The sequence below is a fragment of the Pristis pectinata genome, chromosome 12, assembly GCF_009764475.1.
Source record: "Pristis pectinata isolate sPriPec2 chromosome 12, sPriPec2.1.pri, whole genome shotgun sequence".
NCBI lineage: Eukaryota > Metazoa > Chordata > Chondrichthyes > Rhinopristiformes > Pristidae > Pristis > Pristis pectinata.
The window spans coordinates 6,761,631-7,338,346 of record NC_067416.1 but is presented as its reverse complement, the minus strand read 5'-3'; the positions used below and the strand labels follow the sequence as shown (position 1 = coordinate 7,338,346).

Sequence of the window (576,716 nt, the reverse complement as noted above, 5' to 3'; positions counted from 1 at the left end):
CCATGGGGCAGGTGGTACCTGATGTGGTCGGTGGGTGGGTTCGTGGGGCGGTGTGCTGCTCTTGCCATTTACTCAGGGCTCTGTGTGAACCTGATGCACAGACTCAAGGTTTTTGGTGTCATCCCAAGTGCTCCTTCTCCACTTTAAGTGATCATAGGCCAGAGATTCCAAAAACTCATGGGGATGTTGCGTTTTTCAAGGAAACAGGCCCTTCGGCCCAGCTGGTCCGTGCCGAACAAGATTCCCATCTAAGCTAGTCCCATTTGCCCACATCCCTTTAAACCTTTCCTGTCCACGTACCTGTCCAAGTACCTTTTAAATGTTGTTAAACTTTAAATTTTATTTATTTAGCATGGTAATAGCCCTTCCGGCCCAATGAGCCCGTGCCACCCAATTACACCCATTTTAACCTACTAACCCCTATGTCTTTGGAATGTGGGAGGAAACCGGAGCACCCGGAGGAAACCCACACAGACACGGGGAGAACGTACAAACTCCTTACAGGCAGCAGCCGGAATTAAACACCGATCGCTGGCGCTGTAATAGCGTTACGCTAACCACTACACTACCGTGCTGCCCCTTCTTTGGAAGAAGAGCAGGCAAGAGTTCCCTCGTGCCCTCGGTAACATTTATCCCTCAATCAACATACCTTAATAGGGGATTATCTTGTCATTAACACTTTACAGTTTGTGAGAGTTTGGTGGGCTCTAACTGGTTGCCATGTTTCTGACATTCTAACAGTGAAGACACTTCAAAAGTATTTCATTCACGGTGAAGCACTTTGAGACATCCGGAGCTAACAAAAGGCTCTATAGAAACATGAATCTCTCATTAAATACGAGAGCTTTTCACTTTATTAGTTTTCTGCACCTTCCTTACACACCCAGATCATTCTAAGTGAATTATAACCTGATTTAGCGAACAGCTGTACCCCTTTCCAAGCCTGCCGTTTTTCAATGATTCTTGGCTAAGTGGGCTTCCCGAGTTTTTTAAAGAAGAACACTTAGCTCATGAACATATGTGCAGGATCAGGATTCCAAATACACAGAGATTTGAGATAAGTCGGAGAAAAAAAAACCTCCTTAAAAATCCTTTATTTTCCATGCCACTGATTCATTTACAACATTTCACATTTTGATTCCTTCTACCTGGTAGGGCCGACAGGGATTAAATGCAAAGGAAAGCTTTCTCTGTGTTTTAATGCATCTATGTGACATTTTCACCATCTATTATTAAGGGATCAAATCCTCTGATTCCTCCATAGCCCCACCCCTCCCTATAGGTAATCTCTCCATAACCCTTTGAGACATGTTCCCTCCTACAATGTTGGCTCCTTGATAATCCCTTGGATGCCTGCATCTTCAGCTGCCAAGTTCTTAAGCTCTGGAATTTCCTCCCCTACACTTCTTTGCCAGCCTCCTCTGTGAAACACACCCTACTTCCTTGTCACTGATTGTCTGCCCTGATATGGTTTGGCATCACAGGAGTTATACTCCTGTGAATCTTCATGGGAGGTTTTAGCTACATGTGGGGCACTACGTAATGGGAACTGTTGTAGTAAGTGAATCGGGGACGTGGGGATTTGAGGGGAAGGTGAAGCAGAGGTAACGACTGATTAAACGCTGGGCCAGCCAGTCTCAGACACTTAGAACTAGCTGGTGACCAGAACACATAATACTCCGCATGCAACCTCATCATCTTACAACTGTAACATGACTTCCCAATACTCAATGCCTTGATGGTGGTGCTGGCAAAGTTTATCAATTGGTAAGAAAGGAGTATTGAAGGGTCTAAAGACACAATGGCACATTTACTCAAGCTGCTGCCTCACAGCTCCAGTGACCCCGGTTCAATCCCCACCTCTGGTGCTGTTTGTGTGGAGTTTACACATTCTCCCTGTGACGGAGCAGGTTTCCCCCCATGTGCCTCTGTTTCCCCCCACACCCCAAAATCATGCCGGTTGGTAGGTAATCGTCCACTGTAAATGGTCCCTAATGTGTAGGTGAGTGGTAGAATCTAGAGGGAGTTGGTGGAAATGTGGGGAGAGTAAAATGGGATTAGTGTAGGGTTGGTGTAATTGGGTGGTTGCCCAGACTCGATGGGCTGAAGGCACTGTTTCTATGTAAACACTGGCATGGATCTGTTGGGATAGAATGTTGTAAATTCTCCTCTTTATAGTAGGTAGATTCCAACAAATGGATATTACTTTTATTGTGGCTGTCACTATGATACACTGTCCAGAGAGAAACTGGACTTCAGAAGCTTGGAAAGGCTACGGGCTTGGCTTTTGTTCCATTGAGCCAACTGATCACGGATGTGGTCATGGTAGAGATCCTGCGGCCATGGGCATAAGGGAAAAGTCAGCCAGGGTTGCTGCCTCTGACCTCCTGCATTAGGGATGGAAATATAAGACAGCTATTAATAAGAAAATTCAGAAGAGTTTCTTTGATTAAGTTGGGACTGGAAGACACAACTCAGTATCGCCGTTGAGGTGAAGAGCAGAGATATCTAAGAGGAAGTTGGACGAAAGAGAAAAAGAATTTTACGTTTCTAGAGTTAATCCAGACTGTGCTTGTGGACACAACTGGGAGCAGAACAGATCTTGGCCAGAAGAGCCATTACTGTGCATATTCAGAAGTAAAGGAATCTCTACTTACCTTATTGGCACCAAGGTCAATGCTTTCAACAGCTGCTCTAGACTGGAATTCCCTGCCTGAAATTTCTTCCTGCCTTAAGATGGTCCTTAAAATCTACTTTTTTGACCAAATGTCCTAATTTTGCTTTTTATAGTTCGGTCAAATGTAGTCTGTTACTGCTGCCATGAGTGAAGTAGTTTCAGCTGGCTTGCTGCACTATAGTTGTTACCAAATTCTACCTGGTGAGATTACTCTATTCTCTGTTCCTACTGCAAACACCCACACCTCTGACTCCAATAACTAAGCTTTTGAAATAGGTGAACTGCAATAGGAATCTTTGCGAAATGATGTAATCATTGTCAGTAACACAGAGATCAAAGTAACATTCTGAAATAGCTATTCATCAGCTAGAATTTAATAGCATTCAAAAACCATCTGAGCAGTGAACATTTTTTTTACCTCCTACTGCTTGCAGCTTTCCAGCACCTATAATAGAGTAAACCCTTCACAGAAAGTAAAATCAAAACACAGGAGGAGATATTAAGACAGGTGACCAAGAAGTTGATCAGAGTTAGGTCAAAGCAGGGAGGAGATTCTATAACAGAACGAATAAGACTGGATAGAATTGGAAGTGTGCTAAAATCTCAGAAGGCTTTACAAGTGGAGGAGATTATATCAGGAGCAGGGAGACTATGAGAGGATTTACAACAAGGAGGAGAATTTTAATATCAGGGTATTGCAAATATCAAGGTCAAGCAGCACAAGGTTGATAGGTGACTGGGACTTGGTACAAGTTAGGACAAGGACGGCAGAGTTCTTGATGGCCTCATCTTTACAGAGGATGGAATGAAGGAGGCTGCCAGATTGCAGGAGGATCCCAGTGGATGGAGGGGAAGGACGCAAGGCTGGAATCAGGAGTGGAAGAATTGACTTGGAGTATTGCGTGCAGTTCTGGTCGCCCCAGTACAGGAAGGATATGGAGGCTTTGGAGAGGGTGTAGAAGAGGTTCACCAGGATGCTGCCTGGATTGAAGGGTACGAGCTATAAGGAGAGGTTGGACAAACTTGGATTGTTTTCTCTGGAGCGTCGGAGGTTGGGGGGAGACCTGATAGAAGTTTATAAGATTATGAGAGGGTAGACAGCCAAGAATTTTCCCTGGGTAGAAATTTCAAATACTAGAGGGCATAGCTTTAAGATGAGAGGGGGAAAGTTTGAAGGAGATGTGGGGTGCAAGTTGTTTACACAGAGAGTGGTGGGTGCCTGGAATGCCCTGCCAGAGGTGGTGGTGGAGGCAGATACGATAGGGGCATTCAAGAGATAGGATAAGATAAGATTTCTTTATTAGTCACATGTACATCGAAACACACAGTGAAATGTATTTTTTGCGTAGAGTGTTCTGGGAGCAGCCCGCAAGTGTCGCCACTCTTCCGGTGCCAACATAGTATGCCCACAACTTCCCAACCCATACATCTTTTGGAATGTGGGAGGAAACCAGAGCACCTGGAGGAAACCCACACAGACACGGGGAGCACAGACAAACTCCTTACAGACAGTGGCCGGAATTGAACCCGGGTCGCTGGCGCTGTAATAGCATTACGCTAACCGCTGTGCTACCGTGTCTTTAGATAGGCACATGAACGTGCAGGGAATGGAGCGATGTGGACCATGTACAGGCAAAGGGATTAGTTTAATTTGGCATCGTGTTCGGCACAGACATCGTGGGCCAAAGGGCTTGTTCCTGTGCTGTACTGGTCTATGTTCTATGTTCTAATCAAGAAGGTGCTCTTAGTGATGGTGTGGGTATCCTCTTCAAAGACCTGAAATCAAGTCTGCAGTTAAAACAGAGTGCTAGAAATATTCGGCAGCGTCAATAGAAAGACAGAGTTAATGCTTTAGCTTGTTGCCCTTTGCAAATAATCTGGTTCATTTTCAGAATGTTGCCAAGGAGATGATACAGTTGATGAAGAGAAGGGAGTCTGTGGCAGAGGAGGCTCAGATCCTCGTAGTGCTGTTGAAGTTCTTTGAAGACGTAATGAGTGCTGTTGATACAAGAATGTACTATACAGGCAAATCCCACAGTACGGCTGTTTGGATTATGGAAATTTGTCCTTACAGAATTCACAAAAATTTGAGATACGGAAGGAAATTCGTTCTCACGGGATTTATGTGAAGAAAAGTAAATAAACCAATACAAAATTAATTTTTTATCAACCCACGTTTTCTTGACATGTGCAGATGATGCAGCTTCACATTTCGGAAGATTGTAATACAGCCCGTTTTCTAGGAATGCAACTTTCCCTCCTCATAATCAGGCATGTCACCTGAACTTAGATTTCCAGAAAACATTTGATAAGGTGCTGCATCAAACGTTTTTGTGGAGTGTCAAACTCCTGACATGGTAAGTAACATATACTGGCCAACTAACAGGAAACAGAGATCTGTTCCTGCTTTTGAGATTAAATTACCCTTACTGTAGGTAAGTGTCAGAAGAATCAGAGGAGAGGTTTGAAGGGCATGAGGGAGAGAAAAGGTGCAGGGCTACAGGGAAATAGGGGAAAATGGGGATTTCTCTGTTGGGAACTGGCATGGACCTATTGGGCTGTATGGGCTCTTTCTGTCAAAATAGATACGTTAAGTGAGTGGACATTATGTGGGAAAATTTGGATCCTTTATTTTGCCAGGGAAAGTAAGAAAGAGGAACGGTAGTGTAGCAGTTAGCGTAACGCTATTACAGCACCAGCGACCCAGGTTCAATTCCGGCCGCTGACTGTAAGGAGTTTGTACGTTCTCCCCATGTCTGCGTGGGTTTCCTCCGGGTGCTCCAGTTTCCTCCCACATTCCAAAAGACGTACGGGTTAGGAAGTTGTGGGCATGCTATGTTGGCGCCGGAAGCGTGGCGACACTTGCGGGCTACCCCAGAACACTCTCTGCAAAAGATGCATTTCACTGTGTGTTTCGATGTATATGTGACTAATAAAGATATCTCATCTTATCTTATACTGACAGGCTGCAGACTTCGAGATGAAGAGGGATCGGAGAGTCCCAGTGCATAGTTCATGAGGGCCAGAATGCAGGTCCGCCAAGTAATGAGGAAAGCTGATAGAATGTGGGTTGTGAGTCTGTGGAACTCTCTCTCCCAAAAGGAAACAGAACCTTTGAGTATTTTTAAGGGAGAGGGAGATAGAGCTTTGATAAGCAGAAGGGTGGAAGGTTACTGGAGGGTGTGGAGTTGAGATTGCAATCAAATCGGAGCAGGCTAGAGGGGCTGGGTGCATGCTCCCGCTCCTGATTTATACGTTTGAATGATCTCTGAGCGAGGGCAAACATCATCTTTTTGAGCCTTGTAAGAATCTTGTACATTCCAAGGACGCAGGCAGTCACAGGGACAATCAGCCAACATTTGGTAATGGGAACACCAGTGAGAAGCTGGATCCGCTCAGCACCTTTAGTCATAGACTCATGGAGTTATACAGCATGGGAACAGGCCCTTTGGCCCAACATCTCCATGCTGACCAAGTTGCCTACCTGAGCTAGTCCCATTTGCCTGCATTTGGCCCATGTCCCTCTAAACCTTTCCTATCCATGTACCTGTGCAAATGTCTTCTTAAACACTGCAGTTGTACCCGCCTCTATCACTTCCTCTGTCAGCTTCTTCCATACACCCACCACCCTCTGTGTGAAAACTTGCCCCTCAAATCCCCTTGAAATATTTCCCCTCTCAACTTAAACCTGTGCCTTGTAGGTTTAGGCTCCCCTACCCCGGAAAAACGACTGTGGTCCATTCATTTTATCCATGCCACTCATGATTTTGTGTACGTCTATAAAGTAGGTTGGTAAATTGGTTGGTATATTGGTTTATTATTGTCATGTGTACCAAGATACAGTGAAAAACTTTGCTTTGCATGTCATCCATACAGATCATTTCATTACAACAGTGCATTGAGGTAGTACCAAGGGAAAAGCAATAACAGAATGCAGAATAAAGTGTTGCAGTTACAGAGAAAGTGCAGTGCAGGCAGACAATAAGGTGCAAGGGCCACAACGAGGTAGATTCTGAGGTCAACAGTCCATCTTATTGTACTAGGGAACCATTCAATAGTCTTATAACAGTGGGAGAGAAGCTGTGTTTGAGCCTGTGCTACCTCAGGTCACCCCTGAGGAACAAAGAGGGACAAAGATTAAAGCACTCCAGCGAGGAACATCCAGAGTCCCATTAGTCCGTCCCCCTCCACACTCACCCCTAACCCTGGGTGTGCCCTTGCCCTCTCCAAACATCCCATTGTGTAATAACGGCAATGTATAGGAACGAAAGAGACTGTGAGGGATCAGCAGTGTGAGAGGGTAAACAAAAACCTGTCGGGCTCCAGCAGATGTAATAACACCAGCCTTTCCTCTCCCACAAGACCAGTTGCAGACACATAGCGCCTTGCAGCCTTTCAGAGGTGTCACAATGCCAGTCATTCAGAACAGCTGGCGCGGCTGCACATGCTCAGACGAAAGCCTGCTCAGTCCCTCAGTGCTGCTTCCAGTGGTTTCATGTTGTTTTCTCCTAATTGCTTTGCCTGGTAGCAATTTCGAACTTTCGTGTAACTGTGAAGTGGGGCTTTGTTGGTAGTTATTGAAATTAGACAATTGGGGAATGTTTATTGACCTCATGCTGGGTTGTAATGGACAACAGCCCTGAGCCTAATGTGTACTTTGGGAAACAGAAGCAATATTGAAGAGACGTCTGAGTTACGACACACTGGCATGTGGCACGTGGCAGCTGGAAGGAGAGAGACAATCTGTGTGTAATTGACTGGCTATTTTGCAGTTATAGAACATCGAACATCACAGCACAGTACAGGCCCTTCAGCCCACAATGTTGTGCTGACATGAAGGGAGTTTGATTCAGAGTCATGGTGACAGACAGCATAGAAACAGGCCCTTTGGCCCAACAAGTCCATGCTGAGCATCAAGCCACATTACTAATCGTACTTACTAGCACTGTAATGGTGAAAACCATAGCAGACCAACTAGATGCTGTTGGCAGGTCAACTCCCTGCCGGATTGAACAGCCATCAGTGATTTTGTTCTGGAGACACAAGAGAATGCAGATGCTGGGATCTGGAGCAACACACAAGGTGCTGGAGGAAGTCCATAAGACATAGGAGCAGAATTAGGCCATTCAACCCATTGTCTCTACTCTGCCATTCAATTATGGCTGATTCTTTCCGACCGCTTTCTCCTGCCTTCTCCCTGTAACCCTTAACCCCTTTACTGATGAAGAACCCATCAATATGATGAGATGGACTATGACCTCACGATCTACCTTGTTGTGACCTTGCACCTTATTGCACTGCACTTTCTCTGTAGCTGTGACATTTTACTCCGTACTGTTATTGTTTTTACCTGTACTGCCTCAATGCACTCTGTACTAACTCAATGTAACTGCACTATGTAATGAATTGACCTGTACGATCAGTATGCAAGACAAGTTTTTCACCTCAGTGACAATAATAAACCAATACCAATACCTTAAAACATATCCAATGACTTGGCCTCCACAGCCCTCTGTGGCAACAAATTCCACAGGTTCACCATCCTCTGGCTGAAGAAATTCCTCCTCATCTCATCGTCCCTTTATTCTGAGGCTGTGCCCTCGGATCCTAGACTCTCCTACTGATGGAAACATCCTCTCCATGTCCACTCTATCCAGGCCTTTCAGTATCCGGTGGGTTTCAATGAGATCCCCCCTCATCCTTCTGAACTCCATTGAGTACAGGCCCAGAGACATCAAACGCTCCTCATAGATTAAGCCTTTCATTCCCCTGGGATCATTCTTGTGAACCTCTGGACCCTCTCCAGGGCCAGCACATCTTTCCTAAGATATGGGGTACAGGTGAAGGGTCTCGACTCAAAACATCGACGGTCCATTTCCCACCGCAGATGCTGCCTGACCCACTGAGTTCCTCCAGTCATATTTTTCGGACACTTTCACTCCTCACGGATGAATTACACATTGAGGTCTCAGCTCCCACCTTACCAAAACCCAGTGAGGAGAATTAACCTGAAAATAAACACCCTTGTGGACTGACACTTCATGCAACACTTAGGAAGTAATCCCATTAAAACTGAACGAGATTCAGTTGTGGGAAGTTCATTCAGAAGCCAGGAAACTAACTTCAGCCAAAGACACTGGGCTGTGTCACCACATGTGTTGTTCACTGCCCAGTGTTGGGCCTGCCTGAGCTATGGGCAGCCTGGGCCTCTGGTGAACCCCTTGCGCTGCTCATCCATCACCAGTGCATGGAGAGGGACATGTGACTGGCCACAGTGCGCATTGATCATGGAGTCATCCACAATACAGCACGGAAACAGGCACTTTGGCCCAACTCATCCATGCCAAACAAGATGTCCATCTAAGGTAGTCCCATTTGCCTGCATCTGGCCCATATCCCTCCAAACCTTTCCTCTCCCATCTGATTGACAGGGAAGCCCCTGGAAACCTTTATTGGCTGTGCCCTTTTTTCTAGGGTGGGGAGAGGTCTCAAGCCCACCCCTCCCCAAATAGGGACACAGCTGGGAAATGGCACCACAATTTTTCAGGTCATCTTGGAGGGAATTGTGGTCTGGTTCAGCAATTTGAATGCACAGGAACGTAAGAAGCTGCAGAGAGTAGTGGACTCTGCCCAATACATCACGGGCACATCCCTCCCCACCATCGGTAGTATCTACAGGAGGCGCTGCCTCAAGAAGGCAACATCCATCATCAAGATCCCACCATTCGGGCCATGCCATCTTCTCACAGCTACCATTGGGCAGGGGGTACAGAAGCCTGAAGTTCAACACCACCAGGTTCAGGAACAGCTACTTCCCTTCAACCATTCGGTTCTTGAACCAACCGGCACAACCGTAATCACTACCTCAGTATAGCGACACTATGATCACTTTGATCACTTTGCACTACAATGGACCTCTTTTTTTTGTTCTAATTGTCTTCTTTCTTGTAAAATTGGGTATAATTTATGTTTAGTTTATGTTTTTCTTGAGAATGCTGCTTATCTGATGCTATGTGCCTGTGATGCTGCTGCAAGTAAGTTTTTCATTGCACCTGTGCACACATGTACTTGTGCAAATGACCATAAACCCAACTTTGACTTTGACCTGTTCCTCCTAACATTCCTGACCTGATCAGCCCTCAGCTTAACTCCCTCAATCAGTCAATGACACTGGCAGAGAGTTTCCTCCCCGGTTGTGTGTGATAAGATATCTTTATTAGTCACAATGTACATCGAAACACAGTGAAATTCTCTTTTGCGTAGTGTTCTGGGGCAGCCCGCAAGTGTCGCTATGCTTCCGATGCCAACATAGCACACCCACAACTTCCTAACCCGTACATCTTTGGAATGTGGGAGGAAACCGGAGCACCTGGAGGAAACCCACGCAGACACGTGGAGAACGTACAAACTCCTTACAGACAGCGGCCGGATTTGAACCCGGGTCGCTGGCACTGTAAAGTGTTATGCTAACCGCTACACTACTGTGCCTGCATAAGCATTGAGCTAGAGGTCAAATCCGAGCCAATGTCCCCCTCTTTATTTATCAGCATGTTCTGCAGAGTTGGTAGATGCTGGGATCAAGGGTTTGGGTTAGTTAACTCAAGAAATAAGGAAACAGGGAAAAGCTGCGACCAACCCTGGTGATCTAATAATGACTTTATATCCTGTGTCTGAGTCACTGCATGATAACACATCTGCTGTTCTCAGATCACTGAGGACTGACTTACCGTGGATTCCAACCCAACACCTCACCCTCACCCTCCCAACCAAGTCTCAGACAGGACCAGAGGATCTGTTCCTTCCTGGGCTCTCTCTGAACAGTCCAAGTGAGTTCCTTGCCAGCGCTCAGTGACCTGTTTGGTCACTGTTGGAGACTGGCAAAGGCCATTAGTTTTCTGTGGCTGTATTAGAACATAGAACATAGAACACTACAGCACAGTACAGGCCCTTCAGCCCACAATGTTGTGCCGACATCTTATCCTGCTCTAAGATATATCTACCCTTCCCTCCCACATAGCCCCCTATTTCTCTATCATTGCATGTGCCTATCTACGAGTCTCTTAAGTGTCCTTAATGTATCTGCCCCACAACTTCTGCAGGCAGTGCGTTTCCATGCACCCACCACTCTCTGTGTAAAAACTTACCCCTGACATCCCCCTTATACCTTCCTCCAATCACCTTAAAATTATGTCCCCTCGTGTTAGCCATTGTCACCCTGGGGAAAAGTCTCTGCCTGTCCACTCGATCTATGCCTCTTATGATATTGTACCTCTCATTCTCCTTCTCTCCAAAGAGAAAAGCCCTAGCCCACTCAACCTATTAATTTCAAGCAACTGCACTTGGCAAGGGGAGAATCCAGCCCAATAACTAAAGGAAAACATATATTTTACATACCAACCCTCAAGACTTTAGGGACACCCCAAGGTATCCCTCAGCCTTTTAGGGTACAGTAACATGGTGGTCACATGGTGGGCATACAGAGAGCTGGACTAGTTAGTGACTCATATAAGTTTACACAAGTTCAAATTCCACAAAGTAGCTGAGATACAAAGCAACTCAGTCATGGGAACTACGGATTTGTTGGTTATTATAAAAATAAAAGTCCGTCTGATTCACTCATGCATCGTAGGGAAGGGAAGGAAATCTGTTGCCCTATCTGTCTACATGTGACACCAGACCACAGCAATGTGGTTGACTCAGAACTGCCTTCTTGTTTCGATCTCGGGTAGAGGTCAGTTTGATTGAGATCCGTCGGGGCCGCTTTGCACTCAGCAGACTTGATAATATAAATAAGCTCCCAGAAAGACGAAGCTCAGCCTGCGTTCTTTTGTGTGTAGGTTAAGATATAACAGAAAGCCCAGCAACCACTCATTTCAGGAGCAGTTCGGGTGGAGCAGTCGACCAATCCTGCCAGTGACACCTTCCAAATCAGACACAGATCTTTATCACATGACTTAAATGACGTGAAAGTTTTGATTTCCAGCAGCAGTACAGTGCAAAGACACAAATTATTATAACTTACAAAATAAATAAATAGTGCAAAAGAAGGAATAGCAAGAAATACACAAAAGTGCTGGAGGAACTCAGCAGGTCGGGCAGCATCCATGGAGGGAAAATAAACAGTCGACGTTTCGGGCCGAGGACCCTTCATCAAGACTGGAAAGGAAGAGGGCAGGAGCTGGAATAAGAAGGTGGGGGAGGGGGAGGAGCACACGCAGGTAGGGGGATAGGTGAGTTCAGGTGATAGGTGAGTCCAGGTGAGACGGGGAAGGTAGGGTGGGTGGGGGAGGGGGGGAAGATGTAATAAGCTGAGAGATGTTAGGTAGAAGAGGCAAAGGGCCTGAAGAAGAAGGAATCAGTGGGAGAGGGCAGTGGACCATGGAATAGATGGGGGAGGGAAAGGAGAGGAGATGGGCAGGTTCATCAATCCTTTATTCCATGGTCCACTGCCCTCTCCAACCAGATTCCTTCTTCTTCAACCTTTTGCGTCTTCTACCCATCATCTCTCAGCTTATTACATCTTCTCCCCCCTCCCCGCCCACCTACCTTCCCCCTTCTCACCTGAACTCACCTATCCCCTACCATGCGTGCGCTCCTCCCCCTCCCACCAACCTTCTATTCCGGCTTCTGCCCTCTTCCTTTTCCAGTCCTGATGAAGGGTCTCGGCCCGAAACGTCGACTGTTTATTTCCCTCCGCGGATGCTGCCTGACCTGCTGAGTTCCTCCGGCACTTTTTGTGTATTGCTCCAGATTCCAGCACCGGCAGAATTTCTTGTGTCTCCGTGAAGGAATAACGAGATAGTGTTCATGGGTTCGTGGACCGTTCAGAAATCTGACGGTGGAGGGGAAGAAGCTGTTTCTGAAACACTGAGTGTGGGTCTTCAGGCTCCTGTACCCCCTCCTCGATGGTAGTAATGAGAAGAGGGCATGTCCCGAACGGTGAGTGTCTTTGGTGATGGACGCCGCCTTCTTGAGGCACCGCCTCTTGAAGACGTCCTCAATGGTGGGGAGGGTTGTGCCCGTGATGGAGCTGGCTGAGTCTACAACGCTCTGCAGCCTCTTGTGATCCTGTGCATTGGAGCCTCCATACCAGGTGGTGATGCAACCAGTCAGAATTCTCTCCATCGTACAGCTATAAAAAGAGCCTTTGGAGACGTACCGAATCTCCTCAAACTCCTAACGATGTACTGGCATGCCTTCTTCACGATTGTATCAAAATGTTGGGCCGTGGTAGGTCTTCATGTGAATGGATAATAAAGAATTTTAATCACTGTTGTCATATGTAAAATCACATGGGGTGGACACAAGTGTCAATAAAATATTTCCTCTTGTCTCCGTTTAACATTTGTTTTCCCTTATACTCTTTTTTTACCTCTTCCCCTTTTGTTAGTGAGTGAATGTAAAGAGTGTCTTATTGAGTTATTTATGAGATACCAATCCTAAGGCACGTGCCTTACCCTGATCCTGAGACTCCACTGCACACTTGACATGTTTTATTTCAGATGCCCTACAAGCAGACACGTCCCTCCAGTATGTAGACACAAGATACTGGAAATCTGGAGCAACACACAAAATGCTGGAGGAACTCAGTGGATCAGGCAGCATCCGTGGAGGGAAATGGACAGTCAACATTTCGGGTCGAGACCCTTCTTCTGGACTGCTGCCTGACCCACTGAGTTCCTCCAGTGCTTTGTGTGTTGCTTACCTCCAGTATTTATCACTCACTACAACTTTTTCACACAGAGGGTGGTACGTACATTAAACAAGCTGCGAGAGGAAGTGGCTGAGGCAGGTACAATAACAACATGTAAAAGACACTTGGACGGGTACATGGACAGGAAAGGCTTAGAGGGATATGGGTCAAACACAGGGAAAGGGGACCGGCTTAGACAGGCATCTTGGTTGGCATTGATGAGTTGGGCCGAAAGGCCTGTTTCTGTGCTGTATGACTCTATGAATTGATGACTACAGTTGTGGAGTGATTCCCCAACAGCAGGTTTTCCAAAAGAAGCTGCACTCGAATGATGGTGAGAATTGGGACAATTCTAGTCCATGCTTTAATAGTGTCCAAAGTCCCATGAATATCAACGTCTTACAATGGCTTGGCCTCATGGCTTGGTGATGGCTCCTCCAGCTTCTTTCAGTACAGTTCTTTCTGCTTCTAATCTTTCTTTTCTTTCTCTACTTTCCTTTCCTGACTCCAGGTCCACGGTGTCACTCTTTCACACAAGATTAGACTAGACATTTCTCACATCAAGTGCTTCCTCAAGATGAGTCAACTCATTGCAAATTCTTTAGTACTTGGAATAAACTCCACACATACCCAGAGATTCATTTGAAACAAAGCTTTCTTTTCACCACGTCCAGGACTTCCATCTTACTCAAAGCCATTAGTTGTAATTGGGTTATCTCTCACAGTTGTGGCTGTGACACTCGTTCATCCTCTAGCGAGCAGGTAAAATGCATTTATCATTCAGATGAAATAGCACCAATCTCCTGGGTCATGCACACACCACATTTTACAGTGGCTAACAGAGGAAACTTGTTCAATTCTAAAGACAGGCTCCAACATATTAAATCTCCCTCTTCTCCTTCTCCCGGTGGGAAACAGAGCTCGGGATGCGATTGGTTACCTGTTCTGTTGTTATATCGGCATAATGTCTGCCATTGTTGCCTGGTTTGACCTGACCTACATGTAGAAAGGCCTTGGATCCACTCCAGCTTCAAAAACATTTCTGAATGTAATGGCTCATGTAACGCGCAAGGGAATAATGTACTGAGTTAATTACAGCTGTCCAGCCCAAAGTAACAAAACAAGCGCTGTGTCCTAACGTTCAGACTAGAGCTCTGTCACACCACCTTTACAGTCTGGCCTGAACTGACAGCAGAACCAATACAAGTGGGGGATTTGCAATTCTTTGGTTTATTTTGAGTTGAGGTTTCATTGAACACAAGAACACAATAGGAGCAGGAGTAGGACACACCGGGCCACACAAGCCTGCTCCACCACCTCAATGTGCTCAAGGCTGAGCTTATCTCCTCTTCTGTGTCAGTTCCCCACAGCTCCTCGATCCTTCAGTTATTTATCTATCTCAACCTTAAATCTATCCAATGATCCAGCCTTCACCACCCAAGGGCAGAGACTTGCAGACGTTCGCTACCTCCTGAGAGACTGGTGGTAAACCTGCAGTCCCTTTGCCTCTCAGGAATTCTTCTTCTCTAGTTTTCTCCTGCCCACCCCCACTTCCAAATCCAACTCATCGCTTCTGTTTCCCACCCCATTCCATTGCTTGGTTCATGGTAGTGTAGCGGTTAGCATAACGCCTTACAGCGCCAGTGACCCGGGTTCAATTCCGGCCACTGTCTGTAAGGAGTTTGTACGTTCTCCCCGTGTCTGCCTGGGTTTTCTCCAGGTGCTCTGATTTCCTCCCACTTTCTAAAGACGTACGGGTTAGGAAGTTGTGGGCATGCTGTGTTGGCGCAGGAAGCGTGGCGACACTTGCGGGCTGCCCCCAGAACACTACGCAAAAGATGCATTTCACTGTGTGTTTTGATGTACATGTGACAAATAAAGACAAAGATACCATATTGCTATCTCCGCTTGTAAAACACCGAGGGGCTACTTTTCTAGTTTTAATGTGTGGTCTAAATTCTCTGCTGGAGACACAGGAGACTGCAGATGCTGGAATCTGGAGCAACATACAGGATGCTGCAAGAACTCCGTGGGTCAGGCAGCATCTGTGGGAGGGAATTGGACAGTCGGCGTTTCGGATCGGGATCCTTCATCATCCAGTCGAAGGGTTTCAATCTGAAACGTCGACTGTCCACTTCCTCCCACAAATGCTACCTGACCCACTGAGTTCCTCCAGAACATTGGGTGAAGCTTCTCTGCTGGTTAGCAGAGAAGACGCGGAAGGAAATAGAACATAGAACATAGAACGTTACAGCACAGTACAGGCCCTTCGGCCCACGATGTTGTTCTGACATTTCATCCTGCTCTAAGATCTATCTAACCCTTCCCTCCCACATAGCCCTCCATTTCTCTATCATTCATGTGTCTACCTAAGAGTCTCTTAAATGTCCCTAATGTATCTGCTCCCACAACCTCTGCCGGCAGTGCGTTCCACGCACCCACCACTCTCTATGTAAAAAACTTACCCCTGACGTCCCCTTATACCTTCCTCCAATCACCTTAAAATTATGCCCCCTCGTGTTAGCCAGAAATGTTTTGTGTTGAGTTCTCAGGGACTTTGGATAATCCAAGCCAAATATTCCATCTGTCTCTGCCTTTTCTTCAACTGAAAAGAGCAAACACGAGAGCAGCAGATAGCTGGAGCATATTCCCTATTATAGTCTGCAGGAGATTGCTTGGAATGACAGTGCCAAGGGTCCAGCTGATCCTGAGGTTCCTACTGAAGAGTAATTGTGTGGAAAATCCCTGAGGGAAGCAGAAGCAATGAAGATTGTACAATTCTGGAGACCTGCAGGAGCCTACGCAGTGACCCTGAAGCTCACTCTTTCAGTGGGATTCAGTGTATTGGCCGATTCCACTTTGAGCTTTTGCACCAGGGAGCTGTGAGACCCTGGATCAGGAGGCTGGCTGTGAGCAGGGAAAGGAGTCACACAAACCCGTGAAGCTCTACTTTTCCACCAGATCTTGGCTATGGCATCTGAAAGTTTCACCTCCCTCTAGAGGTTCCAGGGATCCAGACATCCATGTTGTGGATGGACCCAGACCCCTACTTCATGCTTTTTTGTAATTCATGTCACAGGATTTGGGCTGTGCTGGCAAATCCAGCATTGATCAACCACCCCTACATACCCTGAAGAAGGTGGTGGGTTGCGAGGCCATTTCACAGTAGTGTAGCGGTTAGCGTAACGCTATAACAGCGCTAGCAACCCGGGTTCAATTCCGGCCGCTGTCTGTAAGGAGTTTGTACGTTCTCCCCGTGTCTGCGTGGATTTCCTCCGGGTGCCCTGGTTTCCTCCCACATTCCAAAGACGTACGGGTTAGGAAGTTGTGGGCATGCTATGTTGGCGCCGGAAACGTGGCGACACTTACGGGCTACCCCCAGAACACTCTACGCAAAAGATGTATTTCACCCGTATGTTTCGATGTACATATGACTAATAACGATATCACAGTCAACTGCAGTGTAGGTCTGGAGTGACATAGAGGCCAAACCAGGTAAGAATGTCAGAGCTGCCTCATCATCGCTCCGAGTTCGATCCTGATATCTGGTGCTGTCTGTGTGGAATCTGCACAATCTCGAGGATTTATCCTGAGCCCACCACTTTTATGCAATCATGAAGAAGACACCCCAGTGGCTCTACTTCATTAGGAGTTTGAGGAGATTTGATAAGATAAGATATCTTTATTGGTCACATGTACATCGAAACACACAGTGAAATGAATCTATTTTGTGTAGAGTATTCTGGGGCCAGACCTCAAGTGTTGCCATGCTTCCAGTGCCACGTAGCACGCCCACAACTTCCTAACCCGTACTTCTTTGGAATGTGGGAGGAAACCGGAGCACTCGGAGGAAACCCGCGCAGTCACAGGGAGAACGTACAAACTCCTTACAGACAGTGGCCGGAATTGAACCTGGGTCGCTGGCGCTGTAATAGCGTTATGCTAACCGCTACACTATTGTGCCTGCCCAAGACTTTCTATAGATGTACGGTGGAGAGCATTCTGACTGGTTGCATCACAGCCTGGTATGGAGGCTCCAATGTGCAGGATCAAGAGAGGCTGCAGAGGGTTGCAGACTCAGCCAGCTCCATCACGGGCACAACCCTCCCCACCATCGAGGGCATCTTCAAGAGGCGGTGCCTCAAGGTGGCGGCATCCATCACTAAGGACCCTCACCATCCGGCTCATGCCCTCTTCACGTTACTACCATCGGGGAGGAGGTACAGGAGCCTGAAGACCCACGCTCAACGATTCAGAAACAGCTTCTTCCCCTCCGCCATCAGAGTTCTGAATGGTCCATGAACCCATGAACACTACATCGTTGTTCCTTTCTTTTGCACAATTTACTTATTTTGTAATTTATCATAATTTTGTGTCTCTACCACAAAACAATAAATTTCATGTCATGTAAGTCACTGATAATAAACCTGATTCTGATTCTGATTGCAGTAATTGGTAATAGATTTATTATTGTCACAGGTACCCAGGTACAGTGAAAAGCTTTTGTTTGCGTGCCAGCCACCCAGATCATTCCATACATAATTACTTCGTGGGTTTCCTCCGGGTGCTCCGGTTTCCTCCCACATCTCAAAGATGTCGAGTTGGTAGGTTCATTGGCCGCTGTAAATTGTCTCTTGTACGTGGGTGGGTGGTGAAATCTGAGGTGAGTTGATGGGAATGTGGGGGAGAATATAATGGGATTAGTGTAGGATTAGTGCAAATGGGTGGCTGATGATCAGTGAGGACAACAGAATGAAGGACCTATTTCCATTCTGTATGACTCCTTGACTCTGAGACATTAGTGAAGAACCAGATGGGTGTTTAAACAAGCTCATGGTTCATTGTAAATTCCACAGAGTTATAGAGTCACACAGCACAGAAACAGGCCCTTTGGCCCAACTCGTCCATGCCGACCAAGATGCCCATCCAAGCCAGTCCCATTTGCCCGCGTTTGGCCCATATCCCTCTAAACCTTTCCTATCCATGTACCTGTCCAAGCGTCTTTTGAATGTTGTTATTGTACCTGCCTCGACCACTTTTGCTGGCAGCTCGTTCCATGTCCGCACCACCCTCTCTGTGAAGAAGTCGCCCCTCAGGTCCCTTTTAAATCTTTCCCCCCTCACCTTAAATTTATGCCCTCTAGGTTTTGATTCCCTTTCCCTGGGAAAAAGACTGTGCGCATTCACCCTATGCTACTCGTGGCTTCATACACCTCCATAAGGTCACCCCTCAATCTCTTACATTCCAAGGAATAAAGTCCTTGCCTGCCCAACCTCTCCCTATAACTCAGGCCCTTGAGTCCCGGCAACATTCTCGTAAATCTTCTCTGCACTCTTTCCAGCTTAATGACGTCTTTCCTACGACAGGGTGACCAAAGCCGTACACAATGCTCCAGGCACTCCACATTAGAAACTGAATTTGAATTCCACCACAGCGGTGGTGGGATTTGAACACTGGATGGCCGTCATGATAAGTAATCACTACGCACTATTTCCACCTCTGCCATAATTGGTGATGTGCTGATGACCTCATGAGCCTTGGAACTAGCCCCAATGAACCAGTATCACTAGAACTTGAAGTTGGCAGGCATGTATAGGTGGGGTCTTTTATCACCCTGTTCCCCATTATCTTCTCCTGCAGGAAGACGTACGTTTCAGATCTTTGCCAAGGGATAACACTTGAGAAAAGCTGGAGCTGGATCAGTGGCTCGGACCAACAATGGGGAGGACTAGTTAGCCTCAGACTCATCCTCGCAAGTTGATTTATGAACCGCAGGAAGGTTAAACAGCAAAAACTTACAGCAGGTTTGAGGCGGTAAAAAATCCCCAGGTGCTTGGCAGGACTGTTACCAAGCAAATGTTGTCACTGCGCCATGTAAGGAGATTTCAGGAGCCAAGAGTTGGCCTGTAAGAAGGAAGCAAGGCATGTAAGGCTTAGGTGGGGAATTCTGAACCTTAGCAGCTGAAGGCACATCCAGAAACGCTGGAGCAAGGAACACAGTACGAGGGAATGGATTCAGAAGGGGACAGGATTTCAGTGGAGGAGGTTATGGAGATATTAGAGTCAAGAGAAAAAAAGTAATTTGAATTCTATCAGAGAAAATAATTAATGTTGACCCTGAAATTAAAATTTGTGAATAAGGCTGATAATCAGAGGATTTAGAATGCAATGCATAGAGGGGAGGGAACTGAGACCAGAATGTTTTGAGAGTACAGACTGACTTTGTTAGTAATGCATATTTTGCAAGAATGAATTTTAAAAAACACACACACACAGCCAGCAGCTGGTGAACAGCTGCTGATTGCCCAGCCCTTGGACAGAAATCACATCTCAGCTTGTCAGCGCCCGACTTGACTTCCATAGAAATCACAAGGGCTGGTAGGAGGCTGCACACCTCCTACCAGCCCTTGGTAGGTTAGGGGAGCAGAGGAGGAGGCTACACACCTGTCATTGGTAGGTTAGGGGAGTGGAGGAGTGGGCGACTCACTGGCCCAGCAATCCAGGGACCAGCTCTGATCAAAGATACGAATTTAAACCCCACTGCAGGAGAACGTAAATTCGTTTAAGTAAATAAATTCCAGTGTCAGGGACTAGTATCAGTAACGGTGACCTTGAAACCAGTCATTGTTGTAAATAAACCAAGCTGTCACACATTCGGGAGGCAAATGATGGTGCGTATCTGTGTAGTACTCCGACCCATCATAAAGAGGTCGCCTCTTAACTGCCTTCTAAAATGGCCCAGCAAGCCTCTTGGTTCAGGGGTAATTAGAGATGGACAATAAATCTTGCCCTTTGCCAGCAGTTCCCATATCCTGTGAATGAAGGAAAGGAAACCAATTTGCATGTTAATAGCTGTCCCTGCACCCTTTGTCTAAAACTTTATTTCCAGACCTCATATCTGATCAATTCTGTTTTCCCTAAGAGGAACAGCCACCTATATAAAAAAAATAATCTGCATTTGATGAATGTGATGCAGATTGTGAGGAGGAAGTTTTCTAACAGATTTTTTTTGTTTAATTTTCCTGCTCTTTTGTGCAAATTCCCTTGCTGCCAATTCCGAATGCAAGGTAAAAATACACAGAACGGTGTGAGGCCACTCCACCCCTCAAAGCTATGATGGCTCTGAAAGAGAATTCTTCAGCTAGTTCCAATCCCCTTTCTCAATGGTCTTGGATTCTTTTTCTCGGAAACGTGACCAAATCTCTTACACGTTCCGCAGTTGGGTCCAGAGGTTGGGATCTGCATCTTTCTGGGTTTCCTGGGAGTGTGCTGCCAGCAAGAAGTCTCGCTGTACAGGGGCAAATGTTGGAAATTTAGGAAGTCATAGAGTCATACAGCATGGAAATAGGCCCTTCGGCCCAACTCATCCATGCCAACTGCGTTACCCAGCGAGCTAGTCCCATTTGCCCGCGTTTGGCCCATAGCCTTCTAAACCCCTCCTATCCATGTACTTATCTAGATGGCTTTTAAACGTTGCTAACGTGCCCGCCTCAACCACTATTTCTGGCAGCTCATTCCAAATACGCAGCACCCTTTGCGTGAAGGAGCTGCCCCTGATGTCCCTTTTAAATCTCTTGCCTCTGATCTTAAACCTATGCCCTCTTGTTTTTGGCACCCTCTCCCTGGGAAAAAGACTGTGTGCTTTCACCGTGTCTATGCCCCTCATGATCTTATATAACTCTATCAGGTCACCCCTCAATCACCTATGTTCCAGGGAATAAAGTCCTAGTCTAGGCACCGTCTTCTTGTAACTCAGGCCCCCAAGTCCAGGCAACATCCAGGGAAATCTTTTCTGAACTCTTTCTAGTTTAGTTACATCTTTCCTATAACAGGGTGACCAAAACTGTGCACAATACTCCAAGTCAGGAGTGCAATGTTAGAAACTCACTACTATTGGAAATGTAGCCCCGACAGAAACTTAACCTCATTGGAAACGTAACCCCTCCATTGACTCAACACACACAAAATGCTGGGGGAACTCAACAGGTCAGGCAGCATCTATGGAGGGAAATAAACAGTCGACGTTTCGTGCCGAGACCCTTTATCAGGACAGAAAAGGAAGAGGGCAGAAGCCAGAATGAAATGGTAAGAAGGGGGAGGGACACAAGTTGGCAGGTGATGGGCGAGTCCAGGTGAGGGGGGGGAAGGTAGGTGGGTGGGTGGGTGGGGGGGGGAGATGTAAGAAGCTGAGAGCTGAAAGGTAGAAGAGGCAAAGGGCTGGAGAAGGAGGAATCCGGTAGGAGAGGGTGGTGGGCCATGGAATAAAGGGAAGGGGGTGGGGAATAGATGGGCAGGTCATGAGGGCGGGGCGGAGGGGAAAGGAAGGGTGGAGGGGGCCACAGGAATGAGGGAAGACAAGGGGGGGGGGAGAAGAGGGGACGGGTTACTGGAAGTTGAGGCTGTTGTGTTGAGGCTGTCACGTTGGAGACTACCAAGGTGGAATAAGAGGTGTTGTTCCTCCAACCTGCGTCTGGTCTCAACGTGGCAGTAGAGGAGGCCGTGAATAGACGTGTCGGTATGGGAGTGGAACGTGGAATTGAAGTGGGTGGCCACTGGGAGGTCCTTGCTTTTGCGGCGGACAGAGCGAAGGTGCTCGATGAAGCGGTCGCCCAGTCTGTGTCGGGTCTCACCGATGTACAGGAGGCCGCACCGGATGCAATAAATGACACCCTCGGATTCGCAGGTGAACTGCTGCCTCACCTGGAAGCACTGTCCAGGGCCCTGAATGGTGGTGAGGGAGGAGGTGTAGGGACAGGTGTAGCACTTAGTGCGGTTGCAGGGATAAGTGCCGGGAGGGTAATCAGTGGGGAGGGACGTGGACAAGGGAGTCATGGAGGGAGCGATCCCTGCTGAAAGTGGAGAGAGGGGGGAGGGGAAGATGTGCCTGGTGGTGGGATCCCGTTGGAGGTGATGGAAGTTGCAGAGAATGATGTGTTGCATATAGAGGCTCGTGGGGTGGTGGCTGAGGACAAGGGGAACCCTGTCCCTGTTATCTCAGGGGGGGAGAGGGTGAGGGCAGATGTGCGGGAAATGGAGGAGGTGCAGGTGAGGGCAGCATTGAAGGTGGTAGAAGGGAAACCTTGTTTACTGAAAAAGGAGGATATCTCGGACATCCTGGAATGGGAAAGCCTCATCCTGGGAACAGATGCGGCGGAGGCAGAGGAACTGGGAGAAGGGGATGGCATCCTTGCAAGTGATAAGGTGGGAAGAGGTGTGGTCAAGCTAACTGTGGGGGTCAGTGGGTTTGTAAACGATGTCGGTGGTTAATCTGTCTCCCGAGATGGAGACAGAGAGATCCAGAAAGGCAAGAGAGGTGCCAGAGACGGACCGAGTAAAGCTGAGGGCAGGGTGGAAGCTGAAGGCAAAGTTGATGAGATTGACCAGCTCAGCACGGGTGCAAGAAGTGGCCCATTGACTCCGTCTACACTTCCCGCTGCCTCAGGAAAGCAGCTGACATAATCGAAGAGCCCTCCCACCCCGGACATTCTCCCTTCTCCCCTCTCCCATTAGGCAAAAGATACAAAAGCCTAAGAGCACGTACCACCGGGCTCAAGGACAGCTTCTATCCCGCTGTTATCAAACTCCTGAACGGACCTCTCATGCGCTAAAGATATTCTTGATCTCCTAGTTTACCTCGTTGTGGCCCTTGCATTTTACTTGTCTACCTGCACTGCACTTCCTCTGTAGTTGCTATACTATATTCTGCATTCTGTTTCCTTTTTACAACTTCGATGTACTTTATGATCTGCCTGGATGGCACATAAACACAAGTTTTTCACTGTATCTTGGTACATGTGACAATAATAAACCAATTCCAATCCCATCGGAAACATAACATTGGCTCAGGAAATCTCTACAGTGCAAAGCAGACAACAAAAGAATTATTTTATTAGTAGGAAAGATTTGTTATTGTGTAGAACCTTTCCCATCCTATTCAGAATCAGAACCATCAATATGTAGGGCACTCCCATACACAGACACGCTGTACTCTTGCTGACATGCCGTACACTTTCCTCAGATGCTGCCTCACTCACTGAGTGTTTCCTGTATTTTCTATTTTAATTTCGGTTTTACAGCATTTTGTTTTATTGATTTTCAGGCTGTACTCTTGTTAGACGAGGGAATCATGTGATAAGGATACTTTGAAACAGGAACAGTCACTCTAGAATGGAAGCTTGTGAAAGTAACAAGTACACAGTTTAGGTGTAAAGTGTTCGGCCTTGTTAACAAAGTATTGTTATTCTTTGCTATCCATTGTTCCCATCTGTATGCATTAGCACCAGGACGTGTGGCCGGGAACTTGTTGCTTGCCTAACGGTGATGTGTTAATGACCAAATCATTAAGTTTTTGTGGTGCTTACTGAGGAATAACTCTTGGGCAAAACACTGCTCTGCTTTGAAATGCGGCCTTACATCCAATGAAGGGAGGAGGCAAGGTTTTGATTTTTCATCTCATTTGAAAGGCAGTGCCTCCAACAATGCAGCAACCCCTAAGGATTTCATGAAAGTGTCAGCCTAGAGTTTTGTGTTCAAGTCTCTGGACAAGGCAGAAGGCTGGACTAACATTGGTTCAATCCCGATCTTGGGTGCTGCCTGTGAGGAGTTTCCGTTCTCCCTGTGAGGGTATTGGTTTCCATTGGGTGCTCTGTTCTCCTGCCGCATCCCAATTACATGCTGGTAGGTTAAACGGCCACTGTAAGTTACCTCTTAGCATGGGATGGTGGTAAAAGAATCATAAGGATGTTGATGGATATGTGAGGGGGAAGAGAGAGAGAAGGGAGAAAGGGAAAGAGAGAGATGAAGTTAGTTGCAAGGCTACAGGGAGATGAGGAAGGGATAGGGACTGATGGGTTTGCTCTGCTGGGGGCTGGTAAGAACCTGCTGGGCTGAATAGCCTCCCACTGTGATGAAGTAGTACATATCTTGGATGCAATGGTGCTTCGAGTCTTCGGTTAGAGGAACAGGGCAGTGAAGGTTGAGCAGGGAGATTCCTTACTAACATTGGAACTTAAAAGCCATAGTTCCTTCCTACTTTCTGTGCTTATTCCACCCCCCCCCCCACCCCTTCCCCCTTCCTTTTTCCCTCCTCTCCATGTTTTGTCTCAGATGAATAAAAGACTAGTGCTGACTTATCAACAACAACTTTCTCCAGACAGGTATGGCATAGAGTTGATTCAAGCTCCAGCTCAGCCTGCCAAATAATGTACTGGTGGGGGAGAGCATAACTGGGGACCATTGAGGTGAGATAGTCACCAAGAATCCAAAAGAGAATCAGGAGCAAATTCTTGAGAGTCACTTCCTTAAAGGGCAGTGGAAGTAGACTCTTTGAATATTCTGAGACACAAGGAATTCTGCAGATGCTGGAATCTGGAGCAACACACAAAAAGTGCTGGAGGAACTCAGCAGGTCAGGCAGCATCCGTGGAGGGAAATAAACAGTCGACATTTCAGGCCAAGAACCTTCATCAGAACTGGAAAGGAAGAGGGCAGAAGCCAGAATAATAAGGCGGGGGAAGGGGGAGGAGCACACACAGGCAGGGGATAGGGAGGTTCAGGTGATAGGTGAGTCCAGGTGAGAGGGGGAAGGTAGGTGGGTGGGGGAGGGGGGGAAGATGTAATAAGCTGAGAGGTGATAGTTTGGAGAAAGCGGGAGGAGCCGAAAGAGAAGTTGTTAAGGGTGAGCACCAGTTCCGCCAGATGGAGGAGGGTGGTGTTGGAGGGGAACCGGTTGGGTCTGTTATCGAGAAAGAAACAGAGAGCCTTAAGACCTTCCTTATGGGGAACAGAAGAGTGCAGAGACTTGACGTCCATGGTGAAAATGAGGCGGTCAGGGCCGGGGAACTGGAAGTTGTTGAAGTGATGGAGAGCACGCGAAGTGTCACGGACATAGGTGGGAAGGGACTGAACCAAGGGGGGGCAAAATGGAGTCAAGATATGAGGACACAAGTTCAGTGGGGCAGGAGCAGGCAGAGACAATGTGTCTACCACGGCAATTGGGTTTGTGAATCTTGGGTAAGAGGTAGAAACGGGCAGTGTGGGGTAGGGGAACTATGAGGTTGGAGACTATAGAGGGGAATATTCTCTTGGCGGAGGCGATATATTCTTGCTAAGCGAGGAGGTGAAAGGTGATCAGGAACAAGCTGGAATGAAGGGTTGAGATTATAGTCAAATCAGCCACACTCTTACTGGATGACAGAGAAGAGGTTAAGTTGCCTACTTCTAATCATAACTAGTATGTTTTTTAATTGGTAATTGGTTTATTATTGTCACATGCACAGTGAAAAGCTGTTGTTTGCGTTCTATCCACAGATCACTCCACACATAAGTACACAGAGGTAGTTCAAAAAGGAAAAACAAAATGCAGAATATGATGTTGCAGTTACAGAGAAAGTGCAGTGCAGGTAGACAAATAAAGTGCAAGGGCCACGACGAGGTTGATTGAGAGATCAAGAGCTCACCTATAATGTATGGGAGGTTCATTTGAGAGTCTAATAACAATGGGGTAGAAGCTGAACTTGTGCCTGGTGGTACGTGTCCCAGAGAGTGGTGAGAAAGTGGAACTTGTTACTACAGGGAGTGGCTGAGGCAGAAGTTCAGGTGAGACTGGTCAGTATTTCATCAGTTACCGAGACGTCAATCTTCCTCTGAAAAGCCACGAATGAAAACTAACACAACGGCACAGTCTGAGTTACTGAGTTACTACTCTCCCATCTGTGGGCCTCACGAACTGGAAGAGTAAACAGAAGATCGATTGGAGCTGCCTTTATTTCCATTCCCTGTGAGTAAATCCCACGGCCTGTACCTCTTCTCCGAGTTTACAGACCGCTGGCGACTGTGTTAAAGCCACTGAAGACTGCAGCAGGTGCACTGATGGTACAGCAGGTTGGAGCAACGGTTTGTTTTACTGGCCTTAAAACCCTCATTCTTGTTTCAAAATGCCCTTCACAGTCTTCAGTAACCTCCCCCTGCACCATAACCCTCCAAATTCTTTGCACTGTTCCACCTCTGGCCCCTAGAGCATCCCCAAAATTAATCACCGTCATTGTGCCGTCAGATGTCGAGAGACAAACTTAGTACTTCCCTGTCCGCCTTTCTACCTCTCTCTAGAACCACCTTAAAATGTGCCTCTTTTACCATGGCTTTGGCTTTTGTATCAAAACCTCCTTATAAGATAAGATACCTTTGTTAGTCACATGTACATTGAAACACACAGTGAAATGCATCTTTTGCATAGAGTGTCCTGGGGGGGCAGCCCGCAAGTGTCGCCACGCTTCTGGCACCAACATAGCATGCCCACAACTTCCTAACCTCTATGTCTTTAGAATGTGGGAGGAAACCTGAGCAGCCGGAGGAAACCCACGCAGACATGGGGAGAACGTACAAACTCCTTACAGACAGTGGTGGGAATTGAACCCGGGTCGCTGGCGCTGTAATAACGTTACACTAACTGCTACACTACCATGCCTCTAGTGTCAATTTTTGTTGGGAATGCTCTCTGAGGTGCTTTGAGCTGCTTAACTATATTCTAGGCCATAAATAAATGGATGTTGTTGCATCTTATCACAATAATAATCCAATGAGAAAGAGAATTTTTAGCCTTCTCAACCCAGGCTTGCTAGTGCAAAAGCTCAGGTCAAAACCAGCACTAGTTCATCAGTTTTCAAAGAACCAAAAGTGTGGAATACAAAGAGTGTCACACCACAGAACAATATTATATCGGATATACTATACAGAAGCATGTTGTTCACCCAGTCAGAGATTTTATCCTCTAATACAGCCTCCTCCTGTCTTTCCTCAAGTTGAGTTCATTGTCATGTGCACAAGTGCAGTGAGGTACAGGTACAATGAAAAACTTGCTTGCAGCAGCATCACAGGCACGTGGGTACAGACAACACACAGAACATAAACTATACATAAATTATACAAGACAGTTAGAAAAAAAGTGCAGAACAAAACAATGCGAAAACACAGTTATAAACAATTCCACAGTAGCGCAAGAGGTGGTCTATAATGTTCTATTGCTGAGGTAGGGTTGTGCAGGTCGGTTCAATAACCTGATGGTTATAGGAAAGTAACTGTTCCTGAACCTGGTAGTGTGGGACTTCAGACTTCTGTACCTCCTGCCTGATGGTAGCAGCGAGAAGACGACATGACCTGGATGGTGGGGATCCTTGATAATAGATGCCATCTTCTTGAGACAGCGCCTCCTGTAGATGCTGTCAGTGGTGGGGAGGGCTGTGCCCGTGACGGACCGGGTTGTGTGCACTACTCTCTGTAGTCTCTTGCATTCCTGTACATTGGAATTGTGTACCAGGCCATGATGCAATCAAGGGTATTTTCAACAGTGCATCAGTAGAAGTTTGTTACTGTTTGGTGACGTGCCAAATCTCCTTAAGCTTCTCAGAAAGTAGTGGCGCTGGTGAACCTTCCTCATGATTGCATCTCTGTGCTGGGCCCAGGACAGGTCATCTGAGATGTTAACGCCCAGGAATCTGAAGCTGCTGACTCTCTCCGCTTCTGGCCCACCAATGAGAACTGGCACATGGACTCCCAACTTCCCCTTTCTGAAGTCAATGATTGGATCCTTGGTTTTGCTGACATCATGCGAGAGGTTGTCGTTGTGGCACCAATCAACCAGGTGTTCTACCTCACTCCTGTACGGTGACTCATCACCACCCGTGATTCGGCCAACAACATCTATCACCATAACCTTCTATCCCGTTCTACCTCAATGACCATCCGACTTCCCTCAGATACAGCTGTGCTGTTCTCCTCAGTATGTTCCATGTGGTAGTGAGTTCCATATTCTCACTGCTTTCTCAGTAAAGAAATTGTGTCAACATCTCAGAGGACCTATCCTGGGCCAGCACATAGACCAACCATGAAGAGGGTGCATCAGCATCTCTACTTTCTTAGAAGTTTATGGAGATTTGACACGTAAAAATTCTACAGATGTACAGTGGAAAGCATTCTTACTGGTTGCATCGTGGCCTGGTATGGGAACTCAGTGGACTCAGCCAGTTCCATCAAGGGTACAGCTCTCCCCACCGTTGAGGACATCTACAAGAGGTGATGTCTCAGGAAAGCAACATCCATCATTAAGGACCCCCACCATCTGGGCCATGCCCTTTCCTCAATGCTGCCATCAGGCAAGAGGTACAGGAGCCTGAAGACCCACACCTCAAGGTTCAACAACAGCTTCTTCCCCACTGCCGTCATGTTCTTGACCTGAGAAAACTTAACAGTACTACGGACAATATATTCTTTTCTGTCTCTCAATCTTGCACTAATATCGTTATGTTTATTCTTGTTGTTTATTTTACACATGTATAAATAATGTATAATTTACATTAATTTAAGTTTATGTTAACTTATGTTTGTCCTCGTCTTATAAAGTACTGTGCTGCTGCTGCAAAAAGCGAATTTTCATGACACTTATACCCTGTGTATGTATGCCTGTGACAACAAGAAACTTGATCTAGAACTTGAACTTCAGAATCAGGTTTATTATCGCTGACATATGTCGTGAAATTTGTTGTTTTGTGGTAGCGGTACAGTGAAAGATATAGAAATTACTATAAGTTACAAAAATAACTAAATAGTGCAAAAGAGGACTAACGAGGTAGTGTTCATAGGTTCATGGACCGTTCAGAAATCTGATGGTGGAGGGGAAGAAGCTGTTCCTGAATCGTTGAGTTTGGGTTTTCAGGCTCCTGTACCTCCTCCCCAATGGTAGTAACTTGAAGAGGGCATGTCCTGGATGGTGAGGGTCCTTAATGATGGATGCTGCCTTCTTGAGGCACCATCTCTTGAAGATGTCCTCGATGGTGGGGAGGATTGTGCTGGCTGAGTCTACAACCGTCTGCAGCCTCTTTCGTTCTTGTGCATTGGAGCCTCCATACCAGGCGGTGATGCGACCAGTCAGAATGCTCTCCACCGTACATCTGTAGAAATTTGCAAGAGTCTTTTGGTGACTTGGTTCTGAACCTCCTATTTGGTGACCTTTCATTGACGTTCCCTCTCCTGTTCTAGTCTTCACCACAAATTGAGGTGCTGTTATAGGACAGTGTTGAGTTGAGCCTTGTGCTTATGCCACACTTCTCCCAGAAGTTGATGCCGAAAGCGAGAACAAAATAATTTTTTTAAGGCGATACACTGTCCAAAATTGGAAAAAGGAAAATTGGCAAAGGAAATGAGGGGGAAGGGAGAGGGAGTGGAGAGGAGTGTGGTATTTTGGCTGACATTCCGATGTAGCTCGACAGTTGTTCACCAGCACAGCTGTTTCTTTTTGTAAATTAGCACCAGTTGTTGGTCAAGTGCACTGGGCAGCGACAGAAGCCACGTTACAAACACTGTAGCCTTCAGATGTAACGATGTGCAAATGAATTATTTCAAGATTTTGGCATCAGCGAGGAATTTCTTCTGAATATTTCATGTAAAGTGAACATTTCCAAAGTAGGACCAAGGACCCAAGGGATCTCTGAAGGAATTTCAGAAAGCCTGCAGGGTTGTCAGATTTATTTTGTGCACCTGTCTTCAAATCTCCGTATTTTTCTATATTTGTCAATTAACTAGTGTGTTATTTTTGTTGATGCACATATGGTTAGGGAACGACTTTCCCCAAAGAAAGAGATAATGCTAAATTTAAGCAAATTGTTGATGAGGTTGTATTGTGAAATGCTGTGTTAGGATTGTCACGCCTTTAGAATGTCAAAACCACAGAGAACCATGGAATGATTCACCAAGAAGATATCACAAATGGCAGTCTTTAGACTTGCATGAGGTCTGGTAAGCACATACTAAAAATTAAGTCCAGATGAAGAGTCTTGACCCGAAATGTCGACTCTCCACGACTGTGCACAGTAGTGTAGCAGTTAGCGTAATGCTTTACAGCACCAGCGACCCAGGTTCAAATCCAGCCACTGTAAGGAGTTTGTACGTTCTCCCCGTGACTGCGTGGGTTTCCTCCGGGTGCTCTGGTTTCCTCCCACATTCCAAAGACATATGGGTTAGGAAGCTGTGGGCATGCTATTTTGGTGCCGGAAGCGTGGCGACACTTGCGGGCTGCCCCCAGAACACTCTACACAAAAAAGATGTATTTCACTGTGTGTTTCTATGTACATGTGACTAATAAAGATATCTTATAAAGATATCTTATTTCCCTCTATAGATGCTGCCTGACCCGCTGAGTTCCTCCTGTGCTTTTGTGTGTTGCTGTTAAAAATTAAATGTTTGGCCTAGGCAATTAAAGAAACATTTTGTATAGAGTAGAATAATCTCTGAGCTGGTCACTTATCTTGCAGATTTTAATTTGTTATTGGTATTGGTTTATTATTGTCACTTGTATCAAGGTACAGTGAAAAACTTGTCTTGCATACCGATCGTACGGGTCAATTCATTACACAGTGCATTGAGGTAGTACAGGGTGAAAACAATAACAGACTACAGACTAAAGTGTCACAGCTACAGGGAAGTGCACTGCAGGTAGACAATAAGGTGCAAGGTCACAACAAGGTAGATTGTGAGGTCAAGAGTCCATCTCATTGTATAAGGGAACTGTTCAGTAGTCTTATCACCGTGGGATAGAAGCTGTCCTTGAGCCTGGTGGTACGTGCCCTCAGGCTCCTGTATCTTCTACCCGATGGGAGAGGAGAGAAGAGAGAATGACTCGGGTGGGTGGGGTCTTTGATTATGCTGGCTGCTCCACCAAGGCACCGAGGGGTATAGACAAGAGTCCACGGAGGGGAGGCTGGTTTCCGTGACGTGCTGGGCTGTGTCCACAACTCTCTGCAGTTTCTTGCGCTCCCATGCAGAGCCGTGATGCATCCAGATAGGACGATTTCTATGGCGCATCGAGTGTCAAAGGGGACATGCCAAATTTCTTTAGCCTGCTGAGGAAGTAGAGGCACTGGTGAGCTTTCTTGGCTGTGGCGTCTACGTGGTTGGACCAGGATATTTAGAGAGCCCACACAGGAGTAACACTGGGACAAAAGAGTCAGCTCCTGACACGCAAATCTTATGCACCTCTACAAGGTGAAAGTCAGGAGTGCGATGGAATAATCTCCAGTTTGAGTGATGGAATACTCTCCAGAATGAGTTCAACTTCAACAATGCAAGAAGCTTGATACTGTCCGGGCAAAGCAGCCCGCTTGATTGGCGTCCAATCCACCACCTTAAACAATCATTCCCTCGGCCAGTGGTGAACATGCTGCAGTGTGTACCACCTACAAAATGCACTGCAGTTACTCACCCCGGCTACTCTGACAGCACCTCCTGAATCTGTGTCCTTCACCACAGAGAAGAGCAAGGGCAGCAGGGCTCACTATCACCACCACCTGTAGGTTCCCCTCCAAGTCAATCACCATCTAGACTTGGAAATATATCGCTGGATCCAAATCCAGGAAATATTCCCTGTCCAACAGCACTGTGGGAATACCTCCACCAGAAGGACTGCTGCATTTCTGGAAGGCAGCTCACCACCACCTTCTCAAAGGCAACTAGGGGAGCAGCCAACATAATGAAGTGCACTGGGCAGCGACAGAAGCCACATTACAAAACACTGTAGCCTTCAGATGTAGTGATGTGCAAATGAATTATGTCAAGATTTTGGTATCAGCGAGGAAATTCTTCTAAATATTTCATGTTGATTGCCTTTGGAAAGCAGCCAACATAATCAAAGACCCCTCCCACCCCAGACATTCTCTCTTCTCCCCCCTTCCATCAGGCAGAAGATACAAAAGCTTGAAAACATGTACCATCAGGCTCAAGGACAGCTTCTATCCCACTGTTGTAAGACTATTGAAAGGACCTCTTATATGATACAGATGAACTCTTGACCTCACAATCTACCTCTTTATGTCCCTGTCTACCTGCACTGTAGTTCTCTATAACTGTAACTTTATATTCTTCATTGTGTTATTGCTTTTCCCTTGTCGTACTAATGTTTTGGAATGATCTGTATGGATGGCATGCAAAGCAAAGTTTTCCACTGTATCTCGGTACACGTGACAATATTAAACCAATTACCATTAAAACTCCCTTTTAGCAGGGTTGCCCAAATCCCCAAGATGGGTTAAGATAAAAAGCAAGGACAGAGGAAGGGATGTTGACTCAGTGTGGTCCTCCAAGAGAGGTAAGCTAGCCTGGGGAAGGAAGTTAGAGGCAGGGGTAGAGGATGGGTCCAGGACCATCTTGGTGGTGAAGCACCTTCCTGATACTGGTCCATCACATTCTACACTGCAAGTATATGTAGAGAGTTATAAGGAGAGACTGGATAGGCTAGGACTTTTTTTCCCTGGTTGAGGCAGGTACAATAACAACATTTGGACAGGTACATGGATAGGAAAGGTTTAAAGGGATATGGGTGAAACGCGGGTAAGTGGGACTAGCTTAGATGGGAATCTTGGTCAGCATGGACCAGTTGGGCTGAGGGGCCTGTTTCTGTGTTGTATGACTCCATGAATCTATGGCTATGACTACAGTTGTGAAGTGATTCCTTAACAACAGGTTTTCCAAAAAGGAACCACGTCCAAATCGTGGTAGGAGTTGGGACAACTATATCCCATGCTTTAATAGTGTCCAATATCCCATGGATATCAACGTCTTACAATGGCTTAGTCTCATGGTGCGGAAGTGGCTCCTACAGTTTCTTTCTTTGACAACACAGCTGGTGTTTCCTACATTCCAACCGTGACAACACTTTAAAAAAAAGAACTTTGCCTTGGAATGTTCTGTGGCTGGGAAAGGCACTATAGAAATGCTACCCTTTCTTTGCTTTTTCAATTAAACAAAGAGAATGTTTAGATACCTCAACCTCAGCACCTGGCATCCCACTGACTGATAACCCAAGCCGCCAGCATTGATAGATTCTCTCCCAGGAGACAGCTATACGTTGGTTTTCTCTGCAACACGCAGCCGTTTTCCCTGTAGAGCTTCTGAATTGGTGATGTCATCAAGTATATGTGCAAAGCTAAACAAAATGTTTTAAAAACTGATTACTCTTGGACCTCCAACTCTAGTCAACCAAGGCAGTTTGAGATCTCTGTGCTTTCCCCTGTTTAGAACACCCACATCAATGATGACTGTACCTTTAATGGTTGAAGCTCTAAGACTTTGAATTCTTTTCATGTATCACTCTACTTCTCAAAAGGTCTACATTCCTCTAAAACACTCCTTCTAGGCTGTCGTCACTTGTCTTGGTATCTCCTTGTATGTGGCTCGGTCCTGAACTCTGGTTGACAAAGCCCAGCATGAGTGGTGGGGAAGGGGTGGGTGTGGATACATATCATGGGGAGGGATTGACCTGGCATTTGAGAGGAGGGAGGAGAGAGCTGCCAGCATCTGGGTGGGGGAAGACTGAGACTTGGGAGGAAGTGCAGCTGCAGTTTAGGGAGGGAGAAGTTGCTGCCATGAGGCAGCAGGTACAGGAGCTTGAAGACCCACACCTCAAGGTTCGACAACAGCTCCTTCCCCACTGCCGTCAGGTTCTTGAACTGGCCTGAAAAACCCTAATTCTACCTCGGACTATATTTCCCTCAACTTGCACTAATGTGGTTCTGTTTATTTTGTTTACTGTCGTGTATGTTCTGTATAATTTACGTTAATTTAAGTTTACATTCATTTATATTTGTCATGCCTGTAATGTGCTGCAAAAAGCTAATTTTCATGGCACTTATGCCCTGGGTATGTACGGCCATGACAATAAACTTGAACTTGAGAATGGGGGAAGGTCAGCGTCTTGACTGAAGTGGGGAAGATTGGGAATGGAAGGAGGGGGTAGGTGGGGAGGGGTGGAGGAGTGGTGTGGGACCCCAGTTTCGATGTCTGGGGTGGGGGCAACTCAAATACCAGGGTGCTGGGATGGAGGGAGGTTCAGTGCTGGGATGATGCTTGGCCCAAGGGTTTAAGTAAGTTTTTCCACTTGTAAGCCTCTGAGATCTGCATGGCAGGAATGAGACCCTCTTGCCTGGACGCGCCCACTGACAGCCACCCCCAGGACAATATGGTCCAAGTTCCCCCACAATGCTCCAAAAGCACCTGCAGACCAATGTCATCTTCCTGTGCATCCCTGATACTGAAATCACATTGAGATCATAAGAATGTCCCACACCAGGATGTGCCTGGTCAAATTTCCTAATTGTCATGATTTGACCTGGAAAAGGTCACAAATACTATTTACTCCAGGTTAAATCTATTTTCAAACGAGTAGCACTGAAAAGAGACATTGTTCTGTGATCCAATATCTAGGCTAAGGTTTCTTTTTCCTATAAATAAGATTTGTTGTTGAATATGAACTTTTAAAAATTCAATTAAAAGTTTTGTTAAAAATACACTTGAGCCAGCAAAAAACCCAAACCCTATCATCTAATTATTTGTTTGATAAGAATTCTTGATGCCTTCAGGGGTCTTAATCTTTTGCTGCCGTGCTCTAGCTTGTAATGGTCACAGAGAATAATTTCAAAGATGAACGATGTAGCTTTGAATAGTTCAGTGCCAGAAATCTCTTTATATGCTTTTTTTTATTCAATCCCTAGTCAAAACATGATCAGTACATTCTTCTGACGCTTATTCACGGTCTGTACAAGCAACCACTTCAGTTACAGAGGGAACCTGGAGCCATGTGCAGTGCTGCCTATGTAGATATATCTTATTCAAATTTATTGCAAACCAACAGGGCCCTTAAGACAGGAATGTTTCAAATTCATCAAGATGAGGTGCTAGGATTTCATGAGCCATGATCAAACATGTCAGGGTAGAGTTGCCCTGACTCTAACTTCCCAGAACCCAGAACCATTTGTCTGAATCCTGGCAGTTCCTTCTGATTGAGATCTAATATGAGCAAACCAGTGGACTAATTCAATCCTTATAACTGGGGGCATAGAGATAGGAGAGTCATTAATAAATCCATCAGAGCATTCAGGAGAAATTTCCTAACCAAACTTCCTAACCCAGAGACCATCATAAGATAAGACAAGGTATCTTTATTAGTCACGTGTACATCGAAACACACGGTGAAATACATCTTTTGCGTATAGTGTTCTGGGGGACAGCCCGTAAGTGTCGCCACACTTCCGGCGCCAACATAGCATGCCCACAACTTCCTAACCCATATGTCTTTGGAATGTGGGAGGAAACCGGAGCACCCGGAGGAAACCCACACAGTCACGGGGAGAACATACAAATTCCTTACATACAGCATCCAGAATTGAACCCCGGTCGCTGGCGCTGTAATAGCGTTACACTAACCGCTGCACTACCGTGTTAGAAAGGCAGAACGGGCTGTCGCCAGGGTTAGGTGGTGTTCCGTTAGCAGGAATGATAAATGAAAATGGAGACACAAAGGATTGCAGGTGCTGGAATCTGGAGCAAAAAGCAAACTGCTAGAAGAACTCAACCGGTCAGGCAGCATTTGTGGAGGCAGAGGGACGGCTGGTGTTTCAGGTCGAGACCCTGCATCAGGGCTGAGAGTGTAGGAGGGAGATAGCCCGTATAAGGAGGGGTGAGACAGGAGCTGGCAGGTGATAGGTGGATCCAGGTGTGAGTCTTGGTCGAAGAGCAGATGGGGAGCAGTGAGGAAGGGTCTCACAGAACTCTCATCGCAGAGGGCAGGAAACCTTCTTCAAAAGCGGGCATACCTTGAAGAAGCTTCACAATGGAGTTGTAGTACTCCACCTATACCTGCTAGCCCCTGCCTCGCCCCTTCCCCTCACCTCTTCCCCTCATCTCTTTACACCGGCCATCTCCCCTCTATACTCAGTCTTGACCCGAAACGTCGACCATCCCCCTGCCTCCACAGATGCTGCCTGACCTGCTGAGTCCGTCCAGCAGTTTGTTTTATCCTCCAGATTCCAGCATCTGCAGTCCCTTACGTCTGCAATGAAATAACTCCCCTGCTCTTCTCTGAATTAGCAGCTGCATCATCTATCTTTGAAATTGTAGACGGTGACCATTACAGGCAAGAGCAAGGTAGTAATACCATTTACGTCTACTTGCAGATAATGTTTTTAGGGTTTAAGATTAACCCCCATTTCATGCTCAGACACTCTCTGGTATTAGTCCCTGGGCAAGAATCACTCCAGCATGTTACAACACATGTTACAGCAACTGTTAGGAATGAGAAAGAAAACGAAATCTTGGCAAATACATGCCCTGGACTATCTAGACAAAGAGGAAAAAAAATTCACCCACAGCCAAATCCCCAATAACCAGCAGCACACTATGTTCCATGTTCTATAACAAATGGCACAGGAGACCACAGATGCTGGAATCTGGAGCCAAGAACAATCTGCTGGAGGATCTCAGCTGGTCGAGCAGCATCTGTGGGGGGGGGAAGGAATTATAGAGTCATACAGCACGGAAACAGGTCCTTCGGCCCAACTCATCCATTCTGACCAAGATTCCCATCTAAGCTTGTCCCATATCCCTCTAAACCTTTCCACTTTGCACTAAAATACTTTTTTTTGCTCTAATTATGTTTTCTTGTGAAAAATATGTATAATTTATGTTTAATTTATGTTATTCTTGTGAATGCTGCTTATCTGATGTTATGTGCTGGTGATGCTGCTGCAAGCAGGTTTTTCATTGCACCTGTACATACATGTACTTGTGAATATGACAATAAGCTCAACTTTGACTTTGATCCACGTACCTATCCAGGGACCTTTTAAATGTTGTTAATGTACCTGCCTCAACCACTTCCTCTGGCAGCTCGTTCCATACACTGACTACTCTCTGGGTGAAAAAGTTGCCCCTCAGGTTCCTACTGAATCTCTCCCCTCTCACCTTAAACCTGTGCCCTCTAGTTCTTGATTTGCCAACCTTGGGAAAAAGACTGTGTGCATTGACCCTATCTATGCCCCTCATGATTTTATACACCTCTATAAGATCACCCCTCACTCTCCTACGCTCCAATGAATGAAGTCCCAACCTGATCAGCATTTCTCCATTACTCAATCCCTCAAGTCCCGGCAATGTCTTCGTAAATCTCCTCTGCAGTCTTTCCAGCTTAATGGCATCTTTCCTATAGCAGCGTGACCAAAACTGATCACAATATTCCAAACTGTTGATATTTCGGGTTGAAATCCTGCATCAGGACTGGGAGTGGAGAGGGGAGGTAGTCTGTGCAAAGAGGAGAGGGGTGAGACTGGGGCCAGGAGGTGATTGGCGGACTGAGGAGGGGCGAAGGTTGATGGGCGAAGGTTGATGGGCAGGTGGGGAGGGGTGGAGTTGGGAGACAAAGGTGGGTGGGTGATAGATAGAAGAAGACAAGGGAGAAAAAAAGAAAGCAGATGGAGCTGAGTGGGGTCAGGGTGAAGGTGGAGACAACTGCTGATATAATAGGTTGTGTGTATGTTTTATTGGCTGGTAATCAGGGTTGGGATAATGGGGAGGACTTCCCCTGTTTTGGTATAAGGGCAGCTTCTGAGGGAAACCAGCCACTTATCTCTCTCTTGTCACTATTCTTAGATAAGACTATTGAACGGTTCCCTTATACGATGAGATGGACTAGGACCTCATGATCTACCCTGTTGTGACCTCGCACCTTATTGCACTGCACTTTCTCTGTAGCTGTGACACTTTGCTCTGTACTGTCATTGTTTTTACCTGTACTACATCAATGCACTCTGTACTGACTCAATGAAACTGCACTGTGTAATGAATTGACCTGTACGACTGGTTTGTAAGACAAGTTTTTCACTGTACCTCGGTACAAGTGACAATAATAAACCGATACTGATACCGATACCAATAGTGTGCATGACTTTTCACTGAAAAGAATAAACAAAGGAAAAAATGAGTCCAGATTCATTGAGAGCGACACAGTGGCACAGTTGGCAGAGCCACCTCACAGCTCCAGCGATTCCGGTTCGATCCTGACCTCCGGTGATGTCCGTGTGGAGTTTGAAAGTTCTCCCTGTGCCTGTGGGCTTCCTCCCACATCCCAAAGATGCGCAAGTTGGGAGTTGGTAGAATGTGGGGAGAGTTGTTGAGAACGTGGAGAGAATAAAATGGGATTATTATAAATGGGTGTTTGGTGGTTGGTGTGGACTTGGCTGGTCAACGGGTCTCTTTCCATGCTGTATCTCTCTATGATTATGACTCTAGGAGTAATTTTTGCTGGGCTGAAGGTGAAAGAGAGAACCCATAGTTGCATAAAGCAAGAACACATGCCTTTCTTGACTCAACAGCCAGTGAGATGCTTTTGAATTGCTGTAAGGTAGAAATGAAATGTAGGTATCATCAGAAGGTCCCAAGGTTCTTCAGAATCAGTGACCATCTTTAGTAGTGTCCTTGTTATCAATATTCCAGGTATCACCATCAATGTTGTCTCTGACCCTCCAAATGGGGGGGGAGTTGTGATCAATTTGGGTCCCATATCTGAGGAAGGATGTGCTGGCCCTGGAGAGGGTCCATAGGAGGTTCACAAGAATGATCCCGGGAATGAAAGGCTTAACGTACGAGGAGTGCTTGATGTCTCTGGGCCTGTACTCGATGGAGTTCAGAAGGATGACGGGGGGATCTCACTGAAACCTACCGAATACTGACAGGCCTGGACAGAGCGGACGTAGAGAGGATGTTTCCATTAGTAGGAGAGTCTAGAATCAAATGGAATAAAGGACATCCCAGAGAAACAAAGGACTGCAGATTCTGAATCTAGATGAAAAACACGACGATGCTGGAGGAACTCAGCAGGTCAGGCAGCATCCGTGGAGAAAAGCAGGCGGTCAACGTTTCGGGTCAGGACCCTTCTTCAGGACTCGGTCCCGAAGAAGGGTCCTGATCCAAAACATTGACCGCCTGCTTTTCTCCACAGATGCTGCCTGGCCTGCTGATTTCCTCCAGCATCGTCATGTTTTTCATCAAAGGGACATCCCTTTAAAACTGAGATGAGGAGGAATTTCTTCAGCCAGAGGGTGGTGACTTTATGGAATTCATTGCCACAGAGGGCTGTGGAGGCCACGTCATTGGGTGGATTTAAGGCAGAGATTGATAGGTTCTTGATTGGTATTGGTATTGGTTTATTACTGTCACTTGTACCAAGGTAGAGTGAAAAAATTGTCTTGCATACCGACTGTACAGGTCAATTCATTACACAGTGCAGTTACATTGAGTTAGTACAGAGTGCATTGATGTAGTACAGGTAAAAACAATAACAGTACAAAGTGTCACAGCTACAGAGAAAGCACAGTGCAATAAGTTGCAAGGTCACAACAAGGTAGATCGTGAGGTCATAGTCCATCTTATCGTATAAGGGAACTGTTCAATAGTCTTATCACAGTGGGGTAGAAGCTGTCCTTAAGTCTGGTGGTACGTGCCTTCAGTCTCCTGTATCTTCTACCTGATGGAAGAGGAGAGAAGAGAGAATGACCCGGGTGGGTGGGGTCTTTGGTTATGCTGGCTGCTTCACCAAGACAACGAGACGCAAAGACAGAGTCCAAGAAGGGGAGGCTGGTGTTCGTGATGCGCTGGGCTGTGTCCACAACTCTCTGCAGCTTCTTGCGGTCCTGGGCAGAGCAGTTGCTGTACCAAGCCATGATACATCCAGATAGGATGCTTTCTATTGTGCATCAATAAAAGTTGGTGAGAGTCAAAGGGGACAAACCGAATTTCTTTAGCCTCCTGAGGAAGTAGAGGTGCTGGTGAGCTTTCCTGGTCATGGCATCTACATGATTTGACCAGGACAGGCTGTTGGTGATGTTCACTCTTAGGAACTTGAAGCTTTCAACCCTCTCGACCTCAGCACCATTGATGTAGACAGGAGCATGTGCACCGCCCCCTCTCCTGAAGTCAATGACCAGCTCTTTCGTTTTGTTGACATTGAGGGAAAGGTTGTTGTCATGACACCATTCCACTAAGCTCCCTATCTCCTTCCTGTACTCCAACTCATCGCCGTTTGAGATACGGCCTACAATGGTGGTATCATCTGCAAACTTGTAGATGGAGTTAGAGCAGAATCTGGCCACACAGTCATGAGTCTATAGGGAGTAGAGTAGAGGGATGAGGATGCAGCCTTGTGGGGCACCAGTGTTGAGAATAATTGTGCCGGAGGTATTGCTGCCTATCCTCATTGACTGCGGTCTGTTGGTTAGAAAGTCAAGGATCCAGTTACAGAGGGAGGTGTTGAGTCCCAGGTCTTGGAGTTTGGTGACAAGTTTGCTTGAGATTATTGTATTGAAGGCAGAGCTGTAGTCAATAAACAATAGTCTAACGTAGGTGTCTTTCCTGTCCAGATGCTCCAGAGCTGAGTGTAGGGCCAGGGAGATGGCGTCTGCTGTAGACCTGTTTCGGCAATAGGTGAATTGCAATGGGTCCAGATTGTCTGGTAGGCTGGAGCTGATGCGCGCCATGACCAACCTCTCAAAGCACTTCATGATGGTCGATGTCAGGGCCACTGGTCGATAGTCATTGAGGCACGTTACCTTGCTTTTCTTCGATACCGGGAAGATAGTGGTCTTCTTAAAACAGTTAAGGGTTATGGGGAGAAGGTAGGAGAATGGGGTTGAGAAAAAAAATCAGCCACGATTGAATGGCAGAGCAGACTCGATGGGCCAAGTGGCCTAATTCTGCTCCTATATCTTATGGTCAAACCCAATGGAACTATAAACTAATGTCAGGAACCCCCTCCAAACTAACACCACTAGTGCTATGTCCTTAATTAGACTCAGTCAGCTCTGTTACTCACATGCCTGACACCAGAGGCCCAAAGCAGACATTATTCCAAGGTCAGTCATGGGATGAGATTACCAGGTGGACAGAGGTTCACATCTGTCCTCAAAGTCTCCGAAGAAAAGCAAGGTAACATGCCTCAATGACGACCGACCAGTGGCTCTGACATCCACCATCATGAAATGCTTTGAGAGGCTGGTCATGGCACGCATCTGCCCGCACCCCTGCCCATCTGTGGAAGAGTCTGGAGTTACCACATTGGTTCATCAGCCACCTCAGCACCCACAAAACCAAGAGAGGAAGCAGGTCATTTTCAACCCTGAGAGGAAGTGGTTTCAGGGCATCAAGTTGCCACACAATGGGATGTCTAGCCAGTTTTGTTGGGTGAAAGAGAAATGTTGGCCCAGACACTCCCTCTGCTTCTTCAAGTAGAACCGTGGGATCTTTTGAATCCACCCAAACAGCCAGACAGCCACTCCCTTCATACTTTTGTTTATAATCATTCATAGGATTGGTATCATTTTCAATCATTCAAGGGATGTGCGCCTCACAGGCTGAACCAGCTCTTCATTGCCAATTGTCCTTGAGAAGGTGGTGGTGACCTGCCTTCTTGAATGTCTGCAGTCCCTGAGGTGTTGGTGTATCCACAGTGCTGTTAGGGAGCGAGTTCCAGGAGCTTGACCCAGCAACGGTGAAGGAATGGTGACATATTTCCAATGCAGGACGGCGTGTGGCTTGGAGGGCAACTTCCAAGTGGTGGAGGTCCTTCTAGCTGGTCCTTCTAGCTGGTATCTTTCTTTATAAGATATCTTTATTAGTCGCATGTACATCGAAATACACAGTGAAATACATCTTTTGCGTAGAGTGTTCTGGGGGTAGCCCGTAAGTGTCGCCACGTTTCCGGCACCAACATAGTATGCCCACAACTTCCTAATCCATACGTCTTTGGAATGTGGGAGGAAACCGGAGCACCCGGAGGAAACCCACGCAGATACGGGGAGAACGTACAAAATCCTTACAGACAGCGGCCGGAATTGAACCTGGGTCGTTGGCACTGTAATAGAGTTATGCTAACTGCTACACTACCGTGCCTGCCCATGGTGGTGGGTTTGGAAGGTACTGGGTAATTAACTGTGGATTGCCTAGCTCACATTTCATATGCTAATCGAGCATCAATCTCATTAGTGTAGGGTTACAATCAGACTTTCTTCCTTAAATACCATTAGTGAACCTGATGGGGTTTGACAACATGAAGGGAAAGTCATCCTCAAAGTCTTGTTCTCCTACTTCAAACCTTCTGTCAACTAGCTTTGCTCAAAGGGGAAGCCAATCTCTCCAGCCTAACACAGGTGAAATCATTCATCCCAGGAAGCATTCTGGTAAATCTCGCCTGAATCCGCTCTTGGACCTTCACCTTACCAGATTTGGCCATAATATTGGGAGGTCCAAACAGAATTTCATAATGATTCCACACAAGATTCCTGCTTTTACATGGTAGTGCAGCAGTTAGTGTAACACTATTACAGCGCCAGTGACCCGGGTTCAATTCTGGCCGCTGTCTGTAAGGAGTTTGTACGTTCTCCCCGTGTCTGCGTGGGTTTCCTCCGGGTGCTCCGGTTTCCTCCCACATTCCAAAAAGACATACGGGTTAGGAGCTGTGGGCTACGTTGGCACCGGAAGAGTGGCGACACTTGCGGGCTGCCCCCCAGCATATTCTCAGTAACGCAAAAAGACGCATTTCACTGTGTGTTTTGATGTACATGTGACTAATAAATAAATATCTTATTGTTTGTACTCTATTTATGAAGCCAAGGATTCCATGTGGTTTCCTAACAGCACTCTCAACATGACCTGCCACTTTGTAAAAATCTACCCAGCTCCTTTGTCCAGCACATCTTTGAGGACGGTGTTTTTTAAGCCATATTGTATCTCCTTATTCCTTCTGCCAAAATGTTTTGTTTCACACTTCTCTGGATTAAATTCCATCTGCTGCTTGTTCTGCCTACCTATGTCCTCTCCCAGTCTTTTGCCGGCTTCCTCCCGGTTTACCATACCTTCGGGTATTGTGTTGTCTGCAAATTTTGAAAGTCTACCTCGCACATGCATGTCCAAGCTATTAATATGTATCACAAAAAGCAATGGTCCCACCACAGATCCCTGGGGAACACCACTGCTCAGCACCCTCTGCTTTGAGAGACAACATTTACAACTGCTCTCTGGTTTCTGTCTTTAAGCCAGTCTCTTATTGATGCTGCCACTGAACGTTTAATTCCACGGACCTTGATTTTGTTAACCAGTCCTTTGTGCAGGCCATCAAACATCGACTGCATTCCTTTCATCCTTTCACTTTACATCATCAAAAATTCCATTAGTTTAATCAAAAATGATTTGCCTTTAGTAAACCCACTCTGCTATTTTAATTCAAACTTCTCCAAGCTCTTATCAATGCTTTTCCTGAATATTATTTCACAAAGTTTTCCCCATCACTAAGGTTAAACTGACTGGTCTGTAGTTGTGAAATACTGTATGCCCTTACGGCCTTTTTGAACAAGGGTTTGAATAACATTTATCAATCCCCTCTGACTACTGCCTATTTATATCAATAGAAGGAGTTTGGGTTCCAGTTTATGTTACCACCATTCTGATATTTTTCTTTCTCTCTTGAATATTTACCTGACATAAATCATAAACTCCCAGCTTTTGTTTCAATTTATTCCACAGCTCCTTTATCAATCCTGGTTCTTCTCCTTCTCACCCTTTTGATATGTGCCTTACCCGTGCTTGAAACATCTCCTCTTTAAAGTTCACCCATTTTTCTGTTACCTGCCAATGTCTGGTTCCAATTTATCTCAGCCAGCTCCCTTCCCAATCCAATGAAGTTAGTCCTCCTCCAATTAGGAAGGTCTACTTTAGATCACTCTTTGCCCTTCTTCATTACTAATTTAAACCTCATAATATGACCGTGGCTGAGATCCAGATCCAATCAAGGATGTGCTAATGCAGTTAAGATAAAAGTTGATCCCCAAAAGTCCCAACATTGCTCAATTGCAAACCTTACCTCAGCCAAATAAACATAAACGCAATGCTTTCAGTTATTCCTACTCATGTTAAGAAGCCTGTCCTTTAAACACTAACTCAAATCCATCAAAGCAAAATCCATCAAAGTTCTGACAAAAGGTCTTCAACCTGAAATGTTAACTCTGATTCTCTTTCCACAGATGCTGCCTGACTTGTTGGGTGTTTCCAGCACTGTCTACCATCAAAGCAAGGGTTTTGGATATCTCTCCAATCCATTAGGAGCTTAGAAACAGGAGATGCTTTTAACCCCTTGAACCTGTTCCACCATTCAAAAAGATCACAGCTGGTTTGTGACCTCACTCTACATACCTGCCCAAATATCCCTCCGTAGCTTTGGTTAACAGACAATATATCAACGTTAGATGTTCAATGAGTAATTGATATCAGGTGTCAATTACAGAGAGCTCAGATTTCCACCAACCTTTGTATGTAAAAGTGTTTCCTAACTTTGTTCCTGAGAGGCATGGTCCAACTTTTAGATTATACCCCAATCAGCAGAAATAGTTTCCCAAGTCAAGTCGAGTTTATTGCCACGTGCACAAGTACGGTGAGGTACAGGTACAATGAAAAACTTGCTTGCAGCAGCATCACAGACACATAGGTTCAGACAACACACAGAACATAAATTATACAAGACAGTGAAGAGGGAAAAAAAGTGCAAAACAAGACACTAGTGCAAAAAAACCACAGAGACAAGTCCACGGCAGTGCAAGAGGTGGTCCGTAGTGTTCTGTTGCTAAGGTAGGGTTAGGGTTGTGCAGGTCAGTTCAAAAACCTGGTGGTTGTAGGAAAGAAGCTGTGGGACTTCAGGCTTCTGTAGCTCCTGCCCGATGGTAGCAGCGAGAAGAGAGCATGGCCCAGATGGTGGGGATCATTGACAGTAGATGCCGCCTTCTTGAGGCAGCGCCTCCTGTAGGTGCTGTCAGTGGTGGGGAGGCCTGTGCCTGTGATGGACTGAACTGCGTCCACTGCCCTCTGCACCTCTTGCGTCCTTGTGTGTTGGAATTACTCTTCATCCACACTATATGTTCCTCTTGATATCTCAAAAACTTTGAACAAATCGCACTTTAACTTTTTCAATGCAGATCTAATTTGTGCATTCTCTCCTTGTAATTTAACCCTTGGAGTTCAGACATCATTCTTGTAAATCAACACTACATGTCCACCAAGACCAATAAAATCCTTCCTAATGCAAGGAGCCAAGACTGTATGCTAACAGTGTAGGGAAGGTCTAACAAGGGCTTTGTATTAGCAGCAACATTCACCTTGAATGCCGATCTCCAGTCCTGTACATGAAGACTGATGCAGGGTTTTGACCCGAAACGTCAACAATCCTTCTGCCTTCACAGATGCTGCCTGACCCACTGAGTTCCTCCAGCACCTTGTTTTATGTCCCATCACCAATTTTCATTATGGCCTGTGCCTGACATTTTAGCTATTTATATACATGGACCCCCAGCTCCCATGTTATGGCTTGGCATCTGTTCATTCAATCTACAACACATCCTGCTTGCAGCAGGATATTTGTAATGTTAATGGCGCTAACTGTTGCAAAGACAACTCTGGTTTTGGGGTCTGGATGTTTTTTTCCAGAATTTCAATTCAGTCCATCACATCATTCAAACTCCTGTTTACAATTGTTTGCCTGAGGTTTCATTAATATTCATTGAACCCTTCACAGCTACGTTTCTAATGTGGGTGATTAACTTGCATTTCCATGGTTACAGTAAATACTTTCAGCTGCCTATATGTAAAATTTATGCATGTACTAATCAATTATCCTTTAACTGCACATTGGTGTTAATCACCATCTCCTGATTAAAGAGCTAGTTTTACCATTATCTTTGGTTCCTTCTCCCCTCAATGCCTTAATTTCTTCAGGTATATACACACAGGTGATGGGGGCATGTGGTATTCAGGAGGCAGGAGTTCAAATCCAAGCATGACATCTGTGGAATTTAAATTTAGTTAATTAAGCTAATATCAATGATGTTAACCATGGAGCCACCAGGTTGTTGTGAAATCAACCAATGGTCTTCTGAGATTGGAAATCCTGGTCTGGCTTTGTATGTGACTCCAGACCAATACAAATCCAGTAAAAAGAAAGCTACAACCATCTGGTTTTTGAGGTGACCTGCACAACCCCAATCCTACCTCAGCAATGGAATACTATGGACCACCTTTTGCATCTGAGGGAAGAGAAACAGTTAACGTTTCAGGTCTGCGATCCTTCCTCAGAGCTGGGGAAGAGGAAAAACTCCCGCTCTCCCCCCCCCCCCAGATTCTGCCTGACCTGCTGAGTGTTTCCAGCATTTTCTGCTTTGATTTCAAACTTCCAGAATCTGCATTTTATTTTTCACTGAAAGAAGAAATATTAAAGAACAAGGGCCTTGACGTAACTGACCTTCTAGTAACAACAACCTTGGTGACAACACACTCCGTGAGAAGCAGGAGCTAAAGAAAATGATTCAGGGGATGAAAGGCAAAGAAATTAAGAATTTTCCATGCTTGAAACCATTTTGTTTGACAAATAACTATTTGTACAACGTGCGGATTCCTGGTGTTGGCTTGGTGTTGTTTATTTAGTATGGAGGCTTTCTGCACAGTGTGTACACTGTGCAATTTGTTTTCATTGATGTGGGGCCTCATAAGGTAAACCACAGCCGGCATTGTGAGCTAATAACTCACTACTCACAGATTCACTAAAAACCGACAGTTCACAGCTCTGACGATAACATTCAGTTCACAGTTATGTTAATAACATACTACCGACAGACATTAAATGCTTCACAGAGGCGAGATGATAACACTATTGCAGAAGTGTTAACACTATTCACCAATGTAAATTGACGACACCCTTCCAGACATGTTAACGCACCGTTCACAGATGTGAATTAATATGCAATTTTGTGCACCATTACATGTGCGTTAGCAACACCACAGATGTGGGTTAACAGTACACGATGAACAGATCTGAGTCACAGAGTTGTACAGCACAGACCCTATGAGCGTGCTTTGCTGGTGCCGGAAGTGTGGAAACATTTGCGGGCTGCCCCCCCAAAATCACCACACAAAGGATGCATTTCGCTGTGTGTTTCGATGTGCATGTGACTAATATTATCTTCGGCCCAACTCTTCCATGCAGCCATAATGCCTTATGCCCCTTTGCCTGCAGTATCCCTCCACCCCTTTCCTACCCAAGTAACTGTCCCAAAGTCTTTTAAACATGGTAATCGTACCTGCCTCTACCACCTCCTCTGGTAGCTCGTTCCAGACAACCACCATTCTATTTACAGATGTGAGGTAATAATTTACAATTCAGATATAGGGTGACATGGTAGCGTAGCGGTTAGCGCGACGCTATTACAGCGCCCGATCCGGGTTCGATTCCCGTCGCTGTCTGTGAGGAGTTTGTACGTTCTCCCCATGTGTCTGCGTGGGTTTCCTCTGGGCGCTCCGGTTTCCTCCCACGTTGCAAAGACGTACGGGTAGGTTAATTGGGTTTAAAAAAAATGGGTGGCGGGGACTCATTGGGCCGGAAGGGCCTGTTACCACACTATAAATAAAATTTTTAAAAAATTTTTTTTAAAATGTATAAATAATTCACTTTTCACACAGGTGAATTAGTACACACTATTCTCAGATGTGATTTAATAAATAGTAATAGTTTAATTAGACTCAAAAGTGTTTTCACATTTCCTGATCTGATCTGAGCAGGAAGGGCAATGGGACAATGGGAATGAAGTATTACAGTCATAACCTTATCTGTTTAGCCCTGCAGGCAAATCACTGCCACCCATTTGTGGGATCCTGCTGTGCAGTAAATGACAACTGCCTTTGGCCCAACATCAACAGTTGCAGGAACCCTGGAGAGATGCAGGAGTCAGTGGGTGAGGGGTGTGACGAGGGAGCCCCTCTCTCCAGTACGGCTCTCTCCTCGTCCCATTGTTTATTTAAGAGAAACGACTCACTGAGGGCTCCTGCTGGTCGGAAGCGCTCTGGTAGATTTTGTACTGCATCACACAGGCTAAATAGAGAATGAGGTTTATTGCGGGGCTGGGTGAGCTGACTTCATCCAGGGAAACACTGCAAGTTCCGAAACTGCCTACCACAGACAGGAGCTTCATTTAAGATCCTGCAGAAACAGCTGCCTGGCCTCACCACAGCACAGCGCTCGAACTGTGATTAATAGAGAGGTTCGTTGTGTGGATCCAATAGTGCACTAAGTTTGTGAGGAGTCACTCAAATTTTACAGGCTTCTGTTGGGATGTCCCATGGGGGGGATTGAGGAGTGCGGGAGGTTGCAGCCCCACTTCGAGTATCTAAAGGAGCTGCTCCTCAAGTTCTGGCTGCACTTCGGACCCACGCTCCTGATCTTCAGTCACCCGGTGCGGGGGGAAGTGGGTCGGTCAGGGGATCTCCTGGTCAGTTTGCTCCTAGGCCTGGCCAAGGTGGCTATTCAGGGGTCTAGGTGGGGAGCAGTTGAGGGTTCTGCCCGAGTCGATTCTCTGCCCATCTTCTGGGGTTACATTCATGCCCATGTGTCCCTGGAGAAGGAGCACGCGGTATCCACGGGTACAATGGGGGATTTCTGAGACAGGTGGGCACCACAGGGGCTCGAGTGTGTTCTGGATAGCAATGACCGTATTGTAATTTGTAAGTGTGAATCATGAAGTATTGTAATATTATAACAATGTGATTCTGTAATCACTGAATAAACCAGACCCTGTTCAAGTATCTGAAGGGGCTGCTCCTCAAGTTCTGGCTGCACTTTGGTCTCATGCTCCTGATCTTCAGTCGCCCAATGTGGAGGGGTGGGGGGGTGTTCAGTCAGGGGATCTCCTGGTTTGCTCCTGGACGTGGCCAAGATGGCGGGCAATCAAGTGTACTGTCTGATCCGATTGCCTGCCCCTCTTCTGGGGTTAAGTCTGTGCCCGTGTGTCCCTGGAGAAGGAGTGCATGACCTCACAATCTTGACCTCATAATCTACCTCATTATGACCTTACATCTTATTGTCTGCCTGCACCTCACTTTCTCTGCAACACTTTATTCTGCATTCTGTTATTGCTTTTCCCTTGTACTACCTCAAAGCACTGTTGTAATGAAATGATCTGTATGGATAGCATGTAAAACAGTTTCTCACTGTATCTCCATACATGTGACAATAATAAACCAATTTACCAATTTATCCACAGGCACATTAGAACATAGAACATAGAACACTACAGCACAGTACAGGCCCTTCAGCCCACAATGTCGTGCCGACATTTTATCCTGCTCTAAGATCTATCACCCTTCCCTCCCACATAGCCCCCTATTTTTCTATCATTCATGTGTCTATCTAAGAGTCTCTTAAATGTCCCTAATGTCTCTGCCCCCACAACCTCTGCCGGCAGTGCGTCCCACGCACCCACCACTCTCTGTGTAAAAAACTTACCCCTGACATCCCCCTTATACCTTCCTCCAATCACCTTAAAATTATGTCCCCTTGTGTTAGCCATTGTCGCCCTGGGAAAAAGACATTGGAAACCTTCAGGGACTGGTGGCACCACAGGGGCTCGAGCGTGTTCTGGATAAGGCTGATGGTGTTGTAATTTGTTGATTGTGAAATGCGTGAATAGCGTGTGAATTGAAGTAAGGTAATACTGTGATGCTTGCTTGTAATCACAGAATAAATTTCCTTGGAAAAGGGAAACAAAATGGGGGATTGATGTTCAATTCTCTTTAAGGCTGCTCTGACTCCCTAGGATATCTCCCTTCCTTCCGTTGGACAGCGACCAGACCCACGTGTTTACTGTACCTTCCTCCTTGCCTTCATTTCACTTGACCCAGCTGCATGCCTGAAGCAAACTTTTTCTCTCTTCAGCTCCCCATTTGCCTCCTGCCCTCTCGGGAATCCCATGACGTTGCTCAGTAGGAGGGCAGTTGAGCCAACATTTATCCCTCCAGCTGCATCACCTAAAGAGATCAGTGCAATGCTCTTCTGGGAGCTTTCTGGCTACATTACGCCAATGGCTACATCTCATCGGCTATGAAGCACCTCGGATGACCTGAAGTTGCGAAAGACTCAACATAAAATACAAGCCTTTCTTTCTTGTCTGGGGACAGTGGATATTTTATCTATTGGTCTTTCCTTCTCCTTACCACAGTAGTGAATTTGTAAACTTAACACTGTGGGCAGGTGAGGTGGGGCTGGAGTGTCGGGAGTGCGTGTCTAGCTCTTCTGGTGACCACATCCTGATTCACTGCAACCAATCTTTCACCATTTTAGTTTCCGTGTGACCTGCACTTTGAGATTTTCTGTATAAATTGGTATGGCAGCTGCTCTGCCCATGACTGCAAAAAACTGCAGAGAGTTGTGGACACAGCCCAACACATCACGGAAACCAGCCTCCCCTCCATGGACTCTGCCTACACTTCTCACTGCCTTGCTAAAGCAGCCAGCATAATCAAAGACCCCACCCACCCGGGACATTCTCTCTTCTCCCCCCTCCCATTAGGCAGAAGATACAAAATCCTGAAAGCATGTACCACCAGGCTCAAGGACAGCTTCTATCCCGCTGTTATAAGACTATTGAACAGTTCCTAGTATGATAAGGTAGATTCTTGACCTCAAAATCTACCTCATTATGACCTTGCACCTTATTGTCTGCCTGCACTGCACTTTCTCTGTAACTGTAACACTTTATCTTGCATTCGGTTATTGTTTTCCCTTGAACTACCTCAATGCACTGTTATAATGAAACGACGTGTATGGATGGCATGCAAAGCAAAGTTTTTCACTGTACCTTGGTACATGTGACAATAATAAACCAATTTACCAATTTAACCAATTTACCAGTTTAAAAACCTGTTTCTCTTTTCCTCACAGTACAAAAAGTTCTTAAAACTCATAGTTAGAAATTCCCAATTATCAGCATAGTACCAAACTACAGAGAGGAACCACAGATTCAGACGTTTAATGTATGTGCTTGGCCGAAGAGCCAATGGTGTGAAGCTACTATCCGTGGGATTACGACTGCGTACCTCCAAGTCAGAATCCCGTCTAAAATCATGAGTGCTTTGCTGATTTAAGAACAAAATGTGCTAGAAATACTCAGCAGATCAGGCAGCATCTGTATTGAGAGAAACAATTAATGTTTCATCAGATTTGAAAGGTAAACCGTTTCTCCCTCCGCAGATGCAGCCTAACCTGCTGAGTATTTTCTGCTTTTATTTCAGATTTGCAGCATCTGCAGTTTTTTCTCTTTTTGAATATTTAGTTTATGTTCATTTGATTTTCCACTTCTTTAGCTAACAAAACAGCGTAGGCCTTTAATTCAATTAATTGAATGAAACTAAAACCAAAGAAAGTCTTCCTCATTGTTTCTCGGTCGCTTTAACCCAACTTTTGTTTGGAGGATCTTTGGCTTCTACAAAGATGTTCCCAAACAGTGGAGTGGCAGAGACTAAATAAAGTCTGCTGTGCTTCTGACCAAGTTAAAATAGAGGAGAACGAGAGTCCAGCAAGTTCATGGCCTAGGATTCAAAAACCTTACGATATGGTGTAATGCACATGTCTTATATAATTTCAGTCAGTGGACACAGTTGTTCCTTTAATGCTGTAATCCCTTTAAGGAGTGTTCCATATGACTTGTGTTACTGCAAGGTTTGCCCATGGTTTTAAAGTAATTGTTACCTTGATAACTGTGGTCAGCACCCGATCACTCTGTACTCTCCACCCTATACCGCTCTACAATTTATAGTCCTAAAGCACGGAAACAGACCCTTCAGCCCACTGAGTCCATACTGACCATCACCCCCCATTTACACTAATCCTACACTAATCCCATTTTCATTCTCCCCACATTCCCATCAACTCCCCCCAGATTCTACCTCTCACCTACACACTAGGGGCAACTTGCAGCAGCCAAATAACCTACCAACCCGCACGTCTTTGGGATCTGGGAATAAACCGCAGCACCCGGATGAAACACATGGTCACAGGGAGAACGTGCAAGCTCCACACACAGACAGCGCCCGAGCTCAGGATTGAACCTGGGTCTCTGGTGCTGCGAGACAGCAGCTCTACCCACTGTGCCAACGAGAGGCTAGGCACTCCATGTTAGGAACCATTGAATTGACCCATACTTATCCAAATGACCGTTAACCTTGTCCTGGATTATTCCTTCTAAAAGCTTCCTCAGTCTCCCTCTAATGGCGTACAGGGGCTTCGTGGGAGTAGCATTGACTCTGTGGAGCCCAAATCTCTGTAGCATCTCTGCAGTTATCTTTTACACGTGCCCTTGCGGTGAGATGGGCAGTCCTGAGCTGGGTCTTCTAGCTCCAGAGCCACTGAAGGGCATCCTCTAAGACCACCTGCCATCTCCTCCACTGAAAATCAGCAGTCTTTCACCAGCCGTTGTGTATCCAACGGTGTAACACCATATAGGAGCACTAGGCTAGCCAGTCACATGGAAAGGAGACACTAAGGAGTTGCACAAGGTTGATTGGCTGACGGTAGTGTAGCGGTTAGCGTAACACTATTACAGCGCCAGCGACCTGGGTTCAATTCCGGTCACTGTCTGTAAGGAGTTTGTACGTTCTCCACGTGTCTGCGTGGGTTTCCTCCAGGTGCTCCGGTTTCCTCCCACATTCCAAAGACGTACGGGTTAAGAAGTTGTGGGCGTGCTACGTTGGCGCCGGAAGCGTGGTGACACTTGCGAGCTGCTCCCCAGAACACTCTACGCAAAAGATGCATTTCACTGTGTGTTTCAATGTACATGCGACTAATAAAGAAATCTTAAAATCTTAAATCTTAAATGTGTGGTTCGATTCACACCATTGGTTTGGGATGTTTATTTTGTGTGGGCTATAACGCCTTGTCCTCTCACTTTTCCAGTTCTAATGAAGGGTCCTTGACCCAAAACACTGACTCTGTTTCTCTCCCCACTGATGCTCTCTCATCTGCAGATTGCTTCCAGCACTACTTTTTGCACTATTTATTTATTGTGTAATTTATTGCCTTTGCACTATATTGCTACCGCAAAACAACAAATTCCATGACCTGTAAGTCAGTGATAATAAACCTGATTCGTAAATGATAAGGCATTGAGTAAGGCATGAAGAGAGGATGTTTCCATTTGTCTGGGTGAACCAGAAGCTGTTTGAAAGGAGCTCAACATTAAGGATGCCGTCTAGCCCTGCATTAGAAGCTGCTTCCTGAATAAAGTGGCTTTGTTGACAGCTTAAATTAATGACTACTTGCAGTGTCAGAGAGTGAATAAGGGAGATACCAAGACAGAACAACTACTTTCCGATCTTTGCGACGATCAGCTTGTGGTTCAACCCTTCAATTGTCGGGGGGATTGGAATTGCTTCTCCATCACACGTGCTTGAGAGACAGTAGTTCCCTTGCGTCCATCCCTTGCTGTGACCGAGGATCTGTCCTCCAAATCCACACACCTGCAACGTCACTGAAGCAAGTCAAGTGCTCACTGTGTGGAAAATTTGAGTGACATTTGCTGTCAGCGGTGATGTGGTTTATACTTTTAAGTAGCAGAAATTCTGGACTGCTGCAGTTTTTGTTCTTTGTTACAGCTTTCACAGACGGAAGGAAAATCAAACTTATTACCACACAGAAGAAGGCCACTGGGCTCTCAGCATCACAATCCCATCACTCCCAGTCCTCCCCTCTTTATCCTGCCTATCCTTACGTCTCATTCTCCTTCACACATTGACTAACTCCCCTTTTGTTCTTTTCCTACTTACCCATGCAAGAAAATCATTTACAGTGGCAAAATTAACCCACCTCTACATGGCAGGCACGGTAGTGTAGCGGTTAGCATAACGCTATTACAGCGCCAGTGACCCGGGTTCAATTCCGGCCGCTGTCTGTAAGGAGTTTGTACGTTCTCCCCGTGTCTGCGCGGGTTTCCTCCGGGTGCTCCGGTTTCCTCCCACATTCCAAAGACGTACAGGTTAGGAAGTTGTGGGCATGCTATGTTGGCGCCGGAAGCGTGGCAACACTTGCGGGCTGCCCCAGAACACTCTACGCAAAAGATGAATTTCACTGTGTGTTTTGATGTACATGTGACTAATAAAGATATCTTACTACAGGTGGTTAAGAAGGCGTTGTGGACACTTGCCTTTATTAGTTGAAATAAAGGATATAAAATTGGAGTACTGTGTAAAATCTTTGGCTGGCTCACAGCAAGAATACTGCTCATAAACCGTGCTTACCTCTCATGGCAAAGCTGTCTTGGAGCTGGAGAGGACACTAAATATTTACAAGGACATTGCCAGCATGCAGACTTTTGGTTTTGAAGACCTTCTAGAGTGAGGTAGTTTCCCTTTGGAAAAGAGGAAGCTGAAGAGAAATATTATATAAACGTATAATCTTTTCAGAGGCCTAGACAGAAGAACAAGAACGTCACACTTCCTGTTCTTCCTCTGAGATGGTCCCTCGGGATCGAGGATGACTTCCACTCTGAGGTGAGCTGTGAGGCCACTGTAGGGACCAGAGACGACCCCCACAGATGGGGCAGATATTGGCCAATAAGGTGGGAAGACTTGAGAGCTGGTCTGCTCCTTTCAATGCTGACGGAAGGGGTCAATAACCAGGGGACACAGGACGGAAGTAATTGGTAGAAAGATGGGGGGGGGGGGGGGGGGGGGGGGGGTGAGGTCAGTTGAAGAATTTTCATGGTGGGGTCTGGGGCCTAGAAGGGTGGAGGAGGCAGAACAACTCACACCTTCCAAAAATATGTGCACATGCACAAATGTGCCGTTACTTCCAACACTGTGGACCAGTTGTTGGCTCATTATTGGTCAGTATGGTCATAGTGGGACAAATGGCCTTGCCTTATGTTGTTAATCTCTCTCATTCTAGAATTGTGTGATAAACAAGCACATCAAACGGTACTGAAGGAGTTAAGATGTTCTATAGTAGGGTGGGGGGAGAGTGGGCCGATGTGTGATGAAGCCTGATTTGTGCACAGTGAGGTGCATGGGGGAGAGAGACCATGCAGGATGCTGCTTTGTTGCTTGGGAGGAAGAAGAAAGGGAGATCAGAGCAGCCACCACCGTGACAACTTCAGTCAATAGAATAACTCCTGAAGGGTCGGACACAATTTCTCATTGCTCTGTTGCCGTTAAGGTCACTCCCAAAAACAAAGTGGTAGAACCTCAGAAAGTGCTCACACAGATGCCTGTTACCGTGCTGTATAAATAAAGTTTTACTTGAACCACACTTTAAATGCAGGTGTCTCAAGCTTTTTCAAACCACCTGAGGCAGATGCAAAGGGATTTCTGAATGTGTTCCTGCGGATTTCAAAGTAGAGTTGGAGAAGGGAAGATGTTTGAGCTCAAGAGCCGCGAGGTAATGTTGCAGCTCAATAAAACGCTGCTTAGACCATAGTTGGAGTATTGTGTTCAGTTCTGGTCGCCTCATTGCAGGAAGGATGTGGAAGGTTTAGAGAGGGTGCAGAGGAGATTTACCGGGATGCTGCCTGGATTGGAGAGCTTGTGTTATGAGGATAGGTTGAGCGAGCTAGGGCTTTTCTCTTTGGAGCGTAGGAGGACGAGAGGTGACTTGATGGAGGTGTATAAGATTATGAGAGGCATAGATAGAGTGGACAGCTAGTGCCTTTTTCCCAGGGCAACAATGGCCAATACCAGAGGACATCCATTTAAGGTGAGTGGAAGAATGTTTAGGGTAGATGTCAAAGGTAGGTTTTTCACACAGAGAGTGGTGGGTGCCTGGAACGCACTGTTGGGGGTGGTGGGAGAGGCTGATACAATAGGGACATTTAAAAGGCTCTTAGATAGGCACATGGATTAAGAAAAATAGAGGGTTATGGTCTGTGTAGGAGGGAAGGGTTAGATTGATCGTGGAATAGGTTTATATAGGTCAGCACAACATCGTGGGCTGAAGGGCCCGTACTGTGCTGTAATGTTCTATGTTCTATGTTCCTGCCTCAATGGTGAAGTCTTTGTCCTGTTTGTAAATAAGAAGCTCTGGGGACCATGGGCTAGTGACTGCACAATGTCAACATGCCTCTAATCACGTCCCCATGCTGAGCACTATGCATTTTGTACCGGCAAAATAATGCTGGACATCTGAAATAAAAATAAATGTTTATTCTGTCTTGATTTTGAATTCAAGGAAATGAATGTAGCATAAAAATAGTTAAAAGGGATCAATGGGTGGAAATCCTGAAAATAGGCAAGGGAGTTGTCAGGGGATGCATTTTGGATAAAGACTAAGGAACGTGGGGTAGACAAGTCTAAATCATGCAATCAAACAAAATCTACATTAATGCATTAATGGTAAAACCTTACAAGGAATGAAGGAGAAGGAAAGGCAATGGGTCGGGGCAGGAGTCAGAGGTTAGCGGCTGAGCTGATGTCAAAGTATTTTACGTTCACTGAGGTGATGCGATGTTCTGTATTAATACAGGTCTCCCCTTTAGTGGTGGAACACCTCACCAACACAGAGTTACTCCAGATCCCCACAGCTGAGCCCAGGGGTGGTTCTAGCACAGCCTTTACAGGGGCAGGTTGGGGGCAGCACTCATTCACAGCACCGTCTCTCCACGGAAGTGCTTCGTCCTCTTCCTGCCCCTCCCCTACCAACTCCCCCATCTCTTCTTCTGAATGAAGGGTTTCCCAATAATATAAGGTTTCCTCCCAATTATCCAGACAGACTAATAAATCACTGATGATTCAATCTCTGCAAAAACATAAATCTGCTTAGCGCTTTTACACTCGGAATCCTTTTCTCCTAAAACTTGAATGTACTTTTTCGTAAATTCGGCATTAAAAATAACATTTTAAAATCCATTTGCTTACAAAAACAGTCTGACCATTCAAAGACTATGGAGAGGTAAAGAACACACAAGGACCAAGTAAAAATTGGTAAATTGGTTTACTATTGTCTATAATTAACAAGATGCAGTTGGAGTAGTTAAATTAGTCCTGATGCAGGGTTTCGACCCGAAACGTCAACAATTCCTTTCCCCCCACAGATGCTGCCTGACCTGCTGAGTTCCTCCAGCACATTGCTTGTAGCTCCAGATTCCAGTGTCTGCAGTCTCTTGTGTCTGCAGTTGAAATGTGCCTTGGGGAGGACATTAACCATGCAGAGACTGCTGAAGAGATTCACTTCTCTTCCTACAGTGTTGCATGCTCAAGTAATGTTAGAGAAGGTGCAGGTTAATTCAAGTTGCACATTGGGATTTGATAGCTAGTTGATGACATACAGCATGGAACAGGCCCTTTGGCCCACTGAGTCTATGCACCTAGGTACCCCAGTCCTACACTAACCCATTTTATTCTTCCACAGAGAGCAACAAACAAACTGCCAGAAGAACTCAGCGGGTCAGGCAGCATCCGTGGAGGCAGAGGGATTTAGGTTGAGCAAGGTCTAAAGCCAAAACGTCAACCATCCCTCTGCTTCCACAGATGCTGTCTGACCCGCTGAGTTCCTCCAACAGTTTGTTCCTTGCTCTTGATTCCAGCATCCGCAGTCTCCTGCGTCTTCTCTTTATTCTCCCCACATTCCCATCAACTCAGCCTGGATTCTACCGTTTGCCTATACACTAGGGGTAATTTACAGTGTCTAATTAACCTAAAAACCCACACTCTTTTGGGATGTGGGAGGAAGCCGGAGCACCCAGAGGAAACCCATACAGTCACAGGGATAACGTGCAAACTCAGAAAAGACAGCACTAGAGGTGAGGATTGAATCTGAGTCACCGGGGATGTGAAGCTACAACTGTATCAGTTACACCATTGCGCCACCCATATCTGGATGACCAATTTGATTGTTTCAAGTGCTCTGGGATTTACAGACTCAGGGCAGGAGTTTACAATGTGGCTCTTATTTCAGCTTTGACCATTAGCACTACCCTGCGATGCTCCACTTAGTCAATATTCTTTCTATTCATTCATAAAACCTTCTGGTCTGAAATGCCCAACAGGTCAGGTACCCCATCAGGTACCCAACATGGGGTACAAAGAGAATCAGTTAACATTTTAGCTACAGGACCCTTCATATGACAGAGAGTCTCCAACCTGCAGCATTGATGGTCAGTTTTTCTCTTCAGGGATGCTGTCCGACCTGCCGAGTATTTCTTACATTTTCCGTTTTTATTCCTGGCACACTCAAGAAGGGTTGAGGATCTGTTTCTGTAAAGGATAATTCTATAAAAAGATGAAACAGCCTATCAATCTAATGATTTGTAAATGTTTCTGTGGGGACCCTACAACTGATACACTCCCTATAAGTCCTACAGTACTGACAGATACCTGTGAGCCTTTTGCAAACATGGATACACATTTTATTTAAAGATGTATGGGGTGTCATGTTAACATCTCTGGAGATTCATAATTCTATTTAACTTGGAAACTGGAGCTCACCCTTTTTAGGTGCACTAACCCACTGCTGTAATGTCTAATCCAGAGACCCCATGAAAACTGGGACGATTTTCCTTTTAAAAAAAATTCACTGGGGTACTCTTCCCCATACAATTGCATAAGCTGTGTAATTCATCAGCCATCTGCAGTGGTCGTAGCTAGGAATCATGGGAAGTGGGGCACAGCAGGACAGGTTAGTTTACCGAAACAAAACATACAGGATGCTTAATTTTATAAACTGAGGCGGAGAATCATAAAGTAAGGAAGATATGGTTTTAGTACTTTTATGGTCATTTTTCAGGATCTGGACATTGCTGGCGAGAATGGTTACATCTCTTGCCCATCCCTAACTGCCCATGAGAAAGGTGGTGAGATGCCTTCTTGGATCACTGCACTCCTTCTAACCCTTTATTCGGTCAAGTTCAGCACTTGCTAGCGTACTCTGTTCATTTTGGGGCATACGTTTTGAGAAGGCTCTCAAGGCCTTAAAGAGTGTATAGAGGTGACTCACCAGAACTGTAGCAGGGATGCAGAGTTTCACAAATAGACTGGGTTGTTCTTCAAACACAAAAGGTCAAAAAGATGTGTAATGGAAGTATTCACTGCCATGAAGGGTTGGGGTGGAGTAGATAAGGAGAACTTTTTTTCCGGAATTCAGAGATAAGAGCATTGACAAAAGAACCAGGGACAAAGCAAGGATAAAATCTTTATTTTCTGCTGTGTGTTTCTGTAATCTGTGCTGGGATATTCAGAATAAACTCTATAAGGAAAATGGATGCATTCTTGAAAGGAAAACCTTGCAGCTCCATAGGGATGAAGCAGAGGAATGGGACCAATAGGAAAGATTCTTCAAAGAGCTGGCACAGTTATGATCAGCAGACTATCTTCTTTCTGCATTGTATTAATCTACAATCTTTTACTGTAATAACAAGCCACGCACTAGAGGTGTGTAGTTTTTCTATTGAAGCATTGCTTCTGAATGTAAATGTGGATGTGACAGTGAGGAAAGTCACTTAACATCTCTGCTCTTTCACGATTCAAGCTATCACATAAATGGTCTGAACCTCTGATACCTCTTCATAAACTTGACCCCTTTCAAAACTGTTACATGTATCCCTACTCATATCAGAGCCCATTCACCTCTGCTCTTGCTGATTTATACTGGCTCCCCATCTGGGAATGATTTGATTTTAAGGTGCTCATCCTTTTGTTTAAATCCTTCCATGACCTTGCCTGACTGCCACTCATTCCACCCTACTTCTGTAACCTCTCCTGGACTGCACCACTTTGAAATATTTACAGAGTGAGCTGCTATGATCAGTGCTGTTGTATTCACTGTAACTTGAGTTAAGTAGATCATCTAACTGAGACAGTGATTGCATCATTAGTGGAAGCATCTCTCCAGGTTTATCTCTTGTGCAGTTTTAATTTTTAGTGTTGCATCATTGATAACCACATCTTCAGCTTCCTAAGCTCTACAATTCTTTCTCTTAACCTCTCTGACTCGCCACCTTTCTCTCCTTTAAGACACTCCTTAAATCTGCATACTTGGCCACACTGTGCTTACCTGTCTTAATTTCTCTTCTGTTGACACACCAATAATGTGCCCTGGGACATTTTCTGGCATTTAGGGCATGATATAATTAAAACCAGTTATTGGTTATTGTCAGATTGAAGTTCTCTTTCTGGTTGCCAAAGCTTTGAAAAGCCGCTTCAAATTAAATAGGAAAACTAACTTTAAGCTTCTTCTAACTAAAGAAAACAAAGGGAATATGATCGAGAACATTCAAATGATGAGAGTATTGAGTTAAACTATTTAACCAAGACTGTGTTAGGTTTATTAGTGGAAACTCACAAGCAAGAAAATATACAAGATGGCTGCGTTGAAATCTCCCCAAAAGTAGTGATATTAACCTTCTCAAATGCCCAACTGATCCTTTACTGTTGAATAGATAAGAACATTCCTGACATCTCCAGTATCAGACCATATGCATTTTAGTTGTAGAGCTCTTTGTGCTCAGTGCAACACCATTGGTTAACATGATGCTTGTTAGCTAATATTCTGATGGTTCTTTACAATCTGATAGACTTCATTTTCTGGACATAGTATCCTAGGTTATTTGCTTGCTTCAACTGCTTCTAACTCAGTTTCTTTTATGCAGTCCAGGCTTTCCTTCCAAACCCTGGAACCCACAAGGCTTGTGCACTGATTCCAATTGTCCATATTTCATTTGACAGGCAGATGTCTCCCTCTAGATCCTCTGTTCCATGTTTGTCAGACAAAAATTTGCCCTTCTCTTGTCTCCAGCATTATTCCTGATGACTCCGCCCAGCATCATTCCCATATCTTTCCTCACTACCATTCCCAGCTCCTACCCCTTCTCACCATTCCGATCTCTTTCCTGAGTGTTATTCCCACTCCCTCTCCATCACTATTCCAACTCCTCATTAATTCAAGCTCTGGGGAAAGACTTGTACCCCTGAGCTCCTTGCATGAAGGGGAAAGAATGCTTCCAAATGGCAGGATCTGATCTTCCTAACCAAATCCCACTGCCCTTGGAGATAAAACATTGCCACATTGGTACATATGGATAGCAGTTTTGGAAACTGGGATTGTTTATGTTGCCTGCATAACAATTAGTTTCTGGTAAAATTATTCCATCAGTTATGTCCATGTGAAGATTTGAATTAGAAGTATGAATAATCTGCTTCCCAGGTTTAATCTGTTAGAAGCTGGATTTAAAAGATTATCATAATAGTAGCTAACTACTTAACTTCTGTATCCACTGTGTGATGTAAGACATGGCCTATACCCATTTCACTCTCAAGTTACTCACAGAAGAATATAAAATATATGCATTTTACCCTATCTCCCACAATGGATTTGCTTAAGATCCAAGTGGTTTTAATTATTACGGTATCTTCCATTCTCTCTATGCCTTTGAATTACTGAGGTACAGTGAAAACTTTGTTTTGTATGCCATCCATACAGATCATTTCATCACATCAGTGCATTGAGGTAGTATGAGGAAAAACAATAACAGAATGCAGAATAAAGTGTTACAGTTACAGAGAAAGTGCAGTGCAGGCAGACAATAAGGTGCAAGGTCATAATGAGGTAGATTGTGAGGACAAGAGTCCATCTTATTGTACTAGGGAACCATTCAGTAGTCTTATAACAGTGGTATAGAAGCTGAGCTTGAGCCTGGTGGTACGTGCTTTCAGGTTTTTGTATCTTCTGCCCGATGGAAGGGGGGGGGAAGAGAAAATGTCCAGGGTGGGTGGGTGGGGTCTTTGATTATGTTGGCTGCTTTACCAAGACAGCGAGAAGTGTAGACAGAGTCCAGGGAGGGGAGGCTGGTTTCTGTAATGTGCTGAGCTGTGTCCACAACTCTCTGCAACTTCTTGCAGTCATAGGCAGAGCAGTTGCCGTACCAAGCCATGATGCATCTAGGTAGGATGCTTTCTATGGTGCATTGATAAAAGTTGATGAGGGTCAAAGGAGACATCCCAATTTCCTTTTGCTTCCTGAGGAAGTAGAGATGCTGGTGAGCTTTCTTGGCCGTGGTGTCTACATGGTTGACAGACTATTGGTGATGCTCACTCCCAGGAACTTGAAGCTCTCAGACCTCTCAACTTCAGCACCATTGATATAGACAGGTGCATGTGCACCGCCCCCCTTCCTGAAGTTAATGACCAGATCTTTTGTTTTGCTGACATCGAGGGAAAGGTTGTTGTCATGACACCATGCCACTAGATTCTCTATCTCCTTCCGGTATCATGGTAATGTAGCGGTTAGCGTAATGCTATTACAACACCAGCGACCCAGGTTCAATTCCGGCCACGTCTGTAAGGAGTTTGTGTGTTCTCCCCGTGTCTGCGTGGGTTTCCTCAGCTTGCTCTGGTTTCCTCCCACATTCCAAAGACGTATGGGTTAGGAAGTTGTGGGCATGCTATGTTGGCACCGGAAGTGTGGCGACACTTGCGGGCTACACCCTGAACACTCTACGCAAAAGATGCATTTCACTTTGTGTCTTGATGTACATGTGACTAATAAAGAAATCTTATCTTATCTTAACATTACTTGAGATTTGGCCCACTACGGTGGTGTCATCTGCAAACTTGTAGATGGAGTTAGAGCAGAATCTGGCCACGCAGTCATGAGTGTATAGGGAGTAGAGTAGAGAGCTGAGGACGCAGCCTTGTGGGGCACCAGTGTTGAGGATAATCAAGGTGGAGGTGTGGCTGCCTATCCTCACTGATTACGGCCGGTTAGTCAGGAAGTCAAGGATCCAGTTGCAAAGGGAGGTGTTGAGCCCCAGGTCTCGGGGTTTGAATTATTCAGGAGTCTGAGTAAATTCTTTTCATGCAACTGTAAAAAATGTTCTTTTCCTCTCATTTCCAGCCAACACCGCTGATAGTCTCTCTCAACCACACAACACCCACTAAGTTCCCATTTGCCACAAGTTGCAGTGTAGCCTTCACACTGCTGTCAGAAGGGCAAGGGAGGGGTTGGAAATAACTATTCTGAAATACATTTTACAAACACCCACACATGTGCATGCAAACACTCACGTGTACACAGGTGTACATGCAAACACACTGGCACACATGTGGGAATCCTGAATACACACACGCGCAAATGCACTCACAAACAGAAGTGCACACACATGTGTACATAACCTCAAACACAAACACAGATGCACACACACACAAAGCCGTACATTCATAACTAAACACACACACAGAAAAAAAGGGTGTTCACTAGCATATACAGAACGTCATCCGAGTGATTTGATCTGAGTCTTATGGTAAAGGCAGCATGTTGATTGGTTATGACTTTTCCTCCTTGAGCGTATGTACATAAATCAAAAGTGATGCTGTAACTTTATTTTACTGTCAATGCTTTAATTGCATGTTTAGTAACTGAGACTCCTGACTCTGGTTTAACAGGTGGTGTCTTGCTGTCCACTTCCATTTTGCTAGGGGCTCATCCTGGTGTATCAGGAATTCCACAACCCCCCTACTCCAGGTCTGGTATCACCAACCCATGGTTCTCCATGGGATGCTGGGCATTAAGGGAGGACAGAAACTTACCTCAGCCAGCCTTGGGATATCAGGGAAAAGGAGGCAAGATGGCCGGCCAGCTGCCTGTTAAAAACAAATGTTTACACTTAGATGCTTGCCATGGGTGGTTGTGCACAATTGGCGTTGGAGCTTCATTCTTCAGACCATTAAAACTATGACAATGGAGAGACACAAGACGCTGCAGATGCCAAAATCTGAAGCAACGCACAAAACGCTGGAGGAACTCGGCGGGTCGGGCAACATCTGTGGAGGGAAGTGGACAGTCGACATTTCGGGTCGAGACCCTTCATCTGGACTGGAAAGAGAAAGGGGAGGAAGCCAGTGTAAAATGGTGGGGGGGGAAGGGGTGGAGCAAGAGCTGGCAGGTGATGGGTGGATCCAGGTGAGGGGGGGGGCTGATAGGCAGGTGAGGGAGGGGGGGGGAGAGCGGGGATGATGTCAGAAGCTGGGAGGTGAGAGGTGGAAGTGACAGAGGGCTGAAGAAGAAGGAATCTGATAGGAGGGGAAGGTGGGGCATGGAATAAAAGGGGAGGGGAACCAGTGGGAGGAGTGTGCGGGTGATGGGCAGATGGAGGGGGTGGGGGAGGGGAAGGGGAGAGAGGGTGATGGGGGTGGTGTATCAGGAGGAGAGGGTGAAAAGGAAAAGGGGGGGGGGGAGGTGCAGAGGGAGCGTGGTTACCAGAAGTTTGAGAATTCAATATTCACCTCCCAGCTCCTGACCTCATTCCCACTCTCCGCCCCCCCCCCACTCACCAGCCTATCACCCGCCTCACCTGGATCCACCCATCACCTGCCAGCTCTTGCTCACCTCTTCCCTCCACCTTTTATTGGCCATCTCCCCTCTTTCTTCCAGTCTAGATGAAGGGTCTCGACCTGAAACATCGACTGTCCATCTCCATCCACAGATGCTGCCTGACCCGCTGAGTTCCTCCAGCGCTTTGTGTGTTACAACAGAGAGACAGAATGGTTAGAGTGTTCTATCAACTTGGTTTCACTGAGAATAATCGTGCCTCCCAGCCCGTAGGTTGTGGGTTCAAGCCCACTTCGAGGCTTAGGCTCACATTCTGGGCTCACTCTGCAATGCGGAGATGAGACAATGCATCTTAGTCAGGGATATTGTCCTTCAGATCAAAATTAAACTAAGGTCCTTGCAAACCCATTCTATGTTTCAGGTGAACAAGGAGAAATTCAAATCAAAGCACTGAGCATTTGGACCGACATTTCTCCTTCAAACAACACCTGCTCCACTCCCTGGCTTTCTCCTGGTTTACACTTTAGCCTGGCCAAGTAGTAAAATGTTAACGAGCTGTTCTTCCCTTTATTGTTTGTGATATGTACGTAGACGGCTGTCATACTTCTGAAAGATAAAACACAGACAAAAGCAAGTTTTTCTTCTTCTGGTTTGATAGTAATTTTGTTTTAAAAGTCAATGATTTTGTGAGGGTAAACCTCTGTGTCAAAATAGGCAGGTTTGAGTTGTGATACAATGCAAGCTCACACAGAACAGGATTCTTCTAATTATATGGATAAGCAAAAAAATCAATATTCATAGCAAAAATATATGAGTACACAGATTCAGGCAACACTTGCTATTTGAGCATAATTCAAAGATTATGTTACTGTGAGACAAAGTATCTTTACTTTGCAAAATTAGATCTTATCTAAGTTTTAAAGAATTTGTGTTAAATTTTTAATAGATTTCACTCCCTAAGTTGTAAAAACTTTAAAAGAGATCAAAGCACTGAGTCAGAATGCTTCATATTGTTCCGAATCAGCAGATAGTTCAAAGTGCCTGGTGAGATCAAACATAAGAATTCTCAAGGATGAAATCGGAGCTCAGCCGCTAGGATTTGATCTACATAATCATTTAGTGTTGGAACATTCTTCTTGTGGACATTAGTTTCGAATAAACTTGATTGCTGAAATCAGCCTTGGTGCAAAGCTTTTGAAAGGCAGTTTTACTGGTGAGTGTTTAGTGGAAGGTTTTTATCAGAGGGTTTGTGCAGCTTTTAGCAAAAAGGAAAACACTGATCTCTCAGAAGCTGAGACAGGGGAATTAATAATGAGGAAAGAGGAAATGGCAGTGGTGTTAAACAAATCTGTTTTTGCACTAAAAGCATGCCAAAAATTGTAGGCAACCAAGGGGCAAAAGAGTGAGAGGAACAATTATTATCACAGCAGAAAAAAGATACCAGACACACTAATGGGTCAATGGACTGACAAATCCCCAGGCTAATGACCCGCATTCATACCAGAGCTTATGCTCCATACAAACCTCCTTTATCTGTCCCTTTATTTCTTTCTGCTTCATGTATTTTTCCAGCTTTCTCCTTAGCATTCACATCAACCATTCCCCGTGGGAGTAAGTTCCACACTCTCCCCTCCCTGGATATAAAGAAGATTCTCTTGAATTCCCAACTGAATTGATCAGCGACTATCCTATGTTGTTGGAGGCTGGTTCTGGTCTCACTTCGCTGAATCCACCTTATCAAACCTTTTCCTAATCTTAAAGACCTCCTCAGGTCCTTTGGTTTGATTTTTTTTCAAACAGAGAAAATGGTAGGAAGCTGTGGGTGAAGGTGGAAGGTTGTTGTTTTTGATCTGAAGCTCGTGTCTAGTGGTGTCCCACAGGGTTTGGTGCTGGGCCCATTGTATTAGTATTGGTGTTGGTTTATTATTGTCACTTGTACCGAGGTACAGTGAAAAACTTGTCTCGTATACCGTTCGCACAGATCAATTCATTGCACAGTGCATTGAGTCAGTACAGGGTAAAAACAATAACAGAATACAGAGTAAAGTGTCACAGCTACAGAGAAGTGCATTGTAGGTAGACAATAAGGTGCAAGGTCAAACAAGGCAGACTGTGAGGTCAAGAGTCCATCTCATCGTATAAGGGATCTGTTCGATTGTCTTATCACAGTGTATAAGTATAGACAGAGTCCAGGGAGGGGAGGCTGGTATCAATGATGTGATGGTCTGTGTCCACACCTCTCTGCAGTTTCTTGTGGTCCCAGGCAGAGCAGTTGCGATACCAAGCTGTGATGCATCCAGATAGGATGCTTTCTGTGGTGCATCGATAAAAGTTGGTGTCAAAGGGGACATGCCAAATTTCTTTAGCCTGCTGAGAAGTAGAGGCACTGGTGAGCTTTCTTGGCCATGGCGTCTACGTGATTTGACAAGGACAGACTGTTGGTGATGTTCAATCCAAGGAACTTGAAGCTCTCAACCCTTTTGACCTCAGCACCGTTGACTTAGACAGGTGCATGTACACCACCCCCTTTCCTGAAGTCAATGACCAGCTCTTTTGTTTTGCTGACATTGAGGGAAAGGTTGTTGTCATGACACCATGTCACTAAGCTCTCTATCTCCTTCCTGTATACTCCAATTTATCGTTATTTAAGATACGACCAACTACAGTAGTATTATCTGCAAACTTGTAGATAGAGTTGGAGCAGAATCTAGCCACAGTCATGAGTATATAGGGAATAGAGTAGGGGGCTGAGGACACAGCCTTGTGGGGCACCAGTGTTGAAAATAATCATGCTGGAGGTATTGCTGCCTATCCTTACTGATTGTGGTCTGTTGGTCAGAAAGTCAAGGATCCAGTTGCAATTTGTATAAAGGCGAATGTACAAGGCATAGCTAGTAAGTTTGCAGATGACATTAAATTAGGTGATATCATAGACAGTGGAGAAGGTTAGCAAAAATTACAGGGGGATCTTGATCAGATAGGTAAGTGAGCCAAGGAATGGCAAATGGGGTTCAGAATCAGAATCAGGTTTATTATCACTGAGATATGTCCTGAAATTTGTTGTTTTGCGGCAGCAGTGCAGTTCAAGACAAAAACATAAAAATTACGATAAGTTACAAAAATAAATAAAGAGTTCAAAAGAGGAATAACGAGGTAGTGTTCATGGGTTCATGGACCGTTCAGAAATCTGATGGCGGAGGGGAAGAAGCTGTTCCTGAAATGTTGAGTGTGGTTCTTCAGGCTCCTGTACCTCCTCCTTGATGGTAGTAATGTGAAGAAGGCATGTCCCAGGTGATGAGGGTTCTAAATGATGGATGCTGCCTTCTTGAGGCACCTCCTCTTGAAGATGTCCTCGATGGTGGGGAGGGTTGTGCCTGTGATGTAGCTGGCTGAATCTACAACCCTCTGCAGCCTCTTGTGATCCTGTGCATTGGAGCCTCCATACCAGGCGGTGATGCAACCAGTCAGGATGCTCTCCACCATACATCTGTAGAAACTTGCAAGAGTCTTTGGTGACATACCAAATTGTATTTTGGCAAGTCGAGCCAGGGTTGGACTTTCACAGTGAACAGTAGGGAACTGAGGGGCAACTGCTTCATGCAGAGAGTGGTCCGTATGTGGAACGAGCTGCCAGAGGAAGTAGATGAGACAAATACAATAAGAGCATGTAAAAGACACTTGGAGAGGCACATGGATAGGAAAGGTTTCAAGGGATATGGGCCAAACACGGGCAAATAGGACTAGATTAGATGGGAGTCTTGGTTAGCGTGGACGAGTTAGGCCAAAGAGCCTGTTTCCGTGCTGTATTATTGTAAAAGAACCCTGGTCAGTTCAATTTTTCTCTACAGCTTTAGAGTTCTTCATTCACACACGTTTTTCATGGACGCAACAAAGCTGCGAAACCTCCGAGGCCAGCTTTCCTGCAAGATCTTTATTCCCACACAAATGTTCTCCGCAGCACTGCAGTTTTTCCAGAGAGCAATAGTCAAGTCAGCACTTTGAGCCCCAAGCCACGCCTCAAAGCCAAGTTTCTATTCCCAGCACCAGGGAGGTCACCCAGCTAATCCCGGTGCTCAGGAAGTATCATTGCAGAACTCATTAGCGTGCTGTTCAATTGTTCAGGAGGCATTCCAGTCACTGAGAGAATGACCCAGAGCAGCTTGAATAGCTACCTGTAATCCAGGCAAGAGTCCCGGAGAGATGGTGGAAGCTGTTTACTCAGCTCCTTGGTCTTGTTTCAGCTTTCATTCAGGGAAAGAGGAAAAATGATTTCTTTTCCGTCTGCTGGTCTGACCTCTTCCACACTTAGACCGATTCCTCAACAGAGAAACATCTGCTGCATCCATCCAAGGGAGGGTATTATTGTTGCTTTGCGTGATATGTGGCAGAAAAAGGAATTATTTCATCCAGGCTGCAGGTCCTTACAGCTTATAAAACAAAAGGCAAAAGGTGTAATTATTAAAGAGGAATAACATTGGGCCAACAACTTGCATTTCTATAGCACCTTTAACATCATCCCAGGGCTGTTCTTTGGAGCTGTAGCATACATAATTTGACACTGACCCATGCGAGGACAGATAACTAAAAGCTCGGTTTTAGTTATCTGTCCCTCTGTCCCTCTCTTTTCTTCTTAAAGAAGAAAAGAGAGGGACGGGGGATAAAGGAGGAAGCTCCGGGGGCAAGACAGCCAAATGCACTGCACCGGTGGTGGAGTGACTGAACTCAACGTGCTAGCAACCTGGGACACATTTAAATACTATTCTTTTCCTTTAATGACAGAGCTTGGCGATCTCAGGTTTAAGCAGTGTGTAACTGGTCCATGCGGATTCGCGAGACCCAAGATTTGATTTCCATATGCCTGACCTCAGATACTTTAATATGTGTCAGTATCCCTCCCCATCTCCGTAGTATCCCACAGCTGTGTGATTTGCCAAGGTGTATGTTTTCCTCTGATTCCGGCTTCTTGATTTGCCAACCCCCACCATCTCTGTCCACCACTGAGCTGTGAGTCCAGTCACCAAGACCCTATGCCCTGGAGCTCTCTCCCCAAAGATTTCTGCCTCTTCCTGCATTAAAATCTCCCTTTTTGACCAAGGTTCTGGTTATTTTCTCGAATATGTGGCTCACTATCAAGCTTATTAAATGCTGCATAGAGTTGTTGTGCTTGTGGGGCCAGGGAAGGGAAATTGGCCAGATTCTCCCTTCCAGACTCATGTTCAAGGACTTGTTCTGGACGGGTAGATTTGGATACGTCAGCCCAGGGTAGGATTCGCTCATTTTTTCTTTCCTTCCTCCCATCCCACAGCTTTTGTTTAGAGAGCTGGCCTCCGTCTATTGCCGAGACTTTAACATGAGTTGGGGTCACTTGACTGAGGGACAATAGCGGGGAACTGGATCCCAATGTGCAGAACGACTGGTGAGAAAGAATCAAGAACAAAGGGGCTGGGTTTCCAAATGACATGTAACAAAGTCAAAGTCAAAGTCGAGTTTATTGTCACATGCACAAGTACATGCGTGCACAGGTTTATAAATGAAAAACTTACTTGCAGCAGCATCACAGGCACATAGCTTCAGATAAGCAGCATTCACAAGAAAAACATAAATTAAGCACAATTTTTACAAGAAAGAACACAATTAGAACAAAACAAAAACAGTCCATTTTAGTGCAAAGTGGTCATTGGTAAACTCTAGTGATTAGGGTTGTGCCGGTTGGTTCAAGAACCAAATAGTTGAAGGGAAGTAGCTGTTCCTGAACCTGGTGGTGTGGGACTTCAGGCTTCTGTACCTCCTGCCCGACGGTAGCTGTGAGAAAATGGCATGGCCCGGAAGGTGGGGGGTCTTTGATGATATCTTCTTGAGGCAGCACCTCCTGTAGATACTACCGATGGTGGGGAGGGATGTGCCCATGATATATTGGGCAGAGTCCACTACTCTCTGCAGCTTCTTATGTTCCTGCCAAGCATCACCAAACAAGTCCAAACTGAAAGTAACAGTTGGAAGATAATGGGCAGAATTGCCTGAATTACTGACAGAGGAGAGTGAGATACAAGGAATGACAGAGACAGTAGAACTGCCGCCTCACAGATCCAGTGACGCAGGTTTGGTCCCGACCTCTGGTGCTGTCTGTGTGGAATTTGCTTGTTCTACCTGAGAACGTGAGTGAGCTTCTTCCAGGTGCTCCCATTTCCTCCCACATCCCAAAAATGTGCCAGAGCAACAAACGATCTGCTGGAGGAACTCAGCGGGTCGAGCAGCATCTGGGGGGGGTGGAAGAAAACGTCGATGTTTTGGGTGAAAACCCTGCAATGAGATCAACCTGAAATGCCGACAACTCCTTCCCCTCCCACAGATGCTGCTCGACCCACTGAGTTCCTCCAGCAGATTGTTTGTTGCTCCAGATTACAGCATCTGTGGCTCCAAAAATATGCTGTTTGGTGGGATAATTGGCCAATGTAAATTACCTCTAGTGTGTAGGCGAGTGGTAGAATCTGGGGAAATTGTTGGGAATGTGGGGAGGATATTAAAAAAACAGGATTAGTGTAGGATTAGTTGGTGCTTGAAGGTTGGCAAACTAAAGGGACTGTTTCCTGTATGGTTCTATGACCCTGGGAGCACGTATTCAGAAACTCAGCTACCTTGTACAATAGTCATAGACCAACAGAGAAAGAGGCCATTTGGTCCTCTAAGTCTCTTCCAAGAAGCAATCCAGTTAGTTCCATCCCCATATCCTTGTTCATATTTCTCCAAGCATTTATCCCATTCTCATCTGAAAGCTACTATGGAATCTGTATCCTTTGCCTATCAAACATCCGATTCCAAATCCTAATTACTTGTTGCATTAGAATTTTTTTTTCTAGTTTACAAACCCATGCCATCTGGTTATTGACTCTTCAGTGATTAGAAACAGCTTTACTTAATTTATTCTTTGGAAAGACCTCATAATTTTAAGCACTTTCATCAAATGTACTTTGTACAGTTCTGGTCACTGAAGTACAGCGATCTCATGGTATTGCTAGAGAATCATGAGGAGAGACTGCCTAGGCTGAGGTAATTTTCTTTGGAGCAGAGGAGACTGATGGGAGGTGTATAAAATGATGAGAAGCATTGAGAGGGTAGGCAGTCAGAACCTTTTTCCCAGGGTAGAAATGTTAAATACTAGAGGGCATAGCTTTAAGGTGAGAGGGGGGAAAGTTTAAAGGAGATGTGCGGGGCAAATTTTTTTTACACACAGAGAGTAGTGGGTGCCTAGGATGTGCTGCCAGGGGTGGTGGTGGAAGCAAACACAATAGTGGCATTTAGATAGGTGCATAAATATGCAGGGAATAGAGGGATATGGATCATGTGCAGGCAGAAGGGATTAATTTAATTTGGCATCGTGGTCAGCACAGATGTCATGGGCCGAAGGGCCTGTTCCTGTGCTGTACAGTTCCATGTTCTATATGTACAAGGTAAACAGAAAGGATCTTAGCAGAGGGGTCAGCAAGTATTGAGTGTGGATTTAATTGGTAAAATGATTAGGAGGGAGAGTGGGTTGAGCAAATATTTATTTCACTCAACGAGTGGTGGGGATCTAGGCTGGGGTTATGGTCTGAGAGGTGGTTGGGGCAGAAACCTTCATTGAATTTAAAGTATTTCGTGAGCTCTGGAAAGGCTGTGAACTAAGAACAAAGGAATGGGATGAACCTAAATGTCATTCTTGGTCAGCGCCAGCCTGATGGGCAAATCACCTCTCTCTGTGCTGTAAAATTCTCAGATTTTCTGATTTAAGTTTCCTCCTAACCTTCTCTGCTCCAACAATCTCTGCTTCTCCAATCTATCCAAGAAGCTGTAACCTCTCATCCCTGGATTTGTGCTAATAAGTCTTTCCAGGACAATCATATTCTTCCTAAGCTGCAGTGCCCAAAATTTGTACACAACACTCCAGCAGGAGGGAAACTAATACTTAAAAAAGATTACACTGACCAACATTTCTTGTTTTTCACACTCTATGGCTCAATTTATAAAGCCTATAATGTCACATGCTTTATTAACTGCTTTGTTAATCTATTTTGCACCCTTAAAAATTATGAAACAGCATCTCAACTCTGTCTTCTTGTATGCTCTTTAAAACCACACCATGTATTCCGACTGAAATGCATCACCTTATACTTTTTTGCATTGAATTTCATCTGACGCTCTTTCCAATAGCCTGCCTTTGTCATCATGGGAGTCTATTACAATCTTCCTCACTGCTCACTAACCTTCTAAATTACATGTCGACAGAAAATTTCAAAATTGTGTCCTGTAAGGTTCATTGAACTTTATTAAAAAGATCAGCAGTATTGGCATTGAAACTTACAGAACTCATCATCAATGAAACAGCATAGAATTTGTAACTTGGTCCATAGTGACTGCCTGAAAAATCTTTCCACTTTGTCCCCTTCCTTTCTCACCCTTGCCTTCCAAATGCTTCCTTTTCAAGTATATTTTCAATATACTTTGCAGTATACTTTCTTATTACTGAATCTGTTTTCAATGTCCTTTCAGGCAGTACATTCCAGATCCTAACAGCATAATACGGGTTTTTGTTAAGGTTTTAAAAAGTGTTTATGATTGGAGTCTTCCTGCATTCCTTAGGTTTAAACATGGCCCTTATATCACCCACTAGGTAAATATTCTCTCCAAGATATTAGAGGGTTAGTCTGGAACTCTTCCAGAAAGGGGAGATGCACCTGTAGAAAGCAAACAGTAAATAGTTAAAGTGAACTGGGTTTGGACAGATGCTTTAGTACATCCACACATAATCCCTGGAGAAAGATGAGGGTGTTTGCCAGAAAGCTGCCGTGATTCAGGATTTGATTTTCCGGAGTATTGTATTCCGGGATGGAATGATATTAGATCCAAGAAACACATGAAGTGGATGAGCTTCCTCTCCACTAAAATCCCCACCTTACAATCCTAATTAAGTACAGAAGATCTCCAAGTTCGCTTACTGTTTTAAGAAAAATGGGATAATAACCAGAACATCTGGCGTTTGATTAATAAATGAGTATGAAGCACTGACTAAAGCCAGTCACAGCCAGGAGGTATAAAACAGACTACCTCACCCTTCACATTTTTCCAGCATGAGATAAGCTCTTACAAGTCTCCTTTCTTTAACAGAGGCACAGTCGGTGAACACATTCATCTTTTGGATTTGTTTTACACTATTCACACCAGGAGAAGCAAAAATAGCAAAAACTTTTGTTCTTTTTTTTGTGAAAGAAAGGAGTGTTTTAATTTTTTTTAAATATGTTGGCCAGTATGGCGATTAAAGGCAGCCAGAGGCAGCTGTGGGTGGGTGGTGCATATCAGACCAGTACTTGTTGGGAGCATAGTAAAAGCAGGGGATTTGGCAAGAGGCAAGAGTGCAGTCTACGACAGGCTTCAACAAAGCCCTCGTTGGTTTAAATCCATATTTGCAGGTGAGGGAGGAACACTTGGAGAGAGTATCACAGGCCGGACGAGTCATAAAACAGTCAAATCTGGAGATACTATAAACAGACGCATTCTTGTTATCCACGCTGATTACTTCAGACACAGCAAAGCCAGAGAGATTTAGTTCCTAAGGGATCGGTTGAGTTATTTGTCTTGTCTGGCTTGTGGGCTGTTTCTAATCCCACATCCACAGCCCATCCTCCGTCTCTAGACACTTTTTTTTCCACACATAATTACCACAAGAGCAATTCTCACAGTTTTTTTGACTAGGCCTTCCCACTAAGTAATGAGAATGTCCACAACCAATCTTATGGTCAGCAGTGTTCTTCTTCGCTTTTACGAAGTCTGCCCAGGCTTTTGGTTTTGGGCAGTGTCACAGTGGCTAGTTCTCTCCTCGTCCTAGTGGGCAAAGCTTTTATGTAAGAACCCAGAAGGTAATATATCTGCACCACAAAGCAGATGCAAGACGGTTGCAATACAAAAATAGCAAGCTTGTTGCTACTGTTCTTGTGTTCTTTTTTCCTCGATGTTAGCTCCCTAACCCAAGGGACTGCTGCAACACATCTGGAGTGTGACAGCACACATCAGCCACAGGAGCTTTGCACCACGGAACTTCCTTTCCCAACCCAACACCCATGCATTCACAGTAGGAGGCAGTGGATAGGAATCCCAGGTGGAACATCTTGCCAATTTTCCCTACCCTTTACCCAACACCAATTGCAGCACCCTGCCCTCTATTTGAAGGCTCCTTTGGAGCAGCACGGTAGCACAGCAGTTAGCACGACGCTATCACAGCGCCAGCGATTGGAGTTCAATTCCCATCGCTGTCTGTAAGGAGTTTGTACGTTCTCCCCATGTCTGTGTGGGTTTCCTCTGGGTGCTCCGGTTTCCTCCCACATTCTAAAGACATATGGGTAGGTTAACATGGGTTTAAAATGGGCGGCGCAGACTCGTGGGGCCAGAAGGGCCTGTTACCAATGAGATGAGATGAGTATGATGAGATGGACTCTGACCTCACGATCTACCTTGTTGTGAACTTGCACCTTATTGCACTGCACTTTCTCTGCAGCTGTGACACTTTACTCTGTACTGTTATTTTTACCTGTACTACCTCAATGCACTCTGTACTAACTCAATGTAACTTCACTGTGTAATGAATTGACCTGTCCAATCGGTATGCAAGACAAGTTTTTCACTGTACCTCGGTACAAGTGACAATAATAAACCAATACCGTACTGCATAAATAAAGTTTAAAGTTTGACGCTGGAAATACCACAAAACATTTCATGTTCAATGCATGTTTCTCAGGTAAATATGACAGCAAGTGAGCACCAGGAAAATCTCAACATTCACACGGAGATGAATAACTAGTTGATCTTAATTTGGTTAAGAGAGGAATATAACCAGTATACTGACAAAATATTTATTACTTAAGTGTATAGGTAATACAATGCCAACAGTAACTTGGGCTAAATTGTATCTGGACATGAAAACTATTCTTAATAGTGAAAGTTGAGCCACGTAGACCAGTAATCTACTCTTTGAATTGTGGGAGGCACCTTCTAATGAAAGTGGTGAGAAAATTAGGAACATTTTGCCAGTGGGAGGTATAGAGTCAGGGAGTAGAGAAACAAAGGACTGCAGATGCTGGAATCTAGATGAAAAACATGACGATGCTAGAGGAACTCAGCATGCCGGGCAGCATCTGTGGAGAAAAGCAGGCGGTCAACGTTTCGGGTCAGGACCCTTCTTCAGCTGAGTTCCTCCAGCATCGTCATGTTTTTCATCCAGAGTGAGAGAGTAACACAGCATGGATGATTGGTAGGTTTGCAGATGGCACAACAGCTGGTGGTGTTGATAGTGAGGAGGGAAGACTCCAGTTACACAACAATATTGATCAGTTGGTAAAGTGGGCAGAGTAATGGCAGATGGAACATAATCTAGAAAAATTCAAGGTGATGCATTTTGGAGGACTAACAAGGCTAGGATATTCATAACGGTGGAAGCTCAGGACTAGTTAGAAAACACATGCAATACCTGCCTTCTTTAGCCGGAGTGTGGAACACAAAAGCAAGGAGGTTTTCGTACATCTGTGTAAAACAATAAGCCACAGCTGGAGTGCTGTGTGCAGTTCCGATTGTTCCAGTACAAGAAGGAAGTAATTGCACTGGAGAGGATGATGCCTGGGATAGAATGATACAGCTCTGAGGAGATAATGGATAGGCTGGGTTCGCTTTCTTTGGAGTGGAGACAGCCAAGGGGTGAATTGATTGGATGGGTACAAAAGTATGAGGGGCAGAGACAGGGTAGATAGAAAGAACCTTTTCCCATTAGCAGATATGTCAATAGCCAGAGAGCATAGGTTTAAGGTAAGGGGTAGAAAATTTAAAGGGGACTTGATTTTTTTATCCCCACCCAGAGGTTGGTTGAAATCCAGATGACACTGGCTGAGGGGATAATGGAGGGTAGTACTCTTACAACACTTTAATATTTAGATGGGCACTTGAAGCACCAAGGCATAGAAGGGTACAGACTGAGTGCTATAAAATGGGATTATTATAGTGAGGTACTTGAGGCTGCACAGAGACGGTCGACCAAAGGGCCTGTTTCCGTGCTGTATGATTATGACTTTACTATCACTTCTTCTTTCCAGCTAGGCATTTTACAGCCTTCTGACAACCTTAGCGCACGAACATTGCCCCCATAATACCTCCTCAAAACCTAGTTTCATTCTTTACTTGACCCCATTATCCCTTCTGCCATACACCATCACAGCTTTTGTTATTTGATCTTTCCTGCATCCCATCCCCATCACAATCCTCCTCTTTTGGTCTTTCATTGCCTTTAGTACTTGCTTTAAAGCTCGACACACCTCTAGTTTCCTTCTGGTTCTGGTGAAAACTCATCAACCAGAAATGTTCACTCGGTTTCTCTCTCCACAAATATTGCCTGTCCCGGTTGAGTGTTTCTGCTTCAAATATTTTGAAATATTGCAACAATTCCAAACACAAGAGATTTCAGAAATAAACTGCATAATTGACGACATGGAAGAAAGCAAACATGGCAACTGGAAGATTTTAGAGCATAGAACAGCACAGGAACAGGCCCTTGGGCCCATCGTGACTGCACTGACCATGATGCCAGTCTAACTAATCCCATTTATAATTTCCTGGTTTGTCCCAGTTATCCTTCTTAAACAAAAGGACCGACATTTCCTATCCTCCAGTTGTCTCGCACCTCACCAGAGGCTTCTTATTCACTTAATTTACAATATCTCTTGTGATCCAAGGTTCCCAAAACTTGCCATCCTTATCTTTCTTCTTCCCAGGAATATGTTGGTCCTGAACTCTAACCAGCTAGCCTTTAAAAGTCTCCCACGTGTCAGATGCACATTTACCCCCAAAACATTTGCTCCCAATCAACTTTTCCCAGTTCTGGCCTAATTAGCCTTCCCCCAGTTTTGGCCTAATTAGCCTTCCCCCAGTTTAGCACTTTCACTTGAAGACAGACGTATCCGTATTTACAGCTATCCTAAAACTTATGATCACTGATCCCAAGAGGATCCCCCACTGAAACATTGATCACCTGGCCAGGCTCATTCCCCAGTACAAGGCATAGTATGGCTCCTTCCCTGGTTGGACCATCTATATATTGTTTCAAGAAACCCTCCTGGATGTACCTAACAAATTCTGCCCCATCTAAACACCTAGCACTGAGGGAGTCCCAGTCAATATTGGGGAAGTTGAAATCACCCACTACAACAATCCTAAATTCATTGGTTCCCTTCCACTGATTGTTATTCATGCACCAGTCAAATTTTTATTGCTAACTTTTTTTTAAACTGGTGTAGTAGAGTCAGATAGCATTGTTAAATATTTTTATGAAAAATTACTTAAGTCACAAAGCAAATACGATGTATATGTGTGAAAGTTTCAAAAAGTGACACATTTTCCATCCCATCCCCCAAACACTACCAAGAAGATTTAGCGAGGACCATAAACTCCAAATGCTCTCCCCGACCTTTTTGCTCCAAGGTGTGACTTAAAACCCACATTTTTATCCAAACTTTGTCTCCTGCCCCAGTAACTCATGCAACTCAGTTGATAATACATCTGCAAAGCACGTGGGTTTTGCCATACTAAAAGACGCTATACAAATTCAGTTACCACCACTGCATCTGATCTGCACCAACAACTTTAGTTGCCTCCATAGTTACAGACATGCACATAGATATTATTCTGTACCAAACACTCGCTTCTTTATCATATTGCCACACAGTCCAAGTTAAATCCAACACCTAAATACAGCTTTTATTTCAGGGAAGGTTCTTCATGGCACATTTATTGATAGGAGATTCCTCCTCTTTCAATACGAATGTTCAATGTCATCAAAAGTGTTCATCAATATCATCAAATTGTCATTCGTGGTTCATTTACGTCACATCTCACTTCCTATTTAGTACTGCAACACCCTTTGGGGAAAGAGAAACTCATTGCAATCTTGTACCATCATTCTCTTCCACAACCTGAGAAAGGGAGTACTCTAAAATTTTTTGGGGGAAATTAAAACTCTTTCAGACTGATAGTTCCTATAATAAATGTTACTACACTTCTTGCTGCCTTGGGGAAGCAGCCAGCATAATCAAAGGCCCCTCCCACCCTGGACATTCTCTCTTCTCCCCTTTTCTGTCAGGCAGAAGATACATAAGCTTGAAAATATGTACCACCAGGCTCAAGGACGGCATCTATCTCATTGTCATAAGACAATTGAACAGTCCCCTAGTTTGATCAGACAGACTCTTGACCTCACAATCTACCTCATCATGGCCCTCACACCTTATTGTCTGCCTGCACTGCACTTTGTAACTGTAACAGTATATTCTTCATTGTTACTGCTCTTCCCTTATACTACATCAACGTACTTACATTTTGAAATGATCTGCATGGATGGCTGGCAAAACAGTTTTTCACTGCATCTCAGTACACATGACAGTAATAAACCAATTCCAATTAAACTGCAAATAACCTACATGAATAATCAGTTTTTTTAAAAAAGCATGTTTTGTTTTATATAAATTGAGTGATAAAAATATTGGGATGGGGAGAAAGGTTCTCTATTTAAGTTACAAAACATACAATTGAGTTTTCTTTACAGCTGGAGTGAATAGGTAATGCATAGTGATAACAGGTGTTGGCAACCAGGGGTGGGAGATGGGGTGGGGTAGTTTAAACTTCCTGGAACATATGCAGATTTGGCAAACCTATTCATTCAGGTCTTTTAAACCCAAGCTTCACATCATTTAACCTCTTCTTTCTGATTCATATTTACTACTGTAACTATGGTGGCAAGTTGGATCATCAGGACATCAGTGTAGGTCTTCGATAAAATAGGAGGGCCAACAGGTGAAGGAGAATGAAATCAATTCAATTCCATAATTTTTATTAAATAGTCTTTATTTCATGGACAAGACATTCTGCATTTGAACTATATGTACCGTGTGATCTATGACAAAAATACCACGTTCTTCATCCTTCGACTATTGTAAAGCTGCAAACAGTTGATAACACAGTAACAATATGAACTTAACCATAGAACATCTACAGCCGATAAAGAATGTAATGCTGACTGCATGTTAAAGGACCACGATCTTTTATATTTTATCAATAGACAAAAATAAAACACACGCTGTGTCAACTCCAGGGTAAGTTTAACGAGCAAATATTGTATTTTCAAAAGTGTATAAAGCAAATAGGAAGGAACTTCATGAAAAAGAGGGTGTCATTAGACTTGTCTGCAATGTAATCTTGTACTTAAATTACAGCTTTATAGGACAATATCATCCACAGAGAATGTATTGGGCAATACAAAAATTATCCTCTTCAAAATGTTTAACGCTCAAAAATATCCATTCCACTTCTACCATCTTCACTACGTTGACAAAATTTACAACTGCAAATTAGAAACAATATCCATGAGGATAACTGGCAATCCTGGGATTGAAGCAAGAACTTGGGTTTGATTGATTAGGGCAGGAGTCTTCATCCATTAACCCAGCTGGAGAGTGCCAGAAGAAATTATGGTAATTTTTTAGGTGCAGAAAGGAAGCACTTTTCCAAATTTGAAAATCTGTAAATAGGTAGTAGTAATTGATTTGAACAGAGAGGTCAAGGACTTTCTTGTTAATATTGAGGTGGTTTCATCTTCCACAGGTTTAGTTAAAGCAATTGCTGTGTATATCAGTACCTTAATTAACAGAACAGTTCACTGACATGCTCTTCCATCATAGCATGAGATAAGGGCTGTTCTCAGTACCTTTTTAAAACAAATTTAACTGTTTAGATTGGACTAACTAAAACAATAATTCTGAGATTCAGCAGCTTTGGGGTGCAGAAGGTCAATGAACCCCATTATATGTGAAGCATTTTGTAAATGCTTCTGCGAGGGGTGAAATCCACTAAATTAAGTTTTAATGCTGTGTGGGGAAACTTTGTTTTCACGTGTCACCTAACTTTACAAGTTCAGAACTTCTAGGTCATATTTGCATGAGTGAACATGAACATTTTCATAGGATCTCCCAATAAATTTAGAAGGTGTTTGCAGATAATTGAAGATTTTATTAATTAGCAATCATGCATTCAATATGCAGAATTGGAAAAAAAAGTTTGAAATGAACAGAAGGTCATTAACATTCAAGAGTAAAGTATATTTTCTAATGAAATCCCCAATCACATGTACTTATCCTTTTTTTAAAAAATATAGTTTGGCCTGGCGTTCATGTCCGGTTTTGTTGTTTTCAGGTTTTCAACAGTTACAGGCAAATCTTAATCCAAGCTGCTTTAATATCAAAGACCACATTGTTATTGCTAAGAGAAGGCTGAGTGATCACTGAATTTATTCAGCAACATTAGCACTTCAGCTTGTCAGTGAACTATTGCTAGCTTAATCCAGTGATGGTCACATTAGTATTGGTGTTTTAGTGTCATTGCTAACATTGGTATATGCCAATTTCTAGAACCACGTGATCCCATTCATTATGAAAACCCCCCAGCACCAAATGCAGCAACACTTACAAAGATTTACACCACTTAAGGAATTGATTTTCATAAAACAGCTGTGTTCCACTGTGAAGAACAATGAGATGGAGAGAAGACTTGCCTTTGAATAACTTTTAGTAGCACGAAAAGCAACTACAAAAACTTATGTACGAAACGTTCACTGAGACAAACTTTGGAATGAAAGATGGACTTCAATAAAAACAGTTTAGAACAGTGCAAAACAGCATACTAGTGACATGTGAAGTACCATGACAAGTAACATGGTTAAATAGAGATCTCATGAAGAAAGCCTTATGTCATCTATTACTTAAGCCCATTTCCATGGGAACAACTTTCTTTTAAATCATAACTAACTTAATACTGACAGGAAAATATCAAGTTAAAGCTCAGACTGCTCTGCCACAAGATACAGCTCCAGCTGCTGCCAAGCACTTGTACACAAACATACAATCATGTAACATGTTTGACTTCTGATAATCAACGTCACAATAATCTACACACTGAAAAACTAGGTTGAACTGAGCCATGACACCGACTGTAGGCTCCTAGAGACCTGTGCACCAACAATCATTTCCCAAAGGATAGAAAGACAGTTTGAACTATCTCCGGTCTCTTCAACTCTACCAAGCTATACCATTCCAAAGATTCAGGGCTTTGCATTTCCTTCATAAAAATCATGGAGAGACAGAAATATATTGGAGTCAGAACAAATCTGCAAGATGATTAGAGGAAATTTGGTGAGTGCTTCAAATTTTTCAAAGTCAAGGCAATCTAGGGATCATTCTCCAGATAGTATTTTGGCTACTGCAACACAGTTTAATTTAGGATGATGTGGCTTAGAAAATGTACAGTAGTGTAATTCAATCAGGAATAAACAGGATATCCTTGCCTACAGGGACTGACTAGGATGCATTCCCAGCTAATAGTAATTAAAATCCAGAAAAATAATCTTAAAGGTCCAATGAAGATTTCCAGCAATTCACTGTTGCAACATGCGCAAGGCAACTATTTTTAATTTTACTGAACACAACTGTAATAATCTTTTTTCCCCCTTTTATTTTGCCCTTGATACTGCACCAAAGATCAGATTTCAGACTCCTAATTAGTTAGAGTTATTCACGGCTGTTTATTACTAGCAAAAACAACCCATTTTATTTGCAGGAAGGCTATCTGTTGTAAGCCAAGACGTGTAGCTGAAAGTGCTCATTCCACTTCCCTAGTGTTAAATGCCCCCAGCTCTTCTCCTAACCCCATCATTTAAAAAGCAACTACATCTTATAGATCGAGAAAGCTGGTTCTGTTTATTGCACTAAATCTGCATTTAAAGAAACCAGTACTAATGCAAGAAAAATATTCCAGACACTGGACATGTACACCTTAAGTGTTGTGCCTCAATAACCAAAAGGAATGGTCAAAATTAAAGCAAATAAATAATGTCAAAACATGCAGGTACCTCCATTGACACAACACAATAGACAATCACAATGGTCACACACTAAGAACTTACCTTATGCCAGCGACCATTCCCCTCGGTCCTGGGCAGTAGCTCCCCTACTCTATTTCTATGGCTGGGCAGCTGCTTCCTCTCCAGCCCTTTAATGGCAAATCTGCTCATAGCTCGTTAATGAGGATTTAAATCAGCCAAGCCCTAATGCTATAGATTTGCCATTCACTTGCTTTGCTGCTTTCCTATCTGAGAGGTGAAAACAAAATCCTCACAAGAACTGGATTCTATAAACTAAATCTGCAAAAGAAAAATCAAGATGACTAAAGCAACTTGTCAGTTGCATGTGGTCCAAACATGCTTGTGTAAAATTTGGATAGTTTCTGGTTTGACTCGGGTTGTAAAAGACCTTTTGGTAAATTTTACTCCAGTCTTTTTGGTTTTGGGGTTTATTGGCTGCATAATAAGCCCAAATCATACACCAATCCAACTGACAACCCTCATCTGCCTTGCACCTCCACAGTTTTAGTAAGTTTAGACTACTGATGCACCAGAGCTTTGTGCATCCACAAAGGAACCAGAGAGGAAAAACAAGTCCTTGAGGAGCTGCATGGCAGATCATCCCAATTAAAATGTATATTTAATTGTACATTGCAAAGTGGATAAAGTTCACTATAAAGGGCAAAAATCAGCAGAATTTGAAATACAGAGGACAATGTTTCATCTACACAAATGGAAAGGGAAAGGGGAATCAAGTCTCATAAAAAAAGAAACATTAAGTTAGGAGGAGGGAAAACAGCCAACAATTGTGATTTTTTTTAAAAAGCTGCTAGCAAAGAAAATGAGGGCATGTCCAACAAGAGTTATTATCACACATCAGTCCATGCAGTTTGCAGTATACTGCATTCAGAAGGATAGTACGAGATGCACAGAATGATGTATTGCAGCAACATTGACAGAACATGTATGGTATTTATAAAAGGATTCCAAAAATTCAGGTAGTGTACTGGAGATACATTACTCCCGATGTTGCTTCTGGGTTCATAGCTAAAATTGTGAATAGTGGCGGAGAATTTGGTCAGTAACAATTGATTATCATCATCAGATCAGAAATGGTCCATCTGGTTCCTTCCTTGGTGCTTGGAGGTGATTTCATTTCTTCTTTGAATTGACATTTTTGCAGACCCAATTCATCCCATCCTGGAATAGAATTGCAAGAGTTTGAACAAACAAAACATGCACAAATCACACATTGGAGCCAAAACTCTAGATCTGCCAGTACTTTTAATGTTTTCTAATTTTAATATAATATCGGTGGTGGGGACAGTGGAAGCACAACTTATGAGCAGGATGGGGATAGAGCAAATCAAAATTCTGCTCCTTTTCATATCTTTATGCCATGATTTTGCATTGTTACATTTTGGAATTCATTTTTGATTTATAAACAAATTTCTTAACAGTTGGAAGCAATCCTTAAGAGTTTGAAAGCCCCTGTATAGAAGCCAAGCTTGAAAAAAAAATTGTTGACAGTTACAAGTTAACATTTCAGGTCAATGATCAATCATCAAAACTGGGAAGCATTAGAGATACATGGGTAACACGAAACAAAGAAAGAGGGTAGGGAAAGGTACAGAGGAGATGTCAGGGGTAAGTTTTTTTTAACTCAGAGAATGGTGAGTGCATGGAATGGGCTGCCAGTAACGGCGGTGGAGGCAGATATGATAAGTCTTTTAAGAGACTTTTGGATAGGAGCTTAGAAAAATAGAGGGCTATGGGTAAGCCTAGCAATTTCTACGGTAGGGACATGTTCAGCACAACTTTGTGGGCCGAAGGGCCTGTATTGTGCTGTAGGTTTTCTACGTTGCTGTGAAAGAGAGAACAAAAGGAAACATTTGTGGTTGAAAGAAGGCAGACGTCAAGTGAAGCATTCCTCTGATTCAAAGAAAGATAGTGAAACCTACAGCTCAGTCACTAAGCCTTCTGGAGTGAGGAAGTAAGCTGTGCAGTTCACTGACTCTTGCCTAAAATGGTTTCCGGGGCTGGAGGGCTTAACAAAGAGATTACAGACATAGTGAGAGTCGAGGACAAGAAGAAAAAAAGGCAGATTTTTTCCTTATCCCTTCTGTGTAATATTGTTCAGGAAAAGACACAAACACTAGACCTCAACAGGTTAAATGTCCACTGATGGATATAGCTCTTAATTTATACCAGAATTGGCAGATGCCTTGGAATCAGTCAAGCAATCATATTATTGCCAATGCTGCACACTGTAGACTCAATTCATTCTGTCCTGGATTAACAAATGAAAGTCTATTTCAACTGCTTTCCCAACAATGACTACTACGGTTGAGAAAAACAGACAACTTACTCAGTATGGACATGAGAAGAAATCCAAATTTAAGGATTAGTAACTGCAAATCACCAAAGCTTACATGAGTTGCGATAAACAGTTGATTTTTCAAATATACTGGCATGCATTTTTGTTTAATGTCAATGAATGATAGTTTAAAAAAAATTAGGGAACTCACATCCTTAGAGACAAGAAAGTTCAATAATCTACTTCTAAGGTAGGCTCATTATCTGTACAAAGCCATCACTAGCCTACCACAGTAATTCAGGATTAAAAATAAAGAAAACAGGACTACAATGTGCACCTCAATAAAATAAATGAATCTTTTTTTAAAATACAAAAAAAAGTGATGACAGCACACCTGTACACCTTCTCCTGTGAGTGCAGAACAAGACTGGATTTGCCAGACACGGTCACGAATTGTATGTAGGTTCAACCCCTCAGCTATCTCAGATGCCGGGGCAGCCGTCAGCAAATCTTGCTTGTTGGCAAAAACAAGAACAGCAACGCCACTCAGTTTTTCTTCATCCAATAGCTCAGCAAGCTCCTGAATACCAATTCAAGTGAAAACATTACCTTAGACCTTTAAAAGCTAAAATATATTTCAGACAATGGTATTTTGAAAGTAAAAAAGCTTTAACACTTTAAAACTAGGAGTTCTGCTCCCAATATTCTAAAGTACCAAGGATCCCATTCCAATTTCCAATGTAATCTTCGAAGCCAATTCTCCTACATAAACAAATGGGTTGGGGGTTTGATCTTTTGAAGCACTATATTATATGCATATTTGAGTAATGAGGCTGAATTGCCTCATTGCTCAATACAGACAAGAAATTCTTAAGCTGTTCAGTGGAAATGAAGTTAGACTAGGCTATATTTAATATTTTGGCTATGGAATACAGTTATACATTAAAACCCTAATTTATTTTTCTGACTGAGACATTTAAGCTTGTTTAGACAATGTGATAAATTTTGCATTTGGAACTGCTGATCTTGCTTTCATCTTTACCCTCCATCATCATGTGTTAACTCCTGAAGATTCTTCTCCCGTTCTTACCAAGCTTTGTTTTATAAATTCTTCCTCCTCCTCAAAGTCATGCTGAAATCTTCATATTTCTACTATAATGTATTCTTTGTTCTGACTATTAAAGTGGAAAACAGGCACAAAGTACTTCAGAGATCCTTTATTTTTGATGTGCTTCATAGAAACATTAAAAAGAGTAAGAGTGGGCTATTTAGCCCTTCAGAGCCTGTTCCATCATTCAATACTATTGTGGCTGGTCACCTCTCCTGTGTTCCCACTCTCTTCCTGTACTCCTCGATGCAGTTTGTGTTTAGAAATTCATCAACAACCTGTCCTCCCTGTTAGCGAATTCCAAAGGTTCACCACCTTCTGGAGTGAAGAAATTTCTCCTCAGCTCAGTCTTAAATCTTTTGTCCTGTAACCTGTTCTAATTACTCCAGCCAGAGGAAACACGCTCTCCACATCAAGTCTGACTAGCTCTGTTCAGTTTTCTAAATTTCAATTAATTTCCTTCTATTCTTCTAAGCTCCAGTGAATACAAAAGTAGTTGACAATCTCTCCTGGTATCCCAGGAATCAGTCTGGGGAAAAAATATGAACCCAACCTATTGGTTTCCGTAGGTGAATTGGCTCTGAAGATTGCAAAAGCCTTTGGAATGGGATTCTTGGCACGTAAGAATATTGTAAGTAAAACTCCTAGTTAATATCCTGCATCGATACATAACAATAATTATCTGATTTCTTGACTGATGTCCATCTTCATTCTTACGTGCTGTAGCCTAGTTCTGCAGAACAGCTGTAGTAGTGCAGAGTAATTGTGTACTATATCATGGACTGATGTAACTACGTGTACAATATTTCAGGAGGAAGATCAAGGCCAGTTACCTGTCCCGTTTCTTCAAACCTTTTTCGGTCTGCACTGTCAATTACATAGATCTGGGAAGAAAAATGCAATTAGGAAAAATTAAAAACCTGCATTTATATAGCACACCTCAGAAACCTTTCAAGACATCCCAAATCTATGAATGGATAACAAGGTACTTTTGAGATGTAATCTCTGTTGTAAAGTAGGAAACATAGCAATTGATTGCACACAGTAAACATCCACTCATGTGTAGAGGGACTTTGGTTTAACGTTACATATGAAACCTCCAATATTCCACCATGCCCTTAGATCTACAATGAAGCATGAGTCTGGTTTTTTTGACTCAAATCTCTGGAGTGAGACTTGAAGCCACAACTAAGTTGCTGATTGAAACACAGCTGCTATTTCATTCAGATAATAAAAACAGATATTACTAGGCAAGGAGATGGCAGGTGGAATGTAATGTGGTAAAATTGGAGATTATTCTCTCTAGTAGGAAGTGTGGCAGAAATCAGCTTTGGGTATGTTTTAATTCTATTGTGCTCAGTCCTACACATTAGAAAATTGGACTTGACACTTTTGAGCTTCCCCCCCCCCCCCCCAAGCATGGATGTCACTTTACCAATGCCATTTGTGCATGTACTGCTGCTATTAGGAAATGCACGGTTTTAAACAAAGGATAAAGCTGACAAATCATTAAAAAAAAATTTTAAATAAACTGCCATTTAGTGGGGTTTTCTTTGCAGTTCTCTGGGCATTAGAGCTAAACACAGCAAGCCATTCAGCGCAACAAAATTAAAATGGGAGAAATCCAATGTCTAGGCATGTATTTTTGTAAACTCTGGTAGTAGTAGTAAATGTTGGTATACTGAACGTGTGCCAATTCACAAACCAAACAAGTTCAGTCACTCTATTTGGAATATTAATGACAGAGTCAATTTATGTTCTTCAAATCCAATATCTTTAACTAGTTGCTAAATAATAATTAAGATCTTATCAGTTGAGTTGATCACAATTGTTCACACTAACAGAAGAGGAATGGAAGCTCTATTGAATAAATAAATGAGAGTAGAATTCAAGAGACAGTAGGGCTTAGTGTCATATAAAGCATTAGTAAATATGTAATACTCACAAGAACATCAGTATTTTCAAAGTAGTTCCTCCAATACGGTCTAATTTTTCGCTGTCCTCCGATGTCCCACACATTTAATTTGAAACCTTGCGACTGCACACTTTTGATATTAAATCCCTGATAAAGAAAGAATGGTTTGTTTTTGAAGCCTGTTCTTGTGCAGGTTTAAAGTGCATAATATAGATTTCATAAAAAAAATGCTATCTGCAATTATACCAGGGTTTTTTAAAAACAGAAAAAAATCCAAACAAGTTTCTCTGGCATGCAAGGAATAAATTGGATGCTGAGCCAAAAGAGATATTAGAAGACATAACCTAAAGCTTTGTCAAAGCAGTGGTTTAACAAGGTGTTTAATGCAGGAAAGAAAGATGAAAAGGCAGATGGTAGTCAAAGGAATTCCAGAATTCCTCTGACTTTGCCTTATGAAAGCAAAATCACCAACAGAAAGTAAAAAAAAGGGGAGAGCAGCTGATGCGGATGGAGAGGGACAAGAGACAGGAGGCAAAGGAATGAAAGAATTGTAAGGTGGATAAAGTTAAAGGTAAGAGAGAACAAGACTAAGAGCAAGTGCAAATGAAAACAAAAAATAAGAAATTTAAAGAATTGGCAAAACAGCAGTCAACAGAAAAAGCAGTAAAAAGTGAACAGGACACAGTGCACGAGTGCTTTGGGTTAGCTAAGATTGATAGAAGGCACCGATAGCTGGACTAAAGATACCAGTCTGCTTGTTGCCATTGTTGAGAGTTTGAGCAACCACTGAACTGAGACAGAAGCTCAGGATAGCAGCTTCAGCAAGAATGACAATGATCTTTGCAATGAACAATACAATCTATTTTGACAAGAATTATTCAGTATCCACAGTGTATTAAAAGATGGAATTCTGTCAGATCTTAAAAAAAATTCGCTCTTCTTCCTTGGTTTTCATACATTTCAATTTTGTAACAACAGAGAACTTTCACTGCAAAGAAGTGCAAGGAATGGTCTGCAATGACTCCAAGATCCGTGAACCACGATAACATCTGCATCCACCTCAAATAAACTTTAAAATGTGATATAAACAGAATGAAGATAATCTGCACTGTATTTCATAACCCAAGTTATATGAACAGCCTACTTGGAATTGGTTTATTATTGTCACATGTACCGAGATACAGTGAAAAGCTTTTGTTTGCGTGCCATCCAGACGAATCATTCTATACACAAGTACAGTGAAGTAGTAGAAAAGCAAAAAAAAACACAGAATGCAGAACATAGTGTTACAATTACAGAGAAAGTGCAGTGCAAGTAGACAAATAAAGTGCAAGGGCCATGTTCAAGTAGATTAAGAGATCAAGAGTTCATCTTTATCATACAAGAGGTCTGTTCAAGAGTTTTGTAACAGCTGGTGGATAGAAGCTATTCTTGAGCCTGGTGGTATGTGTTCTCGAGCCCTATGGGAGGGGGGGGAGAAGATTATACAACCTTTATCTTTACATTCTGTGGGAAAAGGCTGTGAATCACACAAAAAAAACCATTGTTTATCTGGGGCATTTAAAGCATCAATATATAGTGTTATCTTGAGACAGGGTATTCTTTATGATTTCTCTACATGAAGGGAGTCATAAATAATGCAAGTTTCATCTGAAGCTGTGGGTTAATCGGTTTTGGAGTGAAAAGTTTCTGCTATTTGATAGAATGATTATCCGCTTAATACAGTTACTGGCAGAAGGTTGTACAAAAGATTCTACCCAGATGGGTTGCAAAATTGTTTTCCTTACACCAGAGAACCTCAGCACAGACATTCTTTCTATTTTGAAACATGGCAATTTTAGAATTAGTTGAATTGTGGTCACGCAACTTAAAAATGGCAATTTAGCTCTTCACACTGAAGTTCCAAGAAAAATGCAATTATTAGTACTGATTTTAATCTATGAATGCTTTTAGATAGACATTTAATATAAACTAAAGGATTCCACAGTAATTAAAGTATGCAGCTCCAGCTGTTAATAGCCACACAACCAACTGAGCCAAGACTACAACCATTACCCATGGTCTCAATTTAGCCTATGAGACAATCTGGCCCAAGAAGACAGAGAGTAGCACCATGTCCCTTTCTTTTCCGCTCTCAATACAGATTCTCACCATAAAACATTGTTGTTCCTGCATCAAATACTGCCACAAACCACATGCAAGAATTCCTAGCCAAATAGCACTGAGGCCCTTGGAGCGCTACATGTGGTAGGGGGCAGTAGCAGTGTAGATAGGATAGATTCAGCAGTTACACCAAGGTAAGAGACTGCTAGTATGAGATCAGAGAAATTGAGGAACAATTGTAGGACAAGGAGAGGAAAGACCCATTTTGAACAGTGGGTGAGAGGTAGAAGAAAGAGTACTATGGTGAACATGGGCAAAGGAGGGGGAGAAAAAAGGGTAAAAAGGTTAAAAGGGATGTTGAAATAATAAAAGTTTGAACCAACATAAAGAGATTTGGTATCTTCACCAGAGTGGGCAGCAGTCCAAGGACAATAGAGTCAAAGTCCTATAGCAGAGAAACAGACCCTTCTGCTCATTATGTCTATGTTGATCATCAAGTACCTATCTATAAAAAACCTATTTATCAGCTCCTGGTTTGTAACTGTGACTATGAAGAGTTTGGATACCGCCAATGTAAAGGAAATGCTGTTTATTCCCATTCCTCCACGTGCCAAAATGTAACTTTGCACTCTCTGGACCCTTGCAGGGGAAAAGGCATCAATGATACGTTACTCCAAAGTGGAGACAAAAGTCCATTAAATCATCCCTCAGTCCAGGATTCATCTCATACTTCAAAAATAACTGCAGTAAGGAGGCATGCCTTGGAAATGGGGCTAGCAATTGTACAAGTTGAGTTGTCATGAAAAGCTAATATTATACTTTGTTCAGTTTAGTTTTCTAGTAGGATTTTTTTGGTCCTACAAGCACATGATAAATAATAAACATCAAAAGAAAAAAAAACCCAAAAAATATGTTTTTAAAATAACCAGGACCAATTACCAAATCTGAGTAACTCACAAAAGTTTCGAAATACTAGATTCAATTGCTACTTACAGATTTTAAATAATCTTGAGGTGGTTACCAAATAACAGCTTTCCAAAAAAGCATTATAGTTACTCAGGCTTGCTAACTGAGCTCAAGAATTGAAAACACCACAAATGACCTTCAGAGTATAAAAATCAATTGGACCCATGCAGCAAATCATAGTGGCTTAGTGCTGGTCGTCTGTTCATGGGGATCCAATTAATTCCATTTTCAATTAGATCTTGTTAAAAGCAAAAGTTGCAGCATTACAAACAGCAATATCTCAGAATGTTTTTTTGTTCTAATTGTGGTCCTTCTTGTAAAAATTGTGTATAGTTTATGTTTTCCTTGTGAATGCTGCTTATATGATGTTATGTGCCTGTGAAGTTGCTGCAAGTATGCTTTACATTGCACCTGTGCATACACGTACTTGTGCATATGACAATAAACTCGACTTCGACTATACTAAAATCCCAAAAGTGGTGTTAGAGAGGATGGGGTGGTTATGGAAGAGACATGGGGGCATATGAAAGGAAAATATATTTCCCTGACTGCTAGTGAGGGGGTAGATTAACCAAAATATGGCACACAGCTTACTACCATCAGTGGCCTTTTCAGTAAAAATTTCAGCTCTTTAAATTGGTATCCATAAGGTAAACAGCAACCAGTTCAAGATAGAATCACCAGATTCACTAACACCTTGATCAAATATTTCAGCATACAGTATTTTCTGTGCTACTAGCTGGAGTGAACATCAGGAGCACACATGGGAACACAGCAGGGAACAAATCCATTTCAGCACATTGCACACAAATATTTTCTGCTCCCTCCTGTAGTTTTCTCTTGAATCTTAAGTTATCTGCATATTCTGAGTATCCCAAGTACCAAAAAGCATTAGTGTGGATGCCATTAGCACTTAAAACTGTACTTGCATGACAGAAAATAACTTCAAATTATATATTGTAGTAAATGATTCTTTAAAAAATTTTGACCTCACCAAGGTGAAGGATTGCTATTGCTGCCATTCCCGTCAGTATGGTTCATAATATGGTTAGATCTCAGTTAAAGCTCCAAATATTCTGCCTTAATAATACTCAAATACATGCAGATTAATTTAGAAGATTTCCCACACCTACTATTCAGTGGTCTCTCTAATGAAGTAGCCAATCTACCACTGAAATGGGGCAATTTTCTGCTGTTGGCCTGCCTCGAAGAGCTCAACCAAGATGGCTAAAATTGATGCATATTGGACCTTCTCACCAATAAGCAGAAAGGAATTTCTATTCACAGTCTGGGCTGAATTTTAACCCAGGTCCCAGATAAAATATCCAACCCATTGCAACATTTAGTTTGCTGTTTTTTTAAATTTAAAATAAAAGCTATGAAATTTGTAGTTGTGTCTCAATGAAAACATTACCTGTGTAGGTGTGATGTGACTAATGTCTTCTGAAGCCAACTGTTTGAGTAATGTTGTTTTCCCTGCATTGTCCAAACCTAGGAGGAGAATTCGAACCTCCTGATCAGGGGCACTCTTCAATTTGCGTAGTATTGACAGTAACCCCTAAAAGAGGAAAAAAACATTGGTCACTCTGTTGTATCTACAGATGTAGATTTCCACCACCCCACAGTTTTTCTCCCCACTTAATGAGGTTCATAGCTATATATTGCTGAGTAAACTGCTATCAATTTTTTTTTTACTTTTACGCTATTGGGCAGTCTCACATTTATCGATAGTCAAGTTCAGCAGCAGATAGGGCAACTATAAAGCAAATAAAAACTGCAGATGCTGAAAATCTCAAATAAAGAGGAAAAAATATTGAGAACACTCAGCAGGTCAAGCAGTGCCTGCGGAGAGGAAAACATTTCAGAACAAAGTAATTTGTCTACACCATCTAGTATACTACTTCCAGCATGATGTGGAAATATATATGAACCAATGCCAGGGTGAATACATGTTGCTCACTTGCTTTTCCTTAACAGTCAATGTTATAATGAACACTCACTGCTGCAGTCTCCCACTAATTTTTCCCAAAGACCAAGCAACTCCTCATCCCTAATCTTTTCTGCCAACTAAAAACTATCCTTTAAGGCAAGGTTGCAGCATCGTTTATGCCGCTATGATCAGCATCATCTTTTATTTTACAAATTAACATCTGTAGAAAGACTATAACTGGCTTCTCAAATTTTTAAGTGACATATTTTAGAACATTCACATAAGGAGGCAGTAGCTAGGCATTACGCTGTTAAAGTATAAGTAGAAGGTTTCGGGCAGGATTGAGGACAACTTTTATCAGCCACAGACTGCCAGGGACTTGGACTCTGTTTAAAATTGCAGTAGAGGTAGAAATACTCAATCACATTTAAAAATAACTTGAATGAGCATTAAGTGCTGTAACTTACAGGTCTACTAACCTAAAACTAGAAAGGGGGACAAGGTTGAAAGCTCTCCCTAGGCTACCAGGGACACAAATAGAAGTTTCCCCATGTTTGCTTCTGAAAGTATTTTGGTCCATTTAGTTTTCCGCATCTTATCTCCAAGGTTAGGAAGTTCCACATACAACAGAATAAGTTTGTTTTAAATATTGTATCTTTTCAAAATAGTAAATTTCAATCAAATTTTCTCTTTATCATCTTTTCTCAAGCAGAAGGTTCAGAGCACACAATCTGACATCATCTTCTAAATTATATATTACAGCCCTTTGAAAAGGTATCCAATTGTATTACTTTTGATAAAGGTCAAACAACAACTAGACAATACTCCAGATGTAGTTTTAAATTTACGACTTTTATGCTGCATTCTTTGTATTTCATAGCAATAATTTCATTGGTCAAATGGTTACATGTGATGCCTTTTTGGTACCATCTGCAAGCATTGGACTAATGGAATCAATGATCTGTACACCAATATCCTGAATGTTCTCACCTACTCAGATAATTCCAGCGTGCATTCCCATTAAATACATCTTCCATTTCTCATTCTCTTTTGACAAAAAACTGCATCTACCTCCATCAGCCCATTATTCCAGCATCTACAAATTATCCACATGATGTACACACATCATTTGTTGTTGAAGCCATGTTGTTGTAATTTGCAGCTTTAGACACATTACTTAAAAACAAAAATCAAATAATTTGTATAAACAAATAGCACTCCTCCCTGTGATTTACTATAGCCTGAACGCTAAATCTCAAATTCTCATGGGAAAATGAGTTAACATTACTCCATTGTTCTATGAAATTTTACTCATCTGTGCCTAATCTTTTCAACATTAATTGTCGATCCAACGTCTGCAAGATGTTCTTACAACTGTGAATTTAGTCTCATTCACTGTACTCATGGCTACACTATTTAAAGATGATACTTTACTGGAACCAGCAATACTAAATGCAAATGACAATGTCAATATTCTCATAGATTATGTTAGGTTTTAATTAGATTTCAGATGGAAATTGAAATCTTAATGGCTACATGTTTAGATTGCAACTGTACAAAACAACCCCTGTAAACCTTAACAAGTCCAAAAACCGGAAACTTAGTTAACCGAGTGGTTTCTATAGCACTGCTGCATACATGCTGAACATTTTATTGGGGAAAAGTTCCAAAGGAAACATGGATACCAAAGATAATCTGAATCAGGGATTTCAATATTCACCAAGAAAATCCAAGTATCAACACAAAGTGAGCTGGATAAGTCCCAAAGAACACAGATATCAAACTGGTCATGGCAGCGAACCAACAACGACCCAAATTACTTGTTACAGACCCATCTGTTCATAACAGAAGTTAGAAGCAGAGATTACAATCACATAGTCTGGGTGAACCATCTGCAATTAAAAAAAAATAATCCATTGTACGGTGCTAGAACTGTTCTAAGAGCAGAACAGTTCTAATTACCTGAAACAGTAGTATGAACTGCAGTGGGCCATCACCAGCAGAATAGTGAATCGCCATAACCTGTAATCTCATCATGTAGCACATCCTTCCATTCCTGATCATCGTTAAACCAGGAAACAAACCTTGGTTCAACATAGAGATCATCTTGCCTGCAGCGGTACCAAGTGCATCTTGCAACAAAGTTTGAAACTAGTGTTGCAACTACATAAAGTGACTTGAATGTTAAACCTCAAACCAATGGACAACACTAGGCAATATTGCTTGCAAACTATAATTTAACCCAGTGGATCACAAAGCTCAACACCCCCAAAATCCAGCTGAAAATTATATTAGCCAACTCAGAAGGATAAGACTCCTAAACATTCCAGTTTTTAACTGTGGTGGATCACAGCATGTGCGTGAGACAAGCACAAAGAATTTACAAACTTCTTCAGTCAAATGTATATGCTGGCAATATGACAACCTTTCTCTAAGTTTTAAACAGAAACTATTGCATTAACTAGACAGAACACCAAAACTAAACTGCACACCAAAAAAAGATCCAAGCTGAATTTCATGGCATCAGAAGCAGTTGCACATTATTTCCACCCCCAACCCACAATTCCTGTACAGGTAGGGTGATAATAGCTATCCAATTGTACAAGTATACCTTATCCAACTCCATCCAAAAATAGAGTGGAACCCAATTTTCCAATTACTACCCTAGCAGCCTTCATTAACTCATCAGTCAAGTGAGGGAAGGAGCCATGTCTATTCTGACTTAGATCCAGACGGCAGCAGAGTGAAATTGAAGTCAATGAATGTCAAGGGGAAAAGCTCCAGTGGCTGGAATCAAAGCTGACATAGAGGATGATGGTTGTGGCCTATTGGACGCTAGAGACCTCAAAACCATGAAATCACTATGGAGCAACATTCTTAGCAAACCTCTTAAACAGCGTCAATGTCGTTCTTTACATCAAGTCAAGAATGGATTCCACAATGTCCACATTAACTCAATGAGCCTCTGCTGATAAAACAACCAGAAAACAGCGAGTCGAGTTCACAGGTGACAAAAGGAATAGACACAGAAAAAAGGTACTGTTCATTGTACTGCGTAACACTTCTAAAATTGTAAATCAGAAAAATCGTTCAATTTACTCCAAAAGAAAACATAGCAGATTCCTTTTTCTGTGGTCAGTATTGCTGCAGACCTAAAGTAGTTTTAAGAATAATCACAGATGGATGCTTAACTTAAGCTTGATAAGAAATAGTCAAGTACTGCACTGTCTACATTGGTGCACTCTAGTACAACATTTTTTTACCAGACCACATCAATCTAACTCATTCTTCCAGGAAATAGTGGTCTAATTAATTAGAATTCTAGCAAAACAGAGCAGCAACAATAATTAGCAAAAGGAGATGAACATTTTATTCCCTTAATTAATTAGCCACTGAGTATCCAATGAGGTCAGGACAATAAACTGCATAAATCTAAAGAGAAGCTTGATATTTAGAACTAGAAGAAAGCATGTACAGATGTACCTTATAGATGCTAGAATTCAACAAGAACAGATGTGAAGCCTAATCTCAGGAGGCAGCTGCAAGAAAATGCTCCAGCTAATTAAGCTTACCTGGACAAGATGTACAGATAATATCTACACACCTTTCTTACTACCAAACCTCTGCTGAATCATGAACTTGTGCTGAATCATGAATCAGTTTACTTCTTTTCTGATTGATGCCACATTTAAAAGTTGAACTGTAAATTTTGAGATTCCCACACTTGTTTATTCTGCTCCCCACACCACCTTAATACCTACTTGTGCAAAAGAATGGGAAAAAACCTGCAAATGCTGAACATCTAAAATAAGAACAGAAAATGCTGGAAATACTCAGAAAGAAAATCTCCCCACAGATGTTGTCTGACCTGCTGAGTATTTTCTGTTTTGTATTGTCAATAAATGTTCTATTCAAACTAATATTCATTAATGGCTCACTTAAAAAAAAAGTTCTCTTTACAGTTCATTAATTTTACTTTCAAAGGGTTATCTGGGCTATATAAAAAAAACAATGACAATGGCTGAAGCAGATTCATCAATTCATGTTACTATTCAGAAAACAAAGGACTCATTCCAGTACACTGACTAATATTCTCCTTACCCCCAAACCACTGAAGAATAAAAATCACTAGGCTGACATCTGTGGGCATTCTGCAGACAATGTGGCCAGTGTGTCTAACTAAACAAGTTATTCAACTTAAAAATAAGCAATTATTTAGGATGCTTAATGATAGTCTTTCAAAAATTTAGTGCAGCATGATCAGACAAAACTGAATGAATTAAAGCTCTTCTGTTCAACCCATATTAACATAAAGTTCAGTTTAAAAGTGATGAAAAGTCATAAACCTAAAATGTTAATCCTGTTCCTCTTTTCACAGATAGTGGAGTGTTTCTGGCATTTTGTGTTTTGATTTTCAACTTATTCATTCAACTGTATGAAGTGGGAATTCCAAATCAAGACATATTTACACACACACACACACACATCCTTACAATTAAGTTAGCAGACAGAACTGAAGAATCCATTCAACCGTATGAAGTGTGATTCCAAATTAAGACATAGTTACACACACACACACACACAAAAATCCTTACATTTAAGTTTGCAGTCAGAACTGAGGAATCCACTCAACTGTATGAAGTGGGAATTCCAAATCAAGACATATTTACACACACACACACACATCCTTACAATTAAGTTAGCAGACAGAACTGAGGAATCCATTCAACTGTATGAAGTGTGGTTGCAAATTAAGACATAGTTACACACACACACACAAAAATCCTTACACTTAAGTTTGCAGTCAGAACTGAGGAATCCACTCAACTGTATGAAGTGGGAATTCCAAATCAAGACATATTTACATACACATTAAATTAGCAGACAGAACTGAGGAATTAATTCTATTTCCCCTCAGACCATCCACCCCGAGTGAAATGTTATTGGGATGAATTAAGTTAGGCGATGGTCGTCATTGTTGTGGAGCGGGAGGAGGCGTGTGGAGGTGATGTTTACAACGCAGAGTGCGTTGCTTTATATCATTAGCGGGGAGAGGGAGGTGGAGACGGGGGATTACACAGAAATGCCCGGGTGTAAATCGCCGGCTAATCCCCGGCCTCCCTCCACACGCTGCAGCCTGATCTCCACCGCCATGGCGTCACGGCAACCGCTAACCTAACAACACCAGCAGGATGCAGAAGGGAAAATAAAACCCGGCGGGGAAACGCGCCCAACGCCGCGCTCTCCCTCCCCTGCCGCCTGCCCGACCTCGGCCGCCGCCGCCTGCCCCTCAGCGGCCGAGGTGACCACCCCCCCTCCCGCCTTCCCCTCGGCCCCTCACTCACCATCTTCTCCTCACGGCGCCGGGTAACTATGGGCAGCGGCGTCACCTCGCAACCTGCGTGGGGATCACGTGACACCGCCAGGCCCCGCCTCTGGTGCGCTCCCTCCCACACGCACACTCCCTCTCCCTGACGTCACGGCCGGCGGGGCGGGATAAGACGTCGGGGGGAGGGAGGAGTCTCCGCCGAGGGCACGCTCCGGTGACGTGACGTGTAGGGGGCGGGGCCAGCGGGAGGTAATCCGCGCCCGCTGATTGGACGGAGACCTTTCCTTCGGGAGGGAAAAGCAACCAAGTTGCTACTTTTATTTTGCCGCCTGGCGCTGTAACAAATACGGCGGGAATTGGTCCAATGGTCAGGTACGTCAGTGACTGTGTTGCAATATTCCTGTTACTTCAATCATTTTGGGGCTGAGCTGTTATTTTCCCGCAATGACGAGGCTGCGACCCCCCCCCCCCCCCCGGGGCTGGCTGTCACTCTGGGCTCGGTCATTCTGTACTCGTGTCACAGCACCTCTACCCATTTACTGGTTTTAATTTGATTTAATACATCTCAAACGGCCTAGCTGCTGATGCAATCACTATTGCAGCAACTGCCTTCTGCTCCAGGGCTTTCAAACAATAGGTTCTGCAGCTATTTGACTTGTATGATAATCATTTCGCCACGTCTCACGTGTGTTTGAAGGAAGGTATTATGACTTCTGTTTTTTCCTGGTCAATGAGGCTCAGTAGTGTGTCTTGTATTTATCTATGACTGCCAAGTCCTACAACATTGCAAGCTGTCCAGAACAAATTGATTGTCAAAGTGGACAGTCCAATATTGCTTCCAAGTATATGGTATTGTTCTAATGAGCATGTAGGAAGTTTTGAAGGGGAATATTACATTTTCCTTTACCTCAGGGGAAATATATTTAAGTAGGGTAGGCCAAGGAAGTAATAGTTTGCTCTTTTAAGTTAGTTTGGGTACCTTTTTGATTACATTCACTCTGCAAGATTAGTTATTATGAAGCAATTTATAGAATCATTGGTTTATACAGTACAGAAGAAAGCAATTGGATTCCTCCAATTTACACCAGCTGTTTCAATCCAGCTATGCCCACTTCATTGCTTTTCCCAGAGATCCCTGCATTTTCTTTTCTCCTTCAAATACTCAGTTCCTTCTTAAAGGCTACTTATGGGTCTGCTCTCTGGCAATGAATTCCAAACACTAAACAAAATTCTTCTTAAGGCTGTTGATATTAGTGCACAGTGAATTGCATGGATCTATGGAAAAAGCAATAAACTGGATTGAAACAGCAGGTGTAACTTGGAATCTGATTGCTTCCTTCTGTACTGTATTACCCAATGATTCTATAAACTGCTTCATAATCACTAATCTTGCAGATTGAACGTACTCAAACCCTAAAATATATTGGTCTTGGCCTGCATTATAGTCCTAGCCTTGCTATGCACAGCACTCTGAGGTAGAAAATTCCAAAGGTTCACAAGCCTCCAGTAAAGAAATTTCTCCTAAGTGGCCTACCCCAAGCCAATTCACTGGAGGTTATCACTTCTCACCATCTACACTGTCAACCATTCCCAGTATCTTGGCTTTATCAATGAAATCACATCTAATTTTACTAAACTCCAAAGAAGCCCATCCTACTCAGTTACTGTTCTAATGATAAATCCCTCGGATCCTTCTCTGATCCTAAAATCACCTGCCATGGGCCCCTCCAAAGCTGCACTTGCTTTGTAAAATCTGGAGAGCCAAACTCTGGCCCTCTCCATCCCTGAGTCTGGCTGGACTCTCTCGATGGTTACAGTGGCTTTGGCAACACCATTAAGTAGACCACTGATTGCCCTTGACTGGTTAGAATGCCAGGGGTTGTGCTTTGTAACATTTGGAGATGAGGAGACATTCAGAGAAGTGGAGTAGGGATAGCCCAGGGAATTATAGCCCGGTGAGTCGTACCTCAGTGGTTGGTAAGCTGATGGAGAAGATCCTGACAGGCAGGATTTATGAACATTTGGAGAGGTATAATATGATTAGGAATAGTCAGCATAGTTTTGTCAAGGGCAGGTCCTGCCTTACAGGCCTGATTGAATTTTCTGAGGATGTGACTAAGCACATCGATGAAGGGAGAGTAGTAGATATAGTGTATATGGATTTCAGCAAGGCATTTGATAAGGTACCCCATGCAAGGCTTATGGAGAAGGTGAGGAGACATGGGATCCAAGGGGACATTGCAGTGTGGATCCAGAACTGGCTGGCCCACAGAAGGCAAAGAGTGGTTGTTGAAGGGTCGTATTCTGAGTGGAGGTCGGTGACTAGTGCTGTACCTCAGGGGTCTGTACTGGGACCCTTACTCTATGTGATTTTTATAAACGACCTGGATGAGGAAGTGGAGGGGTGGGTTAGTAAGTTTGTGGATGACACGAAGGTTGGGGGTGTTGTGGATAGTTTGGAGGGCTGTTAGAGGTTACAGAGGGACATAGATAGCATGCAAAGTTGGGCTGAGAAGTGGCAGATGCAGTTCAACCCAGATAAGTGTGAAGTGGTTCATTTTGGTAGGTCAAATATGTTGGCGGAATTTAGTATTAATGGTAGGACTCTTGGCAGTGTGGAGGATGCGAGGGATCTTGGGGTCCGAGTCCATAGGATGCTCAAAGCGGCTGCACAGTTTGACTCTGTGGTTAAGAAGGCATATGATGTATTGTCCTTCATCAATCAGGGAATTGAATTTAGGAGTCAAGAGGTATTGTTGCAGCTATATAGATCCCTGGTCAGACCCCACTTGGAGTATTGTGCTCAGTTCTGGTCGCCTCACTACAGGAAAGATGTGGAAGCCATAGAGAGGGTGCAGAGGAGATTTACAAGGATGCTGCCTGGAATGCGGAGCATGCCTTATGAAAGCAGGTTGGAGAGACGGAGGATGAGGGGGGACCTGATAGAGGTGTATAAGATGATGAGAGGTATTGATCGGGTAGATAGTCAGAGGCTTTTCCCCAGGGCTGAAATGGTGGCCACAGGAGGACATGGGTTTAAGGTGCTGGGGAATAAATATAGAGGAGATGTCAGGGGTAAGTTTTTTTTTTACTCAGAGTGTGGTGAGTGTGTGGAATGGGCTGCTGGAAACGGTGGTGGAGACGGATACAATAGGGTCTTTCAAGAGACTGTTAGATAGGTACATGGAGCTGAATAAAATAGAGGGCAATGGGTAAGCCTAGTAATTTCTAGGGTAGGGACATGTTCGGGACAGCTTTGTGTGCCGAAAGGCCTGAATTGTGCTGTAGTTTTTCTGTGTTTCTATGTTTCTATTAAAATTGAAGTTAATTAACAAAACTTTACTCTTGAATTTTATATTAATTTTAGCTAAAAATGCTACTTAAAAGCATTAAAGTAAAACAATATTTATAGACTAACTTGCCTCCCCCTTTGAACACTGATCCATTTCTCTACAATCCCCTTTAAATGAATGGGTTTTGTATTCTGCTCCATGCTTGACCTGATGTTGGATCCCAGAAGTGATTGTCTTTTCCCCCAGTGTAATGCTGGGAAATCCGAACAAACCTGGAATCTGCAGCCAGAATCCATGTGGAGTCCAGTGTTGGAGCAAATCAGCAGCTTTGGCTTTTGGAATCTGTCAGTAAGTCCCAGACTTCCTCACTTCACGGCAAGTGTGTGGAAATCCAGACTTACTGCAGTTTCAACAACTAAAGGTTGTGGCTTCTGGATAGGTCTGCAAGCAATAGCCAACAAGAGCTGCCCCATAGTCTGTTGCTGGTCGAGGACAGAGTTGGCATGAATCTTAGGACAATATAGGTTCCACTATCTGAAGGCACAAGAGAGACTGCAGATGCTGGAGATGCTATCTGAAGCCAATCTCTGCCAACACTGGAGCATGATGTTGCCCTTATCTCACTTATTTTGATCGTATCTCACTTGACGCCAGTTTGCATTTATCTAGTGCCCCTTGATGTAGTGAAGCAGCCCTTTACCTCGCCATTTTTATTTGCAACTCTGTGACTTCAAGGCATTTAAGATAAGATATCTTTATTAGTCACATGTGCATTGAAACATGCATCTTTTGCGTAGAGTGTTCTGGGGGCAGCCCGCAAGTGTCGCCACACTTCTGGCGCCAACATAGCACGCCTGCAACTTCCTAACCTGTACGTCTTTGGAATGTGGGAGGAAACCAGAGCACCTGGAGGAAACCCACGGCATTTAAACAGACAAATGAGAGTTTTCGATGGAGGCATTTGGAATACTGGCAGGCAGTGGAGTGTAGGGACAACAGATTCACCCTCCTGCTTCACCACCATAGAGGACATACAAGAAGGCCATTTGGCCCCTGAAGCCTTTTCACCCAATCAAGAGCATGGCTGATTCGATCATTGCCCTCAACTCCATTTTCCCCGTGACTTCACCTGATACAGTAGGCATCCATTTTGGATGTGTTGAAGTTTCCAGGAGGTGAAAGTTGGGATGTTGTCTAGGGAAACATTGAGTAAGGAAGTTGCAGATATAAGGACATTAGGTGTCCGAGGATCAAGGTAGAGATGCATTATTGCTGGTTGTCCACTACAGCAGTCAGAGAGATCACATGAGGTGCAGTTACTCTTGATAATCAAAATGAGGTTCTTCAAAGATGGTGTCAGAACTCTGTAGTCCAAAGGCAAGACTAAGTACGAGCTCAAGTTTGCTCACAGTGATCACCCATTGGGCTAATATTGAAGGGTTTGCTGTTGTGATTTGGGAAGTTCTCCATATTTTATATCCCTGCTTGTCTCCACTGATCAATGGAGAGTGAATTAAAGATTTAGTCCTGTTAGACAGTACAAAGCATTGGCCTATTTGATGGCATAGACCAACTAACAATTCATTAAACTTTAAGGATGGTTGGTACACAGGGACTTGAAGTGAAATGCTTTCTCTTGCAAGAAAGAAATTTGTTTTCTATTGCACGTTTCACAATCTCAGGATGTCCAATAACATGCTACAATGAATGAGCTGCATCTGAAATGTGGCTACTATTGTATATTTAAGCAGAGAGGCAGCCAGTTTTGCAAAGCAAGCTTCCATAAGCTGTATAGTGACAAAGACAAGATGATCTGATGTGGTGATGTTGTTTCATGGATAAATATAGCCCAGTGCTTAAGAAAAAGCTGGAAGTTATCCCTTCAAACAATGTAAGACTTTGAATTCAAGTCTCCGGAGTGGGACTTGAACCCATAACATTCTGGCCCAAAGACAAGAGAGAACCCACTGAGCCATATCTGGGAGATTACCGTGCTTAAATTCCTCATTTCTCTTCAGGTATTTATCACTCGTGCTGGGGTTTGGAAAGGCTAATTGAGATCAGACATTGGGCACAGATAAAGGAATATTGCAGATATGCGTAGCTCATTTCCACTTGCAAGGTGTATTTACCCTGCAATTAACCAGCCTACCATTCCTTTTTTATTTCAAAGTCTTCTTAAAATTAGTCAATATACAAGTGCAAACTTACTGATCATGGCACTTTGACCTCTGAGAGGTTTGCTTTTTTTCAGATTTCTGGACACCAGTGTAAAGCAGGGATAGATAACACATCCACTGACCAACACATTACATTCTCAGCCAATCTTTGTGCAGGTTCAATGGCAGCCAGCTGTGTGGTGAAAGGCAAAGTCCATCAAAAGTGACACATGATCTTTGGACACCCTAGTGTAATTTTAACGTTAATCATTCCAAGCTTTTCAGAAAGCTAGCTGTTATTTTACATTGTTCTTTGCGGAATATCTGTTCTTTAAGCTGACGTTGGTTGTTGGTCCCAGTGTGGAGTGTACATTCTTGCCCTCCTCTTCATCACAGCTTGGAGCATCTGGACAATGAGAAGAGGATTTGATGTGTTGTGAGAACAAACGGATAGAAGATGATCACAATTGCTGTTGAGCATGAAAGTCCTACACATCTTGATGTGTACAAAAGGTGACATTGTGTAGATAGCTGTTATTTTCCTCCCTGTGAAGTCTGCTTGGAATTGGTAATTTGTTCATATTATGGAGTCAAAGAGCACAGAAACAGGCCCTTCAGCCCAACTGGTCCATGCTGACCAAGATTCCCATCTAAGATAATCCCATTTTGCCCATATCAGTCTAAACCTTTCCTATCCATGTACCTGTCCAAGTGCCTTTTAAATGTTGCCTCAATCACTTCCTGTGGCACCTTGTTCCATATACTGACCACCCTGTGGGTGTAAAAGTTGCCCCTCAGGTTCCTATTAAATCTTTCCCCTCTCACCTTAAACCTATGCCTTCTAGTCCTTGATTCGCCAACCCTGGGAAACAGACTGTGTACATTCATCCTACCCATGCCCCTCATAATTTTATACACCTCTATAAGATTACCCCTCGTTCTTCTACGCTCCAATGGAAAAAAAAAAGTCCTAATCTGCTCAACCTCTCTCCATAACTCAGGCCGTTGAGTCCCGGCAACATCCTCCTAAATCTCCTCTGCACTCTTTCCAGCTTAATAGAATCTTTCTTATAGCAGGGTGACCAAAACTGAGCACAATATTCCAAATGCAGCCTCACCAACGTCTTGTACAACTGCAATGTAACATCCCAACTTCTATACTCAGTGCCCTAACTGATGAAGGCCAGCTTGCCAAAAGCCCCTTCGCCAGCCTGTCTACCAACAATGCCACTTTCAGGAATATGATTAGTGTTTGGCTCTTACAATAAAGGCAAGAGGGTAGGGAGGTTGAAAACAGAATGTACCTGGCACCCAGTCAACGATTTTCCCAATTTCCTAACTTAAAGCTGAAAGAGAAAGTTTACAAAAAGACAGCATAGCACACAAATAAAAATATTTTATCTCAGCACCGCTTCCCTACACTAAGCCTATAGCTCTTGATTCCCTTTATATGTAAAAGATCAAATGAACTCTGTGCAGAAGCCAAGAGAGATACAGAAACCAACAGGTGACAAAACAGATAGTAATAGCTACAGAAGTGAGTATGAAAAGAAATTTTCACGTGATATCAAAGTCATTTTTATATGTATTTGGAAAAAATAGGGAGACCAGAAACCATATGGGTTCCTTGAAAAATTATTAAGTGATATTGTGAATGAAATTGAGGAGGTGGAAGATAGTTTGAACAATTTTGTGTGTTTGTTGCTACAGGAGAGGAAAAGGAAACTAATATTGTAATGAAAAGTATGGGATCTCACCAAAACTAACTTAACCAAACATATTGAAGATAACAATGGTACTAAAGAGTGTCACTTCAGGATTTTAAAAAGAAGTGGATGAAAACTTTGCCGATCCTGTAATAATTATCTTACAAAGTTCTCTTGATTTAGAAATTGTTCCACACAAAAAATAAAACATTGCATGTTATTCTGCTACTTAAGAGAGGCAAATTGCACACATTTGACATTGAGAAATTACTGAAGGTTGTAACTAAGTTAAGCATGGCCTTGGAACATTTTCAGATGATGAAACAGAGCTAGCATGGATTTGTAAAAGATAAGTCATGCCAATGGGCCTGACTCAATTTTCTTAAAAGGGACTGAAGTAGCAGAATGGTGAAGGCCTGTGGAAATTATCTAGATGGAATTCCAGAAGACATTGGATAAAGTTGCTCATAAGAGACTATTGGGTAACGTAGAACATTGTGCAATTGAAGACAGTTTATTGAACTAGTAAGGAAAATGACTAACACTGTAAATGAAACTGTGGAGATGGAAGACGTGTTGAATAATTATTTCATGTTTGTACCTGGAGCGGGGATAATGGCCTTGTACTAAGATTGTCAGGATGTCGTCAACCAGTGACATCCTGCATGAATTTGTGTGGAGGAAACAACTATTCATTACTATGATAAACAATTTAGGTGAGGCAATACGAAGCTGTATATCGAGGATTATTAATGGAATGATAGTTGTTCTTATAAGCAGTCTAACTTATTTGTTGAGGGCATTCAACAAATTTCACCAAATAGTCTGGAAGAACAAATGTCTGTGGCGTCAGTTTCCAAATAAGTTTGGTCAACTATTGACCATTTATTTTATGGGTTTCTGCTTGCGATGTATACATTAGATCATGGTAAACTACATGTGTTTAGGACATGGAAACTGTGCCCATTTTTATGAATTAGTGAGGCATTATGGATTTGTGGCAAAGTGCAGTTAATGAGCCACATTGAAAACTCCTATCTTGAACCTACGTACCCAAAGGGACTAGAACAATCCTCTTAGCCAGCTCAGATGTCAACTGGCTTCCAAGCATCAACAGACACCCTTACCTTTGTGGGCACTGCTTGCCCAGGTAATATGATGGCTGAAGAAGGAGAAAACAGTAGATCCTCAAAAGATGGTCCCTTCCACGTGCAGCAATTAGTGTCCATTGTTTATTTCAATTCTAGAATTCATAGAGTTTTTTCGTTAGTCGGAAGTATTAATGGATATTGGTGTCCGGAGTGGGGTCACAGATCTACCACTGAATGGCAGAGTGGTCTTAGGGGCCTAACCGAGCTACTTTTGGCCCAGTGGTCATATGGTCTTTCAGATAAAGTAACTGCATTTATTTAGCTCGGATGTTTATTTGTCCTCGTTGATCTGTAAAAGATAGTTGTTTTACCATTAACTAAATAGCCTACCCCATTTTCATTAAATGGAGCATGTAGGTTTTCAGGATGTTGCATTCAGGTGCATGTTTGGTGAATCTGTCATGCAGTTTGATTGCAGTTTGCTGCTTCGGCACATCTTTTATCTCCCAACTTGCCCTCCCTCCTGTGCAGCACTTTGTCTTGGGTTCATTATTTGTCCGGGTTAGTGGCTGCGGAATCCTTTGTATCCACCGAGGAGAGCAGACGCCTCATCTGCGAGACTCATGCTTGCAGTGAGGTGTGAGCCCCGTGTATGTGCTCATGCACCTAGAATGGGACGAATCCATAAACTCCCTTTGGAAGCAGGTGTTAAAACCAAATGAATCAGAACTATCTACGTTTCTATGGCAAACACACATGTTTAAAATAATGATATGGATATGTATTTTCATCAGGAGACTTAAAAACTCATTACAACTCGGGCTACTAATTTTTAAGCACTACTGACTTCAATGGCTCATATCGTGACAATGTACTTGCCACATAAAGTCCATTTTAAAAGAGGTCCAAAGTATTTTTTTTGTTCAAAACTTACAAAGGCTAATAAACAGTTGGCAGGGTATCCATCTCAGATGATGTATTCCAATCTCTGATAATGTTAATAAACTATTTAATAGGCAATCACAACTGCTCGATTGAATTACCCTTTGCAACTCTATACCAACCATCTGTTAAGCTTCAAGTGTCCATATAATATTCCTTGGAGCTTCTGGTAAGCACACAAGTTTTATTTCTGAAAAATACTTCTTTTAGAGTCATAGAATTGTACAGCACGGAAAGGGGTCCTTCTGCCCAACATGTTCATACCAACTTTTTACCTATCTATACTAATCCCATTTGATACAGAACAGATCTGCAAACAACAGGGTCGCAGTAAGTTTGCAGTAAGTTTACAGTGCTCCTAGAGTTGAGGTCCTGAAATACTCAAGGACAGTGTCTATCCTACTGTCATAAGACTATTGAATGGTCCCCAAGTATGATAAGTTGGACTCTTAACCTCACAATCTACCTCGTTCTGGCCTTGCACCTTATTGTCTGTCTGCACTGCACTTTCCCTGTAACTGTAACACTATATTCTGCATTCTGTTATTGCTTTTCCCTTGTACTACCTCAATGTACTAATGTGATGAAATGATCTGTATGGATCGCATTCAAAACATTTTTTTTACTGTACCTTGGTACATGTGACAATAATAAACCAATTAACCAATTTACAGAAAGAGTAGGAGTGATTAAATTGAGGCTTTCAGGAATTTGAAAGGGATCCATAGATGGGTAGAGGGAAATATTTTTCTGTAGTGGGAAACCTAGGACTAAGGGAACATAATCAGACAGAAATTATGAAAAGCTTCTTCACACACAGGCTGGTGGCAGTGCAGAAATCTCTCCAACAAAAAGCAGTAGATGTTGGCTCAATTTTAAATGTGAAACTGAAGGATTTTATTTTTACCAACCAGTGCATGTGGCTTGAATCGATGCAGATTAGCCACAATCTCATTGGTTGTCACTGAAATGCTGAATGATTTACTCTTGTGTGATGTCTGTGAGCTTTTCCCCTCCATAGATTATCTCATGGGCTGTATACACCTGTCATTGTAGCCCTTAGCCAAGATGTCTGAAACATCACTAAATAGGGAGGGAGTGGTGTACCAGGGAGAGTAATCTGGGTCTGAGCATCCATACAATGACAGCTTGTATTTAGATGGCATATTTAATGTAAAGCAATCCAAGATAATTCTCATGAATGATCAGACAAAATTTGGTGTGTGGCTGTGGATGATGTCAGGAAAGTTGACCAAACATTTGGTCAAAGGAATAAGAAGCATCTTAAATGAAGGGTGAAAAGAGCAGAGATCCAAGAAGGGAATTTCAGAGGTAGGAGCCAAGACAGCTGGTAGCACCCCTGTGAATAGAGGGGTAAGGAAAGCCTATATGTGGTTTTTCTTGGCATATAGACGGAGGTGGCACATTTTTTAAAAAAAAAAGCTATGAATTACTTGGTAAAGTCTAGATTCCTATTCAAAGGCCACCCTTAGAGCATTCTATGGAGTGAGTGACCATCTCTTGAAGCCCTTTGTGACCATCTGGAAACAAGACATGCTATTCTTTTTCAGGAAATTGGGGCAGGGACAATAGTAAAGTACAGACCTGATCAGTCATTAAAGCTGTAATTTTAATGCAATCTGAATTTGCTATCGTGCTACATTGTTTTCCTGAGCTTTGCTGGTTAGCAAGAGAAGGGTTGCAAGTGTTGATTCAGCATTGAAACTCTGGTCCACAGATGTGACACGATCACTGAGGGTGAGGAAAGGCGGCTTGAAGCTGCATTTGGGCCTTGTTATACTTATCTCTGCACTGGTTATGTTGGGAGGTTATTGAGACTTGACAGTCTAATCTCAGTTGGGTTTAAAGTGAGAAATGCCCACCGATCATGGTGTTTTAGTGGAAAGATTTCCTCTGATTTGTTTCTATAAAATTCATAAACCTATTAGAATGTTTAATTTTGCTGAAAGTGGGTATCTATAGAGAGCTTGTCATTGTAGTCACTGTGTAATTATGTGTTATTATGTAGTTATAATAAAGAACTACAGTTCCCAGTAGGCAGTGCAAGGGGTCACATGGGGGAACAGGAAGGGGCTGTAAAAAGAGAGGGGAAAAGCAAGCTGTCTAGTATTGGTTAATAAAATATTCAGATGTTAAACCCACGCAAAATTTGTCTCTTGATGAAGAACAAACATAACAGTCACTGTGTTGCTAACTAAAGGAAGTCTCTTCCATGCTCTTGAAGCAGTATATATGTGTTGTCTCTTTTGAGCTTTGAATTCCATGGCAATTTTAAAAAATTGTAGGAATAAGCCCAATCTTGTCAGACAGGTAGTTTTTCTTTACTTGATATACTCCAGCAACTGGTGTGCTGGATAATTTTAATCTCTGAATTTATTAGTGTTTGACTTTTGAGAACTCACATTAAACCATGTTCCACTTCTACAGTAAGATAGTTTACACTGATTTTTGTATTACTCTAGAACATGCCTTCACCATGTGTTTTACTCAGTTCTTCATTTATAAAAACAATTTTAAGGGACTTAGCACTGGGTCAGATCCCCTGATTTGTTTCTTTATGAAGTAATATGTCAGTTACTTTACCAGAACAACTATTTCACCACACCAGCTGAAGAATTTAAATTTGGTCATTAATCTCGAAGTTAAGAAAATCTAGTCATTAGTAAGGATGATTACAAAACTACCAGACTGTCATTAAAAACTTGACTTAACAACCTGACCTTAGTTGGGTTCAAAAATGTTCTTTGGGGAGGAAGTTTGCCTTCTTGCTCTTGTCTGGCCTTGTGTGACTCTGGACTCCCCAATATGGTCGACTGTTAAATGCCCTCTGTCACTCTTTTCAAGGGCAGTTAGGCCAGATACTGAGAAACAAATTAATATTTTTAAAAATCTCACTTAAGAAATAAAAGCCCTTCTTACTAACGTGAAACCAGATGTACTTTAAACAAATAAGGTAGAAATAACATTAATGTTAAATAGTTGTAAGTTAGTGTAAACTGCTTGCACACAGATCCTTTGTGGCTGTGTCAATGTTGTCCAATAAGATTAAGATCCCAGGGATCAGTAGGTGTCAACCAATAAGTGAGCAGTGTTCACACAAGTGCTGTAAAATCAGTTGTGGATCATTCTCCAGTCATAACTGGGTAAAAAATATGCATGTTGAGGTTTTCTGAGCACCATCTGGTTCTCCCATCGAGGCTGACATAATCATTTCGTAGAATGAGTTACTTTCAAGAAAATCAAACCAGAATATTGTAGTTTGAGGTCTAAAATGTCTCCCCAATGGATCTTTCCACAAAACCTTTAAATAATGATATCTCATTATTTTTAGGAATCCTAACCTACTGTTTTGATAGTATGTCAAGTGGTTTGGTGTGAGAATCATTAATCATAATACAGCACCAGTAAATGGAAGGGCAGTGGTTAGCATTCTGTGTTTGCATCCTAGAGACTGGGATTCAAATTCAGTGCAAACTCTTAAAATGTAAATCCTCTTGCTGCCAGCTCTAAGGCGATGGGAATATTTGAATGAGGCAGATTTTTTTAAACTCCAAAATAAACTTTATTCATCCTAAAAAAAACACTCCATATACAACAATAATACAGTGCAAAGCTTTAAATTCGTGTATGGATCAATCCTTGGTGTTACCTTTTTATATAAAAAACACAGAAACGATGCCACTCGTGTGGCTCCCTGGGGGGCTACCCCAATCCCATATTTGCAATATTTAAGGGGCTTCCTCGCCTGACCCCACCCCTCCCTCTCCTGTGGCAGAAGAACCCTAAACTGTCGTCCTTAACGTTGTGTGAACCCATGGCTGAAATAAGCAGCTCATCTCTCAGAGAGGCCACGAGGCTGGTAGTGTAAGTGGGGGAAACATATTTTGGTCAGGGTTGGGGGAAGAAGATTTGCATTCCTGATGCATTATTTGGATTAAGTAGAAGTAGATTTGTCCCCTTCTAAATTCAGCAATGGCTGGAAGTGGTAGCTGGTGACATCAGGTCATGTCACAGTACTGAAATTCCTTGTGTTGCTAGGCTGATTAAGAATAACACCCAAAACACAAAATTGCTGCTGCATTTCCCACAATGTTGAGCACAGTCAATGTACTTTTGAAGTGCAGAGAGACCTGGCACATCCTGAGCTTTTGAAGGGCACCCTATAAATGGGAGTCATACCATTCCTTCCATCTAAGTGCAAGTCTCCAGTGTGGGAGCAAGTATAGATTGCTGCTGGTCTTTTATATTCGAGGGAAAGGATCTTCGAAGAGGGTTGTCGAAGCTTACAGAGGGATATTGATAGGATGCAGAGCTGGGCTGACAAGTGGCAGATGGAGTTCAATCCGGAGAAGTGTGAAGTGGTACACTTTGGAAGGACAAACTCCAAGGCGGAGTACGAGGTTAATGGCAGGATTCTGGGGAGTGTGGAGGAGCAGAGGGATCTGGGGGTTCATATCCACAGATCACTGAAAGTTGCCTCACAGGTGGATAGGGTAGTTAAGAAAGCTAATGGAATGTTAGCTTTCATAAGTCGTGGGATCGAGTTTAAGAGCCGCGAGGTAATGATGCTGCTCTACAAAACTCTGGTTAGACCACACTTGGAGTACTGTGTCCAATTCTGGTTGCCTCGTTATAGGAAGGATGTGGAAGCGTTGGAAAGGGTGCAGAGGAGATTTACTTGGATGCTGCCTGGATTGGAGAATATGGATTATGAGGAGAGACTAAAGGAGCTAGGGCTTTACTCTTTGGAGAGAAGGAGGATGGGGGGAGACATGATAGAGGTGTACAAAATATTAAGAGGAATAGATAGAGTGGACAGCCAGCGCCTCTTTCCCAGGGCACAAATGCTCAACACAAGAGGGCATGGCTTTAAGGTAATGGGTGGGAAGTTCAAGGGAGATGTCAGAGGGAGGTTTTTCACCCAGAGAGTGGTTGGTGCATGGAATGCGCTGCCTAGGGTGGTGGTGGAGGTTGATATGTTGGTCAAGTTCAAGAGCTTGTTAGGTAAGCATATGGAGGAATTTAAAATAGGGGGATATGTGGGAGGAAGGGGTTAGTTAGTCTTAGACGTGGTTTAAAGGTCGGCACAACATGGTGGGCTGAAGGGCCTGTATTGTGCTGTATTGTTCTATGTTGTGTGGTTCTATGGAAAGTTCACAACTCTGCTAGACTCGCTGATAATTGATTCTGCTCCCACTTCCCCCATTTCTGAGGTCTGAGGTTATCCAGAAACTGATAGGAACAAGCTGTGATGCCACTCTGCGAGTACTTAGCACCTCTGCCATGATATTGGCCTTCTCATTGGTGTAGGGCCGTGCACCTGTCTGGGCCACAGACACTCGTACCAAATGTGTGGATATGCAGCTAAGTTCTGCAGTGGATGCTATCACTAGAATCCTGAAATTTACTCGAACTCGCTTGTTTCTGGTGCTGGACAATAATGCTCCAATAAACGTATGCCATAACAAGCTACATTCAATGACGTCATCCGCAAGAATGACAGCCCAGACCTACCTGTCCACAGAGATTTTAAAATCCTCACGGCTTGATGTCTGGCCTTCTGGAAACTTTGCGGACACATGTACAAGCACTTGTGGAACACAACCGTGCAGCCTAGAGGAAAGCTTAGAATGAAACCGATATCTGGGATAAACATCCAATCTCCAACCCAACAGTAAAGCATCCTGGTTTTAACCTTGTACAAAAATGCAGAAGGCTCCAAATCAGATCTGAACTGGTCACAGCCACTTCAAGCACTGATGGCACAAGTAGTCTAATAAGAACTCTATGGAATCTGTCTGTAGGAACCCTGATCAAAGCATGGACCCATAACAAATTTGGCAGTGATATTTTGGTGATGCATTCACTTTCCTTCGGCTTTGGACTGGTTCAGCAACTGTATAACTGTCGCTTCAAGTTAGCCCTATGAAAAGAAGGGTGTCAGAGGCAAATTATAACAGCCCATACAGCCCTGGTGTCATTCCTGGATGACATGGTACAATGGGTTGTGACTACAATATATAGGCCTTCAGCCCACAATGTGTGTGTCGACCACTATGCCAATCCAAACTGATCCCATGTGTCTGCATATGGTCTCTCTCCCTCCATTCCCTGCATGTTCATGTGCCTGTCCAAATGCCTCTTAAATGTTGCTGTCATATCTGCTTCCACCACTTCCCCTGGCAGTGTGTTCCAGGCACCTCCCACTCTCTGTGTGTTTAAAAAAAAACTTGCCTCGTAAATCTCCTTTAAACTTTCCCCCACTCACCTTAAACCTATGCCCTCTGGTATTTGACATTTCCACTCTGGAGGAAAGACTATCTACCGTATCTATACCTCTCATAATTTGATGTACTTCTATGTAGTCATTAAGTTATCGAAGTATTGAAAACTTGGTCTAAAGGTCCAGAGACCTGAGCTTGAATTCTACCATGGTTACTCGGAAATGTAAATTCAAGTAATTAAATAATCATTAATAAAAATCTGGTATCAGCAATGGTGCAATTTCTGGCTTATAGTAAGAACTCAGTTGCTCAGGGAAGGAAAGAGTCATAGAGTTATACAGCATGGAAGCAGGCCCTTCGGCCCAATTCATCCGTGCCAACCAAGATGCTGCATCCAAGCTAGTCCCATTTGCCAGAGTTTGGCCCATAACCTTCTAAACCTTTCCAATCCATGTACCTGTTCAACTGTCTTTTAAAAGTTGTTGTTGTATCCGCCTCAACACTTCCTCTGGCAGTTCATTCCACATAGATCCCATCCTTGGTGTAAAAAAAAAGTTGCCCATCTAATTCCAAATTAATCTTTCCCCTCTCTCTTTAAACCTCTGCCCTCTAGTTCTTGATTTCCCAATCCTGGGAAAAAGACTGAGTGCATTCACCTTATCCATGCCTCTCATGATTTTATACACTCTATAAGATCATCGCTCAGTCTCCTATGCTTTAAGGAATAAAGTCCTGGCCTGTCCAACCTCTCCGTATAACTCAGTCCCTCAAGTCCTGGCAATGTCCTTGTAAATCTTTTCTCGTCCTGGCAACATCCTTGTAAACTCTTTCCAGTTTAGTAACATCTTTGCTATAGCAGGACGACCAAAACTGAACACAATACTCCAAGTGTGGCCTCACCAGCGTCCTGTACAACTGCACCATGACCTCCCAACTTTTATACTCAATGCCCTGACTTATGAAGGCCAGCATGCCAAAAGCCACCTGCACCACCCTGTCTACCTGTGATTCCACTTTTAGTGAACCATGTACTTGTACTCCAAGGTCCCACTGTTCTGCAACACTCCCCAGGGCCAAGTTGCCATTCTCACCTGGCCTGGTCTACATGCAACTCTAGACCCATAAATGAAGCAGACCCTTAACTGGGCTCCGAAGTGGCCCAGTTAGGCACTTGGTTCGGGATGCTAGATAAGTGCTGGCCCAGCTTGCAACAGCAGCATGAGCTTAAAAGTAAGTAAATAAAACTTGGGACCACACAGTTTGTTGCACACTGGATAATATCCTTACCAAGTGATTGTTGTGTTCAGTTTTGGTCTCCCTGCTATAGAAAAGATGCCATTAAGCTGGAAAGAGTGCAGAAAAGATTTATGAGGATGTTGCCAGGACTTGAGGGACTGAGTTATAGGGAGAGGTTGAGCAGCTAGGACTTTATTCATTGGAGCATAGGAGAATGAAAGGTGATCTTAGAGGTGTATAAAATCATGAGGGGCATAGATAGGTTGAATACACACAGTCTTTTCCCCAGGGTTGGGGAATCAAGAACTAGAGGGCATAGGTTTAGGGTGAGAGGGGAGAGATTTAATGATAATCTGAGGGACATTTTTTTCACCCAGAAGGTGGTCCGTATGTGGAATGAGCTGCCAGAGGAAGTGGTTGAGGCAGGTACATTAACAATATTTAAAAGGCACTTGGACAGGTACATGAATAGGAAAGGTTCAGAGGGATATGGGCCAAACACAGGCAAATGGGAATTGCTCAGGTTGGCAACTTGGTCAGCATGGATGAGTTGGGCCGAAAGGCCTCTTTCCATGGTTCTCAAAAGAACCATTTTCATTGATTCATTTGGGTGTGTGACCAAATCATGGGTGTATACTATTCCAGCTTGATTTCTGTTTTAGTCTGCTGTAAAATGCTATAAAAACACAATTTGCATTAAATGTAACTTAAGCTGAAAGTTCCACCATCACTTGTACAGGGAATGGTGATTTTTGTTCTGCATGCAGAAAATCTATTTCTACCAGTTCTTTCTCCCCCTCCCCACCTCACTCTCACTATGTTTAGAAAGAACAAGGCTGCTTCTGCTTGCTCTGTACTGCTCGCTCTCCTTTCTGGTGCTATTTGTTTCTGTGCTGTATGACTCTATGATCCTACAATGGCACCTTGATGTGCAAATGTAATGAGGAAGAAGACGTTAATAATGTCTGGTATTTCAGAAACTTCAAATGTACATAGAACAGTATGGCCCTTCAGCCCACGATGTCTGTACCAATCACAATGCCAAACGTACCTTTGGGAAAGGTCACCCTTCTTTCTAAAATCAAACTGTGGCTAATTTAATTGATGTTCTAAGCTCTAATGAAATAAAAGGTCTTGGAAAACATTTTCTCTTTCAGATTTTCAAAGATGGCAGGAGATGCAGTGGATCTCACTAAATTTAACATCGATGCTCCGCGATGGGATCAGAGCACTTTCATGGGTCGGTTAAAGCACTTTTTCAACATCACAGACCCACGCACAGTGGTATTGTCCAATGCAAGCCTCGATAAAGCAAAGGACCTGGTTGACAGGTGCAGGTACACAATTTATTACTGCAGTCTAGGAATGTAGGTGGTTTGAGACTAGCAATTCCTTTCCTGAGGCAATTCCTTTCCACCCACAGGTGCTGCTTGACCTGCTGAGTTCCTCCAGAAGATTGTTTGTTGCTCCCCAGCATTAGTACATGAAGTTAGGGAGAGGAACTGGCTTACCTGAACAGCACAGTGAGGTGTTGTATTGTACAAAGCCATGAGAGAATTGAATAAAAAAGATGTGCGTTTGGCATCTTTCACAACATTGGGACATCCCAGACCACTTTAAGTAGAAAACAAAAATGTTGAAAACGCTCAACTAATCAGGCAGCATCTGCAAAGAGAGAGAGAAACAGAGACAGTGTCAGGACAATGGCTTTGAAAGAAGATGGAAACGTCAAGCACTGAATCGTGGTCAAGGTGTAGGCCTGGCAGGGTGGTGATGTGGGGCAGGAGCGAAGGAAATTATGTTAATAAGGACAACAAGAATGATGATACTATGAATGGATTAGTGCAAGGCAAAAAGGGTGGTAATATGGTAAGTACAGGAACAAAAGGTGTCCTTGTGTAGTTTAAATGGTAAACCATTACTACTGATAAGATAAGATTTCTTTATTAGTCACGTGTACATTGAAACACACAGTGACGTGCATCTTTTGCTCAGAGTGTTCTGGGGGCAGCCTGCAAGTGTCGCCACGCTTCTGGTGCCAACATAGCATGCTCACAACTTCCTAACCCATATGTCTTTTGAATGTGGGAGGAAACCGGAGCACCCGGAGGAAACGTACGCAGACATGGGGAGAACTCTTTACAGACAGGAATTGAAACCGGGTCGTTGGCGCTGTAATAGCGTTACGCTAACCGCTACACTACCGTGCCTGCCGTCTACACTACCGTGTCTGGTGTCTGAGAAAATGGAAGTGGTGGTTAAGTTGTTGAACTCAAACTTTGAGGCTGGTGGGCTGTAATTGAAAGATGAGATACTGTTTCTTGAGCTAGAATTGAGCTCAAGATTGGAGGAACCTCAGGACAAAGATGTCATAGACAAGGTGCAATTAAAATGGCAAGTAGCCAGAGATGGGCACCCACAAGTGGACCAAGTGAATGTGCTTGGCAAAGCAACCACCCAGTCTGGGTTTTGTCTCCATTGTGAGCAGCAGATTGAGTGTACCAAGCTGTGAGCTGTGTAAGTAAATCACTGTTTCACCTGGAAAGATTGTTACTGGCTCTGGCCCTGGGAAAGGAGGAAGCGAATGGATAGTTGTTGCACTTCCTGCTAAAAGTTTCCAGTGTTTCCTGATTTTTATTTTATTTGTGTTTAAGCATATTTGAAATGCAACCTCTTAGTTTAAGGTGGAAAATGTAGGATTAAAACATAGAACAGTACAGCACAGGAACAGGCCCTTCGGCCCACAATGTCTGTGCTGACCATGATGCCAACCTAACTAAGCCCCCCCTGCCTGCACAAGGTCCATATCCCTGTCTGTCACATCTCAACATTGAGCTTCCAGTCCTGTCATTCTCTCAATCAAATTTCAGTAATAGCTACAGTATTGGAGTTCCATGCACTAATCCAGGCTCTAAGCTCATCTGCTTTACCCGTTATACTCCTTGCATTAAAATAAATACACCAGACCTTCATACCTGCTGTGTTCATTGTCCTGGCCCTGTCTATTTTCCCTGTTGGATTTACCTGACTTAACCATTGCCGATCTCTCCACCTGCTGACCTGCTGCTCCTACTTAGTACCAATGTAAAATAAGATCTCTTTATTAGTCACATGTACATTGAAACACACGGTGAAATGCATCTTTTGCATAGTGTTCTGGGGGCAGCCCGCAAGTGTCGCCACTCTTCTGGCGCCAAAATAGCGTGCCCACAGCTTCCTAACCCGTACGTCTTTGGAATGTGGGAGGAAACCGGAGCACCCGGAGGAAACCCACGCAGTCACGGGGAGAACGTACAAACTCCTTACAGGGGGTGGCCGGAATTGAACCCGGGTCTCTAGTGCTGTAATAGCTTTACGCTAACTGCTACTTTCCTTGCAGGGAGGGTTGCTAGTGCTGCTGAGGATGGTTTAAAGTAGTGTACAACCTGCCCTTCTTGTACAGGTCCCGCCTGCTCTAGAAGAGTTCCCAATGATCCAGGTATCTGAAGCCTTCCCTCCTACACCAGCTCTTTAGACATGCATTCAGCTGTACTATCTTCCTGTTTCTGGTCTCATAATCCGAACATTACAACCAGAAAGGTCCTGCTTTTTAAACAGGCAACCTCCTGCACATAGCAAGGTGACAGATAATTTTGACTGCAGGATAAATAACAGTGCAGCACTCCCTACATAGTGCATTGCAGGATCTCTCAGGTTATGTACTGGCAAATGAAATATAATTGTGGAGACACAAGAGACTGCAGGTGCTGGAATCTGGAGCAACACATGAAGAGCTGGAGGAAATCAGTGGGTCAGGCAGCATCTATGGAGGGAATTGGACAGTCGCCGTCTCGGGTCAAGACCCTTCATCTGGACGGGAAAGAAAGAGGGGAGGTAGCCAGCATAAAGAGGTGGGGGGGGGGGGAAGGGGTGGAGCAAGAGCTGGCAGGTGACAGGTGGATCCAGGTGAGGGGGATGATAAGCAGATGAGGGTGGGAGACAGTGAGAGAGAGAGAGAGACAGGGAGAGATGGAGGGAAAGAGATGTAGAGAGAGACAGTGAAAGGGCTGAAGATAATGGAATCACAAATATAGTTGTGCATATTATTAGTGTTAGACTCTTAAATAGATTTAATCAGACACAACCATATGAGCAATGATTATGTACTGAACATTAGGAATTAGGAGCAAAAGATTAGAATCTGGTCATTCAGTCCTCCTAGATTCCCCTAACATCCAAGTCCTTCTTCACAGAACTTGTAGTGAATCTCTTAATTGTTCCTTGTCCAAAATCCATTGGTTTCCCACTTAATGTTTTATCCTCAAAAGAACTCCACTAATTCATTAGCAATCCGTCTGCTTTATTAACCCACGGAAGTATCACCCTCGTTCCTATTGAGTGTGCTTTAATTCATTTTTCTTGATAGAACACAATTCTTTTCAAATGAAAGTTACCAGGGAAACATGCTTATGATTGCCAGGATAATATTTCTGACATTTTATTTTCAGGAATTGGAACAGTGTTTGCTTCTTTTCCATTAATCTCTCTTGAAAGCAAAATCTTTCAAATTCACACAGCTGTTTATGTGCACTGTCATCATGACCTCATCAACCTATCCTTTCCTCCGGGACAGAGTCTCCGACTTGTTTCCCACGCTGTACCAGAAAATAAATTTAAAAAAACTAAAGAAGAGTAAATTCCCGTTGGACAAACACATTTAAAGGCTGTTAAAATACCAGAAACTTGATAAGGATGCGAAACAGACACCACAATCACCAAAGACATGTCTGAATCCTTCAAGATAGTGGAGGCCCTTAAACATATACTGGGAGGAGGAAAAAAAGTGACTTTTTAGCAAAACTACTAAAATATTTTAGAGTCTCAGAATTTTTAGGAGCTAGGAGGGCATTCAGCCCATCGAGTGGGCTGCTGTTGCCCATTTCTGGGTAACAACAATCTGGTTAGTCCCCCTCCTTCACTCTCTCCACATAATCCTGCAAATCCTTTCCTTTTAAATATTTACCCAGTTTCCTTTTGAGTGCCACAACTTAATCTGGATTCACCTCCCCTCCAGCAGTGTATTCCAGATCTTAACCAATCAGTGTGCAAAAAGTGTTTGTTTTTAAGGCGAAGCTCTCTTTTCATCCTCCGTTTTCCACTTCAGCTTCCTCCCTCCACACCAACCACCCTTCCACAGGTCTAGCTGGGCCTCCTCCCTCTCGCCTCCCCCCCATCTCTCTCTCTCTCTCTTATCCTCTCTCTCTCTCTCTCTCTCTCTCTCTCTCTCTCTCTCTCTCTCTCTCTCTCTCTCTCTCTCTCTTATCCTCTCTCTCTCTCTTATCCTCTCTCTCTCTCTCTCTCTCTCTTATCCTCTCTCTCTCTCTCTCTCTCTCTTATCCTCTCTCTCTCTCTCTCTCTCTCTTATCCTCTCTCTCTCTCTCTCTCTCTCTTATCCTCTCTCTCTCTCTCTCTCTCTCTTATCCTCTCTCTCTCTCTCTCTTATCCTCTCTCTCTCTCTCTCTCTCTTATCCTCTCTCTCTCTCTCTCTCTCTTATCCTCTCTCTCTCTCTCTCTTATCCTCTCTCTCTCTCTCTCTCTTATCCTCTCTCTCTCTCTCTCTCTCTCTCTTATCCTCTCTCTCTCTCTCTTATCCTCTCTCTCTCTCTCTCTTATCCTCTCTCTCTCTCTCTCTTATCCTCTCTCTCTCTCTCTCTCTTATCCTCTCTCTCTCTCTCTCTCTTATCCTCTCTCTCTCTCTCTCTTATCCTCTCTCTCTCTCTCTCTCTCTTATCCTCTCTCTCTCTCTCTCTCTTATCCTCTCTCTCTCTCTCTTATCCTCTCTCTCTCTCTCTTATCCTCTCTCTCTCTCTCTCTTATCCTCTCTCTCTCTCTCTCTCTCTCTATCCTCTCTCTCTCTCTCTCTCTCTCTTATCCTCTCTCTCTCTCTCTCTCTCTTATCCTCTCTCTCTCTCTCTTATCCTCTCTCTCTCTCTCTCTTATCCTCTCTCTCTCTCTCTCTTATCCTCTCTCTCTCTCTCTTATCCTCTCTCTCTCTCTCTCTTATCCTCTCTCTCTCTCTCTCTCTCTCTCTCTCTCTCTCTCTCTCTCTCTCTCTCTCTCTCTCTCTCTCTCTTATCCTCTCTCTCTCTCTCTTATCCTCTCTCTCTCTCTCTTATCCTCTCTCTCTCTCTCTTATCCTCTCTCTCTCTCTCTCTTATCCTCTCTCTCTCTCTCTCTTATCCTCTCTCTCTCTCTCTCTTATCCCCTCTCTCTCTCTCTTATCCCCTCTCTCTCTCTCTTATCCCCTCTCTCTCTCTCTTATCCCCTCTCTCTCTCTTATCCCCTCTCTCTCTCTCTTATCCCCTCTCTCTCTCTCTTATCCCCTCTCTCTCTCTTATCCCCTCTCTCTCTCTCTTATCCCCTCTCTCTCTCTCTTATCCCCTCTCTCTCTCTTATCCTCTCTCTCTCTCTTATCCTCTCTCTCTCTCTCTTATCCTCTCTCTCTCTCTCTTATCCTCTCTCTCTCTCTCTTATCCTCTCTCTCTCTCTCTCTTATCCTCTCTCTCTCTCTCTCTTATCCTCTCTCTCTCTCTCTCTCTTATCCTCTCTCTCTCTCTCTCTCTTATCCTCTCTCTCTCTCTCTCTCTTATCCTCTCTCTCTCTCTCTCTCTCTCTCTCTCTCTCTTATCCTCTCTCTCTCTCTTATCCTCTCTCTCTCTCTGTCCATATCCAAGGCTGCAGAAAATGTCCACAGTGGATCAGTGAACAAAGACCGACTGATGTTTTAAGTGGCACCTTTCCATCAGTGGAGATTGATCTGCAAATAAGTCCCTTGGCAGTTCTTACCATATGGGGTGTAAACCTGCCTGCATATGTTAGCATTGTAGCGAAGGAGGCTCCTTGCCCCATTGTGTCCCTGTGCCTGCTGTTTGAAAGTAATTACTCATTAATTCCACTCCTCATACCTCCATTTTACCCCCTTCGTATATTTATCCTGTTTCCTTTTGAAAGTAAATTATGAATTCACCATGCCATTTCAGGTAATGCACTCAAGATAATAACAGTGTGCTGCTCAAACAAATTCTCACCGTAATTTCCTTTGCCATTTATCTTTGACATTGTGTTACTGACCTCCCTGCTGAATTTCAGTTGCACATATTTGATGATGTTGGATTATACAAACAATGCATTTTCAAGTCTTGTGACCAAGACTACCAGAAATTTTGGGTTGTAGTGTTACCAGACTGACTCACCAATCGGGGAAAACTCACTCTTTACACATTTTTACTGTAAGTTTTAGGGTAAAATTGGGAACAATGATCTGTGGTAACTCCGATCCAACTTGGCAACTAGTGCATTCAATATTTTAATGTATCTTTTATGTATACTGTCAGCGTAAACTAAAGCAAAAATAGTAAGTTGACATGTCTTAGGATAAAGAGAACTGTAGGGAATGCAAGAGAAACAAGGCCTAAAACAAGGTTATTGCAGTCCTTGAGCCACCTCTCATTAGAAGTTTTCATAGCCCTGTTTTTAAGTGGTGATGGAAATATTCAAGGCTGCTTTATTCTCAAAATCACAAGATAATTATGGATGAGGAAGGGTATTGGTTTGTTGTGGCTTATTCGTCTAGTGATAACTGGTCAATTCCCATCACAGCACCCAACCGCCTGTTAAATAATTCTTCCTTGAAAATCTATTCAATTCTCTGCTGCCTGATGCAGGAGTTCATTTCGTATGTTGATCTAGCTTCTAATGAAGAATTTCCTGCCCACAGTTTCATTCCTTACACTATTGTCAAAGGTTAATGGGAAATATGTTCCAGAATTAACTTTTCTGTAGACTTTCCTATCTTATATGCTTCCCATTTTAAGGACAAATTACTTGTGCTCCTGCTCTTCCCCACAGTTGCTTAGAATCGTTGAATGATTACAGCACAGAAGGAGGCCATTTGGCCCTTCATGTCCATGCCAACTCTTTGATAATGTCACATCATTTCAATGATGACAACTTTGCAGAAAAAGGCATTTACCTCAAGGAGAGCCTTGGCATATTTTTAGAAGTTGAAAATCAGCAAACTGGCTTATTGTAAACAGTATTATAACAGGAAATGCTAGAAACACTGGGGAAGTCAGGCTGTATCTGTGGGAAGAGAAACGGAGCTAACGGTTCAGGTCGAAGAACTTTGTCAGAACGTGTAAGTGGTATATGAGTTGGCGGAAGGTTAATGATGATTTAAGAATAAATATGATGTGATAATTCTAATCTTGGATGAGCCCAAAACTCTTGGAGAATTCTGAGGTCTTTGGCCTCTTTTGCATCCGCAATCCATCCATTCCAACACTGGCAGGTGATCCTTTTACTGCCTTGGTCCTAATCTCAGGAATCCACTCTGTCACGAACCAGCAACAAAAGAAACACACTGAGTCATGATTCAGTGTTAACAACTATTTTATTAATCACTACTTATGATAATACGTAAAATAAAAGTAAAAATGTTAGTATGTTAGAATTCAAAAATGTTAAACCTCGAACGTTAACCCCAAAACTAAACTCTTCGTGTGTGTGTGTGTGTGACAAAGTCCCAAACTCCAAGTTCCGGAATGGTTCTTAAAGTTCAGTTCCGCAAGCCACAAGGTGAAACATAAGCAAGGGCTTCTTCAACAACCACCGTTGTCTGAAGATAAGACGTAGACGTAGAGAAATATAGAGAGAGTAAATACGAAATCCAAATGTTCCACGATGGAATCCAAACGACACTTCAGCGTTTACTCGGTAGTGACTTCCTCACCCCGAAAAGCATCCGAATCGTGGTCGTCCACACACAAATACCTGTTTCCTTCTACAGGTCAGCAACAAAGTGAACTCCACCGGATTACTTCCAACTTCCATACATGGATTTCAGTGGCAAACACAGTTATTGTTTCTCATCCATCGATAGAGAAAACAAGCAGGCTGGTGTCTCTCTCCCTTCTCTCTCTCTCTCTCTCTCTCTCTCTCTCCTTCTTCTCCTTCTTCAACAACGTCATTACGTCCTTTATCTTCTATTGACGTAAGCATGCCCCACACACACATACACACACACTCTCTATCTTAAAGGGACTTTCACTGAGTCCGTAACAACTCTTTAAACCTTCCCACCATTATCTCCTCTTTTTAAGACATACCCTAAAATTTATCTCTTTGTGACCAAGCCTGCCCTAATATTTCCTCCTTTACCTCAATGTCATTTTTTTGTCTGATTGCACTTTAGTGAAACCTCCAGGGCTGTTTCACTGCCTCACAGGCACTACATGAATGAACTTGTTGTGTCTTCAGAGTTGGGCATTGTAACATGGATTGTAGGGTTATCAAAGACCCACGCCATTGGGCCATGCCATCTTCTTGCAGCTACCATCGGGCAGGAGGTACAGAAGCCTGAAGTCCCACACCACTGGGTTCAAGAACAGTTACTTCCCTTCAACCATTCGGTTTTTGAACCAACCTGCACAACACTAATCACTACCTCAGCATAGCAACACTATGACCACTTTGACTACCTTGCACTACAATGGACTTTGCTTTTGTTCTAATTGTGTTCTTTCTTGTATAATTTTCTATAATTTATGTTTTTCTTTTGAAGGTTATGTCTCCAATGCTATGTGCCTGTGATGCTGCTGCAATAATTTTATCATTGCATCTGTCATACATGTACTTGTGCATATGACAACAAACTTGACTAGAAGTTTGAATCCGTGTATTGCTCATATTGCACCACACTTTGACTAGACTGACGAGACAAAACCGAAAGAGAATTTGATGATAATAATAAGTTAATATATACCGTCACAGGGAGTAAAATATATAATCTGAACCTTCCAATCTCTTACTAAGTGAGCATGATACAAAAAAATTTGAAAAGATATTTAATTATATGAAAAGAGAACCCCCAAATTAAAAAAAAAATAAAAGCAAACCAAAAACTTCAAAAACAAACTGCACTGATATTTCTTCGGTTTAAAAAAAACATTATGTCGTTAGCTCCTCTCATCTATATTCAAAGGTTATTGAAAGGGATTTGAAAAAGATCGCACCATATGTATAATCACTAATGTTATGTATATTAATTTGAAATTCAATAAAAAGATTGAAAAAGAAAAGAAAGAGAATTTGATGATGTGCATTGTTGACCTTGTTATTTTGCAGAGCTGGCACTCTACCTCCAGGAACGACCAGGGAACAGTTGCTGTACGCAAAGAAACTCTACGACTCTGCGTTCCACCCGGACAGTGGAGAAAGGATGAACTTAATTGGGCGGATGTCATTTCAGGTCCCTGGTGGTATGGCAATCACTGGCTTCATGCTACAGTTTTACAGGTACACCTATAGAATTTGGTGCTGAGTTCCAGCTTCTCTTTAAGGCAATCCCTGGGGCTGGTCAAAGGCAACTTGCCTTCACTCCTGATGTCTGGGTCCTGAGCTGGCTGATGTATCCAATGTGTGACCTACAGGCAGTGCCTGATGGGACAGGCAGGTGCTGGGCTTCTGAGTCCTCTCAAGGAAGGGACTTGAGGTTCTTAACGCCAACCCAGATGCTCCTTCTGCATTTTAAGTCATCGTGGGCATGGGCTTCCCATGAGCTGGTGAGACGGTTACACGTTTTCAGTGAGACTTTAAGAACAGTCTTTTAAGGCTTTTAAGGACAAATCAAGGGAAGGACATACACAGTAAATGGTAGGGCACTGAGGAGTGTAGAGGAACAAAGGGATCTGGGAGTTCAGATACGTAATTCCCTGAAAGTAGAGTCACGGGTAGACAGGGTTGTAAAAAAGGCTTTTGGCATCCTGGCATTTATAAATCAAAGTATTGAGTATAGGAGTTGGAATGTTTTGGTGAGGTTGTATAAGTCATTGGTGAGACCAAATTTAGAATATTGTGTGCAGTTCTGGTTGCCGAACTACAGGAAGGATGTCAGTAAGATTGAAAGAGTGCAGAGGAGATTTACAAGAATGTTGCCGGGTCTTCAGGAGTTGAGTTACAGGGAAAGATTGAGCATGTTAGGACTTTATTCCTTGGTGTGGAGAAGAATGAGAGGAGATATGATAGAGGTTTACAAAATGATGAGGGGCATAGACAGAGTTAATGCAGGTAGGCTCTTTCCACCTAGATTAGGAGAGATAAGTACGAGAGGACATGGCTTTAGGGTGAAAGGGGAAAGGTTTGGGGGAACATTAGAGGGAACTTCTTCACTCAAATTGTGGTGGGAGTGTGGAATGGGCTGCCATCCAATGTGGTAAATGCGGGCTCGCTCTTAACTTTTAAGAGTAAATTGGATAGATACATGGATGAGAGAGGTCTGGAGGGGTATGGGCTAGGGGCAGGTAAATGGGACTAGCAGAATAATGTTTCGGCACAGACTAGAAGGGCCAAATGGCCTGTTTTCTGTTCTGTAGTTTTCTATGGTTCTAACAGTCTTGAGTTGTTTCTTCTGTTCACCTGATGATCTTTTGCCATGACAGGGCTTGGTGTGGAGTGTCTCTTTTGGGAGTCTGGTGTTGGGAATATGAACATATGACCTACCCAGAGGGCACTTAGGGCCTCGAAGCATGTCAGCTTTGGAGATGACACTGAATATTACCAAGAGCTTCGTTTCCGTACTCATGAATGTGCAAGCATCACCTGTGTACTTGCAGTTTGATGACTTAGGATGGAGGGACCCAAGTTCTGGAGTGGAGGTGATGTTGTTTAAATAATTCCCTATTTGTCCTGTAGGTTAGCTGCATTCCAACAGGAAGCTTACTGGAGGTTCAGCAAGACAGATTGAGAAGTGTCATGGGCAGCCCTGCTTGGCCCCAGTCTGAAGTGAGATGGGGTCTGTTGTGGATCTGTTAAATAAGATCACCTTCCCTGTGGCAAGGAGACCCCTACTGCATTTGCCCTTGCTCCTCCCTTGAAGATGGTGGCAGGTGTCTGAAGTACCCTGTCATGTTCTCCTCCTCGTAACACTATTACAGTGCCAGTGACCCAGGTTCAATTCCGGCCGCTGCCTGCAAGGAGTTTGTATGTTCTCCCCGTGTCTGCGTGGGTTTCCTCTGGGTGCTCCGGTTTCCTCCCGCATTCCAAAGACGTACGGGTTAGGAAGTTGTGGGCACGCTATGTTGGCACTGGAAGCGTGGCAACACTTGTGGGCTGCCCCCAGAACATTAGGGCAGGTACGGTAGTGTAGTGGTTAGCATAACGCTTTTACAGCGCTAGAGACTCGGGTTCAATTCCCGCCGCTGTCTGTAAGTAGTTTGTACGTTCTCCTCATGACTATGTAGGTTTCCTCTGGGTGCTCTGGTTTCCTACCACATCTCCAAAGACGTATGGATTAGGAAGTTGTGGGCATGCTATGTTGGCGCCGGAAGCGTGGCGACACTTGCAGGCTGCCCCCAGAACACTCTACGCAAAAGATGTATTTCACTGTGTGTTTTGATGTACATGTGACTAATAAAGATATCTTATCTTCGATCTGGGAGGTGAGGCTGCTTATTGTTCCCCTTTGCCAGATGTTAGAACGTCAGCGGGGCTACCATTTGCTCCCCTATTGTTTTTCACTGGGCAACTGGCCTTTTCAACCTTTTTCTTCAAATTTATTTTCTGGGATCTGGCTGTTGTCGGCAAGGCCAGCATTTATTGCACATCCCTAATTACCATCAAGAAGGTGGTCGTAAGCCGCCTTGAACCACTGCAGTCCTTCTGGTGAAGGTGCTCCCACAACATCGTTGGGCAGGGAGTTCTTAGGTTCAGGCCCAGCGACAGTGAAAGGCAGGCAATATTTCCAGAGTAGGACCATGTGTGACGTGGCAGGGAAGCTGCAGGTGGTGGTGTACCTGCACAAGTCTCCAATCAGTGGAGCAGAAATCATTAACAAGTTCTAACACCACTATTCTGAGTGTGTCTGGGGGAGGTAAAGAAAGATCATTTCTACTAGTCAAAAAATTGCGCCTGTTGCTCTTGTCCTTGATGGTGGAGGGCACAGTTTTGTTGGCGGGGGGGGGGGGGGGTACTCTCAGAGTAACCTGGGTGAGTAACCGCAGAGCATTCTTAGATAAGATATCTTTATTAGTCACATCCACATTGAAACACAGTGACATACATCTTTTTGCGTAGTGTTCTGGGGGCAGCCCGCAAGTGTCTCCACGCTTCCGGCGCCAACAAAGCATGCCCACAACTTCCTAACCCGTGCGTCTTTAGAATGTGGGAGGAAACCGGAGCCCCCGGAGGAAACCCACGCAGACACGGGGAGAACGTACAAACTCCTTACAGACAGCAGCCAGATTTGAACCCGGGTCGCTGGCACTGTAAAGCATTACACTAACCGCCTCACTACCGTGCCTGCCCATTGGTCTGGGGTGGCAGATGATTTACTGTGGAATAAAGTCATCAATACACATGTCAAGGATTGAATTACTATTGAGGAGTTCTTCAAAATGCTCCTTCCAGCTACCACTGGGTGACTTTTTGTCTTTGATGAGCTGCCTCCCATTCTCTTGCCGAGATGAACGCTTTGGTGTTTGATCCATGGTTAGTGTGACCATACCTGCAAATTTGTGCAGGATATGACCCGCTGAGTTCCTCCAGCAGTTTGTTTGTTACTTCAGATTCCAGCATCTGCAGCCTCTTGTGTCACCTGTGTGACCAGGTAAGATGTTTTATGGATAAATATTAACCATTAAAGTCAAAGGGGAGGGTATATGGGAAAACTTTACCAGGGAGCTGATCGTGATGCACAACTATACTTGCGCTTACTTAATGGAAGTGACTTGTAGATTTATCTATTGAAGCTGCTACAGTTGTGTGGTGCTGAGAACCTACTCTTGTTTAATTGACATGTTCGCCCTCTAATTTTAGCAAAACCCTTTCAGTCAATTAACCACTCCACTTTATGCCCTTGGAATTGCTCATGGATAACTCCTGGGTCATAGCACAGTGACTTAGCCTAGTAGTATCTATACACATCACTGAAGCCCAAGTCTGTAATCAATGGAGCAGAAATCATTAAGCAAGTTCTAACACACTATTCTGAGCAGGTTTAGGTGGAGATAAAGGAAGGTCATTTCCACTGGTCAGCAATCATTAACTTCGGGACATAACCTCAGTGTTAATACAAAAACTGTGAAGATTAGAAGGATTTCTTTGCGCAAAAGGTTATTAGTGCACAGCGTACTTTGCCACATGTAACTATTAAAGCCAAGACATTCACAGATGTGAGAAGGGAAGGGAGAGAAAACAGTAAACGAGCAAGGACTGAAACAGAGGTTTGTGAGCGTTTTTTTCTTTGTGGGCAATTTAAGTTTGTACATCAGTGCCTTGGAGGTCAAGTATGAACTTTAAATCCATGTCCCTATGAATCTTGTGTAATACAGGCTGGTGATGCGAATGGATTTTGGGCTAATGAGGCAATGGCTCTTTCTAAATCTCTGGACCTGCACAATCGAATCATAAGACAAAGGAGCAGAAGTCGTCCATTCTGCCCATCGAGTCTGCTCTGCCATTCTATCATGAGCTGATCCATTCTCCCATTTAGCCCCACTCCCCCGCCTTCTCACCATAACCTTTGACACCCTGGCTACTCACATACCTATCAATCTCTTCCTTAAATACCCCCAATGACTTTGCCTCCACAGCTGCCCGTGGCAACACATTCATGCAATTGTACTGCATAGTAAGAGGCCATTCAACCCAAAATACCCATGCTGGTCCTACAAAAGAGCTTTACAATTAATTGCTTCTCCCCTATCGTCTTTCAAGTTTATTTTACCCCCGAATCCCATTTATTTTTGAAAATTAGAATCGAATCTTGTTCCATTTCCCTTTTCGGCATTGTGTTGCAGACCTCAGCATCTTCAAGTGTGTAAACAAAAATAATAATTTTTTCCACATCTCCTCCCTGCTGTGGAATAAATCAAGACATAGGAAATAATGGAAGTGAAGTTCAAATTTGGCAGGAATCCATTCGGCAGCTGTTGTACACCCTGACCACCCCACTGAATGCCCCTTTACTAAATTTCCCACGCTCATCCAACCATTGCAAGGATATCTGATGCAACAAACCTTTCTCTGAGCCTCTCTGCTAAGATTTCTCAAAAGACATGTATTTGCAGTGTCCCTTTGATCACCAAAGCTTCAGTTTCCACAGTGGCCTCTACCATCTTATTGGTATTGGTTTACTATTGTCACTTGTACTGAGGTACAGTGAAAAACTTGTCTTGCATACCGATCGTACAGGTCAATTCATTACACAGTGCAGTTACATTGGGTTAGTACAGAGTGCATTGATGTAGTACAGGTAAAAAACAATAACAGTACAGAGTAAAGTGTCACAGCTACAGAGAAAGTGCTGTGCAATAAGGTGCAAGGTCACAACAAGGTAGATCGTGAGGTCATAGTCAATCTCAATGTATAAGAGAACTGTTCAATAGTCTTATCACAGTGGGGTAGAAGCTGTCCTTACATCTGGTGGTATGTGCCCTCAGGCTCTTGTATCTTCTACCTGATGGAAGAGGAGAGAAGAGAGAATGACCCGGTTGGGTGGGGTCTTTAATTACGATGGCTGCTTCACCAAGACAATGAGAGGTAAAGGAGGGGAGGCTGGTGTCTGTGATGCGCTGGGCTGTGTCCACAACTCTCTGCAGTTTCTTGAGGTCCTGGGCAGAGCAGTTGCCGTACCAAGCCATGATGCATCCAGATAGGATGCTTTCTATGGTGTATCGATAAAAGTTGGTGAGAGTCAAAGGGGACAAACCAAATTTCTTTAGCCTCCTGAGGAAGTAGAGGCGCTGGTGAGCTTCCTTGGCCGTGGCATCTACGTGATTTGACCAGGACAGGCTGTTGGTGATGTATGAAGGGTGGCTATTTGTTTTCCAGCAAAAGCAACAGAAAAATGTCCCTCAAAGATCTACAAACCTCAGTTTAGCGCTAGTCCAAGAGATGGGAGCTGTATCTTGCCATGTTGTAGTAATTTAAAATACTCAAGGCTCACAAATCAGAGAGGTCATTCAATTCTTCAGCACAAACAGTGCAAGTGTGACATCAATTGTAAAGCTATAGAGCTAAAGCATCCAAGTCAAGGGGCAGACAGACCACTTGCAAGCACAATGCAACACAACCTGCACCCAATTCCCTCCCCTTGATCCTTCACACCCTCAGTGCTCCTTGTCTTTGAACCCCTTCTGCTTGAATATCCTCTCCTGTTCTCTCCCCATCATCCCAGTCAACCAGCCCCTGCTCTCTGCCCACACCTCATTTTATCCATAGTCCCTCCCTCTCTGGAACACCACATTCCCAGCCTACCACATTCCCTCCATTCCTAGTCACACTCCAACTGCACCCCCAGCCCTGTTCCCGGCCACATTCCATCCACACATCCGGTCCCATTCCACGGCACTCTGTTCGCAGTCCTGGTCCCGTACCCAGCTGCATTCTGTCCACACAAGTGTCCCTGTTCCCCAGCTGGACTCTACCTGCACGCCAGGCACTGTTCTCGTCTGCGCGCCCGTTCCCAGCCGCGTGCCCGCCCACATTCTGAGCTCCACGTCCAGCCACACACCTGGTACTGTTGGCTGCCACACATCTGCTGACGTTCCCAGTCACTTACTGAGGGCCAATGGCTAAGGTAGAATCAGGAGATCCTGGCTAACTAGTGGTGATTATCTTGGACTGGGTTCAAGCACAGTACATATTACTCAGTGCAACAGCCATCACCACTGCTTGTTGAAACACTGACTGCTGTTGTTTTAAAGACCACGAGGTTTAACTTCCCATGGTAAAAACTCCTACTTGCCCACGTACACCATAGGCTTTGTTTCAGGAATGTAGTCATTTAGCAAAACGAACATCTGCATTATTGTGAAAAGGAAAAAATATTTGGAGTTAGAAAATACAGGAGAATTTACCAATTCTGGGGGGAAATGTAGTTGGCAACCCCATGTTATGGCTTAAGTATGGGACTGTGTCTTTAAAAACGGGAGGTAAGGTCACACTAGTGTCAGCACCAGCAGAAGCAAAAGGGAGTGCATTGCTTTATGACCAAACTTTCTTTGATGAGCAAATCATTTAATTAGCAACAAGTAGGAACTCAGCAGATCGAACAGCATCTGTGGGGAGGAGGGAGGGGGCAGGCAGTGAAAGGAAACGTTGACAATTCCTTCCCCCCCCCCACAGATGCCGCTTGACTGTTGAGCTCCTCCAGCAGATTGTTTATTGCTCTAGATTCCAGCATCTACAGTCTCCTGTATTTCCAATTCATTTAGTTCTATCCTTTTTTTTTATTTTTGAAATGTTTGATTTGAAACTTCTTTTGGTTAAGACAGGTAAGCAGGGAAGATACTGAGTTTGGAAGTGTCTGGTTTTGTAGTTGGACATTAGAACCAGTTCCAATGTCCAACTACAAAACCTTGTTTGCAAATTATTCTCTCTAATCTCTTCTCTGGAAACATTCTTGTGCTGTAACTCAACATAGGTCTGTGTGAGGAGTTCTCTGATTCAAAGATCTTCCTATTTTAATAAGACGCCTTGCTCTGCAAAGTGGTTGTAAAGCCAGAAGCTTGTGGTTCAGTAACGATGGAGTTGAAGCATTGAACGATTTGGGCAATTTAAGCTTTTTCACTTGTTGCTGTAAAAACTAATCCGATAGAGAATATCCAAAGAAATGGAATCCATCTTGTAAGGTCATAAAGCCATAGGATGCAGGCTCACTGGGTCCACACCAACGATCAAGCACCCATTTATACCGATGCCATTTTATTCCCTCTGCGTTCCCATCAACTCTCCCCAGACTATACTCACGCTCCAGGGGCAATTTACACTGGCCAATTAACCTACCAACATTTGCGTCTTTGGGCTGTGGAAGGAAACCCATGCAGTCAGGGGGGAGAATGTGCAAACTCCACACCAGAGGTCAGAATTGATTTTGTTAGCGTAGTTTTCTCAAACTGTATAATGTGGACTTGTCGCTGTTGCTGGCAGTTGATAATCGACGTGGCTTCTCCTACCTTGCAGCGTAGAGATAGTACTGCCCCTTGTTGAAATATAGATGGAAGGATATCCAAAAGGCCCATGTAACTTGATGGAAAGCCAGGGCTGGGATTCAGCTTAGGATGAGGTCAAGGTGGGATGATTATAAATGAGGATGATGATTTTTTTGGCTATGATGGAGCTGATGGACAAATGTGGCAACAAGTGGGAGGTATTTGGAATGGTGTAGTATAAATTCTGCCCGTTTATTCTTTAACTAATTGCAGGAAAAACAGGTTAACTGGACTTCGAGTATTGAGTGCAATTCTGGTCACCTCATTACAGGAAGGACGTGGAGGCTTTGCAAAGGGTACAGAAGAGGTTTACCAGGATGCTGCCTAGATTAGAGGGTATGAGCTATAAGAAGAGGTTGGACAAACTTGGTTTGTTTTCTCTGGAGCGTTAGAGACTGAGGGGAGACCTGATAGAAGCTTATAAGATCATGAGAAGCATAGATAGAGTAGACAGAATCTTTTTCCCAGAGTAGAAACGTCAAATACTAGAGGACATGCATTTAAGATGAGAGGGGGAAAGTTTAAAGGAGATGCACGGGGCAAGTTTTTTTTACACTGAGAGTGGTGGGTGCCTGGAGCAGGCTGCCAGGGGTGGAGTTGGAAGCAGATATGATAGTGGTATTTAAGAGGCTGTTAGATAGAATATACAGGGAATGGGGGATATGGATCATGTACAGGCAGAAGAGATTTAGTTTAATTCAGCATCATGTTCAGCACAGATATTGTGGGCCGAAGGGCCTGTTCCCCTGCTGTACTGTTCTGTGGACATTCACCTCACTGTGGTTTGTGGTGTGCAAGACAGCTTTTTTTTGTAAGTAATGGCAATCTTTGTTTCAACCCATTTCAGAATCCTGCATTGCATATAAAATATTTTGAGATATTGCTGATGTCCTTTTGCAGGGCTTGAACCCACAAACTTCTGATTCAGGGTGACCAAAGGTCCATTTGTTTCAGTGCACAGCACTGGTCTTCTGGTACTGTGCTTGAGACTGTAGGTTTGCAACGTTGCAAATCAAATTGCATCTCCAGATGTTTCAGGCTACTTGCAAGAGCTCACTCTGTCACTGGTACATTGTTCCTCTGTTCCTTTCAGAACAGTTCCAGCTGTGGTATTTTGGCAGTGGGTGAATCAGTCGTTCAATGCCTTGGTCAACTACACCAATAGGAACGCTGCATCACCAATAAGTGCAACGTAAGTGTTGTTCTTTTCAAGAAGTAAGTCCTTAGTTCTAATTGGTGTGCCTTGCTCCCTCTTTGTTCATCGACAATCGACGAGCTACCAATGCAGCCAGCAAATTGGTTGATTTTATTCATTGGAAATAGGACATTTTGTACAGCTATTATTGGACTTGGCAGCTCTATTTGGTTTTTGCAGTGCAGCTGTCATGTTCTTTGTTATATTAGAAGAGTTTTCCAATGTTTTCTTTCCTTCCCTACTCTCCTGGCTGGCCTCAGCTACAGACGTGCAAATGCCGGGTTCCTTGACCAGTTGCCCACTCTTCGTACTGAAGCTGCACAGTGAATGGGCTCTTTGGCAAGGGAGACATCACATGGAAAATCTAATTTGCGATTCTCCTCTGCAAGTCACCTCTCCCCACTCCAAAATGGTTTCCGTGCTCAAAATAGAGGTGCTGAAAACTAGGGGAGGAACACAACACATTGCAGAAATGCCAATCACCAGAGTCACATACGAACGCAACTGGCAAAAGAACTAAGAGGGGTGAGAGGAGGGAAGAATTTAAGACAGTGACTTGCTATGAAAGGGAAGAGGATGCAAATTCTGGAGGGAATTGGATATATTTTTGGAAAGGGAACATTTGTAAGCTTGTGGAGAAAGAGCAGAGACAGTGGATCTCTCTGGTAAGGCAGAAACACAATAGGCCATTGCCAGTCACTTCAACTCCCCCTCCCACACTATCACTGATATGTCAGTCCTCGGCCTCCTCCACTGCCAGGAGAATTCCAAGCACAAACCGGAGGAACAGCACCTCATTTTCCGTCTTGGAACCTTGCAGCCTAATGACATGAACATTGAATTGTCCCACTTTAGGTAATCCCCACCCACTTCCCCACAACCCCTTTCTTCCCCCCCCCCCACCCCCCACACCGTGCTTCTTCCCTTCTTCCCTTTCCTAGCCCTTTTTTTTACCTCTCTCTTCTTACCTTTGACCCACCCCCTGGTGGATCTGCTCTCCCCTCCTCCCCCGCACCTGCCTATCACTGTCTCTCACCTACATCTACCTATCACCTCCTTGTGCCCACCCCGCCTCCCCTCTTTTGTCCACCTATCACTGCTCTGCTTTTCCCTCCTATTTATTGGGCTTCCCCTTTTCCTATCTTCAGTCCTGAAGAAGGGTCCTGACCCGAAACATTGACCGCCTGCTTTTCTCCACGGATGCTGCCTGGCCTGCTGAGTTCCTCCAGCATCATCGCGCTTTACATTCAGGCCCAATGGTCATCTGCTGTGCCTCGTGATAGTAGCTTTGTGTATTGAGGGTGACTGGAAAGCAGTTGGAGAGGAGAATGCTGGATTTGTTTGGCTTCCTCCTTTTGGGAGTGGAGTGCTGTGATAATTATACACTCTTCCAACAACCCAAACTGGTAAAACCAACTCAAGGCAAGCTGGTGTCCAGACCTGAATCTGCCCCAGTACTACTCTCTCTTTACTCACCTCGCCACTACATGGCCAGTAGTTAACCTTATAAAACGATTCCATGACCAGAATGAAATCTTTTGAGAAAGTCTTTCTTTCCTCTGATTTGTTCTTTATTTATTTGGGATTTTCATCCACTGTGTTCACTTCCAAAGTACAAAAAAAAACCCTTTAGTGCCTCTTTCCCATCTCCAGGATTTCTGAGTCACCCCCATCCCACCTGATACTGTTTTCTCAGCATTAGATGCGTGTTCTTTTTGCAGATGACCCAGAGGTGGACCTTTGGTGTTAGGCATGGCCTGTTCCTTGCTTGCAGAGGCAAAACCCAGTGCTGGGTTTGGGCTGGGAAAATGAACTGTATGTATTTCCTTTGTTTTTAAATGAGGTAGACTCTTCAACAAACTTTCTTTCCTCTTCATTGTTTAGACAAATAGGAGTCGCGTACTTGACTGCAACTAGCACTGCACTAGCAACTGCGGTCGGATTGAACCTCTATACAAAGGTACAGTGACGAGCTGCTGTCAGTGGAAGTTTGCCTCGAGTAGTTTCAAAGAGTTGAAGTTTTTCATCTTGTCTCCCCCACTGACGGTGCAGGAATAGAAATTGCTCTGGTGCAATGCAAAGCAGATTGTGGGGTGTAGCTGTGGACTTTGATTTTTCTTTCTCTGTGTCTTATTGAGCCTACACACACTCAGAAATGGGGGCACAGAGACCTGAATGATTGCTTCAAGCATCATGTTCCAGAAAAACACTAAGGGAAACATGCAAGCAAAATTGACCAGATTAAAACGTTTTATTCTTTCTCGCAACTTCTAGATAACTTCCTCTCCTCTGCTTCATTGTTCCCACAACCAAGCAGGTGGCTTACAAACCGGGGACAGGAGTAGGCTCCTCTACCCCTCGAGCCTGCTCTGCCATTCAGTAAGATCATGACTAGCCTGATTGAGACCTCGAATCCACATTCCCATGTACCCACCCCCCCCCCCCGTAACTTTTTACCCTCTTGCTTATCAAATATCTATCTACCTCTTCCTTAAATATATTCAAAGACCCTGATTGCTAATTGGGTGCTTCACTTTTCTGCTATTCAGTTCGACCGGTTCTGATGGACGTTTCAGAACCCTTTGCAGTTTCTGATAAAAAGCAGGTGGTGGTCAGTGTGTCCGTTTTTCCCATTACTGTTAGAAAGACACGAGTAAGTTGATTGGGCACTTAAGGCTATAATAGTTTAATGGTTACATGACCAAACTAGTAGTTCAGAAACCTAGATAAATGACCCAGAGAGGATATCAAATCTAACCATGCATGCTTCAGAATTTAAATCCAGTTAATTAAAACAGAGAACATAGAACAGAACAGCACAGGAACAGGCCCTTTGGCCCACGATGTTGTGCCGAACTAATTAAACTGATGACACCTAATCCCTTCTGCCTGCACATGGTTCATTTCCCTCCATTAGTAGTTGTTGTCAGATAAAAGCTGCCAGATAAGAAGATTAGTTCAGGTGACTCACCATAAGATCAAGGAGGAAGGTTTTAAGGAAGGGGCAGGTGGAGAGACCTTGAATATTTTGAATAAAAATGGAAAATGCTGGAAAGGTTAGGCAGCACCAGTGGAAAGAGAAACAGAGTTCATGCTTTGGGTTTGCGACCCTTTGTTAGAACTGGGGAAGAGAGATGCAAGTTGCTCTTCAGCGGGAGAGTTTTCGTTTGGTTTTTGGTGCTTAGAACAAATCTGTGATCGGACAACTTGCCCAACCTGCTGAGTTTTCTTTCAGCTTGTTGATCCTCGAAGGATCCTGAGTTTTGGAACAAGATGTTTTGGAATTTGTATTTAAGATTTCCAGCATCTGCAATTTTTATTTTCATTGAATATCTTGAAGGCTGAGGTAGTTTTGGACTATATGAGAATCAAGGGTTATGTGGAACGGGTAGGGAAGTGGGGTTAAGGCCAATGATTAAATCAGCCATGATCTGACTGAATGGTGGAGCAGGCTCAAGGCCTTATCCCTACTCTTATTCCTTATTCCAAAACTCCAGATCCTTCAAGGACCAACACCACATAAACAAGCAGTTTAAAAGATCTAACAGAGATTGCCTCAGCTTTGAAAGCAACTCCTTTAAAGCAAGAATTCAACTTCAAAGCAATATGGGAAGAATTTAAAGTGATGTGTGGTTAGGCTGAATGAGATAATACTCAAAGCTTTGGTCAAAGACTTTCAATTTAATATGCTGAATATGTAAGCAGCAAAGAATGGTCTGGGCAGATTGAAGATTAAAGCAATGTAACCATAAATGGATTAATAAGACAAAGTGAAATAAGGAAGAAAAACAAACTTAACATAGTTTGTGAGGAAAACCACTGGGACGTTAGAAAAACTTGTAAAAATAGTAGTGAGAGGTGCTTTGCTGTTTCAGTAGCAAAATGGTTAGAACCATAGAACACTACAGCACAGAAAACAGGCCATTCGGCCCTTCTAGTCTGAGAAACCACAGAGAGTTGTGGACACAGCCCAGCGCATCACGGAAACCAGCCTCCCCTCTGTTGACTCCGTCTTACACTTCCCACTGCCTCAGTAAAGCAGCCAGCAAGAAGTGTAGACAGAGTCCATGGAGGGGAGGCTGGTTTCCGTGATGTGCTGGGCTGTGTCCACAACTCTCTGTGGTTTCTCGTTTACCTGCACCCAGTCCATAACCGTCCCGACCTCTCCCGTCCATGTATCTATCCAATTTATTCTTAAAACTTAAGAATGAGCCCGCATTTACCACATCAGATGGCAGCCCATTCCACACTCCCACCACTCTGAGTGAAGGGGAAAGGGGGAAAGGTTTAGGGGGAACATTAGGGGGAACCCTAAAGCCATGTGAAGTTATGAACATTTTTTTTAAGGTAGTAAATTATTGTGATGTGGAATATACCAAGTGGTAGTGGAACCAAATTCAGTGGTAAAATTTAAAATAGAATCGGATCAGTGTTTAAAAGGAGGAAAGATTATGGGATTTTGTAGTAGCTCTATTAATGAGAATATATGATGGGCTGAATGGCCTCATCCTGTACTGTATTCTGTAAAGGGTTTAGGAAGTAAATGGGATAAACTCTTGATTAACAGACTAAATGACTATGGAATTATTCACAAAACAAGGCAATGGTGGCATGAAAAACAGAACCTATTCATACTAATAACAAGAAAGGCGATAAAACACATCCCAGTAACAACAGATCCATTTGCCTTTCATTAGTAAATGACAAACTAGTAGAGCTGGTTATTGGGAAGACAGTTGAGGAACATCTAAAACAAAGCAAGTAAATAACCAGCAATGTGATTTCAGAAGTGACAGTTCTCATGTTGCCAATTTCCACAGCTATTTCAAGGCTGTGAGATCTCAACTGATTGATGAGGAAACCCTTCAGGTTAACTTCCACCAATTCTTTGTGTTCCACATGAAAAATAAGCCTGAGGCAATGACTATCCCAGATAAAATTTGACAGCTAAGGAATTGACTAAGAAAAGACAAAGCAAAGCAGGTTTCATTGGGGTGGGTCTTTGGGATCCTGTTTGGGATCCCAGTTATCACTGTTTGGGATCTTTCAAGTCATGGGCTCCACAATGGGAAAACAGAAGCCTAAATAAATTTGTGCTTCCCTGTTTTAAGCAGTTACGTGTGGCATTCTTGGAAATTTTACCCATGTTATTTATTAACTGGAGTAACTTTTTAGAGGAGGAAAGTCACCAGTTAATTTGAGCACCAGACCTCTTGATGCAGAAACGAAACCCTTTCAGGGGAATATAGAACAGTACAGCAAAGGAAAAGGCTCTTCGGCCCTCAATGTTGTGCTGAGCTAACCAAGCTAGTAATTAAATGTTTAACTAAACTAATCCCTTCTGCCTACACAACGTCTGTATTCCTCCATTCTCTGCACATTCATGTGCCTATCTAAGAGCCTCTTAAATGCCTCTATCGTACTTGCTTCCACTACCACACATTCCAGGCACCCACCACTCTGTGTTTTTCAAAAAAAATTGCCCTGCACATCTGCTTTGAATTTACCCCTCTCACCTTAAAAGCATGCCCTCTAGTATTAGACAAAGATACTGGCTGTCTACTTTATACCTCTCATAATCTTATAAACTTCTGTCAGGTCTCCCCTCAGCCTGCACTGCTCCAGAGAAAACAACCCAAGTTTGTCCAAGCTCTCCTTCTAGCTCATGCCCTCTAATCCAGGCAGCATCCTGGCAGAGTGATTGTGTAAACTGAGTGAAAGATGTGATGCTAAAAATTTGAAATAAAAATGCGACAAATATTTATTACATCCGGTAACATCTGTGGTGAGAGATGTGGAGGTAACTTGCTGGAGTGACCCTGCCCGCGCATCACTTTCACCTCCCACGGTCTACCTGTGACCACAATGACCTCCTTCCAGCACCCGGCTCCTAATGCTGAAGTGGAGAAGTCCCGGACAGCAAGTAGACCTCAGGAAGTGGATCTTGTGTCCATGCCTTCAGATCATCCTGATGGTCTTCTGACGGGTTTACACCACTGCTTGTCCTGAAAGGGTTTCGTTTCTGTATCAAAAGGGCTGGTGCACAAATTGTACACCTTTTCAGTTTTTCTGAATATCTCTGATATTGCTATCTTTAAATAATTAGATATATATTTTTATTAAAGAAACAATTTAATCTTGCATAGATTCATTAAGAAGATTAATATTTATTTTAAGGTGGGAGAAGAAAGAAACCCAAATCACTTCACTTGGCTTTTCAATGAAGCTGTTGACACCATTCAAGCAGTGTAAAACTGAGGGGCCAGGTGTGAAGTGTATGCAGCCTCTTGGCTCAGCACCATTGGGAGCTGCTACTGGACTCTGTTCTGAGCATTCCATTCTTCTGCTGCAGGAAATCAGTGTGGTCCATCTCATTCCTTCACCTCATTATTTTTTGCCAGAACTGAGACAAGTAAGCTCATTGTTCCTCTGGACAGTTAACCAAAGAGATTTATGCTCACTTTTGTGATTGATTTTCTTTCCCCAGAAAGCTCCGCCTTTATTGGCCCGCTGGGTCCCTTTCGTTGCCGTTGCAGCTGCTAACTGTGTAAACATTCCAATGATGAGACAACAGTAAGTCCGGTTCTTTTTTTTCATCCACTGTGGGTTTTTTTTGATCATTAAATGTTGGCTTTTATAATGCATTTGCAAAAGGCCCTTAGAAGAGAGAAGAGCCTCATTGGTCTGAGGAGAAATCCAGAGTTAACATTGTTTGTGCCTGCCTTGGAATATTGAGAGCCTGTGGGCTGCCAGGCGAAGGAAGGTCGAAGGAGATTAGGAGTTCCATTGTCATTAAGGTTCCAGGAAAGAGTGGAGTAGCTGATCATGCAACAGGAGTCTTCACTTCCACGTAAAGAAAATAGCAGCAATGTGCGATATGTGACCCTTCACCCATCTCCAACATTCAGTAAAATCACGGTTGATTGTCCCCCTTGTCCACTTTCCAGACCAATGCTCATATCCCCTGATTCCATTAGTCCAAAACTCATCCTTGAATATACTCTGCAGTTGAGCTTCCACAGCCCTTTTGGGCTTCATAATACAGAGAAATATTTCTGCCTGTCGATGGTAAATAGCTGCTTGTATCCTGAGACTGTAACTCCTAGTCAAAGGTAACAGCCCCTCAACGTCTATCTTAGTAATTCCTCCTAGAACCTTGTTTCATCTTGATCACCTCTCACTCTTCCAAACTCCTGTGAGGAATGGTCCATCCCATTAAACTGTCCTTGTAGAACAAACCTCACCACCAAGGTATCAACTTAGTGAATCCATCTAGTGCTTCTTCAAGGATATCCTCCCTTGGATATGGAGACCAAATACTGCATGCTCATTATTGAGGGAAGTAGGAGAACCTATTCTCGGATTGAGAAGAATTTGAGGCAGAGAAATTCAGAGACTGTTAACCAGCATAGTATCAGTTGAAGTACAGAGAAAAGCAAGAAAGAATGCAACCAAAAGATTTCTGAGGCCAGAACAAATTCCATATACCGGTTTGTGAGGTACCTCCTTCTCTAAAGGATCAAGAAATTTATCCCATGATCAGAGGCTTTACAAAGCAAGGAGAGAGCTAGGCTGAAGTAATGGTTAAAGATAATACAGTGGGTCTGAGCAGGTTAGCAAAGAGAAATTGAAGTTCTTCTTTTCATGAACCAACCTAACTACTTGTTGGGTATCAAATAAATTATAAATCCTTGTGATCAGTTCTGATCAGTCAGGTCAACTGCTGTATAACTAAATGCACTGAGATTTGGGATTTTATTTCGTACCTGGCTACCTGACCATGATCAACAGGCATTTGTCTGGGTGTTTGCTGAAGACTTATCTTTGCAGGGGTATGTGAAGGCAGAATTGGACTGTGTCTTGTGTGGTTAAAAAGCTTTTCAAAGAAGAGCTAGAAAGAAGTCAATAGTTTCCGTCGAGAAAAAGAGGGAAGAAGGTTTGCGAGGAGAGGGAGGATTGCAAAGAATCAAGAAATGTGGGGACAGCAAACAGTGAGCTTGAGACAGGTAGAAGATAAAACCATGACAAAAGAATAAAATACCATTGCTTCTTTGGAGCAGCATGAAAAATGTGGACAATGAGCAAAGAAAGCAGAGATTAGTGGGGAGAGCAAATATTTAGTGTTAAAGAAGACTTTAAAGTTTGAAATTGGTAACATTTAGAGAGGACATTCCAGAGAATTGGGTCCAAGTGGCTGAAAAGTTGGTTGCTGCTGGCAGAGAAAAGAGATACGAGAGACCCAGTTGCAAAAATTAGCCTAATTGTTACCCAGTGCTGGTCCCCACTCATTGGAAGGGCATCTGTATAGATGCTTGGTGAGGACAGGAACAAGTTAAGCTGTCCAGTCAGATAGTCCTCTGACGGAGTGCCTCAGCTTCTTCATTAAGGATGACCTCTGGAATAAGGTAAGGCACGTGCCAGCACCCTCAATGGGGAAGGGTGGAAACCTGATGAATTGGGACGGGGATGCTCTGCTTCTATAATATAATCAATTTACGGCTATGGCAGCTGGGAGGTTATTTGTTGTTTTGTCAACCACTTGAGGTCAGGTGGACACACAATTCAGGGGCTCGTATTCAGTGTTCAAATTAAATCTTCTTCTACATTTTAGGGAAATTATAAGTGGAATCGCCGTGACAGACGAAAATGAAAATAAGCTGGGAGAATCCAGGGTAAATATACACTTTGGTAAAACGATTTAACAAGGCAGAAATGCTTTCATTGGGGGTCTGTTTTTCAACTAATTTGACGAGCTGGAGTAGGCAGTAAAAAATAATGTTCTTTAAACCCTGCAATATTGTGTCTCATCGATTTAACTAACGTTATTAAGTGTGTTTGTATTTTAAACAATATAAGACTTGCATTTTTCAATAGTATTTCATCAAGATTTGAAGGATCTTCCAAACATGGATTTTGGTCGCTTGTCATGTGAACTCGGTGGCCATTTTGCATATAGCAAGATCAATGAAAATGAACAGAACGAGTGGCTAGCACTCGTGGCAGGCACAGTAGCATAGCGGTTAGCGTAACGCTATTACAGCACCAGCGACCCGGGTTCAATTCTGGCCGCTGTCTGTAAAGAGTTTGTATGTTCTCTCCGTGTCTGCATGGGTTTCCTCCGGGTGCTCCGGTTTCCTCCCACGTTCCAAAGACGTACGGGTTAGGAAGTTGTGGGTGTGCTATGTTGGTGCCGGAAGTGTGGTGACACGTGCTGGCTGCCCCCAGAACATTCTACGCAAAAGATGCATTTCACTGTGTGTTTTGATGTACATGTGACTAATAAAGATATCTTAATCTATTGGGTGGCAGAGGCAGTTTATGGCCAGAAAATCTCCCCTTTGAATAGTGCTACAAGATACTTAACTTCTACCTGAATAGAAAGGGAAGTTTGGTCATGTTCCAGTGCAATGAAGTATCAACCTAGATTATGTGCTCAAATGTTAGAATGGGTCTTGAACCCATACATTTCCTGATTAAAGTCAATTGTCAGCTGAATGAAGCCGACACCTGTATGTTTTAGATTCTTGGTAGGACACCTTCATCAGCTTTGATCAACTTTATTCACAGAATATCAAACATGAAATGAATCAGTTTATAGGAAGCATAGGAATAGAAAGAGCCCATTTACCTCTGCCTCAGCCCTGTTTTGCCGTTGAATGAGATTGTGGCTGATCTGCAGCCAAACTCTTTTTATGTTAGTTTTTTACTTTTAGCCCTTACTAACCTTTTCGCAACAAAAATAGATCAATCCGTTTTTAAAAGGTTGCCGAGAATTAATTGACAAATCTGCATCAGCCAATGAGTTGGGAGGCCTAACTCATTGCAAGTGGTAGTTTTTATAGCAACTGACAGCCAATTTACAGAAGTAACAGAATTGGCTCAAAGGATCGAGGTGACACAAGATAAAGGAGCAGAAGTAGGCTATTCGGCCCATTGAGTCTGCTCCGCTACCTCACCATGAGCTAAACTATTCTCCCATCTAGCCCCAATTCCCGGCCTTTTCCCCATATCCCTTGATACCTTGACTAATTAGATACCTATCAATCTCCTCCTTAAACACCCCCAATGATCGGGCCTCCACAGCTGTATGTGGCAACGAATTCCACAAACTGCAGCAACTTGGATTGCCAATCAATATTTTGCAGAATGTATTTTTGCAGAATATTTCAGTGAGTGGAGGATAGTTTCATACAAATTGTATGCATATTCAGTCAAAGTCACGTAACGTTATGCTCACTAGTCTTAACCACGGTACCATGAGTGAGCTAGCTTGATTGACACAACTTGTATGCAACTATCCTGTACTTGCATCTTAAGGAGACATTATCCTACGGTCTCACTTTGGCTAAGTTTAACATTGTTGTACTTTGTGGCCTTAAAATTAACCGGAGACCCGGCATTCAATGCCATTATGATAAGAAGTTCTAAGTTTACCTCCTTTTGCACAGAGAAGTGCTTCCTTTTTCAGATTATTGCTCCAACAAAAATAATTTCTCACTTTCTAGACCATGTTTCACTTCATATCTTGAAATCTTCGATAACACCATCCCAGATCTTTTAAATTCCAGGAAATGCATCCAGGAGGTTGCTCAATAATTTAACCCTTGGTGACCAGGTATAATTTTACTAAAGCTGCTCTGCATTCCCTTCAGGGACAGGAGATTCTTTCTAAGGTGTGGTGACCAGAACATATTCTAGACACGGTCCAATCATAGTTTTGTATAGCTGTAGCATTACTTGTATCCCTTTATATTTCCAGTTCTCCAGAGATATAGAGTCACACAGCACGGAAACAGGCCCTGTAGGCTTCGGCCTAGCTGGTCCATGCCGACCAAGGTTCCCATCTAAGCCAGTCCCATTTGCCCGTGTTTGGCCCATATCCTTATCTATATACCTGTCCAAGTACCTTTTAAATGTTGTTAATGTACCTGCCTTAACCACTTCCTCTGGCAGCTCATTCCATACACTGACCACCCTTTGGGTGAAAAATTTGCCCCTCAGGTTCCTATTAAATCTCTCCCCTCTCACCTTAAACCTATGCCTATATGCTAGCAGTTAATTAAATGTTATGATCATTTTGCGCTTGTCCATGACCTTGTAATGTTCAATGTGAACAACCTCCCAATACTCATTGGATTATTACTGCATCTAGTATTTTACTATTTGGAAAACATTCTCTCCATTTTAGGTAGAAGGTGATGATCTTCTGATGGTGATATTGATATCCATTTCCACAGTTTTACTCATTTGCTCTTTAATAGTTTCTTTGCTATGCATTAAATAACCCACCATGACCATTTTGTAGGACTCTCTGATGACTCCTCTGGCCATTAACCCTGCTACACAGACTGTAGGCTTTGAACCACTATCTAATCTAGTTTAGTACAAGGTCAGAGTTGGCTGTCCACAGTCAAATAATTTGCTGCCACTCAGCACATGGGAGAGGTATAATGTGAGAATACACGAAATAAGGTCCGAGTAAGGCGCATCAGTTGAGAAGTTAGAAAATGTCACCTTGGAGGGAACCAAGACAAAAGCCAACAATGGATTAAACATTGATGGAGAGGCCTTCCTTTTAGATGAGATGTTAAAGCAAGGCCCTCTCTTGTGCACACAAAAGATCACCCAATACAATATATGAGCGGAGGGAAGGTATTGAGTACTTAACCGCCATTCAATGTCACTAAGAAAATCGGCTGACATACTACTTGCTTATTTATTATGACTCAGGCCATTTGGCCCATTGGGTTTATGTTGGCTCCCAGCAGAGCAATCTCTCAACCAGCAGCTCCAGTCCCTGCTTATTTCCCTGTAATTTATTCTCTCTCATATGTCATAGAAACATAGAAAACCTACAGCACAATACAGGCCCTTAGGCCCACAAAGTTGTGCCGAACATGTCCCCAGCTTAGAAATTACTAGGCTTACCCATAGCCCTCTATTTTTCTAAGCTCCATGTACTTATTCCAAAAGTCTCTTAAAAGACCCTATCGTATCCGCCTCCACTACCATTGCCGGCAGCCCATTCCATGCACTCACCACTCTTTGAGTAAAAAAAACTTACCCTTGACATCTCCTCTGTACCTACTCCCTAGCACCTTAAACCTGTGTCCTCTTGTGGCAACCATTTCAGCCCTGTCCATCAACTTCCCCTAGTTCTCCTGCCACCCACCTACACAAGGGGTAATTATTCAACCAATGAACATGTATTTGGAATGTGGGAGTTCCCCTGGAGGAAACCCAGGCAGTCAAACTTTACACAGATAGCACCCGAGGTCAGGATCGAACTTGGGTCAATAGAGCTGTGAGGCATCAGCTGTGCCATAGAGCTCGCTGAATGCAGCTTGGCTCTTCATTATCTGCTTTGCAACCATGAATAAACTTTGGGAAATCTTGAGGTGCTATATTAATGCAAGATTTTCACTGTTTGACTTTCTGCTTTGGTATAAGCAGTTCATTCTGAACCTCCCCAGATTGATTTCAATAGAAATAACAATCGAGGTTGATGTATAACAAGCTTCCAATTCACCTTCACAGTTTTACCCAATGGTCAAAGTCAACATTTACCTGCTTCATGTTGTTACGTTTGTTTTCTGTATTTAAAAACTGCAATGATATCAGAGCCTGTAGCTCGGGTTATAATATAATGCAGTTTGGACCTTTGACTTACTCTGTAAAATCCCATTCTGCAAAAAGTTGCCGATGTGCCAATGACAGAGCAAACAGTGAAGTATTTCATTTGGCCTCGAGTGTATTATCTGGGAAATCAACAGATGTACTGGCAGGAGAGCATTGTGAAGCTTATAGGAGTGTGGGAGTTGCTCAGGGTTGCCTTATTAACTTAATCACATCACCAACATGCTACCCTACAACAGGCCTTGGAGCCACTGACTTGCAGCCTCCCAGGGAGCAGGGAAAGAACCAGTGTGTGGATATATCAATAAACAGATATCACTGTTGCTTTTGAGAATAACCACTAGGAGGGGCACCAGACTGTTCCTATGCATTGCTTTTTAACCCTCAATCACATGCAATCCAAGTGCAGCCTGGTATCAGATTTGCTTTCAGGAAATAGCTTGAGTATAATTATCTGTTCCCAGATTCAAATGCAAATTGCAGACATTGCATTTAACTTAGGAAGTGTTTCTAAGTTAATACGAAGGCAAAACTTTCCAGAATATCTATTTCCAGTATTAAGCTGCCTTAATAGTAATTTATTGCTTCAAAAATATTTTCTTTCTTTTGAAATAGTTGCTAGCACTCAGAAATCATTCAAGGTTATCTGTTTTTCTCTAACTGTACAGTCATCCAAATCTCTGTAACAGCTCTTTTAGGCTGGTAATAGGCTGCAGATTCTTTCGTCATGGTTACTTGCTTTCCTTGCTACTTCAGGCTCTATATTTGAGGTGGAATTTTTCTACTTGTTTACTTCAATGGAGTTGAAGTCATAGTTTCAGAATAAAGGCTTAACCACTTGGGACTGAAATGAGGAGAAAATTTATTTGAGTGTGTGAGAATTTGAGAATTCCAAATCTTTGGATTATCTGACCCAGAGGGCTGTGGATACCCAGTCACTGAATGCATCCACACTTAAAGTGGAGATCAGCTATGAATAGCAGACCTATTCAGTGGGCTGAATGGCCTTGTGCTGCAGATGTTATGTCATTGTTGATAGCACAAACTGCAGGATAATGAATGAATTCACACTATTTTTCCTTTTTGCTTTTCTGCCAACTCATTTGCCTCAATCTGCTCATGGAAGAGGTGCTAAGAGAAAAAAAATGCTTCCCTGTAACAGGATGTACCAAAGTCCTACTGAAGGAAAGTCCGTGCCTTCTGAGTTGCCTCAAGTAGAGCATGGGGACTACCCTCAGAGTTTGCCAGTAAACTCCCTTCCCACCTCGAAGAACAGAAAGGCTCAGGTCTAAATGCATGACCAGTTGGATGATGGCAGTAGAAGTGTGGACATGTTTACAGGAAGGAGAAGTCCCTGCACATTCCTTAGATATAGGATCCTATCTCAGCTGGAGTCCCTCCCTCCAGAGGAAAGAGGCCCACATTTGGAGGTGTTTGTTCTTTTTAGTATTGGTATAAAGAGGTTGTTGTGCTCTCGTTCCTACCCCCACATCTCGGCTGCAGTTAATGCATATGGGGAGACAGAACATGGGTGAATGCTGGCTGCATTTTCCCCTCTCCTAAGCCTAGAGTGATTGGAAGCTGAGGCTAATTCTAGTCCATCTTTTAACCTACCTGCAATCTGCAAAGGTTTCCTGATGGTTATGACTCTAACTCTTGCTCAACAATGCATAGTCAATCCACTGGAGGAGCTGCTGACAACACAATTATGCTACGGTTAAGCTTGCATCAAGGATTTTATTCCTTTTAACATGACTGAACAAGCAAACCATTGGCAGAATCACTGTTCTACTTTTGTAACAATTGACTATTGTTTCAAGATCTTTAAGCTGCTTCCTTACATTAGTGCATAGAGATGCCGTAGATGGATTTCATCATCTTGTAATAAGGTACTCATTAGTTCTACATAGAGTTAGACAGCACAGGAACAGGCCCTTTGGCCCATCTGGTCCATGCCAACCAAGATGCCCCATCCGAGCTAGTCCCATTTGCCAGTGTTTGGTCCGTAACCTTCTAAACCTTTCCAATCCATGTACCTGTCCAACTGTCTTTTAGAAGTTGTTGTTGTACCTGCCTCAACCACTTCCTCTGGCAGCTCATTCCACATACATACTACCCTTTGTGTAAAAAAAAGTTGCCCCCTCAGGTTCCTCTTAAACCTTTCCCCTCTCACCTTAAACCTTTCCCCTCTCACCTTAAACCTATGCCCTCTACTTCTTGATACCCCACCCCTGGGAAAATATAAATCGAATACAAGAAGTATCTGTAGGACTGGGTCTGTCTGAGTGTAAAGTTAAGCTCTGTATATATTTTCAAGTTATGCCAGTGTTTATAGAGTTAACAGTGGCATTCCTTTTTTCTGTTCTGCCTGTTCACTCGCTCGTATGTAAGGTCACATTGTCCACTGTGGGGAAAAAAAGCCTTTGGGCAATTGTTTGTAAATGATGGTTTAGGGGTTACAAATAAAATGCAGATCCTGCCACCTGATTCCTCCCCCTCTGATGTGCCCACGTTTGTGTTTTAGATTGCAGCTGTAAAGGGCATCACGCAAGTGGTGATCTCTAGAGTTACCATGGCCGCTCCAGGAATGAGTAAGTATCTAAAAAAACACCATTTGAATCTGTAGATAGCTCAGAACCATCTTTGGTTAGAGAAGAAGATAGTCGGGAGATGAGGTAATGGACCAAGGTGGCGGACTGTGTAGATGTGAGATAAAACTCTCCTGTCCCAGTGGCCCACTCCTAGTTGGGTATTTATTCAACACACTCTTGTTTTTATGCCTTACTTCCTCGGAGTTAAACCTATATCCTGTTGCTCCATTTCTAAATTTGGAATATCGACTAGCCTTTTGAATGCTTCAACAAATTTAGTAATGCAATATATAATTATTTGTAAGCAATTAACTGTTGTGAGTCCTTTAATAACATGAGGTCATTATGACCCGACTTTGGTTTGCCTTGTCTATTCCTTTATAGTTTTAATTGTTTAGATCACTGCTAATATCTCTTCATCATCTTTTCTGGTTACGCTCCCTTAAGATTGGATCCTCTCATTGGTTCAAACCTTAAGTTGATTTACTAGGTTAAAGATCATATGTTAGTGCAAATCCACGATTGTTTTTTGTTATTGTTTGCTAACTACTTTTCTCTGCCCTGGAGACCAGCTGATCGACCTTCCTTGGACGTCTGCCTCTCTGTAGCACCTTGGAAAAGTGCCCCCAAAGAGTTTGGTAATTATGGTACAGGGCCCCTAACCCACCAGTTAAAATCCCAACGTGAAATTGAATTTTAATAAATCTGATCATTTATTTGCTGACCCCCTTGGTGAAAAGGAAATGAAATGTGGGCAGCTTGGTGCTGGATGCTCAATTGGTTACAGGGCGTGGGGAGTTGTTGTCCCCTGCATCAAGTTTTAATGCTGCCTGAAATGGTCTAACAATTCAAATGGAATGAGCAACATTCAGGTTCAGATTAGTTTTTTGTCATGTATACCCAGGGTGCAATGAAATTCCTTGCTCACGAGAAGCTCACAGAGTAAACATTGCACGTGGTAATAATAAATACAGTGACAAGTGCAAAACAACGGAATGGTGCAAAGTATGATAGTGCAAACTGAGGTAGTGCGAAAAAAAAATACAGGAAGAGGTAGAATTAAGGGTTCAAGAACGTGGCAACACCAGGAAGGGGATGTGAAAGAGGTGATTGGTTCAGAAGTCTGATAGCAGTGGGGAAGAAGATGTTCTCGAGTTTGGTCGTCCAGGCTTTCAAACTCTTGTATCTTCTCCTAGAAGGTAGAAGAGAGAAAAGGGAACGGCCAGGGTGGCAGGCATCCTGTTAGACTTCCTGATGCAACATACCATGAAGATGAACTGGATGGAAGGAAGGGATGAGCCTGTGACGGACTGGGCTGTGTTTACCACTCTCTGTAGGTTCTGTTGGTCCAGACCAGAACAGCTCCATAACAGGCAGCGATGAAACTGGTCAAGGTACTTTCCACAGAGCATCTATAAAATTTCAAGGGAATCCCTGTGGACAAGCCAGATCTTCTCGGAAGCCTAAGGAAGTACAGATGCTGATGTGCTTTCTTGTTCACCGCATCAGTATGGAGGGACCAGGAGAGGTTGCTGCTGACATGGATGCCTAGGAACTTGAAGCTGTTGACCATCTCTACAGCAGCTCCATTGATGAGGACACTCCCCACGTCCACAATCAGTCTGGGCTTACCAGCACTATGCAGCTGGCAGCCTGTTCCTGCAGCCCTGGTGTTATCTCTGTGTCCCACCCTCCAACTGGTGGTCCTGAATTGTGATCAGAAACAAGGATCACAATTGTGATCGAGCCACCAAGAAGAAATGAGAACTCTGCACAGTAGGACCAACAAATAACCTGGGCAAGATCTAGTTTTGTCAACTCTTGCCGTAAGCAGCTTTATACAGCAGCTTTAACATTGCATGTTCCAGTGTGTTTCACAGAAGCATTATCAATCAGAAAGAAAAGTAGTTCCCAGGCACGTGAGGAAGTATTGGGACAATTGACCAAGGGGTTGCTCAGTGAGCAAGATCTGAAGCAGCAAATTAGAGGTGGGAATGATTCCAGAGCTTCAACCCTCAGTGGCTCTGACGGTGAAGTAATGTCACTTGGGAATGCTTGATGCCAGGTTGGAGGAGCATGGATATCTCAGAGTAGGTCAGCTGGAGGGAAAAGGGAAAGGTGAGGCCTCGCACAGATTTGAAAGCGAGGATGACATTTTAAAACTGAAGCATTCTTAATCAGGTGAGAATGCAGGGTTGGGGGGGTGGTGGGGGACGGGTGATGGGTGAATGGGACTTCGTGAGAGTCAAGACCTGGACAGCAGAATTTTAGATGACGTCAAGTCTATGGAGAGTAGAACCAGGGATATTTGAACAAGCCGGTGGAATATAAAATGTGGTTTTGAGTGGGAAGCTAGAGGTGAGATAAGATTTCTTTATTAGTCACATGTACATTGAAACACACAGTGAAATGCACCTTTCGTGTAGAGTGTTCTGGGGGCAGCCCACAAGTGTCGCCACGCTTCCAGCACCAACATAGCATGCCTAAAACTTCCTAACCCGTACATCTTTGGAAGCTTCTAAGGTCTCCCAAATTAGGTTGCTGTTGTATTCTCATCACAAAATGAATTGTGCCCCTGATAGAAATTTCAATGAGCCTGCAAAAAGATGAGAACAGACCTTTTTAGCTCCAAGTGATCTCAACAATGGATAGTATTCTTAACTACAAAACCCTCTCTTCTTTTTTAAGAAAAAAGCAATTTCCTCCTCAGAGCTGTCTGTTTCAGATAAACGCATTGTTTTTTGCAAAACATGTGAATCTGGCTGCATGCCCAGAAATTCCTGTCAGCATACGGCCTTGTGTTCCCCCCCACCCCCCCCCCCCCCCCCCCCCCCCCCCCAGGAGCTAAAGACCTTTGGAAAGCCTCTCCTCTCAGTAACAATTGGAGGAGCCAGTGCTTGACTGGTCAGTTGACGATTCACCTTCTGAATCTGTTCGACAAGGAAAAAGCCATTGAAAATCAAATCATATTTATGTAGATGCAAGAAAACACTTAGCTCCTCAAACCTGTTGCACAGTTATGAAGATCATGCTGGCCTTTGACCTTGTTCCATTTACCTCACTTCTCTATAATACATTTTTGTTATCACTCAGTTAACAATTGACCTGTCATCAGTTACATTTCGGAGAAGAGGTTTCAAATTTCTAATACCGTGCATATCAGAAGATCTTGTAACCCCTTTCAAAAGGCCTGCATCTAACTTTTGGATTAAGTCTCCTGCTTCTAGACTTCCCAAATAACCAAAGTAACTTCTCTATCTATTAATAGCATCTTTATCAATTGTCTACAGTGTCCCACATGAGTCACAGCGCTGGTAAAGGACGTGAATGCACACAGTCTCTTTCCCAGGGAAAGGGAACTAAAAACCAGAGGGCATAGGTTTAAGGTGAGAGGGGAAAGATTTAAAAGGGACCTGAGGGGCAACTTCTTCATTGCAGAGGGTGGTGGGTATATGGAACAAGCTGCCAGAGAAAGTAGTTGAGGCAGGTACAATAATGACATTTAAAAGACATTCGGATAAGTACATAGATAGGAAAGGTTCAAAGGGATATGGACCAAACGCGGCAAAATGGACCATCTTGGGTGGGCACCTTGGTCGGCGTGGACTAGTTAGGCCGAAGGGCCTGTTTCCGTGCTGTATGACTATGTATGCTGTACTTTGCTTTGTTTACACTGGGAATCTCATGGCAGCTGATGGGACTAACAGAAGATCAGAACTTGTCCCCTTTGTACTGTGATTGCTTATTGGGTATCTCTAACAGTGGCTGAGTTATCTGATGTTTGGTTCTGTCTTTGGCAAGAATACACAAGCACATTTCCTCCCAGTGATAATATTGATAAGCATTTTGGAGCAATACAGCTGCTGTTACCATGGCACAGAATATCTCTCAGGAGATTTTTTTGGGGCAATCTGACTGTGAGGCAAATTATTCAGCCTGCAGGGAAAGGCATCTGTGTTTTTCAAGTTGCTTTGTTCAAACAAGTCTTGAATCGAGCCGCACCCAGGTGTTACTGATCGCTTTGTGACTCTTGGCAGACGGATTCTGTAAGTGTTGCCCTGCAGACACTAGCTTTGTCTCCAGAAATAACAACTTAGTCACTCTGGAGCTAACTTTATTGGTGCAAATTGTTTAGTCAGGCGTGGCCTTCAAGCTGTAGCACTGGTACAGGAAAATGCTGCTGATGTATCCATTGCACACAGCTGGTTATCTGTGCTGCTCCCAACAATGCTATCTTCACTGTGAGTCAGCTGATGGGACTTGACTCCAAAGAGGACTTTTGAGTACTGAGGAGCAGATTGGGAGAGCTGTAAGGAAGCATAATAGCTCAGTCAAGCGAACACTAGCCAAAGCGGACTCTGTGCAGAGTTAATAATGAGGGTAGTTGGCGTACAAGTATATCTCTGAGAAACAAGAACGATGAATGATGCTGAAAATCTGGAGCAACACCCAAAATGCTGGAGGAACTTAGGAAGTCAGGCAACATCTATGGAGGGAAATGGACAGTCAACGTTTCGGGCCGAGAATATGTTGGCACCGGAAGCGTGGCGACACTTGTGGGCTGCCCCCAGAACACTACGCAAAAGATGCATTTGACTGTGTGTTTAGATGTACATGTGACTAATAAAGATATCTTATCTTACCCTTCATCAGGACTGGAAAGAAAGAGGGGAGATAGTCGGTATAAAGAGGCGGGGGAAGGGGTGGAGTAAGAGCTGGCAGGTGATAGGTGGATCCAGGTTAGAGGGGAGTGGTAGGCAGGTGAGGGAGGGGAGAGAGTGGGGATGATGTCAGAAGCTGGGAGGTGAGAGGTGGAAGTGACAAAGGGCTGAAGAAGATGGAATCTGCTAGAAGAGGACGGTGGACCATGGGATAAGGGGAAGGAGGTGAAGAGGGGAACCGGAGGGAGGAGTGTGTGGGTGATGGACAGATCGAGAGGGTGAGGAAGGGGAAAGAGAAGGGATGATGGGGTCAGTGGGATAAGGGATTAAAGGGCACAAGAGGGGAATGATTACCAGAAGTTAGAGAAATTATTTCAGACCCAGAGTAATGGTCCACTTGTAAGTGTCCTCTGAAACAGCCAAGCAAGCTGTTTGTGGTTCAAGAACAATCAAGAATGTGCGAGCATTCATTGGTCATTCAGGGAATGAATAAAGTATATCTCTGAAGCAAGTCATTGAAGCTCTTTTGGATGACAGGACCTCGCTGTGAGGCTGGTCATCCCTAATTTTTCTTGAACCACAAACAAACTTGCTTGGCTGTTTCAGAGGACACTTACAAGTGGACCATGGCTCTGGGTCTGGCGTTAAAATAAATGCCAGACCAGATAAGGACAACAGATTTTCTTCCCTTAGAAGACATTAAGATAAGATAAGATATCTTTATTAGTCACATGTACATCGAAACACACAGCGAAATGCACCTTTTGCATAGAGCGTTCTGGGGGCAGCCCGCAAGTGTCGCCACTCTTCCGGCGCCAACATAGCATGCCCACAACTTCCTAACCCGCCAGTCTTTGGAATGTGGGAGGAAACCTGAGCACCCGGAGGAAACCCACGCAGACCCGGGGAGAATGTACAAACTCCTTACAGACAGCAGCGGGAATTGAACCCGGGTTGCTGGTGCTGTAATAGCGATATGCTAACGGCTACACTAGCATTAATAAACCATTCTGGGAGTTGTGGGGTCACCATTCCAGGTGATAGCTTTTTATTTCCAGAAGTTATTTAATTAACAGAACTTAATTTGGGATTTGAACATCATGTCATTGCATTATTGGCCCAGACCTCTGCAATGCTAATCCAGTAATATTATTTAAGCTCATACCACTTCTCCCATCCCTGAAGCCGCAACTTCCCCTTTGTCTATTTCAATAAAATCAGCATCTATTAGAAAGCAAACGAAGTGCTATGTGATCTTTTAGGTTGCAGTTGTATACCTTCCAATCTTTGTCAAGCTAAACATCATACTTTCTGCAGTTCAGAATCTGAATCAGATTTATTACCACTGACTTGTATATCGTGAAATTTGTTGTTTTGCGACAGCAGTACAGTGCAAAGACATAAAATTACTATAAATTACAAAACTAAATAGTGCAATAAAAAAGGAGTAATGAGGTAGCGTTCATGGGTTAGTGGACCGTTCAGAAATCTGATGGCGGAGGGGAAGAAGCTGTTCCTGAATCATTGAGTGTGGGTCTTCAGGCTCCTGTACCTCCTCCCTGAGGGTAGTAACGAGACCACATCTGTGCACTACTGCAGTGTTCTCTCTGGCCCAATTGCTAAGACGAGATTTAAACTGGTAGCAGAGACAAATGGCGGAGACAAATGTCTAAAAAGATCGTGTTAGTGAGGGAATGGAGAATTAATTGTGGGCTTGTGAAAGGTAGGAACTGACTTAGTGATAATTTAGATCAACTCTGTGACCTGTGAGAATCAGGAGCAAGAGTAGGCCTCCAGGAATGTCCATTGGAGTCTGCTCCAGCACTCAATAAGATTTTTTTTTAATTGTAGGGGTTTAGAAACAGAAATCATTATTCATTCCTCTCCTAATGAGTCTGCAGTCTTTTAATTGTAGAGGGCAGCTGATGACTATGTTTGCCATTGTAAGGGTGCAGCCTACTCAAGAGGCTCAGGAGCTCTCATAAGCCATTGAACCAATCTGTAGAGTTTAGAAATGTATTCTGCAGCCTTAACTGCTTTCCTTGGTCTTTCATGTCCATTTCAGGACATTCCAAGACATATTACTGCCAATGTAAGCTGTGGTCACCACTCTATTGTAGGAAATATGGTAGGTCATTTGTGCACAGCAAGCTCCCATGAACAGCGGTGTGATAATTGATATTGGTTTATTATTGTCACTTGTACCGAGGTACAGTGGAAAAACTTGTCTTGCATACCGATCGTACTGATCAATTCATTGCACCGTGCGGTTACATTGAGTTAGTACAGAGTGCATTGAGGTAGTACAGGTAAAAACAATAACAGTACAGAGCAAAGTGTCACAGCTACAGAGAAAGTGCAGTGCAATAAGGTGCAAACCAGATAATTTATTTTAGTGATGGTAAGTGAGGGATAAGTATTGGGCTGGACTCTGAGGACATTGCTGGTGCTCTTGGAATTAATGTTATGCATCTTTAATGTCTAACCAGAGCAGATGGACTCTCTCACCTGTAAGAATGATGTATGAAATAATCTTACATTTTCTTTTAGTTTTGCGAGGAGTTCCCCTTTTCCCTCTTGCTCTCAAAGTTCTGTTTTACCTCCACCAATGCTTTCCTCTGTTGAACTATAGCTGACAGGCTTTTCTCCGCGACGTGATGTCATGGTTCTTGGCACGCAATGGAAAGCGAGCTCTGCTGAGAAATGGTCCTTTTCACTGGGGAATAATCTTTGCAATTATTTAGCTCAATAGAATGGAAATCCTACCGACTCAGGAAGTTTCCAAGTCATTTTCCAATCTCTGCCAGGTTTATGGTAAAGCCTTTACAATAGATCTCAGTATCATAGAACATAGAACAGCACAGCACAGAACAGGCCCTTTGGCCCACAATGTTGTGCCGACATAGCTAATCCCTCCTACCTACAGAATGCCCATATCCCTCTATTTTCGTCTCATTCATGTGCCCATCCAAGCCCCCAATGAATTTGCCTCCACCACCCTATCAGGTAACACATTCCAGGCATCCACCACTCTCTGAGTACAAAACTTATCCTTCAGGTCTCTTCTGAACCTACCCCCCTCACCTTAAATGCACGTCCTCTGGTATTGGATCACTCAATAATGGGGAAAAAGATATTGCTTGTCCACCCTATCTATGCCCCTCATAATTTTATGCACCTCCAACAGATCACCCCTCAGCCTCTGCCACTTCAGAGAAAAGAGCCCAAGTTTGTCCAGCCTCTCCTGATAGCACATGCCCTTTAATCCAGGCAGCATCCTAGTAAACCAACTCTGCACCCTCTCTAAAGCCTCGACATCCTTCCTATAGCGAGGTGACCAGAACTGCACGCAATACTCTAAATGCGGCCTCACCAGAGTTCTATAGAGATGCATTATAACTTCTTGACTCCTATATTCAGTACCTTGATTAATGAAAGCAAACATTCCATAAGCGGCCTTAACCACCCTATCTACCTGTGTAGCCATTTTCAATGAGCCATGGACTTGCATCCAAGGTCTCTCTTAAGCGTCTTGCCCTTAAGAGTGTACTGCCTCTTGACATTAGTCTCACCAAGGTGCAACACCTCACATTTATCTGGGTTAAACTCCATCTGCCATTTCTCTACCCACGTCTGCAACTGATCGATATCACGCTGTATCCGTCGCCAGTCTTCTACACTATTCACAACTCCACTGATCTTGGTATCGTCTGCAAACTTACTAACCTATCCATCAAGATACTCATCCAGGTCACACATAGCAGAGGTCCCAGTACAGATCCCTGCGGAACACCACTACTCACAGGCCTCCAGCCCGAATAAGTCCCTTCAACTACCACGCTCTAAACAAGGTTAGAGTCTAGTTCTCCTTAAAAAGAACCTAGTGATCCCTGCGGGGAAAGGGGCATTTGAGTACAACATCATTGGGCTTTTTGTGATACAGAAACCTCATATGAAGAATGGCTAAATACTCTGCCTGCTCCCATCCATGCAATGTGACCTGTGTTCAGAGGAGAAAATTGTACTGGTGGACTTTGAAAACTGATACCAATGCAATAGAGCAGCAGGATTAGCATTTGGCTCTGGTGTCCTGCACTGTGAGCCTGTCGCAAGCAGTATCACATTGGGTGGGTGCCATCTCATGACTGGGAGCCACCTCCTCGTGGAATGGGAGGGGAAAGTTGGAAGCAAAGGTGATGCTTGTGAATTGCTGTGTCCCCCATTTCCAGCCTTAAAAGTGGAAGGCTATGAGCTGTTTGCCCACACAGTTCCAAACAGAAGAGTTGGAAAGAACTTCTATCCCTACTGTCAAACTAGAAAGTAAATTGAAAGGGATTAGACCATAGAAACTGGTGTTGATGCTCCACATGAGCCTTCTCCTGACCATCTCACCCAATCAGCCTTTATCCTGCAGGCTTCCCTTTAAATGCACCTATGATATTCAGTAAGGCTCTTCCTTGTGGTTGTTAGTTCCATAGCCTCACCACTCTCCGGGTTTAAAGGTAACTATTATCTATTTGTGGCCTCTAGGTTTGCTCTCCCTCACCAGTGGAAACAAACTCTGTCTTCCCCATTACATCCTTTGATAATCTTAAAGACCCCAGTCAGGTCATCCCTCAGCTTTTATCTTTTGCAGTTCCACATTAATCCTTGATGCCTCCATAACGCTGTAAAGTGGAGACCAGAATTGTGCACCATGTAAAGGGTCCATGCATGTTTAACATCTATCCAGTGTTCAGATTGCGGAGCAGGCTACTGGGTGCCTCTGTTGACTTAATAACAAATGACTATCAGTCCTGGTCAACTCCAGTGTAGGGAAATATCACAAGACAAAGGAGCAGAAGTAGGCCATTCAGCCCATCGAGTCTGCTCTACTACCTCACCATGAGCTAAACTATTCTCCTATCTAGCCCCAGTTCCCGGCCTTTTCCCCATATCCCTTAATACTTTGACTAATTAGATACCTATCAATCTCCTATTTAAACACCCCCAATGATCGGCCTCCACAGCTGTATGTGGCAACGAATTCCATAAATCCACGACCCTCTGGCTAAAGAAATTTCTCCTCATTTCTGTTCTAAATGGGCACCCTCTAATTCTAAGACTGTGCCCTCTTGTCCTGGACTCACCCACCAAGGGAAACAACTTAGCCACATCTAATCTGTCCAGTCCTTTCAACATTCAAAATGTTTCTATGAGGTCCCCTCTCATTCTTCTGTACTCCAATGAGTACAGTCCAAGAGCTGACAAATGCTCCTCATATATAAGCCCTTTCATTCTGTAGGAAGATCTTTTGAAACTGCATGGCTATAATAATTGACTGTTTATTGTTAAACTGAATGGAGTTTAAATCTAATGTTTGAGGAAATGATGGGTTAATGGCCTTTTTCTGTGTCATTTTTGACTTCATGAATTGTGGTATAATCAAGGTTCTGATTTCTCTTGGAAGCATCGCTGAGTGGCAACTTTCTAATCCGCGTCACAAGAATGAACATGTGAAATAGGACTAGGCTATGTAGGTCCCTCAGTCTAGCTCTACCATTTAATAAGATCATGACAATGTGATCATTTGCCTCGGCTCCGCTTTCTTGCAGGATTCCCAAGCTCCTTGATTCTCCTGTAGACCAAAAATCAATCTTATCCTGAACACACTTCATGCCTCAGCTTCTCTGGGGTTGAGAATTCCACAGGTTTGTAACCCTCTGAGAAGAAATTCCTCATCTTTGTCCTAAAAGACCCAATGCCTCCTGTTCTAGCTTCACCCACAAGGGGAAAGACCTTCACTGTGTCCATCCTGTCACCTCTCAGAATCAACAAGATCACTTCTCATTCCTCTAAATTCTACAGTATTGGCCCATTCTACTCAATCATCTTTCATAAGGCATCTGCTCCATTTTAGTAATCAGTCCAGTTAACCACCTCTGCGCTGCCTCCAAGACAAGTATCTTCTTAAATAAGGAAACTGGAACTGCATGCAGTGCTGCAGATGCGGTCTCCCCAGTACCACATACAATCTCCTTACTTTTGTACTCCAGCCACTTGCAATAAAAGCCAGCACCCCATTTGCCTTCCCAATTACTTGCTGTACCTACATTCTGTCCTCCTTAGTCGGGCAAGGGTGCTGTAGTTGAATTGCTACCTGCCCTGGCTAATTTCCTTCAGGAGAAAAAAGTCAGCCATCCTTATTCAGTCGGGTCCAGGTGTGACTTCAGACCCACCAATGTAGGTTGACTCTTCAGTGCTTTCTAAAATGGCCCATGAAGCCACTCAGTTCAAGGGAGATCGGGGATGGGCAATAAATGCTGACAATTCCAGTCACAGGCTTTCGATCACTCTTCTGGTTATTTGCTTTTGTCCAGAAGCTAAAACCCATGCCCTCTGCAAATAGGATTTGGCTGACTATTTTTTGTTACCTCTTTCTCATTTCTAGTTATTCTCCCCATCTTAATGGAAAAGCTGGAGAAGTATCCTTTTATGCAAGTAAGTGGACCTTATCTATTAAAAACCCAAAGAAGTAAGATGAGTTTGCACTGAAGTGGCTGTTAACCATTGGATTACTCCGTTAAACCATTGATCATATGAACTCTGCGACTTATCTGCACAGCAACCCTGACCTCACCTTATCACAGATATACCCTTTCTCCTGTCCATCCCTCTGTTCAAACTTGTTTTGCATTTTTCAGTTCCTGCTCTTTATTTTTTTTCATTTCTTTTATAGCTCCATAAAACCACAACTTTCCATGTCTAAAGTGCCCATTTTTTTGCAGCTTTTCCTAATAAGTCAGACCCCTTGAAGCCAGCAATCAGCCCCATGGCTATTTTCCTGCTCTGTCTTTGTATGTCTACTTTGTCTAAGGATGTACTCAACCAGATCTGGCTGTTAACTTTGCTCACTCTCTGACTTACATTAGTTTGACTATGTGGTCCAAAATTCTGTTGGTTTTGTTGATCGTTGCTCTTGTTTATTGTGAATCAATGTAACTTTTCACTATTCAGCAAACCATTGGGTTCCCTACTTGTAGGGAACAAGAAAGACACATTTAGGAGCAAACAAGGCCTAGTTGGAAAAATGGGTTGTGATTTTCCATTGATGAAAATGTCTGGACACCATTGAAAGGGATGATGCCCTGGAATCAAAGAATGTAATGGGACAGGGAAACTATTTGGCCCAAAAGCAATGCCTGACACAGTCGTTATTGGAAGCACAATGAAACTGATGAAAATTCTTGAACTGTTCGGGAGAGAGTTGTAAGGCAAGATAGGGGAAGTGAATATTCAGTGCTTTTGGTAACTTGCATTGTGAAAGAGAATATCAGCTATGCATTGATGAGTTTATTTGTTTAACACAACCACTTCAGAAACCAACAGTAAAGGCAAACAGGTTCTTTTTTGCCTTTGGCCATGATTAATGAGGTGATAATGAGAGCAGGTAAATTCCTCCAGGGACTGCTGCGTGAAGCTACTTTTATTTTCAGCTGGACCTGTGCCAGATAGACCTGCCAGGTTCACAAAGGCCACAAGGTGATATTTGACCTGGGTAGAGATCTAAAACGACAGCATTACATCAGTCACCCCACCTGATGAATTCCAGGCATCTCATTAGAACTAAGTGTAACATGACCGGTGGCAAACATGATCCCTCTTGTTCTGCCGTGTTCAGTTTCGCTCCCTTTATTTCTTCTTTAAGCCTTGGAGACCCGAGGTTTACTTTAGTATCACTGGTATTAGATGTATAGGGACAACAGGTCAAGATCAATGTCACTGACAGAAAGCCAGCAATGTGTCTTCCCAGCACAAGGGAGCATTCGGGCTTCTGTGACTCTCCCTATTTTATCTCCGCGACAGAGTGACTTGCTCTCACCTTATATTCTTTCCCAGTTTGGGGTATTTTTTATGATATAAGAGGAGGTCAGTCAGCCCATTTAGTCTACACTAGATCGGTGCATTCCAAGCAGTGTCACTGCCCTACCTATTTTCCTGTAACCTCTTCTCTCACGCACCCATCAGGATCCTCCAGCCCTCCTTCCGCCCACTACTTTTAGACTGGCCCATTAGCCCAGCAGCATGTCTGGAGCAGGGATCTGGGTGGAAACTGGAGCACGCAGGGGAAACTCATGCAGTCAGAGGGAGAATATTCAAACTCTTCGTAGCCAACACCCGAGATCAGGATGGAAACTGGATCACATGTCTAACAAGTCTTCCTACTTTAACTCTTTTCTTAATATGACAACACCAATTGAATGGAGTTAGAAATGTTTAGATTTTAGTGAAAGGATTGGACAAGTTGGGAGGAGGAGAACAGTTTCCCAGAGGACCAAGGATCTGGGCCATAAATACACGGTTGAATGTAAGAAATTTCACACCAAGAGCAGGAAGAATTCTTTACACAGGAGATGCAAGGTTGTGCTTTCACTTTGAGCAAATTATTGAAGCACTGTGTCAACGTTAGAGATTAGATTGGCTGAGAGGCATGGAAACAAAATGGGTAAATGTGATCAGAACTATTTGCTCACATGATCCTACATGGTCTAGTTGGACTGATTGTCTACAAATTATATGTGCTTGTGCTCTATGTTATCCAGTTTGGGTCAGTCCTTATTGTTAATTAACCAAACCCTCGAGCTTGTCACACTGCAACTGCTTCCTGAGCACAGCAACCCAAGCATGTGACCACTGCCCAATTCATTCTCACCAGCTGATAGCACCTGACATCCTTCCTGACCACTGAAGCCCCACTGATCATACTCCTTTAACTCATTTACACCCACCCCCAAATGGCGATCACATCGTTGACCCCTGGCATCTGATCCTTGGCCAGCCACAACCCCACTCCCCAACAAGGCCCAAATGAAGGGTCTTGACCTGAAATGTCAACTATTCATTTCCCTCTATAGATGCGGCCTGACCAGCTGAGTCCCTCCAGCATCCTGTGTGCCGCTCCTGATTCTACCATCTGCAGTCTCTAAGAGAAGGTCATGTCTGACACAAGGCTTGTTCACTGGGCATTGTTGCTGCTGAATTTCTAAGTAATCAGCCCACAAACGAGAATATCTCTCAGCAACTGATTGAAGCATCTTTGCAAGTGACACAGTCAACTTCTAGGCCAATGTATTTGCTTCCAGCCAAGTGACATTCCCAGATTCATTATCCCACTTCACCTCCTCTCTCCACTTCTCCAAACACCAACTTTCCAATCATTGTTTTCCTTTGATTGTGTTCCTGAAATCCAGGACTTTCTTTGGTAAAATACACCCTCAGATTAGCAGGCTCTGCATCAACCTGTTTTGCTTTCCGTAGAACATTTGAAGACAGTAAAACATTTCTTTCTGAGGTATTTTCTGGAAAGCAACTACCTGTAGATACCAGTAAAATTATTATTCCTTCATTTTTGATTCATGTTGCTGTCAAGTTTGAAGCTTCGTGTTTTTAATCCTGCATTTATCTTTATATTTTTCATTTGCAGAGAATTAAGTTCCTTCATGCCCCACTGCAAGTGATGTTGGTTGGATGCTTGTAAGTAAATGTGCTGTTCATCTCTAAATACTTTTGATGCCTATTTTGGCAAGCATATTTTCCCTGTTGCATTCCTCTCAAATTGATCGCCTATCAGAAAATCTGCCACGTATCAGCACAATCGGGCAGTGTTGTAGAATGCAATTTGTTTTTCAAAACCTTCGTTTAGTCAAAGCAGTAACTTGGTGCAGTTTTATTATTACAGCATAAAATGGGCTTTATTACAACAATAAGCAATTTAATCTCCTCATCAATCCACCACCTGTTTCAGTTTTGAATTTTTTTTGGCAAAGATACCCACAATCATTTGCAAGTAATCTTAGCATATGGTAGTCTTAATAAATGTTTACAACATAAGCTCAAAAGACATTTAGTGACCGTTAAGGTAAAACATAGGAGAGGTCACAGGGTTAAGGTGAGAGGTGAAAGGGGATCTCGGGGGCAAGTTTTCACACAGAGGGTGGCGGGTACATGGAACGAGCTGCCAGAGGAGGTGGTAGAGGCGAGTGCAATTACAACATTTGGAAGACATTTGGACGGGTACACAGATAGGAAAGGCTTAGAGGGATGTGGGCCAAATTCAGTAAAATGAGACCAGCTCAGCTGGGCAACTTAGTTGGTAAGGACAAATTGGGCCTAATGGCCTGATTCTGTGCAACTCTATGACTCTACAAGAACCATTTTGACTGATTTATCTGGAGGTGTGATCAACTCATCCTATTCCAGCTCAATTTTTGTTTTACTCTGCTGTAAAACTTCATTTGCATGGACATAATTTAAGTTTAAAGTTCCACCATCAGATGTACAGGAAAATGGTAATTATTGTTTTGTATGCAGAAACTCTTTTTCCTCTTCCTACCTCACTTCCGCTATGTTTAGAAAGAACAAGGCTTATCCTGCCTACGCCTTACTCCTCCCTCTCCTTCCTGGTGCTGTTTGTTTCCCCATTCATCATGCTGAAAGGTTTTAATTCTTCATGTATGCCCTCGTTCAGTCGTTGCAGGCTTGTCGACACATCTGAACCCAGTCCTAAACTCGCCAGCTGCCGAAAACTGGAAAAATTTATTTCCATGTTCTCCAAACATATTTCTCTTCAACTGTTCCTTTTAGGATAGGATAGGATATCTTTACTAGTCACACGTACATTGAAACACACAGTGAAATGCAGCTTTTGCGTAGAGTGTTCTGGGGGGCAGCCCGCGAGTGTCGCCACGCTTCTGGCGCCAACGTAGCACGCCCACGACTTCCTAACCCGTACGTCTTTGGAACGTGGGAGGAAACCAGAGCACCCGGAGGAAACCCACACAGACACGAGGAGAACGTACAGACTCCTTACAGATAGCGGCTGGAATTGAACCCGGGTCGCTGGCGCTGTAAAGCGTTACACTAACCGCTACACCACCGTGACAGCCCATTTGCACACACCTATGCCCTGTTGATGTTGAAATCATGGACCATTTGCCCTGTCTCAAATTCTAAACTGTTCCCCTCTGCCTTCCCCACCTCCCCCACTCAATTCCATGCTCCACCTTCCCGTCCTATCATCTGCAGCCCTTTGTCACCTATCACCTGCCAGCTATTCCCACTCTCCCCTCACCTGCCTATCACCCCCTTCACCTGGATCCACCTATCGCCCGCCAGCTCTTGCTCTTCCTTTCACCTTTTTACCCCAGCTACCTCCCCTCTATCTTTCTGTCCAGATGAAGGGTCTCGATCCAAAACGTTGACTGTCCATTTCCCTCTATCAGTGCTGCCTGACCCACTGAGTTCCTCCAGCATCTTGCATGTTGGTCTAAAGTGATGTTTCTTGGAAGGTTCAAATACCCTTAACTCCCACCCGATATTTCGGTGTCCTAGGTTTTAAATCCAAACGTTGATTCCCTAAGAGCAGCACAGGTTCTTTCATAGGATAGCCTTCCTATTTTGTATAATTTTGTGATTTTAGCCACTGTCTTGTGTCTCGATTCACCTCTCCTGTTGGTTCTGTTCACTCAAATCTTCCAGCAAAATAACCACCAAATTATTCTGCAGTCACAATCACATGGATTACCTGTTCTGCCCCCACAACCAAATGGCATTCACAACTGTATGAGTATTTGTTTTACTTGATGATTATTTTACATAGTGGGTCTGCAGAACTAAGCTGGAACGTTCTCATTGGCTCTGTTCAATGTTGTTCAGTTACTGAGAATTTGCTGTGAGTCTCAAATTCTAACCTGAACACCCACAGTCGCTCAATATTTGAATGTCCTTGCTTTTAAACTGCACCTTATTAATTATTAAGGTGTTCTTAACCGTGAATCACAAAATGTTGGCAGGCGGGTGCAGAAAGTAATCATAGATAGGAACACAATGGCATGTTGTTCTTCATTGCAAAGGGTTTGGAATTTAGAGATAGAGGAGTATTGTTTCAGCTGTACTGGGTGTTGGTGACCTGTAGCATTGTGTACAGTTTTGTTCTCTTTATTTGGGAGAGGACATACCAGCATAGGAGGTGGTCCAGAAGAGATTCCTGGGATGAGTAGGTTGTTCTGTCGTGAATGGCTTAAGAAGTTGGATCTGTATTCTTTGGAGTTTAGGAGAATGAGGGTTGATCTTATTGAAACAAGTAAGATCCTAAGGGAACATGACAGGATAAATGTTGAAATATTTCCACCAGTGAGAGAGACTCAAACAAGGGGACACAGTTACAAGAAAAGGCCATGTCGGATCCGGTTATTTTCGAATCCGCAGGTTCTTTCAGGAGTCCAGGAATGAGTTGAAAACAACTTGGTGCTTCACAAAGTTTTATTGGAAAAGTTTCAAACAAAGAAACAGTCACAGAGCACATGGCACTAGCTTTACTACTGGGAGATGAGCCGAGACAAAAGGAACTAAAGATGAGCTAGAACTGGGGGGGGGATGGGGTGGGGGGGGGAGTTGGAGGGGGTGGGGGGTGGGGTGGGGGGTTGTGGGGGAAGAGAACAAGGGAAAAATTAACAAAAAACAACACCTTTGGTTGAGACCTGAGTTAAGAGGTACTCCTTAGCTAACAATAGTCCAATCAGGAAACCTATTAGATACCTGTGGCAAAACCAACCAATGAAACAACTCATATTCACCTGATGGACAAACCAATAAGCTAGGAAGCGGCCGTTCCTTGTGCAGCTACTTGAGGTTTATTAAACACTATACATGTTAAAAAAACTAATTAAAACAGTCGAATCCAACAGTCATTAAGAACTAAGGTGCGTAGGAGTTTCTTCTTGCAGAAGGTGCTAAATCTCTGGAATTGTCTGCCCTGTGGGGTTGTGGGGACTCGATTATTGGAGGTATTTAAGAAAGGTGCAGATACCTTGTTGGAAGATCAGGGAATTGAGAGCTCTGTTCAAGTCTTGAGGCCTGGGCAGATCACTCATGATGGTATTGAATGTCAGGCCAGGCTTGAAGTGTCAGGTGACCTACTCCTGCTCCTGTGATCATGTGGTGAGGGGACAGTCCTCAATAATATATAATATTTTCTGTGTTCCACCATGGCTACAGAAGGAGTTAAAGTAAATGCAACAGCAGTGAAGGTTGGCTACACACAGTCCTTGGTTTATCCTAAATCCAAGCAACAGGGTTCACAATCGATGTGCGATCATCTGAGGATTATAACTGTCTAAGTCAGGGTCATTTGTGGACTCAATATGGATAATTTTGGCTTTTAACTTGCTGCTATTTTTCCACTCAACCTGAATAAGTGCAGATGCATTTCCTTCCCTCTACTATTCGCTTGTTCATCCAGCTTGTGAACATTTTAATAAAAGATTCCCTCCATTTCAGGGAAGGTTCCAACATAGCGGAAAAGAACAAATGTCACTCTTTTATTCAAAAAGAGAGGGAGACTGGAAACTACAGGGCATCTAGCTGAATATCCGTCAAAGGAAAAATATAAGAAGATGTTATAACAGGGCACTTAGAAAAGTTCAAAGTAATCAGGCAACATCAGCACTGTTTTGTGAAAGAGAAATCGTGTTTGACCAATCTGGAGTTCTTTGAAGAAGTAACGTGCAATGGATATAAAGGGGAATTGGTGGATGTATGAGATTAGATTTCCAGAAAGCATCTGATAAGTTGCTACATCAAAGGTATGGCAGAAAATAAAAACTCATGCTGTAAGAAGTAACATATTGGTGTGGATAGAAGATTGGTTGGCTAACAGAAAACATTGGGTAGGTTTGAATCTGCCTTTTGCTATTTGGCGAGATGTAACAAGCTGTGTGCAACAGGGATCAGTGCTGGGACTTCAACGTTTTACAATTTGTATGGATGATTTGGATGCAGGCTCCGAAGGTACAGTTGCCAAATTTGCTAATGATGGAAAGATGGGCAATGAAGTTGGGCAGATACATTAGCGATGTTTAAGAGACTCTTAGATAGCCACATGAATGATAGAGAAATGGAGGGCTATGTGGAAGGGAAGGCTTATAGCAGGATAAAATGTCAGCACAACATTGTGGGCTGAAGGGCCTGTACTGTGCTGTAATGTTCTATTTTCTAACTGGATTGTGAAGAGGATACAAGGAGAGTACAAAGGGATATGGATAGGTTAGGTGAGTGGGCAAAGGTCTGCCAAATGGAGTATAATATAGAAAAATGTGAAACTGTCCTTTTTTTGTCCATATTTCCATAAACCATAAAAGGTGGCCATTTCAGCCCATCAAAACTATACTGGTTCACTGAACAATCTCATTCCCCCACTAATTTTCCCTGTGATCTATTCTCCTCATATTCCCTCATTTTACCACATGTACTAGGGGCAATTTACAGTGGCCAATTCACCGACCAATCCGCGTGCCCTTGCGATGTGGGAGGGAACCCACATGGCCACAGGGAGAACATGCAAATTCCCCACACAACACCAGAAGTTAGGATTGAACCCGGGTCACTGGAGCCATGAGGAAGCAGCTCTAGTAGCAGGAGAAACAAGAAAGAAGCATGTTATCAAAATGGTGAGAAATTGTAGAGCTCTGAGATGCAGAGGGACCTGGGTGCTGCGATACATGACTCATAGAAAGCAAGTATGCAGGTACACCAGGTAGTTAGGACAATCAAGAGAAACGTTATTGTTTACTGCAAGGAGAATTGAATACAAAAGTATGAATGCTATGCTTCAATTATCTAGGGCACTAGTAAGACTGTATCTGCAATACTATGTAGATTATTCAAAGAAAGATGTTAATGCATTAGAAGCAATTCAGAGACGGTTTACTAGGCTGATGCCAGGAATGGGTGGCTTGTCTTATGAGCAGAGACTGGGCTGACTCAGTTGTATCCAATGGAGTTTAGAAGAATGACCTTGATTTAAACATACAAGGTTCATAACAGGATGAATATGGAGAGGATGTTTCTCATTGTGGGTGAATCTAGAACTTGGGTTTTTGTTTAAATGGTGTGGTGGGGGTGGGGGTGGGGGGGGGTCACCCAATTAAGACAGAGAGAACATTAAATTACTTTTCTCCGAGGACTGTGATTCTTTGGATTTTTATTTTCACCAAGGATAGTGGAAGCAGAGTCTTTGAATGTTTTAAGATGGAGATGGATGGATACATGATATGGAATGTGGTAATCTTTCACCATCGATAAATGGAAATGTGGAACCGAGGTTACATTGGTATCAGCCATGATGATATGAAATAAATGAGCAGGCGTAAGGAGCCGAGTTGTCTACTGCTCCAAATTTATCTTTGTTCTTCCTGTTTCTCCCCCTCCCCCTCCCCCTCCCCCTCCCCGCAAGATTGTAGCTTGATTCTATATCACTTACAGGTAAAGATGTATGAATTAGGAGCAGGAGAAGGCCACCTGTCCTTTAAAGCCTGCTCCATCTTTCAATGAGATCGAACCTCAACTCTTTATTCCTGGCTACTGACAGTGAACTTTCACCCTCCTGCTGATCAAGAATCTACATATCTTTGCTTTAAGAATATTCAAAGACTTTGCTTTCGTCCTTTGAGGAAGTTCCAAAAGACTCATGACCTTCTGAGAGACCTCATCGGTCTTAAACTTTTAAACGGTAAACACCCCAGCTCCAGATTATCCCAGAAGAGGAAACATCCTTTCCAAATCCACCCTGTTGAGAATGTTCAGGATTTTATGTGTTTCAGTCAAGGTCTCTCTCCCTCTCTTCTAAACTTTGTTGAGTACTAGACTAGCCTGTCAAATAGGCAACTCATCCATTCCAGGTATTAGTCCAGAAAATCTTCTCCAGACTGCATCCAAAGCGTTAATATTCTACCTTAAATAAGGAGATCGATGCTATCCACAGCAGTCCAGATGAGATTTCACCAATGCCTGATATAATTGAAGCATAATCTTCCTACTTTTGTGTTCAACCCCCCTCACAATAACAATAACATTCTATTTGCTTTCCTAATTAAATTAGTGAATTGGTTTATTATTGTCACAGGTACAGAGTTACAGATCATTTCATCACAACAGTGCATTGAGGTAGTACAAGGGAGAACAATAACAGAATGCAGAATAAAGTGTTACAGTTACAGAGTAAGTGCAGTGCAGGCAGACAATAAGGTGCAAGGTCATAATGAGGTAGATTGTGAGGTCAAGAGGCCATCTTATCATAATAGGGGACCGTTCAATAGTCGTATAACAGTGGGATAGAAGCTGTCCTTGAGCCTGGTGGTATATGCTTTCAGTCTTTTGTATCTTCTGCCGATGGGAGGGGGAAGAAGATAGAATATCCAGGGTGGGTGGGGTCTTTGATTATGTTGGCTGCTTTACCAAGGCAGCGAGAAGCATAGACAAGAGTCCATGGAGGGGAAGCTAATTACTTGCTGTACCTGCACACTAACTTTTTTTGTGAATCATGTCCTGGAGCACACTGATCCCTCTGCATCTCAGAGCTCTGCAATTTCTCACCCTTTAGATAATGTGCTTCTTTATTTTTCCTGCTACAATGAACAATTTTACATTTTCCTACATTATACTTCATTCTTAAATTTAATTTGTCTCTATCACCTTGCACAGTTGGGACCATTGTGAATCTTTTTATAAGCTGGTCCGTATGTTTTGTTTTAATTAACTCTTTCTTCCTTCCTATTCTATCATTTCTCCTCTCCCACTCCTTGCTGGTGAACAATGCCACAACAATAACCTGTGCTGCCTCACCTGTGTGAGGACATAGGAATCGTTGGTCTTACAACCTCTCCAGCTTGATCACCATCAGCACTGATACATAGACGTACATAGAACAATGCAGCACAGGAACAGGCCCTTCAACCCACGATGTTGTGTCGAACTAATAAAGCTAATGACACCTAATCCCTTCTGCCTGCACATGGTCCATATCCCTCCATTCTCTGCACATTCTTGTGCCTATCTAAGAGACTCTTAAACACATCTATTGTATCTGCCTCCACCACCACCCCTGGCAGCACATTCCAGGCACCCACCAGTCTCTGTATAAAAAAAAGGCACACCTGAATCAGAAACTTGATCTGAAACAGAAGTACATTTTCCTATGTTGCTTAATACCCTATGTAACAAAAATCTGTCAGTCAGTGTTCTGAAATTAGACCCCTATCCTTGAAGGAATTTGTGGGAATAAACCTCCATACCGCCAACAACCCTGTTTTCTGAGTTTGTCTTAGATAGCCTGTTGTTCTGGGCTGTCTGCCAGAGGGGTGAGCTCTCCACCAGAGAAGTTAATTTTTCCCATTCTACTTTCTGCAGCCCGAACATCTGCTGGTGGCCTCTAATGGCCCTTGTAACCACTTGTATGCATCCTTGTGGAGATTTGGTTCAGGGAGTGGGAATTCTGGCTAATCTTTCCCTTACTAACAGTGACGGTGCAGCCAGCTTTCCTAGATGGCTCATCAGAGATTAGCCACAAATCCCATTTGTTATGTTTCGTTCAGTTTTGGAGCTCACAATACTTTTCAAGTGTAGTATCCGACACAATACTGGGCTACTTTTACTTATGTTCATGAAGGTCACCAAAAACAATGTCTAAGTCGATTGTGCACAGTGAGACGGTCATTGAAAACAAAACAGGGGTTTTATGCCAAAATATAATTGTGAGATAACAGAGAGGAGCTACCTTGGTGTGGCACCCATCACAAATCTTAAAGAACTCTTGAGCCTATACTTCTCGAGGTGTAGGCACCTGTCGTAATACCTATCAGTCAGTTTGTGCACAGAAAGGTCTCTCAGACCACGGTGAGATAGTGATCAGTTAATAATGAGGATGCTCCAGTTAAAGGGTGTCGAGGCATATCAGAGCCAGGACTATACCAACTGTGGTGCAGATGACACCTGTTTTCTGATTTTAAAAAATCCAGTGAACATCACCTTCCATCCTATTCCTCTCGTTCTTTCAGTACAGAAATACCAACTCTGGCGCCTTCCCCTGAGAACATCTAAACAGTTCCCTTTTAAGAAGTCTCATGAATAGCTGTCTTGATTTGTTCCAGCCACTAATCACCCGCTATGTTAGGAAATACCTTCTGGCATCTGTGCTAAACTTCCCCTGTACTGAAGGTGCTGCACTGTCCTTCCTGTTTAAAAGTACTGTGTGAGCTGTAAAATCCAGTCAATGAGCCCCAATGGAGTGTAAACTGCTCCGTCCCTTTGGACTTCACTTTCAAGAAGACACTTCTTTATGGGTTTAAAGCACATTCAGTTTTAGCTCTGTACATTTTAAGTCAACAGTGAAGAAAAATGAACTCCAGATTTGAAACTGTATCTATTCCATTCATAATGTTTTACTATTTCAAGTAAAGTTTAATTTAAAAGTACCAACATCAACAAAGTGTTTCAAAAAGTAAATGTTAAACTCTTTCATCTAATCTTATTAGAAGAGCACACTGGTGTACATATGCCTTTTATAGTCCTAGTTACCTAGAAAGTCAGCTTTTACAACAGTATTTACAGATATGCTATTGTACCAAATGGACTTAGCGTTATAGATTAGAAACACTTCTGTTTTTCTTTACAGCCTGATCTTTATGGTGCCTGCTGCCTGTTCACTTTTCCCTCAGAGGTGGTGAGTAACCATTTAATGTTCTGTCGGTTGGCGGTTAAAAGTTGCTGCTTATCAAACTCCAGTGTTGTGTTTGCTAACAGTGATCTGTAAAAAGAACCACCTGTACCAGATGAGATAGCAAGACCACACAGAGAACGATCTAGAAATACTAGAACGTGATTCATCCTGGTTTCCGGAGATCCTTCTCTGCAAGTGCACAGGTCGTGTTGCGTGTTTGAAATTAACACCAGGCAGTTAAATGGAGTTATGGGCAGCGTGACCCCTTTATATTATACCAGGCGCAGATTCCTTTAGAGTATCAGTTTTCACAGAGCCTGTAACCAGCATTACGAATATGACTGATATCTGTCAGACATACAGAAACGTGCAGATTTCTTTGTTTCGTAACTACAAACTTTAAATAATAGTTTTGGAGGTTCAGGTTCTTACTAACGCACATCTCTTTGTAAGTGGAACAGAATTGATAGGTTCTACAGTCCTGTGCTAGACTGGGCTGACGGTCAGTTTCAGAGGGAAGTACAAGTAGGGTTGAGTGACTGTAGGGTTTGCTTGAGCAGGTGTCCAAATGGTCCACAGAACGTTGTGAATGGCAGAAGGAATTTAGAAATATTCCTCCAGTGAGCGTGCATGTTAATGGATGGATGGGCTTGGGAGAGTGTGCGTGCGTGTGTGTGTGCGTGTGTGTGTGCATGCATGTGTGTGTGCGTGCACAACTGGGCATGTGGATGTGAATATGGGTAGGTGTGTGTGCACATGAGATTGCAGGTGTGTGGATGGATAGTTGTGTTTGGGAGAGTGTGTGCTGAGGACGGGGCAGGGTGGTTGAAGGCAGATGCTGGGGAGGAATGGGATTTTGAGGAACTGAGTTGTGCTTGGGACAAGAGTGGAGCAAACCCTGCCTCCGAATTACCTACAGAGGTTACATAACAGGAGTGCTTTATGATTGGGGTTGAAACGTTGATCTGTTGCTGAATAACCAATAATACCGGTGCACTTTCTCAGTAGTCCTAGACTTCACTCAGGCAGAGGAGACATTTAAATCTCGTCGCCGTCGTAGAAACACAGCTACTTTCTCAAAGATTTTCTTTTTCCGCTTTTCCACAGTTGTATGGCAACTTCTAAATTGGAACCAGAGCTGAGGGATTCAATAACCACCAAGTACGGAGACAAAGTGAAGTACGTCTACTTCAACAAGGGGCTGTAGGTTTTTTAGCAGCTGATGCCCTAGGAAGAGCTGAGGACTCCTTTAAATTTATAACTTAATCAATGATACCGAAAACAATTAGAAAACAACCATGTGCAGTATGCTGTAAAAAGCTCCTACTACCAACCTCTCCATGGGTATCCCATCACAGTGAAGCGTTGTGTTTGGGTCTTTCACTCTAATGTGTTTAGCATCTGTTATTGTTTTTTAATTTTATAACTTGGCAGGGGAAAAAAAAATTCACATGCACAAGAAAGATGAGGAACTTCAGACTGAATTGAAGCAGGGCATGGCATGGATACACACAAATATATATACACAGTTCTTGGAAATGAAGATACGTTAAGTATGCCTACTGGCATTTTCCCAAATGAAAGTGGAAAGAAGAGAGGACAGTAAATTTTTTTTAGACACTGAAGGGAGATGAAGAACGGGTGGGCTGGGTACAGTTATCCAGATCCCATTAGATCAAAGAAGAGTTTTCTTTTGTTAATTTTATGTGCATGAAGGTGGAACTTGTGATGAACGGGAAGACTTTTTCACACAGTGTCAGCGTCAAGCATCCCCACCTTAGGTGACACCCAGTCAGGAAAGAGCATCTAACTTTGTACATTTACTGAGCCTGTGAGATATTTGACTCGCATTTCCTGTACTGCCAAAAGGTGCCAAATTAGTATTAAAAGCAGAAAATGCTGCAAACTTGCAACATATCATGAAACTGTGAGAAATGATACGGAGTTACGCTATCATCAGAACTGGAAGAAATTAGAGATTTAACAAGCTGAAAGAAATCTCCAGAAATTCTGTTTGAGTCAAAGTTAAGACTTGAATTTATACATAATTCTTTTTCAGAGGTCCTAAGCTGCTTTTCTCTTGTGTGGCGCCTCAGACATATAGTGATGGGAGTGGGATTGCTGAGGCCAATTCCTGTCTGAAAGCAGTTGCGGGGATGTACAGGAGCCCTCTCCCTTCTTTCCCCATCCCTTTCTGTTCCGTTGCCTTCTATTGAAAACCACGTCCCGTTAATTACCTTGTGGCACCTGACATTGCCTACCCGCCAACCTTCTCTGGTGCCTTTCCACATTCACCCAGGCTACTGCCAGTGCCTCCATTTGGTTCCACATGTGCCTCCTTGACTACAGCCAAAGTATTTCCATTCCTTACACTGCTGCCTCCAAAGTCTCCCAAGTGTACACTTTTGACCCACTATTTTTTAATCAACATCTTGCACCAGCATGTTGGTTTTCTTTTCCCACTCCTCCCTCCAGGTGCTCTCAGCTGCCTGGGCTCCAAGTTCTAGATGACTGCACTCTTCCAACATGATCTCCGTTCAACCATCTAATATATCCGGAGAAACAAAGGACCAAAGATGCTGGAATCGAAATGAAAAACGCGACGATGCTGGAGGAACTCAGCAGGCCAGGCAGCATCTGTGGAGAAAAGCAGAAGGGTCCTGACCTGAATGCTGCCTGGCCTGCTGAGTTCCTCCAGCATCATCGTGTTTTTTCATCTAATATTTCCACCTTGATTCACTACCATGAAAAGCTTTGCAGCACTTTTCCACAATAAGGTACCTTGTGAAGACATAAAAACCTGCAGAATGTGGAAATCTGAAATAAAAATACAAAATACTGGAAACACTAAAGAGGCCAGGCAGCATCTGTGAAAAGAGAAACAATTACCATCTCCAGTGTAGGACCCTTCAACAGAACTGCATCAGCATCTTCCAAGACTTTTGCTCAGCATTTCGTAAGTTTCTTATATAGGGTCCTGGGCCAGAAACATTAACTGTTTCTACAGATGCTACCTGACCTGCTGGGTGTTTCCGGCATTTTCTGTTTTTGCTATCCCTGTAGGTAAATGTTTCTTGTGATTGTAAAACTGTCACTTACGTCTCCATTTTCCTCCCTTTTTGGTGTAACTTTTCTCCATTAATACTTCAAATTTTAATTTAGTTCTAAATTAATTTTCATTTCTGCACCATTTTTTTTTTCCTTTTATACTGCCTAATTTAGTTGCTGGACAGGGCAACCCAGCAGTCACAGTGAGTACAGACACCCGTCCTGTGCGTTCAGCACATTGCCGTACACTGGACAATAGTTACGTCATCTGCCTGCAGACAAGCGTTCAGTCCTAAACACCCTTGAACGCAAGCCAGATAGAAGCAAGATGATGGGCATGACTCACTGAGAGCAGCAAATCCATGCTGTATGGTGACACTAGAGACTGCAGATGCTGTCATCTGGTGCAAAAAAGAAACTGCTGGTGGAACTCAGTGGGTCAAGCAGCATCTGTGGAGGCAGAGGGATGGTCAGGCTGAAATATCAACCATCTCTCTGTCTCCACAGATAATACTCGACCCGCTGAGTTCCTCCAGCAGTTTCTTTGCTCTGTACTATATGCTATTTGTTTTCTCCACAAACTACTGCATTGCATTTACAATATTGCTTCATGAAATAAAAAACTGCTCTAATTCATGCAAACATGTGTGTGTATGTTCTAATTTGGAGCAGGAGTAGGCAACTTGGCCCCTCTAGCCTGCTCCACCATTCAGTAAGATCATAACCTATTCTGACTGTTGTCTCAACACCACATGCCCACCTACTCCCGTAACATTTCCAATCACTTATCCACCTCTGCCTCAAAAATATTAAAAGACTCTGCTTCCACTACTCTTTGTCTTGAGGAAGAGAGTTCCAGAGACTTTGCACCTTCCAGAAGAAAAAAAATACACCTCATCTGTCTTAAGTGGGCAAACTCTTATATTTAAACGTTGACCCCCTTAAGTCTAGATTCATCCACAAGAGGAAACAATCTCTCTACCTCCACCTTGTCGAGACCTCTCAGGATCAATTGGTCACGAGATGGCCAGATGAATGAGGAGGAAGCAGTGAGTGAATGGGCGGTGCTGGTATCAGGAGACGGAGAAGATCTTCTTAAGCAATTGCTTTATTGCTCTTAGTTTCATTCTTTGAGCCTGCAGTCATAAAGCACAGACAACAACCACTTTGAAAGGCCAAATTTCCAATGGTGCTAACATCGCAGGGACCAGTTAGTGAGAACTACCCCTGCAGGGCTATGCTAGTGACTGTTTAAGAATAGAGTGTTGTATTAAGAGTTATGTAGGAGCTATTGCAAAAAAAAAATAAGCTGGAAAATTGCATTGAAAATAAATGCTCTTTTACAAGAAAATAAACTTGTGGGCTTGGTGTCTGGATACATCCTTCTCACTGTTCCCACCCAGTGCTAACATGTCACTTAATTCGATAATTTCAGATTTTCTATTTGCAAATTTTAAGACATAGTTTAAGTTGTTTAAGTATACATATCATTGGCCATTGGTGACTGATCACAGGTTTTAATGGTGCATTACCCAGGCCATAATATGATTGCTTTGTGAATTATAACTCAATTTGTTCAAAATAACATGCATGATTTAGTCAGTCTCTCAAGTAGGATTGGGCTAAATTTCAAACGTTTAGTTGACAGTAACTTTGAAATTTTTAGCACGTTGGTTGAATGTTTTGAGATGTTGATATCTGCTACCTAGGTTTCGATACTTTGGCTTCCATCCCTCTTTCATTCCGTGCTCGTGATTTTTGCCCTTCTCTGGCTTCTCTCACTTTACGGTTCAGCCCTTGTCCTGTTCTTGGTTACAGATGAGACCAACAAGGCCAGCAGCTCAAGCGGATTCTCAAGCAGATTCTCAGGAATCTGACCCGAGAGCATGAATATTCGAGCATGTTCACAGTGAGCAGCTTTTTAACAGCAATTAATATGGCACTTGGTAATTGTTGGTTTTGGTCTTGCTTCGTGAAACTTTGTTGCACCAGGACTAGCAGTAATCCACTGACAAGGCAACTTCTGGCTTCTTTCATTTCTTTCATTTCCTGGCCCATTGAGCCTGCTCCGTCATTCAATTAGATCATGGCTGATCTGGCCGTGGACTCCGATCCACCTACCTGCCTTTTCCCCATAACCCTTAATTCCCCTACTATGCAAAAATCTATCTAACTGTGTCTTAAATATATTTAATGAGGCAGCCTCCACTGCTTCCCTGGGCAGAGAATTCCACAGATTCACTAGTCTCTGGGAAAAGCAGTTTCTCGTCATCTCCGTCCTAAATCTATTCCCCTGAATCCTGAGGCTATGTCCCCTGGTTCTAGTTTCACGTACCGGTGGAAACAACTTTCCTGCCTCTGTCTTAGCTATCCCTTTCATCACTCCCCCCATCCCAAACACAGCTTTTCCTTCTCATTTTTCTCTACAAACTAGCCTAGCATTAATCTCCAGTGGCTCAATGATGCAAGAGGACAGTTTTGCTGCAAGAGTTGGAAACACAAGAAAGTAGGCCATTCTGCCCCTCCAGCCTGCTTCTATCATTCTGTTCATTAATGACTAGTCTGAACGTTAATTCCATTTACCGACCTTGTGTTCAATAACTGCACACTACCAAAACCTACCAAACTCCATTGTTCTCAGCCCCTACATCTTTTAGGGGAGAGAATTCCATGATTCCGGTATGGAATGCAGAGCAGGCACCAGGGATTGGAGAGCCATCTCCTGTTTCCCGCTAAACATCATGCTTCGCTGAAGTTGCTGAAGTGGAAGTCTAAAAGCGGTGGAACTGAGTCAAGTGAATGTGATTTTTCTCAATGTGCATTGCTGTGCAGCCCTGGCCAAGTTGTTTGTTGATCTACAGACGCTGGTTGGACCTTAAACAAATTTCATAGGGTTCTTTAGTTTTTTTTTAGGTTTCATCAGTCTAACATAGCAAAAAAACTAAAAAGGCAAGCATAATTACAGAAAAAAAAGTTAAATATAAAAGCTAGTGACTCTTGAGATAAGATAGGATATCTTTATTAGTCACATGTACATCGAAACACACAGTGAAATGCATCTTTTGCGTAGAGTGTTCTGGGGGCAGCCCGCAAGTGTCGCCAGGCTTCTGGCGCCAACATAGCATGCCCACAACTTCCTAAGCCGTACGTCTTTTGGAATGTGCAAGGCAACCGGAGCACCTGGAGGAAACCCATGCAGACACAGGGAGAACGTACAAACTCCTTACAGACAGTGACCAGAATTGAACCCAGGTCGCTGACGCTGTAATAGCGTTGCACTAACCACGACACTACCTTGCGCCTTATTGTCTACCTGCAGTACACTTTCTCTGCAGCTGTTACACTTTATTCTGCATTTGGTTATTGTTTTACCTTGTACTACCTCAATGCCCTGTGTAATGAATTGACCTGTATGATCGGTATGCAAGACAAGTTTTTCACTGTACCTCGGTACAAGTGATAATAATAAACCAATTCCAATTCCGATTTCAGTGCACACTATTGGTTTGATGTGTTACAATATCTTGCAGCTGTTGGATCTTAGTCTTACAGCTATGCCCTCAGCCACGAGCCTTTAAACAGATATAAGTGTGGCATAAGCAGTGATGGACGGAGGCCATATTTTGGCTGCTGGATTGAATGCCAATTGAATGAACCTTCCTGGATAATGAATATCCAGAGTATGATTGGAGTTTTACAAGTTAATTACTTGCCCATTGACTCCCATTTAGAATCTGGGGGAAGTTAATGAGAATGTGGGGAGAGTGGGGGAAAAATGGAATTAACACGGGATTGGTGTACATGGTTGTTCATGGTCGGTACTGCTTCATTGGACCGAAGGGCCTGTTTCCATGCTATATCTCTCCAAGGCTCTATGATTGGCTGTTCTTATTATTAAATTTCGAGTGCTGATGGTGAAGTCATGCAGGTGTATTCTTCTGCAACTTGAAGCAGGTATCCGCAGAGGATTTCATGCACTATAATATTGGCCTTATAACAGAACTTAATCTGCCTTAAATAAAAGGGAGCTAAGCCTGACACAGCTCCAAAGGAAAGTGCTGTTACATTGACAATAGATGAGTTACATTGTCGCTGAAGGATGAAAAGTTTGAAGTTCAGAGCACTTTTAGACATCTTGAAGAGATTTAATAACTATTATGCCACTTGTTATGAAATCTACTATTAATTGTCATAAATGTAAGCTCGTCTCTAAACAATCCAGTGGGGTATTCAGCAGAAACTTCTTTATTCTCAGAGTGGTTGGATTATGAAACTTCTGTGTATGTGTTGAGCCAGTTAACACAGCCTTTAAGGGGAAACTGGCAAAGTGCCTTACAGAGAGAGAAATAGTGATGGGGTGTAACACAGCGCAATTTACTTCAGACAGGATAATATCGTTTGTCATCAATAACATGAGCAAATGGAACTTCAGAGGTTTTTTAAAGAAAATAAACTCCAGTATCCTACTCTGAAGGCTATTAATTTACTCTGTGCAGAGGAATTCAAGGGGATATCGCCTTTTAAAAAATACCGCCCAGATTTAAATCTTCATGTGCTCTTCAAATTGTTCTGTGGTTTCAAAATGAACTCAAAACCTTTCAGGAGAACTTGTTTTTACAACAGGATTTCTCAGCCATTTGGACCACATGATGTCTTATTTTAAATTTAGGAACCATTCTATAATCCGTATGTTGATGTAAAACTTTGATGACTAGTTTCCTTTGTTCTGTACAGAGTATCGCTGAAGGTGAAAATCAAAAAACTGCAGATGCTGGAAATCGGAAATAAACGCAGACAGTGCTGGAAGTGCTCAGCAGATCAGGTAGTGTCTGTGGAGGGAGAAACAGAGAAAGCAGTGGATCAGGTGCTGGTAAATAAGGTTTAGTATAAGTAGATGCTTGATGGGCAGGGACAGTAGTGTAGCCGTTAGTGTAACGCTTTACAGCACCAGCAACCCGGGTTCAATTCCGGCCGCTGTATGTAAGGAGTTTGTACGTTCTCCCCGTGTCTGCGTGGGTTTCCTCCGGCTGCTCTGGTTTCCTCCCACATTCCAAAGACGTACGGGTTAGGAAGTTGTGGGCATGCTACGTTGGCGCTGGAAGTGTGGCGACACTTGCGGGCTGCCCCCAGAACACATTACGCAAAAGATGCATCTTACTGTGTGTTTTGATGTACATGTGACTAATAAAGATATCTTATATGGTCACCAAAAGGCCCGTATCTGTGCTGTATGACTCTGTGTTAACACTGTGACTCGTGGAATTAACTGTGCTGCCTCATCACGAAGTCATAGAGTTATAAAGCACAGCATCAGGCCCTTCGGCCCAACTCGTCCATGCCAACCAAGACGTCCATCCAAGCTAGTCCCTGTGACATAAATTTCTATGAGCCTACAAGCATTGTCTGGAAGAGAGAGATGTAAGTACAACCGGAATGAAAAACAGATCTGAAATCTGTGTTAAATTAGAGGAACGACTAGTGAGATTGGACTGACAAGGATTACAGGGTGAACGTGCAGACTCCACGCAGAATATCCCAAGGTATTTCACAGAACCATCATCAAAGGTTTTAAACTGAGTCACGTTTTTTTCTAAATTTGGATATTCAGAGATGTGGGGTTAGTGCAGGGAAGAGACACTGAGATAAGAGATTAGCCATGATCTCATCGAATGACGGACCAGGGACTAAATGGCCTCTTCCTGCTTCTGTTTCTGCTGACAGGACAGATAACCAGAAACTTGCAGAAGAGACAAGGTTTGAGAGCATGTTGAAAGAGTGATAAAGTGGAGAGGTGTGGTGATGTAGGGAAGGAACCTTAGAGCCTCAGTAGTCAAAGGCATGGCTGCGAGTGATTAACTTCAGGAAAGATCAAGAGAATGGAAGGGCAGAGATATCTCAGGGGATTGCAGACTAATGAAAATTATCTTGATCATAATGCCCCAGAGGGATTTGGAAGCAAGGCTGAGAATTTTAAAATTGATATGTTGTGTCATCAGGAAAGCACCAGGATTGTAAAACTGTAAATATCTCTCTGCTCTCTCTGACGTAATCAAGAAAAGCCCCAGGCTGGGTGTCGGTTTGGTTCAGTGTAACAATTTCAGTTCTGAGACCAAGGCTTTGGGACCATATATAATCTTGTCTGATACTTCACTATGGTAATGGGCAAATGAGTATTGCAAGAGGAGAGATGCCAAATTTTTACACCTTGAGTAGATATAAAAGTTCCCTTAACAATATTCATGAGCAGAGATTCCTTCTGACTTCTGCACCAACATTGCTCTCATAACTAAAACTATGCAATACAGGTTGAGCGAACATTCATTTAGGGGTTTTTTTTGGGCTTGTCCAGAACGTAGATTGGCTGATGTGATTGTCTACATTACAATGAGTTCCAAGTGTAATTCATTAGTGAAATGCTTTAAATTGTGCTGAAGATGAGATCATGTTTCGTGGAAATGGAGTTTATTTCTATCAAGGTCCCAGGCACCGAAAATTATTCCACAGTCCCGATAGCTTAAAGGTTCCTTACCTTCTAAAGATGTTAATTAACATAACACCAATCATCTCCAATGCAGGTCTCTCAGAAAATCAGTGGACTATTTTTCCAATCCCCCTTCTCTCTTGAGCCTTGACAAATATGTTTTTCTGTACTCAATACCTACACTAAATAATCTGGTAACTTAAAGACCAGCATCAGGATCGTTCTAATTACTTTTCAAATGACCAGGGGTTGATTAAAAAGTGTAATATTTCTTGTCTAAACTATTCCATTTATAAATGAGGATGAAATGTCTAATACTAGAGGACATGGATTTAAGGTGAGAGGGGGAAAGTTTAAGGGAGATGTGTGGGGTATGTGTTTTACATAGAGAGTGGTGGGTGCCTGGAACGGGCTGCCATGGGGTGGTAGTGGAGGCATATGAGGCTTTTCGATAGATGCACGAATATGCAGGGAATGGAGGGATGTGGATCACGTGCAGGCAGAAGAGATTTAGTTTAATTTGGCATCATGGTCAGCACAGACATTGTGGGTTGAAGGGCCTGTTCCTGTGCTGTACTGTTCTCTGTACAGGAGCACAAGTACAACAGAAGCCACCTGTTGGAAAGGGCAGGGGAGGGGAAAAGAGATGGGGTGATGGGGCCACTCAGATTAGGGCAAATGGGGACAGTGGGGAATAGTTACCGGAAGTTAGGGAAATCGATGCCTCTCTTTCCCCTCCCCCACCCTCTCAATCTCCCCATCACCCACAAATTCTTCCCTCCGGTTCCCCCCCCCCCCCCATCTCCTTCCCTTTATTCCATGGTCCACTATCTTCTATCAGATTCCATCATTTTCACTCCTTTATCACTTCCACCTCTCACCTCCCAGCTTCTGACATCATCCCCACTCTCCCCCCTCCCTCACCTGCCTATCACCCCCCTCACCGGGATCCACCCATCACCTGCCAGCTCTTGCTCCACCCCTTCCCCCGCCTTTTTACACTGGCTTCTGCCCTCTTTCTGTCCGGTCCTGATGACCCGAAACGTCATCTGTTTATTTCCCTCCATAGATGCTGCCTGACCTGCTGAGTTCCTCCAGCATTTTGTGTGTTGCTGTTATTGCCAGAATCGTGGCTGTGTCTGCGGTCTAATTACTCCACAAATACAATATATTGTCTACTGCAGTGAGACCAAGGGAAGGCATCACTCAATGTCCAAAGACAGATCTCTTATTCCAACAGACTTGCCCAGATATACACACTGCTAGGCTCACAAATAAGTTTAACTTGCTTCAAGGTCCATACAGATGAAATAAGTACAGAAGGTAAAATGGAAACCAATATTCTTCCTGTGATATTGCACTTGGGAGTTAAAGTCAAGATTTTTCTCAGAGCCACTCTCACTATTATTGAAAGGATAGGAAGGAGAGGACATGAGGAGCTGGAGCCCGGCACGTCACGGAAACCAGCCTACACTCCTTGGACTCTGTCTTTACCTCTCACTGCCGTGGTGAAGCAGCCAGCATAATCAAAGACCCCACCCACCCACCCAGGACATTCTCTCTTCTCTCCTCTTCGATCGGGTAGAAGATACAGGAGCCCGAGGGCACATACCACCTGGCTTAAGGACAGCTTCTATCCCACTGTGATAAGACTATTGAACAGTTCCCTTATACGATCTACCTTGTTGTGACCTTGCACCTTATTGCACTGCACTTTCTCTGTAGCTGTGACACTTTGTACTGTTACTGTTTTTACCTGTACCACATCAATGCACTCTGTACTGACTCAATGTAACTGCACTGTGTAATGAACTGACCTGTACAATAAATATGCAAGACAAATTTTTCACTGTACCTTGGTACAAGTGACAATAATAAACCAATCCCAATACAGGGAGATAAGGGAGAGGTGGGGGTGGGGATGGGGAGTAACAGGAGGAAAATGGGGAGAGAATACAAGATGAGCCAGAAATGGTGTTAAGTTATACTCCATGATAAGAGAATATAATACGGACTGGAGAGGTTTCGGTTTGGGTGGATGTAAAACATTAGTTGCTCAATAATTCAGGATTTTTCTTACGTCCAAAATCTTTCCCTCACCATGTACAAATTGGTTGTTTCAAGTCATCAAGTTTATTGCCACGGTGAGGTACAGGTAAAATGAAAAACTTGCTTGCAGCAGCAACACAGACAACACACAGAATATAAATTATACATAAATTGTACAAGCCAGTGAAGAGAAAAAAAGACTGCAAAACAAGACATTAATGCAAAACAAAACCACAATCAGTGACAAGTCCGTGGCAGCGGAAGAGGTGGTCCGTAGTGTTCCGTTGCTGAGGTAGGGTTAGGGTGCAGGTCGGTTCAAGAACCTGCTTGATAGTTGTAGGAAAGTAGCTGCTCCTGAACCTGGGACTTCAGGCTTCTGTACCTCCTGCCCAACGGTAGCAGCGAGAAGAGGACATGACCTGGATGATGGCATCCTTGATGATAGATGCTGCCTTTTTGAGGCAGCACTTCCTGTAGATGCCTGCATAACAAGAGCAACTTTATGTCAGAGTATTTCAATTGCAATGAAGCTATTTGAAAGGACCTGGTATAATATGGAGTTTTCTTTAGTGACTGAATCTTATCTATAGTAGATACTGTACTGAGGAGTTCTTTATTTCTATGTAACTACACCTAGCCCCATTTACCAGTGTGCAAGATGTACATAAGATTAAAAGCAGCTCAGCCCATTAAGTAAGAACAGAGATCACTTCAGTTGGCACAATAATGGTTTGTTTAAACATGCCAGAGTGACCAGCCATAAAACCCAAGTGTTACGTTTCGATTTAGTTTTGGACTGTTGTACTTTCTCTGGGGTTAACCAACCAAAAAACTGATGAAAGTTCAATTTTTAGTTGTTACCTTGAAGAAATGTCATTGAACGTTTAGGTTCAATGACATAAAATCTTTTTGAAACTATTTCTTATATTCATTAAGTAACCCTTAGTTAACTTGGTCCTGAGCTCGATCAGATGATTCTGCAATTTGAGTTCCCCCTGGTAATTAAGATATCTTTATTAGTCACATGTACATCCAAACACACAGTGAGATGCATCTTTTGTGTAGAGTATTCTGGGGGCAGCCTGCAAGTGTTGCCACGCTTCCGGTGCCAACATAGCACGCCCACAACTTCCTAACCCATACATCTTTGGAATGTGGGGGGAAACCAGAGCACCTGGAGGAAACCCATGCAGACATGGGGAGAACGTACAAACTCCTTACAGACAGTGGCCAGAATTGAACCTGGGTCACTGGTGCTGTAAAGCGTTATGCTAACCACTACACTACCGTGCCTGCCTGTATTCACATTGAAAGAAAGAAGCAGTGAGCATTGCTCCTGTCTATACCAATGGTGCTGAGGTCGACAGGGTTGAGAGCTTCAAGTTCCTAGGAGTGAACTTCACCAATTGCCTGTCCTGGTCAAATCACATAGATGCCATGGCCAAGAAAGCTCACCAGCACCTCTACTTCCTCAGGAGGCTAAAGAAATTTGGCATGTCACCAATTTTTAATGATGCACCATAGAAAGCATGCTATCTGGATGCATCATGGCTTGGCATGGCAACTGCTCTGTCCGGAACTGCAACAAACTGCAGAGAGTTGTGGACACAGCTCAGCACATCGCGGAAACTAGCCTCCCCTCCATGGACTCTTGTCTATACTTCTTGCTGCCTTGGTAAAGCAGTCAGCATAATCAGAGACCCCACCCACCCTGGACATTCTCTCTCCTCCCCTCTCCCATCAGGCAAAAGATACAAAAGCCTGAAAGCACCTACCACCAGGCTCAAGCACAGCTTCTATCCCACTGTTATAAAATTATTGCACTGTTCCCTAGTATGATAAGATGGACTCTTGACCTCACAATCTACATAGTTATGACCTTGCACCTTATTGTCTACCTGCGCTGCACTTTCTCTGTAACTGTAACACTTTATTCTGCATTCTGTATTGTTCTACCCTATACTACCTCAATGCACTGTGTAATGAATTGGTCTGTACAAACGGTATGCAAGACAAGTTTTTCACTGTACCTCAGTACTAGTGACAATAATAAACCAATTCCATCCAATTATATCTTAAGGGGTTTCCGCAAACACAGCACAGCAAGATCTCACAAATTGAAAGTTAGGTGAACGTGTGTTTCTGCTGAGAGAGTAATGATGGCCAGATCCCATGGAAACCAGAAAGAGCTGTGACAGGAATGAGGCAATTTTAGTCATACATTACCATTAGCCTCTATCTTCTTGTTATGACCCTATAAGATTTAAAAACCAGGTTTACTTAAAGGCCTGAACCCCTGCTAATTGATTCATGCCGCTACAGAGTCAACAGGTGATGCAGTGGTAGTTTGGTGCTGTGAGACCAAGTTGCTTTATTTGATTAAATAAAACTAGAAATGGAGAAAAAAAACTCAGCAGGTCAGGCAGCATCTGTGGAGAGCTAACATTTCAAGTCAGTGATCCTTTATCAGAACTCAGATCAGTTTCTGGGATTTAGCTGCGTGCAACTTGGCTTGAAGCTTACTCCATGACTGCAAAACGTTTTGGAATCTCCAAAAGAATATTGTCATATAAATACGCAAACTCTTTCTCACCAGTTGGTTCAGTGGGGAAGCTGGGAATGCATACCTGCCTGGCTAGTAATCTGATGAAAGCTGACCAACCAGAATTGTTAACTGGTCCTCTCTCTGCAGGTGTCACCTGACCTGCTAAGCATTGCCTGTTTTTATTTCAGATTTCCAGCAGCTGCAGGATTTTGCTTTTGTTTTGTTGCTGTAATATGTTCAGCCATTTGGGTTAACATCACCTGGTGATAGCCACTGACCTTGCTCTGGAAGCAGTTCAGTAGGGCGAGACAACTGACAAACTGAATGACATCAATGTGCATTAACAGGGTGGTACATGATGGTACAATGACTTTTTTACATGGTACATTGGTTTATTATTGTCCCATGTACCGAGATACAGTGAAAAAACTTTGTTTTGCATGCCGTCCATACGGATCATTTCATTACAACAGTGCATTGAGGTAGAACAAGGGAAGACAATAACAGAATGCAGAGTAAAGTGTCACATCTACAGAGAAAGTGCAGTGCAGGCAGATAATAAGGTGCAAGGCCATGAAGAGGTAGATTGTGAGGTCAAGAGTTCATCTTATTCTACTAGGGGACTGTTCAATAGTCTTATAACAGCAGGATAGAAGCTGCCCTTGAGCCTGGTGGTACGCGCTTTCAGGCTTTTGTATCTTCCGCCCGATGGGAGGGGGGAGAAGAGAGAATGTCTGGGGTGGGTGAGGACTTTGATTATGTTGACTACTTTACTGAGTCAGCAAGAAGTGTAGACAGAGTCCATGGAGGGGAGGCTGGTTTCCATGATGTGCTGGGCTATGTCCACAACTCTCTGTAGTTTCATGCAGCCTCGGGCAGAGCAGTTGCCATACCAAGCCATGATGCATCCAAATAGGATGCTTTCGATGGTGCATCTGTAAAGATTTGTGAGGGTCAAAGGGGACATGCTGAATTTCTTTAGCCATGAGGAAGTAGAGGTGCTGGTGAGCTTTCTTGACAATGGTGTCTACATGGTTGGACCAAGACAGGCTATTGGTGATGTTCACTCCTAGGAAGTTGAAGCTCTTGATCCTCTCGACCTCAGCACCATTGATGTAGACAGGACATGTGGGAAGGCTACCATTGCACAATACAATGCCTTCATCTGTCCTGGTCCTGGTCTGTTGTGTTAGTCTTCCTGTGAGCCACCTCAATAACCCAAAGGCACTTTGAATGGCTGCCAAGTCACTCTGAAGATTGGTTGATAACTCCGCTACACAATTCCCCCAGATCTACGGCGTTCCAGGGGCGGAAACTTCTAATGTCTACGATCTGCTGGTCTGTGCAGAGATCTTGATGTCGGGAAAGGTTTTCTCAGCATTGGATCCACCATTTCCTTTAGACTTTTGAAACTTTAAAGAACAATACAACAGTATCTATAGACAAAATCCCAGGAGTGCATTCGTGGCCACTTCATTAGTCTAGGCTCCGCCATGCGTTAGTGGGTCAGACACAGGAAGGTGATCACAGTCTCTGTCAAACTCACTGTAGATCCACTATTTTCCTTTGCAAGTGATTTTTCACCGAGAAAGTGGATCACACAACACACAAAACTCTGCTGCAGAGCACAATCTTTAACCAAGTGTCTCTGGGCCTCTCAAGTGTTTATTATGGTTAAATGCAAATCTGTCAGGATATTGAGTGGTTCAAAGTGAATCTGATGCTCAAATCAACAAGCATTGCTTCAATGGAAAATCTTGTTAATTCTTCACTACTTGGTGCAGTTATAGGAAATGTACTTTTCATTTCCTTTATTGCAGTTAATCATCAAAGCATTTTGAAAGCTGTTTTTGTCTATGTTAGCAATTCTGATGCAGCTACTGTTAGACCAGAGATGGCATGATAGGTTAACAGTGTATTACTGTGTAAGATTATGGTCAGGGATTACATTGTAGGTCTAGGCCATAAAATGAGGCCTTTTATATGGCTTGTTTTGGCAGTCTGAGCAGCCATTCAGTTACTAAATATCAGCCATTGCCAGGTGTACAAATCTTTAACCAAATGTGTCTAGGCCTCTCAAGTTTTGTTCTGGTTAAATGCAAATCTGTGTGGTAGATGGTACCGCACTGTGCATCATCTTGATAAAGACACTGAAACACTGTTAATGGGCATTGGAATTTTACTGATTGGGAAGATTGTGATGGTTAATCACACTATTGGTAGTATCTACAGGAGGCGCTGCCTCAAGAAGGCAACATCCATCATCAAAGATCCCCACCATCCAGGCCATGCTATCTTCTTGCAGCTACCATTGGGCAGGAGGTACAGAAGCCTGAAGTCCCACACCACCAGGTTCAGGAAAAGCTACTTCCCTTCAATCATTTGGTTCTTGAACCAACCTGCACAGACCTAATCAGTACCTCAGTATAGCAACACCTTGACTACTTATACTGAGGTATACTTCGATTACTCTGTGTTTTGTTTTTGTTCTAATTGTGTTCTTTCTTGTAAAAATTGTGTGTAATTTATATTTAATTTATGTTTTTCTTGTGAATGCTGCTTGTCTGATGCTGTGTGCCTGTGATGCTGCTGCAAGTAAGTTTTTCATTGCACCTGTGCACACATGCACTTGTGCATGTGACAATAAACTCGACTTTTGACTTTGACTTTGCTGTTATTTTGGAGTTCAGTAGTTCAGATATTCACCTATAAGATATTCACCTATAAGATCATAAGACATAGGAACAGAATTAGGCCGTTCGATCATGGCTGATTTATTTTTCCATTTCAACCCCATTCTCCTGCCTTCTCCCCGTAACCTTTGACACCCTTACTAATCAAGAACCTATCAACCTCTCCTTTAAATATACCCAATGACGTCCTCCACAGCCGCCTGTAGCAATGAATTCCACAGATTTGCCACCCTCTGGCTAAAGAAATTCCTCCTCATCTCTGTTCTAAAGGGATAACCTTCTATTCTGAGGCTGTGCCCTCTGGTCCTAGACTCTCCCACTACTGGAAACATCCTCTCCACATCCACTCTATCCAGGCCTTTCAATTTTCAGTAGGTTTCAATGAGATCTCCCCCTCATCTTTCTGAACTCCAGTGAGTACAGGCCCAGAGCCATCAAACACTCTTTCATTCCCGGGATCATTCTTGTAAACCTTCTCTGGACCCTCTCCAATGCCAGCACATCCTTCCTTAGATATGAGGCCCAAAACTGCTCACAATACTCCAAATGTGGTCTGAGCAACACCTTATAAAGTTTCAGCATTACTTCCTTGCTTTTATATTCTAGTCCTCTCAAAATAAACACTAACATTGAATTTACCTTCCTTACTACTGACTCAACCTGCAAGTTAACCTTTAGGGAATCCTGCACTAGGACTCCCAAGTCCCTTTGCACCTCTGATTTCTGAATTTGCTCCCTGTTTAGAAAATAGTTTACGCCTTTATTCCTTCTACCAAAGTGCATGACCGTACACTTCCCCACACTGCACCACTTCTGCAGACTCCCTGCTTCCTCAACACTACTTGCCCCTCCACCTATCTTTGTATCATCCGCAGACTTGGCCACAAAGCCATCAATTCCGTCATCCAGATCATTGACATATAATGTGACAAGTAGCGGACCCAACACTGATCCCTGCAGAACACCACTCGTCACCGGCAGCCAACCAGAAAAGACCCCCTTTATTCCCACTCCATGCCTTCTGCCAGTCAGACAATCTTCTATCCATGATGGTACCTTTCCTGCAATGCCATGGGCTCCTATCTTGTTTAGCAGCCTCATGTGCGGCACCTTGTCAAAGGCCTTCTGAAGATCCAAGTAAACAACATCCACTGACTCTCCTTTGTCTATCCTGCCTGTTACTTCCTCAAAGAATTCCAACGGATTTGTCAGGCAAGATTTCCCCTTAAGGAAACCATGCTGACTTCGGCCTATTTTACCATGTGCTTCCAAGTACCCCGAAGCATCATCCTTAATAATGAACTCTAAATTCTTACCAACCACTGAAGTCAGGTTAACTGGCCTATAATTTCCTATCTTTTGCCTGCCTCCCTTCTAAAAGAGTGGAATGACATCTGTGATTTTCCAGTCTCCAAAACCATTCCTGAATCTAGTGATTCTTGAAAGATCACTATTAATGCTTCTACAATCCCTTCAGCTACCTCTTTCAGAACCATGGGGTGTAGTCCATCCGGTCCAGGTGACTTATCCACTTTCAGACCTTTCAGCTTCCCAAGCACCTTCTCCTTAGTAATAGAGACTGTACTCACTTCTGTTCCCTGACTCTCAAATTTCTGGCATGTTGCTGGTGTCTTGCACAGTGAAGACTGACAGAGTAGAGGGCAGGCACGGTAGTGTAGCGGTGAGCATAATGCTTTACAGCGCCAGTGACCCGGGTTCAATTCCGGCCACTGTCTGTGAGGAGTTTGTACAATCTCCCCGTGTCTGCGTGGGTTTCCTCCGGGGGCTCCGGTTTCCTCCCACATTCCAAAGACATACGGGTTAGGAGGCTGTGGGCATGCTATGTTGGCGCCGGAAGCGTGGCGACACTTGCGGGCTGCCCCCAGAACATTCTACGCAAAAGAAGCATTTCACTGTGTGTTTCGATGTACATGTGACTAATAAAGAATCCTTATCTAAATATTTATTCAGTCCATCTGCCATTTCTTTGTTCCCCATTACTACCTCTCCAGCATCGTTTTCCATCGGGTGGATTTCCACTCTTGCTTCTCTTTTACTCCTTATATATCCGAAAAAACTTTTGGTATTCTCTTTTATATTATTGGCTCGCTTACCTTCATATTTCATTTTTTCTCCCCTTATTGCTTTTTTAGTTGCCTTCTGTTGGTTTTTAAAAGCTTCCCAATCCTCTAGCTTCCCACTAATTTTTGCGATGTTGTATGCCCTCTCTTTTGCTTTTGTACTGCCTTTGACTTCCCCTGTCAGCCACCTGCCATAACCTTGCAGAGCCAAATACATATTCAGCAGCAGTGTTACTTAAAGGGATCATCTATTATTTGCAGGTTAGTTACTGATTGAATGCTGCTGACTGTTGTGAACATTGTGTTATTGTTTGTTGCTTTTATAGAGTTCCTTTGAACTTTCTGAAGACCTCAGGGAGGGGTGTGGCAGGTGCTGAAGAACTTTGTTCTGATTTTAAGGCTTATGCACGAAACCAATTGTTCTAAATCACGCATGCATTCATATTATTGCCCTTGAAATGCATCATGACTAGAGGGTATACAAGGCTGTACAAGACTCTAGAAGAGAAAGAAGAGGTGGAGGAGAAAACTGGCTCTTACAAGAGATCACATCTTCCCAGGGTCCCCCCCCAAAGCCTGACTATCATTAAAGAACAAGGTTTGAGGCATTTATACTTAAATACAGACATCACTGTTAATCTGCCACCTATTGCAACTGATCAGGGCACTGCAAGGATTGCATTGCCAATACCGCTGAGCTCTCCTCGGCAATAAATACTTTGTGCTTCAGGGTTCAAAGACCAGAGCTGGATATATCTCCAACAAGTAGCAATTTACCTCCCCACCATTCCATACGATAGGTCAGTGATGTTAGCTACTCCCAGAGACCTGAGTTCATTTCTTCACACTTGCCAGAGGGCAGCAGGTGGGAGTGAAGAGTTTGTGAGGACTACAAGTTTCTCTGTGGTGCAAGGTGTTCCCAGGCTGCACCAATATTGCTTTGTGGATGCCTTATATCAACTCTATCCTACCCTGTAGTGAAGGGGATTCCATTTCCTCTACATTCAGTCACTCCACAACCACGGTCAGTGAAATATGCAGATTAATACCCATTATGCCAGCTGCAAAGAGGATGGTAATTGGTAATTGGTTTATTATTGTAACATGTACAGTGAAACACTTTGTTTTGCATGCCATCCATACAGGTCATTTCAAAACATATGTACATCAAGGTAGTACAAGGGAAGAGCAATAACAGAATGCAGAATATAGTGTTACAGTTACAGAGAAAGTGACAATAAGGTGCAAGGGCCATGAAGAGTAGATTGTGAACTCAAGAGTCCATCTTGTCGTACAAGAGGTCTGATGAAGAGTCTTATAACAGCGGGATAGAAGCTGTCCTTGAGCCTGGTGGTGCATGTTTTCAAGCTTTTGTATCTTCTGCCCGATGGAAAGGGGGAGAAGAGAGAATGTCCCGGGGTGGGTGGGAGTCCTTTGATTTGTTGGCTACTTTTCTGAGACAGAAAGTGTAGACAGAGTCCATGGAGGGAAGGCTGGGTTCCATGGTGTGCTGAGCTGTGTCCACAACTTTCTGCAGTTTCTTGCAGTCTTGAGCAGAGCAGTTGCCGTATCAAGCCGTGATGCATCCAGATAGGATGCATTCTATGGTGCATCTATAAAAATTGGTGAGGGTCGACGGGGACCTGCTGAATTTCTTTAGCCTTCTGAGGAAGTAGAGGCACTTGTGACTTGTGTGCTTTCTTGGCCATGGCATCTGCATGGTTGATGAGGACAAGCTTTGGTGATGTCTACAGCTGGGAGCTCAACCATCTCTACCTCAGCACCATTGATTCAGACAGGGCCATGTGCTCTGCCCCACTTCCTGAAGTCAATGACCAGCTCTTTTGTTTTGCTGACATTGAGGGAAAGGTTGCCGTCTTGACACCATGCTCTGAGGCTCTCTATCTCCTTTCTGTATTCCATCTTGTCGTTGTTTAAGATCTGGCCCACTAAGGCGATGTCATCTGCAGATGTGTAGATGGGACTTCATCTTGCTGTGAATTTTGTTGTGGTATTTGAGCCAGGATCAGAAACCAAAGGGCTTGTACAAAGGCATCCTGCTGATGGACACAACCCACGCGTGATCAGCACGTCTACAAAACAATATACAGCCGAACATTTCCATGCTCAGACAACGCTTCCACTGCCGAGACTACTCTAGAGGAACCCCGTTGTACCTGGCAGAGTGGGTGCTAAGATTCATGGTGATTTGCTGCCTGTCCCTCACGAAGGGGCAGTCCTCGCCACTGGCTGTACAATGAGCAGCTGAGGGGAAGGAGGGACGGTGTGGGAGTCAATCCAGTGTCAATTCACTGACTGAGTTGTTTGTCGCCAAATCACTTGACAATGATTCCAGTAAACACAGCCCCATTTACCCATTCATCAATAGCCCACATATTTCACTCCCTCTGTTGCTGAATCATTGCTGTGCCTATTTGGCCACCACTTGGCAAATATAACAGCCCACACAAAATAAACATTCCGGACCAATGTGTTGAATCGAAGAATGCATTTGTTATGGGGATATCAGCCAAAGAAACCTTGTGCAACGCCTAAGTGCATCCTTCCCATGTGTGTCTACCTATCCTAGTGCTCCTATATGGTGTTACACCATTGGATACACAATGGCTAGTGAAAGACGGTTGACTTTCAGTGGAGGAGATGGCTCTGGAGCTTAGGACTGCCTGTCTCACCATGGGCTGGCTACCTGCAAGGGCACTTGTAAAGGACAACTGTAGTGGTCCTGAGGGATATTTAGAACATAGAACAGCACAGCACAGTACTGTAGTGGTCCTGAGGGATATTTACAACATAGAACATAGAACAGCACAGCACAGTACAGGCCCTTCAGCCCACAATGTTGTGCCGACCTATATAAACACCTACTCCCTGATCAATCTAACCCTTCCCTCCTACACAGCCCATAACCCTCCATTTTTCTTACATCCATTTGCCTATCTAAGAGTCTTTTAAATGTCCCTATTGTATCCGCCTCTACCACCAACCCCAGCAGTGCGTTCCAGGCACCCACCACTCTCTGTGTGAAAAACCTACTTCTGACATTTCCCCTAAACTTTCCTTGTCTGACCTTAAACTAATGTTCTCTGGTATTGGCCATTGCCGCCCTGGGGAAAAGGTGCTGGCTGTCCACTCTATCTATGCCCCTCATAATCTTGTACACTTCTGTCAAGTTGCCTCTCATCCTGTGTCGCTCCAATGAGAAAAGCTCTCATTCGCTCAACCTTTGGGCTCCACAGAGTCACTGCCTCTCCCACTAATCCCTTGTGCTCCATTGGAGGGAGACTGAGGAAGCTTTCATAAGGAATAATCCAGGACAAGGTTAACAGTCACTTGAATAAGTAGGGATTAGTTCAACGTTTTGCCAACCTGGAGTGCCTAGCCTCCTGTTAGCTCAGTGGGTAGATTCTGCTGTCTTGCAGCACCGGAGACCCAGGTTCAATCCTGAGCTTGGGGTGCTGTCTGTGTGGAGTTTGCACATTCTCCCTATGAATTTAGAACATGGACCATAGAACAGTACATATGTTGTATTGGTATTGGTTTACTATTGTCACTTGTACCGAGGTACAGTGAAAAACCTGTCTTGCATACTGATCGTACAGGTCAATTCATTACACAGTGCAGTTATATTGGGTTAGTACAGAGTGCATTGATGTAGTACAGGTAAAAACAATAACAGTACAGAGTAAAGTGTCACAGCTACAAAGTGCAATGCAATAAGGTGCAAGGTCACAACAAGGTAGATCGTGAGGTCAGAGTCTATCTCATTGTACAAGGGAACCGTTCAATAGTCTTATCACAGTGGGGTAGAAGCTGTCCTTAAGTCTGGTGGTACATGCCCTCAGGCTCCTGTATCTTCTACCTGATGGAGGTGGAGAGATGAGAGAATGACCCGGGTGGGTGGGGTCTTTGATTATGCTGGCAGCGAGAGGTAAAGACAGAGTCCATAGAGGGGAGGCTGGTTTCCGTGATGTGCTGGGCTGTGTCCACAGCTCTCCGCAGTTTCTTGCGGTCCTTAGTGTTGTGCTGACATAGCTAATCCCTCCTACCTACAGAATGCCCATATCCCTCTATTTTCCTCTCATTCATGTGCCCATCCAAGCCCCTCTTAAAAGCCCCCAGTGAATTTGCCTCCACCACTCTATCAGGCAACGCATTCCAGGCATCCACCACCCTCTCAGTAAAAAACGTACCCCTCACGTCTGTTCTGAACCTATCCCCTCTCACCTTAAATGCATGCCCTTTAGTTCATGGGTTTCCTCCTGATGTTCTGGTTTCCTCCTGCATCCCAAAGGCGTGCAGCTCAGTGGGTTAATTGGCTGCTGTAAATTGTCCCTAGTGTGCAGGTGAGGGGTAGAATCCGGGGGGAGTTGATGGGAATGTGGGGAGAATGAAAATGAGATTAATGTAGGATTAGTGTAAATGGTGGGTGATGGTTAGTATGGACACAGTGGGCTGAAGGGTCTGTTTCCATCCTATATCTCCCAATGACTTGACAATTGTGAAGGGGAGGGGTGCCAAAGTTACAAGGAGTTGACGAGGCTTTAATAGTGTTGAGATAATTTAGCTAGAAGCTTCACAAAACAAATAACAAGCAGTAAATGTGCATTTGACATGTGAGTTTCTCCAGTACTAGGAATCCAGAGACAGCCTCTGGGAATCTCCAGGACACTCCCAATTCCTTAAAAAGAGTGGCCCGTGATGTCTGAACAAGTGGATACAGAGGTGAGGAATCACTGGATTTGTGGAAGGAAGCCAATATAGATTTGTACAGTTTGTAAAACAGAAGGGAGAGTGTGGGGTGGAGCGGAATGGGATGTGAGAAGGGGGATTAAAGCCATAGAGTCATTCAGCACAGAAACAGGCCCTTTGGCCCATCTAAGCTAGTCCCATTTGCCTGTCTTTGGCCCATATCCCTCTAAACTTTTCCTATCCACGTAGGTCCCCAGATTCCATATCCCTATGTCCAGGGATACCTTCTGTGATCTCATCCTTGTCACTAGCCATGGCCTTGGTTGTTACCGATCCAATGACGTCTTGGATTAAGGACACGTAGCTGGGCCTGACCCTGCTTGTTCTGTGCCACAGAGGGGAATGTGTTGCTGAGCATCCTACTCTGTGCCCAGGTGAAGTAGCTGTGGTGGCTGAACAGCTGGCGGTGTGTCAGAGTCAAAAGTTGAGTTTATTGTCATATGCGCAAGTACACGTATGCACAGGTGCAATGAAAAACTTACTTGCAGCAGCATCACAGGCACATAGCATCAGATAAGCAGCATTCACAAGAAAAACATAAATTAAACATAGATTATACCCAATTTTACAAGAAAGAACACAAATAGAACAAAAAAAAAGTCCATTTTAGTGCAAGTGATCAAAGTGGGCACAGTGTTGCTAAACTGTAGTGATTAGTGTTGTGCCGGTTGGTTCAAGAACCGAATGGTTGAAGGGAAGTAGCTGTTCCTGAACCTGGTGGTGTGGGACTTCAGGCTTCTGTACCTCCTGCCCGATGGTAGCTGCAAGAAGGTGTCACGGCCCGGATGGTGGGGATCTTTGATGATGGATGTTGCCTTCTTGAGGCAGCGCCTCCTGTAGATACTCCCGATAGTGGGGAGGGATGTGCCCGTGACGTATTGGGCTGAGTCCACTACTCTCTGCAGCTTCTTACATTCCATTGTAGTACCAAACCATGATGCAACCAGTCAGGACACTTTCAACAGTACATCTGTAGAAGTTTGTTGAAGTGTTCGATGCAGGTTGTGGTGTGTTGCTGTGTCTTGTGGCTGTACTCTGTGTGTGAGGCTGAAGTAAGCTGTGGGTGAATGCTGATTGATCAAGATAGTTGGTGCCTGGGCGATGCAGTGCACTGGACATTGCCTGACGTGGTCAGTCCGACAAGTGAGGTTTGGCATTTAAAGGTTCACTAACAATTGAGATCACTCAACATTTTTTCAGTGCCCCATCCAAGTCCTCAGGATAGCACTCCTGGCACTGACTGATCTGCTCCTCGGGCCTCTGTGTGTGTGCCCACTGGAACCCCATGTCCCACCTGTGCTCAGAAAATTTCTCTCACCCTCCACCTTATCTATTCACACCTACAGTCCAGAGCCAGTGAATCACAGTGTCCCAGATCAGAACTCATTCTGGAGCCCCTCCCACCGCCTACAACTTCCCTTTGAGGGATGAACTTTGGCATTAAGTTTACAAGCAAAGTACTGCTGATGTTGGAAATAAAAATAGAACGTTGCAAACACCAGCTCAGGTGAACCCCTGGAAAGAAAATAGAACAGAAAATAGAGAACAAAAAAAGGGCTTCCATTTATATAGCAACTTTCATGCTCCATCCAGGACATCCCAAAATACAGTACCTTACATCCAATGACACAGAGATTCTGCAGATGCTGGAATCTGGAGCAACACACACAAATTGTTGGAGGAACTCAGCAGGTCAGGCAGCATCTATGGAGAGAAATAAACAGTCGACGTTTCAGGTCAAGACCCTTCATCAGGATCCGACCCGAAACATTGACTGTCGATTTCCCTCCATAGATGCTGCCTGACCTGCTGAGTTCCTCCAGCACTTTGTGTGCGTTACATCCAACTTTCAAAGTGCAGTCACTGTTCCGACGTAGAAAATAGAAGATTTCTTTATTCGTCACATGTACATCAAAACACACAGTGAAATACATCTTTTGCGTAGGGTGTTCTGGGGGCAGCCCACAAGTGTCGCCACACTTCCGGCGCCAACATAGCACACCACAACTTCCTGACCTGTACATCTTTGGAACGTGGGAGGAAACCAGAGCACCCGGAGGAAACCCACGCAGACACGGGGAGAACGTACAAACTCCTTACAGACAGCAGCCGGAATTGAACCTGGGTCACTGGCACTGTAATAGTGTTATGCTAACCGCTACACTACCGTGCCTGCATGTTCCCACAAAGTAATAATAACTAATCTTTTCTTCAGTGTTGAATGAGGGATGAATGCTCATCTGGACATGTGGACTATCCCCTGATCTTTTCCAAAGACTCACAGCAACGTACTACGAGCTGTACACACCACCAGTTATTCAGCCATGACAGCCTCATCACCCGGGCACAGAGTAGGATGCTCACTGACACATTTCAAAGCAGCGCAGTAGATTGTTTCACATTCACATGGTGGAGCCTGGGTACAACATCTCATTCAAAAAGTAGCCTGTCCAATGCTGCAGCCTGTCCAGTGCTGCAGCCTGTCCAGTGCTGCAGCCTGTCCAACATGCAGCCTGTCCAGTGCTGCAGCCTGTCCAACATGCAGCCTGTCCAATGTGCAGCTTGTCCAGTGCTGCAGCCTGTTCAGTGCTGCAGCCTATCCAATGTGCAGCCTGTTCAGTGCTGCAGCCTGTCCAATGTGCAGCCTGTCCAACATGCAGCCTGTCCAATGTGCAGCCTGTCCAGTGCTGCAGCCTGTCCAGTGCTGCAGCCTGTTCAGTGCTGCAGCCTGTCCAATGTGCAGCCTGTTCAGTGCTGCAGCCTGTCCAATGTGCAGCCTGTCCAACATGCAGCCTGTCCAATGCTGCAGCCTGTCCAGTGCTGCAGCCTGTGCTATGTGCAGCCTGTCCAATGTGCAGCCTGTCCAGTGCTGCAGCCTGTCCAATGCTGCAGCCTGTCTAGTGCTGCAGCCTGTGCTACATGCAGCACACCCTCAATGCAGCATTGGGAGCATGGCCTGGATTTTTGTGCCCAAGTCCCTGGAGTAGGACTTGAATCCAGAATCCTCTGACTCCGACACGAAAGTGCTCGCTGATAAGCCGGGCCTGACAGAAACCCATTGACCTGAAATGTTACCTCTGTTTCTTTTTCCATACACAATGCCTGAACCGCTCAGTATTTCCAGCGTCTTCTCGATTTAAGTAGTGCAAGCTAATTATACGCGGTGCAACACAGTCACAGTATTGGCACCCCGCTAGGGCAAGAAGCCAATAAACAGCATGGTCAGTATTTTCATACCTCCAAGCAAGCATCACAAACGTTTCATGCTACCTGTATTGGACTGACTGGATGTGGCTTGATTGAATATTACAACCTATACCTGCATATGGGGGCTGGTATTCTGTTAAATTTCAGTGCAAAAGAAATTACTTCTTTTCTAATATTAAAAGCTCAAGACTAATGCAGAGAAACTGCTGCTAAAGGTAACAGTAGATTGGATTGTAATAGTGGAATATGTCCATTTCAGTCAAGAGACACCATTTTCACACCGCACACCTCATTGGTCAGATCACATCTAGCTACAGTGCACTGTTTCAGCTCCTCCCTCCTTATCACATTGTTGTGATTAAATGGCCTTGGAATAAGTCCAGAGGAGAGCTGTAAGAATGATTTCTGGTCGAAAGAATTTCAGCTACTCAGAATAGCTTGAGGACTTCGGCCTGTTTACTTTCGAGGTGACCAAAAAATTTTGGCAGTTAACAATTTTACCATTCCCAAAACACATGCATTATTCAGCTAGGTTAATTGGAGTCATTTCATTTCCATGTTGCAAAAGACTTCCTCTGGGTGTTTTGTTTTATCTATATAGCAGGGTTCTTAAACAGTTAAAGGATTAGAAAACATGTATGTTGATTGATGATTTAACAGAAAGGGAAGCTTAAAGGAAAAGTGAGTTTAAATTGTAGGAAGGAACTGAATACAGTATTAGATGGATCATCCTTTGTTGAGAGTGGTGAGCCTGTATAATACAATGGTGGCTGGTGTGGGATGTGCTGACTCTGAGGGGAGCTGATGTGGTTCTTTACCATAAAAGAGAAGATATCATACCTGGCACCTCTATGGATGTCACTGGGTCTATCCCCTGCACTGCCTTCAATCATTTGATGAGTTAGGAAAGGATTTACCGGAGTTTCTTTTGTCCTTTATTGAGCCAGTTTTTCCCTCCTTCTTGGCTGTGTGTGGGAGAAGACTGTGCTGGGAAGGGCAGTGTAGGAGGGAGGAAATCCCTGGCCATAATATTCCAGCCTTTCTGAATGTAGGGCAGATTTGATGGACCTGTTTGATGGTCTAATGCTAAGCTATATGCTGATCGGACATGTGTTATGCTGATTTTTTCCAGAAATATTTTTTATTCCTAGAGCTGTACAGGATCTTTAGCCCATCTGTCCATGCCAACCTTGTTGACCATCTACATTAATCCCATTTGTCTGCATTAGGATCATTTCCGTCCATGCCTTGCTTATTCAATTGCCCGTCTAAATGCCTCTTAAACATAGTAATTGTATCTGATTCTACCATCTCCTCCGTCTTTGAGGTACAGATATCAACCACTCTACATATAAAGAGTCATACCCTTCTCATCCCCTTGAAAACTCCTTCCTCTCACTTTAATCCTATGCCTTCTTGCTTATGATATGCTACCACGGGAAAAAAATTCTATCTACCCTCTCTATGCCCCTCATAATCGTATTTGCTTCTATCGGGTCACCCCTCAGCCTCCTACGCTCCAGGGAAAACAAGCCCAGCCTGCCCAATCTCTCCCCATAACTAAAGTCCTCCAGTCCAGGCAACATCCTGGTGAATCTCCTCTGCACACTCTCCAATGTAAAGACTTTCATCTCTTTGTGGGGTGATCACAATTGCACACAATCATAGCGGTTAGCATAATGCTTTACAGCGCCAGCGACCCAGGTTCAATTCCGGCCACTGTCTGTAAGGAGTCTGTACGTTCTCCCCACGTCTGCGTGGGTTTCCTCCAGGTGCTCCAGTTTCCTCCCACATTTCAAAGACGTACGGTTTAGGAAGTTTTGGCCATGCTATGTTGGCGCCGGAAGTGTGGCGGCACTTGCGGGCTGCCCCCAGAACACTCTACGCAAAAGATGCATTTCACTGTGGGTTTCAATGTCCATGTGACTAATAAAGATATCTTATCTTATCTTATCTTCTCCCCCCTCCTATCGGGCAGAAGATACAAAAACCTGAAAGCACATACGACCAGGCTCAAGGACAGCTTCTATCCCGTTGCTATAAGAGTTTTGAATGGACCCCTAGTACGATTGGATGGACTTTTGACCTCACAATCTACCTCATCGTGGCCTTGCACCTTATTGTCTGCCTGCACTGCACTTTCTCTGTAACTGTAACACTTTATTCTGCATTCAGTTATTGCTTTTCCCTTGTACTACCTCGATGTACTGATGTGATGAAATGATCTGTATGGATGATATATAAAACAAAGTTTTTCACTGTACCTCGGTACACATGACATAAACCAATTTACCTATTTAAATTTACCAATATTCCAAGTGTGGCCTATTTTGTAAAGTTGAAACATAACGTCCCAACTCTTATATTCTATGTACCAACCAATGAGGCATACGCCTTCTGCACCACCCTATTGACCTGTGTTGTCACTTTCAGGGAACTATGGGCTTGGACCCCAAGGTCTCTCTGTTTATCAACATTCTTTAGTGCCATACCATATGGCCTACCCTTATTTGATTTCCCAAATTGCATCACCTTGCACTTGTTCGGATTAAATTCCATCTGCCAATGCTCCAGCCAATTTTCCATCCTGCTGTAGCCTTCAGCAACCTTCCTCAACATCCACAGACTTACTCATTCTACCTCCTACATCCACATCCAAGTCATTAATATACATCACAAACAGCAAAGATCCTGGCATCAATCCATGTGATACGCTACTGGATTTAATTGGAGAAATCTCCTTCTACCACCGCCCTCTGCCTCCTATCACCAAACCAATGTTGGATCCAATTAGCCAGCTCACTGTGGATCCCACGTACACAGTACTAAATACTGCTTTCATTCACTGTACCAAGCATATAATTGCAGTTGCTTATAGTATCTATGGCATCGATATTTCATTCCCAAACATTCCATCAGTGATAAGTTTGACAAGTTATTTATCACACAGGACTCGACCTCTTTGAATCCAATGTTTGGAGGGCACTATATCGTGACCTTTCCCCACAGAGCCCTTGTGGCAGTTACACTGAGTTTCAGTCTACCTCTCAGCACATAGTGCTGACATAGGGCAGGCACGGTAGTGTAGGGCAGGCAAGGTAGTGTAGAGGGCAGGCACAGTAGCGTAGCGGTTAGCGTAACGCTTTACAGCGCCAGCGACCCGGGTTCAAATCCGGCCGCTGTCTGTAAGGAGTTTGTATGTTCTCCCCGTGTCTGCGTGGGTTTCCTCCGGGTGCTCCGGTTTCCTCCCACATTCCAAAGACATACGGGTTAGGTAGTTGTGGGCATGCTATGTTGGCGCCGGAAGCATGGCGACACTTGAGGGCTGCCCCCAGAACACTATGCAAAAAGATGTATTTCACTGTGTGTTTCGATGTACATGTGACTAATAAAGATATCTTATCTTATCTTGTAGTTCTACAGCTTGGAATGATCCTGCAGAATTCAGCTGTGGACACCTCCTTGCCCTAGAAGGCAGCTCATTTCAGGCAGACCAAAGTGTGTGTGTTGCTCTTTCACCAAACTGATGCTATTCCATTTGCAGTCAGTGTTTATCTTGGTATGCATTCCCTGGGAACGGCTCTTGGGGCACAAAGAGTCCTGTGTTACACTGGCTTCTTGGGATGAACCATGTCAAAGGCTATTGAACCTCTTTCCAGACTTTCTTAGCAGACATGCACTCCACAAGGAGATGGATGGTGGCCTCACCTGCCCCTGAAAGGCAGCATGTGGGGAGATTGAGACTCTGGCTGTGCATGAAGGATCTGACAGGGAGGGCCCTTCCCCCTGCCAGTCAAGCAAGATCTTGCCACTTGTTTGAAGGTCCTGGTAATGAGACATTTGGGAACTATTTGACAGGGTCCACCATCTCCCCACCCAGAGCCTTGAGAACATAATGTGCAGAGCACTACCTGATAGACATGATCAGTGGTGTTTTTCTGCTCAAAACATTACGTCTTACACTTACTTAAAGTCAAAGGGATCAGATCCCTAATTGCCCTTGAGAAGGTGGTGGTGAACCCCTTCTTGAACTATTGAATCCATATGCTAAAGGTACCCCTACAGGTGTTGTTGGATGGAGAGCTCCAGGATACAGATCCAATGATAATAAATACAATAATATTTAGATCCAATGATGTAATATCCAAATCAGGAACACTTGTGACTTAAAGGGGAACCTGCAGGTGGTGATGTTCATATGAGCAACGATACTTAAATGAGGTTAAGAAGATTTTCCTACTGCTTTGGCAAACATGTATTCTTTAACCAACAAGTGTTAACCAGTCATTAATCTTTTTGTTTTCCGTGGCATAACACTTCAAAAGTAATTGATTAACTGTGAAGCACTGGGGTACATCTCGAGCACCTCGAAGGTGCTGGATGAATATACTCACTGTTCTTTGTACTGGTGCAGTCATTGAGTCTGATATGCATTTTGAGACAAAGTACTTTTTAAATGAAAATCTTTAGCATTTTAGTGTTAGAGGAAGTGGAACAGAATTACAACCTTGTGCCTTGGGGCAAATTGTATTTTCCTGCAAGTATTCCCAGACTCACGGAGATTGTACCTGCCAATTGAATAGTGGCTGAATTAGGATTCCAATTCGGAACATAACTCCAGGGAATGGAATAATGTGCGGCATGAGCTTTGCATTTTTCCATTGTTAAATTACACCCACTTGCGCTGATGTTCCTATGCCTTGTTTTGATGTGGTGATGCAAACACTTGCAACATAACCACTGTTCCTACAGTTGCTCTTGTTTTGTTTTACTTCAGCACTTGCAAACTATTTGGGAAATCTGAAACTGTAGAACTTTACTTTTCCATCTTGGCATCTAAATTTCAATCACATTCAATGCTGTTCCTTCAGAATTATTGGAACAGTTCTGGCTTTGAAGTATAGAGAAAAAAAGTGCAAAAACATATTTCACCTTTCAATTCAAAGTTGATTGGTTTCATTTGTTTGATAATTGGTAAATTGATAAATTGGTTTATTATTGTCACATGTACCGAGGTACAGTGAGAAACTTTATTTTGCATACCATCCATACAGCTCATTTCATCACATTGGTACATTGAGGTAGTACAAGGGGAAACAATAATAGAATGAAGAATAAAATGTTGCACTTTCTGTGCAGTACAGACAGACAATAAGGTGCAAGGCCAATTATTTTAATGTTAAATTTTTATGTTGTTTAATTTTGTTAATTCAAATTGTTGGATAATTAACATTTGCTTGCATAGGACGTGCTTTGAATGATAACATTAGGAATAGGCTGCAAACCAGTAATAGGCTGCAAACTGTGTCCAAAATGTTGGGGTTTTCTGTGGAGAGGAGAGATAACTGGTAGAATATGGGTACACGAGAGACTGCAGATTCTGGAATCTGGAGCAACACACACAAAATGCAGGAGGAACTCAGCAGGTCAGGCAGCGTCTATGGAGGGAAATAAACAGTCGATGCTTCGGGTCGAGATCCTTCAGCAGTCCTGACCTGAAACGTCGACTGTTTATTTCCCCCGACAGATGCCGCCTGACCTGCTGAGTTCCTCCAACAGTTTGTGTGTGTTGCTCCAGGTTAGAAGTAAAGTTCTGTTTCACATTATGCTCTTCTAGTTCAGACAGTTGAGTCTAGATTCAGTCTGTGGAGCAGTTAGATAAGTACAGAACGCTAAGTTTAAAACTGTAAGCAGTTTTTATTTATAGATCAATGAATGGGTTGTGCAAGCTGACGGCAATAATGCATTCATTGCATGACTTATCTGACATTTAAAGATTGGTCATTGCATTGATGCTGCAGGGCAGCTGAGGCTTAAGGACGGTTGCATGGCAGGAGGCAACAGCACTAGGTGAGAAACTGAGAAAATTAGTGGGAAAAAATTTGTCAATAGTTTTTTTACAAATGAAAGATAATTCTAGTTTGAAGATAAAATGCTGCATGAAGTTATTTTTTTTTCTTTGTTATCCTTGCAGGAAGTTAAAACTAGTGCATGTCTGTTAACACCGGAGCAGGAGGCCTAGTTGTGAGAATGGAAAGTTATGATTTAGGGCTCACTGCCTCAGCATTATTTTCTATGTAAGAAACAATCTTCAGCTGCAGAAAAACAAACTGCTGGAGGAATGCAGTGGGGTAATCAGTGTCTGTGGGAAGGAATTGTCAATGTTTTGGGTCAAGACCCTGCATTAGTCCTGATGAAGGGTCTCAATCTGAAACATCAACAATTCCTCTCCCTCCACAGATGCTGCTCGACCCGCTGAGTTCCTCCAGAAGTTTGTTTCTTGCTCCAGATTTCAGCATCTGCAGTCTCCTGTGTCTCCAACCTTATTCAGCTATTGTCAGAACTCTGGCCATCACATGGCAATAATGTGGAAACTTGCAGACTTTCAGGTGATTACAAGTTGTCCTGAATTGTCAAGAGTCCTGATGTCAAACATCGACTGTTTATTTCCCTCCATGGATGCTGCCTGACCTGCTGAGTTCCTCCAGCACTTTTTGTGTATTGCTCCAGATACATAGAGCACCTGCAGAGTTTCTTGTGTCTCAGTTACAAGTTGTTCACAGTCAAATTGTGTTAGTGCCAGGTACACGAGCAGGACTGTGGTACTGCTCACTGCTCAACTCCGAACAGCACCAGAAAGGCATCATTCTTGTTTGAGTGCTGACAGGAGGCTAGCCACCCTGCCCCATCCCCCTTCCCCTCCCCCTCCCTGTCCCCCACCCCACTATTTGGGTTATGCTGGAAAGTCATGGTATGGATGGCATGGAGGGAGTTTCACAATGTGCCTGTTCCCAGCTGCCTATGAACTACTTGGGAAACACAATACAGTAGTAGGCCGTATCTCAAATAACGATGAGTCAGAGTACAGGAAGGAGATAAAGAGCCTAGTGACATGATGTCATGTCAGCAACCTTTCCCTCAATGTCAGCAAAACAAAAGAGCTGGTCATTGACCAGGAAAGGGGGTGGTGTACATGCACCTGTCTAATCAATGGTGCTGAGGTTGAAAGAGTTGAGAGCCTCAAGTTCCTTGGAGTGAACATTGCCAATAGCCTGTCCTGGTCCAATCACATAGATGCCACAGCCAAGAAAGCTCACCAGTGCCTCTACTTCCTCAGTAGCCTAAAGAAATTTGGGATGTCCCCTTTGACACTCACCAACTTTTATTGATGCACCATAGAAAGCGTCCTATCTGGATGCATCACGGCTTGGTATGGCAACTGCTCTGCCCGTGACCGCAAGAAACTGCAGAGGGTTGTGGACACAGCCCAGCGCATTGTGGAAACCAGCCTCCCCTCCATGGACTCTGTCTATACCTCTCGCTGCCTTGGTGAAGCAGCCAGCATAATCAAAGACCACACCCACCTGGGTCATTCTCTCTTCTCTCCTCTCCCATCAGGCAGAAGATACAGGAGCCTGAGGGCACATACCACCAGGCTCAAGGACAGCTTCTATCCCACTGTGATCAGACTATTGAATGGTTCCCTTATACAATGAGATGGACTCTTGACTTCACAATTTACCTTGTTGTGACCTTGCACCTTATTGTCTACCTGCAATGCACTTCCCTGTAGCTGTGACACTGTATTCTGTACTCTGTTATTGTTTTTACCCTGTACTACCTCAATGCACTCTGTACTAACTCAATGTATCTGCACTGTGTAATGAATTGACCTGTACGATCAGTATGCAAGACAAGTTTTTCACTGTAGCTCGGTACAAGTGACAATAATAAACCAACACCAATGCCAATATATCCCTTCTTCCACCAAAATCGATGCAGTTCCTTCACCATTCTCAGTTCACCATATCAATAGTCCCCAGTGGACTCAGAGAGCAACATCAGTCTGCAGGTAACTGCATAGTGCCACTCACGTAAGCTACATCTGCAGTTCTATTTCCATATTCACCATTCTGGCCGGGGGATCCCCCCAATGTCGGGGAGCACAATGCAACATTGGTCAAAAGTCAAAAGTCGAGTTTATTGTTGTATACACAAGTACATGTGTGCACAGGTGCAATGAAAAACTTACTTGCAGCAGTATCACTGGCACATTGCATCAGAGACACAAAATTCACAAGAAAAACACAAATTAAACATAAATTAGACAAAATTATAAAAGAAATAACACAATTAGAACAAAAAAAAGTTAATTGTAGTGTAAAGTGGTCAGAATGGTCATAATGTTACTATACTGAGGTAGTGATTAGGGTTGTGCAGGTTGGTTCAAGAACTGAATGGTTGAAGGGAAGTAGCTGTTCCTGAACCTGGTGGTGTGGGACTTCAGGCTTCTGTACCTCCTGCCCGATGGTAGCTGCGAGAAGATGGCATGGCCCGGATGGTGGGGATCTGATGCAGGGGCTCATGCAGATACTACCGATGGCGAGGAGGGATGTGCCCATGATGTATTGGGCTGAGTCCACTGCTCTCTGCAGTCTCAGAGTATCAAGTGCTGTCCTCTGCTACCATCTTGTTTATCTGGCAGTAAAGTTTGCATGAAATGTTAGATTTAAAAAGGAAATTAGAGTTTCCATTACGTGCACAGGTATCAGCCAAGGCTCATTTAGCAACACTTTCCTCTGAATCCGCTGATGGTGGGTTTGAGTTTCCTCCCTCCACAGATGAGCATATAATCTGATATATGCTGTACTGAGGAACTGCTGCACTGTCAGAAATACCATCCTTCAAGTGAGGATTATTACATAAGAATCATGCCTTAAGTCTTGTGGAAGTAAAAGATCTCACGCTACGAGTTCAAAGAACAGATATCCTCATAGTAATGACTTATTATTGCAGATCGAAGTAATTCATCCTTCAAAAAATGTCACCTACAAAAACTTGGTCTTTATCACATTGGCGTTCATGGGAGCTTGCTATGTTGAAATTGGTGTTGCTTTTAAGATAAGATTTCTTCATTAGTCATGTGTACATAGAAACACACAGTGAAATGCATCTTTTGCGTAGAGTGTTCTGGGGGCAGCCCGCAAGTGTCGCCACGCTTCTGGCGCCAACATAGCATGCCCGCAACTGCCTAACCCATACATCTTTGGAATGTGGGAAGAAACCGGAGCACCCGGAGGAAACCCACACAGACACGGGGAGAACATACAAACTCCCTACAGACAGTGGCCGGAATTGAACCCAGGTCGCTGGCACTGTAATAACGTTATGCTAACCGCTGCACTACCGTGCCTGCTTTTTTTCACATCAGTTACCACACTTCATTGGCTTTCAACTGCGTTGGTATATTCTGTGGCAAGACCCAAAGCGCTGGACGAACTCAAGTCAGGTAGCATCTATGGAGGGAAATGGACAGTCAATGTTTCAGGTCGAGACCTTCTTCAGGACTGGGATATTCAGTAGTTGTGAAACACAGAAGGTAAAATTCAAGATTTTCTTTACTTCCATTGAAGTCCCCCCTAGTAATTTATTTATGATCGGCCAACCCAAGTCATGTCACATAGTGCGGCCCTCTCTAGGTACCTTTTGATGCAAATTTTTGCAGTTCTTTTTCTGGATATATTAAACGGAGATCTACCCGTTGGTTGCACGCTATAGCCACGTATTCTAGTAGGTCAGATGGATGTTAAAGTTTCCGTGGCATTTCTAGAAGAAAAGCAAAAGGTTTTCCCAAGGCAGTAGACAACATTGCACTTCCAGTCAATGCCAGCAAAGGGTGGACTGACTTGCCATGGCTGCTTGGAGCATGTTCATTAAATAGAATTGTTGCTGCTTTTACAAACATAATAGTAGTTGCTATCCTTCAGTAAGGGATTTATATTCTGGCTTGATATAAACAACATAATAAAAAAATTTAAGCTTATGTAGGAAGAGCAAAGGGAGGAGACTAATTAAAAGAGCTAAAACCAACACAATAGGCCCCAATGGTAATCTTTGGTGCTGTATAACTCTATAGTTGGATAAAAGAAATACTCCTGCTAGAAATCTGGAATCAAGAAAACAAAGTAGTGTAGCGACTCACCGCACCGGCATCGAACCGGCTCCCGACATCGCGACATCGTCGGAGGCCCCGATCCAAGATGGCGCGGGGCCCTCCTTCTTCCCCAGCGTTGGGCTGGGAAAGCCCGCGTGCGTGAAGGTCAGGTGACCCGTGCGTGACGTCAGCGAGGGAACTGTAGCGCGGGAAGTTTTCAGCTATTAAGGGCGCACCACGCCCCGGGTTGGCATTCGACCTCTGATTTCGAAACCAGCGACTCTGTGTCTTCATTTCGAGGCGTGTAGCTAGCCACTACAGTAGTCTGTTAGCGTTTTGAAAAAAAAACTGGAAGTGTTGGTTAACAATTTGCTGCTTTTTCAGATAATGAAAATCTGACTTTGTCTAGCACCTTCAAAATAGTAAACATTGCAGAGGAATGAAATCATATATGGAGGTATTGGGGAAGGTGATCAAAAGTGTGAATGATAGTTTTTTAGGATGTGCTGTCGGGGAGGGGGGGGTGCAAAGAGAGATGGAAAAGTATCAAAAGGAGTTTTGGGCCTTAGCAGTTGAAGGGTTGTTTAAGGAATTATGCAAGGGAATATCCAAGAGATTTGGAGAAGCACAGATACCTCAGAGCATTGTAGGATTGGATAAGGTACAGAGATAGGAAGAATTTGGAGGCCATAGAGGGATTTAAAAGTAAGGTGTTATTTAATTGGGAACTAGTGTAGCTGCACAGGAGTGATGGGTGAAGGGGAACAGTACATTAGCATGTGGGCAACATTGCTTGGATGACATTGAGCTTACGGAAGACAAAATGGGGGATTCCAAATAAATGAGGGATTTCTTAGGGACTCCCAGAATTTGGGATTTAGGCAGCTGAATTCCCAGACATTACTGTTGCATTTCAACTTTGTTATGCATTATAGCAGTACAATAGTAGCCATCTGTCTTGCCAGGGTGGGTAGCAGTATACACACTGGCAAGCCAGTACAGGGAAAATTGAGACACAAGAGACTGCAAATGCCGGACTCTGGAGCAACACACAAGGTGCTGGAGGAACTCAGCGGGTCAGGCAGCATCTGTGGAGGGAAAGAGACAGTTGACATTTCAGGTCAAGACCCTTCTTCTGGACTGAAAGATAGAGGGAAGATAGCCAGTATAAAAAGGTGAAGGGACGGGGTGGAGCAAGAACTAGCAAGCAATAGGTGGATCCAGGTGAGGAGGGATGATAGGCCTATCACTTGCCAGCTCTTGCTTCACCCCTTCCCTTCATATTTTATATCGGCTATCTCGCCTCTATCTATCAGTCCAGATGAAGGGTCTTGAACTGAAATGTCGACTGTCCATTTTCCTCCACAGATCCAACTGACCAGGGGAAACTGAGCATGTGAATAGTTAATGAATTTGCCAGAAACGTTCTTCCTTATGAAATGCAAAGTTCAATATCTCATCTCTGGAATTTGATTATCAGTTGTACACAAACTGGACCAAAAATCTATGAGATAAATTTTTAAAATGGCAAGCTTCCACAGTAATTCTGATGCTGGAGGATTTTCATCTTGACTGAGTATGGTTTTCTTTGAGAATGATTGCAAGGCTAATATTGTGTAATAAAACTGGAAGTGACTACCATCTGAAAGCTTTACTGGGCTCACATTGCAAATGGGACCTAACTACAACTTGCATTAAGAATAAGGCTCACGGTGCCTAGGGAAAGATGAGCAGAATTTTATTATCAAATGAATCGCCCGTGCTTGCTCGTTGGGAATGCATGCATTTCATCTTAACACTTGCATGCATCTGAGACAAAAAAAAAGCAAAAGGCTGTGTGCCATGGTTTTCATGCGAAAAACAAGCCGCTGTTTAGTCTCCGCCCTGTGCAAACGCGAGAGTCCCCGTTGGCAGGCGCATGACGCCAGGCTCCAAAACCGGCCCGAGTGACAGGCCGGGCGGCCAATCGCGAGTTGGGAAAGTTTTGAATCGGGACGCGAAGTGAGGCGGAGGTCCAATGAGGCTGGAGGAGGGGGGCGGGACTCTGGGCGGCGGCGACTCGGCGGCGAGTGTTGGAAGTCTCCCCGGGAAGCCAGGGGTAGAGGGATGGAGCTGGCGGCGGCGGCGGGCACCAGGAAGGATATGGACAAGCTCCTGCTTAGAATGGTCGTTCTGCTGCCTCAGATCTTCCCTGTCAGGCTGGCCGGCGTGCAAGCTCAGGTAAGCGGAAACAAAGCGCTGGCCTTTTAAATGTGTTTCCATTTAAAACACAAAAACCCCTCAGCTGCTCGGTTTTCAATGGGCTCCGCTACATTGTAGCCTCCCCAGGCCTCGGGTTCTCCAGAATTTGTTACATTTCCACCCCCTCTAAAATGCGTCAATCCTGTTTTGTCGATATTTATTGCAAAATAATATTTTATTGAAATGTGCTTTGAATTTCCTTTATGCTTTACCCAAATCGAAAGTACTAATGTATCAATGTTTGCACCAATATTCAGCTTTTCTTTCAATATATTGCTCTTTAAGTTTGCAGTGGCATGGGTTTTGTTCCTGATGGTGTGTGTCTGGGGGTTAATTTGGAATTCAGAAGGCTGTGGCTCTTTCAGTATGTACTTATATTTGGTTGGGGTACTGCACCATCCTGTGACATACTAGTGGGGGTGCCCTGGCAGAAGGAGCAGTGTGTTTTGGGTTGATTGGGGTAAAGGTGGGGAGGGGAAGGGGCTGTGTTCATATTTTGGAGATGATGCTAATTTGTTTGATCTCAGTTCTGGTAAATCAGGTGATTTCAAAGAACAGGGAAGTTTACCTGTGATGCTGCCCAACTTCATATCAATTGGCTACTCATCTCATTTGTGTTTTTTATGAATTTGCTGTGTGCAAAATGGCTGCTGCATTATTACACTTTAAGGAATTCACTCACTGTATGTCGAGTATTGTTGAGATGGGAGTAATTGAACGGCTCTTCAAAGGGTTGATGTGGGTGATTGGTCTGCTTTTGTGTGTGTGTATGATTATTTGATGAAATACAGGTCATTTTTTTCTAACAAATATTAAGTGCACTGTGGTAATGATTCATTGTCCGTTTTTACAGCTTTGGAAGTAAATAGTTATGGCCTATTTAAATTAAATACATACTGAATATTCCTAAATGTTGACTATGCATTTAATTTGTATTATTTGAGGGGGTAAAAAAATTAATGGTTTGCTTTTCTTCCCTACCTTATGGCTGAAATGGCAGGTGTAAGCCAGAGATGTGTCATGCAGTTATAGAAGTTTGTGTGCCTGAGGATCAATTGTGATCCAAATACCAGAATAATGGCTACCTGACTTGGATGTAACCCTGTCAATTGAATTCAGATGTTCTTTAAACATAAAAGTTTGGATATTCAGAGCTATGTTTTGAATTATACCACCAAGTTCCATCTCTTGCATCTTTTGTAACTTTATACTTGAAACCCAGTGAGTCTTTTCCTTTGTATAATTGAGGTTCAACAAAGTTACTGACGTCTGTGGTTTCTTTTGCTCGTCTTCACCAGAAGTTTAACTGATTCCCTCAAGCAATATGGTGTAAAGATCAGGAAACTAGAGTGGGCTGTTCTAATTGAAGGGCTAGCATGTGCAATGGGCCAAATAGGAGCCTGGTATATTGTCATTTTCCTTGATTAAGCAAATTATTGAAAGTTTGAGCGGTGCAGCAGTGGTGGCAAGGAAATAAAATAATTAAAATTTTCTTTTAGGGAATAACACTTTAAGATGCAGTTTGTGAATAATTAAATACATTGGTAAATTGGTTTATTATTGTCACACGTATTGAGGTAGAGTGAAAAACTTTGTTGCATGCTATCCATACAGATCACTTCATTACAACAGCGCATTGAGGTAGTACAAGGGAAAACAATAACAGAATGCAGAATAAAGTGTCACAGTTACAGAGAAAGTGCAGTGCAGGCAGACAATAAGGTGCAAGGTCATAACAAGGTAGACTGTGGGGTCAAGAGTCCATCTTATCGTACTAGGGAACTGTTCAATAGCTTTATCACAGCAGTATAGAATCTGTCCTTGAGTCTGGTGGTACGTGCTTTAAGGCTTTTGTATCTTCTGCCCGATGGGAGGGGGGAGAAGAGAGAATGTCTGCTTTACCGATACAGTGAGAAGTGTAGACAGTCCATGGAGGAGAGGCTGGTTTCCATGATGTGCTGAGCTGTGTCCACAACTCTCTACAGTTTCTTGTGGTCTTGGGCAGAGCAGTTGCCAAGCCATGATGCATCGGGATAGGATGCTTTCTATGGTGCATCGATAATAATTGGTGAGGGTCAAAGGGGACATGCCAAATGTTTTTAGCCTCCTGAGGAAGTAGAGGCACTGGTGAGCTTTCTTGGCCATGGCGAGTACATGGTTGGACCAGGACAGGCTGTTGGTGATGTTCACTCCAAGGAACCTGAAGCTCTCAACTCTCTCGACCTCAGCACCATTGATGTAAACAGGTGCATGTGCACTGGCCCCCTTCCTGAGGTCAATGACCAGCTCGTCCGTTTTGCTGACATTGAGGGAAAGGTTCTATAGTTTATGATGCGTGAAGGAAGAGCAGACTTTGGACCTGTGTTTCCCAAAGTTCTTCTCCACAGGAGGTTTCATTGAGACATGTCTAAGATAGAGATTGATTATTGTGGAAAGTCAACAAACCTATTACTGTTATCATGCAGCTGTCAGGATTGTAGGTGGACTAGATGGACGAGGGGGCTGTTTCCATCAAGCAGTTCCTAAGCTCCAACATGTGGAGAAGTAATTATTAGCTAGTAAAGCACTGGGGAGTTCCAGGTAATCACATGAAACAAAATGAGCTGTTTGAGAACGTGTTCCTGTTATATTGGCTGATACACAAACCAATTTTTCTTTTGTCCTTGATCTGTGACTCTATGGGACTATAGAGGATTATGTTGTAATAAACAGCGAGAAAAGGAGGTGGTGTAGTGCCTCTGGTTAAAGAGGAGATTAACGCAAATGTGTGGAAGGATATTAGCCTGGATGATGTAGAATCTGGTTGGGTAAAGCTAAGAGATACCAAAGGGCAAAGAAACAGTTGTGGGAGCTGTATACAATCCCCAACAGCATTGCAGACTTTGCGGATGTCATTAAACAGAAAAGCAAAGACTTTTGCAGTCAGGGGCCTCGGGGATAATTGTGGGTGACTTTACGTGGAGATTGGGTTAGCCAGATTAGTGCAGTACTATGGAAGCAGATTTCCTGGTGTGTATAGGGGATGGTTGTTAAGACCAATACATAAAGGGACCAACTGGAGACCAGACCATACAAGGCCGGAGTGCAATGAGAAAAGATGAATTAGTAATTCTGTTGCGTGAGGCTGCTTTGGAGGGGAGTGACCATAATAATGGTGGAATCATTGAGATCGAGTGTGATGTAATGGATTTGAAGTCTCGGGTCCTGAATCTAAATGAAGGAAACTATAATGGTCTGAGCTGAGAGTTGGCTAAAATGGATTGTGGAACATTACTAATGGGATTGATAATGGATTGGCAAAGACAACTATTTAAGGAGTGCATGGGTATAATCTACAACAATTGTGTTTTCTTGGGTACAATACTAAAGGCTAAATAGATCAAGAAATTGGGGGAAAGCAGGAACAGGATACTGAATACAGATGATCAGTTGTCGTCATATTGAATGGTAGAGTGGGCTCAAAGGGTTGAATGGCCCACTAATTTCTGTCTCAATGTTACAGCAGTAAATGGATAGGGCTCCCTGTTGTAAGAACTACACTGAGCATGCATTAAGTAGCCATAGGCTATGTCTATGAGGGGAAAACAAGTGCATTTATGGTCTTCGCACCATGAAAGAGAATGCTAAAGGAGGTGTGATGGTGAGGTTGAAGGTTACTCAAAGAATTTGGAATATTCAGATGGAATGTCTGTATTTGAAGAGGAAACAGTGAAAGCCATGACGGTCAAAGGCGGTTGTGTAAAGCCAAGTTACACCTGGTTCTTGGAAGAAGTGGAATAGATTGTGGTACAACAGATGCTGTTTATATAAATTTTCAAAGGTCGCTTGATTGGGTGTTGGTTGTATTTAAAGAAAACTAGCTGCATGGTTAGGAGGAACATAAGCATACAATATTAGAACATATGCAATAGGAGGTAGAGTAGGCCATCCAGTTCTTTGAACCTGCTCCATCATTCATCAATATCATGGCTGATCCTCCACCTCAATGCCATTTCCAGCACTATCCTCGTACTCTTTGCCCAGAAATTCAGCAATCTCTGTTTCGAATGAACTTAATGACTGAGCTTCCACAGGCATCTGGGATGAAGAATTTCGAAGGTTCACGACTCTGAGTGAAGACATAACATTGCACCTCAGTGTTAGATAGCTGAAACTGTGTTCCTGGTCCCAGATTTCTCAGTTAGGGGAAATGTAGCCTGTCAAGCCCCTTAAGAATTTTGTAAGTTTCAACAAGATCTCTCATTCTCCTAAATTCTAAAGAGTACAGTCCCTCATTTGCTCCTCGTGTGGGAAACCCACCATCCCTGATTTGACTGCAAGAGGAAGTGGCTGAGGCAGGTATTGACAACATTTAAAAGATGGGTATATGGATAGGAAAGTTTAGAGAGAGATGGGCCAAGTGCGGACAAGTGGGACTAGTTTAGATGGGCATCTTGGCCAGCATCGACCATTTGGGCCAAAGAGCCTGTTGCTGTGCTGTATGATTCTTTGCTGCACTTCCTCAATGGCACGTACATTGTTTTTTTTAGGTAAGGAGACCAAAACTGTGTACACGATTCCAGGTGCAGTCTCAATAAGGCCCCTACAAATGCAGTCAGACTTCTTTACCTCTTGTAACCAAAAGTACCATTTGCTCTCCCAATTGCGTGCTGCATCTGGCCTCCAGTGACTTGTGTCCAAGCATACCAAGGTCTCTGAACACAACACTACCTAATCTCTTGCCCTTAATAAATACTCCTGCTTTTCTGTTGTAATCTCACACTTTTGCACGTTATGTTCCATCTGCCATGTTCTCACCCACTCACTCAACTCATTCTGATCCCCTTGGATCCTCCTTGCATCCTCTCTGTACTGACCGTCCTACCTGCTTTAGCATTAACAGCAAACCTGGGAATATGACACTTGGTTCCCTTAGCAAATCTTTGATGTAGATTGTGAAGAGCTGGGGCTTAAGCACTGTCCTCGTGGTACCCCACTGTACACAGCTAGGCAACCTGAGAAGGAAATGCCCTGCTTTATGTCCAACTTGGGTGAAGGATACAATGTAGGAAGTACTCTGATTTTATATTGTGAACTTGAGATGTCACAAAGAGCTGAAGCGCTATTTATTGTGGTCATTATTGTATCTTAAGGAAATGTGGTAGCCAATTTGTGCAAGGTCCCCAAAACAGCATTGAATTAAACATCCAGTGTATTGGTTAAGTAATCTATTTAATATCATGGAAATGGTGATATCTCTGGGGCGTGGGGGGGTTGGGGTCTCGGGGGGGGGGGGGGTGGTGAAACAGCTTTTTGCTCTTGGCATTGTTTAGAATCAGAATCAGGTTTATTATCACTGGCATGTTGTGAAATTTGTTGTTTTGTGGCAGCAGTACAGCGCAAGACATAGAAATTACTATAAGTTACAAAAATAGAGTGCAAAAGAGGAATAACGTGGTAGTGTTCATGGACAGATCAGAAATCTGAAGCTGTTCCTAAAACGTTGAGTGTGGGTCTTCAGGCTTCTGTACCTCCTCCCCGATGGTAGTAACGTGAAGAACTGAGTTCAATATTAAAAAATTCCATACCACAGTAAAATGGGGTAGATGCATAACTCAGTAACAGATTGTATATGTAATATCAAGTGGACATAGCTCAGAGAAATATTGTACAGCATGGAAAATAGGCCCTTTGGCCCAACTCGTCAACGCCGACCAAGATGTCTTAGAACGTTGCACGAAGAAATGTTGGGTGAAAACTAAATGTGGAGAAAGGTGAGCTGCTTCATTTGGAGAGTGAAAATAAAGTTTGATAAGGTGGATCGTTTTGCATTTGAATTTAGGATGAGAACTATTTGAAGTTGAGTGGATGATGTGATACAATTTATTTAAAAACACAAGTATTATAGAAGGGAAGCAATAGTTTGATATCTTTCTAAATGGTTACTTAGATTTCGGTTGATGTATTAGTTGGGATTCTCTGCTTCTGCACGAGAGGCTGAGATTTCCAGGCTCTTGGGTCTATTTCAAACAGATTACTTTGAGAAAAGTGGCAAAAGTATGACAGCGGCTTGTTGATAATATTTATGAGAGCTTTTAATGATGAAGAAAGACTTTTAAGTAAGTATGCATTTTGTTTTTAGAAAAGAAGTGGAAACCTCATTGGAATATTCAGGTGAATATTAAGATGAAAACCAGACAACTTGATGGGAATGGAATAATTTCTGCTGGTTGGAGAAGTTGAAACAAAGGGGGTTCAAATAGATGATTTGGGAAACTTTTGTAATGGAGTGTGTTTTTGACATAATATGCTGTGCTAGAAGCTGCATCCGTAATCTTTGTAAACAGGAAAGAGGATGATAAACAGTTGTGGGGAAAGCAGAGATTGTGGGTGGTTGGTTCAGATCTGGGGCTGAATGGCCTATAAAATTCTGTAGAGTTCTTCAAAAGTCTGAATCATCATGTTAGCCGTGCATAACAAACACTGTAGATGCTGGAAATCTGATGTACTGGAAGCACTCAACAGGTCTGATGGTATCTGTGGAAAGGGAGCCTGTTAATGTGGAGACACGAGACTGCAGCTGCTGGAATCTGGATACAGGGGCTCAACCTGACATGTCAGCCATCCCTTTTCATCCACAGATACTGCTTGACTTGCTGAGTTCTTCGAGAAGTTTGTTTTTTGTAAACTGTTGGTGTCTCAGGTTAATGACCTTTGATTGGAACGTAGCAAGTCACACTGAAGATCAGAAACTGTCAGATAAGCGAACAAGGCATTTGGTTTATATGAAGAATTCTTACACAGTCAATGATTTGGATGAGCAGTTAAATTTAAAAGGGACATCGGGCAGCTTTTTCACACAAAGGGTGGTGTGTATTTGGAATGAGCTGCCAGAAATAGTGGTTGTGGTGGGCACATTATCTAGATGGCTTTTAAATGTTGCTAAATATATGGATAGGAGAGGTTTAGAGGGCTATGGGCCAAACGTGAGGAGATGGGACTAGCTTGCTGGGCAACACAGTCGGCATGGATGAGTTGGGCCGAAGGCCTGTTTCCATGCTATATGATTCTAATTTCTTAGGCTCTTGTTAGGAGGGGAAATAGGTAGGACACTGAGAACATCCTGCTTGAATAAGGCCAAGTTTGCTGATGGTTTGGCAAGTAGGTCCATTGTCTAGTGTAGTCTTGGTCACACAGCCCAGGACAATCCATTTTCAATCTGTGATCTGTACCGTTGGCCAATTACAGCCATGGGAGCAGTATAATTAGCTGAGGTATGCCAACACCAGTGAAGGTCATCAGCAAAGAGCAAAGATACTGCTTCTGAAGGCTTCCAAATGAGCCTTGTAAAGAGGAAGAATGATGGTGTGCACCCCATGGAGAAAGGAATTGCATTCAGCAACAATGTCCTCCACAAACTTCATTAACAGCAATAAGTACAGATGTAGGAGCAGGCATAGGCCCGACGGTCCCTCAACCCTTCACCACCACTCAGTACATTCATGGCAAAATGATCTTGGCTTTGGCTCCATTCTCTTGTTCTGTAGAACAAGCATCCACCTGTCTTGGCTTTTAAGGTGGTTAATGCTTCAACCCCCATAACATTTGGGGTAGAGTCCTCACTTCCATGTAGAATTGGACAACCCCTCACTTCTGAAACTGACTCCTAGTTCTACATTCGCCCTTGAGGGGACAAACCTCTCAGCATCTACCCTCAGGATCTTCTGTGTCAATTAAATCACCTCTCATACTAAATTTCAAAGAATATAGGCTCAACATTTCATTCTTAGAAAATTGCTTTATCCCAAAAATCAACTTCGTAAACCTTCTCTGAACTCCTTCAATGCCAGCTTAGCCCTCCTCAGATAAGGAGACCGAGTTGCACAGTACTTCAGGTGTGGTCTCACGAGCACTCAGTACAGTTGGAGCAAGTTGTTGCCATTGGTTTCAAGGATGATAAGTTGGATGAGTTACTGCAGAGTAGTTGGTACTTACAGTTTGCTGACCCCATCCTCATGAATTTTCAAAATAGCATGGCGTAGATTGACAAGTATCTTGTTTTAATCTAGTTCATTGCATCTTACCTTCAGTGTTTTGTATAAACAGTACTGTCCAGGGTAGAAGAACTTCATTAGTTTGTCCAGTCAGCCTTGAAAGTTGCTTAGTGTTATCCAATTCAAGAACTAATTCTTCTCTATTCACTTCCATGACAGAATTTTTCCATTCTCCTGCCTGTTCTGCACTAGCCCTCGACTCCCCTATGCACCAAAAATCTGCCTGCTTTGGCCTCAAATATATTCTTGCTGAGTCAATTAAATTTTTCTGTTTCAAACTCTTGTTCACAATGTAGCAATCTGATTTTTTTTTAAATACCAAAACTTCCTATTTTGACATCCATATTTCTGGAATCCTGTGTTGACAGAAGATCTTACAAAAGATTCAAAATCTTCATTGAGATATCAGTCTCCCAGCCTTTTCAGAATCAGATTTATTATCGCTGACACGTGTCGTGAAATTTGTTGTTTTGCGGCAGCAGTACAGCAAGACATAAAAATTATCCTAAGTTGCAAAATAAATAGTACAAAAGGGGAATAACGAGGTAGTGTTCATGGACCATTCAGAAATCTGATGGCGGAGGGGAAGAAGCTGTTCCTGAATCATTGAGTGTGGGTCTTCAAGCTGCTGTACCTCTTCCCTGATGGTAGTAATGTGAAGAGGGCATGTGTCGGGTGGTGAGGGTCCTTAGTGATGGATGCTGCAGCCTTGAGTCACCGCTTCTTGGAACTATCCTCAATGGTGGGGAGGGTTGTGTCCGTGATGTAGCTGGCTGAGTTCTACAACACTCTGCAGCTTCTTGCGATCCTGCGCATTGGAGCCTCCATACCAGGCAGTGTTGCAACCAGTCAGAATGCTCTCCACTGTACACCTGTAGAAATTTGCAAGGATCTTTGGTGACATACCAAATCTTCTCATTAGGCCCAGTGTGGACTGTCTTTCCATTTAACTTGAATGTTACAACAATCCATGCAGGCTCACCCCAAAACTCTATCCAATGGTTTTGTTGTCCTTCTGCAGTGCAAAATTTAACACCACACTCCAATTATTCTTTAACAAAGCCAGATGCAGACTCCCTTGACCTTGATCTTAGCTCACATCCTTTGCTGCACATTCAGATGTTTGACTTGTTTACTTGACTGTTGATGAAACATTTAGCCAGCAATTTATCAATCTGTCCATTAAATTCCTAGGCAGCTTTTCTAATCATAGTTCAAGCAAACTACTGAATAACGTGTTTCGTATTCAAGTTTCCAATTAATTATAATTTTATCCTTGGCTCAGTTGAATAATATGTGAATTGATCCTGATGGATTTTGCTTCCTTTGTATAATTGAACGTTGGTTAGTGATCTTGATTACTGTCCATCACTACCCACCCCTTTCCATTCAATGTTGCTCGCAAAATTAAACTCTTTTCACCATCCTTTTCCAAGTCATTTAATGAAAATAAACTGTAGCCACCTCCCCAGGCTCCCCCGTGGAGCTTCACTGGAATTGGTTTCCACTCTGACACCTTGCTGTGACTTTTTATTGTGTGATCGTAATTTTCACATCACCTCTTCCTGTGATTATATCAGCGTTAGTCCATGCATTGACCCTTGTTGCCTTTCTCCTGAAAACAAGATCTGTAACTCTTGAAGAATTCATCTGATTGACCTGCCTCTTCTAGTCAGACCCAGTCCTACAGATACTTCTTGTATTCTATTTATATTTTCCCAGGGTTGGGGTATCAAGAACTAGAGGGCATAGGTTTACGGTGAGAGGGGAAAGATTTAAGAGGAATTTGAGGGGCAACCTTTTTACACAAAAGGTGGTATGTATGTGGAATGAGCTGCCAGAGGAAGTGGTTGAGGCAGGTACAATAACAACTTTTAAAAGACAGTTGGACATGTAGATGGGTTGGAAAGGTTTAGAAGGTTACGGCCAAACACTGGCAAATGGGGCATCTTGGTCGGCATGGACCAGTTGGGCCGAAGGGCTGTATGACTCTATGTAGAATGAAGCCATTTGGCCCATTGAAGCTATTCCATTCGAGTCCCATTGCCCCACTTACTTCCCTGTAACCCCTTCTTACTCCCGCCACCCACTTATCCTAGGAACATTTAGCAATAGCCAATGTACCTTATTATTTGTTAAGGTCCCAAAATGCATTCAGCAAAATGAAGAGTGTCATTTAAAGGTTGACCCTTCAAGGCTGCCAAAGTACACAATAGTGACCTGGAAAGTATAGACAACATCATGTAGCTTGTCCTTCTTGTATGTGTATTCTTGAAGTTTAACTGGACAATCCAGGGACTTTGTATCACATGTTTATCACTGTTTGCTGCATGCTGACATAAAACAGAAGTGTTTCAATTTTTGATGGAAATGCCTTTGGGTTGGAAGTGACATGGGGACATGGTTGATCTCCGGGATGTGACTTGAACAGAATGCATCTTGTTCCAAGCCAGCAATGCTGTTCCAGGAAGATTTATTTAAAGGTTGACTCCCATTTGCTGTTACCAGGGTACAATATGTACCTTGTTTACCACTCTTCTTCCTTCCCCTTTCCATTCCCTGTCACAGAAAAAAGTTGATAAAGGAGGTTATTTCTGTACTCTTCTGCCTCCTCTAACTTTTCCCAAGTCTCCTCTTGAATTTGCTGACTTGCGCTGAGTGCAATTCCACAGAGTGGAGGACCTCTTAGCAAACATCAGACATATGTGATGTGTGATCCTGAGCAGTGACAGCAACTGCTTCAATCTAAGCATTACTGCAGAACCTGACAGCTGAGCCACAGGTTCCTGTCTGGTGATCAGCTGTAGGAGCACTTTGTTTACTTGTGTTTTATTTATTCCTATCACTGATCGAGGGATGGTGACATCACTGCCCACATCGGCCCAGCTGAGGTCTACTAACTCGGCATGGTGCGCACATCAAGTGTGAAGTCAGACTGCGTTGAACAGTTATTGAGGTGGCTGGGTGATCTCCTGTGATGATGCTCAAGGTAAATCAAGTTATGCTGATTTATGAATTTGCAAAACATTCAACCATGGAGCAGACTGTATTGTGCTGCTGCTGAAGTGGAGGCATGTAATTTAGTGCACGTCTTGAGTTCAGAAGTGGGGAAAAGGCTGGAGTCTATAATTAAGGAAGTGGTGACACGGCACCAAGAAAATAATAGGGTTGGGCAGAGTCAACCTGGATTTGTGGAAGGGAAATCGTGTTTGACAAAACTTTTTTTTTGGGGTCATTACCATTAGGGTCAGGTTTATTATCACAGGTTTATTATGACGTGAAATTTGTTGTGTTGCTGCAGCAGAACAGTGCAGACATAAAATTACTATAAATACACCAGAACACACAAAAAGAAAGCAGGAGTAGGCCACTTGACCCCTCAAGTCTGCCCTGCCATTCAATGGCTGATCTGCTCCAGGCCTCGACTCCTCTTCTGTGCCAGTTTCCCATCACTCTCAATTCCCCGGTCTATGAAAAAATCATCTACCTCTACTTTAAATAGTTCTAATGATATAACTTCCACAACTCTTGTGGGGCAGAGAGTTCTAGCGATCCATCACCCTTTGAGAAAAGAAAATTCTCAGTAGCTCTGTTCTAAGTGACTGGCCCCTTAAGAAAAGCTGAGCGAAAACTAGTTGTGTGTATTTGGACTTTCAGAAGGTCTTTGATAGAGTGCCACACAAAAAAAACAAAATTAGGGTATGTACAATATTGAGGGTATGTACTGGCATGGATTGACAACTGGTTATTGGATAGGAAATGGACAATAGGGGTAAATGGGTGATCTGTTGTTTGGGAAGCTGTGATGTGAGCCACAGGGATCAGTGCTGGGGCCCCAGCTGTGGACAATTTGTTTGGATGAGGGGATTAATTGTAAAATATCCAGGCTTGCTGATACAGCAAGTGCAGGCTGTGAGGAGAAAATAACAAGACTTCAAGGTTCAAGGGAATGAGCAAGGACACGGCAGATGGAATACAATGCAGAAAAATGAGGGGTCAGTAGAAAAATTCCACGCAGGTGATGCCAAAGCTTCTAAATGCGGTGAGGGGCACAGCTTGAAACGTCTTGGTGTCATCGGGTTCCTATGCCCCTCGACTCGGTGTCCAAACGTCCATCTTAAATGTATTTACTGATACCTGCACCCCTTTGGACTGGATAATGCTAAACGTTTAGAGTCACGAATTCTCTCTATCCTTAATGACCAATCCCTAATTCAGTACTCTGGATCTGAACTCTCCACCAAGAGGAAACAACCTCTCAGTAGCCACCCTGCCAATGCCTTGTATATGTTTTGCCAGATCAGTTTTCTAAGCTCCACTGTATAGAAAGCTATCTGACTTGATCTCTTTTCCTGGGATGGGTGCTAAGTGCTAGCCATGTCAGTCATGCCCAGATTCGAAAAAATAAGAAGTAGTTATTGAAATGCAAAGTAATCTTTTTATTTTAGAATGTGACATTGAAAGAAGAAGATGGACATACTTTATTTGGGTTCTTGTGAGCTGCAACATGAAATTTACGAGCAAGTTACTGACCTCTAATGAACCCATGATTCCTAAGCAACTTTAATTACAGAAGTCTCTACAGTTAGTCCTTGAAATATTGGCTTGACGAGACAAGCCAACTTAGTGCATAATTGCCATAAGCATGTTACTGATGTAGATAACCTCTGAGCAAGCAAAGCCCTTGGGACATCAATATTTTTGGTGTTGTTTTTCCCCGTGTCCTCAATATTCACAGGAATAGAGCCTTCTGTGGTTGAGGAGGTAGGAAGGCTGATGTACTGAGCTAGCCAGTCAGAAAATGAATAGACTGAAATGGATGAGCTTCAGTCTTTAGAAATTTATTAATGAGATTCAGACAATGCTGCTGAGGCCAATATTTTTTGCCCACCTCCTAATTAATCCTGCAATAATAGAAGTGAGCTGCCTTGTTCAACCACTGCAGTCCTTGTGGTAAAGGTGCTTGTCGTCGTCATTCTGGGTGGCAAAAGTCGCCGGTTTGGAAGGTGAAGGAACTTTGAGTTGCTGCAGTGCAGTCAGTAGATGGTGTGTGCTCATGGTGAGCCGGTGACAGAAGGAGTGAAGGTTTACGTTGGTGGATGGGATGCCATGTAAGCAATATGTGATGTATATATCAATGCCCTTTTGAAAGGAAAATTACATGGGTTTACAATGACTAGAAGGCAAATTCTGCTTTTAATAAAGGGCCTTGTATACTTTCCAGTGACTGAAAGCAGAATGCTGGTAAATAGGAAAACAAATTCGGTAATTATCAGATTTTATTTGGCATCTTAATGGGAATTTGAGATGTGTATATCCCCTGACTTTTACTCCTGCCCGCCCTACCTAATAAACAAGAAGGCACAAGTCTTCAGTAATGTGCATTGAAAAAGCTTTGAGACACAGTGCAGGATACAAACTGAACACTCAGGATTTGTTTTTTTGTATCCAGTCAAGTTGGCATGTGTTCTACATTATCTAGAGCATGCAAATTGAACTATAGAAACAGTGCGTACTGTACTCAAACCACAATCAGTCCTTGATAAGAGGTTCTATCTTTAAAGAGTCAGTTTGAGATGAAATGCTGCTGTGAAGTGAAAGCGCTGACCCTGGTTTCAGTTCTACATGAAGAGTGTTGCTGCAAGTGGGATGTAAGGTAGCTGTTTAAAGAGCAGATCCTCAGTGGTTGCCCCTAGATTGCTTCTGGTGCTACGAGCTAGTGAATAAAGGAACAGACACATGGGTCAGATGAGTAACGCACAAAATGCAACTCAGGTCAGGCAGCATCAATGGAGGGAAATGGACAGTCGATGTTTCGGAGCACCTTCACTCCGTTCAGTGCAACAGCCAGGATCTCCTGGTGACCAGCCACTTCCCATTTCCCACACTGCCATGTCTGTTCACTGCCTCTTCTACTGCCATGTTGAGGCCAGACGCAGGTTGGAAGAGCAACACCTCGTATTCGGTCTTGGTGGTCTCCAACCTGACGGTACCAACATCAATTTCTCTGATTCCAGTAACCCCACCTCCCCCCCCCCCCCCCTTGGATTCCTGTGGGCCCCTCACCCCTTTTCTTCCCCTCTCCTGCCCTCATGACCTGCCCACCTTTTTCCCTTTACTCTGTGGTCTATTGTCCTCTCCTATCAGATTCCTTCAGCCCTTTGCCTCTTCCACCTATCACCTCCCAGCTTCTCACATCATTCCCTTTTACAACCCCTCCCCCACCACTACCTCTTTCTGCATCTCCCCCCCCCACCCCCAAGCCTATCACCTGCCAGCTCGTGCTCCTCCCTCTCCCCTATTATTCTGGCTTCTGCCCTTTTCCTTTCCAGTCCTGATGAAGGGTCTCAGTCAGAAACGTCAACTGTTTATTTCCCTCCATAGATGCTGCCTGACCTGCTGAGTTCCTCCAGCATTTTGTGCATTGCTCCAGATCCCAGCATCTGCAGAATCTCTTGTGTCCAGGTCAGATGATGCATGGCGGAAGGGATAGTGCAGTGGGTATAGGCTTTAGATTCCTGGATCATTGGGACCGTTTCTGGGGAAGGTGGGACCTGTACAAGCGGGATGGGTTACACCTGAACTGGAGTGGGACCAATATCCTCATAGGGAGGCTTGCTATTGCTATTGGGGAATGTTTAAACTGAGTTGTTAGGGGAATGGAGTTCAGGGTAGATGTTCAGATGAGGAGGTACAGTCACCTAGAGGAGAGAATTTAAAAAAAGGTCCACTGAGTGGAGCAGATGGGTAAACATACACACGCAGGGATAATTACAAACTGCTGGAGGAACTCAGTTGAGCAGCATCTGTGGAGGCAAAGGAATGGTCGTTCAGGTCAAGAACCTGCATCAGGACTGAGGGTGTAGAGGGGAGATGGCTAGTATAAAGGGGTGTGAGGGAGGTTTAAGACGGGGGCTGGTAGGAGACAGGTGGAACCAGGTGAGAGGGGCTGATGGGCAGATGGAGCCAGATGTCGGGGGGAAGAGGGTTAGAGTTAGGAGACAGCAGCTGGTGGCTGATGCGTAGGGACAGATAAGAAAGGTCAGATGGAGTAGGATAGGGTGGAGGCAGTGAAAGAGGCTGGAAGGTGATAAGTGGAGACACACGAGGCTGCAGATGCTGGAATTTGATAAGTGAGGAAGGTAATGTGGAACCAGATAAGGGGGGGGTGGGATGCTGGGCAGATGGGACCAGGTGGGGGAGAGGAGGACTTGGGTGGTTCAGAAGGAGTGAGAAAGAAGCACAAAGGACGGGGGCTACCCAAAGTTGGAAAATTAAATATTCATACTGTGGAGTTGTAGACTACCCAGGCAGAATGAGGTGTTGTTGTCGTTCTAATAGTCAATAGAAGAGGAAGAGCAGAGAAATGTAATAAGATAGAGTTAACCTACTGGGGGATTTCAATTTCCAAAATATTAACTGGGATTGCCTTAGCATAAAAGCTCGGGGGTGGAATTTTGAGGTGTGTTCAGAGGAGCTCGTTGACCCAGTGTATAGAATGACGAATGAGGGAAGGAGCATTAATGGATGTTATCTTGGGGAATACAACCAGTCAGGTGGAGTCTTAAATTGGTGGGAAGGCCAATTTCATTAAGATAAGACGAGCTGGCAAAGGTAGACTGGAAGCATCTGCACAGTGGGAAGCATTCAAAGGAGAAATAAGAGTTGAGGGCCAACACGTTCCTGTAAGGGCGAAAGCCAAGGGTAACCAGTACAGGGGGCTCTGGATGTTGAGGGATATTGAGGGTTGGATAATGAGAATAAAGGAAGCATGTAGCAGGTATAGGGGACTAAAGACGGGGAGGCCATCAAGAGTATAAAAAGTGTAGGGAGGTGCTTAAAAAGGAAATAAAAGAAAAGGAGGGTCGTGAAATATCACTGGTGGACAGGATTAAAGTAGATCTAAAGTCATTCTATGAATATATTAAGGGCAAAAGAATAACCAGGGAAAGAGTAGGACCCATTAGGGACAATGGCTAATCTATGTGTGAAGCCAGGAGTTATAGGTGACGTCCTAAATGAACACTTTTCATCAATATTCACAAAGGAAACAGACTTGTTGGTGGATTCAGGGAAGGTGAAGTTCTAGTGCAAGTCTTCACAAATAGAGGAAATACTTGATACCTTAGCAGTTTTAAAGGTGGATAAGTCTCCAGGGTCAGGTGAAATTTATCCTGGGCTGCTATGGGAGGCAAGGTAGGAGATCGCTGGGGCTCTGAGATTTTTAAATCATTGCTGGCCACAAGTGAGGTACCAGATGACCGGAGGACATCAAATGTGGTCCCCCTTTCTCAAGAAAGACAGCAGGGAAAAGCCTGGTAATTACCAATCTATGAACTTAGTAGTAAGGAAGTTATTGGACAGAATTCTGAGGGACAGGATGAATGGTCACTTGGAAAGGCAGAGCCTAATCCGAGATGGTCAACATGGCTTTGTGAAGGGTAGATTCTGTTAGACCAATCTGATAGAATTTTTTGAAGTAGTAACAAGGCAGCACAGTAAATGTTTGTAATATGGCCCTCAGTTGGTTATTGAGGTCCCACTTGAGAGACTGGTCCAAAAGGTTAGGGCCCGTGGCACCTAGGGGAAGTTGATAAACTGGATCCAAAATTGGCTTGGCAATAGGAGACAGGGTGATGGTAGAGGGTTGTGTTTGTATGCTGGTGACTAGTGGTTTTCCACAGGAATTGGTGCTGGGACCCTTGCTGTTTGTTATACACGTGAAAGATGTGGATGTAGGAGACATGATCAGTAAATTTACAGATGTCATCAAGATTGGAGTTGTTGATAAGTGTGGAAGGTAGTCTTGGGCTACAGGGTGATGTTGATGTGTTAGTGAAATGGGCTGAGAAACAGCGGATAGAGTAATCCAGATGAATGTGTGGTGATGCATTTTGGGAGTACTAACCAGGCTAAGATGTACACCAGGAATGGTAAGGTCCTAAGGAGTATTAAGGAAAAGAGGGACCTTTGTGTGCAAATCCAAAGATCCTTGAAGGCGGCAGAGCAAGTAGATAATGTGGTTAAGAAGGCATATAAGGGATGCTGGTCTTCATTAGTCAGGGCATTGAACACAAGACGAGGAAAGTTATGCTCCAACTTTATAAAACATTGGTCAGACCTCAGCTGGAGGACTGCATGCAGTTCTGGTCACCACACTATAGGAAAGATGTGATAGTGCTGGAGAGGGTGCAGAGGAGGTTAACCAGGATGTTACCTGGAATGGAACATCTAGGTTATGAGGAGAGACTGTAGAGGCTGGGTCTGTTTTCCCTGGAGTGGGGATGTGATTTGTCTATAAAATTGAGGGCTATAGAGAGGGTAGACTGCAAGAAACTTTCCCCCATATCAGAGGTAGATAAAACTAGAGGATACAAGTTTACAGTAAGGGGCAAGAGATTTGGAGGAGATCTGAGGGTTTTTTTTTCAGCCAGAGAGTGGTGAGTTACGTAGAATACTCTGCCTGTGGGAGCAGAGTCACTGACAGCATTTAAGAAGTGTCTAAAAAAAGCAATTGAATTGCCAAGGCATAGAAGGCTATGGGCCAAGTACTGGAAGATGGGATTAATAAGGAATGGGTGCCCACTGGTCAGTATGGACGTGGTGGGCCGAATGGCCTGTTTCCCTTCTGTATTACTCTATAATTTCAACTCATTACCCAAGTGTCAAGCTGACTTTGTGAATGGGTAGCCCTTTATAGAAACACCTGCTGTGGAGTTCTTGGGCGTCTATTGTTACAGGCAACCCCTGAGTAATGCCCAGAAGGCTTGTTGAAATTCTGACCTATTATTTAACATGTTGGTGGTTTAGGATTCTGTGTCTGTTTCTTGATATTGTTCAGTCAGCTGTCCCTTCTCATCCACCATTTGTTGTAGCTGCTTGTTTCCACCCCAGAAGTGGGATACATCTGTATAATGAGGATGTGAAATGCACTGTAATCACAGCAATCAGATACGACATTATGTACCTTCCAGCTTGTCTTTAGACTTGAGCAAGTCAGTGGTATAAGCTGAGGCTCGTATTTTAAAGTCATAATCATTCAGCATGGAAACAGGCCCTTCAGCCCACCAAGACTGTGCCAACCATTTTCACTAATCCCATTTTATTCTTCCCATTGACTCCCCCCTGGATTCTATCAGACACCTGCACACCAGGGGCAATTTCAAGTGGCCAGTTAACCTACCAAGCTTCACGCCATTGGGATGTGGGAGGGAACTGGCACACCCGGAAGAAACCCACACGGTCATGGGGAGAATGTGGAACTCCAAACATACAGAGCCCGAGCTCAGGATTGAACCTGGGTCACCGGAGCTATGAGGCAGTGGCTCTACTAACTGGGCCATTGTGCCACCACGGTCCAAGTGAGTCATAGTGTTATCGTAGAGTCGGGTCCTTCGACTCCGCATCCCTGAGGACCATCAAGTACTTATGCCATTTACCAGCATTTGGTGCATAGCTTTTTATGCCTTGGCAATTCAAGTGCTCATCCAAATACTAAAGTGTTGTGAGAGCACCTTCCTTCAACACCTTCTCAGGCAGTGCTTCCTGCATTGCAACCTCAATCCTTGCCATCCTCACCAGAATTTATCTCTGCTTATCAGATTATAGTTTCACAGCTTCCCTAGCCCAAGTCAACATTCGTTGAGTCCTGGACATTAATTGTCAGCAGATGATTTTTATCCTGAATGTGTTACTACTGGACTCAGTTGTGCCTCCTTTTGGATAATTCAAAAATCCAATCTTTTACTAATAGTTACTGAATAATGAACAAGAGGTAGAGCTCCAGTTGTGAGATGTTCTCTGTAAAGTTCATTAATTTTTACCCCTACTTTTAATTATAACTCGCATCAATTTCAGAAGTTCATTAATGTTTGCTATCCCTTTGTAAGTGCACATTATAGGTTGGTATACGTCCAATATCAAAGACTAACTATTAATTATCCTGGCTGAAAGCAGCTCTTAGAGCCATAGTTTTGTCACCCACGCAGTGAACTTTCTTTTGCAAATTTAAACATTATAGGGACATACTCAGTGCAAATTGTTCCAGTCCACTTTACAATTGTGCCTACCTAGAAACTACAGAACCAAAGGTGGCCTTTGAGACTACCCAGTACTAACACTGTAACTAGAATGATGTAGTCTAATCCATTTTCTCCTTGTACGTCATTTGAAATACTAATCCAGTTTTATGTGATGCTGTGTGTTATCTCAAAAGCCACATGTAATTTGACATTCCAAGCCTGATGATAATGAAATGTGGAAATGTTTACTTTCAGTTTAACTTCTCTTCCTGAAATAATTCTCCCACCTTCCTCCCCTCCCCACTGTCCATATGTTAACCTTTGGAAATTACTATTTGTTATCTACCCTCAGACCTTTTGAGTGCATGATACATGATGAAAGTTGAGTAAGTTTGGATGTTTAGTGTAGATTTGCATAGAACAGGTGTTTTATTGACTCACTTTGATTTTGAAGAAAGTGCATTTTAAGAAAAGCAGTCTTGGATGTTGTGTATAGTAGGCAGTCAAAGAGCTTTTAATTGGTGTCATGGAAGCTACTAGTGACGGCACTGGAACGTGCAATGGAGGCAGGAGCCATTTGTCGTATTGTGCCCGTTTTGTTGACCAGGTAGCAGACATCGATACAGAATTCGACACGTATTGAGAATGGAAAAGCCAGGACTGGACCCATTCCTATGTTAAAGGGGGTAAAGCTTGCCACTTGGTAAGATCTCTTATCTCAGCAGCACTTTCCTGCACTGATGCCACTTCCCTTGATTTCCTTAACCACAAATCTATCAGGCTGTGGAGGTACATGTCCTTGATCTAAGGGATTATAATCAAGAAACGAATAAAGACCTTGCATTTATCTAGAACCTTTTGGACATCCAAGCAGTCATCACAAAGTGCTTTTATTTATAGTTACTGTTAATAAAATGTGCATACACAAGATCCAATTTATCCACAGAAGTTTCCAACAGGCAGGGGTGAGGTGTCAGGTGATCTGCTTTTGGCCGTGTTTGGTTAAGGGCAAGACAGAAGGAAGATTGCGCTGCTTTTCTTCAAAATAATGCAACAGGATCTTTTATCACCAAATGATGACCTCTGTTTAATATCTCCTGATAGGTGAACCCTTCAATAATGCGAGCAGAAGATACAAAAACTTGAGAGCACGTACCACTGGACACAAGGACGGCTTCTATCCCACTGTCGTCAGATTCTTGAATGGACCTCTTATATGCTAAAAATAAATTCTTGAGCTCCCAATCTACCTCGCTGTGGCCCTTGCACTTTATTTGCTTATCTGCACTGCACTTTCCCTATAGCTGCTACACTATTCTGTGTTCACTTTTCTTTTTACTACCTCGATATGCTTATGTATGGCATGCTCTGCCTGGATGGCATGCAAACAAAAGCTTTTCACTGTATCTTGGTACACATGACAATAATAAACCAATTCCAGTTCTCTCAGTATTGCACAAAGTGTCGGCCCAGATCTCTTGGGGTGGGAAAATGGGGCATGAGCTGGGAGATCTGCAACATTCTTTCAGTTTGGCAGCTCCAAAATATAAAAATAAAGGAATAGAAAAATAACTAGTTCTTTTGCATCTATTTGTTTCTTCCTGTGTGGCTTGCTTGATTTACATATTAGCAGCTTTATGGTATTTGGGTAGAGGAAATAGAAGTGAACAATGTCTTGCCCTCAAAAGCAACTAGCACTGTGGAGCTGGAAGTGGTATTACTACAACTGAGCTGCCTTCAATTGCATATCTTCAGAACATCTACAATCAACTGCTTCGCTTAAGAGGTAGTGCACACTTTACTGGTGTGCTTCCCTATCTTTCTCCACCACGTGCTCTTTCAAATTGCAATCAGGATTATCGAGGTAGGGTAATCATTGTTGATATTTGGCAGTGTTACAGTAGATGGAAGATATTGCCATTGGTTAGGGGTGGGGTGATCAACTGTAATGTTCACCTCTTAATAACATTTTGAAGGTTCTGACAAAGTAAATTCCATTTGTCAAGAGCCTCTGAAGGTGCTTCCATAGCATCTTGTGTCACCATAGTTACCAGTTGTAGAGAATACCTTTGAAATGAAAGTAAGTTCACCTGTGATGAATTATAACCAAAGTGGCCAGAGAAATTTGGAATATTTTAGAGAAAACAGGTTTGTGGATCTGCAACAAGAATAGTTCTTGCCAGCCCTTCCTCCATCCCTTCACCTTTTTACACTGGCTATCTCCCCTCCGTTTTTTCAGTCCCGATGAAGAGTCTCGACCCGAAACATTGACTGTCCATATCCCTCCACAGATGCTGCCTGACCCGCTGAGTTCCTCCAGCATCGTGTGTTGCTCCAGATTCCAGCATCTGCAGTCTCTTTGTGTCTCAAAGGATAGATCAGTGGGTGTTAAGCTTTTCTGCGTGAAGGAGTTTTACAGTGCAAGCTTCTCCCTGACAATAAAGAGAAGGGTGACATGCACAAAAAATAGTGGGCTTTCTCCCACATTCCAAAGATATGCAAGCTGATAGGTTAATAGGCCACTGTAAATTGCCCCTAGTGTGTAGTTGAATGGTAGAATTTGGAGCGGGTTGATAAGAATGTCAGGAGAATAAAATGAGATCAGTGTAGGATTGGTGTAAGTGGGTGTTTGAAGTAGGCATGATTCAGTAGGTTGAAAGGCCTGTTTTGGTACTCTAAGGCTCTATAGAAAATGTTGGAAATTCTTAGCAGGTCAGCCAGCATCTGTGGAGGGAGAAACTAAGTATGTTTCTGATTGGTGATACACAAGAGCACAAAAAAAGGAGCAGAAGTAGGCTATCAGGTTCTGCAAGCCTGCCCCATCCCTTAATGTGAATATTGGCTGACCTGTGCAGGCCTCAACTGTACCATTTCTCCATACCCCTAGAGTCCTTGATCTGTCAAATATTTATCCATCTCCACTTTAAATAGTGCGAATGATCCAGCTTCCACCAACCACTGGGGCAGAGAATTCCAGAGATTCAATGCCCTCTGTGAGAAGATGTTTCCACGAATCTCAGCCTCTTTGTATCGGAGTTCTGTCCCCTTGTTTGAGACTCTCTCACTAATGAAAACATCCCACATCTACCCTGTCACACCTCCTTAGAATCTTGTACATTTGAATAAGGTTACCCCACATTCTTCTGAACCCCAAGGAATATGGACCCACACTACCTACTCTCTTTTGGTAGGACAGCTGTCGTATCCTCAAAATTAGCCTGGTGAACTTCCTTTGTACTGGCTCCAATATAACTATATCTTTCTGTTCTGGGTAAGGGAACCAAAACTGTGCACAGTATTCCTGGTGAGGCCTCACCAACACCCTGTACAATTGCGCAAAGCCTCCCTATTTTTAAACTCCATGAGGGACGTAGATAGGGTGAATGCACTCTGTCTTTTTCCCAGAGTTGGGGTATCAAGAACTAGAAGGCATAGGTTTAAGGTGAGAGGGGAAAGGTTTAAGAGGAACTTGATGGTATCTATTTGGAATCAGCTGCCTGAGGAAGTGGTTGAAGCAGGTACAATGGCAACTCTTAAAAGACAGTTGGACAGGTACATGGATAGAAAAGGTTTAGAAAGTTATGGGCCAAACACTGGCAAGTGGGACTAGCTTGGATTGGGCATCTTGGTCGGCATGGACCAATTGGGCTGAAGGGCCTGTTTCCGCGCTGTATGACTCACAATGAAGGCCAAATGTCATTTGCCGCCATAACTACTTGATGGATCTGTCTGCAAGTTTTTTGTGATTCATGGACTATAATTCCTAGATCCCTCCCTGAAGTTCACTCACTTGCAGTTACTGTCTTTCATCAACCTGAAACTTTAACTCAGTTTCACTCTCCAAAGATGCTGCTTGGTCTACTGAGTTTTGCTAACCCTTTTATATTCTGATGCACAGCCTGAGCAGTGTTTTTCTTCCCCATTAAGTGTACATTGCAGAAGGCTTGAAACTAATAAGGAAAGTGAAAGGAGGACGTGAGTAATCTAGAAATATAAGACTGTAAAATCTACAGAAAGTAAAAATGAGAAAAATCAGTAAAAGTTAAATTTCTGTCCCTCTCAGGAGAAATTATATTGGGCAATAAGGAAATGGCAGAAAAATTATACAAGTATTTTGTATCTGTCTTTATGAATGAAGATAAAGAAAATCTATTGGAAATAATGGAGGGCAACTGGTCTAATCTGAACAAGGAGCTATATAAAATTAGTTTCTTTTGGTTAAAATGGTTTTTAAGTAATTACGTAGAACATTTACAGCACAGTACAGGACCTTCAGCCCATGATGTTGTGTGGACATTTTATCCTGCTCTATTATCTACCTAACCCTTGCCTCCCACATATTGCTCCATTTCTCTATCACTCGTGGCTATCTAAGAGTATCTTATCCCTCATGTATCTGCCCCCACAACTAATGGAACCAAGGCTATAAATTGCTGGAACATGATGACTTGCATCTCAAGTTTTTGGAAGTGGTAGTTGTCATCTTCCAAAATTCCGTAGATTCCAACAGTTCTGAAGGATTGAAGGTGGTGAATTATTATTTGGGAAAGGGAGAGATTGTGACGATTGGGGAATGCAGACCAGTCAGCATGACAGCTGTAGTGGAGAAATGCTGGATTTATGATTAAGGAGGAGACAACACAGCGCTTTGAAAACAGTAACAGGATGTGATTGCGCTGGAGACTGTGCAGAGGAGACTCCCCAGGATGTTGCCTGGATTGGAGGACTTTAGTTATGGGGAGAGAGAGATTGGATAGGCTGTTGTTGTACCTGGAGCAAAGGTGGCTGAGTGACATACCATCATAAGAGGCATAGATATGGTAGATAGTCAAAATCTTTTTCCCATTGTAAGGGTATGAAAAATGAGGGCATAGGTTTAAGGTGAGAGGAAGGAGATTTAAAGGGAATCTGAGGGGAAGCCTTTTTTTAAATACAGAGTAGTTGATATCTGGAACCTGCTACCAGAGGAAATGGTGGAGTTGGATTTTAAGAAGCATCTTATACACTTAAATAGACAAGGTATAGAAGGATACTGTTCTAATGCAGGCAAATTGGATTAATGTAGATGGACAAAAAGGTCAGCATAGATTTGGTGGGCTGAAGGGCCTGTTTCAGTGCTGTAACTCTGACTCTAAGGAATGAGCAGAGTCAATATGGATGTCGTGGGCAGGCACGGTAGTGTAACGCTATTGCAGCGCCAACGACCCGGGTTCAATTCCGACCGCTGTCTGTAAGGAGTTTGCACGTTCTCCCCATGTGTCTGCGTGCATTTCCTTCGGGTGCTCCGGTTTCCTCCCACATTCCAAAAGACGTACGGGTTAGGAAGTTGTGGGCACGCTATGTTGGCACCAGAAGCCTGGTGACACTTGCGGGCTGCCCCCAGAACACTACGCAAAGATGCATTTCACTGTGTGTTTCAATGTACATGTGACTAATAAAGATATCTTATCTTACCGTCATAAGAGGCATAGATATGGTAGATAGTCAAAATCATTTTCCCATTGTAAGGATAAGAAAAACAAGAGGGCATAGGTTGAAGGTGAGAGGAAGCAGTTTTAAAGGGAATCTGAGGGGAAGGCTTTTTTTTAAACACAGTAGTTGATATCTGGAACATGCTACCAGAAGAAATGCTATCTTATTTATAAAAGAGAAATCATGTTTGACATGTATTACATTTTTGAGATTGTAGCTAGTAGAATAGGTAAGTAGTTGATCTGTTTTATGTGGACTTGCAGAATACATTTGGTAAGGTGCAAAACATGAGCTGATTCAACAAAATTAGAGCACGTGGGTTTGAGGTAACGTACTGGGTTGGATTGAGGGTTGACTAAAGGATGGAAAACAGATTAGGAATAAACAGGTTATTTTTCAGCTTGAGAGGTTGTGATTAGCAGGGTGCCACAGGTATTGGGCTCCAAATTGATGAATTGGTATAATACATCCAGGTTTGCTGATGCTAAGCTGAGCAGTGGTATGGGTTGTGAGGAGGAAGCAGGGAGGCCTCAAAGAAACGTTGACGCACTAAGTGAATAGGAGAGAAGATGGCGGAATATAATGCAGAGCAATGTGAGGTTGTCCACTTTGGTAGGCAAATTTTAAAGGCAAAAGAGGGAAATTTTAAAACCTTTTTTAAGTGGTGAGATGTTGAGTGGTGTTAGTGCAGAAAGAACAGTTGTATCCTTGTCCAAATGTGACTGATGGATATCATGCAGGTACATCAAGCAATTAGGAAGGCAGCTGTATGTTGGCACTTATTGCAAGAGAACTTTAGTATAAGGATAAAGATATCTTATTGCATTCATACCTAGCCGTGATGAGACTACACCTGGAATGGTGTGTATGGTATGGTCTGCTCTCCCTACCTACGAATGAGATGGTTGTGAAACGGAGTGCAAAGAGGGTTCACCAGATCGATTCCTGGATTGGGTGTTTTGTCCTATGTGGTGAAAGTAAACATACGGATCTATTGTCTCCAGAGTTTAGCCAAATGAGAGATGATCTTTTGAAATGTAAGAATTTCTTATGAGGTTTGACAGGGTAGATGAAGGGATGTTTCCCCTGGCTAAAGTATCCAGAATCACAGGTCACATTCTCAAATTTAAGGATTTGGCCATTCAGTCCATGGTTGAGAACATACCACTGAGGGGATACTGAATCTTTGGGATTCTCTACCCAGGATTGCTCTGGAGGTAGTATGGTTATGGATTTTTGAAATGGAGACAGAGATTTTTGGATATTAAGAGAATTGAGGGACATGGGGTCGGTGGAGGAAAGTAACACTGAGCTTTAACAAAAAAGACAGCCGTGATCTAATTGAATGGTGGAGTGATCTGCACTTGTTTCTTTTTCTTATTCTTCTGTCCCAGACGCATGCAAACACCCTATGAATCACAGTGTACAACTTTTTGTATGTCGTGCAAAATAGTCTCTCATATATCTATGTATTGCTCATCATGTCCTTGTGTTTATTCCAAAACTTAGGTTTTCGTGTTCAGGCTAAGATACATAGATATAATTACTGGCTTGAACACAGTTTAACAATGGTGCAATACTTGGGTCACACCTACATTCAAATCAAAGAGTATGTAATCTCTTGTTGCTCACTCTGAGAACTTTTGAAAAGGATTTTGAATAAAAGGGTGACCTTTTACCAAGTGTCATTAGACAGTAGGGAGAAAAGAAGCATGAAGCTATCCTTCAGTTACATTTCACGTTATCTTTACATTAGAATGGGCTCATTTGATGAATGAAAGCTCCCCAATTGCCAACTGAAATATGAGCTACTTCAAACTCTAAGGAGCATGTAAACAATGACCTCCAGCCATCTGTTTGCATTTGATACCTGACCTCTTATCAACCAAATCCCCATTAGTAGTAAGGTAATTCAAATTCATGGAATTCATCAGTAAGTTTGGATCATTGGCAGCATTGGTCAGTGACCTGATGACATAAAACATCTTGGAAGCTGAACAGTTACATAAGGATAGTACTCAGAAGTGGAAGGCTAGAGAATGTCCTGTAATGTCCAAAACTCAGCTGGGAGTGTCCTAATTTTTAATAAGCTTTTTTCACCCATCTCGTTTCTCTCCAGTGCAGTGGCTTGTGCTCCAGTTTTGTGGGTTGTGAAGTAATTGATAAGGCCTCTTTTGGACGTGCAGATTCTGTTGCAGGTAAAACAGTTTTGAGTTGGGAGGTGGTCTGCTTCCTCCATTCCATATCTGTGTGCTCCCAACAAAGAGACTTCGTGGAATCCTGAATGTTCTAGTTTTGAGCAGTCATGGGCCGGGGATTCACACGAGTTGATGGGAATATAAACACTTCACCCCTGTGGCGGAGAGCAGGCATTGGTTTACTATTGTCACTTGTACTGAGGTAAGGTGAAAAACTTGTCTTGCATACCAATCATACAGATCGATTCATTACACAGTGCATGGAGGTAGTACAGGGTAAAAACAATAATAGAATACAGAGTAAAGTGTCATAGCTACAGGTAGTGCATTGCAGGTAGACAATAAGGTGCAAGGTCATAACAAGGTAGATTGTGAGGTCAAGAGTCCGTCACATCATATAAAGGAACATTCAATAATCTTATCACCATGGGATAGAAGCTGTCCTTGAGCCTGGTGGTATGTGCCCTCGGGTTCCTGCATCTTCTGCCCGATGGGAGAGGGGAGAAGAGAGAATGACCCAGTTGGGTGGGGTCTTTGATCACATTGGTTGCTTCATCAAGGCAGTGAGAAGTGTAGACAGAGTCCATGGAGGGGAGGCTGGTTTCCGTGATGTGCTGGGCTGTGTCCACAACTCTCTGCAGTTTCTTGCGGTCCCAGGCAGAGCAGTTGTCATACCAAGCTGTGATGCATCCGGATAGGATGCTTGCTGTGGTGCCTCTGCAGTTACCATAATCAGATTTTCTTCCTTTCTGTGAGATGGTTATATTTGTTTGTCTGAGATCTCCTAGTATATTCACCTCTTCCCAGACGTGGGAGGAAGGAGAGAAAATGTGGAACTATAGACCAGTTAGGCTTGCATCAGTGATAGAGAAAATACTGGAAGCTTTCATTAAAGAAGTAGTAAGAGGACCCTTATAAATAATAATAGGATTGGGTAGAGTCAATAAGGATATTATAAAATGGAAATCTTGACAATTCTGTTGAGATGTCTTGAAGTTGTAATTAGAAGAGTAGTTAAAGGTGAACTGGTGGATGTGGTGTATTTGGACTTGCAGAAAGCCTTCAATATGTTCCACATTAAGTTATTAAACAAAATTAGAGCATATTGAAATAAAATACTGACGAGTTGAGGACTAGTGATCAATGGGGGTAGGAATAAATGCATTACTTTCAGGTTGGGGGCTCTGATCAATGGGATGGTGAAGCCTCTACCCAAGAGGGGCATGGAGATGGTCGCTATGTAAATTCGGAATGCAGATCAATAGATTTTTAGATAAGCCAAGAAAAGGATATAGGAAAGTGGTGCTGAGGTAAAAGATCAATCAGACCATGATCTTAGTGGTGGAGCAGGCAGGAGGGACTAATTGGCCAACTCTGCTTCTGTTTCTTATGTCAAAGTCGAGTTTGTTGTCGTATGTACAGGTGCAATGAAGAACTTGCAGCAACATCACAGGTACGTAGAATCAGATAAGCAGCATTCACAAGAAAAACAGATTAAAGAATTTTTACAAGAAAAAAAACAATTAGAACAAAAGAAAAAGTCAATTTTCGTGCAAAGTGATCAAAGTGGTCATAGCGTTGCTATTACTGAGGTAGTGATTAGGGTTGTGCAGGTTGGTTCAAGAACTGAATGGTTGAAGGGAAGTAGCTGTTCATGAACCTGGTGGTGTGGGACTTCAGGCTTCTGTACCTCCTGCTCGATGGTAGCTGTGAGGAGGCATGGCTCAGTTGGTGGGGATCGTCTGTTCCTTAAGCTTTGTTGTTTGGCATTTGGCCTTTTAAACATCTTGCCTGTCATTGTGATGTCAAGCCTGGACCTAATAGTTTGAGGTGCAGTGGAGTTGGGGGTGATCATGCCAGGGTGGGAGTTATTTTTGAGGAATTTTTTTTAGTGTTCCTTCCAATGCATATCGACTTCCCCTCTGTCCTTGATAAATTCTGCTCCATTAGTGTCTGTCAGCCAGTTGTCCTCTTGGGTGTTTGGGCCATTGAAGGCCTTGACCACACTGGAGAATCTGTGCAAGTCCTGGTTGTCAGCAAAATGCTGGGTCTCCTGGGCCCACAGGTTGTGCTTTAGACCAAGGGTTTTCTGTTGTACCTCAGCTTCCATATCTCTTTGGGTCTGCTTCTTTCCCCTTGAGACAGAGTTGGAGTTTCTGGTCCAAGAATGCCTTTGGTTTGGAGTTGGTTGGCGCCTAGTCATTCTTGTCAAACCAGTCCTTGTGTTTTCAGGCGGAGAAGTAAAGACTCTCTCATGGATGCTAATTATAGTGCAGACTCTGTTGATTCAATGTTGTCAATGAGACATTGTCTGAGAATATCTCTGTGTGGTCCTTGAGATCTTCAACACAGCTGCTTGTGCCTGGATCATGATGTCTTGTGCTCGTCTCTCCAATGCACGCAGGGTGTTTGATGTGACAGATCTGTGCTCCGAGCATTTTAATTCTGATGTGGGGTCTTTGACTTGAAATATCAACTCACTTTCTCTCTCCACAGATGCTGCCTGACCTGCAGTGTGTTTCTGACATTTTCTTCTCTCCCTGAGAGTCTGGCAGTCTGTTTTAGTTACTGTTTCATTGTGTATAAGTGCTGCATACTTGACATTGGTAATATTGTATCACTGTAATTGAATGATAAATTGTTGACATTTGATGTGTTGCAATAGTTTGTAGATAAATTTTGTATTTGAATTGTCTTTTTGCAACATCAGAATTTCCAAAGCACCTTTGAGACAATGAGATTCTTTGAAATAGAAACAGTCTGCTGCAGGTCAGCTAATGTGTAGAGAGAAATAATTGATGTTTCTCATCTGTAACGTCAGAAATGGGAAATGTTAGAGATTTTATAGGTTTCTTGTAAGTATGAGTGCAAGTTAAAACAGAGGAGACGAGGAATGGGAATGTTGGAATGAAAGTTAGAATCATTACCAGAGGCTGCTGAGAGTACAAAATGGGAGCCCAGCTTATGATCTGAAAATGTTGAACTCCCATGGTTCAATCAGAAAGGCTGCAAAACACCTAATGAAAAGATAAGATGTTACTCCTTGAGGTTTTGAAGTGCGGTCACTGTTGTAATGCAGAAAAAAGCAACAGGCAACTTTGTACATGGAAATCTCTGATATGTGGCTAAGTTGTAACAACCAGCTAACCTGTGTTGGTGATGTTAGCTGAGGACAAAATATTGGCTTGGCCAATAAAGATGTTTGAAATGAATTATTGAAAGAAAATTTTGATACTTATTTCCCCCTTTCCCAGCCCTTCAACAGCCAGAGTGCTATTCTGCATTAAACTTTTGGCCTTCGACACTGAACACTGGCAACTTTTGATCCGCCCTTGTGTCCAGCTGTTGGCAGCTGTCTGAGGTGCAAATGAGCCCAATCCTTCTCCTCCTTCAACTGCACAGTGACATTCCACAAAATGCAGGGGTAGGGTGGTGGTGATCATTATTTTTTTATTTCTGCCACAGGTTCACTCTAATCTAGATGCACATCACTGTTCTATTGCCTCAATACTTAATGCTTCGAAAAAAAAAGTCAATTAGCAATGAAACCTATAACTATCTGGTTGGTATAAACGCCCTTAACGTTCACCGAACTTGGTTGGAGGCCTGGCTTCCTTTGCTCTTCCTGAAGGACTTACACCATTGCTTTGCAGTATTTTCTTTAAAGAAACCTTTATTGTGCCAGAAATGAAAAGTAACAAGTGCACTTTGGATGCTGCACTTAATTAAATATCTGCCAGTTTGCTGTGATGCTGGATTCTGCTTCTCTGGAAGAAGAAAATCAAAAGATTTTTAAGTCTTTGGATTCAGTGCAGAGGTAAATTGGCATCTTGCTTTTGATAAGCATTGGAGTTGTAGGAAGACTGAAACTGCAGCTGGAGGCAAGTGAATTGCACAGAGATATTTGAATTTTGTCCCCAAGTTGAAAAAATGTATCTTGACACATTGAGGTTAGTGATGCTGTTATGTAAGAAATGAAGTACTGTTTCTCCATTTGTTAGAACATTTCTTATGCTGCCAGTAGTTTCTTCCAACTCCCAGGTTAAGGCTCTTGATGGGGGGGGGGGGGGGTGGGCGGTGGCGGGGGAGGATGATGCATTTTTTTAAACCACTGTCTTCACACCCATAATATTTTTCTTCAGATGTTGAAAGTGTGGTTCAGTGTTCCCTGTTTTGCTTTCAGAATCGTAGATGCATGATAACAGTCTGGTAATTTCTTACTCACTTTTACTGATAGTAGCTTTTAATTCCAGATTTGTTAATAGAATTTAAACTCACCAGTTGCCAAAATGGATTTGGACCTGCAGCTCAGGATCATTAGTTCAGGTGTCTGGATTTGCTAGTGAGGTGACTTAAGCATTGCATACACTCCCATTAGCTATCAACTTCAGACAAAATCCCAAACAGGCTCTGTATGCCCACCCATTGGAAGTAAAACACAGTGCTACTTAATTAGCAGCAAACTAATTCTGGTCATACCTGGTACCCTACTTGCAAGTTCAAAGTCTTAAGGGCACAGGGGAAGTCACTTTGATAGTGCCCTTAAGCATAGCCTTGCTACCTTTTGCTATCCTTTAACCCGTAAATATTTCCTTTTCGAATGCGTATAATCTGAAAGTAAATATTGAATCCTTTTCCACTGCCTTTCAGATCCAGACCAAAAGGAATAGAGTTGTCAGAGGTATGGCTTGTCCATGTCACTGTAAGCTTCTTTGTTTGTGCAAAATTATCAGAAGGTACTGATCTCATTTTGAAGGCTCAGATGCCATCCCATTATGTACTGTCATCAAAACTGTAATTAGAACAAATGGAGAAGTTACTTAAGTGTTGACCCAAAGCTATTTACAGCAAAGATACAGGTGCTGAATTTCATTTGGTATGTCATTGTCTCAACGATTCCTTTTAGCATGCTAAAATTAAAGGTTGTTGAAAATTGAATATGGCTGTTGTTATGTATTGCACAACTGCTTTTATAATTTTTTTGATTTGCTGCTGATTTTTACTTTGAGCAAAGTGCAACAAACTAAACAATGCTGGGTTTATGGGGAGACAAAAAAAATTCTGCAGATGGTGGAAACTGGAGCAATGCACAAAAGTGCTGGAGGAAACTTAGCAGGTCAGGCAGCATCTATGGAGGGAAATGAACAGTCGACATTTCGGGCCGAGACCCTTCATCAAAGACTGGAAAGGAAGAGGGCAGAAGCCAGAATAAGAAGGTGGGGGGGAGGGGGAGGAGCACAGGCTGGCAGGTGATAGGTGAGTCCAGCTGAGAGGGGGAAGGTAGGTGGGAGGGGGGAGATGTAATAAGCTGAGAGGTGATAGGTAGAAGAGGTCCCCTCCTATTCTGCCCATGGGAGTCTCCAACCTGATAGCCTCAACACTGATTTCTCTAACTTCCAGTAACCCCCCCCCCCCCCCACTCCTTTACCATCTCTTATTCCTGTGGCTCCCTTCCCCTACTTTGATGACCTGCCCATCTCCTCTCCTCCCTTCCTCATCCTTCATTCCATGGTCCACTGCCCCCTCCCGACCGGATCCCTTCTACAATCCTTTGCCTCTTTCACCTATCACCTCTCCAGCACTTTTTGTGTAATCTAGGTTTATATTTTGTCTAAAAGCTTTAAATATTATACATAATTATATCAGTAAGGGTTGAAATTGATAAAATATCCACCATTGCTGCACTTCTGCATTCAGTTAGACTGTGAAAGACTTTCATTGATGTTCCATTTTCTAACCTTTGCTCTATATTCCTTACTCCATAAAAATCTTTCCATTGTGGACAAATATTTCTGTTGACCCAGCATCCATAACACCCTGGGGGATTGAGATCCAGCTTCCTTAGTATAGAAAAGTGCTTCCCAATTAGTCCAAAGTGACCAAACTTTAAGGTTTTTTCTCTTTGTAAGAAATTGTTTCTTTTCACCCATCGTCAAACCTGTTAATCAGTTCAACCACCTCAATATGATCGCTCCATAACCTTTTAAACATGACACAGGACTTTTATTGATACAGCACCTTTAATATAGTATAATATCCTACGGCACCAAGCAGGAGTTTGTGTGGGACCACTTGACGTAGTCTCACAAGCAGAGGAAGTGGGTGAGGCAGGTACAACAATATCATTTAAGAAGCACTTGGATAGGTACATGGAGGGGTGGGGCTTAGAGGGATATGGGCTGAACACAGGAAATTGGGACTAGCTGGGTGGGCACCATGGTTGGCATGAACTAGTTGGGCCAAAGGGCCTGTAACCATGCTGTATTACTCTGACTCTAAGCAAAAATAATGGAATCTAGTTCTTTGAACTCAGAACCTATGTATTTTTATGGTATGTTACTAGTAAAGGTTATTAACATGGATAACATAAATGAGCTTGGATTGAATTGGAGAGAGTTCATGTAAAAGTTGAGGAATGTGATAAGGCTCCTGGGTGAAATCAGAGAAAACTTACAATGCAGTGGGAGGCTATTCCACGCATTATGCCTGTGTCAGTTGAGAAAATACTATTCAACCCCAGCTGCATGATTCATAACCCTTTTCATATCCAAGTGAAGATTTCTGCATCAACCATCCTTTTAGTTGTGAGTTCTAGACCCCTACCACCCTCTGGATGAAATAAACTTTCCTCATTTTGCTTCTACCCATTACTTGAAAACTGAGTTCTGTCAAGAGGATTAGGCTTCTTTAACCTGGTATCTGTTTCTAATTATAGTCGGGTGTGGGTTATAGAGCAGTACAGCACGGATACAGGCCCTTCAGCCCAATCAGTCCATACCGACCCTGGTGCCCACCCAGCTAGTCCCAATGTCCTGCGTTTAGCCCATATCCCTCCAAGCCCCGCCCCTCCATTTGCCTATCCAAGTGCTTCTTAAATGATACTGTTGTACCTGCCTCAACGACTTCCTCTGGCAGCTCGTTCCATATACTTACCACCCACTGCATTGGAAATAGTTGCCCCTTGGGTCCCTTTTAAATCTTTCCCCTCTCACCTTGACCTATGCCTCCTAGTTTTGGACTCCCCTAACCTGTACCCTGGGGAAAAGACTGTTACCTTATCTATGCCTCATAAATTTAAACATTTCTATAAGATTGCCCCTCATTCTCCTACCTTCCTGTTGTCTAGAAAAAATATTTAAAATAAATTTGCAGTAATATTGGCGCTACCACAGGAGTTACTTCATCCACAAACATTTTATTAATACTGTTCCTCATGCACTTGAATAAATCCAGTAACTAAATTGATTACTGGTTGAGGCAGAAGTGGCTGCATCAGCCTCTCAGACGTGGTACATTGAACCTCCGCCAAGCTTAAGCTTTATTCGTCATTACCAGAGTTACAATTTATTAAGTGTTGCATGATGTGCACTTCTGGCTATTATATTTGTAGAAGCAATTGGCTTTAGCTGTGTGCTCAGAAAAGTTTCTTGGTAGCTCTGTTTTTGCAAACTTTTTTTAAATGTGTTTCTTGATGTTATTCCAAACAACGATGACATTTGTATCATTCCGTTCTAATCACAGCTATAAAGCTTTGTCTGCCTGCAACATGTATGTTTGGTTGCATTTTATGTTAGGGAGCAGGAAATCACAAAACGGTACTTCTCTTGACATGAGTGCTTTTGACTGTTTGATCCCTCTACTACCAAATCTTTAGCCAAAGAGTTCTCTGCAATTAAATTCATGACTTCTATTCAAAATATCTGTAAACCTAAATGATGAGGCAGTCCTTGAAGAACTGGCCAACATTTTATTTTACTGGTTTGCGAAGAGATTTTGCTTTCTATTGTAAATACAAATGCAGACATTAAAAGCATTTAGAACATGTCACATGAAACTGTCTCCCCCTCCCCTCCCCTCCCCTCCCCACCTCCCCCTTCCTCCCTCCCCCCCCCCCCCGCCCTCCCCTGGACTCTCATAAACCTATAAACCTTTCATAAATATAGTAGAAGCAAGAAGATAATGAGGGAATGAGTAGGTCTCCTCAGGGACCAAAAGGGAAGTCTTTGTGTGGAGCCGGGGGACACACCTGACTGAATACTTTACGTCAGTATTCACTGAGGGCAGGATGGGGCGTGAGGGGTGGTGTGCTCTGATGGTCTGGAACATGTGTGTATCAGGAAAGAGGAAGTGTTAGAGATATTGACGCACATTAAGTTGGACAAATCCCCAGGGCCTGATGTAATCTATCCCAGGGTGTTATAGGAAGCAAGGGAGGAGATCCAAGGGGCTCTGAGGGAGATCTCCTGCGTCATCTTTAGACACGGTGAGGGACTGGAAGATTGGCTAATGTTGTTCCCATATTCAAGTAGGACAGTTAAGATAAGCCAGGAAACTATATGCCAGTGAGCCTTGTGTCTGTAGGAGGGAAACTGTTGGAAAATATTGTTAGAGGTAGAATTTATGATCACGTGGAAAGGCAGGGACTGAATATGGGAAGTTGGCATGGTTTTGTGCATGTGGAAATCCTGCCTCACAAATTGGATCGAGTGTATGAGGTTACTAAGGAATTGATGAAGGCAGGGCATTAGACATGGTATGCATGGACTTCAGCAAGGCTTTTGACGAGGTCCACACAGGCTGGTTCAGAGAGTTAGGGCACATGGGGTCCAAGGTGTTTTGGCAAACTGGATCCAAAGTTGGCCTGGTATCAGGCAGAGAGGTTAGTGGTGGAGGGTTACTTTGCTAGCTAGGCCTGTATCCAGTGGTGTACTGCAGTTTTGCATGCTGGGACCTTTGTTTGTCACATATATATTTATGACTTGGACGAAAATGTCTGTGATCTGATAAATTTGCTGACAACACAACGATTGGAGTTGTTGATAGCAAGGATGGTACCCTAAGGATACAGAGGGACATCAATCAGCTGATAAGTTGGGAGGAGTGATGGCTGGTGGAATTTAATCCAGAAAAGTGTATGGTGATGCATTTTGGGTCATATAATTCCATCTGGATGTAGACAGTAAACAGCAGAGACCTTGGGAGCTGTTGGGTCTGGTTATTTTCAAATCCGCAGGTTCTTTCAGGAGTCCAAGAATGCGTTGAAAACAACTTGGTGCTTCACAATGGTATGGTAGTGTAGCGGTTAGCGTAACGCTATTGCAGCGCCAGCGACCCGGGTTCAATTCCGGCCTCTGTCTGTAAGGAGTTCGTACGTTCTCCCCGTGTCTGTGTGGGTTTCCTCTGGGTGCTCCAGTTTCCTACATTCCAAAGATGTACGGGTTAGGAAGTTGTGGGCATGCTATGTTGGCGCCAGAAGCGTGGCAACACTTGCGGGCTGCCCCCAGAACACTCTACGCAAAAGATGCACTTCACTGTGTGTTTCAATGTACATGTGACTAATAAAGAAATCTTATCTTACAAAGTTTTATTGGAAAAGTTTAAAACAAAGAAACAGTCACAGAGCACATGGCACTAGCTTTACTATTGGGAGATGAGCCAAGACAAAGGAACTAAAGATGAGTTAGGGCCAGTGGGGGGGGGGGGGGGGGGGGGGGGGGGGGGGGGGGGGGGGGGGGGGGGGGGGGGGGGGGGGGGGGGGGGGGGGGGGGGGGGGGGGGGGGGGGGGGGGGGGGGGGGGGGGGGGGGGGGGGGGGGGGGGGGGGGGGGGGGGGGGGGGGGGGGGGGGGGGGGGGGGGGGGGGGGGGGGGGGGGGTGGGTGGGGGGGGGGGGGGGGGGGGGGGGGGGGGGGGGGGGGGGGGGGGGGGGGGGGGGGGGGGGGGGGGGATGGAGTTTGGGTGGGAGGGAGGTGTGGGAAGTGAGCGAGAGAGATAAGCAAGAGAGTGATTAACAAAAAATGACACCTTTTATACCTGAGATAAGAGGTACTCCTTAGCTAACAATAGTCCAATCAGGAAACCTATTAGATACCTGTGGCAAAACCACCTGATGGACGAACCAATAATCCGGGAAGCAGCCTTTCCTTGTGCAGCTACTTGAGGTGTATTGAACACAATACATATTTTAAACAAAACTAATTAAACAGTGGAATCCAACAGAGCGTTGATGTACCAAGGGACCTGTGGGTACAAATTCATAGTTCCCTGAAAATGGTGGTACAGGTGGATAGGGTAGTGAAGAATGTTTAGCGTGCTTGCCTTCATAGGCAGGTGTATTGAGTATAAGAGTTGGGACATTATGTTGCAGCTGTACAAAACTTTGGCTAGGCCACACTTGGAATATTGTGTGCAGTTCTGGTCAGCACACTACAGCACTAGGAAGAGTGTACAGAGGAGTTGCCTGGAATGGAGGGCTTTAGTTACAAGGAGAGAGTGGGTAGGTTGGGGTTGTTCTCACTGGAGTGCAGGAGGCTGAGGGGTGACCTTAAAGAGGTTTATAAAATTATGAGGGGCACAGATAAGGTGGATAGTCAGTTTTTTCCCAAGGGTAGGCGAGTCTAAAAGTAGAAGGCATGGGTTTAAGGTGAGAGCAGAAAGACTTAAAGGAGATCTGAGAGTCAAGTTATTCACACTCTGAGAGGCTGGTGGGTATATAGAACAAGTTGCCAGAGAATGTGTTAGAAATGAGTACAATCACTAGGTTAAAGTATTTGGACAGGTTAATGGATAAGAAAGGAATAGGGGGATATGGGCCAAATGCAAGAAAATGGGATTAGTGTAGATAGGAATCTTGGTCTGAAGGACCTGTTTCTGGGTAGAACAATTCTGACTCCCTAACACACACACTCACACACTCTCTCTCTCTCTTCCCCTGCCCCCCACCCCTGTGACTGACTCTGTAACACTCTCCCTCTCCCCTCTGACTGACTCTCTCTCCCCCTGTGACTCTTTTTCTTACCCTGATGTCCCCCCCGTCTACACTTGCTACCCTACTGAGTGAGTGACTGTCAAATAACCTGATCTGGCTGTAACCTGTTAACATATTTCAGTGCTTAACAGTGGGTTAGTTTTCCCTGTAAACCATGTTTGTGGGATTTCTTTTGACTGCTGGTTGATCCTTGGCAATTGCCTGTGTCATTGCATGAAGAGTGAGGGAGATTGCAGTCAGGAAGTTGGAAAACTGAACTTTTGTTGTCTTGTTTATGACTTGGCCGCACTGAACAGTTTGCTGAAATACTGCCAACTGGTTCTGCAATAACACAAGTGCTTGTTATGTTCATAAAACTCCACACTGTTCCTCAGTAACCTTGCCTCAAAGGCATCTCCAAACATGGAGCTGCAGCTTTTTTTTAAAAAGGAGTAACATGTATATTCTTGCCCTACTGTACCCCTATAGTCAGTAAACATCAAACCATTATCATCACTTCGAAATATCTTCACAGCATTGCTTGATCTGTGTAACCTCTGTCCAGTATCACCAGTCATTCTAGTAGTATTTCTTTTAGTCACTGCATCCATCTATTCTTAACATCACTCATAGAAATTTGTCATAGGAGTGCAGTGGCACAGATAGAGCTGCTGCCTCTCAGTTCAAGCAGCCCAGGTTCAATTCTGACCTCCGGTTCTGTCTGTGTGGACTTTGCATGTTCTCCCTACAACCACATGGGTCTTTGGGTCCTCCTGTTTGCTCCCACATCCCTGAAAAACTTTTGCAGGTCAGTAGTGTAATTGGCCACTGGAAATTGCCCCTTGTGTGGAGGTGAGTGGTAGAAACTGTGGGAGAGCTGATGGGAATGTGGGGAGAATAAAATAGGTTGGTGTAAAAATGGGTGCCTGATGGTCAGCACTGTCTCAGTGGGCCGAAGGGCCTGTTTCAGTGCTTGGGTCCATCCCATTTCCCTGCCCTGGCAGGCTATGGTTCTTCAGGTGTTTATCCAGGTAATTAAATATAGTGAGAATTGCTGGCTCCACCAGTTGTGTTGTGGTAAGTTCTGGATTCCCGGACCAATGAACTAGTTTTTAATGCAGCGTCTCTTTGACTTGTGTGCCAATTAACATAAATCTAAGCCTCTAAATTACTGACTTCCCCGTACACGGAAATAGTTCCTTTTCAGCCCCTCAGTTTTATGCATATCAAATAAATATCTCCCTTATTCCAAAGCAAAACCATTGCGGTCCTGTCATTCTTGTCTCTTCACTACAGGGGCTCCCCAGGTTATGAATAACCCGACTTGCAGAAATCTGACTTTGCACACATTCCCCCATACATTTTTAGAGCATTTTTTCAAGCTAGTAATAATAAAATGTTTCATGGCATTCATTAATGACTGGATATAGTGAATATTCCATTAGTTGAATTATGGCTAGTGTTGGGGTGATTATTCAATGAAGTAAAATAATTATAGCAAATGTATGCAGAGTGATACAATATGGGTTACTGTTGAAAATGGGCATTTCTGACCTATGGAGAAATCGGCTTAAGGACAGTTCTCAGAATAGAGCCCTTGCATAAGCCAGGGACTGCCTGTGTAATTCTTCCCCCCCGGAAACAAGATCCTCTGTATTCTCTGTTGTGTTACCACATCTATACTGTACTGCAGTGACTAGAATGGTACACAGTACTCGTCACCTAATAAGTATTTTGTACAGATTCTGGCACGACATTCTTGCTCATGTATCTCATGTGTCACTTAACCACTTTGTTTACCTGTCCTGCTACCTTCAATGATTTGAAGTCGTGCAGAAACTCTCAATCTTTTTTTTCCCCTTGCTGACTCATTTGTTCCAATTTCTTCTCTATTATTTGGGCTCATCCCCCTCCCCTTTTTTTATATCCTTTTCTCGCTTGACTCTGTCCACTTCTCCTGCACTCCAGTCTTCCTTTTGGATGAAGTGATAGTAGAAATGCTAGATTGAGAAGCAAGATCCTTGGAATGATGTTACCAGTTTGCATCGAGAAAGGAGCAGAGAGGAGAGAGTTCCAAAGATTCACCACCCTCGCTGTGAAGAAATTTCTCAGTCTTTAATTTCTCAGTCTTTAATTTCTCAGTCTACTCCTTACTCTGAGACTGTGATCTTTGGTTCTAGATGCCTCAGCCAAGGGATGCATCCTCCCTGCATCTACTCTCTCAAACCCTGTAAGAATTTTGTAAGTTTCAATGAGAATCTTCCAAACTCTGAATATGCTAGGACTGTATTCTCTACAGTATACCTGGTATTCCCAGAAGCATTCTAGTGTATCTTCAATGCACCCTATCAAAGGCAGGAATGCACTTTAAGTAAGGGGAATGAAACACTACACAGTTCTCTTGGTACACTCTCATCGAGGCCCTATAAAATTGCAGTGAGTTTCCTGCACTCCAGTCCTCGCATATTAAAGACCAACATATCACTTGCCTTCCTAATCGCTTGTTACACCTGCATGGTGCCTTTCAATGATTTGTCTACAAGGACACCCCGGTCCTCCAAACATCAACATTACCCAATCTCGTGCCATCTTTTAATACTCTTCTGTTGTGTGCACCAAAGTGGATAACGTCATGTTTTTCCACATTGTATCACACCTGCCATTTTGCCCAATCACTTGGGTTGTCTGGATCTGTTTTTGCATTCTCCTCCCTGCTCTCGAGATTACCTGCCACTTGTGCATGTCTCCTGGTTTATTGCTTGTAGTTGGCATTCTCCCTATGAAGGGTAGAGTCTGACAGTAAAAGATAAAAAAATTTTGCATGGCATTTCTATGTTTTGGACAGGAGAAGTTTAGAGGGATATGGGCCAAACATAGGCAAGTGGGACTAGCTAGGTGGGCACCATAGTCGACATGGATGAGTGGGTCAAAGGGCCTGTTTCCGTGCTGTACTGCTCTATGACTCTCTATTTGACACTAAATAAGGTAAGGTATCTTTATTAGTCACATGTACATTGAAACACATAGTGAAATGTATCTTTTGCGTAGTGTGTCCTAGGGGCAGCCTGCAAGTGTCGCCATGCTTCCGGCACCAACATAGCATGCCCACAACTTCCTAACCCGTATGTCTTTGGAATGTGGGAGGAAACCAGAGCACCCGGAGGAAACCCACGCAGACACGGGGAGAATGTGCAAAGTCCTTACAGCGGCCGGAATTGAATCCAGGTCGCTGGCGCTGTAATAGCGATATGCTAACTGATACATAAGTAGATCCCTCATTCTTTTCTCCTTGTTTGGTAATAAAGTGTGATGAGCATTCTCTTTATGAAATCTGATGAAATTTAAGAGTTTTTTAAATTTGAAAGTATATTATTTGTCCTTATTGACATTCTATTCTCCAGTTTGCTCTCCCATGCAACTGACTCCACATTTACCCAACTTTGGCATTGGCCGTTCCCAACTCCCTTTCTCAGCCCACCCCTTCTTTCCCCCCGCCTCCCCCACCCCCTTCCTGTTTTATTCATGCTCAATGGTAAGTCTTGCATTTAAATTGGTAAATTGGTTTATTATTGTCACATGTACGGAAATACAGTGAAAAACTTGTATGCTATCCATGCAGATCATTTCATCACATGAGCGCATTGAGGTAGTACAAGGGAAAACAATAACAGAATGCAGAATAAAGTGTTACAGTTACAGAGAAAGTGCAGTGCAGGCAGACAATAAGGTGCAAGTTCATAATGAGATAGGTTGTGAGGTCAAGAGTCCATCTTATTGTACTAGCGGACCATTCAATAGTCTTGAATTAGTGGGATAGAATTGTCCTTCAGCCTGGTGGTACGTGCTTTCAGACTTTTGTATCTTCTAACCGATGGGAGAGGAGGAGAAGAGAGAATGTCTGGGGTGGGTAGGGTCTTTGATTATGTTGGCTGCTTTACTGAGGCAGCAAGAAGTGTAGACAGAGTCCATGGAGGGGAGGCTGGTTTCCGTGATGTGCTGAGCTTTGTGCACAACTCTCTGCAGTTTCTTGTGGTCATGGGCGGAGCAGTTGCCATACCAAGCTGTGATGCATCCAGATAGGATGCTTTCTATGGTGCATTGATAAAAATTGGTGAGGGTCGAAGGGGACATGGCAAATTTCTTTAGCCTCCTGAGAAAGTAGAGGTGCTGGTTCTTGACTACGTGGTTGGACCAGGAAAGGCTTTTGGTGATATTCACTCCTAGGCACTTGAAGCTCTCAATCTCAGCACTGTTGAGCATGTAAACAGGAGCATGTACAATGCCCCCCTTCCTAAATCAATGATGAGCTCTTTTGTTCAGGAATTTATTTTGCATTCACAGTTGCCCCATATGGTGGTCTTGCATAACCTTTGATCTCCTGCAATGTATAGTGAGCTGACATAGCAGAGTATCTTGATAGGTAACTTCGGAGCACAAAGTGAATGTACTTGATGAGGAACAGAAGTTGCAAATAGACCAGAATGGGTGAGAACAGCTGGCTTCCTTCCCTAAAATAAATCAGTCATCACTTTGTTTTTTATGACAACTTGTTGACTTCATTGTCACAACTGACATCGTCCTTATTTCAAGATCTCTTCAAACCACATTAAAATTCTCCAGTCGTCAGAGGTAGGAATTTGAACCACTGGCCACTGACTCCACTCCTCGCTCTCATTCTGATGTCGCCTCATTTCTCCCCTAAATGTACCATTTGCCTGTCTTCGCTGTAAGTCCCTTGGATGCTGCTGTCTGTCACTCGCTGTGGCTTAGGAAACTTTCAATTCACCTAGAATCCACAACTTTATAAAAGGGTTTCGTCCAGATTTCCTCTACACTTGGAGGGAAACGGAACAGAAACAGACCCTTTGGTCCCTCAAGTCCCTGCTTGATTATCAACCACCCATTTTACACCAATCTTACACTAATGCCATTATATTCTTCCCACATTGTTATCTGCTCTCTCTCCCCCCAGAATCTACCACTCACCTGCACACTAGGGATGCTTTACAGCGGTCAATTAACCTGCCAACCTGCATGTCTTTAGGATGTGGGAGGAAACCAGAGCACCCAAGGAAACCCATGTGGTCACAGGGAGAGTATACAAACTCTCCACAGACAGAGGTCAGGAGTCTGTGGGGGGAGGAGTAGAAGAGAGAAAAAAAACTAAATCCTAACTTCACTTTCAAGTTCCCAGAATTTTTATTTCTGCCTTCTGGCATCTGCAGTATTTTGCTTCGCTGTTCACGACTCTTGGGTCCAGCTCTGAGTTTAAAATAGCTTCCCACCACCAGAGCAAGTAATAATGTGTATCTTGTCCAGTGTGATGCCCTCAGATGTCACTGTGGCAGAACAATTATCAGAAGCAGGAATGTGAAATATTTTCTGGTTCCAGTTACGCAACTTGAGGGAGGCCCAGCTTTTTTTAAAAAGACTTGCATTTTTATAGTTCCTTTCACAACCATTTCGTGATAACCACAGCTGGCACTTGCACAGTAACAGGCTTTATGGTTTCCTTATTAGACATCAACTAACCAGCACAGATTAGGAACTGGAGCTCAAGTGCTTCCTAGCCTGTGTGACTCACAATTACCCTTAAAACCACTGGGGAAAATCTTGGCTGAGACGGGAAAAGTTAATTGCAGTTGTTCCTGCTTCACTGCAGAGTTGTATGTCTGGGGTTTTGTCCCCATCCTCTCCAGCCTGGGATCTGGCCCCTTGCCCCCTGCCCCATCCCACTCAATCATTCAAGGTTGAGATTAAGTTTTTGAAACTTTTTGTGAATCGAGGAATGTGATGGGGGGAGGGGGAGGTGAGTTGAGGAGGATAAACAGTGTGACATTGAGTGGAAGAGTAGATTTAAGGGGCTGTAGGATCCACTGCTCCCAGTTCCTGTGTTCTTGTTATGGTTACAGGAGGGCTGTCATTAAAAACTTTGGTTTATTATTGTCACTTGTACCAAAGTAGAGTGAACAACTTGTCTTGCATACCGATCGTACAGGTCAATTCATTTCACAGTGCAGTTACAACTGAGGTGTATCTGAAAATGTTTTTGCAATGGGTGGTGAATCTCTGGAATCCTCTGCCCTGGAGGATTCTGGAGACTGGAAGTACTTAAGAGGAGCTAGACTTTTAAAAGGTCAGGGAATTGAGGGCTTTGGGAGAGTGGCACAGAAGAGGAGTTGAGGCCAGGGGCAGATTAGCCATGATCAAATTGAATGGCGGGGCAGGTTTGAGGGACGAGAGCTTTTGTATTTTGGTGAAAAACAGCACTGCAGATGATGGAAATCTGAGATCTCTGATTTAATGTTCAAGGAATCTGAGGAAGAGTTGCCTGTTGTGGGCTTGACACTGCGTGTATAAAGAGCAGTCAAACTGGCTTTATAAAAGTGCTGGAGTAGGCAGATTTAGCAGCACTCATTAAAGAATTTACTCGTGCAGCAGCCTTTCAGCTGAGCATGTGTCATCCACCATTGGCTATGAAGCAAAACTGTGCCTACCAGTTCTGGATCCAGCAGTAGACTAGAACCAGCCATTGCCCTTACTGATTCCACTGAGTCTTAGATGACAAGGAGACTTTCAGGAACAGCTTCTTCCCCTCCGCCATCAGCTTTCTGAACAGTCCATGAACCCATGAGCACTATCTCGATATTCCTCGGTGGTAATTTTAGAGTCATAGAGTAATACAGCATGGAAACAGGCCCTTCGGCCCAACTCATCCATGCTGACCATGGTGCTCACCTGAGCTAGTCCATTTGCCTGCAGTTAGCCTGTATCCCTCTAAACCTTTCCTATCCATGTACTTATCAAAATCCCTTCGTTCTTTTTCAATTTTTTTTTATTGAATTTCAACTTAATTTCAAATTAATATACATAACATTAGTTATTATGCATATAGTGCGAAGAGATCAGGATAACAATAATGACAGTTAATATATACCCTCACAGGGAGTAAAATATATAATCTGGACCTCCCGCTCTCTTACTAAGTGAGCATGATACAAAAAAAATTTTTAAAAGAAATTTATTTATATGAAAAGAGAACCCTCATATCAAAACAAAGTAATAAACAAAAGCAAACCAAAATCTTCAAAACAAAAACTGGACTGATATTTCTTCGGTTTAAAAAAAATTGTCGTTAGCTCTGCTCCTCTATATTCAAAGGTTATTGAAAGGGATCTGAAAAAGGGCTGCTTATATCATATGGAAATAGTGAATAAATGGACTCCAAACTTCCTCAAATTTAAATGAAGGATCAACAGCATCACTCCTAATTTTTTCTAAGTTTAATCATGTTATAGTTCGAGAAAACCATGGAAGTGTAGTAGGAGGTTCAAAATCTCTCTTAAATGTCATTATTGTACCTCCCACATCTACCTTCCCTGGCTGCTCGTTGCTGGGCGGAAGCACCAGCTAGCTGCACTGTGCTTGCCCATGCATCACAGCTTTACAGCTGCACATTGTAGCTCAGAAGTACAGAATACACTGGAGATCAGGGACCAGTGCATCCGATCACTGGCTGCACCCTGGATTCAGCACCTACTCCGGGGTGGTTTTGGAAGACACTGAGCTGTGGAACCGGTTATACTTCATATCTGGCCCCTCTACATTACACTTTAGTAGTATTCTTTTCAGTATACATCTCAGTGGTAAAATTATAGTAATGTTTATGTCTTGCACTGTACTGCTGCCACAAAACAACAAATTTCATGACGTATGTCAGTGATAATAAACCTGATTCTGAGATGGGGGTGAGGGAGGGGAAAACAGGGAAGAGGGAGGGGTGAATGAGGTGAGGAAAGGACGGGGCAATCAGATGGTGAGGGTGGAGACTGGAGGAGAGTTAAGGACCAGAGCTTACATGTTTATCAAAATGGCAAAATATTACAGATAATGGAAGTCTGAAAGATAAAGAGAAAAATGCTGAAAATACTCAGCTGGTCAGGCAGCATTTGTGGAGAGGCAACAGTTACTGTTTCAGGTCTGTAACCATTCATTGGGCACACGCGAGTGCATCCATGCACTGGGAATGTGCGGCAGAACTAAGTGTTCGGTCATCTTGGATCTCTTTGTTGTTGAGCCAACACTTCACTTTGTGGACACCACCTGAAAGGTGAACTGATGAACTCCACCCTAAGGGACCATCTAAGAAGAACTTCTTGGCTGCAGTTCAACTAACTTTATTCTGATTGTGCTTGTCCTATTGTTAAATGAAAATAGGATAGATCAGAATTTATTTCACTTAGAGGATTGTGAATCTTTGGATTTTTTTAGCCAAAGCCCCAGACACACTGTTGTTGGGAATATTTATCACTGGGATTGGTCGGTTTATTTTGTTGAGGGAACCTAGGGATAAGGAGATGTATAATCTTCAGTTGTCTGGAAAAATTCTGCTTTGCATTGATGTAATGGGTTAGGAACCTTTTTCTTATTGGCTTTTCCAGTCAGTGTTTGTTTTTTTTTAATAACTGTTAAGCTGGGGTTTGTTGATATAGAATACCCACTAAGTATATGATACAAACAACTGGCATTGCAAGGGTATTTCTGAGCCAGTTGATGTGTAGTTTGCAAATAATTTTTGCACTGTCAGCTTCGCAGTCGTATGTTGATGCATGTCTGGGCAATGTTATTAATTATGGAACAAACCTGTTTTGGCAATGTGATTGCTAGACGCCATGTGTATCCAGCATCTTTTCTAAGTAAGTTTGGTGACCACACTGTACTTTTCCGCTGATGAGCAAGCAATGACACGGCACTTTATTTATCCCCAACTCGTGACTCGGTTCCCTCATCTTTCCTCTCCCTCTCTTTCACCTTGAAGGTTTGTTTCCACCAGCACCAACACCATCTCTACTTATCCAGTTGGCTGTTCTCGATGTGCTAGCTGAGACACTGAATGGGCCCATAGACATTAGTCAGTCCAGTGCTGGGATTCTGGTTCCTCCTTTGGCTTGTTCCTCCCTGCCCTGATCCTAGTTAACTGGGCCTTGTTGAAATGCTTGCTGTAATCTGATTGTGATAAACCAAATGCAGAACTGGTCTCTATGCAAGAAGACATTTTTGTGACTTAAATGGCAGTGTTTATGCTCCACTCAAGCTTCCTTCCTCCTATCTTTCTCCATCTAAATCTATCGGTTTTACGATCTATTCTCTTTCGTATGCTTGTCAAACTTCCCCTTAAATATCTCTATACTATTTGCTCTTGACACTCCCTGTGTCATGGAATTCCACCTTCTTGTCATATTTCGCCTAAAGAAGTTTCTTCTGAATGCCCTGTAAGATGTCTCGGTGGCTATCTTTAATGGGGGCCTTAAGCTGTGGTCTTCCCTACGTGGAAATATTCCCTTTGTATCCACATTAAAACGTTACATCATTTTGAAAGTGTCCATTTGGTCACTCCTCAGCTTGCTGTTCTTGAGGGGAGTGAGACCATCTGTTCATCGTTTCCTGATGTGTAATCTCTGGTAACATCATTGTAATTATTCACTGCATTTCTCCATAGCCTTTATATCTTTTCATAATATAGGAATTGCATGTACAAAATAAACTAAGTGTGATTTAACCATTGTTTGATACAGCTTTAACTAAGCTTCCCTCCTCTTCAGTTTTTTCTCTTTGGAAATAAACTCTGATTTGCTTCCTTTATGACGTTGCTCACCCATGATGCAATTTTCAATAATTGGTGTTTTTAAATTCCATGTTCTTTATTCCTTGACCACCTGGGCTCTCATCTCCCAAATAATAGGTGACATCGCTATATAGAGCGGTACAGCACGGAAACAGGCCATTTGGCCCAACTTGTCCATACCAACCAAGATGCCCATTTGCCCACTTTTGACCCATATCCCTATAAACCTTTCCTATCCGTGTACATGTCCAAGTTTCTTTTAAATGTTGTTAATGTACCCACCTCAACCACTTCCTCTGGCAGCTCATTCCGTATACAGTCCACCCTCTGTGTGGAAAAAGTTGACTCTCGGGTTCCTGTTAAATCTCTCCCCTCTCACCTTAAACCTATGCCCTCTAGTTCTTGATTCCCCAACCCTGGGAAAAAGACTGAGTGCATTCACCCTATCCAGACCCCTCATAATTTATACACTTCCTGTAAGATTCCCTCACATTGTCCTATGCTCTAATGAATAAATCATAGCCTGCTCAACTCTCACTATTACTCAGTTCCTCGAGTCCTGGCAAACATCCTCGTACTCTTGGGAACTCTTTTCCAGCTTAATCACATCTTTCCTATAATAGGGTAACCAAAACAGAAATGTGGCCTCACCGATGTCTTGTACAACAGCAATTTAATGTCCCAACATTTATACTCAGTGCCCTGACTGATGAAGGCCAGCGTGCCAAAGTAGCCTTCACCGTCCCGTCTACCTGTGACGCCACTTTCAGGAAACCACGTACTTCTCACCAAAAATACTACCTCACGTTTACTTGTCTGCCCATCAGTTGTCCATTTTGCAAGTTGATCAATGTCCAACTGCAATCCTCCTTATTCTGAGCAGTCATCATCATTGGTCTGGTGAATCCAAACTAACTTCCTGATTCTGAGTGTGGCATGATCCTTTGCCGTACCTAATCAAAGTTGACTGCAAATTGGATATTTCTCCAACAGCATGAGAATACTATTGTTGTGGAGTGAAGGTAACGGAGCATTGGGAGCTTTCTGCATACTCCTATTATTGGTCAAAAGTACAGTCATTTCTTTCTCCTACCACTGACCACCTCCACTGCCCAAAATTGTTAATAGAACTTGTGTAGAGATTGCAAAAACAATGCATTTCTCCACACTGTCTCAGCAATGAATATTTCTTAGTACATCCTGTTTTCCTGGTAGAGGTGTCTTTCAGCAACCACCCTTAGAACGTGTTCAGGTGAGATTTCAGCAATTTCATATAGTTTCATCAGACTTACTCAGACATGCCTCCAGGTGATCCCATTCCTGTGATGAATAAATGTTGTGGTTGGGTTGCATCAACCTCTGTGGAAAAGAGAATTGGAATTGTTTATTATTGTCTCTTGTACCGAGGTACAGTGAAAAACTTGCCTTGCATACTGATCATACAGATCAATTCATTGCACAGCGCATTGAGGTAGTACAGGGTAAAACAATACAGAATGCAGAGTAAAGTGTCACAGCTACAGAGAAAGTGCAGCGCAGGTAGACAATGAGGTGCAGTGCAGGTAGACAATGAAGTGCAAGGTCATAACGAGGTAGATTATGAGGTCAAGAGTCCATTTTATTGTATTAGGGGACCATTCAATAGTCTTATAACAGTGGGGTAGAAGCTGTCCTTGAACCTAGTGGTATGTGCTTTCAGGCTTTTGTATCTTCTGCCTGATGGGGGGGGGGGGTGAGAAGAATAGAGAATGTCCCAGGTGGGTGGGGTCTTTGATTATTTTGGCTGCTTTACCAAGGCAGCAAGAAGTGTAGACAGAGTCCATGGAGGGGAGGCTGGTTTCTGTGATGCGCTGAGCTATGTCTGCAACTCTCTGCAGTTTCTTGGGCAGAGCAGTTGCCATACCAAGCCATGATGCATCCAGATAGGATGCTTTCTATCATGCATTGATAAAAGTTGGTGAGTGTCAAAGGGGATATGCCAAACTACTTCAGCCTCCTGAGGAAGTAGAGGCTCTGGTGAGCTTTCTTGGCTGCAGTGTCTGCGTGGTTGGACTAGGACATACAGACACTGTGATGTTAGTGATGTTCACTCCTAGGAACCTGAGGCTCTCAACCCTCTCCACCTCAGCACCATTGATGCAGACAGGTGCATGTGCACTTCCCCCTTCCTGAAGTCGATGGCCAGCTCTTTTTTACTTACATTGAGGGAAAGGTTGTTGTCATGACACCATGTCACTAGGCTCTCTCTCTCTTGATCTTGATACAGTCAAAACCATAGGCACTGGCATTTCAGCTGTAATTAGACAAGTTCTAGAGTGTTGAGGTGTTTAGTGTAGAGGAATACCTGCATTTATGTTTTGCAATATGGTAAACAATTTGTCTCTTGAAACTCCCTTCACAAGAGGAGGCCATTTAGTCCATTATGTCTGTGCTAGATCTTGAAAGAGCAATTTTGCTTTGTGAATAGTATTAGGGAAGAGGAAATTACGGTTGGAATAGTTAACACTTTTTCTTTGTCTACAACTTTCTAAGATTCTCATGTTTCTATACAATTCCCTTTCAAAAATATTAATAGAACCAGCATCCTTGACATTTTCCGAAGCGACAATCTAAATCCTGAAAACAGTGAAATCTTTTCGTCATGTCCCATCTAGATCTCAACCAATGGTTTTGAATATATGTCCTCTGTTACTGAGCTCTAGGAATAACTTTTCACTGTCAAAATAGCTCACTGACTTGAGCACCTCCTATTTGTCAATTATTGACCTTTTCTGTTGGGAAGTAAATGGTATTAACTTCTCCAAACATAATCACCTCAGCCCTGGTAAATCCCCCCTGCACCTTTTTAAGATCTTCACATCTTTCCAGAATTTTATGCAGTATTCCAGCTGAGTCCCAACTGGAGGTTTAATAAGTTATGGCATGATCTCTTGCATTTTGTATCCTATTTTTTTTCAAGTGTTCTTATCAACCTGCCTTGCCACCTTTTGAGGATTTGTGCACTCGGACACCATATCCTGCCTGCTCATTGACATTATTTTAGTAACAGAGATGGTATTGTGTACAGTGGATGGGAAGGACTTAAAAATAGAGTAATTGTGAAATGAGACTAAACTTGAGTTGGAAAAGCCTGAAGATTGTGGAATTAATTTGGGGACAAGAATCTATACTCAATGGTTCTAGGAAAGAATAGATAGGGATAGGAGATGGAAGGAAATTTTTCATTGTTAATAGTTTAGATGTGTACTCTGCTTGAAGTCACTGTGGCTCAATAGGGTAATAGGTTTTGAGAGTTTAGTCAGTGGTCCTGTTTCTAATAGTGGGATGCTAATGAAGTTCACAGATGGTCCATTCAGCCTCATGAGAATGAATTCTTTTTTAATAGCTGCACCTCTCTGAGAGCTCCTTTGTAGGGAACACATGATGAAGTTAACATAAATTCTTTCCAGTTTTCAATTTTACAGAAGTATTTATCACTGTTTTGATATTATTTGCCTCAAGACCTGTATCTTATTTGAAGTACTGCTTTTTCTTTGCCATTGCATTTAGGATTCCTATCTAGATAATTGCTGTGGGCTGCAATAAGCCCAACTAGTAATGTTGTTCCTGTTGGGAATTGTTTTCTTTTGTTGCAACTTCCTATGTGCCTTGTATAAAATCCATGGAATGAGTTTCATGAAGAAGCTGCTTTGTTGCCTGTTTGCTGTGTTTTTATCAGTTTTTGTTTTGCTTTGCTAATAATTCACGTTATTAATTCCATTAAATGGAAGCTCTGTTGGACCGTAAGATATAGGAGCAGAATTAGGCCATTCAGCCCATCGAGTCTGCTCCACCATTCAATTATGGCTGATTATTTTTAACCCCATTCTCCTGTTTGAAAATATCTGTGCAAAATAATACCAGAGCTTAATATGATTAATGTACATTACATAAATTTTGTATTGGGTTAGAGAAATGGTCCAACCTAGATAAAAGGATACAATGCGAGCCAGTGAGAGACTATTTCCTTTTGGCTTTTGGTTGGGGAAATCTAGTACAGGGGGCATCGTTCAGAGATAAGAAGTGCCTCCCCACTTAAACAAGTGGAATCTGGAGTTCAATTCTCCCAAAAGGCGAGGGTTGTTAGAAGTATTCTGGACTGAGAAAGTTCTTTGTTGGATAAGGGAATCAAGGGTTCAGGAGCAAAGGTGGATGATGGCATTGAAGTTAAATCTTGTGTTCTGATTGGTGGAATAGAATCATTGACAGTGATAGCTTGGATTTATGTAGTGCCTTTAATATAGTAAAATATCCTGATGTGTTTCACAAGGATGTTCTCGTATGAAATTTAACACTGAGGCACCCATGAGATACTTGTTTAGGTGACCAGTAACTTACTGAAAGGTGAAGGTCTTAAGGAACATTCTAAAAAGCAGAAAGAGGGACCAGGTTAGGGGAGGGAATACCAGAAGTTGAGACCCCACCTTCTTCTGAAGATGGGACCAGCTATGGTGGGGAGTGGTTAGTAGGCCAAAATCAGAGGAGTACTGAGATGTTAATGAACTGCAGGTGATTACAAAGGGGAGGGGAAAGGCCATGTAGGGATTTGATAACAAGTATGAGAGTTTTAACATTGAACTGCTGTATAACGAGGAGCTAGTTAGCAAGCAGAGAGCTGATGTGTGGATGGAGCTTGATAGGTGTTGGGATGCTTGCAGTACTGTTTGGGATGATCTGTAGTTTACAGAGGGTTCAAAGATGATGTGTTTAGGAATGGCCAAGCCCAGAGAGAGAGAGCAAATGTATGCATGAAAGTTTCAGTGAGGTAGGAGTGGACTTGAGCTTGAGAGGCTGAGTGGTTTACTCTGTTCTTGTGTAACTGTGTATCTTAATCCTGCAGTAGGACCCTGACCCGAAACATTGACCGCCTGCTTTTCTCCACGGATGCTGCCTGGCCTGCTGAGTTCCTCCAGCATCATAGTGTTTTTCATCTAGATTCCAGCATCTGCAGTCCTTTGTTTCTCTAACTATGTATCTTAATCTCATTGCAACTATTATTGTTTCAAACAAGTCTTGCTGATTGAGTTGATTGTAGGAATGAAGCAGTTAAATTGTCATTTATCCAGCTGAAACCAGGTGTCAGTTAATACCTTAGTTTGAAAACTTTGACTAATGTACTGTGAGAAAAATTTAGTTAGCACCTTCCACCCATTTATGCAGGTAATACTTGGATATTGTATCAAATCAATATGTTCTTTATCAAGCATGTGTAAACCTATTTATTTATTGGTTCACCTTTGGCGTTGCCAATTTTTAAAATTTAACGCAAATGATTAGTTTGTTGGGAAATTGTAGTTCCAAAACTTGCAATTACTTCTCAAGTTCATCTTATGTAACCTCTGCAGCATAGAAGACAAACATTTGGCTTGTAGTGTAGAATTCTCTGAGTGAACTTCCAGTTAGTCCCAATTTTCCCATGAAGTTTTGATTTGGATTATTCAGAGATGTGAGATGATGCAAGAGTATGGGTAAGGTCTGTTGGTTGTAGACTTTGTGTATTGATCAATTAAACCCTGGATAAGGTGGTCATGTTTTTATAGATGGGCTAGCTACAGTGTGGTTAAGTCATTGGACCAGAATCCAGAGGCTAGATCAATCAATAGACATGTGTTTGAATTCCACCAAGGCAGCTGGGCAAATTCAAAGGAATGAAATAAATCTGGAATGAGAAGACTTTAACCTGGTGAATTATCATTAAAACTCCTTGGGAAATCTACCATCTTTGCCTGGTTTGGGCAACATGTGACCCCACACACTCTGGTGATTGGCTCTTCACTGGCTCCTCAGTTTAGGGATGGTTAATAATGGACAGTAAATCCTAGTCATGTCAGTGATGCTGCATTCTTTGAGGAGATGTAAAAAATCTCCAACCATGGAAAAGCACAGCTACTTAACAGAAGAAAACTGGCAGGTCATCGAAACTTGAAACAGCTCACAGGTCTCTCCCTAGCTTCCAAAAGCAAAAGGGAGCATGTTACTGTGAGAGTCAGTTGGTACCATTGTTTGCAAACTTCACTGACCCCATCTGTACCATGGAGAAAATTTAGTTAACACATTCCACCCATTAAACAGCAAAGATGTTTTTGAAATTTTCATGGTTTGCGAGAGTGACTGGCCCATCTGTTTTTGAGAAGGTGAGGTGTTGGGTAGCCAGCTGGAGCTGGAACTTGAGTAGAGAAGGTACATCACCATTGCTGTTGTGGAAGGAGTTTCAGCATTTTGCCCAGAGATGAAGAAATGTCACTGCCTTTCCTCTTCTTGGACATGGCTTGGTTGGGTTAACATCTGTCATGACCAAATGATGATTCAGTTTATCCGTCAGCTGTTCAGATAACTCTGGCTACTTTTGAAGACTATTTGGATGAAATCACCCCAGAAGTTCCAAACTTGTATTCAGTGTGCAGTGTTCAAATCACCATTAAATTTACCATTCCCATGTTTTCTTTTGGCACATCTGTGCTGCTATTAATAGGATTCGATGATATTCATTGCAACAGAAAGGGAAATGCAGAGTTTTTGTAAAATGCACCCATCCCTACCCAGCGCCAATTGGGGGGACTGGATTTGAAGAATTTAACAAGACAACCTACAGAACCACCCAGTGGCAAAGTCTGCAACTGCACCCCAACTATTAGAACAAGCAAAACTGAAAGGAAAATTATTTGAAAGCGTGACCAGAATGGTATATACAGAAAGTAAAGCTCTGCAGATAAGACATTTGATTTTTTGTTACCCAACTGCACTCAGAGTTGTTGTCCAGAACTCTCATTAAGCTACAAGAGTAACATGCATCCCTTCCAGATTTTCTGTATTGTTTCAGCAGGTAGCAATGATATTGGCTTACAGAAGCTGACTGTCCTCAGTACGTGGAGAACATCCACTTTGCAATTGTCTGTGTTGGACAGGTGAAATGGCCAGATGAGCTCCTGTTAAGAGCCGTGTGGTAAAGGGAGTATTTTCTGTTGAGGAAATGCTCTTTTACTTCTGCCTTTTGATTAATATTTGCTTCTTTCCTGGTGTCCTTGGGGAAATAGCTGAACCAAAGCTGGGATATTATTTTCATTTGCTCACCCCTCTTTGCTGATTCTCCTACAGACGCTTGCATTTCTGTAGCACCTTTCACGCTTCTTATTTCAGGAAGGTGCAACTGGAGTCTTTGCAGCGTACCTCCTAGTTCCAAACTTTTCAGCGGAGATGCTTTCTCACTATCAACCTTTAATCAGCTCACCTCTTAAATTCCAGTGAAATTTTTATAACTGGAAGTCCAAGTGTCACTCTGCACTAATCTGCTGGAATATCTTTCCTAACGTGTGGTGTCCAGAACTCTTCCCAGAACTCACTTGGCATCTAACTAAAACTTCCCTCTCCGGCCACACTACCTAATTGCTTTTTATTTCATTTGGTGTCAGATTTTGTATGATAACATTCCTGTGAGGTTACTTAGCCTCATTTTATTGTATTAAACGTGCTATTTAATTGCAAACAGATATTGAGGATTTTGCAGAGTCAGCATTGCTGGCATCCTTCCAGTGCTTTGAGGTGCCTGCTGTAGGTAGTCCCAGGCCCCGAAGCACATGGGAGTCTTGCCTGTTGGCAAGATGAGTGGCTCAAGTAGCACAGTGACCCAGCAGGGAGCTGGGTTGGATCCTGACCCCGGGAGCTGCCTGTGTGGAATTTGGACATCCTCTCCACACCCCAAAGATGTGCTGGTAGGTTAATTGGCTACTGTAACTTGGGTTAATGGGGGGGGCAAAAAGAATTGAAAGGAAGTTGATGGGCATGTGTGAAAGAATAAGCTGCAGGGTTACAGCGAAATAAGGGGAGAGGAAATGGGACTATTTTGGAATTGCACCCCTGGAGCTAGCACGGACCCAAGGGCCGAATGACCACCTTCAGTATTGCTATGAGATCAAAGTTCTAATCGCACACATCCTCCTACAATGACCAGACTATAATGTTCACTTGACTGACAGACTCCTGAAAGAAGCATTCACCTCCGAGGTCCACCATAGCAAGAGGTTACCAGCAGAATGGAGGAAAGGCTTCAAGGATATCAAAGCCCTCCTTAAGAAATGTAACATCCTCACTGACTCATGGGGATCCTTGTCCCATGACCAATCAAAATGAAATTAACGTGGTTCATTTTGGTAGGTCAAATATGATGGCAGAATATAGTATTAATGGTAAGACTCTTGGCAGTGTGGAGGAGCAGAAGGATCTTGGGGTCTGAGTCCATAGGACGCTCAAAGCAGCTGCACAGGTTGACTCTGTGGTTAAGCAGGCATATGGTGTATTGTCCTTCATCAATCGTGGAATTGAATTTAGGAGCAGAGAGGTATTGTTGCAGCTATATAGGACCCTGGTCAGACCCCACTTGGAGTACTGTGCTCAGTTCCTCACTGCAGGAAGGATGTGGAAGCCGTAGAAAGGGTGCAGAGGAGATTTACAAGGATGCTGCCTGAATTGGGGAGCATGCCTTATGAAAACAGGTTGAGGGAACTTGGCCTTTTCTCCTTGGAGTGACGGAGGATGAGGGGGGGACCTGAGAAATGTATAAAATGATGGGAGGCATTGATCATGTGGATAGTCAGAGGCTTTTTCCCAGGGCTGAAATGGTTGCCACAAGAGGACACAGGTTTAAGATGCTGGGGAGTAGATACAGAGGAGATGTCAGGGGTAAGTTTATTACTCAGAATGGTGAGTGCGTGGAATGGGCTGCCGGCACAACGGTGGTGGAGGCGGATACGATAGGGTCTTTTAAGAGACCTTTGGATAGGTACATGGAGCTGAGAAAAATAGAGGGCTCTGAGTAAGCCTCGTAATTTCTAAGGTAGGGACATGTTTGGCACAGCTTTGTGGGCCGAATGGCCTGAATTGTGCTGTAGGTTTTCTGTTTCTATGAAACAACTGAGAAGCTCTAGTCTCTTGAGGACCAAGCAGAAGAAACTCACCATCTCCCATCCACTGGTCATGTCAACCACCAGCGGCCCCAGTGCCTGTGGGTCCCACATTGGCTTCATAAGCCACCTCAGAATCCACAGGGACTGCCCAAGAAGGTATGGTTGCAAGCAGTTGTTATATAAAGATTTGGATGAATAATCATAATAGATATATTTTAAATTAACAGAGTCATGTTATTCTAATTGGTGATTGGCTTATTGTCACATGTACCAAGATACAGTGAAAAGTTTTGTTTGTGTGCCATCCAGACGGGTAATTTCATACATAAGCACATCAAGGTAGTACAAAAGGAAAGTCAAAAGTACAATAACAGAATGTAGAATATAGTGTTACAGTTATAGAGAGAGTGCAGTGCAGGTAGACAATAAGGTACAAGGTCCAGGATGAGGTAGATTGAGAAATTAGGGGTTCTTTATCGTGCTAGAGGTCCATTCAAGTCTTGTAACAGTGGGATAGAAGCTGTCCTTAAGCCTGGTGGTACATGTTCTCAAGCTTTTTTATCTTCTGCCTGATGGAAGGGGGGAGAAGAGAGAGTGCCAATGTGGGAGGGGTCTTTGATTATGTTGCCCTCTTTCCTGAGGCAGTGAGAAGTTGGACAGAGCTCATGGAGGGAAGTCTGGTTTTCGTGATAGAACGTCAAGTTTTCTGTTCTAATTCATTCTCAGGATGAATGCAAAATGGGCAAAGTTATTTTTTCTCTATTACTGGTTGCCCTTGAGAAGGTGTTGATGTGCCACCACCTTGGACTGCTGCAGTGCATATGGTGAAGGTGTTTACAAAGCATTGTTAAAGGTGGTTTTTAACCCATGTTTGCTTCTATCCCTTGTGCTATTGTTTGGCTTGGAAACAACAATGACCTCTCAGTCACGCTTTCCCCAGCCATTAACAAAACAAGTCCAATGCAGGCAATGGTTGCAGTTCAGGAATTTAGCCTAAATTAGGGTGGGGGTAGGGGCACAGATAAACTGGATGATGTTTGAGGTTGACCAAGAACATATGTTTAAGTCTGTTTATGGCTGAAACATTTAACACGGGACGGATAATTTAACATTTAGTCATAAACAAGCAAATGGCTATAATGACAGGCTATTTATGTCCTTGAGTATTACAACACATCTGCAGGGTAGTGTGGGGGAAAACAAATTCCGGCCATGGTTTTGAACTTCAGCCGGTCGATGGTAAAACAGCTGACTTGTGGATGAGACCATGGTGTACAGTGATGTAATTTATTCTTGGCCGTGAACGCTGTTACCAGGTCCCAGCAGTGTCCTATGTGAGCCTCGCCTCTGAGACTGTTTACTGACATTTTCTGGCACTTATGCAAGCATCAAAATAACACACGCGATGGGGCCTGGACTGCAGATGCTGGGGAGTAGTTTCTCTGTGAAGATAACTGAAGTTCAGTTTTTCATTCCTTGCCTAGGTTTGAAATCAATTCAGTATGCCTTTCCTTCTGAGTTCCAGACAGGTAATGCTGCTGACTTCTTGCTTTTGCCTGGGATTTGCTTAACGACACTTCCTTCTCCCCACCACCTCTGCTCCTCCTCGCCCCCTGGCTTGTGCGCTGAACTCTGCATGCCTGATATGCATGTGCTTCAACCATTATATAGAGATGCATTGCACCGTCTGAATCAAGTTTCTGGTGACTGTCATGCTTGGTGTTATAACTCTGGATCATTGTCGTGTAATGCTGACCTGCTGGATTAAAATAGGTCAAGCAGAGAGTTTGTGCAGTGCCAAAGCTGATGATGTCAGGGTGAGAGGAGACTCATTTGATCGAGCAGACAGTAAAAGAATGCACGTGAGATGGGGGTATGTCACATTCCTTACTGATTTGTTTGATTCCAGGTGCATGTCTCTGCTTTTCTCACTCTTACCGGCAGTTCTTGATGGCTTGCTGTCTGCGCCTTACTTTATTATCATAGCTTGCACGCTCTCTTTTTCGTTGCCTGCTTGAGCTGCACTCTCCAACAGCTCAGGAAGAAAGAAAAATGTATTTCTGGAGCCCCATTTCACAATCTCAGGACGTCCCAAAGCACTGCATATCCAATGAATTCTGTTTTGTACCCACTGCCACTGTTCATGCAGCAGGTTTCCATAAACAGCAGGCAAAACCTTTTGGGTGGATGTAGAATGGATCCAAATTCAATGGCAGATTTTGAAAGGACATTTGTTAAATACTTAAAGCGATCTAGTATTCTGGGCTGGGGGTTAGATTCAGATTAGCTTATTGTCATATACACAGGATGCAATGAAATTCTTGCTCTCGTGAAGCTCATGGAGTAAACATGGTAATAATGAATACAATAATAAATACAACGATGTGTGCAAAACAGCAGAATGGTGCAGAGGTTGTGCAATCTGAGGTAGTGCAGAAAGAAATGCTGAAGTGACAATAATGGAATTACTCAAAAGTAGAGTTAAGGGTCTGAGATCATTGCAGCACCACAGGGACGGGGATTAGAATTTAGTGGCATCTCTTTCAGAGAACCATCACGGGTATGATGAATTGAATGGCCTGATTCTGTGATCCTGTGAGTTAATATTAGGCAGGACACTGGGAGGGCTCTGCTGCTTCTCTGAATAGTGCCTTGGGATCTTTTAGGTTCATCTGAGAGGGCAGGCCGGATCTCGGTTTACTCTCTTGTGTAACAGTGGATATTCTTTCAATAGGGCAGTGCAGTTTTAACTAAGATATTGCACTTAGATCTCAGGAGTGGCTCTCTGAATGCACAATCTTTCTGATTGATAGTACTCTACTCAGTTGATGTTGCCACCTTCAAGATTGCAAAGAATATTGAGAAAGTCTAGTCCAGGTAAATTGTGTTATGTGTCATGAGGCTTAAATCCTGGGAGATGACAATGAAAAGTTGTAAGCTAGGACTGAGAATCAAAATTGGGTGGGGGGGTGGTCTTCCACCAAATGGGTGTTTGAGTTTTGGAGCAAGTTATGGGGGCGTTGGCAGTACAGGTGGGCTCAATGGAAAGTGGATACCCCTCTGAACTGGGGTATCATTTTAAAAAAAAAATATGGTGGCAGTGATTTATGAATAGGGGGCTGGTTAGTGGCTTTTGGTGATTGTAAGTCAGTGTTTCATGTCAGTGTACAACTTGACAGACCAAATGGCAGAAATTCCCATTGTGTGCAGGTTTTTTTTTATCTTGGCTCCTCCTAGCCTCTCTTCTGGTGTAGAGTTTCTTGCCTCCTTCCTGTTCTCTAGCATCACACCCAGTAATGTTACAACTATCACCTCAGCTGGTTCATATTTCCCTTTGTAGCATTAGCTGGCTAGAATGACTCCTCTATTCTGACCGAGCTTTGAAGGTCATTTCTCCTTGTTCTGTTTCCATTAACATCGAGTAAGCTTAGAAATTGCATCTGCATATTTTCCATGCCTGTACATGTTAACATATCACTTTGGAGAAATAAAATTTGATACATCTTTCTCCACAAGCAATGATTTACTTACTTTGGTTGAAACAATTTCAAGGTGGGGACTTCTATGCTTTACTTTATGGTTATTCTCTATGGTTACCTTAAAGTACTTTATTTGCAAGCTAGTATATTGAAAATGTAGAATGTATATTTATTGGTTCTGAAAGTCATTAAAATAATCCTTGTATTTCATCTGTGGGGTTAGAAAGGAATGATTTCATACTTGTTGCATTGTTCACAACTGTGACACCCCTACCTACCTTCCTGATTTAATGCCCAACAGTAGGGAATTGCAATATACTGTATTCAGGGTAATATGTAAGTAATCACAGTACCTTCTAGCACAGAAGGAGGCCATTCAACTTATTATACATCTCTGCTGGATTTTTGAAAGAGCAAGCAAATTGGTCTCATTCCTTGGTTTATTTTCTATAGCCTACAACTTTAAAATGTATGTAATTCTCTTCTGAAAGTTACTGTTGGTTGTGCTTCCTGGGGAGCTGTGTGCTACCAATCAGAATGACCTGCTGTATTAAAGAAATCCCCCCCCCCCTTTCCTTTGGTTCTTTACCTTAAATCGGTATCCTCAACTCACTTGACATGGGTATGATTTTTCCCAGTTTATTCTGTTAAAAACCCATCACATCCATTAAATGTTCTTTACCTTCTTAACAGGGCGGCAAGGTGACACAATTAGTGCCACTGCCTCACAGCTCCAGTGACCTGGGGTCGATCCTGACCTCCAGTGCTGTCTGTGTGGAGCTTGCATGTTCTCCCTGTGACTACATGGGTTTCCCCCAGGTGCTCCAAATTTCATCCGACATCCCAAAATTGTGCTGGTTGGTAAATTAGTTGGCTGCCGTAAATTACCTCCGGTGTAGGTGGGTAGTGGTAGAGTCGGTGGAGGGGGAGTTGATGGGTATGTGAGAGAGAATAGTGTACAGGAAAATAAGTAGAGGAGTGGGATTGCTGCAAGAGCTGGAATAGACTCGATGGGCCAAATGGCCTCCTGTGCAATAAGAAGATATGAAATAAGATATCTTTATTAGTCACATGTATATTGAAACACACAGTGAAATGCATCTTTTGCGTAGAGTGTTCTGGGGGCAGCCCGCAAGTGTCGCCACGCTTCCGGCGCCAACATAGCATGCCCACAACTTCCTAACCTGTACATCTTTGGAATGTAGGAAACTGGAGCACCCAGAGGAAACCCACACAGACACGGGGAGAACGTACAAACTCCTTACAGACAGTGGCCAGTATTGAACCCCGGTTGCCGGCACTGTAATAGCGTTACGCTAACCGCTACATTACTGTGCCTGCATGAACCTTGCTTTCTTTAAGGACAAGCAGTCTTCTCCAGTCTGGTGCCCCAGCTGAATTACTCATCCCTAGTAAATTTTCTCCAAGAGTTGCCAGCACAAACTAATTATATACTTAAAGACAATAAATCCTACATGTGTTAGTCCTAACTGATTAGGATCTGGGCTTATTCAGCTACCTTAACATCCAATTTCCTGAAGTAACCAACACTTGTCAAACATTGGTCTTGTAAGACCAAAGTCACCACTTGTGCTTTGAGTGGTCATCAAAGGGAAGTCAAAGAGGGGAGAAGTGAGTCAATGTCCAGATTGAGTTTTACGCTTTAGACCTAGAACTGAAAATGAACAGCAAGGACCAAAGATAAATGGGTGTTGTTGCCTTTCAGTATTGAGAGACGAAAGGATTTATTGTAATAATCCAGGGAAGGAAACATTGTTTTAATGGTCTAGACATGACACAAGTGTGTCAGAAATGGATTTAATGGTAAGTTTCAAAAATTCTAAAATGTCTATGGGCCTGTACTCAATGTTTAGAAGGATGAGGGGGGGGAATCTCATTAAAACCTACCGAATACTGAAAGGCCTGGATAGAGTGGACGTGGAGAGGATGTTTCCATCAGTAGAAGAGTCTAGTATCTGAGGGCACAGCCTCGAATAAAGAGACATCCCTTTTAAAGCTGAGATGAGGAGGAATTTCTTCAGCCAGAGGATGGTGAATCTGTTGCCACAGAGGGCTGTGGAGGCCAAGTCATTGGGTGTATTTAAGGCAGAGATTGATAGGTTCTTGATTGGTAAGGGGGTTAAGGGTTACAGAGCGAAGGTGGGAGAATGGGTTGAAAAAAAAACAGCCATGATTCAATGGCGGAGTGGACTCGATGGGCCAAATGGCCTAATTCTGCTCTTATATCTTATGCTCTTATGGTGAGTTTGTATCTTCAAAAGTTGAGGATGGGGTAGGAGGGAGAAGATAAATGTAATGGAAAAAAAGCTAGGAAGTAGGACTGTTCTTTTTGAAGTGTCAACATGGGCTTGGTAAGTTGAGCAGCTTCCTTCTATAAGGTATGAGTCAAAGAAAAGGAAACATACATTTATATGGCAGCTTTCACAGACACTGAATGTCCCAAAGCACCCTGCAGCTAAGGAAAATGCTTTTGAGGTGTATTCATTTATATAAGAAACTGAACAGCCAATTTGCAAGATCCCACAAACAAAACACCTCAGTGGTAATCATCAGGGTAAATATTTGCCAGGATGTATACTTAAATTATATTTGCAGTTCAAGAAACATTAGAAAAGATAGTCTGTGTTATGATCACCAACCCTGCCTGTATTTTGTTTGACCAAAGACACAGCTCTAGTGATTCTACAGATGCTGCCTGATTTGCTAAGTGTTTCAGCATTTTCCACTTTTAAGTTTTCTGACATCAGCAGTACTTCGATTACTGCTGCCTAAATCATAGAAACTTTGAAATAACCATTTGCATCATTTTATCCCACTTCCTTAATTGTTCACTCTGCTCTGTACCAATCCTGAAGTATTTAATTCGTTGTTCAATGAAATTGTGATTGGCTGCTTATCAATAACAATGTGATAAAAGTCTTCCATCCTTGAAAATAATTATTCTTCCCATTTACTTTTCTAGTATTAGTCATTTTTATTCACCACAGAATGTGTGGATGCTGCTAAGGTCAGCATTTGTTGCCCATCCCCATTTCTTCTTGAAGGTGGTGGTCTTGAACTGCTGTGTGGGGAGTTGTAGGATTTTGACCCAGCAACAAAGAAAGAATTGTATCCACTTCTGTAACTTGAAGTATGCCCTCTAATTTTGCCCTGCCAAAGTCCTGGTAGAAGAGACCCTAAGCAGGACTATGAATAAGGAGCGTGTGGGTGTGGGGTAGAGTAAGGCTCTGCAGGGATCTGTAGACTGTGATGAGTTTTCAGGTTGATTTGCTGGGGGATAGAGAAGTTGTAGTTGGTAATGATTACATTGCTGAGTGAACAGGATTAAGTGGTTGCTGGAGTCCAGAAGGGTAACATAGAACATTACAGCACAGTACAGGCCCTTCGGCCCATGATGTTGTGCCAACATTTTATCCTGCTCTAACCCGTCCCTCCCACATAGTATTCCATTTCTCTGTCATTCATGTGGCTATCTAAGAATCTCTTAAATGTCCCTAATGTATCTGCCCCACAACCTCTGCCGGCAGTGCGTTCCATGCACCCACCACTCTGTTTAAAAAAAATAAAACTTACCCCCTTACATCTTCCTCCAATCACCTTAAAATTATGTCCCCTCGTGTTACCCATTTTCGCCCTGGGGAAAAAGTCTCTGACTCACTCGATCTATGCCCCTTATCTTGTAACAAGAAGAACATTGCGAACTCCAGCTTAAGATGATAAAACCACGATTAATAGGTTAACTTCAGTTGGTGTGAGGTGGCAAAGAGTTGATATTTTGGTAATGGAGGTAGTGATAAATTTTGCTCTGGAAATCGCTTGAATTTATTGTGTGATATTGCTGTGTTTCTGTAGCTCCTCAAAAGCTTTTTTTAAAAACACATGCTAATTTTTTTCTGTTATTACATTGTTTGAATTGACTTTGTGGTAAGACTAATTGTTTGCTGCAAGTTCTGCTGTTGGTCCCAACCCTCTCCAACTTGTTGCCTGAAGCATTGACAATGATAGACCTCTGGCATTCTTAGTCACTAGCCTACAGCACAAGATGCTGTTGAAGGAAAGTAAGATGAGCAAATGTACTCCTCCACATTACTATGGGCATATACTTTGGTTTTTAAATGTTTGGTATCCATAATTTCCAAAACAGTACTAGAAGCACTCAGCAAGTCAGGTAGCATCCACGGAAAGAGAAACAGTTAATGTTTCAAGTCCAAGAGCTTTCGTCAGAAGTTGCCCATATTTGGAAAAATCAGGCATGACTCCGTGTGCAGAGTTCTTCCCAATGTTTGGGATCTGTTGGGTATAGTGATCTTTCCTCTGTTTTGTTTTGATGAAAATCTAGTGGAGGTAGCAGCCAAGTGTTTGGATTTCAAATGTGAGATTGACCATTCTTTGAAAGATTCTGGTTTCCAATTATGCTTACTATTCTCTCATCAAATTCTGTTTCTGTTGAAATCCTTTCAGAGGGAAGAGAACTTCTGCGTGTTCACACACCACTACAACGAGCATTCATCCTCTGACCTTTTATTCTGTTTCCCGCACCAACACCCCAAACAAATGCCAAGAACACCTCCCTGCAGTTATTCTGTTTTTTTTTGTGTTGCAGTTACGGCTCACCTCTGCTTTCTGCTTAGATTTGTACTGTTCCCGTATCTGAAGACTTCAAAGCTTCTCCCACTTCACGGTCTTTTCACGGTCTTTCGTGTCACTTAGCAATCGTTTCTCATCTACTTGGCCTCTGTGGTGCCCCATCCAAAACTGAATATCTTCAATCTTTTTATTAATTTTCAAATTAATACAGATACATATAACATTGGTAATTATACACATAATACAAAGAGATCAGGAGGATAATCATGTCATGTATAGTCAAAGAATAAAAAAGAATATATTCTAGGCCCCATGGTTTCTTGGTAAATGAATATATTACAAAAAAAAATCAAAAGGAGAAAGAAAAAGGTTTATTATATAAAAAAAAACCAAATCGAAAAAAAAATTGTAAGTAATAAAACAAAACAAACTTAAAAAAAATTTCAAAAGAACAAAAAACTGGACTGATATTTCTCGATGACCAAAGAGCATTATTATGTCGTCAACTCCGCTCCTCTAAGTTCAAAGATTATTGAAAAGGGATCTATATCATAAAAAAATATTGAATAAATGATCTCCAAACTTCCTCAAATTTAAGCGAAGGATCAACAGTACCACTCCTAATTTTTTCTAAGTTTAAACATGATACAGTTTGAGAAAACCATTGAAAAGTGGTGGGAGGTATTGGATCCTTCCATTTAAACAAAAAGGATCGCTTGGTCATTAATGTAACAAAGGCAGTCATACGACAAGCAGCAGCAGATATGTGGCCAGATTCTATCACTGGTAACCCAAAAATTGCAGTGATTGGGTGAGGTTGTAAATCAGTATTCAATACAGTTGAAATAATGTTAAAAATGTCCTTCCAATATTTTTCCAAAGGAGAACAGGACCAAAACATATGTGTCAGGGAAGCCACCTCCGAATTACATCTATCACATGTAGGATTTATATGGTGATAAAAACGGGCTAACTTGTCCTTGGACATATGAGTCCTGTGAACCACCTTAAATTGTATCAAAGAGTGGCTAGCACACATTGAAGATGTATTAACTAATTGAAGAATTTTCTTCCATGTCTCTGTGAGTAAAAGTATCTGCAGTTCTCTTTCCCATTCATTCTTAATTTTATCAAGTGTCTCTGGACGTATTTTCATAATTAGATCATAAATTATTGCTATCAAGCCCTTCTGATAGGGATTAAAGCCTAAAATTTTTTCCGTAATTTCAATTTTATATGGAGTCAGAAAAGGAGGCATAGTAACTTTTAAAAAATTTTTAATCTGTAAGTATTGAAAAAAGTGTGATTTAGGCAAATTGTATTTATTAGACAACTGTTCAAAAGATTAAAAAAAAGTTATCAATGAATAGATCATGAAAACATGTTATTCCCTTCATTTTCCATAAAGAAAAAGCTAAGTCGATTCTGGATGGTTGAAAGAAAAAATTAGATTGAATGGGGCTTGATAAGTTAAAACTGAATATCTGAGTGCTTTTTTTTCCTAAGTATCGCTTTGACATGTGTTTCAAATGTTAAGTGTGCCTTATGAAAACAGGTTGAGTGAACTCGGCCTTTTCTCCTTGGAGTGACGGAGGATGAGAGATGACCTGATAGAGGTGTATAAGATGATAAGAGGCATTGATCGTGTGGATAGTCAGAAGCTTTTTCCCAGGGCTGAAATGGTTGACACAGGTTTAAGGTGCTGGGGAATAGGTACAGAGGAGATGTCAGGGGTAAGTTTTTTTTACTCAGAGAGTGGTGAGTGCATGGAATGGGCTGCCGGCAACGGTGGTGGAGGCGGATACGATAGGGTCTTTTAAGAGACTTTTGGATAGGTACATGGAGCTTAGAAAAATAGAGGGCTCTGGGTAAGCCTAGTAATTTCTAAGGTAGGGACATGTTCAGCACAGCTTTGTGGGCCGAATGGCCTGAATTGTGCTGTAGGTTTTCTATGTTTAACAGGCAACCCAGAAATTATAAACCCCTCCCTGCCCCTTGCCCTGATGAAATACTGAGGACTTTTGTGCAAACCTGGGTCATAGTAGATTGAAAGAGTCACCAAACCGAGAGAACTCTGCACCAAACAGTGCTGATGTTTGCTCTTTCCTAAATAGAATTTTTTGTAGGTTTTTAAATAGCTTCTATTGGGCCGAAGGGCCTGTTGTGTGTTGTATGACTCTATTCCTGCAAATGGGAGAAATGCAAAATCTGAAACATTTCACAACATTTAAACATATTGTCCAGTTATTTTGTAGACCTGAATTTAATAAAGCAACTAGAATTTGGTGGAGTATGGGACTGGTAAGAGGAGAGAGAATCTGGTTTATAGTTCACCCAATTTTAAGTGTCTAATGCTTTGTTAATTATAACATGCTTATTCAATCCAGTGGAAAATTGTGAATCCCAGATTACAGTAAATAGATTGCAAAATGTTCAGAGTTTTAGCATATCTATTTACTCTGGATTAATGGAAAACTAGACTTGAAAAGCTGTACTGAAATTGTTTATATAAACCAACTTTTGATGCCATTGCCCATTCTCTGCTGCGAGTTAGTTCATAGGAGAGTGTCTTTGCAAACTTGCTCATGACAGATTTTTTTTTCTTAAATTACTCTATGCTGCATGATGGATGCCAGTGGGTGCAGAAATTTGTTTTGAGCAACTTTGGGAGATTTAGCAGTTGAAACTGTGTCCAGCCTAGTTGGATGATCTTCGAGGATCTGGTGAAAGGAGGTCAAGATTCCTGATCTGGGGGTCTCAATTAACCAGGGCAGTTAACTTGTGGTTTAAGGAATTTGCAGCCATCTTTTCACATGGCTGTGCTTCATTTAACTAAGGTAAGAAGCCATGGAGATTGAGAATGTTTCCCGAAAGCAACAAAGTTCAGGAACTTTACATAGTATTAGTTATTTGGTACTGTGACATTGGCTTTGTTCCAGAGAAACTGTGACATTAGCCATAGATTCCTTTTTAACAGTAAAGTCTGACACACAGATGATTGCAATAACAATTTGTATTGAGTTAGCACATTTATACCTTCAATGTAATAAAATTTCTCAAGATGCTTCAGTTGCTAACCCAGAGGTAATGAGATTGGAAGCTTGGCTGAGAATGAGGAAAAAACTAGCTACCATATAATGCGTTGATGGCCTGTTCTAGAGTACTTTATAGCCAATGAAATGGTTTTGAAATGTAGTCACTGATGTTATGTAGAAAATGCAGCAACCGGTTTGCACACTGCAAGTTCCCACTAGCAGCAGTGCATTAATGATAACTGTGCTATAGTAACCAAATATTAGGCAGAAGGTGAGGCAATGTAGTTAAATTTATCCAAGAGAATCTGCGTTTTCAACGAGACCCTATAATTTGTAATCTGGACTAGCTATGTTCATTTTCATTTGATCAAAAGCTTTGTAGAATTCCACACTAACCTTTGAACTTGTGGGTCACAGTCCAACAATGCCTCAGTTTTAAAATTTTAGTCCTAGTTTTCAAATTCCTCTGTGGCTTTGTATGTTACTACCTCCACCCCAGCAAGCCCCTTGGAGCTTAGCATTCCTCCAATACTGGGCTCTCAACGTGTCCCCGAATTTGCTTTATTGTTAGTGGTGATGTCTTCAGCTTCCCAGACCCAGTTTTGAAACCTGTTTCCTTCAACTTTTCTCCTCAAAGCTGCTCCTTCACCCACCCTTCCGAGCAAGTTGTCCTAAAGCGGCTGCGTCAGTCTTTTATTTTTCGGTCTTTTTATTTCGTTAAGCTCTGTGAAGCACCTTGAGATGTTTAAAGGAACAATAAAAATGCAGATTATATGTTGAATGATCCAAGGATAATTACTTCGTCTGTGTATATTTTTCTCCCTGGCATTCCACTTGAGGTATCTGCACATCTCTCGACCTCGCAGCCTCCTTTCTGATAAGCTGGTCTCTGCTCATCCCACTGGTATTGATGGTATCACGCTGATGAACATGCTATGATTTCTGCATATCTGTGCAGCTTGATAGTATCTAGCGTTATGTACTATGGGTTCTTGGTCAGATCTGTGACATGCGTGTTTGCTTTCCAGTTGCACAATTCTGGAAGCCTTTGTGTTCTTGGACTTTTGCTTTTTTTTGGTTACTCTGGCAGCCTTTTAGTGCCAGGTCAAAATGGTTCTGATCAAAAGTGTTAGAAGTTTTCAGAAGCCTGGACTTAAGTGGTTTGACATATGGACCTATAAATTATTTTGTCTTTTATGTCGTGTATACTTGCAGTCTGCAAACATACTCTCTGCTTTCATGATTTTTGAGTCATGCTTTTATCAATTTATATAATGACAATCCATATGGATATATTTAGTGTGGGAACTTTGTGTACACATGTTTACTCTGAGGTTACATGCCCTTATTGGTAATTCTGCAGTGTTTCCCACTCTGAAGTTCCCATTCTCCCTCTCCACAAACTCTGGATTGCTCCACTTCTGCAGGAAAACTTTGGGGCCTTTCTCCTTCCAAAAGCACTTTGGTGTCCCGCTATTTTATGTCTTGCCCACTAGAAATTCCAAACCAAAACCTGAGCCAGTGGACCTTTTTGACAATGCATTGCTGAGGCACAGCTGGTAAAGATTCACTGGAAGAATATTGGGAATGCACCCAGCAATGGCCACCATCGTAGGCTCAAAACTAAAGCTGTTTTCAACACCCGAAGCAGCCGGAGGAACTCAGCGGGTCAGGCAGCATCTATGGAGGGAAACGGACAGTTGACGTTTCAGGTCGAGACCCTTCATCTGGGCTGAAAGAAGGAAGATGGCCAGGATAAAAAGACGGGTGGGGGTGGGGAAGGGGTGGAGCAAGAGCTGGCAAGTGATAGGTGGATCCAGGTGAGGGGGGTGATAAGCAGATGGAGGGAGGGGGAGAGTGAGAATGAGGTCAGAGGCTGGGGGGGTGATATGTGGTGGTGACAAAGGGCTGACAATGATGGAATCTAATGTAAGTGGAAGATGGAGCGTGGGAAGGGGAACCAGTGGGAGGAGTGTGGGGGAGGTGGGGATGAGGATGGTGGGGAGGAGACAAGGAGGAGGTGAGGGAGATGGAGGGTGGGGGAGGGGAAAGAGGGTGAATGGGGGCTGGTGGATCAGAAAGAGGGAAAAGGGACGGGGGGGGGGGGGGGGGGGGGGGGGGAAGCTGATACCAGAAGTTTGAGAGTTTGATTTTCCTGTTATCACATTCGAATATGAGGTGCATAAAAGCTGCTCTCTGCCCCTTTATGGAATTGCTTCTTATTACGGGGGGTAAACGTAAGATGGGGGTCATGAATTAAATGGAATGGTGGTGCATGTGTTTAGAAGAAGGCATCCAGACATAATGGCCAATATATTGGCTTTAAATTATTTGTAAACTACAGTGCTGCATTAGGGTGAAGTGAGGATGAATGTAATGGAGTGGTTCAAAAACTATCCATGTGATTCTGGTCACCTACAGTCATAAACTTTTATTCATGTGTAGAACAAGCCCTGGCATAATCAAAAGTAAATGGGCATAAAGCCAAAGAGGAGATATTAGGGGTGGGGTGGGGGGGGGTGGTTGTTGAAATGTTTGGTCAGAGGCAACTTTCAAGGAGAGCAAGATGAAGTAGTAGTTTAGGGAAGGATTTCCAGACCATGAGACTGGGCAGCTGAAGGCAATGAATAGTGAGGCTAAACAAACAAGAAGTAGTGGAACATCGAATGCTTGGGAAGGTTACTTGGTTGAAAGGGGTTGAAGTTCAAAACGGTTGTCCATTAAGGAGCTGGAAGGATGAGCATTGTAAATCGGAGGCATCGTGGTTTCAGGAGTTGAGGTCTGTGCCTAAAGGGCACTTGGTGTTAAGTGAGCTGACTGCTTTTGAAAACTGAAGACTGGAATCCTGACGGGGGGAATCATTGGAATAGTTGAATCTCGAGATACAAGAATGTCATTGAGGGTGTCACTAATAGGAAGGGCCGGGGCAAGAAGGGAAGCAAGTGAGATAACCAAGATGGAAGTAGATATCTTGGTATTGGGAGAGGATGTCGAATTCAACCTCGGCTCAGTTGGGATACAATTTTAAAATGCTTTTTTTTAATGTTCACACATTTTCATAGCCTGGTCCTTGTCAAATTGTGTATCTATCTATCGACAACCTTTTGAGATGCGTGTTCCTCCAATTCTGGATTTTCTGTATCCCCAATTTTTTTTCTAATGGAATTAGATTGGAGTGATTCATTGAGGGTTGAGAAAAGTAGATGGGGAGTTCAAATTGTGTTGCAAATTAATTTATGCTGGGTTTTGCTTGATCATGTTAATGAACTGTACACATTTGTTATCCCAATGTATTAACCCCTGGTGAAAAGCTGATGTTGATGGTAGCCTCACTAGCTATAGACCTTCATGGTAATTATATGTGGGCTAATTCTTTAGTGCTATTGAATGTCCACCAGTCATTAATCCTTCAGCGTGAGCACAGGCAAAGGTTATTTTACTGAACTTGGCAGCAGCTTGCCCTGGATTGTTTCATTGAATCTACAGGAAGGGCCAAGTTCTCTAGAGTAGTAGTAAGAAGGCAAGAAGAAACACAAAAGGTCAATTAGAAGAGCATTGTGCTTCCAAACTTGACTTCAAAATAGCCAAACATAACAAAAGAAAGCCAGAAGAGAACCAGGAGGAATCATTCTGCAGTTCTTGTATGAAATTGAAGCAGGATGAGTCGAGTTGGGGAAAATGGATTTTTAAATGAGGTTGATGTCAAACTAAGCCCATTTTCATTAACCATGCATTCCAATAAGACTGTAAACTAAAATTCTGGGTTCTGATGATGGATTAAACTAGGTTGCTAAAGACACTTCAGCCCCTGACCTAAATTACTGGCTTACATTTACTCCCATGACTTTCTAATAACCATGGGATACAGGCTTCCAGTTACTGTTGTACCATTGCATGCCCTGAAAGAAGACGGGGCCACGTTTTGACTGTTTTGGTGGCACAATGGTGCAGCAGGTCGCACTGGTACCTCATAGCTCCAGTGACCCTGGTTTGATCTCAACTTCCACTGCTGTCTGTATGGAGTTTTGCATGTTCTCTCTGTGACCTATGTGGGTTTCTTTGGGTGCTCCAATTTCCTCCCACATTGATAGGTTAATTAGCAACTATAAAGTACCCTTGGCATAGGTGGGTGGCAGAAGAATCAGAGGGAAGTTGATGGGGGTGTGAGAGAGAATGGGTAACGGATATAAATGGGGGAATAGGACTCTTGGGCTGACTGGACTCCTATATTATAAAACATATGAGGCATGTATGAAAGATATCTCCATTGCTGCTGCACTCCCTGAGTAATACATCCTAGAGTTTTATGCTCTTCAAATCCACAGCCTCCCGACACGGTTGAGACTGCTAACCACTGTGCCACAGCTATGACACCAGTTCTCCAGTGTAATCATTTTCTCTTCTTTTACAGCCCCAAGAAAGAGAAGCGTGCATTGGAGTAAACAACCAGAGTTATTTCTGTGAAACGGGGCATTGTTGTGGTGAATCGCAATGTTGTAACTACTATTATGAGCTTTGGTGTAAGTATTAATCCCCATGAGTTCCCACTGTGAATAGTCAGTTACCGCTGAGTTTTTTTACTGAGAGTTTCATTTTACTGATGTTAATTGATGATGAATAATGTCACCTTTGTGAACTTGTTTACTGAGACTCTTCAATATTTGTGAGGAGACCATGCCTGCAATAGCTTTCCCCACCTCTTGAATAGCACTTGGATATTATTACATCTAGCTGGCTGCTCTCCATAAGACATCTCCCTGCGATTGTGGATTTCCTCTGGATAGCTGAATACAGGTTAAAATCCTGTAGTCCAGCCCCCTTGGGACCTGACCATTGCCAGACCTCAAAATTCCGGGCCACAGAAATTTCCCCTCTGAGCAGGAGAACTCTTTAAATGTGGTGGGAAGTGGAAGCTGGAGGATTCTAGGAGCTATCTGTAGCCCCAAATTTCCATAAGTTGGAAATGCTGTGGGCTGAGATTGCTAAAATTAGCCACAGAACATAGAACACTACAGCACAGTACAGGCCCTTCAGCCCACAATGTTGTGCTGACATTTTATCCTGCTCCAAGATCTATCTAACCCTTCCCTCCCACATTGCGCCCCCCCCCATTTCTCTATCATTCATATGTATAAGAGTCTCTTAAATGTCCCTCAATACAGATCTTAGTTAATTTTAGGTCTTTGTTAGATCTTAGTTAGAATGAGGTAATTGGTACACATCTGTACTAATTAACTGTCAATTCAAAACATGCCAGACACAAGAGTTGTCGGACCATAGAATGCCAGACAAGAGAGTTTCAACCTGTATCACTCAAATATCAAAGATTACTTTTGTTTCCTTGGACAGTTTGAACCTTTTCTCTCTGCTCACATAGTTGTTTACGTGAGGCACATACTGACTGTGTTTACTGAGCTCAGAACATCCCAAAATACTTTACAACCTATGAAGTCCTTTTGAAATCTAGTCCAGCAGTGTAATGTAAGAAGCATGTCTGCCCATTTGAATCCAAGCATTAATGACCGCATAATTCTGTTTTTGTTTTAAGCACTCCAGTTCTGTCTGTGTGGAACTTGTATGTTCTCCCTGTGACTGCATGGGTTCCCCTCGCAGGTGCTCCAGTTTCCTCCCACATCCCAAAAGTGTATGCATTGACAGGTTAACTGGTTACGTAAACTAGCCCTATTGCAGGTGGGCAGTAGGAGAATTAGAGTGGAGTTGGTGGGAACGAGAGAGAGGATAGGTTACAGGGAAATCAGTGGAGGAATAGGGCTATAGGGGTTGCTCAGAACTGGTATGGGCTGAATGGCCTCCTGCTATGTTATAAGGAAATATGAATAAATACAAGAAAAGTATAGTATTACCAGCATTTTCAGCACTGTGCTTGCTGACTCACCCTATTGGCTATTGATGAGTCACAGCCAAGGAACTTCATGTCCTGTTCAGTGCTGGTTTGATTTCTTGCAGGCATCGCTGCACAATGATGAGGATCTTGAGGTCTGTTCTATCATTTTTGGACTCGATTTCTTCTGTGCTGTAGACCAGTGAAGCTGGGGCTTTAACTGTGCCTTAACATTGTGTCTACTGAAAAGGAAGCTAGTTCAGCACAGGAATGGGAACGAACTGGGGACAACTCCCCCATTTAAATAATTTTCTTAAAAGATGAGCTGAAGCTTGTAAGTTAGGACTGAAATTATTTGTCATGTTTAATTATTTAAACTTGTAACATCAGCAATGCCACATCAATCTGTCACAGTATGGCATCCTATTAAACACTGAGACTACCCAACATAGTGAAAGGTGCTACTTAACTGCAGTAATTTATAACAGACTGTGGAACAGAATTTACAATGCTGATGTATTGAGGATAGACACTTAAAGAACAACTAATGCAGGAGCAAAAATGATGAGGCAGAGTAGTTCCAAAATAAGGAAGGATGTGACTAGAAAAATGGATAGGAGAGTAGTGAAGCAGAACAGGCAAGAGTATGGATGTACCTAATGATAAGGACATAGATATCGTGACTGATTCAAGGTCACTGTGACCCAGTGGTGTCTTTGCTGTCCAAGGAGTAAAGAGGCAAGTGCCTACTTGAATTTGTATAGCTTTTAATCAAGATGAATCCTCAAGCTCTTCATATATCCTTACAACTTAAATGGAGGCCTTTCAGCCCAACAGTGTTGGCCCATGGAGCAATCCCATTTTTTCCCCCACTTAGTTCCCTATTCTCAGGCATTTAATTATTTCCAAATTCATTTTTGTACTCAAATGCAGCCAGCATTTTAATTACAGCAATACTCACCAACAGCAATAAGAATATCTATTCAATCTGTTTCAATGTTCTTGGTTGAGGGGAAATAATTGACTTGGACAAGGTGTTTAACACCATGTGATCTTTTAACATCCACCCACACCAGAGGAGACTGCAAAGGGCTTCAGTTTAAGAGCTCAAAGGATGGAATCTTCACTGGTATGGCACTCTCTCCATGCAGTCTGGGGAGTGGTCAAGTAAGTCTGGACAGCTCGAGCATTTCTGTCCAGATGCTAACATTGGTATTGGTTTATTATTGTCACTTGTACCGAGGTACAGTGAAAAATTTGTCTTGCAAACCGATCATACAGGTCAATTCATTATACAGTGCAGTTACATTGAGGTAGTACAGGTAAAAGCAATAGCAGTACAGAGTAAAGTGTCACAGCTACAGAAAAAGTGCAGTGCAATAAGGTGCAAGGTCACAACAAGGTGATCGTGAGGTCATAGTCCATCTCATTGTATAAGGGAACCATTCAATAGTCATCACAGTGGGGTAGAAGCTGTCCTTAAGCCATCACAGTGGGGTAGAAGCTCCTGTATCTTCTGCCTGATGGAAGAGGAGAGAGATTGTCCTGGGTGGGTGGGGTCTTTGATTATGCTGGCTGCTTCACTAAGACAACGAGAGGTAGAGACAGAGTCCAAGGAGGGGAGGCTGGTGTCTGTGATGCGCTGGGCTGTGTCCACAACTCCCTGCATTGAAAACCAGAGCTGTTTCACTATCCTCACAAACACAGCCTTGTGCAACTACAGCTGAAATGCAGCCAAATAACTTGGAATACAAACTGACATGTCAATGATACATCCAAGATTACAAAAATGCACGACAATTCTGGCAGCTTCTGATGACCACGTGTGAATGATTTTTATTTCTGATTAATAGTTTTGACATTTATTTGTTATAACCCATGCCTCCTGAGAATGTGGAACACCAATGGCCAAAACTGTAGGAGAGTTAGAAGGATATGAGCATAGGTTGAGTGAGCTAGGGCTTTTCTCTTTGGAGAGAAGGACGATGAGAGGTGACTTGAAAGAGGTGTACAAGATGATAAGAGGCATAGATCGAGTGGACAGTCAGAGACTTCTTCCCAGGGCGACAATGGCTAACATGAGGGGGCATAATTTTAAGGTGATTTGGAGGAAGGTATAAGGGGGATGTCTTTTTTACACAGAGTGGTGGGTGCATGGAACGCACTGCTGGCAGATGTTGTGGGGACAGATACATTAGGGATATTTAAGAGACTCTTGGGTAGACACATGAATGATAGAGAAACAGAGGGCTATATGGGAGGGAAGGGTTAGATAGAACAGGATAAAATGTCGGCACAACATTGTGGGCCGAAGGGCCTGTACTGTGCTGTAATGTTCTGTATCAGTCTAGGAATTTAACACTGAGTATTTCTTGTATGTGATACATTTTACGATCTGAGTCCACTCATTTGAAGCCACAGTGGGTAAGGTAGGAAACAGGGATGGGGAGGGGAAGTAATTTGCACACTTCAAGCTTTCACAAGTAGTAGTGTGACAATGCATTTATGAATGATGTTGGTTGAGGGGGTGCAGGAAAGAAAAGCCATGTATTCTTTAGATTACTCCTATAGGATTTTTTTTTTGCACCTACCAGAGACTCCAGAAGGGGATCTAATTAATATCATTCAAAAGGTGCCATCTCTGATAGCTCTGAAGCTCAGCTTTGATCTTAATGAATGGTCGGGTAAGTTTGAGCATGTATCAAGGGTATACAGGTAATGGTCACTGTGGTCTATTGGGCTTTGCTTCATCATCTGCCAGTGCTGGCAAGGAATCACTAAATTGATCTGAGGTTTTGACCAACCCCCCATTCCTTCTATCCTTATTAAAACACTAAGTATCTGTGTGGGCTGGCATGGTTTAATGGTGTTTGTAGATTTAAGTTGAGTCATGATGGAACAGCTGCTTGTTTTGTCATATGCTGCTTTTTTATTTAGTGCACTGTTGGAACCAAAAGAACTCTAAATATGTAGTGGACAGGCATCTCCTTAACCGTGAAGCTCAGACTGAGGGGAAAGGAAATCCACAGTAGCATTATTCACAGTAAAAACTGTCAATAATTGATAGTATTTAAAATGATTGTTTGCCCACATTTCCTTGTGTGTCAGCAGGTTCAAAGAGTTTAATTTCTATTTCCAGCCTGTGATCAAATTAACTGTTTCCAGTGACATAATTGATTTATTGCCCACATGCCCCTTTCAAGGGGAGGTTGAGAAGCCAAACACACTGGTGGGCATTGAGATCATGGAAGCCAGACTGGATGAGCATGACAGATTGCCAACCCAAAAGATATAAGTGAACCGATGTTTGCGGGAATACAGCAGCTTCACTATCGTACTGATATCAGCCTCTCATTTCCTGCTTTTGTTTTATGAATCAAACTCTGATTCCACCAGTCTGGAGAGACAAAACTGCAGATGCGAACATCTGGAGCAACACAAAAGATGCTGGAGGAACTCAGCGGGTCTTGATGGAAGAGGCTCGACCCAAAACGACAATTGTGCATTTCCCTTCACGGATGCTGCCTGACCCTCTGAGTTCCTCCAGCATCTTGTGTGTTGCTCCTGATTCCACTAGTGGCTGAGTTAAACCCTCATTCTCTGGTGTACTTGTCCAGTAACACAACCATTGCAATAACAGACCATGCAAACAGAAAAAAAATATTGCAGAGCAAAGCAAATGAACTGCACAGACCAGTAGGCTGAATTACATCTTCCAGGGCTCTATGCTACAGCAGTCATCCTATAACTAAGAATTTGTTTTAAATTACCTGTGGAATGCTAGGTCAACAAGGAGGTCAAAACCACTGCCGCTGTGAACTGTAGATTGAGTTTACTTGAGAAGGTACTTGAATTTAAGGAAGTCCAAATGGTGTAATTTTCTGGAGGGAATTAGGGCTCCTTTTGTCTTGTTGCCTTCTCAAAACTTTATTCTCTTTCAGCTCTATTACCTAATTCCATTCCACCCATTCATTCACCTGGTTCTCTGAAGTGGTCTGAGGCATATTTCCTGCATTATTATTAATGTAGTATAGACCAACTTAGCGTCATAGCGTTATACAGCATGGAAAGAGGCCCTTCAGCTCAATTCATCCATGCTGACCAAGTTGTCTACCTGAGATGGTGTCGTTTGCCTGCGTTTGGCCCATATCCCTCTAAACCTTTCCTATCCATGTGCCTGTCTAATTGTCTTTTAACTATTGTAATTGGTGCTAGGCATAATTCAGTGCTGAAACATTGACATTAATAGCAGAACTGCAATTTTTAAAAAATCAACCATATTTTTTTTTGCTGCTTCTGGTCAGTTTGCTGAGTGGATTGGTCTTTACACTCAAGGTTCAGGACTTGTCTTCCCTCAACATCAAGAATCATTTATCAGTGACCATTTAGTATAGATCGATATCTTTATTAGTCACATGTACTTTGAAACACACCGTGAAATGCACCTTTTGCATAGAGTGTTCTGGGGGCAGCCCGCGAGTGTCGCCACGCTTCTGGCACCAACATAGCATGCCCACAACTTCCTAACCCATACGTCTTTGGAATGTGGGAGGAAACTGGAGTACCCGGAGGAAACCCACGCAGTCACGGGGAGATGAAATGCTAATAAGAAATGTCTTCACAAGATCACAAGATAAGGGAGCAGAAGCAGGCCATTCGGCCCATTGAGTCTGCTCCAAGGAAAAGGGAAAAAGAAATGGGGTGGGAAAAAAAGAGAGAGAGAAAAAAACTATTCTAATCCCATTTGCCAGCCTTATCCCCATATCCCTTGATACCCTGACTATTTAGATATCTGTCTATCTCCTCCTTGAATACCCCCACTGATCTGGCCTCCACTGCTGTGCGTGGCAAGGAGTTCCACAATTTCACCACCCTCTGGGTAAAGAAACTTCTCCTCATCTCTGTCTTGAAACTGTACCCTCTAATTCTAAGATTGTGCCCTCTGGTCCTGGACACGCCCACCAAGGGAAACAGCCTAGCCACATCTACTCTATCCTTACCTGTCAACATTTTAAATGTCGCTACGAGGTCCCCTCTCATCCTTCTGTACTCCAGCGAGTACAGTCCAAGAGCCGACAAACGCTCATCATACTCAAGCCCTTTCATTCCTGGAATCATTCTCGTAAATCTCCTCTGAACCCTCTCCAACGTCAGCACATCCTTCCTAAGATGCGGGGCCCAAAACTGCGCACAGTATTCCAAATGAGGCCTCACTAGCGCCCCGTAGAGCCTCATCAACACTTCCTTACTTTTATACACTATACTATGGCATAGTGCAGAGTCATCAAAGGCAATTGTGAAGAAATTTCACATTTACCGCAGGAGGAATAAGCAAATGAGTAGGAACAGGAAATGTTGGATATCAATGTCCCTTTCTGATTATGGCAAATCTATATTCTGAGCAGTTTTAGTTTACCTTTTGAATCGATTAACTTCCCAAACAGTCGACCATTCAAAAAGCTGCTTTAGGTAGTTTTTCAAGATTGCAGGGGGCGTGCAGAAGACCCTCAGCTCAAACATTTCCAGCTGAAGAAAGTCTCTAGATAAAAACTAAAAATAGCAGCTAATAATGTAAAAGCTAAAATTCGAGCAGCCTATCCTAGGCTATTCTGATTCTGATATTCGGCTTGTGTTCTATGGATTAAAATGCTTTGAGAGAATAATTTGCAGTTGGATGCAGAGAAAGGTGGCATACTGAATAACGTGTTCTGGGGTGGTTGTTGGCATCACTCCAATTTCTCATTTGCTACTTCAAATAAATCAGTGCAAAGTGGTCACATTTAAAAACTCTCCCAGACTGGTGTTGGAGAAGGTGGCTTAACTTAGAATAATTGATAGGTGATTATTATAAAACATTACAGGCCCTTCGGCCCACATTGTTGTGCCGACCTTTAAACCTCGCCTAAGACTATCTAACCCCTTCCTCCCACATATCCCTCTATTTTAAATACCTGCATATGCTTATCTAGCAATCTCTTGAATTTGACCAATGTACCTGCCTCCACCACCACCCCAGGCAGCGCATTCCATGCCCCAACCACTCTCTGGGTAAAAAAAAAACCTTCCTCTGATATCTCCCTTGAACTTCCTACCCGTTACTTTAAAGCCATGCCCTCTTGTATTGAGCATTGGTGCCCTGGGAAAGAAGTGCTGGCTGTCCACTCTATCTATTCCTCTTAATATTTTGTACACCTCTATCATGTCTCCTCTCATCCTCCTCTCCAAAGAGTAAAGCCCTAGCTCCCTTAGTCTCTCCTCATTATATAGGTGATAATTGATAGATGGAATAATTGATGGCAGAGAGAACTGCTTCAAATAGGAAAATAAACTGCATTAACAAGTGACTGTGGAACCACAGAATCCCATTGTACAGAAGAGATCATTCAATCTCTTACAGCTCTAACAAATCTTTGAATGAGCTGTCCATTTACTGGCTATCCATTCACCAGATTGTTCTCTAATTTCCTATGGAAATTCACTATTGAATCTCCTTCTATCTTTTTTTTTCTATCAGTGTGTTCCAACTCATTAAAACTTGCCCTTTTTAAAAAAAAATTCACACCGTCCCCTACTACTTTCACAGTTACCTTAAATCTATGACTTTCCTGCACCCTTTCAAATCCGTCCATAATGTTGAGCACCTCTATTATACTTCAACATAGTGACGAGGGATCTCTGCGGTTCACCCAAGAGATCTAACATGGACTTGATTTTAATGTTTCATCCAAAAGATGGTTCAGTGTGCTGCAGGATAGTCAGCCGAGATCTCGTGGTCTTTACAGGAACACGTCTTTAATGGTGCAAGCCATAAATGAGACTCTATCCCAAAGGCAAGGATGTGAACCCACAGACCAAAGGCTGTTAGTGGCACTTCACAGTGTGCCTAATACTTGCAGACAGCAGTCTCTGCGAAAAATTGAGTGAAAAATAGCAAGGCTTGTTGCGTCTTTGGTTTCAATGGCAAGGATCGTGATGGTGCACAGTATAATGATGTGATTGAATCTCTCCAGGAACTTAATCTGTAAGGACTGGATGTCAGGGTCCATGGGTCTATGCCTGTTTGTCTGAAGTAGCAAGTCAAGATATGGCAGGGGAGCCTCAAAATACAGGTTATGGACAAATCTTTGAATGAGCTGTCCATTTACTGGCTCTCCATTCACCAGATTGTTCTCTAATTTCCTATGGAAATTCACTATTGAATCTCCTTCTATCTTTTTTTTCTATCAGTGTGTTCCAACTCATTAAAACTTGCCCTTTTTTAAATGAACTTGAATGAACACCTCTCATTTTTGGCTCAATTTGAATGTTCTTCTGTTTTGTTTTAGATTTGTTCAGTGAAATAAGATTTATGGTTCTTTTAAAAACAAACTTCACACAAGCAACATCAACTTGCAGTCTCTGTAAAGTGTAACTAAAACAAAGCACAGAAACAGGCCCTTCGGCCCAACTAGCCCATGCCGCCCAAGATTCTCATCTAAGCTAGTCCCATTTGCCCGCACTTGGCCCGTACCCCTCTAAACCTTTCCTATCCATGTACCTAAGTACCTTTTTTAAATGTTGTTATTGTACCTGCCTCAACCACTTCCTGTGGCAGCTCATTCCATATACTGACCACCTTCTGGGTGAAAAAGTTGCCCCTCAGGTTCCTATTAAATCTTTCCCCTCTCACCTTAAACCTCTGCCCTCTAGGTCTTGATTCCTGAGGAAAGTTGTCAATTACAGACTAATTCTGGCTTTCCCCTAATTATTTCTTTGACAGAATCTCTGTTTCCTCTGACATACTGAATATCCGTTTTTTTTTTGCCTTTGCTTTTAATTTTGGAGGCTTTATACCCACTACTTAATCACTGACCAACACATCCCATGGACAAATGTGATTGGTATTAGAGAATCTTGAAACCGATTTGCAGCACCCTTGAAGCAAAATGAATGAAGGTAAACTGCACGGTGGAAGTTTATTGTGGAACGGAGTTTTGTTGGTGAAATTTAAATGGGAAAAGCTGGTTCGAATGATTTTCTTCAGTGCTGAAAAACATTTACTTCTGACCAAAGTTGGATGAATATCTGATGGAGTATAATTATAGAATTAAGCTCTGTGCAATGCTGTAACCAAGAGTGGTTGCTTTTATTGTGAAATGCAAAACAACAATGGTCAGTGATGACGTCCAGAAAGATGAGATTGTTGAGTCTACTTGTGTGGGAAAAGAAAATGCATAGATGAAGGGGAAAGCCAGTACTTATTTGTCCTTTTCAAAGTCTGAAGGAAAAGAAAACTGAAGCTCTTTTTTTTTAAACATCCTGTGTCGAGGGAGATTTGCTGAGTCAGTTTGCTGATGCACATGGTGTGAGGGACAGCTGTTCCAAGCAAGGCAATGTGCTTCCGAAAACATGATCTGTAATGTGGACTCTTCTGCACGCCAGTAAACACATTTCTTGGGACTAGTTCAGTGGAAGTGAAAGGGTCCAAATATTCGAGAAGACTGATGCATTAAATCTAGCCGACTGATCCTATAATAATCAAATACCAAGTAGATAGCATTGCTAAAATTCTTTGCAGGAATCCTTTATTTATTGGTCTATAAAATAACAAGCACATTTTTAAAAGAAAAATTCCCCTCCTCGCCCTGACTTAAGTTCCATATCATGGCTCTTGTATAATTAAAGAGCAGCACTGAAAGGTTGTTGACCGGTTTCTCTAGAGATTCACTTCTTCACCCTCCCCCCCCCCCCCCCCCCCCCCCCCCCCCCAATCTTCCCTGCACCCAGTTCCTCCTTGTTCCTCTCCAATGTTCTGTCAGTGCTTGTGGTAGTCAATGCTCCTGTTGTCTGTCAAGTCTGAGCTGGCCTGCACTGGGTGGTGAGGGTGAGTGGGCTCAATGCAGTTCATGGGAATTGTAGAGGAAATAAAATCATAGAGCAATACAGCACGGATACAGGCCCTTCGGCCCAACCAGTCCTTGCCAACCACATCCACTCAGCTAGTCCCAATTTCGTACCTTTGGCCCATATCCCTCAAGCCCCGCCCCCTCCACGTACCTATCCAAGTGCTGCTTAAGTGACACTATTGTACCTGCCTCACCCACTTCCTCTGGCAGCTCGTTCCATATACTCACCACCCTCTGCATGGGGAAAAAGTTGCCCCTCGGGTCCCTTTGAGAGACTTCACCTCAATCGCAGGGGGGTGGGGAGAGCTGGAGGGCAACAGAGAACCACTGAAGAATACTTGAACAGCTGCTCTCCAAGTCCCTAATGGAGCCCAGAATTCCAAGAGCTGTACAGGGTAGATGAGATCAAATGTGACCTGGCTCCATGTCCACTTGTGGTTCTGAACAGGAAATTAATTTTTTCCTTTCATACATGTGATATTTCTCTCCTCTCTTCTCTGTGAAGCTGTTGACTTGTAGCCCTCCAGCGCCCCTCCTGTCGGACTGCCCTTGACCTGTGGAGGTTGGAAGATCGGAAGCCATGGAGGGTGGCACAGTCAAGGGCACTGCTGCGATCCCATATGTGAATTGGCACAGGCCTTCTCTAGAACATAGAACATTACAGCACAGTACAGGCCCTTCGGCCCACAATGTTGTGCTGACGTTTTATCCTGCTCTAAGATCTATCTAACCCTTCCCTCTCACATAGTCCCCCATTTATCATTTATCTGGCTATCTAAGAGTCTCTTAAATGTCCCTAATATATCTGCCCCCACAACCTCTGCAGGCAGTGTGTTCCACGCACCCACCACTCTGTTTAAAAAAAAACACCTTACCCCTGTCATACCCCTTATCTTCCTCCAGTCACCTTAAAATTATGCCCCCTCGTGTTAGAAAGGTCTCTGACTGTCCACTCGATCTATGTCTGTTATCATCTTTGTGGTCAACAATCAATTCTTGCACTCGTACAAGGCCTTGGTAATTACATTGTCATATTAAAAATGACACCAAACCACAGAAGACCAGGTCTGGTGGGTAAAACCTTAGTCATAGAGGCTGGTGTCAAGGAGCGTCTTAAAGTTGGAAGGAGAGATTGAGTGGCCAAGAGGTGAAGTTCCAGTCCTTGTCATCTGGAGGCACGTCCACTGATGGTGGGGCAGTCAAAACCGTGGATGGCCAGAGTGAAGGACTGAGTTGTGGAGCTGAGAAGGTTGTGGAGGGGCAGGGCAGTGGAACCAGTTTGCACACATTGATATGAGCCAACATTTGTCAGTGCAACTCAAAATACAGAGACAAAGGAGGCTGCAGATGCTGGAATCCAGAGCAACAAACAAGCTGCTGGAGGAACTCAGCAGGTCAGGCAGCATCTGTGGAGGGGGAAGTGGACAGTCGACGTTTCAGGTCAAGACTCTTCACCTGGACTGGGTTATTTTAGAAGGTAGAGTAGGTGGGGGAGGAGAAAGAAACGGAGATGGGGGAAGAGAAGGAGACAGAGGGGGGAGTCGGTTACTGGAAATCAGAGAATTCAATGTCCACGCCAATGGATTGTAGACTGTCGTCCTGATGAAGGGTCTTGACCTGAAACGTCGACAGCTCATTTCCCTCCACAGATGCTGCCTGACCCGCTGAGTTCCCCCAGCAGCTCTTCTTTTCCTCAAGTTAAGATGCAGTCAGTTTTAGCTGCATTGAAGTCTGCAGGAGGTGCAAGATGGTTGGTTGACCTCTTGTTTATTTCACTGTCTTGGGAGCCTTGAAAACTGAAGGCAGTTTTTTAAGCATAATTCGTGTTGTCAGCCAGTTCGGCTCGGATATTGGGGTTTCTACCTGAATGTTTCAGGCCAGTGTATCAGCCTGGCTGGGACACCAGAGTCTGCATGGAAGACATGTCAGCAAATCAAGGAGGGGTTCTAATGGCTCTTAACTCAAAAATCCACGGTTTTGGTGCAAGTATGATTGCACTGTTGACTGGCAATCACACACAGGTGTTTAGATTGTGAGCATTTATCATTTAAAATTTCTGCAAAGACTAATGTGACCTGTTTATTTTAAACGTTCCTATTGAGTTCCTTCAAAACTTGGTATTGTTGACTGCAAAACAGAAGTTGGGGGTTCAAAGCTGTAAGACTGCAGTTGACTATTGATGTCTCTCCTCTTTTCTCTTCAGGGTTCTGGCTCGTTTGGACCATCATCATCATCCTGAGCTGCTGCTGCATCTGTCACCATCGGCGGGCCAAGTTACGTCTACAGCAGCAACAGAGACAGCGGGAGATCAACCTCATTGCCTACCAGGGAGCCCGAAACTACTCCCTGCTTCCACTTTATCTGAGTACGTGTCTTTTCTGGGTTTATGCTCCCCTGGGAAACCGTGCATTGTCATTGTAATTATTAACCCTTCGAGAACCTCACATTCCTAGTACATAGAAAATAATTGCTGTTCCCCAGTGTGGTCTATTGCTTCTCACTGTTAGGAACTCTTGCTAGTAACTCATCCAGGAACTGAACCTGCCCTACTGAACATTGATTGTTACCATGTAGGGGATGACTATCGAGTCCGAGAGAGAGAAAAAACAGACTGCTGGAAGAACTTAATAGGTCAAGCAGCATCTGTGTAGGGAAAGAGATGGTCAACATTACGGGACAATGCACTGAATCATTTGTTTATTGCACTAATCCAGCACCTGCAGTCTCCAACTATTGAGTCCCAACTGCTACACTGGCATTTGTTTCATGTGAACTTCCAGTCACCCTACTTCCCTTCAATTCCTTTGTCCCTTATTTACCACATTTATAGAACATAGAACATCACAGCACAGTACAGGCCCTTTGGCCCACGATGTCGTGCCAATGTTTTATCCTGCTCTAAGATCTATCTTAACCCTTCCCTCCCACATAGCTCCCCATTTATCTACCATTCATGTGGCTATCTAAGAGTCTCTTAAATGTCCCGAATCTGCCTCCACAACCTCTGCTGGCAATGTGTTCTATGCACCCACCACTCTCTGTGTAAAAAAAAACTTACCCCTAACACCCCCCTTATACCTTCCTTCAATCACCTTAAAATGATGTCCCCTCATGTTAGCCATTGTCGCCCTGGGAAAATTTCCTATGAAAGAAGGCCATTTGGCCCATCGGGTCTATTTTGGCTCACAGAGCAATCCCAATCCCCCACTGATTTTTCTCTGATTTAACTTATTCTCCCCATATCCCCGTCAAATTCTCCCAGAGGAGCAGAACATGCAAACTCCACACGGACAGCACCTGAGGCCAGGATTCAATCCAGATTTGCTGACACTGAGAGGCAGTAGCTCTATGTGCTGTGTTACCGAGCTTTTAATGTAACTCCCCTTAAAGGCTCTTGTATAACAGGTTCTGTGTTCTAACCATGTGCTCGGTCAAGCAGTCATTTTGTTTTGCCCTTGAAATTATTTACATTCAAAGCTGCATGCATACAAGGCTGCAGCAACAGAGAGGCAGAGATAGAAGGTGTGACTTTGTGGGTAAGGGAACCATGTCGATCCTTGTAGGCTGGGATCATCCATAGTTTTAATTTGGGGTTTTGTCTTGGAGGCACTGGAACTTGTTTGTGTTCATGGGCTCGGGGGGGCTAGTGTCCTTGCAGTACATCATCTACTCAATGAGTCATCAGTCAATATCTGAGTATCAAGGGCCCTGGTGATGCTAAATAAACTCAATTTTCAGTCATTCAATTCAGATGGAGTGCTCCAGGGTCCTAAATTCCCTCAGGTTGTACCCCAACAATAGAGGAGATGGGGAAACCCTAGAAAGGAACAAAATCATTATTGAGGCTCCCGAAAATGGTCACTGTTGCAAGTGAGTTAATTTTCCCCACGGTGCATCCTGTAGGAAAAGATTTAAATATAGTTTTGAGTAATTTGAGGGGAACAAACTCTTTGTAACCTGGTTCCACACATTGAGCTATTTCATTGCTCACTGTGCACCCTTTTCACACAGGTTGGTATTGGTTTATTATTGTCACATGTACCAAGGTACAGTGAAAAACTTGTCTTGCGTACTGATCGTACAGGTCAATTCATTACATAGTGCAGTTACATTGGGTTAGTACAGAGTACATTGATGTAGTACAGGTAAAAACAATAACAGTACAGAGTAAAGTGTCACAGCTACAGAGAAAGTGCAGTGCAATAAGGTGCAAGGTCACAACAAGGTAGATCATGAGGTCGGAGTCCATCTTATCATATAAGGGAACCTTTCAATAGTCTTATCACGGTGGGGTAGAAGCTGTTCTTAAGTCTGGTGGTACGTGCCCTCAGGGTCCTTTATCTTCTACCTGATGGGAGAGAAGAGAGAATGACCCTGGTGGGTGGGGTCTCTGATTATGCTGGCTGCTTCGCCAAGACAGTGAGAGGTAAAGACAGAGTCCAAGGAGGGGAGGCTGGTTTCCATGATGCGCTGGGCTGTATCCAGAACTCTCTGCAGTTTCTTGCTGTTCTGAGCAGAGCAGTTGCCGTACCAAGCCATGGTGCATCCAGTTAGGATGCTTTCTGTCGTGCATCGATAAAAGTTGGTGAGAGTCAAAGGGGACATACTGAATTTCTTTAGCCTCCTGGCACTGGTGAGCTTTCTTGGCCGTGGCATCTACGTGATTTGACCAGGTGTTGGATGACAAAGACGAGCTGTTTGGCTGCTGCAAAGTTCTCCCCAAGTATAAGTGGGTGGTAGGAGTGTTGGGAGAAGTTGATGGGTGTGTGATAAGATGAGATATCTTTATTAGTCACACGTACATCGAAACACACAGTGAAATGCATCTTTTGCGTAGAGTGGTCTGGGGCAGCCCATAAGTGTCGCCACGCTTCTGGCGCCAACCTAGCACGCCCACAACTTCCTAGCCTGTACGTCTTTGGAATGTGGGAGGAAACCGGAGCACCCGGAGGAAACCCACGCAGACACGGGGAGAACGTACAAACTCCTTACAGACAGAGGCGGGAATTGAACCCGGGTCACTGGCGCTGTAATAGCATTACGCTAACCGCTGGGACTTTGAGTTGGCATTGACTTGATGGGTCAAATGACCTCTAACATCATGAGCAAATCAATGTCATGCCAACTGCAGGCTTGGCCACTCCCCATAGGAAGAGGAAGAACAACAGGACCATTGATTCTATTACATGATTACACTTTGAGCCCCTTGTTCAACAACTTGGGATAGCCCACCCACCCTTCACCTTTCACCACTTATCAGATAATACACGGTTCAGCAGATGCAACTTGTGGATCGGAAGCAAATTCCAACTTGGCATTTGTTATTTGATTGGTGTTGTATACTCAGTAAAGTGGGGATAGGGTAATGGGAGGGCTCAAGCCCACCCTCTAGTGGCAGGTTGGAGTAGTACTGCTGTTTGCACTCTGTTGGAATAGTTTTGTCTCTAACAGTCTAGCAACTCCTGTTATCATCGTTTCGCCCGCACTTCTTTCTCAGATTTTTTTTTAATCCAGGGGGTTTGGATGTTCTCCCTGTGACCGGGAGGGTTACCCAGGTGCTCTGGTTTCTTCCTACGTCCAGAAGACATGCTGGTAGGTTAATTAGCTTCTGCATTGGGGGAGTTGGAAAGTGTGACCTTGTGAGTAAGCACATTGTAGGGCACCGTGTTAATTGGAATTAACCCCTGTTGTAGGTGAGCAGCAAAATAATTTTAAAGCACAAGACAATAAACTGCAGTGTTCCAGGAGAAAATGGGGAGAGGGAGATGGGACTGATGGGTTTGCTCTGTTAGGGACTAGCATTGACCTGATGGAGTGTATGGCTGACTTTTGTGTTATTGTAAGTAAGCCAACTTGCAAACAGTAGTTTTGTGTGTGATCTGTTGTATGGGGCCAAAGGAATGCCAGCTTGGGTGTAGAAAATCTATAAATGCAGATACAATTGCAGAGGTGTGGGAGATGGATAACGAGACAAAAGGAAATATCTCTGTGTAAGTGAGCCCAGGGTTGCTGGGGGATAAGCCAGGGGTAAATGAGGTCATCTGGTCGATGGGTTAATGGGGGGGGGGGGGGGGGAGCCTGAACAAAGGAACATAAAAGTTGCAGAATGCAGAGCCGTAGGGCATTCCTGACAGGTCGAGCTGTGTTAATGGAGAGCGGAAAAACTTCAGCTAATATCACAAACTTAGAACATAACTGGCCAGTTCTGATACAGGCTGAGAAAGCGTCCGACCAAAAGTTGTTGAATTCTAAGTCTTTGGAGTAATAAACTGCAGATGCTGGAAATATGAAACAAAAGCCTTCGAATTAAAGTCATTCTCTCTCCATGGATGCTGCCTGAGTTTTTCCCAACACTCTGTTTTTTCTTTGATGCTCTTGTCCGTTCTTCATCTTGCTTCTTGCTTATTGCAGTGGAATATGTTTATGAATTAAGATTTCAATGCCTTTCTCCTCCTCAATCCAACATGCAGGGTTCTTGCCAAGTTATTTGCTGCCTCCATATGAGGAAGTGGTGAACCGGCCCGTGACACCGCCACCTCCCTACAGCGCCTTCCACCAGCAGTCCGCTACGGCGTGCAACGGTTCCTCCAACCCGGAGCCGTCCCGAGCTCCAGCCACCCCTGGGAACTCCGTCCCGACGGTCTGCGAGGTGGTGCCTCGTCAAGGGAGCATGCTGGGTCTAGACTCCCCCCATGCCTACTCGGAGTGCAGCCTGAACAAGGTGCCGGCCTGTGACCAGCCGGAGGATCCGGTGGCGGGTTCCCAGCAGGAGCAGGTGCGAGCGTGCTGCCTGGACTTGGAGGAGGTGCTGGACTGCCCCGAGAAGGAGCAACTGACCGACTATTACCCGAGCTCTTCCTCCAAGATAGAGAGCTGGCACCACCAGTCCTGCTTGGAGATCAAGGATATAGACAAGACTCCCGGGAGGCACCGGAGGTTCACCGGAGATTCTGGCATCGAGGTTTGCATCTGCAACCGGGGCGACGACCCCGACGACCCGAAGGAACTGGACGGTCTGATCGACACCGTGGGCAGCGCGATGGAGTTCTGCGACAGCTGCAACATCTGTGACTCCTGCCCCCGCCAGGACACCCGGGAGGAGGCTCCATCCGAAGGGCAGGAGCAACGGGATCACAAGGAGCAGCGGGGCCCAGAGGTGACAGAGGAGCCAGTGTACCTGGTGCTGGACACCATCAACGAGAACGAGCTGCTGCAAGCCCACCAGCACCAGGACCCCCAGACCTAACCGCAGCCCCTCGACGTCGGCTGCCCTTTGTGACATTTGTGCTCAAGGACTCCTTGTACTCTTATTTCATTAAAAGCTCAGAATCATTCTGGTGTCGAGTGTACTTGGAAGAGGTTGAAGCAAAAGATAGCAAGTGCTGGGGTGATGGATCAAAGACTGAGCTGTCAGTGGTGAACCACACAAAAATGGTCAGCCTGCCCGCAAGAACAGCACTTTGCAATAGTTCCTGCTGTCATATTGTGGTATCGAAGCAATTATAACATCAACTGGAATTTTATATCCAGCATTTAAATTTTTAATCAAAATGTATTTGCATGGGATTATGACCCTCCATTCATCTTGAGTTATCTGAAGAGGCCACTTTTCCTTACTTGTGGCCTTGTAGGAGTGACGACTTTGTACATCTGGGCTGAAGTTGCAAGCGGTTGACAAGGTGGCAGGCTTTGGCTCTGAAGCACAGTGTACTTTTGGATGGAAGGGGTGATGGTTCTCTTTCTCTGGGACTATGGAGGGCAGCTTTAAACAGCATAAAGGACATCTTCCTGCCTCATCTGTGTGTGTGTGTGTCTCTCACTCGCACGCTCTCTCTCTCTCTCTCTCTCTCTCTGTACTGAAACACAAGCTTTACTGGGTTGCCACGGTTTTGCATTCCCTGTTGGTGACATCGCATACGAGGATTCTGGAAGGCAAGATGAACAGCTCACCTGGAGAAGTTGACGTGTCTCAAAAATGAATGTTTAAATGTACTGGGATATGCAATTTTATTTTTAAATTTGTGCTGGGTCTTTCACTATAAAATTGTCCATAATGTGTGTAGTGCCTGGCGGATACGAGTGCTGTTTCTGAGATGATTTAAGCGTTTCCTATGTGAAACTTGTGTGTTTTATGAATGCTGTTTGATTGGGTATGGTTTGTATCTGTGATAGACTCAACGCTGCGGAGCAGGTGAGTTCCTCTGCCAGTTCTATGCCTGCAATCCATTGGGCAGCAGGAGAGGATAATTTGCTTGGGGTGTGTGCATGCACCGTACAACAAGACCGCAGGCTTTTCTTGTCTGCATTGCTTCTTGTACACAGAGCATGCCCATCATAGCTGTACAAGAAAAGGAAAGGCTCTGAATTAAATACTGACCTCAGGATATCCCAAAGCGCTTTACAGCAAATGAAGTACTTTTGAAGTGCAGCCACTATTTGTAGTGTAGGAAACGAGGTGTTCAAATTTGCACACAGCAAGCTCTCTCAAACAGCTAAGAAATAAAGGACCTTGTGTGTTCCAGATGTTGGTTGAGGGGTGCAGGTAGGTGCAGCTCCACTCCTCTGCCTACCTGACAAGGCCCTCGATATCAAGTCCCAGCCAAACGATGACTCCTCCAATTGTGCAATACCATGCTCGAGTCTAAATGGGACAGTGTGGGGTGAATTAGAGTTTGTGTCTGCACGTGTGTCTAGTTTGTTTTGACTATGCACACCACAATGCCAAATCTGAAATAGGACCAGCCACACCTCTGTAGTTCATCCGTGAACATCTATTCATATCACTGTGTGACCGACAGCTCACCTTTCCTCCTTTGTGTCACCCTACTACTCCTGTTACTTATATCACTTCAATTACTTCACAGCGAGCTTTAGATTAATACCCAAAGGTTTTGAATCACCCATTTATGGTTTCTTCTTCAGTGACTTGGGCAATGACTGATCCCTCTCGCAGGGCTGCTTAGTGTAAATCCACCAGACTGTCTGATCTCAGGATCACTGTGCGTAACCTTTCGTTGGATCGGGTGCTGACCCTAGGGAGGAGGAAGCCATTGGTTGTGGTGGACCAGGATTGGGTGACACCAGGGTGAGAAATGAGGCAACAGTGCTACCATTCTACGCAAACAAGGATGCCAAAGGAACTTGAGATGATCAGTTGACTTCTCAACCTTTAGTGAGACCTTGAGGTAGAGTAACTGACACTGCAGCTGCTGTTGTAACCCTGTCATGTGTTTGTGTGTGGGGGGGGGGGTGGTGGTGGGTGGGTGGGAAGAACTGCACTGTGTTGTTTAGCTCCACCCTGAGGGAAGCATGAAGACCCTTTCAGGGAATGGCTGTGCAACTTCCAGTTTCATTCCTGACCAGTTTTGAGGTTTTCTTTAAAAACAAAAGAGGGATGTAATGTGGGGGGGAATCCCTCCCCAACACATCAACTGGTTTTGTGGGGATTTAAAGTTGGGTTAGGAGTTCCGCCGTGAAAACCTTTAAGACGAATCTTGAGGTGCAAGATGTAAACTACAGAAAGCAAAAAGAAATACCTTCATCATGCATTAGCAGTCACGAAATCATGTGAAGATTCACTCTGAGTGCTCCTGCCAACTGCTAGCTTACACTTGGTTTAACATCACATTGTAATTTTCCAATAGATATTTTAACGATTTATTAAAAAATCAGTAGTGTCCTCTGGTGTCATGGTCATTATTTTTCTTTTTAGCAATCACACTATTGCCAAAGTCTCTGACTTGTTCCCATAACAATCCTCCTCCAAATGACACTTCTAACTGCACCAAGTTGCAACTGTGCACAGCAGAACTTGCGTCATGGGATGCAAAGTAACGTCACTCGCTGTTGGGCGAACAGAGCAAGAGCAGCGTTACCCCAGCATGTTGATTGGGAGGGTCACCAGTGATCAGTGGGAAAGGAAGAGTAATCTGTCTGGTGTGGTTGCTCAGTGATTTTTAAAGGGATGAAAGTTTCTCAATTGACATTTGTGTAGAATTTACAGCACAGATGGATCCTTTGGCTCAACCAGACCGTGTCAATACTCCTGCTCTACCTGAGACTCTTCCCCATACCCTTCGCCTCGTCCCGACGAGCCATCTCCCACATGGAACTGTTTACCTTGGCCTGGAATGCATCTGAAGTATTCACCTCAACCACTCCCTGGGGTAGCAAGTTCCACCTTTGTCACTCATGTAAATTGGTTTATTATTGTCGCATGTACTGAGGTACAGTGAAAACTTTGTTTTGCATGCCATCCATACAGATCATTTCATCACATCAGTGCATTGAGGTCGTACAAGGGAAAATAATACCAGAATGCAGAATAAAGTGTTACAGCTACAGAGAAATTGCAGTGCAGGCAGACAATAAGGTGCAAGGCCATGATGAGGTAGATTGTGAGGTCAAGAGTCCATCTTGTTGTACCAGGAGACCATTCAATAGTCTTACAACAGTGAGATAGAAGCTGTCATTGAGCCTGGTGGTATGTGCTTTCAGGCTTTTGTATCTTCTGCCCAATGGGAGGGGGGGGGGGGGGAAGAAGAGAGAATGTCTGGGGTGGGTGGGGCCTTTGATTATGTTGGCTGCTTTCCCAAGGCAGCGAGAAGTGTAGACAGAGTCCATGGAGGGGAGGCTGGTGTCCGTGATGCGCTGGGCTGTGTCCACAACTCTCTGCAGTTTCTCGCGGTCACGGGCAGAGCGGTTGCCACACCAAGCCTTGATGCATCCGGATCAGATGCTTTCTATGGTGCATCAATTAAAAATCAGTATGGGTCAAAAGAGGTTTCCTTCAAATAATGGATATTTTTACTGTTTATGAGCTTCACATGAGCAAGGAGTTTCATTCCACTCTGGTGTATGTGACTAGAAACTGACCTGAATCTGCTATTTCCTTATGACACAGGAGGAGGGTATTTGTCCCACTGAGTTCCTGCTGCCTCTCAGAACAACTCCATCAATCCCATTTCCCTGCAAACAATTCTCTCTCTCATGCCCATTAACCACCCCTGCCCCACTCCAATTCTCCTGCCCACCCATCTGCACTTGGAGTGATTTACCATAACCAGATGATTTACCATTGAGTCCTTGGGATGTAGGATGAACCCAGAGCACCCAGAGAGAAACACGGTTTCAGGTTGAGGGTGTGAACTCCACACGAAGAGTCACTGAAGCTGCTCCCTTGTGGAAACATTTTGCACACCTCTACCTTTCCATAATTTTCAGTCACTCCTCAGACCCTTCACAACCTGAAACATGAGCTCTGTTTCTCTTCCCGCAGATGGGGTATGATCTGCAGGTTCTCCTGGACCTGGGGGTTTCTAGTTGCATCTGTTTGTGTCACCAGTGACTTTGGCTCACATACCTTTGTTTCCCTCTTCCATTGATGTTTACTGTGGAGAGCTGTGGTCCCTGGCTACTCATTGATTGCCAATGTGAAGATGACCCCCTTATCCCCACTCACTGATTCCTGCCTGTTAACCAATCTATTGTCAATATATTACCTCCAACTCCACAGGCTCTGGTGACTTAAGACGCCCTGTCAAACACCTTCTGCAAGTCCAAAATCGGCTATTGGTCACCCTCAATCCATTTTGAGTAGAGACTTCCTCAAAAAGCTCTACCAGATTGTCAGTCACAATCTCCACTTCGTGAAGTCATGCTGACTCTGATCAGTTTACAATCAGAAACCTGTTGCTATCATTTCCTTAATAATTGATTCTAACATTTTTCCAACAGTAGATGTTGGGCTAATCAGCCTGCAGTCATCTACTTTTTGCCTCCCTCCCTTTCTGCATTGGGATGTCACATTGGCAATTTTCCAGTCTTCTGATACATCCGAATCTTTGGGGTTTTGGCAGATTACTGCTGATATATTCACTCTCTCCATAGCCACTTTTAGGATCCTAGGAAGCATGGCCAACTAGAGCAGTGGGGCGATGGGGTATGAGGAAGTTGGAGGGAATTTCATTTATTCACCAATCGAAGGCCATGGAGAGATTGAAATACAAGGATGAAAGATTTAAATTCAGGTTAAACTATCCCAAACGATGAAAGTGTGGCTCCCAGCATCCTGTCAAGTGTGAGGAACCCTATCATTCACTGTGCTGGGATGGTGAGACTTTCAGTGGGATGGGAAACAAGTTCTACATAGAGTCATACAGCACAGGAACAGGCCCTTCGACCCAACTGGTCCATGCCGACGGATGCCCCATCCAAGCTAGTCCCATTCGCCAGTGTTTGGCTGTAACCTTCCAAACCTTTCCAATCCATCTACCTGTCCACCTGTCTTTTAAAAGTTGTTGTTGTACCTGCCTCAACCACTTCGTCTGGCAGCTCATTCCACATACATACCACCCTTGTGTAATAAAAAAAAGTTGCCCCTCAAATTCCTCTTAAGTCTTTTGCCTCTCACTTTAAACCTATGCCCTCTAGTTCTTGATACCCCTTCAGAGTTTTTGGATGAATGGAGGTTTAGCGAGGTTGGTTGTCCATCCAGCAAAATGTGAAAAGGTAGGTCAAATTCAGAAAGGTTTACCTCATTAGCAGTACCGTGATTTCCAGGTTATGGTGCCCTACCAGGTATTGCTGATAGTATTTGTGTGGAGGGACATTTTCTGTTACCTTTTAAGTTGACCTCCCCTTGTTGTCGACAGTCTATATATGCTCATGAAGATAGAGAGGTGCTTCACAGAAATTGGTCACCCTGTTATACAAAAGACATGGTTAAGCTGGAAAGAGTGCAGAAAAGATTTATGTTGCCAGGATTAGAGGGCCTGAGTTATAGGGAGAGGTTGGCCAGGCTAGGTCTTTATTCCTTGGAGCGTAGGAGAATGAGGGACAACCTTATAGAAACGTTTAAAATTATGAGAGGTATAGATAAGGTGGACGGTAACAGTCTTTTCCCCAGGGTAGGGGAGACTAAAACTAGGGGGCGTAGGTTTAGGGTGAGAGGGGGAAGATTCAAAGGGGACCTGAGGGGCAACTTTTTCACCCAGAAGGTGGTGAGTATATGGAACGAGCTGTCAGAGGAAGTGGGTGAGGCAGGTACGATAGTGTCACTTAAGAAGCACTTGGATAGGTACATGGAGGGGCAGGGCTTGGAGGGATATGGGCTGAACGCAGGGAGTTGGGACTAGCTGGGTGGGTACCGTGGTCGGCATGGACTGGTTGGGCCAAAGGGACTGTATCCCTTCTGTATGACTCTGACTCTATATCGATGCTTGGCTCTGCACGAGCCATGGAGTTTACTCTTCTGCCTCCCAGCGAGTCCGCACTGACCAGTGAGCACCCACCTACACTGATCCCATTTTATTCTCCCCCCATTCCCATTGACTCCCTCCAGATTCTACCACCCACCCACACAATTTACAGCGGCCATCTAACCTACCAATCCGCACGTCTTTGGAATGTGGGAGGAAGCCGGAGCACCCGGAGGAAACCCACGTGATCACATGAGGGAGGGCGTGCAAACTCCACACAGACAGTGCCGAAAGTCAGACTCGAATCAAGTCGCTGGAGCTGTGAGGCAGTGGTTCAAACAGCTGTGCCACCCTAAATCACCATTTGAAAGGGTCTATTGCCCGAAATATTGACCCTGTTTCTCTTTCTACAGATGCTGCCTGGCCTGATGAATGGTCCAGCATTTTCTGTTTCTATTTCAGATTTTCAGCATCTGCATTTTTTTTGAATTGCATCTTCACCCATCAGCTTGACCCAGATACATTATAAGATATCTTTACTAGTCACACAGTGAAATACATCTTTTTGCGTAGTGTTCTGGGGGGCAGCCCGCAAGTGTTGCCACGCTTCTGGCGCCAACATGGCATGCCCACAACTTCCTAACCTGTACGTCTTTGGAATGTGGGAGGGAACTAGAAACGGGAACATACAAACTCCTTACAGACAGTGGCCGGATTTGAACCCAGGTCGCTGGCACTGTAAAGCGTTACACTAACCGCTACACTACAGCCAGTCCCTGAGTTATGTAATGGTTCCTGAGAACTGTCCATAAAATGATTTCTCTGTCTGTCAGAAACGTCCATTTTCTACAGTAATTCACAATCATATCACCCTGCATACACTTGCTGTTATTCCAATTCTTTCATTTCATTGAATAATCACCCTAACACCATAATTAAACTAATGAAATATATACTAGGGAGCCCCTGTATCTTTTGGTTTTCATGAGCTTTACACAATTTTCCCAACCTAAGGAAACTGACCAGAGGTAAACCTGTTGAATGCATCCAGGGAAACTCTGCAATGATAATGTTGTGCACGTCGTGTCTCAGTTTACCAATACCAGAAATCTCAAATTCTAATTGTTGTCCTTGAGGGCCACCGTGACCACCCAACCTATCACTGCAATCTCCTATAGTCCTCAGAATACTACAGTAGCGTAGCGGTTAGCGTAACGCTATTACAGCGCCAGCGACCCAGATTCAATTCCGGCCACTGTCTGTAAGGAGTTTGTACGCTCTCCCCGTGTCTGCATGGGTTTCCTCCGGGTGCTCTGGTTTCCTCCCACATTCCAAAGATGTACAGGTTAGGAAGTTGTGGGCGTGCTATATTGGCGCTGGAAGCGTGACGACACTTGCAGGCTGCCCCCAGAACACTCTACACAAAAGATGCACTTCACTGTGTGTTTCAATGTACATGTGACTAATAAAGATATCAATAATCAGAATCTCCTCTTTCAGATCTTTCTATCTTTTTTTAACCCTTTGGCTCAAGCTTCATATTCCTTAATTCTCTTGATCACTTCCCCTTTAAGCTGCTCCTTTGCAACCCACCTTCATACACTCGTTTCTGTATGTAGCTTGGCATCAAGTTTTTTTTAAGTCATTCTGTGGAACATCTTGGGATGTTTTGCTAGACTAACTGTGCTATACAAATGGAAGTTGTTTTTTAAGTTGGTTCTTACAGCCGGTATATTTTTCCCAGGGTCAAAATGTCTAACACTAGAGGGCATGCATTTAAGGTGAGAGGGGGAAAGTTCAAAGGAGATGTGCGGGGCAAGTTTTTTTACACAGAGAGCGGTGGGTGCCTGGAATGTGCTGCCAGGTGTGGGGGTGGAGGCAGATACGATAGACGTGTTAAAGAGGCTCTTAGATAGGCACGTGAATAGACAATAGACAATAGGAGCAGAAGTAGACCATTCGGCCCTTCGAGTCTGCACCGCCATTTTGAGATCATGGCTGATCCTCAACAATCAATATCCTGTTCCTGCCTTGTCCCCATATCCTTGATTCCCCTATCTATAAGAAACCTATCTAGCTCCTTCTTGAAAGTGCCCAGAGAATTGGCCTCCGCTGCCCTCTGAGGCAGTGCATTCCACAAATTCACAACCCTCTGGGAAAAGAAGTTTTTCCTCCCCTCTGTCCTAAATGGCCTAGCCCTTATTCTTAAATCATGCCCCCTGGTCCTGGACTTCCCCAACATCTGGAACATATTTCCAGTCTCTATCCTGTCCAATCCCTTAATAATCCTGTATGTTTCAATCAGATCCCCTCTCAATCTTCTCAATTCCAGTGTGTACAATCCCAGTCTCTCCAACCTCTCAGCATAAGACAGCCCCGACATCCCCGGAATTAACCTCGTAAACCTACGCTGCACGCCCTCTATAGCCAGGATATCCTTCCTTAACCCTGGAGACCAAAACTGTACACAATACTCCAGGAGTGGTCTCACCAGGGCCCTGTACAAATGCAAAAGAATCTCTTTGCTTTTGTACTCAATTCCCCTTGTAATGCAGGCCCACATTCCATTAGCCTTCATCACTGCCTGCTGCACTTGCTCATTCACTTTCAGTGACTGATGAACAAGGCCTCCTAGATGCCTTTGTATTTCCCCCTTACCTAACTCCACACCATTCAGATAATAATCCGCCTTCCTGTTCCTGCTCCCAAAGTGGAGAACCTCACACTTATCCACATTAAACTTCATCTGCCAAGTATCTGCCCACTTACCCAACCTATCCAAATCACCTTGAATTCTCCTAACTTCCTCTTCACGTGTCGCACTGCCACCCAACTTTGTATCATCAGCAAACTTGCTAATGTTATTCACAGTGCCTTCATCTAAATCATCAACATAGATGGTAAACAGCTGCAGTCCCAGCACCGAGCCCTGTGGCACGCCACTAGTCACGGCCTGCCATTCTGAGAAACATCCATTCACCCCTACCCTTTGTTTCCTATCCGCCAACCAGTTTTCTATCCATGTTAATACCCGCCCACCAATTCCATGAGCCCTAATTTTACCCACCAATCTCCTGTGCGGCACTTTATCAAATGCCTTCTGAAAGTCGAGGTATACAACGTCCACTGAATCTCCCTCATCTATTTTCCTGGTTACACCCTCAAAAAACTCCAGTAGATTAGTCAAGCATGATTTGCCCTTAGTAAATCCATGTTGACTCGACCCAATCCTATCATTGCTATCCAAATATGCTGTTATTTCATCCTTAATAATGGACTCTAGCATCTTCCCCACCACAGATGTTAGGCTAACTGGACGATAGTTCCCCGTTTTCTCCCTCCCTCCTTTCTTAAAAAGTGGGATAACATTAGCCATTCTCCAATCCTCAGGAACTGACCCCGAATCTAAGGAACATCGGAAAATGATCACCAATGCATCCACAATTTCTAGAGCCACCTCCTTTAGTACCCTGGGATGCAGACCATCTGGACCTGGGGATTTGTCAGTCTTCAGCCCCATTAGTCTGCCCATCACCATTTCTTTCCTAATGTCAATCCACTTCAGTTCCTCTGTCACCCTCTGCCTTTTGTCCATCCTCACCTCTGGGAGATTTCTTACGTCTTCCCCCGTGAAGACAGATCCAAAGTACTTACTAAATTCGACTGCCATCTCCCTGTTTCCCGTAATAATTTCACCCGATTCGGTCTTCAAGGGCCCAACATTGTTCCTAACTAACTTCTTTCCCTTCACATACCTAAAAAAGCTTTTGCTATCCTCCTTAATATTCCTGGCTAGCTTGCCTTCGTACCTCATTTTTTCTTCCCGAATTACCTTTTTAGTTAAATTCTGCTGCACCTTAAAAATTTCCCAATCTTCTATCTTCCCACTCAGCTTGGCTCTGCCATCCTTCTTCCTTTTTAACACAATGCTATCTCTGACTGCCTTTGTCAGCCACGGTGGCCCCTTTCCCCTCTTTGAGTCTTTCCTTCTCTGGGGAATGAACTGATCCTGCACCTTGTGCATTATTCCCAAGAATACCTGCCATTACTGTTCCACTGACAATTCTGCTAGGATGCCCGCCCAGTCAACTTTAGCCAGCTCCTCCTTCATGGCTCCATAGTCTCCTTTGTTCAACTGCAAAATTGACCCTTCTGATTTGCCCTTTTCCCTCTCCAATTGCAGATAAAAACGTATCATGTTATGGTCACTACCTCCCAATGGCTCCTTTACTTCGAGTTCTCTTATCAAATCCTGCTCATTACACAGCACTAAATCCAGAATAGCCCTCTCCCTGGTCGGCTCTCATACCAGCTGCTCCAAGAATGCATCCCGGAGGCACTCTATAAACTCCCTTTCCTGGGGTCCTGTACCAGCCTGATTTTCCCAGTCCACTTGCATATTGAAATCCCCCATAACTACTGTGACATTACCCTTGCCACATGCCAACATTAACTCACTATTCAGCTTGCACCCAATATCCATGCCACCGTTTGGAGGCCTGTAGATAACACCCATTAGGGTCTTTTTGCCCTTACAGTTCCTCAGTTCTATCCACACTGACTCTACTTCTCCTGATTCAATGTCCCCCCTTGCAAGGGACTGAATCTCATTCCTCACCAACAGGGCCACCCCACCCCCTCTGCCCACCTTCCTGTCCTTACGCTAGCATGTATACCCTTGAAAATTCATTTCCCAGGTCTGATCTCCCTGCAGCCACGTCTCCGTTATCCCAACAACATCATACTTACCCATTCGTATCTGAGCTTCAAGCTCGCCTACCTTATTCCTGACACTCCGTGCATTCAGATATAGGATTTTTAACCCATTTCTCCTCTCTCCATTCATATTAATGTTCCGAAACTGTGTAGTTCCTATCTGTCCTCTACCCTCCATCTCGCTATCCTCTCTCTCATTCTGGATCCCCTCCCCCTGCAAATTTAGTTTAAACCCCCCCGAGCAGCATTAGCAAACCTTCCTGCAAGAATGTCAGTACCCCTCCAGTTCAGGTGTAAACCGTCCCGTTGGAACAGATCCCATCTTCCCTGGAACAAATCCCAATTATCCATAAACCTGAAGCCCTCCCTCTCGCACCATCCCCTCAGCTACGTATTAATCTGCCTAATCTTCCTATTCCTCTCCTCACTCGCATGTGGCACAGGTAGCAATCCTGAGATTGTTACCCTGGATGTCCTGCCCCTCAACTTAGCACCTAACTCCCTGAACTCCTTACGCAGGACCTCCTCTCTTTTCCTGCCCACGTCATTAGTCCCTACATGGATCACGACATCTGGGTTCACGCCCTCCCTCCTGAAAATAACCTGAACCCGATCTGAGATATCCCGGACCCTGGCACCAGGGAGGCAACAGACCATCCGGAATTCCCGATCATCCCCACAGAATATCCCATCTATCCCCCTGACTATAGAATCCCCTGTCACTACCGCTCTCCTCTCTTCCTTCTTCCCCTTCTGAGTGTGCAGAGAATGGAGGAGTATGGACATTGTGAAGGCAGAAGGGATTAGTTTCATCACCATTTTAATTAGTTCAGCACAACATTGTGGGCCGAAGGGCCTGTGTTCTATGTTTGTTCCTTTACTGCCATCCGGTGGCAGTACCAATAACCTGCAGTTACTCAGCATTTTTAATAAACTAGGTCAATATCAATGCACATCAGAGGTGTGTTATTGAACAACACTGATACCAGGCCTCGTTGTACAAATAAGTGATTAAAAGCTTAGTCAAAGTTTTAAAGAGCTAAGTAAAGGAGGTAGAGATACGGAGAGGTTTCCGGTGAGCAGCTAATAGAACTGAAGACACGAGACTGCAGATGCTGGAACTGTAGAGATTGTCTGCTTCACAACTCCAACAAGCCGGGTTTGATCCTGACCTCTGGCGCTGTCCGTGTGGAGTGTGCATCTTCTCCCTGTGGCTGCGGGGCTTCCCCCGGGTGCTCCAGCTCCCCCCCCACGTCCCAAGCATATGGGAGTTGGTAGGTTCATTGCCCACTGTACGTTGTCCCTAGTGTGTTGATGATGAATGATAGAATCTTGGGGGGAGTTGAGGGAAATGTGGGGAGAATAGAATGTGATTCGTATAGTTAGCTGGTCAGTGTGGATTCGATGGGCTGAAGGGCCTGTTTCCGTGTTGTAGGACTCCACGACTCTCTAAGGCACAGTTGCCAGTGGTGGAGGAAGGTTAAGGCAGGAGGTTAGGCCCAGTCTGGAGGTGGGCAGGAACATGAGGGTCTTGGGGCTGGAGGAGATTGCAGATGGGGATTGGGAGGGATCTGGAGATGAGGGGTGGTACCTTAAAACCAAGGTGTTGCTTAACTGGGAGTCAGCACCAGGTCAGCAAGAATGAACATAAAGCTTAGAACAGCACAGCAGAGGAACAGGCCCTTTGGCCCACCATGTCTGTGCTGACCATGATGCCAAATGAAACTCCCATCTGCCTGCACACGATCCATATCCCTCCATTCCCTGCATGTTCATGTGTCTGTCTAAATGCCTCTTAAACACCACCATCACGTCTGTTTCCACCACCATCACCCCTGGCAGCATGTTCCAGGCACCCACCACTCTCTCTGTGTAAAACAAAAGTTGCCTTGTAAATCTCCTTTGAAGTTTCCTTCTCCCACCTTAAAGCTAGACCCTCTAATATTTGATATTTCCACCCTGGGAAAGGGGCTGTCTACCCCATCCATGCCTTTCATAATGTAATAAACCTCTATCAGGTCTCCCCTCAGCCTCCGGTGCACCAGAGAAAACAACCCTAATCGGCTTGGTACAGCAACTGCTCTGCCCAGGACCGCAAGAAACTGCAGAGAGTCGTGGACACAGTCCAGCGTGTCACGGAAACCAGCCTCCCCTCCTTGGACTCTGTCTTTACCTCTCGCTGCCTTGGCGAAGCAGCCAGCATAGTCAAAGACCCCACCCACCCGGGACATTCTCTCTTCTCCCCTCTCCCATCAGGTAGAAGGTACAGGAGCCTGAGGGCACGTACCACCAGACTTAAGAACAGCTTCCACCCCACTGTGATAAGACTATTGAATGGTTCCCTTATGCGATGAGATGGACTCTGACCTCAGGATTTACCTTGTTGTGACCTTGCACCTTATTGCACTGCACTTTCTCTGTAGCTGTGACACTTTACTCTGTACTGTTATTACCCTGTACTACCTGAATGCACTCTGTACTAAATGTAACTGCACTGTGTAATGAATTGACCTGTACGATCGGTATGCAAGACAAGTTTGTCACTGTACCTCGGTACAAGTGACAATAATAAACCAACACCAACCTCTCCTTGTAGCTCATGGGTGATAATGGAAATGGATTACTTCCATCTTAGGCCACAAACAGCAGAGCTTTGGATGGCTTCAAGCTTACAGATAGAAACAACAGAGGAGAGCAGCCAAAATTGCATTGGTATCTCGAAGTGGAAAGGTTCCGTCGGATGCTGGGATCCGGCAACTTTATCACAAGGCTGACCCCTGGAACCTAACGCCAAACAACAAATTTCACGACATACAAGTCAGCGATAATAAACCTGATTCTGATTCATCTCACCAATAAAAAAGGCCATGCCTATGTTGCTTCTGTGAAATAACAAAACATTTCCCCTAGGGTATCACCATTAATCCTGGAATTCTGCACCTTCATGTATTTATCCACATTTGCCTTTGAAAGTTGCTGTTGTATTTGGCTCCTCTGCTCTTTACGTCAGTAGATTCCAGGGCTTGGCAACTTGAGAAATGAAATAACTCACAGTTCCTCTCTGGTTCTTCGACGTCCTCTCCAGCTACCAACTCTCCTGCCTGTGGATACAGGTTCCTTTGATACTCAAAACCTCAACTAATTTTGAAATGTAAATTCCTATTCAACAATGTCTTAAAGAGAACATCCTACATTACTGGTACCATCTTTCTAAAAAAAGATTATAGATATTCTATCATTCATTAACAACTTGGGGGAAATTTACAGAGAAAGTAAGGTTCAGAGGAAGAAGGGCTCAAAAATCTCCATTAATCATAACTTTATTGAATTGAAAAATATGAAAATCAGGTGGTTATAGTCAGTGAATATGTATTTACATAAAATATTTCATGCAAGATATTTAATGTAGCCATCACAAGCTTTGGACAATGGTTTAGACTTAGCATCACTAGACTGCTATGATCCTCGGAAACATTCATCAATAATTACAAGATAACTTTGAAAACATAAAGGCTGCAGATGCTGGTATCTAGAACAGAAACAGAACACGGGAAGAGCTCAGTGGGTCGAGCAACACCTGTGGAGGTGAAAGGAGTGAGTCAACTGCATCAGGACAGGGTTGACTTAGCAGAAAACTTTGGTAGGTCTTGTACCATGTGCGGAAGATTAGGAGGGATTCTCCAGTCTTCACAGAGGTGAATGAGGCTTTTAATGCTAAATACCAATCCAGAGCCAATGCCAATGCAAATACAATAAACCTGTGGTGATCTGGCACCTCGGGGCCTTGGTGATACCGGACCAGCAGATTTTTTGGACATCAGATATTACTGCTATTAATAACCCAACACACTTTTAATAGAATTTTCGTTTTGGATGCACAATGAGCAGAGCAGCTTCTCGCTAGGTTACACCAGGGTCCCGTAGCTGTGAACTGTTCGTAACCTGGACAGTTTGCAAGTCGGAAACGTGTCCGCAAACCCAGTTCCCACATTGGCAGAAAATGTCTGCAGCCCCGTAGCAGCCAGAAAATCCATCCCGCCGGTCTCCCAAATGCTCCGTCATGTGTACAGGCTGTGTGTAAGTCGGGCATTTGTTACCTGGGGAGGACCCGTGTAATGAGCTTTCCGTGAACTTGGTGGGTTTAAAGTGGGAATGGGAAATGGGATCCCAGTGAGTTTAGAGGGGTAGTGGGAAATGGGGCCTCGGTGAGTTTAAAGTGGGAGTAGGAAATGGGACCCTGGTGGGTTTAAAGTCGGAATGGGAAATGGGACCCCAGTGAGTTTGAAGTGGGAGTGGGAAATGGGGCCCTGGTGAGTTTAACACAGAACCTGGTGAACCAGCTGCTGAACCCTCAGGATTTCTGAATAATAGGATAACAGATTATCCAACTTTTCCTTTAAATGGGAAGCAGGGAGGAAACTATTGAAATATGTAGATGCTGCAACATTTGTAAAAACCAGCAGCTGGTAAACCCGAGGGGCTCCATATAACACATGTCTGAGCAATGTAAATCTTGACTAGGGTTGCCCAGTTATGGGAAGGGGAATTAATGTCTTGCTGGTGGAGGGACTGGCAATCTGATGGGTGCACAGTAGAGAAAACCTCTTGGAAAGCTGGGTCCCTGCAGGTTCTCATTTTCAAGGGTGCTTATAGGATGGACTCTTGTCCTCTTGTGGACTCTTACTTATCCATGAAGACTCACTGATCAGCATTGGCTTCACTTCATTGTGTGTAAACCACTTTACACGAGGCTGCAGGTAACATTTTGGTGCAATCTTCCAGTGGCTCATACATGATAAGATTTGTGAACATGCTTTGAATATACAAGATCATGCAAAGTGTAAATGAATTACATTTAGTGGTGGGGTTCAGAAGTTTGCGATTACTTTTCTTGCTCCTTCACAGTGAGTAACGTTACAGGTCAGTGTGGCGTGCTGCTGTCAACAACCTGTTGTGATCCACAACCTTTCTGTGGCCTCCTGGACTTGAGCTGGAGTTTGAACTTTCCTGGCTGCTGGACAATCCCAAATTTTCCTCTCAGGTCAGTCAGTTGATGCCCAGGGGGGATTTCTATAGTGAAACGCTGAAGAAATGCTGCAATAAAGAGGAAGAGTTGCATCTTCGTCAGGGCCTCTCCGACACAAACCCTTGGACCAGCACCGAAAGGCAGGAAACTCGGCGAAGGAGATTGGATGTGTTTCCCTTCTGCGTCCAGAAACCGAGCTGGAATAAACAAAATGGTTGTTTGAGACATAACCTGCTAATTCAGAGACTTAAAGAGTTTCTTTCAGTCTTGAACTTGGGGTGTGATAGGAGACAACCAATTTTGTTTTTTAATTTAGGCTGTTCAAAGCCTGTATTCAAACAACATAGAACAGAGGGTCAGAGTCAGAGACTTCTTCCCAGGGCGAAAATAGCTAACACAAGGGGGCATAATATTAAGGTGATTGGAGGAAGGTATAGGGGGGATGTCAGAGGTAGTTTTTTTACACAGAGAGTGGTGGGTGCATGGAACACACTGCCAGCAGAGGTTGTGGGGGCAAATACATTAGGGACATTTAAGAGACTCTTAGATAGGCACATGAATGATAGAGAAATGGAGGGGCTATGTGGGTGGGAAGAGTTAGATAGATCTTAGAGCAGGATAAAATGTCGGCACAACATCGTGGGCCGAAGGGCCTGTACTGTGCTGTGATGTTCTATGTTCTCTATGTTCTAGAACATAGAAAGTAGAACAGTACAGCACAGGAACAGGCCCTTCGGCCCATGATGTCTGTGCTGACCATGATGCCAAATTAACTTAATCCCATTTGCCTGCACACAATCCATATCCCTCCATTCCCTGCATGTTCATGTGCCTGTCTAAATGCCTCTTGAATGCCTCTATCGTGTCTGCTTCCACCACCAGCCCTGGCAGCACATTCCAGGCACCTACCACTCTCTGTAAAAAAAACTTGCCCCGCATATCTCCTTTAGACATCCCCCCTATCACCTTAAAGCTATGCCCTCTGGTATTTGACACTCAACATGAAGAGTTCTCCCTGTGTCTGCGTGGGTCCTCCAGGTGCTCCAGTTTCCTCCCACATTCCAAAGACGTACGGGTTAGGAAGTTGTGGGCATGCTATGTTGGCGCCAGAAGTGTGGCAACACTTGCGGGCTGCCCCCAGAACACTCTATGCAAAAGGTGCATTTCACTGTGTGTTTCAATGTACATGTGACTAATAAAGATATCTTATCTACAACTCCACCAATTTTTGTGTCATCTGGAAAGTTACTATTCAGACCACCTACATGCTCATCCAAGTCATTTATATATAGAACATAGAACATTACAACACAGTACAGGCCCTTCGGCCCACAATGTTGTGTCGACATTTTATCCTGCTCTAAGATCTATCTAACCCTTCCCTCCCACATGGCCCCCTATTTCTCTATCATTCATGTGTCTATCTAAGAGTCTCTAAAATGTCCTTAATATATCTGCCCCACAACCTCTGCAGGCAGTGCGTTTCACGCACCCACCACTCTCTGTGTAAAAAACTTACCCCTGACATCCCCCTTATACCTTCCTCCAATCAACTTAAAATTATGTCCCCTTGTGTTAGCCATTGTCGCCCTGGGAAAAAGTCTCTGACTGTCCACTCGATCTATGCCTCTTATCATCTTGTACGCCTCTATCAGGTCACCTCTCATCCTCCTCCTCTCCAAAGAGAAAAGCCCGAGCTTGCTCAACCTGTCCTCATAAGACATGCTCTCCAATCCAAATAACAAAGGTCCCGACACTGATCCTTGCAACACACCACAAGTTACAGACCTCCAGTCAGAAAAACACCCCATCCACTATCATACACTGCCTCCTGTCACCAAGCCAATTTTAGATCCAGTTTGCCAATACGCCTCGGATTTCTTGTACCTGAACCTTCTGGACCAGCCTACCATATGGGACCTTGCCAAAAACCTTACTGAAGTTCATGTAAATCAGTCCTGATGCAGGGTTTCGACCCGAAACGTTGACAATTCCTTTCCCCGCACAGATGCTGCTCGACCCACTGAGTTCCTCCACAGATTGTTTGTTGCTCCAGATTCCAGCGTCCGCGGTTTCCTGTGTCTCCGTGTAAATCACATCCACCATGGTCTCTTCATTTTTCTTAGTTGCCTCCTTGTTTTCTTAGTTATAAGGGTGATCTCTCCCTGAGAGGCATTGGCCAGCTGGGTGCCCAGAGGTAGTGTGCACAGGTTGGCAAGAGAAGCAGACTTGTTGTGAAATATTTGTAACAGAATGGCTTTTAAGAAAATCTGTGGATTGAATGGAAGGGAATATCTCCGTAGGTGGAAGGCGGGAAAGGTGAACTGACAAAAGGCAAGGGAAGACAAGTAAACAGAAGAAAAAAGATGGGCCCAGAAGAGGTGTAAACGTCAACAGTAAAATTAGCTGTCTGCAAAATTGGGAGCTCATGACCTGCCCATCTATCCCCCACCTCCTTCCTGTTATTCCATGGTCTACTGCCCTCTCCTACCGGATTCCTTATTCTCCAGCCCTTTGCCTCTTTCAGATTTAAAATATCTTTATTAGTCACATGTACATTGAAACACACAGTGAAATACATCTTTTTGCGTAGAGTGTTCTGGGGGCAGCCCGCAAGTGTTGCCACGCTTCCGGCGCCAACATAGCATGCCCACAACTTCCTAACCCGTACGTCTTTGGAATGTGGGAGGAAACCGGAGCACCCGGAGGAAACCCACGCAGACCCGGGGAGAACGTACAAACTCCTTACAGACAGCGGCCGGAATTGAACCCGGGTCGCTGGCGCTGTAAAGCGTTACGCTAACCGCTACACTACCGCGCCTGCCTTCTACCTATCACCTCTCAGCTTCTTACATGTCCCTCCTACCTTTCCCCCTCACCTGGACTCACCTCTCACCTGCCAGCCTGTGCTCTTCCCCCTCCCCCCCACCTCCTTATTCTGGCTTCTGCCCTCTTCCTTTCCAGTCCTGACGAAGGGTCTCGACTATCCACCTGGGTGTTGAGTTCAGGAGGCTGCCAAGTTAAACACTTACTTGGATCAAAGGTGCCTGGGTCCTTCCACTCCTTCTCATCATGGTGAATAGCCCAGAGGTTGATGATCACCTGAGTGCCTTTGGGGATTGTGTAGTCACCAATGCTATCAACAAATAAACTGGAATCAATATTAAAAATGCACCAATAGAAGGTGAATAATTTACAGTGCAGATCGTTCCTGTGTAGAATGACAAAGACTTTGTTAACTCTTCCCCATTTTCTCCCCTGCTTTGTTTTCCCTCATTCCTGTGGCCCCCTCACCCCTTCCCTTCCCTCACCCTCATGACCTCCCATCTATCCCCCACCTCCTTCCCTCTATTCCATGGTCCACTGCCCTCTCCTACCGGATTCCTCCTCCTCCAGCCCTTTGCTTCTACCCACCACCTCTCAGCTTCTTACATCTTCCCCCCCCCCCCAACCTACCTTCTCCCCCTCTCACCTGGACTCACCCATCACCTGGACTCACCTATCCCCCTGCCTGCGTGCGCTCCTCCCCCTCCCCCCACCTTCTTATTCTGGCTTCTGCCCTCTTCATTTCCAGTCCTGATGAAGGGTCTCGACCAGAAACGTTGACTGTTTATTTCCCTCCATAGATGCTGCCTGACCTGCTGAGTTCCTCCAACATTTTGTGTGTGTTGCTTTAGACTCCCCAGTTAACCTTACAGACAATGAAGTAGTTTTAAAGAGCGGTCGCTGGTGTAAGGTAGGAACTTGGCAGTCAATTAGTGCCCTGCCAGCTCCCGAACAGATCAGTTAAATAATTTATTGGATACGCATTTGTTTTGTGACGTTGGTCAAGGAATAAACTTTGACCAAAAAACTGAGGAGGACTCCTCTTCATCAAATGGTTCCATAGATCTCCAAGGCAGCAGCTCCATCATTAAGGACCCTTATCACCTGGGACATACCCCCTTCTCATTACTACCATCAGGGAGGAGGTACAGGAGCCTGAAGACCCACACTCAGTGATTCAGGAACAGCTTCTTCCCCTCCGCCATCAGATTTCTGAACGGTCCATGAACACATGAACACTACCTCATTATTCCTTTTTTCCCCCACTATTTATTTATTTTTGTAACTTATAGTAATTTTATATCTTTGCACTGTACTGCTGCCGTAAAACAACAAATTTCACGTCATATTTCAGTGATAATAAATCTGATCCTGATTTTCTCTGTCTGAGGAGGCAGATGGGACTTTGTTTTAAAATCCCATGCAAAAATTGGTACTGCTGACAGTGCAGCACTCTGAAAGTACTGCACAGAATTGTGATAGTGAAGGAATTTAAAACGGCAAGCTGCTGACTCAGAGATCATTTGGACAGGTTTTGCATCTATTTACTCCTGAACAGTAATCCTGAGGGATGTTTATTTGTTGAGACGTGGATTGCATAGCTCTGCACGGATCTGAATTTCCCTGCAGTGTAGGAGGCTGAGGGGTGACCTTAAGGAGGTTTATAAAATCATGAGGGGCGTACATAAGGTGGATGGTCACGGTCTTTTTCCCAGGGTAGGGAAATCTAAGACCAGAGGACATGCGTTTAAGGTGAGAGGGGAAAGATTTAAAGCGGACCCAGTTATTTTTGCCCACACATTTGGGGCCGTGGGACTGGGAGAATAGAGTGACTACAAGACATTCCACTCCCCCCTCCCTCCTCATATTTTAGTAAGCCTATTGTAACTCACTGCTCAATGGTTTGTTTTTGACTGCAGACATGAAAATTATTGGAACCGTCAAATGTGTAGGTTTACGGAATCATTTTTGGAAGCTACAGAATGACTGAACTTATTTAAATGTGATTATTGTAACAGAAATATCAATTGGCCTGTGAGAACTGATTTGGAGGAAGGTCAAGTTCGGGAATTAGCAGGTTGGGACCAGTGGTATCCACAGAGATCTTCAGTCAGGCAAGAAATGCTGGAAAAACTCTGGAATTCATGGGATCCTACAGCCTCAGTTCTTCCGGACTGCAATCTAGATGAAAGAGTAGGGGCTGGTGGATATCCTGACTTCACTGACTGAAATGTTCAAGACTGATCTGACTAGAGTTTTGTGCGCTGATGGGATTCGTTAATGTGGAACCGATCCAAGACAGAACTCAGCCCACGATCTGACAGAATGCAGGAGCAAGCTTGAGAAGTTGAATGGCCAAGCCACGTCCCTGTGTTCCCAATAGACAGCCCGAAACACACACGTGTGTTTACCAGGTGTCCACCAAAGCCAGGTGGGGGATAAGGAGAGGTGACACTGGCTGGATCCTCAAGGTTTCACTGATGGTCGCACTGAGAAAAGGCAGGTTGCTTCTATCACTCATTTTAGGAGTTCTCTCAAACCCGATGTTGTTGTCAATTTCCTCATGTATTTTAGTTTGTATCTGCAGGAGGAAAAAAGGAACAAATTACTCAACTAATTATGTATGATATCGAAAGTCCTTCCATGCAAGTTCCACATTTTGTCTGTTGGAATTTATTTAAAACACACCCTGGAACAAAACAGTGTATTCTGCCAGCTCTTGTTTACACAGAGAGCAGTGGGTGTCTGGAATGCGCTGCCAGGGGTGGTGGTGGAGGCAGGTTCGATAGAGGCTGTGAGACATGCGAATGTGCAGAGAATGGAGGGGTATGGATATTGTGCAGGCAGAAGGTGATTAGATGTCATGAGATTGATTAGTTCGGCACAACATCGTGGACGGAAGGGCCTGTTCCTGTGCTGTGCTGTTCTATGTTTTATGTTCTCTGTTCTCAAAACCAGATATGTGGCATCACACCTGGGGGAGAGTTCCCAAAACCCTTGTTGGTTTGGCCATCCATACCTGGAGGGGAGACTGGCTGTCTGATATATGAGGTGCGTACTTCCTGTTAGGATCGGGGGGAGTTATTGGGGGGGGGGTTCCCACCCGACACCCCATCCCACCCAACACCCAGTCCCCCAGCCCACCCAACACCCCGTCCCACCCAACACCCAGTCCCCCAGCCCACCCGACACCCCGTCCCACCCAACACCCAGTCCCCCAGCCCACCCAACACCCCGTCCCACCCAACACCCAATCCCCATCCCACCCAACACCCAGTCCCACCCAACACCCAATCCCCAGTCCCACCCAACACCCAATCCCCATCCCACCCAACACCCCATCCCACCCAACACCCAGTCCCCCATCCCACCCAACACCCCGTCCCACCCAACACCCAGTCCCCCATCCCACCCAACACCCCATCCCACCCAACACCGTCCCCCAGCCCACACAACACCCTGTCCCACCCAACACCCAGTCCCCCATCCCACCCAACACCCCGTCCCACCCAACACCCAGTCCCCCATCCCACCCAACACCCCGTCCCACCCAACACCCAGTCCCCCATCCCACCCAACACCCCGTCCCACGCAACACCCCATCCCACCCAACACCCAGTCCCCCAGCCCACACAACACCCTGTCCCACCCAACACCCAATCCCCATCCCACCCAACACCCAGTCCCACCCAACACCCAGTCCCCCATCCCACCCAACACCCCGTCCCACCCAACACCCAGTCCCCCATCCCACCCAACACCCCGTCCCACCCAACACCCAATCCCCATCCCACCCAACACCCAGTCCCACCCAACACCCAGTCCCCCATCCCACCCAACACCCCGTCCCACCCAACACCCAGTCCCCCATCCCACCCAACACCCCGTCCCCAGTCCCACCCAACACCCAGTCCCACCCAACACCCAATCCCCCGCCCCACCTAATGCCGGGCACAGTTCCTGAGATCCACTCAAGACCTGATGCTCAGAACTCGTCTAATCCTGGGCACGGTCTCAGGGAATTGCTGGAAGTTCAGGACCAACCATCACAGCTTGAACTCGGATCCCAGGAACTAGAATGAGACTGGCACCAGGGAGCAGTCTGGGCCTGTGATCGAGGTCCAGAGACCCTGGACCTCGTTGGGCTCAGTCTGACCTTCTGGGTGTGAGTACGGGAAAAGATCCATGTCCAGCCCTAGGCACTGCTCTGTCACTGTATAACACTGGTGTGAAGAGCCAGCCTCTTAAAATAATACTGTTTAAAGCTAATTAATTTCTACAGTTGGTAAAGCATCTTTCACCGCAATAAAGTTTTCTATTTGATTAAAGAAACATGTTTTTTTAAAAATAGCATTGGGGAATTGGACCAAGGAGTGGCAGATGAAACTTAACTCAAGCAAGTGCAAAGTGATGCATTTGGAAATTTAAACCAGGACGGGACGGACACTGAATGATGGGGCCCTGGGGAGTGTTGTAGAACTAGGGATACAAGTATATACTTCCCCGAAAGTGGCAACACAGTTAGACAGGCTGGTGAAGAAGGTGTATGGCAAGCTTGCCCTCATCGGACAGGGCATTGAGTGCAAGAGTTGGAACTTCATGTTACATCTGTACAAGACATTGGTGAGACCTCACCAGTGTGCAGCTCTGGTCACCATACTATAGGAATGATATGTTTAAGCTAGAGAGGATGCAGGAAAGATTTACAAGGATGTTGTTTTGATTCCAAGGGCTTGAGTTACGAGAAGGGGCTGGATAGGCTGGAGTACAGAAGTTTGTAAAATCAACAGGGCCATAGGTAATGGATTATCACCGTCCTTATCCAGAGAATGGACGTCTAAAACTAGAGACCATAGGTTTAAGGTGAGAGGAGAAAGATTTAAAGAGGACCCTAGAGGCAAGTTCATCACACAGATGGTGGTGGGTGTGTGGAATGAGCTGCCAGAAGAAGTGGTAGAGGTGGATACAATTACAACGTTTAAAAAGACATCTGGGCTGGTACATGGATAAGGAAGGGTTTAGAGGGATATGGGCCCAATGCAGGTAATTGGGACTAGCTCAGGAAGACATGTTGGTCGGGATGGATAAGTTGGGCCGAATGGCCAGTTTCTGTACTGTATAGCTCCATGAATCTATGACTCTAAAAGGAAATGGGGATGAAATCCCCAATCTAGCTAATCCCATCTGCCTGTACACAGTCTGTATTCCCCACTTTTCACAGATGCTGCCAGGGGTGGTGATGGAAGCAGATGTGAGAACAATGAGGCATTTAGTCAGACAAATCAACAAGCAAATGTTGCTAAAGCTTTGAGAGTTCCTAGGACTGAATGGTAGAGAAATGGGAGGGAAAGGTTAACATTTGGAAGGGAAGGGTTAGCTAGATCTTAGAGCAGGATGAAAGGTCAGCACAACATTGTGGGCCGAAGGGCCTGTACTGTGCTGTAGTGTTCTGTGTTCTATGTTCTATGTATTCTTTTGTGTAAAAATTGTGTATAATTTGTGTTTAACTTACGTTTTTCTTGTGAATGCTGCTTATCTGATGCTATGTGCCTGTGATGCTGCTGCAAGTAAGTTTTTCATTGCACCTGTGCGCACATGGACTTGTGCACGTGACGATAAACTTAACAATACCACATAAACTGACGTAGACATGTAGAGTCAAATAGCTGGTTCTGCGTAATCCCTTCTTTTACCTCAGGATGCTGCAGCAGGTAAAGAAAGGTCCAAGCAAAGACGATACCCGTGGTCTCCACCCCAGCTCCAAATATGTCTGCCACTGTCATCATCAAATGGTCATCGGTCAGTTGTGGTCCAGGGACCAGACTGTTGTTGTTCTTTGCGTTCTCCTGAGCTTTCAGCAGAGCATCGGTCAAGTCCTTTATGGAGTCACTGTTAAAGTTTGCCTGGGAAAGTGGAAACAGGGAATAACTGAGCAAGGTCACACAATCAAGAGCAGTTTATATTGAAGGGAGCAAAAAGCAAATTCTTAGCTGCAAGGACAAGTTAGGCTGCTGACGAAGACCAGGAATGATCAGAATTCATACCCAGCTTGCTAGGAGCCTATACTGTATTATTGCACTTAATCCTGCTCCCTGGTGCCCTGAGGTCCCGTAATGATCGGAGAAAGGTTGGGACAGGTTGTTGTTCTGCAAAATTGAGCTGGAAGGGAAATATTGAACTTCCCTTAAAAGGATAAGTTTGCGAGAGGGGCATTACTCCTGTACTAAGTGGAGTGGGAAAGGTTTGCTCCTGAGGCACCTTCCAAGTGAAACCCAGACGGCAGGAGTGGTGGCCATGATCTGGTAAAAGGAAACATATTGCTCCTGGATTGCTAGGGTAGCACAGTGGCGCAGCCAGTAGAGCTCCAGCGACCCAGGTTCAATCCTGACCTCCGGCGCTGACTGTGCGGAGTTTGCACGTTTCCCCTGCGTCAGCGTGGATTTCCCCCAGGCGCTCCAGTTTCCTCCCGCGTCCCAGTGATGTGCGGGTTGGTAGGTTAATGGGCCACTGTATAAATTGTCCCTCATGTGTGGGTGAGCAGTAGAATCTGGTGGGAGTTGTGGGGAGAATAGGGCAGGATTAGGGTAGTTAGGTATTTGATGGCCAGTATGGACTCAGTGGACTGAAGGGCCTGTCTCCGTGCTGCATGAGTCTATGACTACTAGCTGCAATAGTGGGCAGGGGAGGCAAACATCCTGAATCATTCCACAGGCAATTCAGTGCTGTCTGGGAGAGATCCTTTGCCTTGATCGGTAGGACGGTCTATTGGCCAAATGCTCTCACCTGCATTTTCCTTCACAAAATTCATTCACAAGGGTGAACTCGGCAACTCCCCGAGCTCCTCGAACCCACCACACAGGATGATGAGCAATGAGAAGGTACATCTACTTCTTGCCATGACACTGATTTATTCACTGATAAATCTCCATTGCTCTCTCTTGGCGATGGAGAGAGTCAGCAACTTTAAATTTCTGGGCATTAACATGTGAGATGACCAGTCCTAGGCCCAGCATGTGGATGCAATCACAAGAAGGGCACACCAGCGTCTTTACTTTCTTAGGAGGTTAAGCAGGTTCAGCTTGTCACTGAACGCTCTAACAAACCTCTACAGATGCACTGTTGAAAGTATCCTGACTGGTTGCATCATGGTCTGGTACGGCAATTTGAACGTGCAGCGACGTAAAAAGCTGCAGAGAGTAGCGGACTCAGCCTAATGTATCACGGGCACATCCCTCCCCACCATCGGGGGTATCTGCAGGAGGCGTTGCCTCAAGAAGGCAACATCCATCATCAAAAAACCCCCACCATCCGGGCCATGCCATCTTCTCACAGCTACCATCAGGCAGGAGGTACAGAAGCCTGAAGTCCCACACCACCAGGTTCAGGACAGTTACTTCCTTTCAACCATTCGGTTCTTGAACCAAATGGCACAACCCTAATCACTACAGTTTAGCAACACTATGACCACTTTGATTACTTTGCACTAAAATGGACTTTGTTCTAATTGTGTTCTTTCCTGTAAAATTTGTGTATAATTTATGTTTAATTTATGTTTTTCTTGTGAATGCTGCTTATCTGATGCTATGTGCCTGTGATGATGATGCAAGTAAGTTTTTCATTGCACCTGTGCACACATGGACTTGTGCACGTGACAATAAACTCGACTTCAACTTTGACTTCTTAGCACCCTGTGGAGAGTCATCTCTCCATCTGATCTGCATAACATGGAAAGAGGCAAAGTAAGGGCCACACATATGTGAATATTAGCAAGGAAGTTGAAGAAAATATGAGCAGCCAAGGTCACATTGGCCAATTTTAGGGTCGAGTCAAGTTTATTTCCATGTGCACACGTATGGTGAGGTACAGGTACAATGAAAACCTTGATTGCAGCAGCATCACGGGCACATAGGTACAGACAACACAGAGTATAAATTATATATAAATTATACAAAATAATGAAGAGAGGGAGAAAAAAGTGTGTAAAAACAAGACCTTAGAGAAAAAATAAAGACACAATCAGAGACAAGTCCATAGTAGTGTGAGAGGTGGTCCGTAGTGTTCTGTTGCTGAGGTAGGGTTAGGGTTGTGCAGATCAGTTCAAGAACCTGATGGTTGTAGGAAAGTAGCTGTTCCTGAACCTGGTGGTGTGGGACTTCAGGCTTCTGTACCTCCTGCCTGATGGTAGCAGCGAGAAGAGGGCCTGACCCAGATGGTGGAGTGGCCTAGTAAGAAGGTCATGCTTTCATGAATGGATTGCCCGTAATAAAAGGGCTTGACTGGCAGGAGGGATACATTCATTGAACAGTGTTCAATTTGCATTGGGAAGCATTGTGTTAGTGACAGACCATCACTGCAATCTCTGCAGTAAGATGAAAGGTTTTGGTTCAAAATGTGAAACCCTATTGGATCCCAGTGATACTGGTTAATGTTTGGACATCAGAGACTAGAAACCAAAACACTCATGTATGAAACTACTAGTGAAGGATTGTTCAGTTGGGTGTACTGCACATTTATTTGTACACTGTTGACTTCTCTGGCAGCAGAGCAGGGATATCAAAGAGAGCATAATTTTAAGGTGAGAGGTAGCAGATTTATAGTGGAGCTGGGAGGTAATTTTTCTACACAGAGATATTTGGAACTTGCTGCCGGAGAAGGTGGTGGAATCAGATACAATGACTACATTTAAGTGGCATTTAGACAGACACTTCAATAGGCAAGGCATGGAAGGATATGCAGGCAAATGGGATTAGTGTACATTGGCAAAAAGGGTCAGCATGGACATGGTGGACCGAAGGGCCTGTTTCTGTTCTATACAACTCTATGGCGCTATAATGCACAACACAGGAAATAGCACACACACTACGTACAATAGCACACACACACCATGTACAATAGCACACACACACTATGTACAATAGTACACACACTACGTACAATAGCACACTCACTATGTACAATAGTACACACACTACGTACAATAGTGCACACACACACTATGTACAATACCACACACACACTATGTACAATAGTACACACACTACGTCCAATAGCTCACACACACTATGTACAATAGCGCACACACACTACATACAATAGCACACTCACTATGTACAATAGCACACAGAATGGGGAGTAGTGCAGAGCTGGGCAATAGCAAGGGCAATAACACATCTGTTCAGTTGCAACCACGACACCAGTGACACTGAGGGGCAGTACATTTCACGTCCAAATACCTTGTGTTCCTCAAATTTCTTCACAAGGATACTGTCTCGAACTGCAATGGATCGTTTCAGGATTTGAAGATCCTCACTGGGAAAATACTGTAATAAAAGTAACAGAGAGGGGTTTCCAATAATGAATTATAGTAGATTCTACAATCAGATGTTTAATGTTCATAGAGTTACTTGCAAATTATCTGAATCTGCTAAACCCTGCCCACATTCTGAGAGGCGGGCAAACAAGGATCACTCTTGACATCACTGGAGCTAGTGCTTGGCAAAGACAGACATCAGCGATGAAGTTCACCATCACCTCCAGTACGCCAGGCTGACTGAGGGACATGGTGTTCAAAGACCAAGGCCTCAAACCCAGCACCAAGTTCGTAATCTACAAAGATCCCCACACTGCTTCAGAGATATTCAGATGGCTAAGTAATTCCGGCAAGTCCCCAATGACCCTCACCAATTTTTACAGATGCACAATAGAAAGCATCCTATCCGGATGCATCCCAGCTTGGTACAGTAACTGCTCTGCCCAGACCACAAGTAATTGCAAAGAGTTGTGAACACAGCCCAGTCCATCATGCAAACCAGCCTCCCCTCCGTGGACTCCATCAATACTTCCCGCTGCCTCAAGAAAGCAGCCAACATAATCGAGGACCCCTCCCACCCCGGACATTCTCTCTTCTCCCCTCTCCTATTTGGCAGAAGATACAAAAGCTTGAGAACATCTACCACCAGGCTCAAGGACAACTTCTATCCCACTGCTATAAGACTCTTGAATGGATCTCTTATACGATAAAGATGAACTTGTGATCTCCCAATCTACCTCATTGTGGCCCTTGCACTTTATTTGTCTACCTGCACTGCACTTTCTCTGTAAGTGTAACACTGTATTCTGCATTCTGTATTGTTTTCCTTCTGTACTACCGTAATGTGTGGAATGATCTGTCTGGATGGCATGTAAACAAAAGCTTTTCACTGCATCTCAGTACATGTGACAATAATAAACCAATGACCAACTAACGACCTACAGTAGGCACCTCAGAGCACTGGAGAGGAACCATGACAGCTGCCTCCGCAAAATCCTTCCGATCCATTAGCAGGACAGACAACATCAGTGTCCACTTGCAGGCCAACATCCCCAGCACACTCATCAAGCTATGATGGGTCATTAGCATGCCTAACATCAGTCTCTCAATGCTAGTTCTCCACTCTGAGCTGTGTCACATAAGATTAGATATCTTTATTAGTCACATGTACATTGACACACACAGTGAAATACATCTGATGTATAGAGTGTTCTGGGGGCAGCCCGCAAGTGTCGCCCTGCTTCCGGCACCAACATAGCATGCCCACAACTTCCTAACCCGTATATCTTTGGAATGTGGGAGGAAACCGGAGCACCTGGAGGAAACCCACGCAGACGCGAGGAGAACGAACAAACCCCTTACAGACAGTGGCCGGAATTGAACTTGGGTCGCTGGCGCTGTAATAACGTTATGCTAACCACTACACTACCGTGCCTGCCCTATTCACAAGGATGGGGAAAGCACTTCAAGGGCATTCCCGTTCCCTTTGTTAAAGTGTAACCGCCTCCCTGACCTTGTCAGAAGGTGCATTTGGGAAAATGGAGACACAGGAGGCTGCAGATGCTGGAATCTGAGCAACAAACAATCTGCTGGAGCAACTCAGCGGGTCGAGCAGCATCTGTGGGGGGGTGGGGGGGGCAAGGAATAGTCAACGTTTCGGGTCGAAATTCATTACTCTCTTCTCCCTCTTCTGAGCCCTATCCTTGCCCCAGATTCAACCTCTGCAGGTCTTCGCCATCTCAGATGTGGAGGCATTGGAAAGGGTGCAGAGGAGATTTACCAGGATGCTGCCTGGGTTGGAGAGTATGGATTATGAGGAGACACTAGGGGAGCTAGGGCTTTACTCTTTGGAGAGGAGGAGGATGAGGGGAGACATGATAGAGGTGTACAAAATATTAAAAGGAATGGATAGAGTGGACAGCCAGCGCCTCTGTCCCAGGGCACCAATGCTCAATACAAGAGGGCATGGCTTTAAAGTAATGGGTGGGAAGTTCAAGGGAGATATCAGAGGAAGGTTTTTTACCCAGAGAGTGGTTGGGGCATGGAATGCGCTGCCTGGGGTGGTGGTGGAGGCAGGTACATGGGTCAAATTCAAGAGATTGCTAGATAAGCATATGGAGGAATTTAAAATAGAGGGATATGTGGGAGGAAGGGGTTAGATAGTCTTAGGCGAGGTTTAAAGGTCAGCACAACGTTGTGGGCTGAAGGGCCTGTATTGTGCTGTACTGTTCTATGTTCTATGTTCTTTCTCCCCCTTGGCCACCCCCTCTCTGATGCTGATTGGTCAATCCTCAGCAAAGGCCTCCCTCAACGAGTTGCAGGCCCGCCAGTGACGTGGAGCTCTTCTTCCATTGCCTCTGCCTCCTTGCCTATTTCTTTGGCAAGAAGCCCTCACCACCCCCCCCCCACCCCCCAGTGATGATGCCTCCTCATGTCTCCTACAGTCCTACAGTCCCCTTCCTCCCCTTTAGGCCTTTTACCCTCCAGATACAGGGTTTCAGCCCGAAACAGCAATTCCTTCCCTGCACCCCCCACCCCACAGATGCTGCTCGATCCGCTGAGTTCCTCCAGCAGATTGTTTGTTGCATCTGGGAAAACACTGAGCACCTGATACCTCTGTGATGGGAGGCCATGCATAAGGGATGGGAGGGACTCACAGCACCGCAAACAAGGCTCATCGCCTCCTGCCCCACTGCTGATATAAGTCTCATCAGCCACCTTAGAGCCCACAGAACTTGTGGAAGCTAGTTATCATTGAGCCCGCGGCACTACCTATGAGAAAAAAAACTAGGGCACAAAAATTCAATGTTACAGATGGAGATAAAGATTGAGAATTAACCACCTGTCGCCATGGGAAGATGTCTATTAAGCTGTCTCTTCCCACAGTATCCACAATTCCTTGGCTGTACTCCAGCATCTTCAGGAACTCTGGGTCATCCTTTTCATAGGTTGAGTTGAAGCACAGCAAGCTGATTACATTTGCGATAAATCGTGTCACCTCAGTCATTATGTTCAGCGGTGAGCCAACAAGCTGTTCGCACATGGTGCAGATCAAGGTGGCTTCTTTGCAAACTGTTCATCACCAAATCAGACCAGGAAGAAGAATGTTATCATTGGTAAAAGAGCTATTGCAAATGCACTTACTGATAAAAACATAGAAACATAGAAAGCCTACAGCACATACAGGCCCTTCGGCCCACAAAGTTGTGCTGAACATGTCCCTACCTTAGAAATTACTAGGCTTACCCATAGCCCTCTATTTTTCTAAGCTCCATGTACCTATCCAAAAGTCTCTTAAAAGACCCTATCGTATCCGCCTCCACCACCGTTGCTGGCAGCCCATTCCACGCCCTCACCACTCTCTTGAGTAAAAAAAACTTACCCCTGACATCTCCTCTGTGTCTACTCCCCAGCACCTTAATCCTGCGTCCTCTTGTGGCAACCATTTCAGCCCTGGGAAAAAGCCTCTGACTATCCACATGATCAATGCCTCTCGTCATCTTATGCACCTCTATCAGGTCATCTCTCATCCTTCGTCACTCCAAGGAGAAAAGTCCAAGTTCTCTCAACCTGTTTTCATAAGACATGCTCCCCAATCCAGGCAACATCCTTATAAATCTCTTCTGCACCATTTCTATGGCTTCCACATCCTTCCTGTAGTGAGGTGCCCAGAACCGAGCACAGTATGCCAAGTGGGGTCTGACCAGGGTCCTATATAGCTGCAACATTACCTCTCAGCTCCTAAATTCAATTCCACGATTGATAAAGGACAATACATTGTATGCCTTCTTAACCACAGAGACAACCTGTGCAGATACCCAAACTGATATGGGATAAAAACACTTAGGTAAGAACAGGAAAAGCTAGCAAGTCTCGGGCAACAGTGTAAAGGGAAGTAGAAACATAAGTTCAGGTTTAGAAAGTCATTTCTGTTTCTCTCTCCTGACGATGAAGTCTTTCCATCATTTTCTGTTTTTATTTCAGATTTCTTGTAGCTGCAGCATTTTGAATTTGTTTGCCATAAAGCTTGGGTAGAATTTGCACCTCAGTAGTCAGTTGTAGGGTTTGGTGCAGAGCCAATAGCCACCCCCCTCCACCCCAAGGTAAGGACTGAGGAATGAGCCTGATTTGCTCTTCCTCGCAGAAAGCAAAACACTGCAGTTGCTGAAAATCTGAAATAAAAACAGAAAAAAAGATGGAAGTTCTCAGTAGGTTGGCCAGCGTCTGTGGAGTGAAAAACAGAGTTGATGTCTTTTATGTTTATGACCTTTCATCAGAACCTTCTCTCTCCACAGATACTGGCTGACCTGCTGAATATTTTGAGTGTTCTCTGTTTTGATTGCTGTAATGAAATGCAGAATCAGAATCAGATTTATTATCACGTGAAATCTGTTGTTTTACAGCAGTTCATGCTTCCAGATCAGTGGTCTGGATGTCTTGTATAACAGCCCAGATACTGTACCCCATATTGTACTGTTTGGACTCACTTCTTTCCTCGAGAGTTTCTAGGCCATTGTCAGATGTATAGAGACTTGTATGAACGAGCTTTCTGTGAAACCTCCAGGTCGGGCTGAAATTTGCAAATGCAATGCCTTTCCCGTCTCTGCTGAGCAGGTTTGTTGTCACCTGAAGCAGAGAGAGAAAATTATGGAAGCTTTTACTTTCATGTTTAAATTTCAGGTTATAATGATCCTTTGGAGATTGGACCACATCTGCATGACTTTCTATAGCATGAAAGAAATATAGGTCGTTGTCCCTGAAAAAGAGAAGTGGACATTTGGGGAGGAAAGTTAGGAAATGGAAAACTGAAATTTATGGACCATTGTGTCTGTTGTCTGTTGATTGGAAGTTACTCGTAGATAATTATACTGAAAACTCTCAGCATATTAGAGAGACCAGCATGGATTTGTAAATGTATACAGGCAACCCACTGTTTGGGTTACAGAAATTCACCCTTAGAGAATTCACAAATCACTACCTGAAAATTTAAGACACAAAATAAAATTTTCCCTCATAGAATTTTTGTAAAAAAAGTAAATAAATAAACATAAAATGTATTTTTTTTCAGCTTTGCTTATCTTGACACATGTGCAGATGATGTTGCTTCCCGTTACACAAAATTGAGATAAGCATTCTCTACAAACACAACCCCTCCATAACACAGGGCTGCTAGTGTTTTGGTGTGGGTGTACCTTTAAGAATTGAGGGTCACATGTGGTATATCTTTTGATTCATTGCCGTACCAGCCACTGCCATTAGTTAGGAGATGACGGCTTTGGTAGCTCTACATCCATCAGTAAACAGCAACACCCTACAGACACTAATGTAAAGGACAGGTCATCCCTAACAAATCCGACTGGGGAATGTCTATGGATGTTGTTTATATGGACTTCCGGACAGCATTCCATAAAGTTCCTCAGAAGAGACTCCTAGATAAAGTCGAAGTTCATGGGATTGATGGCAAATTATTGATCCTATTTGGTAAAAGGCTGAGCATCAGGAGTCAAAGGGTATGGACAATATTCAGGTACTCAAAATGGTAGATGTGACAGTGATGTCCTGCAAAGTTGGTGTTGGAGCCTCATCTATTCACTATATTTATTCACCACTTAGATAATGGGATGAGTATCCACACACACACATTTGTCAATGATGCAAGATGCACTCTAGCCATAACATTACAATGAACTAGTAATAGATTAAGAAAATGGGCAATTCTGGGGCAAATAGATCTCACACAGACTAATATGAGGCCATTTATTTGAACTGAGAAACAACAGAACAGCACGCTTTCCCGTTAAGGCAGAAGCAGTGGTGATTTTTAAGAATCATGTGGCGATTTCATGGAATACATGTGCAAGATCATTAAAATCTCCTGACTGGGTATTGAAAATAATCAAAAAGGTTCATAGACCTTGGAGATTACAAAGATAGGTTGTTTTGCTATGGCCCTGATTACTCCACAGTAAAAGCACTGTGAGTAATTCTGGCACAGGGGCTTCAGAAAGATGCATTGGTTTTGGAAGGAATCAGGATAGATTTACCAGAATAATCCCAGGACTCCAAGGGTTAAATTACAAAGCAGATTACACAAACTGGAGCTATATTGATAATGGTTCGAGTGCAAACAAGAGTGTTAGTCAACAGTTTCAAGATATTAATAGGAATTGAGAGAGTGGTTAAAGAGAAATGATTTCCATTCTCGAGGGAGGCTGAGATAAAGGGGAAAGTTTAAAAATAAGAGCCTCTCTGAGCATTTCTGCACATACATTGTGGCAGTTGTTTAGAACTCTCTGCTACCAACAGTTAATGATTCCGGGTCAATTGTCAGTTTTGAATCTGAATTTCTTTTTATGAATTAAAAATATTAAAGGATATTAATAAATGAAGTTAGGTCAGAGATTAGCCACAATCTCATTGAATAGCTAAACAGGCTTGAGGAGTAGTTATGTTCTTAGAAAGCAAAACCTGGAAGATTTGATCACAGCTGTGCATTATTTTGTCTGTAAATAGCTTGGTCAAAGTTGGCAAATCCTACCATTCAGAGCTTTATGTGAGGCTTCATCGGGTGAAGAGATTGTGTTTCAGCACGGAAAGCCCCTGTCCTCTCCATTTTATACTTTCCTTTAGGATTTATTAACAATTGTCTCTTATCATTCTGCTCTCCATTAATAGTTGAGGGATCTGCACCTCCCCTCGTCCGCTCTACATTTGTATTACTGACAGTGGGAGTATTACCAAAAGACACATTAATACATTCAAATTAGTGTGGGCACATAGCATCGTTAGAAAAGATTGGATCAAGTGGATTGTGTAGAGATGGACTCTTTCCAGTTTACATTGGCTTAATTTTGGTTAGATGGTTTGGATTGAAAGTGTTAGGTTGTGTTATTTTGATTGGATTGGAATGGGTTGAGTAGATTGTGTTGTTTCTAATAGCTGGTTGGTTAGGTTAGGTGCATTTGTATTGGGTAATTTCTATTGAGTTCTATGAGGTGAGTTGCAGTGGGCAACTTGTGTTGAACTCAGTTGAGATGGTTTTGATGTGACCAGGATGAGTTTGATTGGGCTGTGTCAACGTCTGGAAGTGGGACTTTAGAATAGGTTGAGGTGCATTGTTTGTGGGTGAGGTTGGTCTTGAGCCTAGTATGCTGGTTCCCACTTCTAACAAGTGAAGGTTTAACATCGTGCAATCTCACTGTGGAAAAAACCAACAGATTTTAAGTCAATCTCTGGCACGCAAAGGGTCTTGCCACTAACAGCATTCTTTCCCTTTACGCTTGAGCTCCCAAATTGCAACACCTCACATTTGGCCAGATTAAACTCGATCTGCCATTTCTCCACCCATATCTGCTACTGATATGGGTGGATCCCGCCGTATCCTTTGGGAATCTTCTACACTATCCATAACACCACCAATCTTTGGAGCAACTCACAAAGGCGTTGGAGGAAATCAGCCAGTCAGGCAGCACCTATGGAGGGAAATGACAATCGATGTCACATTAGGAGGGCAGGTAGTCAGTATAAAATGGTGGGGGGAAGGGATGGAGCAAGAGCTGGCAGGTGATAGCTGGATCCAGGTGAGGGAGGGGGGAGAGTGGGAATGATGTAAAGAAACAGGAAGGTGATAGGTGGAACTGACAAAGTGTGGAAGAAGATGGAATCTGATGGGAGAGGACAGTGGACCACAGTGAAGCTGCTGGCTATTCCCCTCTGCTGCTCTGGCTGCTGGGATTGGAAACACGAGTTCTTCACCGAAAAAGCTAGAAGCAATTTCACAGTCATTAGTTTATTTTTCCCATATGCTCAATATGAAAACGGATTACTGGACAAAATAAGACAGACATTATGTAAAATATCTAATCTCTCTGGAATAAACATCACATCTAAAATCACTTTCAATGGAAATGTAGATTATATATGAGTGGACATTAACTATAAGTAGGTATTAATAAAGTCTGATAATTGGCTACTGCATTAATTTAGTAATATAATTGTTAAAAATGATCAACAAAAACTCACCAAGCTAGGCCTCCCTGCAAAGTACTTGCCCTTTTTTACCAGGACCTCCTTGGCGTGTTGATAGTGATTGATCACCACCACATAACGTGGACCCATCATTAGAGAGAAGAGGTCTCCATAGGTCTTCTGCAGATTTTTGAAGAGCAGATGGGGAGGAAGGTCACTCTTCAGGCTCAGCAGACTCCCAATTAACGGAAAGGAAGGCAAACATTTCGGGTGTTTATCTCCCTTCAGCTTTTTTTGAACTCGGCTGGTAAAAGAGAATATCACAAAACCAAACATGAAGATCAGAGCAGTCACAATCAGATCCATTTTCCCCAAGAGCTTGAACTAGGATTTTCTCAGACTACAGTGGATCAAGAGGAGAATGCAAGCCCTTTTATATGTCTGAGAGTCAATACCTTGACAGCATTAACAATTGCAACAGCAGAGAGATATGCCTCTGGCTTTTGCCTTAATTCATATCTTGTTCCCCAGCCAAATTACAATGCAGACGTCATCTGTAGAGGGCACTGTAATTCCAACAGTGCAACCCCAGCATGTTTCCAACCAATTTACTCTAATCAAAGGTACTAACCGAACTAGGTTGAGAATGGAAAGTCTCATATGCAAACTGCACGGCATGGATTTTCCGGTCAGTTGCAAAGTTTACAGTGCTTGCCATTCACCATACGGAGAGACGACTTCCCTATCAGCAACACACACAAAATGCTGGAGGAACTCAGCAGGTCAGGCAGCATCTATGGAGGGAAATCAACAGTTGACGTTTCGGGCTGAGACCCTTCATCAGGACTTCCCCATCAGAATCAGAAGCAGATTTATTATCACTGACATTTGAAGTGAAATTTGTTGTTTTGCGGCAGCAGTACAGTGCAAAGACAAAGTTATGATAAATTGCAAAACAAAAGGAATAACGAGGTAGTGTTCATGGGTTCATGGACCATTCAGTAATCTGATGGCAGGGGGAAAGAAGTTCTTTCTGAATCGTTGAGTGTGGGTCTTCAGGCTCCTGTACCTCCTCCCCGATGGTAGTAACGAGAAGAGGGCATGCCCCAGATGGTGGTGGATGCCACCTTCTTGAGGCACCGCCTCTTGAAGATGTCCTCTCCGGTGGCGATAATGGGAATTAGACTGGCAGCTTGATGTCATGGGTTGGATGGTGACTCAGCAGTTAGTGTTGCTGCCACACAGCGCCCCAGTCCTGGGTTTGGTCCTGACCTCAGGTGTGGTCTGAGTGCAGAACCTCCTGCCGCCTCCCCTGTGAACCAGGTGCTCGGATATCCTCCCACATCCCAAAGGCGAGCTGGTAGGTTAATTTGCGACCGTAAATTCACCCTTGGGGTGGATAAGTAACAAAAGAATAAACAGCCTGTGAGAGTGAATAAATTGCAGGGCCACAGGGCAGCGTATGGAGAGGGGAGCGGGACTGAAGAATGTGCTCTGCTGGAGGCCAACGGGAACCCAATGGGCTAGATGCACCGGAGAAAGCATCCTATCCAGATGCACCACCGCAACTGCTCTGCCCAAGACCACAAGAAACTGCAGAGAGCTGCAGAGAGTTCAGCGCATCATGAAAACCAGCCTCCCCTCCATGGACTCTGTCTACACTTCTCGCTGCCTCAGTAAAGCAGCCGACATAATCAAAGACCCCTCCCACCCCGGACATTCTCTCTTCTCCCCCTTCCCCATCGGGCAGAAGGTACAAAAGCCTGAAAGCGCGTACCACCAGGCCCAAGGACAGTTTCTATCCTGCTGTTGTAAGACTATTGAATGAACCTCTTGTACAAAAAGATGAACTCTTGACCTCACAATCTACCTTGTTATGGCCTTGCTCCTCATTGTCTGCCTGCACTGCACTTTCTCTGTAACTGAAGCACTTTATTCTGCGTTCTGTCATTGCTTTTCCTTTGTTTACCTCAGTGCACTGATGAGATGAAATGATCTGTATGGATGGTTTGCAAAACAATGTTTTTCACTATAGCTCAGTTCATGTGACAATAATAAACCAAGTTATCAATTTCTGTGTGTAATAAATGTCACCTGGCATCTGATCATTTGGCATTTGGTAGGGTGGATGGGAACAAGATGTTTCCTTGTGTGGAATCTAGAACTGGGGATCAGCATTTAAAAATAAGAAGTCACCCCTTTAAGACAGAGGTGAGGTGAAATCTGTTCACTAAGAGAGTCGGGAGTCTTTGGAACTCTCTTCCAGAAAGAATGGAGAAAGCAGAGACTTTGAATATTTTAAAGGCAGAGGTAGATGGATATCTGATAACCAAGGGGCTGAAAGATTACTGTGGGTAATCGGTAGTAGAGTGTTGAGGTTGCAATCAGATCAGCCACCATCTTATTAAGTGGCACAACAGGTTTGAGGAGCTGCTTGGCCTATTCTGGTTCTTATGTTCATAAGTTATTTAGATACTTTTTTGTTCTAGTTTGTAGTAACAGGAAGGTTTCTTTAACACAGTGACATGATGTCATAAATGGATAGCTGATTTCGTTTTCAAACTCTCGTGTGTTTTACATGTCAAAATGGTTTGTAGGACACATAACAATGGTAAAACTATTGGTTTATTATTGTCACATGTACTGGGATACAGTGAAAAGCTTTTGTTTGCCTTACCTTACCTTACATTAGTACATCAAGGTAATGAAAACAAAGAATGCAGAATATAGTGTTACAGTTACAGAGAAAGTGCAGTGCAGGCAGACAATAAGGTGCAAGGTTGAAACGAGGTAGATTGTGAGGTCAAATGTCCATCTTATACAAGGGGGCTGTTCAGTAATCTTATAATGGCAGGATAGAAGCTGTCCTTGAGCCTGGTGGTACGTGCTTTCAACCTTTTGTATCTTCTGCCTGATTGGAGAGGGGAGAAGAGAGAATAACTGGGGTGGGAGGGGTCTTTGGTTAGGCTGGCTGCTTCCCCAAGGCAGCAGGAAGTGTAGACAGAGTCAATGGAGGGGAGGCTGGTTTGTGTGATGGATTGGGCTGCTTGCAGTCCTGGGCAGAGCAGTTGCCGCACCCAGCTGTGATGCGTCCAGATAGGATGCTTTCTGTGGCACCACTGTAATAATTACTAAGGGTCACTGGGGACATGCCGACTTTCCTCAGCCTTCTGTGGAAGTGGAGGCGTTGGTGTGCTGTGGGTATGCTTCAATTTATAGCACTCCTGCCTTTTAACCACAAGTTCCAGTCCCACTGCAGACTCAAGCATGAAACTTTGTGCTGAATCTCCAGGACTGAGGGAGTGCTGCACCATTTGTCACATGTTGATAAACCAAGGCATTGTTTGCTCTGACAGGTCTACATTGAAGGTCCCCTCTGTTATTTTGATGAACATCAGGGAAATTAGCTCTGGTTTCCATTTATCTCAATGTTGCAATAGAATCAAAGGCTTGATTGCCCTTTTGGGCCCAAACTGATATTATGAGCCAAGTGGCCTCTTCCTGTGCTGTAGAACTCTAAAGAGGGGATTCCTTATTACAGGGAATTGTGAGACTTTGAAAGTTCCACCAGGGTTCTGAGGGAAACCATGCTAACATTCAAATAAGATTTCTTTATTAGTCACGTGTACATCAAAACACACAGTGAAATGCATCTTTTGCGTAGAGTGTTCTGGGGGCAGCCCGCAAGTGTCGCCACGCTTCCGGCACCAACGTAGCATGCCCGCAACTTCCTAACCCGCACGTCTTTGGAATGTGGGAGGAAACCAGAGCACCCAGAGGAAACCCACACAGACACAGGGAGAACGTACAAACTCCTTATAGGCAGTGGCCGGAATCCGGAATTGAACCCGGGTCACTGGAGCTGTAAAGCATTATGCTAACCACTATAGATTGGACAAGGAAATGTGTGTGTTGGGGGGGGGGGGTGGGGGTGATGGATATGACTATCAGGCAGGTACATTCAAATAGGACTATTGGTTTCCAGGGAAAGTAAACATCTATATGAATTATTTGGGCTGAATGGCTTGGTTTCTTGTTGGATCTTATTTCTATCTGTATTTAATTTCTTCTTTTGATCGTCAAACATATTTTCATTTGCACATCTATGGAGGATATAAGAATATAATAAGTAAATACAGGAGTAGGGTATACAGCCTCTCTGAACTTGTGGCTCAAGCTTACATATCCTTTGATTTGCTAGGTGTCCACAAATCTATCTTTCTCAGCTTTGAATACACAACGGCCAAGGACGCACAGCCCTCAGAGGTAGAGAGTTCCAAAAACACAAAGCTTGGCTTTAGGAAATGATTCCCCATCGCATTCCTTAATGGCTGACTCATCATCCTGAGCCTATACCTTATTACATTTTTCCCTTTGGCTTATACTTAAATCTTGGGCATTGTAGTAAAGGCTATTGTTAAGTTTACCAGTTCCCTGAGCTGCTAGATTATATGTGAGTTCTTTGCTAAACCCAACAGTAATTTGGGCTCTAAGTTACTTTCCTGCTTTTTAATGACATTAAGAATATCCGGTGTTGTCCCAGTACTGTTTTTGGAAATCCCATGAAGATTATGATCTTTAATTTCAAGTTTCCGAGAACTGTGTTATACACCACATTGTTACAGAGCGTGAACGAGGCAAATGAGACAGAAAGAAGTCCAATTGGAGAGCAGAGGAGGACTTCTTCAAGGTTTGAAATCCTGGAAGAGAGGTGGCAGTGAAATCAACAACAAACAAAAAAAACTGCAGATTATGGAAATCTGAAACTAAAAACAGAAAATGCCAGAAACACTCAGCAGGTCAGGCAGCAACGGTGGAAAGAGAAACAGGATTTGGTTTCTCTCCACAGATGCTGCCTGGTCTGCTGAGTGTTTTCAGCATTTTCTGTTTTCATGACAATAAGGAGCAGTTAGTTACCCCTGCGAGCACCATGTAATTGTTGCCACAGTCAGTGACATAATTGTATTGAACACATTTACTGACAGAGCAACATTTTGTTATCAAATTGTTTCATATTGTTCTGTAATAAGAGTTAAATATTCTGAAAAGCCTCATTAACAATTTTACAAAATGGCAGTGAATCACATTTTGCTGAAGAGGTTATTAACATTGCAAAATGTAGAGACAGGGTGTCATGACAACAAACTTTTCCTCACTGTCAGCAAAATAAAAGAGCTGGTCATTGGCTTCAGGAAGCGGGGTGGTGCACATGCTCCTGTTTATATCAACAGTGCTGAGGTCGAGGGGGTTGAAAGCTTCAAGTTCCTAGGTGTGAACATCACCAATAGTCTGTCTTGATCCAACCCCATAGACACCACGGCCAAGAAAGCTTACCAGTGCCTCTGGCTTGTCCCCTTTGACCCTTGCCAATTTTTATCAATGCACCTTAGAAAGCATCCTATCCGGATGCATCACGGCTTGGTACGGCAACTGCTCTGCCCGCGACCGCAAGAAACTGCAGAGTTGTGGACACAGCCCAGCACATCATGGAAACCAACCTCCCCTCCGTGGACTCTGAATACACTTCTCGCTGCCTCGGTAAAGCAGCCGACATAATCAAAGACCCCTCCCACATCCTCTCCTCTCCCCCGTCCCATGAGGCAGAAGATTTTTTTTATTCCAAATTAAACTTTATTCATAATAAAAGACAAACTATATACAATTATAAAACAGTGCAAGACTTTACATTCTTGTACAGATTATTCATTAGTGTTACCTTTTTATATAAAAAACAGCACCGATGCCACACGTGTGGCTCCCTGTGGGCTACCCAGTCCCGTATTTACAATATTTAGGGGCTTTCTCGCCTGTCCCTGCCCCTCCCCCTCCTGTGGCAGAAGAACCCTAAACTGTAGTCCTTCCCCACCGAGCCTTTGCATTGGCTGCACCGAGCTTCAGTGCGTCCCTCAGCGCGTACTCCTGCATCCTGGAATGTGGCAGTTGGCAGCATTCCCCTACGGACATCCCGCAGTGCTGGAAGACCAACAATTTTTGGGCAGACCAAAGAGCGTCTTTCACCGAGTTGTTGACCTTCCAGCAGCAGTTGATGTGCGTCTGTGTGTGTGTCCCTGGGAACAGCCCGTAGATCAGAGAATCCTGTGTTACGCAGCTGCTGGGGATGAACCGTGACAAGGACCCTTGCATCTTTCGCCACACCCTCCTCGCAAACCCACAGCCCGCAAAGAGGCGGGCGACCGTCTCGTCCCCAGCGCAGTCCTCCCGGGGGCAGCGTGCACTGGGAGTGAGGTTCCGACCATGCAGGAAGGATCTGACTGGGAGGGCCCCTCTCACCGCCAGTCAAAAAAGCCTGAAGGCAGGAATCACCAGGCTCAAGGACAGCTTCTGTCCCGCCGTCATAAGACTATTGAACAGTTCCCTAGTAATGATAACGTGGACTCTTGACCTCACAATCTAGCTCGTTATGGCCTTGCACCTTATCGTCTGCCTGCAGCGCACCTTCCCTGTAGCACCTTATTCTGCATTCTGTTATTGTTTTCCCTTGTTCTACCTCAATGTACAGCTACAATGAACTGATCTGTGTGGATGGCACGCAAAACAAATATTTTCACTGGACATGTGGCAATAATTAACCAAGTTGCCATTTATTTATTTAATTTACCAATCTTGTTACCCAGGATTCTTAGATTAAAAAGGTTAAAATTTATAATGCAAGGTTTTAAAATTGTAGGTATGTTAAAGGTGTCAAGTGTAAAGGTGTCTGCAGCAGGGAGGTGTATGGACATTCCCTGCAGCATCAGCAGCAGAGCAGTGGCCGGCTCTCCCCGGCGGTAGCGAAACGCCGGGTGCCGACGGGCGCTCCCGGCCACCGTACGCGCGGGGAAGATGGCGGCGGCGGAGCCGCAGGCCCGCTTCGGGCAGTCGGTGAAAGGTTTGTTGTCGGAGAAAGTCTCCGCCTGCACCACGGACGTGATCGCGCTCACCAAGCAGATCCTGAAGGGTTCCCGCAGCTCCGAGGTACGGGCGGGGCGTCGGGAAAATAGGATGGCCGGCAGGAAATAACCGCCGGTCCCTCCCCTTTAAGGGTCAGGTTTGTGGCTCCGGGTCCCATCCCCGCCCCCCCCCCCCACCGCCCCATCCCAATCTTCCCCCCCCCCCCCCGGTCCCGGGTCCCATCCCCGCCCCCCCCCCCCCCACCGCCCCATCCCAATCTTCCCCCCCCCCCCCCGGTCCCGGGTCCCATCCCCGCCCCCCCCCCACCGCCCCATCCCAATCTTACCCCCCCCCCCCGGTCCCGGGTCCCATCCCCGCCCCCCCCCCACCGCCCCATCCCAATCTTACCCCCCCCCCCCCGGTCCCGGGTCCCATCCCCGCCCCCCCCCCCCCACCGCCCCATCCCAATCTTACCCCCCCCCCCCCCCGGTCCCGGGTCCCATCCCCGCCCCCCCCCCACCGCCCCATCCCAATCTTACCCCCCCCCGGTCCCGGGTCCCATCCCCGCCCCCCCCCCACCGCCCCATCCCAATCTTCCCCCCCCCCCCCGGTCCCGGGTCCCATCCCCATCCCCGCCCCCCCCCCCCACCGCCCCATCCCAATCTTACCCCCCCCCCCCGGTCCCGGGTCCCATCCCCACCCCCCCCATTCCCCCTCTTCCCCCCCTGGTCCCGAGTCCCATCCCCACCCCCCCATTCCCCCTCTTCCCCCCCCCCCCCCCAGTCCCGGGTCCCATCCCCACCCCCCCCAACCCCCCCCCCCCACCCTGGGTCCCTTCCCCGTCCCCCTCCCCTCCCCAGTCCCCATCCCTATCCTCACCCCCACATCTGCTCCCCCCCCCCCACCCATCCCAGATTCCCAAAACCCCATTCCCTCTCCACCTACCCCACCCCTGGTCCGGGTCCTCACCCCCCGTCCCGTCCCGGGTACCCCCCACCCCTCCCCCCGCCCATCCCCCCCACCCCCTTCCCAGGTCCCCACCCTTCCCTTCCCCATCCCCCCCACCCCCTTCCCAGGTCCCCACCCTTCCCCTCCCCCCACCAACCCCTTTCCCCACCCCTCCCCCCACCAACCCCTTCCCAACCCTCACCCTGCTCCCCCCCACCCATCTCCCCCCATCCTTGGTCCCCAAACCCCCCCCCCCCATCCCCAACCCTCCCCGGTTCCCCCCACCCCCACATATCCCCACACCTGTGCCACCCTCCCAGTCTTGGGTCACCCACCTATTCCCAAACCCCACCTCTGGTCTCCAGTCCCCCACCCTCCCCCACCCACACCCAGGGTTGGGGCTCAGTCATGGCCCCTGGCCCCCATCCCCAGTCCCCCACTCCCCCATCCCCCACCCCACCCCCAGAAATGCGGCTTGTCCCTGGCCTCGGCCCCCACACCTCATCCCCACTCCCCCCGCTTACCCTCCATCCCCAGTCCCCTGGCATTGGCCCCAGGGTTGGGACTGTGTCCCACTTGCCCAGACTCTGATACCCCCACAGCCCCCTGTCCGCCCCTCAGCCTCACTCCACAGGCACCCTGTCCCCACTTGCCCATCCCACTCCCCCCCCCCCCCACACCATCTAACCACTTCCCCTCTCTCCCCTCATCTCCTCTGTCCTACCCACTCCATCTCCCCCTCACCCGGCCCCCACCCACAGCTCTTATCTGGTTACCAGTGGATAAAATCTTTCTCATAAACAAACTGGTTCATTTGTCCGCTGTGTCAGTGAGCTTCACCAAGCTTATGGAGTGCACACACAGATGTAAGGGCACAGTAGCATGGACTGGGATTGAATCGACTTGTCACCAAGTCACACATCTTGGATACAGGCCCTTTGGCCCAACTCATCCATGCCAAGCAAGGTGCCCATTTGGCCCATATCCCTCTAAACGCCTCCTATCCATGAATTTATTCAAATGTCTTTTAAATGTTGTTATTACTGCCCTGTACCATCTGTGGGAGGAAAGGACTTGTCGATGTTTCAAGTTGAAACCCTGCATCAATCCTTTTCAACCTGAATCTCTTTCCTCCCACAAATGTTGCTCGACCTGCTGAGTTCCTCCAGCAGATTGTTTGTTGCTCCAGATTCCAGCGTCTGCAGTCTCTTGTGTCTGCCTTGGACCTTCCTCTGGCGTCCCATTCCATCTCCGCACTACCTTCTGCATGAAGAAGTTGTACCAGTATACTGAGATACAGTGAAAAGGTTTTGTTTTGCATGCCATCCAGACAGATCATTCCATAGATAAAATACATCGAGATTGTACAAAAGGAAAATACAATGCAAGATATAATATTACAATTACAGAGCAAGTGCAGTGCAGCTAGACAAATAAGATGCAAGGGCTATGACGAGGTAGATTAGGAGATCAAGAGTTCATCTTTAGTGTATGAGAGGTCCATTCAAGAGTCTGATAACAGTGGGATAGAAGTTGTCCTTGAGCCTGGTGGTACATGCTCTCAAGCTTTTGTATCTTGTGCCTGATGGGAGAAGGGAGCATGTCCGAGGTGGGAGAGATCCTTGACCATGCTGGCTGCTTTACTGAGGCAGTGAGAAGTGTAGACAGAATCCATGGAGGGCAAGCTGGTTTGCATGATGGACTAGGCTGTGTTCACAACTCTGTGCAATTTCTTGTGGTCTTGGGCAGAGCAGTTGCCGTGCCAAGGTGTGATGCAAGTGTCACACTTCTTTGCCATGTAGAAGGAGGCCATTTGACCCATCTGATCTTTGCTGGTTCCTAGAGCAATGCTATTCGCCCACTTATTGCCCTGTAACCTCTTTTTCTCAAGCACGCCCATTAACATCCTCTCGATTCTCCCACTTACACTTGAGGTCAAGTACAGTCACCAACGGGATGTGGGAGCAAACTGGAGCACCCGGAGCAAACTTGGGGAGAATGTGGAAACTCCATGCAGACGTGGAGTTTCCACATCCCTGTCAGGATCAAACCTGGGTTGCTGGAGCTGAGAGGCTGGTAGCTAGAAGCCTGGATTGATGATTTGAAGATATGAGTTTGACTCCCACCTTGGCTGTGGGGGAATTTAATTTTAAATAATCTGGATTCTTTTTTAAAGAGAACCCAGTATTAATTGTCATGAAACTATCTAATTGTTATAAAAAAAAGAACAGCTTTACCAAACAAAACTACATGAAAATCAAGAAGGTAGCGTCAGCAATCATCTTTAGTGTGAAGAAAGCCTATCAGTTGTGTAATTCCTGCTCAGTTTGTATCTGACTCTAAACGTTGTTGACCTTGAGTGGCTTGTGAAATTGCTCTGAAAGTTGATCAATGCTTGCCTTGCTGGCTTGACTCTGCCGGGCAATGCTGAGAGGGTGATACACTGGTGGAGATGTCATCTCTCAGATAGAACACTGAATCAGTGCATATCAAATGGATATAAACAATCTCGCTATTTTGGAGAGAAGTGGACATCATTTTGTATGCACTTATTAAATCAACATCACAAAATAAAATCTGTGGAAGAGCAAGTCCTTCTGTCCTTCAAATAAAAGCAGCGAATGCTTGAAATACTCAGGAGATCAGGCAGCATCTGAGGTGGTACTAACAGAATTAACAGTACAATTCTTATGAATACTCATTGACCTGAAGTGTTAATTGTGTTTCCCTGTTCACTGAAGCTGACTCATGGCAGCCTCTTTATTTCACGGCAATGAGATGAGGTGAGATAGAAGTATGTTTAGAGCTTTTAAAAAAAAACTTCTGGAAGAATTCGGCAAATCAGGCGGCATCTGAGGAGGCACAATCCAGCGAGCCCCACACTCACATTTACTTCCTGTTATCCCTGATCAGGGACTTGATCTGAAATATTGACTATTCCTTCATCTCCACAGATACTGCTTGACCTGCTGAGTTCTTCCACAAGTTTATATTTTGCTCAAAGTGACCAGCCAGATAACAGTCAGAGGTGCTGTCTTTCAGATGGGGCATTAATCTGAGGTTACTTGTACCTTCTTAGATTGGTATCAAAGATCCTATGATAATATTTAATTGAGGTATGGGCAGTTTTGTCCAATATGGGTAAAAGAGATATGGGCAGTACCTTGGCCAATATTTATCTTTCAGTCAACAGCTGTAAAACATAGATGCATAAGAGACTGTAGATGCTGGAATCTGGAGCACTTTGAGTTTCTGGATAATGGTAACCCAGGACGTTGATGATGTGGGATCTTCTGATAGTAGTATGGTTGAACGTCAGGTTAGGTGGCTAGAGTTGGTCATTCCTGGCATGTGTAGCATTAAATATTACTTGTCACATATCAGCCTATGCCTGAATGTTGTCTAGGTCTTGGACTGCTTCATTTGCTGAGGAGTTACTAATGGAATTGAACATTATGCAGCAATCGGTGAACGTCCCCACTTCTGACCTTATGCTGGAAGGAAAGTTATTAATGAAGCTGCTGAAGGTGGTTGGGCCTAGGACCCTGCCCTGAGGAGCTTCTGGTGAGATGTTCTGGAAGTGGGGTGATTGACCTCCAACTAGCAGAACCATTCTCCTTTGTGTGAGGCATAGCTCCAACCCTTAGTGTTTTGCCCCTTGATACCTAGTGGCTTCACTTTAACCACAGCTCCTTGATACCACACTCCGTTGAATGTTGCATTGATTTTAAGGGTGGCTGTGCACACCCCGCCTCTGGAGTTGTGTGTGTTTCATGTTTGGATCAAGGCTGTGCTGATGTCTGGTGTCGAGTGGTTCTGGTAAAACCTACACAAGGTGTCGTTGAGTGAGTTATTGGAGAATTGTCTTCAGCTGAAATTGAGGAAGACCTTTTTTTGTTCTTGTCAGTTCTGAAGTGGCTGATAAGGCCATGTCGGAACCACAGACTCTTCCATGGATGGGGCAGGAGGTACCTGACAGGGTGGGTAGTTTGTGAGGTGTTACACTCCTTCACCCACTTTCACAGGGCTTCTGTCTGCACCTGATCACCATCCCGAATCCTCTTCCTCCTCTATTGTGAGCAGTCATGGGCCGGAGATTCCCAAAAATCATGGGGATGTTACATTTTTTTTCCAGAGAGACTTTTAGCACACCCACAAATCTTTTCCTCTGTACACTTGGTAATCTCTTCCCGTGACCGAGCTCAGAGGAAAAAAGGTATCTGTTTTGGGAGTCTGGTGTTGGGCATGTAAACAAGTGCCTGCTGATAGCACTGTCAACGATGCCTTCCGTCACTTGGGTAATGATTGAGAGTAGACTGAGTGGTAGAACTAAACGGAGGTGAATAACAGCACAAATTATGTGATTGGTGTTTTCCATGTATCAGCCACCATTTAATATTATCTTTACACTGCTATAGTGAGGTAGAGGTTCATCTTCTGTTGCTAACACTAGCACAGATGCTGCTGCATCAGCCATCAACTACAATTGGTATTGGTACTGGTTTATTATTGTCACTTGTACCGAGGTACAGTGAAAAACTTGTCTTGCATACCGATCGTACAGGTCAATTCATTACACAGTGCAGTTACATTGGGTTAGTACAGAATGCATTGATGTAGTACAGGTAAAAACAATAACAGTACAGAGTAAAGTGTCACAGCTACAGAGGAAGTGCAGTGCAATAAGGTGCAAGGTCACAACAAGGTAGATCGTGAGGTCAGAGTCCATCTTATTGTATAGGGGAACCTTTAAATAGTCTTATCACAGTGGGGTAGAAGCTGTCCTTAAGTCTGGTGGTACGTGCCCTCAGGCTCTTGTATCTTGTACCTGATGGAGTAGAAGAGAAGAGAGAATGACCCAGTGGGTGGGGTTTTTGAATTTGCTGGTGTCTTCACTAAGGCAGCGAGAGGTAAAGACAGAGTCCAAGGAGGAGAGGCTGTGATGTGTTGGGCTGTGTCCACAACTCTCTGCAGTTTCTTGCGGTCCTGGGCAGAGCACTTGCCCTACCAAGCCGTGATACATCCAGATAGCATGCTTTCTATCGTGCATTGATAGAAGTTGGTGAGAGTCAACGGGGACAATCTCATCAGGAGAGTACAAAGGGTAGTCAAGCTGTGGTGTTTATTCACTGCTTAATTCTAAAGAGCAGTTCCTTTCTACCCGTAGTTTTCCCCTGTTCTTTGGGACTTTACCTTAACAACTTTGTACAAGTGTTGCTGTGTGCTGCAAGTCTGGCCTGGATTGTCAATAGAAGCGTTGAGCTTCTTGCAACAACGTTGAACCTCTTAAAGACACCACAAGGGTAAGTCTTCCCAGCCAGCTCCTTGCATGCAACCTGGAACCACAGTGTATCCACACCTTGTGGGCTGCTCTGAATTGCACCATGATTGGCACCTGTGAACAGACTCTTGGCTTCTCTACCAAGAGTCAGGACTGGTTTGATGAGAATGACCAAGAGATCAAGAAGCCAATTAATTGCCAACATAAGGCACTCCTGGATTGGAAGCGCTACCATTCCTGAAGGGCAAATGAACCGCTCTACAGACACCTGAAGACCAAGCAGAGAACCCCTGACCTAACAAACAAGTGGAGGATGGAGAGAGCACAGGAAGCTCAGCAGCTCTCTGAGATGTTTGGTTTCTTCAGCGCTATTGAGGTCATCTGTGGCCCAAACACCCACGGCTTCAACTCGCTGACAGCTAAGAAAGGAAATGAATTCATCAGAGACACAGACCGTCAGTGTCTGGAAGGAATACTTCATAGGCCTACTTGGCCATAACACTGTCTGTGATGTGAGTACCTTTGACTCCATCCTACAGGAACCTATTTGGTCCAGCCTTGCCCTGATCAACAAGAAGTCCATCATGGGCTCATCACTTCCAGTCCATCTTCACGGTGCATTGCTTCAGGAAGGCTCGCGACCCGGGTTCAATTCCGGCTGCTGTCTGTAAGGAGTTTGTATGTTCTCCCTGTGTCTGCATGGGTTTCCTCCGGGTGCTCGGGTTTCCTCCCACATTCCAAAGACATACAGGTTAGGAAGTTGTGGGCATGCTATGTTGGTGCTGGAAGCGTGGCGACACTTGTGGGCTGACCCCCAGAACACTCTACGCAAAGATGCATTTCACTGTGTGTTTCGATGTACATGTGACTAATAAAGATATCTTATCTAAGCATATTGTCAAGGGTACCGCCACCCTGGCCATTCCTTTTTCTCTCTTCTAACTTCTAGAAAATACAGGAGCTTGAAAACCCAGACAACCAGACTCAAGAACAGCTTCTTCCCCACTGCTGTCAGACTCCTGACCCAATCACCTCTCTCACATCCCCTTCCCAGTGGAGCTGTCACGTTCTCGAACCCTTAATTCTACGTCTTCCGTTATTGTCACTTTAGCATTTCTTTTCACACTACTTCAGTTTGCACCACTTCACTTTGCACCATTCTGTTGTTCTGCAGTTGTCTCTGTATTTATGTTATTATTTATTATTACCATGCATTGTGTTTGAGCTTCTCCTGAGCAAGGAATTTCATTGCAGCCTGGTGTGTGTGACAATAAACTAATTGGAATCTGAAGTTGAAAAGACTATATCCTAACTAAAGAAGTAACAAGGTCTTGGGAGCAAACAGGGTTTGTACTGAAGTCCTAGAACTTAGTGGTGAAGAGTGTCAGTCATGACTCCCAATCTTGTTGTCTGCATCCATGTTGGTACCATTTTTACGATAAGACGACCAGCTGAGACCCTACCTGCCCTCTCGATTCTGTGTAGCTTTTCAATGAAAAATTAAGTGTCTTTTTGAACTGTTATCATGAATAATCCCATGTTCTTATGGACATAACATTTCCCCAATGTACTGTGTTTAAACAAGTAAATTTTGAGTTGATTTTTTTCCATTGCAGCTCCTTGGTCAGGCAGCTAGAAACATGGTGATGCAAGAGGACTCCATACTACACTCTGAGGATGTAAGTACTTAATGTGATAACTCCATTTCTCTCTCTACAGATGCTGCCTGACCTGCTATTTGCAGCATTCCCTGGAACACACTCCTAGAAATGTTGCTGTAATAACTTTGACTGTCCTCATTGTTTACCTCACAACTGCTTCTTGCAGTGTGACAGAACTACAGTATTTGTACTAGTTTTACCTCATTGAAAAGCACTCTCTCTCTTCTGAGTCAGAAGATCATAAGTTCCAGTTCCAGTTATAGTTCCACTCCAGAGCCAAAACTGGGACACACGTCCCTAGGAGGGAATGCTGTAGTGTTGAAGTTTTAAACTGAGGCCCTTTTTTAGGTCTCATGGATGTGCTCAAAAGGTTCCACTACAGTATAACTCCAGTAGTCCGGCACATTGGGGACTTTGCTGAACTAGCAGATTTTCCAGACTATTGGATGTTATTATATCAATACCCCAACACACATTCACTTCTTAAATGTTACACTATATTATCATAAGTTTCCCAGTGAAGCTGCTAAGTTTCAAGGGAGTGTGGGAACCGGGGCCTTGTGATGGAAGGGGAGCACAGCACATTTTACCTGATAATTGGTTTATTGTGGTCGCATGTCAATTGTTGTCATCCATTTTGCTTTCAAGTGGACAGTTTGGAAATTCTTAAAGGAGCAGGCACCACAAATCCACAGCTCACGGAATTGATGCTCAGCCTTCAATTAATTCTCATTAACAACAAAATTAAACTCTCTCACCATTTATATCAGTCCCATTCCAATTTTTAAGTTTGTTGTCGAATCATTTGGAAGTGTAATGTAGGATATCTGGAAGCTCCCACTAACACGGACCAGATAACTCACTTTTCATGTTGTTGTTTGAGGGATAATGACCAAGACGCACAGGATAACTTGCCTGCTCTTCAAAATACTGTAAAACTGATAGTTCACTATCTGGCCATTTGGAATTCCCAATGATGTGGCATCTGCCTCACTGTAGAAAGCATCCTATCCGGATGCATTACGGCTTGGTATGGCAACTGCTCTGCCTGAGGCCGCAAGAAACTGCAGAGAGTTGTGGACACAGCTCAGCACATCACAGAAATGAGCCTCCCCTCCATTGACTTTGCCTACACTTCTCGCTGCCTCGGCAAAGAAGCCAACATAATCAAAGGCCCCCTCCCACCCCAGACATTCTCTTCTCCCCCCTCCCATCGGGCAGAAGATACAAAAGCCTGAAAGCAATTACCACAGGGCTCAAGGACAGCTTCTATCCCGCTGTTATAAGACTATTGAACAGCCCTCTTGTTTTATAAGATAGACTCTTGACCTCACAATCTACCTCATTATGGCCTTGCACCTTATTGTCTGCCTGCACTGCACTTTCTCTGTACCTGTAACACTATATTCTGCATTCTGTTATTGCTTTTCCCTTGTACTACTTCAATGTATTGATGTGAGGAATTGATCTGTACGGATGGCATGTAAAACAAAGTTTTTCACTGTACCTTGGTACATATGACAATAATAAACCAGTTTACCCATCCTCCAGAAATAGCGTCATAATAACAAACAGCAAGCAAGCCTGCAAGGATAACCGACTTCTCATGGGTTTGCTATTATGAGTAATTGATAGACAAGATAGTCTTTAGGAACATCAACAGCCAGGTGCTCTAAAACTGCCCATATATAGATAGAGCCCTGGTAGCTATCACTTATTGCTTACATTTGTACGTATCAAAAGATCGACAGGTATAAAATAACTGGCTTGCTCAAAATAATGGATAAAAGTTCAAATTAGTTATACTATAGCATAGAAGTTGTACAATGAAGAAAGATTTTTAATTATATCGTATCTTTCACAATGTTAGGGCATTGCAGAAAACCATTAGGTGCTATTTACAGTGTAGGTACTGTTATAATGGGGGGATATATGCTAGGCAGTTTATACACAGCAAGTTCATCAAAACAGCATTGTAGAAATGATTGGGTCAGGGTGGCGTTGGTTGGGAATGGATTTAGCAAGCCCATTGGAGAATATGCCCCAATCTGCTGTTTTTAAAAAAAAATACAGTAATCAAAAGGTCTATACTTTCTGTGACTCCCATTTCACTATTCTTGCTGATATTTTGATGTCTTCACACCTACCATAATGTTTTCAATATTTTCTCCTTGTTTTGGGCAGAGCCTACGTAAAATGTCAATTATAACAACACATCTTCAGTACCAGTAAGTATTATTCCTTTACTTTTCTTGTTCCTATCTTTCCCCTACTTCATCCCATCCCAGTGTGAATTTACATCCCGAAACATCCGGTGTGGTCATCGATGCAGGCCTTAGGAATATGCCCAGGTTATTTTTAAGACACTTTAGCTCAATGTGAGAAACCATGGTTGGAGAAATTTTAGAGCAGCATTGCTGGATCCTGGAAGCCTGCATGTCTGGGGGAGGAAAATAGTAAGAAAATTGCCATTAAATTAGACTAAATGTTAATTAACTATTCATTCTAACTATAGAGAAATTTATCAATATAAAATGTGAAAATATTTTAACCAACAATGATCAATATGATTTTAATTGTAAATGTATTTGAAAATGAGCTAGTTTTAAACCCTGCTAAATTAAGGGAAGTACCTAGAAAATGTTTCTTTTAGGTGTGAATCAGGCATTGATGCTCTTTTGTTAACATGGTCTTCTGTAAGTTTTGCTCTCTGCAGCTCTGAGAGATGAATTAAAACTAAGGAAAGCCTGGATAGGCTATACAGGGGACTGGTTTCTGTTAGCCAAGAGGTTAATAAACAATGAGTATAGATTTAATGTAGTTGGTGTGAACGTTATAAGGGAGTTGGGGAAACATATTCTAACCAAAGAGCGGTCGGTGTCTGAAAGGAGGATGAAGAAAGAAATCTTCGCTCCATAAAATGTGACTGGATGAACACTTAGTCTAAAGAGCTGGGAAACAAGAGGTGGGAACTGGGATTAGTTTTACAAGTCTTTTTTTTGGCTGAAAATTATGTCCACTTGGTTGACTCCTGTGCTGTACTTAAACAGCATTACTGCTGATTTCTTTAAGGCCAGTGTACAGTTACTCCTTCCAATATATGGAAGAATGGTTTACTTTATCACGTATTGAGAAGAAAATAGATAAAACTAAAATTATTTTTAGTAAAATGTATTTCATGCCTGCAACAAAATATACAATGCCCTAAGTTTCTTTCTTCTTTTACAGACAAGAAGCTATACAGAAAAAGTAAGTATTCCCTGCACTGTTGTTGGTCTGAACTTGCTGGGAAGGTGGAATCAGGTTGACTGGTGCAGATATTGCTTCCTTCTATGTTGTAAATTCCAATGATTTTAATTGGTGTAATTGTTACTATTTCTCCCTTTCTTTAAATGTTTCTGTTCACTTTAATGTGACTTAGAGCATTGTGCTCACATGGAGATTAAGGCACACTAGAACATCAGTCATATGGCCTTTGCAGCCGACAAGTTAAAGAGAAAGATGGTCTGCCTCCATCTATCATTCACCTGCCACAGTTTTCCAACCCTGCTGCCTTCCCCACCCTGGCACTACCTGCCTGTAATCTTACACCCCTCCTCAGTCCTCCAATCACCTCGGAATCCATTCTTGTCCTCTCCTTCTCTTTATACTGGCTATCTTGCCTCTCCACTCTCAGTCCTGATGCAGGGTTTCGACCCGAAACGTCAACACTTCCTATCCTCCCACAGCTGCTGCTCGACCTGCTGAGTTCTTTCAGCAGATTGTTTGTTACAAAGAAGAAGAATTTTGCAAGTTTTAGTGAGGTCTCCTCTCATTCATCTAGACTCCAGAGAGTACAGTCCCAATCCTACCATTTGTGGAACCAGTCTAGTGAATCTTTGCTGCATTACCTCTCTGGCAAGTACATTCTTTCTTGGATATGGTGACCAAAACTGTACACAATACTCCAGGTGCAGTCTCACCAACACTCAGGATTACATACCACTTGCCGCCTTAATCGCTTGCTCATCTTGGCCTTCAGTGACTTGTGTACAAGCACACCCAGGTCCCTTTGATCATCAACACTGCCCAATCTCTCATTATCACAAAGCTTCGGCTTTTCTCATGTGCACCAGAGTGGATGACTTCACGTATTTTGCACATTATGTTCCATCTGCCATGTTCTCAGCCACTTACTCAGCTAGTGCACCTCCCTTCAAGCCTCTTTGAATCCCCCCCTATATCCACAATTACACCCAGTTTAGTATCAGCAGGAAATTTGGGAATGTGACATTTTATACACTCAGCCGAATTATTGACATAGATCGTAAGGACTGGGGCTCAAGTGCTGATCCCTATGGTACCCCATTAGTCACAGTCTACCAGCTTGTATTAATTCGCCCCCTTTGCTTTCTGTCCATTAACCAATTCCCAATCCATGTCAGTACATTACCTACCCCAATTCCACATGCTCTAACATTGTTAACCAATCTACTGCACGGGACACTATCAGAAGCCTTCCAGAAATCCGAATACACTACATCCACCAGTTCTCCCTTGCTATTCTACCAGTCAAAGAACTCAAATATATCAGTCAAATATGACTTTTCTCTTCATAAATCCATGTTACTCTGCTTAATCCTATTATTCTTTTCAAGGTGTGTTGCTATTGCATCCTTCCTTTTTGATTTCAGCATTTTCCCTACCACTAGCCTTGGGCTGATAGGTTGGTAGTTCTGTTTTTTCTCTCTCCTCTGTTTGATAGCCTCCAATACACAGGAGAAGTTTCAAAATCCGATGATAACAGGGCATCCACCGCTAAACCCACCTCTTTGAAAACGTAGTGGTGTAAATCAGCAGGTCTGTGGGATTTGTCAAGCTTCAAGCTCACCATACTCTAGTCCTCAACATAAGATGCTGCCATTGGGCCTACTGAGCCTATACTCACTCTTGGAACATTCCCGTTGGTCCCATTCCTCCACTTATTTCCCTATAAACTATTCTCTCTCTCTCATGCCCATCAACTCCCTCCCAATTCTCCAGCCTCCCACTTAACTCTAGGGGTAATCGACAGTACCCAGTTAACCTACCAGTATGTCTTTGGGATGTGGAAGGAAACCGAAGCATCCAGGAGAAACCCAGTTAGTCGCAGACAGACAGCACCTGAGGTCAACATCGAACCTGGGTCACTGGAACTGTGCTGTCCTGTTGAGTCCATCAGCATCAGAAAAGTGACTGTAATATCAGAACATAGAACAGTACAGCACAGGAACAGGCCCTTTGGCCCACGATGTTGTACTGAACTAATTAAACTAGTGATTAAATGCCTAACTAAACTAATCCCTTCTGCCTACACAAGGTCCATACCCCTCCATTCTCTGTACATCCATGTGCCTATCTAAGAGCCTCTTAAACACCTCTATTGTATTTGCCTCCACCATCACCCCTGGCAGCACATTCCAGGCACTTACCACTCTTTGTGTCAAATAAAAAAAAACATTGCCCCACACATCTCCTTTAAATTTATTGTCCTTTTTGACATTTGTCTGTCCTTCATGTCTTGGAGACCTTAACTGGAATGTTGTAAAGCTAGGAAGAGGTCAGCACAGTTTACTGGTTGACCTTCTATTCCAGATTTATAGTTCAGGTTATTTTCACATTTTTCAACATAGTGAAAGATCCTTGAAGCTTCATGGCAGTGCAGATAAGGAAGGGAACATGCTGATGGCCAGCCAGAGAGGAGCAAGCATCTGGTGGCCAACAGATTGATGTTCCTTCCCCACACCACCACCCTCACTCCCCCCCCCCCCCCCCCCCCCCCACTGTGCATGAGGGAGGGAAGGTCATCCCACAGGTGTCTTATCACCATCATAACACTTTGTTCCAAAGCTTTTCATTTGTGATTCACACTCGCGCAAGATGTTCCAAACATGCTCAAACTTTGCATATGCTCTTCAGCTGTTGAGAGACGTGCTCATTCATGTGTTGCGCGTGCTTTAAAAATCGCACTATTTATATCCGCAACCACAATATCAACAATTTGCATCGTTTTTAACATTTTAACAGTCTCGTAGGAGAATTATCAAATAAATTTTGATATTGAGCCACAAAAAATGTTAGATCATAGTACAAAAAGCTTGGTCAAAGGTTTTAAGGAATATCTTAAAGGAGAGGTGCGAGGTTCGGGGAGGGAATTCCAGAACAAAAGACCTAGGTATCTGAAAACACAGCCAGCAGTGGCAGAGTGATTAAAATACAAAACAGGACATAAAATGCTGGAAATGTTCAGCTGCTCAGGCAGCATATGTGGAGAGAGAGTAAAACAGTTAATGTTTCAGATTGATGATCAGAAGTGATTAAAGTAGGAGATGTGCAGGAGTACAGAGAATGTGGAGGGTTGTAGAGCTGGGAAGGTGAAGCAGTGAGGATGATCTGAATGCAATCTAATGTTATATGAGGTAGGTCAAACACGTCTGGTGCTTTACCCATGTTCCATTCACTGTATAAAGTGTCTGCATTCCTTGATAGAACACTGGCCATTGAGCTGCATCTTTATTATTACAGAAGATGTCACATCTCTCTTGCAGACAGAACAGATGAGGGAAAATTGACAACTCATTGTAATGGTGATTAAAGTATACTAGAGACAGAAATAACTTATCTCTTACCATTCTTGTTTACTGTGGTTTATTATAATGTAAAAAAAAAACTAACACAGTTGAACCAGTAGGAACAACCAAAACTTTTAGCAAGACTTTTGACAAGGTTCCATTTGGCGAGCTGGTCAAGGTAAAAGCTCATTGAATCCAACATTAGCAAGGTGGCAAGAAGCAAAGATGACTAGGTGTTTTGTGAATGGAAGGCTTGTATTGGGGCATCCCACAGCCCTTGGTACTCAGTACCTTTATCTTTGGATGTATTAATAATTTAGACTCAATATGTAGGGAGCAGATAAAGGTTTGCAGATGATACAAAAAATGGCATGTGGTTGACAGTGAGAACAAAAGCTTTCATCGTGATCTGGTCAAAAGAACAGAATATTGCTGTATGGAATTTAGTGAAGTGTGTGGTAATGCACTTAGGAAGGTGAAATAAGATGAAGCGGAGTATAGAATAAATGGGAGGATGTTGAATGACTGGAAGAACAGAAGGACAACACAGAACATTTCTACAGACCGTTGAAGGTGGCAGGACAAGCCAGATGGTTAGAAAGGCATAAAGGATGTTTTTGTCCCTAAGCCAAGTCATATAAATGTCTGCAACAAAAGTTAGATTGCAGCTTGAGTACTGTGCACGGTTCTGGTCACTGCATCATAGGAAAGACGTGATTCTGCTGGAGAGAGTACAGAGGAGGTTTTTGACCACGGTGCCGGGCATGACAAATTCTAGCTGTCAGAAGAGATTGGATAGGCTGAGGTTGTTTTCTATGGAACAGAGGAGGCTGAGGAAAGACTTAAATGAGGTGCATAAAATTATGAGGTTCCTACATAGAGTAAATAGGAAGGACGCACTTGCCCTAGTAAAGAGGTTGAAAACCGAGGGTGTAGATTTAAAGTCATTGGTGATGGGATTAGAGATGAGGAAAATATTTTTCACCCAGAGAATGATCGGGGTTGTGGAACTCGCTGCCTGAGAGGTTGTGGAATCAGAAACTCTCATCGCAGTTTGAGCGTACTTGGATATGTCACCACAGGCCAAGGACCCAGTGCTGGAAGGTGGGATTAGCCTGTATAGCTTTTTTTCAACTGGCAGGGATATAATGGGCTGAAAGCCCTTCATAGAGTCAGAATTGTACAGCATGAAAACAGGCCATTTGGCCCAACACATCCATGCAACCAATGGGCACCCTTTCATATCAACACCATCTCCCTGTACTTGGTCTGTGGCATTCTGTGCCTAGGCAATTTAACTGCTCATCTAAGTACTTTTTAAATGGTGTTAGTGACCCAGCTTCAACTACACTCACAGATCCATGTTTGATCCTGACCTGAGGGTGGGAATAAAGGGATCCTGTTCTGGTTGGCTGCCGGTTACCAGAGATGTTCTGCAGGGGTTGGTGTTGGGGCTGCTTCTTTTAAATTGTACATCAATAATTTGGATTATGGAGTAACTGGTTTTGTGGCTAAGTTTGCAGATGACACCAAGATAGGTGGAGGACTAGGGAGTATTGAAGAAACAGCAAGGTTGCAGAGAAACTTAGATAGTTTAGGAGTATGGGCAAAGAAATGGCAGATGAGATTCAATGTTGAGAAATGTGCAGTTGTACACTTTGGAAGAAGAAATAAATAGGCAGATTATTATCTAGATGAGGAGAAAATTCAAAGTGCAGAAGTACAAAGGGACTTGGGGGTCCTCGTGCAGGATACCCTAAAGGTTAACCACCAGGATGGATCGGCGGTTTAAAAAAAAGCGAATGCGATGTTGACATTCATTCCGAGAGGTATAACGTATAAAAGTAAGGAAATGTTGATGAGGCTCTATGGGGCACTGGTGAGACCTCATTTGGAATATTGTGTGCAGTTTTGGGCCCCTTATCTTAGGAAGGATGTACTGATGTTGGAGAGGGTTCAGAGAAGATTTACAAGGATGACTCCCGGAATGAAAGGGCTGACATACGATGAGCGTTTGTCAGCTCTTGGACTGTACTCACTGGAGTACAGAAGAATGAGAGGGGACCTCATAGAAACATTTTGAATGTTGAAAGGACTGGACAGAGTAGATGTGGCTAAGCTGTTTCCCATGGTGGGTGAGTCCAGGACTAGAGGGCACAGTCTTAGAATTAGAGGGTACTGGTTTAAAACAGAAATGAGAAATTTCTTTAGCCAGAGGGTAATGAATTTATGGAATTCTTTGCCACATACAACTGTGGAGGCCCGATCACTGGGGGCGTTTAAGGAGGAGATTGATAGGTGTCTAATTAGTCAAGGTATCAAAGGATATGGGAATAAGGCCGGAAATTGGGACTAGATAGGAATAGTTTTAGTTTAACTCATGGAGCAGACTCAATGGGCTGAATGGCCTACTTCTGCTCCTTTGTCTTGGGATCTTGTGATTTGACCTCTGGTGCTGTCTGTGTAGAGTTTGCATGATCATCGGCAGATGGAGTTCAACCTGGAAAAGTGTGAAGTGATACGCTTCGGGAGATCGAATTCGAAGGCAGAATACAAGGTTAGTGGCAGGACTCTTAGCAGTGTGGAGGAACGGAGGGATCTTGGGGTCCATGTCCATAGATCCCTCAAGGTTGCCGTGCAGGTTGATAGGGTTGTTAAGGAGGCGTATGGAGTGTTGGCCTTCATTAGTCGGGGTATTGAGTTCGAGCCGTGAGGTGATGTTGCAGCTCTGTAGAACTCTGGTTAGACCACACTTGGAATGTTGTGTTCAGTTCTGGTCACCTCATTATAAGAAGGATGTGGAAGCTTTAGAGAGGGTGCAGAGGAGATTTACCAGGATGCTGCCTGGATTGGAGAGCATGTCTTATGAGGATAGGTTGAGTGAGCTAGGGCTTTTCTCTTTGGTGGAGGAGGAGGATGAGAGGTGAATTGATAGAGGTGTACAAGATGATAAGGGGCATAGGTCGAGTGGACAGTCAGAGATTTTTTCCCAGGGCGAAAATGGCTAACACAAGGGGGCATAATTTTAAGGTGATTGGAGGAAGGTATAAGGGGGATGTCAGGGGTAAGTTTTTTACGCAGACAGTGGTGGGTGTGTGGAACGCACTGCTTGCAGAGGTTGTGGGGGCAGATATATTAGGGACATTTAAGAGACTCTTAGATAGACATGTGAATGAAAGAGAAATGGGAGGGAAGGGTTAGATAGATATTAGAGCGGGATAAAATGTCGGCACAACATTGTGGGCCAGAGGTTGTTCTATGTACCCTCCCACCAGTGCAATCCAGGTACTTACCTCTCATATCCCCTGTAAATCTCTCTCCTCTTTACTCTAAATCTATGTTCTCTTGTTTTATCTACTCCTAATATGGTACCTTTTAGTTAGTTATTACACATTGAACCAACACAGCGATTGCCAGCAGAGCAGTCCCATTCCCCTCTTATTTCCCTGTACCCCTGCAGCTTATTCTCTCTCACATTATCATCAATTCCCCCTTGATTCTTTGCCACTTACCTAAAGTAGGGGATGATTCACAGTAGCCAGTTAGCCTGCCAAGGTATCTTTGGGATGTGGGAGGAAACTGGAACCCACACAGCCACAGGAAGATCATGCAAACTCCACACAGACAGCACCAGAGGTCGGGTCAAGATCAAACTTGGATCTGTGAGGTCTTTAATTTCCAGCAACTGCAGTATTTTGTTCTTGCAGAACATTACCTTTGTTACTACATACATAAAAGATTTTTGTTCAAACATGAAGCAAGTGCTTCACTTATTCATTTCATCATCTGTACAATCAATAATGTAAAATTAAATCAAAGAGGAAAGGAGGATGGTGTTATTTGTTTAAGCATTGGATGGTTACTGTAAATCCAGATTACCAGATTAAATGTAATTGGATCTTTTTCTCTCTCAATTAACAGCGTTGAACTTTCTACAAACCTTCAGGACCAACTGAAGCATCTCTTAAAGTGAACTGGAAGATGGCAAGATAATATTACTCCCTGATGAAGCCCTGGGTGGAAGGTGGGGGGGTGGAAAATGGGTGGGTGGGGTGGGGGGAAAGAGAGTGTTGTCTGAGCTCTCGATACAGCAAGGATCATGAATGTTAACACACCTTCATTAAGCTTTCACGAGCAGCATCCAGATCCTTCTCAAGTGTGCTGCTTGGACCTGGTGCTGATAAGAAGCACACGGCAGCTTCTGTTCTTGAGGAACACATATGTGGTCATGGGGCATTGGAAAAGTTGACTGTGTAAATAGTAACTTAAAGCGGCAATATTGTCGATGGTTCATTGTGTTGCTGGGTCGGTGTTTGGCGGGAAGTGTTGCTGTTGTCGTGTCAAGGGTGATGCTTAAAACACGTTTGTGTTTTTTAATAATTATATTTGCAATACCAGTACTAAATTCTGTGTTATCTTCAATGGCTGAATCCATTATCATCGGTCGAAATTGACTGTTGTATTGTCAGGCCACTGGTCTAACTTCCATTGACCTATCTGGCAGTCTTAGCCTGGAATAAGACGAGAATTAATTTGTAGTTAATTGGATATTTTCTGTGTCCCAGCAACACACAGTTGGCTATGTATCAATGCTATGCTGTTAATGTGTATGGTCAAATCTCCATGTGAAATCATGAGTTTAACTTGAACTCAACAGGTACAATATTGTATTTAATATTTATTGGAATCAATTTTGATGCTATATTGTAAAGGAAGCTTTGGAAGTTTATTACACTTACTGTGTATAAAACTCACTGTTGCATAGTTACATCTGTCTCTTCAATGGATGTGTTGCTTACATTTCACAACATCCTTCAGCTGAAGCTGAGAGCTCTCCCTCCTGAGGGATTTATTGGCAGATTTTTGTTCTAATCGCTGTCTCTGTATGTGTCCGTCCTTTCTCATTCTTGGTGTTGACCCTTCCAGCCGCAGACAGGAAGTGTTTACGAGGCACCAAGTGAACAAGGCTGCTTGATGTTATATTGCTGCAACTATTTTGCCTGAGGCCAGTTAGAACTGGTGGCAGGTGCTCATCAACCTGTAGACTGATGTTGGAACTGAGCAGAGGTCGACAATGTGGTCCATACAGGGAGGCTTTGACCGGAGTGTCTCTGCTGTCTGGGATCTTTACCTCGTATATTCCCGCATCCTTCCTGTTGGATTTGGCAAAAGGCTTAAGACAACTAAAGTTAGGGAATAGAGGACAGCCTTGTCTAACAGGATTTGAGTGGGGAGCTTTGTGTTTCCCACCCATTAATTTGGACACCATTGCTGATGTCTGTAGAGCATAGTTTTCAATTGTGGACTCCCTCCCCAAGCCCCATTTTGGAGATAATGTCTGTCATGTACATGTATGATAGAATGTCAAAGACCTTGTGGTCCAAGCTAAGCAAACGTCCTACACATAGGTGATGGTATCTGAGTAATGTTATTAAAGACCTTCCTGCTGGGTACAAACCAGGTGAATCGACAGCCCCAGAAAAGACAAAAGTTAATTGGTGATGCTCGTGGACAGAACCTCATCATCCACATTATGCAGGTTGGAAGACTACTAAACCCCTGGTTCCCTGATGCACTGGTGGGAAGCAGTAAAAGCAAACATCATGAGGTCCATCTTGCCTCTCCACTCTGTCCTGATGCAGGGTATTGACCCGGACCATTGACAATTCCTTTCCCCCTGACAAATGCTGCTCGACCTGCCGAGTTCTTCCAGTAGATAGTTGGTTGCTCCAGACTCCAGCATCTGCAGTCTCTTGTGTCTCCATCATGGGGTTCTTCCACCTCAGAAGTTTTCAGAGAGAGAGTTCACCAATTTATGATCCCTTCCCCTTCTGTTTGTAAATGTGAGTGATGGTGCCCTTGTGGATTTTGATGTGCTGCCAGCAAGAGAAACAGTGCCATACACTTCCAGGTCTGGCTGGATTCTGACACATGCAGCCAAGTACAACTCAGCTGGTAAGACATCACTTCCAAGAGTTTATTCATTCTGGAGGAACGGGTGGACCTTGTCAGCTCATCCAGGGTCAATGACTGCTTCAGACTTGTTATCTGAAAAGTCTGAGGTAGAAGATGGAAAGCTGTGCTGTCTGTGGCCTTGATGTTATAGAGCCAGGCATAGAAAGATCTGCAGGTCCTTAAACATATCAAGCTGTAAGCTTGATAACAAAATATCAAAAAAAAACTGCTGGAGGGACTCAGCAGGTCATGCAGCATCTGTAGAGGTAAGGAGATTGTCGATATTTCGGGATGAGACCCTGCACCAACCCAAAAGTATACTTTATCTGTAACATTTACAAATACATAATACAGTAGTTCATATATCCCAGCACTTGAGGCACCAATTGCCCTCATTTGGCTCTCTTGGTTAAGCCATATTGTTTAAATGCCTGACAGCAGATTCCCAAAACAGATACTCTGTTCTGAGCTCTGTCCAAGGGAAGAGATTACCAGGTGGACAGGAGATCCAAAGATGCTCGATGCAGGGTCTCAACCTGGAATGTCAACCATCCCTTTGCCTCCTCAGATGCTGTCTGAGTGGCTCCAGCTGTTTGTTTTTAGCTCCACATTCCAGCATCTGCAGTCTCTTGTGTCTCCAAGCTATAAGGATGCTATTAAGTCATCTTCTCCCTTCAGACTTCTGATCACAGGTTTCTTTCCGTGAACCTTTTGGAAGAAGAAACACAAGGATGTCTCATCCTGCTCCATGGAGCAGACCCTAGATCAGAAGATGATCTTGCAGGTCCCCAGGGCAGGGAGCGAGGTTTGCTGGATCTTTACTTCCTGGATTTCCTCCTCAACATCCACCCCCATCAGTGACAGAAGGAACAGACTCTGCAGGCTTTTCTTGAGTCATCACATTTCCCTCTGATTCTCTCCTCCTGTTTTGCCCAAAGGATTTATTGTTCCAAGTAATCTCTCTACACAAATGAATCCAGTTACAGGTCAGCAGCCGTTTTCCCTCAGAGACTGTGGTGTGAAAGGTCATGGCTGTCATGTGACACCAAGTACTAGTTGAAAGCGACACCACTGTCCATCAAGGTTTGGCTCCACCCACTCATTAGTACACACTCTTGGCCATTGGTCCCCGTGCACACATTTTGAACCTGGCCATGACCTATTGGACCTGTTGAATTACCTGAGCTAGCTCCACCCAGCTCCCCAGCACTATAAAGAATGCCACGTGTGCGTGGCTCTTCCTCTTTTTGATTGCTGCAGGAGTCAAAACCACGCTGAGGGACCACTGGAAAGAGTGTGCGCTTTCACAGGGGTTTAGGAGCATCCTAAGTAGATTCCCGGTAGCGTAGAGCCAATGCTTGTCCAGATTCAGGGGGTTCAGGCACTGTATTGTGTTTTCCCTGATCGTTTGTAACTAGTTTGCTCTGTGTGTGCGTGCGTGCGCACACTTCACCCCCGTTGCGACTCCCCTCATGTTTCGCGATCACCCGTGTGCGAGTGTGCATCCGTTCCCGTTCATTCTGTTCTCGCATTTGTCTTTGTTAATAAATCCTTTTCCAAAATCCAAAGACTGTGTCCAGAGTCCTCTACCTAGGAGAACCTTTTCTCACAACAGAGACCATCACAACAGAGTCCAACCTTTCCCCCAGCACTGAGTTTTCTTCCCACTTCCCATCAGTTTCCTGCAGAATGGACCCCTTCTCCGAGTAGAGGGGTCGGTAATGTGGGAAGTACTGAGGTTAATGGCTGTATAAAGTAAGTAATTACAAACTATGAAATCTGGGACCTGTCACACAGTGCTGGATATGTGCCAAATCCTGAAGGCTAAAAACTTTGTTGTTGATTTTGATGTATAAAACATAACTTTGATGTATAAAAAACTGTTTGATCATGCCACTGGTTTAAACCGAAGACCAGATTTGGAACATGCTTCCTGAGAAGATGGAGAAGGCAGAGACACTCACAACATTTAAGAAGCATCTCGATGAGCTGAGCTCATCATCTGAATACTGTTCTCCAGTGCCTTTTATACCACCCAACCACTATGTCAGAGACACGTTTATCCAGTACTTTCTTGAATTCATAGCATTATCTGGTGTTGGTGTTGCACTTTGGAAGGTCAAATGTAAGGGGAAGGTATACACTTCAATTCCGGCCACTGTTTGTATGTTTTTCTCTGTGGGTTTCCTCCGGGTGCTCCGGTTTCCTCCCACGTTCCAAAGACATACGGGTTAGGAAGTTGTGGGCATGCTATGTTAGCACCGGAAGCGTGGCGATGCTTGCGGGCTGCCCCCAGAACACTCTATGCAAAAGATGCATTTCACTGTGTGTTTCGATGTACGTGTGACTAATAAAGATATCTTAATCTTAACAGCATTGATGTACGGAGGGATCTAGGGGTCCAACCTCATACCTTCCTGAAAGTGGTCACACAAGTAGATAGGGTAGGAAAGAAGCCATATGGCATGCTTGCCTTCATTGGTCAGGACATTGAGTATAAGAGTCAGGAAGTCATGTTGCAACTGTATTAAACTTTGGTTCGGCTGCACTTGAAGTATTGTGTGAAATTCTGGTCGCCCCATCACAGGAAGGATAGCTTTATACCAGCAGGATAGAAGCTGTCCTTGAGCCTGGTGGGACATGCCTGCAGGCTTTTGTATCTTCTGCCTGATTGGGGGGGGGGGGGGGGGATGAAGGGAGAATATCCAGTGTGCATGGGGTCTTTGATGATGTTGGCTACTTTAGCAAGGCAGCGAGAAGTATAGAGAGTCCTTTGAGGGGAAACTGGTTTCTTTTTGACTTTCTGTTCAATTCCTTGAACTTTGTTCTGCACCCTATCTCCTGCCTTTTGAAAATATTTCATGGTAGAGCCTTGAAAGTCTGTTTACCTCATTTATCACTGGGAGTGATAAGATGCTACACGTTCTATCAATCTCAATTACAGCTGTTGTAAACAGCCTTATCCCTTATCTTTAGTGCTATTGAAACCCAAAAGCTTGAAATAAATGTTTTACGTCTACAATATATCGATTTTTATATGTGTAAATATTATATATTTGTTCATGGATAATCAAAAATATTGCAAAGTGAATAGCCCCAGAGGAAGTTAACGTAGAACAGAGAACATAGAGCACTACAGCATAGGAACAGGCCCTTTGGCCCACAATGCCTGTGCCGTACATGATACCAAATTAACCTAAACCTATCTGCCTGCCTGCACATGGTCTCTGTCCCTCCATTCCCTGCATGTGCCTGTCCAAATGCATATTAAATGTCACGATCATGTTTGCTTCCACCACTTCCCGTGGCAGTGCGTTCCAGGCACCCACCACTCTCCTGTGCAAAAAAAACTTGCCTTACACATCTCCTTTAAACTTTCCCATTCTCTTCTTAAAACTATGCCCTCTTGTATTTGACATTTCCACCCTGGGAAAATGATGTGTGACACTCTTCTATTCACTAGTAATGGTGAATGTGCTGTAAATCCTCTTTCCAAATGTCAAGGAATCCTTACCCTCTGTAAGACTGGGAATAAATAAGTGACACTGTTTTCTGTTCTGACGAGCTAGACAGCATCGCATCCTGATGAAGGGTCTTGACCTGAAACGTCGACTGCTTATTTCCCTCCAGAGATGCTGCCTGACCTGCTGAGTTCCTCCAGCATTTTGTGTGTGTTGCTCCAGATTCCAGCATTTGCAGACTCTTGTGTCACATCCGAATTTACTCCCTGGCTTTTCCAGTTCTTCTATTTGACTGCATAAAGAAAATATGGCAGTACAAATCACTGCAACTGGATCTCAGAGGACTTGGCACTCAGCTTTCCTCTAACTGTGCCACAGGAAGGATGATACATGTTTCTCTGCATTACATTCTGCTTGTCACCTTTTGCCAACTCACTTAATCCTTCCACAGTCCTTTGCAGGTTTTTAACTGCTCCTCCTTAGCTTTGTATTGTCAGCAATCTTGGATTCAATGCACCCACTTCTTTTAAGTAAATCATTGACATAGGTTATAAGCAGCAGGAGCTCAGCACATGTCCTTGCGTAACCCCACTAGTTACAGCCTGCCGACCTGAACAAAACCCATTCATTCGTATTCCTGTTTTCTCATTCATTATTCAAACATGAGCCCCAATTTTACATAATAGTGTTTTGCATGCCAACTCACTGAATGCTTTTTGAAAGTCCAAATACGATTACCCATTATCTGCCTTGTTCTCTAAGACAAAAGGGGCACAACAGTGCAACAGGTAAAGCTGCTGTGACCAGGGTTCAATCCTGACATCCTGTACGGAATGTGTGGAGTTGGCAGGTTCTCCCTGTGACTGTGGGTGTTTCCTCTGGGTGCTCCAGTTTCCTCCCACGTCCCAACGATCTGCTAGTTGGTGGGTTAATTGACTGCTGTAAATTCTCCCTGGTGCATAGGTGCGTCATGAGAGAATCGGGATAGACTTGATGGGCATGTCAGAGAGAATAGATTACAGGGAAATACGTGGGGAAGGTGATTAATGCGATTGCTATGGGAGCTGGGATAGACTCGATGGGCTGAATGCCCTCCTATATCACAAAATATGAGAAGTTTATGAGAACCTGATAAGAGGGGTACAGTGGAATGTTGAAACTAGAGATCTGGAGTATTGACTCAGACAAGAGTTTCACTCCCACTATGGCAGCTGGGGAGTTCACATTCAGGTAATTCCATGATTCTGGAATGATGATGAACCTTTGGGATTGTCATAAAAATCGATCTAGTACTTCAGGGGTAGAAATCTGCCTCCTTACTCTGGCTTGTTTATAACTCCAGACCCATGAACATGATTGGCTCTTAACTGGTGTACCGGCACAGTAAGCCAGTCAGTTCATGAGGAAATAACCACAAGGTTTGTTTCATTGAAACCTACCAGCTTCCTAGAGAGAGTGCCAGAGTGGATGCCAAGAAGCAGTTTCCCTTCTTTGGGAACCCAGAGCAAGGGGGCATCGTCTTAGGATTCGGGACTGAGATGAAGGGAAATTTCTTTAAGAGGACTGTAAATCTCTGGAATTCTCTACATCATTGTGGATGTTCAGTCATCAAGGAGGTTCAGAATCAGGTTTATTATCACTGACATATGTCGTGAAATTTGTTGTTTTGCAGCAGCAGTACAGTGCAAGAAATAAAAACTACCGTAAGTTACAAAAATAAATAAATAGTGCAAAAGAGGAATAACGAGGTAGTGTTCATGGGTTAATGGTCCATTAAGAAATCTGATGGCGGAGGGGAAGAAGCTGTTCCTGAATCATTGAGTGTGGGTCTTCAGGCTCCTGTACCTCCTCCCTGATGGTAGTAACGAGAAGAGGGCATGTCCTGGGTGGTGAGGGTCCTTAATGATGGATGCCTCCTTCTTGAGGCACCGCCTCTTGAAGATGTCCTCGATGGTGGGGAGGGTTGTGCCCGTGATGGAGCTGGATGAGCCTATAACCCTCTGCAGCCTCTTTCAATCCTGCATGTTGGAGCTTCCATACCAGGCGGTGATGCAGCCACTCAGAATGCTCTCCACCGTACATCTGTAGAAATATGCAACGCCGACTTCTGGAAGGAAAGTGGACGAGCTCTGATATTATTGAAAGGTAGAACAGGTGTGAGGGCCACAGGGTCTTCCCCTGCTGATAGTTCAGTGACACCTTTTGACCACAGATGTCTTTGCAGCTCAGCAGGTAAAGTGGATCAAATGGGTGGTTCCTGAGGAGACTGTCAGTCATTTGGCAGAATACCTCATCACTAAAGCTTTCAACCATAGAACAAACAAAAAAACACAGGATTGCTTTAGCATTGACAGCATTTGGTCCATTCAGACTATGCCAGCTTCTTCGTAGAGCAATCCTCTAAGTCCTATTCCTCACTTTCTTTTCTCCCAGCAGACCTGCAAATTAGTCTCAAGTGCCAATCTCCTTTGGTTGATTCTGCTTCTGTCACCCTTGCAGGCAGTGCATTCCATATCAAAACAAAAATCCTTCTCATGTCCTTCTTGTGTCTTTTGCCCACAGTTTTACAGCTGAATTCTCCAGGCTCACAGGCCTGACCCATGCTTGCAGGTGTTGTTTGTTTGTTTGTTAGGGAACAGGACACAGGCATTCCAAGCTGCAACTCCTGTTCATATGAAAAAAAACAAGATGCTGGAGGAACTCAGCAGGCCAGGCAGCATCCGTGGAGAAAAGCAGGTGGTCAACAGGTAATCCACAAGAATTTTCAGCATGGATCTGTTGAGATACCACGTCCCACTCTCTGCAATCAGAGAAACCTAATTGAAAAAATCTCAAAAGATACTGGAAACACTCAGGTAGAATGGTCCCGGACATGAAGAGGTAACTGTTTCTCTCTCCACAGATGCTGCCTGACCTGCTGAGTGTTTCCAGCATTCTCTGGTTTTATTTCAAATTTCCAGCATCTGCAGTATTTTATTGATTTTTAAATTATTTAAATTTATTTTCTATCTAAATTCTCGACTTGTTCTACAGGCTTTTTCCAGCGATCGCACGGGAAGCATTTTATGCTTCCAACGTTTTATGCATAGATGGCTGATTGACAGCAATGAAGAGTGAGCGATGCAACAGGTGGCAATTTGCAGCAAATGTACACCTCCTAAAAAAGGATTAGGTAAACTAGAAACATAAAGCCATTAATCCGGCATTTGAAACCGAACCCTCACCCACTTTATTTTGTGGTTTGTTTATTTAATTGCAGTTTTTTTTAGCTCTTACGATTCTGCTCGCTGTACCATTCACCCACAACCTTTGGAAGTAAGTCTCAATCTTTTAATCAGCAGAGTCGACCTGCAACACCATCTGAGCGGGAGCTCTGGGGTTGCAACAGATGATTGACAGGCGTTGCCGGGATACGGGTCACGTGGACGTGCGGAAGTGTGCCGGACTTTGAGAGGCCGGGGTGATGGCGGGACAGCTGGCTTCTGGTGGAAGGTATGGTTGTCTCCTTAACCCTCGCAGACCAACCGCGCTGGGAAGTGCAACGTGCATTCGGTGCCGAGAGACGAACGGGTGCAAAATGTTGCAGCGTGAAATAAGTGGCGGTGTGTGGTTAATCTGCAGCGCTCACTTTTATCATAACAATGCTGGCGAAACACTCAGCAACTCAGGCAGCATCTGCGGAGAGGGAACCAGTGAACGTTTCTGCTCGGAGGCTCCTTATCGGTACGAGGAGAGAAAACAAGATAGTTTTAATTGCCGTCTGTGATGTATCTGCAGTACAAATTCCCTCTGTTGGAGACAGAGGGCCCACTGTTTCAGTTCTGAGCCCTGGGATTCCCTCGCCCCCCCCCCCCCCCAAGCCCAAACACCCCCCCCCCAAGCCCAAACACCCCCCCCAAGCCCAAACACCCCCCCCAAGCCCAAACACCCCCCCCAAGCCCAAACACCCCCCAAGCCCAAACACACCCCCCCCAGCCCAAACACACCCCCCCAGCCCAAACACACCCCCCCAGCCCAAACACACCCCCCAAGCCCAAACACACCCCCCAAGCCCAAACACACCCCCCCAGCCCAAACACCCCCCCAAGCCCAAACACCCCCCCCAAGCCCAAACACCCCCCCAAGCCCAAACACCCCCCCAAGCCCAAACACCCCCCCCCAGCCCAAACACCCCCCCCAAGCCCAAACACCCCCCCCAAGCCCAAACACCCCCCCCCAAGCCCAAACACCCCCCCCAAGCCCAAACACCCCCCCCAAGCCCAAACACCCCCCCCAAGCCCAAACACCCCCCCCAGCCCAAACACCCCCCAGCCCAAACACCCCCCCAAGCCCAAACACCCCCCCAAGCCCAAACACCCCCCCAAGCCCAAACACCCCCCCCAAGCCCAAACACCCCCCCCCAAGCCCAAACACCCCCCCCCAAGCCCAAACACCCACCCCCAAGCCCAAACACCCCCCCCACCCCCAAACACCCCCCCCAAGCCCAAACACCCCCCCCCACCCCCAAACACCCTTCCCATTCCCCCAGTCCCACCTCCCACCTTCTTTACAACTTACCTCTTTGACCATGCTTTTGGTCACCTGTCACCAACATCTTGTGTGCCTTGGTGTCAGATAACGTTATACTGGGATGTTAATTGCTTTAAACTTGAGTGTCATTAAATGCAAATGCTAGTTGGTGTTATTTAGTCTAGTGTGTGATCTGAGATCAGAAACAAACTGCTGGAGGAACTCACTGGGTCAGGCAGCATCTGTGGAGGCAAAGGGATGGTCAACACTGATGTGGGGTCTGAACCCGAAACATTGACCATTCCTTTGCCTCCACAGATGCTGCCTGACTCGATGAGTTCCTCCAGCAGCTCGTTGTTTTTGCTCCAGATTCCAGCATCTGCATGCTCTTGTGTCTCTATGATCTGAGATAATGTGTGTTGGCACCCACTGGAGTCTTCACTAAGGATGGCGTACTTAAGCCAGTCTTATTTCTCACACCTGAACAAAAATGTTCTTTATCAAGAACTCTTGGCTAACCTTTTTATATATTAAGGTACTCGATTTTCCTTTTTTGTTGTCATTGACTGTTTTGTGTAGGTGCATTAGATTTACAAATCTATTTTTTGCTGTGATGAATCTATTTTGCTAAGCATCGCTCTCCCTGCTTAGGAATGTTCTGATTCAAAATGGCCTTCAGGAATTTACCCCATCCTTTCGGATTTGGGAAATTGCACTTCAGGAAATGTTTTCTGAAATGCTTTCCTTCTATAAATGGATGATTGGCTGTGAGTGATAGCTCCACATTACATGCATGTAATGTATTTTTAAGTGGGACATTAGACTGAAGTTTTGTCTGCCATTTTAGCTGAATGGAAAAGACCCTGTGACGTGGTTTCAGAGCAGAGCAGGGGTGCTGGAAGTAAGTCTCAATCTTTTAACCAGCAGAGTCAACCTGCAGCAACGTCGGGTCCACATTTAATTCTTGGTCCATATTTATGAAGCCGTTTGTCCCTTTGTTACCTATTGCTGTTTGTGGGGGATTTGCAGAATGCAAATTAGCTGCCACATTTCCCTCAATACAAGGAATTGATTGCACTTCAGTGGTAGAGTGTTGTTTTGAACAAGTTCTGTCAGCCACTTTGTACAGGCATCCCTCAATTTACAAATGTTTCATTTATGAACTATTGCTGTTTTGCAATTCTGCCTTTAGTGTACATGTCCTTGATTTGGAAGGCTTTTTTTTTGTTTTTAATGAACAACACTTGATGTTAGAGAGAAACGTCAAGTGAAATCCTAGTCAAGTGAAGAGCAATTTTTTTTTTGACATGGCTGCTGTGCTGTGTTGAATAAAGAAGGCAATCCATTTATCTCAGGGGCCTGAGAGGGTTGGGTAGGGCAAGAGTGTTGCTGGGACTGGAGGTTTTGAGTTATGAGGAGGGATAGGATAGGCTGGGACTGTTTTCATAGAACAGTACAGGACAGGAACAGGCCCTTTGGCCCACCATGTCTGTGTCGACCATGATGCCAAATTAAACCGCACATCTGCCTGCACGTGGTCCGTATCCTCTATTCCCTACCCGTCATGTGTCTCTCTAAATGTCTCTTAAACGTTGCTATGGTATCTGCTTCCTCCACTTCCCCTGCAGCGTGTTCCAGGCATCAAACACTCTCTGTGTAAAACAAGAAGTCTCAGAAATCTCCTTTAAACTTTCCCCTCTTGTTTTAAAGCTGTCCCCTCTGGTATTTGAGATTGCTGTCTTGTTTTCCCAGGAGTGAAGGAGGCTGAGTGAGGGGTGACCTTATAAAGGTTTATAATATAAAAAAAATGAGGGGTGGATAGACACAGTCTTCTCCCCAGAGTAGGGGAGTCTGAAACAAGGGAGAACAGATTTACAAAGGATCTGAGGGGCAAGTTTTTCCACACAGAGGGTGGTGGGTGTGTCGAACAAGCTGCCAGAGGAGGTAGTAGAGGCAGGTACAACTGCAATGTTTAAAAGACACTTGGACAGATTCATGGATATGAAAGGTTCAGAGGGACATGGGCCGAACACAGGCAAATGGGACTAAGGAAGGAACATTGGTCAGCATGGGCGAGTTGGACCGAAGGGCCTGTTTCCGTGCTTTTTAATTCTGAGTGGAGTTGCAAAGGAAAAAAAAGATGCACAATTCAGGGCAGGATTAGCAGGGGAGGAAGACATTGAGTGCCTTTCTTTGAGGTTGATTGGTGGTGGGGTCTGGGTTGGAGGTTAGGGATGAGAGATGGTGAGTGCGCTGAAAGGGTACGTTATATATATGTTATTTTACTTTTACCAGTAAAATAATATTTTATCATATCAGATTTTCTATTTTTTTTTGTGAGCATTTGGGTGTCTTTGACTGAAAGTCTTGAGCTCTGGAATGTAACCCAGGTCCTCGCCTTGAAGCCAGCGGGAAACACTTTGAAAAGTTATCGCTTATTGCAACGTTTTCCCAGAATGTAACCCCTTCGTAACCAAGGGATGCCTGTAAATACAAGTTTTTTAACCATTAAATTGCAATGGTGACTTTCTGTTAGGAAAAGCATGGTTATGAGCAGCCTTTGACCACTGGTTTTTAATTATTCCTTTCAGTCTCTCTTCACCTGGATGCGCTCAACACTCGAAAATCCATGAGGATGTCAAGGTAATTTAATGCAATGTGGGTTCTTTCTTTAATTTGCTCTCGTCTATTTGTGTTTGCGAATGCCTTTACGGGGTTTGGAGGATTGCCCACGTGCTACTCCCAGACAGGTTCAGTAAGGTTTGGCCCCTCTCAGCAACACCTGTGGCTCTCTGACGCTCTGTAACTTTGTCAACAGGACTATTATGGAAAGAGGGTGAAGAAAACAGATGATCTGGTGCTGAATGCGTGTGTCACTCCCGCTAAAGCACTCACTAAACATGTGCAGGATGCATTGAAAGATGTTCATGAGGAAGTAAACTCCAGGTCTGAAATCTTTATGATCCTGATATGTGATATTATCAATACAGAACTTATTTCAGTTTTGTACTATCCCTCTTCCCTGCACACCTCAGCACCTACACCCGTTTATAACCAACCTGTTACTTTTATATTGTACTTTCAAAGTTAGTGGGTCTCCCATTGTTTTAAGTGAGAAGATTTATACTTGCCACTGTCTGATTTCTGCTGTAGAAGACCCACCTGTGCTGAGGTTTGATCTTAAGGACACATCGTGAAAAGGAAACAGGTCTCAAGATTATGCAGAAAGTTTATTGCATCTGCGCGACCAGATGCAGCATGTAGATAGCGAGGGCAGAGTCACATTAATTGACTATCCTGATTGTCTTTGAACGGAATGGGCCAGTGATAGAGCTTGCAGAGCCGCTGCTTCACAGTGCTAGAGATTGGGTTCGATCCCGACCTTGGGTGCTGTCTGTGTGGAGTTTGCACGTTCTCCCTGTGACCGTGTGGGTTTCCCCTGGGTGTTCCAGTTTCCTCCAACATCCTGCAGGTTGGGAGGTTAATAGACCACTATATAGGTGAGTGGTAGGAACCAGGAGGGAGTTGAGAATGTGAGAAGAATAAAAAAAAGGGATTAATGTAGGATTGCTGTAAATGGGTGGAAACAGGCCCTTCAGCCCAACTAGTCCGTGCCAGCCAAGATGCCCATCCAAGCTAGTCCCATTTGCCAGCAATTGGCCCATAACCTTCTAAAGAAGACCTTAGTGCAATAAATGGCACAATCGGAGACAAGTCCATGGTGGCGCAAGAGGTGGTCCGTAGTGTTCCGTTGCTGAGTTAGGGTTAGGGTTGTGCAGGTCGGTTCAAGAACTTCATAGTTGTAAGAAAGTAGCTGTTCCTGAACCTGGTGGTGTGGGACTTCAGGCTTCTGTACCTCCTGCCTAGCAGTAGCAGTGAGAAGAGAGAATGGCCCGGACGATGGGGATTCTTGATGATAGATGCCACCTTCTTGAGGCAGCGCCCATTGTAGATGCTGTCGGTGGTGGGGAGAGCTGTGCCTGTGACAAACCGGGCTGTGTCCACTACTCCCTACAGCCTCTTGTGTTCATGCGCGTTGGAATTGCCATACCAGACCGTGATGCGATCAGTCAAGAAAAGTTGCTGTAGTTTGTTCCCTCTTCTCTTTGAGTAGACTGTCAAATTGGTTTTGCTTCAACACAACATTGTCAGAAAATCATCTGGTGGATGGACTGGGGTTGATGAACTACCTGTCTCTTTCATTTCTTGAACTGTGGGAATTAGTGGAATTGATTTAATAGCAACCTTCCAAGGGAAATTGGATGGATAGTTGGATGGTAAAAAGAAAAACTTCACAGGACTACAGGAAAAAGCAGGGGAGGTGGACAAACTGTGACGTTCCTTCAGATAACCAGTATGGACATGAAAATCTGAATGGTCTCCCATGGTTGAGTGGTGTCGCAACAACAACCTCACACTCAATGTCAGCAAGACCAAGGAATTGATTGTGGACTTCAGGAAGGGGAAGTCGGGAGGTCCTCATTGAGGGGTCAGCAGTGGAAAGGATGAGCAGCTTCAAGTTCCTGGGGGTCAACATCTCAGAGGATCTATCCTGGACCCAACACATTGATGCAATCACGAAGAAGGCACACCAGTGACTACTTCATTAGGAGTTTGAGGGGATTTGGTACGTCACCAAAGACTCTTGCAAATTTCTACAGATGTACGGTGGAGAGCATTCTGACGGGTTGCATCACTGCCTGGTATGGAGGCTTCAATGCGCTGCAGAGGGTTGTAAGCTCAGCCAGTTCTATCACGGGCACAACCCTCCCCGGCATCGAGGACATCTTCAAGAGGTGGTGCCTCAAGAAGGTGGCATCCATCACTAAGGACCTTCACCATCTGGGACATGCCTTCTTCCCGTTACTACTATTGGGGAGGGGGTACAGGACCCACACTCAATGATTCAGGAACAGCTTCTTCCCCTCTGCCATCAGATTTCTGAATGGTTGATGAACACTACCTCATTATTTCCTCTTTTGCACTGTGTATTTTGTAACTTATAATAATTTTTATGCCTTGCACTGTACTGCTGCAGCAAAACAGCACCCTTCATGATATATGTCAGTGATAATAAACCTGGTTCTGATTCTCTAAGATTCAGTGATTCTCTGTGCCTTCAGCATGTTGTAATTCTGCACGCCGTAGAATGCGTTCAGGTTTTCTGTTTCACTCCTCTTTCAGGTAACGTGCTTTATTGCCTTTATGATATTTGACAGATACTATGGATGTGGACTCGTGGTTCCCGAATGTTTGGAGAACTGTCGGGTTCTGGATTTGGGAAGTGGGAGTGGTCGGGACTGCTATATGCTCAGCAAGCTGGTTGGAGAGACAGGCCATGTGACTGGGATCGACATGACTGATGAGCAGGTACCGTGTGCATTTCTGGTCATCCCATTACAGGAAGGATGTGGAGGTTTTGGAAAGGGTACAGAAGATGACTCTATTTCCCTTCATGGATGCTGCCTGACCTGCTGAGTTCCTCCAGCACTTTTTGCTCCATATTCCAGCATCTGCAGAATTTCTTGTGTCTGCAGAAGAGGTTCACCAGGATGCTGCCTGGATTAGAGGGTATGAGCTATAAGGAGAGGTTGGACAAACTTAGGTTGTTTCCTCTGAAGCGCCGGAGGCTGAGGGGAGACCTGATAGAGATTTATAAAATTATGAGAGGCATAGATGTGGTAGTTAGAATCATTTTCCCAGGGTAGAAATGTCAAATACTAGAGGACATGCATTTAAGGTGAGAGGGGGAAAGTTTAAAGGAGATGTGAGGGGCAAGTTTTTTTTTTACACAGAGTGGTGGGTGCCTGGAACGGGCTGCCAGAGGTGGTGGTGGAGGCAGATACGATAGTGGTGTTTAAGGGGGTGTAAGATAGACGCATGAACATGCAGGGATTGGAGGGATATGGATCATGTGCAGGCAGAAGAGATTTAGTTTAATTCGACACTGTGTTCGGCACAGACATCATGGGCCGAAGGGCCAGTTCCTGTGCTGTACTGTTCTGTGTTCTGTCTCTCCAAGAACGGGGAAGTGTACAGCAACCAGTTAACATGGAGAGATGAAAGTGATTGGGAGCCTTCAGCAAAATACAGCCTCGCTTCTGGGTCTCTGCTTGTGAAGGCAGAAGACTGAGAGGAGATTATTGCTGCTTTTCATTCGTTACTAAACTTAAGGGCTGTGCTGGTGGATGTGAACAACGGTGTCTGCTTCAGCTTGCTACTTCAGCCTGATATCTTCTTTCACAACTTCACCCTGATATCTTCACTCTGTGACCTCTGGTCTTGTCACAGAACTGTAGCATCTTGGCTTCAGGCTGCACAGGTTACTGATTTTGGTTGTCACGCGAAGTAGGAGCAGGAGTAGGCGACTGAGCCGGCTCCATCGTTCATCAAAGTCGTGGCTGATCTATTTTAGTGCCATTTTCTACATTAATCACCATTGCCCTTGATTCCCCCTATTATCCATAACTCTTATCAGTCTGTTTTGAATGAGCTTAATGACTGAGCTTCCACAACTTACCGAGCAGAGAATTCCAGAGGCTTACCGCTCTCTGAATGATGAAATCTTTCCTCATCTCTGTTACAAAAGACCTACCCAGATTCTCAAATTGTGCCCCTAGGTCTCAGACAGCTCTGTCAGGGGACACACCTTCCCTGCACCCAGTCTTTTGAACCCTGTTAGAATTTTGTAAGTTTCAGTGAGATCTCCTGTCATTCTTCTGAACTCCAATAGATGCAGCCTTACTGTACCCAATCCCTTATCCAGCTTCTAGCTCAGTCTGGAGACACAAGAGAGACGGCGGATGCTAGAATCTGGAGCAAAAATCACACAGCTGGAGGAACTCAGCTATCGACTATGTTGACTATCTCTTTCCCTCCACAGATGCTGCTTGACCCCCTGAGTTCCTCCAGCAATTTGTTTTCTATTCAATCTCCCAGCTGTTCCTAGAGCCAGTCTAGTAAATTTTAATGGTGCTCCCTCTATGGCTAGAACATCCTTCCTTGGGTGAGGAAACCAAAGCATTCACAATACTCCAGGTGTGGTCTCACCAAGGCCCTATATACTTGCAGCAAGGCTAAAACTTGCTGAACCTGTACGTCAGCTTCAAGTGACTTGGGTACATCTTCGAACATCAACACCACCCAATCTCTCACCCTTTAACAAATGCTCTGCTTTTCTGTTATGTGCACCAGAGTGAATGAGCTCACGTTTCATCCTATCCGCTGTGGTCTTGTTCAGTTCGTCCACATCCCTCTGAACCTCCTGACACCCTCCTCCACCGTCACAGCCCCATCCAATTAAGTATCAACAGCAAACCTGGACATCAGTCCCTCAGCCGAATAGTTGCTGTTGATTGTGGTGAGCTGGGACCCACACATGGATCCCTGCAGTGTCCCACTAGTCACAGCCTGCCAACCTCATAAGCATCCTCTTATTCCCACTGTTTGCTTTCTGCCTGACAACCAGTTCTCCACCTGTGGCAGAAATTATCCCTGCTTCCATATACTCCAACCTTGTTGACTATCCTCCTTGTGCAGGACTATTGAAAACCTTCTGAAAATCCAAATACACCACATCAGTTCACCCTTAAATATTCTAGTCAGGGAAGTTATATTGACACTGACAAAATAAGATGAATTATATCACTCACATCATTGGTTTTTGGTTAAATTTTTACTTGTTGAGCTCAACAGTTGTGTTGTCTCTGCTTTAAGCTCTGCAGCAATAGTTTTCAAAGTACTTAATGTGAGTTTGTCTGGGTGTGGGCACACACGCGTGTGTCTGCATGTGTGATTCTTTTGACTCAATGTTAAGACTACATTTAATCATAAAAAGGGAAACATTGCAGTCATACTGCAGCATCAGGTATTGCAGTGTTTATAGAAGAGTCACTTATTATAGAGACACTGTCTTTGTTGGTTAATATAGGGCAGTAATCTAGTTACAGGAATATATATGTTGCCTGATTTTGTTTTAACACCTGTAAAGGTATTCCAGGATTTCTTAGGAGTGCATTGTGCATCAGTACCCTCTATAAAATGCCCAAGCCACCACCACTGTGAGCGTTGCCATAGAGACATGCAGTTTATATTTTCCTATGTGAGTGTTGGCTGGGGCTCGGAGTGCTGTCTTCTGAAGCAGTACATTAAGGGTCCAGGTCCCACTCCAGAGTGTTGAGCACAAAACCTCGGCTGACATTCCAATGTTGCATTGTCTTTCAACTAAAATGTCATCCAAATCCCACCTGTCCCCCTCGGGTGGGGGTAAAGGATCCCACAACATTACTTTGGAAAAGACTGAAAGACTTCCCTCTTTCAGTCTTTTGTTACTTATCCCCCGACTTGCCCCAAAAACTATCGGCTAATAATTCCATGGCTGATTGTGGAATCTAGCTGTGCCCTAGTTGCCTCGTTTCCTGCAATAGTAACTGCACTTCATACGTTCTCCTTGGTTGTAAAATGTTTTGGAACATTGTGAGGTATTGAAGGACAATGCAAGGACTTTTGTTTTGCTTGACCTTTCTTCAATGTGTTTTGATAAATAACTGTTGGGTAGAGCTCTTTTATTGTCCAACGGAACTTTCACTGAGAGGAATGTTCTTCTCTACCCGTTGATGTTATCTTACAGATTCAACTGGCGAAGAAGTTTGTTGACTATCACACGCAGAAGTTTGGCTTCAGTAAACCCAATGTGGATTTCCTTCAAGGCTACATTGAAAAACTTGGTGATGTTGGATTGAAAGACAACAGCTTTGATGTTATTATGTATGTTTAAAGAAGTAGCTTCATTTCTTTTAGCTGTCAACTTGTGGCAAGTAAAGCACTGTGCACGGAGCTTAAGCTGGTTGAGAGAGAAGATCAGATGTCTTTATTAGTCACATGTACATCGAAACACACAGTGAAATTCATCTTTTGCATAGAGTGCTCTGGGGGTAGCCCGCAAGTGTCGTCACGTTTCTGGTGCCAACATAGCACACCCACAACTTCCTAACCCGTACGTCTTTGGAATGTGGGAGGAAACCGGAGCACCCAGAGGAAACCCACACAGACACACGGGGAGAACATACAAACTCCTTACAGACAGCGGCCAGAATTGAACCTGGGTCGCTGGCGCTATAATAGCATTACGCTAACCGCTACACTACTGTGCGAAGGGTCTGTTTCCGTGCTGTAGGACTGTGTGACTTGGGTCGATGGTCCCTGCAAGTGCAGAAGCAACAGCCCCACTCACAGCAAAGCTGTGTTTATACTCACGGTGTGAAGGACAAAGTGCAGCAAGGGACATTTCACGAGCAGTCCAGACCACAGGTCTCGGCCCGAAACGTCAACTGTCCATTTCCCTCCATAGATGCTGCCTGACCTGCTGAGTTCCTCCAGCACTTTGTGTGTTGTTTCACGAGGAAATCTTGTCATCCCCTGACATCATTTCCCAAGAAGAGTCTGCAGGTGGAGAATTGAGGTAAGCTGCAGCTATAAGCAGTTGGCTGCAGGACTTTGTTCCCAGATCCCACCATAAGCACCTCACAACTACTATGGCGTTTGGTGGCCCATTGATAGGCAGCACAACTGGGCGTAAAACTAGGAGGGAAGACGAAGAGGAGGGAAACTGTTCTTTCTTCTAAAAAAAATAGGAGATTTTAACTGGTTAACTCAAAGAAAGTCAACGTGTAAATCACAGCCGTTTTGTATTTTAACGTTAGAACCATAGAACACTACGGCACAGAAAACAGGCCATTCGTTCTGTGCCGAAACTTTATTCCGCTAGTCCCATTGACCTGCACCCAGTCCATAACCCTCCAGACCTCTCCCCTCCATGTATCTATCCAACTTATTCTTAAAACTTAAGAGTGAGGCCGCATTTACCACGTCAGATGGCAGCTCGTTCCACACTCCCACCGCTCTCTGAGTGAAAAAGTTCCCCCTAATGTTCCCCCTAAACCTTTCCCCTTTCACCCTAAAGCCATGTCCTCTCGTACTTATCTCTCCTAATCTGGGTGGAAAGAGCCTACTTGCATTTACTCTGTCTTTACCCCTCATAATTTTGTAAACCTCTATCAAATCTCCCCTCATTCTTCTACGCTTCAAGGAATAAAGTCCTTACCTGTTCAATCTTTCCCTGTAGCTCAACTCCTGAAGACCCGGCAACATTCTAGTAAATCTTCTCTGCACTCTTTCAATCTTATTAATATCCTTCCTATAGTTAGGTGAACAGAACTGCACACAATACTCCAAATTTGGCCGGGCAGGCACGGTATTGTAGCGGTTAGTGTAACACTTTACAGCGCAAGAGACCCGGGTTCAATTCTGGCCACTGACTGTAAGGAGTTTGTACGTTCTCCCCGTGTCTGCGTGGGTTTCCTCCGGGTGCTCCGGTTTCCTCCCACATTCCAAAGACGTACGGGTTAGGAAGTTGTGGACATGCTATGTTGGCACCGGAAGCGTGGCGACACTTGCGGGCTGCCCCCAGAACACTCTACGCAAAAGATGCATTTCACTGTGTGTTTCGATGTACATGTGGCTAAAGATCTTATACAACCTCACCATAACATCCCAACTCCTATACTCAATACTTTGATTTATGAATGCCAGGATGCCAAAAGCTTCCTGGCTTTTCCTCTTGAGGTCTGGGTACTCCTGTGGGTTATAAAAAATCTTGCCATCTAGCGAGCTCCCTGCTTCCTTTCCCAGCTGTGTTTTGCTCTCCAACAAGGAGACCATTGGAAGATTTTGCAACTTGTTTGGGATTTGTGTCCACACACGCTCTTTGGGGAAATAGGATGTCAGGTAATGGCAAGGTTTGCTTGTCTGTGCGGTTGCCCCTGCCAACACATCACCACCATCCTCTGGATTCTAAAGCGGCCCACCAACACTCTCTCTGTTTAGCCTAAAACAGAGAGAGAGATGAGATAACAGATGGCAGAAACTTGCAGAGTCACTGCCTTCACGAGAGGAGAGACACAGATGTCTATTGTATGCATGATTCCGTTCCAATTATCTCTCTGTGAACCAGGATTGTTGAAACTATTTCTGTGCAAACTGCCATTTGTTTTTTTTTTGCAATGTTTAATTTTTAGTGGAGATTGCACAGAAACTGGATTATCAATAGATTTATAGTATTTGTTTGAAATGTTATTGTAGACTTTGCCCATTATTTTTGGGTTTGGTAGGGTAATGATGTTAAACCTTCTGTGAAATGAATGACATGTAAATTAAGAAATTCAACAAATTCATATGGATTTCTAATGTTTGCTGATTGTTTCAAGGTGTTTAATGCACGAAAACAAATTAGTATCTGATTGTTCATATTATGTTTGTGGGCACAGTTACAGCTGCCTCCGTCGAGCCACTATGATACTGAAAATTGACTGGAATAGTCCCTTCACTGTCAGGCTGAATTGACTTAGGCTCCATTAACGCTTGGACTACTGTTACTGCTAGGTTTGAATGCAGTTGACGTAACTTACAGTTGGTGGGGTTCTCTATGCACGTAGGTTAAGGACGTTCATGTTTTTTTTCTTTCAGATCAAATTGTGTGATAAACTTATCGCCGGATAAAACAGCTGTGCTGAAAGAGGCATATCGAGTGTTAAAGGTACCTGTCTAGTATTGGTAATGCTATCGGTTTATTATTATCGTGTGTACCAAGATACTGTGAAAAGGTTTGCTTTGCGTGCCATTCAGACAGATCATGCCGTACTTAAGTACACTGAGGTAGTTAAAAAAAAAATGCAGAATGCAGCATATGTTGCAGCCACAGAGAGAGTGCAGTGCAGGTAAACAAATAAAGTGCAAGGAACTCCGATACAGTTTTCCTCTGTTGGGGATGTGAATATTTTTCCAAGGATAGCTCGCTGCCTTGTATTGGCCATCTGGGCCATGCCCTCTTCCCGATGCTGCCATCAGGCAGGAGGTACAGGAGCCTGAAGACCCACACCTCAAGCTTCAACAGCAGCTTCTTCCCCACTGCCGTCAGGTTCTTGAACCAACCTGAAAAACCCTAATTCTACCTCAGACTATATTCCTTTTTTCTCTCTCTCAATTGGCACCAGTATTGTTACGTTTATTTTGTCCTGTAAGTTATGTATAATTTATGTTAATTTGAAGTTTGTTAACTTATGTCTGTAATGTACTGTGCTGCTGCTGCAGAAAGCTAATTTTCATGGCATTTATACCCTGGGTATGTGTGGTATGACAATAAACTTGAACCATTGACACTTGCAATGACACAGAAGGAGGCCATTCAGCCCATACTGATTCCCGGGTGCATTCCCATTAGTCCCATTTCCCCTTTTTATTTCCCTGTATGTCTGGAACTTCTTTCTCTCTCACACGCCCTTCACCACCCCTTTGATCCTCTTTGCCATTAACCCACACCAAGGGGTAATCTACGCTCGTAAATTTACCTGACAGTTGGATTACTATAAAAACCCACCTGGTTTATTAATGTCCTGCAGGGAAGCAAGTCTGCCATCCTTACCCAGTCTAACCTGACCCCAGACCCACACCAACTCCAAACTGCAGCCACCAAATTCAAGGGCAGTGAACGTAAAAATAAACCCTGCAAATGCTGGAACTCTGAAGTAAAAACAGAAGATGCTGAAAATACTTGTCATCTGTGGGAAGAGAAACAGAGCTAACACTTCAGGTTGAAGACCCTTCGGTAGTTCAAACGCAGTTAGGGATAGGCCAACGCTAACTGTATCCCATAAACGAAAGGACACACATTGGAAGGGAAAGCCCCAGTCAAATTGGTTGACTGGTCAAAATGGAAGGAGTTGCTCTTGGCCTCCACAAGATTTCAAGATGGAAGCAGGTGGGGGATGTGATGGAATACATCAGTTAATACATGCCCCTGATTACTATGCAATAGTACTTCTGGCTGATAGACATTAAGTGAGTAGAATAGGTCAAGGTTTTGGTTATGGGTTGCCATGACGGAGTATCTTCCCAGCACTGGCCATGGGTGAGTTCCAGAGGACTACTGTTGCCAATGGAACTGTGACTGGTCCATCCAACTGTGGAGCTGGGTGGCTTCACCTTTGGTGTGACTCAGTGACACTTGTAGTTCAAAGGGTAGGAGTTGCTGGATTCATGGCGAGGTCTGAGTTACGAAGACCAGGGGATATCAAGGCTCCTGTATCAGAGAGATGAGATAGTGGCTTCTGAAAAGGGGATGCAGCATACCTTGGTGTAGGGGTTGAAATGAGAGGCAGATCATCCTTGCCAGGGGCAGGTGCATTTGTGAATACGCAGAGGTCGAGTTGCATTCACTGGTCTGATGAACAGTCTACTGCCCCTTGCCACATGGTGGATTCTGAGATAGTGCTGGGGGAATTATACCCGAGAACGACTTGGAGAAGATGGAGGCAGTTTTTAGTTAATGAGTTTACGAGAACTTCACAGCACAGAGTCATTCCATTTCTAAAGAGCTCAATGCATCTGATATAATGAACCTTCTGCAGTAACTGAAATTGGTTTTCTCATTATTAGGATGGTGGTGAGATGTACTTCAGTGATATCTACGCTGATTGTGAGCTTCCAGAGTCTGTGAGGACACACAAGGTTTTGTGGGGTATGTGGAGGAAATTCATGGCTATTGAGTAACACAAACACAATACCAATATCGTCAATTGTTTCTGAGACACATTAATTGAAGAGCCAGGATTCAGCACCAAGTCAGAAGGAAGAGATTGAAGTGTGTTGGTATCATTCCTGATGACCACGAAATTCCTGAATTTCCATAAAAATCCAACAGATTCACGAATACCCATTGGGGAAAAGAATGTGGCCTAAGAATGTTCCCAACCCAGAAAACAACACCTCAGTGAAATACTTGGGATGTTTGGGTACTTAACAAAATCTGGGATCTTTATGTGGGCAGCACTCTGGAAAATATTGGTATTGTAATGTTGTGTCGGGGGTTCATTTTTCACCAAGGGCTCTAAGCAACTTTGTAATGTGTCTTACCTTTAATGTAGCAAAATGTCCCAAGATGGGCTACAGGAGCACTATCAAACAAAATTGAACATAGAGCCACGTAAGGAGATTTTGGACTATTAACCGAAGGGTTAACCAAAGTGTTAAGCAACACTTTAAGAGAGGAAAGTAGGGCAGAGAAGTTAATTCTAGGTCTTGGGACCTTGAAGTTACAGCAGCTGTTAGTGGAGTGATTATATTCACAGTATTGGTTTATTATTGTCACTTGTACTGAGGTACAGTGAAAAACTTGCATACCAATCGTACAGGTCAACTTGTTACACAGTGCAGTTACATTGGGTTAGTACAGAGTGCATTGAGGGAGTACCGGTAAAAACAATAACAGAATACAGAGTAGTGTCACAGCTACAGAGAAAGTGCAGTGCAATAAGGTGCAGGGTCACAACAAGGTAGATTGTGAGGTCAGAGTCCATCTCATCGTAAAAGGGAACCAATCAAGAGGCAAGAACTGGAGATGTACAGTAGTCTTGGAGAGTTGTATGATGGAGGAATAGGAAGGGGTATGATCTGTTGGGAGAATGAGAATTTCAAATGGAGTTGTTACTTAACTGGAAACCAGTGTAGATCAATGAGGCAGGGAGTGATGGGGAAAGATATCAGCATGGATCACCTATAGAAGCCACCCTGTCTTCTTGTCTGAGTATTGCAAGTGGACCCATTGCATCAGCTTGATGGTTTAAAATCACATGGAGCAAAAGAGGGGGAGCAAAAAACAAAGCTTAAGTGAGAATGTTACTAATCAGCTGTGTAATGGAGACACGAGACTGGAATCTGGAGGAATGAACAATCTGCTGGAGGAACGCAGCGGGTCAAGCAGCATCTGTGGGGGGTGAGGGGTGTCGTCGATGTTTCAGGTTGAATCAGGACTGCATAAAGGGTTTCGACCCAAAACGTCGACAATTCCTTTCCTCCTCGACGGACGCTGCTTGACCCTCCAGCAGATTGTTTGCTGCTCTAGCTGTGTAGTGTGGGACATGAGTTTCTGAGCTCTGTGTATCTCTCTGTGCAGCTGACAAGGGGAGGATTGGAGGGTGAATTTTTTTGCATGGTTTTGTTATTCAGGTCCAGAGAGGATTGGGTGGACACCTGGTATTGGTAATCTTGGCTGTGCTGTTGGTTGGAAACACTGTAACCTGGTGGCCACTGGGAACTAATGGAATGTTATGCAATTTGCCTAACGATTTTTCTTTAGGCGAATGTCTGGGTGGAGCTCTGTGGTGGAAAGAGTTCTTCAAAATTGTGGAGAAGGTGGGTTTCAGTGCCCCGCGACTGATCAGTGCCAGCAAGGTCCCTGTGGTTAATAAAGAACTTCAGGAGTTAACTGGTAAGTAACCGGAGACCTCAACAACTCTTTGTGTCTATACGATGTGGGAAATCATTCAATGAGTGTTAATGAAGCAGAGAGGAAATTGGATATAAACCAGAGGAGGAGATATTGGAAAGCGTGATCAGGGAGCAGGTGTCAAGAAGTAGCTTGAGGGGATTTGGGAGGAAGTTTGGATTGCAGGTTATGGGGAAAGTTCAGGAGATTGGGATTAAATGGACAGCTTCAACAGAGCGCAGGTACAGGCACTTGTTTTTCTGTGTGGTGACATTGTTGTGAAGTCTTGGCTCTGTATCTGTACTGGAACATAGACATCAATTTGTGCATCCTTGCCATCTTACCAACCCACAAGCTAGTCCACATTTCAGTTGAATTTATATAAATGTAGTTAGGCAGCAAACTTTGAATTGCACTTTAACATCGAAATGATTGGTTCAGTATTTGGTGTCATCCATTTTAACTTTCCTCCTTTTCTCAGGTGACTGCAAGTTTGTTTCTGCCACTTACCGACTGTTCAAAGTCCCAGCTGCTGTTCCAAGGGAGAAAAGCCATGTAATTTACAACGGCTCGATCACGGGCTGCAGAGAGAAGCTGGAGTTTGACGTCAACTACACATTTAATGTAAGAGTCACGTTCTAAGCATTAGCTTTTTAAGGGAATTGTGATCCAGAAAAAGTGATTTTGACTTGGATAAGGGGAGTTCAAAGCATGAAACATGAAGAGTATGTGTAATTACGTGGTATATACATCAGAGAAGCAGCTCGGCTTATCTCTGACCATTTTAGTTCAAAGTGGTCATAGTGTTGCTATACTGAGGTAGTGATCAGGGTTGTGCCGGTTGGTTCAAGAACTGAATGGTCGAAGGGAAGTAGCTGTTCTTGAACCTGGTGGTGTGGGACTTCAGGCTTCTGTACCTCCTGCCCGATGGTAGCTGCGAGAAGATGGCATGATCCGGATGGTGGAGATCTTTGATGATGGATGTTGCCTTCTCGAGGCAGCATCTCCTGTAGATACTCCCGATGGTGGGGAGGCATGTACCCGTGATGTATTGGGCTGAGTCCACTATTCTCTGCAGCTTCTTTTGTTCCCGCATATTCGAGTTGCCAACCAGACTGTGATAAAACCAGTCAGGATACTTTCAACAGTGCACCTGTAGATAGAACAGTACAGCACAGGAAGAGGCCCTTTGGCCCACAATATTGATGAGGCTTATCTCTGTCACTGTTGATACTCCACACAGCAGCTCCCAGTCCACCTGTCCCATGCCAACCTTTCGTCAGAACTTTCTATACCCTTTTCTCTCACGTACTCGTCTAATTTCCCTTTTGCCTGAACTAGTAGTGAGCTCTGAGTAGGTGTGTGTCTGGTCTGTAGCTGATTTTTTTCCCCCTCCCTCTTCCTGATCGGCCTGCACTGAATTACCATTTTTGACATTGCTTCTTGTTCTGTTGACCAGGAAGGGCAGACCGTGACCGTGGACGAGGAAACGGCAGCAATTCTCAAGAGCTCACGATTTGCAGATGAATTCACCATTCAGTCGCTTGGCAAAGGGTCTCCCAGCTCTGGAGGATGCCCACCCATCGAGTCACAGGTAAAAACCGAATGAAATTTGACAAGAGGCGGCTTGGTTTTTCAGAGAACCCGTGGTAATTGCAGCCGTCAGAGAAAGCCGAGCAAGTCATAGAGTCATACATAGAACAGTACAGCACAATACAGGCCCTTCGGCCCACAATGTTGTGCTGACCTTTAAACCTCACCTAAGACTATCTAACCCCTTCCTCCCACGTATCCCTCTATTTTAAATTCCTTCATATGCTTATCTAGCAATCTCTTGAGTTTGACCAATGTACCTGCCTCCACCACCGCCCCAGGCAGCACATTCCATGCCCCAACCACTCTCTGGGTAAAAAAAAACCTCCTCTGATATCTCCCTTGAACTCCCCACCCATTACTTTAAAGCCATGCCCTCTTGTATTGAGCATTGGTGCCCTGAAACAGAGGTGCTGGCTGTCCACTCTATCTATTCCTCTTAATATTTTATATTATATAATATTAATATACAGCACAGAAAAAGGCCCTTCAGCCCACCAGGAATATGCTGACCATCAAGTTCCTATCTATACCAATCCTTGTCAGTCAGAATCCTTCTCCCAGGGTAGAAATGTCAAGTACTAGAGAACATGCATTTAAGGTGAGAGGGGGAAAGTCTAAAGGAGATGTGCGGGGCAAGTTTTTTTTTACACAGAGAGTGATGGGTGTCTGGAACGGGCTGCCAGGGGTGGTGGTGGAGGCAGGTACGATAGAGGGGTTTAAGAGGCTGTTCGTGACATGGATATTGCAGGGATTGGAGGGATATGGATCATGTACAGGAAGAAGGGATTTAGTTTAATTCGAAACTGTGTCCGGTGCAGACGTTATGGGCTGAAGGGCCTGTTCCTGTGCTGTACAGTTTGATGGTCTTTGCTCTAATCCCAACACTGGGTCCATAACCTACTGTGCATTGGTGATTCAAGTGCTCGACCTGATGCTTAAGTGTTATGAGAGTCCCTGCCTCCACCACCCCCTGGGACAGTACATTCCAGATTCCAACCACCCTCTGGGTGATCTGCAGTATTGAGTTCCCGAGGGAGGAAAGGAATTTCTGCATGAAATGCGACAGGATCCATTGTGTGTGAACCTCGCCTGCTCTCGGCTGCTAATATTCTGCACCTCACAAGCCTCCCCCATCTCTGCTCCCTCTCACCCAAGCAACCCTGCCCTCTGTAGCTTCCCCTTAACTGCATCTGACCTGCTCGTTACAGAGGGAGGTGATTTGTCGGACAACTTGGTGCCTCGGTGGGCTGAGAGGTGAAGGGGTAGCAAGTCAGTGATCCTAATGACATTCGAATAGATGATCGGTAAACTGGTTTATTATTGTCACATGTACTGAGGTACAGTGAAAAGCTTTGTTTTGCATGCTGTCCATACAGATCATTTCCTCACATCAGTGCATTGAGGTGGTACAAGGGAAAAACAATAACAGAATGCAGAATAAAGTGTTACAGTTACAGAGAAGGTGCAGGGCCATAATGAGGTAGATTGTGAGGTCAAGAGTCCATCTTATCTTACTATAGATGAAACCTCTTAGATAAGACAGGCAAGAGGTTTCTCCCAAATCCGTGAACTTTCTCACTGAAAGGATATTGGTTGTTGTTGTCACATGTACCATGATACAGTTAAAAGTTTTTGTTTTGTGTGCCGTCCAGACAGATCATGCCATACATAATTACATCGAGGTAGTAGAAAGAAAACAGAATGCAGAATATAGTGTTGCAGTTACAGAGCAAGTGCAGTGCAGGCAGACAAAGTGCAAGGGCCATGATGAGGTAAGTTGGGAGATCAAGAGTTCATCTTCTAGTGGCTGAGAGGTTTGTTCAAGAGTCTGATAACAGCGGGATAGAAGCTGTCCTTGAGTCGGTGGTTCATGCTCTCAGGTTTTTTGTATCTTCTGCCCGATGGGAGGGGGGAGAAGAGAGAATGGACTGGGGTGGGACAGGTCCTTAATGGTGTTGGCTGCTTTTCCAAGACAGCGGGAAATGTAGACAGAGTCAGTGGAGGGGAGGCAGGTTTGCGTGATGGACTGGGCTGTGTCCACAACTCTCTGCAATTTCTCGCGGTCTTGAGCAGAGCAGTTGCCGTATCAAACTGTGATGCATCTGGACACGATGCTTTCTATGATACAGCTATAAAAATTGGTGAGGGTCATCGGGGACATGCCGAATTGTTCCCCTCCGCTCCTCCTTGACCTGGAAATATATGGCCATCCCTTAATTTTGCTGTTTCCAAATTCCTGGCATAACAAAAGAGCGTGCTGCGACCTGAGAACTTTAAATTGGGAGCCGTTTCCACCAGGAGATGGAGGAAGGTACCAAACACCAGTGTGATGGGTGAATGTGACACCGTGCACGTTAGGAACCAAGCAACAGAACTTTGGATGACGTCAAGGTTATGTTGGATTGGACAAGGAAGGCCAGTCTAGGAGGTGGTTGAATAATCAAGGTTAGAGGCACTGTGGGAGTATCTTCAACATGCAGATTGTAGAATCCAAGGAGATGGCTTCCCACCACAATCTCAGGGCCCCAGGATCAGCCAGTGAATGTTGGCCTTGCCACATCACTGGAATCACTGAGTTTAATCTAAAGGCTGGAGGCTGAGAGTGGACCGGGGGTCATCTACCAAATGGCTTTCTTGAACACAACCTTCCGAAACAAAACACCTTCAGCATGCATTAAATTCATGGAATTTTGTTCCCCTCTATTGGAATTATTTGATTATTCCATTTATAATTCTGATACAAAAGTAATATCAAACCGTGAGAATTTGGGTGGATTTTTTGGGGAAGCAGATTGGAAGTTACAACAGGTACTTGAGATACTTTACGATGCAGTGAAAGACTGTCTTGGAGTGATCTGGACAAGGCACCCAGTGACCAGGAAGGGGAAAAGCTACAAGGCAGTGAAATTAGCAACAGACCTGCAAAGTTGCAGATGGTTTTTGTTTAAGAAGGACATAAGATAAGATTTCTTTATTAGTCACATGTACATGGAAACACACAGTGAGATGCATCTTTTGCGTAGTGTGTTCTGGGGGCAGCCCGCAAGTTGTTGCCACGCTTCCGGCACCAACATAGCATGCCCACAACTTCCTAACTTGTACGTCTTTGGAATGTGGGAGGAAACCGGAGCACCCAGAGGAAACCCACGCAGACACGGGGAGAACGTACAGACACCTTACAGACAGTAGCCGGAATTGAACCCGGTTCGCTGGCGCTGTAAAGCGTTACGCTAACCGCTACACTGCCACGTAGCATGCATGGTAATGTAAGTTTTAAAAAAAAAACAGGATCTGAGGATTACTCCCTGAAGCCATGAGCTAGTGAGGCAAGAAATCAAAAGATAGTGCAGTTAAATGTATGGCTAAGGACTACAAGACTGTGTAGTCACTCCCACAGATATTTATTGGCGTGGCTGTGTTTTGATGCAGACCTTATAGTTTGTAATGTGTGCCACACAAGGTGCAGACAGACACAGTTGCAACTAGGACTAAACATGATTAGTTGTGACTAGGTACAAATTAAGAAACCTATCTTGAACTTTTTAATCTTATTAACCATTAAAAAGCCAAGGTCTCTGAACTGTCTCAGTCTCTGTCTGCTCACCTCATCTGTCCTTGAAAAGGAGGGGGTGATGAGGGTGAGCGGCCAGAGGTGGTGGTCCATATTGGCACCAGTGACAACTGGCAGGAAGCGAAATGAGGTCCTGAAAAGAGAATTTAGGGAGTTAGGTTTTAAGTTTAAAACAGAGGAAGTCTCGGGTTGTAATCACAGGATTGCTCCCCGTGCCACGAGCTAGTGAGTCAAACAATAGAAAGAGAGTACAGTTAAATGCATGGCTAAGGAGCTAGTGCAGGAGAGAGGGTTTCAGGGACATGGATCATTGGGCTCTGCCCCTGTACAAGAGGGACGGGTTGGAGAGGAACCAATAACCTGGAGGGGAGATTTACAGGTGCTCTTTGGGAGGGTTTAAACTAGTCTGGTGGGGGGGGGAGGTGGGACCCAAAGCAGTAGAGCGGCAAGTGGGAAAGATGAGGCAAATATAAATGTTAAACAAGAAAGTTCAGTAGGCAAGACAGACGGGGCAGGATAGATAGATATTTATTTAATAGTCACATGTACATCGAAGCACACAGTGAAATGTGTCTTTTTGTGTTACTGAGAACGTGCTGGGGGCAGCCCGCAAGTGTCGCCACGCTTCCGGTGCCAACATAGCATGTCCACAGCTCCTAACCTGTATGTGTTTGGAATGTGGCAGGAAACCGGAGCACCCGGAGGAAACCCACGCAGACACGGGGAGAACGTACAAACTCCTTACAAACAGCGGCAGGAATTGAACCCAGATCACTGGCACTGTAATAGCATTACGCTAACTGCTACACTACCGTGGTTAACTCGAATTGTAAAACTCAGTGTTCATGGCACTGGGTTGTAGACCACCCAGGTGAAACAATGTGAGGTGTTGTTCCTATAGTTTGCATTGGGTCTCACCCTGGCAGTGTAGAAGGCCTAGGATGGACAGGTCAGCGTGGAACTGAAATGGCGTGCAACTGAGAACTCGGGATGGCCATTGTGGACCGAGCGTAGGTCTTCTGCAAAACAGTCATCCAGTCCTCGCTTGGTCTCGCCGACGTAGAGGAGGCCACATCGGGAGCACCGAATGCAGCAGGAACGTTGGAGGAAGTGCACGTGAAACTTTGCCTCACCTGGAATGGCTGCTTAGGTCCCTGGATAGTGGTGAGGGAGGGAGAAAGGTCTGACAGATTAAACTGCATTTATTTTAATGCAAGAAGCCTGACGGGTAAGGCTTATGAGAGGCAGAGGTAAGAGTGGACGGCCGGTATCTTTTCCCGGGGTACGAAATGTCTGATACTAGAGGGCATTAAGTTGAGAGGGGAAGGTTTTAAAGGAGATGTGGTGGGTGCCTGGGACGAGCTGCCAGGAGTGGTGGTGGAGGCAGATACAATAGTGGTCTTTTAAGGAGCTCTTGGATAAGCAGAGAATAGAGGGATATGGACCCTGGGCAGGGAGAAGGTAGTGGGTGTCGTTAGCATAATTAGTTTGGTACAACATCGTAGGCTGAAGGGCCTGTTCCTGTGCTGTGCTGTTCAATGGTCTAAGCCAGGTTGACAAATATCTTTCTGAGAACCTCGCCCAATGAGAGAGATACCCCTTGTTCTGCCCACCCTCTTCCACTTACTCTTCTACTGAAAGCTAACGTGTTTGACGAAAGGCCTCGTTAACCGTTTCTCTCCACAGATGCTGCCTGACCTGCTGAGTTCCAGCATTTCCTGTTTTTATTTCAGATTTCCAACATCTGTTTTTTAAATATCCCATAAATATTCCTCCGTCAGGAATATTTGTTTATGTTTCTTTGCATTCATGCCCTTTCTAGGAAGCCTGTGTATATTTCTGTTAAATTTGCCTTTGCAAACTCATCCCAAACATGCTTGGAACATTACAAGCTCGTCTTGTAATGCACTGTGCTGCTGTTGCAAAAAGCTAATTTTCATGGCATTTATACCCTGGGCATTTATAAACTTGAACTAATTCAGACCTTTGTTATTAGTCCAGTCACATTCCCGAGACACACTACCATTTATTTATCCGGTTACTGTTATTAATGCTTGGGCTGTACTCCTTGGAGTTCAGAAGAATGAGGGGGGACCTCATAGAAACATTTTGAATGTTAAAAGGCCTGGACAGAGTAGATGTGGCAAAGTTGTTTCCCATGGTAGGGGAGTCTAGTTCAAGAGGGCACGACTTCAGGATTGAAGGGCGCCCATTCAGAACAGAGATGCGGAGAAATTTCTTTAGCCAGAGAGTGGCAAATCTGTGGAATGTGTTTCCACGGGCGGCTGTGGAGGCAAAGTCATTAGTTGTATTTAAGGCAGAGATTGGTAGGTATCTGAGTAGCCAGGGCATCAAAGGTTATGGTGAGAAGGCGGGGGAGTGGGGCTAAATGGGAGAATGCATCAGCTCATGATAGAATAGCAGAGCAGACTCGATGGGCTGAATGGCCGACTTCTGCTCCTTTGTCTTGTGGTCTTAACGTCTTTGGACAAAACTGTAACCCTAGTCATAGGATGTTTTGCCACACACTGCAGTTTGTTCTTTTCACCTTATTTTTGAAATAATAGCAAGAAACCATTTGTTCCTTATTTAGTGGGGTAGATGTGCAAGTTCGTGCAGGGTTGGAAAACAATGTACAAAATTACGCTGAGTCTCGTTGAAGAAAATGCACACAGTTGATTGATAAATTCATTAGGCGGAAACACCCTTGGAACAATGTGTTCCCATTCCAGATTCCAGGTCTGAGAGACTGGAGAAACCCTGATTATTCTGGAGAACAGGAGGGTATCTAACAGAAGTACTTAAAGCCCATGAAGGGTATGGATGTATCTTAACTATTTTGAAGCTCACTTTGGCAAACCAAAGCCTGCAGCGTCAGAGCTTCGTTAACTGCTAATGTCACACCTTACTCCTCTCTAACGAGTGGACTCACATAACTGAAACAAGGTCAGTTTGGATGGTGTTCCAATCTTCCTAGACCAAAACATAATATTGGCAACACAAAGGGTTGCACATTCCATAAAATATAGGAACAGAATTAAGCCATTCAGCCCATCAAGTCTGCTCCGCCATTCAATCCTGGCTTTTTTTTTTTAAGCAACACGCAAAATGCTGGAGGAACTCAGCGGGTCAGGCAGCATCCATGGAGGGAAATGCTGAGACCCTTCATCAGGACCGGTTGGTTTTTTTTTTAACCCCATTCTCCCACCTTTTCCCTGTGACTGTTAACTCCCCTTCCCAATCAAGAACCTATCAACCTCTGCCTTAAATGCAGATAAGATATCCTTTGTTAGTCACATGTACATCAAAACACACAGTGAAATACATCTTTTTGCGTTGTGTTCTGGGGGTAGCCCGCAAGTGTTGCCACACTTCTGACGCCAACATAGCATGCCCACAACTTCCTAACCTGTACGTCTTTGAAATATGGGAGGAAACTGGAGCACCCGGAGGAAACCCACGCAGACACGGGCAGAACGTACAGACGGCGGTGGGAATTGAACCCAGGTCATTGGCGCTGTAAAGCATTACGCTAACCGCTACACTACTGTGCCTGCCCAATACACTCCATGACTTGGCCTCCACAGCCCTCTGTGACAATGAATTCAACAGATTCACCACCCTCTGGCTGAGGAAATTCCTCCTCATCTCAGATTTAAAGGGACGTCCCTTTATTTCTGAGGCTGATGGAAACATCCTCTCCATGTCCACTCTATCCAGGCCTTTCAGTATCCGATTTCCAGGTTCTACTTTGAGTGTTGTCTTTCCAAGGTGGCAGGGAATACAGAAGTAAGTGGAGTTTTGATTAAGGAGGAGGATGTAACAGGCAATGTAAACAAAAAGAGCAAGTGGACAAAAATATGGCAAATGATATATAATATGGGAAATGTGAGTTCATCCACTCTTCGTTATTTTTGAAGTGGAGGTCATTTTGGCATATAAAAACCTTCAGTGTGACCACTGGTTTCAGGCCAGTGATCTTTGTTCTTGAGAAGAGTTCAAGATTTTCAAAACTTATTCTGTAATTAATTTACACTGCGGGATTTGTTGCATTACGTCTCCCTTTTGAAGTGTCGTTATCACCTTGTGGACTCTCACTATGGAGATACCATGTTGGTGACCAAATCTGTACATGTCCATTATTTGTGTTGGAATTTTTGTGAACCTCCTGATTCTTTTAATTGAATTTCTTGGATATGGGCTTTGCCTGTAAGGTCAGAATGATTTTTATGCTTGCCCAAATGCCCTGTACTTGTGACTGTGAGGCTTTCCCGTGAACAACTTGCCGCTATCTGATGCAATGGAATGGCAAGTTCAGTCACTTGAGAGCATAGGGGCAGGCACAGTAGTGCAGCGGTTAGCATAACACAATTACAATGCCAGTGACCCGCGTTCAATTCCTGCCACTGTTTGTACGTTCTGCCCGTGTCTGCGTGGGTTTCCTCCGGGTGCTCCGGTTTCCTCCCATATTTCAAAGACGTACAGGTTAGGAAGTTGTGGGCATGCTATGTTGGCGCCGGAAGCGTGGCGACACTTGTGAGCTGCCCCCAGAGCACTCTACGCAAAAGATGCATCTTACTGTGTGTTTCGATGTACATGTGACTAATAAAGATATCTTCTCAATGAGTCAACCATTAGGGTTGAGATTGAGTCGTTTATAGAGCAGAGAGGTTGATGAGTAAAAAGGACATTACTAAATCAAAATCAAAGTCAAAGTCAAGTTTATTGTCATATGTACAAGTACATGTACGCACAGGTGCAACGAAAAAATTACTTGCAACGTCACAGGCTCATAGCGTTTTCACAACATTCACAAGAAAAACATAAATTATACAAGAAAGAATACAACTAGAATAAAAAAAATGCAAAGTCTTTTAGTACTTGAGGGACTGAGTTATAGAGAGAGGTTGGACAGGCTAGGACCTTATTCCTTAGAGCATATGAGACTGAGAGATGATCTTATAGATATGTATGAAATCATGAGGGGTGAATACACACAGTCTTTTTCCTAGGTTGGGAATCAAGAACTAGAGGGCATAGGTTTAAGGTGAGAGAGGAAAGATTTAATTGGAACTTGAGGGACAACTTTTTATTTGTTGAGGCAGGTACAACGACAACTTTTAAAAGACAGTTGGACAGGTACATGGGTTGGAAAGGTTTTGAAGGTTATGGGCCCGATCGCTGGCAGATGGGGACTGGCTTGGATTGGGCATCCTGGTCGGTCGGCATGGACCAGTTGGGCCGAAGGCGCCTGTTTCCGTGCTGTATACGATCTATGATCTCTAAGTCCATTGTAGTGCAAAGTGTTCATGGTGCTGCTGTACTGAGGTAGTGATTAGGGTTGTGCAGGTGGTTTCAAGAACCAAATGGCTGAAGGGAAGTTCGCTGTTCTTGAACCTCGTGATGGTGGACTTCAGGCTTCTGACCTCCTGCCCGATGATAGCTGCCGAGAAGATGCATGGCCTGGATGGTGGAGATCTTTTGATGGGTGTTGCCTGCTTGAGGCAGCGCCTCCTGTAGATACTCCCGATGGTAGGGTGGGATGTGCCTGTGATGTATGGGCTGAATCCACTACTCTCTGCAGCTTCTTGGCATTCCTGTGCATTGGAATTGCTGTACCAGACCATCGTGCAACCAGTCAGGATACTTTCAACAGTACATCTGTAGAACTATCAATGAAATTTGTTTATGATATTCCAAAGACCTTATTGCCACTTTCACTGGTGCATGCAGATTTTTATTTTCATTTTTTTTAAAAGTGGATTCAACTTTTCCAACGGCTGTGGTAGGTTTGCACCCAGGCCCTACAGATTCATTCTCCGGGCCTCAGATGCCCGAGCCATCAAGAACCTTACCACAAGTGTGTTAATGAAGCAAATTTTGCAGCAAAAATAGGTGCAAATTCATAAGAGTTGAACAGCATGGAAACAGGCCCTTTGGCCCAACTGGTCCATACTGACCAATATTCCCATCAAAGCTGGTCCCATTTCCCTGAGTTTGGCCCATATCCCTCTAAACCTTTCCTATCCATGTACCTGTCCAAGTGTCTTTGAAATGTTGTTGTGTACCTGTCTCAACCACTTCCTCTGGCAGCTCGTTCCACATACTGACCACTGGGTCAAAAAGTTGCCCCTCAGGTTCCTATTAAATCTCTCCCCTCTCACCTTAAACTGATGCCCTCTAGTTCTTGATTTCCCAAGCCTGGAAAAAAGACTGCAGATTCACCCTATCTCTGCCCCTCATGATTTTATATTCCTCTATATGGTCAAGCTTGACCATTCTTCCCAAGTGGTTAGAAAATATTGGTAAGTAAATGTTTATTGGCAAAAAGTCTTTGAGTGCAGTTCAACTTCAAGAAGCGGTTATCTCCACGGTGGACATTTGTGTTCTCCTGAACCGGGAAACTTGTGCTTATCAACCATTCTCCCTTCACTAAAGACCACCCAGAAGACATGTTACAGAGCCAGCACAACTATTACATGCCCATTACACAGCCTTGTTGGGGTACGTAGAAGAATTCTGTACTTTCAGAACCTTGAATTTCCCACTGAAAATTTTATGGATGTGAAAGTGCACCATTTTGACTGTATTCGTTCACCCTATCTACGCCCCTCTTGATTTTATACACCGCTACAAAGTCACCCCTCAAGTTTCCTATGCTCCAAGGAATAAAGTCCAAGCCTGCCCATCCTCTCCCTATAACTCAGGCCCTCGAGTCCTGGCAACATTCTGCTAAAGCTTTGCACTCCTTCCAGCTTCATGACGTCTTTCCTATAACAGGGTGACCGAAGCAGTACACAGCGCTCCAGGTGTAGCCTCATCAATGTCTTGTACAAGTGGTCCATTGTTGGAGGAGATGAACTTTCAACTGTGACAGATTTTATAACTCCAGTAACATTCTCTAATATTAGAGAAACAAAGGACTGCAGATGCTGGAATCTAGATGAAAAACATCCTGAAGGGTCCTGACCCGAAACATTGACCTCCAGCTTTTCTCCATGGATGCTGCCTGGCCTGCTGAGTTCCTCCAGCATCATTGTGTTTTTCAACGTTCTTTAATAGCTACCTTGGGATTTTTTGCATCCACCTGAAGCATTGTTGACCTGTCGAAATGAGAGCAGTCAGCTATCAGTTGTGACTACTGACTGTGTAAAAGGAATGACTCGCATTTACGCAACCTGTGGCAAGAATTCCAAACTGGTGCAGAGGTTTGTAATCAGAAAGAAAATGACTCGGCTGAATGTGAAATGCTTGTGGCTTTCCTGAGCTGCCTTGCATAAAAACATGTTCTTGCTTTACATCAGTGCTGCACGGTTGTGTAGCGGTTAGCGTAACGCTATTACAGCGCCAGCGACCCGGGTTCAATTCCTGCTGCTGTCTGTAAGGAGTTTGTACGTTCTCCCCGTGTCTGTGTGGGTTTCCTCCGGGTGCTCCGGTTTCCTCCCGCATCCCAAAGACGTACGGGTTAGGAAGTTGTGGGCGTGCTATGTTGGCGCCGGAAGCGTGGCGACACTTGTGGGCTGCCCCCAGCACGTTCTAGTAACGCAAAAAGAGGAATTTCACTGTTTTGATGTACATGTGACTGATAAATAAATATGTAAAACAAAATCTATCTTCCTGTTATCTGTTTGTTAGGGAGAGGCGCCATCTTACGGAGGTACTAATTGTTCTTGTAATTGGTCCATTCTAGGGTGCTGCTGTTGATCCTTTCTGGCTGTCAGAGGGAGGGATTCCATCCTGCTCCACAGCGTGCTCCGTGCAGAGCAAAGGTTGCTGCTGAATCAGCGCCCTGCATTGGAGGAAAGAGATCTGCTTGCTCCGATAATCAGTAAACATAATGTCAAGAAATGATTGGAGGGAAAAGTGAGGTTGGCCTGAGGAGGGTCAGAATTGAATGCTCCTCCACCCTGCCCACTACCGTGCTGCCTTCCCCATCCCCCTTTGAGGAACATTGCTAAGTTATCCCACTTCCCACCACTTCAGTGCAGGGATGCTGAGGTCAGTTATCACCTCCTGCAGCTGGTCCTGCTAAACTCGGGGCTCGTGTTTCATTTTAAATGACTCTGTTTTGGAAACTCCCAGGAGTTCCTGCGCTGAGTGTGCCTGTCACAAGATCACGGCTCGCAATGATCCAGCGTCTCTAGCACACGTACCTCATGGGGGCAATATTGACGGAAAGTGATTTTGCTTTTTAAACTAGTTGAAGGGGTGTGTGGGGGGAGGGATCCTCTTCATCGCTGAGTGAGACTGCATCCTGAGAGCAGTTGGCAATTGGCACCAACATCACACCTCACTTCTTCTCCAAGTCACGGCGAATGAGTATTGGCTCAACGTCCAAGCCTTCAAGCTGGCTGGGATTCTGGTTACAACAGAAGGCTGAGGAAGATAGTTTTTGGGACAAGAGCAGGGGCTGTCTAGATGAGCACTTGAACCTTCAAGGTATAGAAAGCTGCAGAACAATGCTGGTTAATGGGATTAGTGGAGTACTGGAGGCTTGGCATGGATTTGGTGGGCTGGAGAGTGTGCTTCCATGTGGTGTGACACTTGCTCTGTGGGATGGGGGTGGGTGGGGAGTGGAGAGAGTAAAGGTATGGTATGGTATGGAATGGTAGATCAGGCTCACGAGGCTCTGTGGCCAACTTCTGCTTTTTTTATGTGATATGAATGGTATAAAGATTCACAGCTGAAATCTCTGCAATAAACACCTTTCCCTTTCCCCAGGCAATAAACACCATTGAGTAAGTGACAATGTGTATCATCTCAGTGGAAAATCAAATCACGAATGGTCATTTTTCTTCTTGTATCAGTAGTCAGGGTTTTATTGGGTTTTGTATGGCAATGTGATCAGGTTTAGTGAGAGGGCTCTCTTGTTCTCCTGAACACCTGAGACTTGAAAACTGGAATTCACTGCTGGGACGACCTGTTGAAGGAGTATAGGTGAATAATTCAGTTTACCTTTTCTCCCCTTCCTGATATTTTTTCATTTATTTCTGTGCCTCAGTGATTCCATCAGTGGGCTGTGTGTTGAAGCATTTTGAGTGTGGCCAAGATTTAGGGTTGCTCCCTGATCACCTTTAAGAAGGGGTGGTAAGCTGCCACCTTAAACTGTTGCAGTTTGCATGGTGAAGGTGCTCCCGTGGTGGTGATGTGGGAGGAGTTCCAGGATTTAGACCTGGTGATGAAGAAGGGACGGCGGTGTATTCCCAATCCAGCACAGTGTGTGACTTGGACCAAGTGGCAATCAAAGGCACCTGGCTTCTCATTTGTACATCCCATGTTCAAGATTCACACAGCAGGTGCAATGTAATAATCCCCTTTTTTATGGGAAACAATCTGCTTTGTGCTCAGTCTTGCCTGATATTTGGATCATCCCAAATCTGGCAACATGTACTCAATGTTTTCTCACTTTCACCAGTGCTGCACTGTCTGTTTGGGGGCAGGGAGACTGGAATGGTGAATGGTGTTCCAAAAATGTGACACCAAGGTTCGGTGGTTGTGGAAGCGAAAACACTGATCAAAATTCCAAATGTCATTATTATTGGTTTATTATTGTCTCATGTACCGAGATACAGTGAAAAGCTTTTGTGTGCCATCCAGATAGAACATGACGTTCATAATTACATCGAGGAAGTAAAAGAAGAACAAAATGCAGAATATAGTGTTGCAGTTACAGAGAACGTGCAAGGGCCACGACGAGGTAGAGTGGCAGATCAAGAGTTCAGCTTTTAGCATATGAGAGATCGGTTCAAGAGTCTGATAACAGCGGGATATGAACTGTCCTTGAGAGGTGGTTTGTGCTTTCAAGCTTTTGTATCCTCTGCCCTACGGGAGGGGGAAGAAGTGAGAATGACTGGGGTGGGTGGGGTCTTATTATGTTGGCTGCTTTCCCGAGGCAGCGGGAAGTGTAGACGGAGTCAATGGAGGGGAGGTGGTTGCATGATGGACTGGGCTATGTTCACAACTCTCTGCAATTTCTCGCGGTCTTGAGCAGAGTAGTTGCCATATCAAACTGTGATGCATCTGGATACGATGCCTTCTATGATACATTTATAAAATTTGGTCATTGAGGGTCATTGGGGACATGCCGCATTGTTCCCCTCCAAAGTCATGCTCCTTCTTGACCTCGAAATGTGAGTCTGGCGGTTGTGCTGTCAGCATTGGAGATGGGAACAGTGAATGGTCTTACCATGGCTCAGTTGTACAGAAAATAACAGTGCCAAAAATGATCACACCAAGGCTTGGTGGTGGGGAGACCAGTACAGTGGTAATTCAACTGTCATCCTGCCCAGGCTGGGATTATGGGGACTGGAAGGTAGAATGGTGTTCCAAAGGTGGTCTCAACTAAGGTTCAGTTCAAAGATGGTACACACTGCAGCTGTGGTGCAGTGAAGAGGCTGGATGCTTAAGATGGTATTAGAGGGAGTGAGAGGGTTAAGGGGCTGTGATGCCTTCACAGATGCATTAAGGCACACACCTATACATTGAAAAGGTATGCAAGGTAGAACGGTTATAGACAAATTCTGTCTTCAAGCTCCTGCAACACCTCTTCCAGCTGCCGTTAGATTGTTACAAAGCAGGTGTACCCCTATGACGCACCTGATAACAGGGTTACACAGATCAATACCATAGAGAGAGGGGATTGGTTTCTCCCTCATCCATTCGACTAAATATATCCTCAAAGAAATCCCTCATTCTCTCCCTCTCTCCATCCCATAACCACAATGTGATGTTAAGGCTGAGATGCACTGTGCAGGAGTTTTATTACACGATCTGACCCTACCCGGGAGAATCATTGTACAAAGAGGGACATACATTCACTATATTGACTCCACACTTTGAAAAGCATTGTACAAGGGAATATTTATTGCAGTCTGATTCCACCCTGGAAGGCAGTCGCTATACAGTGGTATCCTTGCACTATCTGCTTTCATAACGAAGAAGGCACTGCCAAAGGAACATTGATCACACAGTGCAATTCCACTCTGATTCTTTTGTGTTAATGCACTCCTAGAATATTTATTATAGAGTCCAACTCTAGTAATTTGTATCACAGTCCAATACAAAATGTTACAAGGTTTTCTATTCTACAAAAAATTACAACAGTGCAGGGTTTGATTTGTACTTTTTACAGATTAGTGCAGGTTTTCAATCATTCCACTCACAGACCCAACGATGACTGCTCAGTGAAAAATTGTACATATAGGTGACCAGAACGAGGGCTCACATTCCCTTCCTGCTGCACTCTGTGGGGAGGATGGGTGTGGGTTGGGAAGGCTCGGATTTCGTACAGAACCTTTACTTTTCATCCTGCCTGGCATTTGACGATTTGGAAGTCAGCCATTGTTCAGTCAACACTGTCAAACAGTTGCCATCCACGAAAGGTAGTCCACCTCTCATGCTATACATCTTTATTCAACCACTCTGTGAAGGTGACACTCAATCCCACAACATAGGAATCTGACTGGAAGCCGCTTTTGTTCCCAAATATCTCAAAACTTTCATCATTCAAAGCAATAGCATTGAAATACTTCACAGTAATTTTCAAGTTCAGAGGCAGACTGAGGACTGAGAGAAAGATGCAAGGGGCGAGGAGGAGAGGGAGAAAGGCGGAGGGCTCAGATCTATCTCTTGCATACAGCACCAACGCTTTCAACAACAGTGATTCTGCTGGGCCAGACACTGGTTACAGGACTCGCAACAAAGGGTCGGGAACCCATGGTTGGAGGAGAGGAGGAGAAAGCACCGAGCTGGTGGTGTTAGAGCCATTTCAGAGCAGGGACTGCTCCACTCATTCCAATTGCACTCTGCTGCAGCATCTCACACATCAGCCTGCGCTCAAAGAGACAGGACCAAGCCATTCAGCCCCTTGTGATTTCTCTGGCATGCAATGAGATCATGGCTGATCTTTAATTCAGCATTACTTTCCTGTACTAACCCATAGCCTTTGATTCCTTTATTTTGACTCTCACTCCTTTATGCTCCCCAAATTAACCCTATGCGCTCAATCAGACAAAGACACAGCAACGTCACACCTTTCTTTTGTACCGAGGGAAGACTCAACAGTTGAATGGTGTTCCAGACAGGTCAGGGAAGCTCCTGGAGGAGAGTGCTTGCTGGGTAGCTGAGTCCCAAGCACCAGGAGAAGCAGAGCACACCCAACATTTAAGTGTAAGAATTAGTTGCACCCAGCACAACCTCATTCATCAGTTTAATTGTCTTTACTTGTGAGTAGTACACATTTTACCAAAGGTCCCATTTACAAGCACTCTCAATAAACAGAGCCTTTGGTCCATTTTCATACATTTGACAGATTTACAAGCACTCCAGTGCCAGCTGACTTTGGTCAAGTAAGGTTAAAGAAATGAAGAGTGAAAGGCATTGGCAGATCACTTAATTCAAACGGCTTTGGTTCCTTCAAGTATAACAATAGGTCATAATGCAAAACAATCCAGTCTACCTTTTGGTCCCATTGGGTAGTTTTCCAATTACCCAATTCCTGTAATTACAAAACTCTTAGTAATGAATAAGCTTCTCTTTATTTTCTCATCAAAATCCTTTTATAATTTTGAACCCCTCTTTAACACTTTCTGCAGTCTCAGTTTCCCTAGACTGACCACATCATTAGTTGCTGATATTTCATTGTCAAGGATATTGTTCATCAACAATTGTTGGGTATCAAACCAATACCAGATTTACAATCCAAACCCATTCCTTGAGTCGTTAAACTTGAGTAATTCATTTTTGCAGGTGTTTTTACAGAAAAGATTGATAAAGATCCAAGAAAAAAAATGAACAAAATCCTTAGAAATGAAGTTGTTCCTCTGAAGAAAGGTTACCCAGAATGAGTGGAATATAAATATGGTGATATCCACTGCCCGGGAGGAAGGGCAGACAACTTGGGCTTTTTTTTGAACAGATTTCCCTTACAAACCAACAAGTTAGTGATCATGTTGAGTTTTGCTTCCTCACAATGCTGATGAAAGGTATTGCCCCTACTGAGTAACAGATGCCTTCTAGCACTTTACGCTCAATAACTATCCCTCGAATAGGCCCATTAGAGGACGAGTCTTTATTGCCTAGGGATCCAGGAATCATCCACTGAAAGGATGGTCAAGCAGGAAGACCTTGTGGCCATTTCAGATCTTCTATTCACATTGATGGAATGTGGGTTCTGTTACTGGCACCTATTCCCCTCACATTTTCTTATCTGGACTTGGGATATCCTTCCAATTCCCCCAGCCTCTCACTATGTTTTCAGAGTGAGACACCTTGCCCTGTAAATGCCACTAGATCCCAACAAATTCATGGAGTGCTTGTCTGCTTGTCAGGGACCTCAGCCACCTAAAAATGTCTAGATAGTAATGCCCGGTGATTCTAACAGTTTGCCTATCATGTTTTGCCCAAGTTGGGTTAAATTTACCAAGCACATCAGCCCAAGGACTTAAAGAAAAATCTTGAATCTTTCTATAGTCCACTGTTGTTGATGGATATCTGGAAGTGTCAATATTGCTTTGTTTATTTGCTATCCTGGATGAAGAACTGCTTGGTCCTAAGCATGTCCTGATAATAAATCAGTGCCCATTTAATTATGAATCATTTCTTTATTAAAGTTATTCACTTTTGAAGTATAAAATGAGAAGCTCCATTAACCAACTCCAGGCCACGTTAGTCTTTTTCCATTTCCATAATTAGCCCCATTAATGATTGCACCAGGTTGCATCTGCTCAAAGGAATCCAAGACAGAAAGAGTGAAGAGGCACTCGATAAGAACAAAACCGTAATTCATACTGAATTGAGAAATAACACAAAGGACAAAGTGGAATGAAAAACCATTTAGAATAAAACCATTTTAACCAAATGGAATGATAGAATCAGAATAAACAAAACACACAATGAAATCACAAAATATACAAATAAATCATATACAAAATAAATAGTCTGTAAATCTACAAAGTCTTTACCATTGTTAATTATAAATGTCATTTAACTGACAATCTTATGAAACTTACACTTCATCCATAGATTTTTTTGTGCTTAATATATACATAGTTATGAATACTGTAGTCAGAATACTTCACCTCAGAGTCAGTTTTGTACAATATAATACAAACTGCAATTTACTTGCAAAGTTGATTGATTAAACAATATGTAGTGATAGTCTATCTGCCATAAGAACACTTACAATTACAGCTGCGTTTCTCAATTGTGAAAAACCTTTTTTTACATTCGTCCATTGGTGGATTTGGCATATTTACCTGCTATGTAGACATGACTATATCTTCCAAAGGAGTTCTAGAGTCCATATATATTGGAGTGTTATTCACAGTTTGCATACAAGTGTTGAAATCAATTAAGTCAATGACGTTTTGTGCAAATGTGGAATCAAGTTTCCATATTCAAGTTACAATTTAAATGCCCAGCAACCCCAATTCTTTTGGGATAAAATATGCAACAACATCCTATTTAATGCAATGGGTGCTTAAAACGTCAAACACCTACTAAATTAAGCTGGAGAAATGGACGCATTTTCAAAATTTTGAAGATTCACCTTCAATGACCATCTCAAATCACACGCCATAATTTAAAACAAATTTTACAATCTCACAGTTAATCTCAATAGGTTGTCGTTAAAAAAATACACATTTCTCTTCTCAGCCAGAATGTGGCGCTTATACTACTTTTCCAACATTTTACCATTCTCCTCTTGTGCAAGGAAAACAAAAGAAAACATGAAAATCAAGAAGGATAACAAGCCACCAGTGTGCAGAGGATCTGTCTGAAATCTTGGCAGTTGTTTAGTGTTCAACTCAACCACCTCTGTCATTCTTTGTTCACCTTCTTGTGCCGAGGCACATCTCTTTGGTCTCATGACAGTGGACATGTGTGCTTGTATGTGCCTGCATACACAATACAGCAGTTCTCTGAAAAGTAAGCAAGTGAGCAGCTCTGTCGCTATTCTATATTTTGCCTTCATTGTGCATGCTATGATTCGACTTGTGAGTCACACAATTCTGCTCATTTAGTAGGTTTGCTGTTTCATCGGGTAAGTGATCGTGCATCTCATTTAAAGTCAATTCGATCTTAGTGTTTTCACTGTCTGATGACTGTGGTGTTTTATCCATTATGGATGCCATCAGGGCATTCTGATAATGCTGTCTTGTAATCTATAAAGTGGAAAGAAATGTAAAACAGATCTGAATATGTGTTTAAATACATTCAATATTTATATTTTAAAGATACAACTTTTCTTCACTTAAAGTATATTCTTGGGAGGATATTTCAATAATTGCTAGCGAAATTATAACTCCCATCCATTGTTTTAAAACTGAATGCTCTAAAGGTTAGAAGTCTGTATGAACAGGCTTTAACAATTTAAAGTATAAACCAGGTGAATTAAGAAAAATCAAATTCTCGTTTAAGTAGCACAGGAAACAATTATGATGCTGCTTAGGGGTTGAAGGACTTATTACTTGAATGGGGATTTTCCCAATTCCAGAGAAATATTAAAAGTGACACAAGCTACATTTTGGCTTGTTATTTTAAAGTACTTTTTCCTCCTTGCAGCTTTGATCAAAATTACAATGGTACAAGTAGTCCCAACACTTCAGAAAAGTTGATTTTAGCTGTTGAAAGTTTAACCTCAAACAACCTTTATTTGAATTTGAAAAGTTAATAGTCACAGAGATAAAGGGAACCAGGCATTTAGTCTCCAAAATGTCTGAAGATCATTTTTTAAAAAAAATTGCTGCAGCAGTTTATTGTTTGAGAAACCCTAGAATTGCTTTTTCCTGCTCAAAGGTCGCAGAATAAATATAAAAAGTGCATATTGTACCTCATTCAGACTAAATTATACATATATAAACTACTGACGACACTGACGATGTGAACTGATAACAAAGTGCATTTTGACTGAATGGGCAAGGTCAGGAATGAAGGCCAAAGTTCTTGCCAGGATCCTGCTTCCAAGCTTATCAACTTCCTTTCATCCCTTCTCAGTTTCCTCCCCTAAATCCTGAGGACCGAAACCATGCTCCTCCACCTCATTTTCCTTTGCCAAATAGAAATAAATGGAGGAACTGAATGGTTCTTTAAAATGCAAAATACAGTGGAGGTAACACTTTCTAAAAAATCTAAATTCCGATTATAGGGCTGGACTAGAAGAAAAATATTAATCTGACTCAAACCAGACTATGAAAAATATCAATCTCAAAAATATTGAGACTTCAGACTCTGGAGAGTGTTAATTAATTAAATCTCCCTCACTTTAGTTTGTGTCTGGCGTAAGTATTGTCAATCTTCCTTTGAAGTGACGTGGGTGTAAAACCCAAGTTTAATAAATGGGTCTGGTTTTTACCCAAATTTATAGGTAATGCAGACATGATTATAGGGATTAGTCTCTGTGAAAGGCAGAAAAATAATTATTTGACAAAGCCTGAAATATAAAAAATCCCACAGTTTAACAAATTAATTTCTAAGTTTTTGGAACATTTTTTTTACCATTTTGTTCAAATGCATTTTGGAAGCTAAGACATGATTTTTCAAGCTTAGCTATATTCTAACTTTTATGCTAATCTAGACATCACAGATTTCAATTTGATTAATATTTTTAATGCTTCCAAAATTGTATTTATATTGGCTAACAACTTTAAAGCATCAACCTTTGGTGCCTTTTTATTGTGCAATCAGATTTTGTTAAACCCATAGGACAATTAATTTAAGAATTCAATGAAGGCTTCGTGAATCAAACAACAGTTTTGGTCTCCAAAAGTAGCTGTTGGATCTGATCAGCTAAAGAAAACATCATGCCTGTGTAGTAGTGTGACACAGAAGCAAACCAGGTAAAGCTCTAGGTTCAAATAGAGTGTCCACTTTGTTAAATGAACAGTACTGAACTGAGCAACTAGTCTGAGGAGAGCATAACAAAGTTCTGCGAAAACAGAACTTGAACTGTAAGATGTAAGAAGACCTTTTGATTTTGTTATTGTGCATTTTTCATAAAACAGCATTAAAAGCATAACAGTATCCAGCCTCACCTTTACAAACTGTAGGTCAGTCAGAGCACGCACTGAATAGTCTGGAACATACATTTGCAGCAATGAATTTAGTTGACTGTTGTTACTCCCCATCTGTGATGCTATTGAATCAATCCGATCGCCCCGGTTCAATGAATCAGAATGGTTTAAGCCGCATGTTCGAGGTGGAGACCGATTATCTAAACAAAGAGGAAGCAAGACTGAAAAGTGGAAGCGGCTACCACTATCTTTGACATGTACGGTTATTCAGCGTTTATGGGATCTTGATTCTAGCATTTCTGATCTTTGAGAGTCTACTATGAGCTTTCCCTTTAGTAACAGGATCAACCTTGACAGACTTCCTGTGCCTGTCTAAATGCCTCTTAAATGTTGCTTTTGTATCTGCTTCCACAACCTCCCCTGGCAGCACGTTCTAAGCACTACCACTTTGTAAAAAAAAACTTGTCTCATAAATCTCTTTAAACTTTTCCCCTTTCACCTTCAGGCTATGCCATCCAATATTTGACATTTCCACCCTGGGAAAAAGACTCCATCTATCCTATCTATGCCCCTCATAATTTTATGTACTTCTAGCAGGACATTTCTCAACCTCCAAAGTTCCAGAGGAACACAAACCAAGTTTGTCCAACCTCTCCTTACAGCTAATACTCTCTAATCCCAGGCAACATCCTGATGAACCACTACTGCACCGTCTCCAAAGCATCCACATCCTTTCTGTAATGTGACGACCAGAGCTATGGGTTCATAATACTCCAAATGCAGCCTAACCAAAGTTTATACCTGACCAATGAAGGAAAGCATGCTGTACTCCTTTACCACCCTATCTACTTGTGTTTCACTTTCAAGCAGCTATGGACTTGTACTCCCAGATCTCTCTGCACATCAATGCCCCTAAGGGTCCAGTCATTTACTGTATACTTTTCTCTTACATTTGACCTCCCAAAGTGCAACATCTCATGATTGTCTGATTAAACTCCATCTGCCATTTCTTGATCCATGTTTCCAACCGATCTATATCCAGCTGTATCCTTTGACAACCTTTCTCACCATCCACAACTCCACCAATTTTTGCATTGTCTATAAACCGATGAGACCACCTACATTTTCAACCAAATTGTTTAAATATACTATATACATAACAAACACAGGTCTCAACACTGATTCCTGTGGAGCACCACTGGTCACAGACCTCCAGTCAGAATAACACCCCTCCACCACAACATTCTGTTTTCTATGGCCACGTCAACTTTAAATCCAATCTACCAAGTCACCGTGGATCCCATGTGCCTTAATCTTTTGGATCAGCCTAACATGAGAGACCTTGTCAAATGACTATCCCTAGTAAGTCCATGCTTTTCCAAATGTAAGTAAATCCTGTCTCCAATAATTTCCCTACCACTGATGTGAGGCTCACCAACCTATAATTTGTTGGATTATCCCTAATGCCCTTCTTAAACAAATGAACAACATTGGCTATTCTCTGGTCCCCTGGGACCTCCCCTGTGGTTAAAGAGGATATAAAGATCGTGGGAGAAAGGAATTAATAATTCCACCTTCCCCCCCCCCCCCCCCCCCCACCCCCCAGATGCTGCTTAACCCGCTGAGTTCTTCCAGCAAATTGTTTGTGGTTCCAGATTCCAGCATCTGAAGTCTTCAAGCTCCTCAATAACCTGGGATAGATCCCATCTGGCCCTGGGGACATATCCAGCTTAATGTTCTTCAAGAGACCCAACACCACCTTCTTCTTGATGTCAACATGCCCTAGAATCTTGATCTCATTATCCTCCTTGTCCTTCTCCTTGGTGAATACCAATGAGAAATACTCCTTTAGTACCTTGCCCACTTCCAGGCATTAATTCCCTCCTTTGTCCCTGAGGTAGTCCAACCCCTTCCCTAGCTATCCTGTTTTTAGTGTATGTATACAATGCCTTGGGATTTCCCTTAATCCGACTTGCCAAGATGATCTCATTGCCCTTTTCAGCCCTACTGCTTCCCTGTTTAAGTTCAGCTTGCTAAACCTTACATATGGGCCTTGAGGGCCTGAGTTATAGGGAGAAGTTGGCCAGGCGAGGTCTTTTTTCCTTGAAACTTAGGAGATTGAGGGGTGACCTTATATAGATGTATAAAATCATGGATAGGGTGAACGCACATAGTCTTTTTCCTAGGGAAGGGGAACTAAAAACTAGAGGGCATAGGTTTAAGGTGAGAGGTGAAAGATTTAAAAGGGACCCGAGAGAGGCAACTTCTTCACGCAGAGGGTGGTGCGTGTAAGGAATGAGCTGCCAGAAGTGGTTGAGGCAGGTACAATAGTAACATTTAAAAGACATTTGGATAAGTACATGGATAGGAGGGGTTTAGAGGGATATGGGCCAAATAGAACCAGCTTGGTGGGCACCGTGGTCAGCATGCCATAGAACACTACAGGACAGTACAGGCCCTTCAGCCCAGTGTTGTGCTGACATTTTATGCTGCTCCAAGATCTATCTAACCCTTCCCTCGCACATAGCTCTCCATTTTTCTATCATTCAAGTGTCTATCTAAGAGTCTCTTAAATATCCCTAATGTATCTGCCCCCACAACCTCTGCCGGCAGTGCGTTCCACGCACCCACCACTCTCTGTGTAAAAAAACCTCTCTCTGACATCCCCCTTATACCTTCCTCCAATCACCTTAAAATTATGCCCCCTCATGTTAGCTGTTTTTGCCCTGGGAAAAAGTCTCTGACTGCCCACTCGATCTATGCCTCTTATCATCTTGTACACCTCTATCAAGTCACCTCTCATCCTCCTTCTCTCCACAGAGTAAAACCATATTGGGCCGAAGGGCCTATTTCCATGCTGTATTACTCTATGACTTCATATGCTTCCTTTTTCATTTGTGTAAACCTGCAACGGCTGTCATCATCCAAGGTTTTCGAACCTTGCCATCCTTGTCTTTCTTCCTCACTGGAACATGTTGTACCTGAATTCTGACCAGCTGGCCTTTAAACTACTCCGTCAGATGTGGAATTCCCAATAACAGCCGCTCCCAGTCTACTCTCCCCAGTTCCTGCCTAATACTCCCCAGTGCCTTCCCCCAATTTGGCACTTTCCCCCAAGGTCAAGGTCAACAATAGCTTATTCCTTCCACTAGTGGCACTGTGTGCAAACTATATCACAGCTCTGTAGATATATTTTTACATCAATTTATGAGCAAAAATACAATTTAAAAATTAAAGGTAATAGATCAGGAGAAACAAAGAGGCCCAGGTCAAAGACCAGAACCCAGTAAGGACAATGAGAAATATTTTTCCACGGCGGACTATGTTCCCTTTATCCCTACTCACTATTCCCTGTTCTCCAGACAACATCTCAATATGATCTTATACATCAATTGCTTAGTGCTTAACAAAACAGGCTCCATGTGATATCAAATTAATGAGTAATCATCCATTTATTATTTGTTGTGGATTTAAATATAACATCATTTTAATTGGTTCTATGGAATAAAATATAAAGGAAACAATTACTGGAACTTCGATGTTGAATATATTTCATTGTCATCCATATAAGGAGTGAGGAAAGGTATTTGAAATTCATCACTGGATATTTTCTAATGAATAAACAATGCAGCAAAATGAAGGTCACCCCATATTCTTAAGTCAGGGATCCTGAAAATCTCAGGAATGCAACTGTAACAATCTAGGACTTGGAAAATTAAATTATGGTCACTTGTGTATGAGGTCATGTGAAAAATATCAGGTGAACCTTAAACTCTTGTGCGTTATCATGAAGCACAGCATCCTGTAAGAATTCAGAGACTAAGTGCACCACCCAAAACATAAAAAATCTTTCCCTGTTTTTATAGTTTGACCCAGTTCAGGAAATTGTTCTGACTTAAACATTCACTAATGCCATCTGTAAATTCAGAAACTAAACAATAATCCATAATAGTTTTGAAAACCTTTTTAATGCCCAGTTTTCATCATTTGAATTAGTAAGCCCGAAGCACAAGTTTATTGTACTGAACAATTCTACGGCCTATTTTGTTTAAGCTGGATAGCACAATTGCTCCTAAACATCTCCAGAAGTATTTTTCTTTCACATAGAATGGAGGTCCACCTCCAATAACAGCCTGTAGATATACAAGACATTTGGACAAAGGGCATTTTGAACAGGTGAGTAAAGTAAAATCAATTCTTTTTGAGATATTTTATATACTAAATGGACTTTGCTGATAATAAGATAAAATAGCTCCAACTCAAAACTACTTCAGTTCTTTAAACCATGAGAAATCATTAAATACTGTCTGTCGGTTCATGAAATGCACAAAGGTACATTGCTGGTACAAGTAAGATGGCGGGCAAATGGCATGTCAGCCATTATTGCAAGAATGTTAAGAGTACAAGACTAGGATGTCTTAATAAGAAGGAAAAGGCTAAAGGCAGGGGTGAGAGCAAGAACAGAAGTAGGCCAGTGAAGGAGATTGTTAATAAAACAGGAAGAAAAACCATGGTTCAACATTATTAATAATTTTTTGTTAAAGAGGTGCTCCCTGAAATCTTACGGATGCACAAAGCATTTTTTTGAAACTGCTAGCATTGCAGGGGTTAATACAGTGAAGAATCTGAATCTGGTGATGTGAACACAAATGCTATTATAGGATGGAAAACAAAGTCTTTCCATCCCATATATGGTCCAACTTTTCTGCATGTCATCCTATGTCAAATTCCAGTCACAATCTTCCAAAATAATCTGGAAATGCACAACTTAATTTTCCATGAGTAAACTTAATATGTATACATTATGTTAAAATTCTCAGACAAAGGACTTGTCATAACAATTTCAGGCATTTCCAGTATTTCCATAGAAAAGCTAGTGGATTTCATCCTATTTCAGAACCACAAGAGTGAAGAGAAAATGAAGATTTGGACATGATGGCCTACTGGCTTGCCCTGAGTTCTGCAAGAGTCCATCCAAGCTTTTAGCAGTCACCATGTGTCCCTGAGAAATACAGAACCCACCGGCTTCCAACAACCCTTCCCATGAAGAGCATGTAATACAATCTACACTTAATATAGAGAAGTAATCACTAAAAATCGATAGATAAAGCACCTTCATATGAGAAGGCAGAAACAAAACCATCAGATAGAAAGGCAATAGTGTATGGATGCCATTGTTTATGGTATCAGTTACACTAATTTGAATCTTTCCAGTAAAATAGCCTGTAAGAACATTCCTCACATCGAAAGAATTATGGATATTGCTGAACTGCTAAAAATGCAAAGGGATAAATTTCTACCCTCTGGATACTTTCATTAAACATTTAGTAGGTGTGGCAGGTGGATGAATGGCACACAATGAATAGTAATGCCGTATGGAGTACAGAGCAACAGAGTGACATTGGTGTACAAGTCCAAGGATCCCAGAAGGTGGTAGCACAGGTAGATATGCTGGTGAAGAAAGCATAAGGGATACTTGCCATCATTCGCTAAGGCATAGAACTTAAGACACAAGAGACTGCAGATCCTGGAATCTGAAGCAACACACAATCTGCCGGAGAAACTTAGCAGATCAAGAGGCATCTATGGGGGGGGGGGGGCGTGGAGAAATAGTCTGGTCAGGACCCTGCAGAGAATTTAAGTGCAGTGAGGTTATGGGATAACTTTATAAAGCATTAGTCAGGCCACAGCTGTAGTACTGCATGCAGTTCTGGTCTTCACAGAAGATAACTTTGCACTTGACAGGGTGCAGAGGAGACTCACCAGGATGTTACCTGGGACAACATTTCAGTTATGAGGAGACAGGACTGGCTGGATTTTATTTCCTTGAGCAGAAGAGGCTGATTGAGGGGTGAGGCAGTGAGAAAATTCCCCATAGCAGAGCTGCCTAAAACTAGAGGCTAGTGGTGGGAGCTTTAGAGGGGATTTGAGGAAGAACTTTTTTCATTGAGAGGGTGGTTGGAATCTGTGAAGCACAGCCTGAGGTGTTAGTGGAGGCAGTGATTCTCACAATATTTATGAAGTATTTAGACAAGCGCTCGAATCATCAAGGCTATGAGCAAGTGCTGGAATATGGGATTAGTATAAGTGAATACATTATGGCTTGGAAATGGAAACAATGAGCCAAAAGCCCGTTTCTGTGCTGTAAGACTCTTTGGGAACCCAAAGGTGGAATCAGAGGGGGAAAAGCTAAGCCGGTGAATGGGTTATTTAGGGAGGCAAAGAGAAAGAAGAAAGCAATAGTACAGAGCAATAACAGAGGTAACAACTAGTGGCAGTGGCACTGCAGCTAGTGCAACTGTCTCGCAGCGATCTGGATTGGATTTTAGCCTCAGGTACTGTGAGGAGTATTCATGTTCTGTGTTACAATGTGGGTTTCCTCTAATGCTTCGGTTTCCTCACACATCCCAAGATGTGCTGGTTGTTAGGTTAAGTATATATTGCCCCTAGTGTAGCTGGGTGGTAGAAGAATCAGTAGGTATAAATGGGCATGTTTGAAAGAGCAGGTTATAGGGAAGTGGGGGAATGGAGTTGCCTGAGCCATTCATATTAAATAACAAGAGCATATCAGGAAGGTATTGAGAGTACAAGCAGAGGAGCGCACCATCAAATAGATTCAATATAAGAAAAAAAAGGAAGGGTTACATTAAAGGCAATAACTGAATTTTCAAGAGGTATTTGATATTTTGTAAGTTTAGGGAGAAAGAAAAAGGAAGTGGGGGTATGTTTGTTAAAAAGGACAAATTCAGTGCATTGGTGAGGAATGATCTTGGCTCCAGCTCAAGATGCAGAATCAGTTTAGGTAGATATAAGAAATAGTTAGGGTAGGAAGTCACTGGTAGCAGTACTATATAGCCTCCCTAACAGTAACTTGAGGACATAGAGCAGAAAACTGAAAACTGGCAATGTGCAAGATACCAGAATTAAAAGAGCTCAGAGATTTCAACAGGTTATGTAAACATTTAGGAGAACCACACCAAGACATAAAAAACAGTTACTTAGAGGAAATAATCTCAACATAAGCCTACTTTACTATCATAATCATTAAATATTCACAGTCACATTGTCCGATCATTAGTTGTGTTACCACATCGATGGCACAGCTACAAGAGTACATGTCTTGCTAAAATAGTGCTTTGCTATGTATATGCTGTGATCTAAATGACTGGGTCCTGCTAGTTCCATTCTTCCTCAGGGCGACTTCCACAAATATGATTTAGAACATTATTAGAAATCCTTCAGTTTCATGGCTGCCATTTCCTTCCAGAGTAGCCATTACTCCAGATCTACCGTACACGCTTTGATCAAATGAAACATGGACAAATTATAGTGTTGTAATTGTAAGAACTGAAAATTTCATCCATGGCTGAGAATTCTATATGTGATTGAACGAGTTTAGGTTTCTTTATGCTAGAAAAGTGCTCCAACAAGATCTTACATGTACTGTGAAGGTTTCAGTTTGACATGGGATGAACATCTCTGATTTGTTTGCAAACTGCAACTTTAACAGACAAGAGCTCGAATTAATTTGTGCAAATTTACCTGGTGAACCAGCCAATGATTCTGTTCTGCTGACAGCAAAAGTACGAGACAGAGACAAGGGAACTACAGTGGAAATGGAATGAAAGAGAGAAAAATAAAAATTAATATTGGAAAATATGAGACCTCACACATCTTATGTATAATAATTAAAGCAACAGAAGTCCAATAAATGGATTGTACACAAAGGCAACATCAATAAATCAAAGATTAAGCATAATACAGGATATATTGCCTCAGCAAACTTCAATCACAAGTCCTACAGACTCTTGGAATGTTTCAGAGCAAATATTAAATGCCCATCTTTTACCCAAATGCCCAACCAAGAGAATAAATGCATGACCTCTTAAAAAAAATCTACTTTTCTTCCTTCCATTTCTGAGCTGATGATTCTTTGATAGGGCACTGTTTCACAGCCATGCTTTTAAACTTCAGTCAACTGGCAAGATTCACACACAAACTCAGGCAGCGAGCATCAACATTCTCTCCACTGTGGGTGGCTTTGCAATCAATCCATCACATATATTCTTGAGAGTTTCAGCAGCATATCTATTCCCATCCGAGTTCAGCCAGGTGAGTTGAGAATAGCATCTGAATTATTCTGGTCCAAGATGCTTAATACTACCTAGGTGATGTCTCAGTTTAATTCTGCAGCTTCCACTTCATCTAGGTTTGGACTTTGTCAATTTAACATGCTTTCTGACAACTTTCCAAAACTGTGAAGATTTTATTTGTTTTAAAACTGGGTCAGAGGCAGTTTTTTTTTTAATTACTGAGGCCTGGGAAATCACAAAACACTAAAAGGAAGAATAAATAAACTAAAATATTGAATTAGAAAATCATAACAAAATCCTCCGTTGCAAAAGATGTCACTGACAAGGATTTTCTTTTATTTTCGTTATACACAGTGTGGAACCAAAGTGCACTGACAATTATTGGAAATTGGTCTGGAATGTTTTGAGATCTTGAATATCTGCCACGATTCAGGTTCGCTATTTATAAACATCCAATCTTTGCGATAATAGTGAAGGGAAGGAAAAAAAAAATCAATCTTTTGCAATCAGTATTTTGAACTTTGACAGTTCTGTTAAATTCAAACATCTGAGAAAAACTGCACTGGAGTTTAATTTTAAATAATTACACTGCAGGTTCTGAAATTCCTTCTAAAATTGAACAGATGTGTAACTAAAGCTCTGGAAAAAAATGCATTCAATAGAAATTGCCTAGGTCAGCCTTTTTAATGGCCTGTAGTTTATACTCAAGGTTTTCTAGATGATTTTATTTTTAAATACATCCTGGTCACAAAAAGATGGATAAATCCAACTGGGTTAATTACTGCCCAATCATTCTACCCTCAGTTGTCAGGAAAGGGATAGAAGGTGTCATCATAGTGCTGTTAAGAGGCACTTACTCACCGATACCCCACCAATGCTAAGCTCCCCCAAAAATTATAAATAAATAAACTGAATAGAGGTTGCATTTCAGTTTAGCCAGTTAACTAAAAATATGAAATTCAATTTTGTCACAAGTGTAGAACAGGCGATATTGAAATAGCTCCAAAGTCCCAATCAACTTCTGAAAAAAAAACTACATAATGACGCACGTAGAACATTTTGGGGGGTGGGGGGGCAGGAAAATTATAAGCATGGATAAAACTATTCAATACACTCAATTTGACAGCAATCACAAGCAATCTAAAAGGACTTAAAACAAATAATCCCCTGGTGAAGAGATTTGTGTCAATGGACTCTGGGGAGGCACCAGATTGGAAAATAGCTGATTCACGAAATGACACAAGATGCAACTAACTGCAGTCCCATTGGCCTCCCTTCAATACTGCACAAAAGGTAAATTATCAGGAGAAAATTTGAGGAGTTTCTGTAAATCTAGTTTATAGAATGGTAAGATTTTAGACATAGGAGACGCCTGGCCACCAGCCAATCTGGAAATTGGTATAATAAAATGTCCTAGGACTTTGTGAAACTTTATGAAATGTTTCACAAGAGATTCTATTAACAAAGATCAAAGCTCTGGGGATTAACAAGAAAACTTGAGCATGGATCAGAATTGGTTTAAAGGAGGAAGTCAATGGGTACTGGTTAAAGGCGCACCAATGTTCAGGAGGGGGAAACTCACTGGATTCAATGTTGAAAGTACTGACCCTAATTTACATGAATGACTTGCACTCTAAAATTCCTGAAAACTGGACAGATTTGCAGACAATAACAAAATAGGTGCCTCAGAATTAAAATAGGCAGCTCAGAAATTAACTGTACACAATGCCTACGTGGATCAAATTATTGCAGAAGAAATTTATTTCACGCAAATTAAAGATACTGCAAATATAAGAAGAAGAAATGAATAATTGTTCTGGATATATGAAATATGGTAAGTCATTAATGTACTGCTATTGTATAACTTTATTCCTTAAAGATGAAAGGAGCAAAGAGAGGTCCTACATTTCTATGCTCAAAACATCCACAAGAGGGCTGCCAGGTTCAATCCTGAAAGCTCCACTCATGCTGAATTTATGGACTTAAACACATGTTAATTTAAATGCACTTCAGAGACCAATACAGAAAAGTAACATCTTAATTTTGCATCTCAGATATAAAAACAGGGGTTGCTCAGCAGTAGTGCAGTCTTTTGCAAATCCAATTTGTTTTCAGACCAGATTTGACTTTTATCATAGAATCATACATCACAAAAACCGACCCCTTTCAGCGCACCTTATTCATACCAAGCATGATGCCTTTTTACACTAATCCCATTTGCCTGCATTACGCCCATATCTCTCTCTGCCTTTCCTATCCAAGTCCCTATCCAAATACTCTGATACTAGGTCTTGACCCAGAACGTTGACCTTCCCACTGCCTCCGCAGATGCTGCCTGATCCACTGAGTTCCTCCAGAAGTTTGTTTTTATGCCGTTTATATGTTGTAGTTGTATCTGCCTCTACCACCACCTCTGGCAGCATGTTCCAGATAACCACCACCCCCTGGTATGGAAAAATTTACACTTCATATTTCCTTTAAATTTCTCGCCTCTCACCTTAAACCTGTGCCCTCTAGTTCTAGACTCCCCTACCCTGGGAGAAAGACTATGGTGTATAACTATATGGCAGCATCCTGATGAATCTCTTCTGCACTCTTTCTATTGCTACTACATCCTTGCTGCAGTGTGGTGACCAGAACTGCAAACTATACTCCCAAGTGTAGTCTAACCAACGTTTCGTACAGCTGCAACATCACATGCCAGCTCTTATACTTAAGGCCTTGGCCTATGAAGTTTTCTTCAGTATGTTTTCTACGAATGTTTTCTTCAGTACTGTATCCACCTGTCTCTACTTTAAGGGAGCTATGGACTTGCACCCCAAGGTCTCTCTGTACATCAACACTCCAAGGTTCCTGCCATTTGCTCGATATGTCCTACCAGAGCTTGGCTTTCAAAAATGCATTACCTCACACTCGTCTGTATTAAATTCCATCTGCCACCACTTCACCCAGCTTTCTAGCTGATTTATGTCCCACTGCATCCTTAGACAACCTTCTTCACTATCTACGGCTCCACTAATTTTCGTGTTGTCTGCAAACTTACTTTATCATACCACCTACATTCTCATCCAAGCCATTTATGTATATTTCAAACAAAAAGGCCCTAGTACCAATCTCTGCAGTACTTCCAGTCAGAAAAACACCCACCCACCACTACCCCTTACCTCCTATCACATATTTTAGGCCTGTGTTGTGCTTGCACTAAGCCTGCTATTCTTCTGTGCTTATAATAATTAGGTCTTCATGCCAGTCCCAAATTGAAAGAAGAAATTTGATGCATCAAAACTGGTTTAAGGTAAATTATAATTTAATAATGTATAAATACTTAAGCAACTGGAAAGCAAAAAATGGCAGATTAGCCATCATCGTTGAAAAAGAACAGAAACAGAAAACAGTGGAAATACACAGTAGGTCAGGCAGCATCTGCAGAGAGAGAAACAAGAGTTAACATTTCAGATTCCTATCGTTTCGACCAATGGCCCCTCTGCATAGATGCTGCCTGGCCTGCTGTTTCCCAGAATATTTTATTTTTATTTCAGAATAATTAACAAAATCACTAAAATAGAGGTCTTTTTAATCTCCCCATGTTGTTTTTGACCGTGGAGGGGACTGGAAGTAAAAGACATTAGGAAAGTGCTTCAAAAGAAGTCCATTGCTTTTAGTCACAAACCTATCACTGCTGTATAAAGCTGGATTCATATTAACAGAGTACCAAAAAATGAAGACTTCACATTGGTGGAGCATTAGCTAACATTTAGACAAAACCATTTAATCTTGCAATTTATCACACATTAAGAACTGCAATATTAGTTGCTTATTTTCATTTCATTTATCAATTTTTGTTTTCAAATAATTCTGTTCTTCCCTAAATGACCTGACTCTCTTTCAGTTCCCCAGCTGATTAGTTTCAGTTATCATTCCTTTCTCAATCAGCCTATTTAACACTTTGGCCTACATTTAGACACCTGGCGTCTTTCATCCTAAATTAGCAGTAAATGGATCAAGTGTTGATATATTTGAAACTGCTCAAGCAAAATTTAATGTTTTCAGCAGGTTTATCTTGATTTTAAAAAAATCAAAAATCCCAATTAATAGAATTTCAAAAGAAATGGTGTCCGAATTCCCCTCAACTAATAAGGGTTGGTTATTATAATTACGATATATACCTTCTGGAAAGCAAGCTAGTTTTTCACACTGTAGAAGCTATGTTCTCACCTCACGAGATGACTTCCTGCAGAAATTTAGCGCAAAGCAGAATTCGCAAAGGATGAAGATGTGCATCCTCCAATGTTTAGAAACCTCCATCTGGTGGCAGTAGAGTGCAGCTGCACGAGTGATGTCTAACTCAGGAATGTACAACATGCATACCAAATAGGCTGTTCAGAAGATTACTAGATTTCCTTTATGTCAACTGCAGTACGCAACCACAGCGATACGCATGTGCAATCGCAGCACACAAATGCAGCACGTAACCATAGTGTTAAGGAATACACTGTTTCAGAACGCTAAGCACAAGCTGTCAAAAAGTGTGGCAAATTTACAGGAACTAATTGCTCTATTTTCAGATAAACATGTACACATTTGTACACTGGATAAAATAGTGCCCAGTCGCCAAGTTTGGTCTAATCAATAATTTGGTACCGATTAGAGCTAAGGGTTGTAAGAGGATTACTTGCAGATTTAAAATCCAAACTTCTGAGTACTGATTAAATCCTAATAATTTGGATTCAAAACCTTTTCCCGTTATTTTACTTTCATAGAAAACATTGATCCCTCCAAATGCTGTAGCTGTTGAACTAAGATTAGTACCTGGAGAGGATGTGAGAGCCATCATGCCATAGTAAGAGAAGGCGCCTGCTTCGAACTTCATTACTTCTTTCCCAGCTTCCACCTCCACTTTCCCCTGGCCACAAAAAAACAATTGGCATCATTAAACTACATTCAATAAACAAGAGCCTATTTCCTCACAACATGAATATTCATTAAACTAAAATGTACTACCTGATTAAGTTCAGCCAATCTAAGAAACTTCATCCCTTAAACTTTAAGATTCTGAAACATTGTAATTGCATTTCCTACAGAACATTTTTTTTCTGTGAATTACAAGAGTGTACTGCATTGAAGAAGAATTTAATAAATCTACACAAATTGTTGCAAAGTAACTTGAAGAATAGTGCCTCAATTATAGATAAAGAATGGCTTCAATCTTCAGACATAAGATCATTATTTTCCCAGTTTGAGGAACCAAGGAAGTCAACTGTTCCAGCCCATGTCATGTCTCTGAGTGGAAGAGGTACAATGGGGTGAAAGATCGCTTTCTGTGCCGTAAACATCTATGAACACATGTACAAGAATGAGCAAGGTGACTGTGATAGAAGAAAAAACAAAAGTAATGCTGGTACATTTTAATTGATAATTATTTTGCTTAAACCCATAAAAGATTCTTAAAAGACTGGCATTTCTCTTCTGGTCAAGATCATGGATAATATGCATTCTGAGAACAAATTTGAAACTTAGCCTAAAAACCTTACCAGTCAACTGCACTCAGGTAAGTTTTCAAGTAATCAAATCTGCATAATTTCAGCTGCTTGTAACCTCATGAAGCCAGAGGGCAAAAGCAACCAAATTTCAGAATTAAGTTCTTACACAGAAATACAAGTCAAAAATAGAGCCAGCAATTGTAAGCTAATGCATATTCTTCAGATAAGCAGTAATTCCAGTTCCAGGTACACTGCCAATCCCCCACTCCTCAACATCCCTGGCCTGATAGCTATCTATTCTCCTTCAATCGTCTATGCTTAAATGTTTTCATGGTCTCTGTATCAATTACTGATTCTGGCAATGCACAGAAATATTAAATTAGGAAATGACAGTCCACTATTGATTTAAAATAATTTATCAAGATTAGTACCTCATTCAGTAAAATGATTAATTTAACTAAACACACTACAGGGAGTTTTTCATCCCTATTTATTGTAATGTTCCACTTTAAATTAAATACACTGACATCCTTTATTAACCCCCCCCCCCCCCCCCCCCCGCTCCCCCCACCAGCTGTTTGGTCAAGTTTCTGCACTATCCACAGAAAACTCAAATCCCTAATGAACATCATTCACAACTAAAGTAGAACACAGAATATCAGAAGCGAAATAAATGAGGAAAGGTGACAAATGAGGGAATCACACGATAAATGGTGGGGCACTGAGGAATCTAGAGATTAAGAGTGACTTAGGAGTGAATCTTCACAGATCCCTGAAGGTAGCAGATACAGTTACGAAGGTTCACAAGGCAAAGAAACTAAGAGCAGGGACATCAACCTCATCCCAAATAAAAGAGTAGTAAGGTCACAGCTGGAGCACAATGGCTACAATGGAAAAGACAGAAAGGAAATTATTGGTGCTTTCTGTTGATGCTGGGGGTCTCTAATGCTTTCTTTGGAGCAGTGGTGGCAGATGGGAAATTTAATCGAGGTATGAAATTATGAGGCCTGGATAGGAAGAATAAAAGACCACTTTTACTTAGCAGATCAAAATTTGTTGATCATATAGTTAGAAGATTAGAGGAAGTGGAGGAAATATGTTTTCACCCTGAGTGGCAGAGGTACAATGGGGTGAAAGATCTTTTTCTATGTCATAAACATCTATGAACACATGTACAAGACTGAGCAAGGTGAGTGTGATAGAAGAAAAAACAAACACAACTCACATCATATATCTTGCAAAACAAGGCATGTCACTGACGGACTGACAATCAGTACCTCTGTGGTTACAGGCAGAAGTTTAATAATTCATATTTAAAATGAAGCTCTTTGTCACCGTTCAGATTTATTTTTACTTTTTCTTAAATTTAGGAATGCTAAGAACACCACTGTAATGTAATTAAAATACTTTAACATTGATCTATTTTTAAAAATCTTGTGTGAACAATCAATCTAACAAGAGTTTGCTCTACATTTTTAAAATGTACTATCTTAAAGCATTTTGGATGTGTGAATGGTTTTAATCAGGATTTTCCTGGAAGAACAAAATTTTCCTGAGTGTTTATCACAAAGAACCTTCAACTCCATTGGGGAATGGTCACAATCCTTTGTTGAATTCTGCTGGGGAGAAAATAGAACATACTTTGAAAACATATTCCAACATTTTTTAAGGCCTTTATTTATAAAGTGGTTGTGATATTGGTATCACAAGAGAGACTGCAGATCCTGGAATCTGGAGCAAGAAACAAACTGCTGGAGAAACTCAGCGGGTGAGGCAGCATCTGTGGAGGCAAAGGGATAGTTGATGTTTCGGGTCAAGACCTTGCAGCTAGCTAGACCAAATTAGTAACTTTCTCATCAGAAGTCAACCAGAGAGTTTTCAGGATCAAAAACCTGCAAATATCCAAATTCGCTTTGTCATTGGAATATATTGGGTTGCATTGCATATTAACAATAATATTATTTTCAATTGATCAGAAGCTCAAATTAATCCTGATTCCCTATTTCACAGAACAGATGAGGAAATTAATTTTTAGCCTATCCATCCGATGTCCCAGCAATCTTAAACAATCCTACAGCTTTTAACTCCATCAGTCCTAATCAGGTTTCCATTTCAGGCCACCATTATTCTTCAAGTGATCCTGCAATTTAGCTTAAAATAACTTGACTTCCAAAATAATGCCCATTTTAAATGGAGTAAAATTTAAGCTGTAACATGTAGATGGATGTCCACATTCTCTATGTCTTCATTCCTGACTCACTCCAGGAACCCCAAACTTGGTAGCACTCACACATTGAACTGCTCACATCTCATAGCAAATCCCAGTCCAATACATTTCCTTGCATATATGGACAGCCTTCCCAACAATAATATTGCAAGAATCATAGAATATAAATTCATATATAGGAATTCTGTACATCTCAATGCAACAAAGCCTTGCAGAAACCATGAAAGCACGCATTTTTAAAAAAATGTGGTTCTTCATACGTAACATACTATACATATACACATAGCCAGATTTAATCATCTCAATCTGTATAAAAGCAATTCTTTTAGATATAATTCTACAGAATTCCTCTCGAGTTAACCACACTAACCTGCAAAACTAGAATAAAATAGTCTACAGGTTTGTTCCGATGGAAGAGATAATGTTCTGGGGCTTTTTTGTTTCTTTCATCAAATTTCATTTCCTGAATGACATTAGGATGTTTGAGCAGCCTCAGTAAGATCTTCTCTGACATCTGTGTTGGACTGAATGGCTCCACTTCTGAAATAATAAACAAAAATATTGATTTGTAAGTGTAATTTCAAGCAATAAGCCTTCTATTGCAATGAACAATCATTAGACAAGTTAGTCAAAACTAGCCACCATGGATTGATGCCTTAATACTTTATTGAGGAAAAAAAGTTTTCCACAATATTTAAATCCATAGAACTTGCAACATAAATATCATCTTTTTTAAGAACTGAATTATTTTAAGAACTTTGCAGTCACTGCATAGGGGTGGAGAATCTAAACCATCCAACTAATAAAAGCATACTCTCAATGTGGTCCACATAAAAGAGAATCCAAGACCTTCAATAGGCATACCAACAATAGCAGTGTTGCCAGAGGATCGGTGGACCACCTGCAGAGAACTTTGGGGTTAAGTGGAAGGTATGGTTCAGGAGCTTTGCATCTGTGATTGCCAAGGAAGAGGACTTAGCTAAAGCCTTCATAAACGAGAATGTTGGTATATAGGAAGAGATAGCAATTGATAAGTGCCATCTACTAGAAAGACTTGAAAGTATCACCTCATCCAGATGAGATTTATCCAAGGTTGTTGAGGGAATTAAGGGGGAGAAATTGCAGTAGTGCTTCTCACAATTTATCAATCCTCCTTCAACACAGCAATGGTACCAAAGACAGTAAGACTGCAAATGTTAAATTCTTGTTCAAAGGAAGGGGAGAAGATAAACCTGCAACTATAGCCACATAAGTATAATGCCAGTAATGGGCCAGGTTTTAGAAACAATAAAGAAAAAAATAGTTGTCACTTGGATAAGCATAAACTAACTGAGGGGAACCAGCAAACACTTGCTAAATATAAATCATGTTTGACTAATTTGACTGCATTTTCTGCTAAGAGAACAGAGGTCTGTTTAGTAGTTGTGTATATTTATTTCTGAATGCATCTGATAAATTGCTAAAGGTTAGGCTAAATAGCAAAATGGAAAAGAGTGGGATTGGAAAAGATGATACAAAATTGGCAAAGGGATGAATAAAAAAGGAGAGTCGCAGTGAATGGTTACTTTTCAGACTGGATGGAACTATACAGCTGTGTACCCCCAAGGTTCCAGGCAAGAATCTCTATTACATTTGATATACTGCAGAGTGATATACTATGCAGGTAGTAATAAAAATCTTAGAATTACAATAAACAATACAGAAGATTGTAAGAGACTTGAAATAAACATACAAAGACTGGCAGAATGGGCAGCCTCATGGCAGAGAAATGTGAGGTAATGAAGAATGAGACAAATGGTACAAATTTTCAAGTGAATGCAAGAATACAGAAACCTATATTCTGCACAGATCTTTGAGAATGGCAGTACAGGTGAACAAAGCAGTGAATAGAGGATGGGATCTAGGGTTTTATAAATAAAGGCACAGTGGAAGAGCCAGGATTAAACCAAACATACATTTTACAGTGTTTTTTTTTCACAGCTGGAGGCTTTGAAGAGGCTACAAAGAAGTTCTAGGAGAACGATTCCAAGGAAAAGAAATAGTTACATAACTTGACTGTAACGGCTGAGGTGGTTGTCCTCTGATCAGAGGAGGAGACGAGGAAAAATATTTAAAATTATTAAGGTTTTAAACAAAGAAGATTCTTCTAACAGCTGAAAATCAAAAATGAGAGCCACAGATTAATGGTTAATGGCCAAAACACCAAAGGCAACATGAGATAAAATTTGTTTTTGTAAAAACATGTTTAGAATTTGGATTAAGCTCCTAGTTTGGGCAGTGTATAAAGATTAAACAGTAACCTTCAAAAGAAAATTAGATTAATATATTCATAAAAATATGAAAGACTTAGGGAAGAGGGGTAAGTGGACTAACTAGATTTCTCTTCTAAATAGCTATCACAGACTCAACAGACCAAATAGCCTCTTTCCTTGCTGTACTATTCTACCATTCTGTGAAAAACACTTCCCAGCAGGAAATAAAGTAATTGGAGTTTGATGGTCATTGTTTTCCTATAGGATCAAATTAAAATGTTTCTGCTACTGTAACCAGTAGGACTGGTACTAATAATTGAACAAGCAATGCCCTTTATTCTACATAATAAAAACAAATATTTGTTCCCGTTCACTAAAGGTTACCAAGAACAATCCATTCTTTATTTTTCTTGTCAACTTTCACTTCTGAACATTTCAAATTCCTTATACAGTATGGATTCACAGTACCTATCCAAATGCCTCCCACTTCCTTACTGAGATAAAGTATGATGTTTGATTGCTCATTTAAGGCAGCATCAAAGATGAATTCAATGCTGCCCTTACTTATTATCTACATATATAGAAGCATATAGATGTGGACGCTGTGGTTGTTAGGTCTACAGAAAAAGCAGCCTTCAAATTATATTGCAAAACTGGTATTTGAGGTATCCACAAAACCAGGAGACAGAAGAGACTGCAGATACTGAAATCTGGAGCAAGAAAACAAAGTGCTGGAGGAACTGAGCAGTTTGAGCAACATCTGTGGGGAGGAAAAGCAAGTGTCAACGTTTTGGTTGAGACCCTACATCAGGACTGAGAGTGGAGAGGGGAGGTAGTCAGTATAAAGAGGAGAGGGTAAAGGATGAGATGGGCCAGTAGGTGGATAGATGGGGTGGGGGGTGGGGTAAAGGGTGATGTAGAATTGCCAGGTGGGGAAGGGGGATGGGAGGAGCTGGGAGACTAGGCAGGTGGCTAATAGGTAGATAGGGGTAAAACAAAAGGGTGAATGTAGAGACAGAGGCTGGAGGATAAGCGGGGACACAGAAACTACAAGTGCTGGAATCTGATAAGTAAGGAAGGTGAGAATGGGAACTATTAAGGAAAAGATGAAGGGCAGATGGAACCAGATGGGCAAGAAAATATGATGGGTGAAGTGCGTGGGTAGTGGAACCAGGAGTGGGAGGGGAGGTATGGAAACAAAAATGAGAGGACTGGAGGTGGACCGGAAAAAGAGAGAGAGAGAGAAAACACAGGAGGTAAGAGTTACCTGCAATTGGTAAATTCAACATTCATACCATTGGGTTGTAGATTACCCTGGCGCCATATGAGGTGTTGTTCTTTCTAGTGAGCATTGGGGCTCACCCGGCAGTGAAGGCTATGGTGAGGTTGGTGTGGGAATCAGGAGCTTGGGATAGCCATTGCGGATAGAACACAGGTGCTCTGATAACCGATCACCAAGTCTGCACTTTGTCTTGCTGATGTAGAAGAGGCCACATCAGGAGCACTGGACGCAGAAGACAAGGTTGGAGGAGGTGCATGTGCATCTTTGCCACATCTGCAAGGGCTGTTTAGGTCCCTGGATATTGCGGGTCGGTGGGGGGGGATGAGCAGACTAGGGAGTCATGGCGAGAGTGGTCCCTGCAGAAGGTGGAAAAGGGTGGGGAGTGGAAGCTAGTGGTTGGATCCTATTGCAGCTTGCAGAAATGACCAAGGATGAGGTGTTGTATGCAGAGGCTAGTAGGGTGAAAGGTAAGAACTAGGGGAATTCTAATACTGTTCTGTTTGTAGAGTGGTGGGGGGTGGGGGTGGGAGCAAAAGTTGAGGAAACAGGAAATATGAGAGAGGGCTGCATCAACCACAGTAGAAGGGAAGCCACGTTTCCTGAAAAATGAAGACATTTCAGGCACGTCCTGGGATGGAAGGCCTCAGAGATACTAGGAGAAAGGGATGGCATCCTTACATGACACAATGGGAATAGGTGTAGTCAGAGGGTTTATAATAAATGTCAGTTTATAGTTTGTCTCCTAAGACGGAGTCAGAGAGATCCAGAAAAGGGAGAGAAGTGTCGGAAGTGGCCCAAATGAGCTTGAGAGCAGAGTGGAAGTATGCAGCAAAGGTGATAAAATTGACGAGTTCCACACGGGTGAATGAAGCAGCGCCAATACAGTCATCCATGTAACAGAGAAAGAGCTAGGGAGTGGTACCAGAGAAGGTTTGGAACAAGGGCTGTTCCACTTAGGCAACTAAAAGACTGGTGTAACTGGGGCCCATGTGAGTGCCCATGGTGACACCTTTGCTTTGTAGGAAGTGAGATGAATTAAAAGAGAAGTTGTTCAGGATAAGAACAAGTTCAGCCAGGTCGATGAGTGTTGGTGGATCTTTGTTGTAGAAAGAAGTGGAGGGCTTTACAACATTCCTGACGGGATATGGTGGTATATAAAGACTGAACATCCATAGTGAAGGTAAGGCAGTGGGGGCCAGGGAATCACAAAACCGTACTGCCTGTAAAATACCCCAACTATGTCATGATTTGTTCCACGGGCTTTAAAGTAAATTTCAATTGTGTATTTGCCATAATTAGTGCTTAACAGCATCTGCTCCTCTAAAACACTAGTTTTGCGAGGATTGTCATGCCCTCAATTTCAAATTGTCATTTTAAAATACTATAAAAATCTTTTAAAATGTTCATAGATTTTCAGTTTTTAGTCTGGGGGGCTGGGGGGGGCGGGGGGGGTTTAGTAATTCCAAATTTTAAGAGGCAATCAGTAAAGTGTTAGATTAAAATTGTGGTGTTAAAATTCTTCAATATGGTCACCATGCATGATGCCAGAGATCCGCTGTTGGCAAACGATGTTCCAAATGGCAAAACCCACACCACCAACACAACTGGATCATCAAGTTCAGGAGCAATCACCACTGTATCACCACCAACTGCAAAATCTGTACTCCAGAGGTGTCACTGCAGCCATAATTGAACAATCTTTCATTTACGAATGCTAGCCAATGTCTCTCTCCTTAGCCTAGGTCAGGAAAGTCAATTATATGTTCATATCATTAAAACAGCAAAGAAAAAGCTTCAAGACATACGGGTTAGGAAGTTGTGGCATGCTACGTTGGCGCCGGAATCATGGCAACACTTGTGGGCTGTCCCCAGAACACTCTACACAAAAGATGCATTTCACTGTGTGTTTCGATGTACATGTGACTAATAAAGATATCTTATCTGATGAAAAAATATAGTAACTCTGTTTTTTTATTATGTGTGTTCCAAACTTTATTTTAGCTTAGCTTTAACGGCCCAGTGACCAAACATTTGACTTTCTTGGTTTGTTTAATTCTTTGTACATAATATATTGCCTACAGGATAGTTCAGTGTAGCTGTCCTTGGTCACCTCACCTCTACCTGCACTTACCTGCAGAAGGAACATGGGCTCTGGAATGGGTTCCTAACAGTGCAGGGCCTTCCTGCCTAAAATGCAGATCCATTCCCTCAGGTGTTTTGACAGCTGGCTAAGCCTCACCCCGAGCTTACCAGTCACCAAAACTGTCAAAAGATTGAACTTCTGCAAATGCTTCTGCCATTAAAACATTTTCAATAATTTAAAATTACCCATCCTACTAATCAATCAAAACTATGAAGAATTTTTAAAGAACTAAAAATGTGATTCACAAAACCAGAAGTATTAAAAAACATTTAAAACAATATATTTAAGTTAAATATCTAAATTAATTGAATAAATAAAAATTATCTGAAATCTGCCCACCACCCTCACAGCCATTCCCCTCCAGGAATTAAGTCACCGAATCTGTGCCAGGAACTCAAATTTCTCAGTTTAACTGGTGGGAGACTGCAGGAAATTGGTGTTTTACCCTGGATTGAACACCAATGAGCAATTGGTGAATGAGTCAAATTACTGAATAAGTCAATGAGCAGTCCATCATCGCCGTACAGTAAGAATGATAACTTCAAGGATCTCTCAAAGTTTGGTGGGACCTCCACATCTGCATGACTGGCTTTCTGAAGTCATTTGGGTTATTAATCTGACCTTCCCTGCAATAATGTCCTTGCAGCGAGGTTTGCTAGTGCCACTCAGGAGGGTTTAAACCAGCGTGGCAGGGAGGTGGAAACCAAAGCAGCAGGTCAACAAGTGGAGGGATTGAGGGGAAGGTAAGGGTTAGGTCAAATAAGTCTGATAGGAAGGACTGGCAGGGCCAGGTTAATGAACATGGTGGGACTGATGGGCTGAAATGTGTCTATCTCAATGCAAGGAGTATTGTGGCTAAGGCAAATTAATTTAGAGCCTGGATTAGTGCATGGAATTATGTTGTTGTGGCCATGACAGAAACTTGATTGAGAGAGGGGCAGGACTGCCAGCTCAATGTTCCAGGGTTTTGATGTTTCAGACATGATAGAGATGGATGTAAAAGAGGTGGGGATTTGCATTACTGATCAGGGAGAGTGTCACAGGTGCACTCAGAGGACATACTGGAGGACCCATCCACTGAGGCAACATGGGTAGAGCTCGTAAATAAGAAAGGTGTTATAACTATGATTGGGTTACACTATAGGCCTTGCAATAGCCAGAAGGAGATAGAGGAACAGATAAAAGCAACAGGACTGTCACAGTGGGTGAGCCTAAATTTTCCCAATATTGACTGGTACTTCCTTAGTGCAAAAGGATTAGATGGAGCAGAATTTGTTAGGTGCATCTAAGAGGGCTTCTAGAAACAGCATGTAGATTGTCCAACCATACTAGCTGCCAAACTAGACTTTGTATTGGGAAATAAGCCTGATCAGGTGATTGGGGTTTCAGTAAGGGAATTTTGGGAACAGGGATAACAACTCCTTAAGTTTTAAGGTAGTTATGGATAAGTATACTTCTGCACCTCAAGAGAAAGTCCTAAATTGGGGGAAGGCAAATTACAACATTATTAGGCAGGAGCTGGGGAGAGTAGATTGGGAGCAGCAGTTATTAGGTAAGTCCACATCCAACCTGTGGGAGTCATTTAAAGACCAACTGATCAGAATTCGCGACAGGCACATTCTAGTGAGGCAGAAAGACAAGGATAGCAATGTTCAGGAACCCTGGATGATGAGCTACATTGTAAATTTAATCAAAAAGAAAAATGAAGCACATGTAAGGTTTAAGAAGCTGAAAATCAGACAGAGCCCATAAGGAAAATAAAGAAAGCAGGAAATAGAGGGAATCAGGAGGGCCAAAAGGGGCCATGGAATTTCCTTGGCAATTAGGATTAAGAAAAATCCCAAGGCATTTTATACATCCATTAAAAACAAGAGAGTAGCTAGGGAGAGGATAGGACCACTCAAGAACAAAGTAGGGAATTTATGTCTGGAGCCAGATTAAGTGGGCGAAATACCAAATGAGTATTTTGCAGAAGTATTCACCAAGGCAAAGGATATGGAGGATAGTGAGATCAGTATGGGATATGCTAATGCTTTTGGGCATGTTGGTATCAAGGAGGTGGCGTTGGGTCTGTTGAAGAACATCAAGGTGTTTAAGTCCCTAGGGCCTGATGGGATAGATCCCAGGTTATTGAAAGAGGAAAGAGAAGAGGTTGCTGGGGCCTTGACAGATATCTTTGTATCCTCTCTAGCCACAGGTGAGGTCCCAGAGGATTGGAGAGTAGCCAATGTTGTTCCATTGTTTAAGAAGAGCAATAGGAATAATCCAGCAAATTATAGGTGGGATCAGCAGTAGGGAAGCTTTCGGAGAAGATAATTGGCATATGATTTACTAGCATTTGGAAAAGCATGGGCTTAGTAGGGATAGTCAGCATGGCTTTGTGCAGGGCAGGTCATGTCTTATGAACTTGACTGAGTTTTATGAGGAGGTGATGAAGATGATTGATGAGGGTAGGGCAGTAAATGTTGTCTACATGGACTTTAGTACGGCATTTGACAAGGTCCCTCATGTGGGGATCCACCGAGACTTGGTAGATTGGGTTCAATACTGGCTTGTCATAGAAGACATAGTGGTGGAGGGGTGTTTCTCTGACTAGAGGTCTTAATGTGTTGCGCAGGGATCAGTGCTGGGACCTCTCTGTGATGTACATAAATGATTTGGACAAAAATGTAGATAGGCTGATTAGTAATTTTGCAAACAATATGAAAACTGGTGTTGTGGATAGTGAAGGAAGTGGCAAAGGATACATCAGGACATAGATCAGTTGGAGATATGGGTGAAGGAATGGCAGATGGAGTTTAACCTGGACAAATGTGATGTGTTACACTTTGGGAGATCAAATATTAGGGGAAAATATACAGTAAATGGCAGGACCTTATGAACACTGATGTACAGAGGGACCTTGAGTACAAGTCCATAGCTCCCTGAAAGTGGCAGTACAAGTAGATAGGGTGCTAACGAAGGCATACAACATGCTTGCCTTCATTGGTCAGGGCAATGAGTATAAAAGTCAGAAAGTCATGTTGCAGTTGTATAAAACTTTAGTTAGGTCACATTTGGAGTTTTGTGTCCAATCCGATCGCCACATTACAGGAAGGATGCAGAGACCTTGGCGAGGGTGCAGAAGAGATTCATCAGGACATTGCCTGGATTCAAGAGCATTAACAATGAGAGGCTGGTCAAATTCAGATTGTTTTCACTGGAGCGTCGAAGGCTGAAGGGCAACCTGATAAAAGTATATAAAATCATGAGTGTAATAGATAGGAAAGATAGAGACTTTTTCCCAGAGTGGTAATATCAAATACTGGAGCGCATAGTTTCAAGGTGAGAGGGGGAAAGTTTAGAGATGTGCAAGACATGCTTTTATACAGAGAGTGGTAGGTGCCTGGAACGTGCTGGGCAGGGGTGAGAGAAGTAGTCTGGTGGTGAAAGCAGATACAATGGTGATGTGTAAGAGGCATTTAGACAGGCATATTAACATGCAGAGAACGGAGGCACATGGATCTTGTGCAGGCAGATGTGATTAGTTTAATTTGCCATCTGGGTTGGCACAGTCATTGAGGGCCTAAGGGCTTGTTCCCTCCCTGTACTGTTCTATATTTAATGTTGTTCACCACTATTTATCTCAGCTAACCTTGGTTTTAAATTAGCTGGACAGCTTTAAAAAAAATACAAGTTTTTCTTTAAAGTTAAAAACTAAAACACCAAGGAATCAATTAAATAGCCCAGATGAAAGAGAAAGTTGCCTATTTTTGAATGAATTTACATAAGTTATAATTCTATTGTAAGAACAACCACGGTACCTTGCAAATGAATCAAACTTACTAAAAAATGTATTAAATTGCATTATTTATACAATTTCCAGAAGTTTAGCACACGTTGCATTATACGACCTGTTCATATAATTGAAAATACATGAGACAAACCTTAATAGAATAAAACTTCTATCAACACAACCTTATGTTGAAATAAGGGCAGCGATTTTTGCAATTGAAGATATTTGTTATAAAAATATTGGGGAATTCGTTTTTTCATCATTTCATTACAGATGCAGCCACTACTAAAAGTACATTTGCCAAATACAATCTTGAGTATTCATTTTTGAACAGAATTTTTATCCATATCAATGAATGCCTTAATACAAAATGAGTGGCCGGATGGGAATAGATCACCTTTGTGGGAATTGGGGTTAATTATTCTTTTAGTCTGGATTGGGAGATCTCCACTTAATCTAGTCAACAGAACTAAATGAGCCTTAATTTGGTAGCCTTGAGCCACTGTGAAGGTCAGTGGCACAACTGCTGTGTGACAATATACTGTAGCGGTACTCTGTTAACTATTACAGCAAGATTCAGAGTTTAATTTTACAACTTGCTTTCTTATTATATTTCACTTTAAAATTGTTGGTCTAATTTCCCATACTGTTGAATATTACTGCATACATGCAATTTATTTTGTAATACGCTGTATTATCTATCTGTGCAATAAAATACCAAGATTTGAAAAGATTGTTAGGTAATATTTTAAGTTCAGCTCATGTAGAGACCTTGCAGTGAATGGTAAGGGTGGTTGTTAAAAATGCCAAAAGGAGCTTTCTGGAAGTAGTAAGCTTGAACTGCTATTGCAAATACGGTGAAGGTGATTCCAGTGTTGCTGGTTAGGGAGGTCAATGGTTTAAAAGCTGAAGGGTTTGACTGCCTTTGAAATGGACTAGCAAGTCATCCATAATGTGGCACCCAAGTCAAATAGGTCAGCCAGTTAAATGATCAGTTAATCAGCTGGATACTTATGACTACCTGACCAATTCATGATCACTTTTACCAATACCAACATTTTATTCTCCATTTTTGGAAATGGAATTCAAATTCCCAAACCAGCAGCGTGGTGTCTTTCATAACAAGTTTTCCAGTTTATTGCACATGTACTTCTTGTGTACATCACCTTCAAATGCCCCTGGAACCACTATTATTATTTATTTTTTGGATGACTGTCAGAAATAAAACAGTCCAATTTGCTAACCTATGCAATAGTATTTAGACATATTTAAACATTACAGGAAACACTTGTGCTATTTGTTGGGTGGGAAAGTTTTCCATGATATATATATATAGGATAAATAGCAGTATTTCATTTCCCCAAAGATAATCCTCACCTTGATGAGGTACAAAAATTCACGCCTCAAACTGTGCATTTTAAATGGCTGCTGTAATGAACTTTACAAGTCAGGGGAAAAGAACAATCCCAACTCCTAGGAACCAAGAACAAAGTCAATTTTCAAATTAATCCTTAATATCCTAGGCATATAGTTTAATGGACAATAAAATATCATGGATAAATGGCATCAAGCCTTGTTGTGAAAATATCCTAGGCATATAGTTTAATGGACAATAAAATATCATGGATAAATGGCATCAAGCCTTGTTGTGATTATGATCTACCAGTTCTATTATGTTGCCACTTTTGTACTAAAAGACTAAATACTTGCATTGCAAACTGATTTTAAACATGAGGAATGTCCATAAAAGAGCATAAAGAACTTAGACTAGGAAGAGGGTGGTTAGGAGTGATTGGTTAAATAAATGGGTTTAAACAAAAAGCTGTAGAAATTTGAGGGAATTGCCCAGGTTATCAATGGGGATGATGGGAGTACATAGAAGCCCAGAGTACGAGAACAAAGCCGATTAAAGTTGCAGGGGATAAGGGTAGGAGGGATGGGGAAAAGGAATTCAATGGAGACCAATGCAGATAAGGGTTGTTGAGAGGCAGAATAAGGTGGACTTGAAGGTTCTTTGTACAAGCAAAGGAGTTTATGGAGAACATGAGAAAGAAAGCTTAGGAAAGATGAGTCCAATACAATTGTTATAGAAACAGGATAGAATATTTATGATTAAGGTGACTACCATAATCAGCCCCGGTACTTTTTTACATTTGACAACAAAAACTTGCCTGTTGCTAGGAAACGATGTGTTGCTAATAGTAGCTGCGGCGAGATCTTGACTTTCATCTCACTATCTGTTGGTTTGAAAGCAGAGAAATCTTGTTTCCTTTCACGATGTGTAATTTTCTTTTTGGTTCTGTTATCAGCTATTGATGTGGAAGACATTTCAAAGAGAGGAATTGATTGAAGTTAATTAAAATACTTCAATAGGAACATGATGATTGACAAATGAATCAGGTTTTGAAAGCTTTTTAAAAAGAAACAAGCTTTTTTTTTCCTTAAATTAACCTACTGGGTACGCAGAAATGCAAGCTTTCAGTAGTTATGACCCAACCTACATGAACTCTACTGCCAAATAATTGAGCTTAATTGAAATGGGGTAAAAAAAAGCATAATATTTCAGCTTAAGGAATAAAACTTAAAAGATGGTGCTGCATCAAGTAGAAAGTATCCCATTTTATATCTTACGCTCAGATATAAAGATATAATTTTTATCCAGCGATACATTACAATTTAATATACAGGACAATGTGGAGATAAACACATTACAAAAAGCAAAATAATTAAACTTGAAAATAGTATTTGTAGGTGCTGAAATTTTCACCCCTAATTTACAACACAGTGATATACAATTTTATTTGCCTCTTACTTATGCTGAGATGCATTCCTCATTTAGTGAGTTAAAAATTAGTCAGGGAAACGGATAAGAGGCTCTGTGGCAGTGAGCATGAATCCTGGATGGTATGTTGCCTCCCAGGTGCCAGGGTCCGGGATGTCACTAATCGGGTCCACAGGATTCTAGAGCGGGAGGGAGAACAGCCAGAAGTCATGGTTCATGTTGGTACCAACGACATAGGTAGGAAGAGGGATGAGGTCCTGAAAAGTGAGTTTAGCGAGCTAGGCAGAAGGCTGAAGAACAGGACCTCAAGGGTAGCAATCTCGGGATTGCTGCCAGTGCCACACGATAGTGAAGGTAGGAATAGGAGGAGATGGCAAATAAATGCGTGGCTGAGAAGTTGGTGCAGGAGGGAGGGTTTTAGATTTTTGGATCATTGGGATCTCTTCTGGGGAAGGTGGGACCTATACAGAGAGGACAGGTTACACCCAAACCTGAGGGGGGGCCAATATCCTTGCAGCCAGGTTTGCTAGGGTGGTTCAGGAGGGTTTAAACTAGATTGCGAGGGGGAAGGGAACCGGAGGAGTAGGTCAGGGAAAGAAGGGGATGGGGAAAAGTCAGATCTGACGGGTAGAGAGGCTTTGAGGAAGGAGAAGCAGAGTACAGGCTATAAAAGTAGAAAGATGGATGGGCTAAAGTGTATTTACTTAAATGCAAGAAGCATCAGGAATAAGGGAGATGAACTAAGAGCTTGGATAAGTACATGGGACTACGATATTGCGGCTATTACAGAGACATGGCTGACATCAGGGCAGGAACGGATATTGAATATTCCTGGTTTTCAGTGTTTTAAAAGGGATAGGGAGGGGGAGAGAAGAGGAGGAGGGGTGGCGATACTGGTCAGGGACACTATTACAGCTGCAGAAAGGGTAGACAGTGTAGAAGGATCCTCTCTAGAGTCAATATGGGTGGAAGTTAGGAACAAGAAAGGAGCAGTTACCCTCTTGGGAGTATTCTATAAGCCCACCGGTAGTAGGGATACTGAGGAGCAGAATGGGAGGCAGTTTTTGGAAAGATGCAAAAATAACAGGGTTATTATAATGGGAGACTTCAACTTCCCACCTACTTAGTGCCAAAGGTTTAGACAGGGCGGAGTTTGTTAAGTATGTCCAGGACGGATTCCTGACACAGTATGTTGACAGGCCGACTAGAGGGAATGCCATATTAGATCTAGTTTTAGGTAATGAACTGGGACAGGTGACAGATCTATCGGTGGGTGAGCATTTGGGGGACAGTGACCATTGCTCCATAACCTTTAGAATTGTCATGGACAGGGATAGGAGCAAAGAGGACGGGAAGATATTTAATTGGGGAAAGGCGAATTATGAGGCTATAAGGCGAGAACTTGGGAGTGTAAATTGGGATGACATTTTTGAAGGGAAATGTACTATGGAGATGTGGTCAATGTCCTGGGATCTTTTGCAGGGTGTTAGGGATAAATTTGTCCCGGTGAGGCAGAGAAGGAATGGCAGGGTGAAGGAACCGTGGGTGACGAGAGAGGTGGAACAACTAGTTAGGAAGAAGGCGGCAGCAAGGATCAGACAGGGCTCGTGAGTTATACAGAGTAGCAAGGAAGGAACTTGAGGGATGAGGAGAGCGAGAAGGGGACAGGAAAAGGCTTTGGCGAGTAGTGTTAAGGAGAATCCCAAGGCTTTTCTCTTGTACGTGAGGAGCAGAAGGATGGCTAGAGTAAAGGTAGGTCCGATTAAAGACAAAGGTGGGAGGATGTGCCTGGAAGCTGTGGAAGTGGGTGAGGTTCTCAACGATTACTTCTCCAGTATTCACCAAGGAGAGGAGTCTTGATGATGCCGAGGACAGTGTTGGTAAGGGTAATATTCTAGGTATCAAGAGAGAGGATGTGTTGGAGTTGTTAGAAAATATTAGGACAGATAAGTCCCCGGGGCCTGACGGAATATTCCCCAGGCTGCTTCATGAGGCGAGGGAGGAGATTGCTGAACCATTGGTTAGGATCTTTGAGTCCTTGTCCACAGGGATGGTACCGGAGGATTGGAGGGTGGTGAATGTTGTCCCCTTATTCAAAAAAGGTAGGAGGGATAGTCCAGGGAATTACAGACCAGTGAGCCTTACATCTGTGGTGGGTAAGCTTTTAGAAAGGATTCTAAGCATTTAGAGAATCATGGAATGATTAGGGACAGCCAGCATGGCTTTGTGAAGGGAAGATCTTGCCTCACAAGCCTGATAGGGTTCTTTGAGGAGGTGACCAGGAAGATTGATGAGGGTAGTGCAGTGAATGTGGTCTACATGGATAAGGTTCCGCATGGTAGGCTTCTTCAGAAGGTCAGAGGCCAAGAGATCCAGGGAGGCTTGGCAGTGTAGATTCAGAATTGGCTTGCCTGTAGAAAGCAGAGGGTTGTGGTGGAGGGAGTGCATTCCGACTGGAGGGCTGTGACTAGTGGTATCCCACAGGGATCGGTTCTGGGACCTCTAATTTTTGTGATATTTATTAATGACTTAGATGAGGGGGTGGAAAGGTGGGTTAGCAAGTTTGAAGATGACACAAAGATTGGTGGTTTTGTGGATAGTGTGGAGGGCTGTCGAAGCTTGCAGAGGGATATTGATAGGATGCAGAGCTGGGCTGACAAGTGGCAGATGGAGTTCAATCCAGAGAAGTGTGAAGTGGTACACTTTGGAAGGACAAACTCCAAGGCGGAGTACAAGGTAAACGGCAGGATTCTGGACAGTGTAGAGGAGCAAAGGGATCTGGGGGTTCATATCCACAGATCACTGAAAGTCGCTTCACAGGTAGATAGGGTAGTTAAGAAAGCTTATGGGACGTTAGCTTTCATAAGTCATGGGATCAAGTTTAAGAGCAGCGGAGTAATGATGCAGCTTTACAAAACTCTGGTTAGGCCACACTTAGAGTACTGTGTCCAGTTCTGGTCGCCTCATTATAGAAGGGATATGGAGGCGTTGGAAAGGGTGCAGAGGAGATTTACCAGGATGCTGCCTGGATTAGAGAGTATGGATTATGAGAAGAGACTAAAGGAGCTAGGGCTTTACTCATTGCAGAGAAGGAGGATGAGGGGAGATGTGATAGAGGTATACAAGATATTAAGAGGAATAGATAGAGTGGACAGCCAGTGCCTCTTTCCCACTGCACCAATGTTCAAAACAAGAGGGCATGGCTTTAAGGTAATGGGTGGGAAGTTCAAGGGAGATGTCAGAGGGAGGTTTTTCACCCAGAGAGTGGTTGGTGCATGGAATATGCTGCCTGGGGTGGTGGTTGAGTCAAGTTCAAGAGATTGTTAGATAAGCATATGGAGCAATTTAAGATAGAGGGATATGTGGGAGGAAGGGGTTAGATAGTCTTAGGTGTGGTTTGAAGGGTGGCACAACATGGTGGGCCGAAGGGCCTGTATTGTGCTGCATTGTTCTATGGTTCTAAAATAAACAGAGGCAGCTTTGTAAGGCCTGCTGCACTGTGCAAATGGTATGAAGTCTCTAAAAAAACCCACTGTAGCAGTTTTTAGATCTGGTTTTGCCTCTCTCAGAAAAATGGTTTTCAGGTGCTGTGAGGCAGGGCTAATACCTATGCTGGGATGTGTGTAGTATGGAAAATAATAAAATTACCTTGTATTCTATTGTGCATTTAACTGTTCATTCAAACAATAATTACTACAAATTTTGTGATGCTGTCTTTTTCTGGGAACATTCCATCTGTCTTGTGAATGAACCAAGGCAGTTTATGAAGTTCTCTCTCTCCATAAGTATAGTCTGGCCTGCTAGGCACATCCAACTGCCTTGCTATTAGAAGCACATAAGACAGACAAAAGACAAAGCATAATCTGATTCTAACTGCTATATTAACTCATTTGGTCTCATCCTCTCATAGATATTCTCTTTGTTCTACCATTCCTCTCTGTTCTTTTTCTGTTACTCAAAGCTAACTACTTTTTTCTTTCCCAGTTCTGACAAAGGATCTCAGACCTGAAATATTAACTCTGTATCTCCTTCACTGATGATGCCTGACCTGATGGGTGTTTCCAACATTTTCTGTTTTTATTTCAAAGTACCTTATATTCTTTTGTTGATTTAATTATTTAACCAGGTCAATTATTTTCTTGCCCTTTCTGCCATGGCAGAATCTTGATGTCCAATACAAAGAACAATTAAAGATTAATTTATTCAACAAGAATAGTTAAAATGCTAGACTCTCATTCACTGAAGCAATCTCATGGCTCCAAATGGTGCATGGAGATCAAGGGAGATATTGTAAGCATCTAGAAAGTATCTAAATAGTGCAACAGATATTCTTCCTTGACTGAAGTTGCAGCACATAAAATGATGAGACTGCAATTTTTTGCTTGAGTGGGAAGCAAATTTTGGTAGGAAACTTGGGACAGGAGGGAACTTAAGGACCATTATGAGAAAAAAGATATTAAATTAAATAAGTGAATGGCGATCAATCACTAAGCCAATTTGGCTCAGTTAGCTGAAGCTACTCCTTTCATAAAGTGTGCGTCCAAGTCCCACAAATTAGATACATACAAAAGTAACTTTTGGATAAGATATTAGACATAGATAATTCTGTGATATTCATTTAACACTAAGATCCTATGAGTTCACTCCATCGACTAACGACCCGGTAAAGGACATTGACTGGTTTGATTATCGTGCTAGTATATTTGGACAATTTTGCAGAAACAGCAAAGGTGGTATTTCTCCAGTGCTTTGAGGTGCCTGCTAATGAGGCAGAGTCTCAGAAACACATCGAAGGGCACAGATCATGGCTGGCCAGTAGATCAAAGATTATTTGCCAGGTTTCAGATCTTGATTCTTACATACACTTATCTTCAAAAGACCAAATAATGTGCTAGTGCACTTTTATAGATCTGTTAGGATACTGTGGAGGTTAGTTTGGAGTGGCATGATTGAACAGATGCAGAGTTTACAAAACATGAGATTTGGCAACAATTTGTCACATAACCATGAATGTGGAAGTTAATCATACATGCTCCTCAAAACAAGGATAGGCTCTCCTTTCATAGTTTGTAATAAGATGCTTAAAAGAAGGAAGCGTCACTATTTCCTTTGCAGAGTTGTAATTTGTCTATGGTGTTTATCAGCAAGGCTGTGTATCATCTAGAGTGCTTTTACAAAAATATTTCAATAAGCTTGTGACAACAGAACTAGCTGCATATTTTATGAAGTTAACTGGATAGGATGATAATGAATTCGGAGGAAAAATGTGATAAAAATTCTTTCTCATATTTCCCCTGAAAAAAATTGAATTAAATTCAATTAAAGAAATGTTTGCATGTTACAGTATAACACCAAGAACACTCACTATATAAATCTGTTTCATCCAAGATCTCTGATTTGATAATTTCTTCAATTACATCCTCTAGTGTGACAATTCCAAGCACCTCATAAAATGGATCCCCTTCTCCTTCATTGTTCACTCTCTGTACTATCGCCAGATGAGATTTACCTACAAAGGATGAAGGGGAAAAAAATTAATGTAAATCAATGTGATGCATGTGCACATCTGAAGGGCTGTGTTTACTTAAATATAAAAGAGAAGCATGTTCTTGTGCAAAGTTTGAATCTGCAACCATCCATTAACAGAATAAGTTTGAAAAAAAAATAGGCCATTGGCCATGGAGGAATAACCGTTAGTTTTAAAATGTATTAAGATTGCATAAAATCTGAGCGACATTTGATCAATTCAAAATCATTCTTTATGTACACCTAAAGTATTTTTGAAGGCATGATAAAAAAAATTAAGTATATCATATATATTCCCACAGGACTAATCAAATTCATGTAAGCTAGTATAAACATGCTCTTATACGAATTCACCAAAATACAGCCCAACTCACTAGCAGGATGCAAGGGAGGGAATTAAATTCAGAATTAGCTATAAGCAAGATGAATGCTACTTTAATAAATGCATGGAAACTGCTTGAGCTTGTTCACTTTAGCCAACTTCTAAGTGCAAGTGTATATACCATGCTCCTCTTCCATGGAAGAATAAATTGGCGAGTTCCTGCAAATTAAAATGTCAGATCACTTGTCTATATCCATTACTGGGAGAGCAGAAATTTCCTTCAACTAAACACTGGGAAGACTGAAGCTGGAAACTCTGCTGTGAGCCAATGACTCAAAGTCTCCTCCAGTCAATTATCCGAAACATTCACAACTCTACTGGACACAGATGAACTTTGGACTACATATCTGCCGCTCAATACAACTGTCTATTTTCGACTCCATACATCAGTCGACTCAGTCCCTTCTCAGATTATCTGGACCTGAAGTCCTCAGGTGTACCTTGTACCATCCAGATTTAATTTTTCCAACACGCTTGTGACTTGAAGCAAACTTGCTTCACTGGCAACAAGTCTCATTCAGCCATGATCTCCATGCTTGCTGACCAACAATGAATCCTGAGTAATCAACATATCCATTTGAAAAGTTGCATCTTTAATTTCAGTCATTCACCTGGCTTTGATCAACTATTAAAACTTGCCAAAATACCTTTGCTGCCTCATTTCTGGTATCTTGTTCATTCCCAAATATAATTGGCCAGCCCTTTAGCTGCTCATGATATAAGGCTCTGGAAATCCCTCCCTAAATCTTTCTCTTTCCTCTTAAAAGTGCTTGGGCAGGCACAGTAGTGTAGCACTAAGAGTCACGCTATTACAGCGCCAGCGACCCAAGTTCAATTCCAGCTGCTGTCTGTAAGGAGTCTGTACGTTCTCCCCGTGTCTGTGTGGGTTTCCTCCGGGTGCTCCAGTTTCCTCCCACGTTCCAAAGACGTACGGGTTAGGAAGTTGTGGGCATGCTATGTTGGCGCTGGAAGTGTGGTGACACTTGCGGGCTGCCCCCAGAACACTCTTCGCGAAAGATGCATTTCACTGTGTGTTTCGATGTACATGTGACTAATAAAGATATCTTATCTTAATACCTTTATTTTTGACTAAATGTTTGGTCACCTGTTCTATTATCTCATTGTGTATTTGCATTTCTTTTTTTTGATTGATAATGTTTCCAAAAACACTGGATTTTTTGGCATGATAAACAGACTACAATTTGCAGTAAAAGAACAAACTGCTGGAATAATTCAGCGGGTGAAGCAATATTTCTGGAAGCAAAGGGATCGTTTACATTTCAGATCGAGACACTGCAGCAGGACTGACAGCATAGAAGGAAGACAGCTGACAAACAGAAGTGAGAAGGAGGGGTGAGATAGAGAATAGTAGGTGATATGTGGAAATAGATGGGGTGGGGTGATGGACAAATGGAATGGGGTAGGGTGAGGATAGGAAAGATGCACCAAGGGAGAAGAAACCCAAGTGTATAGGTATGTGGGTAATGGACAGATGGAACCAGGTTGGGGAGGGTCAAGACTCTTGGTAAGAAGGGGAGAGGGATGGAAAAGCTTAAGATGCCCACTGCAATCAGAGCGCAGGTACTCTTCAAAATGGTCGCCTAGTCTAGCTTGGTCCCGGCAGTGTAGGGGAGGGCACATCACGAGTTTTGAATGCAATAGACTAGGTTGGCAATGTGAATCACTGCCACATTTGAAAGGGCTGCTTCAGTCCCTGGATGGTGGTGAGGAAAGAGGTGAAGGAACACGTGTTGCACCTCCTACGGGTACAGGGGAAAGTGCTAGGGAACAGGGAGGGGTGGTTGGCAAGATATGAGCAGATGAGGGAATCATGGAGAAAGTGGTCCCTGCGGAAAGCAGGAAGGTGTGTGGGGAAACATGAAAGGGGGCTCCATCAACTGCAGCAGAGGGGAGGTCATGTTTCCTGAAGAAGGACATTCTCACCTTGAGAACAGATGTGACAGATGGAGAAACTGACAGAAACGGATGGTGTCCTTACAGGGGACAGTTGGGTGGAGGTGTAGTCAAGGTACTCCATGGGTTTATACTATATATCAGTGGATAGCTTGTCTCCTGAGATGAAGTCAGAAAGATCCAAAAAATGAAAAGTATCAGAAATAGTTCAGGCAAAATTGAGGGAAGGGTGGAAATTGTTGGTAAAGGCAATTAAATTGACGAGTTCCACACAAGTGCAGGAAGTAGCACCATTGCAGTCATTGATGAGAGAGAGTTGGGGAGAGGTGTCACAGCTGGCTTGGAACAAGGACCTCCAATGTAATGAATAAAAAGGCAGGCATAGCTAGGGCCCATGCAAGTGCCCATACCTACACCTTTCATTTGTAGAAAGTGGGAGTAATTGAAAGAGAAGTTGTTGAGGGTAAGAACAAGTTCTGCCAAGTAGATGACAGTGTTAGTGACAGGGAACTAGTTGAGTCTTTGATCCAGAAAGAGAAGGGGCCTACGACCTTCCTGATGGGGTATGGAGATGTATGCCACCCAGTTCTACTATGATTTGCAGAGTTGTTTTTGTAGTAGTGTCCCACAGGGCTGCAAAGCAAAACTGATGAAGTAGAACATAGAACATACATACAACATAGATCAGAATGGAGCAAAAGTACCAGGTAGATTTCAATGTGAATAGTTGCAAGGTGGTACCTTCCATAAATTAAAATGGTATACGAGTGGAGACTGGTATCATAGTAGAGCAGAGTGATTTTAGGATTTAGATTTAAACAACATTAGAAGCGTCACTTCCAATGTATAGGTTATACACACAAAAAAAGGAATCCTGCGTTTTAAGGCAATTGCTGCAACTTATGAACAGCACGATGTACCCATGCTTCTAAATTCAACCTCAGCAAAGCAGGAGTTATGTGTGAGCTTTTTTGGACTCCTCAGTGTAACAAGGATATTAAATAAATATAGAGGTGGTATTGTATAATTTCAACTGGTTGTTTCCCACTGTGAATGAATAACTAAATTACAAAGAACGATTGGGACGGCTTTCATTGAACTGAGGAGATTACTGGGTGAATTGAGACAGATACTTCAAATTACCAGGAACTCGTCTGTTACTATGTTAACAGAGTTCATTCCCATTTATTGTAACCCTCTAACAAATTACGTCAAAGTGAATTGGGCCTTTTCAACTAGCTTCAGGTTTCTTGTAAATATTGTGCAATTAGGAAGAGGTGCTCCTGAAAATTTCCGGTTAGTTTTATAGCACAATGGTTGTTCATGTATGAAAGATCAAATACAATATTTTAAAATTCTGTGTCTATTAATGAAAATGATTTTGTAGTCTATGTACATGAAATATTCTCAAAAATTGCACTGCCAGATAAGAATAAATATTAATACAGAGCTAAAAATCACAATGTGCTGCAACAATGCCCTACATCATGATCATTATTGTCACTAATGGATTTTTAGAAATTTATAAAAAAACTGAAGTAGCTGCATAAAAAAAACTTACAGAAGTTCATTTAATAATCTTCAACTGGGGAAAACTAGGAGAGAATTTTTTTGCAGAACAATGGATATTTTTATCTGAAACAAGAGCATCCTTCTTTAAAGCTTCAATAAATGGGAGTTACATTACTTCAGTTATTCATGCAAAAGTTAGCAGTTGACTGTATAAGCTTGGTAATTTACAAACTAACAGCATGCAAAAGTGTAAAGCTCATTTTTTTAAACCCCGTTCACTGGTTATCAATTACTTTTAATTCCAAGTAGCAGCATAATGATGACCTGTTTCGTGGCAAAGTCCTTAGAAATTCCAGTATTTTCCATTCATTTAGAGGAGGCAATAATTTCCAACATCTTGGAAAAGACTACACAAGCTCAATTTGCAGGACCTGGTTGATTTTAAGTTATTTTTCCAATCTAAACATCCATCCAATCCTTGCAGATGAAGGAAATGATCTAATATGTAAATACATCAATTGATTACATATCCACTGCAACAGGTGACAGTTCAGACTATGATATACTAACTTTTAAGTTAAGTTATTCTTTGGACTGGTTAAAGTTAACCTGACAGTGGGTGGATTACAGGAAGGAAGAGATGATGCAGCTTTGGTTAGGCTCCATTTAAAGTACTGCACTCATGTCTGAGCATTGTTTCCTTGTTGTTCATTTCTTTTTAAATTACAACTATTCTGCCATTTTTATTTCAAGTTATTTTGGAAGAAGATGATCAACTACTACAAAAAGCACCCTGTGATGATCAAAAATAACTTGGAAAATGGTATCACTCTGTTTTTGAAGTCTTTGACCAAGGACTGCAAATATCAAAACTTATGTTTTAAAATATGTATATAAACAACAATAAAAAATTTATATCAAATGTGTGAACAAAAAATTACTACTGCACAATTATTGCACAACATACCTCTCAAACTAACACAAGCAACATTTAGATTTATTTGGGCATTACAAATCTGCAATAAAAAAAACATCTAGGAGATGTATCTCAGTCATAATTGGCTTTTACACCTGGGTTCTCCACTGGGAATATGAGGAATAATCCATACATATACAGACAGAATTAGTATGCTTTCTTACCAAATACTTGAAATAAAAAGGCGTTAACATTAAGCAAAAATATCTTAAGATCCTGAATTGCTTCTCATTATCCAGAATTCCCAAAATTAAATATTGTAATGTTATGCTGCTTCACAAATGAATACCACATATTTATGTCTAACCTTTATTTCTTATCATGCAATTCCATAGCAAGGACACCTCAAATGGGAAAAATGGAGTACTCAAGGCCTTTTACTGACTTGTCATTTTATCTTGTAAAGCATCAGAAGTTAACACAAAAAACACTTAAATGTACTTAAATTTTTGGAATAGTTGTATTTATCTATATTCTAAAATTGTCTTTTCTTATCCTTATGCCTTTTGAATCCAACAGTTGAGAACAACCACCATAAAAAAAACAAGTAATTTTGCATAGGTATATATTCACAATGACAGACGTTAATTTAAAAATCTGCCAGCCTTTAATTACATATCTGACCACCTGTCATAACAAATTTGTACGATAATTTGCTTTGTACATAAGCGATGCATAATCTGCATTAATAAAAACATGAAAGTGTTGCTATTTTTGTGAGTGCATTATTACATGACATATTTAATCATGTACTTATAATTGCACAGAGTAGGAACCACCTTGAGTAATCAGGCACACCTTTTAGAGCTCTCTGTGGTTCCCACTCTGCAGACTCTGATGTTGTTTCATTATTGACTAAGGACCCACAAGAGTATACAAGTTGCATTGCATTTTGCATTCTTAAGACTTGAAAGTCTTAGGAAAGTGTTAGGAAAATAATAACAATGAGTGAGTAGATTTATTGTTGTGAAACTGTACTTAACCTGAATTGTGGTACTCCAACACACAGGATGAAAGTGGTTAAACAGGTGATTTCATTTGATAATTCAATTTCACTCATGGAGAAGCTGAAGATGACCAAGCTATTACTCATGAGAAAAGCAGAAGGGTTAGGTGAGCATGATGAAATAAAAACAGAAAACGCAGTGATCAATCAGCAGGTCAGCCCTTCTGTGGGAAGAGAAACGGAGCTCACGTTTCAGGTTGAAGACCCTTCGTCAGAACTGGGAAGGAGACAAAAGCTTGTTAAGGTGTAGGGAGGGTGGGAGAGGAGGATGTCTCTGGTGACCATGGGGATAAGCTGTAAACTTCCAGTGGAAAAAAAAGGGGGGAAAAAACAAAGCTGAGCCAGTATGACAGAGGAACGACTGATACAGACAGAAATTAAGTTACTTGAAGTTGTAGAATTCAATATTAAGTTCAGAAGGCTGCAACATGCACAGATCAAAGATGAGGTGCTGTTTCTCAAGCTTGAGCTGGGCCTCATTATAATAATACAGGAGGCCACGGACTGATAGGTCAGAGTAGGAGTGGGATAGAGAATTACAGTGGCAGGCAAGAGGAAGCTCAGGGTTGTCCCTGTGGACTGAACACAGGAGTTCCACAAAAGGATCACTCAATCTGTGTCTGGTTTCTCCAATGTAGAAGAGATCACATTGTGAACACTGAATGCATTATACTAGACTGGAAGAAGTGCAAGTGAATCACTGCGTTTTTCACTTAGGAAGGCATAATGTATCAATACATTTTTCTGGAAAACAAGTTAATATTTCATAGGTGGAAAGTGTTTTTCCAAAATTTGGACTTTTTCCTGTTGAATAAGGGGTTTCCTTAACATTTTCTGTGATGGAGAAATTCCTGCTGAGTGTAATGTTGAACTATTTGCCTGCTCATTTACCTAGACAACAGCTAAACATATGTCAGCCTGCTGTTTATCGATTACAGCTCAGCATTCAACACCATCATTCCCTCAGTACTAATCAACAAGCTTCAAAACCTGGGCCTCTGTATCTCCCTCTGCATGCGGATCCTCGACTTCCTTATCGGGAGACATAGTCAGTGTGAATCAGTAATAACATCTCCTCTTCGCTGAGAATTAACACAGGTGCACCTCAAGATGCATGCCTAGCCCACCTCTCTACTCCCTCTACACTCGTGACTGTGTGGCTAGGCACAGCTCAAACACCATCTATAAGTTCGCCGATGACACCACTGTTGTTGGCAGAATCTCAGATGGCGATGAGGAGGCGTACAGGAGTGAGATAGATTGGTTGTTTGAGTGGTGTCGCAACAACCTCCCACTCAACATCAGCAAGACTAAGGAATTGATTGCGGACTTCAGGAAGGGGAAGTCGGGAGAACACACACTGGTCCTCACTGAGGGGTCAGCAGTGGAAAGGATGAGCAGCTTCAAGTTCCTGGGTGTCAACATCTCAGAGGATCTATTTTGGGCCCCAACACATTGATGCAATCACGAAGAAGGCACGCCAGTGGCTCTACTTCATTAGGAGTTTGAAGAGATTTGGTATGTCATTAAAGACTCTTGCAGATTTCTACAGATGTACAGTGGAGAGCATTCTGACTGATTGCATCACCGCTTGGTATGGAGGCTCCAATGCGCAGGATTGAAAGAGGCTGCAGAGAGTTGTAGACTCAGCCAGCTCCATCATGGGCACAATGCTCCGCACCATTGAGGACATCTTCAAGAGGCAGTGCCTCAAGAAGGTGGCATCCATCATTAAGGACCCTCACCAACTGGGACATGCCCCTTCATGTTACTATCATCGGGAAGAAGGTACAGGAGCTGAAGATTCACACTCAGCATTTCAGGAACAGCTTCTTCCCCTCTGCCATCATATTTTTGAACCGGCTATGAACCTTTGTTATTCCTCTTTTGCACTATTTATTTATTTTTGTAACTTATAGTAATTTTTATGCCTCTATGTGTTGCACTGTACTGCTGCTACAAAACAACAAATTTCATGACATATGTCAGTGATAATAAACCTGATTCTGACATTCTGCTCTAAGGAACTTCAGGAAAAGGGAAGACCAAACAAGGTAGTCGGAAAAAGTTTAGAGGTGGGGGTTGGGGTGGGTGTGGTAGGGGGAAGACTGATGAGTGACAGAATCATTCAATTCTATACAATTGATTCAACAATTCTGTTACACAAATCACTTGAGAAAATTTCCCCCATAACTTGAGCATGAGATTGGAAGATGCTGTGTGCCTTTGCATATATTGAGAATGCGTTCAGATGGAAAAAAAACTTAACATAGCATTTCTAATGATGCTCGATTTTTATAATGAATTGTGTTGCCGATGTGGTTTCCCACGGACACAGATATCATGATTCTGATGTCAGAAGCCACACATAGTAAATTATCTCATCATGTCCAAATCTTGACCAAAACACACAAAAATAAAACCGTTAACAAAAAAGTTTAACATCTGGTTTCTCAGGAAAACTATTGGTATTTAAACATTCCTGTAGATGCTGTACAGCTGAAGTAAAATTGTTCCCATTCACAGCTTGTGATCATTTGAAAGGAATTTTCCAAAGCAACTTTAAAACCACAGAGGCTAATATTAAAGTTCAAATGAACTTTCCATTCCATTACAGTGATACTCTCACCAAAGTGGTTACTGCTAATCTGATTTTTTTTAAAAGAGCAAGTAATTTAAATGTACATGAGCATAGTTTAAATACCAGCCTGTCTGCACTGATGAATGCATTGAAAACAGACTTGCTAGATCTACACCAAATTTAGTTATCTATATAAGCAAGATACTAGACTTTTTTTTAAAGTTATTTTCCCATAATTTAAATCAGAGGCTATTCAATCTACATTTCTCGACGTTTAAGGAATGTCTAATAAAAACAGACAAACTATAAATACAGCCATTGGTTTCCATTCTCGTCTCGAGGGCTATTCTACATCTCCTTCCCAAACTGTTGTGTTTTGGAATAGTTTTGAGTTTTTAGATATCTGCCAATATTCTTACATGCTTATCAAGCATCCTTTCCTGATTCCCATATAAAGTTCTGTAGTATCTGCAGTTGGTAGTTAACAACAAACTTATTGATCTGTCAGAGCTCTTGAAGGAAAACTGAATACACTGGTAAATAGTGATTGGCTCTTTAATGCCGGGGCTTAAGTCCATCCTAATATCTCTAGTTCATCAGCTGCACTTCTAGAAGGATAATCACAACCACAACATAATTTTCAAATTATATACACACAATATTCCTTCACAACAAAGATCTTTGAATTATCCTAAGAGGGCACAAAAATATATAACACACTATAAAACAACGAAGTATTTTTTAATGGAATAATGATGTGAAATTGGTACCAGATGATCTTGTAAATCTTAAAGTCACTTTAGCACATTTGGTGTCAATACTGCTTCCAGTACATGTAACTTAAGGAATCATTATTCCAATATTTGGCGCTGGTGAATGCATAAAGAACTACAGAATGAAAAAAAATTGTTCTTTTCTTACTAATCAGAACAAGCACTTCTTAAAATCAATTGATTGGGAAGTGTGTGATGGTTACATACTTGACACTGTTGGTCACAAGACGACAACAGTTACAACATCCAGTTATAGAATCACAAAGCATAGAAACAGACTTTTGGCCCAAAAAGGTCATGCAGATATCAAACATCAATCCACAATAATCCCATATTATTTTCCCCACTGCTTTATAACTTGGGGAACTTCTGTGTCAACTTGTTACGTTAAATGCAGCTACTCTGGTTCTGGCAAAAAGTGGGATAAGAAACATAATCAGAATATACACCACCTGTACATAAAAGTAAGGAATGTAAGGAGGGAAGACAAGAACGTGAACATTTAGAATCAACAGATTTTAAACTATGGATTTTGAAATCTTCAAGAGGCTTCATAATTTCTCACTAACACTAGAATCAAAAAATTCTACTGGGGAAGAAGCAAAGAATGTTCAGAATTTAACCACCTTAAAACAGACAGGAAAAGGGTTAAGGAGGACTGTGGGCTGGAATGTGTCAAAATTTCATTGCCCACCTTGAATATATCCAGCAATTTTAATCATGCTGGCGTGGGAGAGGTGGATAAACATTAACATTGGGTCAGTCATTTAAGAATACTGGAATTGAACCAGTATCTGAAAGAACCTAATGAAATGAACCTAATTAATAACTATAAATTAATGGAACAATTTAAAATTTATATACCAGGTGACCACCCCCCCTCCACCCCACCCCCGTGTTACTGCTAATAGGGTAACAGGAATTTGCCCTTACTGAATTCACAAATCACTACCCAAAAATTTGAGATACAGAATAAAATTCATTCTTACAGACTATATAAAAAGAAAGTAACTAAATAAACAATATTTTCTTTTCACATTTCTTGACACAGATGCAGATGATGCAGCTTTACCTAACAAATCACGATATGGACCGTTTTCTAGGAATGCAACCCCTCTCCCCTGTTGTGAGGTTGGGGGGGGGGGGGTGGTGGTAAGTCGCCTATATACATTACACAAGTAAAGATACATACAACAGCATCCACAGCTCATCTTCACAGGACACCAAGGTAACCACATAGATCTCAATGGGCAAGCACGGTAGTGTAGTGGTTGGCAGAATGCCATTACAGTGCCAGTGACCTGGGTTCAATTCCAGCCACTGTCTTTAAGGAGTTTGTATGTTCTCCCCACATCTGTGTGGGTTTCCTCCGGGTGCTCCGGTTTCCTCCCACATTCCAAAGATATATGGGTTAGGAAGTTGTGGGCATGCTTTGTCGGTGCTGGAAGAGTGGCGACACTTGCGGGCTGCCCCCAGAACACTCTACACAAAAGATGCATTTCACTGTGTGGTTCCATGTGCATGTGACTAATAAAGAGATCTTATCTATTAATTTTCAAGCAGGTTTATTCAAATTGGAACAAAGACAGAAAACAATTGTAGCAAGATATATTCTATAATAATTATGCCTAGACAAATCTTTACTTGGATGGAACATAGTTCCAATTTTTATACATTTCTTTTCTTCTTCTTTCCTATGCAAAACTAAAGTCATTGAAATTTCCAGTTATTTATATTTATCATTCTTATAAATGTATCGTTTAAGATTTGTTCAGAGAATCACACATCATGTTTGCATGTGATTGGAATAGCTCAACTCTTCAGGATACTAACTAATGATAACTGCTTAATTGTCTCAGCAATGTTCACCCAGTTTATGAATTACATGAAAGTATGCAATATAAAGGAGGAGCACGCTATATAAAGCAATATAAATATAAATTGTCCACGTGTCAAAAATACTATCATGTGAAGTGCTACCCATTTTACATGATCAATATTTGAATACTCTTATTCTATCATTTTGATTCAGTGTAATGAAATAATCAGAAATTAAAAACTTGTCTTGAACACAGAGTACATTTGAAAATATTTCCAGTTCAGGAATTTTTATTATTTATAGAATTCCTCATGAAATGCAAGTTAGAAAAGTTTCACTGAACTGCCCCAACCAAGGTCAATTTCACTCTATAATCTATTCAGTCCATTTTTTTATGACCTCCGAGGGCAGTATGTACCATTACGAGCAATTCCATATATTCCAACTAATGTTTAAAAATCCAATCAAAATAGCTTACATCTACCCAATTCTGGAACAGGTATGTTCAGGAAATTTTGCTTGACCAGCAGAAAAAAAGCTGCAAATTGATGTTAACCAAAATTAAATACAAGATCAGCTTCAGAATAACACTCACACCAGCATTCAAATTGCAGCAGGTAAATCATTATTAGAAATACAAAAGCACAAAAATACAAATTATCTATTCTTGATGCATGCTGAAATCAGTTGCTGCTGTCAGGACCTCAAAGGGAGACCCTTTGTCACAACTGAAAGATTACCGAGTGTTAGATTTCTCAAGTCAGATCAGTGGGTGAAGTGGCGTGGCTAGTAGAGCCACTGCCTCACAGTGCCAGAATCCCAGGTTCAATGCTGAGAACAGGTGCTGTCTGTGTGAGTCTGCATATTCTCCCTGCAAATGGATGGGTTTCCTCCGACAAAGACTAATGGTTGATGGTTTAATTGGCCAATGTAAATTGACCCAGTATGTAGGAGAGTGGTAGAATCTTAGGGGAGTTAACGAGAATGTGGGAAGAATGAAAACAAAATGTGATTAATGTAGGATTACTGTGAGATTTTAACAGAAACTTACACAGAGAAGCAAGATGACTTCGGTATTCCACATGGACAGTCACTAAAAGCTTGTACAAAAAGCAATCCAAGAGGCTAAAGGACTGTTGGCTTTTATCTATTTCCCCCAAAAATAAGCTATTTGTAAGATATGCAAATATATAGTACAATATATCTATATGTTACCATTCACAATACAAGGCATATTCCATTTCCTAACAAGGTTCACAAAATGTCAGCTTGACTTCTAATTGTCTTTCACAGACATTCCATGAGCAATATCTGAAAGGTTTCTACACGGGTTCCTTAAACCATGACTTTTCTGCCTGGCGGCTGCTCACCAAGTTTCAGTGTCTCCCTCAACACATAGAACTTGACCCAGTCTGCACATTTAGTTGTGAACAGCTCCTTGCACCAGAAGACCAGCAAGCTTTATGCAGACCAAAATGTGTGTCTTTCACCAAGTCGATCAACTATTACAAGAAGAGCAGTGCACATAGCACAGATGTGCTAGATGCACCTTGACAAAGACAAATGCATCTTGATCCAGACCTTCTTGGCAGTATATGGTGGTATTGAGAATTTTACTGAGAATTAAGGATCTGGCAGTGAAGGCCCTTCTCACCACCAGCCAAGCAAGGTCTTGAAGCTTATTTGAAAGTTCCACTGATTAGGCTTTGTAACAAATACTTTAAGAACCATCCAACATAATCCTCCAGGTCTGTTTTCCCTGCAGTGACTTGAAGATATTTCATGCAGACCACTGTCTGATTGACTCGTGGTCAAAGACATTCTTCTGCACAAATTTTTCTTCAAGGATCAACTGTTATGGTATAGTCCAACAGAATGAAACATCTGACAGCATTGTGGCCATAACCATCCTTTGCAACACAGGGACAGACTGACCTCAGCACAGTAACACTTAATATTTGGACACCCAGGATTGAGAAAGAACTTGATAAAGGTAGGCGTTAAAATGGGGGCAATATTGGGTACATTCTCTCATTGCTTTCTTTGGAGATTTTTCTTTGAAGACTACAGCATAATTAGGCTCTGTGGGGAAAAGTCGAGTGAGTAACCTTGATTGAAGAAATAAATTATTACATGATTAAAACAGAAATACCCATATTAGAAAGAAAGAAAGTGTTGGCAAACAAAACTAAACAACTGAATATATCTAGATAGGAAATAGCAAATATGTTTACTCTGGTGGAAAAAATGAATCACATAAAGGATGTATCCAACAGACTAGAAAACTTGAAACAAAAAAAGGATAAAAATGAAAGCCAGGAAGAACAAAATATATAGGACATCTATAAACACTTTACAATGTAGAGTTAGTACGACTAATATTTGTATAAAACAGTGACATATTAGCAACAAAGACAGCCACAAGGAAATTAAAAGTACAGAGCAAGGGAACGATAGAAATGCTAAATAAACCTCAAATGTGGATATTAAGCTTATAGAAGCACCCAAGGTTGAAGAGCAATTAGTAGCAGCTACTATTCTGGAATGCAAACAATGAAAGATAGATAAAGATCCCCTGGACTATACAGTCTGTACTAAACAATTGACAAATGCTATGTATCAAAACATATATACCATCTACAACAGCCTGGTTGGTTTGATGTGATGGGAAAGATAACATTTCAATTAAGATCCAAAACAATTTTGAGAGAAAAAAATTGAGAACTTTCTCTCTGACTCATCAAACCAAGTCCAGGAGATCAACAGGCTCTTAATTTATTCAAACACCAATCTTTAAGAGATGATGTCTAGTCCAACCATAAAACGGTCCAATTTTTTTTTTGAAGGAATTCAGCAAAACAGCTTCCACCATGAAATGGTAGTGGAATAGAGATACACTATCCTCTACCTCCCAACATCCAACCTGAATCTGGAACTACACAATTTAAAATTGTGCATCCTGGTCCTTCCTAACCTTTTTAATTGATAAAAACTTAATTGGAACACGATCCATTCCTTCATAATGTTATGAACATTTTCAGATTACCCTCAAATTCAAGTCTGCTCTTTGAGATTATTTGGATAACCAAGATGGTTCAAATTTGGGAATTTGACTTCTCTGCATCCTTTTGAAAACCCCAACATCTCCAACCCTGAGAGGAGACCAAAACTGGATACAATTATTCCAAATGAGACCCACCCAGGATCATATGCAAGAAAAATAGCACTCTTTGTCTTAATATCAAGCACCCTTTGAATGTACCTCAACATATTGGTGTCATAGTACACTCCAATCTATTACACTCCAATCCTTTTTTTTCTCCTTCTTCTTTAATTTGTTCTTGGTCATGTGTATTATTCCATGCTTTAACAAATTAAGCATCATTCAATCTTCATATCTCCAATCTCAAAACATACAAGATCCACTTGAAGCAGTTAAGCATCATCTACTGTACTAATATTTAAAGAGATCTGCAGGTTTACAAATCATACCCACAACAACCACATTATTGAAAAATGGTGGTAAAGAAATAACCCAAAACATGGGGATCTGCTGGCTTACATCTGAAGATTCTGGAGGAAGCTAAGAAAAACTTTGAACATCAAAGCCACAGCATTTTATAGGTGTGAAAAGGATTTTTTTCACGACAGGAAGGCGGCAGATGTGACATTTCATTTTTTTTAAAAAGGCATTTTGGACAACTGTAAATGATTAGCTCTACTTTGATTGTTACTAAACTAACAGAATTTACAAAAGGAAGAAATTATTAACCTCTTGAAGAAACATGGTCGAAAAGGGAAATGTATTGGGTACACTCCCTATGGATTTAGTAATGAATGCTATTGGAGATGAAGAATGACTTGGATGGAAGGGCTTTTTACCACTAGGCCTTAAAACTACTCAAGTAACATACGGTAAACAGTATCAAATGTGGATATCATTTTCACTAGATAGCAAGGCACTGACAAAACCAACGAGAAAATGAAATTTTACCAAGGAGGTAGCTGCTCAGGGAGCTCACAATTCACTAAACCCACTCTTACCTGGAGCAGGTCCACCAGCATGAGCTTCCTCCAGGACTCTGACTCCAACCTGATTGCTTCCCTACATGATTTCTGCCTGAAGTGAGACAGCCTACTGACATGAACTTCCTCCAAGAAAGCCAGCTCCAATCTGATTAATAAAGCCATGTGGTTTTATAACCTTCCAATTGTAAACAGCAAGTCCCATTCATAGAACCACATTGATATTTGGCTAAGCTGCAGCTCCTCGCTTAGCACTCTCAAAACTATCAAAGTTTGAATGTCTGTGAATGTCTGACATTCAATCTTTTAAAAGCATTTAAAACATAATATTAACATATTTAAATATTTATAACTTGAAAACACTAGAAAACATAAAAACAAATAAACAATTGAATTTAAAAATAAGTAAATTATGTTTATATTTAACCCTCTTCCTTGCAGCCTTTCCCTTCTATTCAAACAATTGGGTTTGCTGTTCCTACATCAGTTCCAATCTAGCACAGGAATAGCGGGCAGTTTGCCTACCATTAAGAGGTAGGAAAATGCAGGGTCTAGCATCAAAGTATGGTGGTCCCTGGCAGCAATCAGCTGTGAGGAAGTTCAGTACATCCTTGATTACTGGGAGCCCGAACTTATGCACAGCTACAACTGTAACGATTGGCAGTTCTACATGGAATGTCTCCTCCCACCCATCTCCTTACCAGTTGGTTCATTAAGCAGATTTGTGTGAACACGATCAAAAAAACTTGTCAGGTTAAAGGAACTGCTATAAAGGGAGCAACAAACACGATGTTGGAGGAACTCAGTGGGTCAGGCAGCATCGTGGAGGGAAGTGGACAGTCAACGTTTTGGGTCAAGGCCCTTCATCAGTCCAGCTGAACCCCTTTTATTTCTTTGTGCTAAGTTTACAGGAGATATTGTTGGAGAGGTCTAGGAGAGTATCTTCAGTGTATTTTGTTGATGGTACACACTACAATGCAGTTTTGGATCAGGTTACATTTTATGATTCAATCATACCGTCATCTGAAAGTCAGTTTTTAAGGATAATAAGTAAATATGGTCCACAAGCAGATCACGTTAGAATTTTGTGGTTTAATTCCCAGGTTCTTTTGAGTATTAGGTAAAGGGATAATGAAAAAAGTGATTTTAAAAGTCTCATTAAATTTAATAAAATTTGCACACCATCTTTCATAATTTTTTTTATCATGTTATAACTACGCAGTTATACACGAGTGCTAAAACACACCATACATTTCACTAGCACTTAGCACTGAGAGCCTAAACGTGCATCATGTGGGCCCATGCTTCCAAGTGCATCATGCTCAGAGCGCAAATGTCCTACTGTGACTTTAAGATTATTGTGGTAACACCACATCAGCATCTCAACTGTTGAAACAAGCATTATGTGACTTTATGGGCTATAGAGCTCCCTTTTGCAGTTAATTGATTACATCTTGTAATACATCTAATGGGTAATAATGCTCTCACAGGCTTAGTAAACTCTCAATGCATTATCTGAAGGGTACCTTCAGAATTCTGTTTGTGAAGTACCTTTGTGCCTGCAGTTCCACAACATTCATCTTTCAAGGCCAGTTTGAACATAAAAGGCTTATCGTCCAGGTACATTTGATGCTCGATTATAACAATTTGTTTTGTGCCATCATACTGGATTTCCTTTTGATGGGGATCATTCAGTCTTTCCTCCTTACTACCTCATCTCAACCTTTAACCAACACTGACAAACAGTGAAAGTCTAACTTGAAACTGCTTTAAGTTTGAAAAAACATTTGTCCCTGAATGCAAAATTAAATCTTCAACTGCATGCATTCATTTAAATCTGACATTGGCCAGACTTTTCACATTGCCCATTGGCCTTGCTCCCAAAAACATATGCTGTTGCCTTTCGTCAAGGTGAAAGTTATGGAGGAGTACATGCATTGTGGCAAATATGTACACAACTTGCACCATTCTTAGTGTCAGAAAGTGACAATATATCATGCTGCTCAGGGTTTACTACAACCAGAGTCATTATGACCTTGGAAGCTGCAATTGTGATAACATTTTAATTTGTACTTTACTTTTTTAAAGATGAGTTCTTCTGGGGTTTGCAAATAAATTAGATGCAATAAAATAACTGCAATAAAAATAACTTCAAGTTTGGGTGAGGGCCCAATAAGGGCAAGCATTATAAATGGGTCAGGCAGTAGTTTGTGCCATGCAATTTTGGGCCATCTACCCGATACATGGTACTATCGGGTAATCTTACCTTTGCCATATTTCTTTAAGTGTGCCATCTTCTTGCGCATCTGTTCCAATGCTTTGTAGACAGTGTATGCAGCGTTGAGCCTGATCACCAGCTGCTGCCAAAAATGGTACACCACTGTCTTCTGGGGAGGTTGCCCTGAAGTATCAGAAAGTGGAACCATATCACAAATCCATTTTGACAGCAATAAACAGTGGGTAGGGTGCTGTATCACTCCACTACTTCGCCACAGAATTTGTTTTGTGCCATCAGATCGGATTTCCTTGAACTAAATTTTTGATGGGGATCTTTTAGTCTTTCCTCCTCACCATCCCATCTCACCCTCTGACAAACAGGCCAATCTGAAACTCATTAAATATGAAATAACGTTGGTCTCTGATTGCAAAATTACGTCTTTAACTGAATGCATCCAATTAAATCTGACATTGGCCAGATTTTTCATATTGCCTACTGGCCTGGCTGCCCACACAAGGTCAAAGCTGGTGAAGCCGCTCACTCGACAACTCGAGCTCGTAACAGAAAATTTGACAAGCCAAATCACTGTTCTGCTGGCTAACTTTGGGTCTGCCACAAAAGCTTAACCTTAGCTATGAATCAGGGAGGGGGTGGAGAACAGTGGGGGAGGAAAATCCTTTTGACTATTCTTATCTTTCAGTCACACCAGCCAGGGACATTATGGATTCCAATATTTAATGCAAAATTTAAATAAATTACATTTTCTACTGAGACACCCACCAGTTGCTTCCTAGATTCAAAGAATATAAGTCTACAAAACTTCAATACTTTTAACCTTAGTTCATTTTACTGCATCATGGTTTGGATTAAATTTCACAAAAGTATTGACAATTGTCCTGAACTAAACTTATGCCGTTGTTGTCGAATGGATGTCAATTTACCCGATTAATCTCCAAATTACTTATACAGGTATCAACTTCAGAAGATCAATACATTAACATTCAAAATCTTGAGAGTCAGCTGGACATGCACTTACACTGCAAAAATCCTGTAACTGCTCGAATTGCAATTTTGGCAATACCACAGCTGCACATAATTTGTTAACTTTACCAATCAAAATTCTGAATAAAAGGGGACAATGTTACATACCAGCAACTTGAAGACAGCATTACTGACATGTACAGAATTGAATGCTTTCGACACTAGTGTCACTATACAGAAAACAAAAATAATTTCACAATGTGCTCTGCTACTGGAAAATGAAGATTGCTTTTTGCATGACTGCAATATCACCAAAACAATGCAAAAGAATATAACTTCAAGTCTGTTTTACAACCTTAATAGTAAATGCCATAAATTCTTCTGACACCAGTTACTCAATTTCTCCCAGCAAAATTTCATAATATTTCAATTGCTCTGAAGTATGCATTCATGATCTAAATAATTCACCTAAATAAAAACCAAACAAAAGCCATTTTGATAACCCCTATTGAAAATGAAAAGTAAACGCTTTTTAAAAAAATCTCATTAAACACCTAAATCTACGCAAGATATCAGGACCCGTACAAAAAATATTCTGACTCCGCAATATAGTCATCCCTCTACCACCCTACTAAATCAAAAAAGTGAATCTGCAACTAGGCAAGGACAAACCCAGAAATAAAATCTACACACCATAAAACAGGTCCATTATCTTCAAGAATAAGAAGCACCCATTATAAGTAAAAGCTAGGACACAAAAAGAACAACTTTTCAGTTAGGGATCACTGCTTTCTAGAACCAATGAATACAAGACAGAACAAGACAAAAGCTGGCAACAATGACAACAAATCATAATTAAAGCATACAATGGGCTTAACTAGAATTTTCAAAAAGTTATTTTGAATACATCAAGTATGCTCATCCATCAGATCCTCCCCATGCCATTAAAGTACACTGGCAGATTTTGCTGTGCAAATAACGAATAAGATATTAGTGTTGACCTTCTCACATCTACACATGCATTAATAAGCAAGGGAATCTGTCAGGTGTTGCGACTTTTCCACAGGTAACCTGCTGTAGTTTTTCTTGATGAAATCTACATAAAATCACCTATTTAAAATCTAAACATCTACTTTTTGCATTTCAATTAACTTCCTGCTCCAACCATTCTGAAGTAAGATTAAAAAAATACACCTTGATCTATCAGGAAAAATGTAGTTTTTAATAAGTCATAATTACTGCTGAACACCATCTCTAGCTCTGAAAAAAATTACTGATGCAAAGTATCTCTTCACTAAGAAAATATAGGTCGCAGATTTACTTTTAAAAAAATCAATATAGTTTTGTGCTTTACTCATTTATGCCTATCGTAATTCCATGGTGTATAATCTTTATTTCACTTCTTGTACAATAATTTCAATGTGATTTATTTTTTCTTTCTTAAACTTTCTGCTTTGCATTCTAAGGATTCTTCAGTGTGATTGGCTGAACAGCTTTCCAGCTGTTTGTCCCACTCCCAATTACCAAAGTTCCTGTCAAGATGGCATCAACTTCAATCAGATCCTGGAAGGAAGGAGATCTGCACTGACAAGCCCACTTAAGGTCTTTGGGCAGCTATTCACAAAATCAGTTCTCCTTGCAAGCCACAACAAAATCTAGTCCAAGCTTTTTTCTCCATAAAGAGAAAGCCATCTTTTTCTCTCCTCAGGTGCATCTATCCTAAGCAATAAAACTTGAAGTGCAAAGCATAAAATAATCTATTTCTAATCACAACAAAGCAAACTAAAATTATATAATTGATACAAATAGCATTAACAAAAAGTAAAATTCATGGCAGGATGCTTTTTTGATGAAGAGAAGTTTGATACATGATTGTTGAAATGTTCCCCAAAATGAGTTTTGAAAGTATTTCAACCATTGGTCACTGAGCTAATGCCTGTGGGTTTTCCCTGGCTAAGGCAGCATTTTTCCATGAAGAATTTTTTCCACATTCAAAAAGAATCAGCACATGCACTAAGTACATCTAAAACATGCATGTTTGCATTTTTCTAGGTTTTTTTTTGGATTATGGTTCTACAAATAGCTCCTTCATTAGCTTCTCTGTCTGTCTCAGCCAAAAGCTATGAGGAATGACCAGAGTGATCCTGTCTTTTCCATGCCTCATTGTGGGAATATTATCCAGTAATATCCTTTTAGTGTGCCACACTTCCACAAACAGCATAATTAAGGCATTTCTTCTGATTCTGAACACATTCACACTTGAGAATTTCTTAAAAGTTAGATTGGATACATCCATTATATGGACTGAATTCACCTGTTGATAAATAAGATTATCCTTTCACTGCGAGTATTTATTGTCTGGTTTTAATTTTCCTTCAAAGATTATATACTGCTGAGTTAAAAAAAAACAAAATTTGGAAGAAACTTGATAATTGTTGGTGTGACATACTCTTGTTTATATCATATGTGGCTCCACACTAATCCATGCCACCAGTAATGATGTCACTATTACCCAAGCTATCTGCCACTTTGACTAGTGGTCCAGGATTGAGTAAGTTTACAGAGGGTAGAAAGAGCACCTCCGTCACCCCCTGAAAGCAGCAATGATCCTGAAGGTCACTCTTGCAAGTGGCTGCATCATGTGGTGTGCCAAAAAACAAAATACAGACACAGCAAATATTACTACATGCAGTTCTATCTACCCCCCCATACTGTACAGGTTGTGCTTGGCCACAGAGGATAATTAGACAAAAGATATCCTGACAACATGGACAGTACTACTGGCCAGTCCGAGATGGGGACATTCCTGTTGATAAAACTCACTGACCACAGAGCCTGCAACATGCCTGGAGTCCTGAAGGAACCGAAGAGATTGGATCCTATTGGTTTTCCTGCACAAAGAAATGTCCTGCCCCACCCTAATCAGACACTCAGCATCATTTGGGAAAACATCATTGCTCCAAATCACCAACAGATGTCAAGATTTAGCCTGGATGGCTGTAGGTCCTTTTGGTGTGGTCCTTTCGATATGTCAGAACCTTAATGCCACTGCAAGTTGCCTCAATGGTATGGCAGGGCTGAGCTAGGCATTTAGCCCCTAATTAAATGCCCCTTTCTACAAAGAGACATGCATCTCCCTGATTTCATTTCTAATAGCTTGATACTACATGATTCTGTGCCCTATGATTTGACCCCAAGGACACATAGCGAGACAGATATCATCTGCAGCTGGTAAACCAATTTAGTCAAAAAAAGCTCTTGCGGTCTGCTCAAAAACTTATCTTCTATTTAAAGAAGCTGTCGACATCTGATTATTACAAACAAGACCTCTCCAGCGCCAAGGAGTAGATACTACAGGATGCTCATAAGTGTAAGCTACACGAAGTATCAATAATAAAAGGCTGTCATATATAAATTCACCACTTTTTTTAAAATTATAAAGTCTAGTCAGTCTTTATGTGTATTTAGAAAAAAACTGTACTGTTTATGACCAGAAATGTATATACTGAAGCACACTGGCTGTACTTTATCTTCACACACTTTTGTGTAAATCTCTGTAAATATACAGTGCTACTTTGATATAACCCAGGTGTCAGGGTACATCTCTGTAACAGTGACAGGGTACCATGTTACTAACTACCTGTGTTATACCCTGAACAGATTTTTCCAACATCCATCCCATTTTCTCCAATTAATTTTGAGAACAGATCCCCAGCACTGGATTACAGGTCCTCCCCAGATTACAAACGCCCAATTTATGTACAGCCCATGCATATGAACAAGCATTTGGGAGACCGGCGGGGTGTATTTGCCAGCTGCTGTAGGGCCGCAGGCATCTTCTGTCACGTGGGAAGTTGGTTCGCAGCCACATTTCCGACTATGAACAGTTTTCTGGAACGGAACTCTGCCGTAACCTGGGGAGGACCTGTAGTCATAGAGTCATACACCACATAAATGGGCCCTTCAGCCCATCACATCCATTACGACTTTTCTGCCCATCTATATGAATTCCATTTGCCTATACTAGGTCCAGATGCTTTAACACCTTGCCTACTTAAGTGTCCATCTAAATGTCTCTTAAATGTAGTGATTGTATTGGATTTCATCACCCCATCTGGCAGCGAGTTCCAGATATCAACCACTCTTTGATGAAAAAAACTTTTGCCCTCAAATTCCTTTTAAAACTCCTTCCTCTTACCTTAAACCTAAGCCCTCATGTTTTTGATAACCCTGCCATGGGAAAAGATTCTGACTATTTACTCTATCTGTACCTCTTATAACTTTATGAACCTTCACAAGTTTCCCCACAGCCACCTTTGCTCCAGGGAAAACAATCCCAGTTTCTCCAATCTCTCCCAATAATGAAGTCCTCCAGTTGAGGCTACGTCCTTGTCAATCTCCTCTGCATTCTCTCTCCAGCACAACCACATCCTTCTTATTGCATGGCAACCAGAACTGCACACAGTTCTCCACGTGTGGTCTAACCAGCATTTTGTAAAGTTGCAACACAACATTCCAACTTTTATATTATATGACCCGACCTATGATAGCAAGCATACCACATGCTTTCTTTACCAACCCTTCTATTGTGTAGCCACTTTCAGAGAACTATAGACTTGAACCCCAAGGTCCCTCTGTTCATCAACACTCCTCAGTGCTTTACTACTGCTAATCCTTTTGCAGAATCTATTGCTCCCTCCTCAGCACTGCCACTGTCAGAGGAATTCTCACAAATGTAAGTCTGTTAAATTAAAATGGGAATATTACTGTCTCTCTGCGAGCCTGGAATAAAAACAAACGCCATCTTGGAGGACAGGCCAATACCACTGTATATCCAAAACCATGATATAAAGAGGTTGCACTGCATTTGGTTTCACAAAGTAAAATATTTTTATTTTGTTCAAAGTTACTATGGTCAAAAAACTGTGGATATCTGGCAAAGAGAAGAATACATTTAATTTCAATCATTTCAAGAATCTAAAAACTTGTCATAAAAAAAAGCCATGTAGGTTCAGGAGGATGCTGGGTGTCCAGGAATTGGAGCACATTTTTAAAAAAATGTTCAGGGCATCTTTTCGCGCTGAAAACATGTCTGAATTCTAGCTTTTCCCAATTCTGAAGAAAGGTCATTGAACAAAAACATTAACCACTTTCCTTGTTCCACAAATGCTCCTTGACCCACTGAGTATTTCCAACATTATTTGTTATTATTTTAGATCTGAATGTTCTTCTAGACTTCATAATTACCACTTAGGTTGATCAATGGATCTAATTCATTCTTGAAAATCTAAGTTAAAGGTCCTTTAAGAAAAATTGATAAATTAAACAGAGGTTGATGCATTTTTCATTCCCCGGTATGAGTTTTCAAACAGGTAAATGAATTTGAGCTTTATGCATACTTAATACTAAGCCTGTTGAACAACTTAAGACAATTAAACAAAAATTGTTTTAATTTTAAATGTAAACAATTATAGAATACTAAAATATTTTTGCATGGTTCAATGGAAAATGCTTTGCCGTTTAATGCTTTCTCTTTATAATCTAGTAATGACAAATCCTTCAGTAGGTATGTCTCTTTAGTTATTTGGCCTTCATGTCCCTGCCATCCAAATTCTGACCTCCTGTGCATCCTCAATCAGCTTCTCCTCACAGGATTTGAAATCCTGAACTATTTTCACCATTCTTTTTTTCCACAGGTTAAGTTACTGGAATATTACTGCAAAATTTTACAACCTGTGATGAAGATGCATCAGACTGTTTGTATTGGCTATTAGGATACAATAAGCATATGAATAGCATTTCCCTAACATTAGCTGTGGAGCTATAAGAAAATATGCCAAATGATGGTAGCTGCAGTTTGAGTGGTTTGGATTCAGATAATTCACATAACTGTTCTTTGATAGTTTTTTAACATATGCATACTGCAAAAATCTTTTCATAAATTTTATGTATCATTTACAGAGTGCCCAACGAGAAAATAAAATGATCCCTAAGGGAATCAGCTGGCTGAGACGGTATTTTTCAGCATCAGATTCAGGAATTTGGCAAATCCCTAGGGAGTGCTCTACTTAACAAATTTTATTTTATTTCCTTAACTTTTATTAGTTATCGTTTAGGTTCTACTACATTTCCAAAACAGAGTTATTGTTGTTTCTGGTAAATATTAAAAGGAAAGCATAACAGGTGGATGATATTTTAGGATGAATTCTCAAAGGAGAGATTCGTATTTCAGGGAGATACGAGAGATGCTACAAGTGTTAAGGTAGTCGGTGACAAATCTTAGGCTACTCTCAAGTGGTTTCTCACCAAAATCATGAACGAGATTAACACTTGCTGAGAGTAATAACCAGTTCGAACAATATTACTCGCAGTCAAGCAGTCTTAGTATTTAAAGGATCAGTAATAATGGGCGTAAGTTAAGAGTCACTCTCTGTTGCTGGGACTTGTAATAGCTATTAGCAGTGCCTTATTTGAAAGCCTTCTCATATTGAGACTAAACTTAAATCATACATTTCCACCGAAGCATAAAAAAGTTCCCTGAAACCTAATGGGTTTTGCTCACAGAAGAGATTCTGTTTCTCATCTGTTACTGGACATAAGCATATACCTGTTATCTGTTCCAATATCCGGGTCATCTTAAGCAGACTTAACTTTCAAAGACAAATTATTATGTGAATTACTGAATTATTGCTATATAAAAGGCTTGCGGAAGATAGTGGCAGAAAAGAGATGAGATCTGCAAGTTCATAATTGACATGGTGTCTGTTACAAAAGCAGTGCTGAGAAAAAAGAATGTCATAATCAGCATGGCAAGAGAGCTAATAGTTGAGCTACATTTCTAGGGATTTGAATGATAGTTCCTACACAAGTGCAGTCTGATATATTGGGGAGTCAGCTAAAATCTTAAGAGATCATCAGGCTTAAGCAAATTGTGAAATACACTTTGCCAAATATGCAGTATGAAAAGAAGTAAATAGGCTAGATTCTAAAGGGATCTTTAAAATAATTTTTTTTTGTTGGGTTTCCTCATCCAGTGGAGATTTATATATCATCCCTTCAAAAATTTTGAGATGAAGCAAGTCTTTACCAAGGTATAAATATCACTCTCGTATGTTGATTTAGTGATATCTCTTTATCACTGTTTTCATCCACCAGTAATTTTGTAAACTGTCCTTTAATGGTTGACTCATCTTCTTGACTATTTCTTATTTAATGTAATCAGAATCTTTTCCAAAAGATAAGTGTTGTCTCTTCAGCTTTATAGCTATCCTCCATTCCCAAGTGAACAATGAATTGGTATCTCAGAAATTTATGGCCCACTGTGTTGGCAAGAGAACTCGTTACAGTATTCCCACATTTCAGATCAAATTATCATACAGGTATTTTTTAAAATGCACTGCAGGTTTCTGCTCCCACAGCCATTTCAGGCATGAGTACTCACCAACCTTCAGGTGATTTTTTTTCCCTCAACTCCTTGTGGTCTTTCAATCAATTGTTTTAAATTCATGTCTCTTTAGTTTTTGACCAGTCTGCAACAAGAATCATGTTTTTCCTTTTCAATGTCCAGACCTTTCATTTTGTGCACCTCGATTATACCTTCCCTTTACCTCCATTGTTCAAATGAAACAACGGCAGCTTAGTCAGCCTCTCTTAACTAATTCTGCTGCCCTAGCAGCAGTAATCTCATGCGTCTCCTCTGCACCCTCCCTTGTGCCAACATATTCTTCCTGCTGTATGGTGACAAAACTGCACACGAATCTCCAGCTATGGCCCGATGTGTATTTTGTATAGTGACCTCTGAGCAAGCATTTCTTCTGACGTTTTGTGGATTTCTACTGTAGGTACAATTTGTACATTTTTATAGGACCAGAAATTAGCACATGGAGAGTCTACAACGAAGGTTGAACTTACTGACATTTTGGTTTCTCATTTGGTTTCACAGAAAATCGAAGAACATAGAACAGTACAACACAGGAACAGGCCCTTTGACCCACCATGTCTTCGCCAACCATGACGACAATCTAAACTAATCCCATCTGCCTGCACATGCTCCATATCCCTCTATTACTATCTGTGTGTGTCTAGGTGCCTCTTAAATGTTGCTATCATATCTGCTTCTACCACCTCTCCTGGCAGCATGTTCCAGACACCTACAACTTTCTGTGGGGGGGACAAAACTTGCCTCGTGCTTCCCCCTTAAATTTTCTCCCTCTCCCTTTAAACCTATGCCCTCTGGTATTTGACATTTCCACCCTGGGGAAAAAAAAACTCTATCTATCCTATCTATGCCTCTTATAATTTTATAAACTTCTATCAGGTCGCCCCTCAGTCTCCGACGCTCCAGGGAAAACAATCGAAGGTTATCCAACCTCTCCTCGTAGGTGGTACATTCCATTCCAGGCAACATGCTGCTAAACCTCTCCTGCACTCTCTCCAAAGCCTCCAGATCCTCCTTAATAGTGCGGCAACCAGAATTGCACACAATATTCCAAAAGTAGCCTAACCAAAGTTTTATACAGCTGCAACATGACCTCTTGTATTCAAATATCCTGATTTATAAAGGCAACCATGCCGTGCACTTTCTTTACCACCCTATCCACTTATGTTGCCCCTTTCAGAGAGCTATGGACTTGCACCCCACGATCCTTCTGTATATCAATGCTCCCAAGGATCCTGCCATTTATTGTATACTTTCCTCTTGCAATTGTCCTCCCAAAATGCATCACCTCACGTATCCAGATTAAACTCCATCTGCCATTTCTCTGCCGAAATTTCCAATTGAGTGATATCCTGCTGTATCCTTTCACAACCTTCCTCACTATCCACAACTCCATCAATGTTCATGTCATCTGCAAATTTACTAATGAGACCACCACCATTTTCATCCAAATCATTTACCTATATTGCAAACAACGGAAGTCCCAGCACTGATCCTTGCAGAACACTACTGGTCATAGACCTCCTGCCAGGAAAAACACCCTTCCGCCATTGCCCTTCTGTCTTCTATGACCAAGCCAATTTTGTATCCAACTTATTAAATCACCATGGATGCCAAATGACTAAATCTTCTGGATCAGCCTACCATGAGGGACCTTGCCAAATGCTTTACTAAAATTCAGAGAGAAACTGTTTCTGTTAGTTGGGGAGTACTAGACCAGGGGTCAAGTCTAAAAATTAGAGTCTGGTATTTCAGGAATAAAGTTAGGAACCACCACTCAATCAGAGGGTGGAAGGAATTTGAAACCCACAAACAGCAGTTGAAGACAGTTCAAGTTAATTTTAAATCTGAAATTGATGGATTAAAGATACTAAAGGAGCCACAGAAAAGGTATTCGGAGATTGATTGCAGATCAACTTTGAGCTTGCTGGACAGCAGAACAGGCTAGGGGCAAAACAGATGCTTCCCTGCCTATATTTCTTTGTTAGCACTTCTCTCATAATGACCTGTCACATGCCAGATTAATCTCCTGGCTGACTAGAGTGATGTGATACCTTAAAGAAAGAAAGAATAGGGAAAAACAATATAAATTAAGTAGTACCTTGTTACGGAGGCGCTGAAATAGAGAGAAGTACAGGAGTTAACATGATCTGTCTCTTTTGTGTCTGGCCATCTAGCTTTGTCTCCTCTGACACTTTCTCTGGTCTGCTTATTCTCTCTCCTTGCTAACTCCCTGCCCTTACCTGTATATTCTGTAAGAACCTGTGTGAGATGGAGACAAACAATCAGACAATGAGGGAGAACAGAAAAAAAATTAATGGATACCTAATATATACTATACTGATTTTCATATTGGAATGTGTAGATGAAGGTCTATTATTGAGCTTTAATCAGCCCTGCATAAAATTATTTTATAAATTATTGAGGAGTTGGACTCTAAATATCCCAGCACTACATTGACATAAAATGGCCACATCAAACAAGCGTAGTGGAGAAATTAATGATTTTTTTTTACTGCTGTTGTGAGCTTGGATTATGAGAGAAAAACCGATGGAAAATGAAATGGAGAAGGTAGGGAAAGAGAGAAAGAGGAATTCAGATGCTTCACATTGGAGTATGGTATGAGAAACATAAACCTGCTTCAAATTCAACAAAGCTATGAGCATATTGAAATACTGGATGCATCAAATGCACAAGGTGGCAAAGCTGACCCTCAGTTGATGGATAGGACTCTACAAATCTGGAACAATGAGTTGCGTGTGTGCTTTTTAAATTACTCAAGTATGAATTAAGTATGAAGAGTGAACATTAATGAAGCAGAGTATTTCATTACAATTATAAATTTTCTCCCTGATTAAATTGTTCATAGCACACAGAAATGGGGGGGGGGGGGGGGCAACACAATGGCACAGCTACTAGAGCTACTGGCTCACAGCTCCAGCAAGTTCTGTGTGGAGTTCATGCATTCTCTTTGTGGGTTTCTTCCAGGTACTCTGGTTTCCTCCCACTTTCCAAAGACGGGCAGGTTGGTAGGTTAATTGGCCACTGTATATTGCCCCTTGTGTGCAGGTGAGTGGAGGGGGGGGCAAGGGGAGTTGATGGGAAAGTGGAAACAATAAATATTGGTGCAAATGGGATGGTCAGCAGAGACTCCAAGAAACTGAAAATTATATACGAGCATTTTGTTGTGGACTCGAACTAAAACTTAAGGTCTTGTACAAGACAGGAAACATCATTTTTCCATGTTGTAGTATGGGTTTCTTCTGTGGTTAATATTTTATGGATTTTTGAGCATTCCTTGACAAGGGCTATGTAATAATGGGGATGAGTTGAGCATTTACAACTCTTCTAACCTTACATTAAGTCAGCTGTAGTGACATGGCCGATCATATTCAGCTATAGTTCTATGATCTGAGATTAGCTTCAAAGCAGTTAAATAGTTAAAATCCCTCTGGTTGCTGAAAGCTGCTTTCATTATCGAAAACAATGCAGCTTGTTGTTCTTGATTAGCACCAATATTTTTCATTTGACATGATTTCTTGGAATATAGGTCAACTTGGCTCACTGCAGCTTTTTCACATTTTTGTTGACAAGACTAATTTGTATTCAGTCTCTCCTATCACTGAATGGCATGATGTTTGGGTTTTGAGCAGATCTTGAAGCAATTTTTAAACTTTTGGTTGTGCTTCTTAATAATTTATGGGAATGAGGCCATTGTTGACAAAACCAGCATTTACTACCCTTCCCTGATTGCTCTTGAGAAGGCAGTGGCAAGTCCTCTTGAACCACTGCAAATTTAATGGTGAGGAACCTGCCTTTGTGTTGTTGGGTAGAAAGATCCAAGATTTCAACCCAGTGATGTCAAAGGAAAGGCCATAGATTTCCAAATCAGGATGGGTGTAATGGTGATGGTGGCCCTATGCAGCTGTACTTGGCTAGCTGGTGGCAGAAGTATTGGGATTGAGAGGTACCATCAATTTCAAATTGATTTTAATTCAGCACTTATCAAATGTATTATTTGTACATGTTCTATTATGTATTTTGCCAACAATCCATGCCATTCTCTAGAAAGATTAGCACTATGATAAATAGAAATTTGGCTGTACTGTGCAGGCTGTGAAACTATACTTCATAGGGCATGTGTCTGACCTTTTTACTGACAATAATGAAAGGGACTCGTGAGCAAAATTCAGCAGAGATCACATGTCATCACCCCACTAGTTCATGTCTTAAGAGTCTGATAATTTGATTCAACTAATTGTAAAAATTATTTTGTAGATCACTGAATGTTCATTAAAGATTTTGCTAGAGTTTTCATCTAGTTTCTGAAATTGGAGATTAGTGTTTGCATCAGAGTCAAGTCAAAAGTTGAGTTTATTGTCTTATGCACAAGTACATGAATGCACAGGTACAATGAAAAACTTACTTGCAGCTACATCACAGACACAGCATCAGATACACAACAATCACAAGAGAAAACAAATTAAACACAATTTCTTTTTTTTAAAACAAGAAAGAACAAAATTAGAAAAAAAAGTCCATCATAGTGCAAAGTGGCCATAGTGTTGCTATACTGAGGTAGTGATTAGGGTTGTGCAGGTTGGTTCAAAGAACCAAATGGTTGAAGGGAAGTAGCTATTCTTGAACCTGGTGGTGTGGTACTTCAGGCTTATGTACCTCCTGCCCAATGGTAGCTGCGAGATGACAGCATGGCCCGATGATGGGTATCTTTGATGATAGACGGTGCCTTCTTGAGGCAGTGCCTTATGTAGATACTACGGATGGTGGGGAGGGATGTGCCCATGATGTACTGGGCACTGTCCAATACTCTCTGCAGCTTCTTGTGTTCCTGAGCATTCGAATTTCAGTACCAGACCATGATGCAACCAGTCAGGATACTTTCAACAGTACATCTGTAGAAGTTTGTTAGAATGTTGTGACATGCCAAACCTCCTTAACCTTCTAAGGAAGTAAAGATGCTGGCATGCCTTCCTTGTGATTGCATCTATGTGCTGGGCCCTGGATAAGTCACGAGTTATGTCAGTGCCCAGGAATTTAAAGCTGTTGACCCTCTCCACTGCCGATAAACTAAAGAAAGACTGGCTCATGTTCACCCTCCTTCCTCTTCCTGAAATTAACAATCAGTTCTTTAGTTTTACTGATGATGAGCGAGGGGTTGTTGTTGAGGCACCATTCAACATTCCTGTATGCTGACTCATCATCACCTATGATTCCTCCAACAACACTGGCGTCATTGGCAAACTTGTATTTGGCATTGAAGTTGTGCTTAGGTACACAGTCATGTGTGTAAAGGGAGTATAGCCAAGGTTTAAGCATGCAACCTTGAGGTGCACCTGTGTTGATAGCCAGTGAGGAGATGTTGTCACCAATTCTCACTGATTGATGTCTGCCATTGAGGAAGTTGAGGACCCACAGGTTGACAGTGAATATGTTGGTTGTAATCTACTAAACTTCCCTGGAGTTGGAAGTCATAGAAGACTGGAAAACTGCAACTACAACACCACTATTCAAGGGAGGGTGGCAGAATGCAAGAAACTATTGGCCAGTTAGCCAAACACAAGTCATTGGCAAAATGCTGGAATCCATAATTAAGGAGATAAAAACAGGACATTTAGAAAATCATAAGAATATCCAAAGTCAACATGCTTTTATGAAAGTGAAATCGTGGAAGATATTAAAAAGGCATGGTGGATAAAGGACAAACCAGTAGATGTGGTACATTTGGATTTCCAGAAGGTATTCATGAAGGCACCACATAAAAAGGTTACTGCACAAGGTAAGTGCACAGAGTTAGGGTGATATATCAGCATAGATACAGGTGTGGCTCCTTGGCCATCCTCCTAACTAATCATTTTCCTCTAGCATTTCCAGTGCTTCTCCAGCCCCTTTCCATTACCCATCTCTCTTCTTACTTCACTCTCACTCATTTGACTGCCCTGCCTTTTTGCACTTAAGCCAAATATTCAACCCTTTTATTGATTTTTCTCTCCATATCCCTTTGTCTCTCACCCCACCCTTAAACCTTCCATCCCTGATGGCACATGCAGAGAAACTTAGACAAAGGCATTAGAGGTGAGAGCCAAAATGACTAAAAACATTGGCTATTATCAAGGAAATCAAAAAGGACAACTGATCAAAATTGAAAGTACAGGGAACTGTATTTATTGCTACAGCACTATGTCAGTTACAGAAAATTAAAACAAATGAAGGATACAGACATTGTATCTCCTCAGAATTAAAGTACTCCCACTGACCAAGTATTATGTCAGAAGAGTTGGAGGAGGCAACTCAATATTTGGAGAATTTGAAGTTTCTGTACATGTCACAAATTAGTCAATTTCTCAAAATAGGACCTAATGGTGTGGTCAAGGAATACGAATTTTATCTTTGTGCGCTACACAAGTGCAAGTCTTTGATTCTCAGTGTAACATGCAAAGTTGAATATTCCCTATAATTTAGAATTATTTCAAGATTATCTGTTTATCACAAAGCCCTTTGAAGTATGCTACTATGTTTCCCTATATTACAAATTTGGCTTGGAAGCTAAGAACTTTGGTATATTATAAGCATGTGTAAAATATTAAATACATAGTTCTTTTGATCCAAGGGAATAAAAATTCTACAAGACAAGCATTCATCTGAATGCAGACTACAGGATGTTAAAACAATTTCAATTTCTACAAAAATCCTTCATAGAAAATATCTGTGGGGGCCAAGGAGTTGTTGGTGTTTCAGGTCAGAACCCTGCATCAGGACCAGTTGCTTGATGCTGCTCAACCTGCTCAGTTCCTCTAGGAGAGAGTTTGCTGCTCCAGATTCCAGCATTTGCAGTCTCATGTCTTCATAAAAAATATATTTTGAATTCAAGGAAAACACGAGGGAAAAATACCCCAAAATGCCCGAACACTCATCATTGGCGAGGACTAGAAAGGTACTGATCACCAAACAACGAAAATGAAAGATACCAAAATTTCCTCTATCAAAGATCAAGGCACCATGTGTACCTATGGACGTTGGTGTCAACATGATACATCCCATTCATCTGCACTTTTTTTTGTGTAATGCAATGCGATACACAAGCACAGCCACATGTGTATTGTTATGCTGATGTATTTTCATCAGGATTCCCATACAGTGGTAGTCAAAATCATGAACTACAATCTTGCAGGACATGTACTCTGTTGTACATTTCATCATACAAAGCATTAATGTTGCCATACATAGATTGCATCAGACAAGCTGGCACTTTTCAAAAACTCCCCTTAGCTATTTGCTTATATAATTGAAAATACATTTCCGCATTGCATTTGTATATACAGTCAACATTGTCTATCCGTGATTCATTTGCTAAAAAAAAAGCTGTTGTAGCTTAATCATACCATTTCAACCACTGCTATGAAGGATGATTATGAATGCAAAGATGCATACCTGCTAGTGCATTTGTCTATAAAAGGGACAAAGTTGGTGCTCCTTTAAAATGAGGATCAATTCTAAATTGAGATAAAATTATTGCATGAGCAATACTTCTATAATACTGTAATCACTCAATTTAAATCAAATTAATTTCTACCTCAAAAAAATATGAAACAGTAGCGCAAGTTGGCAGATAGGTGTAAGTGGTCATTGATCAAGGCACACACTTCACTCTTAAACTACATCAATTCCTTTCCAGTATGGCATCATTATAGTATTTTTGAAGTGCAAGAGAAACATTCTAAACAATTCCAGACAGTTGTAGGTAAGAGTGCCAAATGATTCAAGCAGCTTTAAAATGGATTAATTTGACTACATTAATTGCAGTTCTAGGTTTAAAGTAGATAATCACCCCTCCCCTCAACAATTCTAAAGTGTGGTCAAACAGCTATTTTCTGACCTGCCTATGCTTCAAAATTTAAAATATATGCAATAGAACTAGGGCTATTTCTGTTGCCTAATTACATTACTAGCCCATTAAAATATTTGAACTCTACATTGCTGAAAAATCTGATAGACAACATGTGCAAGAAAATAAACAAAACGTAACTTATAATTTGGCAATAAGCAGCACCATTTTTTCTTTGTTATCATGGTTAACCATGAACATAGAACAGTACAGCACAGGAACAGGTCTTCAGCCCATGATGTTGTGACAAACTAATTAAACTAGCAATATAAAGCTTACTAAACTAGTCCCTTCTGCCAACACAATGTCCATATCCCTCCATTCTATGCACATTCATGTGGTTACCTTTAAATGCCTCCGCTACCATCACTGGCAGCACATTCCAAGAAGCCACAACTCTAAGAAAATTTGCCCCACACATCTCCTTTGAACATTCCCCCTCTAGTCTTAAATGTATGCCCTCTAGAATTACACATTTCAACCCTGGGAAAAAAATACTGGGTATCCATCTGTGCCTTTCATAATCTTATAAACTTCTATCAGGTCTCCCCTCAGTCTCTGCTACTCCAGAGAAATAACCCCAGTTTGTCCAACCTCTCCTTAAAGCAGCATCCTGGTAAACCTCTGCTGCATCCTCACCAAAGCTACAAACATAATGAACATCAGACAAGAAAGTAAAAGCTGAACGCCATAAACTAACGAAGAAGGCTGGAGGTTTAAATACTAAACAAGTTTAGATTAAATTGGGTCTCTTTGGTCCATAATGATTGAAACCACTTAGGATGCCAGACCAAATGAAGATTATTTGCAATTCAGGACAGATATAGCAGTAGGTAAAGAAGTCCAGGTAGTCACTATTACAACTTAATCAAGTATAGACTAGGTTAATCATTAGAGGGGTCTGCCTTACCATCATACTATTGATCAGTTTAATAGGACGTGTTATAAATGTTAGCTCAGTGACTTATTTTAAGCAAGCCTTGGAGCTATTTCTCCTGTAAAAGAGAAAAAGAGATCACCTTTTACAGGAGGTAAGCATTTAGCAACAAATGATTTCTGTAACTCAAGAATAAGTCTGTCCCTTCCAATCTTTCTATTATTTATACATATGAGCTTTCCATTTTTCACCTCAGAAAAAAAATCAGTCACATACTTAACAGTCCAAATCTTGCCACTGTAATGCCAGTGAAACTTTCACTTTTCATTACTTTTAACCTGCCAAAATGACAGCAACTTTGGGATTTCTGCAAGTTCACAGTTTAACATGGAAATACAAAAGATCTAGTCAATAAAGCAGCATTCCTCCAAAGGCTGTGATTTGTGGTGATCCTCACTGTCTGGGATGCATTCCAGCCCCAGTAGTGGCCACCGGTCCAGAAGGTCTCAAGTGAGCCAGTGTATACTGCGTGGTCCCTCTCCACGGACACCTAGGCACAGATGTTTCCTTGGAAGAAGTACAGGCAGTTGATTTGAACAGACTTCAAGGATCATTCTGGCCTGGCTGAGGAGCAGACCAATGAGGTACCCTGAATAATCCCTTCCTCATCCCCACAGTAGGTGCAGAAAGATCAGGAGTGTGGAGTTGAAGTGCAGCTCCTTCAAACACTCAAAAGGGGGCTGCAGCCTTTCACATTCCATATAAACATGAAACACAGACTCCTCCAGGCTACAGAAGTGGCAGGTGCCCAGAAAATCTGTGAACTAAGTCAAAAATCTGTTGTACAAGACTGTCCTGTGCAGCATTCTGCACCCTAATTCCCTGACGTAAAAGGGGGACTCCCACGTACCAAGACCACCTTTAAAGGCCCCCCCCCTCACTGCCAGACAGCAGAATGGACCAGTATGTTGTGTCTACATAGCAGATGAGAGTGATGAAATGAAGAGTTTGCAGGATTTTGTGGGTTTTGCTTCGGCAGACGTCAGGACTTCAGGACAGAAGTTTTTCTTTTTTTTTAATCTATAGGGTTTTTATTATGAGGTTTAGTTTTATAAGGGTCTTTTTTTTAATAAGTTTTTATATAAGCTTTAATTAGGAATAGTGGGGACTAGACTGCGCAGGCGCGTGACATCAGCAGATAAGGCGCAGGCAGTTTAAAAAGCAAACCGCCATATCCAGCGGGCAGTGGAGTGAGAGTTAGCAGAGTGTTTTGGGCTTTGGTGTTAAGGGGTGAGTAAAGGAAGGGGTATGAGTGTGGTTTCCTGTACTCAGTGTCAGATGTGGGAGTTCCCGGAGTCTCCCTGCCTCCGGGAAGGCTACATCTGCACCAAGTGTGTCGAGCTGCAGCTCCTGGGAGACTGTGTTAGGGAACTGGAGATGCAGCTCGATGACCTTTGTCTGGTCAGGGAGAATGAGGAGGTGATAGAAAGGAGTTATAGGCAGGTGGTCACACCAGAACCACTAGAGTCAGGCAAGTGGGTCACAGTCAGGAGGGGGAAGGGAAAGAGTCAGGTACTAGAGAGTACCCCTGTGGCTGTACCCCTTGACAATAAGTACTCCTGCTTGAGTACTGTTGGGGGAGACAGCCTACCTGGGGGAAGCAACAGTGGCAGTGTCTCTGGCACAGAGTCCAGCCCTGTGACCCAGAAGGGTAGGGAAGGAGAGAGGAGGGCACTAGTGATAGGGGACAGTTAGGTGGGCAGACAAGCGATTCTGTGGACACAGGAAAGAAATTTGGAAGGTAGTTTGCCTCCCAGGTGCCAGGGTCCGGGATGTTTCAGATCACGTCCAAGATATCCTGAAGGGAGAGGGAGAACAGCCAGAGGACATGGTACATATTGGTACCAACGACATAGGTAGGGAAAGGAATGAGGTCCTGAAGAAAGACTATAGAGAATTAGGAAGGAAGTTGAGAAGCAGGACCTCAAAGGTAGTAATTTCCGGATTGTTGCCTGTGCTAAGTGACAGTGGGTAATAGGAACAGAATGAGGAGGAGGTTAAATGTGTAGCTGAGGGATTGGAATAAGGAGCAGGGATTCAGATTTCTGGATCATTGGGGCCTCTTTTGGGGCAGGTATGACCTGTTCAAAGAGGATGGGTTGTACTTGAATCCCAGGGGGACCAGTATCCTGGCGGGGAGGTTTGCTAAGGCTACTGGGGAGAGTTTAAACTAGCATTGTTGGGGTGTGGGATCTGAACTGGAGAGACTGGGGAAGAGGTGTTTGGCTCTCAAATAAAGCTAGTAGTAGGTACGATAGGCAGGTGATAGAGAAGGGACGTGCTCAGACAGGTTTGAGATGTGTCTTTTTTAATGCAAGGAGTATTGTGAACAAGGCAGATGAGCTTAGAGCTTTGATCAATACTTGGAGCTATGATATGGTGGCCATCACAGAAACTTGGATGGCTCAGGGACTGGAATGGTTGCTTCAAGTGCCAGGTTTTAGATGTTTCAGGAAGGACAGGGAGGGAGGGAGGCAAAAGAGGTGGGGGAGTGGCACTGTTGATCAGAGATAGTGTCACGGCTGCGGAAAAGGTGGACGTCGTAGATAGACTGTCTACAGAGTCTCTATGGGTGGAGGTTAGGAACGGGAAGGGGTCAATAACTTTACTGGGTTTTTTATTTTTTAAATATAAACTGCCCAATAGCAACAGGGATATTGAGGAGCAGATAGGGAAGCAGATCCTAGGAAGGTGTGAGAATAACAGAATTGTTGTGATTGGGGATTTTAATTTCCCAAACATCGATTGGCATCTCCAGACAGTGAGGGGTTTAGATGGGGAGGAGTTTGTTAAGTGTGTTCAGGAAGGATTCTTGACACAATATGTAGATAGGCCTACAAGAAGAGAGGCTGTGCTTGATTTGGTATTGGGAAATGAACCTGGTCAGGTATCAGATCTCTCAGTGGGTGAACATTTTGGTGATAGAATTATAATCACCATCTCCTTTACGTTAGCACTGGAGAGAGATAGGAACAGACAGATTAGAAAGGCGTTTACTTGGAGTAAAGGGAATTATGAGGCTCTCAGGCAGGAAATTGGAAGATTAGATTGGGAAAAGATGTTCTCTGGGAAAAGTACGGAAGAAATGAGGCTAATATTCAGGGGATATTTGTGTGGAGTTCTGCATAGGCATGTTCCAATGAGACGGGAGTCACGAGTGGATACAGGAACCGTGGTGTACAAAGGCTATAATAAATCTAGTCAAAAGGAAAGGAAAAGCTTACAAAAGGTACAGAAAACTAGGTAATGTTAGAGATCTGGAAGAGTATAAGGCTAGTAGGAAGGAGCTTAAAAAGATTAGGAGAGCCAGAAGGGGGCATGAGAAGGCCTTGGCAGGCAGGATTAAGGAAAACCCCAAGGCATTCTACAAGTATCTGAAGAGCAAAAGGATAAGGTGCGAAAGAATAGGGTCTATCAAGTGCAGCAGTGGGAAAGTGTGTATGGATCTGGAAGAAATAGCGGAGGTACTTAATGAATACTTTACGTCAGTATTCACCACGGCAAAAGATCTGGGGGATTGTAGTGGGGACTTGCAGCGGGCTGAAAAGCTTGAGCATGTAGATATTAGGAAAGAGGAGGTGCTGAAACTTTTGGAAAGCATCAAATTGGATAAGTCACCGGGACCGGATGAGATGTACCCCAGGCTGCTGTGGGAGGCAAGGGAAGAGATTGCAGAGCCTCTGACAATGATCTTTGCACCGTCGATGGAGACGGCAGAGGTTCCAGAAGATTGGAGGGTTGTGGATGTTGTTCCCTTATTCAAGAAAGGGAGTAGGGATAGCCCAGGGAATTATAGACCAGTGAGTCTTACCTCAGTGGTTGGTAAGCTAATGGAGAAGATCCTGAGAGGCAGGATTTATGAACATCTGGAGAGGTATAATATGATTAGGAATAGTCAGCATGGCTTTGTCAAGGGCAGGTCCTGCCTTACAAGCCTGATTGAATTTTTTGAGGATGTGACTAAACACATCGATGAAGGGAGAGCAGTAGATGTAGTGTATATGGATTTCAGCAAAGCATTTGATAAGGTACCCCGTGCAAGGCTTATTGAGAAAGTAAGGAGGCATGGGATCCAAGGGGGCATTGCAGTGTGGATCCAGAACTGGCTGGCCCACAGACGGCAAAGAGTGGTTGAAGGGTCATATTCTGCATGGAAGTCGGTGACCAGTGGTGTACCTCAGGGATCTGTACTGGGACCCTTGCTCTTTGTGATTTTTATAAATGACCTGGATGAGGAAGTGGAGGGGTGGGTTAGTAAGTTTGCTGATGACACAAAGGTTGGGGTGTTGTGGATAGTTTGGAGGGCTGTCAGAGGTTACAGAGGACATAGATAGGATGCAAAGTTGGGCTGAGAAGTGGCAGATGCAGTTCAATCCAGATAATTGTGAAGTGGTTCATTTTGGTAGGTCAAATATGATGGCAGAATATAGTATTAATGGTAGGACTCTTGGCAGTGTGGAGGATCCGAGGGATCTTGGGGTCCGAGTCCACAGGATGCTCAAAGCAGCTGCGCAGGTTGACTCTGTGGTTAAGAAGGCATATGGTGCATCGTCCTTCATCAATCGGGGAATTGAATTTAGGAGTCGAGAGGTATTGTTGCAGCTATATAGGTCCCTGGTCAGACCCCACTTGGAGTACTGTGCCCAGTTCTGGTCGCCTCACTACAGGAAGGATGTGGAAACCATAGAGAGGGTGCAGAGGAGATCTACAAGGATGCTGCCTGGAATGCGGAGCATGCCTTATGAAAGCAGGTTGAGGGAACTCGGCCTTTTCTCCTTGGAGCGACGGAGGATGAGGGGGGACCTGATAGAGGTATATAAGATGATGAGAGGTATTGATCGGGTAGATAGTCAGAGGCTTTTCCCCAGGGCTGAAATGGTGGCCACAAGAGGACATAGGTTTAAGGTGCTGGGGAGTAGGTATAGAGGAGATGTCAGGGGTAAGTTTTTTACTCAGAGAGTGGTGAGTGCGTGGAATGGGCTGCCGGCAACAGTGGTGGAGGCGGATACGATAGGGTCTTTTAAGAGACTGTTGGATAGGTACATGGAGCTTAGAAAAATAGAGGGCTATGGGTAAGCCTAGTAATTTCTAGGGTAGGGACATGTTCGGCACAGCTTTGTGGACTGAAGGGCCTGAATTGTGCCGTAGGTTTTCTTTCTATGTTTCTTTGAGCCATCCCTATAGGAAATACCTACACAAGGCATGGAAAGCATCTCCAAGACATGGTTTATGTTGTGTAGGACTGGCTTCCAAGGAAAGTTTTGGGGTCTGGATCCAATGAGCAATTCTAGCCAAGCAGTGGTTAGCTCATCTGGAATCACCCCATATACCCCAGAGTCATTGTGACAGGACTGCCAGAGGCTTTGGCCATGGGCCTCAGTGGTAAGCAGCTCACTTCTTGTCTGGCCGTCTGGGCAGCCAGAGCAACTCTCCAACAGCAGAGACGACCATGTCCCAAACTCTGAAAGAGTTGCAGTAAGAGACAGGCACCGCCTGCAGAGCAGTGTGGCTGATGTTTGACACTGGGAACTATGAGTCATCCTGAAGTCAGTATCCCTGGGGGATGAACTATGTCACCTGCGGATGCCATCTGGGAGGAGCTCTATGTGAGGAAACTCTGCAGGGTTTGAAGGTATAGAGTCCTCAATCAGGAGACTTAAAATATCTTTTCACAATATTTAGAATCTGTGTCTCTTGGCCCTTGAACCATTCAGTAATAGGAACAGGTAACCTGTAGCTACTCTACCTAAACTAATCATGATCCTGTATACATCTGTCAAGTTCTCTCAACCTTGTGTGTCATGGAGAACAGCTCAGTTCTCCAATCTAACTTTGTGGTTGGAAAATCGAAACTTTTGCTCAAGCTTCATGTATTTAACAGAAAGCATGTTAACTGAGAAATACACATTGTAAATCTATAAGTGCACTCCTTACTTAAAGCATGCACAAATTACTCCGTTATTCTTTTACCTCCCATTATTTTTACCTCTGAATGAAAGGTCCTCATTAAGTAACTCTAAGGTCAGCGAACTTGCAAAAAAATTTTTCTTCCAACTATTAGACTACTTTCATAATGGAGCACATATGTTCCTATTAGTCTCTGCCAATAATTCCCTTGGAAATCATTTATAACCTATACTTGCGTCTAAGGTCTCTAGAGCCACAGGCAGTGCCTGGGTTACGCAGGGCTCCATTCCTGAGAACTGTCCACAAGCCAATTTTTCCACGTCAGGAATGTCTGTTTACTACAGCTACCCATATTGTATTGCTCTACATACATATGCTATAATTCTTTCATTTCATTGAATATTCACTCTAATGCTACCCATAATTAAGCTAACAGAATACATACTGTATCCAGTTATTAATGAATACCACAAAACATTTCCTTATTCTTATTACTATCTTGAAAAATGCTTTAATAATATGAGAGAATTTGCATAGTCAGATTTACACAAGTTAGGTCATCCATAACCCAGGGAGCCCGTGTACACCCAAAGTAAATCCAGCCTCACATGCTGAAAGATATTAACAGGTCTTCTCTCCATCCTGGATACCTACAACACATGATGCACATGCAAGGTCTGCAGAATCATAGATGACTCTTCTCATCCCTCCCATGACCTATTTGTCCCACTGCTGTCTGGCAAGCAGTACTGGAGCATCCGGGCCAGAACTACTAGACTGTACAACAGTTCTTTCCCCCCAAGGCTGTCAGGCTCCTGAATATCCTGGAAGCAGTTTCAGACAAATGCCGTGTCAAAAGCCCTGATTTGCACAACAGCGTATAAGAACTTTGGTTGCAGCTGAACATGTTTATACATTTAGTGCAACACACTGAGTTCTGTATTTTCTTCGTCCAACTCTGTTTTGCACTGACCCTGCACTAATTTTGTATTCTGTATATACCATTTTTGCACTATTTATACTTGCACAATTTTTTTGCCTGCGTTTATTGTATGTCCTCTGTTGTGAGAGTCTGGGGGGAAACAACACTTCATTCCTCCATGTGTTTTTATAGCATATGGGTGAATGACAATAAAGTATAACTTGAACTTGAATCTTCTGCTCCAGATGGGAGGGAGAAAGGTAATTATATCATATCATTTGTACCATTTGACACTCAAGCATTACTTCCAACACATATTAATAGCTTGGTTGCAACTGTGCTTAATTGGCAAATTGGCATCTTAGCTTAAAAAATCTGCACCATAGCTGGCACATTCAAAGAGCCAGAAGTTCTTGGACAACACACTTCTATTACTTCATCACGATATTATAATAGTCATCATAACCATTCCAAAATTACACTATTCAAAACTATTGTATATAAATTTCCCAGTCACTACCTAGACACAAGATAATAAGAAAAATGTAACTGCAGTTAACTATTTTGCCTACAGTTGTGCATATGGTATAAAGTCCCTATGCACCATTAAACAATACAGACAACTATGGTAACAAATTTGATAACCTGTTAAAGAAACCAATGTTGAATAAAAATGAAGACTCACTGTTCCGTTTACACATTTTCCTACTATAGGTTACAGGTAATTTTTATTATATAAACATCTTATCAATTACAGAATTGTGAAAGTGCTTTAATCTTAACTGATAGTTATCTTGTGATAGGTAAATAACATGGTAAATTCTAAAGAACTTCTGCTGGTGAGCAATTGCATTACATGCCTTATGATCAAAGAATCTTGTTTATCATAACACAATATACCCAACCTAATGTAAATATTTTTTGTTTGATACCTAAATCATCACCATTCAGAATCCTGGCTCACAGCACAAAGCTCAACCCATGACTCCCACCAACACACAAATGTGTTTAGTTGGTGATAGTGAATTTATTTTTTTAAGAAGTCCAGAACATTAGCACATTTATTTGTAAATAGCCAGGACAGTTGAATCTGACACATGACAGAGGACTTGAAATTTTTACCACCGGCAATCCAACCAACAAATATTGAAGTCCAGTCAGGTAGTGGGACTCTATTCTGGTGACATCAATAGAATTTGAAGCACATGCCACAAAATGTTACTCATTACCCATGGTATTCCTTAAATCCTCCTGTCCCTTCCTACAGAAGCATCAATAAGCCTGGAGCAAACAGCAACAATTTGAGTTAATGGTGACCAGAGCAACAAGTCTGTCCCATCTCCTCCACCAATTCCAAGCACTCAGTGTCATCCCAGATACACTGCTCCACTTGGATTATGTTGTGACCTTTCTCAGATTGAACTCAGAGGCCAGCTACAGACCCCACATTTTCTCCAGTATATGAAACGCCTACCTACACCTCACACTGTCTGCTTCATACCGAGATTTGTTTTCATAACATTTTAAAACTTCATTAGGCCAATATAAATATGGCCTCCAAAAAGCCTGGAGCAAACAGCCATGCAGGAACAATTCAGGTTAATAACAGTTTTTTTCCACAAATGCAGTATGTTACTTGATAATTCACTTGAGGTTCAATTTTTGTTATGCTGTTAATGATCTGTTTGACACTGTTGTAAATAACTTCATCTCATGTCATTCAAGAAACTACTCATTTTCAGGCTCAATAGGTAAAACAAGTCATAGCATTTCAATACAGTAATTTCTTTAAAACATGAGTGCCTTCAATTAACTAGGACAAGTTGCACCAACATTTATTCAAAGATGTATTAATTTTAAGATCTCTTTATAAGTCACATGTACATAGAAACACACAGTGAAATACATCTTTTGCGTAGTGATTTGGGGGGCAGCCCGCAAGTGTCGCCACGCTTCCGGCGCCAACATAGCATGCCCATAACTTCCTAACCTGTACGTCTTTGGAATGTGGGAGGAAACTGGAGCACCCAGAGGAAACCCACACAGACACGGGGAGAATGTACAAACTCCTTACAGACAGTGGCCGGATTTGAACCCAGGTTGCTGGCGCTGTAAAGCATTATGCTAACCACTATGCTACCATGAATTTTGCCAAAGTACACAAACTGAGGCATCCACACAATTTCTTTGGAATAGAATACAAAATACACAAATTGTGTGCAATTTGTCATGATTCAACAGAACAATCAGATCCCAAGCAAATGCGAAACCCACAACATATATTACTTGAGTCTTAAACTCATTTGGACATCATCCATGCACGTCATTACAAGTACCTGCAGATGGGGTTAGCTTTAATGTGACAGATACTTTGCCACAAAAATTCATTAAAATAAATTTACAGAACTTGTCTTTAAAACTTTTTAGCAAAAGCATTGAGAAATTGCAACTGAAGGCCTCAATGCTTTGTTACACCTAATAACTTGAGCAAACAAACAAAACTTGAGAATTCTTATCTTTGAACCAGGGAGGGGGAATTACCAGTGACTAGAAATTCATTCAGATGAAAGTTTGATGAATCAATGTAAAAAAATGCCAAAAAAACTAGGATCACTGTAGTTACAATCAAAAGTCCCTTAGCTTCAAGGGAAGTAATTTGTCTGCACCCAAATGATATGCATATCCATTGGAGAATACAGAGGAAACTCCAGGTCACAATGTCAGAACATTTTCACTTGCAATTCCACGATTCAACATAGGATTTTACGGCCTAGCCCACTTTTCATAATATTGCAAATGTTGATCTCACCCAACTGCTTCCATTTTTTCCTCTAAGTGCAACAGGAACTTGAAATGATATTGAGCTGAAATATTTAAAAGCATCTTTCAAACATCTGCCACTTTCAGCAATGGGGTAGGTAACATGACAGATATTTTGAAAGTTTCATAAGTTGAAAAACACGCTTGATATTGCATTTCTTGTTCTACTAACACACCGCATCAAATTCAGCATAACAAATCTTGAGCTCCAAATAGTTAATGAAATTGACATGGATTTGTAGGAATAAAAAGGGAAGCAAATCCAAACCAAGAAGTTTTGAATCCAATTGAACTGATCAAAGCCCAAAGACTGTCATAAACTTGTTACTCTATTTACATATTTCTTTGCAATAATTTAGTGTATTTGTTTAAACCAAAAATCACTTTAGTCACCATTTTCAAAAACTTTTACCTCCAAATTTTAGAATTAACTGTATTTGAAGGTACATAATCTCCGTGACCAACTCAAAAAGTAGATGATCTGAGGAAACTATTTCAGTAGTATTTGTTAGACAAATAGAAGTTGACTCTGATCGCTAGTTCTAATTGTCAGCGTCATCTAAATTTCTGCACTATGGAATAAAATCATATAACGTGATAGTGGCCCAAATAAAGAAAATCACAAACAGAAAACTATATGCACCATTAAAATTCTCTCAAAATATGGAGCTTTATCACTTTAGTTCTAACCCAATTCACCTGCATTCCATTTCACTTGCTACCGTGTGCATTAATATTAATCAGTGATGACATACATGACAACAATATACCATTTTTCAACAGGACGAAATAAAGAACAGCATACCAAAATCCCAAATTTGGTAATTTGCCCAGAAATTTGGTATTCCTGCCAAACGATAAAGAGTTGAACAAAATCTACAAATTAGCTGTTAAAGCAAAGATTACAAGTGTTTTTAGTCTACTGAACACTGAAGCAAAGCCAATTACAGGCAACAGGTTAACATTTGACTTCTAGGTTTCAATTTAGTCAGAGACCTTGTATCAAGAGATAGTGAACTAATAATTATACTGGAATAGTACCTTGCTACAAGGAGAAATCTTCTAAACAGAAGTTAATGCAAGATTTTTCAATGCAAGAAAATGTACCAAAGACCAAATGTGACAATTTATTCTTAAAACAATTCAAAAATGGCCAAACTAATTTTAAACATTCCTAATCTGAAACAGTTATTTCAAAGACACCAGTGAAACAAATTGAGAGTTAAACCCTTGTGATCAAGATATGAGAATTTACAGAACATTCTGATTACACCAGCTCCCATGAACATTTCAGTGAATCTATCCCAGTCAACCTTCTCTTTACCATTTTCCAAGAGTTATCGCTCTACCTCAACAGCCATTTACTTTCAAACATCCTATCCTCCAAAAGTTCTCTGTTCTTCTAGTAAATGCTTCCTCCTGAGTTCCTCCAGCATTTTGCATGAAATGCTTCAAATCATCACCTTGTTACATACTTACCAATAAGATACAAATTGATGGTCACATCTACCTCCAGCAACTATTAGTTGAGAAGCTATTTTGATACATCTGCGAACTTGAAATTTACTAAATATATACAATTGTAATTAGAAGTCACTCAATTTGGATTCTTCAAAGTTAAGTTCAATAGCATTAACCTTCTATATTCTGGAGTTAAAGCCACAATTCTACAAGCCTTACCATACAATTTTCATCAGCTGCATTACCTTAATCATTGCAATTTCAGGATTGGAAAGAACAAAAACAATGAATTAAAGTAAAAATAAGATGTAATGTCTGCAGTGCAAACCAGTAAAAAGCAAATTTCAGGATTCATGTCATTAAATATTTTTTATTGAAAAGATATTTGGAATTATTTCCCAAGTAGGAAAGTGATGTAAAAACCCTGGAACACCACGAGAGGCTGTTAAAATTCTAGGTGAGGGCAAGTAAAAGCAGAAAAATAGATTTCAATGGAGGAATGTACCAAATGCCCTCTTGTATCCATGCTTATTGATGTGCTTTATCAAAAATGATTATATTGTATTATTGTATGAATAGTACATTTCCAAGAACATGAGTTATTCATGGTACCCAAACCAATCAGCAGTAAATAAAACTTAGGTAATTAACTCATTGCTATTTATGGGAGCTTCCTGTGTGCAAATTGGCTACTATGTTTCATACAACAATGACTGCACTTCAAGTTTCACTGTTTGTAAAGCACAATGGCATGTTCTGGGGTCGAACTAAATAAATTCAAGTCTCTTTCTTTAAAAAGACAATGTATGCCCAGAGTGCATGAGCTACGTAAATTATGAAATCTTTTATAGACTATTTTCTACAAGCTTAAGATAAAATGTTTCAACTAAGTTTAAGATTTATTTGAAGTTCTATTCAGGAAGATTATAAGCAAATAAAAACATTGCACTGAACAACTTCATGTATTAAAATTGCATGTCATTTTGATATATTATGCATGAAATTTTAAACTCAAAAAGGGCTACGTACTTAAAAGGAGAACTTCTGATATTTCTGTATCATTGCATTATGGATCAAATCCTCATTTGTATCAAGGTGTTGCTGAAACAACCATTTTCAGTATTAAAAGCATTTTTAACCTAACAACACTTTCAAGCAAATGCAAGATTTTTTTTTAAACAGAAATAAATTCCATTCAAAACCTTGTAAAACCAAAAAACTGATTTTTCTGGTCATCAAGGGTGACATCAAAATATACAGTATATTTGAGGAAAAAAAATGTTCTCCACATTACTAGACGCAAAATTTAATGCATTTAAAAAAAAGAGATCATGAGGGAGCTAACCCCCATAACAGCTGGTCCACATCAAAACAGCCATTCACACAATTTCTTATTCAATAGGAATCCTCCCTGGAAAGGAACAAATCATATTTCCAGGGAGATATGAAGAATCTTAAAATATAGAAGGCACAAAGCAAAAATAAATAATTGCAGTAAACAAACTATTATAGCTATTAAAAATAATTGGCACATGTATAGCATTTTTCACACAATCATTACACATCTCATACACAGTGAATTATTTTCAAGTGTAGTCACCATTATATAAATGAACATTGCAGCAGCAATTTGTATTCATGTAGCACCTTTAAGGTTAATGAAAAAGGAGCAACTAATGAGACAAGCTCAAAGAGGAATGTGGAAGGAATTTTAGAAAGCATGACAAGATTTCCAGAAGTGTAGGTAAATGTACTAGGACACAAGAAAACAGGAGAAGTAGCCATCAGGCACTTCGTCTGCCCCACCATTTAATACAATCAAGGCTGATCTATGCTGCCCTCAACTGTGCCATTTCTCCATTACCCTCTAGTCCTTGACCTATCAAATATTTATCCATCTCCACTTTAAGTACTTCTAATGATTCAGCTTGAACTGCCCATTAGGGCAGAGAATTTCAGAGATTCACCACCCTCTGCAAGAAGAAAGTTCTACATACTTCAGATTTACATGACCAAACCCTTACCTTATATTTATGTCCCATTGTTTGAGGCTCTCCCACTAGTAAAAACATCCCTACCTCTACCCTGTCAAGCATCTATAGAATCTTATATGTTTGAATAAGGTCACACTTTGTTCTTCTAAATTCCAAGGAATATTGGCCCAAACTATTTAGTGTCTCTTGGTAGGACAATCCTCTCACGCCAGGAATTAGCTTGTTGAATCTCCTTTGTACTGCCTCCAATGTTACTTTTTTTTTAAAAAAAGTGAGGGGACCAAAACTGAACACAGTATTCCAGATGAGGCCTCATCAATACCCCGTACAATCGCAGCAAAACCTCCCTATATTTAAACCCTAACTCCTTTGCACTGAACCCCAACTAGGAGGAGTAAAGAATTCTGGTGGAGCTGCAAATTTCAGAGGTCACTTCTCATTCTTCTAAATACTTTTTTGTAAAAAAAAAAGCCTAGTCTATCTAATCACTCCTCTTTTGACAAATCTGCCGTCCCTGGAACAAGTCTGGTAAATCTTCACAAGTATAAACTTGTTTTTTTAAAGTAAAGAGACCAAAATTATATATAATACTCCAAATACGATCTCACCCAAGCCCTATATAATTGCAGTAAGACATCTTTAATCATGCACTCACATCTTCCAGCTACAAGGGCAGTTTGACTTCTAAAAACCTGCTGGAGCTGCATGTGCATTTTTAGTGCACGTGGACATGGGTCCTTTTGCACATCAACATTTTCCAATCTCTCACTATACAAAATAACTCAGCATTTCTATGTTTCTACAAAAATAGAAAACTTCACGTTGTACTCCAAGTGCCACTTGTTGCCTATTCACTCAAACTGTAAACATATCTTCTTGAAGCCCCTTTACATTCTCATTACTACTTACAATCATATTCAAGTTTTGTGTCATTAGCAAATTTGGGAACGTCACATTTGGTCCCTACAGCCAAACCGTTGGTAAAGGTTATAAATTTCAGGGCTTAAGCACTAATCCCTGGGGTTTCCACCAGTCACAACCTGCCAGCCAAAGGAGGACCTGTTTATTTTTTAGTTTTCCATTTGTTAATCAAATCTAAATCCATGCTGGGAACTTTACCGCCAATTCCACATGCTTCAACATTTTTCAGCAACCTCCTTCATAGAACCTTAACAAAAACCTTCTGAAAATCTATGCACCACATCCACTGATTCTCCCTCATCTACTCTACACCAAAGAACTCCAATAAATTAGTCAAGTAACATCCTTTATTACAGATTCCAGCATTTTCCCTGCCACTAATACCAGGCTAACAGGTCAGTAATTCCCGTTTTTCCCTCTACCTCCTTTCATAAACTGTGGGGTTGGACTATTCCAGAATCCATGGAACTGTGAAAGAATGACCAAAGAATCCACTATTTCCACTGCCAATTCTTTCAAAACTCTAGGTTGTAGACTTATCAGGTCCTAGGGATTTTCAGGCTCAAATTTTGACTAGTACTTTACTAATTTCTTTTATTTCCTCATTTGTAAGGGGGGGGGGGGGTATTTGCAGACATTTTTTAACCTCTCTCTGCTTCAATCCGAGGTTCCCACCTGCTTTAAGACCACTATCACCCTTGTACCTAAGAAAAACAAGGCAAGGTGCCTTAATGACTACTGCCTGGTGGATCTGACATTCACTATCATTAAGTGCTTGAAGAGGCTGGTCATGGCACACTAACTCCAGCCTCCCAGAAAACCACAACCCACTGCAATTCGCCTTCCGGTGAAACAGGTCAACAGCAGATGCCATCTCCCTAGCCTTGCACTCATATCTGGAGCATCTGGACAGTAAAGGCACCTACGTTAGACTATTGTTTATTGACCCCAGCTCTGCCTTCAATACTCTAATTCCAAGCAAATGCATACCAAACTCCAAGACCTGGGACTCAACACCTCCCTTTGCAACTGGATCCTTGACTGATAGAACATAGAACATTACAGCACAGTACAGGCCCTTCAGCCCACAATGTTGTGCCAACATTTTATCCTGCTCTAATATCTATCTAACCCTTCCCTCCCACATAGCCCTCCATTTCTCTATCATTCATGTAGCTACCTAATAGTCTCAAATGTTCCTAATGTATCTGCCCCCACAACCTCTGCCAGCAGTGCATTCCACACACCCACCACTCTGTTTTAAAAAAAAACTTGCCTCTGACATTCCCCTCGTATCTTCCTCCAATCACCTTAAAATTATGCCCCCTCGTGTTAGCCATTTTAACACTAGGAAAAAGTCTCTGTCCACTTTATCTATGCCTCTTATCATCTTGTACACCTCTATCAAGTTACCTCTCATCCTACTCCTCTCCAAAGAGAAAAGCCCTAGCTCACTCAACCTGTCCTCACAAGACATGCTCTCCAATCCGGACACCATTCTGGTAAATCTCCTCTGCACCTTCTCTAAAGCTTCCACATCCTTCCTATGATGAGGCGACCAAAAATGAACACAGTACTCTAAATGTGGTCTAACCAGAGTTCTGTAGAGATGCAACATTACCTCGTGGCTCTTGAACTCAATACCCTGACTAATGAAGGCCAACACACCATACGCCTTCTTAACAATTCTATCGACCTGCGCCACAACCTTGAGGCATCTATGGACATGAACCCCAAGATCCCTTTGTTCCTCCACTTTGCTAAGAATCCCGCCATTAACCTTGTATTCTGCCTTCAAATTCAATCTCCCGAAGTGTATCACTTCACACTTTTCTAGGTTGAACTCCATCTGCCATTTCTCAGCCCAGGTCTGCATCCTATCAATATCCTGTTGTAATCTACAGCAACTTTCTATACTAACCACAACACCACCAACCTTTGTATCATCAGCAAACTTACTAACCCACCCTTCCACATCCTCATCCAAGTCATTTATAAAAATCAAAACGATAAGGGGTCCCAGAACAAATCCCTGCAGAACACCAGTAGTCACCGAACTCCAGGCAGAATTTGCTCAGTCTACCACCACCCGGTCTTCTATGGGCGAGCCAATTCTGAATCCACACAGCCAAGTTTCCCTGGATCCCATTCCTCCTGACTTTCTGAATGAGTCTTCCATGAGGAACCTTATCAAACACCTCACTGACCAACAGATCACAATCTGTAAGGATAGGTAGCAACACCTCCGGCACCATTATTCTCAACAGTGGTGCCCCACAAGGCTGTGTCCTCGGTCCCGTACTCTACTCCCTATACACTCATGACTGCGTGGCCAGATTCTGCTCTAACTCCATCTACAAGTTTACACATGATACCACTGTAGTGGGCCGTATCTCAAATAACAATGAGTCAGAGTACAGGAAGGAGATAGAAAGCTTAGTGACATGGTGTCATGACAACAACCTTTCCCTCAATGTCAGCAAAACAAGAGCTGGTCATTAACTTCAGGAAGGGGGGAGGTGCACATGCTCCTGTCTACATTAATGGTGCTGAGGTCAAGAAGGTTGACAGCTGCAAGTCCTAGTCCAACCACGTAGATGCCATGGCCAAGAAAGCTCACCAGTGCCTCTACTTCCTCAGGAGGCTAAACTAATTTGGCATGTCCCTTTGACCCTCACCAACTTTTATCAATGCACCATAGAAAGCATCCTGTCTGGATGCATCACAGCTCAGTATGGCAACTGCTCTGCCCAGGACCGCAAGAAACAAGTTGTGGACACAGCTCAGCACATCACAGAAACCAGCCTCCCCTCCATAAACTCTGTCTATACTTATTACTGCCTCGGTAAAGCAGCCAGCATAATCAAAGACCCCACCCAGCCGGGACATTCTCTCTTCTCCCCTCTCCCATCAGGCAGAAGATAAAAAAGCCTGAAAGCACGTACCACCAGCCTCAAGGACAGCTTCCATCCCACTGTTATAAGACCATTGAACAGTTCCCCAGTACAATAAGATGGACTCTTGAACTTGCAATCTACCTCCTTATGACCTTATTCTCTACCTGCACTGCACTTTCTCTGTAGCTGTGACACATTAACTTCAGCATTCTGTATTGTTTTACCTTGTACTACCTCAATACACTGTGTAATGAATTGATCTGTATGAATGGTATGCAAGACAAGTTTTTGACTGTACCTCAGTACAAGTGACAATAATAAACCAATTCAAGTTGCATTGGACCCTTAGTTCTCCAGTATTTCTGGGAGATTTTTTTGTGTCTATGAACACAAAGTATTTGTTTAATTCCTCTGCCATTCCCTCATTTCTCGAAACAAATTCTCCCATCTCTGCCTGGAAGGACCCACGTTTGCCCTCAATATTCTATATTTTACATATTGCCCTCAATATATTAACAAAGCCTTTAGCTGACTGAGGAATAGAACACTTGAAGATCATAGTGTCAGACCTATTACAGTGTCATATTACTATTACAGACCTATTACAGACCTATTACACTGACATAGTGTCAGCAGTGTTTCCAGCTGTCCTGTACGCTCCCAAGACCTGTACTGTCTACGCAGGCATTAAGGTACTGGAAAAATGCCACAAAGACAGTCGCTGCAAAATACTCCAAATTCATTGGAAGGACAAGTGAACTAACATTGATGTCCTCTCCCAGGGCAACCTTCCCAGCATGGAGGACATCATTACACTCAGTCAGCCACATTGAGCAAGCTACAGATGCCCAAGATCAGACTCCCTAAACAGACACACTATACCAAGCTGTCAAAGGAGGGGATTACCATGGAGAGAGGGGAAAGATTCAAGGATTTGCTCAAAGTCTCCTTGAAGAAATGCTCGAGGTGTTCCTTTAAAAATTCTTAATCTGTTTGTCTTCCACATTATCTTATTGTCAAATTCTATTTTCCTTATTTTCATCAGTGTCTTGGTCAATCTTTGTTGAATTCTAAAATCCTCCCAATCTCACATTGTTTTTTTTCCCCCTGACAACTTCATAACTATTTAATCTAAGGAAAAAGCTATCTTTAATTTCTCCTGTAATCCATGTCTGGAACCCCTTTTCTGTGCTTCCTTTGTGCCTCAAAAGAATATTTATTAAAATTATGTATCATTTCTTTAAGTGATGCCAGTCCACTGTCATACCCTCCAATGTAGCTTCCCGATCTATCTTAGCTAACCTGCCCATAGCTGCAGTTTCCATTGTTTACACTGAAATTGCTGGTTTCACAATGAACCACATCCCTTTCAATCTTAATGAAAAATCCTATCATCCTATTGCCACTCTTTCCCAAGGGATCCCTTTACAAAATTAATTAACTCTTAGTCATTGTACAGCACTAGATGTAAAATAGCCTGTTTCCTAGTCTGTTCCTCAATGATCCGAATTAAAAAATCCCCTCTAATATTCACTCCAAAAGTTCACTCTCCATATTGTCAGTACTGATTTGATTTGTTCAACCTATGTAGATTAACATTCCTCATGAGTACTGCTTGTTTATATCATGCCCTACATCACTACTGCTATCCCAAGGTGTATAAAGTCTTGCATCATTGATTTCTGCCTCCCATAGATTCTTAACTTCACCAAAACCAAATCTAACTTCTTTACTTTCATCTGCTGAGCCAAGATCTTTCCCTTCTACTGGACGGATGCCATCCTTTAAGTAAAGAGCTACTTCATCTCCTTTCCCTTATTTCATCTCCATCCTGAATGTTGAATACCCTGGAGTAATTATTCCCCAACTCCAGTCATCCTGCAGCCATGGCTCTGTAATGACATTAAAGCTCACACCCATTTATGACTTCTTGTGCCATTAACTCATCCACATCATTGTGGATGGTGCATGTATTTTCTCTATCCTATTTCTATACTTGTTAGCATGTGTAATTGAGAGTAATCCTGAGATTGCTGCTTTGAAGTTATTCTGTTGATTCTTTCCCAGCTTTCTAAATTCGGGACTTCATTCCTCTTCCCACCAACACTGTTGGGACCACAACTTCTGATTCTTCACACTCTCCCTTCAGATTGCTCTACAGCTGTTCAATGACATGCTTGACCTGGACCTCAAAAACCAGAGAGGTAAGACACCATGTTAAGAATTGCATCTATGGCCATGTTGTTACAGAAAGTGGGAGTAGGCAATCTTTTCTGAGATAAAGGTTATGGAATTTTCTGAACAGACACAGAATGGGCAGCTGTATGTTATACAAAAAGGATTCTGCAATGGTGGTCATTTCATTTCTATTTCACTTCTCACACCACTGGAATACTGAATGTAACTTTCTGGAACTGAAGATCACTTCTTTTTACCAAAGCAGAGCAACTGTAATCAAACTGGATCATATATTGCATAGTGCATTTACTACCTGGACATGGCAGCTCAAGACTTGGTACTGTTTGGGCATTGGATTGCATTAACTTTGTTTCCCCAACCACGTTTAGGACAAATAATTAAATTACTATTCACATGCTCTTCTCCACCTCCCATCAAGATCAAGGTGTCTTACTACTTCAACAGGCATGAAAAAGTACACCAGCCTTTTATAAAGAGAATTACTTTGAAGTCTTGATTCTGAATGAAAATAAAACAAAATACAGATGCTGGAAATCTAAAATAAACTGCTGGAAATACTCAGCAGGTCAGGACGCATTTGCAGGAAGAGAAACAGAGTTAACGTAACAGAGTTGAAATATTAACTCTGTTTCTCGTCACAGAAATGGCCTGATCTGCAGAGTATTCCAGCATTTTCTGTTCCTTCATTTTTGAACGTTGGTAGATCAAGAAAAATGTAAGATAAGATATCTTTATTAGTCACATGTACATCGAAACACACAGTGAAATGCATCTTTTGCGTAGAGTGTTCTGGGGGCCACGCTTCCGGCGCCAACATAGCATGCCCTCAACTTCCTAACCCATATGTTCTTTGTAATGTGGAAGGAAACCGGAGCAACCAGAGGAAACCCACAAAGACATTGGGAGAACTTACAAACTCCTCACAGACAGTGGCTGGAATTGAACCCGGGTCGCTGGTGCTATAATAGCGTTACGCTAACTGCTACACTATGTTGTTCATTTTATATCAATATTCCATTCATCAAGCATAGCATATTTCAACACTTGCTTGAAAACCATCTAATAATTAGTAGTTAAGGATAGTGGTTTTAGAAATCAGTCATGATGGGCTGGAGGTGTAATTACTACTATTCATCTCTAGAAGGCAGCATAATGGACAACTTGTATAACAATCAAACCAGAAGCCAACTGTTCCTATCAGGATGCTTTAAGGAAAGCTAGCTATTAACATGAAGGATCAAGTAATACAGACAACAATAACAGTTGATGAAATAGTAACAATGAGAAACAATTTTTGTAAAAATCAATGACGATTTAGCACAGGGACATGCAAAACTGCTAAACCACTTCCCAAAACTTTGCAATTCATTCAGCTATAGTGAACCTTTTGGTGCCTCTACACAACCATATAAGAAGCATGATTAAAGTAGTTAATTCATTTAGTCCAACTTGCTGACATGACTACATCAGTGCCAGATTTACATGTTCAAGTGCCCTTTCTTAGACACTGTTAGGAAGGGATGGTAGGAGCAGAATTTAAATTTGCACTGTCAAGTATTATCAGGTGGCTTACAACACCAGTCATTATACCACGTCTGAATTTTTCTGATAGCATTGCCTAGAAATATGGACAAATATCAATTCACTGGAAGTATGAATAATCATTGACAGCCATAAGTGGGGATTTCATGAATGAATCAAGAGATCATGCAGACGAACAACAAAATACTGCTCCAACAGTGTTAGGACTTCTATTTTAAGCAATTATACCCAAGGGCCACAAAATAGAAACTTTGTGCAGATATATTTACACCATATACAGAGAAACTCAGACTGCACTGCATTGAGAACACTGCGCAATTCCCCTTCATTCTTTATTAAATATCAGAATATCAGGCTGTAGTTTGTCTCTTTTCCACACAACAAGTACAGTCATGACCAAAATAATCAACAGTGTGATTATGTGATTAATATCAAACTGTGCATTGCAATAAATGTTCACTGTACATCTGGCACTCAAATAACACACACTAATATCTGTGAGTATGTGCATACTTGGCTCTGCTTCTAGCCTGCTAATCATAATTCCACTTCATAAACAAATCCTCACAGAAAGCTTTAATGCCACAATGAGCTAACAGAAGTGAAAGCTCTTAAACCAGAGAATATTCTTAAATGCTGTTTTAAGGCTGAAACTGCATTCAAAGTGTGCATTTGCAAAAGACACCACTTTAAATGTTACATTAATTCTTCCTGATTATGCGCACATTTTTGTTTTTAAATAAGCAAAGTTACTTGCATTGTTCCACAAAGCTTGACATGCTACAAAACAGTTCTTTTTAAAACAATTCTCTTATCTAGCAAGAAAGTCTCCAAGAACAGATCAATTTTCCGATAGCTTTTTTGTTAAAAAAAGTGTAAAGAAATCGGGATCAGTCAGCTTTTGTATGCAATTTCTTATAAAGTATTTACCTTATATTAAAAATCAGTACTAGTCAGTGTAGCCTGTTAATCTATGTTCACAATACTAAGATGGCAATTTTTAAATTCATGGATAAATCACAAAAAGTAGTCCAAAAATCAAGTTTAGTACATTGCAACCACCCAATCTGACTCCTCAAAAGCAGTTCTGCTAATGCATATACTTCATACAGATCCAACAAAATCATAGTGAATTTGAGAATATGTCTCCAAATTAATTTCTTCAATATAATTGCACTAATTCACATCTTAAAGAAAACACCCTAAAATTTCCTTTTAAATCAGTTACACTGCAGTTAAGCCATCATTGTGCAAAAGATGCACCATTCACCATAGGAGAAGATTAACACAAATTTCCTATTAGATTATTTTAGTGCAACTTTTCTGTAACTTGAATGTAAAAACTACTTAAGTTGCTAGCCCTGAAAAAGCATAACAAGTCTAGGGACTAAAGATTTAAGAACACAAGAAAATAAGAGTCAGTCATCAGGCCCTTCAGGCTTGCTCCACCTTTCAATTAGATTGTAGATGATCTATGCTTGCCTCTGTTACGGACTCAGTGAAAGTCCCTTTAAGATAGAGAGTGTGTGTGTATGTGTGTGTGGGGCGTGCTTACGTCAATAGAAGATAAAGGACGTAATGACGTTGTTGAAGAAGTCAGAAGGAGAAAGAAGGAGAGAGAGACAGAGAGACAGAGAGACAGAGAGACAGAGAGACAGAGAGACAGAGAGACAGAGAGACAGAGAGACAGAGAGACAGAGAGACAGAGAGACAGAGAGACAGAGAGACAGAGAGACAGAGAGACAGAGAGACAGAGAGACAGAGAGACAGAGAGACAGAGAGACAGAGAGACAGAGAGACAGAGAGACAGAGAGACAGAGAGACAGAGAGACAGAGAGACCAGCCTGCTTGTTTTCTCTATCGATGGATGAGAAACAATAACTGTGTTTGCCACTGAAATCCATGTATGGAAGTTGGAAGTAATCCGGTGGAGTTCACTTTGTTGCTGACCTGTAGAAGGAAACAGGTATTTGTGTGTGGACGACCACGATTCGGATGCTTTTCGGGGTGAGGAAGTCACTACCGAGTAAACGCTGAAGTGTCATTGGGGTTCCATCGTGGAACATTTGGATTTCGTATTTACTCTCCCTATGTTCTCTACACCTACGTCTTATCTTCTGACAACGGTGGTTGTTGAAGAAGCCCTTGCTCATGCTTGCGGAACTGAACTTTAAGAACCATTCCGGAACTTGGAGTTTGGGACTTTGTCACACACACACACGACGAGTTTAGTTTTGGGGTTAACGTTCGAGGTTTAACATTTTTGAATTCTAACATACTAACATTTTTACTTTTATTTTACGTATTATCATAAGTAGTGATTAATAAAATAGTTTTTAACACTGAATCATGCTCAGTGTGTTTCTTTTGTTGCTAGTTCGTGACACCTCAACTGCTCTTCTGTGCCATTTCTCCATATCCCTTTATTCCTTGATTAAATATTTATCCATGTCCACTTTAAATATTTCTGTTATCCAGTTTCCACCACCAGCCAGGCAGAAAATTCCACAGATTCCCCCTCAGCACCCACCCCCACCAAAAGAAATTTTGATGTATCTCCATTTTAAATTACGGATCCTTATCTTGTAGTTATGACCCCTTATTCGAGACTCTTCCACTTGTGAAGACATCTCACCATCTACCCTATCAAGTTTTCTTAGGATCTTATGTTTGAAATAACGTCACCCCTCATTCTTTTAATTTCCAAGGAATACAGGCCCAAGCTATTTAGTCTCTCATGGTAGGACAACCCTCTTATCCCAGGAATTAGCCTGGTGAATCTCCTTTGTACTGCCTCCAATGTTATTATCTCTTTTTGTTCTAGTTAAGGGGACCCAAAGCATATTGTGGTCACTACCCCTTAGGGGGATCTTTAAGCACAAGGTCCCTTATTAATTCTTCCTCAATACATAAGACCAAATCCAAAATGGCCTGTTCCTGGGTAGGCTCCAGGATTCCTGACAGCTTTTGATATTACCCTACAGCAATACAAGCTGAAAACAAGCACTGGTGCTGGCAGTTTCCGCTGGCACTTTACAGCAAGAATAGCAAATCTCCAAAGTAGCACCATAGCAGCTAGGGTGCTACCTGTGTCCAATGACAGGGCAGAATACATCAACAGGACATCTAGCTTTTCCAGCACCCATTTCAAGAAAAGAGCATCAGTTTCCAGAGAAATTTTCTCACCAAGTTAGACACTAACATTTGCCTGTACTGACCACAACTCCCAAATACCCTGTACACCAAGCCATTTTCAACTGCCCTGTATAATCTGTAACCAATCTGCACACCTCTTATTTTTAATTCCTATTGTCATCTGCTCTTAGGAAACCTTTTTTCCTCCAATCCCACTTCCCCACAGATCCCAGCCACACACACAGCCATCACCTTGGCCATAAAATAAATGTTACATTTAATATAAACTGTGTATTTCATTCATGACATGGTTTATGCACGTTAAAATCAAAGATCTCAGAAGATTAGGACTTCTTTATAAAAGATGAAGAATTTTGGCATGCGAGTTAGAGATACCTTTGACTCATGCCTGGCCTTCACAAAAGGTGGTATGGGTATCATGCTGTTACTGAAGTCATTTGTCAATGAAGACATCACCCAGAATCTGCCCTCTGAAACATCCTGTGTTACCAAATGACAAGATCTGCTTTGTATAACAAACAAGTTGGAACTTCACATATATCAGTAGTCATTCGGTCGGAATTTTCAGTGTCAAGTGTGCCATAGTTGAGTTGCACTTTCCACTGCCTGCAGTTGACACGGAAGTACATAAATTCAGATATTCTAAGTGTCCCCATCAAATGTGAGAAATAATCTTCTGTTTCAGCCTGGAAGGAAATAAAGTTGAATGCTGCTAATCTACTGAAAGTCACATAACAGTTGCAGCACAATGAACAAATCTAGTCATCTTTATGATAATATCCATAAAGATGCCCAATGGCAGCATTGGAGAGGTCCAGTCATCCAATGAATGTCTCATTAGAGAGGTCCAGTGTGAACTGTACCCACCCAGGAGGATGTTGGTTGGGGGTGGCAGAGTGTAGTAGTATTGTAACTCATGAGCTGCTATACTCTGCCATGCAGCCTGAATTTACCCGTTTTTAACAAGTTGGTATTCCACCTCTTCCTCTATAGTAATTTCATAAAATGCAATTGCAATGGACAAGCCAAACCAACCTTGCCTAAAAGGAGGCCACAAGAAACCACAGGTTTAAACCGAAATTTATATGGGGAGGAAAACACCCATGGTAAGATAAAAGTTCCAGTATCATGGTTAGAATCTTCAAACAAACTGATTTCATAAGCTTATAATAACCAACTCTCCACTTACATTGGTCTCAGTTGTCACCACTACTTTCTTAGACCAACTGTAAGTCTGGCATAAATCAAGTTGCACAAATAAGCACCCGGCCATCTGATGGACAACAGAAACAAGTTTCCCAAGTATTGAAAGGTGTAATACTGCAATTCAAGTACTAAACATGAGAAATTTCAGGTCCACGTAAAATGCATTTAATAAGACAGTTATCCATTTGTAAACCAGAATGTCTATTCAGCAGTGAATTAAGAAGCAAAGTCAAACTTTCAACATTTTGCTTAAGATTAGTTGGTTTCTCAATAAACATATAGGTTGCTATGTTTTTATAGTCTTAAGTTACCATAAAGCACATTCTATTTCCCTGCTATTTGAAAAAGCTGTGGAATCACAAATAATAAAGTAGTTGCTATGTAACACAACATTCATTAAGTTATATTAACTGTTTTTGTCATAAGCTGAAATTCACTGCACATTGGCAATCATTCTCAAGTGATTAAAGGGAGACATTCTGATTTACTATACAGTGTACAATACTGAGTTATGTCCAGACTCAAATGATTGTCTATACAAAGCTAAACCTTAAAGTTTGCATATAAATTTTGTTCAACTTCATCACCCTTTCATTTGCCTGTGCCAGTTTGAGACTGCTGAATCTGAACCAAAATCTATTAACACCAGGTAATAAAATGAAACAAAATTAAGCTTAATAAACACTTGTTGAAAGGATGCAAGACACCATCACACTGGTTCAAATCAGTTTAAGGATCATGAAACATTGTTCTCCTTTGTAAATAGCCCAGCTTCTTTCAAATGTGGAGCAACACACACAAAATGCTGGAGGAATTCAACAGGTCATGCAGCATCTACGGAGGGAAATAAACAAGTGACCTTTCGGGTCGAGACCTTTCATCATGACTGGAAAGAAAGAGGGCAGAAGCTGGAATAAAATGGTAGGAAGGGTGAGGAACACAAGTTGGCAGGTGATAGGTGAGTCCAGGTGAGGGGGAGGAAGGTAGGTGGGTGGGGGAGGGGGGATGAAAGGGAATGATGCGAGAAGCTGAGAGGTGGAAGAGGTGAAGGGCTGAAGAAGAAATCCAACAGGAGAGGACAGTAGACCAAGGAATAAAGGGAAGGAGGTGGTGAACTAGAGCGAGGTGATGGGCAGATCACGAGGGCAAGGGAGGGGTTACCAGAAGTTAGAGAAATCAATGTTGATACCATCAGGTTGGAGACGACCAAGACAGAATATGAGGTGTTGCTCCTCCAGCCTGCATCTGGCCTCAACGTGGTAGTAGAACGGGCTGTGGATAGACATGTCAGTATGGGAGTGGGAAGTGGAAATGAAATGGCTGGCCATTGGGTAATCCTGACTGCTGCGGCGGACGGAGCAAAGGTGCTTGACGAAGCAGTTGCCCAATTTGTGTTGGGTCTCACCAATGTAGAGGAGGCCACACCAGGAGCGCTGGATGCAATAAATTACATCCTCGGATTCACAGCTGAAGCGTTGCCTCACCTGGAAGGACTGTCTAGGGCTCTGAATGGTGGTGAGGGAGGTGAGGTAGGGCAGGTGTAACACTTTGCACAGTTACAGGGATAAGTGCCAGGAAGGTGATTGGTGGAGAGGGACAAGTGGACAAGGGAGTCTTTCGTCTCCTCCCACTTTCGCCAAACCAAAGGTGCAGCCATGGGCACTCACATGGGTCCCAGCTATGCCTGCCTTTTCATCGGCTACATGGAACAGTCCATAATTGTGCAAAATGTTACATCTGCCCTTATACCTCCTCCCTCACCACCATTCAGGGCCGTAGACAGTCCTTCCAGGTGAGGCAGCAGTTCACCTGCGAATCTGTGGATGTCATTTATTGCATCTGGTGCGGCGGCCTCTACATCAGTGAGGCCCGACGTAGATTGGGCGACCGCTTCGTCAAGCACCTTTGCTCCGTCCGCCGCAACAGCCAGGATCTCCCAGTGGCCAGCCACTTCAATTCCACTTCCCATTCCCCTACTGACATGTCTATCCACAGCCTCCCCTACTGCCACTTTGAGGCCAGACGCAGGTTGCAGGAACAACACCTCATATTCCATCTTGGTTGTCTCCAACCTGACGGTATCAACATCAATTTCTAACTTCTAGTAACCCCACCCTTATATTTCCCCTTTCTTCCCTTCCCCTTTGTTTTTCTACATTCCTGTGGCCTCCTCGCCCCTTCTTTTCCCCTCCCTCACCCTCATGACCTGCCCATCACTTCGCTCTAGTTCCCCACCTCCTTAGTCTATTGTCCTCTCCTATCGGACTTCTTCCTCAGCCCTTTGCCTCTTCTCCCTATCACCTCCCACTCCCTGTCATCCTCCCTCCCCCACCTCTCACCTGCCAGCTTGTGGTCCTCCCCTCTCCCTTTTCATTCCAGCTTCTGCCCTCTTCCTTTCCAGTGCAGATAAAAGGTCTCGACTTGAAACATCGACTGTTTATTTCCCTCCATAGATGCTGCCTGACCTGCTGAGTTCCTCCAGCATTTTGTGCATGTTGCTCCAGATTCCAGCATCTGCAGAATCTCTTGTGTCTTCTTTCAAATGTGGAAAGTTGTAAACAGAACCAATGCAAAAATATTAAAACAAATAAACCTATGGCATGGTAATGAAGAATGAGGTTAATGAGGGTTCAGTTATGTACATTCTGTGAACTTCAAATCCTACACACTATATATTGAGAAATGGGTATAATTCATTCCAATGGTTCATTTAGACCATTTAACTGAAACCCAGCTTCACAGACTTTAATTGGCCCCATGAAACAGTCCACGGAAATAAGTAGACTAGCTTTACACTAGTGCACTAGAAATAATTCTTCCCATCAATTGATATACCTTTAATTAGCTCAAGTGCATTTTCTAAATGAAAAGCATATGAAAAAAAACACAGATCTTTGCAGCAGACAATTCAGGAGTTCAGCTTGTTATTCCTGTGCTGTCTCTTTAATAAGAGTTATGTAATTGGTCTCTCTGCAAAAAGGTGCCAATTCTCCTGGCTGCAGGAAAAAAAAAATCAGCAGCAGGATCATCATTACTAAAACATCAGAACCTGGAACATGAAGATGCTCATTAATAACACAAAAAACAATTGCCAGAAAGAGGAACTCCCACTGTGGCACAGGAGCTAGTGAGGTAATGCACTGACCACAACTATCTTCAAAATCAAATACGCTAGTGAGACACAGCGTACAAAGATCTAAACTTTTCATGCACAGTCAGTCACCATCAGGAACAAAATCACTGTCATGGTCCCTGAACTCTCCTTTGATGTCAAGAAAAGGCTGATCATCCTCCACAACAATTCAGATGAAGCCAACACATCACTGTGCATACAACCTAACCTCCAAATTCAGATGGAGCTTAGGGAGAAATTCTACACCTAATCTCAAACATCATTGTCTCCATTCCCAGGGACAACAAGAGTGCCTGGGTTGGATATGACCATGAAATCTGAAATGGAAATATTGCTAAGAATGTCAAGGGGAAACATCTGCCAATGACAGTCAGAAAGACTGGCTCAAGACTATGTAGAGACAAGAGAGGTCGGTGCCTGCACCTCCTGCATTATATCACTATCAATGGCAGAGACTTGTGTGCCATACTCATCATGAAGGCCATGAGGAAATCCAAAGAATGCTGGATAGACTACCTTGTAGGCTCAGAATGAACATATGCCTGGCACCAATTTGCTGGAAGATCCAGGACAATGCCCAGAGCCAACTAAATGTTGCAGCTCTAAAGGATCCAGAACAGTGGGAACAGTTTGTCAGAACCATGGTTGACTGTAGTGACTTCCTATCACTGATGACATCTCCATCCAGGCACACTGGGAGCAATTCCAAGAGTTTGCAGCCAGACTGCTAGTTTACATCGCAACCAGTGGTGCTCAAATTCATGATCTCTATGAGCAAAATTTTGCAGCGTTTATCAGCTGGGAAAGTCAAGCACAAAACAGACGATTGATGGCAGTATACCAGCAGCTAAAGAGTGACAATCATTAATATGAAAAACAACCGGTGGATACAGATCCAGGGTTATGCAGACAAGCATAACTTCTTTCAGCTACTAAGATCGCCTACAGACCCCTTCTATCAAAGAAAGACACAGGATAGTAAAAGTGATTTGACCCGCCCTTGAACATTGCCAAGGTCATCCATCAACCTCTCTCAGGCCAGTTAAATATCCCTTGCACTCTGCAAAATATTGCACACTCTCTGCATCTTGGATACACTGGATGGCTCCCTGCTCCTCAAAGATGAGACCATCCATCAGCCCTGGAAGCAACATTCTGAACTCCTCCTCAAACACACCCACTATATCAAAGTCATCCCACAATATCCCAAGGAAGATTACACAGTATAGGAAGGACATGGTGACAATAGAGAGGGTGCAGAAGAGATTCTCCAAGATGTTGCTGGGAATGAAGGGCTTTACTTATAAGCAGAGATGGAATAAGGTCACCCTTCAAGCTGAGGGGTGACCTTATAGAAGGTTTATAAATTATGAGCATTAGTAGGATAGATAGACTCTTCTTCCAGGGGCAGAGGAGTCTAGAACTAGAGTGCATGGTTTAAGTTGAGAGGGGAGGAGTCTAAAGGATATCTGAGAAGCAAGCTTTTCCCCCACACACAGAAGGTGGTGGTTAACTGGAACAAACTGACAGAGGAGGTGGCAGAAGCAGATATAATTATAACATTTAAAAAGACATTCAGTCAGGTACTTGAAAAGGCATACAGGGATATGGGCCCAATGCAGGCAAATGGGATTAGCATAAATAGGCATCACAGTGGGCACCAATAAGGTGGTCTGAAAGGGCCCATTCTTGTGATACATGATTCCATCCATGATTCTAAGATGTACTTGGCGATCCACGAGATCGAACCTAAAAATCAGTGAGCCAGATGCAGCAAAACCTGAACCATCAATCCACACCAAATTAATACTCGAGGGCTTCACCAGCAGTGCTTCCATCAAATACTAGGGTTCAGATGGAATGACCACCAGACTACGCGAATATCTAACACGAAGCTGCATCCACCAGCAGCGAAGCCTTTCTCTTGGGGAATAAGCTCTAATAGATAGGCCATTGCGTCTAGATGCCTGAGAACCATTTCCCTCATCAGGTTCTATTCTCCCAGCTCTCCATTGGCCAACATTCAAGAGGTGATCAAAATAGAGGATACAAAGACGTATTCAAGGCTACCTTCAAGCAGGAATCAACACCAAATTACTAGAACGAACTAGATACCTGGGATGGTGGCATCTGATTCATCAAGGTATATGCTATTTTGACATGACACCTTAGCAGAACAGCAATGACAGGAGAAGGAGACTATCCCAGAGCTGCAAACTCCATTGACCCAAACAACACCCTACTGGTGAAAACTTATGCTCCTCATTCACTGAAAGAACTCAGGTCTGACAGACATCATCCTTAATTCCAAGGGACAGCTGCTACCCAGGATATGCCTAGAAGTGGGATTTGGGAGTAACCTAAATTGCTCATTTTTGGTTAGACTGAACAAGATGAGCCAAGTGATTTCTTCTACGCCACATTTATATGACTATAATTCAGTGGAAGGGAACAAGCATTTTTATTACCAAGAGATCACGACAATGGTTCCAGGTGATCGAAAAGTAGGGAAAAACATGGACACTATTTAAATGTTCAGAAACTCCACCTACCACATTAGATAAAAATAGATCAACACAAAAGCATCCTGCCAAGGTAAGAATTTTCTTGGACTTGTATTTCCATACTTTTCTGCTCCAATATGTAGACTGTTACAAGTACACTTGCCCTGAGAAATGAATGTGGTGGCTTTAAAATATGTCTATAATATGGAATTTGGCAAGGATCAAAAAGTGACCTAAATTCAAAAATAATTAAACTACCACTTCCCTTTGGCCAGGAACATTTGCTGCCTCAACTCACAAATTTTATGTTCCTATCAGGAGATACAAACTGCCATTTTGCGCAATATTAAATTGGTACTGAACAGCAGATCACAATTCTTAGACATGGCACGGTTTGGTAACCAGCAGTTCTGGCTGTCACAAGTTTATGGATAGTCACAAAAACTGCTTGGACTATAAAAATAGCAATATATTGAAGTTCCATCCTGGAATTGAAGGGTAAATTCTTAAAATAATCTTAAAATTCTACAACTTTTATGCAAGTAAATTTCAATTCCTAACACAAGTCAATTTAATAATACACATCCTCCTGAGCTTACAAACGCCCAACTTATGTACTGCCTGTACCTACGAACAAGCATTTTGGGAGATCAGCAGGATGGATTTGCTGGCTGTTGCGGGGTTGCAGGCATTATCTGCTGTGTGGGAATTTGGTTCGCAGCCGCATTTCTGACTTGTAAACTGTTTAGGTTACTTGGAATTTGGAAATTATGCCCTGAACATCCAAGTCCAGTCATTAATATACATCAGAAATAGTCATGAAAGCGATACATGGGGAACACCACCATAGACTTCCCTCTAACTCTACACTGCCAATCCCAGTTTGCTCTCGTTTAGCTAATATATTAAACCTACTGTTTTTTCAATGCCATAGGCTTTAACCTTTCCAATAATCCCATTGTACAAGCCATTCAAAAGCATTTATAAAGCCCATATAAACCACATTAAATGCATTTCCCTCACTGACATAAAACAGGAAGTGGTAGAAATACTCAGCAGGTCAGGCAACATTTATGGAGGAAAAAAAGTTAACTTTCAGGTCAGTGATCCTTCATCAGAACATTGTTTGCCTGAAACATTAACTCTGTTTCTCTTTATATTGCTTCTGCTGAACTACCCAGCAGTTCCAGCACTTTGTTTTCATTGCAGTTTTTTTATTTTTCCTCACTGATGCTCTCTTACTTCATCACAAAGCCCCTAGTTAAATATAATTTACTTCAACAAATCCGTGTAGGCTTTCCCTAATCAATTCACACTTATCCAAGTAATACATTTCCCCCCCCCCCCCCCCAACTGTTTCTAAAAGTTTCTCTAAAGTTCCCCACACTGAAGTTAAACTGGCTTGTGGTTGCTGGATTTATACTTGCTATATGTTTTGAACAAGGTGTAACAGATGTATAGAAGACTACGACCAATAACTCTGCAATTTCCACTCTCAATTCCCTCAGAAACCAAGGATGCATTTCATCTAGATCAGGTGATTTATCCATTTTTAAGACAGCTTGTCTTTCTAGCAACTCCTTATCAATTTCTAACTCACCTTGAACTCAACTACTTCTTCCTTTGCTAAGTTTCTAGTGGCACATTTTGTTTTGTTAAAGACTAGTGCAAAGTACTTGCATACAAGTTCAGGGAACACTTTTTAACCAGAATGGTTACAACACAGAACTCAAACTCCAGAGAAAGGATATGACAAACTGATAAACGCATATAATGTGAACCCGGGTAAACACTGGAGAAAGGAGTACATTAAATATAAAAGGATTACAAAAGGCCTTTGTGAAGCATAAACCCTAGCGTGGATCACCTAGGACCATTTCTGTGGTATAATGTAGATAAGTGAGGAAATTGAAGGATAAGCGAAAACAAAAAAAAATTAAAAACCAACATTGATGTCTTTATCTACCAGAAGTTTGTGGCTGGTACTATCTGATTCCCTTATCTCTGTCCACTAAGATAATAAGCATAATAAAACTAGAACTTGAGATAAAAGAATTCTGAAGCCAATCAGAAGGCAGAAATTTGATTAATGGAGCTCATAGAAAGTTATGTCGAAAAACTTTAAATGTTCAATGATGCTTTTCAGATGAGTTTCTTCATGAAATGATAATCCTGAAGACCAAATGTACACACTGATGCACAACTGCAAATTCACAAAAGGACTAATGAAACATCAAATTTATTAAGACGATCAATAGTTGGGATTGAACTTAATGCTAAAACACAAAACTTCTATTTTTAAATATTTTTGTACTTCAAACCCTCATGCTCTTCATCAGTAACTGAAAATGTAAAACTGTATATCCAGATAGACCTAATTTATTATAAATCCAAATAGTATATTACCTTTTCTAAACAAGTAAGAAAAAAAACACTCAGATTTTACTTGGATCCCACAGTTTATAATAGAATTTGCAAAGTTATGGACATTATGCTACAGAGTTCAGATTGAAGTGGAGAAACAAACAAGTATGCATACAGTATACTTATTTGTTTAGGTTAGAGTGTAATTTAAATTCCAATTTGTGAATAGACAACTCAACTGTTGCACTCTGTACTGTTCATTGAACTCTTTACACAACCATGTTAATCTACACAAAAAAAAAGTCACCTTGTGTAACAGATTAATTTATCTCAACTGTTACATTAGTACAAGTTGCACCCTTTTGGTATTGCTGTCAACTTCATAATTAAACTGGTGTACCAAAGATGACACCAATCCCAACTGCAATTGTACTTGCCATGGTATTCACAACTGTAGTTTAGTTTGACACTGGTGCCCCACAAGGCAGCTTCCTCAGCCCCCTACCCTACTCCCTATACACTCATGACTGTGTGACCAGATTCTGCTCTAACTCCATCTACAAGTTTGCAGATGACACCACCATAGTGGGCAGATTCTCAAATAATGATGAGTCGGAGTACAGGATGGAGATGGAGCATCTAGTGGCATGGTGTCATGACGCAACCTTTCCCTCAATGTCAGCAAAACAAATGAGCTGGTCGTTGACTCCAGGAAGAGGGACTGTGCACATGCTCCTGTTAAAACCAACTGTGCCAAGGCCAAGAGGGTTGAAAGCTTCAAATTCCTAAGAGTGAACATCACCAACAGCCTGACCTGGTCCAACCACGCCAAGGCCAAGAGGGTTGAAAGCTTCAAATTCCTAAGAGTGAACATCACCAACAGCCTGACCTGGTCCAACCACGCAGATGCCACAGACAAGAAAGCTCACCAGCTCCTCTACTTCCTCAGGAGGCTAACGAAATTTGGCACGTACCCTTTGACCCTCACTAATTTTTAATTGATGCACCGTAGAAAGCATCCTATCCAGATGCATCATGGCTTGGTATGGCAACTGCTCTGCCTGTGAATGCAAGAAAATGAAGAGACTCCATGGACTCTGTCTACACTTCTGGCTGCCTCAGTAAAGCAGCCAACGTAATCAAAGACCTCAGCCACCCCGGACATTCTCTCTTCTACCCCCTCCCATCAGGAAGAAGGTACAAAAGCCTGAAAGCACATACCACCAGGCTCAATGACAGCTTCTATTCCGCTGTTATAAGACTATCTAATGGTTCTGTAGTACGATAACATGGACTCTTGACCTCACAATCTACTTTGTTATTGCTTTGCATCTTATTGTCTGTCTGTACTTTCTCTGTAACTGTAACACTTTATTCTGCATTCTCTTATCGCTTTTCCTTTGTACTACCTCAGTGCACTTTTGTAATGAAATGATTTGTACCATTGGCATGCAAAACAAAGATTTTCCACTGTACCTCAGTACGTGTGACAATAATACACAATTTTAATTTACCAATTTAATTTGATGGATTTTCCACATTACAATTGTGTTCACATTGCAAAGTCTTTCAATGGAATATCCTGAGCTAGTGAAACATAGTATAAATATCCAAGTCTCAGATTTCCTTACGTTTTGTTCCAAACGTTTTACTTTGTTAAAATGATGTATTCCTATATTACTTTGGTTCAATGCTTAATTTATTGATCTTTTCTTTTGTACCAACATTTATCCAATACAGCATTTTGCTTCCTAGCCATGCCTAAGCAATACCACACTCAACTCCAAGTCAGAATTTTATAAGAGCCACTCCAAATACTTGAGAGTACAAGTGAGCTCATACTTCAACACATTACTGGATTTACAATTGCCTTTGAACTAGACAATTTACAGTGAGCCCACTCGATTGTTTAGCTGGAAAAGACCAACCACATGGCACAATTCAAATGACAGCAGGGAGTTTCTCTAATATGCACATAATTTGAAAGAAAATAATGCATATTTGGGTGTTTTTGGCATGAAATTAAGGCCTATCTTTAACATTAGCATTTGAGGGGGAAAATTCAATTTTGCATGATAAACCACCACTTCAGAAAACAATGTACACTTAATTATTGTGTAATTAAGTGTGATAACAGAAAGGTAGGCTAAATCATATTACTATGTGCATTAAATTAAACTATGTTCTACAACAAACTAAAAAACTTGGTATACAAACCAAAAGTAAACACCACAAGAATTAGCCAATTTAAGTTTATTAAATGTTTCTAGTTAAGAAGTTATCATGCACCACATGCTCGCAAGTTTATCTGTTGCTATTAACTGACAAAGTTAGTAATTACTGGAGTAAAACTTTTTAAATAAACAAACATCACTTGTGCCAGCTGAGATAGCTCGTTAATTACTTTTAAAACCACCACTCCTCAGAAGAGCCAGCCTCCCTAGACCAATCCTTAAGACTTTTTTTTAGACCAACCACCTTAAATTAATTGCCTTGATGTCTCAAAAGTCCGTAAACACTTTCTAAATATGTACCTATCTTTCCCCCATGTTTGAAAAACTTCTATTTGGTTCCTGTCTCTCCCATAGCAATGAAACATGTCTAATCCACAACAAGAACTTCCATTTATTGCTACCATTCGGTGAATGGTAGAATCTGGGGGGGGGGGGGGGGGGGGGGGAAGAGATGATGGGAATGTGGGGAGAATAGGTGGGGAAATTTAGTGGGGAATAGGATTGCTGTGTGCTGACGTATTCACAATGGGCCAAAATGACCTCCTTCTATGTCAGAAACAAATGTGGTAAATATGGCAAACATTCAACTTCAGATAAGCCAACAGTTTCTCAACATATGGGAAGACTTAAACCACCATCTTGAAGACCCTGCTGCTTGCTTGCCAAGAACACCTCTGTAGCTGCTGCCTCAGGATGAACCCAATTACCTGCAATCTCTAGATTCCATTTCGTCTGGAGAGCACCTTCTAAATTTCACATCTTCTCCAATAATGAAGATTACCCAGATCCACCCTTGTGATATGGTAAACATTTCCTCCTTGCTTTGAACCCTTCAAATACATTGCCACTTACAGGCTCAGATATGCTAATATTTACCTCCTGCAGCTTCCATTCTCCACTCCTTACAAAAACTTCAGCCCAACATTAACACTGCTACTTGTTCTATCCTGTACAATCATCTGTCATCCTTATAATTTCAATCTTCACTTTCCTGCATTAGAGATGGCAATCCCAAGACCACCTAAATTTCTTGTCCTTATGTTTAAAATCCCTCATCAGCACTTATTTCCATCTCTCTACACGCTTCCTCCCCTCCCTCTCCACTCCACCCCTCAGTGCTTCTCTATGCAAGCATCTTCATAACTGACATAACTGGGACACAGCTTAAATTCATCCTCATTAGATTCAGAATTTGAACCAGTTATAAGTATCACTATTTCAAGTGACCCATTTATTCACACGACTCTGCTTTGATATAATCTTCTTTGTATCTAACTTTTATTTACTATTTTTGAATGGCTCCAAGCATGTCCAAATATAGGTTGACACCAGTTTTAAGGAACAGTTCGGTTATTTGGCTAAAGTGCTTCACATCCTCCTTATGTTTCCCCTTATTGTGGTTTTGCATCAAATAACAAGATAAATCTACATTATATATAAAATGAGTTATCGACTGAATAATAGATGAAGATGTTACTTGGACGTCCAGATCTCTTCGCTTCTACTTTTATTTACTGAACAATTTTAATTATCACCATGACTGAAAAATTCTGAACTAAAATCAGTTTTACTGGAGACATAGGCAGAGTCCATTAATCAATCTGATCATCTTTGGAGTGGCAGTCAAGTAAACCTTTAATATGCTATGGTACTTACAGTAACAAAATCCCAGCATCCTTTTGTCTGATCTGTTTCATTTTGGAAATGTAAATGCCGAAAGTAATGACTTTCCTTGCCAGTGTTAGAGGACATTAAATAATTGGAAATATGACCAGATCACAGTACTCAACAACCATTACAAAACTTACTATTTCCTAATATTTTCAGCTAGATTTGTAAACATGGGTAAGATCTTTAACAAAGTTTACACAGGCACACCAACTGAGCTTACTTAAAAAACATTACATGGCACTTAATTTTTATCTATCAATTTCAACACCTTCACCCATCTACAAAGTGCACCTAGATTTTTTTTAAAAAGTGATGATGATATCTGCCTCTATCACCCTTCTACATATCAACTTAAATCTATGCCCCCTGTTGTACTATGGAAAATAGATTCATTCCTGTTAACCTTCTCTAGATCTGTCAATATCTAATAGACAGCAATTAAAATCTCCCGTCAATCTATTCTTAAGAAAACAATATTGGCTAGCCAGTCTACTATAATTTTTCAGTCCTGTCAAAATCTTTAGAAATCTTCTCTAAACCCTTTCTTGCCATCATATCTGAAAGCAATGCTCCAGCTATGAGCCATTTTATGAAGTACAAATACGACCTACCCGCTTCTGTACTCTAGTCATGGTCAATAAAAGCAAGTATCCCATACACTTTCCTCATTACCTTATCTGCCTGACCTGCTACCTTTTTCAGGGATCTATTAACATGCATTCCAAGATCCCTTTGTTCTTCTACATTTCTCAGATTCCCACCATTCCCTTGCCTAAGTCTGCCTCCAAACGTATTACATCACACCCCTTGGAACTGAATTCCATTTACCATTTTTGTACCCATCTAATAAGTCCACTGATATCTTTCTACAACCTAGAAACTTTCTTCCCATGAACTACGTGACCAATTTTGATATCATCGACAAACTTCTTAAGTGTGGGAATCATGAAGTCCAAACAATTTGTATACAAGATTAATGAATGGATATCCTCATTATCCGAGGCACCTATAGAAAACACCAGTCAAAAAAAGGGGAAAACAAATGGGGGGAAAAAAAGCATTAATTTAAGAAATGTGCAATTTTTGTACTGAAAGGATTTGAGCATTTTCCACAATCAAAGAAACACTTCCGATGGAATCATGTTGTACTAGTCAGGCCATGATCAGAATACAGTGATTGATTATTGTGCCTGTTAAGTGATGTATGAACAGAGAAGCATAGGCAAGACAGCATAGGCCAAATATAAGAATACTGGGAAAATGACAGAACACATACAATAAGACCAACCTACAACAAGGAACGTACAATAAGTTGCAAAAAAAATGGAAAACACAATTTTAATTAAAGGTTAATTTAAAATGGGTAATGAAAGGAACTTAATTCTGAAGGATATAAATGTCAAGATGCTATGAGACAGACTGAATAAACCATCTATAATCTACATCAACCTATCGGGATCCTCTGACACCAGAATAAAAACAGAACACTGGAAGAACTCAGCAGGTCAATCAATATCCGTGGAGGCAAAAGATGTTAGTTGACATTTCAGGTCAAAGCCCTGCATCAGAACTGAGAGAAAACAAAGATTGCTGGCAAATGCAATACAAAGGGCAGTAGGATAGAGGTTGGTAGGTGATTACTGGAACCAGATTGGGAGGGGATGATGGGCAGATGGAACCAGGTTTAGGGGAGGGAGGTATTGCAGGGGGAACAGATGTACAAAGGGAGAAGTTAATGGACAAGTGGACTAGGTGGACAAGTTAGTGTGTGTGGGAGGAGAACACTGGGGGTGTGGATACCTGAAAATGGAAAAATTCAATATTCTTACCATTGGGTTGTAAATTACCCACACAAAACATGGTATGTCTCATAATTTGCATTTGGCCTCTTCATAGCAATGGACAGACATGTCAGTGTGGGAGTGATTAGGAGAGTTAAAATGACAGCAATAAAATCCATAATATGGTTACCTGGTCTACAGTTGGTTTCACGAATGCAGAGAAGGCCACATTGTGAGCACTGAATACAGCAGACTAGATTGGAAGAAGTGCAGGTGAAACATTGTTATGGAGAGGCCAAATGCAAATTGGAAGAATAACATCTCATATTCTGCTTGGATAGCTTACAAACCAATGCTATAAATATAGAATTTTCCCATTCCAGGTAACCCAACCCCAGTGCTCTCATCCCACACACACTCACCTGTTTCACTCATTTGCTTCATCTCTCCCGTATCTTCCATCCACCTGGTTCCACCTACCCATCATCCACTCCCCCCCGGCTCCACCTATCACCCACCAGCCTCTATCCCATCCCCCTTCATACTACTATACAGTGGCAATCTTTTCTGTTCCTTCTCATTCCTGATGCAGGTTCTCAACCCAAAATGTCAACTTACACCTTTTGCCTCCACAGATGCTGATTAACCTGCTGAGTTCTTCCAGTGTTCTGTTTTTGTTCCAGATTGCAGCATTTGCAGTCTGCCTTCTCACTGACACGTCTCCTCCTCCCATAATTTGTTACTGTTTCAAGGATACTTTTCTGGTCCTACAACTTGTGCCTCGCAATTTCCACAGCATGAATGAATGGAATAAAGCCTGGATTTGGCAACACTGACTGGAACAAGGAACTAATTCAAGACCCAAAAGGCAAGTTTTGCTGGGTTTCAATTCTTTGATGAACGTGGACAGTTTTAAACAGGATCTCAAATGATACATGGGCAAAGTGGCCACTATATGCATAAGTGGCAGATCAAACAATGGTCCAGATTACCCCATTCTGAACTTGATACAAAATTCAGTGGAGGCATCTTTGAGAAAAACTTTCTCTCCAAAAAGGCTGCACAGAGGTTTACGAACCTTGAATTTACTTTATAAAGCTGCTCTAGCCATGCACAAGGTAGAGTTCAAGAATGATCTAGCAGACAAATTAATAGAGAAAAAATAATAAAAAATATTCAAAGTAGAGTTAAAGTACTTAAAGACTTAGCCTTTGCTTAATCTTTTTACAATGAGCCATATACATGATTTAAAGGAGCTATGTAATTCCCCAAGAAGCAAAATCATCATTGTTATTGTAAGAACAAATAATGTCAAGAGTCAGAATTCAAAATGCTAGCATCTTACAAACTAGTATACCTCGCCAGCTGCAACCAATAAGAAGTTACCAAATTTTGTACAAAGAAAAATGCCAAATTTAGCTTCCAAGAATAGCTAAAGATTTCAGAAAATGAGTATTAGACAACTACTTAAGGGGTGCTTTGCTACAGCAAACATATTTAATAAAATACTAATCCTTAGACACTGAAGAAATAAGCCTAAGTAAAATGCATGTCTCCCTCTTAAAACAATGTTAGCACGCTGGTGGACTCTTGCCTCCAAAATCAAGTTACAATCTGGTGATCTGGACACAATCTTGGCTGACACTTCAGAACAGTACTGAAGGCATGCTACACTGCACTGAGGTGACAACTTTTAACGTTAAACCGAGGCACAAACTGCTCTCTCAGTTGGATGTAGGAAAAGGAAAGTTCTCTCCAAAATGCTGTTCAATATGGTATTCCTCAAACAAAATAATTAAAAAACATGTTTTTGGTCGTTTATCTCCTTGCTACTTGTGGGCTGTGCAGAAATCAACTCCAGCATTTCTAACAGTAATTACAATGATTAAATCTCCGAAGTGCTGCAATGTTGGAGCTGATTAGCAATTTGAATCCACGATTTTTTAGTTTTGCTGGGATCATGAAATGCACATTTCAAAGTCAACTTTTTTAGTCTTGTATGTATATAGAAGATAAAAATAGTTTTGACTTTCTTTCTCAGTGAAAACCAATGGCAATGCTTTTAACAAGGTCACCTTCTAATCAGGCCAAAATATTAATATTTGCTCCCGTGATCTGAATTCTAAATTTCTGTAACAATAAGTGTGCATACTCAGAGGAATACAGTTATTTTATGCAGTAAAAGGAATGGGAACAAACTCACTACTGACATCCTGAGTAAACAAATTTGGATAGTGCTAGACTACAAATGTTCCCATACAAAAATATTTGGGGCTGGATTTAGACTTTCAGGCAGTTGATCAGTGGAATGTGCATACCTGCCCCTTACTCCAGCAGTAAAGACTGACCCAGACTTACTAAGTCAAAGCCCAACATAACATATGTTGCAATGAGCTGGGCAAAATGCATGTATCCTTTCTCATTACTTCTCAAATCATAAGGATTTTCTCCTTTGATTAAGGACCAGCAACATTTCCCACATCTCACTAAATACTTCCAGTGCACATTGGGCTGCTTCTGCGGCATCAAAAACTGACACTTAACAGAAAGTACAATCTAGCTCAACTCACGAATGATTACAGCTAGCAAGATGACCAACTGCTGTGCCACTGTCAATCCACCCCCATAACACACTTATGGGTCACATGCCAGTCAAAGCTGGTGAAACGCGACCTCCGTCCACAGTTGGAGAGGCACTGGGCATCCTTCCGAGGATATAACTTGCTGGCGTTGCTCCCTCCACAAAATTTCCCCACCCCTTACTGGTCTGGAGCCAATAGGCAAGGAGATCCCAACAGCTCAAAGCCAAAACATTACTAGAAACCAAATTCCACCCACTGCCCCACACTTGACCTAAGCAAGAAAAATCCTTGACCTTAATTATGTATTGTGCTCTTTAATCCTACGCATCTACTGAAGAGCTCCAATGTAGGTGTGCATTTGTAAGTATTGTGGGATCAATAATATCACTCTAAGCTTTATATAACCCATAAGAATCCTTAAAATATAGGTGGAAAGATGGAAAGTCTGCTGTATCATGCAGAAATAGGGAAAAGATTTAACAAATAAAAACTATTTCAAAGAAATGGGTTAAACTTCACAAAATTACAAGGGAACATTTATGCACTTTCTTCTAAAGAATGCTGCAAAACTGCATTTTTTGGCCACGGCCACTGAATAAAACTAGTAGCTGATCCTTGTTGCAAGTCTGAAGTTTTGTCCAATAATTTCAATATTTCAATAATGTGCCCCTCACAAAAGCGAGCCAACAAGCACTAAGGTGGAAATTATTTTTTTTATTTTCTCCATCCATTTCAGCAAGGGAGGAACTGACATTTCAAATTCAGTTTCCTTTCACTAATGCACCAACTCATGCCTCAGCTCAAGTCACCAAAATGCTGGCCTAACATACTTCCAATTCCGATTGAGAGAGAGCTGATAGATACAAATTTCAATGCAATGACAGTCAGCAATTAAACTTTAGCAATTACACTTGTACACCTCATTCCTCCCACCCTAAAGGCAATGAGTATTCTGACGCATTTTCGGCATCTGGAAATGGAATTTGACTGCAACCTGGATATTTCCACCATACATGAATTGCAATCAGCAAAAAAAAATCTGCTGACAGATCCATCATTCATAACTTTTTTGTTACAGATCACTAAGATTTTGAAATCATGTAAAGGCTACTTGCTAAATGAAGTTGAATAAGCTTGGCAGCAAGTTTTAGAATTAACCTAGCTGATGCAACAAAACTGACCGATACATTCTCACTATATCTAGAGAATTGAATTTTAAAGCAGTCTTGGTTTATAAAATGTTGACAGATGGCATGGCCAGTTGCCAGTGGGTAGACTCCAGTCACATCCTGATAATTCCGCGTGCAAACTGACAGCCATGGGATTAATAAATTTTAAAAGCTGCCAGAGAAATGGATAGCTGTATAAGATTTAAAAGCAGACTACATACTTTGATGAACTATGGTGCTGCAGGTTTAGGAAACCTCATCTTAAAGCTATAGCAAAAAATGGAGATCAAAAGCATTCTGGAAGCTTTAGACTCAATCCTTTTTATATCGATCTTCAACACAATCTTAACTCAAATATGAAGCAACTTTATGAATCTAATGGTAGCGTTTAACTGCGCATCAGGGAAAAGGGAAGAGGGCCCACAAAACATTACAGGTAACATCCTGCGTATGCATGTGCAACTGATAAACACTAAGGTAACCTATATACTTTACGGCGTGAAGAACTGTGGCATACAGCAGATGTAGCGCAGGGTTGACAATATACCTGAAAGAAAAGTGTACAAGAGTGACGATTTGACCGAAAATAAACCACGATCGTCATTATCCCACCTTTTTTAAATTCTTCCAGCATCGCATCCAACTTGGTGTCGTTAAAAACAAAATGCAAGGGGTGGTTGTAAAATTTGGTGATGGTCTTCAAAGGTGTGCAGTCATCGGGGTCCACGAAGGCCAAGTCCTTGACAAAGAGCAGGTCGACGATGTTTGATCGCTCGCCCTCGTAGACGGGGATCCTGGTGTAACCGCTCTCCATGATCTCGGACATGGTGTTGAAATCCAAGATCGCCTCGCAAGCGATCATGAAGCAGTCCCGCAGAGGGGTCATCACGTCCTCCACCGTCTTAGTCCTGAGCTCCAGCGCGCCCTGAATGATGTTGAGCTCCTCCTTGACCAGGTCGTTGTAAGGGTCGGTGACCCGCAGCATCTCCAGCAGCTTCTCGCGGTTATACACGGTGCCGATCTCCTGACCCAGGATCACGTCGAGCAGCCGGCTGACCGGGTACGAGGCGGGGAAGGTGAGCAGCATGAAGAACTTGGTGAGGGCGATGGTGTTGGCTCCCACGGCCAGGCCGTGCCGGGAGCAGATGGCCTGCGGCACGATCTCGCCGAAGATGACGATGCCCACGGTGGAGACGGCCACGGCCACCACACCCGAGCCGGCGATATCGTCCAGCAGGATGGTGAGGGTGGTGTTGACCAGCACGTTGCCCAGCAGCAGCGAGCACAGCAGGTAGTTGCCCTGACGCCGCACCGGCTCGATGCGCTTGGCGTAGTTCTTCTCCTTGTCGGTGCCGCAGTTCTGCACGATGCGCAGCTCCATGGGGTCGAGCGCCATCAGGCCCAGGTTGAGGCCGCTGAACATGCCCGACAGGCACAGCAGCACCGAGATGAAGATGACCTGCAGCCAGAAAGGCAGCAGGAACTTCCTCTCCTCCACCACCACCACCATGGTGTCTTCGGCGTCGTGGTAGAGCCAGTCGGCCGGTTCTGGCGCCCGGCCCGCCGCCGTGCACAGGTAATAGGCTTTGGTCTTCTCCGTCTTGCGGAGCGGCTTGATCTCCATCTCGATGACCCCGGTGCTGCGGCGGCTGACCGCCACGCCGGGCAGCACCACGATGTCCGAGGTGCGCACGCCGCACGGGTCGAAGGCGCGGTCGGCCGCCGTGCGCCGGTGCTCGGTGAAGCCGATGCGGCTCCAGGTGCTGTTGTCGATGTGGCGGCCGTAGAGCCGCAGCCGGACCCGGGTGCGCTCGCTCACCCGCACCACGCCTCCTCCCATGCTCGTCACGTCGTCCGTGTCCTCCAGCCGCAGGCCGATGATGACCGTGCCGGCCTCCTCCCCCTCCGCCGTCGCCTGGCAGCCCCGCAGCAGCAGGCAGCAGCAGCAGGCGCCCAGGAAGAAGCCGACACGGCCGCCGCTGCCGGCCGCCATGTTTGTCATGGAAATGGAGGCGCTGCCCCCCTCAGCGAGTGTAAGTGATAGTTGTTTGTGGGGAGGGAGGGGGGGTCACATCTAATAATCAGTGTCTTTCATCCCTCTCTGAACATTTCCCCTTCTCTTTGCGTCGGCATAACACGCCTTTTGTAGTGTTAACGGCTATTTTCCTGGCCGGCCCATCGGTCCCCCCCTCCTCCTCCCGCCGCTCCCGCCACCAACCACCTCGCGCTCTGACTCAAAATTCGCACCCAGCTCCGCCGCGAGCTCCGGCCAACCGTCGCCGCCCCGCCCACCTCCGGCTTTGACGGACAGCCCGCGGCAGCCACTCGCGGCTTACGGGGGTGTGGGGAGAGACGCGGCAGACGGGCCAATGGGGAAGGGAGGGCGGGCCGTTCCTGGATAGCGGTCAATCAGCAGGCGCACGTGGGATCCCCGCCCACCCGAAGCTTGGGGTTGAAATCGCCATCCACCCCCGCCCCGCCCCTTCCTTCCGAGCTCGAGTCCCGATTGGCTCCGTCCGCCGGGCGCGTTGATGCGGGTTACGCCCTCTCCCCGCGCAAATATGGAAGCGACCAATCAGAGATGGGGATTTCGGGCGGAGCTTGTCGACTGGAGCCAATCGGCGCGTGTTTTCCTTTCGGACGTGCGCGATTGGTTGCACGGGTCTGGGGTTGGTGGCAGTGGACGTCAGTGTGGCCGTGGGTGCGGAGCCGTCGGGTCGGCGGGAGCGGACCCCGGGCGATCTTCGTCCTTCGCGCTGCTTTGAACAGGCAACGTCCGAAAATAAAGCAATGCAGCGTAACTTAGTCTTTCAACAAAGTTAAAGGGTTGTAAAAAAAATTCCTTTTTGAATCAAGTCAAACAGAAAATCTTGGAAAAACTCCTGCAGCATTTTCAGTTTATTTTTGCAGCGTTTTGCATTCAAATTTTTATTTTAATTTGTCTTTTATATTGATAATTGTTTTTAATCACCTGTACTGCACTCTGTACTACTCCATGTAACTGCACTGTGTAATGAATTGACCTGTACGATCGGTATGCAGGACAAGTTTTTCACTGTACCTTGGTACAAGTGACAATAATATACCAATACCAATAAAATTATGGAATGGTTAAAGAACAGGCATATGGTGTGTGCACGGGCTGTCTACCTGACTCTCCCATCCACACCCCTTCTCCATAGGTCCATAAAATTTTCCTTACTGAATATATTTCTGCATGACCCCGATGACCCTCACCAATTTTTACAGATGCACCATAGAAAGCATCCTATCTGGATGCACCACGGCTTGGTACGGCAACTGCTCTCCCCAAAGCCACAAGAAACTGCAGAGAGTTGTGGACACAGCCCAGTCCATCATGCAAACCAGCCTCCCCTGCATTGACTCCATCTACACCTCCCGCTGTCTCAGGAAAGCAGCCAGTGGAATCAAGCCTCCTCCCCACCCCGGTCATTCTCTCTTCTCCCCTCTCCCATCAATGCAAAAGCTTGAAAGCATATACCACAAGGACTGCTTCTATCCCGCTGTTATCAAACCCTTGAACCAACCTCTCACATGCTAAAGATAACTTCTTAATCTCCCAATCTACCTTGTCATGGACCTTGCACTTTATTTGCTTACTTGCATTGCACTTTCTCTGTAGCTGATACATTATTTTCTCTTTTTACTTCGTCAATGTAATTATGTATGGCATGATCTGTCTGGATGGCACGCAAAATAAAAGCTTTTCACTGAATCTCGGTACATGTGACAATAATAAACCAACACCCTTTGAAATCCATGATCTGCAGGCAACCCATTCCAGATTTCAACCACGTCCGACAAAAAGAAATCACCTGGCGGAACAGCAGGTCGAGCAGCATCTGTAGGGGATGGGAATGAAACTGTCAACGTTTCGGGTCGAGACCCTGCATCAGGACCGAGAGGGGAGAGAGCCAGTATAAAGAGCTGAGGGGGAGGGGTGAGATAGGGGCTGTAGCTGATAGGTGGATCAAGGAGGGGTGAAGGATGATGGGCAGATGGAGCCAGGTGTGGGGAGGGGAGGTTGAAGGTGGAAACAGCTGCTGGAGGGTGATATGTGGGAACACAAAGGCTACCAGTGCTGGAATCTGATAAGTAAGGAGGCAGATAATGGGAACCATTAGGGGAGAGGTGTACGGCAGGTGGAACCAGAACCAGATGGGGGAGAGGATCCGGTGGGTGAAATATATGAGTAGTGGATGGATGGAACCAGGAGGGGGCGGGGATTGAAAATGGGTGATGAAGGGGTGGTGTGGGAAAGGGGACAAAAATGCAAAGACCAGAGGTGGATCGGAAGGAGAGTGAGAGGGAACGCAGGAGGTAAGGGTTACACGAAATTGGAAAATTCAACGTTCATACCGTTGAGTGTTGACTATGTCATATGAGGTGTCGTTCCTCTAATGTGCTTTGGGCCTCACCCTGGCAGAGGAGAAGGCTAAGGATGGACAGTCGGTATGGGAATGGGAAGGGGAATTGGAATTTAATGCAACTGAGAGCTTGGGATGGCCATTGCAGACAGGTGCTCAGCATACCAGTCGCCTAGTCTGCGTTTGGTCTTGCCGTTGTAGAGGAGGCCACACCGGGAGCACCGAATGCAGTAGACGAGTTGGAGGAGGTGCACAGGAATCTTTGCCTCACCTGGAAGGACTGTTTAGGTCACCACCATCCAGGTCCTAAAGGATCTACACAGCCTAGATGCACCTTCGAGATCCACAACCCTATAAAGTCAGGATCCAGTATACATCCAAGTACTTTTTAAGTTGATAACAGTTTCTGACACTACCATCCTTTCAAGCAGAAAGTTCCAAATCTCTGCCACACTCAGGATGAAATATTCTCTCAATCTCCTCCCTAATCCCTCTACCAATTACTTTAAATCTATGCCCCTAGTTCTTGATCACTCTGCTAAAGGAAATACTTTGTCAAAGGCCCCTCAGAACCTCATGCAACACAATTGTCTATCTTTGGCTTCTGCTGTTCCAAACAAAACAACCCCAGCCTATAATTTAAAAAAAAAATGAGTCCTGACAATATCTTTGTAAATTTCCTCTGCAGAACAGAATTATACACAGTACTCAAGATGATATTGTATGCAGTTCTTGAAATTTAAGATTAAGATATCTTTATTAGTCACATGTACATCAAAACACAGAGTGAAATGCACCTTTTTGCATTGAGTGTTCTGGGGGCAGCCTGCAAGTGTTGCCACGCTTCTTGTGCCAACATAGCATGCCCACAACTTCCTAGCCCATACATCTTTGGAATGTGGGAGGAAACTGGAGCACCCAGAGGAAACCCACGCAGACACGAGGAGAACATATAAACTCCTTACAGACAGTGGCCGGGATTGAACCCGGGTTGCTGGCGCTGTAACACTAACCGCTACCATGTCTGCCCAGTCTGTTCTAATATTCTGTGCTTTGGTCTATTTCACATGCCTATTTAATTGCCCTATCAACACCTGACCTGCTGCTTAAGGATATCAAGGGAAGTAAGGAATATGAGGATAGTGTAGGAAAAAAGCATTCAGATTGAAGATCAGCATAATATTGATGAATGTTGGAGTAGACTCAAAGGCCAAATTGCCTGGTCCTGCTCCCATTTCTTATGTTCTTATGGGGATGATTGCAAACTTCAATCCATAGGCTGAATTGGTTGAAGTCAGTCAACACATTATTTGAGATGTTGCAATTGTCTTATGCTCTTGTTTCTAGGAAGGGAAAAAAAGCCAATGTTCATGTTCGTGTTCATTGCAATGATACCCCCTACCGGGTGTCTGTATGTGTGTAATTAGCTAATGACAGAATCTAGCCTTTCTGTGATCCTCTCCCTGATGGAAGAGGAGCTCATACACAAAAGCACAGTGTAACGGTTAGCGTAACGCTATTACAGCGCCAGCGACCTGGGTTCAATCCTGGCCACTGTCTGTAAGGAGTTTGTACGTTCTCCCCGTGTCTGCGTGGGTTTCCTCCAGGTGCTCTGGTTTCCTTCCACATTCCAAAGACGTATGGGTTAGGAAGTTGTGGGCATGCTATGTTGGCACCGGAGGTGTGGCAGCACTCGCGGGCTGCCCCCAGAACACTCTACGCAAAAGATGTATTTCACTGTGTATTTTGATGTACGTGTGACTAGTAAAGAGATCTTATCTTAAAATGCTTACTGGAGTGGAATAACAGAAGCCATTAAGGGTCTGGAGCCCAGCACAGAGACAACACCTTCAGAAAGGCAGTAGGAAGATAATATACAGATAAAAATAAACACATATCTTCAAGCAACAAAATTTACTCAAAGCTTTAAATAACATTGTAGGCCAAACAAAAGATATTTCAACATGTTGTGCAAAGTATTTCAAACTCCAGAATGCCTGCGTTATCTCCAGTGTGATACTGGAACTTGGAGTTTTTGATGAGCTTCTTCCCCAGATCTGTAAGATTTTGAAAAGGTGTTAACATAGAAAGTCTATTATTGGAATGACTTGTAACTGTGAACACATATATCTTGAAAACAGGAAATATTTGCAAGCTTTGGTAGGTCAGTCACTGTATGAAAGAGAAAGATGGGTTAATGTTTCACCTAAATTCTTAACTTGTCTTTTCTCTTTCTGATGCATGGATTATCTATTTCCAAAATGTTATGCTTTCCTTTCAGATTTGTGTCTTATCTCTTTATTTCAAAGGTTATAGCTGACATTTATGATTGGTAGGTTGTGGTGGAGCTGATTTGTTCCTTAAGCATTCAAATCACTAAAACTGGAAATTTTCCTGCAGGTCAGATGGTGATGTATAAAGACATTAATTGATTTGCAGGAGATAAGCTTCTCCCACACAGTGTGGGTCAGAGGTAGAAGGACGACATGGTATCCCCACTTCCCACTTCCTGCTGGAAGCACTCGAACACAAAACAATAGTGTGAACTATTTGCCCGTGATGCTCACTTAGGACTCCACCTGGATCTCTCAGCTTCAGAACTCATCATAGCCTTGGGCCAAACTTGGATGAATAAACTTATTCTCGAGGCAAGGTAAGAGTGACTGTTCTTGACATTAAGGCAGCATTAGGGTCCCATCAAAGAGCACAGGTGAAAGTTAAGACAATGGGAACACTGCAGTTGGTAGAATAGCTACCACTGGCTATGAGGAGGCGTACAGGAGTGCGATAGATCGGCTGGTTGAGTGGTGTCGCAGCAACCTCGCAGTCAATGTCAGCAAGACCAAGGAATTGATTGATTGTGGATCGGGAAGGGGAAGTTGGGAGAGCACACACCAGTTCTCATTGAGGGGTTAGCGGTGGAAAAGGTGAGCAGCTTCAAGTTCCTGGGTGTCAACATCTCAGAGGATCTATCCCGGGCCCAATACGTTGATGCAATCATGAAGAAGGCACGCCAGCAGCTCAATTTCCTCAGGAGTTTGGGGAGATTTGGTATGTCACCAAAGACTTACAAATGTCTATAGATGTACAGTGGAGAGCTTTCTGACAGGTTGTATCACAGCCTGGTATGGAGCCTCCAATGCACTGGATCGCAAGAGGCTGCAGAGGGTTACAGACTCAGCCAGCTCCATCATGGGCACAACCCTCCCCACCATCGAGGGCATCTTCAAGACGCGGTGCCTCAAGAAGGCGGCATAAATTACTAAAGACCTTCACCATCAGAGACATGCCCTCTTCTCCTTACTACCGTTGGGGAGGAGGTACAGGAGCCTGAAGCCCTACACTCAATGATTCAGGAACAGCTTCTTCCCCTCCACCATCAGATTTCTGAATGGTCCATGAACCCAGGAACACTACCTCATTATTCCCTTTTTTTTGCACTATTCATTGTAATTTCTAGTATTTTATATCTTTGCACTGTACTGCTGCTGCAAAACAACAGATTTCATGTCATATAAATCAGTGATAATAAATATGATTCTGATTTGGAGGAAATATTCTCCACAGGTCAGTCCAATGTAACTCACAGGAAGTTGCTTGTGATTATTGGAGGCTGATTACAGGAACATTTTTGCAGGAGTTTAGCATTGTATACGGGACCAACCATCATCAACAGCTTCATCCATTAGTAACAACCGGGGCTGCAATGTGGTCATTTCCATCCACAACTCATTAGATAATGAATGAAACATGGACAACGTTCCAAACTCTGGCTCATTTACGGTAAGTATCATTGTTGATGGTACCATGTACCAGTTAATGATTAACTTCAATAAAAAAAAGTATAACCACTTTCCACTGTCTTCAGAAATGTTTCCCTGTATCATTCTGACAAGTCCCCTGAATAATTGTGAACTTTTCTTTCTCAGTGATCCAGCCTGTTTGTCAGATTGGTCTCCATCAATGGGGCCAACATGAACACTTGTGGAGGCCAATATACCTCACTTTATGGGCCTTTGCAACCAGAATCTCTTCCCTACATAGCAAGGGGAAATACCAGGGTAGGGAGGCTCCCAGAAGCACCTCCCCCAACTCATTTTTTGACTCACCTTTTACAAGTCAAATTGAAAACTCATAAACAACAAAGATCTTACACACACAACAAGGTGTCTGGTTTCTCCCTGGAGCTTCTGATAGCATTCCCCAGGGCCTTTTTTTTAAAAAAAATCACAGCTCATTATAAAATACTCAGTTTTATTGCTACACTGCAAATTCTCCTCAAGGCATGCTGACCTTGAAGAAGTTCTCTGATGGGAGTTCTCTGAGTCCCTCTCTAACTCTTCCCCCTCTGTTGTTTCTACTGCTTTACTGCTCTTTGACAATGTTCTCACCAAGACTTGGTACGACCATCCCTCACCTCGCCTAGTTCCGCTTATCGCCTGCCAGCCCGTCTCTCCCCTCCCTCTCACTTCTTTGCACTGGCTATCTTCTCTCTACATTCTCAGTCCTGATGCAGAGTCTCAACTCAAAACATCAACCATACTTTTGCCTCCACAGATGCTCTTGACTCACTAAGTTCCTCCAGCAGTTTTTTTTCTCTCCAATAAATACTCCTGGTCTAACAGATATCCACGTAACTGAGCAAATCACCCACAATAGGCAAGGGCTTTGAGAAAAACTTTTGTCTTCTGGACCATCTACAATTTCATTAGGTACATAGAAATATTAAGAATTAACTTTGCCCATTAAGCCACACTTGGGCAGGGTTGCACAAGTTTTACTTTGTACTAATCATGTATATATCTGACTTGGAAGAGTTCGACACCAGCACTTCCTCTCTTAAGTAGAATAGAATTGGGACTGATTTTTACCTGTGTCCATGCTTGACAGAAAGTCAGTGCTGCTTAAGCAACAAGCACCTAAAACAAGATGTTCAAAGAATGTTAGACTTCATCTAGCACTTGTGCCTCTTGGATTGGACTTGAGCTTGGTACCGCACCTAGCTCTTCTGGGCAAGCTGCCTACATGTGAAAATCCCATGTCAACTTGCAGTGATGAATCAGAAATGCTCTCCAGCCAACACTTATCCCCACTGCTCCCAATTGTCCGCTTAACAGAGAAATCAGCAAGAGATTATAAAACAGCATTAAATAGTTTCAGCTGTTGCTGACTTACCTATCAATTGTAATCAGTGGTACAAGTGATGTTTATCCACCAACATGACGATCACAAAATGCTTTTAAAGAACTATACTCTGTGAGTCTCCATACCAAATGAATATTGGAAGCTGTACAGTATGGATTCACATGATTGATTCCTAGGACAAGGAGTTATTTTATGAGGAGAATTTGGCCTGGAATTTAAAAGAGTGAGAGGTGGTCTGGGAAAGTAGAAACACTGAGAATTTGTTCTTTTAGTTGGAGAGTCTAGAACTAGCAGATATAGTTAGGGTAAGGGATTTTGGACTGAGGTGACAAATTCATTCACTGATTTTTGAAGTTTGTAGATTTTTGAAATTTTCTTCCTGGGAGAGTGCTGGATGTTTTTCCACTGAGTTTATTCAAGGCCATGATAGATATTTGGACTTTAGGGGAATCAAGGAAAATAGGGAATGGACAAGAAAGTAGATACAAAGTAGATCTAATTGAAAACCCAACAGGTTCAAGGAGTTGCATGGATAACACTTTTAGCATTTATTGTCAAAGTCAAATTTGAGTTTATTGTCATCTGCACAAGTACATGTGTGCACAGGTGCAATGAAAAACTTACTTGCAGCAGCATCACAGGCACAGAGCATCAGATAAGCAGCATTCACAAGAAAAACATAAATTAAACATAAATTACACACAATTATGCCCATCCCTACTTCAGCAGTTGTTGGTGAGCTGTCTCCTTGAACTGTTCTAGTCCTTCTAGTGAAGGTAATACACTCGTCCCCTGCTGTGGGAGATGATATCCGCAATGTAATGGAGGCACAAGACTAGATGGGATCTGGAGCAAAAAACAAGCCACTGAAGGAGCTCAGCAGGTCAAGCAGCATCTGTAGAGGCAAAAGGACAGTTGATGTTTCAGGCCAAGACCCTGCTTCATCCACAGTCTAATCCCTGACATGTAGCTTGGTCACTTATACAGGGTACTGTATGGTTGGAAGCACCAAATAAACTTCTGCACCCCCTCAAACCTGGCAGGAATCTACACCTTCACAGAACAACACATCAAAACAAATGGCACCATTGAAAGAGCAGCATCCTTTCCTACACCGACTCTGTGTGCATTGTGGTGCAGTTAGATGAGCCACTGCCTCTGGCTACCTGGGTTTGACCCTGACTTTCGGTGCTGTCTGTGAAGTTTCTGCATTCTCCCCGTTGCCACACAGGTTTCTGCTCCAGTTTCCTCCCACATCCCAAAGACATGCAGATTGGTAGGTTAATTGGCTGCTGCAAATTGCCCCTAGTGTGTTGATGGGTGGTAGAAACTGTGGAGAATAAAATGCGACTGGTGTATACAGTGGTTGATGGTCGGAATGTGCCCAGTGGGCTGAATGGCCTGTTGCCATGCTGTACCATTCTGTGCAACAATCCTACCATACAGTGGAACTGAATTGACCCCTTGATCCCCACTTTCCTGGAGTCACTCTTGTTCTGTGTTTCTCTTGGAGATCCCTCTTCAAGTCTAATTTAATCTGTTAGGCATGGATGTGCCAATGATGGTGCCTGAGCCAGCTCATCTGAGAGACACAGGCTGTGAGGTGTTGGACTCAGGTTGCTGATGGGGAGTTTGTCATGGATAAGACCCAAACATAGAGTTATAGAGTCAGACAGTCCCAGAGAATAGAGACCAGAGAACTAGCAGGTTACATCTGTTCCTGTTTACAACCATTTCAAAACAGGAGATTGTCCCACAGGCACCAATTTTTATAGATGCACCATAGAAAGCATCCTATCCGGATGCATCACAGCTTGTTAATGCAACTGCTCTGCCCAGGACCACAAGAAATTGCAGAGAGTGGTGGACAGGAAAACTAGCATCTCCTCCATGGACTTTGTCCACACTTCCTGCTGCCTTGGAAAAGCAGCCAACATAATCAAGGACCCCTCCACCCTGGTCATTCTCTCTTTTCCTCCCTCCCATCGAGCAGAAGATAAAAAAGCTTGAAAACAAGCACCACGCTCAAGGACAGCTTCTATCCTGCTGTTATAAGACTATTGAACAGACCTTCTGTACGATAAAGATGAACTCTTAACCTCACGATCTACTTTGTCATGGCCCTTGCACCTCATTGTCTACCTGCACTGCACATTCTCTGTAAATGTAATACTGTATTCTGCATTCTGTTATTGCTTTTCCCTTGTACTATCTCAATGTACTGATGTTTTGAAATGATCTGTATGGATCGCATGCAAAACAAAGTTTTTCGCTGTATCTCAGTACATGTGACAATAATAAACCAATTACCAATGACCAAACCCTTTTATCATTGGTTCTCAATTTGGTTCCAGAACTGTGGAGGTCAAACCCATGGACGGGCTGGTGAGCTCTCCACACAGGCTGATGTGAGTCCACTGTCTGCAGTTACCCAGTGCACAAAGCCTGCAGGCAAACTTATTTGACATCAGTGCATCCATGGAAAATCTGCCCAGTTTTGGGATTGCTTCACAGCAGCTTTGGTATCAAGACTAGACAGAAGGTTAACTAGACTTTGGCTACAGGGGTGAGTTCTCTGTCACAATTCCACCATCACTACGGTCAAGTTTAGAATACTTAACACTTAACTGGATGGTTGCAGCCACAATGAGGTTAAAGAAGCCCAACGTCATCTGGGTTAATTGAGTTCACATGGTTGACATTCCTGTCACTGAGCTCAGCGTCTACCCATCCATCGCCTGTGCATTACGTCTGCAATATGATAATTTGCAGGATGCATCAAAGCAACTCACCAGGGTTATTTTGATTTCCATTTCCTTTTCTTCCCTAGAAGGGCAAGAACAACTTTATCTCCATCTCCATCTCTGCCAGCTTTCCCTCCTCTTTCCAAATGGTTCCTCACCATTACCCAAGAATGACACAATCCATCATTTTCTCCAGACACTAGGGAAGCACAACATATCTGAGAACATTTAAAAAAGGCAATTTTATGTGTTACGTAAAACAGTGGCATAGTATATTGGTCAAAGAAGGGATGGAGAGAGCAGAGAGAGTAGATCCGTGAAACCATAAGGGGTTAACAGATTAATTACTACTATGTAAAACTTTGTCCATCTAGAAAATTGGGGTAGAAACTTTATAAGATAAGATCTCCAGTGTAATGTTTAAGGTCCATATTCATTTTCAAAAATTTGTGAGCTGTTTTGGCTTCTATCATCTCATCTACTGGTTCAGGTTCAGCTCTTCCCAGCTTTATCACTCGATGTCACATCACAACTTTGAACCTATATTGTGGGGGCTACAAAAATTGATCAAAATATTCACTAAATTCCTACAAGTACAGAGGGAATACTGCACTGTTGAAGATACCACTCTCCAACTGAGGCCCTGTCTGTCCTTCATGTGGATATCAAAGGTACTACTTTGAAAAGGAACAGATGAATTCTTCCTGGTGTTTAGGTCAATATTCATCTCTCAATCAACATCATTCATTTACCTGATCCTTATCACATTGTTGTTTGTGGGAGTGCACTGTGCATGAATTGATGGCCTATTTTACAAAATCCACTATATTTCAAAGGTACGTATTGCCAATGAAATACTTTTGGATGTCCTGAGAAAGGGTGATAGGTGCTATGTAAATACATTTTTTTTGTTTTAAAGTGTTATAAATTTATCTTGGATATCTGGTGTAGATGTAAAAATCATCTCAGCTGTGGAGATGAACCATTATTACGTTATCTCTCAGAAAAGGAGACGTTTATAATGCGATGTATCCATCCATGAGATATCTTCTCCAGTTACGCCTCTCATGAGGTTCCAGAACTGTGGAAGTCAAACCCATAGGAATGATTTTCCATGTGGAACAATGAGGTTTGAACATCGTCCACTGTCTATTGCAAATTTGCTTGCCTTCCACGCATCCCTGGAAAATCTTCCTTAAATCTCCCCACCTTTGGAATCACGAAGGCACGAAAGGGAATTTGAAACCCTGTACTCTCCTTAAAGCAGCTGTTTATTCCAGGCGTTGATGTGAACTAGCTGGGTTTTTTTTATTGTGTCTAAAGAGAAAATTCCTCCCAAAAAACAGGGGCATGGAGATGATCTTAATCATTTCAAGGTCTAGAATAGTCCTTGAATACTCAGACGATTGGCACCATTGCAAGAGGTGGACAGACTCATTGATGTTGAAGATTCTCAGATATTCATTTCATTAGCCCTACTCTTAACATTTTCTATATTTGATTGCAGGTCACTCTGCTATAAAACGTGTTTTATTTTCAGGAAGATGCATCCAGAACGCAGCTGCCACATTATGGCACGCAGATGATTTAACAGTGCAGACACCACAACACAGGAGGTTCTGACAAAACGTAAACAGCGTTGTTTTTTCCAAAATAGCCAGTGTTTATATGGATTATAAGCTTTCTTTCTGTTTTGTTTTCCAAATGCTTTCAGCCTGAGCAATACCTCTAGTACTTCGCTCTATAGCCTATTCTTCAAATTTTGACTCAGCTGCCATGCATCAACAAGCTTTTCAACACTTGGGTAGTATGTGGGTCAAAAGATTCACATTTATGGACCTTCAAATGTTGATCAGCAATGGATATTTAACATATTAAACCCCTGAGTTAATTCACAGGAGCAAAGCCAGTCAAAGGAGGAGACATTAGCTCAGGTGACCAAAAGCTTAGGCAAAGAGGTAGATCTTAAGGAACAGCTTAGGGGAGAGAAGGGAGAGGTGTTGAGATTGACAGAAGGGATTCCAGAGCCTGGGAACCAGGCAGATGAGGACGGGGAACAGAAGTAAGACATGGAATACTGGACCTGAGTTAGACCACTCCAGAGTTCTCAAAGCTTTGCACAAAATGGGGCAAATGGTCTCATTCTGTGTCATAAATTTCCTATGTCCTACACAGGGTTCCATGTGATTGCACAGACACAGGGAGGATGGGAAAACATGGAAGAATCTGGAAAAAAAACGAATTGCAAAATTGTCTCTGGGGTCAGTTTAGGTCAGCTAGCAGAGATGGGTTTGTATGAATGGCTCCAAAACAAGTTAGGATCTTATTGAAACCTACTGGATACTGAAAGGCCTGGATAGAGTGGATGTGGAGAGGATGTCTCCATCAGTGGGAGAGTCTAGGACCTGAGGGCACAGCCTCAGAATAAAGGGATGCTCATTTAGAACTGAGATGAGGGGGAATTTCTTCAGCCAGAGGGTGGTGAATCTGTGGAACTCGTTGCCACAGAGGGCGGTGGAGGCCAAGTCATTGGGTGTATTTAAGGCAGAGGTTGATAGGTTCTTGATTTAAGGGTTAAGGGGAGAAGGTGGGACAATAGGGTTGAAAAAAATCAGCTGTGATTGAATAGTAGAGCAGACTCAATGGGCCGAATGACCTAATTCTATTCCTATACCTTATGGTCTTGTAGTCTTAGGAAACATAGGGCTAAAATTAATGGGAGAACACTCAGTCATGGGAGGCCTCCATAGCCTTGTACTCCTCTATCTCTTAGGCTGGAGTCACTAAATTGAGTGTTGATCAAAACCTGTATCAATGCAACATAGGCTCACCCTGTGAAAGAAAGCAAGAAAGGATTCTTGCATTCATATAGCACCTTTTACATCCCCTATAGAACATCAGACATTCTTTATAGCCAATGAAGTACTTTTGAAGTGTAGTCACAATGTAGGAAACACAAAAGCATTGATGGCTATTTACATAGTGAGGGAATGGTTTGTATAAGCCATAACGACAAAAAAACATCTCTGACAGGTCAAACCACACAAAGGAAAATAAACCGCAACATATCCCAGAGTGGCTGTATTACTAAAGCAATGATTCTCCAACTTTGGGCAAGTAACCAACAGAAACATTTAGAAGGTTATGAGAGATAATGCGTTCAATGAGCAACATTTCCACTGTAACATAGGGTCAGGGAGCGTCCCCTACAATGCTGTCATCTACAGCAGGCTTAGATACTGGCAGTTGTTGTGGAAGTCAATGGCCTCAGATGAGGTAACCATCATCTCCTCTGATACATATGTACTCAAGGCACACACCATCCAAGATTTTCCAAATATATCCAAAGTCTCTATCAGACAACAATCTCTCACACTGTATCTTGTTTAAGAGTGCGATCAAAGGCCTAACTGGTAGGAGAGCAATGTACAAGTCTGGGATGGACTTGGACTCTATAGAAATTCCAGTAGACTCTGTGGAAGAAGGTATGCACTCTAATAAATCATCTATTAAATAGTGTTTTATACGGCAATGCAGAGTCAACAGCTAGTTGAATCTAGACAGAAGTCTTGGTTCCCTATTCATCAGCATTTCCAAAAAAAGCCTTTTATTTCAGTCAATTACTAAGGTCTTAGACAAATACTATGTTCTTTATTTTAATCTATTGAATAAAAATTGGAAGATAACAATAAGATTAGAAATTATTATGCCTTCTCAGGATTCATCCTGCACTGTGATACAAAGGGTATGTTTTCTAATCAGTGTTGTTCCTGTCTCACTAATTCTTTCTGCAGTTTAATGCAAACACAAAGAAGTTTAGTACAATGAAAACAGCTTTCATTCCCCAAGCCCCTTTAATTTAGCAGAATGTCCCAAGGCATTTAAGAGAAGTGTAATCAAACTTAATTTGACACTGAACCAAAGAAGATATTTGGTCAAATGGTAGATTTTAAGGAGCAGCTTAAAGTCAGTAAAAGGGTAAAGGTAGAGGTCGTTAGTCACATGCTGGTTGATTGTGTCTTTGACCAGCACACATGGTTAAAGGCACAGTTAATGTTAGTGGAATGAAAAAAAGATGAATCAAAATGCCAGCACTGGAGGAATGCAGAGGGATAGAGGAAGTGAGGGAAGAGGGCTGTGAAATAGTGGACGGGTTCGAACCAAGCATGAGATGTCCATATTCATGGGGTTGTCGGAGTTGAACCCAGTGCAGGTCAGGGACCACAGAGGTGGTGGAGAACTGAGTACCAAGTTCCCATCTCTTGTTTTCGTGGCTCAGTTACCTCTTCACAGCTAAGTAGGCTGTCAGTCTCACAATCAAGCTCACACACAAAAATGGACTCATAAGGTGCGATCTACTTCACCTGTTTAAGGCATTGAAAAGGAATTGTTTTGAAAAAGAGAAACTAGTTGCTAATTAGTTTATTATTGTCACATATACCAAGATACATTGCAAAACTTTGTTTTGTGTACCATCTATTCAGATCATTTCAAAACAGAAGTACATTGAGGTAGTACAAAGGGAAAAGCAATAATAAAAGGCAGAATATCGTGTCCCAGTTACAGTTACGGAGAAAGTGCAGCGCAGGTAGACAATAAGGTGCAAGGGCCACAACAAAGTAGATTGTGAGATCAAGAATTCATCTTTATCGTGCAAGGGATCCATTCAAGCATCTTATAGCAGCAGGATAGAAGCTGTCCTTGAGCCTGATGATATGTGTTTTCAAGCTTTTCTATTTTCTGCTCGTGGGAGAGAGAATGACCAAGGTGGGTGGGGTCTTTGATTATGCTGGCTGCTTTACCAAGGCAGTGAGAAGTGTCAACAGAGTCAATGGAGGGGAGGTTGGTGTTCGTGATGTGCTGAGCTGTGTTCACAACTCTGCAGTTTATTGTGGTCTTGGGCAGAGCAGTTACCATACCTAGCTGTGATGCATCCAGATAGGATGCTTTCTATGGTGCATCTACAAAAATTGGTGAGGGTCAATGGGAACATGTTGAGTTCTTTGGTGGGAGAGTCCAGAACTTGCAGGCGTACAGCAAAACCCCGATAATCCATTATCTAATAGTTCAGAACTAGCTCAGATAGACATCTTGGACAGCACGGATGAGTTGGGCTGAAGGGCCTGTTTCCGTGCTGTATAACTCTGTGACTATGAGAAATCTTGATAGTTTGGCATCTGGCTCACCAGACACACTGCTTTTAAACTCACTGATGCCCAGTTTCCCACATTCCCATTAACCTGACCAGTGCTCCATCTCCTGTGTTCTCTTTCACCTCAAAGGGGCCACTGGAAAATTTATCAGCTAAAGGAAATTGAATTAAAAGTGTGCTGAAGTAATATTCATTGATCCAGAAAAGCTGCCAGTTCGTCAATGTGAAAGTCCCTGGCATGCCAGATTGTCAGAGATTTACTGTCGTCCTTAAATTAGAGGGAAATATTACGAAGCAATGCTTTGCACACTGCAAGCAAATCTGGAACATCCTCTCCTAAAAAGCTGTTGAGGGTGGGGCACCAGTTAGAAATTATAAACTTGAACTTGATAGTCCATTGATCAAGGTTTGAAGGGTTATGGAACCAAGGCAGATAGAACAAGTGATGAAGTTACTGGAACTGCAGACTCGTAAATACATTTCTGTAATTTGAGTATTCTGGTTTAAGCAGCTTACTGGAACATAATTGGTTAAAGATCCTCTTCTTTAGACAGAGTAACGAGGTAAAATCTGTGTTTTGATATTAAACATACTGACAGTTTTCACTTGTTTTATTAAATATTTCTTTGAGTCTTCTGTTAATTAATAGCCAACTCTTTGTTGGATATAATGGGTCTTTGGCACATAAGTCCATCATAAGCCACAGTACAGTCAAAAAAGAGTGAGTTGCTCCATCACACAGTTTAACCAAAAGCCAGCAGAGTTTGCCTTAAAGTGTTGGCTGAACGTATGAAGTATATGCCAAGGGTAGAAGTCAGTACAGTGCTGGCAGCATGAAAGAAGGTGATTCAAAAGGCTTCTTTGCAACCTGAATAAGTCTGGTTTTCTGAGTGAATATCTAGCCAGGGGTCTTCTCCTTGTTGGAAGGTAGTCTGCAATATACCAGAATGGCTAAACTGCATTGCCGGTGGGTTAAGATCTCAGCTTAACTGTAGCTGCAGTTTCTACTGGCTGTAGGATGCACTGCAGTGACTCACTATGTCTTCCCAAATGCACAACTGCCACCACATAGAAAAGTGAGGAAGGCAGTTGCCCATCTCCTGGTTCCTCTCCAAGTTAGGGGCTCCCCAACCTGGGCATCTTCCTGTGTCCCTTTACTGTCATTGGGTCAAAATCATAGAGCTGCCTGTCTATCAGTTGGGGTAACCCAGTGATTACATTTCAGCATTGGTAAGCTGACAGCTTGGATGATGATCTGGGCAATTTAAGTTCAGTTAGTCAAGTAAATCTGGAATGGATCAGTGGATAACCAGACTCTCAGACTGTGAAAACCCCACTTGGTTCACTGAGCTTACTTGATCTGGACTATGCTGGATGCTAGGCATACTGTAATGTGATTACTTCATAACTGCCTTTCTCTAAAATGGTTGCATGCTGAGGGAGCTCAACTCTGTGACAGGTCAAGAGGGCAGCTCACCACCACCTGCTCAAGGCCAATTAACAGTGCTTAATAAATGTCAGCTTTGCCAGCAATTCTCATGCCACAAAAATGAAATAGGTCAAAGGTTTGAACATCATGCATAGAATTCATGCTGTCCGGATGCATCACGGCTTGGTATGGCAACTGCTCTGCCCGTGACCACAAGAAACTACAGAGAGTTGTGGACACAGCTCAGCACATCATGAAAGCCAGCCTCCCCTCCATGGATGCTGTCTACACTTCTCGCTGCCTCAGTAAAGCAGCCAGCATAATCAAAGACCCCACCCACCCCAGACATTCTCTCTTCTCCCCCCTCCCATCAGGCAGAAGATATAAAGGCCTGAAAGCATGTACCACCAGGCTCAAGGACCGCTTCTATCCGGCTATTACAAGACTATTAAACGAATCTCTTGTACGATAAGATGGACTCTTGACCTCACAATCTACCTCGTCATGGCCTTGCACCTTATTGTCTGCCTGCACTGCACTTTCTCCAAAACTGTAACACTACATTCTGCATTCTGTTCTTGCTTTTCCCTTGTACTACCTTGATGTACTAATGTGTTGAAATGATCTCTATGGATGGCATGCAAAATGAAGTTTTTCACTGTACCTCAGTACATGTGTCAATGGTAAACCAATTTACCAATTTACATTGTGATGGGAGGCAACATCAAACATGACCAACTGAGGCCAACAGCAGATGTATGCTTGCAGGAGAATGGTCTTGATGTTACTCCATTGACATTGGCTGCTTGATATGGTACTGTTGTCTGTCAGGATTTCCCCCAGACTGGTTCTGTCATGAGCCTGGGGAACAGGAATTAATAGAGTCCTTACTGCAGCCACTGTTTGCACTTTAGTAACCTTCCAATAATCCGGCACCCTCAGGATTTTGATAGTGCTGGATTAGCCAATATTCCAGACCATTGGATGTTACTCTAATTAATACCCAAACACACTTTCATTTTTTTTCCACATGTTACACTGTACATAAAGCACAGAACATAGAACAGTACAGCACAGGAACAGGCCCTTTGGTCCACAATGTATGTGCTGACCATGATGCCAATCCAAACTAATCCCATCTGCCTGCAGATGGTCCATATCCCTCCATTCCCTGCATGTTCATTTGTCTCTAAATGCCTCTTAAACATTGCCTTTGTGTTTGCTTCTACCACCACCCCTGGCAACAGGTTCCAGGCACCCACCACTCTCTGTGTAAAAAAACTTGCCTTGTAAATCTCCTTTAAACTTTTCCCCTCTCACCTTAAAGCTGTGCCTTCTAGTACTTGATATTTCCATCCTGGGAAAAAGACCCTGACTGTCTACCTTATCTATGCCTCTCATAATTTTATGAACTTCTAACAGGTCTCCCCTCAGCCTGTGACCCTCCAGAGAAAACGATCCAAGTTTGTCCAACCTCTCCTTATAGCTAATACTCTCTAATCCAGGCAACATCCCGGTGAACCTCTTCAGCACCCTCTCCAAAGTCTCCTCATCTTTCCCGTAATGGGGTGACCCAAACTTCACAACAAAATTTTCCAGTGAACCTAGTGAGTTTAAAGGGAGCAGGAAATGTGCATGCAGTCTGGAACTCAGCTCTGGCTACAAACCCACACACATTCCTGACTCCCAGTGTTCCGGACACCAGCCCTGCCCCCCAGCCACACACGCAGACCCCTGGCTCTAGCCGCACCCTCTCCTGGCACTGTGGATTTCTGGTTCCTATCCAGGCAAATAAATGAACCAAAAAACAAACTACTGGAAAAACTCAGTTGGTCAGGCAGCGACTGTGGAGACAAAGCAATGGTCAACATTTCAGGTCGAGAGCCTGCATCAGGACTGGGAGTGTAGAGGGGAGACAGGAGTGTATAGGAGGGGTGAGACAGTGGCTGGTAGGTGATAGGTGGAACTGGATGGGCAGGGGATAATGGGCAGATAGGGCCAGGTAGGGGATGGGAGGGGGGAGTGTTGAGATGGAGGTTGATAGGCAATAGGTGGTATCATAATAGAAAGACAGACAGAGGGAGCTAGGTGGGGGAGGAGGAAGGGTTGGGTCAGAGGCCAGTAGGTGATAGGTAGGACCAGATAGGGAGGGAGGATGGGCTGGTGGAACCAGGTGAAGGAAGAGTATGAAAGGTGCAGCAAGGAAGAAGAAACCCAGGTAGATAGGTGAGTGAGACAGATGCTGAACCATCAGGATTTCCAAGCAATTTTTGCTGGATTATGGACGGTTTACTCTCCATGTTTATCGGATACGTTCCAAGCCCCACGCCTAGGCACATGGACTGGCCGTTTCTCAACAGCGCTGGAAGTTGCTCATGGAATGACTTGCAGCTCATTCCGTGCCACAAGAACAAACATAGAGAAGAAGCAGACACAGGCTGGGACACTCAGCTCCCAGCTCGAGCCGCACCAGGCAGGAATTTACCGGGTTTGTGGTGGAGAGAGGAGTCACACCAGGGCACTCTCGATCATTCTGAACACCTCTCCGCCTGGGACCCCCGCACATTGCAGGTCTCCTGTCTGCTTAAAGCAAGAAACAGCTCAACATTAAAATAAAAGATGTTTCCCAAATGAAAATGGGAGTGTAGGATGGCAGTAGGAAACACGGAATTATGAACAGTTTTAATGCAGTTTCTCTCTGCTTATAAACTCGGTTCTTTGCATCAGAACCAAAGCCACATCACAGCAGCATACCAGTGATTTGACTGTGCTTTATATTGTCTGGTGCTGGCCAGTCTGAGTCAGTTGTATTGCTGTTTAAAACCAAAATACGTTGCCTTAGCCACACAATTTCACAATATTGTGGAATTGCAACAGCTGGAAATGCCTCTCGAGGCAGTGGGTTTTAATGCAAGTCTTCCAGTGGTCCAACCATGTGGCAGAAGATTAGAGTTTAGCAGGGTACAAAAGGGGCAGGGAAATTAGAGGGACTGGGCGGACAGGATTATGAGGAATGTTATCTTTATTTGTTTTTCACAAGATTTGAATGTCACTGGCAAGGCTACAGTTTATTCTCCATCCCTCATTCCCCACACCAGCTTGCTTAGATAATTAAGAGTCAACTACGTGGGTGGGTCCAGGGTCACATATGGCCAGATTAGGGAAGGATGGCAGATTCACTTCCATGAAGGGCATTGGTGAGCCAGTTGGGTTTTAAGGTAGCCTCATGGTCACCATTACTGGCATTAATTCTTAATTCCATATTGAAGAGTGGATGACAAGAGAAGACAGAATGGGTAATTGTTGGAAGGGGAGTGAAGAATAGACATACAGTGAGAGAATATTGAGCCTGAGCCAACAAATGGAGACTGGTTCATTCCGAAGCCAATGTCATTGTGGAAGCAGGAATTTCCTGATGTCAGATACAAAGAACCAGAGGAATTCACAGCATTTGATTCGCCATATCCCTGCCGCATTTCGCCACAGTGTCCGGCTGCAAATCCCACTGCCCTTGTCCTTCCCTCATCCTCGGCATCCTCAGACTTACCCCTCCTTTTCCCTAAATAGTTGCCTGTTCCCTTCTACCTTCTGTCCGACTACCTGCTGCATTCCCTCACCACTAATTCCCCAGCCCAAGGAAATAATCACCCAGTCAGGTCTAAGCATATCATTCACTAAATCTTAGCTACTTCTGATGACACCTGTCGTTTCAGTATCTCAGGTCTATATCGTTCCTCAGCCTGTTGATTCTGTGTTGGACACTTGCTGCCCATTTAATATCCTTTCACAACAAGGCAACATACCACACCGGCTTTGAATTAACCATTACCATCAACAAACCTGCCACACCCTCCTATTTCATTAATTCTAATTCTCTCCTTCCAGATTCCTGACCAGTGTTTGCAACCTTTGTACCCTTAGCCATCTGCCCTAGTGTCTCTTTATCTAACTCGATGTCAATATTTGAATGATAATCACAGCTGAGGGGTGTTTTGATATAAGAACAGAAAACACTGGAAATACTCAGCAGGTCAGGCAGCATCTCTGAGGAAGAAACAATTAACGTTCTAGGTTCGAGACCCTTTGTCGGAACTGTTTATTTAATATAGGGAACACTTAGAATCATGGAGTCTTACAGCACGGAAACAGGCCCTTCAGCCCAACTGGTCCATGCTGTCCATGATTCCCATCTAAGCTAGTCCCATTTGTTTGCATTTGGCCCATACCCACTAAACCTTTCCTATCCATGTAAGATAAGATAAGATTTCTTTATTAGTCACATGTACATCGAAACACACAGTGAAATGCACCTTTGGCGTAGAGTGTTCTGGGGGCAGCCCACAAGTGTCACCACGCTTCTGGCGCCAACATAGCATGCCCACAACTTGCTAGCCCGTACGTCTTTGGAATGTGGGAGGAAACCGGAGCACCCGGAGGAAACCCACGCAGTCACTGGGAGAACGTACAAACTCCTTCCAGACAGTGAGGAGTCCAAGTACCTTTTACAGTAAATGTTGTTAAGGTACCTGCTGAGATTAAACATGTAATGTACTTAAGTAGGTTGTTCAAAACTATGAACTGTCTAGACAGAAGAACAGGAAGGACTTAGGAGACACATATTGAAGTTAATTAGTGGAAGAATTCATAATGGGTTGGAATTTTTTTCCACCTCGCGAATTGTAGGAGGTCTGGAACTCACTACCTGAAAGAGATGTGGTGCCAAAAACCTTCAACGTGTTTAAAAGGCACCTGGTTGGGCACTTGAAGAATCAAAACTAACAGGGTAAAGACCAACAGCTGAGAAAATGGGAGTAACTCAAGTAGATCCATATATGGCTGGCTTGGACGCAATAGGCTGGATGCTACAAATTTCCACTACATTCTTTGTAGGTGATGCTGTAACTATTAAATCAAAGAGTGATCACTGGGCTAGAAAGTCTAGTTTTAAACTAAAAGCAAATTAACAATTAAAGCTGGAATTAAATGTAATACGTGGCAGATCGCTTCCTTCACTGACACCTCTCCAACTAGTGGTTCTAGGTAAATGAGATGTAATTGCAAGACGTTTTTCAAAGAAAGAGACTTGCTCTGCTTTTTTACTGAAATCCTTCTGAATTTCTCAGTGGTCCTTAATCCTTTCACTGCCACTTAGATTCATAGAGTTATAGAGCAATACAGCACGCATACAGGCCCTTCGGCCCAACCAGAGCATGCCGACCACGTTGTCCACCCAGCTAGTCCCAATTTCCTGCATTTGGTCTATATCCCTCCAAGCCCGTCCCCTCCAATGTACCTATCCAAGTGCTTCTTAAATGACACTATTGTACCTGCCTCAACCACTTCCTCTGACAGCTCGTCCCACACACTCACCACCCTCTGCATGAAGAAGTTGCCCCTCAGGTCCCTTTTAAATCTTTCCCCTCTCACCCTAAACCGATGACCCCTACTTTTGGACTCCCCTACCCTGGGGAAAAGATTGTTACCGTCCACATTATCTATGCCTCTTGTAATTTTAAACGCTTCTATCAGGTCACCCCTCATTCTCCTACATTCCAAGGAATAAAGATCCAGCCTATCCAACCTCTCCCTATAACTCAGGCCCTCTAGTCCTGGCAACATCCTCATAAATATTTTCTGCACTCTTTCCAGTTTAAGCACATCTTTCCTATAACAGGGTGACCAAAACTATACACACTACTCCAAGTGTGGTCTCACCAATGACTTATACAACTGCAACATAATGTCCCAACTCCTATACTCAGTGCTCTGACTGATGAAGGCCAGCGTGCTAAACACCTTTATCACCACCCTGTCTACCTGTGATGCTGCTTTCGACAAACTATGCACTTGTACTGCTAGGTCTCTCTGTTTCATGAGTTCCTTAATTTCCCTCTATGTTACCTCTTAGTTGTATATCTGTGAACATAAACCTCTGCACCTCAAATACTGGTAATTTTATACAACATAAGGTTGGATACAGGAAGTGGAAATGAACAAGACAATAAATCCATTGCCAATGATGTTCTGGGCCAAGGGTGAATTAAGTGAGGAAGGGGTCAGGTGGTAAAAGACAAGTGGACCAAAAATTGAGTGGTCATTAAGAGCTGGAAAATCAAATAAGGAAAGGAATGTTGAGAAGGCTGATTGCAATCCCAGAAACATTCACAAGATGACTGAATTCAAGAGTGTTGTGGCATCTGGAAATGTAATAGGAATCTCAGAAATGTGACCGAGATGGGATGATCACATCACGGAAAAGTCTTAAGGTTCTTAGGAATTTAGTTACTTAGTTTTCACACATACTCCAAGTCTAGCAAGACTATTCTTGGTGACCATGTATAACTGGTAGATGGAGTTTAATCTGGCCAAGTGTGAGGTGTTGCACTTTGGGAGATCAAATGTAAAGGGACAGTACACTGTTAATGGCAGGACCTTTAACAGTGTTGACGTACAGAGAGATCTTGGGGTCAAAGTCCATAGCTCCCTGAAAGTGGATGCACAGGTTGACAGGGTGGTAAGGAAGGCATATGGCCTGCTTGCCTTTATTAGTCAAGGCACAGATTTCAAGAGTCAGGAAGTTACGCAGCAGCTTTATAAAACTTGGTTAGGCCGCATCTGGAGTATTGCATTTAATTCTGGTCGCCACATTATAGGAAGGATGTGGAGGTTTGGAGAGGGTGCAGATGAGGTTTAGCAGGATGATGCCTGGAGTAGACAGCATGTGCTATGAGGGGAGGGTGGACAAATATGGGTTGTCTTCTCTGGAGCAGCGGAGGCTGAGGGGAGACCTGATAGAGGTTTATAAGATTATGAGGGGCCTAGATAGAATGGACAGCCAGTATCTTTTTCCCAGGGTTGAAATGTCTAATACTAGAGGGCATGGATTTAAGGTGGGGGGGGGGGGTAACTTCAAAGGAAATGCGAGGGGAAAGTGTTTTACACTGAGATTGGTGGGTGCCTGGAATGCGCTGCCAAGGGTGGTGATGGAGGCAAATACAACAAAGGAATTTAAGGGGCTCTTAGATAGACACATGGATGTGCAGAGAATGGAGGGATATGGACCTTGTGTAGGCAGAAGGAACTAGTTTAGTTAGACTTTTAATTACTAGTTTAATTGGTTCAGCACAACATTGTGGGCCGAAGGGCCTGTTCCTGCGCTGTACTGTTCTATGTTCTAACTCCTGCAGGTGACATTGTGTTTGGCACAGTGGTTTGGCTTGATTCACAGCCACAGGTTGAGAGGTCTCAGCCACTCTGACAGTGCAGGCGAATTGCCTTGCCCAGTACAGTTACCGTAGGGTTAAGAAGGGCCCACGAATAATGTGGCAAGGAACTATTGCTGACTGATGCCAGATGCCGGTCCTTCTGCAGGCCCTCAAAACACAAAAATCTGCAGATGCCGAAAGTCCGAAATAAAAAACAGGAAGGACTCGAGTTTATATTTGAAATACATGGGAGTAATCTGCTCTCTGTTACATAGCCAGCTGTGGTGGAAGTATGTGAGCCAAGACGTACAAGAAGGAAATGAATCAGAATATATTATCACTGACTTGTACGTTGTGAAATGTGTTGTTTTGCAGCAGCAGTAAAGTGCAACGATATAAAATCACTATAAATTACAGAATAAATGAAATGCCAAAATAGGGATAGTGTTCATGAAGGGCAGGCACGGTAGTGTAGCGGTTAGCGTAACGCTATTACAGCATCAGCGACCCGGGTTCAATTCCGGTCGCTGTCTGTAAGGAGTTTGTATGTTCTCTCTGTGTCAGCGTGGGTTTCCTCCGGGTGCTCCCGTTTCCTCCCACATTCCAAATATGTACAGGTTAGGAAGTTGTGGGTGTGCTATGTTGGCGCCGGAAGTGTGGTGACACTTGCGGGCTGCCCCCAGAGCACTCTACGCAAAAGGTGCATTTCACTATGTGTTTCGATGTACATGTGATTAATAAAGATAACTTATAACTTATGGGTTCATGGACCATTCAGAAATCTGATGGCGGAGGGGAAGAAGCTGTTCTTGAAATGTCGAGTGTGGGTCTTCAGGCTCCTGTACCTCCTCCCCGATGGTAGTAACGTAAAGAGGGCATATCCCAGTTGGTGAGGGCCCTTCGTGATGGATGCCACCTTCTTGAGGCACCCTCTCTTGAAGATGTCCTCGATGGCGGGGAGGGTTGTGCCCATGATGGAACTGGCTCATGGAAAGATTCAGCAGCTCAGGCAACATCTGGAGGGAGAGAAAATTAACGTTTCAGCTCGATGACCTTTCCTCAGAACCAAGAGAAGTTAGAAAACAAGGTTGCAGGGAAGAGGGAGGGGTGGAGATCTCTGTGACAGGGTGGAGACCAAAGGAAGAGCAATTGTCTTTTGATCACAGCCCAATAAATGAAACCGTTTACAAGTTAATTGATCTCAAAGTTCACACTGGAAGGTTGTAACAGTCACAGTGGCTTTGATGTGGTGACTGTGAATGAACTGAGTAGTCAACAGATGGAAGGTTGTCCGAAAACATTCTCGGCAATTCCTCGGCTGATGCACTGGAAACCTGTGCTCGCTCTGTTCAGTCAGTGAGCAGTAGTGCACAGAGGCTCTCCCACATCGCCATCTCTTCCTGCTTCATCAACTGCAGAAGGGTTTGCTGCTCTGGCTTAGTGGGAGGGGCCGTGACCACACTGTCAGGTGACCTCATTCCTCGCACTCTTTGCCTGCTTAGATGTGCTCAGGCAGACATTCCTGAGGAGCTTCTTATTGCTTTCACCACAGGCACGTTACTCTCCCTGGCCCTGCCTGTGGTTCTGACCCTTGTCGAGAATGAAGCCTCACTGCTGCTGTTGTTATCCCAGGCTCCAAGGTTGACCCACCATCTCTGAAGTTTCTTAGATGTCAATGCCTTTCATTTATTCCCAGTGGGAGTAACTATGCCACCAAGCACGGAAGGTGATTGAGATTGAAGGTCACGGTTAGCGTATATGGAGGAATTTAAAATAGGGGGATATGTGGGAGGAAGGGATTAGATAGTCTTAGGCGTGGTTTAAAGGTCGGCCCAACATGGTGGGCTGAAGGGCCTGTATTGTGCTGTATTGTTCTATGGTTCGATGGTAACACTATTACAGTGCCAGTGACCCAGGTTCAATTCTGGCCACTGTCTGTAAGGAGTTTGTACGTTCTCCCCACGTCTGCGTGGGTTTCCTCCGGGTGCTCTGGTTTTCTCCCACATTCCAAAGACGTACGGGTTAGCAACTATGTTGGTGCCAGAAGAGTGGCGACACTTGCGGGCTGCCCCCAGCACATTCTCAGTAATGCAAAAAGATGCATTTCACTGTGCGTTTCGATGTACATGTGACTCATAAATAAATGTCTAAATATCACTCACTGCCAACAGCAAAGATCAGGACTAAAGACAGGGAACAAACTGTACAGTGTGGGGACTCCGCAGCAGGCAGTCAAACGTTACTGACATGACGTGCAATTTATGTTAATTTGTGTAATGTTATGTTAATTTAAATTTATGTTAACTTATGTTTGTCCTCATCTTGTAATGTATTGTGCTGCTGCTACAAGAAGCTATTTTCCATGGCATTTATACCCTGGGTATGTATGCCCGTGACATCAAGAAACTTGAACTTGAATCTGCCCATGCTTCCAAAATACTTCCTACTGCACCTTACTGTCCAGAATAAAGCCGCGAGGTAATGATGCAGCTCTACAAAACTCTGGTTAGACCACACTTGGAGTACTGTGTCCAGTTCTGGTCACCTCATTATAGGAAGGATGTGGAAGCATTGGAAAGGGTGCAGGGGAGATTTACCAGGATGCTGCCTGGTTTAGAGAGTATGGATTATGAGGAGAGACTAAGGGAGCTAGGGCTTTACTCTTTGGAGAGGAGGAGGATGAGAGGAGACATGATAGAGGTGGACAAAATGTTGAGGAATAGATAGAGTGGACAGCCAGCACCTCTTTCCCAGGGCACCAATGCTCAATACAAGAGGGCATGGCTTTAAAGTAATGGGTGGGAAGTTCAAGGGAGATATCAGAGGAAGGTTTTTTACCCAGAGAGTGGTTGGGGCATGGAATGCGCTGCCTGGGGTGGTGGTCGAAGGTACATTGGTCAAATTCAAGGGATTACTAGATAGGCATATGGAGGAATTTAAAATAGAGGGATATGTGGGAGGAAGGGGTTAGATAGTCTGAGGTTTAAAGGTCAGCACAACATTGTGGGCCAAAGGGCCTGTATTGTGCTGTACATGTTCTATGTCCTCTTCACTCTCCCACCGAACATTCCCAGGGCAGGCACAGCACAGGGTCCCGATGGAGGGTTTTGACCTGAAATATCGAGAATTCCTTGCCCCCACGACAGATGCTGCTCAACCCACTGAGGTCCTCCAGCAGATTGTTTGTTGCTACACCACAGAGTAGTTAAGTCCTTTCCCCAGAACGCAGAGATTTCTTTTGCGCTGGCGACCTATCTTTTTCTACCAGGGCACTGCCTTTGAGACGACATGCAGCTCCTGGGGGGTAAGAGTTAGCCGCACTGCTCTCCAGGACTTGCCCATCTTTTACCTGGACCTTTTCAGAGTCTGGGAGGTGGTGACCTTCAGTCAGGGTGCTCCCCCCACCCCCCGGCAGGGGAGGTGCTCTGGCTACCACGGCAGGCAGACGATGGGACAGGCCAGATGGTGGAGGAACGAGCTGCAGGCTGACGGGGCTGGTGGCTGAAATCTCGCAACGGGTGTCGAGAGGGGCCCATGTGCGCGAGGCGATTCTGGCCCGACTGACCCCTGCTTGGCCAGAATTGGCCATTGGACCCCGGCCCCAAATCCCTCCTTGGGAGCCAGTCACGCGTGCCACAGGCTGTCTCTGGGAAGCGCTCTCTGTGCCGTTCCATGCTGTACGGAGGTGCTTCCTGTACAGGCTGCTCCTGCAGTCCGCTCTACCATCCGGCAGTGACGGGGGGGGGGGGTCTCTCTATGGGGGAGTCCTCCCCCTTGATATCGGAGGCCTGGGATAGAGAGTGTTGCACAGTGAAGTACTTTGCAACAGGTTGTTGTTGGTTCACAGCCTTCCAGGCCATCTGCCATCTCTGTAGCATAGACGGTTCCACGTTCCATGTATAAACCATAGGACCGTCAGATATAGGAACAGAATTAGGCCATTCAACCCACCTAGTCTGCTCCGCCATTCAATCATGGCTGATTTATTTCTCTCCCTGTAACCCTTAACCCCCTTACCAATCAAGAACCTGTCAATCTCTGCCTTAAATACACCCAATGACTTGGCCTCCACTGCCCTCTGTGGCAACAGATTTACCATCCTCTGGCGGAAGAAATTCCTCCGCATCTCAGTTCTAGAAGAACTTCCCTTTACTCTGAGGCTGTGCCCTCGGATCCTAGATTCTCCTACTGATGGAAATGTACATATGTCGAAATGTATGCACAGAGTGTGAGAGGTTGCAGCCCCTGTTTGATTATTTGAAGGGGCTACTCCTCAAGTTCTGGTTGCCCTTCAATCCCACTCTCCCGATCTTTGGGCACCCAGTGCGCAAGGGGGTGAGTTGGCCAGGGGAGCTCCTCATTGGTCTGCTTCTGTGCCAGGTTAAAGTGGTCTTCACAGGTGCAGGCAGTGGGAGATCAAGGGTTCCACCGGAGCTGACTGCCTGACCCTCTTCTGAGGATATGTCCGTGCTTGGGTGTCCCTGGAGAGGGAGCACACTGGGTCCACCAGCTCTCTGGAGGCCTTCCATGACTATTGGACACCACAGGGGCTGGAGTGTATCCTGGACGAGGATGGTCATTGTTTTCCTTTGAATTTGTATTTTGTGTGTAATCTGATGGAAGTACACATCAAGTAAATCTGAATAAAGGTTAGGTACTGAGTAAGTCTCCCTCTACACTGTCCCATCACACACTCCCAGGGCAGGTACGGCATAGGTTAGATGCAGAATAAAGCTCCCCCTTGATTGCCGCATCAACCACTCCCAGGGCACAGGATAACTGTAGAGTAAACTGTCCTCTGCAACCTCATCAAACTCCCACAGAGAAGGTCCAGCCTGGGTTAGATACAGAGTAAAATACTAAAAACTGTGGGTTAGTTATAGAATAAAGCTTCCTTGACACTGCCCTATCAAATACAGTCAAACCGTATAGTGTTAGGTATACAATAAAGCATCTTGAATGCACACTGACACACGCAAACACACACATCCACACTTTTTCTTTCTATCACACACACACTCTCTCACACACACATGCACACACACACACACACACACACACACACACACACACACACACACAAGGATGGGTGTTCTGTGTTCTTGCATACTTCTGTGTTGTTGTCTCTTTATAATTGACTATCTCTTGCTGTTTCTGTACCACTTCTCCTAGCCTCTGCTTTCTTTGTCATGAGCAGTACAAGGCAGATAAAGGGGGACGATAGATTGGGAGATTGCAATGTTCAAGGTACAGTTCCAGACGGCTGATACCAGGGCAAAGAGGGCAGTGAGTGTGTGAGTGACAGCACCCACGGATTTAGTGAGTTTTATACTGCACTAGGTACTTGAGCACAGATTAAATTTTGTTTCCAGTCTCTCTGCTCCCTCTCTTGACGGGTTCACAGAATTACAAAGCCAACAGAAAGTTATGTAACTAACCTGTCTCTTTGACTTTTTTTTATCCTTTATCCCTGCCCTGGGAGTGTGTGGTGGGACGGTGTGGAGGGAGCTTCACTCTTTTTCTAACCCGTGCTGTCCCTGCCCTGGGAGTATGTGACGGGACAGTGCAGAGGGAGCTTCATGCTGTACCTAACCTGTGCTGTACCTGGCCTGGGAGCTTTTCTTTAAGCCGTTGATCCACATTTCCCCATTTAGTGTGTTTTTGAGGAGCATTTTGCTTCAAAATAACTTTATTAAAATATCAATCAAAATAACACCAATTAAACTGTTATTGTCTGTGTCAGCCCCTGTGGTGATTATTAGTTCTGATGCCCTGGGCTTAGTGTTGAGACTGTTGTCTGTATCTAACCCGTGCTGGACAACATACCTGCTGCACCTTCCCTCACAAACCACAGGGCATTGACTTGGGTTTACAATGAGGAGCGCGACATTCCTCCCAACTCTGAGACTTGCACCGAATCCCTTCACCACATCATCTTCCGACATGAATATCTCATTCCGATCCAACCTCAATGAGCCAAACCAGGCTCTTCTATCAAAGCTTGTTGGTCCCCTTCACTATGATGACAGGTTGTTCCTTGTATGCTCTACTTTGTTAGGAGTTTGAGGAGATTCGGTATTTCACCAAAGACTCATACAAATTTCTACAGATGTACGGTGGAGAGCATTCTGACTGGTTGCATCACCACCTGGCATGAAGGCTCCAATGCACAGGATCACAAGAGGCTGCAGAGGGTTGTAGACTCAGCCAGCTCCATCACAGGCACCACCCTCCCCACCATCATGGACAGCTTCAAGAGGCGGTGCCTCAAGAAGGCAGCATCCATCATGAAGGACCCTCACCATCCGGGATATGCCCTCTTCTCATTACTGCTGTCGGGGAGGAGGTACAGGAGCCTGAAGACCCACACTCAACAATTCAGAAACAGCTTCTTCCCCTCCACCATCAGATTTCTAAATGATCCATGAACCCATGAACACTACCTCGTTATTCCTTCGATTGGCACTATTCATTTTAGTAATTTATAGATTTTATGTCTTTGCAGTACTCTGCTCCCACAAAAGAACAAATTTCACATCATATGTCAGTGATAATAAATCTGATTCTGATCAGAATAGCCACACTTCCAGAACATTCTCTTCTCTGCAGCTGTGTGACACTGCCCAGGATCTCTCCATCTCATGACTGGTCAGTTCCAAGATGGACCAGCTGATGCACCAGTGTTGATCTCCATGGAGCAATAAACAATCTGTTGGAGGAACTCAGTGGGTCAAGCAGCATCCGTGGGGGGGGGGGGGGCGGGAGGAATAGTCGGCATTCCAGGTATAAACCCCGCGGGGGACGTTGACAATTCCTTTCACTCTACAGATGCTGCTCGACCCGCTGAGTTTCTCCAGCAGATTGAGTGTTGCTCCAGATTCCAGTGTCTGCAGTCTCTTGCGTCTCCTCTTGACCTCCAATGGTGACTGGAGCCCCACCCACCACTAGTTGGATGCTGATACCGTGTGAATTGCTTTTGGGCATCCTGTCACTCCTGACGACAGGCACCTCACGTGAATCCTCCACATGCCGTGGATTTATTGATAAGATATCTTTATTAGTCACATATACATCGAAACACACAGTGAAATGCATCTTTTGTGTAGAGTGTCCTGGGGGCAGCCCGCAAGTGTTGCCATGCTTCTGGCACCAACATAACACGCCCACAACTTCCTAACCTGTACATCTTTGGAATGTAGGAGGAAACCAGAGCACCCGGATGCAACCCACGCCAACATGGGGAGAACGTACAAACACCTCATGGGGGTGACTGGGATTGAGGCCAGGTGACTGGCGTGGTAATAGCATTACACTAACCGCTACACTACCTTGGGGGATTGGAAAGGTATAGGGGGTTACGGGCCCAGCATTGGAAAATGGCACTAGCTTGGATGGGGCATCATGGTCAGCATGGACCACTTGGGCTGAAGGGCCCATATCTGTGCTGTACGAGGCCATCACTCGATCCATGAAGTAATTTGGCAGTTTATTACCTTGCTTGTTTGTGTAAGAGGATCCAGAGGCTCAGTGCTGAGAGTACAACACAACAGGATTTTTCACAGGAGGAAATTGATCACATACAACCAACATTTCATTAATTAATTACCCAATTAAATAGAATTATTTCCATCCAGGTTGGAAAAGCTGACTAGCTTTATCTTCAGGATGAATTCTCTAACAATTTCAATAGAGGTCTTTCATATAATGAGACTGTATCAGTCCAACACAGTAAAAACTCACATGGTGTCACAACGTCACACAAAGAACGAGATCGTGGAGAACCCAAATGCAGAACACCAGAACGAGACTGGAGTCAGGGTGCTACCTCAGGACCAAACACAAAACAGCGAACAGAAGGGATCTTGCCTCGGGGCTCTGAGACAGAGTCCTAACACGCAAATAGGGTTTTCGAGGAGAAACCACAAAACCAGGACTGCTCAAGATTTAATGGCTCTAAGCAGCCAGGAGACAAAGTATACCCAGAGATAGACCAATAATCTGGCAAGCAGTGGTTGTGAAATCAGGGTTCTTATACTAGACTCCTGATGGAACTCGGGTGTGTCGTTAGGCAAATAGTAGTGCATGGAAACCATGTGCTGCACAACAAGGCCCCATCAATGAGGATAAGGGGCAGAATCTAGAAGCAGCACTTGGAACCATGACACATGGATGACAATCCTTGTGAAAATTTTGATGCATTAAGGAGTTATCATTTTTCTTCCTTAAAATTAGCAACAAGTGCAAAAAAGTCTGTAGTAACAACTTCTCATTTTCTTTCCTAAGCTGTTTTAAGGAAGTTGAATCTGCATTCTTTGGAACTTAGAAGACCGTGGGTGACCTCAATGAACCATGTAGGATCCCAAGTGAGTTTGTCAGGGTAAGATTGAAATAAAAACAGAACATGCTGGAAACATTCGGGACTGAATTCTGATGAAGGGTCCTGGACATGAAATGATAACTGATTCTCTTTCCACAGACGCTGCCTGACCCGCTGAGTGTTTCCAGCGATTTTTGTTGTTATTTCAGATTCCAGCATCTTCAGGTTTTTGGTTTTGCATTTATTAATCGGGGTATTTAGTACAGGAGTCAAGAAGTTATGATGCATCTCTATAGAACTGGTTAGGCCACATTTAGAGTATTGCGTGCAATTCTGGTCACCTCACTATAGGAAGGATGTCGAGGCTTCAGAGAGTGTGCGGAGGAGGTCTACTAGAATGCTGCCTGGATTACAGGGCATGTGCTATCAGGAGAGGCTGGACAAACTTGGGCTCTTTTCTCTGGAGCAGTGGAGGCTGAGGGGTGATCTGTTGGAAGTGTATAAAATTCTGAGGGGCATAGATAGGGTGGACAAGCAATATCTTTTCCCATTATTGAGTGATCCAGTATCTGCAGTCTCTTGTGTCTCTGCTTGACCTCCATGGTGACTGGAGCCCCACCCACCACTAGTCGGACGGCGATACCCTGTGAATTGCTTTTGGGCATCCTGCCTCTCCTGATGGCATGGATCTCAAGTGAATCCTCCACATGCCATGGATTTATTGATAAGATAAGGTTTCTTTATTAGTCACATGTACATCAAAACACAGTGAAATGTACCTTTTACGTAGAGTGTTCTGGGGGCAGCCCACATGTGTCACCATGCTTCTGGCGCCAACATAGCATGCCCATATACTTCCTAACCTGTACGTCTTTGGAATGTGGGAGGAAACCTGAGGACCCGGAGGAAACCCACACAGACATGGGGAGAACATACAAACTCCTCACAGAGAGTGGCCAGAATTTAACCCAGGTCGCTGGCACAGTAATAGCATTACACTAACTGCTACATTACCCCGGGGGGGGGGGGGGAGGAGGTGGGGGAGGAGTGGGAAAGGTTTAGAGGGTTACAGGCCCAGCATTGGCATATGGCACTAGCTTGGATGGGGCATCTTGGTCAGCATGGACCAGGTGGGCTGAAGGGTCCATATCTGTCTTGTATGAGGCCATCACTCAATCCATGAAGTAATTTGGTAGTTTATTACATTGCTTGTTTGTACAAGAGGATCCAGAGGCTCTGTGCAGAAGAATACAGCACAACAGGATTTTTCACATACAACCAACATTTCATTAATTACCCAATTAAATAAAATTATTTCCATCTGCATTGGAATAGCTGACTAGCTTTATCTTCAGGGTGAATTCTCTAACAATTTCAATAGAGCCCTTTCATATATTTTGAGACTATCAGTCCAACACAGTAAAAACTCACATGGTGTCACAATGTCACACAAAGAGTGAGATCGCGAAGAACCCAAATGCAGAACAGCAGAACGAGACTGGAGTCAGGGTGCTACCTCAGGACCAAACACAGAACAGCAGACAGAAGGAATCTTGCCTCAGGGCTCTGAGGCCCAACACAGAAAAATTGTTTTCAAGGAGAAACCTTAAAACCAGGACTGCTCAAGAGTTACTGGCTCTAAGCAGCCAAGAGCCAAAGTATACCCAAACATAGACCAATAATCTGGCAAGTAGTGTTTGTGAAACCAGGGTTCTTATACTAGTCTCCTGATGGCACTCTGGTGTGTGTCATTAGGCAAATAGTAGTGCATGGAAGCCATGTGCTGCACAACAAGGCCCCATCAATGGGGATAAGGGGCAGAATTGAGAACCAGCACTCAGAACCATGACACATGGATCACAATCCTTGTGAAAATTTTGAGGTATTAAGGAGTTAGCATTTTTCTTCCTTAAAATTAGCAACAAGTGCTAATGAGTCTGTAGTAACAACTTCTCATTTTCTCTCCTAAGCTGTTCTAAGGAAGTTGAATCTGCATTCTTTGGAATTTAGAAGACTGTGGGTGACCTCAATGAACCGTGTAGGATCCCAAGTGAGTTTGTCAGGGTAAGATTGAAATAAAAACAGAACATGCTGGAAACATTTGGGACTGAGCTCTGAAGAAGGGTCCTGGACATGAAATGATAACTGATTCTCTTTCCACAGACACTGCCTGACCCGCTGAGTGTTTCCAGCGATTTTTGTTGTTATTTCAGATTCCAGCATCTTCAGGTTTTTGGTTTTGCATTCATTAATCGGGGTATTGAGTACAGGAGTCAAGAAGTTATGATGCATCTCTATAGAACTCTGGTTAGGCCGCATTTAGAGTATTGCGTGCAATTCTGGTCACCTCACTATAGGAAGGATGTCGAGGCTTTAGAGAGGGTGCAGAGGAGGTCTACTGGAATGCTGCCTGGATTAGAGCTCATGTGCTATCAGAAGAGGCTGGACAAATTTGGGCTCTTTTCTCTGGAGCGGCAGAGGCTGAGGGGTGATCTGTTGGAAGTGTACAAAATTATGAGCGGCATAGATAGGGTGGGCAAGCAATATCTTTTTCCCCATTATTGAGTGATCCAATACCAGAGGGCATGCACTTAAGGTGAGAGGAGATAGGTTCAGAAGAGCCAAGGGAGGTAAGTTCTTTTACTCAGGCAGTGGTGGATGCCTGGAATGCGTTGCCTGATAGGGTGGTGGAGGCAAATTCATTGGGGGCTTTTCAGAGGGGCTTGGATGGGCACATGAATGAAAGGAAAATAAAGGGATATGGGCATTCTGTAGGTAGGAGGGATTAGCTATGTCGGCACAACATTGTGGGCCAAAGGGCCTGTTCTGTGCTGTATTGTTCCATGTTCTAAACTCGACTTTGTACTTTGAACATTTGAATGGCCACTGCACAGAAGGCCAAGTGCTGGTAGGTAGGATTGGTGTAGTTAAGTTACTTCATGCTGGCCTCTCTGGTGTGTGACTCTATGAGTCTAAGGCAAGTAACAGAACACAACTTTCAACAGAACACCCTTTAATGAATCAGCAACACTCCACTAACAGCAGTGACAGGTACAGCAATGCATAAATGTTAAAATCACGTGCAAGGCAGAGTTTCCTTTTTGTTTCTCAATATTTTTTATTAATTCCAAATAGAAAATACAAAGTACATGAAACAAAAGAAAAGACAAAATTTTACAAAATACATTGTATTGAATCACACTTGAAATCACAATACCTCATATTGATAAACAGAAGTGATAACTATTTAATATTAATTAATTGGAATGATTTTATTATTAAAAAAAACTAAACCCACTACCGAAACTGAATCTGTTTGGTAAGAAAAAGACAAAAAAAAACGTAAAGACATAATAGTATTGGCCAGTATCTGCATTTAGCACCAAATCAGTGGTTTTGAAAGTAGTTCAAAAAAGGTCCCCGTAATATTTGAAAGTTCAGAATAGATCCAGAAATAGAACAATGGATCTTCTCTAAATTTAGATATGACATAACATCCTGTAACCATTGAACATGAGTGGGGGGAGTAACTTCCTCCCGTTTAAGCAACACAGCCCTCCTGGCTATAAGAGAAATAAAGGCCAATATGTGTAAGTCGGAAGTCTCCAGAATTATATCTTTTTCTCCAACAATCCCGAATAATGCAGTTAAAGGATTTGGCTTAAAATTTATTTTAAAAAGCACAGAAAAGGTTTGAAATACCTCTATCCAGTATTTTTCAGACTCGGACATGACCAAAACATGTGAATTAAAGAAGCCTCTCCATTATTGCATTTATCACAATAAGGAGATATATCGGAATAAAAACGCAATAACTTGTCTTTGGACAGGTGAGCTCTATGGACCACTTTAAATTGAAGGAGGGAGTGATGTGCACATAATGATGAAGTATTAACCGATTTAAAAATTTGATTCCAGGTTTCCTCAGAAATTGAAATCTGCAAATCATGTTCCCAAGCATTTTTAATTTTGTCTAAAGAAGCCTTATTCGTTCCTGGTAACCTACCATAAATCTTAGATATTGAACCATCATAAAAAGCCTTCAAATTAAAAATTGCATCTAGTAAGTTCTTATCAGGACTTATAGGGAATGTATGTACTTGTGATCGGAGAAAGTCTCTGATTTGCAAATATCGAAAAAAGTGAGTTTTTGGTAAATTATATTTAATTGACAATTGTTCAGACGTTGCAAATTTTCCTCCAACAAATAGATCCTGAAAACAAGTTATACCAAATCTATCCCATTCTTTAAAAATGACATCAGTCATGGAAGATTTAAAAAAACAATTAGCAAAAATGGGACAAGACGAAGAAAATCTCAGTAAACCATAATATTTTCTAAATTGTAACCAGATCCTCAAAGCACGTTTGACTACCAAATTATCTGTTAATTTATTTAATGATAAAGGAAGTGAAGAGCAAGCAAAGAGATAATAGAAATTTTTTTTAACAGAATTAGCTTCCAAAGAAACCCATACTGGACAGGCCTCATGATTAATATAATGTAACCAAAATGTAAGATTTTGTATATTGACTGCCCAGTAATAAAACCTAAAGTTGGGTAAGGCAAAGCCTCCATTATTTTTAGCTTTCTGAAAGTGAACTTTATTTAATCTAGGATGTTTATTTTTCTGTATGTAGGAAGATATAATTGAATCAAGGAAGTCAAAAGAAGACTTAGGAATAAAAACAGGTAAAGACTGAAATAGATACATAAATTTTTGTGAAATATTCATTTTAATAGAATTAATGCGGACAATCAACGATATAGAGAGGGGTGACCAATTTGATAAGACCCTTTTCACATAATTCAATAAAGTAAGAAAGTTTTCTTTAAATAAATGTTTATAATTTTTAGTAATTGTTACACCCAAATAGGTAAAATGATTTCTTACAATTTTAGAAGGAAGGTTAGTATTGAATAACATCAGATTGTTCAAAGGGAAAAGTTCACTCTTGTGTAAATTCAGTTTCTATCCTGAAAATTGGCTATAAAGGGAAAGTAGAGAAAGCATTAGAAATGAAAAGCAGCAAATCATCAGCGTAGAGAGAAACTTTGTGGGTAATACCTGTCCTAAAGATACCAGCGATATCTGTAGATTCTCGAAAAGCAATAGCTAAAGGTTCTAAGACCAGGTCAAATAGCAAAGGGCTCAAAGGGCATCCCTGTCTGGTTCCATGTTGAAGTTTAAAAGGTTCAGAAAGTTGAAAGTTAGTAAGAACATGGGCAGAGGGAGATAAATAAAGTAATTTAATCCATTGAATAAAATTGGGCCCAAAATTAAATTTCTCTAAAGTTTTAAATAGGTAACTCCATTCGATCTGGTCAAAGGCCTTCTCAGCATCTAAAGATTCTCAGCATCTAAAGAGATATCACACATTCCAATATTTCCTTAGAAGGAGAGTAAATAATATTCAGTAAACCACGAATATTAAAATGGGAATAATGATTTTTGATAAACCCCGTCTCATCATCGTATATAATTAATGGTAAAACATTTTCCGATCTACAAGCCAAAACTTTAGGTAAAATTTTAACATTGACATTCAGTAAAGAAATTGGTCTGTATGAAGAACATTCCATTGTCTTTTTATTTTTCTTAAGAATAAGTGAAATGGAAGCTTCATAAAATTGTGGTAACCTTCCTAATTTAAAAGAATCTGAAAAAATAGAACTTAAATAAGGTATAAGCAGAGAGGGAAAAGCCTTATAAAATTCTCCAGGAAATCCATCAGGACCCGGAGTCTTTCCAGAGTGCATTGACCGTATAACCTCAGCAATTTCTTCATAAGCAAGAGATTTATCCAGTTGTTTTCGGTTATCAGCAGAGAGTGTAGGAATATTTAATTAGTCAAAAAAGTTGTTCATTGTGGTATCGTCTTTAGGAGAATCAGAACTATGAGGTTTAGAATAAAATTCTCTAAAAGTATCATTTATTTCTAAATGATACGTTGTCCTTTCTCCATTGGCTTTGCCAATTTCTTTAATTTGCCATCTACCTATAGAGGTTTTTAATTGGTTAATGAATATAAAATTGACTTTTATCTTTTAAGAGTTGATTCTCAACTGGATATGTTAAAAGGAGAGCATACTTAGTTTTAATTTCAACTCGCCTTTTGTATAAAGTAGGATCTGGATCCAAGGCATATTTTTGGTCTAGAAGTTTCAGTTGATTGGCTAAATCAATCCTCTCTGTGTTAACTTTTTACTTAACGCTTGCCACGTAAGAGATCATTTATCCCCTAATAAAGGCTTTAAAAGCATTCCATATAATAAGACTAGAAGTCTCTCCCGGCGTATTCTCTTTAAAAAAGAAAGTGATCTGTTTCTCCAGAAATTTAAAAGGTCTTTATCAGATAGCAAAGTTATATTAAAGCACCAGGATTTGTTTATTTGAGGGTGTCTGGGGAGGTTTAAAGATAAAAACACAGGAGCATGATCTGAAAGAGAAATCTCTTTATATTCACAGGATCAAACTGATGGAATCATTTGACTATCAATAAAAAAATAATCAATCCTGGAATATGTGTGGTGAACATGAGAGAAAAATGAATATTCCCTGTCTTCTGGATGTAAAAAATGCCAAACATCAGTAACACCAGATTTCATTAAAAACGATTGAAGAAATAAAGCTGATTTATTAAGACCTGCTGGTTTAGTATCACAATTACGTGTATATGAGTTTCTTGTTATAAGATAATTGGAGCTTTGAACTTTTTAATATAAGCAAAAATCTTATTTTTTTTCAGAGGGTGATTTAACCCTTTCATGTTAAAACAAATTAAATTAATCACTCGATCCATTTTAATATTATTTAAATGTAAGTAATATAAAGGATAACAAACAAGCCAGACTGGAATGTAGATTCAAAGTAAACAGTGAGCTTTCTGATAATGTAACTGAGCAACAGACTTGGCTAAACAGCTTCCAAAGAGAGAACCCAACCCGTCCTCCCACCACCCAAAGACAGAGAGTTGACCAATAGAAAGCCGACATCTATAACTACAGACAATGCTAACCCAAATAATCCTGCTGCCAATGTTTCAAGGTTGGTTAATTCCAACCCAGTCAAAACAGTAACTTGAAAAAAACAGTTTCAAAATCATAGAATAACAAGTATCTTTGTTAGTTTATTAGTAAAAAACCTCAAAAGAATATATGTGAAATAACATATCAAAAGAAAGAGCAAAAATCAAAATACATGAACATTGAAAGTATTAGTGAGGGGCTATCAAAAGTAAAGAAATAACTGTTCATGAAGAAAATTAGGGAGTTGTTCAATCATCAGATTCTAGAAAATTTTGAGCATCTCCAGGCGAGCTAAACCACTTATGAGAGCCATCTTTCAGAATAATTCTAAGCTTTGCAGAGTAACGGAGGGAGTGCTTAAAACCTTGGTTGTAAAGTTCCGACATGACCTTTCTGAATTTAACACATTCATTCATAACCTCGGGTGAGAAATCTTCAACAATTCTGATCTTGTAATCTTGGTAGTTAATCATCCCTCTTTGGCGGGATTCAAAAATTAAAAGGTCCTTAATTTAAAAGTCATGCAGAGAGATCATGACTGACCTGGGTTTCCCTTTCGTAGGAAGTTTGAACAGCGATGATCTGTGTGGTCTATCAATCTTAGGCAAAGATTTTAAAATAGTAGGAAATAATTGAGCCATTGGGTTTGCAAAGAATTCCATAGGTTGGTTGCCTTCAGCTAGCTCCTTGAGACCCAAACTACGAAGATTGTTTTTTCTGCTTCTGTTTTCTATAATCTTCTGCTTTAATTTTTCATTGGATTTAGATTGCTTTTTACGAAGCTTTTCCAAATCATCGATTTTCTCATCCAAAACCGAGAGAGACGCTTCATTCTCTTTAGTCCGTTCATCATGATCATGTAAAGTTTCTTGGTTAGAGTCCAACTTAGAATTAATCTATTGAAGTTGCTTTTGAAATTGTCCCAATTTCTGGGAAGAATCATCTATATGTTTTCGAAGCAATTGTAAAATAGATTCCAGAGATGCAGGAGGGTCATCTTCCTTGGTAGTTTTAGTGCCTTTAGCTCTCCTTGCAGACATGGTAAAGTAAAATTGTGTTTGGAGAAAGAGTTTCAAACCAGGTTAAAAAAGTAAGTTAAATGGGAGCAACAGCAAAGTAGCTGTTATTCCATGAACGACCAGCAGACTTCCTCCGGCAGAGTTTCCAAAGGGACATTCAAATGCAGATACCGAACGCCAGAGGACCATTTAACACCGACCAAGCTGTCTACACATTGTAAGACAATCCGGATTTCGTCATAGGAAGCAAGATATGGAGGGCAGAGGGGGTGGGTATCGCCGGAGGGAGATGTTCCCAGTCACCCCCCAGTGAATGTCCCGGGTGCACCGGCCGCCGTTTCCCGTCCGGGGCAGTCAGTGGGAGTGGATGAACCGCCCCCGGGACTGGTTCCAACAGGGTGACGGGGCTGAAGATTTGCGGGTTGAAGCGGGTGGGGTCTGTGAGGCGGGCGGTGGCAGAGCCGGGTCCTAGAACGGACCCTGAGAAAAGCCGGCTCGGCCATCTCCGTTCCCAGCTCGGACTTTTGCCTCCCAGATCTGCCACAATTGCTTCGAGAACCGATCAAATTCTTCCTTGGTGATGGGCTCGGACCCGCTGATGTTCCTCTCCCCGATCTCACAGTAGGTGAGGGCAGGATATCCAGGGGGTACCGGGAACGGCGGGGATCCCCGGGGCAGGTGGAAGGCGATACCGACGTGATCCCATGAGCGGAAAGGCGGATTGGAACCAGTTAAAGTTCCGGTAGAATCGGGTCTCCACGTCCAACCCCGGTCTGATTTCGAAATGACCGCCCGGGGATCACTGGGGATGTCGGGGCACTCACTGAACAGGGAGCCCCCCGGAGGGAAGACCACCACAGCGTGCATCACCTCCAGTTTGTATGTGTAAGTGCCCAAGAGCCGGACGCCCGGCGGCTGCCCCTCGCACACCGACCGCTGATACATCTCCATCAGAGTGGCAATATCGTAGGTGAACTTGAAATTCCCATATCGGGATCCAGGCAGGAAAGCGGGAGAGTTGAAGCAATGGAACAACGTGTCCGGGCTTTGACCTCTCCAGCTGATGATGTCTCGGTACCTCTGTCTCTCTCTCTCTAGCTCATCCTGGTCTATTTCGAAACTCCACCAGGAGAAATATCCTTCCACATTGTCTCCGATCTTCTTCGGCTTTTCGCTGGTGAAGATGCCGCTGGAGAAGATCCCTCTGGCACCGTAGAAGGTAGTGACGTGGGAGAGCCGTGTGGGATGGAAGGTGGGTCGGTCCTTGTCCTCGGTCCATAACAAGAGGTGGTCTGGAACTACTGGGTACTTCATGTGATCCAATTCCTTCCAGCGAAGATGTCTATTCGGGTGAAATGATTCATTGCCCACCTTCGCCGCTCCCGTTTCTCGCCACCCACCGTCGGTAGACATGGTCCCGCTGCCGATGTCCGAGAGACTGTCTCCACACACGGGTATTTCTCAGAAACTAATTGGACGGGTGAGGAAATGGACGATTTGAAGGAAATGAAACTGAAAATATCTTAGGCACCACTTCAGTGCTGGTGACGAAGGAGGTGACAGGATATAGTGGGACCATCTGAACTCCCGATCCTCGGTGTGTGAGCTTCACGGGGGTAGGGATGGTCGCATCACATCCTCTGATAACCAGCCTGATTGTCCCCTGAGCTCCGACCTTGAACCTCTGCATCGTTCATACAACATTACAGAACAGTCAAGGCCCTTCGGCCCACAATGTTGTGCCGATATTTTATCCTGCTCTAACATCTATCTGTCTAACCTTTCCCTGCCACACAGCCCGCCATTTGAGGTGGAGGTACCCGCCAATGTTTCGGCAAAGCAGCAGGGTTTAGGCCCAGTCATAAATATCCAAGAATTCCTCCTCCTCTGCCCTGCCCGCCCGGACACTCCCACCCTACACCACTCTCTGCCTCCTCCCAACCCACCCCCACCACTTCCTCCCCCTCTCCAGGCTTCTCCTCCTGTTGCCTCTGCTCTGTCTCTTCCCTGCATCCACTTCTAATTCCACTTCCTACCTTGTACCTCCTCCAGCCCACTCCCAGCCCCCCTTATCCCCTCACCCTACCCGGACCCCTCCCCTCCATCCACCTCCTAGCCTACATAACCCTCTTCACCCCTGTACCACTCCCACCCCTCTCACCAGCACAACCCCCAACCCACTCACCCTTCCTCTTCTAGCCCCAACTCTAACCTTAGCCGAGCCTTTACCATCCCCCCTGCCCCCCTCTCTGAGGCTGAGTGGTCTGTTCTCAGCAAAGGCCTCACCTTCATACCCCTGTGCACCCACCTCAACGAATTCCCAGCCCGGCACGATGCCGAGCTCTTTTTCTGCCGCCTCCACCTCTGAGCCGCCTTCTCCTTCGGTGAGGAGTCCTCTGCCCCTTCTGATGACCCCTTCTCACGCCTCCAGCCCCCTTCTTCAGTAACCGATTGTAAAGCTGTCATATATCAGAGGGAAATGTGTTCGTCTGACCGGAGAAACCAATCCAAGTTCCAAAACAGTTGCAAGAAAGTGAAAGATACTGGTCTGAATGACCAGACAGTTTCTCATTTGGAGTGGTTTCTGATAAGATTATAAATTATGAATGTTTTGCAATTTTTTGGGGGTTAAACTAATTCCTTAATTCATTATCTGGTTCCACACAAGTGAACAATGAAATAGAAATGTGTGATGAAGGAAGTGATTGCAGTATCAGACAGGAGCAGGCATTTTATTTCCTTCCCACTGTATTAGCAGGGAAGCTGATTATGCGTAAAGCTCACGGGGTGACCCCTGTAGATCTGCCCTCCCCGACCTGCAGGACATGCCCGGCTTGTTCAGTTCATTGCATGCCAGTGTTGCCGTTCGTTGAAAGTGCTGTGTCCCTGATGACCCTCACCAATTTTGACAGATGCACCATAGAAAGCATCGTATCTGGATGCATCATGCCTTGGCATGGCAACTGCTCTGCCCAGGACCGCAAGAAACTGCAGAGAGATGTGGACGCAGCGCAGTCCGTCACACAAACAAGCCTCCCCTCCAGTGACTCTCTCTACACTTCCCGCTGCCTTGGAAAAGCAGCCAAAACAATTAAGGTCCCCTCCCACCCCAGTCATTCTCTCTTCTCCCCCCTCCCATCGGGCAGAAGATACAAAAACCTGAGAGCATGAAGCACCAGACCGAAGACAGCTTCTATCCCACTGTTATCAGACTCTTGAACGGACCTCTCATATGCTAAAGGATGAACTTCTGAAGTCTTGTTCTTCCAGACTACCTCATTGTGGCAGACATATTGTCTCCGTATGCTCTTGCTTCATGGAGCTCGTATCCTCGTACCTGGACACTATCCCGTCTCCCCAGTTCGGTCCCTTGCCACCCACGTCCGTGACACATCACACGCTCTCCAACACTTCCATAGCTGTAAGTTCTCCAGCACGCAAAACCTCATCTTCACCGTGGACGTCCAGTCCCTACATACAGTACCTCCATTCCCCATCATGACGGCCTCACCGCCCTCCATTTCTTTCTTGACCAGAGACAGAACCAGTCCCCTTCCTCTAACACTCTCCTCTGCCCAGCTGAACTGGTCCTCACCTCAAACAACTTCACTTTCGATTCTTCTCACTTCCTACAGACCAAGGGCATAGCTATGGACACTCACATGGGCCCCGGCTATGCCTGCCTCTTTGTTGGCTACGTTGAACAGTCTCTGTTCCAAGTCTACCCCGGATGCATTCCTCAACTCTTTCTCCGCTATATCGACAACTGCATTGGTGCCACCTCTTGTACCCGTGCGGAACGCGACAGTTTCATAAATTTCACCACAAATTTTCACCCTGCTCTCCAATTCACTCGGACTATCTCTGACACCTCTCTCTCCTTCCTCGATCTTTCCGTCTCCATCTCCGGGGATACCTTATCCACCAGATTGAGATAAAAACAGAACATGCTGGAGACATTCGGGACTGAGTTCTGATGAAGGGTCCCGGAGATGAAAGGATAACTGTTCCTCTTTCCACAGACGCTGCCTGACCCGCAGAGTGTTTCCACCGATTTTTGTTGTTATTTTGGATTCCGGTATCTGCAGGTTTTTGGTTTTACATTTATCAATCGGGGTATTGAGTACAGGAGTCAAGAAGTTAGTCTGCATCTCTATAGAACTCTGGTTAGGCCGCATTTAGCGTATTGCGTGCAATTCTGGTGACCTCACTCACTATAGGAAGGATGTCGAGGCTTCAGAGAGGTTGCAGAGGAGGTTCACTAGGATGCTGCCCGGATTAGAGGGCATGTGCTATCAGGAGAGGCTGGACAATCTTGGGCTCTTTTCTCTGGAGCGGCGGAGGCTGAGGGGTGATCTGTTGGAAGTGTATAAAATTATGAGGGGCATAGATAGGGTGGACAAGCAATATCTTTTTCCCATTATGGAACGATCCAATACCAGAGGCCATGCACTTAAGGTGAGAGGAGGTAGGTTCAGGAGAGACGTGAGGGGTAAGCTTTTTACTCAGAGAGTGGTGGATGCCTGGAATGCGTTACCTGATAGGGTGGTGGAGGCAAACTCAGTGGGGGCTTTTAAGAGGGGCTTGGATGGGCACATGAATGAGAGTAAAATGCAGGGATATGGGCATTCTGTAGGTAGGAGGGATTAGCTATGTTGGCACAACATTGTGGGCTGAAGGACCTGTTCTGTGCTGTACTGTTGTATGTTCTAAATTCACTTTGTACTTTGAATATTTGAATGGCCACTGCATAGAAGGCCAAGTGCTGGTAGGTAGGATTGGTGTAGTTAAGGTACTTCATGCTGGCCTCTCTGGTGTGTGACTCTATGAGTCTAAGGCAAGGAACTGTTACGTACCAGCAACAACAGAAACACACCGAGTCATGTGCAAGTGTAAAAAACTATTTTATTAATAACTACTCGTAATAATAAGAAAAGTAAAAACATCAGTTATCAAACATAATCCCCAAAACTAAGCTCAAAGTGTGTGTGTGGCAAATTCCCAAGCCCCAAGTCTAGGAATAGTACTCAAAGTTCAGTTCAGCAAGTCATCAGGTGAGACGTGAGCAGAGGCTTTTGCAAAACCACCGACTGATGTAGAGAGAATGTAGAGAGAAATTACAAAATCCACATGTTCCACGATGGAACCCATATGACACCTCAATCACTGATGGTCTCCATTGCTTCATTCCGAAGTATCTGCCACCCCAAAGGCATTTGATACGTGGCCGCCCACAGAGATACCTGTTTCCCGCTACAGGTTAACGACAGAGTGAACTCCACTTGTTTGCTCCAAAAGTCCATCCATGGATTGTAGTGACAGACACAGTTATTGCTCTTCATCTTTTGTTAGGGAGACCAGCCGTCAGTCTCTCTCTCTCTCTCTCTCTCTCTCTCTCCACTCACTTTGGCTCATTGAGTACAACAGTCTGCAGGTTGTTATAATCTTGCTGTCTTGATGGCACCACACACACACACACACACACACAGACAGACAGACACACACACACACACACACACACACACAGACACACACTACTACTCTACTGTCCAGGTGCCTTAAAGAGACATTCACCAAATAGCAACCTGACTGGGAACAGAACAGAACAGAACAGAACTTTCAACAAAACACCCTTTAATGAATCAGCAACACTCCACTAACAGCAGTGACAGGTACAGCAATGCATCAACGTTAAAATCACGTGCAAGGCAGAGTTTCCAAAGGGACATTCAAATGCCGATATCGAGCGCCAGAGGACCATTTACCACCGACCAAGCTGCCTACACATTGTAAGGCAATCGGGATTTCGTCATAGGAAGCAAGCTATGGAGGGCAGAGGGGGTGGGTATCGCCGGAGGGAGATGTTCCCAGTCACCCCCCAGTGAATGTCCCGGGTGCACCGGCCACCGTTTCCCGTCCGGGGCAGTCAGTGGGAGTGGATGAACCGCCCCCGGGACTGGTTCCAACAGGGTGACGGGGCTGAAGATTTGCGGGTTGAAGCGGGTGGGGTCTGTGAGGCGGGCGGTGGCAGAGCCGGGTCCTAGGACAGACCCTGAGCAAAGCCGGCTCGGCCTTCTCAGTTCCCAGCTCGGACTTTTGCCTCCCAGATCTGCCACAATTCCTCCGAGAGCCGGTCAAATGTATGCCCGGTTATGGGCTTGGACCCGCTGAGATCTATATCCCCGATCTCACAGTAGGTGAGGGCAGGATATCCAGGGGGTACCGGGAACGGCGGGGATCCCCGGGGCAGGTGGAAGGCGATACCGACGTGATCCCATGAGCGGAAAGGCGGATTGGAACCAGTTGACGTTCCGGTAGAATCGGGTCTCCACGTCCAACCCCGGACTGATTTCGAAACGACCGCCCGGGGATCACTGGGGATGTCGGGGCACTCACTGAACAGGGAGCCCCCCGGAGGGAAGACCACCACAGCGTGCATCACCTCCAGTTTGTATGTGAAAGTGCCCAAGAGCCGGACGCCCGGCGGCTGCCCCTCGCACACCGACCGCTGATACATCTCCATCAGAGTGGCAATATCGTAGGTGAACTTGAAATTCCCATATCGGGATCCAGGCAGGAAAGCGGGAGAGTTGAAGCAATGGGACAACGTGTCCGGGCTTTGACCTCTCCGACTGATGATGTCTCGGTACCTCTGTCTCTCTCTCTCGATCTCACCCTGGTCTATTTCGAAACTCCACCAGGAGAAATCTCCTTCCACATTGTCTCCGATCTCCTTCGGCTTTTCGCTGGTGAAGATGCCGCTGGAGAAGATCCCTCTGGCACCGTAGAAGGTAGTGACGTGGGAGAGCCGTGTGGGATGGAAGGTGGGTCGGTCCTTGTCCTCGGTCCATAACAAGCGGTGGTCTGGAACTACTGGGCAATTCATGTGATCCAATTCCTTCCAGCGAAGATGTCTATTCGGGTAAAATGATTCATTGCCCACCTTCGCCGCTCCCGTTTGTCGCCACCCACCGTCGGTAGACATGGTCCCGCTGCCGATGTCCGAGAGACTGTCTCCACACACGGGTATTTCTCAGAAACTAATTGGACGGGTGAGGAAATGGACGATTTGAAGGAAATGAAACTGAACGTATCTTAGGCACCACTTCAGTGCTGGTGACGAAGGAGGTGACAGGATGTGGTGGGACCTTCTGCATCCCTGATCCTCGGTGTGTGAGCTTCACGGGGGTAGGGATGGTCGCTTCACATCCTCTGATAACCAGCCTGATTGTCCCCTGAGCTCCGACCTTGAACCTCCCGCACCTTTCATAGAACATCACAGCACGGTACAGGCCCTTCGGCCCACGGTGCTGTGCCGACGTTTTATCCTGCTCTAACCCTTCCCTCCCACACAGCCCGCCATTTCAGGTGGAGGTACCCGCCAATGTTTCGGCAAAGCCGCAGGGTTTAGACCCAGTCATGAATGTCCAAGAATTCCTCCCCCTCTGCCCTGCCCGCCCGGACACCCCCACCCTACACCACTCTCTGCCTCCTCCCAACCACCCCCCCCCCCACTTCCTCCCCCTCTCCAGGCTTCTCCTCCTGTTGCCTCTGCTCTGTCTCTTCCCTGCATCCACTTCTAAGTCCACTTCCTACCTTGTACCTCCTCCAGCCCACTCCCAGCCCACCTTATCTCCTCCCCCTACCCGGACCCCCCCCCCCCTCCATCCACCTCCTAGCCTACATAACCCTCTTGACCCCTGTACCACTCCCAGCCCCTCTCACCAGCCCAGCCCCCCAACACACTCACCCTTCCTATTCTAGCCCCAAACTCTAACCTTAGCCGAGCCTTTACCATCCCCCCTGCCCCCCTCTCTGAGGCTGAGTGGTCTGTTCTCAGCAAAGGCCTCACCTTCATACCCCTGCGCACCCACCTCAACGAATTCCCAGCCCGGCACGATGCCGAGCTCTTTTTCTGCCGCCTCCACCTCTGAGCCGCCTTCTTCTTCGGTGAGGAGTCCTCTGCCCCTTCTGATGACCCCTTCTCCTGCCTGCGATTGAAAGCTGTCATATATCAGAGGGAAATGTGTTCGTCTGACCGGAGAAACCAATCCAAGTTCCAAAACAGTTGCAAGAAAGTGAAAGATACTGGTCTGAATGACCAGACAGTTTCTCATTTGGAGTGGTTTCTGATAAGATTATAAATTATGAATGTTTTGCAAATTTTTGGGGGTTAAACTAATTCTTTAATTCATTATCTGGTTCCACACAAGTGAACAATGAAATAGAAATGTGTGATGAAGGAAGTGATTGCAGTATCAGACAGGAGCAGGCATTTTATTTCCTTCCCACTGAAGTAGCAGGGAAGCTGATTATGCATAAAGCTCATGGTGTGACCCCTATAGATCTGCCCTCCCCGACCTGCAGGACATGCCCGGCTTGTTCAGTTCATTGCATGCCAGTGTTGCCGTTCGTTGAAAGTGCTGTGTCCCTGATGACCCTCACCAATTTTGACAGATGCACCATAGAAAGCATCGTATCTGGATGCATCATGCCTTGGCATGGCAACTGCTCTGCCCAGGACCGCAAGAAACTGCAGAGAGATGTGGACGCAGCGCAGTCCGTCACACAAACAAGCCTCCCCTCCAGTGACTCTCTCTACACTTCCCGCTGCCTTGGAAAAGCAGCCAACACCATTAAGGACTCCACCCACCCCAGTCATTCTCTCTTCTCCCCCCTGCCATCGGGCAGAAGATACAAAAACCTGAGAGCATGAAGCACCAGACCGAAGACAGCTTCTATCCCACTGTTATCAGACTCTTGAACGGACCTCTCATATGCTAAAGGATGAACTTCTGAAGTCTTGTTCTTCCAGTCTACCTCATTGTGGCAGACATATTGTCTCCGTATGCTCTTGCTTCATGGAGCTCGTATCCTCGTACCTGGACACTATCCCGTCTCCCCAGTTTGGTCCCTTGCCACCCATGTCCGTGACACATCACACGCTCTCCAACACTTCCATAGCTGTAAGTTCTCCAGCACGCAAAACCTCATCTTCACCGTGGACGTCCAGTCCCTACATACAGTACCTCCATTCCCCATCATGACGGCCTCACCGCCCTCCATTTCTTTCTTGACCAGAGACAGAACCAGTCCCCTTCCTCTAACACTCTCCTCTGCCCAGCTGCACTGGTCCTCACCTCAAACAACTTCACTTTCGATTCTTCTCACTTCCTACAGACCAAGGGCATAGCTATGGACACTCACATGGGCCCCGGCTATGCCTGCCTCTTTGTTGGCTACGTTGAACAGTCTCTGTTCCAAGTCTACCCCGGATGCATTCCTCAACTCTTTCTCCGCTATATCGACAACTGCATTGGTGCCACCTCTTGTACCCGTGCGGAACGCGACAGTTTCATAAATTTCACCACAAATTTTCACCCTGCTCTCCAATTCACTCGGACTATCTCTGACACCTCTCTCTCCTTCCTCGATCTTTCCGTCTCCATCTCCGGGGATACCTTATCCGCCAGATTGAGATAAAAACAGAACATGCTGGAGACATTCGGGACTGAGTTCTGATGAAGGGTCCCGGAGATGAAAGGATAACTGTTCCTCTTTCCACAGACGCTGCCTGACCCGCAGAGTGTTTCCACCGATTTTTGTTGTTATTTTGGATTCCGGTATCTGCAGGTTTTTGGTTTTACATTTATCAATCGGGGTATTGAGTACAGGAGTCAAGAAGTTATGATGCATCTCTATAGAACTCTGGTTAGGCCGCATTTAGCGTATTGCGTGCAATTCTGGTGACCTCACTCACTATAGGAAGGATGTCGAGGCTTCAGAGAGGTTGCAGAGGAGGTTCACTAGGATGCTGCCCGGATTAGAGGGCATGTGCTATCAGGAGAGGCTGGACAATCTTGGGCTCTTTTCTCTGGAGCGGCGGAGGCTGAGGGGTGATCTGTTGGAAGTGTATAAAATTATGAGGGGCATAGATAGGGTGGACAAGCAATATCTTTTTCCCATTATGGAACGATCCAATACCAGAGGCCATGCACTTAAGGTGAGAGGAGGTAGGTTCAGGAGAGACGTGAGGGGTAAGCTTTTTACTCAGAGAGTGGTGGATGCCTGGAATGCGTTGCTTGATAGGGTGGTGGAGACAAATTCATTGGGGGCTTTTAAGAGGGGCTTGGATGGGCACATGAATGAGAGTAAAATGCAGGGATATGGGCATTCTGTAGGTAGGAGGGATTAGCTATGTTGGCACAACATTGTGGGCTGAAGGACCTGTTCTGTGCTGTACTGTTGTATGTTCTAAATTCACTTTGTACTTTGAATATTTGAATGGCCACTGCATAGAAGGCCAAGTGCTGGTAGGTAGGATTGGTGTAGTTAAGGTACTTCATGCTGGCCTCTCTGGTGTGTGACTCTATGAGTCTAAGGCAAGGAACTGTTACGTACCAGCAACAACAGAAACACACCGAGTCATGTGCAAGTGTAAAAAAACTATTTTATTAATAACTACTTGTAATAATAAGAAAAGTAAAAACATCAGTTATCAAACACAATCCCCAAAACTAAGCTCAAAGTGTGTGTGTGGCAAATTCCCAAGCCCCAAGTCTAGGAATAGTACTCAAAGTTCAGTTCAGCAAATCATCAGGTGAGACGTGAGCAGAGGCTTTTGCAAAACCACCGACTGATGTAGAGAGAATGTAGAGAGAAATTACAAAATCCACATGTTCCACGATGGAACCCATATGACACCTCAATCACTGATGGTCTCCATTGCTTCGTTCCGAAGTATCTGCCACCCCAAAGGCATTTGATACGTGGCCGCCCACAGAGATACCTGTTTCCCGCTACAGGTTAACGACAGAGTGAACTCCACTTGTTTGCTCCAAAAGTCCATCCATGGATTGTAGTGACAGACACAGTTATTGCTCTTCATCCTTTGTTAGAGAGACCAGCCGTCAGTCTCTCTCTCTCTCTCTCTCTCTCTCCACTCACTTTGGCTCATTGAGTAAAACAGTCTGCAGGTTGTTATAATCTTGCTGTCTTGATGGCACCACACACACACACACACACACACACACACACACACACACACACACACACACACACACACACACACACAGACACACAGACACACACTACTACACTACTGTCCAGGTGCCTTAAAGAGACATTCACCAAATAGCAACCTGACTGGGAACAGAACAGAACAGAACTTTCAACAAAACACCCTTTAATGAATCAGCAACACTCCACTAACAGCAGTGACAGGTACAGCAATGCATCAACGTTAAAATCACGTGCAAGGCAGAGTTTCCAAAGGGACATTCAAATGCCGATATCGAGCGCCAGAGGACCATTTACCACCGACCAAGCTGTCTACACATTGTAAGGCAATCCGGATTTCGTCATAGGAAGCAAGCTATGGAGGGCAGAGGGGGTGGGTATCGCCGGAGGGAGATGTTCCCAGTCACCCCCCAGTGAATGTCCCGGGTGCACCGGCCACCGTTTCCCGTCCGGGGCAGTCAGTGGGAGTGGATGAACCGCCCCCGGGACTGGTTCCAACAGGGTGACGGGGCTGAAGATTTGCGGGTTGAAGCGGGTGGGGTCTGTGAGGCGGGCGGTGGCAGAGCCGGGTCCTAGGACAGACCCTGAGCAAAGCCGGCTCGGCCACCTCTGTTCCCAGCTCGGACTTTTGCCTCCCAGATCTGCCACAATTCCTCCGAGAGCCGGTCAAATGTATGCCCGGTTATGGGCTTGGACCCGCTGAGATCTATATCCCCGATCTCACAGTAGGTGAGGGCAGGATATCCAGGGGGTACCGAGAACGGCGGGGATCCCCGGGGCAGGTGGAAGGCGATACCGACGTGATCCCATGAGCGGAAAGGCGGATTGGAACCAGTTGACGTTCCGGTAGAATCGGGTCTCCACCTCCAACCCCGGTCTGATTTCGAAACGACCGCCCTGGGATCACTGGGGATGTCGGGGCACTCACTGAACAGGGAGCCCCCCGGAGGGAAGACCACCACAGCGTGCATCACCTCCAGTTTGTATGTGAAAGTGCCCAAGAGCCGGACGCCCGGCGGCTGCCCCTCGCACACCGACCGCTGATACATCTCCATCAGAGTGGCAATATCGTAGGTGAACTTGAAATTCCCATATCGGGATCCAGGCAGGAAAGCGGGAGAGTTGAAGCAATGGAACAACGTGTCCGGGCTTTGACCTATACAGCTGATGATGTTTCGGTACCTCTGTCTCTCTCTCTCGATCTCACCCCGGTCTATTTCGAAACTCCACCAGGAGAAATCTCCTTCCACATTGTCTCCGATCTCCTTCGGCTTTTCGCTGGTGAAGATGCCGCTGGAGAAGATCCCTCTGGCACCGTAGAAGGTAGTGACGTGGGAGAGCCGTGTGGGATGGAAGGTGGGTCGGTCCTTGTCCTCGGTCCATAACAAGAGGTGGTCTGGAACTACTGGGTACTTCATGCGATCCAATTCCTTCCAGCGAAGATGTCTATTCGGGTAAAATGATTCATTGCCCACCTTCGCCGCTCCCGTTTCTCGCCACCCACCGTCGGTAGACATGGTCCCGCTGCCGATGTCCGAGAGACTGTCTCCACACACGGGTATTTCTCAGAAACTAATTGGACGGGTGAGGAAATGGACGATTTGAAGGAAATGAAACTGAACGTATCTTAGGCACCACTTCAGTGCTGGTGACGAAGGAGGTGACAGGATGTGGTGGGACCTTCTGCACCCCTGATCCTCGGTGTGTGAGCTTCACGGGGGTAGGGATGGTCGCATCACATCCTCTGATAATCAGCCTGATTGTCCCCTGAGCTCCGACCTTGAACCTCCGCACCTTTCATAGAACATCACAGCACGGTACAGGCCCTTCGGCCCACGGTGCTGTGCCGACATTTTATCCTGCTCTAACCCTTCCCTCCCACACAGCCCGCCATTTCAGGTGGAGGTACCCGCCAATGTTTCGGCAAAGCCGCAGGGTTTAGACCCAGTCATGAATGTCCAAGAATTCCTCCCCCTCTGCCCTGCCCGCCCGGACACCCCCACCCTACACCACTCTCTGCCTCCTCCCAACCACCCCCCCCCCCACTTCCTCCCCCTCTCCAGGCTTCTCCTCCTGTTGCCTCTGCTCTGTCTCTTCCCCGCATCCACTTCTAATTCCACTTCCTACCTTGTACCTCCTCCAGCCCACTCCCAGCCCACCTTATCCCCTCCCCCTACCCGGACCCCTCCCCTCCATCCACCTCCTAGCCTACATAACTCTCTTCTTCCCTGTACCACTCCCAGCCCCTCTCACCAGCCCAGCCCCCCAACCCACTCACCCTTCCTCTTCTAGCCCCAACTCTAACCTTAGCCGAGCCTTTACCATCCCCCCTGCCCCCCTCTCTGAGGCTGAGTGGTCTGTTCTCAGCAAAGGCCTCACCTTCATACCCCTGTGCACCCACCTCAACGAATTCCCAGCCCGGCACGATCCCGAGCTCTTTTTCTGCCGACTCCGCCTCTGAGCCGCCTTCTCCTTCGGTGAGGAGTCCTCTGCCCCTTCTGATGACCCCTTCTCACGCCTCCAGCCCCCTTCTTCCAGTTAATAAACCCTGCGATTGTAAGCTGTCATATATCAGAGGGAAATGTGTTCGTCTGACCGGAGAAACCAATCCAAGTTCCAAAACAGTTGCAAGAAAGTGAAAGATACTGGTCTGAATGACCAGACAGTTTCTCATTTTGAGTGGTTTCTGATAAGATTATAAATTATGAATGTTTTGCAATTTTTTGGGGGTTAAACTAATTCCTTAATTCATTATCTGGTTCCACACAAGTGAACAATGAAATAGAAATGTGTGATGAAGGAAGTGATTGCAGTATCAGACAGGAGCAGGCATTTTATTTCCATCCCACTGAATTAGCAGGGAAGCTGATTATGCATAAAATTCATGGTGTGACCCCTATAGATCTGCCCTCCCCGACCTGCAGGACATGCCCGGCTTGTTCAGTTCATTGCATGCCAGTGTTGTCGTTCGTTGAAAGTGCTGGGTCCCTGATAACCCTCACCAATTTTGACAGATGCACCATAGAAAGCATCCTATCCGGATGCATCATGCCTTGGTATGGCAACTGCTCTGCCCAGGACCGCAAGAAACTGCAGAGAGATGTGGACGCAGCCCAATCCGTCACACAAACAAGCCTCCCCTCCAGTGACTCTCTCTACACTTCCCGCTGCCTTGAAAAAGCAGCCAACACAATTAAGGTCCCCTCCCATTCCAGTAATTCTCTCTTCTCCCCCCTCCCATCGGGCAGAAGATACAAAAACCTGAGAGCATGAACCACCAGACCGAAGACAGCTTCTATCCCACTGTTATCAGACTCTTGAACGGACCTCTCATATGCTAAAGGATGAACTTCTGAAGTCTTGTTCTTCCAGTCTACCTCATTGTGGCAGACATATTGTCTCCGTATGCTCTTGCTTCATGGAGCTCGTATCCTTGTACCCGGACACTATCCCGTCTCCCCAGTTTGGTCCCTTCCCTCCCACGTCCGTGACACATCACACGCTCTCCAACACTTCCATAGCTGTAACTTCTCCGGCACGCAAAACCTCATCTTCACCGTGGACGTCCAGCCCCTACATACAGTACCTCCATTCCCCATCATGACGGCCTCACCGCCCTCCATTTCTTTCTTGATCAGAGACAGAACTAGTCCCCTTCCTCTAATGCTCTCCTCTGCCCAGCTGAACTTGTCCTCACCTCAAACAACATCACTTTCGATTCC

At 43.3% G+C, this 576,716-nt stretch overlaps 7 protein-coding genes across 13 annotated transcripts; 4 read left to right on the top strand and 3 right to left on the bottom strand.

Moving 5' to 3' along the window:
- Nucleotides 1–79,245: 79,245 nt before the first annotated feature.
- Nucleotides 79,246–98,111, bottom strand: arl3b (ADP ribosylation factor like GTPase 3b). The gene is made up of 6 exons (XM_052027711.1): nucleotides 97,990–98,111; nucleotides 92,129–92,272; nucleotides 87,676–87,792; nucleotides 86,564–86,614; nucleotides 85,017–85,202; nucleotides 79,246–83,505 (listed from the first exon to the last, which is right to left on the bottom strand). The coding sequence occupies exons 1-6, from the start codon at nucleotides 97,990–97,992 to the stop codon at nucleotides 83,458–83,460; spliced, it is 549 nt and encodes a 182-aa protein (XP_051883671.1). The 5' UTR covers nucleotides 97,993–98,111; the 3' UTR covers nucleotides 79,246–83,457.
- A 105-nt stretch (nucleotides 98,112–98,216) lies between these two features.
- On the top strand, nucleotides 98,217–183,015 carry sfxn2 (sideroflexin 2). 4 transcript variants are annotated; one of them, XM_052027705.1, is made up of 14 exons: nucleotides 98,231–98,345; nucleotides 103,822–103,938; nucleotides 115,803–115,982; nucleotides 124,810–124,980; nucleotides 133,768–133,866; nucleotides 135,754–135,829; nucleotides 140,357–140,442; nucleotides 142,481–142,541; nucleotides 149,030–149,096; nucleotides 160,188–160,237; nucleotides 163,221–163,270; nucleotides 172,245–172,292; nucleotides 173,397–173,468; nucleotides 182,888–183,015. In XM_052027705.1, the coding sequence occupies exons 2-14, from the start codon at nucleotides 103,883–103,885 to the stop codon at nucleotides 182,904–182,906; spliced, it is 1,035 nt and encodes a 344-aa protein (XP_051883665.1). In that variant the 5' UTR covers nucleotides 98,231–98,345; nucleotides 103,822–103,882; the 3' UTR covers nucleotides 182,907–183,015. The 4 variants fall into 4 exon arrangements, with proteins under 4 accessions (XP_051883667.1, XP_051883665.1, XP_051883664.1 ...); XM_052027704.1 differs by lacking the exon at nucleotides 182,888–183,015 and having other exon boundaries at nucleotides 115,803–115,976; nucleotides 173,397–176,659; XM_052027703.1 differs by lacking the exon at nucleotides 182,888–183,015 and having other exon boundaries at nucleotides 173,397–176,659.
- A 28,125-nt stretch (nucleotides 183,016–211,140) lies between these two features.
- wbp1la (WW domain binding protein 1-like a) lies at nucleotides 211,141–302,448 on the top strand. Its single transcript, XM_052027701.1, has 5 exons — nucleotides 211,141–211,317; nucleotides 282,903–283,011; nucleotides 295,422–295,583; nucleotides 298,733–298,810; nucleotides 299,689–302,448. Exons 1-5 carry the CDS (start codon nucleotides 211,204–211,206, stop codon nucleotides 300,462–300,464), a joined length of 1,239 nt encoding a protein of 412 aa, XP_051883661.1. The 5' UTR covers nucleotides 211,141–211,203; the 3' UTR covers nucleotides 300,465–302,448.
- A 13,606-nt stretch (nucleotides 302,449–316,054) lies between these two features.
- LOC127576875 (steroid 17-alpha-hydroxylase/17,20 lyase) lies at nucleotides 316,055–336,629 on the bottom strand. The gene is made up of 8 exons (XM_052027682.1): nucleotides 336,318–336,629; nucleotides 332,783–332,921; nucleotides 331,138–331,367; nucleotides 328,219–328,305; nucleotides 324,679–324,888; nucleotides 321,397–321,566; nucleotides 319,192–319,295; nucleotides 316,055–316,356 (listed from the first exon to the last, which is right to left on the bottom strand). Exons 1-8 carry the CDS (start codon nucleotides 336,627–336,629, stop codon nucleotides 316,055–316,057), a joined length of 1,554 nt encoding a protein of 517 aa, XP_051883642.1.
- Nucleotides 336,630–342,970: 6,341 nt separating this feature from the next.
- borcs7 (BLOC-1 related complex subunit 7) lies at nucleotides 342,971–365,151 on the top strand. 2 transcript variants are annotated; one of them, XM_052027242.1, is made up of 6 exons: nucleotides 342,971–343,238; nucleotides 351,000–351,062; nucleotides 353,229–353,272; nucleotides 354,273–354,293; nucleotides 360,102–360,191; nucleotides 361,556–361,650. In XM_052027242.1, the coding sequence occupies exons 1-5, from the start codon at nucleotides 343,107–343,109 to the stop codon at nucleotides 360,151–360,153; spliced, it is 312 nt and encodes a 103-aa protein (XP_051883202.1). In that variant the 5' UTR covers nucleotides 342,971–343,106; the 3' UTR covers nucleotides 360,154–360,191; nucleotides 361,556–361,650. The 2 variants fall into 2 exon arrangements, with proteins under 2 accessions (XP_051883202.1, XP_051883201.1); XM_052027241.1 differs by lacking the exon at nucleotides 360,102–360,191 and having other exon boundaries at nucleotides 342,985–343,238; nucleotides 361,556–365,151.
- Nucleotides 365,152–370,444: 5,293 nt separating this feature from the next.
- On the top strand, nucleotides 370,445–401,122 carry as3mt (arsenite methyltransferase). 2 transcript variants are annotated; one of them, XM_052027236.1, is made up of 11 exons: nucleotides 370,445–370,542; nucleotides 374,151–374,202; nucleotides 374,378–374,505; nucleotides 376,779–376,929; nucleotides 380,189–380,325; nucleotides 383,083–383,152; nucleotides 385,051–385,132; nucleotides 386,750–386,881; nucleotides 387,360–387,502; nucleotides 388,338–388,472; nucleotides 399,736–401,120. In XM_052027236.1, exons 1-11 carry the CDS (start codon nucleotides 370,514–370,516, stop codon nucleotides 399,823–399,825), a joined length of 1,149 nt encoding a protein of 382 aa, XP_051883196.1. In that variant the 5' UTR covers nucleotides 370,445–370,513; the 3' UTR covers nucleotides 399,826–401,120. The 2 variants fall into 2 exon arrangements, with proteins under 2 accessions (XP_051883196.1, XP_051883195.1); XM_052027235.1 differs by having other exon boundaries at nucleotides 370,493–370,773; nucleotides 399,736–401,122.
- Nucleotides 401,123–402,598: 1,476 nt separating this feature from the next.
- LOC127576650 (metal transporter CNNM2-like) lies at nucleotides 402,599–522,083 on the bottom strand. Of its 2 annotated transcripts, XM_052027232.1 has the most exons (9): nucleotides 520,159–521,542; nucleotides 459,873–460,007; nucleotides 442,457–442,600; nucleotides 436,481–436,618; nucleotides 425,228–425,397; nucleotides 421,960–422,053; nucleotides 416,600–416,662; nucleotides 409,079–409,257; nucleotides 402,599–407,209 (listed from the first exon to the last, which is right to left on the bottom strand). In XM_052027232.1, exons 1-9 carry the CDS (start codon nucleotides 521,537–521,539, stop codon nucleotides 407,003–407,005), a joined length of 2,511 nt encoding a protein of 836 aa, XP_051883192.1. In that variant the 5' UTR covers nucleotides 521,540–521,542; the 3' UTR covers nucleotides 402,599–407,002. The 2 variants fall into 2 exon arrangements, with proteins under 2 accessions (XP_051883192.1, XP_051883194.1); XM_052027234.1 differs by lacking the exon at nucleotides 459,873–460,007 and having other exon boundaries at nucleotides 520,159–522,083.
- Nucleotides 522,084–576,716: the final 54,633 nt, after the last annotated feature.

Bases quoted from the DNA above. Each gene is read 5' to 3' on its own strand.
- wbp1la (XM_052027701.1), top strand. From the start codon at position 211,204: ATGGAGCTGGCGGCGGCGGCGGGCACCAGGAAGGATATGGACAAGCTC. The intron at 211,318-282,902 runs GTAAGCGGAAAC...CTTCTTTTACAG, and splicing joins TGGCCGGCGTGCAAGCTCAG to CCCCAAGAAAGAGAAGCGTG. The intron at 283,012-295,421 runs GTAAGTATTAAT...TTTTCTCTTCAG, and splicing joins CTACTATTATGAGCTTTGGT to GGTTCTGGCTCGTTTGGACC.
- arl3b (XM_052027711.1), bottom strand. The intron at 87,793-92,128 runs GTAATGTTTTCA...TTTCTTTATCAG, and splicing joins GTCACATCACACCTACACAG to GGATTTAATATCAAAAGTGT. The intron at 85,203-86,563 runs GTAACTGGCCTT...ATTGGTATTCAG, and splicing joins GGTTTGAAGAAACGGGACAG to GAGCTTGCTGAGCTATTGGA.
- as3mt (XM_052027235.1), top strand. From the start codon at position 370,514: ATGGCGGGACAGCTGGCTTCTGGTGGAAGGTATGGTTGTCTCCTTAAC. The intron at 376,930-380,188 runs GTACCGTGTGCA...GTTATCTTACAG, and splicing joins TCGACATGACTGATGAGCAG to ATTCAACTGGCGAAGAAGTT. The intron at 383,153-385,050 runs GTACCTGTCTAG...TCTCATTATTAG, and splicing joins AGGCATATCGAGTGTTAAAG to GATGGTGGTGAGATGTACTT.
- LOC127576650 (XM_052027232.1), bottom strand. From the start codon at position 521,539: ATGGCGGCCGGCAGCGGCGGCCGTGTCGGCTTCTTCCTGGGCGCCTGC. The intron at 425,398-436,480 runs GCAAGTTTTTGT...TTATTATTTCAG, and splicing joins ACATCGTTTCCTAGCAACAG to AAGTGGAGCCATTCAGTCCA. The intron at 409,258-416,599 runs GTAAATTTGCAC...CTCTTTGTTTAG, and splicing joins ATCATTGGCTGGTTCACCAG to ATAATCGGTCTCCACCTCGA.
- borcs7 (XM_052027241.1), top strand. From the start codon at position 343,107: ATGGCGGCGGCGGAGCCGCAGGCCCGCTTCGGGCAGTCGGTGAAAGGT. The intron at 343,239-350,999 runs GTACGGGCGGGG...TTTCCATTGCAG, and splicing joins AGGGTTCCCGCAGCTCCGAG to CTCCTTGGTCAGGCAGCTAG. The intron at 353,273-354,272 runs GTAAGTATTATT...CTTCTTTTACAG, and splicing joins ACAACACATCTTCAGTACCA to ACAAGAAGCTATACAGAAAA.
- sfxn2 (XM_052027703.1), top strand. From the start codon at position 103,883: ATGATCACAATTGCTGTTGAGCATGAAAGTCCTACACATCTTGATGTG. The intron at 135,830-140,356 runs GTACAGTGACGA...TTCTTTCCCCAG, and splicing joins GATTGAACCTCTATACAAAG to AAAGCTCCGCCTTTATTGGC. The intron at 142,542-149,029 runs GTAAATATACAC...TTTGTGTTTTAG, and splicing joins ATAAGCTGGGAGAATCCAGG to ATTGCAGCTGTAAAGGGCAT.
- LOC127576875 (XM_052027682.1), bottom strand. From the start codon at position 336,629: ATGGATCTGATTGTGACTGCTCTGATCTTCATGTTTGGTTTTGTGATA. The intron at 332,922-336,317 runs GTGAGTTTTTGT...TCTCTGCTTCAG, and splicing joins TTGCAGGGAGGCCTAGCTTG to GTGACAACAAACCTGCTCAG. The intron at 324,889-328,218 runs GTATTTGGACGT...CCACTTTCCCAG, and splicing joins AGAAATTTGAGGAACACAAG to GCAAACTTTAACAGTGACTC.